A 576,716-nucleotide genomic window follows, 5' to 3' on the forward strand; every position below is an offset into this window, starting at 1 on the left:
AATGATGATTCCAAACACAAAGCCTTCCCTTCATGTGACCTGACAGAGGTAAAAATTAAAGATGTGGAAATGTTAATATGAAGAACTGTAATGTTGTTTTACATGTGCTGCTTTTGAAATGCATATTTGAGAACTTTCTGTAGGAAAGAACTTCCTAAAAAGAAATCTGTGCTTTACCAGCTAAAAACAGCCATTTCAATAGCTATGAAAATTTCCATCATTTCACTAACGTTATGAAAGAAATCAGTAAAATGTGTAGAATTAGTCCCTTCTGTGTTTTGTATCCACAGTATTTTAAAAGTATTAATGTCCTTTAAGATAACTTTAAAATATTCTTTTGTAATTATAGATAATAGTTTGCAAAATAACACCCTGTTTTGAAACTATCATCCAAACACTTTAAATCATCTACCAGAACTGTCTAATTAATAGCATTAGCAGACTGAAGGGAATGAGTGGGACACCTTCAGAAAACAGATTAACTAAATGTCACAGAAAAGTCCAAAATATCCACATTAGACACTCAACTTAGATTTTAAGACATTGACAAAGACAGGCTTCAGACTTGCTAGACTGAGTGAGGTGCTACCGTGGTGCCTAGTCCAAGAAAAACAGCTCAAGAAAGCCTGAAGGTATGCAAAGCAATTTCACCACCTTCTTAAGAGATAAGACACAGACGACATCTTAAAAAACTAATGTGCCTTCCTTCACCTTTGCTTCTGGACTTGTGCAGAAGTACTCTGCTTTCAAAATTTAGACCTATATTTGGTATATGGAACTAATTTGAAATTAAGTGGAATTTATATTTTAATCAATTGCTCCCTACAGAAACAGTGCTCAGAGTACAAGCCAGGACTAAGACATCTTCTGGCCAGTCTGAATATCCTAGCCATCAGACCACCAACAGTTACAAGTCTTGTCCCACCTGACTTGTTCCTCTTCTAACCTCATGACTGATGCACTCCATGATGGCCACTGTCAATCGGATGAGAGGAAGATGCCTCTGAAACACTGTCTGGATTGAGTGCAGCACATACTTGGCAAATGGAGAATGTAAGAAATTTTTATGTTCTCATGCTATGAAGGGAACTGACACTGAATTTCTGCCTTCCTAGGCAGTCACTCAAACCCCTAGGTCATTATGTAAAAATGGATCCACACTTTAACCCTCCCCTTTTCACCTTCAGCAATGTTTCCTTTCGTGTTAGTCTTTTATAACCAAAATAGGATTTATGCTTTCTGTGCTAGACTCCATGTTACCAGTGTAGAGTCCGGTGTTTCTCAGGGCTAAGGTATTTGTGTGTTTTTATGCTTTTCAGCTGGATCATGATGAAATTGAGGGGGAATGTGGTCACCCAGTTGCTCAAGTCAAAGCATTCATGCATATGTACAAGATGTGAACTTAAGACATCCGGCAAAATTTCAAGACCACCAGCAAGATATCTAGAAAGCTGTAGGTGCCTCTAGAACTATATAATGCTGAGGATAATCTCTTTAAATTACTTCAGTGGTTTAGGTGCCAGCATTATACAAAAGCCACAATATAATTTGACTTTGCAAGTTTTATCTCACCTTTTAAGTGTGCTTGAAGTCTAATCTGCAGGTTTTTATTTTGGATCAGAAGATATCATCTTTTTTTCATGTTGAAAAATAATTTATTCTATAACTAATTCTATTCTCATCAGTGGAATAAGCCTTGAAGGAAGCTGACACCTGACATCCATTAAAAGCATGAATGGCTGGCCCTATCCAAAAGGTTTTGTTCACTCCTAATCACGTGAACTCCCACAAAAGTCAGTGGGAGCAACCAAGCCAAAACTTTAGAATTCATTTGGTACTGAACTTTAATATCTGGGGGGAAAGGGGGAGGAGGTATTTGAATTAAAAAAAAAAATAAATAAAGAAGAAGAAGAAGAAGAAGAAGAAGAAGAAGAAGAAGAAGAAGAAGAAGAAGAAGAAGAAGAAAACAAGCATGGCTCTTTTAATGTGGTCTCAAACTTTCCCACAAACTCTTAAAACACATTCCCTTATTTCTACTCATAGATTCATCCCATGTAAGAACCATTAGATTATTGCAATAGCAAGGGCTAAATACATTTGGAGTTGTTGCTTCTCTTTAAGTGAAATGTGTAAACTTATACGTTTTCTTGCAGACTTTGAGCTCCAACTTGAAAGATGTCAGACTTAAATTGTAGTAAAGCATTAAAAAGCTATCTGAAAAATTAATTTCAAAATTATAAGTCTGCATGTGTTTTGCCCATAATATAGGTCTACTATGTAGTAGTTTTAAAGTGTGTATTTTCTAAATTAAAACCATTTGTGATTACATACACAAAGGAGGTTGTAATCACACACTAATGCACAAATTTATGCCTCTATGTGATTGAAATTAATAACAACTGAAGAATTAGAAGAAACATCAAAAAGGCCCTGTCAGTTATTGGCACAGGAGAGCTGTTATGCTTCTTCGTATATCTACTTACTATTCTAGAATTAGGATACAGATACAGAAGCCAGCCAAGTGAGGTACCAGCAGTCATTGAACCACAGTGCCATACAGCTCTCTACGGATCTAATACCACCACTTTTCCTATGTCTCAACTTCATGGTCACCTTATGCAGTGCAGTCCCATGGGTTTTCTTCCTCTTAAATATGTCTACACTTGTTCTGCCTTGGGAGCATATGCAGTATACCATATAAATCACAGTTACAGTAAAAAAACCCCCTCTCTCCTCCTAACACAGCAACAAAACAACAACTCCTGTCAAAAAAAAAAAAAAAAAGGAGGCGGGGGGGAGGAATCCCCAAACAGTCTCTTTGGTCATTAGCCCCACTTAAGAATAACTAATCAGAAAACCCAGAGACTTTGAACTATGTCCATTTTACACACTGAACCAAGCAGAAATGGAAATTCCAGAGTAAAACCTTTCACTGAAACAGCCTTGCACTAAAATTCCCTGTCGAGCTCTACCAACACAGCATCATCTGAAGAAAAATTGGTCAGGACCCAGAAATACAGGGAGCAAAATGCCTATTTTCCAAAATAAATTCATGGCTGATAAAGGCTACAAATCACGGTTTTAATGCGCTCACTGAAAGAAGTTCTGTTTAGTGAATTTTCCCCACAGTCTGCACCACTCAAATGTCTAGTCATCCATGAAGCAGAAACTCCAGAAACGCACGTTAGGGTAGGCTTGTCTCATAGGGTTCTCCGTAGGAAGATTAATATCTAATATTTTAAAATATGTCTTGGCAAGAACAGATGCTCATTAAGATTCCAGCAACATTTTCTGAATATGGCTCCAGACAGCAGAAAAGCAGTAGAACTCCTTCTGCACATTGATATGTTAGCAGCTCCACAGATAGCATCCACGGTATTGATTGCCTTTGACACAGTCACAGCGAATCTATTATTTAAGAAGGAGATATTCTTCAGTGAATCCCTGCAATAAGCAATAACAAATACTGCGTGTTCTTGGTTTCCTGCTGGAGTGGTAATGGGCAGAAACTCAGAGCATTATTGTTGCCATATGTCTCCACAGTCATATTGATTTAATTGGTTGTCATAAAAATCTGACAAGAGGGAAGCCGGTTCATAGCTGGGTATGGGCCAGAGAGTACTGGTGAATGGACTGCTTAGATCTCTCAAGAGCCTCTTTGTCTTCTACCAGTGGTTGTCTTGTCTGTAATCTAGAAACAATCCATTTTATGGATGGAAATGCAGGACATTTACTTTTGGAGCCAATTTGTCTTACAGAATTGCAGAAAATCTTATACTGTGTGGAAACTATCTGTATTAAAATAAAAAGTCCCTGAAACAGAAAATGTTTTCACAGAGGGCAGCAGATGGGCTGCCTCCTCATTTGTCTCCATATCACCCATCTGTAAATCTGTGCTATATTTAAACTGCTTCAGTCTCTCCTTAACATCAAAAGACAACCACATGCAAGAACATCCATATTACATAACAGAATATTTAGCACTTGCATGAGAACTGTCATACAAGAAGCTTAATGCACTCTTACATATCTGTGGTTTACTGCAGGATAGCGTTGCTACCCACATTTTGTGGAAAGGGAAGGAATACAGAGATGCTAGAGAAATTATGTGACTTGGCTACAGCATGAGGTAAAACCAGGAGTGGAGCATGGGGGGCTCTGCTGTCAGGCTATGGGCTTTACTAACAGACCTGTCCTCTTACTTTTTTCCTGCCACCCCACCTCTGGAGTGATATGAAACCATACACTCTGTTTGGAAGAAGAAAACAAAACTACAGTCACCTTCTCTCCATGTCAAAAATACAACAGCCAAGAGATACTTGTGTTTGTGTGAACATTTTATAGCATGTACTTCGTATCACTTAGGTTCATCCACAAGGAAGTTAGGTGCCCAGTCTCTGTGAATCATCTGGGCTGCCTCTGTGTTCAGTGTCTTCTCTGGCAGGTCTTTCCACTGTAATATAAGATAAACATGTCTAATAAGCAGAGAGAATCATCCTTATACATTGAGAAGAACATATAAGCATCACCTAAGAAAGGATTTTGAACAATTTTGAAGCAGTCCGGTGTATCGACTTGATATACTACAGATTTATGAACGCTTTCAGATGCATCAGAACTGCTGTAGATTCAATGCCGACTTGTTTCAGTGAAAGTACAACTTTAAAGGTTGAGTAGGTAATATTATATTCAATATATTACATTAGTCCATTAAAAGGAGAGACATGAACTTAAAGACAAAGTTCAGCTTAGCTTTTTATTATCAAAGGTTCCTAATGTTTGTTTCTTATTTTGAAACTGAAGTAAAAATGAACCTAACAGTGATGTAACAATGCTACGCTAAACAATGTGCTGGGATTTTTTTCCTCCAGTAAAAGATTCACCAGACTATATCCATCAAGGCTGACTATCCAAAAAATTTACTGTAATTTTTTTGGCTAAGGTCTACCAGTGTAGGTAATTTGTAAATTTAGACATTTATGCCCATAAAATTGTACTATGCAATAAAGAGATTTGACAAGCTCATCTGAAAAAAATCAAATTAAATTCTCAATTTTCATGCCCTAGTAAACAGTCAGCTAGTTATGAATGAATTTAAATATATAAATTAGCATCAACCACTCCTGAGAGATGATTACTGGAAACAGCATACCACCATGGCAAGAATTATACAGCAGACAAACATTTCCATGCAGCAATTAAGTTGATACCCATTAGCTAAGGACAATGTATCCAAGCCATGAAATCGATTGAGCAGATTCTGCACAGTAACGAACTCCTATTTCAAAATACTCAAATGAACAATCATCTGTCCAAATACAACATTATTAAATTGAAGAGACTGTAGCTGATTTTGGCTAGTATGGCATAAACCTTGAAAAGAATCCATGCTACTAATAAATTTAGTCAGTTTTCACCACTAAACTTGAGATTAAGTGACTTGCCCTAAGGAGTGTATTTGATGTGATAGGAAAAGCAAACCAGTTAGATCACTTTTTGGTGAACTACACCTGTGCAATCCTACTTACTTCTGTTGGTTTATTTCAGATGAAACCTGGTGCAAAACTGAGTGTTGAATATTTGTATGTTAAACGCCTGATGGGTTTTAAATTCTTAAGAGCTTACCAAGCTCTAACACAAAAAACAATTGCATTAAAGCAATACTAAGCAGTTTACTGAAGACCCTGTTTTTCCCTTGTGAAAGGTGTATTTTAAATTGTTTCAGATGGTGGCAACAAATTATTTTTCATGGATCCAGATACAGAACTTCAGATCCCAGCTATTTTATCCAATAATCGAGGTAGTGCATACACCTTTTGCTGGCCTATGTAGAAGCAGAAATATCTTTAGTTAAAGCTAAAAGAAAAGTTTGAGATATTCAAGCAAGAAAAATCTAAGATGTTGTTGCACCTTGAAGATATTGTGTGAAATGCTGGGTTTGGACACACCAATTCAGAACACCTCCAGAGAAATAGATAAAGTTATTTACCTTCAATCAAATGCATGACAGCAGATTTTGGCCTTTCCTCTTCTAACATTATATCTCCATAGGAGTTAACCTGATCTTATATGCACTCAAGCATACTTTTCTGAGTTATCTGCTATTAGATTAAACACATGAAGTTGAGGACCTACATGAAACTTTAGTGATTCAAGTCCATTACTAAATAACAGTGAGATGATCAAAAACCAGCAAATAACTGCTTCCGAATACACCACATGCCTAAAGTACCTGTGGTTTACATTTAAAAATTGGGGTTGGTGATAATTTTCTTTTTGAAACCAAATAAGCATTTCAACTTCCCCAAGTCACTTTGGGGATTTAAGTCCATTTAGCCCACAGGTATCGCAAGAGGCCAATTCAAACCTGTCTGTGTTCAGTGCCAGAGGGTAGTACAAGAATATGGTCCCAAACTTAGTGGGAGCTAGGAGACCCTTGCAGGAGACCACTGGCTACAACACGTCCAAGGCAGTGGCTGCCAGCACCTGCTAACCTCAGGAATAAAGATTAATGTCCTCTATTCCCAGACTCACAAGCTCTCTCAGTTCCTGCTGAGTTCATCTAAGCCCTGTGATGTCCCACGCAAGACAGGAGCTACCCCATTAGATTATTTTCTGTGTTTTTCCCTGCATGATTCAGTGCCTTATCAGTTATGTCCACTGTTAAGCTGAAGACCTATGAAGTTTGGAGCTGGCCAGTTGCAGTTAAAGCTCTTCAATACTAAAAAAAAAAATAACAGGTCAAACAATGTGTTTCATGAACCTAGCTGGAAGATGAACCAAGGCCAATTATTAAACCAACTATGACCAAATAAAATATTACCTTTTCACATATCACATTTGTTTTGCTGCTTGTATTTTGTCCTTTCTATAAACAGAGGCAAGTCATATGACCGGGAGGCGGGGAAGCTTTATCAATCAGAGTAGCCTTACAGAGAACAGCAATTAACCTTCTACAGAACTTAATCTCCTCCAGTGGAGTAACCTCTCAGTTATGTTCTCTCTACTTCTCTTTCTCAGCAATGCTGTTCTGTGCTGACCAGGCTGACAATATTGCTCATCAACACTGCTTTTTTGCATTGCTGTTCTGCAAAATGTAATTAGAAACTGTGCTCAGGCTTTATATGAATATTTCAATTGTTAATGTATTTTGACTCTTTTAGGTTTTAGTCCTGTCCCTACATTTGCCTTTACTTTGCTATTTTAAAAAGGGATAAATCATGCCAACAATCAAATAAAACCCCCAAAAGTCATATTTTGCATTGTTGAGGCAAATCCAAAAGGACACAATAAATAATTTTTGTGGTGTCTGGATCGGTTTCAAACCAATCTTTTCAAAAAGGGAAAAAGTCACTGAAAAATGTCAAGTGCCTTTATAATTTACCAGGGCACATGATTTGATTTTGATTAATGCTCAACTTAACAATTCCACCAGCATTTGAAATCAGTTCATCAGCATTAAATCTCACAAAAGTAGGTAAGTGCTATATCCAGCTCCAAAGTGCATATAGTAATTAATAGTTCACAGCAAGAAAGCATACCACTCTAAGAGAAGAAGCTAAGCAGGGTATCATCACTCTATATTAGAAATAGCCATCATTATCACTCTTCTTAATCTCATACCAATGCACTCACACTGCCAGCAGCCACACAGATTGGAGAGCTAGGGAAAAGAAAAGTTTTGGAAAGTGGTCCATAGGCAAAAGACCACAGTTGCTCTCCAAAGATTTCACTGTTTCTCTGCCTAGAGGGGATTGGGGTGAGCCAGAGTAGGACAAGGCAGAAGCCTCCATGGACTTGCTTACCCACACACCAGGAATTCAGAGTATGAGGCTTCCGTCCTTCATTTTACAGGTAGCATGTAATGTGGAAGCTTCATTTCAATAGAGGAAGAGCTACATCTGACTAGAAGCCATGAAGATGTCATTCCCGCTTTAAACAGTATAACCATTTGGAGAACTGATTTTGGAAAAATACAATTGCTTGCATGGCACAATGGTTAGCATCATTAGATGAACACAGAAAGTGCTACAGGCTCTTTAGTTAGCGTCAGTGGTTAGTTTTTATTTCAGCTGGAAGATGGCACCTCCAACAGTAAAGGGCCCACTAACTTCACGATGAACCATTGATTCAGTGAGATAGAAAGCTTAAGTGCCACCTACCGAATGACCAGAACCATCTGCAGCTCCTCCTACGTTCTTCCCTCAGGTCCAGCATCCAGGCATTGATCTTGTTTGCTGCTGATTTGGAATCAAATTCAAGAGCCATAAAATACAGCAGTTCAGAGAGATAGCCTTAAAAAAATTATTAAGTTAAAGAAACTAAAACTTGTTCGACTGGGTTTGTTTTTCAAAATTCAAGTAGTCCTTTCTTCTAAATATTCCAAATACATACTTGAAATCCTTCCACAGTTAAGAAGTTTTATTTCCATGTTGTGGTTTTGCCCCAGCCAGCAACTAAGCACCATGCAGCCGCTCGCTCACTCCCTCCCGGGTGGGGTTGAGATAAAGACAATTTAATAGGGAAAGCAAAAGTCATGCATGCAAGCAAAGCAAATCAAGGAATCCATTCCCCACTTCCCATGGGCAGGCAGGTGTTCAGCCATCTCCAGGAAAGCAGGGCTCCATCACGCCTAACGGTGACTTGGGAAGACAAACGCCATCGCTCCGAACGTCCCCCCTTTCCTTTTTCTTCCCCCAGCTTTATATGCTGCGCATGACATCATATGGTATGGAATATCCCTTTGGTCAGTTGGGGTCAGCTGTCCCAGCTGTGTCCCCTCCCAACTCCTTGTGCACCCCCAGCCTACTCGCTGGTGGGGTGGGGTGAGAAGCAGAAAAGGCCTTGGCTCTGTGTGAGCACTGCTCAGCAGTAACTAAAACATCTCTGTGTTATCAACACTGTTTTCAGCATAAATCCAAAATACACCCTCATACTAGGTACTATGAAGAAAATTAACTCTATCCCAGCCAAAACCAGCACATTCCAGCACACAAAAACTCTTTGTAAGAATGCTATCTGCAGGTACACTAAAGATTAGATGTCTTGTCTACATTAGTCAAATTCAGAAGTAATTAGGAAATGTTTCTAGTATGCTGACAAATGAGTCAGTTGTATAAGTAATGGGCAACACTGGACAAAGAAAATAGGAGTTGTGCTTGTCAGCATGAGGGATTTCACTGCAGGAGAGTTGCTGTGGCTTTCATTATTTCAACGGTCAATGGATGTTGCTATAGAAACTACATAGTTAGCAAGCCATGTAAGCAAAAGAAATATGATAGAAACAAAACTAAAACAATGAAAGGATAAAAACCCAAGGATCTCATATCTGTCCAACAACTTAAATTCATTTGTTGATTTTATCTTTCAATCATATCACCAATTGACAAAATTCCTAGTAATATCATCTATTCAAATAGCACTTTTATATAAGTCCCATCATGTATTATAGCACATAATAATCAAAATCAGCATAAAACCAAAACCCTTTCAATATCAATTTAAAAATGAAATAACATTGAGTTATTTGAAAACATAAGAATAATATTTAGCTTCACAACGATAGGTTAGTCCTCCATAAATACTAATGAGTACTTATTAATATTTCTTGCATGATGTCCTTTCTTTGCTTAGTGGAAAAATAACATTTTAATATTTAAAGTAGCTTTTATATGTGCCAGAAAGTATTTGCAAATACAGTTACCTGCCTGAACTATCCAGGCATTGATTATCACCTGTGTAACGGGTTGGCTTGTATTCAGTGCATGTCACACAGTTTATGTTGATTTGAATATTTGCACTTAATGAATGAAGCCTGAGACTCTTCTTCCATTTTGGATAATCAAATAAATAGCCAATCTGAGATTTTAAAACAAGTGGGATTAAAGAGACTTAGAGATCTTATCATTCTAAAAAGAAAGATGCATATGACAGCTCATCATATATAATTCCGAGTTTATACAGAATCCATGGGCTGTATTCCGTGAAGATATTTTTGTTGATTTTTCCATAACCACATTTTTCTCTAAATTGATTTCTGTTGCGTACCCTTTCAGTAACAAGACAAGATGATTTTTTCCTTTTAGACATGAATACGATAAATATATACAGAAATAGAGGCACACACCAGAACCTGCAAATCCTCTTATTTCCTTTCTTAGCCCTGCAATCAGGGTTGAGTGGCAGAGCCCTGAGCTTTTCATTCCAACTGCTGCCTGGCTGGAGGATTTTTTGATAGAAGAGTCCACAGCATTAATCACCAAAAGAGATGTATTAAATAGGCAAAAGCCAAGAGAATGAGAAAATCTGATAGATCAAGATGAGAACTGTGCCAAGTAATGAAAAACAACACAAGCATTAGTGTCTTCAGGCAAAGAAAAGCAACTTGAGGAACATAGCAAAACTACACTACATTTGCCCTCTATTTAACTGTAGCTTGTTCATCTAGCCATCACAAACAAACTGTTCATTATCACATTGCTTTCTAGGTCTAAAGAGAAAAAAATGCCAACATATAGAAATGATTACTTGCATTTCCACTGAAAGCCTTGGCACTTTTAACTCCAAAGTCTCTTGAGAAATGTTGATAAGCTCTTGCCACTAGGTCACATTAGAAAAGAGAATATCAAGTGTTTCATAAATGTTTGCACAGGCATTATAGAAAAACATGCAAGGATGATTAAACTGAAAGAGAACATTCAAAAACTTTTTTTTTTAATAAAGAAAGCAAAAACCAAGAAATAACAATTTAAATAGAACACTTCTGGTTTACACAGGCCCATTATTTGGTCAGTTTGGCCATTTTAGCTGAGCTATTAAAAGTAATTCTCAGAAAAGACACTGAGTCTTCAAGGGTCTCATTCCCTTATCATCCCAGAGGGCTGAGATTAATGTCTACTATGGGACTGTGCCAGGAACATGGTCTTTTCTTGTTAACGCAGCTCCTGGAAAAAAGAGAACTATTGCAAACCTCTTAACGCACTTTCCTCTTGCCGTGTCTCTCAACCCTGTCACACAATTTGAAAGGATATTAGAACAGACAGAGAGTGCAGAGTTGAAATCAAGCATAAGTCCTTATTCCATGAAAGCTTTGCATATCACAGGGTCTGTGTTATGAAATGGTCAACCGTTTGCCCCCGAGTCCTCATCCATTACATCCACATAAAAAAGACCATCTTACAGTCGGAGCTGTGCAAACTGCTGGATGCTGCCTCAATCTGGCAGGAGGGAGGAAGTTCACTGCCCAAGCCCGCTAGCTCAATATACCCCGGGGGACCCAAGCTGAGCCAAGGCAGCTGAAGGACAGGCATAAAACCAATTTGTTTCTTTGCAGAAGAAAACATTTGAGGCTGTTATTGGTGTGCCTAACCTTTGGATTAGGGGTCTTTCAGGTAGAGAGAGCTTTGAGCTATACCAGTGATTGGGTCAAGGCATACTACTGCGGCTGGCGAAGATGAAGATCACTTGCCAAGACAGAAATTTCTTTAGGAAGGGAGTGGATTTGACAGGATTTCTGTGAAAAGAAACTATCTGTATGTGGTTTAGGCACTTTTGCTTCGTGTTAAAACTATCTATGCTTTATAAAGTATATTAATTTGATCAGAAAATAATTTGAATAATTGATTGAAATCTACTAATACAAAATTGGGCTGCTGCAAAACCACAAAGCACACTACCACTATCTAGCAAAGAAGAAATAATCAGCAGCTATACAAGAATTGTTCATGGAAAATTGTCTGAGACTGGAAAACAGTAGTTAATTTTTCTCATCACCTCCAGAAGGTAATCCAGTGTCTTTTTTTTTATACAGGTAAACAACCTAAGGCACAAAGGTCTGGATCCGTCCTCTTCAGTTCACATCCTTCAGTGAGGGACCTCACCCAGGTTCGCAGTGTAGCCACTAGAGGAACAGGATCATCCTGGGGAGAGCTAGCACACCTCACGTCTAGATCAGGTAGGGAGAATCTGGTGAAACAGCAAAGCCATGACATAAAGCCATGCATAAAGTTGACGACAAACCTTAGAGCAGAAGACTGTCCTCAACAGGTTTGATGATGGTGTTGGTCAGCCATGAGGAGAAGTGGGTTCTAAGTATAGGGCAATCAACAGTGAACAGGATAAAAAAATAAAAAAGGGGGAGGTTAATTTTATGTGACTACATTGACTACGTCTGTCCTAGTAAACTTACCCAGGGCCAGACGTTTCCATGTTGTTTGTTATTGTGCTCCTTGGCACAGCTTTAGTCAGGGCCCCATAGGTCCAAGCACTGCCCTGGCACATTCGAGAGAGGACACAAGCTGTGGTCTGCTCCCAATAGGCTTAACAGGGATTTGTGGGCAGGGGTGTGTGGATGAGGTTGGCTTTATGGACATAATTGTCCTGTGCTACTTTCTACTGGGGCCAGGGATTAGTCCTGGCCCTGCCTGATCTCCACATAAAGTTGTAGTGGTTATACTTGTCACTGTTTAAAAGACAACATTTCAAGTCATGCTAATGTATTTTCAGATTTCCTGCATTTGGGGGAGTGTGAGATATCAAAAAAAAAAAAAAAAAGTGCCAGGTTAAATAGTTATCCAGTCTCAGAATGTCTCCCTCCAGGAGCTTAATATGTTTTATTTATCCAAGGAAAGCTTAAGTGGCCTAACCATAACCTGCATATTCACAGTATTTCAGACCTCCAATAATTCTAGTGACTTTTCTAAAATTTCTGTAGTTTTTCAGTTTCCTTTTTGTACAGTGGATTATACAACTTTAAACAATGCTGCCTGTTGTGCTCTCTTCTAACCCTGCACTGATATTCCTCATTCATACCTAGCTGATTCATTACTGTGGCTCTGGATTCTTTTCCATGTCACCTAATTCCAGATCAATGCCGCCCATCTGGTATGCATGACCTACTTTGTAGTCCTACATTAGCAGGACTAATTGGAGAAAAATTGATGGACTCATATTCCATCTGACTATGCACTTCTATCAGAATCGTAAAGGTTTTCCTGGCGTTACATTCTGGAAGAAAGATGTTAGAGGCAATGCTGAGATTTACAGTTTGAGAGCAAGATACTTGCTTTTCCGATATTGTGAGTTAAAAACCCCAACTAATATTAAAGTGAGATATTAAATGAAATTAAATATAGTTATATAAAGATTTTTTTAAATTCTTTTTCTCTAACACAGAATCTATAAGTTCATCATTCATAGTATAAGTTCATGAAGGCAAATTCTGAGGTCTTAGTTTGTTTCACTGTCCATGCAAAGGAAGTTCATTGTCAGGCAGTCTTTTCCTCATAGTTTTATTGTCATTCAGTTTTTTTTAATCATCATCATTATCATTTCCTAAACAATGATTTTATACTTTCTTCTAGACCACAACAGAAAATGAGCATATATCATTCATGAAGAGGACCTGGCAGGACCTAACTAAACTTTTTGCCCCTTTTTGGATGTAGATTTTGCATTTGAAATTAGTGTTTGCAGACCAGTTTAATTTCTTTCATATGGGCTCCATGATATTTTTTATTAAACTATTTTTAACCAGAACGTAATGTGGTACTGAGCCCTTATATTGTATATGACATCAATATATTTAACTTTGTCAGCTGGCATTGATTATATAAATGTGTTTTAATTTGTTATTTGACTATGCATGATATGAGATTTTCCATGGCTTTGATCAGAAGACTAGCCAGCTTGAACACTCCAAATACATTGTTTATCTTTTTTCATATCAGGACAGTATATCTATGTTTCTTACAAGTCAAGAATAGTGACCAAGAAATTAATGAGCTACCTTTTTATGTATGGTGGATGTAAGTTTTTCAGTTGTGTTGATTCAAATTGTCTTATTATACTAGATTTGGTTTAACATTCTTGTGAGTTGATGGTAGCTTTTGCACTGTATTTGATAGCCATTCTACCCTTATCTCTCACTGCAACTATATGAACAATAGGATTTTATTTTTTCTTTTATTTTGTGAGCATTAATTCTTAAATATCTGATACCTTCACTTGTCTATTATCAGTCACTGATGACATTTACTGTTGATGAAACATTCGTATATATATGCATGAATACATGTTTCTGTGGCTCGTCTACATATAAATTATGCATGACATTCCCGTGTCTTTTTCTAACCAGGATGACTTTCTAATCACAGAAAATATTTTAGTTTGTTTTGGACTTGCTACTAATTCCTCCAGAAAACATTGTTCAATAATTCTCAGCTAAGTTTAAGCCAGTCCTGCTGTAATGGATATGTAAAGCAAAATACTGAAAACATTTATGAGAACAGAGAGTTAGGAGTTTGCAGACCATCAGTTTTCAGTGCTTAGCTTGCAACACCTGGAGCTTGAATTTTAGCTGGCAATTTACAGCGACTTTAAGAGCAGTAGTAGTGCTGCATTTTTTTCGTATTAAATATTAACACATTCACACCTGAGAAACCACAAGGATAGTCTAATATGTGGTATCTTTATCAAATATTAAACATTCGTTGTTTGGATTTTAAGAAATTGAACCACAGAAGTATGTTTAGCTTAGTTCCACTTCCAGCAAGGCAGGTTCAAAATAGTGCAGAGTAACGTTTAGGTTACTAGTGGTTTAGTAACACCATGCCATGTTTCCTAGATGAAAAATTGGATGTTAATAGAATGAACAAATCTTAAAGGGCAAAAATCTCTTCAGACATCACCCACTTAAACAGTTGCCATCAGAGGAAGCTGTATTAAGCACAGATGTTAAGTGTCCGCAGGAGCTGCTGTGTGAAAACATCAGGCTGTTCAGCTCTTTCCAAGGCTAAGTGCCTGAACCCTACATGCCAGTCAGACTGAATATCCCCTGTGAAAGGGACATTTGCATGGAGTTCTGACTCCATCAATACGTTACACACTCAGATCTTATTATTTTAACAAGGCTCCTCGCTGTGCCAGTTCCAAATGGGCTGAACACCAGAGTAAACAGCGCAGGCAATGAACTTCATCACCGCAAACACCTGATGACTACTTCCACCAGCCCTTTCTTTTCTCTTTCTCTTGCGGGCTGCCCATTATTTTGGTCCTCCTGGCAGCAATTAGCTGTCATCAGGCTCGCTCTCTCATGCACCCTTTCTGCTAGAGACTAATCCCCCTCAACACAGTCCATTCTTCTGTCTGTTGCCATTCTTTGTTGGTTACACCGTGTGCACAAATTAATTAGGGCTCGATTAAAGGGCTGACTCAGCTGGTTCATAGCACAAATGAGTGCAGCTGTTTTTCTGCATAAGGTTTTCAGCCTTTTTTTTTTTTTTTGCTTTTTTCCCCCCTCTTCTTGGTTTAGAAATCTACTCTCTGTGTGTGTGCACGCAAATTAAGCATGAGATTTTTGACAGATGCAATTGGCTAAGGAAGTTGACAACATGGATCTGTTTAGCCCATCTGCCCCTGAGGATCCAACTCAATTTCTTGCAGAGCTATAGGGTTAGGACTACTGAGTTTCCAGTGTCAAAGGGTGGCTTCTCTACCTCAGACATGCTGTCATTCTGATCCTGGGAGGTCCCTTGCCCCAAAAAAACAGAAACATCTGGAATCACATGGGCAGCTTGTCTGCTGAGTTCAGCAACAGGGATTCCTGTAGCTACAGCTCCACCCCACTGTTAGGGGACCTAGAAGGCACTTAACAATTACTGTCTTTACTATAGGATTACAAGTGCATTCGATATAATATGTACAGTACAATCCTTCAGAATTTACACAAAAATATTCTTGGGGTATAGTTCACACTGAAATATATCCTCAGAGAGATAAGCATCATGATGTTTTAATTTAATTTTGTGAATATTCCCGTAATAAAAGGATATTTTACATAAGTAACCATGTTATGTTTATATCTTCTTACATATGCTGGAATTTTAAAATTCTGAGTCATGATTCGACACCAGAGCAATAAAACTCCTCAAGTGATTGGGAAAAGTACATTCTGAACATGTAGATATTATTCTTCACTGTTCATTTCAGCTGAAAGTATTTAGTCTTTGGTCATGAAACTGGAGTGTTTGATTCTGTTCTCACTGAAGTCAAATGAGAGTGTTGCTGTTAACTTCTATGGATACCCGTAAACTGTTAGGATATATGTGCTTATGAGAATTCATCCAAATGTTTACTACTTTGGGCTTAGTTTCACTGCCACTGGGCATTAAACATGGCAATGATATATAAATGCTACTATTAAAATGCTGCTATATATTGTAATTATACCTAGCTGTTGAACAAAAGATACCCTAATTGACTTCAGGGAGTTTTGCATTCCCTGTGGTCAGCTGAGGTCTTATTTTATTGGGATATATCATTATTTCAGAGTCTAATTTTGTAAATATTGCTGAAAAACAATCAAGTACAGGCATAAGCCTGAGAGCCTCTGGAATTTTGCACAGGCTGGAACAATTAGTTTATGTTTTATATCTATATATGTATGCATGTATATATATAGACCCACTTTTCTTTTTTCCCCACAAGATTTGCAAACTCATCGGGGTAAGCATTGTCCCTTACTTACGGATACATACCATTCAACTGGGACTTAAAGATGGGTTCAGTCCCTCTATACCACCACAGTCCAAACAGTGGCAAAGGTAACTTGGCATTTGGAATCAGAGGACTACTTACGTGCTTACAGTCAAACAGCTGCTGAAGTGCTTTATTAGACTGGGTTAATCAGCTCCTCCTCAGAACACACCTTCATTCAATAAATGAAGTTCTGTACTCATATTTATTGAAGCAAAAGTCTTCAGTTTCTTCTTATTTTAAACAGGAAGGAAATAAATATATATATATTATTTGTCTGTTCTATCTTCCTTTTTCTAAAAAAGTAGCTACTGACACGTCATCAGTTCAGAAGTGAACTACTACCTTGAATGTTGAATACAAATATTGCATAAATTATATGTTTGAATCACTCATGGAATAGATATGGAATTATTAGACATTCAGTATGTAAACACTAGGGCAAAAGTCTCTGAATTGACCTTTGAAGGAAAGTTATTTAAATCAGTAGACTGAAAACAAGAGGTAAAAAAGGTGCAATTCAGAAGAGAAACCAGATTCATAATTTCCTAGAACAAACATGCAAATTTGAATTCAGCTGTGCTCAAAAAAAGAAAAGAAAGGCAAATATTTACATGAGCAGAATCTCACCTAGCCCACTCCTAACACTTGTACACATGAATAACTTTACACGTTTAAGCGGTAAGATTGTCTCAGATGGCATTCCTCAGGTAACAAATGTCCTGCATTTGCAGTCTGTCCATTACCACATATTTGTTATGCACCATAAGAAAATTTTGCCAGTCTAAAGCAAATACCTCAACAATTCAATATAAACATTTTTTAATATAAAGAATTACATTTACTTGTAGACTTGGCTATTAATAGCCACTGATTTTTAGGCCATACCTCATTAAGAGCTTCTGTGCCAATGAAACCTCTTTCTAGATTGACAGGTGGCTGATTTAACAAAAAAAAGAAATCTTATTTTGAAGGTTTTTATCATGAAAAACCCTCTCAAACGGCCCAGTGCATTGTGATTTCCGTGGTTCTTTTTCTTCTGAGCTGTTCAATTAGTTGGAAATCTCTCTCTGATGGACTGAAGCAGCTTGAGTGAACGCCTGAGCGCACAACCAATTAGGCTCATTTGAAGTTGCAGAATTGCCTTCTTTGGTGTTAAAACCCCATGTCAAACACTGGGTCTAAGATCATTTGTACTACAAAATGAGATTGACAGAGCAGCTGCAACAGGGGGCATGCCTGCTGGACGACTTAATTGTGGAGACTGAAGGGCCATCATGAACTGGCGTGTGGAGATTGTATCACCACTGCTGCATTACAAATGCTCTTTATTAACAGCGATCTGTAATCAATGAGCTCAGGCTTTTTGCCAGAGCTCCAAAAGCAGATAGGCAGCTCTCCTCCCAAGGAATAGGAGGAGCCGCAGGAGCGGGGTGGTGTGTTGAGAAAGGGGATGATGATGATGAAAGCGGGGATGCGCTCCCTGGCACCTCGCTGGGGTTGTGGAGCTGCGGAGAGGGAAATAGCCATCCAATGGCACACAGCTTTCCTCGCTTAGTAGAATATGCATTAGCTGCGTTGAGCAACGTGGCAATGTACAGGCAATTGCACTTATATTGGCATGAATGAAATACGGTTACTTCAGCAAAGCAGTATTTTGTTAGTCAGAGAGACTACACCAGCTCACGCAGGTCTGAATAAATAGTTTTGATGGTGGCATAATGTCTGTAGCTTAATGGTAATCCCATGATACAAAGGACCTGAAGTAAATACAATAAGCTTAGTTTCAGCAAATTAATGGGAAAAAAAACCAGTATATTTTAATCTTCTGGGTAGAAAACCTTAAGCTCTTGTTGATAAGACATACTGCTTTTGAAAAGAGTAGTTGCTTTTCACTGACGCTTCCAAGCCAACAATTTTGTTTATTCCTTCATTATTAAAAACAATGTCCTCTTACTGTAACTCTCTGGGTCAGTTTCCTGGAAAGAAATCGGCGTATCTGCACAAGTATTCAAAGATTACTTTATGACATCAACCTTAAAGTCAGCCAAAATCAGCAATAGCTGACAGTAATTACCTACCCAGTGCCTTTGCTACGAGAATAGCTTCACTGCTTTTTTTCAAAGTCGTTTTACTACAGCCTACTTCACTCTCTGAACGAATCCCAGAGAAGGAAATAAGAAACTTGAGTGAACAATACAGTAACAGCTCAACTAATGTGGCGAATCACATGCAGATGAGCTCTAGTGTGATAAAATAGTGCCTCATGTTTGTGCTCCTCAATTATATGAGCAAGTCATGTTTAGATGCATAGTCTAAACTTTTGGCTCCTTGTATGAGTTCGAGTGACAGGATTTACTTTTAATTACAGGGGGTTTTCCATATTTTTTTTTTTTTAAATTTATGCCACAAAGTATGGTTATCTGTTCAGGTGTCTATTAGAGATTTGTTTGTTTGTTTTTCTGACAGGTTTATTTTGCTATGACTAGTAATTCCCACAGGTTTATAAAGTCTGTTAAAATTAAGCAGATTCGCACAGTGCCATTCTGCCTCAATGGCAACGTAAGCAGCAAGCAGCTGAAATCAAATCATTTTAGAAAGACTTCTGAAGTAAATACCTGCACAAGTAATCATGTTTTAAATTATCTTTAGGAACTCTCTTTTACCACAATACATAGAGGAAACTTAACAATAAACTTGACATTGTTTAGGCTGCAGATTTTCTCACTGCTAGCTCCATGGTGCCTGTGTGACTCGGTCCATCTGCTGTCTCTTTCCTTATGACAACAGAGTGAGCTCTCAGGTGGGAATTGTATTGCTGTTCTTTGCCTGTGCGGTATCTAGCTCCACACCGTCATTGCCTATGATTAGTGCCATTGACTAGCGTCATTGCCTATGGCACTTACTGCTATCATTGCCAAAAATTATAAGAAAAATGCAAGTATTCTACTAGGTTAATTTTGGAAACAAAATGGCATTGTATTTTATTGTTTATGCAGTGTTTATTGACCTGTTGCCAGATTCTGTGAAATGTTTCTCCTGTGTCAGCAGTTCCTGGTAGTAGCATGGTAAAAGGTGCATAAAGTGGATATGCAGGTAAGAAAGAGTTTTAGTATAATGAAGATATTAAAAAAATAAAAATAATCTTTTTTTAAGTAAATGAGTTCTTATCCAGTGTATCCATCAGCTACATTTGACCATCCCATTCTGTATTTCCTAGTGTGTTTGCAGTGATGTTTAGACCAGTCCACTCCAACAAAAGCAAGTGTCTAAACTGATACGATACTATAGTGTAAGGAACTAACTAATCAATAAATATGTGACTGAAAGTGAATGGCTATGTGTTTGCTCACGCTAATGCTGTTGCAACTAAACTAATACCTCACCCAGTCAATAAAGATATGAAACGTCCGTTCCTTCTTCCCTCCCACTTATAGTTTCTGCATATCCGCTTAACACAGTCTTTCCCATAGATCTCAGAGTATGGGTCTACAAAAACTTATTGGTGGGTCACTGAAAGCTGGATGAATTAATTGTCTTGCTGTTATTCTTTCTGATCCAAAATCTCTTATTCTTCTCGTTCACTACTTCTTACAAAACTTTACTCCCAGCAAAGATCTGAAATATAGCACACAGATATGTCACACTTTGGCTGTGGAAAGGACTGGATGATTTAACCCAGGCAGAATTATTCTGCAAATTTGCAAGCTATCAGCAGCCTGTGAAAAGTTATCTCCAGCTAGGCTGGTGAATAGGTCTGTACCATGCTGTCAGCATCGAGCAGAACTCTGTGGTTTCACATATCAATGTATGGAGATCTCACAACGCTGGAAGAAGACCACAGCCTCCCTGAATAAATGGTTGTCCTACCTCTTGAAGGACTATGTTTCTTTTATATTTCCCATTTATTCTGGGAATCCATAAATATACAGAGAGAAGTGTTTAAAACTAGGAACTAGAATTTCATTAAAACCATACCCAGCAACTCTTTTCTTGCCATGTTTTGTTGAAGTCCCAGCACTTTTCCCTTCTCCCACTTACTGCGGTGATGGGTGCGACCATGAACTGATTATCATCCCATTGTCATTTTGTTGAACGGTGATGTTCCCTGCATACATGGCAGAACACCAAATCCAGGATGCATATAATTAAAGCAGGTTAGTTTTGAATTATAGAATACATTGAATATGATAAAATGAGAGGGAAAAAAAAAACCAACCCCAAAAAGCTTACGTTTGAGTCTGGAAAGCTATTGTGACTTCTACTATAATTCATTTTTATGTAAATTATCTACATAAAGAATCACAAATGCAAAAATACAGAATAAGAAAAAAGAATTCTGATCACTATACAGTTCTTACAGTAAACATAAAAAGAGGTAACTGCTAGATTTATTTATAAAAACTTAAAACAACTCAGAGTTAGTTGTACAGGACTGAATAATCACAATTCATCAATATCCAAAAAGTACAGCAGCGCCCTGATCAGAAATCATGCTGCTGACATAGCACATTCTGCACCCAAAGAGTCAATAGCATAATTTCTGACTGCCTGCGGTAGAAGAAGTGTCAAGGCCCAGCTCTTCAACCTTTTTCTTTTAGTCGAACTAGTTTCATACAAAAGACACTATGGGGATTTATTTTCTTTAAAAGTTAACTTGTTTCCTAAAAAGCTATCCTGTAAACTCAGAAGGTATCCTTAAAAAGTTATCCAAGCCTGGCAGTCAGCAAATAACAAGGTCTAAAATAAATCATGCGATTAGAACATGCTTTGAAAATATACCCCTTTACATTCCACCTTCTGAAGGCAACAGCTGCATTCTCTGTAATCTAGAGTAAATCGGGGAAAACCTGGCACTGTACAAACACTTTTTTAAAAATACAGCTTGCTTCTTTAAATCTGTGCAAATTCTTCAACGATTATTTTCTTTACATAATGTCACAGATATAAAAGGAATTAGTGTTGATGCTTCCAAATTTTCATGCTCATTTGTATGCTATAGATTTTTGTATAGAGAAATCAAATTGCTCACATCTGTGGAAATACCACATACTACACTTAATTGGACTTTGGTTTAGAGAAGTCAAAGCTTTTTCTGCAAGCCAGTTTGTTGGTGGGTTTGTGGGGTTTTTTTAACCAGAAAGAAAATTAAAACACAATATATGAAATGTTTTGGCATTGCTAATCAATATTCTGTGACTTTTTAAATGGTAATCAAAAGGAAGTTTCATGCAAGCAGTAATTAAACGAGAGAGTACTGTCAGTGGTATTCTCAATAAGAATCTTTTAAAGAGGAATGAAATATTACAAGATAACGAGAATATCCAGCACCACACTACCCACAATTGTGGCTGGGACACACAAACATATTTTTGAGATTTTAAAACCATCATTAATCATTAGGTCAATACAAGAATTCCTAGAAGAGGACTTATTATTTATCTGGCAGCCATGGGTATTTTGTACTTTCTCTCTGGTGGCACTGTTAAGCAAGCTTTAACTGAACAGACTGTGCTAATTCTATCATTCAGAGAACAACAATAATTGCTATTATTCAAAGACTACTAATAAGCTTCAATCTAGTTTTGAAATATTCATTGTATTTGTCTCTGCTATCTTTTCTTAGTTATCAGAATGTAAGGAATGTCTTAAATAAAAATGTTCTGCTTCTGAAGTTATATAAATAATTCTAAACATGCAATATAAAAATAATACAAATTTTTTAATTTTGTTGCAAGGCTTTTTTTCCTCTTCCACCAAAACAGGGAAATAAAGCTGACAGACTCAAATACCAATTGATTTGTTGCAATATACCCAGATTGAGATTCATCTTCTGTAATCTAAGATTCCTCATTTTAATAGTCCAAGTCACCCTGGTCTCTTTTATGGTCAATAGAAGAAATCACGTAACTTCAGAAAACAATTCATGTTGCTTATCTTAACACAAGCAGTTTAAGATGAAATGAATTGCTTGTTTCTCTCATTGACTATAAATGGTCCCTTGGGGAGACTAACCTGAATTTAAAAAACTAACTTTTAACACCTAAATTAGGGAAGATGAATCTTCTCCCAATCTGTAACATTGCTTAATTTACAAGTGAGCCAGAAAATCAGCTACTATAGCAGCATGAGACAATACCCAGGCTGCTATGGTGACCCTGAAAGTTTTTACCCTTATAGTTTTGCTCCAGTCATTCTAAGTCATTAATACCTCCTTGGTTTTCAGTGATTAGTTTCCTTTCTCATTGATTACCCTTTTCCATATGTAAGGAAACGTTGACCTGTTTCTCTGAATAACATTTAATATTAGAAACAACTATTGTGTCTCTTTGTGACCACACAGGACGTAAAGTTTTAAAAAATCCTTCCTTGTTTATGGTTTAGCAACTCTTCTTTTAGGAGCCAACCTGCTATTCATATTAAAAAAGTTATAAAATGAAGAATGCAACCCGGTAGAATATCTGCAAAGAAAAGATGCAGAATCTGAACAGGCTACAGATAACCTTCAAAGTACCATTGTCTGAGCCTGTTTTGTTCATTTTATAGTTCTATTATCAAGCCTATTTATAGATATTTGCTATGATAAAAGAGCCAAAAATAATTGGGAAGCCAGACTGTGACTTCATGAAAGAACATGAAAGAAGAGTAATAGTACGTATATTTTATGAGCAGTCTAAATTAAGCTGCTCTCAACTTTGGTGTGGTTACTTGCAAATGAATGTACATTTGGATTAAATGTGAAGGTGATTTGGCATTGTTCCTTGAGTGAAAACTGATCAGCTTACAAAGGTTTTGTTGCTTACCTTTAAATAAAGATAGAACCTTTCTTCCAAAAGGAAAAATATCTAAGTACCCAATTGTTGTGGTTTAACCCCAGCCAGCAGCTGAGCACCACACAGCTGCTCACCCTCTGCCCCCTCAGCAGGATGGGGGGAAGAGAATTGGAAGGGTAAAAGTGAGAAAACTCGTGGGTTGAGGTAACAGCAGTTTAATAATGGAATAATAATAACAATAATAATAATAATAATAATAATAATAATAATAATGGCAATTCTAATGAAAGGTAAAAGAGAGAGGAATAAAACCCAAGACAGACGAGTGATGCAAATGAAAACAACTGTCACCAACAACTGACCAATGCTCAGCCAGTCCCTGAGCAGCAGCCCCCCGGCCAGCCTTCCCCCGTAGTTTTATTGCTGAGCATGACGTCATATGGTATGGGATATCCCTGTGGTCAGCTGGGGTCAGCTGTCCCAGCTGTGTCCCCTCCCAGCTCCTTGTGCACCCCCAGCCTACTCGCTGGTGGGGTGGGGTGAGAAGCAGCAAAGGCCTTGGCTCTGTGTGAGCACTGCTCAGCAGTAGCGAAAACATCTCTGTGTTATCAACACGTTTCCAGCACAAATCCAAAACATAGCCCCATTCTAGCTACTGTGAAGAAAATTAATTCTATCCCAGCCAAAATCAGCACACCAATGGTTCAGTTTATTGCTCCTATCAGATGCTTTACTTGCTGTTTGATCATTTAATCTATTAACAAATCAGTTTATTTTATCTATCCAAGTGGAAGCCTGATCTGTGCATATTATGTATCACTCACCTATGTTGTGTCACACATTAGAATCAAAACCTCTATGATATTTTTATTGCACACACTGGTCTTCTGTTTCTTGCCCAAGCTTCTAGTCATGCATAAATGCTCTGTACCAAACTCCAAATGCTTTTGAAGAGATTCTTCACTGCCATTACACAAGTTATCATAGGATATAATGGGCTAATGTGGTACCACATAAACTTCTGCTATAATTTGCGAGGATCCAACCAACTTCCACTCTACAGTGCCAATGAGTACCACCTTGTTTCTGCTATCAGTGGATGTTTCCAGAGATTGTTTTTCACCACAGTCTTGGGTGATAATGCATTTAATGACTCAAAAATGGAGCTGCATACTTGCAGGCACTTCTCCATAGACCTTTTCCTGATAAATATAATAGGAAATTCAGCTGCCAGGGAGTGCATCTGGGGCTTTTCAGGGCCTAAATCTGTAGACTTCTGAACTTTATATGCAGAGATATCAGCTAGGCTCTTTCCTCTTTTGTTTTTCATGTGACTAATAATTATATTTTTCATATGTTCTGCATTATTTTTAATCTCTTATATTTCTTCCTCCTAGTTTGTTCATTTTTTCCCTATCACCTTCCTTCACACTACCTTCTTTTCAGTTCCTCTGCTTCTTTTCCTGTCTTTTCAATACCCCTTTTCCTTTCAAATTTTGCTCATCATACTGAGTGGATTCCTCTCATCTAACTACAGCTGTAGAAATTTTAGGTATTTTGTCTAAGGCAATTATCTCAACTCCCTTTGAGCTGAGTCAACAGAAAATAAGTATATTGACCAATGTTATTTACACCGTGCACTTTATACATCAGCCTCAGATAGGGTCATGCAAGGCCTCCTAGCCACCTCCACTGATGGAGACTGGACAACCGGTTTAGACTGGATGCTGAACTTTAAGATAGTTATAGTCTGGCAGCATAAGTCCCATCTGTTGTAACTATCTCATCATCTTTTTCTGCCATAACGTTTAACTCTGTAGTTAACTCTTCGCTAACCCTAGCTATTGGCACTTGCCCACTCGAGCCCCCCTTTGTCTCCTGCTCCTTCTGTAACTTTAAGAAAAAACCCCAGTGACTAAGGATCTCAAATCTTGTTACTGTTGCCTTCCTTTACCCTTTTTTGCTTTTCCCTTTCTACATGCATGCTCTCAGTGTGTGAGATTAGACCGTGAATCCTACAAGTACATAGGGACCATATGTTTATTTTTCTATTAGGTCAGATTATTTTAGATACTCTCTGTTTTTAATAGGCATCCTCCCAGGTGCTGATGGGATGGAGTGTGGACTAGAGACACAGATTTTCACCTGAAACAGAAGATGGCCAACTTTTCCTGGCATGGCTGAGGAACAATCTATGGGTTCCTTGCCAAGTTCTGTAGATGTTCATTCTGATGATGGAAATATGGGATAACCTTTTAAGGGAATGTTAGGGACATTTCTTCTCCTTGTGATTCTTTCACAGTTGGGTTTTTTTCCCCCAAAGAAAAAAGTAATCAATTTGATTAAATGTGCTGTGTTTAATTGGGGAAAAGAAAGGGAAAAATCTCGATAACAGCTTTATCTTACGCCTTTTTTAATAGATTTCCTACACAGATGATTAGTAAGTTAATTTCATTTTAGTCAACCACAAAATGATCAACGATTATAAACAATGCTTTATTTAGAAGTAACATAAATATTTCTGACAAGTGGTACAGCTTTTCTAAGCAATTTAAATCTGACATGCAACCTTGCTTATTTTTTACATCACTTAAAATATAGCTAAATGCTTCCAAGAAACTTACAACTGCTTTTTCCAAGATGAAATAGAAAAATATTCATGCATATTTAGCACCTTTATTTCAGTATTTCCCAGACACTTCAAAACGCTGAGGTTCCAAAAGCCCAGTCAGATAAGTAAAACACTTCACTCATTATTAAATACTGCAGATATGACTGTTAAACATCACAGAGTGACACATTAAACAATCCATTTTCAAATAGGTCTACTTCCCTTGCCTAAATCAGAGCAAGAATCTAAAACTAGGTTAAGAAGTTCAAGAATCATTTCCCATGCAGAGGCTGATGGAAGGAAAAGCAGAACACGCTGGCTAGGAGAGATGAGGGAGGACAGCAGGTAAGCAGAAAACGCTCCTCATTCAAAATAGCTGGGACACCCTAACTTAAAGCCTTGCAGCTACGAAAAGTCTCATGGGGCTTTACTGACATTAAGAGCTCAGTCTCAGTTTTGAAGGAGAGACAGATTTCCTATGTTTTCTGGCCTGAATTATACTGTCACAGCTGCACTGGCAGTTCCACGGTATAATTTTTTCTAAAAATAAAATCATAACAAAAAGAAATCTTGTTTGTCATGTTTGAAGCACTTTCCTCTGAGTGTTCCTGCAGCCAGGCAAAAGTTATTTCAGAATTTTACATCATCTTACAATGCAAGTATTAAAAAGTATGAAAGCACCCCTCCTGACTTTTCTATACCGCTCCACTTCCTCCAAAAAAATAAAACCAGATGACATTTCAGTTTATTTGTTATTAGGAGGAGTGGGAAGAATCTGATGTTGTAAACATCCTCAGTCCATTATTTCTGTGCCAGCTTGAGTTTCATAATTTAATTCAATTCCAGTAGGGCAGAGCACAGCAATACATTTCATAAAACAGTAAACTATGCAAACATGACATCGAAGTTATAATGCAGTATTCATATGCATGCTGAGTTGTCATTTTTATAACATTGCATTTTCACCAGAGGGACACTTAATTAAGAACAGATTCTTTGTATCTGATATCAAACTAGTACCAACAATTAATTCATTCTAATGCTATTTTTCTATCAGGAGCTAGTCTTTAATTGTGTTGAAAAATGCAGTATGCACATTCGATTTGAATTAAAGAAACCACACCAAGGCTCAGCAAGAAGCAAAAAGTGAATAACCATTTTGTAACAGGGGAAAAAAAAAAACTTGTACCAACTACGGGAGACCATTGTTTTCTGAAGAGAAGGGGGCCATCAACATTATACAATATAAAAGACTGCCAGGTGCAAAAGTGATCTCGTAACATTATTGTCTGTAAGATATCTAATAGTAACTGCACCCTTACCTAATGCGATACACAAATAATGTTCCCTGCCTCTACTCTGTGACTCAGATACACAGGGGATTGGATCCAGTAGAAAACACCAAGGCAGCAATGTCGGGCTTAAGGGTTTTCTTTTCTCTTAAATTCACTTCCGTGTGTTTAAAGAGAAGCAGTGCTTTAGAAAGCATTTGAATTCAGACAAGGTGATGGGTTGGTAAACAAATGTGATAAAAATTATCCATGCTTTGCAGGAAATGTAGGAAAATATACAGAGAACTATATATAACTGCTACCCGTGACAAAGACTGGGATGAGTTAAGGTAGGGACTGGATGATTTTAGGCAAGAAGTTAAGTTCAAAAAAGCTTTCAATGGCCTCAGTAAGCTTTGGACAAAACTTTTTTCCAAGAGATTTCTGTGAACATCTGCTGCCAGACATAATTTGTGATTCCACAAGCAGATGATTGCCCAAACATGAGCCAGAGCTTTTTACCTGCGAAAGACTTTCCCGTGGTGCCGATGCCTCCTGCCTCAGTGCCCTGCATCATATCCCTGGGGCATAACACAGAGCGGAAAACGTTGGTCCCAGACTCAGGGAACTGCTCTTCCAAAACCTGAATATGAGCAGACTTATTCCATGTCATCTGCCTTATATTTCATTATGAGGATTCTTAAGATGTTTTAAATCAGCTTGATTGTGCCTTCTTCGTCTGTACCCAGCTCTTATTTGAGTCAAAGGAAGACTAACCACCAAGTTGACCTTATTAGCTTTTCCCACAATCAGCATTATAGCCATCTCTCACCGGTCTGTGGCATGGTGCGTCTTCTCTCTCTTTCCAGCTCTCTTCTGCAAACTGCTACTTTCTTCAACAGTTTCCTGTTTAAGATTTACTTGCTTTATGACCTGTTACTGTTATTGTTTCTCAAATATGTTATCTTTATGTTCCTATTTTGAGCTAATTGCAAAATGACTGTTTATCTTTTTCTGCCAAAAAGCAGAATAGGTTCATGGGTCAAGTGTTTTTGCCACATCTAACCTCTGAAATCATGCTTTCAGCCGAGAAACCTGTGCTTTTGACAACTGCAGAGAATGTCAGGCTGAGCGTCAGGCTACACAGCCTATGTATGACTATTCGTATTACACGGCCCTTGTTTGGTGAGTGACTTGTTCTTCGTTTCAGGAGTTTCAAGTTGTGCAATCAGGGTTAAAACCATAATGCTAATTTGGCAAGAGGAACAAAGACAGATAAAATGAAGGCAAAATCTAAGTACGTGTGTCAAAGGGTACGGGCTGAATCTGCTTGCCCCTTTCTGCCATCTCCTCTAGGCACCTAGTTCCCTGGCATCTAGGTTTTTGACAATAAAGTTACTTTGCTAAACAGCAAATTTTCCAGTTTTGTTGACCTTGGTGTAAACCTGGTTATATGCTAATAAACCTAAGCTTGGATTTTTGTTTCCAAGGTCTGTTCTGAGCATGTCCAAAATAAAAAGGACTGAGTTCAGCAGGAAATATAGAAGCTCATGATGCTACCACATTCATTAGTCAGCGGTACTTTAAATACTACAAACATGAGTGAAGCCTGTTGCAGGAATCACAACAGATCAGAGAGCACTCATGCCGGGCCCGAATAATAGTACCTTTTGGCCATTATGAGTCTCCAGTTTGTGAAGGCTATAAAGCAAATGTATCCACCTCAAGGGTGCAAATTTTACTCCAACAGTTGAAGTGAGATCTGTCTACCTAAATGTGAACGTTACCAAATGTATAAATTTACATCTGAGGAAGCAAAATATTATTTTCTTTAAGCCAGAAAATAAATTAGCCATTTTCTAAGACTCACTCCAAGACTTCTAAGTTGATATCTCAATTTTATTAAAGAAGGTAATTTATTAAAGAAGGCAATAAACAGTGGCAGGCTATCTCCCTTCACTGATTATAAAGGGAGCCTGGGGTGCATGTGTTCAATCTCCTGTGAAGATGGATGAGATTAATCTAACTCTCGATTTCTGAGACTTAGCCATATCACTACTAATAGCTGCCACATGCAAATTCTGGTTATTAATCAGAACTTATTAGAAAATGAATATTTTTCTGGCCTAAAGAAGAAAATAAGGGTAGACCTACACCAATTTATTTTTGTCACCACAAACCTTTTTGACAATCCAGCTTCAAATCACTTTTGTAGGTTAAATGTGAAGAAGATATATAAGGCAAATAATAGTTAAATTTTTATAGACATGGTTTACTTAAGCAGTTCTTTTAATTTATTTTTGTTTTCATTTTCATATATATTAATTTTCAGGCTGCCCATAGCAGTTCATTTATGCCCATGCTAAGTTCTGACCAATGCATTTGGACAGAAAGACATCTCAGCATAACATTTCCAAATCTGCTACAGGTTGAATAGTCAATTAAAACATTTCATTTCTCATAGTGCTTTAGTAAACACTGGTGGCTAACCAACTGAGAAACAGTTGTGCAGAGTACCTGGGGATCTAGTTCAGGGCTCCTTGGTACAAGATAGCCATGAACTTACCAGAGGGCAATAACGAAGGTGAAGGGATGGAGCATCTGTCACATGAGAAAAGGCTGATAGAGATGGGGTTGTTCAGCCTAGAGCACAGAAGGCTCAGGGGATCTGATCAATGCGCAAATACCTAATTGGAGGTGGGAGAATGGAAAGACAGAGCCAGACTCTTCCCAGCGTAGCCCAGTGACAGGAGAAGAGGTGATGGGCACAAGTCGAAATTCCATTTAAACATATGAAAAAAAGCTTTTCTACAGTGAAAGTGACCAAGCAGTGGCACAGGTTGCCCAGAGAGGTTGTGGAATCTCCATCCTTGGAGATATTCAAAACTCGACTGGACATGGCTCTGAGCAACCTGCTGTAATTGACTCTGCTTTGAACAGGGGGCTTGAACTAGAGATCTCCAGAGGTAACTTCCAACCTCAGCCCTTCTGTGATTCTGTGATTCTGTAATTTATTTTTCCAATGAAAAGGAAACATTTCTATAAAAGCCAAACTTTTCAGTAAAAATTATAAGAAAAACAAGCAACTTCACATAAAAGTTCTGATAGAAATTTCCAGTGCCTGGTTTTCAAGAAGACAGCATTTTTAGGAATTTCTGTGTTGCTTTGTAGAGGGAATAGATGTAAATCTAATCTATTTTTGTTACCCAGAGAACTTAAATTCAACAAGGTTGAATTTATTATAGAGGAAGGCAGAGTAAATTTACTGTCTGTGTAGGCAAACATGCACAAAAGAGCATAAGCAAGTAATTATGTAATGCTCTGATTTGACATGCGAGTAAGTATAAACTAATACTGACTTGAGCCTCCTAATCATGTTCACACTGATTCAAATGAAAATGTATGTTTTCTATTACAATGATTTTACCACTGATTCAATGGAATTTCTCTCCAGCTAAGAGTGATTATTAGTCACTGAAGTACCGTAATGCTGTGACCCTTTCAAACTTTTGCTATGAAACAGTTGTTATTGCATTTCTAATTTCCAAATAGTTGCAGTTGGATTCACATAATTTGACAATTATCTTGCAACGGAATGCCCATATGCAATTTAGAGCTTTCTTATGATGTTCGTTTTCAGAAATAGAACAGATAGTACCTAGTCTGTTGATTGGACTAAGCAGTTACTGTTTTAGAAATGTTCTTGTCCACAGATTTGATGGGAGCATTTGCAATAATATTCAACAAGATGAAACAAAGCTAAATCTTTTAAAGACTGACTGTTACTCAAACATTTTATACCCTTCATCCAACTGTAATAGTGATAATATATTTTTGAACAGCTGATACTGTGTAAATGTTTCTTGACATTGTATTTCTAGTAAGTGGTTAAAGGACTTCCTATCTTCTGATTTATAATTAATCTTGTTGGTTTAGGTTGGTTTGTACCCTATGCTTTTTACATAGGAAAAGCTCTAGGGAAAACCCAGACTAGCAGGCCTATATATGTTCTCTACTATTATGTAACTTTTCTGTCAATATCAGTGATAAAGGTCAGGTGCAAACACAGAATACATAGTCTATGATTATCTCTGAAATAAAGCAGGACAGATTATTAAGAAGTATGCTAATAAATTTGCCTGAATGATCTTCCTTATATTCACAATGAAATACTACTTGTAGAAGAAACAAAAGATGTTGTTAAGGATGACAATAGATAGCCCTAACCGAGTAGGGACAGATGTGCATTAAATATGTAACATTTTTGTTTAAGCGAGCATTCAGTGATGACTGAAACTAGTGGCAATGAGAAGGAAATGGGTTGGAAACACTGGCCCATGAGTTATTGTGCTGCTTTGCACACACTGGAGACTGAATACCTGTAGTGAATAAAATGTAGTCAAAAATTTCCCACAGCATATCCCTGTGTTCCCAGTGAGAAGAGATTTTTCCGCGTTCCTGTAGACTTATGCTGTTAGCAAAGTTTGCATGGATAGCTTTGCCACATTCAGCACAATGATGAAATGTGGAGGTAGAGTTGTACTCTGAAGTGACATAAGTGCATTAATATTTTATGTCCAGCAGCAGCTGCTCTGGCACTAGGGCTGTTAATAGTTCTTCAGCTTTTTTTAGTACTTAGCAAATAATAATATTTAAATTCCTTGGACATAATGAAGATAAGTCATTTTTTTTTTTTTTTTTTTTTTTTTTTTTGTGGAGTACAAAGACATGTTTGGGGAAGTTGATCAACTGCCAGTTCAAGAGAAATACTAAATGTGAGAAATACTTTAGGCATACATTAGCTGGATAGATTAGATAGCCTGAAAGCTCCTTTCCTCACTGTAGGATAATCAAAGAACTTGGTCAACCTCCAATTCAAGATATTTATTTGCCTTGCTGCAAGCTGCAAAGGGATATAAAATACCCCATAGCATTTGGGAATATAGAACTAAAACAGCCAAGCCTGAAAAAAAATACACTTGTGAATACCAGCAGTCAGGAGCCATCCATCACTGATGCAGACTCCAGAATCCTGACAGCCTGAATTGATTTGGTTTGATTTTTGTAGTCAAGCCTTGCTCCTGAAAGCAGTGAAACAGTCCTCTGTGACGCTACAGTTGTGATAACAGACCAAATGACTTCATCTTCCAGAGACGAGACTCTAACAGACCTGCCAAAACCTGGAAATAACCCTAAAAATGTATTTCTTTAAACCATGAAGAGGGTTTAAAATTCACTTAGACAAATATATGCAGGACTATACTTTCTGAGTTTTGCATACATCATCATAAGGTTTCCCATAATCATTGTTGTTTCAATTCTACACTGCGGCATTTCAGAGCAGACTGCTCAAGGACTGCAAAAGACCTGGCTATTACCCACACACAGGGGTGCAGAAAACACGACCTTGGAAGAGTGGTTGGTGCTAGTCTTTGATTTTCTCCTCTGTGTTTTCTGTCTGTTGTCTTTGCCAAACTTTATTTTCTGTGTCACAACACATATAACGCTTAGAAAGCCTTTTAAGCCTTAAGTCATGTTGGTTTGTGGATTTTATTGTCTTGGTTCTAGATTAAATTTTATATGCTATAATGAAAGACGCATGTCTAGTTGTAGGTTCACCAAACTATATTGTGACTCTTTCAGTATCCTAACACGGTCTCAGAGGGTCGGGGGAACGTCCTGGCCTTTGCACCCAACACTTTCCCCCTTTACGCTGAGAGGGAGACCTGGAAACACAGCATCTCTCCCTCGATTTCCCTGGGAAGGAGCAACAAGGTAAACCACCACCTTCTTAGAGCTGAACATCTGAGGAACCGGGAGGACAGCCTGCACCACCAAATGCACCTGCTCCACAGGCTGGACATCCAGCCAGTCTCCTACTGAAAATGTCTTTGGCTTAAGGGGAGGCACTCAGTTTGAAACGGAACTCAGTCCAAGTCTTATAGGACTCAATCTACGTGATGTTTAATTTTGGCTCTCTGGTCAGACGCAGCCAGGATATTTCATGGTATCTGCATAATAACTTTTCATGGTTTCTCAATAGATATTTTCTGCTTTTAAACCTCGGCTGAATTATGCAGTTGTAGGTTTTGTAACTCAAAAGGGCCTGACATGTAGGTGAATAAGGAGGCTAATCATTTTGCTGTAAAGAAGAAAAATATATATATTTTCTCATGCTTAGTAGAGTGTAATAGATATCCTAGATGATAAAGGCTCATGATCGTAGAGTAGTTAAACCAGGGCTGGTCAGTTTAAATGAATTAAAACCCCTTTAATTCCTCTGAGGCCTCTCGATTTCTCTTCAGATTTAAACTGTAGTCACAGCCTCCTGTTAACTAATACGCATGCTGTGGATTTTCCATCCTATTCATCACAAATTCCTGCAGTAGTGGGAATGGGGGAGAGGGGGAGGAAGGACTTCAGCTCGGTTATAAATCGCCAAGAAATGACTGACAAATACCAACGCAGACCTTTGCACAGCGCTGTGCTGGAGATGGCACGTCGCCAGGCAGGCTGCAGATACACATGGTGTTATCTCTGAGCAATTTTAGGGAAACGATATGTTTATTCTAAAGTAAGGGAGGGGATTAAAATGAAGCTCTTGCAGTTTCAGTTGTAAGACAATGGAAAAACTATTCGAATTGCCTTTTCCTGTTTTATTTCATGTGCAAATAAGGAAAGGAAATGGAAAAAAATCCAAGAAAATTCAATATCATACATTGTGAAAAATAAAAAAGGTCATGAAATTTATTTAGTTTATTCTAAATGTGTTATGCAATTAGCATTCCTTCTCTAGGCTTCAGTCATATTTTGAAATTTTTGTATGTAATATATTTTAATTCCAGAGTATTTTATATTTCCAAAGTAAACATTTTTCCTTGAAGTAAAAAAGTAATTTCCAAACCAGTTACATCTAATTCATAATATATGTTGTATACTTATTTAATAAGTTCTCAGTAAATTCAGTCATTTATCTGATTTATGTACACAGCTGTCTGATCACAGATTGGTACTTGCCATATAGCTAGAACTATGCAACATGAAACTTAAGTTATAATTCTTCAGGTCTGTGTCATTTTTTTGTTGATAGTTACAAGAGGACAGGATGATCATACTTTAACATAGACACTAATATATGCAGTCAGTGTGTGTACTTTGTGATGATTTACTTAATGGGCCACAGTCATATTTAAAATAGTAATATATAAAATCTGAATACAGGAAGGAAGAATTCAAGAAAAAGTCAAGAAGAAATGGTCTAGCTCTGCACACTGCTTTCCTAAGATACATGTGTATATTATGCCACACAGGATGCTCACATTTATATACTGTGAAAAATATCATGCACATTATACTTCTATGAAAATATTCATCTTGCTTTTTCCTGTGAATCAGTGTGATTTTTTTTTAAATCAGCAAAAGAGTAATCAATTTTTAGAAGACAATTGCCATTTTTTCCAATCAGTTTTATTTATGTTGATAGCAGAAAAATGAATGAGTGAAAAAGAATGTAGAACTATTTTCAGGGTTCAAAAAAAATACAGAAAGGAAGCATTCAAGTCACAATCCCTTTCATCTCTTGCAGCCTACTGATCACAGACAGAAGGGAAAAATGTGGAACATATTCCAGATTTCCTACTTGACTGTTGTTTCAGTGCCAAGAGGAAAATAAGTAAAATATTATGTAAAATATTAAACATTATGAGCCAAATATCCTTCAGGGGGGCTGGAGGAAAGACAGCCAAAAGAAAATGCTTTTCAATAGGGGTAATGATATTAACTTCCTTTCCAAAACACTTTAGAATACATAGCTCAACAGTGACAAATATCTTTAACAATGAAAAATAAATAAATAAATAAATCCATTCAGCATTCTTACAAAACTGACTATTCAGCAGAAATTACAAACATGAAGGAAGCCAATTTTAATCAAATTTCCAAAGAATTAAGCCCACTGAGTTTCAGAGGTGATGAAAGTGAAGTGTTAATTACTAACCAGATTGCTTAGTGTTCCTTCTCTTCATATCACAAATACAGCTCTTGAATTTACGCAAGCAGACACTTGTTCTCACTGGAGTTCAGAATAAACCAAGCACAGGGCTCTTGGTAGCAAGTTCAGTTATATCAATGCCATCTTATTACTTTTCGTTGTCCTCGTGAACAGGCATCGGACAAGGACACATAACTATGACTGGGGCAAAAATGTCTTGCATTTTAACAGTGAACAACAAATACAAGAACTGAAATACAAGAAGTCAGCAGGCAAAGCAAACCACAACTTAATTTTATTTATACAGTCGGTTAGGGTGATTTTTTGTTTGTTTGTTTGTTTATCATATAAATCAAATTCAAAATAGACATTGTGAGGCTATTTTACTTGATGCCAGGAAAACCTGCAGGGTCAAGAAAAGAGAGGAGGAGGAGTTATCAGGGTATTAGTTTTCCTTTTAATTTCATGTTTTCCTTTTGGAAAGGAGCGATCCTCAACTGCAGTTCTGCCTGTCTGTCATCCCTGGCTGATTACCTGTAGCGTCCAGCAGAGATCATCAGAAAGGGACTTGGGCAAAAGCAGGTTAGCAGTTTTGCAGATTTACTTATGGAGGAAAACCTGTGTAACCAGTGCCTTGGTATCAGCCACGGAGATAATCAAGAGCAGAAGTGGATCAATTGATCTTCACTATGAGGAAGACTGGTGGACAGATACATTAAAACCCAACATTGTGTAAGAGGCTTTGAAGGGGGATACAAAAAGTTTGGACTTGATACTATGGAAACCTCTAGAAAGTTTCTAAGATAGGCATGGTATCCTCAATGGAAGGTACAAGGAAAATCACTTTACAACATGGTCAGCATGGATTATTCGGGTATGAGAGGAAGAGTGGCAGAAGACTGACATCTCTGCAAGACAAGTCAGAAGACAGTGTTGAAGGAATTAAATACAAGCTTCCAACAACCATCAAGAAAAAATGACTTTGCCATCTCCTTGAATATCCAGACAGACCCTTTCTTGTTTATTCCTTTTAGTTATGAACAGAGATGTGCAGATGCATTGGACTTTAAAACTGAGGTGTGGTTTAAACCACACATATTGTTCAACACACATATATCACACAGACCTGCTAAAGAGTTTAACACAATGTGGAAGGAGTCAAAGTTATAATAGACATTACCATAAATCACACTTAATCTTGGCAAGCAAAGTCCACTCTTTGTAAGGACTATCAAATTCTTTGGATATTTTGACTGTGTGTATTCAACTCAACAACAGAAAAATGAGGGTAGCGTAGCTGTAGTCATTCCATAGCAGAGCCGGGCGTAATGCAGGCAGGCAATGGGAGTTCCCCGGGTGTCTCTGCCAATGTCTCAAAGGCTGAGCAGAGGAGGTCAAGCTGCAAGGAGATTCTGTCAAGTGGAAAAATCCCTTGGCCTTCAAGATCAGGTCAGCAAATGTATTGTTTCTTGTTGACAAACAAGGAGCCCTGATTTTCAGTCAGATCTCTTGAAACTGAAGTCTATGCAACACATGACACGTTTATTCACTCAGGCTAACCCAGAAAGCACAGCCTTAAAGATTTATTTTTACTTTATGTTTGATTTATATTCAACAAAACATATCACAGACAGTTGCTACTTATCTTTGCATCAGTGGAGGGACCTAAACCAGCCGAATTTTATTTATAAGCTACTATTATTTAAGCTTGTTTGGGAACAGAGAACAGTTTGTCAAAAGGACAATTTCTACTCAGGCTGATAAATATTTCCAAAGAAGTGACCTGATCGTCCCTGTGGTCTATTTACTACTTCTAAGAGATGTAAGAAAAGAAATTAAAAAGAAGACTGACTAACATCAGTCAGCTTCATTTTTCACATTGAAAAAAAGTGAATTCAGACACACAATTTTCTCAAGGTGTCTCCAAATGAAACATGTTTGAAAACCGTTGTTCTGTAGTAATCTACAATCACATTTCTGGTAGCTTTCTTTCCAGAATAAATGATAAAATCTTGCACATTGAACACTGGGGAACTGCAAAGACTAATCACTTTATGGAAGTATCATTCTCCATTTCTTGGATTTCTAAAAATGGCATTATAATTCAGCATATCAGATTTGAAAACAAATACTTGGACAAAGAAATAGGAAGTAGTACTTTTTACTTTATTTCTTTTAAAGTGCTTTTCTTCTCTGCTTTTAACTTCAGAAATGTTGTCTGGGTGCATCACAGCATGTTTGCTAATATGCCAGTTCATTGCAGTTTAATGAGATAAGCAGCATGATATCATGTATAATGTCTTCTTAGCATGCTTCACAACCCAGCCAACTTTTTTGATGGGCTGGAAAGAAATTGTTTTCTCTCTGTTGTGTCACTTGTTCATTTGAACCATAATTACACTCTCAAAAACCTAAAATGCCCATACAAATTAAAAAAAATAAATGTGTCTACAATAATTTTTGATTCAACTACATGGAATCAAATACAGCACCAGAAATGTAGCAGCAAGATTTATCAAAGAGACTGGAAACACCTGGAGACTTGGAGAGAAAATGAATAAAGAGTGAACCGCAATAAAATGGGCCATTGCAACACCACATCCTAACTGCACTTGAGGCGATGCTCAGAAAGCACTACACAGTTGTGTGTTTCCTACTGGCTCAACCAAGAATTCGGTCTTGTTCAGGTAGGTGGCTGATAAAGGTTCCATAACATGGAAAGCATTGCAGTAGTCCAGCCTTGGTGACACGACAGAACTGACCATGCCAGCCAACAGCCACCCAGTGACTTCTCACCACAGCAGCACAAAGCAGCTAAAGAGGAGCAGAGTGGAAAAAGGGTATTTCTGGACTATATGCGATGATTTCTTTCCCATCAATAGCAAGCATCCCTCCGAAAGTGTCGACAATCTCTGGAACTGTTTACCAAATTTGGAGTCACACCGTGGACTGTCTGTACATGAAGTCCTATTACAAAACTTGACAATACGCAAAACCAGTAGACATTCCCAGTGTCTTTACTTCCTTTCTTTACTTTAGTGTTGCCTTGGTGAAACATGGAATATTCTTCTCCTACAAAATCTCATAAATATGAAGAGAAAAAAATCATAACATGCAGGTAACTCTAGTGACTTACTGGTTGCTTTTCTTGCCTCCTTCCTCTTTTGGAAGCTAAATATGTAACTAATGTTTCTGTCCTGTATTTGCACTAAAAGTGCAGCACTGGGACATTTGAGGTTGATGGGTGGTTTTTTCCTTCAGCAAATCAAAACCTTTTATTTTAATCATGAGAAATGGCAATGTATCACACGGTAGGTAATAATTTAACATGGGGAAAAAAACAGATATTGAAAATTATGTGGGCAGCATTAAATATTTGCTCTAAATTAAGAGTGGATTTAAAAAAAAAAAAATCTCTGTTTTTCATTACTTTTGTTCTCATGTTCTGTTGAACTTCTAGTCAAAAAAGCCAAAAGAGACTGACGCACTGAAGAAGGGCCAATAGCTCACTCTGGCTTCTTGCTTTTAGACTTCACGTAGAAATTTGAGAGAACTTTGGAGCCAGCTTTGCTCAAATGATGGAAAGACTGACAGCAGCTCCTTTCCCTTGTAAAAACCCTCAGCCAGCATGAAGCCTACTTAGTACAATAAACAACACAGTGTGAACTATTTTTGCAGGTGAGATATCCTGCTGGTGGCCCACCCATAAATCAAGGACACTGCCTAACAGCAAGGGAAACAGCCAGAGCTAAAAGAAGGGGAAATGAAGTGTTGCACATAACCCCCTACTGATAGAAGGTCACAGACTCATTGAGACTGACAATTTATTATAATTTATTAGTGTTGCATTTCTTCCTTAAACCAGCAGGAGCATCAGAATCCAAGCATATGAATTCTGAAAACCTGAGGAAGAATAAAAGGACTTTAGACGATGTGCAGTGTAGTAAAGGGAAATAAGGTAAATGCAGCTAATTCAGCCAATTTGGTTTTGACAAAAGTGAAGTGTGAATGATGGGTGGAAAGCAGTATTTGTAAACATCTTAGGATGGACAGCAAATATGCCAGAAATTATTAATCACACAGTCATTAATAGAAATGTGCCAAAAGTTGTGTTTCAGCAGTGCCTGGTACTTAATATTTAGACCTGATATGAAAGACGTCCTGGAATTATTCCTGTAATCAGTAATTAAATGAACCCAATCTTTGGTTGTTATTAGACAAGAGATTAACTCCATGTGAAGTCAGTAGCAACCCACATTTCTGAAAGACTGTTTGGACCCAATTTTGAAGTCCTTCATCTCGGAGGGACTTGAAGTCCAGAAATGACTGAACTTCTCCAATCACATATTAAAAGATTTCAGCTGATGTCAGCTTGCATAGCTCCACAGCATAAAGAGACAACCCGTGAGCTACAGAACATCAGCATTGTTTCTTTAACAGAGAAGTGGAGGGAAATGCATTAGCTTTTATACATTAAACAAAAGTTCCTAACAAAGGGAAAACTATTTTCCTACCTTTCTTAGATTTTTCCCATGCTTGGATATTACATTAACTAGTAAGTACTGGTGATCATGAACTATTTAAAAATAAGAATCGCCACATTTCTGACCCAAAAATTGTGATTTTTTGGAGTTAAGGTAGACTCTGTGTAGTCACAGAATAATTCAAAATAAAATAACAAAACTAGCCAAGTGAAAATTCACTAGCTTCACATGGCTGGACTGATAAATCCTAAAGATTTTCTGGGAATAAAACATAAATATCAAAGTCATGTGTTGGGGAACTTTTTTTTAATCGGTCATACCATTTAAAAAACTCCTAAACCAGAATACAGTGCCCCTCAGGAAAAGGAATGATCAAAAGAACAAACCCCTCTGGCAGATATAAATCACCCCACTTAATGCATTACTGGGGGGTTCTTATTTTCGGGAGACAAGGGCAGTTTGAAAATACAGATTGACCATATGGTACAACGTCTCATAATTTGGATGGTAACATGCCGGCTTCGTCTCATTGGCTGCAGATCCTAAATTCAGCTTGTTCCCACTTCCACCAAGGTTCAAATGACCTTTTGTTGTAACTTCAATTGCTTTGATAGTGAACTACCACTGCCTGTGTCTCTGTTCTGTCTTACTGAAATTTGGATCTGTAACAGCTATTTCCCTGCTACATTCTTACTGATCGAGTGCTCTCTTACCCTCCTTTTTTTTTTTCCCCACTTGAAGTGATCAGTTCTGAACTTGGAAATGCCATTTCTTCCAGCACACCAGTGAAAGCATGCTCCTTTAAGAAGCAGGTACAGATGGCAAGTCCATCAGCTAAGTTCAAACTGGAGGTCAAGAGAGGAAAAGGAAATTACCCCTAGTACTCATCTCAGACTCTGCCCTCTTCCATTGTCTCCTCTGACTGCTGGTAAATTTAGCTCATCATTTCCCCAACCAGCACCCAGCTTAGCCGGTGACAGTGGGAAATCAATATATCCACCACATTTGACCTTATCACCTTTAAACCAGTATCTTACAAATCACTCAGGATAAACAGTCATGATCACAGAGTTAGTAGGGAGGTCAACTAGTCTAAAGGCAGAATCAACTACACCTAAACCATCCCTGGCAGATGTTGTCTAATGTTTTCTTAAAAACTTCCAGCAATTGAGACTCCTTAGCTCCCCTCAGAAATCTCTTCCACCATGTAATTATCCTTACTGATAGAAAATCTTTTCTCATGTCTAACCTAAATCTTCCTAGCTGCATTTTAGCATGCTATTTCTCACCCTAAAGATCAATGGATCAATGGCCTAAATAATTCCTGAAGAACATTTTGTAAATCTCACCTTTGCAGCAGCCTTTAGATATTTGAAGACTTACATCTACCCCTCAGTTTTCTGCTCCTTGTACTCCACCATCCCAATTTTTTCTATAAAGCCACATTTTCTAGGTTTCTGATCAATCTTTTTGCGCTGCTTTGCCCTCCCCTTGTTTCGGTCCACAAATTTCTAGAAATATGGTCCCTCTAATTGGATGCAGTAATGCTCCAGCTGAGGCCAGTATTCAGCAGAGCAGCTGGTTTACATATAATACTCATGTTTATACATCCTGATACAGTGTTTGCTTTTTTTAAAATATTTTTGGCAGAAGTTTAACATTGAGAATACATACTCGGTTTGGGGTCCCTTCTAGTTCCTAGGCTCTTTTCTGCAGAACTGCCAGCCAGGTGGAGATCCATCTTCATGAAAAAACACAAAACCAAAGCAGCCCATCCTTCTATGTCAGAGGACTCTGGTATGAGGAAATATTGGGCTGGTTTGAAAATTTATATGAGTTGTTACTTAACAGGTTATTATATTCAAGGTGCTTACACGCAATGTGTTTGAATTTTTGTTCCCTTTTTTCTCTGGGACTCTAGTTATACCAGCTATTCAGTAACTCCTTCCTCTAACAACAACAACAACAACAACAAAACAACAACAACAACAAGACAGAATTGGCTTCCTTGCCAGCCTTAGGCCATGACTGATGTGTGCCTTACATGGGCATGTCACTTTAGAAAAAAAAAAAAAATTCTTCTGGATAGAAGATGATTTCCTCTCTCCCATAACTGCAGACAAAGGGAGGTCTTTTCTAAAAGAGGTCTAGGTGGCCTAACAACTCAGGTCTTACTAATTATATCTCAGGGCCCAGCAGTAAGCCCTCGTTCAAGTAACCCCACTGATTTAAACCACTTGTGGCGAGAACTGAAGGAAGAGGCCCAGAGACCTTTTATGTGCAAATAATGCAGTCTGCAGTGGTAGTCCAAAAACAAAAGAATTTACTCAGAGAGGTGGCAAAAGGAAACATATTAAGCTGTTTCTGATGAATCCAGAAGAGTTTTAACTTTCTGATATCCAAAAGAATGCTGTTTGATTGCTTTTGTTGTTTAGACCGTGTTACCTTGTAGCAGTAGTCAGAGCACAGGGGACAATAACAAACCCCACGAGTGGCATGCAGACTACCGAAAACAAAGAAAAATAGTTTCACAGCTCAGCCAAGAAGCACCTGCAATTACAGAGCAGTCGGCTTTCAAAAGCTTTTCTACTTCATATTCTGGGTATTTGGACCCATATTCATCCTGCCGAGCTTTAATTCATTTCAACTGATATGTTCAGACTAGGCACGCGTACTCTTAATTTTCGTCTGGGGTCAATTAGGCAAGGGCAAAAGAATTATTCAAAGTCTTTAAGATCTGAATCATGGCCTGGAGGTATCGATCTCTATAAATTAGCAGTCTTTGTGCTCTATATCCCCTTGGTCTGATAATACTGGGTTTCCTACTTCTTAGGGACCTCAACTGTAGATAGATTTGTAAACATCAAAATGATGCAAAATGTGGGGGAAAATCTTACTGTGAATGAAAAAACAAAGGAACCTTTTTTTTCCCCAAAATTTGACCCTATCAGCTAAATTTCTATCTCCACCACAGCTATGCTTCACAGCAGAAAAGGCGATCTTCTAGCTGCCTGGTTCTGATAGCGGCCACATTCCCCGTGTGACGCGCACCTACTAACCTGTGACACTGGGCTCTGCCAATAGAGCTGGTTGCTGGTAGACCTCACGCTAGAATGACTAGCAAAGCTGAGGAGCTTTGCCCCAAGTCATCCTCCATCCAAACGCTTCCATGTCACCTGGTCAGGAATGTTATGACAACACAATATTTTGGGGGGATTAAAAACCATTAATCAAACTATTCTGATAAGAGGGGCAATTTTTTGAACAAAAAAGCTTGCAAAAAAGATTAATTCGGAGTTGCCTAAAACTTTCTTTTTACAAATATCATCAAAATAAAAGCTTTGCTTTTCACATGAATATCCCTCTCATGTTGAAGTACCAAGGTATTTTTAAAGGATTAAAATGATTACACTGATTGTATTTGATTTCACTTCTTCTAATCAGTTCACAGAGGTTTTAAAGGTTGGTACTTCATCAAGAGTCAAATTCAGGAAGTTTTCACTATTGCTGTAAGGATTAGAAAAATCCCTGACTGACCCAGACCTGCTTTTGAGCCCTTCTTATTACTTTATTTTGTATTCTTTTGTCCATTTTTTTTTCCTGATGCCAACTTATTTTTACTGAACTTATTTCCATTATTTCAACACGTGCATTCATCATTTGAACAGCTATAAATATCCTCACTCCCCCTCATCCCTAATTACTGCTTTGAAGGTACCATTAAGTGGTGCATGTGGTTTAATTTGCAATTGGGGAGATAATTCTTAGTGCAGCCCAGGCCACTCATCAGTGTTTAACACCTAGTGAACTCTTAGCATAAACTTCTGAAGTATTATGGATTGGTCTGTTTTTTCTAGCACTAATTCAAGGAGGAGCACAGCCAGCACAGCACCGAGTCATTTTGAGACATGCCCTCACCAGAGATTTTTCCAATAAAATACATCAAACTCTAAAGTCTTGCACAGCCACTGGAAATGGAAATGTTTGCGTTTTTGCCTGGCCTCTGCTCAGCGAAGGGCAGTTATGATTAAATTGCCCATATTGACTGGTGTATTGGTGAAGATCTAAACTTACAAACCCACAAATATGGAGATACTTCCAAACAAATTCAACCTCCCTGAAAATGTCACCCAGATATATGAACAAGCCTGTTCAACTCCATGTGTGAAAATCCAACCACCAAACATTCTGCACAGTAAACTTAGTTTTCATTCGTACAACAGCAAACAAAGCGTGTATTGTAATGACTTTTGATCCTATAATCCACACCAGAGCTCAGAGGTGAGCTAGCAATTTGCAGAGCTTTCTGCCTGAGCCTTGCTGGCACTTTTCTACTGTTCAAGTACAAACTGTCCTGGTGGCTGATCCAAATTACAGATACGGTAGAAAGCAAGGGAGCTTAGAGAGCGTACTCTGAAAACATCAATTGCTGTCATTTTTTACCAATTCTGTCAACTTTTTTTTTTTTTTCTCCTAAGCAAAATTTCTCACCTTACTCTTAAAATTGTCATGTGATTCAGCATACCATTATGCCTACTGACAAGTCAGCATAAAAGTGGAACAGCAATGAAAAAGCACCTTTTTCACATGCATTTTTACTTTATTCCACACACACAAAAAAACTTTTCTTCTGTTAGAATATCCAGTTCCCAAAATCTCAGCATCTGCATTATAACACAAGACAAAACAAACTCTTAAATTGCAGTAGTTTTCAACTTGTGAGCTACTGCGCGAATCTATTTTCAGGCATTTCAGTGCAATATTCACTAAAAAAAAAATGTGTAACGATTGATTTTCCTATTTTATTGTGATTAAGTTGACTACAATGAGAAAGCATCTCTTATGGAAACTATGGTTATCAAAGAAGGCGTTTTGCTCTGCTTGATTTCTTGGCTGTATTAACAAAGAAATGCCTAAAAAGTGAATTCAGATTTGGAACAAGAAGAACATCCTGTCAAAAATGTGCTAAATGCCAGAAGGGAAGCACGATCAGTCAGAGAGGATTAGAAAAACTTCTTATTTGGATTACCCAGAACTACTGAAAATAAAAATAAAACCATTGGGAATAAGGTAAAAAAAAAAAAAAAAAAGGCTGAAATCATCCAGATTAGCTAGCAATCAATTATATTGCATTAAAAGGCCAAGCCAGAACTACCTGCAGACCACGCTAAACCTACTCAGGACAGGGAAGCAGAGGAGAACGCAGATCACTGCTCAGTCACAGGGTTCCCACATAAAGCAAGCCGTTTTTCTGCTTTTAATATCAGCCCCTCTTTAGTGGGAGAGAACAGCCACTGCTGTCTCTGCCATTTATGTTTGCGCATTTTTTTTCTGTGCTGCACATTTTTTATTCTCCATAAGAACTTAGTCACAAATCATGTATACATGGACACTCCTCAAAATGTATCAAGGTTTTACAAGAATCTGTTTGGGGAGCACATTTAAGAGTACAATTCTCATTTACCAATGTAGAAATTTTGACTAGGTTAAATAGGAGGTCCTGCATCCTGATCCAGCTGTGGCCAGTGCCAGATATTCCACAAAAGGGCCCAAGGTCCTCTGAAGTGTGAAAAAAGGGGTTAAAACCAGCAGAAAATACCTCTTAACTTTTTAGGAAGTAATTGACTTTCATTCTGATACAGAATCCTCATGCTTGATCTTAGAGTCTTTTGTTTAATTCTATTTCTTATTGTCTAAATAAATATAAACCTTTTAAAATTATGGTGTGATCTTGCAAGCAACAGTATTTTGTAGCAATTAATTCCAGAAAGAGATTATACATTGTATAATGTTTTTCTTTTCTTTGGAAATTTTTCATCTTTTAAATGATTTAAACAATCCCTATTCTCATAATCAGAAACAAGTTAACTTTTGTTGTCTTTACTTTCTCATTCTTGTGTTCATCAACCTCTTCAAAGTCTCACCATTCCTTCAACAATTTTATTTTTCTAGCTGCAAAATTTCTCAAATATAAATCAAAAATATTTTATATATATCAAAAGTATTTTTAATAGGATCTTGTATCCCAAATGGAACACAAATGAGGGCATACTGACAGTTATTACTGGCGCTACAATAATATTGTGACTTCTTCCCCCGCATTTTTGTTATATTTTCCTCACCGGTTTCACTGTAACAGCAAACTGAGATGAGAGTGTCACTGAGGCAAACTCAGTGATGCCAAGGTTTACTTTCCCGAATGCCAGCACTGAATTTAGAACTGGCAGAATTCATTCAGTCTGTCCCACCTCAGCATTTAGGAGCAATTAAATTGGTGCTGTGCTTTACTTTCCCCATGCTTTTTACAATTCTTGTCAAATCTTGAGTAGTCTAAGTACTACTAGTCTAATTAATATTTTTATATTTGCCTCTTCTCTAACTGTGCCTTTTTTCTAGATCATTAATAAATAAAAAGCAATAGCTTTGAATATTCTACTCATAAAAGTGATTACACAAAGCTGGTACCATAGTCTTAGTCTCACAAGTGCAATGATTCTGAGTACAACGATACAGCAGCTTATTCAGTGCTTTCTGTCCCAGCGGTCCTGATGTTACCTGCATGAAGGAAGAACTGCAATGCCATACATATCAAAACAGTGTACCTGAACCAAGAGTTTGCTTCTGGAGTCTTTGCCTGTGTCAGAAACAGAAAGCAGTGTTCAGCAGAGATTTGAAAATCAAGAGTGTCTTCAGGTATTTATTGGAGCAAGGACTCCTCCAGCAAGCTGTCCTAACCACTAACCACAAGACAGGAGGGATTTGACAACCAGGGCTTCTTTCTGCCACCACTGAGCAGGAGAAAAGACATGATGAGACCCTTTACCTTTGATGAACATATTATCATTGTCCTAGATAAAGCACCCTGCTATTCTCCCCACAAATGACATGGGAAAAGAACAGGCAAAATTCCTGTGATGTGAACGTGCTACAATCCTCTAGCAGCTACGGAAGGCATTAGAAAAGACAGATACTGTCTCCTGACCTGCTTGAAAATAAGCACCAAACCAGCAATCAGCTCCACACTGTTAGGGCTCCAAGATGTGAAAACCAGATTGCACTGAGATGATCATCTTGGTTGACGGTTCCCCAGTTAACTACATCCCCTTGCCAACAGTTTTGGCCTGAACCAGCAATGAATCTCCAAGAAACACACAATCCACTCTGTCCTTTCAGCCTGGCTGAAGGAGTCCCTGCTCCAACACCTCAGTTCGACACGGAACAACTCACCCTCTAGTGGGAAAAATGTAAAGAAAAAAACATTCACCCAAATCTTTTCATTAATCTTTTCATAACCTGGGCTTCCACTATCGCCCACCAATCTTGTAGCTTATCTCAGGATGAGTCAGCTTTGTAGATGATCTCAGGCTGCCTCAGAAGGTCTTTTCTAAGACAACCATCTGCACCAAATGCAAAAGAGCAAACAGCTGAATCATTAGTGAGCACTTCAGGTGAAAGCAAAATAGTGGAAAACACCTTCAAGCACCAGTACAAATCCAAATGATCACACCTGAAACCTGCATAGCACCTTAGTTATGTCCTGGATATAACAATGCAATATGCAATACACAATGTCCCCAAGGGGATTTGCACCTTTTAAGGTTCCTTGAGAAGCCCTTTTTCCAGTGCTACCCCAACAGCCTCATCCTTCCTCAGTCTGGACCCCAGTACTACATGCAAAAGCCACAAGTGAAAGAAAATAACATACAAAGGCAACAAACACTTCAGCATGGTGGGGGCCACCAACGTGAGTAAATCACCAGGGAAAAGCAGAATGATGAGTTTCCTGTGGGGTTTCTATCCCTAAGAAACAGCAACGGCTTGCTAGAAAATCCCTGTTGCCCTGAACTGGTTTGAGGTGTGTATTTCCAGACTAACCTACGTGAACCCTGGGCACTGCTGATCAAGGTAGTTTTCCCCTCTGCCTCATGCGGGCATTGCAACTGCAGAGCATGGGATGGGGAAATGGACAAGCTGAAATAGATTCTTTGCAGCAAACACTTTTTTTCTTGTTTGATTTTGTTTGGTTTGTTTGTTTTTAAATATGTACATAAAGCTTATATCTCTTTCCCTGCCTGACTGCACACATTGGAGATAGGAGACACTGGGACCCGCTGAAAACAGTGACCAGAACTATGTACAGTAAGTGGTCAAGGCATATAGTTGTCATTAGGTTGTGAGTAGCTCACGGCGTCCAGCTATACAATGAAGTAGGCAGATTTGGAAGGTATAAACTATACAGACCAACTCTTCAGGTAGGAGGCTACATGAGCGGTGGAGGTTTTCAGAAGACCTGACAATGTGTGAGTTCTTGTGTGTGCTCAGTGGTGAGCCCAGATTTCTCATTCCTCAAATGGCAAATCTGGGGGAGAGTGGGATTTCCTGAGATCAGCATGAAGCTGCGTGTAGGAGGGTGCTGCAAGGCCAGATCTGAGGTTCCTACCTCCACAGGGTTCCCAGCACCCCACTCATAATACACATGGGTCAAGGCCACAACAGAAGACTAGGGAACCTACCCCTGAGGGAACCATGTGGGACTCGTTAATAAGACAATGTAGATGCTGTCTAGAAAAAAAAGAGCAAGAGGCATCACCATTGCAATACTTTCGAGTGTTGGAGGGGAGCACACACAACATATTGATCCCTTATGGATGGTTTGGGAACACTTAGCTGACGAAGTCCCTCAGGAATGAATCTTGTGAATCACAGTGGGATTTGGCTAGGAATTAGGCTCCAAGCTGCTCAGTGCTATTGAGACCAAGATGCTCCCAGGTCCACAGAGAAACAAAACATGAGGGCCAATAAAACTCTAAAAGCAGAGTCTCCTCTCAATTTTACGCTGCCTCCCACATTAGGCAGTGGTTGAATAGGACTTTTGCAGCTTTCCACAGTTGAAATGAAACAGCTAAACCTTATATTCTTTTGTAGGATTTTTTAATGTCTGTTCAAATAATATGATCAGGTTCTGGTTGTTTGCTGGTTCAGGAAGCATCAGAATGTTCTAGCACTTTTTTATGTTTTCACCCTATAAAATAGTCTTTACCTTTCTTTTATTATTATTAACAGAGTCATCTGACACTGTGAGTGTCCTCTTGGTGGTTATGAGTTATGTCTACTCCTGTCTTCAACTGGAGTGACCAATAATCAGAGGAACCTGCAACAAAGAAAAGGGCCTTAAAACAAGTTTCTGAACAATGACATAATAAGCCAGTAACTCTCTGGAGCCAATTTTAATTCGGAGCACTAAACATTCTCTCATGCTACTCACACATCCTTAAAACTAGAGCAAGCAGTTTGCAGACTCTACAAGCATATTCCGTGAAGCCAAACCTCTTACTCCATCTTATTTGGATGAAATACTGTTCTTTTAGCTAGAAGCAGTGATTCTGCTCATCAGACATACTGCTGCCTCATCAATAATTGCCATGCTTATTTTGCCAGAGATGGTATCTTCAGAAAGGTAAATGAGCATTCTTTAAAAAAAGTACTTTCATCTGAATTTCTGGACTTTTAATGTTCTCTCTTACTATTATGTTTTGTATTGCTGACCTGTGCTGATAACTGGATGATTTAATTCCTAATCTTAATTACTTTCTGCTTGATTTAAAATATAATTTGTAATATCTTTTTTAAGTTTTGAATCAAACTTTCCTGGTCTTTCATTGTGTTTGGGATTTAGTTGAAATTCCCCTAACCTTTAGTTTAGTCTACTACCCTAACAGTTCATAAACTAAGTCCCATTTTTTCTTCCTTATTGAGGACACAAGATAAGTAGTGGTTTTAGTCACTAGAGAATTTATATGTTGAGTTTGCATCATACTTCCTATATTAAGAATGCCAGATGAAATATTATAAAACTGATCCTGGTAACTGACATTTTGCTAATCTTCTGTTGCTTTTGAAACAAACAAACAAACAAAAAGTATAAATAAAATAATAATGTAAATACTCTGTAATCAACAAATAAAGTATAAAAATATGTAACTAATTTTGCACACTAGATTTGCACTAATGCAAATGGCAGCAGCACACGCCAATAAATTGTTATTCCAGTCAGGTCTTTTGTAATATTAATTGGTTACTTTTGTATAGCTTTGAATCAATAAACTGATTAAATTCAGCTGGGTTAGCTTTCAAACTTTTATTCAGCCATTAACTTCTACTCAACAGTATCACAGCTGACAGTATCAGTAAAGCTTTTAATAGAGATAAGCTCCAAATACAGAATGCTGAAGAAGTTTGGATATGAATACCACAACTGGAGTCCCTTAAACTAGAGCCTGCCTTAGAATAATTCTCTGCATTTTTAACCTAAATTGCAGACAATTTTGTTTCTTCAGACCTTGAAGCACATCAAGCTAATTCTCAGTTAATGCTGAAGCAGTATAAAAGATTTTGAGCAGGAATGAGAGTCAGGTGCTTCTACTTCTATGTGTGCTCTCTTAGAGCTATAGTTTCCTTAAAATAAGGTGAAATACAAAATCAAGTCGCTGGTTTGGGTTTTTTTCCCATACCAAAGTGTTTATACACATACTGTAAAAATCATTAACTCAAAACATTAGTCCAGGTATAGTTCTAGCTAAACTTTTTGAGGAAATATATCTTTTCATATTTTCTCAGGGAAAAAAAAATCATATTCTGTTAACATAACACTGCTAGAAAAAGTAATACATATTTTTATATATTAAAAGTATCTTAATACTTATGTATTAAAAGTATTTTATGTATTAAAAGTATCTCTGCTGGAAAAAATCAGTCCTTTGTGTAATATTAAACCAGTAAGAATCATATTGATTTTCGTATTTTTCCTGTGCTGTCAATCTACCATTCCCATTGTCCCTTGCAGTATTCTTATAACAGACAATACCCAAGAAGTGTTGCATAGCTGTGCTGAATCCATTTGTCTCAAGTACACCGGCAACTGCTGGTATTGCTCTTGCATTTCTGCGCCAAGGCTCCCATATCTATCGCTACTTATACCAGAGCCAACATTCACTTCAGACAGCAGGAGAGGAAGTGGAAGTCCTCTACCATGAACTAGATCTGTGCTCTAAATGTTTAAAAAGATTAGCAGCGTCCCCCTGAAATGGGCATTACTTATAGGTTAGAGACTTTTTGCCATTTAAACGCTTTGCGAACTTTACCATTTAACATCAGAGAGCCAGTTCATCTGCTGGAGATAGGGTTTGTGCCTGACCCCCCCCGCCCCACCTCAATACACATTAGAAGACTTCTTGACATGCCAAAACATATGGAGGTCAAACAGCAGTTGCACAATGTTCCATCTATTGTCCGCTCTTGCATACTTACCCGCGTCCTAAAGGAGCTCACAACTTACAGCATGAGGTGAAATAAGCTTTGCTGCCTGCAATTCTACAGCCATTGAATTACTAACGCTTGGGCCGCTGCTCAGAAAGGTTCATTTCCACACTTCACAAGATCACCGCCTGGTGAAATTGCTCTTTGCTGGGCTACCCCAATAGCTCGTACACTGGCCCTGATGGGGCAAAGTTAAAAAGTTGTACAAGGCTTCCCCTTGTAAACACTTGTGCGTGGGGCTGTGAGTATGTGCAGGGAAGCGAGGGAGGGAGGGAGTCGGTCTGATTCTTACATACCCACATCTGTCTGCAAGGTGTGCAATTCCTCAGGGCGGAAGACCTGAGCCTGGCAGTTGGTAAAAGCTAAAGAAGCCACCCTAACTGCTAGGAAAAAATAGCTAGCCAGAAAACAGATGGTTATACATGTGGGGTTTCTCCCAGAAGTTCTACTTGGGCCTTTTTTTGTTTTCTTTTCACAGCAAAATGGAAAAATGTGAATGCATACAGAAAAAGCCACAGATTTATTTTCTGATTTTGGTCACAGTATTCTTATAAAAATGAAAAACTTACAGATCTGGAAACAATCTTACTGTCACATAGCTAATTTCAAAAAAGGAGTGTAGACTGTAAAATGAGCGTGCAATTTCCCACAAATGCTTCCGTGTGCACAAACAGTAAGATTTTATGGGAACTCTATTTACACGTGCGAAATTATGTGGTTACCTAGTGGTGCAAATTTGCAGGCGTAAAATAAAATCACAACTTCTGCACATAGACAGCAGTCACAGAAAATGCCATGTAGACCGAAGCTACAGCTTAGCATGTAGCGTCTAAACCAGCTCAGGAATAAAAATAATTGTAATGTTAATTTTTTTTTTTAATCGGGTTAGTGGAAAAAAATGGCTCAGTCCTCATTCACTGATATACAACAGTTTGGCTTACTGACCACAAGCCATACAGGGTGTGTGGTTCAGGTGACTTAAATAATATATTAGTCCTGTATTGGTTTGTCTGTCTTCATTCCGATATCCTTGCGCTGACATAAGGCAAACACGGCATGTGACAACTAGGCTGAATGGGGGGGAAGGGAGCAAGAAGGGAGCATAAAACTGACGTGATTAATAGACCTGCCACAATTTGTTTACCAGAATGACTTTGATGAACATGTACTTTTTTCAAGACTGTTAGCTCACTGCCATTTGTCTGTTGGTTCACATTACGGGTAAAATCAGGCCATCAAACTGTCTAGAAAAAAAAAAAATCCCGCCCTAGCAAGCTGGCTGAAGCAGCTGAAGGTATTAGAGGAATGTTCAAATGCTCAGTGATCACTGCATGGTGTGTTTGAGTCATCTTTGTATGCACGAAGGTAGGCTAAGGACAATGTCGGACTCTTTTCATTACCTTCTATAAAATTCCCTGTACATTCACAAATAATGTTCCTCATTGATAAAAATGATATAGAGTGAAAATAGTTATTTGAATAAAGCAGAAACTGCCATGTTCCAGTGTTAAAAAGATTAACAGTAAAGTAAGTTTGAACCAAGCATTTCAGTTTGAGTAGTCTTATGTACAGATTAGAAAAAATCAAGATTAAGATGTTTTTCCACTTATAGCCATACTGTTGCCTTTCTTTGATGGGAATGATTAGCCAAATTTAACAGATTTGCAGCTTGCTGTGTTAGGAGACACTGATTCTGTCAAGATGTTTCTTAGATAAAATCCTGTTTACTTGCAGAGCGTTTCTGAAGTCCCAGAAGAACTCGGATAGGAGGCAGTTGATTTGCCCATAGATACAAGCTTCTTTTTCAGGCAACATTTGACCCAAAAATTGCATCTCAGATTTTCTCAAGGTCATACTCCCAGAGCATCTCTGTTCTTGCCTTGTGTATAGCCACCCTGTTTCTACCACTTCTCTGCAATCCCTGATCCATCCACAACCTCTCTAGCTGCTCGATTTATCTTACTGAGGAGTTTCACACATAGGTCAGGTTTCAGATGAAATTACAGACCAACCAGCTAGCTCCACAGAGCTTCTTCTACCTGAATAAAAAACCTGAATATTGTTCCAAGAATAATCCTTTGCATAACAATGCATTACGTGCCTTCTTTACTCATTTAAAGCCTCCCATGTAACTAAAGTTATACCAAGGGGGAGGGAGGGATTGTTAGAGTTAATGGCTCAGTGAGCTGAATTTGTGTCTCCCACTGTCTCCCACACGGCAGATGCTTGGGTTTTTCATAAAACCCAAGAGAATGTAGGAGAAATGTAGCTAAGTGACCAAATTTTTTCAATTTTCTCTTGTTGGCTTTTCTTCAGCATCTCTCATCAAATCTGTGAACTTCACTGTGATCAAAATGGCCCTTGTGTGGCCCACAGGTGTTGTTTCTCAAACTATGAGTTTAAGTGCCCAGAATAAGGCATCTCAATTGGGGAAGTTCTGGTCACACTTTTGAAATATGAGACTTCTGTTTCTCTCGATAACATTGTTTACCACGTTCTCAACACCTGTAAATGTGCAAGTGAAGAAAAAAATAAAACAAAACCCCATAAACTGCTAAAATAGAAAAGAGACAGAAGATCTGAATCAGTTATGTTAAAGATCAAAGTGGTCAGGGTCTCTTAAAATGTTTAGAGACTGAAATTCTCAATTTACAGCTTCAGTCTTACAGCTCTCTCAGGTGTTGTATGCACCTGGACTCGTGGAGCTCTACTGACTCTTTCAGTCCCTGGGCGCTGTCACCCAGGCGAGACGGACAAATTAGTTCAGTAGTTTAATTTTTTGTAAGCAATACTCTGAGAGTGAGTCTTCATACTAGCTACTAAAATATGGCTCATGGAATATTTTTAACTTATCATAGTCATTCAGTTATTATAATTAAATTCCAAATTCACATTGTATTTGAAAGATTTTTTCAAATCTGGTATTCCATTTTTGAGGAGGCAATTTATTCAGAGATGGACATGCTGCACTCCTAAATGAAATAAAACTTTAAGAAACGTAAGGGCAAAAATTCAAGCCACTGCATAAACAGTAGGAATAGTAAAATAATCAAACAAACTGGGTTTGTTCATAAAAAGTTATTTCAACAAGCTTAATTAAATTCATAACATAATAAAGTGACAGAGATTATCATCCATAACATGCGACTTCTCCTCCTTATTGTACAAGTTAACAAACTCAAGGCATTGTCCAGCAAAAAGACAGGGTTCATTTTCTAATGTTTAATGCTTCATTTCTGGTAGCAAATGGGAAAATTGTTCATAACTTTATAGAGAACTATTATTGAAAAAACCTTGTTTGATATCAGAGTTCATCAGGTTAGAATCTTTCTCCCTTCACAAGCCTTGAAATGTAATCAACATTAAAAGGTTTTCTTTACAATACAGTTGAACTGAAGTGGCTGAACTGAACTGAACCTAACCGCCTTTTACATAATCAAAATTAAATGGATGAATATGAAACTAAGTACTCCAGTTCAAAATTTTACAGAGCATCATTTTCATTGGACAGACTTTTAGACTACTTGAAGGACAGTTGAGGGGGGAAAGGGGGGGGGGGGTGGATGTGAACTTTTTTTTTTTTCTCCTTAAGAAAAAAGAATTTTGATGCAATGCTGATTTGCCCTTTCTTAGCTGAGTGCTGTTTGTCACGGGAATATACAGGTACATCTGAAAACAGGAAAAATTATAAGCCTTTTCTCAAACTGTAGTGTCAGAGTGCCAGATCACCATATCACAGTGATATCAATAGTTAGTTAGCTAGTTTATCCTACTGTGCAACAATAGGCAGTGGTATACAAACCATTCTTCTACAGAATCTTCACAGAAATTCTATGACAACAAAAAGTCCAGACATAATGGCAGCAAATATTTGGGATAAAAGAACAATCTGATAGCCACAGAAGAGAGAAACTTATGGACAAAATACCATTTCAGAGAAAAATCAAAGTCGTCAAAGAGCATCACACTTTCAGGAGCAACTACAGACCTAAAAGAAATAAACTGGGTTTTTCCAGCATGAATTTGAAGAGAAAAAAATGAGTCATCGGTCTCTCTTCATCCACTTCTTCCTATCCTCGTTGTATGAGGATACAATGAGGATATGTCCTTACAAACAACCAGAATATTTTGTATGCACAGAAGCAGACAAACTGTGCATTAAATACAGCAATGTGAAAATCCAGCAGAGCAATACATGAAATCCAATATTTTAAAATCCAGTCCAACCCAATCCATATTTTAAAGCAGGATAGCTAAAGAAAAGTAAGCCATTAAAATATAATTTAAGTGAAAGTAAATAATAGATAATATTCAAATTCAAAATAACTGTACATGAACACTTTACAAAATACGGTCTAAACCAAAAAATATTACCAGGGTCTGTTAAGAGAGTTGCTTTTAAACCTTTCCCATCGTAATGAGCCTCTAAAAATAAGCGTAAAAGCCACATGTAGTGACCCTACAGATATATCACAAGAAGGCCACTCGCCAGTACAGCATTTGGACTCCCTTCTTCTCAACCTCTTTATGAAATGCAGTACCTTTCATCACTTAACTGGATAAAGACACATTTTCCTACTGTAAATGCTAATACATATTATATCATCTTCACTCCAAATCTGAAAGATCTTCTCCTTATCATTTTGTACTCGTTAATCTTAATAAGATTTAATACGATAGCTAGGTTAAAATCAGATTTTTTTGTCAGAGATGATACAAGTGTAGTCACTGGTGGTATGTCATCTGGGATTGTCATACTGAGACCTTCCTCTGTTATTTAGTTGGGATGGCAGGGGTTAAGATACGTTTTGTGGCACTGTATGTTGATCCCACATGGATCTGTTAATAGGTATGAATAAATCAGACATTCTGTTCAACTTAAAAAAGGTTTCTACTTTTCAGTAATGCGATCTGTAAAAGATATAGTAAATAACTAGATGATATAAAACTGGAGGGGAAAAAAAAAAGAAAAGAAAAGAAACGAAACCAAGCTCCTTATTGTAGCTAATGATCTAATTGTTCTAATATTCCATGTCTCTCAAAAACTCTTGTAGCCAATGGTAGAGAAGCCCAAATGAAACACATCTGCAGAACAGAGACACTGTTACCCACATCCTTCTTCTCTATGCAACAGAGCTATAGTAGTTTTATTGCTTACAAAGTCTTCCAGAAACAGTAAGTCTGAATAACTTCTCCATTTTAATATTTTGTTTCAGAGCAGAGGGCTGAGGGTCAAATCAGGAACCATTTTCAAGCCATAGTACTTAAAAATCTTAGAGGTGTGTGAGAAACACACAAAACTTCTTACAAAATATTTATTCAAACTAGTCAAACAGTTTTTGTTTTAATTTTCCTGTCTCCATCGGCACATGCCTCGAGAAAAATTCTGTTTTAGAGTGTTCACAAAATAATTTCAAGCAAGAGGAAGAAATTAGTTCAATAGTCTTTTGGACTGGTTCTTTTTGTGACAAAAAGAGCAACAGAAATGGTATTATACCACTGAGAGGATCAGGCATACAGACCAAGTAGTGTGACTAATTTTGTGTATCAAATAACTAAAGTAATGCTCAATTTTTACATAGACAATACAATAATATGTATACAATTAAAGTAGTATTCCATCAAATTATTATTAAACTATTTGTATTTTTTCCTGCATTAGAGAGCGTTTCACCTAAAAATAGCCAAAGTTAACCAAGGAAAACTGTTCACACCAAAAAGATAAATTGTCCCATGCTATATTAATTAGTCTTTAAACTGACTGCCCTACACCTGAATAAAAGCATTAAGAACTTTTTCTCAAAAACTCTGGTTTAAAAAAGATGGAAGTGCAAAATGTAGATTTGTGTTAGAAGATCTTATGCATGTAATTTAATGCATGCAATCCTATGCATGCAACAGTATTGCAAAAAGTGTCCAGGAGAAATTAAAAAATATTTTGTTCTAAACATTTATGAACAGTATCTTTTACTCAGAGCACATAAGACCAACACCACAAGATCATTAGATCAATTTTTCCCTTCCTGGAATTACTGTGACAAGTTTCTGGTATTACAAGATGAGTTATCAAAGATTGTTTATGTTAAATGCAATGGATTAGTAAATTGAACAAAAGGACAAATGTCTCTTCTCAAATCTACCTTTAGCTGAGTTCAGCTAGAGCTTCAGTTGCTCAAGAAATGACCTTTTTTTTTTTTTAAAGGAAAAAAAACACTTCTATCTATCTGCCTCATGATTAGACCTAAGAATAGTTGCAGCAGATTCCTCGCTAAGCTCCTCATCACCAGCATTTCACAAACCTATTTTTCTCTCTCTGGTCAGCCACCAGCACTGTGTTCAGTTTAATTTTTCTGAGAGTTTTATCTGTATTTGTACCCAATTTGAGAAGTTCATTGATTAATGAGAGACCTCACTTTTCTTCAGCAATTTTTCCAACAAAAACATTCACATTATTATGCATCAGGAGATATCCAAAAATGCTTCTGCAATGCCACACCCTAAAACCTTCAATGTGCGTTTGTTAGTATCACTGCTTTCCCAACATTAGCACCTATCCAATTTTACCCTGAATAAATCACAGCCCTTGAAAAACCAGCACAAGGAGAAGCTTGTGAATCTGTGGGAAAGGAAACAGAAAACATTTTTTCCTTATCAATCAGCTTTTGTATTTGTATATTGGTGGGGGTCTTTTTCAAGTTACAAACACTGTTGTCCAAGTTAGCATACAGCTTCTGTTTCTGCTCCGTCTATTTTCTATTTCTATTTTTAAAGTTTCAAATGAGATATTCAAGCTAGCAGAGGATCTTGTATGCATCTTCACAATAACACTATGCTGTATCCAAATTGTAAGTCGTGTTGCTTTTAAGAATTCTAATAGCATGATGCATACTTCATACATTACCTTTATTTTCCTCTTGCCCTCTCAACCTTGTTTATAGTTTTGCATAATTTGTAATCTGCTGAGGAGGGTGAGATAATTGCCTGGTTAAAGTGGAGGATATTGAGGCAGGGCTTGAGCCAATCCTTTCTTGGGTAAGCAGTCCTTACTCAAATAGGTATTAGCCAACAAATTCAAGAGAGTTTACATAAATGCAGTTTGTAAGTGTCTAGTCTAGGAGGATATTGAACGCCGTGTCTGTAGTTTCCCTACAGAAATGGATATCAGCTATGCTTTCATTTTCAGTGCAACTGGAAAAGAATTAGTTCATTAGACCATGATGGATCATCCTGCACTTAGCTTTCTAAGTTACTATAAATTTTTAAGGCCAGATAAAACCAGTGCATCTCCAGAGACTTCAGGAGGTTTCTGTTATTCGCTAACAACCTCCCACTCCCATTTTACAATAAATCTTATATTTTCCAAGTAATATTGTATTCTACAGAAAAGATGGGAACAGAAAGAAACATAACACAGTTTTATAAATCACTGCAAAGACCTAAGAGTTCAAAAAGAAAGTATAGAATAGTAAACCTAATAATACTTATTAATTTTTATTTATTGGATTAATTGGGAAAAGATAAATATATAGACAACAAATATTTCTTAAATTCTGATTATTGCCATACAGTCCTAAGAATGGAAGCAGCCTAGGAAAAGAGAATGTCTAGCAAATTACAATGTGAATAAGATAAATCAGCTCCATGCCACTTGTTTTTCCTTGAGTCAATGGAAAATGTTTCCATTTCATTTCCAAAGGGAAAGGGGTAAAGAGGCTTTAATTAGTATTCCACAAACAACTCCAATACTTTCATTAGAGGACAATAAACAGATGACAAAGAAAGTAGATCTTCAAAAGTGGCAAAGTGTTTGGAGAAAATCTGTGGAAGCAGAGGGAACAAAAATAAAAAAGAGCTTAATAGATGAGGTATAATCTCTGTAAGAAGGACAAGATGCACAGAGGATAGGCAAGAGCATAGGTTAGTTGGGGTTGGTGGAACTGACACATCTAATCCAAAAAGTAAACTAAACACAGAACCTTTGTATTTCAAAACCATCTTAGGTAGCAGACTTTTGTGTGCCTTCTACCTTTTTAGTTTAGAAAGGAAAGTTAAAAAAACCCACAAACCTTTTGATGGAGAGTAAATGGCATACTTTAGAATCTCACTAAATCACGATTCCTTTGCTGTTTGATTAGGAATGCATTTGAGAGTCTGGACACTTTCTTTCAAACTTGTTTGCTTTTCTTCCTCCCTGCTTCTCTTTACTCGACATTGTCTGTCTGTGGTGCCGAGATTTTAGAACTCTCTTTATCCTTTAAACTGTTGCTGTCAAAGACTACAATAAAAGGGAGATTCATAATAAGAAGCGCATTCTGCCAAGATGCTTCTCCAATATATATTGCCATTATGTATCTTGACAGACCCTTGTGATTAATATTGTCATTCTAAGCCAATGAAATTGATCCTGTCGTCACCTTTAGACAAGAAGACAACCAAAAGAAAAGCTTCGTTACTAGGGTTTACACAGGAGATGAAAAAAACCTTTTAAATGGTCATCGTGCAAAAGGCAAATTCATTCCTTGTATGTGTTCACCGCCGACCACTGCCAACCATGCCACATGCAATAAAACACCTTTGACTTTATCACTATCTAAATCTAGTGTCCCTGATACACTTTCATTAGTTGCATTCTCCAACTCCAATTAGCAGCACAGAGAGTATTTTCACACAACTTGGAATGAACCGTATGCTGCTAGCAATTTATCATCCTTGTCTTAAATTCTTCTGCTCCTATAGACACACAGTAAAATTCTCAGGCCAAATAAAAAGTGTCAGGGAACAACACAAATCAATCTTAGAAACAGGTAATGAAACAATCTCATCGATCAAAAAGCATTTACAATAAAAGTGGTAAAGATATAAACACTGCACCTTTATCAAATTCTTTTTCTCTTTCTCTAGCTCACCTTTTTTTTTTTTCCTTCCTCCTGCTGACAGTACATAAATGTCCAGAGAAACTATATGTTCTTTGGGTATGGATGATCTTTTCGATAATAACTTGCTGCTTCCTTCCTTTTCCTTTTTGCTGCTTGAATGAAAAATTCCTCTGCAAAACTGCATTTTTGGCTGAATTGATTGCCTGAACCTTTAATTCTAATGTTTCAATACATTGACTCCTGGAGATTATATATGTGTCTTGTATTTCATAGACTTTTAGTTGTGATAATTTAGGCTTAGATTGCTGATAATGTTAGACCATTAGAGAATATATAGTCTGACAGCAGTCATAAAACAGGCATTTGTATACTGCATTGTGTTTTATGTTGGTTAATGGTGTGTCCACAAATGTTTGCAAAACATAAAAGATACCAATATTTTAATGATGCAATAAGACTGAATCAAATAAAAAGCCATATCTTTGTGACAAGAAAATTTATCCCAAAACAATGGCACCAGAATTTAAATGAAAAGTTTTATAGAAGAGAATAGTGTGCTTGTCAGAGGTTTATATATGTATGCATTTATTGGTGTGCTAAATTGATTATATACAGTAAATGGCTTTGCTGCTATTACACCGTATTTTGATCATTTCCATATGCTCTGGGCTTTTATTTTGACTTTGCAATTATGAATGTATAATCACAGTTATTTGAGTAGGTTACATTCTGCAGGGAGAAAAAGTGATTGATTGAGTAACAAAATAACACATGAACACAGGAAAGTTTAGGCACCGTACTGGTCAGATGGAAAACCAAAGTGCTGACTGCTTGCAGGCTTCAGAATATATGCTGCAAGTTTGTTAACTTGAATTTTATCAGGAGTCAAGGCCAGATAAACCACCTACAGTAACAAATAAAACCTGCTCAGATTTGAATGTAGTGTACCTATACTGACAGCAATCTTTTTTTTTTCTTTTCTTTTTTTTTTCCCTTATATATATATCAGCGTTCTGCAGATGAGAAACCGAGCCAGGTGAGGCATTCAGCTACTTGCCCAGATCAGAATTTCATACCAAGTGTGGAGATGCAGATAGGGAGTACGCAAGCAAGGGGAATTACTTTGACCTACATTATGCAACGGTGGGGCATCGTGCTGGTGAAACTGCGGCTGTGCTGCCACACAGGGTAATGGGATCCCCCGCAAAGGCAGAAGTGCCTGAAGCGACACACCACCCTCACTGGTTTTTACATCTCTTCCGAGCTCAGATGTGAAACAAGAAGCAATAGCATGGGGAGGTGAAGGGCTGAAGAAGGAGACAGAAAAATGGTTCCCATTTCGCAGCAAAGATACTGTCCTAAATAACACCCACCCTGCTCCAAAGGCATGGGCAGCAAAGCCAACCACGTGGGTGACAAGCTCCAGGGAAGCCTCCTCTTCTCACTCAGCCTGGACTGAAAGAGACATCAGCTTCCCTTCCTCACTTTCCAGAAGGATTGCTGCAATGAAGTTAGATAATTTGAGCCAGTGAAGTCTCATATGCAACGTCCCATGGGAGTTAGCAGGAATCTTCAGCAAGCAGAGGAGGACCTGAAGGACTATGCCTATTCCCTCTGCTGCGTGGCAGTAACCTCCTGCTGAAGAAGTCATTGGGGTGAGACACAGGTGGTACCAGAGCCGTACCACAGGACCAAAGAAAAAAAGATTGATGGAGATGCACAAGGCATACCAGTGAGCAAGACAGCATAAGATAAAATGACATAAGAGATAAGGCTGCTTATTTTTGACATAAATCATGTTCTCCAGATGCTTTTTCCTACCTCAGCTTAACCTTTTGCGTCCTTTGTGGCAAGTGCCTCCATGGAGTACTGGCATTTACCATTTATGGTATTTTTTTATAAATGGGGGTGACTAAAGCAGAAACTTCTCTAAATACAGCAAAAGTATTCATGTTTCATGTGAAGGAGAAGGCACATCCTTGGTTCATAGATCAGTCCCGGTAACTTCCTGACAGTAGAGAGAGAAGAAGCTCTGAGACTCTATTTTATGCCTATGTGTCTCATAACTAATGGAAGTAAGACAGAGCAACACAAGCAATTCACAGGTTGTATTTTGCATTACAAGTCTGATCCTATGATTTTAAAAGAAATAGAAATTTGGGTGGGACTGGGCCCTGGCAGAGGTATGGTGAGTTCAGAAACTGCTATGGTCTACATCACGTCTTCAGGAAAACGTTTGAGAGGAACAGAGACCTACTTTGCCTACTTCAGAGATCTAGGAAGCTGACAGAAAATTCCCTTTGCTCTTAATGCCACTATCCCTCACAGCATAATAATGGGTATGGAATAAATATTTCGAGATTAAAATGCCTTAAACAGAAGAGATACCACAAAACTGTACTTATATGTTACTGCCAATAGAGCATACCAGATCTGCCTACAGCCAAATTAATTAAGAAAAAATCATATGTTTTTATTCAAGAATCTACAGTCTTCATTCACATAGGTTTGTTACAGCTATCTGCAGCTTGTTTTCCGGTCTGTCGTTGTCAGGAGCAACCCGTTGGTAAATACAAGTTTAAAGCACGTTATCCAATAAAGGAGGAATATATTTCCACTGAATTTGCATTAAATTTAACTTTATGTAGGGAAATAGTGCACTATAAAGTAGGGTCCTCAGGTTGAGCAAAGCAGTTGGGTAGCTCTACTAAAACAACATCCATCAGGCACCCCACTTGTGCTGTGAGCCTGCTACATGAGTAGTCAACTTGGCTGTAGACAACAGCACCACTGATGATAATAACTCCCCAAAAGCATAGCTACGGCTCCACAGCTACTTGTAAAAATGTACAGTTCGATTTTAACGTCATCTTCTCCATTCAACAGCAGTTCTCCCCTCCCCAGTTCAAAAAAGCAGCTGTGGTGTCAACAGGCACATTATGTAAAAATAAACCATTTGATAAGTGGATGGAGAAGAACGGTCTTTGATCAGCAGAATATACAGACATCCATGAGTGCAAGGGGCACTGGAGGAATGCCTAAGAAGTAAGTTCCAGCAAGGGTGAGTTTGCTGGAAGGGTAATTGTGTGAGAATCTGTCAGGCAGCAAGAAAGAGCTGTAAGGTTCCAAACCATATGATCCAAACCAAGGCGGGGGGGTGGGGAAAGCACTTTTGCTTTCAAAAGTCTCCCAAAGGACTAAAAATAGATCATGGGGAGATGAATCAAATAATAATTTATTCAGAAAACTAACTTGCAGACAGAATACACAGTCCTTTGATGTTTGAAAACTATTGAAGAAGGCCAGTCTATTTCAAAATAGCACTGTTTGAAAGTTTTCTTTCTTCCCTCTTATTTCAATGAAGTTTGCAATGCAAATAAACTTTGCTGCTGCTACTATATTTTCAGGCATCAGAAAAAGTAGAAGAGAAGCCCATGGTTCTGGGGATAGATTTCTGCCTGCTGCAAAACCAACAGTAAGTTCAGCTCCAGCAGAATACACCCACGGTTAAACCACCACCTCTAGGATTCCCCAAGATTACATTTTGTTCAGCCTCTAGATAAAGGTCAGCTCTTGTAATTCATTTTTACTTTTTTCTTGGGTCATCAACTACAAGTTTCTATGTACACTTCAGAAAAACAAGCATGCAAGGTTTTATTCTGTAAGATATCCTACTGGTACTGGAAAGTGAAGGCTTTAAAATGCCTTCCCTTGCATAAACTCATCATGCTGAGGAGCCAGACTAGTTTTAAAGCGATGAAATCTGATGATCTATGTTTTCTGTGGTAATCTGAAGACAGAACCTTGGGCAGATGAATCGTACTCACTGGCAAAAACCTGGCAACTGACAGCATGTTTAAGTCTCAAGTTGCTATATTGATTATTTCCTTTCCCATTTTAGGATTTGAAATGTGCACTTGATTTAACCAATCAAGCAGCAAAAAATTTAGTGAGCTACTTTTCCCCTCTTATTTTTTCGGTATATTTTCATTCCATAACAAGAATCCGAACAGTTTATCAGGAGGTAAACTTTCTGGGTAAATCCCATACTGCTGGTTTTAAATCAGCATTACTGAGGATACCAAACTTCACTGAAACTGGCAAATCCAACACCTGCAGAAAGATAACAGAGGAGCCCAGTGCTGTTTGAGAAACACCAGCAGTATCACAATCACAGCTAGATAAATATCACATGACAAGAAGCGATAACAAACATACTGCCATAACCTCAGGAAGATCTAAGTTTACAAAGATTAAGGGGGAAAACACGAGGAAATGCAGTTAAACAAAGAGCCTAAAAGATACTTCTATTTCACATCAGTTGTGGAAAAATCAATAGAAAAATACAAAGAATGAAGTTGGTGTGTTAAGACCCTTATAAAAATAACTCAGAGCAAATGAAAGCAAGCTGGAAAATCAGACCTACGCTGGCAGTTGTTAAAGTGCTACCAGGAGGATTTAAGCCCTGCACTGCGCTGGCTTTCAGATGCACACAGTTTGCTTTACAAAGGCGGGGGGGGGAGGGTGTTGCAACTCAATGTGGCAGCTTCTATTAACTGGTGGCAAAATGCGAGGCACACAAGGAGCTGCTTAGGTCAACCTGACGCACTCCATCTCATACAACAGAAAATGACATCACCCACCCCCTGCCCCTTATTTCAAAACCAGTGCTGAAATAAATGATGCTTCCTTTGCTGTATCGTGCTGCCTTGGCTGTTCAGGAATCACCAGATTCTGCATTAATATAGACATCGCCACTTCCACCCAAACTGGAAGCAATACATATTCAGAAAGAGAATTGTTGGGGGAAAGTGGCATATATTTTTCAGTGACTTGCCCCATATTTTGTGTTCTCAATATATTAACTTCATACTATTCTGTTAGTGCCTGTGTGAAAGAAATATGTCACTAAAACATCTTTCCTAATTTGTTGGGTATATGACTAGAAAAACTTAATAATACTAAAAATTTCAAACTCTTTCAAGCAATGAGTATAATTTACTTCACTTTTTTACCCAGACCTTCTATCTGAGTCGGGTTTTTACATTATGTCTTAAGGCTTAGATATTTTCTTTCCCCCACAAAAAATAATTCCAGCTTAGATGTCATAGTCCTTGCTATCATTACTGGATGATTTATTTCATAGATTTATTTCATTTGTTACATCTGATGAAAAAGTTCTAGAGATGGGGCATCCTTCTGAAAATAACGGCATTTTATTTTAGACTGCATGCAACAAAGATGGAGAAAAAATATAATAGGAGCCACTGTTTTATTTTGTTTAACAAATACGAGCTTGTAAAGCACTGATCATATAAACTCACCTTCATTTATCTGAGACAACAGGATGCTTTGCAAATCCTGACACATGTGAATGTGTAAGCAGCCTGGTAGATGTTTGAGGCCTTTCCTCATTTCTTCCCAAACAAATTAAATAAAATCAGATTTTTGAATGAAGACTCTTTCACAGTTACCTTCAATCACAGCCATATCACACGTTTCCTTCTCACCTATGGTTGACAGAGTAGGCATGGGATTTCCTACCTGACTTTATCCCGAGAGGAAAATGTTGTGCCCTTTAGTGCTACTGAAGGGACCTCAGTCTTAACATAGAGCCGGATGCATGTCCTCAGCATTTCTCGTTCTCCCTCTTCAGACCAAGGATGCCTATTACAGGCCAAAGAAAGGCTGTTATGGACCTGTTCTAGCAGATGAGACTTCAAAGGGCTATTGAATACGGTCACATATCTTGTACACAGCATTTCCCTTTCTCTTGTGTTTCAAAGGCCAGCCGAGAAGTAAAGGTGTTTTACTAACACTTTTCAAGCTAGTTATAGCTTCTAGGTATCAGCCATAACCTCTGGGACCATTTACTGCCAAGCAAGGTTAGTGAAAGAGTTTTAAAGGTTTCTCTTAACAATGTTTTCGGTTGTGTGAATTAACTGACAAGTGATAAACAGCTTCCCACAACCGCCATCAAGACAGGGAAGACATTGTCTACTATCCTACTAGAGTGATGCTTGGTTTATAAGGTATCTGCCTCTGAAGATTACCATTAACACAGACTTGGATGTCACTGAGACTGCAACCGGGTTAACAACTGCGCCAGGAACTGCTGGAGTAAGCAGCATATTCAAGTACTTTTATTCTCTTACTGATGAAGCTGTTTTGTACACTTTTCTTATGCCTTCACATAGAATGTACCTCCTAACCCTCAGTGGTCCATTGCCCCCAAAGTCATTGAAGTACTCAGAAGTTTTATGACCGGTCTTCTGGCAGGAAGCTACACACTAACTGAACTTCAGGCATGTGAACCATCCCATTGAAGTTAGCTGCAGATTTCAAGTTCATACCCATGTGTCTGTAGGATGACAGTACCTCAGCATCTTCATGCCTCTTGATTAAAGGCTGGTAATTGGAGCCAGCTTCCAGTAGTATGGGCAACATTTCCTTCTGCAGCTCTGAGGATTCAGGATAGGGCTGCTCCCGTAATAAAAAGTGAAAAAAGGACAGCCCTGGGGAGCCAGACTTGCTGTTTCTGGAAGGGACTATCTCCTGCACTTCAAATCCCAGAGGCTTCTCTGGGACTCCAGCTCAGGCAAAGCGATGGCTGCGATTGCAGTCTTTCTCAGCATTGTCATAGGGATGTTGTGAGCCCAGTGATGGAAGCAGGGAGAAAAAAAGATAACTTGACACCCTGCACAATAAAAGCAACCCAGACATACCAAGCCTTCCACCGAAGAAACAGACATTTCTCTCTTTTGTTCTGGAGCCGAAGGATGTTTAATGTCTTCGAGGCCTCTCGAGAGTCCACTTTTCAGGGCCTCTTCCACACGTCTGTATATGAGGCATAACTTCTAGCATATTTTCATCTCAGCTCAAACACTGAAAAACTAACAGAAGAGAACGCCAAGGGAGAATAAGATGATGGAAACTCCGGACTACTTGGAAGATGAAATTAGAGAAGGTCCAGGTATTTGTCATAAATGAGCTTTGGGACCACCAGCTACCTCTATGAAGAGAAATGTTGTCTTTGCTCCATTCTCAGTAGTGAAGACATTTGGACTGCATTAAACTGCAGAGTGGGAGGGGATTTAAAACAAAATTTCCCCTGCCAAAGATTGCGTGTAAGGCCGCTTGAAGAAAAAGAGCATGATTGTCATAAAGCTTAATGTTACAATGTTTTCAATTAGTTTAAAAGCTTTTTTTATTGATTATTTTTATTATGGTTCTTCAGTTATTTTCTAACTTTTATTTGGAATAAGTCTCAGTTTATTTGAAACATTTTTTAAAACTACATTGCATTTTCAAGTGTTATCAAGTATGAGTCTATTGCAAGCCCAGGTTAGTGTACCTACTTTCAGTGACTATTTTTGTTTTAATGTTTCAAAAAGTTCATGTTGTGTGTGTTTTTCATCCATTAATATGATTTTGCAAGGCTTTGTGTGAGGCTTAGCTTTGGTTCATTCGAGGTGCTAAGCACCTTGCAGAATTTTAGCTATTGTTTTCTAACTGAGGTTCAACGAGTTCAGATACTGATGATTTGTGTGCAAGTCAAATCTGATATGGAGATTTCTTTCATGAATAGGTTAATTTACATTACTATATTCTTCTATATTTCTAACATGCAATCCATTCTTTTTTATTTCATTTTATTTTCATTCTATTTTATTTAAGCGTTTGTTCTGCCTTGAGTCTGGGTTCTGCACATTTTGTAAGTTCACTACTAAAGGTTTTAAAATTCTGAAAACCAACTGATACGTCAAGAAATTCAGCAATACTTGGATGATATTCATGCCACATATACCTTTAATACACAAGCACAACAGATAAGTTGCAGGGCAAGACCTATGTTGAAGATTTGCAATGACTGAATATTTAGTATTAATTTGATGGCAATTGCTATAACAGAATTATCCCGAGTAAGTACTTTAAGCTATTAAATATAAGAAACTTGATCTATTTCGAAACCAATTATAAGCTGCAGAGAGTTAGGGGGAAAGGGAGGAGATCGTGAAGGATAACTGGAGAAGGAGAAAGGAAATGGAGGAAAGGATTAATTGGACATGAGCAGATGATTTGTATGAAGGGAAACATATCTTTAATGTTACCTATAAGACCTAAAGAACACATGACCTGAGATCACTTGTAAAGCCTTTCATACCGTACATTTAAGAAAAGTGTAAGTAATGCTTAAGAAGTTACTTCTAAATATGAAGAAGTGATTCTGAATATCTGTGCTTCACAAAAAGAAATGGGAAGAGGTAATAACTAGATTAATGTGATATTTCAGTCCTAGAGCTGATACCGTGGTCATTTTTTTCCCTTCTGCCACAAAACCCCTGCATAACCAACCCCAAACACTAACTGTTATATCTGACATATAGAACTACATCACAGAGCAACCTCATCACACATCTGGTGTATCAGGTTGTCCTTAATCAATCTAGCAGAGAGAAGACACCATGAAGCTGAGATCAGTTTATGCAGGTGTCCAATAATTTGGCACTTATTCAGATGTATGACTTTTCCTCTATAAAGGCTTTTTTCTTTCTTTTCTTTTCTTTTTTCTTTTTTTTTCTCCCTTATTCTCTAACCCAATCTGGTGTTGGCCTCTTGGTGCTATTGCTCTTCAGAATGTTTGACAGATGGCAGGCCTGGGACATATTCCCCTTTCCACACAGAATTCAAGGAAAAAAAGAGGGAAAATAAAGTTCTCAATGTTTTGGATAGCCTTTCTGAACAAACAGACTCGGCTCAAATCACCAGAAAAGTAGAAGAGGAGAAACAGGACTGTGACAGAAAATTAGAGTCAACTATTTGAAGTTTGTTTTAAACTGCAAAAGTGACAGGTTTACTCTGAACCTTTTGCCAGAATCCAGCACAGAAGCAGGAGGAGGAGTGAATTGCCTATGCCCGTTTTTTGGCACCATTCTGTTAATATGGAACATTTCCCATTAAACAAAATGTTTAAAGACCTACAAAGGCAAGGAACTTAAAACTTTTGCAAGGTGCTTCCCACAACTTACTGATTCTTCATATGTAGGATAAAAAAGTGGAAATACAATTCCCCATGAGTAAGATTGGCTTAAAAATACAAGATTGCCAAAACTGAAAGATAAAGCTTTCAGCAGCACTCAATTTCAAGCAAGAAAGCTAAGCTTTTAACTTCAGACAGTCCCCATTTCTGATTAAATTCTTTAGCACTCTGATTTCCTTTCCCAGAATATGAAATCAGATCACAGAAAGGGAAAAAAAGATCCCAGAGAGGAGACCATTACTGACGGAAGCCATGTGTCATTAATTCAGTTATAAATTATTAGCTGAAAGCAGCCTCTCAGCATTTGTATTTGATGAACAAAAATTGATTGCTTCAAGGGCATTTCAATCCTTTTGATGTTACCATCTTTTAGTCCACCACAAATCTGAATCCTTAACAGAATGATTATAGCATTATAGTAATCCTAAGAGCCAATACTAAAGGATTTGGAAGAGCAAGAGAGATCAATAGTTCGAAAAAAAAGCATGTCTTTTTGAGTTGACAGAGCTGTCTAGCCTGATAGTGAACCTGAAAAAAATAAGTGGGGACTAAGTAAACAAGCAATCGTGCAGACTGAGCTAAACTGAGATGATGAGCCATTTTTCTGAACTGTTGAATACACCAGGAAGCTCTGAATATTTCCATGGGATTTAAGCAAAACTAATGGCAACCAAGGGATATTTTGCCCACAATTAAAAAAAAATAAATAAATAAAGAAGTTTCAGAAATATGTTTGCAAGTGTTTTCGGAGCTTTGTGAACTATTCCGGAGGTTGGAAAGTTCTGTGAGGTCAACATTTGTGTTTTGCATAGACTTTGAGATTATTTGAACTGGGATTTGAAGGAACATTGTCTTAATGATTGTCTTCCTTTTAGTTGCTTTGAAATCCAGAATCTGGGCCATATTCCAACATAGAGATGAAAGTTCAGTCCTCTCAGCAATTGGATTGTGAGATATACAGTAGACAGAAGGACCATGCATTCTTATCATGTAATCTCTACCAAATTAAAAAAAAAATTTAAGCTATGGAAGCAATAGGTAATGTTTGTGGAAAGTTCAGGTTGTGCCAGGTTACAAGTAACAAAGTTTCCCTAGCGCAACAAATCAGAAAATGAGTTGAAAGCTAATGCCCTCTTCAACAGCTCAAGGATTAGCATAAAATTATACTTTGAAGGAGGAAAAAGAACAGCATTGCAACAGTGGGGTATTGTTAAAGATCACTGGAATGGAGAGAGGGAAGAAAGAGAAGGAAAAAAATCCTTACACCAGAGCACTGCAAACTGGTATAATGTTTAGCAGGTATTTAATGATTCTTTTGGTGTGCTAAACAACAGATTAACTTCATAGTACTCAAGCGAAAATTCAGAGAAATTCAGATGCAACACATCTGGAGAGCATCCCGTGGCAAATGGTGAATGGCTAAGTAATCTATTTCAATAGCAAGACATGTAGTGATAATTTATTGTTTGTAACAAGGGCTGTGAGCTTACCATTAATTCTAATGCAAAAACTTCTAAAATTATTTGAAGGATAAATGCAGGACTTCCAACAATCACGTTTCTTCAGTGAGACCTATGTCACTGATGCATACTATTATTAAAAGATAAAGTCATAAAAGTCATTTGAGAAAGGGTGTGTTTTTCAATTCTGTATGATCTTGCATGTGAAGACTAGTGAAAAAAGTGTGGCGTGTACCTTTTACACTACTGCAGATGATTTTCTTTATGGGCCATAGCTTTTTAGCTTGGTTCATGTTTTCACATTTCTTACATCTGAAAGAGTGGCACAAATTAAATGCACATTAAAGACATGATTTCGGAACATTGTGTTGAAGCAGGTTTAACCCATTATTTTGAAGCTGTGCATGATAACATATGATCTTTAAGCTTAACCTTTATCTCAAGCTGTTTAAAATGTTTTGTAGCTGTTCTTGTCTAAACGAATAAAGAGGATGATAAGCAGGGACTGGCATAAATAATAGCTGCTTTAAAACGGGCAGAGAAATTGATAGCTCTACAAATGGTAGCCACCTGTATCAGGAAAGTAAAGAAAGCATTCGGTGGAGAAGAATGACTGGAAACCTGACAGCAAAGGATAGAAATGGCAAAGGAAGAGTCTTTTTTTAAAATGCATTGTTCTCTAATCACGCAGTGCCAACTTCAAGCCACGAATATAGGTTATAACATCACTGGTGGTCAACTGGCTTTACCCAACCACTCCTAACTTCAGTGAGTTACGAGATTTCATCAGTGTTGGAAGCTGGCTTGTCTTATGAATACACCAATCTTCATTTTTCTTTTTTATGGAAATGTTGTTTGGACTATGGTCTGTACTCCTTCTACCACTCTCTTGAGAAGAACTGGAGATTATGAGCATGAAAGACTCTGCCTATGTTATGGTAAGATCTCATGGAAAACCTGCAAGCATTAATGACTTTCCACAGAGGTTCACAGAAGCAGAGGTGATTAGCAAAGTATAGCTGGAAAACAAAAGACAAGGACACAATTTGTGAACGACAGCAGATAAGCAACCAAAAGGAGACAACAGCAAAACTGCTGTAGATCACAGAATGCTGTGACATGCAGGTAGTCTCGCGGGAGGAGAAAAAAGTGACTTTGTGAGGCCTGAGACAAAATCTGAACCAGTGCTTCCAATAGTGAGAGACAAAAAGACAAAGCTATATTTTATGCCATGTTACAGTTTCTGGAAGACCACAGTAACCAACTTGCAAGGCTAAGTCCTTGAAAATCGTTACATATTTTTCCTTCTGTGATCCACATTCACACAAGCACGAGTGAGCTTCTGCAACAGGACAGGGGCTTCAGCTGTCCTGAAAACCCCGAAAATCTCTGTCTCTGGCTGCATGACATAAACCCCATACTTAGCTCCCAGGTGGGAAAAATTACCCTCCTCAGTAAAGCTTTTCTTTGTCTTGGCCTATAAAACATTCTGTTTTTCTACAATTTAGAAAGAGTAGTAGTTCTTCAAACATGAAGCTACTGTAGAACTGCTTACTACTAACTAGTTGGATTTGCATTTTCACCCAGCATCAACCTGGACAGGCAGAAGATATAAATTACTAGCTTTACCCTAACCTTTAGGAAAAAAGTGGCACAGAACCATTGCAAAAAAAGATCTGTACTTTTCCTTGTTAAGGTTTGACACATTCATCCCACCTACATGTCTGTAAGAAACTTGTGGAGATATTTCTATAGATTATTGCTGGGGTGGATTTAAAATTTGCATGTATGCTCCTCAATTCTTTATATGATTCTTGGCAATTGGGTTGTCAAATTTCTATGTTTGATAACAAGATTAACACTACAGCCAAAGTAGCTTCATTCCTAAAAAAACCCATAATTAACAAAAATCTTTATATCCTTTATATCTGTCTACACAATATTCCTCACAAATGTAAATCTCTATACAGACTGAAGTTTCCAAAGGTCCTGTTGACATTGGTGGCAGTTTATACATATACAGTTTGTTCTATATGTGAGTGAAAATTAACTAGAAATAAGAAAATTTTAGTGTAAATATCAAAATTTTTTGTAAAATTAAACAAAAGATAATCATTGAGAAAATAGATCTTACACAGGTGCATATATCATATAGACAGATAGTGTCTCATCATACAATCATAGACTCTTAAAAAAATTTCAACTGGAAAGGACCTCGGGAGATGATCTGGTCCAAATCTGTCTATCCTTACCCAAGGCAATGCTACTTTTCATCAAGATCAACTTGATTCTGCCAGGCTTATCAATTAATAACTCATTCTAGTTAATGTTCTTCACCTGTGATAAGAGAAGGCTCAGAAACACAGTATGTGAACTGTCAAAGGTATTGCTTCTTGAAGTGTCTGAAGGATTAACCTCCTCAGGATTATTTGCCTTCTTGAAGTTGCCCCATCACCTTCTTAGTCCTTTACAACTCACTATAACGCTCTTCCTAAGTTACAAGCTTTCACTAGTTGCCTACTTGTACATGAATTCTTATTCAGACTACATAACTTACACCCTCTGTGTTCATACAATGTGATAACGATTCTCCTACAGATGAGGTTTGCTCTGTAATGCATCCACTCACATGTATTTTAGAGGTGTTATGTGCACGTTTATTTATTTATTAATGAGGATTGCTAGACAAAAGAGGTCAGAATTCATGTTGAAAAGTGTTAAACATTATTATAAAGTTTTCATTCCACAGTGATTAAAGTTGCATAACATGGACTCCAAAAAGAGTGTCTCATTTTAAGAACTATACCTCAGGTATCCTGAGGGCTTCCCGTATGTTTTTGGTGGATTGAAAGATAATCACAAATATATATTTAGGATGAAAAGGTTATTTAACCATTACATTTGTGATTAATAGGCATGAAAAGTATCCAGTCAAGTTCACTAAAACTACAGGAATTGATCCACCACCAAGTAAACCAAAAGTTTTCAGTAAGATGGGAAAAGTCCTGAAGTCTGCAAGGGAAACAAATTTCTGCTATGGAAAATAAACTGCGTCAGATGTGTGATGCTGAGAAACCATAGGGAGATGACTCATTATTCCTGAATCAAGACTTAAAAGTAAAATAATTCTACACTACATTATTTTCTAGTAATTTTTGTCAGGCTTCTGATGTGGGCTCGATTGAAGGATTTTGGAGAATCTGTTCTGGTATTGTTTTATTGTTTCAAATAAAGGCAAAATTCTGATCATAAGAGGTTGACCAATTGTAGCATATGTCTATCACTATTTCTATCTTAGCATCACTGCAGCTCTTCTAGGTGTTATTTAAGAAAAACTGAATCAATATCATAAGTATTTCATGCTTACATGTTGCATATGCAAACTACGTTGAGGAGTATAGGACTGGAAAATATCTGTCACTCAGCCTACTCAGCTGCTCTTGCAGACAATCATAACTATTCACAAGTTTCCACATCTTTTAAACATTTTGTTTTAATCTTCTTTGCTTTAGAACATTATTGTGTTGTACATTCAAAATTGTCTTTAGTTTTCATCCTACATCTTTTCAAGAGCATCTTCTACCCACTTATTCTTGGATCAAGATTGTCCTTTACCGTAAATTCTTTTCTCTCCTTAGGGCTTGTTTCCATCATACATATTGACACAGCAGTAAAATTTCTCCAGGCTCTCATTTTGCTATGCTACACAAAGCCAGCTCCTCTAGGCTGTTCTAATACGTTAGCTCTGCATCTTTTGATCACCCCATTCTCCTCACTTTCAATTTTTAATTGAATTCTAGGTTTCTAGAACATGGACAACCAAATCCATGCACAATGTTCTGGATGAGTATCCTGGAAAAGGGTAAAATTAATTCTTCACCCCTATTGAAAAAGCTTTGCATAATAGATCCAGCAACTGAATTTACCTTTTTCATGGTTGTATCCCACTTGTGGATTACAGCCATTTTATGACTAACTAATGCAATCCTCCTCTACCAATGACCTTTGAATTTTGTTGTTAACCCCCCAAAAGTATGAATTTGTAATTTTCTCTGTTCAGTGTCATTTCATTGCAAGGCTGATTATTCAAGATATTTATATTTTAATGTATTTAGTCCATATCTTCAGGACTACCACTAGCAACTTCCTTACACCCCAACACCTCTCTCTCAGTGCTCACTCAATGTAGTCTCCACTCAAACCAGTTCTTCTGCCTACAATAACCAGCAATTTCTCACAGACACAATATCAGTTTACTCAGGTTGAGATACCTTACATCTACTCCATTTAACTTGTTAAAAAAAAGGGTACAGTGTACATTCCTCAAACGTTTTAAAAACCAACATATCTTTTATCCTTTATAAAAATACATCTTACATTTGTTATTCTACAGTCATATGGTAACAGTGGCTAAATTTATTTTTAAATATCTTGCCTCCAATCTTGCAATTTCATATGCTAGTCCTCTCAGGACTCTGGAAAGGACACAAAATTCAGTGTTCATTCCCCCATGAGCATAGTAACTTCATTCTTTTTATTCCCTGTAGCTAGCTATCTTGCCCCATCTCACCTGTATTTCATACCTCTTACTAAAAATTGAAGCAAAGTTTATTTTCCTGGTTGGACAACCTTCCATCCATTCCTACCCCTTCCAAATGCAGAGTAGCCTCCCTTCTTCCCTCACTCTCATTTTGTTTATAAATCTAAAGAACCTTTTGGGTTTTGTTTTGAACTTCTTTGTGATGTCTAAGTTGGCTCAGCTCCTGCTGTCTTACAAGTTTTAACCGATCTCTCTATACTTCATGAACACTAGAATGTCATTTCCTTTACTTAACAATCCTTCTTTCCACTCATATTCTCTTACTTCAGCCTTAAATTCAATACCTTTTCTCACATTTTTCTCTTATTTTGAAGATGGTTATTTTTGCAGCTAGGATGAGAGTGTGACTCTCGACATTGGATGGAGTTCCAATGAGTTTTCGCTCCTCTGACTTAAAGTGAATCCAAGTCTTGTCTATATTCTGCCCTCCTAGTTCCTTAGTCCAAACAATATCACTGCCTGAATTCACTTAGTTTAGTACGCACATTAGAGTTTCTACGTTAAGTAATTAGAATTCAGAAGATATCAGTAATAAAGTTGCTTGTGCATATTTAATTCAAAATCTTTATGCATACACAGTATGAGAGAGTCTTTATGAACTACATTATTATTTCATTCAGCCTCATGCAACATACAACATGGACAATATTTATTGGGTACTTAATCATTCACAGTCTTTTTTTTTTTTTAACCAGTTGTTCATTGGGTTGCCCCCATCATTAGTTAATGTTCATCATCCAAACCCTTCACAAAATACAGACACACTTCCTCGCATCTCTGCTTTTCTGCTGTGCTCATCACCTGTTTTAGTGGAGATATCCACTGCCTTCATTTTTGGTAACTAGTGACAGATACTTTAGTAACTCAAATTCCAAGAGTTTCAGTGGCGATTGCCAAAAAAAAAAGTTTTTTGTAAAAAAAGTTGTTTGCAATCAAGCATGCTAAACTAGTTTAACCGATTGCCTATGGAATTGCTCACAGGAATTCTCTCATAAGGGCATGGACAGGAGAGAGTTTTCTAAGACAGGATTTAGCTCATGTAATTAGCAGAATACTACCTGCCTCTCTACATCTTTTTCCTTGTTATGTGCACAAGAAATTTAGCTTCTGTGGCCAGCTCCAGGAGAAAGCTAGGTGCATTGAGGAGTGAATCCCAGATAAAAGAAAAAAGGTTAATTGAAACAGATGATCTTAAATTAATTATTTAGCCCTTCCATGATGGAATAAGAAGATTCCCTCTTAGTTCGCTATGTGCTGTTTCCAGGTGCCTGATCTGAAGTTCCCACTGGATGACAGAGTACCCAGGAGTTAGACATAGGTGTACTGAAGTGGAAAGCCCCATGTGGCTCTCTTTCCCATTTTTTAAGCAAAGAACATCAATTCATTCCTGCAAAAGAAGCAGAAATGTGGATTTACTTGCCCAAAGTTTACTCTGATTTACACAGAGTTGTGAGTTATGCAGGAATTCACAGCAAGTCTGATCTTACTTACTTTTAAGTGGTAAAATCTGCAAGTTCCCAATTGCAACGTTTGCAACAAATCATGCTATTGTGAGGACGAAGTTAGCAGGAACCGCCAACAGTTTAGATGGACAAAACAATGTGATCAAGTATTCCCAGAAGGAGCATAAGCAAGCTGTGGAATATATGGAGGCATAATATAGCTCTGCAACTCCTCAGGCAGCTGGGGACTGACACCTACGCAAATACTGTCTAGCTTTGCAGACAGTATGACAACAGTTGGCACCACAGAGACTGAAACTACAGAGCAACCGAAACATGCAAGGCCCAGGAATCTGCAGAAAGTTAAGCATTTTAAACATTAATCTCCAAAAAAGTTAAGCTGGCATTTTTAAATACCTCATGCTAAAATGCAGCAGGCAAAACTGCAGAGAGGAAAGACGCCGTGTCCCATTTGCTCTCTGCTGCCATTCAGCTACCCCTTAGCTAACTTTGATGTGGAAGGGACTGTAATACGGCACAGGTTCCCTGCTCTGACCAGCACATATCTTTATACCTTGAATCAAAAGCAAGAGAGAATAATTTCTTGACGAGACATATAAAACATCAGCAGACATCTCAATGAAACATTACAAAACCGAGAGCAAAACCATATGTCCACTGAGCTTCTATGTTAACTGATGAGCCTATTATTCTCTTCACAGGACTAACAAGAGACACCCTTTCTTGAATTTTCTTATCAATGTTTCCCTTTCCCTTAGGGGGAATGGGACTAGTATTAGGTAACTCAATCTAGTTATCACTGGAAAAGACAATCCACAGGGAGCAGCTTTTTAGTATGTTTGAGATCACTCATTACTGACTTCTATAATGAAGTCATCAGCTTTTTTCTTTTTTTTTTTTTTTTTGGACTTTAGTTGATCCAACTTTATTTCTATTTTGAAGAATTATTATCTCACTAGAAAAGTATGAAGATCTGATAAGAACTGAGCCCAGTATAGCCAGCCAATTCCATGTAACACTAGGGCAGTATGCCATACTTTTTTCATTGGAAACTGGCTTAGTCCCACAAATGGGAGGCAGGTCGGGGGGAAAGATGCCAGTACAGAAATGTAAGATCTTAGAAATACTGTCCATGGATTTTGACTAAAAATATTGTATAAAATATAATGTTTTGGGGGCTACTTTTAAAAAGCAGTTTAAATGCAGAAGAGCAGCTCCAGTAGGAACAATAAAGAAAGGACCACCTTAGACTTTCAATATCTTCTCTATTACTTGGTACACCCCATGGGATATTGGCCTTGTGCCACACCATTCATGAGGTTAAAATCCACTTTATGCTTGCCCCTCAGTGGAAGTATCCTAACAAGTTGCCCATAGGGAACATTCATGTGAACCTCCCCCCCGCTTTCTCACTGTACATAAACAGTTCCCAAGATAGAACAATTTGCTCTCCTAGGCTGGTGGTTAAGACAATTCTTTCAGAGCCCTACAGCCTGCTGATTTCAGTATTCCCTTGGTTTGTTGGGGCTGTCAGAGAAACAGGGGAATGAGAACATGAAGACTGAACCTGGGTCTCCTGCTCTTTTTTGAATACTTTCTTAATCCACATGTATGTGCTGAGAACTAATAGAGCTCAAGGAACCAGCTCCTGTTAAGAATGCTTTTTAAAGCACTTTACTGAAAATAGTTACAAAATTCAGCAAATAAGAATGTGTCATGCAAAAATTTTATGAAAATATGCATACTAAGTATAAAAAAAAAAGAAACAGAAAGAAAAGAATGATAATTGTGAAGTTGTTATAAGTTTTAGGATGTTGCAAAAAACACTAACAGGTGGCCAGTCTGTTAGGGATAAATCTTGCCTAAGCCTTAGATGTTAAGCTGCAAAGAAATAGAGGTCTCATTGCGTTTGCAGATGGGAACTTTGGCATGAAAATGGTCAGGAAACAAAGGGGAAAACCCCTTTCTTGTTAACTCAACTACTGAAATTTGAGGTTGAAGAAAGAGGAAAGGGAAAAATGGGGACTTGGTTTACATGGCCTTGCAAGGGATGCAGATGAAGACTGCCTCATGGAAGAGTCCTCTTTTATTACCTTACCACCACCATCAAGCTGCACCAGTACAAATATGGCAAATGAATGCACTTAATGTCTCTGGGTGGACTAGATGTGACTTTTATCCTAGTGTATATACTTCATTGTTACCTAAATGAGTCTAGTATTATTCTGTGGTCACTTTTGGCTTTGAGAATGAGAAGAATTAATTCAGTAACCATGTCTTTTGATTCTTGCTCCTTGAAATCTCTTTCTGACCCAAAGGCCAGTCAGAGTTTGGCTAGAGGTTTTAACTTATAAATCTTAGACCTTTAGTATTCTAGGTGTACCCTTCCTGTTTATTCCTGGAAGCAGTATTTTTACTCTATTTGCAACACCCCCACTCTTGGTGCTAAAACTCTTAAAAGTTTTATAGTTGAAAAAAAAAATCCCATGAGGGAATCTGAATCTAGTCCCCTGTTTTCTTATGCTAAATACCCAACGTTATCTTTTATTTATTTTATGGCAACGGATAGTAATTTCAAAAAGTTTACTTCAGCGAGAAAATTTTTTTTTTCCCTAGTATTTTGCTTTATGTGCTCTACCGAAAAGAGAAGAAATGTTTGTATCCGACCCTGAGAATTCATAACTTATACACACAGAAACCCTGTACACTAGGTGCTTCAAAACACAGAATACTGACAAAGATCCCTAGAGTTTCTGACTTTAAGTGGGCAATCAAAAGTCAGTAGAGTTTGGAGACTGTTGTCTCCAGTGAAGAATGTGAAGAAACAAATAAACCAACCGTTGATCTCACAGGAAGTGTTTGCCAAAAATCATCTGTAAGAGCAGACATTGATGACATATTCCCATAGATGGTATTACTGTTCTCGCATGAGAAGCAATTTTATTTACATTGCATTTAAAAATTGTAGCTTGTGCTTTCGAAGCTTATAGTCTCTTGGACCACTCAAGGTGAGAATTCATCGTGGATGAAATACTGAGTTTCCCTTTTTCCATATTTCTGATGATACTGAGGCCAAAGAGACTGTGTTACGTATAGTAACATCTGTATTACCTGCCACTAATTTAAGCCACTAGGAAATTACAAATTCTTGCAGGATCATACCACCCCATTACTATTAGTAGATGTGTGCACTCTACTAGCCAGTTTTAAAAAGTCACTTTCATGGATACCATTATTTTAGAACCATATTTCAATAAAATTGTCTGTTGCTAGTTCCCAGAATTTATCCTTAAAAGAACTGGAGTGCCCAGAAAGTGACTGTGTAAAAATTATTTGATACTTAACAAAATGTTTCCTGTACATGTCCTGTCTGAAAGTCATTTTTCACTCTACTGTAAAACTCAGTGGTTAGCTCAGCAGAACTAAGAGGTGAAAAAGAGGGCAATCTGTCCTTCCTCAAATGTACTAAAAGGACCATTTAAGTTATAGATATAAAATCATTACTGCTGAACATAAAAGATTTTATTAAAACAAACAGACAAACCTGCCTTGATGTCAAGAGTTTTAGATAAGTATGCAAAGTTAAATGGGAAACCCAAATCATCTAGATACAATTTAAAGAAACCCTCTAAATAGTATTTTAGGCAATGATAAGACTGTCATTGTCATTCTAGTTATGGTCAGCTTGTACTAAATTATCTTATTATACTTTTCAGAAAAACCATTAACAATGTTATGATTTAATAAGACAATATTCCTTTGTACCAACATACTTGTAAGAGGTTTACCATGGAAAAGAACTTAGCTTTTCATCAGTTTTTGATGGCTGGAAACTATTTGACTTCCTCAAATCATCTTTATAATTCCTTCAAAGGAATTATCTGGACAACAAATTCATTGAAATTGAAGACTCTGCCAGCTGAGTCAGTTCATCCCAAACTCATTATCCCCACAAATAATTCTTCTTTTGTCTCATACGAAAATCTAGAAGCACCTGCAGGCATGACAGCGTTGGTACAAGGGTGGCCGTCAGTTTGGGGGTGTATGAAGAGGCTTCATCCTGAAGCTGTGGTTCATAAAATGGTTCGTACAGAACGGTACACTTCGTTAGCGGCGCGATTCCCGTAACAGCACTGCTGCTGGTGGCAACCTCTGTCCAAGGTGCTTGCTCCTGGCACCACCGCCCTCGCTCCCCTCCAGCAGCTGCGCGCTGAACCAGACCCGGGAGCTGATCCAGCAGAAATAGAACTTGCTCAGCCATATCACGGCTCTGATTCAGTTCTCTTGATGGTTATCCGGCAGCAGGGTATCTATCAAAGGATGAGAACTGCTTAAGCCAGATTAAGCATTGCTGCTAGCAAATGCTAGATTGATTTTTTTTAAACTAATTTCTTATCAGAGAAGTTAAAGCATTTTCTTCCAGTATAGGCTAACACTACACTAAAAGCTTGGCCAAAGCCCAGTAGTGTAGTGAACTAACTGTTTATCCTCTGGAAAGGTAACAACTGCATGTGGTTACTTTTAGGGATATCAGCATTATGACTAGTTGAGGATGAAAATGGTCAGGAAACAAAGGGGAAAACCCCTTTCTTGTTAATTCAAGTACCGAAAATTGAGGTGGGAGAAAGAGGAAAGGGAAAAATGGGGACTTGGTTTAAATGGCCTTCCAAGGGAAGCTTGGACTGTAAAAGCAGGACTCCAGACTAGATCCTTCTTCATAAGTGCAATATAAGCATATGAAGCTGAAATAAAAGGAAGGATTCTCATTAAAGGGGCTGTGGTTGCCTAGCATTTTGTCAACAACAGCATGAAGGGTAAAAGGAACCTTTGGTGATATGCTGCTAAATACATCTACAAATTACTTTCTTTTCACATTTATTCACCTGTTTCCATGAAGTTTTCAAATTCACTACAGGAGTGAGTGATAGAGAGGATGAAAAGAACCTTTGTATTTGTTTTATGGAAACATTATGCTGTCCACTACCAGTGTCTTCAGTGAGCTCAGTAATGAGTTGCTAAAACAAAGCAAAGCAAATTTGAAGGAAAATGTAATTAAAATTTAGAGATTCCAGCTCCTTCTGTGTGAGGAGCTTTTAGAACTGAAGGTAAGGATCTCCTATACATAAAGGAATATGAGCACTGAAGACATACACAAGCCAAGGTATGAATGTCAACGTTTTTTTAACAGCAAGTATAGGCAGAATATATAAAGTATTATCTTAAGACTTAAAAGAATAATTGATCTACATAAGGACACTATGAAAAGAAGTAGATGTTCATTCAATGAAATAGTATTGAAGCATTCTGCAAAAAAAGTATACTGTCAAGACAAACACACATTTAAAATCTTTGTTTTCCTTTACAATCGAAGGGCTCTGAAATATTGGAGTTGTGCAGACTGTTATTTTGGCTTTTTACAAAAAGTTTACATGCAGCCATGAAAGGCATCTGCTAATTGAAGGCTCACCAAAAGCCCCAGTTTTTAGCCGCCTTAGAGCTTTTCTCACCATGATTTTCCAAAGTACTTTATCAGATTCTCCGTTGCTTAATATTTACGCTGCACACAGTGACAAGAATCTGTGGAACCATGGTGAGGTTTATGGCCTTATACAGAAGGTTGGACTAGATCATTACATGGTCCCTAGCCTTACAAGAGGGGAAAAAAAAAGTGTTAGAATCTCATCCAAGCTGTTGGAATTCCCTTTTACACAGATGAGTTTACCCATGCACTTGTTCTCAAAATTATTATCCCTTACTTCAAGGACGCAGGGAAATTTGAAACAAATGTAGAAACAATAATTACAAAAAATATATACTAGCCAGCTGGAAAGGAAATGTGAAGCACTCTTACAGGCAGAACATGCTACCACCAATTCTTTCCCAGAATTAAACACAAAGCAAACAGGAAGAAGCATATTAGCAAATTCAAATCTGTATTATCAAGCCCATGGGTGACAAAGGACAACAGACCCTGGCAAGGGGGCTGAAAAAAGACCATTCTGAGGATTAAACATCCCTGGATGTTTAATGAGGGAGAAACAGAAGAAAAAAAGTTTATTGCAAACTTCCATTTATTTATTTACTCATCTTTTTCTGGCTATCTACATCAATAAATTTTCTGGAAATAAATTTAAACAGACTGAATTACATTTCTCTGAAAATATAAAATATTATTAATATTAATAATATCCATAATAAAGAGCCAATGGGATTTGTAACATTAATACATATAGGATACAGATTTTCTTTCAGCTACTGTCCAGAAACTAGATAGGGACTTTTTGGCTTTTCTGTTTAGCTAAATGGAACTTTCCAATATACATGTCAGAGGTGGACATCACACATTTCAGAAGACATCTTGCAACATGCAGAATCTCCCATCAGCATCTTATCCTTACCTTGGCAGTTAGAGAACTTTGTCGTTCAACAGTGTGAGAGATATTTGCTCTTCCTTTCAGTGGTCTTAAGTTTAATTACTGCACCCTGAATGTAACTGCTAATCATATGAGAAGACAGCTCCCTTTTCAACCCTGCTAATCTGTTGGTCTCTATCACTTCCTGAGCACAAATCTCTGTACTACTACTTCAATTCTAGATTCTCTCTCAGTTACTCAAATTACGTTTTCCACAGAGGCACACAAGTCTCCCTGAAAGAGGAGTTAGTGCATCTCCTTGCCAAAGAAATGCAGCAGTTTGCACAGCTATTTGGAAGTATGTTATATTTATCTCACATATCTACTGCTATATTTCATCGTGGTTTGATGGGAAAGCCATGGGGGAAGGTATTCACTGGGTATAAGCCAAAGCTAATTAATTTAGGAACGTGAACAAAGTACCCCAAGGTAAGGCAGTCTGCAAACTTGCAGTGCTTTCAGCCTACAGCAAATGCTCATCAAGAAGTCATTCAAAGCAGCTCATCCATTGCTGACCTCAAGTTAAGACCATTTCCACAGACCATAAGGCCTGTGTAACTGTCCCTTAACACAGCTTAGCTAAGCCAGGCAGCTGGTTCAAGGATCCAGTCTCATGAGGATCCCTGTACAACTGCAATAGTTTATCACAGCCAGAGAGTCAGTTCTCAAGGTGGGTTTTTTTCCTTAAGAGAAAAGGGAAAAACAAACGTTGCACTCTGCAAATTGAGAGAATACATTGCACAAAGGGTTTTGAGAGGAAAGCTTTGTACTTTAAAACGTGAAGAAAGGATGCCAGCTCAAAAACAGGAAATGTACGTTTTGTTCTGAGCTTGAGCCTGAGGACCACAGGACTTACAGGTGCTGAGAACATTTTACACTGAGAACTGTCAAGGGAGGATGCTCTAGTTGCTAGCCAGCTTTTGAGAAAAGTCAAACCAGTACTGTCCTAATTTTGCCTTACATAGTCAGCTTTAAAAAGGATGTTTCCTCCTCCTGCTTTTAGCCAGTAAGAAATTTCTTTTTCATAAGGGACATCAGGCCTGTTGGTGTGGAGAATCAGTTTGGGGAGTGTGAATGCTGCTGTTGCCAGCAGTCCATGGTGCTGATGGAGAGATTTATATTTGAATATGGTCAGTGTCCTCAGCCTGCAGCTGGAACGGATTATTTCCAACATTTTTTGAAAGGTCAGTTGGTGCGTTTCTGTGTCAGCATTGTCAAGGATTTATGGACAGCAAGAAAAGGTCAATAATGCACACAAAATGGCCTGCCAAAATGAGTTGTGATCTACTAGTGGTTTGTTGCCCTACAAAGTTCCACTAAACTGAAGATAACATACAGAAAACCCACTTGTTAGTTTACCATGCCATTTGGCAATTGCTCAGCATAGATCAGGTCTCCTGCTGAGCTATGAATAAAAGTGGTACTAAAAGTCACAACTGGAAAAATTTTAGTATATATCATCTTCATGGTCCATTTTTCTTTCATGTGCTTCCCCATAATAATGCAGTGTTCACTGGATTTTCATAGGTGTCCCCGGTATGCATGTTAAAAAGAGCTGATCGTATTCAGATATATATTTGCCTTTTTACATTATTGTGCTATGGGATCCTTAATTGTGCAACATTTTCATTAAAAAGATGCTGCTGCCTATCTTTTATTAAATTAAGAAAGGAAGAAGAGTGGCAGGTTGATATTATGAGATTTTTTTTCTAGTGACTGATGAAAAAGGCTGGACTGTGTTGTCACATTTTACAACAGTAACCAACAATGGCTGCACACGAGAAACAGAGCTCATAGATAAACTTCCCCCCATCACTGCCATCCAGATTGCATCCAGACCATCACATGTATTAGCAACTGACTGACCTATCCTTCTTCGGTTTGAACCCATTTAGCTTTTGGCTCATATTCAAAATCTATAGCTCTAGCAAATACAGAAGAGGAGGATTGTCTAAGTCGCCTGTCAACACCCACAGTAACCCACTGAGCTCAGACCCATCGCGACAGCCTTCGTCACACAATGCTAATTCTGCCATGCTAGTGGTAGCGCCATTCTTACAAGTACTGTTGAAGAACATCAGCCCCCGAAGCAAAGATGTGTGATGAACACTGAGCTACTCCCAGGAGAGGGGCTCACCGAGTCTCAGCACAATTATCTCCTCCCGAGTTGTCACTTCCCCTTGTGCAGAGAGACAAAACCCAGACTCCTCTTCTGTAACCCAGCCAAAAGGTCCTGCAGAGAACAACAGCGTATTGTTCCTACTAAAATCCTTCACTATTTCCCTAGGCACTTGACTATCTTCCCCTTCAGATTTTTCCTGCCTCTCTCTCAGCCACCAGGAAGGGCGCCCTGCTCTCACACCTCATTTTGGCCTGGGCTGAGATGGCTAGCGGCTGCTTCTGCTTGGTGACTCGGTCACAGTTGCAAAAAGATACAGGCTCCGAACTAGAAAATGCTTTTGGGACACACCACAAACGGCCCAACTAGAAAACCCTCTTGGGACATGGCAAGTTGGGTGTCTATGCCCTCTCCCTCAAACAGACATGCAGAAATCACTACGATGTTTTGCATCAGATGAAGGTCCCTCACTCAACCTGCTGTTATTTTATTGCTGTTACTAGATAAATTATGGAATTACACCAAAGAAGAAATGAAAACAGAAAAGGCTTTTTTTTCTTCTATATCAACTATTGTTACCCATTTCTGTGTCCTTAGTCTCTTCAAGGAAGTCAGATAAACTTTGGATAAGCAATAAGAAATCTCCTATTTCTTAGCTTCAGCTATTGTTTGTGCTGTCCTTCTAGCACATCCTAGTGTGACAAACCACTGTCCAATAACTAGCATGTTTTACTTAATGTTAAAAATGTAGCAAGCAGGCTTGCTGTGGTGATCTCGCCATGGGCTCACATCAGGCAGCAGCAAAATGAAGAGAATAAACATGGAGGAAAGCTACTTTTAAATCTCAAAATAGTACTTCATTTTGAGTTTTGTTCATCGCTGGGATTCATTCCAATTTTAATGAAACAGAATTTCTTGGTCATATTTCCACATTACGTTTCCATCTTTCATTAAAGTAGAGCCAGAAAAGCACTTAAGCACATGCTTAAAACTTCAAAATGCATTCTGAATGTATTGCCTAATTCCTGTGATATTTTTGTTCACTGGGGGTCTTCACAAGTTCAGACTAATACTAGAAATTGGCTTTGATTTAGATAAAAGCATTCTTGTCCTAAATGAGGTCAAATACAGCAAGGCCAAAACCTGAAACCTTCACATATGCTGGTGGAGACAGACACTATCATTCTTCCCTACGCTCATGCAGTTAAAACATTGGCCAGTTAGATGCAATATGAAGAAAAGAAATAACTAACTCCTCTAGCTTCCTCGCTGCAGACAGCTGTCCCACTTGCTGGCCCGTGGGCTAGGTTGGCTCAGATGCTAGCACCAAGAACAATGACCACTTTCAGCAGGGTGACTTGCTGAGTACAGTGCTATCCAAATTGAGCTTTAAAAGACTGTAAAAGTGGCAGGGTAGTGGTTCTCCTATCCGTTTTTTTCAGAGCAGCCTTGAGTCTTTTTTGTTATTGCTGGCTTCCCTTTGTCAAAGAAAGGGCATTTTGTACCGGAGGATGCTCCCTCAGTCATTTCCCCCCTTAGGAGCCTGATGTCTTCACATAAAAGTGCAGGATTTCCTAAGTGGCTCACAAACAACAGGCCAAATTCTTAATCCAGTTTCAAAATAGTATTTTCTTCAGTAGTCTTCATGAGGAAGGTTCGGGTCCCAGAGAGCGGGAGCAGGCTATTTTAATACAAAGGAACTCAGACCTTTAAAGGGATTCAAGCTGCTCTTTATATCTTCCAGAAAGCCTCGCTCTGAATCGCATTCTCCCAGCGTCTGCTCCCTATTGTCACCTATTCTCTTTCTTTCACCTGGAGAGTTAGGTAATGTCTGGCCCAAGTACAATAAGGCCCCACCTCCTTTAAAGGCCATCTTATTCTAGAACAACATTGTTTATGGATTCCATATGGTCTATCATTAGTGTTATCCTTGATTCTCTGTCTCTCACTTTCCTCTTGTGCAATAAAAGAGATGAAGTAACACATTGTAAAAGAATGTGTTTGCAAGATAGAATAGACATCTGCCTCTCTCCTTTGGAGGCTGCTGTGAGAATACAGTTGCTACCTATTTTGCCAATTTGACCCCAACATGTCTAGGGCCTCTCAGAGCAATTGTGCGTGAACACATCAATCTGTTCATGAGCAATAGCTCTGTGTCTGAGATGGCCATCAATTTTATTTTTTTGCACTGTTACTGGCACACTTTGTCCAAAAACTGCACAAGTTATTGTTGGTACTGTTACAAAAGATGTTCAGGATCTTTCAGGGAAGATGTGACCTGATCTTTCTGGAACATTTTAAAAAATATCATCTTTCTTTTTTTAAAGCAAATATTCTTGCTTTGAGCCAGCAAGCTCTGCACACCCAGATAAGGCCAGGAAGAAGTCATGTTTCCACTTTCAGAATTGAAGACAGAATGCTTTGTACATTTGTAAGAAAACACAATCCGCTCCAACTTGACCACATAACTTGCTTTAGATCTGTCTGTGACAGCTTAAAAATTAGTAAGAATAATTTCATCAATTAAAACCACCTGCTGTTAGATTTATGGCAACTGTGCAACACCTAAGAATCAGTGAGCACAGTGGATATTGTTGTCAAAAAGGCTCATTTTGCCCTCTCTTTCTCTTTTGCACCATCTTAAGTCAGGTATACCTCTGGTCAATTTGTTCACAATTATTCTGCTGTAAAACTGTACAAAGGTAGATGGCTTCTGACTGTGGGGGAGGCAGCCCCCCCACCTCATGCTGGTGCTGCTGAGATGGGAATCAGGCACACAGGTCTTTAACCACACACTTGGTGCCCTGTCAAGCTTAACAGCACTTGGAAGTCTGTTCATATGTCTCATTTCATTGTCTGCTAGCCATAAGGCCATTGTTTAAAAAAAAAAAAAAAGACAGTATGTCTTCTCTTATCTCATAGAAAAGGATATAAAAATATAAATAACCCAAAGGCATCTGTCTTTCTGGATTATTTGGGAATAACCTCATCTTAATGACGATATAAATGATACGCTTTAACAGAACCTGCAGCTAGACTCTGATTGAAAGAGAAATTATTATTTCTCTTCTCTTCTATTTCCTAAGTAATCAGACTTGAAGGCAGGTATCTTTGTGTTACTTACCAGACATAAGACAAAGACTATTTTAAAAATGCTGAATCTATTCTTTCTTCTTCACTGAAGACCTGGTGTTTCACTGGTTACTTGGGAAAAAACTGTTGCTGCAGCTGGTGAAATAGTTTTGGAGTGAGGGATGTAGAGGTGGGCATACTTGTTATAGTGCTAAAATGATTTTTCTCATGCAAAAGATAACCAATCGACCAAAACAAATAAACAAAAGCATAGTAGTTCCCAGCAAGTCCACTGAATCTTTTTTTTTTTAAGTTAGATGAAACTTAAGTATTTGCCTTCCTGCCAACTTCATTTGCTGGTCTTGTGTCTATCCTCCTTCTACACGCATCCATCAATCTCCAGCCAGAATTATAATTATTCTGTAGTTCTGCATGCCACATTTTTTCCTTGTAAGCATCTGAATGACTCTTGCCTTAGTCATTTTTTCTCTGCCTTCTGAAATCTCTATGATCTGAATTTATCTACAAGGTCAGAAACAAAGTCAATTAAAATCTGTGAAATCTATGGGAAAACCAAGAAGTTCCCTCAGATTGTCTTGCGATTTGGGGAGTAAGACTGGCCAAGACAGTGACTAGATCCTTCACAACTGCAGCAGCCAAGCAATAGAGACCCACTTTCCAGGGAACGGAGGTGCACAACCGGCAAAGCATTCTCCATTCACCAGAAGAAGTAGCCCTTAAGAAGGACAAAAGACTCCATGTGGAATATGGTACAGTTGGAGAGACGCTAAAGATCTTAACCTAGATACACTCATATAAACGTTGCAAAATCTCAGGTCACCTCAGGTGCTTGTCATTATTTTAATATTATTGCCTCTGACTGATACTAAAAGTTAATTGGAAGAGTATGTTTGCAAACCTGTATGTATAATGTACTTACACCAAAACGTAGTTGAACCTCTATACTTGAAAGGGTCTGCTCATCATTAGTCTGGGACTGATTTTTGGACACTGCTTTTTACATTGTTTCATTTGAACTAGATCCTGGTAAAGCCTTCTTTTCCCTGGCATATCCAGTGCAGTGTAATTTATAGTGTTATGCAGATGCTGGATCATTTGAATCTCCATTCTGTTGCACATAATTTACATTGTCTGTGGCAAATAAAAAGATAAGTGCAATCCATATTGCAAATGCATTGTACCGTTGTGAATTTGCATGCTTTCTCCTTGTTCTTCTTCACCTCATGGGATTTATGTGGTCATTGTAGCAATGTCTGCTATCTCAGTGAATGTCCTCTTATCAGTTATGCTTGGAGTTTAAAACTAGTTGTCTCTATATACATCGTCATAGCAGTCTTCACTATGACCCTAAATAATTCCCAAGCAATGGTAAAAAAAATCTGCTGAACTGAAATATTACAGTAAAAGTAAGGACATATTGCTTGAAAATACACATAGAATATTTTCCCTTATTTCATTCATATTCATGCAAGCAGTCCTAAATCAGATTGTTTTTTTAAAACATTAAATCACTTTACAGATTGAAATCCGTTTGTGTTGGGACATTTTTTATTTTAGTGACACTTTTATGTGGACCATATAGCTCTTTTGAAATAATTTTCACTTGAGCATCCGTGTTTCACTATGTCAGCAAACGTTTCCCTGATGCAAGAGACCATCTAGGCTTTTCAAGGCTCAGACACATAAAGTGATCTTCCCACTCGATTTGAATGGATAGTACCAAAGTAACTTTAAATACAACAAAAGACACAACTCTGTGAGACGATAACCCACTGAACCTCACTCCCTAAGGTCTGGTGTCTTGTGTCGTGTTCTGATGTTGTGTAAGAGGAAAGCTCGTGTCTCACTCTACTTGAGCTGCAGCATAGAAGGTCTCTCCCCTCTCTAGTATCCTATTTTTACAAAAATTGTGAGAATTTAGACTGACATCTCTTTTTAAAACTAACATCAATTAGGCTGGAGTTGCAAAGATATTAGGGATGAAGTGACTGACAGATGGATAAAGAGACAATGTGGTTGCATGAGCTTCATTCTCATAGGAAACCATGACAACCAGAAAGAAAGATTTGGAGATCTTTAGTTGGAACAAGTTGGTGCAGCCTTACTAACCTCAGTGAGCTGGAGTGACCTGCTGAGAATCTGAGTGCTAAAAATAGATAGTAATTAAAATGGAAACACTGGGCTGGGCAAACTCTACGTGAATGCTCTCTCTCCTCTGCACCTCCTTGTAATACAAATACAGTGCAATTGAATTTGATTGAATTCTTCATATATTCATCAGGTGACATGTTTTTAAGTGAGCATCAAAAACAGCACTTTAAAATAACCATTGGAAAAGTACCCTGTAATCAAAATACAGTACATTCTTTTTGGCATAAATGAAAAGTTCAATTCTTACTCTCGACTTTTTGACATTATTTTTATAACACTGCAAATCCAGTACAGGAAAAACGATGGCATGCAAAAAATGGAAATGCAGTCTCTCTGTTTGTTTATCTTCTAATCATTTTTCCATCTCCTTCTAATAAACTACCAGGAAATGTCTGCAGTAATTTCTAATGCTATAAAGTATCTGTATTTTGCCACTCCTTGTGAAGCCATTACCTAATCAAGTGCTACATAATAAATAAAAAAATACTGATATATGATCCATTGCTACTGTGTGAAAAATGAAAATATTAACCAAGGTCTCTTTAAAAAAGGTTCATGTGATAAATCACCACTTGTTAAAAAGTCAAATGAATGCATTTAAATAATAGAAGCAGAAAACAGAGAACTTCAATCCCTTTAAAACTCTCTCCATAAAAAATAACCTCTTCAATTCATTTGATGCAGTACATTAATCAAAGATTATTGATTAATATACAGAATCTGTGACGTGCTAATGTGAGAGTTGAGGGAGTCGTTTAAACTACAGAAGTCTTTAAAAACTTCCCTTCCCCCCGCAGGGCAATCTCGGGTGGGATGGTAAATGTATGCTCAGCCACCGGCTGCAGGAATTCACTAAAGCAAACACTGAAGCATCTTGGTGAAGGCAATTGCAGCCTCGATACTATCAACTGACACTTCTGCTCAGTGACCCTCTCAGGTCTTAGAAATGGTCTTTTTGGATTCCAGGTCTTGCTGTATTGATTTCAATCAGCAGCTTTTCCTAAGAGCCCCACTTTGAAATAGCCCTGCCAGAATTTCTGCTCTCTATCCCAAGTTTTATCTCAGGGTTTTTATTCGCATTTGACATCGTTCAGCTAACTGACAAGAGAGGATTTTGTGTGCGTACTTGTTTCCCTACCCACATTTTTTTTAATTATGTTTGTTTCGAACACAAGTAAATCTCTCTGTTTACTTTTGCTTTCACTCGCTCCATCGAGGGAGGCACACTGAGCTGCCCCAAGTGTTGCTTTCAAAATGTTTTTACATTTTTGCCCATGCTTCGCTGGGACCAAAGTATTTCTGTCAACGGCTTCGTTAATGCCAGGATTTTACCCCTGGCTTTTGCATACTGGAGGCACCCCACAGGAGGCTCTCTCGCCACTCACATCCCCACGCTACCCCAGCAGCAGAGGCTTCGATCGCCCACGCACCCCAGGCTGACACCCTTGCCCAAGGTGACGAGGGACCAGGCGGCCGCCGCACCGCACCGGGGCACAAGAACCGGGGCAGAAAGGCAAAGAGCGGGCGGCCGCCGTGCCCTCCATCACGCCTCTCCCTCGTGAGAGGCTGCACCCGCTGCGTCGCGTCGCCGAAGGCACGGAGCACGGCAAGCTGGGGGGAGGCAAGGTCGCTTAAGCCATGTTTGCACCTCCTAACTTCTATAGCTCTTGGCATAAATTAGAGCAGCCTAAAAGGCTTTTTGATGGTTAAGATTTGGGAGGGGGGGGAAAGGGTGTTTCACATACTAAAAAGTATCAAGGTTTTTCTCTTTTTCTGTTGTTTTTTTGTTGCTTCTTTTTTCAAATAAAGAAAGCTATCAGGAAATCCTCAGCAGAAACTGAGAATGGGTTCCTGATGGCTGGATGGATTTTGCCAAAATCCATTTTAAGGTTTACTTTGAGTAAGCTCAAATCAGGTTGCCATATGGAATTACTCCATGCAGCAGCCTGACCTAGAGCAAAACTGAACAAAGCCGAGATTATTTACTAAACTCCTAAAGCACTGGCTGTTTTGCATCTCTCCCACACTGGATCTAATTCCCTAAGTAAATAAGCACATATTAAGTTAAAAACCCAAGTTAACGAATAGGCCAAACAGTTGTACACAAGGTGGGCTGTTTGATGACACACAAAACACGACCATGGGTCAGCATTCATGCCTCAGACCATCTCAAAGCTTGCTGGCACCTGCAGTTTAGCATATTTACTGCTGTAGCCAAGAAGATTGATCACAGGAAGCCAAAGCTATTTGGTTTAAAAAAAAAAAAAAGAATCAGCTGTTTTCTATGAGCAGTCTGTCAGATAACCGGGCTAATGAAACTGTGGGCATTTCTCTTGAGCTGAAGAAACATTCATGCTGGAGAGGATGCTGGAGTCATTCTAATACTTTGCAGTTGTTTTGGAGGTTAAATAGAAAGCAGCACAGAAGAAAGGCTCTGCCTTTGTGATTAAAGAAAACGCAGAAACATAACATCAAAATGCACACTTGTGCCCTGGACTAAAATAGACATAACACTAACGCTGTATTTTTCACCTCACTGATGCGCTCCAAATTGAAAACACAAAGGATATCTTTCACTGGTATTCTCTAAAAAAAAAAAAAAAAAAAAAAAAAGACACAACTGTCCCACAGAGAAACCAGACAGACAAGACACGGCTTTTGTAAAAATAATTCATAACCTGATGAAATGTCTCGTGTCAGAATCAAAACCAAGAAGCTTCAGATGAAAAATGGATTTAAGTCCTGTTAGAACTGCGTAAGCTGCTCTGCAGTCTCGGCTCTCCCCGTGCTGGGCTCCAAATGGATGCAAAATTAAAAGGAAGGTAGCAAAAGGCTCAGCACACAGTGATCCTAGTGTCCTTCACCTACGTGGAAAACACTGACATTTGTGCACAGGCTTTTAGCTAGCTTGTGCATACAAATGTGGTTTCGCCAGCTGCCCCACTGCCAGTGCAATATGTGTTACTATTATTCCTTATTCCGGTTGCCTTATCTGGTCACATACAGGCAGGATTCCACCGGGCAGGCATTTATTCTGCCGTGATGACAACAGGCTTCTGGGTGTTCACTCAGTTTTGCTGGACAGCGTGGGACAAAAAGCATAATTTCACATCTTCTGGTACCTTCTTCCTTACATTACTGACCACTCGTGAAGCTAATAGCGCAGGCGAAAGGTGGCAGCCTAACCTGCTTTACCTCACAAAGCAGACAATACTAATGTAAAAAAGTGGGTTTAGACAGTGATGAGATGCTCACCGCTATTTCATCCCTCTTGCACTTGTAAACTCTCTATAAGCCAGAGGGCCATTGTTTTTCATATGTGACGGACATGTGGACAATCATGGTAGGCAGTGCAAATCAGTGTAGCCTCAAGGCTGCTCTAGCTGATCTCAACAGGCTGACCAGTTCAGAACTACCTCAAGCTTCAAGGGAGACAGAAGAAGCCATAGAAAGATTCCAGTCTGCCCTTTGAAAATGAATCAAATGATCTCTGGCACTACACCTTGAGAGAAAATTGAAAGCATCCAGCTTAAAAAAGAATCTTATGCTTTCTTCACCATTTTGTCATGTTTCTCCTCATATATTTAAAAAAAAAAAAATCAAGTAAATGTAGCACATTTGATAATGTACAAATTTATCTGTTTGAAACACAGCTTTGGTATAATTTCCAAATAAGTCATACTAACAGTTCCTAGGAATATTTCTGGAAGTGAAAGATGGCTCCCATATGACATTTACCACTTGATACATTGGGTACCAAATAATGTGGCATATAGTCAATTGAAAGCTTGGAAAATGCTGATACTTTTGGGTTTTTATTTCGCAGGCCTCTGGTTTATGCCATGCATTTTATATTAACTTTTTTTAATATAGAATATTTTTATTTATAGGTGAAAAAGAGTATAGATAATAGGTGACAAACATAGATAACATGATAAAAAGGACAAAGCTTGTGATAATAATGAACAAATGAATAATAATGATGAAATGAAAAGTAATAGTGAGCTTTTAATTATTTGCACATAATTTAATGCATGCTTAGACAAAGACCCAATTTTTAAGTTTCCCTCTCAGGTGCATCTGATAGTAGCTTTTGTTGTTATTTTTCAGTATAGGCATATATCTTCTGGTTTCAGTTTTCATCTCTATGTTCTGTTTGCAGGCCAAGAGTGATGACGTTTTGCAATGCAGCTAAAGTAATATGTGTGTGTTTGGTATGCTGAAGGCATCCATCATCTTTTGTCTGTAGCTTTTCTGAAAAGTTCATCACCTCCATTCCCTCAACCAATAGCTTTCTTGTAGCAGAGCTAATGCCTGTGAGAAAAAGATTGCAGGGTCCTCGGTATGGCATTTACAACAGCTGTATAAAGAAGGGAAAGGGAAAGGGGAGAGCAACTGATGGAAACTGTTGCCAGATAGCCATTTTCCTCATGAAAAGGAAAACACAATTTTCAGGATCAACAGAGGACACTTGCTGGGCAAGCTCGATCACAGGATTTGTGAAATCACAGGCCAGGGCTTGGGGCACAAGGGAGGAAAGGGAAATGGAATGGACAGTGCCTGAGGGAGCCGAAAATGAGAGGACTGTGAGAGAAAGGCAATGACAGACCGTGAGCAGAGATGTCTGCGAGGATGAGCAGGCTTGATGATGGTGAGGCCCAGCTGTTTCCATGTATACATAGCCTTGCACCTGGCCTCTGGACCACAGTCCAGAGTGTTGTGTGCGTGCCTAGTGAAACTCCTGTGAACATCCATGAAGAAACTGTGTAGTCTGTCAGGCTTTGTGCTGTGGTGGATAGGCCTTTTTATTCACACAGGCATGCCGGGCTGCATAGCAGCAGGCTATTTGTGACCTTCTGACAGTCAGAGAAGCTGTATCGAATGAAACTGCTGATGCTGAAGCCTCTGATGGCCACCATATGGGAATAGAGGAAGTTCCTGATGGTATCGCACACTTTTATTACAATGGCCATGACAGCAGATTTCCTCATTGCAGAGCAATTTGCCAATGAGCATAGGAGCCAAGAGTGAATAGAGATCAGTGGGCAATGGGTACTCTTTGTGCGCTAGAAGAGAGACTGAACAGCTTGCATGGATCTTGCAGGTCTTTCAGTACACAGCATCGAGGATGAAACTCAGTTTTGTTGCAGAGCTGAGCACAGAGAAACTAGGACTACTGCTGTCCTATGGAGGACAGTATGGTCTCAGGAGCGCCTATTGATCTCAGCATCGCTTTTTCAGCATGAGCTTCAGAGGCAGAGAGATGGCTCAATAACAGGCATTTCTGAAACCCCTCACCCATGCAGAGAAAGAGAGAGAGAGAGAGAGAGAGAGAGAGAGAGAGAGAGAGAAAGAAAGAAAGAAAGAAAGAAAGAAAGAAAGAAAGCAAGCAAGCCCAACACATGTTTTGCACACCTAAACAACATCATTTAGGGAAAAGATGACACCATTTCCTGCCTGCACGGAGAACCAGGGCCAAATTCAGGCCAAGGAAAGGGGAACTGCCTAAACTACCCCACAGGAAATTCTAAAAGCATGAACGCAATTTAACCATCTAACTCAGTGCTGCAGAGTATTCCCTAGTCCCATGAGCGTCTCCAAGAACTGAGTGCCTGTGTCCATGAGGAGCGAAAGGCCAGTGACACAATTGCATCTCCATTTTATGCAATTAATTCACTTGAGACTCAAAACTGACTCTTCTGTGCATCTCGCTCCCATCCCCACTGTTTATGTATTTTGTTCTGAGTCTTGCAAATGGAAAATATGTGAGCAACCACTTTCTCTCCTGAGAAAGCTGCTTTGTCACCCAACCAGAGCATTGGGCTCCCGCTACTCTCTGACACCATCAGTCTCGCATTTGTTCACCTGCAGGGATGAACCTCAGTGAGAGTGACTGAGAAGATGGGGTTTGATGGCTCAGAAACTGTTCTAGAAAGTGAGAGCTGTGAACCCTTGAGCTCTGAAGTACCTGAACCCCAGAGCAGGCAAGGGCTGCAGCATGTAAGCTGCTGCACAGTGGCTCGTGCTGTTATGCTGTGGAGTGAACTGCACAAGCGCACAAGGCCACGTAATGGCCAGCTCACACGTCCGAATGCAGTTTAGCATAACTTCTCACCTATTCCTTTGTCATAACCCTGCTCTTTGTCTGAGTGTAGTATTTTAAGCACCTAAGGGGCATCGTGCTCCAAGTCAGCAAGCTGATTTAACTGAGGCACAGGGGTGGTGGATGGCTTCAAGAAGCATGGCAGACTATTCACAAAATGGACAATTAATCTTAGTTAAGCCCCTGTGAGTTACGTCTTCCTGACAGAATAGTATTCAAGCAGATTCAGACATCTTTCTTAAATGGGGTAGCAGTATAGTCCCTTCATATTTTGATAAACTTCAGAGAGCACTCAGGATTCACAGGAATTAAAATAAATTACTTTTACCATGCCCCCTCCCAGTTCTGAGAAATACTCTCATTAATTGAAATAAATTCCTGAAAATGTATCCTATATAGGACAATCCTTAGTTTAAAAATGTAGAAAAACAGACAAAATTTGCATATTGGTAGCTATATTTTAAACCAAAAAAATCTTCACATAATAAATACATCTTATGCACATTAACTTCAAATTTACTTCAGAAAGCTATTTACAATATAAATAATTATAAATGGGAACACTTTGCAAGATATTGTTGACATAGCTAAATTGTGTTTCCTACATTACATTCCAAAGGAAAACTTCAAATTACAGATGTTATGCTACAATGTCACTAGACCCTATACATTGCAAGGCATGGTATTTGAAATGCTGGCAATCTGTGCCTTTTTTTTTTCCATAAATAGAACCCATTGGTTTAAAGCAAACATGAAATGCTTCATTATGTCTCAAGTGCTTTCTTTGCTAGATTAGTATATTTTATGCATTGAAATATTTACCTTGGGGAAAAAGTTGCAGTGCCTTAAAAGTACTTTTCTTAATAGACTTTATTTCCTTAGAAATGTAAAGGTGCCAATTTTTTATAATGTGTGAGCAAGATTATTTCTTGCATTTCTAAACTTCCCACTGTATTGGTAGCTGAAAAGAAAAAAATGCATGCAGTCCAAATTGCAACAAATAAAAATATTTAAAAATTGTATTTGTAATCCTAGAACAATAGGAAATCTTGAGAACTCCATGTGAGAGGGGAGTTAAATAGTGAATACAACCAGCCAAAAAGCTTTGTTTCTTCCTGTATTTGATCTTTCCTTTCATATACAGCTTCATAGATGGAGTCATAAATTACCTCATTTCAGAAAAGGATGTATTCCTAGCGACTTCGAGCCAGATTTATGCACAGAACTCTTGTATACATAAGATAAATGCCACAGTGAAGTTTAACTTCACATCTTTTTTTTTTTTTTTTTTTTTCCCATTAATAAATGCTCTAAGGAAATGTGAAATGGAGTCACACTCGTCCTCTCACCGTTCTGAACAGAAGACTGTTTAATTTTTTGGTCTTCAGAATAACAGCTAAACCCTCAGCTACACCTCTAGCAGGCTTTACTAACACCAAACTGAAGGGTTACAGAAAAAAACTGTGATTTTTTTGTTTAGTTTTGTTTTTTCTGGTGTTGGTTTTGAGGGGTTTTTTGCTTCTCAGTGCATGCAGCTGAAATATTTAACCGTCAATACTAACTGCAAATAAAATAAAATAGGCTGTCCTCCACACTATGGAAGTATCCGGAGCTAATCCAGTATACCTACAGGAAAGCATGTTCATCCACCGTTGTTCCTAAGAACAAAGCCTGTATTGCCTTTAGACCCTTAGGTGTTTTAAGTAAACTTGCAACTCATGGAAAGCCCAGAGCCTGAACCCATTTGCTGCCAGACGTGAACTATAGCCACCTTAAAATAGACATAGCTAGGTCTAATCCTGGAACTGTGTGCTATAATCCCCATTATATACAGCTTTGTATGCAGAAGGTCTGAAACCAATGCGTATGCCACAGCTTTGTTCCTTGATTGAAAGGTTAACTGACCTTTGCAACAGCCAGTCCGATTTTCTGGGGTGGCTGTGCCTTTTCCAGAAATACTATGAGACCTTTTCTTTTTTTCCGACTCGCTCAGGATGTTCACATAAATGAACATATGGTGGTTAACACACTTAGGGACATTAATGAATAAATGCTGCATGTCCAGAGATAAAAATGAGATTCAGATAAAAGTGATTAAAAGAGTTTAAAAGAGCAGAATTTCACTGTGTAACCTGTGGCAGTATTGCGGACACATCAACAAAAGCCATTTAAAGCTTAAGAAATACTTCTGGGGATCTTCAGTGCAGAGAGATGCCCTCATTTTTTCAAAGTGTATATTAGTAACTACTATTATAGAAACACAGCCATTACAGCTATTATTTTCCATAGTTTCCATACTCACATCTTGAGATTTTAAAAAAAAAAAAATTACAAACAGACCACAAACCTATTGCCAGTTCACAAGAAGTCAGCTTTTTTGCCCTTACACATATTAAGTAGTACCTTACTCCACAAATATTCCCATTTGAGTCAATGGGACAAATTGCTGAGTAAGGTTCTTCTTCTAATTTAAGAATTGCTTGGCAAATTTGTCCAAAATTACAAAATCCATGCCCCTGGGGTGCAATTTTGTGTAAAGAAGAGAGGGGATTTTTTGCTTCTTTAAACAGAAGAGTTATACCAAAATCATAATGCACCATCCACTGATATCAATAAGAAATGGTTTGAAAGAACTGTGGTCACTCTGTATTTGGAGTAGCTACAAAATATTATTTTGGTGTTAATAGCAGAACAGAGAATTATGTTAGAGAAATGATGCAACACAGCAATTTATATTGTTTCTGTTCCAAAACACATCCTGTATACCTTATTTAAAGTGATAACCTTTAGCTAATGTGAAATATTTGAAAGGTATTTGGTACAAATGCCTTGAATTTTTTAATTTTGCAAAATATCTCATCTCATCTGATTTAGAAAAGGAAGAAACAAACAAACAAAGATGACAATATCCTTGAAGGATACTAGATGAAAATTTGAATTAAATAAATATGTAATGGAAAAAATAAGCTTTATACCATATTGAAAAGTACATGTAATAGGAGCTGCAGTGATATTATATGCTATAATTAAGATTGCAAACTTGCTTTCATGTAGCATGTAGCATGCAGAGCCTATGTTTACAACATTCAATGCTTTCTGTCAATTAAGAAGAAATTCCTGGCTATCTAACGGAGCAGGATGGCAAATTAGCTGACAAAAGGCATCTATCTCTGGCAGACTGTACTGAAATGCTAAGGAGCGCCAGTTGCTGGAACCCCATGAGTGGAGCAAACATCAGCCTTTGCTGGTAGCACAACGTGGCTGCATGTACAGACCTCTCTGGTGATATATTCCATTCATTACAGTGCATTTTGCTGCATTTGTCATTGTAGTGGACTGGAACTATTGAAAATAGGACAAATAACTACATTTTGGGAAGCTGGATTTTGGGATGACAGTAAATAAGATTGGGGAATTTTTATTGCATAGCACACTGGCTTTTTTCCTAGGTGAAATCATAAAGAGTATAAGCATCTTCTATTGTGCCTGTTTGTTTCATAAGTCTTCTATTTTTCAAAAGTGCCTGTCAGAATGCAAATATAACGGTGCCCAAACTGCAGTTTCCTGACTACTTGTGGCCATTAGACCATAGCCAGGGAACTGCAGCTGGTCTGCAGAACTCTATTGCCTTCTAATTAAAAGCTTGATAACAAGAGCGCTTGGTGACCCCAAGAAACTTGGGTGCTGACAAAACCCCATTCATCCAAACAGTTTAGGAAACTCTTCCGTAATACAAAATAATATTGACACTTAGACTTATTTTTTATATGTACTAGGAGGGATAATATGATACCATGTACCTCTACTCTAATTCGCTTTGCAAATTGTGTTTTAATACTGTACAATGAGACTCCAAATACAAGTTTATTCATATTATTCATAGGAATAAGTGAAATAAATATGTATCCAGAACTAGATTTATCAAAAATATTTTCTCATTCCTATGCTTTAGGAATATATACAATTGTTGGGCTGAAAGAAGTCCATTTTGGTCCATTCCTTCCTCTGAGTTAACAGTTGTCAATGTTTTTCTTTCCCTCAATTATTTGCCTTGGTTTTATCTTAAAAACAAACAAACAAACAAAAATCTCTAGCTGCTTCTCTTTACGACCTTTGTAATTCATTTGGCAGTTAGTCAAATAAACTTCTTGCCAAATCATTTTGTTCTCATTTTGCCTTGGCTAACATTCAATGCCCTGTCTCTCATTTCTGCCGCTAGTTCGAATCGTTTTAGACCATTATTTATCTCTCCCCTGTGCAGAGCTTGGTGCACACCAGTGACATTCCCCCTTACTCTTTTCCCTTACAAAGATGACAGACCCAGTTTATTTAAAGTTTTTATTAGATCTTTCAGTCTCTTTATCTTTTGCTGAGCTCTGCTCCACCTTTTCTATTATGAGCTTTAGATAATAAAGACCAGACTGTGTTGCTCTTCCTTGTGTTCAACGTACATTTCACCAGGAGTGATCACACTGCAGTCAACAGAGATTGCTTATGGAGTAAGGTACTACTCAATTCAAGATTCACAATCTGCCTTGGAGTGATCAGGACTATACACAATATTCCAAGTTCAGAGAGGTAATTTCCTCTGCTTTCAAGTACATCTCTACTTACGTGGCCTATAATGTTATTATTTAGCTTTTGCTTCTGATTAGTTTTATTTGAAAATAGATATTTTTAACCCACCCATAGCATGCTGCTTTATATTTAGTCACATTGATGACTCAGTCCCATATGTCAAGCTTAATGTTACAAATGAAGCTAGACTTAGCGTTAATCTCAAGTTCCCTTACCTCCACATCGGTATAATGGGGGTAGATGGGGGGGGTGGTCCTGCTCCCTTTGCAGTCAACTTTGAGACTTCAGGTAAATGCCATACAAAGAAGGACAGGTCCAGCAATTGTGCCTGCAAATGCCCTATTTTACTTTTTTTTTTAACATGTGTTTTTTATTTACTCTTTTCCAATCAATTAGTGTGTCTCTGTTCATGAGATTATTAAAAATTGCAAAAAAGTTTCTCTGCCTCTTTTGATGTCTTCTATAACTCTAGGACAGGCCTTGATAATATCAGCATTCTTAATACAACTTAATTTCTTGGAATCCTGATTTCCCTCTGTATTTTTTATGTACATATGACTGATCTCGATATGCCTAATATGTTCTGATATTCATTAAATTTTCTGCTGCAAGCAAGAAAAGAATGCATATCCCTTTTTCAAAGTCATATCTATTATTTTACTGTATGTCAGAGTAGTTACAACTTTCTATACTTTCTTAATTTACTCCAAAACTTTATCAGAAGTAGGACAAACCACCATGCAGTTTTTGTCTATTCTTGCATCTCATATTTTTACACTTATGCAATTACCTTTGTATTTTACAGCAAAATTTCTATGATTCTATTGAGTTCCTTCTGTGTTTCAAATTAATTCTTAATTATTCAGCCACTTAGAACTGCTTTTCCTTATTTTATAATTATTACAAAACAGCATGCATAGCCATAATGATAAATGTGTTTATCCTGGACCACTCCTCATTCCAGCTTATTCTCCCTGTTTCTCCAGACAATTTTCTTCTGTTTCACTCCACTATCCACCTTGCGCGACCTTTCAAAAATATGAGGACAATCTCCCATGTCTACATCAAGACAACCAAGCCCTACGTATTTCTCCAAACTACACTGAGAAAGGCCCTCTTTCTTTTAAATACAGTAGAAGTAAATATTTGATCGTACTAATCATAAAGATACTGCTCATTTGACTCCTTTCAAATCAAGTGTATGTAAATAGCTATGCATGTGAGTACACAAGGAAATAACAATTCTGAGGAGTTCTCTCTTCTTTCTCCCCTTTTAGATTTTGTATTGGTTAGCCATGGATGTTCTATACCATGGAGCAGCATAACACACTTGGCCATTAGGGAATAAACAGATCACCAGAAGTACACATTTTGATGTGTATTTCAAAGGAACACATTCCAACTTTCTGCGTAAAAAGACTGCATAGCAGTTTTGTTGGCTGGGACCTGTGGGGCACACGCAGTTCAGAAGGTCTGCCCTTGGCAGCGTTTCCAAACAACCACCTCTTACGCAATGTGCATAAATCGCTTTGCTAGCCTGCCTCAAGCTTTCCCTGCCTAGACCTCTTCCATCCTTCTCACCTTGCATGCACCAACTTTGAGTTTAGCTCCACTCACTCTAACCCTGCATGCCAGTGCATTTTTATTTTTCAAAAGTAATGTGTGTTAACTAACTTATCCCACCAAACCTCAGGTTATTCTTTCTAGTGCACTGTGGTATATCAAATGCTGGTAACAACAAGGGCATGAAAACATATAATATCTTCCAATTAGATCTCAAAGGTTATTTTTTAAAGCACAAAAGTTTTTAGAAAAAAGTGTCAGCTTCCATTGGTTATTATAACGGATGTCCCCTTGTGTCCTTGTGCTGGATCTTGCTGCATCCTTAAGTGAGAAGTCACATCAAAGTGTGATCCATTACAGCCTAGTGAATAGTTTCTAATGGTTTCAGTGTCATATAGATGCTCCAGCGCATATCCAGTTAATGTGTAAGCATGCTTATCAAAGTACTGCCTATGGGAGCTGTAATAATTTGGGGAGGCTGCTGGGTGGTCCCCTGGGGTTTGATGAGGGGACATGTCTGAATGCAGGTAGTCTTTAGCTAGTACCAAGCTAGATTTTGATATTCGGTCAGAACTGGGGCTGCTTATCCTAGACAGTGTCGTGGGGCTGTTGTCATAGTCATTTTCATGCGGGCTCATAATCTTCCCATCTCGTTGCTGGATGTGTTCACAGGGAGGAGTGTTGGCAACCGTCGGGACGCGGCAGACATCCCCTGCCAACTGCTGCTGAGGGTAGTTTGCAAAACAGATAGCGTGCTTCTTCCCTGTGCCATTAATGGATACCAGTGGATCAGGGGTCGTTTTCCGCATCTGTAGTCTGTTTTCTTCCTCTTTAATCATTTGCTGGGTGGCTCTTATTAGAGTTTCAATTTTGCTGGGCTCATGCGGACTGCTCTGATATTGCTCAGGACGGTATCGGTCACCTGATTCACTGGCAGAGCCAGGATCAGGTGAGCTAACGACACTGTCCTCATCCCAGTGTCCTCTCCCTAGAAAAGAGAGAAAGGGGACAAGCACTGAGGTTGAAGGAAACAAGCAATCTTAAAGAACAAGTACGCTGAACCTTACTTTACAGACAGAAAACCAAGACAGAGGCAAGTGAGTCGTAACAAAGTCACCAAAAATGACCACGATAGACACCTTGCTTTTCAGTAACAACCTCTAGTTTCCAGTGCTCCCACATGGAAGAAGTAACACAGCTGAAAATATACAGAGAAGAGATCTAAGCACCTCAACACAGACATCCAGTGTAAGCTGAGATGCTCTGGGGTAACCAAGCATCTGCACAGGCCCAGCAGATATGGCACCAACTCTATAGGAGCTCAGTGTCTTCTGGAGCAGCTAGAGGCCAGGCAGGGAACCTTAGGGCATGTCAAAGTGCCCTTGACACCGATGTTCAGGCCCTTGACCCCTCACTGCCTCTTTGCATCAACAAAGTCTGAGTGAATCGGGCCCGTGGTAAAAACAAAAATCTCAAGGAATTACAAGCGTACATGACTCCAGCGCATCTTCTCAGCCCTTCCCAGGAGCTAAAACATAGAGAAAGAAAGCATTGTGGAACGGTTTGTGGCCCCGTGGTAACTTTATGCAGGTTACATAACAATAAATAAACAGAAGTAATGAAGCAGTTATTCTTCTTTGGAAGCATAAGAACCCATAGCTGTTAGACAAGGTTACTGGGAAAAAATGTGATATTATATCCCAATGCACAAATATTTGCTGTATAAAACTTTTAGAATGGGAAAATATAACTATTCTTACCTCTCTCTAAAAAATAAGGCCCATAGACATACCAGAGAAGGTGTTCAGCTTGCACGTAGCTGAAAGGACAGCATCAGACCTGTCAGTCCTCACTAGGAAGAAAGTGAGTGACTCCCACATCTGAACAGCCAACTAAGACCACACTATAATAAAGGGCTTAATAATGGATTTCCTGAGATACGTGCCTGCAGGAGGGCATGTGTTGGACTTGCACAAATTACTTAATGATGCCTTTGCCTCAGCACATACAAAGTCTTCTTTGGGGATGAGGCCTGTTGGGTTGGTTGACAGGACTCCCCAAAGAAAACTCATTTTCAGACTAGCAGGAATAGTTCCCACTGCTTTGTGTTGGGTCAAGGCATGCGGATCTGTTTGGGCGGCAGACCACTACCACTGTGTTGCAGAGTTCATGACAAAATCAGTGATGGGCTTTTATAATAAACATATCCTGCCCTTTGTAGGTGGAAGTACTGCACTGTGGATTATCACACGAGCATAATTTTATCCTTCACATCCTCTTAAGGTCTGGGCCCAAAATGCCAGGATCTGGAGGCAGCAGGGAACTCCAGCTGCCAGACCATGCGGTATGTCAGGCATACCATGACATGCTGAGAAGCTGGTCAGCCACGGCTCTAAACCACGTGGTGTTTGTTTCACTGCACAGACCATACCTACAGTGCCCCAAGATCTCCTGAGGGTGACCAGAAATGCATGGGCTCATACACAATATCCAGGGCCTGCCATACTGGTCAGGTCATTGTCATTACTGTAAGGTGACTCTGAGTCAGCAGTACCAGAAGATGCATTAAAATGACAGAAAAGGAAGAAGTTTTCTGCCCAAAGAAACTGCTCTGACAGCAATGTTCACATAGCATTGTCAAAAACAATTTCAACTGAGAAAAGCCAAGGTTTGAAATTGCCTAAATCCAAATGAAAATGGCACACTTGCAAGGGAAATGTTCCCTCTCCTCAACTGAGACCAACATGTCAGGTTTTACCCCCAAAGCTACATGCAGACTGAAGGCCCACTGAAATATGTAAGACTTGATACAATAAAGAAAATAATTGCGGCAAAACCAAGGAACAAACTAAAATAAAGTTATATTATCCATTTGCATTGATTATCCTTGGTAAAAGTATGGAATAAATATTTAACACTTTTGCATTTGTACCTCTGTATGATATTTCTATATTACTATCTTTCTATGCTCAGTAAGAACTACCATGCACAAAACTTGCCAGCAAAATTATCATATTCTGCTCAATTGTCTTTTTTGGAGAAGAAAAAGCTAGAGAAACACAAGTATGACAGACGTACAGAACAGACACAAGGAAGGAGGTGTGTTTTCACAGGAAAAGTGGAGAACAGTACTTATCGGCAAAATTTAGGTGTCCTTTTCTTTCCTCATGTTTCCTCTGACTGTATTTCCTAGAACTTGATATTTAATAATTTTTCTAATCTCAACCTAATTTTCCTCAGATTGGAGTAAAATAGTACAGGGGGTTTTTATTTCCAAAGCCTCATTCTGCAAGTCAGTGGAATGGTACTAATGCAATTAGCTTTTATGAGTTCTTCAAATACAACCTATGTTTTGACAGATTATTTTAGTAGAAAAGCAAGTTTTTTACTGCTGCATCTATCCTTACACCTTAAACTCTGATCTTTGGGTCAGCCGTAGTCTTTCAGCTCTCAGCCTACCCTTTAAATGCGAGGACCTTTGGATTTTCTAAACCCAAGATCAGCCTTTCATTTTGAATTTTTTATCAGCTTCAGCCTCTGAAGATGTGCTAATGCACTGAGGTTGCAACCTGCCAGACACCAAGCAAGGCTTTAGGCTTGGTCTCGAAAGGACGGAGAGACTCAAATTGACTCAAAATTATATCTAGGGATAAATATCTGAAACCAAAAGCAAATGTTAATTTGAATTGCCAATTTTAAATAAAAGTAAACAGCAAAACTTATAGAATCTAATAATCAGTGCAGAGAAAAGAAGTCATTTGGAGAACAATTTCTCCAAAGACTTAAAGGTGTTTTAATATCTAGCTTGGGATTAGTTCTAACTAATTTTGTGCTAAATATATTCTATCAAAAGTAGTTCGATATTAAGTCAAATAAATAACACATTTCTATCAAGTGTATAAATTTGTTCATATTTTTTAAGATCATCCTTAAGATCTCACCAGTCAGATATTCCCACCTTAATTTCACAGACTAAAAAATATACAACAAATTATATTTTGCTGCACATAAACCAGACTGTCAAACTCAAACTGAACTGTAAGTATTCCTCATCTCCATAGATGTGATCTCTGAGACAAGGACATGCATCAAGAGTCTCTCTCATTTTCTGCGTCTCACATAAATAGCTGCATGTTTATGTCATGTTGGTTTATCTGAGATGGTGCCGCTTCTGCAAATCCTTGTTATGTCTTACCATGAATCCTGTGCACTGAAGTTATGTGGGGCATACTGTTTTCGTATGCTTCTCTGCTCTCAGGGGACGCCTTAGTCAGGGGCAATGCCGAACGAGAACCCCACCAACTCTCCCTTCCCGGCTGCGGCGTGCCAAGGAAATACCGGCCAGCTTCACATCTGCCTCCTTCACAGGCCTGAGTATGGAAATGTCTGTCATCGGTCAGCCTCGAGTGGTCAAGTGCAAAACCATAGCAGAGAGCACTGCGGTCCGAGTACTGTCTGTAGGCACAGGAGACATCGTGGTGCTGGGAGCTCGGTCTGTCCGCCGGCTCCAGTAGCTGGGGAGAAGCCGTGTCGGTCAGAGGGCTCCCGCCCCACTGGCTCTCGTGGTCAGACTCGGATCTCTCGGTGTGAAATCCAGAATACTGCAAAACAGGAGAAGCAGCGGGAAATTACTACGCCTGGGTGAAATCTGCAAGTAACTGCACTGAAAAGACAGAGTATGCATGTGATAGGGTGGGGTTTGTGAGCGTGCCCACACATCTGCCCCTTCTGATTGGACACCTAGGCCTTTCCTGTGCAGCACTTTGTAATGAGCTCACAGATGACAGGACAGATCACATGAAAGTCTAAAACATTGCATGTCGACCCTTAATAGCCATCTCCTTTATGATGTGTAATATTAGGCACAGTGACATCAACATTGCAATTCTCTTTTTTTTTTTTTCTTTATGTCCAGGTTTTCCTTATTATTTTGAAAGCTAGTGCTTGTGCTCAGCAATGGTCCCCAGTGCTCTTCGGCAAAACACTTTCAAAAGGGACTGAAATAACACCGCTCCTGGAGCACTCTCGCGTGTCAAATTGAAACTGAATGAGTTTGTAAGTTCTTTTTCTAAGGGTTCCCTTTCTTTTCCACATATTTTGTTTGCTGTTGGATTTCTTTTCTTACCTGGAGTGGTATCTTGGAACTTCTTTCCTCCTATTAGTAGGGAAAAGAAAACCTCCTGCAGAACCTGGGACTACCAACACTACTCCGAAGTGAGGCAGATTGGTAGGAAGCTAAAAATCACAGCTCTCTTGCCATGTGGGAACAAGGAAATTTCAGAAACTATTTGCCAGAAAAGGCAACCTCTAGCCAAAGGAGGCAGAGAGGGCATTTTGGCACCCTCACTTAAGCAGGGCCCTCCCAACACTGAAGCTGTGGTTAGCAGGCAGTTGGAAAAGCAGACAGAATAGGAGCATGGGCATTTGTTCAGAAAGAAGTAAGGGTTAAGTTAAATGTCACGGATTTCTAGATATTCATAATGAATGTTCCAAACTTTCAGATACTTTTTGGGAAAGAAAAAAAAAAAGAATGCTTATTAAACCTCCTGGGATTTAGCTATCTCATTTTTAAATATTTTTATTTATTGGAACTGTCAAACTTCATGGAACATCTTTAAATCAATTTCACCCATGATTATGGATTGGGCTGAGACCAAATCTGTGCATGCTCACCTCTTCACTACTGCACACTCGTATCACAAATCAATGTATTACAACATGAAACCCTGGAATTCTCCCATTCCATCACTCACCTTCCAGATGCCCACTCTGCCTTTCCTTTTAACAGGCATTAGGCCTCTCTCCTGAAAACATAAGCTTACCTTCCTTTTCATTAGATTGAGTTGCTATGAAACTCCTCATTATCAGGCAGGATCAAGGTTTTATGCACTTACCAATCGAAAGTACTGAACAGATGTTTGGCTTACAGAAACTTAAACCATCTGTGCAACATCAGTAGTGGAACTACTTCAGTTTTGACATTTAATTGGTTATTTCTTCAATAGTCCGGTTTATATTTGTGAATACTGTTTGTTAACACAATAGGTTATTTAAAGGAAAGAAAGAAAGGGTCATGGCTTTGAAGAGCTCGATTATATTTTGTTATTAGTTGTCAGAAGAATACCCATAGGCAAAAAGCCTACCAGTAGATGTGGAGGAGGTCAGCAAGTTAGTACCACCATATTTATCACAAGGTTTTGGAGATGAAAGGATAAATCTGATTTTGCACGGAGGTGAAAGAGCTACAGAGCCACAAGGGTTCTTTTAAATGCCAGTAACTCAGCATAAGTGAACTAGAAACTTTATTCAGCCATCGCAGTTATGTGACCAACTGGAACATCTCACTCTTCTTATCCTTTCAGATCTAATGTCTTCAAACTGCTTAGTCACAAAGATATCTTCATAAATACTGAATGAATTATTATAACCTTTTTGACAAAAATAAACAGATAAAATTAAGTATCCAATGAAAAAATTAGAAATTAACAAGATTTTTACTATTAAATATTAGTTAAAATGGAAATTCACAAAAGGAAAACTACTTTGGTATCTGTTCTTAATTTTAGAATTGTTCTTAGTGCTCTTCTTGGATTTGACTTTTATAATTTAAAAAGTTAAGCTAAAATATAAGATAATATAAGCATAAAAGTATAAAAAAGTTAAAAGTTCCTTTATTTTCTTATTAAAAACAAAAGTCATAGTATGTATTTCTGTTATGAGGAGGACAAAGAAAAATTAGTTTCTAATAATACTATAACAGAATGTCAATTTGGGACAATTTATGATGATAATAAATGCGAGAGATTCTTTCAAACTGAAGAGTCTTAATTTCATTTAATAGATATTCTTCTATTAGTTCTGTGTTTCTAAGGACACTTCATGGTCTAGCATAACTTTCCTTGAAGGGAATTTCTCCATTTAACTGAAAACTTGCTCAATATTTTTTTGTCTTGAACCTAACCACAAAGGATTCAATTGCACAGGCCTTTGTGCACTTTTCTTAAAGAAAGGGAAACCATTTTAAAGGGTACATGTTCAGTATATCAGAAATGCACCATGAAATGTCATATAACCATGTAGTCAAGACCAACAATACTTCATGTATATTCTTTGTACTTGATGTAAATGATGATTATTTGAGATCTGACCCGTAGCAGCTGCTAGGCCACGAACAGAATTAAATTAACACAGTGAATTGCTTCTGGCCTACATTGTCTACCAAGGTTTGATATGACTGCTTATTCTTAAGGTCCAACATAAGCAGACATAGGCCAAAAATATGTCTAATTCCCTTTAAAGTTAATCACATCTCTGTTTGGCATCGTCAGGCTGCCTCTACCGCTGCAGTTCTACCACTGCCTCTTCTGGGAATCTGATGTTGACAGGTGGAGACTCCAAATACAGGCATGTGTGACATGTTGACGGGGGAAGAAATGAAAGGATGATCAAAGATACTGCTTTGCTGAAATGGGAGTGGAAACACTATCTCTAAAGTCAGAATTAGGCTCCCATATGTCAAGTGATGAAAGACCGTAGAAAACGGAATCAGATTTAATGAAAATTATGGCCAATTAAAATTAGTGATTTTTTTTTTTCCAGTCCCAGTCCTGCCTCACCAGAACTGTTTTCCTTTCCACTGATTTTGCCTTCTGACTCCTATCAGGCAGAATTTATTATTTGGGGGGGTGGTGGAGTGGGTGTTTGACAAAGTTTAACCAGCAGACAGAAGTTAAACATGATAAAGAACTTCAGACAGGCAACATCTGAAATCCCTTCAGGTGATTTCTGAATTGTCTTCTGGCATAAACAACAATAATAAATTAATTAAATGTTCCTCCAGCTGGTTTCTGGAAACTGAATTGCCACCTCCAGATACTAGAAATGTCTTCCAGACTGCTAATCCAGTGTACCAGCACAGTGAAAGCACATCAGCGGGATTAACACTGACATAGAAAGGGGCTATGCTATTTTCACTCCAAGAAAAACTTCAGGAGGGCTGAAGGGGCAAGGAAACAGGAAAATATAAATTCCCTGTATAAGAAAAGCTTGTTATGAGAGCCCATAGAAGTGTATTAAGCCAGGAGACAATTTAATATTTCTCGAGTGATTTTCTTTTGCCTGACCTTCCATTCCTACAGGTGTCTCACTGGCCTGAGCACTCATTCTGTCATACGCAGCAGCAGCAGCCTGCTCCACACACCATGCCAGATGTTCAAACAATAGATGTTACAGATATCTAATTTTCTGGCAGTCTACTTAGGTTTTTATCATTATAAACATTAAATATATGGCAAAACCCTCTCAGAGTCCTTTTTTCCATGAAAAACTTTCACTACATCAGCATTAGCAGCTTTCCTCTTGATTTGTGTCTTAACCATAAGAAAAAACATCACAGATGCGGGCTGCATTGTACTAAGAACATATGCATGCTTTTAAATCACTTTTATCTTACTTTTTACTAATGTAATCCTGAAATGTAAAATATGTTCTTTTTGCATTCACTATTATAGGCAGAACAGATGGTGAAAGGCTTAGATTAAAGTAATACAGCATGTCCATTAAAATAACCCCCACTGCTGGTGACTCTTCACCAGATCAGAAGTTATGTTTACTATAAAAAGAGGGGTTTGCTTTGCTTTTCAATACACTAGAAGTTGCCAAAGCTTCAGGCTACAGGAAGGAAAAAAACCCCAAAACCCAACAAAACACCAACAAAAAAAGGCTGATGAGAATTCAGCCTGATTCTGTTATCTTTACCCCTTTGGGTGATACGCCCAAATAGCGGTGGATTGCAGAATTAATCTGGATTATCTGTTTAAAGGAGCTATAAAATCAATTTACCTCCAAAATCAGGTGTATTAATATACATCTACTACAGAAGGCTCTTCCAAAAATTGATGCATGCTGTAACACGCATCAAAGCCTCCATCCAACAGCTCTTGGGTACATCCTTACCTGTACGCGTACGTTCATTTTTCTTTATCTAAGAACTAAGATGAGATATGAAGCAATGAACGTTTATCCAGATCTGACCATAAAACATTTCCATTAGAGGCAGACAACGGACAATTTTAAATATTTTCTTTAAACAATCATCATTAATGGGAGATTAAACTCCAAAGCAGTTGTTCAGATGATCACAAGTAAAATGTTTTTCCAATCTTGTTGCTATTTCCTGTGTACAGAATAAATGAGGTCCAGGGCTATCTTTTGGGAACACAAAATAAATGAGGTCCAGGGCTAGATTCTGGGAGCCCCTCACAATGATTATTATTATGGAGGAAGACTACAAGCATCTTTTAACCAACTCACAGTTTCCTTTTTTTTGCAAATCTCTATCAAGTCTTCGTCTCTCCTGCTTTTTCACCTCCTCTTTCAGCTCCCCACCTCTCTGGTGGGACAGGACTAGAAGAGCACTGTTCAAAGTGTCTGGGCAAATCCTACAGCTGTGTCACGAATTTTGGGTTGCTCTCCTCTCTGCTTGTCCTTTCCCTGCCTGGGGCTGGTTTCACAGAAGGCACTACCCCACTGTATTAACATTAGTCAGTGTTAATCAGATGCTGACCAATGCCTCCAATTTAATGAACTCAGTTTTTACTTAAAGAGTCTACAAGTGCCATATGACGCTGTCTGCTTTTGCATAAGATTTGAGGGGAAAAAAAAAATAATGCTGTCTTAGGTGACCAAAACATTGACCTTTTGCCCTAGTAGTAAACATTCAGCTGAAATTTATTAACATGGTTTTCATACGGTTCCCGTCTCATGGAGCTATCCTAGGGGTACACAGCTGGCAAGGGAGAAGATTCTCAGTTGTCACCTAATAAAGCGTATGATTCTCTTTTCTCTTCAAGAGTGAAGCAAAATAAAAGGTAAGGGGGGAAAAAAGGGAAAAAGAAAAAAGGAAAGAAATTATGTACATTTAAAATCTCCTAGCTGCCCTTAATTTTAAGAAATACTTTGCCCACTGCCATTATTTTACTAATAAATTTCCTGCTTCCTTCCTGCACCAAACCCCAGGCTCCTGTGTAAGCCAAAACCCATGACCTCACTTTTCAGCCGCGGCTTTTGAGTCATACTAATTCTCCGCAACTGACTGGCAAATTACGTGGGCTGGAGACTGAGGGACGCAGGCCATACCACCTGCTGCATGTTCTTCACAACAGCTTTTCTTAGTCTTTCAACAGTTTATTCAGTGGTGGAGAAGGATGAGAGGGACGCAAAGCCAAGCTGCCAGTGTTGCTTGTGGTGATGTGCTACAATGAACGGTATGACCATTTTTCAAGATATTGGCAACTAGCATGGCTGCTTCTTTTTGAATGATGAAATCTGTGACTTTACTACCAGGCAGCTGGTAATGAGGGTGCAAAACAAAACTGGACACTAAACATCCTGAGCTTTCAGACAACAATCCCAGATAAACCAAGTCTCAACGCTGCTCTGCTAGTTCAGGACTTTTTCTGGGAGAGAATAAGGAGGTATTGATGAAAGTCACACTTTCAGAAAGCCAATTGATATGGGAGGATAACAGGTCTTCAGTTGGGATTGTCATGTTAGCACATGAGGACTTCTGAAAGGACTGTGTAAGGGGAGATAAAGGCTAATCTCAGTAAATCAAAGACAGTCATCTTAAAAATCTAATTTAGAATTAATTGTAGGTATCTTTCCCGATTCTTTAAAGCAGTTTTATTACAATTGCGTGGTGCAGCACATTCAAGAGAATTCAAGAGAAAGACTCTTCAACAACCCACAGAAATGCATGTGAACAAATGATTAAACAACAAGAGCCATAACAATCTCTGGCAAAATTAGATTCTTAAAGTTCATATCTAGACGCTCAGTTAAATATTCCCTGTACCAAATGTAGATATCATTTAACTGAATTTCTTACCCTTGGTATTTTTGAGGGGAAAAAGAAAGAAAACAAGGAAGTGATGTGGATACCTGGGCTCACATTGTACGTTTCATGAGGTTAGTTTAGAACACATTGTGCCTGCAGAGAAACTGTAATCATCAAGTTCATTATCAGTTAAATATTGACCTGGACACTTTAAAAATATGTAGCTCTTCAATGTTACATCACGAATGCATATGTTTATATACAGTATGTGGTGGCATAAGGGCTGTAAGACTTACATCATTATTTAGTAAATATAACAGTTATTTTGAGAAACCAGATTTATTTAAGTTAAAGGGTTGACAATGTAAGTATGCAAGTGCTGTGGCATTGTCTGCAGAAATCAGTTCTGCAAACATATAGATAAGCTCCATTTCAGAGACCAAATCGAGTCTGGTCCATTCTCCAAGAGGGAACATGTTCCTTACACATTAAGCTTGGTAATGAAATCCTCCTAACACTTTCTTCCTTTCCAAGCTTTGTACATAGAAAAACTTTTTTGTTTCAGTTCAGCAAGCTAGCTTCTTGCTTTCTCTCCTCAAAACTCACTCCTGCTGACTAGCATTTCAGTATTAAACTGCTGTCAGACATTTGACAACTCTTTAGATCTGTTGGAATTATTAAAGGGTAAGTAAGAAAAAGCAAGTTTTCTCAAATGACAAAACTCACAATCCTCTCAAACCAAGTATTTCAAAACCAACACTTTCACTTGTCCTTCTGTCCGCTCCTCATTAACTCTGAGCCCTGCGCTGTTATTGTTGTTGATGATGATTTATTATGCATGCTGAAACCTAACTATTTCCAGCCTTCTAGAAACAGTTTAAAGAAACATGTTCCTGTCTAAAGATCCTATAACCTGTCATCCTTTATTCCCGTTGAGTAACATATTCTTTGGCCCATTCTAATTACTTGGTAAAATAGCAGTCAAAATCAAGATATTAAAAAAGACTTAATTTTGTTTTTCAAAGACAACTACCTGTGGGTATGGTGATGTCCTTGATTTTGACTTTGTGCTCGAGAGGCGAGATTTGCTTCCCTTTCTATTATCCGTTATGGTCGGAGTTGAATTTGCGTATGAGAATGCCGGCTTGGTAGCAGTGACCTGATCCAGGGAGAGCTGTAGTCCTTTATATTCAGTATCCCTATATAAAAGGCAAAAGTGAAAAACAAACTCACTTCATATCTTAATGGGAAACATTCCTTCCTTCTTAGTAGGGGGTGGAAACGAAAGATATTTTTAAGGAAAAAGAATAAAACCATCCAGGGCAAGCCAGTATATCCCCCTAATACATTTAAGTAGTATAGCTTAATAAATAATAGCACTATTTTTATACTGGAAATATGATTGCTTTTTGCATCCAACTGTTATCATCCTGATCGACTCTTTTCAGTAATAAAAAACAATGGGATGGAAATTTCTGAGATTTATATTACAGTTCTGCATTGGTCACATAGCTAAGCAGTAAATAGGATACATTTTCCTCGAAACTCTTTTAACTGTACAACTACAAACTTACCACGTGTGTATGTGTGTGTGTGTGTGTTCATGTGTGGGTGTGCACATAATAGCCTACATAGATGACTAAATAAATTGAACAAATTACTTTTTTAATGGAAAATATTTCATCTTTAAGGTTATATTTTTCATTGTTTACAATGTTTCAGGCAATTGGTGCAAATTTTTGAATTTATATTCTTCTATGAGTCTTCTGAGTGTTTCTTCCTCTGTTTGAAGTTTATTATACTGAAATAGTTTACCAGTCAGAGAAAACAGCTAAATAAATACAAATCTTATGATTTAAATGGTCTGTCCCCCACTCACAAAATACTAGAGGTTTTCTACAAGGAGCTAGATATAACGGCAGTTTGTGAAGTTCGGCGTTAGTTTCTTCAAGTTTTCTAATGAATACATAAAAGTAAGGAAAACTGGAATTATTCACAATGTCTTACTAAGCATAACAAGGGCATAGGCACTGGACTGCACCCCTCTGCACACATCTGCAAGTCTGCTGGTAGCGGGGGGAGTAAGAAATGAGCTCCCCAGCCTTCGCGCAGTCATACGGAACCTATTCTGACAATGATTTATTAAAAGAGAGCAAAGCAAGAGTTTCTTCCTGACCTACCTACCTGGAGGAAAAGAGGAAGGATTCATGGCTTTTCTCTTCCTTTGTGTTAATCAGCAGAGAAGTAGGAGAGCAAGGGAAGAATAATGCTTCTCTTATGCAGTCAATATTCACACATTATCTCATACTCCATCTAAACCTAAAGACTCACCCTTAATGAATTATATTAATAATATATTGTTCACCCAGCTTTAGCAACAATATCTTGCTCTATATTCACACATATATTGATGTAAGCCGTGACAGTCTAACATTTCTTTTAGAAAGAAACTGCTCCACAACCTGAGCATATCACAGCTTAGTATACTGAAATGCTTTCAGATAAAAGGCAGAGGCAGAAGGATAAAATTGATAAATTGCTGAAATAAATGAAATAATAGGATGAATCTTTGAACAGCCGCAGATAAACCTGCAGAACAGACAAATAAATTCATGCAATTGTACACTAATTTTTTTTTGTACCTGATGATGAACAATAAACTTGTTGGTTGAAGAGGCTTAGGGTTTTGGGCAGTGTAGACAATGTTTATGTATCCATGTATATACAACACATGAAAACAAATCACTAATATACACATTTCCCCTGACAATTTGATTATAAGAAAAGGAAGAATCCTTTGGTCTCAGTGTCAGATGCAGAAGGTGTTACGTCCAGAAATGCAAATGAATCAAAACTAAGTAGGTAAGTTGTTCACAGCCTTAGGGATATGAAGAGGTTCTGTTTCAGTTTTGAATCTACCAACACTTTTGCCTCCCTTTTTGCAGGAGAACCCATAGCTCCGCACTCCTGCCATTACCCGCCCATCTGTGGTGTATCCCACCCTGTAGTGGTCTGCTGTTTTCCCATGTCAGTGGAAGAGTTTTAAAAAATCGGACGAAACATGACCCCAGCATTCAGACCACAGACTGTCACTCCAACACTACTTGTCTGCTGTTATGATCTGTGTAAGGGCCAAGCATTCAAATCATAGAGACTACACTGTACAACACTTCTAGGTCATGGGAATCTAAAAAAAACCAGCAAACCAGGCTGCCCAAAACCTTGCATGCTGTTATGTGTTACTTTTCTAAGTCCTTGGTGAGGAGTCACCCTCCCAGAACACCACACATTAGAATAAACATCACAAGCTGGTATTTACAGCCAATTTCTTAGATGGTAACATCATCGAACACAGGATAAGAAGAAAACTATCTGAAGTTCTTGCTGCTGAATGCAGTTTCCCCTTAAAAAAAGAACACATCTGCACTCTCCTGGCAGGTGAAACATCTGGACTTTTTTTGCATCACTGAGGCATGATTCAATACCATCTCAATCCTATTTTAGCACAGTTACCCTTCAGAAGAGCCAAGATAGACACCAGAACACCAATAGTAGCAGGCCAAGATAAATACCAGGGGATTAAAAGAAAAGAAAAAAAAAAGTAAAAGAAAAAAAAAACCATGGAGGAATGGTCCTGTGGTCTCAATGTCAGATGCAGAAGATGTTCCACCAAGAAAAGAAAACGTTTGAGTATATCCATATGCACTGTGAGGCAAAGGACTAGAGGAACCAGGGCTCCTGGTGGTACACAAACTACAGATGGAAATTATGACAACTTCCTGGAGGAATTTATAAAACTTCCGCCAAGCATGGAACTGTAATCTCCAGATTTCTGTTCTCAGGCACCTAGATCCTCTATTGCACAGTCCCAGCAACACAGTAGTACTGCATCTTGTGTTCTACATGTAATTCAAAAAAAGGTGGTGGATACGAGCCTCTTCCTCCAAGGCCCTCACCTTCAAGATCCCACAGGGATCCATACAATCTACATCTATCTACATGAGACTGCTGAGAGAGAGAGTGATATGGCATGTGTTCAATTGCTAACAGTATGTTGCTGACAATCTACTATTTATCTCATTTTCTGATGCAACTATCATCACTATAAAACATCAGAATAACTACAGGAAATTAGCTCTTAAATGAAGAACAGATGGATCAAACTGAATCCAGACAAGACCAAAGTGATGCTTCTTTGCAAAGGGAAACACATTGAAGACCTCCACCTTTTCATGATGGGAAACAGCCATTCGTTCCACAGTTAGATGGAAATTCTAGGTCTTCTTTGACTCCTCAAAAAACTTGGACGCATATGCTTTTGGTAGCATATGCTTCCAAAAATGTATTATTTCTCCTCTATCTTGTCCCTCCCCCCATATGAGAATCTGGCCAGTATGGTCAATGTATCAGGCACCTACAGACTGGATTACCATGCTTCACTGTAAACAAAATCAGAAGACGAAACGTAAAATCCTCTTGTAACAATATGCTGCTTCCCATTTTCTTTTCAGATCTAACTCACAAAAGAATTTCCACTCTGTGCCATGCCTCTGACTCTTCCAACGCCCATTACAAAGCTTGAGCCTAATTTTGAGAAGACTTATTGATGTACTAGAGCTAGCATCATGAAAAAACAAGGATCGATGGCTGTACCAACTGGACTTCTCTGCAATAAAGCATCAGAAAGTAAGTTGAGTACAATGCATTCTTTACTAAAGGGATCTAACTATAGTAAGCTGCATAGATGGAGAAGGACAAAGGCTGAAGCAGAAAAGCGTTTGGAAGAGGAAGCCAATCTGTTTGTACATGACTTAGATGCCAGCTGGATCTGCAACATTTCTGTGAAGAATTCTCACAATTCTGCTTTAGAAGACACTTTCTGCCTTCTACCATTGCCAAAATGTCCAATATGAAACATGGTGGCAACAGTCTCTGTAACAAAAGTTTGAGGAAGAGATAAAGACTCATTAGCGGAAAGAAAAGAAGAGTAAGGGAGTATCAGAGCACCACAAAAGATCTTGCACAGATATGGCAACTGAGCATTTGGACAGAACTCACCATGAAACTGAAAAAAATGGGAGGTTTTTTTATATGGCCTTTTTGAAGGTGTTATTGTTTAACTCCAGCCAGCAGCTAAGCACCACGCAGCCACTTACTTACTCCCCCCGGCCCAGTGGGATGGGGGAGAGAATCAAAAGGGTAAAAGTGAGAAAACTCATGGACAGAAATAAAGGCAGTTTAACAGGGAAAGCAAAGGCCTCACACGCAAGCAAAGCAAGACAAGGAATTCTTCCCATGGGCAGGCAGGTGTTCAGCCATCTCCAGGAAAGCAGGGCTCCATCACGCCTAACGGTTACTTGGGAAGACAAATGCCATCACTCAGAATGTCCCCCTCTTCGTTCTTCTTCCCCCAGCTTTATGTGCTGAGCATGGCGTCATATGGTATGGAATATCCCTGTGGTCAGCTGGGGTCAGCTGTCCCAGCTGTGTCCCCTCCCAACTCCTTGTGCACCCCCAGCCTACTCGCTGGTGGGGTGGTGTGAGAAGCAGAAAAGGCCTTGACTCTGTGTGAGCGCTGCTCAGCAGTAATGAAAACATCCCTGTGTTATCAACACTGTTTCCAGCACAAATCCAAAACATAGTCCCACACTAGCTACTATGAAGAAAATTAATTCTATCCCAGCCAAAACCAGCACAGAAGGAAAAGAGATGAGGAAAGGGTGAGTCACCATTGCTAGAAATAATGTTGGGAAGACTGCAATTAGTGACAGAGGTCCAGTGGGCACCGTGTGGCCCAAGACAGACTAAAGCTGTACAGACAAGCCAGGCTTTTTTGTGTTTCTTCAAGTACTAGGGTGAAGTTGGGGACTACTTTAATGAAAATCTAAATACTAAAGTGAGACTCTACATTAACATTAGAGAGCTAAAGGCACAAATAGTTTTGAAGATATTAAGATTCCCTACTTAAAAAGTGTTGGCTATTAAACAGAAGAGAACTTAAGCCCTGAAAAATGCTTTCAAATAGAAAGTGCAGCTGAACAGGATGTATCCAGAGGGAGGAGTAAAATAATTACATCCACTAGTGAAAAATAAATACCCAGATTCAACCAAAAGAACTTAAGAAGGACAACCAGACTCAACAGTAGAGATCTTATATAAGCAGCGTAACCTTCAAAGCAGAAGAAGACTCTCAAAAAAGAAGAAAAAATGCTCAGCCCATGGAAAACCCTGCAAAAGTCATAAGAAAGAGCATCTTTTTACATTAATGCCACAATATGCCAGAAAGGAGGAATAAGCTATACATGACTGAGAATACAGATAACCAACAGAGAGGTAGATATTTACAGTGTATTCCATCAAAAGACACTAAATTTAGACACCTTAAAGAAGATTCACAGAAATTTAGTCTTCATACATGGAGTTACACATTGGATTAGAAACGCATTTCAGTTCATTCTCCCTAACAGCAATCAAAATATCGGTATACAACTGGAAACAGATCTTACTGTTATTCTTAGGTATCTTTCAATTGATAATCTGAACAATACACAATGATCATACCGCCACTGGATATCACAGCAAATAAAAAATAAAAAGGCATCATGTGACTACCTAAACCTGACGAACACTGGATAACTTACACCCATGTCATTCCTTACACATATTGAAGTAATTAATGAAGTACAAGCTGAAAGTAAAAGCATTAGATGATCTTAATGCAGGAGGTTCCTACATCATGGGTGCAATTATTCATACAACAGAAGCAAAGTGGAACTTTGTTCATGCCGGAGAAAACAAGGTGTAATTTTAATTGGTTGCACTATTATTTCTATTGAACATATAATATATGTTCAGCATTTCCTCTAGTTTAAATGAAAAATCTATGAAAAGGGTCATATGCACTCTGCATTTCTTTTAGTTAAAAATCAGAAAAATTATATTTGTCAGATTTTCTGCCAGTCTAACAGAATACAGAACAGAAATTGTGAGATTAAACTAAAGGTGTTAATGTCACTAATGTTTAGTCTGTTTTGCTGAGTTGTTGCAACTCATTTAAAATCATCCATGAAGGTGGTAAAAGTCTGGCACTTCCTCATGCATGTCTGACCACAATACTGTAATACATTATTCTTCTACTTTTAAACAATGCCTGCAACTTTTAACTTTTCCACACTCCAGCTCATGCAATGCTAACAGAGTGCCATTCAGCAGATGAGTGAAAAGAGAACAGATTCTGGCTGTTTGTCATCTTCATGGCTTTCTAAATCAGCAGATGGTACAACAAAACAGACAATTTCCTCATCTGCTGTGTCCTCTGTTCATGTACAATGTGTCTCAGAAATGTTTACAAAGGCCTCAGTCTGCTCACGAGACTTGTCAGGAGGAGTACATGCAATCCCTTCAGCATTTTCCTGAACCAGTCAAAATAAGGAGGTTTCACTTCGCTCATACAGGAAGCCAAATTTCAGGACAAAGTGGGAAAAAAAGCTGTTGAACCTCACTGCTTGTTATGAAACTACACTGACATTCAGTTGTGCGACATCAGAGATACTCCCTGCCTCAATTTTTCCATCAGTAATTGGGATGATGTGAGTAATCCTACTTTCTAAAACTTCTTGAGTGAAAAGCCCCACATAGGCCTGACCTACTGCTCACCAAAGTGATTGGAAAGACTCTCCAGAAATCTTTCAAGTGGTTGTTTATCATTAGTACATGTAATGGTTAAGCAATGCATCTAGTTGGAGAAGTATGACATCTGTGTATTGGATCCCTTCATTAAGTTCCAGGCACTCATTTATCGCCATAAATAGCATAAGCAACGGTAGCTGTTTACATCTTGTAGAGTCAAAGTTTACAGCTTCTCCAGCCATGAGATTCACATACATGATGTCATGTTTCTGTATTTGCTTTTAAAGACAGAGCAATCCACACCAGGAAGTTTAATTAAATGATTTGCCACATTCAGGAAAACTGAAGCACAAAGTTTCCTATATGGATCATTTAACCTAAATGCCTGAGGATATCCTCTCGATACTGTCAGAGAAATTATATATATTCCCTGACTGGTTTCTCGTCTCAGAACGTAGTCATTTAACTGTCAGTTGGAGTTAAATAAAACAACCTGGCTTCTAGACAATCATGGTGTGGCAGAGTTTCCAGCAGTCTGAAGGTACAGTTTGTCATTCCCAACCAAATGTCTAGCCATCTCTGGCTCCAAAAGGAGCCCTTTGTACATTGTATTTGCCTTTATTTACTAGATTTGCTAAAGGAAAACATGCAACAGGGATTTATTACTGCTTGTGAATAAAATGCCTAAGATATCCTAGGCTAATTATATATAAATATAATTACCATTCTTAGTTACAGCACTGAAAAAAATGCTTCAGATAAATAAAATATGATAACTTGAGTTTAATTCTGTAACAATTATTTATATTGGGAGTGCTTTCTTTCAAATGCAAGGTGCCTAGGAGCACAACTGGCTAAAAGTCATGCTAGATGTATTTCAGTGCTTGCCAAGTTAAATGGAGAAATATATTTGACAGGAGGTTATAAACATTTGTATACATTAAAATTTGCCTGATAATGAGAAATTTGGATTAGAGGGATATAGCCTGTGATGTTTGGGGTGTTTCTGGATGGCCACCAAATAGTTAGGAATACTTTATCCGAAGGCATGTTTAACCTTGCAGAACTCCATGACTCAAGTCTGTCAGCCTTTTTAAATTATTGTGATGACTTCTTTGTAATCATTTGGGGTTTCCCATTACTTTAAATTCACCTGCACACTCAAAATAATATTTCTGAATAAACCAAAGGCCTGTCAAATGAGACTTTAAAAAGTCTAATTTTTTTCTTCCAAAAATCCCTTTCAACCACCCCATATAAACCAATGTCACCTCAGCGCGTCTGCACATGCACGTACGCAGCACCCCTTTAGGAATTAATGCCACACACACATCATAAGTTCTCACATATCCCTGTAAGATGGTTTCCGTTTCACAGAAAGCCAGACTGACAACAGTGCAAGACTGGTGTTATACAGGGTAGATTTTCCCATCTCAGACTTAATATTTTTTTGTGTGTGTTAAAAAATATACCCTGGATACCACTGACACCTTTAAGACACCGATCTAGCAGCCAAGTGATTCGGATTCAATTCTCTACCCTCCCACAGACTACTGGTGTCACACTGGACAAGTCATGTTTCACGAGGTTTTAGCAAGCACTTGGCACTCGCCTGAGCTTACCCTCCAGGCGGCCGATGGGACTTTTAGACTGGGTAGGGTCAAATTTAGCCCAGCACTGATCACTTCTGAGAAGCCCTACCTTAACTTTGCTGAATATTGGCTCTGAAGGAGAGGATAATAATATGTTCTTGTAGGAAACACTTTCTTTTGTGAAATATCTTTGTCTGTCTCACCTATTAAGCTTTGTATTGGAAGGAACACTGTCCCACTGTCAATGCATGTGATCGCTAATGTTACCAAGCTAACTCTCTCCTGCAGCCCCTGGCTGCACATCTACCACAGATAACAAAAAAATACATTCCCCAAGACCAGTACCCAAGTCACTAGTGATGCAAAGCATGTTTTTATTATTTCAGAATCTCTATATATTCAACGCAAATATTTTTAACTATGTCCTATACTATTTATCCTTGATTAAACCTCTTCTAGATAGTTAATCATTAATGATTTCTTTATAGTTGCTGTGCAAACAGTTCATTCATGCCTATGACATATCAAATTTCACAGACATGTTCTTTAATTGGATTCATTTATTTCTAATCTACTTAAGCCCTCACTACTGTAATGCTTGACTAAATATACATTAAACCCACTTATTTAAACTGCTAAAATAAATTTGAGATGTATTCTATGAATAAAAATACTTGATTGAATACATGTAATACCATTGTTATTGTGTACATAACTGAGCAGAAATTATTGGAAATAGCACACTAGATGGGTATATGATATGCTTGGACAAAAGGATTTGAGAGGTTGCTGATGATTTTTTGGCAGAGATTATAAATTAACAGGTTTCTAAATCCTAAGGATTCCTATAGCACATTAAGGTATGTAATAAGGAGAACCAAAAGGAGCTCCTCATGATTTTCATGAAGAATGTTGGGTGTTTTCATTTTAAAATCCAGGTGCTTTTTTAGAGATAAGACCCTCATACCAACTCTGTGGCCTTAAGGCAAGGAAAAGGTCTTAAACAGCCAAGATAGTTTCAAGATTCGACTATTCTGTGCTTTGTAAGTAACAGTAACTGAAAATTTGGCACAAAATTGGATAAAAGTCTTGTTTCTGGGTGTCCAGAAGCCACAAAAGACAATTAAGTAGCTATGGACTCAGATTTATAAGGGGCATATAGAATATTCTCCTCTATGGGGGCTTAAGAATGGTCTTTAAAAGCTAGTTTCAGATTTTTTCTTTCTAAAACTAGTAGCCTTAAAATCCATTTTGATGAAGAATCCTCTAATTCACGTTTCACCACTTACATTGAGAGATTTCACAAAAGAAAGATGCATCACATTGCAGAGAGGTCACTGATAATACAGACTGTCCTGTGTGTAAGAAAATGCACATTATTGAATACACAGTAAATAAGGATTATAAAATTAGGATTATACCTCATACCATAAGCAAGCCCATCATGCAGTGACACCTCAAATATTGTATACTCTGACCATCCCATCTGAAAGCCTGGGAAAGCTCAGAGTGGGACAGTGAGAATGGTGGGCTTGGAACAGCTTCTCTATAAGAAATAATTAAGACGACTCCTCAAGCTGAAAGAGAGATGACTGGGGGAACAAAATGAGATCTGTAAATTATGAGTAACATAGAGAAAATGAGTAGGAAGCAGTTGTTCATTGTTTCTTCTAATGCAAGAAGTATGGGCTAGGAAAGGAATGAAAAGGTGGCAGTTTCACAACAAAGAGAGGCCTTTCTTACCACATTTACTTAAGCTACTCCTTGGCAAAACCTCACATGGTTTCAAAAAGTAATCAGATAAATTTGTGGAGGAAAAAAAAACCACATTGACAACTAGTATGTTCAAAGATCTCACCTCTTTCTAGGAAGTCATTTGAACTTCTTGAAGATTGAAAGTGCTGGGGAAGCATTATTGCATGCTTGTCCTATTTTTAAACTCTTTCCAAAGTATTTGCTACGGTCACTATCAGTATGTGTCTGATCCTGTATGGCTGCTCTTATGTTACACTCTACACCACAGTAGTTAAGCAATTTCATGCTTCAGCTCCTTTGAAACTGTGCAGTGGAGAGTGGTCCTGACAATTTGCTGTTATTACTTTTAATAATACACTGTAAAAGTTAATTTATTGATATTTCAGATTTTATCAACTCCTCTCTGTTTCCCATAATTAAAGCTTTTGTTGTGACAACCTTCCTAAGATCCTAAGGTGAACACTTCAAAAAATTAGTTAGCTTTCCTGTGATGACTCTTCTGGATAAGCTTCTGTGATCTGGGAATAGTTTGAGAAAAGCAATGTGCCTGCAAAATGGCTTATTGTTCATTCTGTTTGTTCCTCCTTGGGAAATTTACTATCTGCATACCTCATAACATACTTGTCTGTCATTCCAGCCTGCTTTTTCTGATCGGCTGGGCCCCATAGTGAAGAGGCATGTTGAGTCCCAAAGGATTCGTGACCTCCATCTGGTGAGGAGGTCCCATTTACAGTAGGTCATTTTCTCTTTCATCAGATTAGTCCTTTCCTGTCATAAGACTTTCACCTTCCTCAGAAGCAGCACAATTTTTCTACGGTGACAGTCTTTACAATTCACTTGTGTAGAGTTCCTCAGCTTTGACCAAGGCACAGCACTTTGTCCCTGAGAGCCATTACGGGCCATTGTCTGCTGACAAAGCAAGCAAGCAGGATATGATACTTAATAAATGCTTTTCAACTGAATCTTGTCTTGCTTGATTTTTAGAGGAGGTAAGGAGAGAAGAAGGGCAAGGACGTACATGTGGGTTTTTTGGCATTTGGGGAGAATGGCTTTGGGTTTGGGGTTTTTTTTTTACAAATTAATATACCTGTTTTCTCATTTCATTATTTGTACCTGAGTTTTAAATTGCCTTTTAGCTCCTTGCCACCCACAGCCAAACTTCTACTGCAGCCAAATCTCACTCACAGTACTTGTCACTTGGGTCTAAGGCTCTGTTCATATCGGACTCAGGCTTGGTCATCCAGCTTTGATAGACATACAATGTATAAAGTGTTTATGATGATAAAACAGGAGACAAATAGCAAGAAAAGCTAATGTCATGAGGCTATAAGATATCACTTAATATTCCATTTTATTTGATCTTTTCCTGGTAATCACTGGTTCTGTCTCGTCAAAGTATACATTACACACTGTTATATTTGTTAAGTGGAGCCATTAAATGTTAAAATTGATACAAAATAACCTGCTTGACTACCTAGATCCTCACAGAGTAAGTTAAACCATCATACATTGCACAACTACTGCTGACCCCATGCCTTCTATCAAACTCATAAAATAGACTTTTTAATGGTAGTTAATGCTTTTTGATATACTCCTAACAACAACGCATCATTAACATACACAGTTCCAGAAATGCGTGCCCATGTTAAAACCCAGTTTATTGAAACTGAAGAATAAGTCTTCAGTGAGTTGAATGGTTATAGGTAATGAAATACTTACTAGGCATTTCTAAAACTTCTCCACAAATATATGAAAATCAGTTAGTAAAACACACTAATATCTAGCTACAGTCTTCTTTAGAAATGCAGGTCTATCATCTGACTAGTACCTTCGCACTCTTGGTCCTTGCTTTGACTATGACAGGCAGGGGCCTTAGCTGGCTTCAGCCACTCTGTTGTCACTGCTTCACATGCACGTTTATCAACAGTTGCCACATGCCTAGAAGTGTCCTTGACCAGGCCACTGTAAGTTCCCATAACAATGTCCACAGTATACATGCAGATCGACTCCACTGCCACCCTACAAATGTCCTTGGACCAACACTACAGCTAATCTGCAGCTGGACTAAATGAACATTTGATTTGGGTTTGTGCAACAAGTCCAGTATATCATAAAGTATGAGATTTACCGTACTTGTGGTGACCACTTCTGTAGCACATATGCAGCAACTTGTGCTAGTTTTGACTGGGGTAGAGTTAATTTTCTTCATAGTAGCTAGTATGAGGCTATGTCTTGGATTTGTGCTGGGAACAGTGTTGAAAATATAGAGGTGTTTTTGTTACTGCCGAGCAGTGCTTGCAGAGAGCCAAGGCCTTCTCTGCTTCTCACACCACCCCACCAATGAGTAGGCTGGGGATGCACAAGAATTTGGGAGGGGACACAGCTGGGACAGCTGACCCCCACTGACCACAGGGATATCCCATACCATATGATGTCATGCTCAGCATATAAAGCTGGGGGAAGAGAAGGAAGAAGGGGGACATCCTGAGTGATGGCATTTGTCTTCCCCAGTAACCGTTAGGCGTGATGGAGCCCTGCTTTCCTGGAGATGGCTGAACACCTGCCTGCCCATGGGAAGCAGTGAATGAATTCCTTGGTTTGCTTTGCTTGCATGCACGACTTTGGCTTTCCCTGTTAAACTGCCTTTATTTCTGTCCATGAGTTTTCTCACTTTTACCCTTCCAATTCTCTCCCCCATTCCAACTGAGGGGGGATGAGCGAGCGGCTGCGTGGGGCTTAGTCGTGGGCTGGGGTTAAACCAGAACACAACTCCAGAGTATCACACCTGTGCAAATACTGTCATGTACCTTCTCTCTTACTGCTTTCTTGAACTCACTAGATATCATCATGGAAGCTCTAATTGCATATTCCCATGTTAAGTTACACAGTTGTAGCCACACAGATGTGCAGTTGTCTTTGGGCTGAAGACACGTGCTGGTTTTCACAGACTAGAAAGCGCTAAGGAGGCTGATCGTCTTTCAGAAGGTGAGACTTTTTCTTTGAGTCTCCTACTCACAGCTTAGGATCAACAGAATTATTTTGGGGAACACTGTTCAGCCATTTGGCTGTAACTGGAAGGATGCTATCAGGCTATTTATCCCCAAATCCAGCCTTTATTTGAGCAAATATTCTACTGGGATATGCCTCGTGAAGCAGTCATTCAAGAATATTATTTTGCTCTGTGTACAAAACAGTCTTTTGAAACAGCAAAAAGCAAAATAGCGTGCAATGCCTTTGGGTGAATTTCAGTTAACCAGGGCCTAAGTCAGAGGGAGAGAGTTTTCTATAGCAACAGCCCGGGCTACCAGCTGCCAAACATAGTACAGAGATGATCGAAAGCCACAGGCTACTTGGGAACAGGCTGCCTTCAGAGCAGACCGGGCACATTTGCTTCCAAACAAACAGCATAGATGTAAGAACGTTGACTATATTTTAAGATCTTCACTCTAGGTTATGTCAAAATATTCACACAATGCTAGGGATATAGCCAAACTTTAGTTAGCCAGGCATTTGAGTTTCCATAGCTGCACTGAAACTTCAGCAGATAATAGCTGTTATTTTCAACATTGCTGCCCCCAAGATTTATACACAGTGGTTTGTAACTGAAAAACTACGGCTGTTCTTTATTAGGTCCCAATTCAACACAGTAACAAACACGTCCTTCAAGCAATCTCTGTTTGGCAAAGCCAAGGCATATTCTTATTTCTAAGCATGTGCCTAAGGGGTTGTTGGGTTTTTTTTTATTTCAAAACTGAATTCACTAGGATATAATCATGTACTGAAAGTTATGCCTAAGCACTTTTAGAGCCTGCCATGTGCTCAAGTGCTTTAGTAAATCAGGACTTCTGTGATTTAATTGCACTAAGTGGATGATAACAAAAAACAACAACAGGAATAAATCGTCTAACTGTGTTAAAGATCATGTGATTGACTCCAGACTTCAGCCATCCCAAGCCTTCAGAAGGGTCAGACGCTATACCCTTGTTCACACAGAGCGATGCCTGCCTCCATAAATAGTGTCATCAAAGTGAAAGGGGCTGCCTCTGAAGTAACCTACAGAGTACGAACATGTGTGCTGGAGCCTGGCCCATGCTGTAAAGTACAAAAGAGAGGTGAGGGAAGGAGAATTAGATTTTAAACAGATACTTGCCACTGTTGAACGGACAAAGGAGATTTATTTGTTAACACTTAATTTAGGCCATGTCTAAATGCCACATTTGTGCGTGTATGAAGAAAAACTAGCAAGAACACCATAATGTAGAGGGAAGAGCTTACTTCAGAAGCAGTTTAGTAACTTATCACACCTGTTGTATCTCATGATAATTACAGTGAAACAACATGGGAATCACAGCAGTCCTGAGACGCAGCACAGACCAAGGAGCAAACATGCAACAGATTAAGGAAGCAGGAGCAGAGCTAGTAAAATTGTAAACCTGCTAAAGGAACACACGGTTGCTGTTATGAGAGCAGCAGCCAGTTTTGTGCAGAGTATTGAGAGGATAATAGCATGGAGGGGTTCATCTGCTTGGCCTGCCTCTTCTGCACAGCCACTAACACAATCCATAGACAAGACATAAATGTCGCGTGGTAAAACCAGCAGATGCTCTTCCAACTGCCTCGCTTGTCTTCAGCTCTCTGAGCTATCACAGAGCAGTGAACATAACCCTAAACTCCATGGCCTATGGTCTCCCCGCTCTGCCATGTAGGAGGACCACTGGGGCCGATCCCCGAAGGGACTGAAGCACCCAGCTGCTGTAGTGGTGTTCACAAGCCTCATTTATGCCATTCAAAGTGCTCAAGGGCAGAGTAAGGATAAAGTGTGAACAACTTCTCTAGCAGGAACAGCTGTGCTACAGCGTACAGTCCAATGCTTCCATGTAAAGTGAAATCTGTGGCAGTTTACCTTAAACCATAAACTGCGGCATTTTAGGAATAAAAGTCTCTGCAGCAGGCCCTGTACCTTTCATCCATGGAGTTAGGCAGACAGCTGGAGATAGTAATTGCCTCAGCCATTGCCTCTGCTGAATGTGTCTCAACCCCAGACAATCATTTTACAAGATCTGTAACTCAGTGTTTGGGAGGAGGGAGTTTCCAAAGGCCTGGAACAGCCGGCACACTGAATGGGAAAAGGATGAAGTGGAAAGCATTTGAAGTCACTTTTCTTTCTTGAATAGAGGCACTTATTTGCAATCCTGAATTTTGTGCCGTGTGAGACTATCAGTATACACACATTTAAACTAATAACTACTTCTCTTTTTTTTTTTTTTTAATTATTTTTCCTATGGATCTGAGCTACAGTCCTTTAATCCTTACTCTAGTAAATAAAACTTTCTTCATATGAGCAGTGACTCTAGACTCTGGCCCACAGTTTTAGTGCCTTGGCCATTACAGTCACCTGGTTTAAATACAAGCATAGAAATTTGGAGTGAATTAAACAAATGGTAGCTAAGAAAGCCCCTACATGAACAAAGAAGAACTGCAGAAACGTATTGTAGACACCTGGAAAAGCCTGTCTCCTATTTGCAAGAAATATATAAACAATGTTCCAGGGAGACAAGTCTGTAATAAAAACTAATGGTGAACAAACAGAATAGTGCACTGACTAGTTCAAGAGGAATCCTTTTATACTTTTTTTTTCTTTGAGGTATATGCTTCCCAAACATTTTGATTTATTAAAACAATTCCTTTATATATTTACTTTGCTAATCAAATCATGTGAATTATGGTAGGCTTTCCAGTTGCAGGAAAAGTACATTGTAGATTCAACATATTAAGTGGGACCCAGTTCTGTACACCATTATGCAAGTGGCAAAATTCCCGTTAATACAGAGAAATATGAAGGGAAAGCAGCAGGTCAAATTTGATTCTACTATTTACAACTATTTAGGAAAAATACGTTATCCAGTTAAAGTCACTAAACCTTAACTCGAGTATTAAGGTTAGGTGGCTAAGCTCTAAGCTGACTCATACAACTAGTTCCACTAATGATATGAGTAAGGGTGTGCAGGGTTTCTTCTGTACGTAATAACTTTCCCAGTGTATTCACTATCCTACGCACTCCATCACACACTTGAGAGATACAAGAGAACATGTATCTACCTTTGACTAAGAAGGGGACTCTCTAAAAGTTCCAAATAGGTCAATTTGAGAGAAAACTTAAGAAAGATGGGTCTGTAGAAATGGAAATACAGTTTGTGGATTCTCCCATTGACTAGGAAGGGAAGGAGGTGAGACCTGATGGCCCAGAGACAAGCCAAAAAGAGGATGTTTTTGAAAAGCTATGACAGTAATTCATTATAGCTGTCAGGTGTTTTCCACCTGAAACACACATTCTCCTAAAGCTTGATTAATATACACCAGAGGAATGTTTTCAAAGTCACACAGAATGATATCACATTGCTTATACAATCACTTTAAATCTGGTAGTACACAAAGCTATAAATACTAATAACAATCTAAAGATTAAGTGTGTAGATACAATTAACGGTTAATTTATCTAAATTGCATTTACCACCTCACTGAGTAAAACATTCATCAATATGGCAGTTATTTGTGAAATAATCTTTCAAACAAATTGCATTCAATTTGTGCTTCTAATCAGCCAGTTACATAATGCAATGTGAAGAGGTCAACTGGAACTATATCATGTATGTACTATATCATCAGAGCAGAGATTAGTCACAATTAGGCACCTAATCCATGTTATCTATATATGTTATCGCTATTGCTATTCTTTTAAATGCTAAAGGACAACAAAATGTATATAGGAAAGCTTCCTTAGCTTTCTCTGGAGACAAATGTTTATAATATTTGCTCGTGCTCAAAAAGTCATAGGATTTGCACTTTGCATTATCCATTTGTTTAAAGGGAGGTTGTTTGCGATCTAAATATAAACTTAACTTCAGCAGTTGCATTCTCTGTTAATTGACTCGTACTTGAGTCCCTTTATGTGATAAACATGCACAGCTAATAATCAATGATATGGCAACCGTGTGTACAGAACAAATAAGAAAAGAAAAACATATTCTGTGTCTGTACTTAACATATGCCAAGCTGAATACAAAGAAGAGCAAATGCATGCTTTAATGCTGAAGTCCTTAAAGGTCATTTGTATTAATTTTTGACACACTGCTATTACACAAAAAATAACCTTTCCTCTCATTGCTAAAATGCCCTTGCCACCGTACCTGTTTAGTTCAGCATATATACTTGTTACAAACGTTTGTTCTCAATCCTACAACTCATTTTCTCAAAGTCTGGGATTTATGGAAGACGGAAATTTTTTATGTTCTTTTTTGTGTTCTTAACTGGGTGGGTGGGAGTCCCTTCTTCATAACCCCTTTGTCATTCTTTCCACTTCATCATCATTCCCAACATCCCAGGGGAGTTGGGAAGTTACAAGGTAAGAGATTCTTGCTCTTCCTGCTCAGCCTGTACTGCGCCTGGTCCTCCAGGCCGGTTTCGTACTTACTCCACTTGGTACTTGCTCCTTTCCAAAACATCAGAGCATTCAAGATCCTCTCAACTGGGAGAAAAAGCTCCTTATCCCACAAGCAAACCGAAAAAACCTCCTGGGTTTTTTTACTGAGTGAAGTACCCTATGCCAGGGTACCAGGGACCTAGCAGGTCGAAAACCTACACCATATCTTCCAAAGCTTACGATCCCTTTTGCTGTTTTCTCCCCAATTCAGTGAAAAAGATGGACTGTTTCATATTTTCAAAGGAATCTTTAGCGAGAGACAGCCCACCTTTCATGCTCGACCCTGCAATCCCGCACATAACCCTGTTATGTCAAAACACAAACCCACCGTTTTGCACCTCTTTTGCTTTCTCCTCGGCTTCCATACACAAAAGCCGATATGCCAAGGTTTGGCTCTCTCTTCCGTAAGCACGTTTTTCCTAACTGGGTTTATAACATGACAAGGCTGCAGCAGACAGACCTGTGCTTCTGCCAGGACCTGCATCTGCACAAGTAGCTCTGCCACGCACCCGATGCCGGGTGGGTGAAGTGTGGGAGGAACCAGCAGCACACACACGCATATCTCAGCTGTTCCTGATTTACTGGAATAATCCAATGTCGTCCTTAAGGAACTGCAGTAGCTATAGGATTTATTCCGGAATAAAGTCTATTAAACCTTTGCAAACTTGGAGGGCTACAGGACCTTTACTTGACCGTCCTGGAGTGGAGCCTACCTCTTACCACAGGAAGACGTCAATTACCCATAACCTCTCCTTTTCCCCGGTATTTTCACCACCTACCTTTCACATTTGAGTGATAACATGTTGGCTCTGAATAGCTCATTAAGACAACTAAGCCGAGTCTAGGTACTGGGAGTTCAGCATCTCCCTGCCCGACTGTGCCACCATAAACTTTTCCCCGACAGCTCCCCTCCACCTCGAGTTACCCATATCAGGGGCTGACTACATCTCACTTTTTTAAAAGACAGCCTTTCCTCTGCTTACAGCCCCCCGGAACACGGCAGGGCCTGTTCTTCTCATTCATTTTTCCGAACGGCAGGCTAGCCGGATGATGATGATAATAATAATGCAGTGGAAGCTACGCTCGTCCCCTGGACCCAGGGTAGCGATTTTAGCAGCAGCAACCCTGCCTCAGAAGCAAGCAGGACACGATCTCTTCTTCTGCAGCGCCCTAATGAAGAGCCAGGCAGGTTTGATGAGACCTCAAGGACCTGAGCACACCAAAACCGGATTTTAATGCAGTCATGGTGCCTGCATTGCAGCCGCCGGCAGCACATGACAGTTGCTGCAGCCAGTGATGGAGCTCCCAGCGTTTAGCATCCGCATTTTAGCTAGCCTGGCTCCCTCTCTGCCCTCTCGCCATCCTCCGCACCCAAAGCAGTTAAGCAAAGAGCGCAAAGGGACCCCTACGCCGAGGCGTAAGGTCGCACTTCAGTGTAACATCATTCTCCAAGGGAAATCTTAAAAGAACAACTATAGTTCTCCTACATGTCAACCTGACTGAAAAGGGGTTTAAATATAAGCTTGTTCTTAAAATCCGTATACATGCACGAAAATACAAAGACGCTGCCTCCAGCGAAAAATCGGCGGAGGAAGCCGGCTCCCCTGCAGCGCCGTTTTGGGGGGCTGGTGAGCGCCGGGGGCCCCCGAGGCCAGCTTCCAGGCGCAGAGCCGCGGGGTGCGCAGGGGCTGTTCGCCGGTCTCTGCCCGCCCCCCCGCCCCCCCCGCGCGGGATGGCGCGGACGACTGTGGCGGAGCAAACGGACTGCAAACAAACTGACCGCGATACCCCCGGCCCCTCCGAGCTGCTGGTCGCCACCGTGGGCTGGGTGCGCTGGCGGTGACCGCGGCGCCGGTGGGCAGGCAAGGGGGCTAGGGCGGTACATGGTATAACCAGTCCCGCTGCTGGAAAACAGCTCCGAGGGGGCTGTCTGACCGGTCCCCGCGGGACCAGGATACTCCCTGCTTGCTTTGCTGTGCCGGCATGAGATGCTGGTCCCCCGGCAGGCAGGGGACACATCGGGCCGGATCCCCAGCTGACTTTAGGCAAATCCGCTGGGACGTTTCATTTCCACTCGGGTCATTTGAGGTAGAGTTCCGTGATTGATGTTCGCTCTTTCGGGATTAAAGGAGAGGGAAACGACCGCTAATCTCAGGTGCTCATAGAAAAACATGTAGCGTTTCTGGTGCAAAACCACTCTAGCCTGCTAGTTGCCTTTGTGTTCCTTGTTTCTTAGCATTACGATGCGCTGGCTTCTGTCTTTGCAGTTCCCCGTTCACCTAAGGCAAGGGCTTAGACTTAACTGAGAAGCACAAAACGCGAAAAATAGAGAGGGGCTAGTGTAGGGGAAATGGATTTACAAACGTATGGCACAGCTATAACTGAGGCGATGGTGCCTCTGCTAATCCGCATCCTTGCTGGGTGAATGCCAGAGTATTACATCGCCATGCTTCGCATCCCTTTTTTAAAGCGAATAAGAAAGTGGGAAGACAGTTTACTCCCTACACCAGAGAGCTCACCCAAATGTACGTTTTCTCATGCAGGCTAAGAGCACGATGCCTGTTATCACCTTACGTACCAAGGTGATTACGTACTAGCAATGCAGGCGCCGTGATCCGCATCCCCTTCCCCACCCCACCAGCCGCGCCTGCACACATGACCGGAGCCGTTCCCCTCCGTAACGAGCCATTTCATTTTGGGAAGCACGTCTTAAACTCGGCTACCACACCACTCGCCACCTGTACATGCACGAAACCCGCAACGGCAAGATCGTGGTGCTGCCACGGCGGCAGTTTTGGGAGGAGGGAGGGTTGCACCTCTCAGACGTTTCCAACACCTACGTTTGCCTCCAGAATAAAAAATGAGCAGCGGAACAGAGGAACATTCAGCCTCTAGGATCAACGGGGTACTGCCGACCTGACCGGCCCTACGATCCTAATGAAGCATCAGTGCTGCCGCCAGCAGCCGCTGCCATGTCCAGAGGAGATGCTAACAATCACAACGATAAACTCTTCAGAATAGTCCGGCAGAGCTTCCTCTCCCTCACTGGGCCTCTGCGTGTTTCATCAGTTTAAGCAGCATAGCTAGAGCACAACCTGGCAATCCCCAAAGACAAGGAGATGCGTTGAGATACACGGTATCTCAGCAGTCACTCTGATTTTTTTAAAATTCTATTTTATTTTAATTTTTTTTAAAGTTTAACTGACCCTTCTGGTCACCAACTTTCTTTGTGGTTCACTGTAAAGATCGCTCTCCAAGAACAAAAAAGAAATCTCGGAGCTTTGATAGAGACTCTGGATGAAATTAAGAACTTCAAACCCCAGATTTTTGAAAAGAAAAACAGATGTCCTGTTTGTTGAGTATAAATAACTCCGTACGTGGAAACCTTTTTTTTACGCTGCATTAAATTTTATTTAATGCTGGGTGCATTTAAACTGTAAAAAAAAAAAGGGGGGGGGGAGGAAGCAGCAAAATATGTGGGTGACAAACCTCTAAATCTTTTTCCCTCTCGAAACAGAAAGAAACAGGCAGACGGGAAACCCTTCATCTAGATGAAAGTGTTCAATGTGTTTCCTAGCAGACCTGGCGAGCCTGCCCTGGTCAGTGAGGCAGCGAGGGGGCTCAGCAGCCCTGCTCGGGCAAGATGAGGGCGGGAGGAGCGGCCGCCGGGCCCGTCCCGCAGCGCTGCTCTGTGCGGGGCGCTCAGGCAGGTGCCCGCCGCCGGGCCCTCGGCTTCGTTCGCTCGGCCCCGCTCGACTTCATTCGGCCCCGCGCAACTTGGAGCGGCCCCCGGGCTGACTTACGTGAGGACGTAGTTGACGCTGACGATGCAGTGCGGGCGGGAGGAGCGGCTGTTGTGCACGATGGTGGCGTAGCTCTGCACCCACACCCAGCCGCCGTGCTTGGCCAGGAAGCGGTAGTACTTGGTGGTCACTTGCCCTTTTACCAGCACTGCGGGGACAAAGCGGGGAGAGCCTCAGCGCAGCTCCCGCCTCCGTTTTGATCGGCCCTGGGAAAGGGGCGCGCGCACACCCCCCCACACACACCACCCCCCCACCCCCCCACATACACCCCGGGTCCCTGTGGGCGACGAGAAGGACTGGGAACCCCTTAGCATCACATCGGGAAGGGGCGTGGACCGATACCTGCGTGGGCAAGGGTGGTGGAGACCCCCGGGCAGGGCTGAAAGTCGGTCCGCTCGTTATCAAAGGTTATTCGGGGAGATTGGTGGGGCAGGGTGAGTACACCGGGGGGGTGAATCCCACCACACCGACATATCGTCATCGAGATTTAATTCTATAAATCTGGCTTTGGGTTTTATCTCTTCTCGTTACATTCTCTGTAAGGAAACTTACCGGAAATTAATATCCTTTTTATTCATCTATCCATGTATTAATGTCATCATGATATCAAAATAGAATAAAGAACAGCTCTCCGAATCGGGCTCACTACTGCAGTCAAAATTAGATCCACAGATAAGATTTGTGAGACTTGGTGGAAGTGGAACAAAAGTATTTGAATTTCACTGGCATGGCTTTTTGGAGCAAGTAAAAAGGGTTTTTCCTAACCGGAATTTGAAGTGAACTGAGCGCCTGAGGTTTGTGCGGAGGAACTCTTGTCCTACGACCGGGAGCTGAGGAGGGAAAAATAGCCTTTCATTGCTGATCCACTCCATCTCCCTCCTGCCTCCAGCTCGGAGTTCAGTCTCTAACGACTTGCTTCATTAAAACCTGATGCAGATTTTGCTTATTCTCCCCTTCAATGAGCTGGTTTTCCCCGTTCCGACCCAGAGATAAACCCTAGCAAACCCAAAGTCCATCTGTAGAGGGAGAAGGCGGGGGTCGAGGGGCAGGGTCTCTACAAGAACATCATCTCCTTACACAAGTGATGCGCGCATCGCAGGTGGAAGGTGTCACAGCCGTGGACGTGGTGGTAAAGGGTCTTCTCTATCAAGTCCTGGGGCTCGTAACCTGTTAGCTCAGCTACCCTGCAAAAGGCACAAACAGCAAATAGCAGCGGGTGAGAGGACAGGAGAAGAGGCCTGGGGGAGAAGAAGGGAGGGGCTAGGGGGATTTGGAAATAACCCCGTCTCTACCTGGAATCTAAGAATATGAGCTTCATGTCTAGGCTGGCCCGAAACATGAACATATTGCTGTGGAGCTTGATCTCCGTCACGGCGCTGGGCGGCAGGGAGTGGCCCACGGCGACCAAGCCAACGTTTTGGTAGCAACCGTCGAAGGGGGACATGTCCAGGCTGTACTGGCGGATCTTCAAGTACCCGCTGCAGTGAATGACCTGCCGGAGACACAGGAAAGCTCAGGAGCTGCCTAGCAGGGGGGCAGGGTATGCTGTGACAGGCGCCCCTCCCCCTCGAGGGGACCCGGACAGAGCCTCCCGCCGCCCCGGCTGGTGCCGACGCGGCCGCCGGGTCCCCTGGAGCCGCTGCCCCGCGTCCCCGCTCCGGCAAAGCGGCACTGTTTGCCGGTTTTCTGCTCTTCTGCTTGGGTTGGGGTTGGGTTTTTTCCATACGAGAGTTCAGCGCTGATCTAAGACCCATTAAAGTCATCGAGGTTTTTTTTTGTTGGGTTTGGGGTTTTTTTTTTTCCACTGACTTAAGTGGTTTTTGGACCACCTCCTAACTACGCTTTTATTATTCTTCTAAAAAGGAAAAGACGCGGAAGTGCCAAGCCAGTTACAACTTTGTAATGAAGAGTGTATGCGTGTGAGAGAAAGAGTTTACATGTGTGCGTATGTCATATGCGTAAGATATGTCTATTATATAGATAGAACAGACGTGATCCGTAGCCAGAATGTATCTTCGGACGTAGATTTAGGTATGTCTCCTAAGTGTATCCTTGCATATGACTGCTGTGTGTTCCAGTCTTACTTGTCTATTATAAGGGTATTTCTTCCTGGAGTAATTTCAACAGATGTTCTTATTCTACAATACATCGTGGCACATCTCCTTGGGTTATAGGTACCCACCTCTCTCTGACGTTGTGCAGCTGACACAAAAGCGGGGAGAAGGTAGGAGAGCAGGGGCTCTCCCCACCGAGGAGTCCTGAGCAGGACCGTGTGAAACACCCTGGCAAAACCCTTGACTTGGAGAGCTGCCCCTGAAGCTGACGAGTCACCCAATAAAGAAATAAATTAACCCAGGGCTCACATTGTGTCACCTGACAGCTTCCACAGACACCTCGGGAACGTCAGTGCTTGTGCGAGGTTCAGTTTAAAAAACAAAATAAAACAAAAAAAAAAAAAACACGGGGAGCTCGATTACTTGGTTTTGTGGTTTGAGCTCCTGAACCTGAAACTCCGAGAGAAATTCTGGCTCCGAGCCACATGACAGAGCACCGCGCTGGGACAACCCCCGCGGGCAGAGGGCTCATCCCCACTCATGTCCCCGTTTTCACCGCCCACCCTGCGTGCTCGGCGCTGCCGGAGCAGGGGCGCGGGAAGGCTGGGGGGAGGGCGGGGGGGGGGGGGTGTCCTGTCCGTGGGCACGCACCTTGTAGCCCCCGCAGGTCAGGCCCGCATTCCTCTTGGCCAGGACGCACTTCATCCTCAGGAAGAAGGACCTCTCGATCTCGTACTCTGGGAGGAAGGAAAGGCAGGGGTGGGGTGAGCCGCGGGCTCCGCCGCCCCTGCGCGGTCCGTTCCGCGTCCGCGCAGGCCAGGCGGGGGCGGAGGGCTGTGTACTTTACCCTGCACAAAATGCGAGTGGTAGGGCTGGTGGGCCGTGAGCACCGCCGTCATCTCATCGTGGTCGGCGGGGTGGATGTACTCGTAAATGCTATTGCCGGTTAGCTCTACCTGTGAGAAAGGGGGGGGAGGGGGCCGGAAGGGGTTCAGCGCCGGCACCGCTCACCCTCCCCGCACGCACCTCCCCTGTCAGCCGGGGGAGGGCAGACAGGTACGGGGTCTAGCAGCCTCCCCCAGCGTACCTGCGACAAGCCCAGGTGCACCGAGGCTGTCTCCGAGATGTACATGATCTTGCCATCCGGAGCCACGACAAATATGAAACCGTCCAACGTCTGCAGAAAAGGATTGGAGGGTGGGAAGTATGTATATATCAATAGGTAGACAGATAGATCCGCCCATGAAGAGAGATAGATTCATGAAGTACCTGTCCCTCGGATTTATTTTAGCAAACAGGCATCCCTGTTTAGGCTGTGATTATTCAAAAAGTTGAAAGGAAATGGCCGAGTCCTGGACAAGAATCCCTCTAAAGCTCCTAGACCCCTAAGATACAACCCACTTCCCAGAGGGGCCGAGCTCAAAAGTAATGCAAAGTGCCTGGGAAGTATCTAAAAAGAGGTCTTGGCTACCCAGTGATTAATATGTTGGTCCCAGAAATCCTGAATACTTCTATCCCATTTCAAATGTCACTGGGGTTTTTAGTGTTTGAACGTTTGCTATGAATGCTTGAACCTTTGCTAAAGGTGACTTTAACCGAGCAAGGAAAATCTAAAACTCTCTGTAGTGTAAATAAGAGACAAGACAATTTACAGGCAAGTTTCAGCAGACGTAGTGGAGACTTCTGGGTGTGCCAAGAGCAGAATAGGCCCCCAACAGCTAATATTCCTCACTATTTCAGACAGCAGTGAGTTTTCAAATGTGTCCTACCTGTTTTGTGTCTATGCTCATACCTGTGCCTGCTGAGCCCTTCTGTCCAGGACAGCCTCCTCCAACTTGTCTCTAGAGCCTCTCCCTGTCTCTACACCACCCTGAGGTTCAGCACATTTGCCAGGACTTGTCATCTTGGTAATAATTTGGGGACAAGTCATGCTCCTGTTCTCTGGTCTCAGAAGACATACCGGGATACCCTGTGAACCCCTCACTGTGGACCCTGTGTTGGCCAGTGCTGGGCAAAGAACCTGGAGGGACCAAACCACAGCCCCATTACAACACATGACATTCAACCGCGACGGTTCATATTTCTGAAGTCGTGTCCGTCCGTCCGTCCCCCCCTGCCCCCCTTTATATTTTATTAAACACATGAACAGTTAAAAATTAGTCAAGGTGGCAATTAAAGGCTCAGAAGAGGGAATGATTTCTTTAATCATTAATACCATATGCCTGTCGTTTCCAGACCAGTACCTGCAAAAGATGGGATCCCAGTTCCCGTCCAACATTATCCAGCGGGCTGGTTCGGCTAGAGTGGCCCCAGGCTTCTCCAAGTCCTGTTTAGTTAAGACACACAAAAAAAGTAAGGTGAGGAGATGAAAAATCGACTCGTGTTGGCTTGCTGAGGAGGATTTTTTTTCCTCCAATATTTTGCTTGTATTCGCACTAAAACATGTATACATATAATCTTTGGGAAAACTATACATGATTTCATTTCATAGAGAACCGTCTTTTGCGGATTTTTTTAAAAAGACCTAACTCATTTGAGAGAAAAATACCAAAACACCTATTTTGAGTTAACGGTGAAGTTCATTCCTAAGTGAAATAGCATGCCAGATAAAAGGGCTTTTTAGTGCTGCCTTCGGCTACTGGGAACCGGCTCCTTGAACTTCAGGGACCCTGGACAACACTGAGAGCTATTTAAAACGAAAGAAAGAGGTGTGCTGTGGGAAGAAGCCTTTGATGTCGAGAGAAGGATGCGGTTAACGTGGCATGACGGTGTCTGGGCAGAGGAACCTCCTGGCGTTGGCCAGGCCAGCGACGCGGGTCGGTCCTGGCAGCACCTGAGCCCTGCCTGCGGGTGGTTCCTCCCGCTGCAGAAGGCAGAGCTCGGCCACAACCTGCCGGGTAATTAGCCAGCAGGCTTTGCACGGGGAGGGATAAGGATGGGCTTAGACCCTCTGCTCGTCAGATATCACTTTCCAGTTTGATCTGTGACCTCCTGCCTCTTTCTCTCTTCGGGGTCACCGTCCTCTCACCTGGAAGGTTTGTAATTACATATTTGGGGAGGGAGAGAGGAGCGACCAGATGCGACTCATCCAAGCTCTCCCCGAGCCCCGTATTAAAACGCTTTCCCTTTTACTGATCCCCACTCAAGCCCACGAAAACAAACTACCTGTCGCTAAACCGAGCGCAGTTTCACGGCTGCGGTAAGGCACTTTGGGGCGGCCCAGGCAAGTCACTGTCCGACGGCACGGAGCGTTCTCCCTCCTGCCCCATGAAGCCGGGTCTCCGGGATTCACCTCCCTCCCCAACATCCCTCCTCCCCGCTGTTCTGGCGGGCGGGATGGGTGTCTCTGCAGGGAGGGATGATCTGCCCCCAAACCGCCCCCCCCCCCCCCGCAAATGAATCTCTCCGGACCTGTCTAATGCTTTAGACGCCGCTTATTTTCTCCTATGCAAAGTGAGGAGGAATAAAAGCCAGATGGAAATTACTCCACCGGAGTAAAACCATTTATGGGCGAAGCCTTTTCACAGTGTTGTTACTGAAATCATTTAAACGGGGCAGTTAAAACCTTTTTACGCTTATGTCATGAAATAAGGCTCAGCCTGACACGCACAGACACTAAGATAAAGTAAAAGGGAGGAAAAAAATACATTGATGGCTGGGGTGCAGATCTCCCGGGGGAGGCGAGAGCCGAGCCGGCGAGGTCTCCCTCCCGCAGGGCAGGCTCGAGGAAGGCAAGACCCCGTTTTCCGGCTATTTCGAGGCAAACAGGCGAGGTGGCGACAGCAGGCAGCCGCGGGCATTCCTCGCTATTGACCGGCTTCACCTAGGTGTTTGCCGGTCTAAACAAAGCTAACGATTTCCTCCGCGCTGTTTGAATGGGGCATCCCACGGCGGCCCTTGCCCCCTCCTGCCTGTCCTCCCCACCACCGGAGCGATGCGCCCCTCTCGTCCCCGCCTTCCTCCCCAGCCCCCCCTTCCCGTCCACCTCTTCACGCCAACTTGTCTCTTCACCGCTCCTACACTTCTCTCCTTCCTCCTTAACTTCACAGCCCTACAGTAAAGCCAGAGGCATCTCTCTGGCCTGGCCCGCAGCCCCAGCGCGTACCAGGGTGCCAAACAGAATCAGGCTCCTTCCCATTAATTTCTCCACGCCAATTAACGGGGACCCAGTGACTTTTTCCTGAGTCCCTGGGCTTCAGCCCTCCATGGCCCCTCCGGAGCGGGTGGACCCGCGGGGGATGCATCGGGAGCTCCGGAGGTACCTCTGCGCCTTCCAACCCCCTCCTCAGGAGCCAGCCGCCAGGACGAAGGGTCACCCCCGCCCCCCGAAATCCGCAAGGAGCTGGCAAATCTTGCGCAGCTTCCAGGGGAAAGGAGAAAAAAACACTGCAGCTTTGTTCTTCCCGAGCTTCTCGGAGGTTTCTCTGCTGGGGAGCCAGGACGGCCCGTCAGAGCGAAGGCGGCCAAGGGCCGATCCTTGAGACGTGTGTGTCGTCCCCCCCCCCGCCACCCCCAGGGAGGGAAATCTGAATGACAGGTTTCTGTATTCAGCGCTAAATCTGCGCTCCCCGCCTATGATTTAAGTTGTTTATTAATCGAAGTTTACGGCTCTAATTATTCCTTTTCTCAATGGGAAAATAACCCGACCCCGGCGGGTTAATGAACAGCTCATGGGCTGTGCAGGTTAACCTCCCCCCGGGAAGGCGGGTCTTCACGGGGCGCTGAACTCCTCATTGTGTTTCAGGTGGAAACCCCGCGTTGCTGGGCTGTGTCTGTTAATGGTTTATAATTAAACGTTTTCACTTCTCTACCTGAACCGGCTTTTTGAAATCCTATCACATGAGACGATTCTTTGTGTCCTTCCCAGATGTTTCAGCACTTTCAAGTCCGAGACTATATCTGCTCATTGCCAAGCCCAGCCTCTCCCAAATCGACGGGCTCTCCTGATGCCCCTTAAATAATGTTTTTAAAGATTATACGAGAAAACCTCTCCCTTAATATTCTCTTTTATTTTTTTCCCTGTCTATTCGCTTTAACATCCAATTTCCTTTTATCGAGGAGGTAAATGTGATTTCTTGCACTTGACCTACCGCAGAAAATTCTGCAAATCCTTTGATTGTCTATTTAAAACAAAACAAGGAAATCAGCTCTCCCTTTTACTTCAGGATTACGCTTGGAAACAAGATCTAAAGATTCTCTTGTAATTTGGAGAGCCAACAGCATAATAGGTTTGGAATAGAAACAAGCAGCTTTGTGAGAGGAAGGATAACTAAATCGTTTTTAGGCAAAGGATTTTCCCAGCTAAAGTGGCCGAAGACAAAGCAAAACATAATCTATTTTGGAAGATTTCCAAGATATGTCACATTAACCTTAGCAGATAAAATTTGCTTTCTTCCCTGCGTCCCCACCCCCACCAAGGTCTGGTTTATCATATTTACATAAGTAGCCTTAGAAGGGATGTATCTATCATGGATCTAAGGAGCTAGCGAGCTCACATTTCATTTGGAAATAGAGGCGAAGTTGTACTGTTGCTTAATACTTGATGCATTGTAGAACCATTTCCATTTAAATACCCCCGACCCACGGATTACCTCAATGGACTGGCTGCATGGGTTTTGTAATTTCCTGAAAATGAGATTTCGATTTATAAAACAAGAAACCAATTAGTAACCAAATGAGGCGAAGTAGATCCACTAAAATTGACCTAATCCCACAGGCACCATTTAGGTCAGTTCTTGGCGAATGAATGATGAGCAACCGTCTAGTGTAAGCTCAAGGCATCATCCAGCTGTGTTATTCAAGCAGCAAAAATAAATGGATCGAGCTTTTCTTTCGGAATAAATTTGATACTCTTGACAAAATACAGATTATAGGCTCCTACCTAACAATCTCCTCCACTCGAGGATTTTTTTTTCTAAGAAGATAAACAATTTGGGCCACAAGAAAGTGTCCACTGTCAGGAGGAGGGGAAAAAAAAAAAAAAAAAAAAAAGAGGCATTTTAGCCAGGCTCGTGCTTAGTTTGTGAACTACACTCTCGTTACCTAACAGTGTGCGCCGAGACTGCGCGGATCCTGCTCGGAGCGAGCGTGCTGACTCATCGTTTCTCTCAGCATTTCCCAATGGAAAACCACCGCGCTTTCCACATCAAAAAGCATCTCAATGGGTTTCATGGGTCAGCTACGCCGGGGAGTCCATGTGAAACGCCTTGTCCCCAGCCGTTCCCACCCCCGGCACCGGGCAAGCCGGTCCCCACCGACAGCCTGTCCCCCAAGCCAGGCTCACGGCCAGCGCCGCAGCTCTGGGCTGCGTTGGCCCTGTCCTTCCCCTCATCTTTTGATTGATGCAAGTCTTGATGCCGGCAGCCAATGGAGGGGTTGGGTGGATATCGTCCCTACCCAGTGGCGATATTGTCGCAAGAAGCTCCTCTGTCCCACGGAAGGGGGAAGAGATTCCTCAATCATTTCTAATTTGATCTAGGCAAAGACGGAGGAAGGCAGGCGCAGGGAAATGAGACTCCAGGAGGCCCGGGCAGCTCCTTGGCCCTGGTTGATCCCCGGGTTACTTGTCCCTCTGTGAGCATCTGCAGCGCAGAACCCACCTCGACCCCCTCCTTTGTCTGGCAATAGCAAAGGGGGGCGGGGGTGGACGGTGGGGGTGGGGTGGCCAGAAGATGCAAGCCCTTATCTACTTTGTGTTGATTTGCCGGCTTTTAAAAGCGGTTACTACGATTTCCCCAACGGACTACCCGTCACGAAATCTCAGCGCAATCCGGATTCACGGTAGCGAAAACAACGGCAGAGCGGGCGATTTGAGGTCCCCGTTTAAAAATCACTTAGTGGAGAGCCCAGCTCCAGATCCGCTCCTTTGGGGGACCAAGCTTTGAGGGACAGCTACCTCCGGGGGGGGGGGGGGAGGGGGAGGGGAGGCGAACCCCTGGAGACCCCCCCGGGGATTTTCCCCTGCGCGCTACCTGACCGCACTACCCGGCGAGGCCCACGGGCGCGGTTAGCGGTGCGAGGCCCACGGAAGCCGTGCACACCGGGTAAATGCTGGCTTGGAGACGGGGCCTTGCAGGCACAGAGTTTTCTCTTGTTACTGAGCATGGGAAGAGGGAGAGACGCCGGGGGCTCTCCCGGAGGCACCCCGCTGCTGCGGGGCTGCGCTGGGCGCCGGGGGCAGCAGCGGGGACTCTTGCCTAAGCCGGGTCCAAGGAGCTCCACCGCGCGTTTCGCTTCTAGGCGCTTCTTAAAACCCCCTCTCCGGGCAGTGGCCCCCGTCCCGCTCCGCTCCCGGGGGCCGCGGCCCGGGAACGTCTCCGCTCGCTTTTGTTTCGATGCGTTTGTTTTGCCCTTTTAACAGCCGCTCTCTGCCTATTAAAGATGGAGGAGAGGCAGCTCGCCCGCCGGCCGCGCCGCTGGGGATGCTGACCCCGCGGAGGACGGGGGATGCGGGACCCCGGGTCACCTCCGCTCCGGGGATCGCCCCTTCCCTACAGCACGGAGGCAAGGCGGGCCCCACCGGCCTCCCCAGCGGCAATGGGGAGGGCGAGAAGGGACGGTCTGGGCCCAGCGGAGCTGCCCCGCCGCGGGGAAGCCGGTCCCGCCGGACCCCTCTCCCCTCCCGTCCCCGCACGCCGGCTTCGTGCAATCTGCTCGGCAAAGCGTCCGGCACGGGCGTTTCACCTCCGTGTGCAGCTCGTAAAGCAGCACCTTTCCTAACTCCCTGTCTCCCCATCGCCTCTCGCTGGCACCGCTGCTGCCTTGTATCCCTCCCTGCAGCTGCTCTGGGGAGAAGCGGGGCGCGGACTGTTGTTTGGGGAGAGGGAAGCAGGACAGCTCGGTCCCCATCTTCAAGGCGATAATTTTCCCTCGCTGCCCAGGGAAAATAACAACTAACGGCACCGACAGTCGCGGGGACAGAAGCTGTACGTTCTAGTCACCCGAAAGCGAAAAGGCAACTGGATGGAGTATCGAGGAATTAGCTTGATTTGATTAACCATTTAATTAAATAGTCTATCGCCAGCGCTCCGTTTTGCCATCGCCTGACGCCCGACAGGGCTGATTTCTCAGTTAATTTAACAAGCGGTGGTTAATGATAACTCAAAATCTCGGACAAATGAGGCTTCTGCGAAGGAGTAGGTCGCCGTCGGAGGGTTCAGATGAAAATGGAATAAGCCATGTTAAAAAAAAAAAAAAAAATTGCTGCTCATTTCCAACTGCCTGCGGATGCCATTAGCAAGGTTTTGTAAAGATTTATTATCTCGGTAAATCACATGTGTTCATCTGAAGCAGAGATAAAGTTAGCATCCCGCTTTCTTTATAAAAATAATAATAAGAGGGAGGAAAAGTCCTGTTGACTAAACAAACAACCCTATTAAGAAAACGGTAGTGGAAATAATGTCGAGACTGGTTCACTCTAGAAAGAAATACCAACATTTTGGCACACACGAGGTAACGGAATGGCGCTCTGAAATGCAAACAAACGGAACCATGCCCAAATTGAAGACAGAAAAAAAAATCTGGCAAATTTTCGAGCGCCAACTACTTATTCGCTTCTACAGAAGATGCAAATTCAAATAGCCCTTACTGCGAAGAAATAAGGGAAGGGAAGGGTTTGCACCAATGCACTCGCCAACACACGCTATTTATATGCAAGTTGAAAAATATTCTCCAACATTAAAAAGGGCGCTTGTTACTAAGAAGAGAGAGGATGTTTCTAAAGAAAATATGGGTTTATCAACTCATCTCACTTCGTATTCTTTCTAACACATAAATCTGCTTTTTCAACGACTATCCTAGTAGTTTAGTTCTGCACTTCACATTTTAAGTTCACATCAAAACTGGAATTAAACAGAGAGGCAGCGTGGAGAGTAAACTGCAGCTTAAATGAGAAAAACTTCTGTAAGAAAATAAACACTGAAACCTAATGCTCAATCATTTCCCTTAGCAGTTAGAAAAACAGCATTAAATCACCTATCCACGTGGGAAACGGATTTTTTTTTTCCTGTTGATCTCTTCCTCCTTTAAAATAAAACAACATTAAGGGTTTCAATATTGAAATGTTAACCATCCTGATTCGGCAAAAGTTTATGTAAACGGAGCCTCTACTTTTGTCTCGAAAATCAAACGCCTCTCCGCGCCGAAACAATCCGTCCCCACCAGGACAGATACTGCAAACCCTCCTTTTCCCTCTCTGTTCGCGTAAGGAGAATAGGACACTCCAAATATTCCTAACTAAAAAAGAAAATAAAAACCCAACCGAACAAAAAAACCCTATATATTGCGCTGATTAGGTTGTTGTTGTTTGGGATTTTTTTTTCCCCTCCCTTCACTTTTGGATACTGGCGAGGGTCAGTAAAGAATAAGCCCGCTAGTTACAGTGACCGGATCTTTTTCGAAGGAAAATTCTTTTAGTCCTTCGATATCCTGGAGATTTTCCCAGATATTTTTTGAGGCTACGTTAGTTGCTATTAACTGTCTAATGTTAAATTGCAATTTTTTTATTTTTTTTTTAAATTAACGTTAACTCACGAGTGAATTTATTAGGAAGTTCTACTTTAAAAAAAAAAAATCTTCCTACGGTCCTCAGCGATTTAGCAGATATTCAGCCTCTCCAAAAGTTGTCTGATCACTGGAACTATTGTATGTCTTATAGGTTCTCTCCTCCAGAGGCAGAAGAGTTTTAGCACTGATAACGATACAAGCTACCTAAGCCTCTGAACGCTTTTCGGCTTTTCGCCCTTGACTGTTTTAATCTTCTGGAGACTTAGTAAAGTGAAATCAGGGGTAGAGAGAACAACCCAGGCGTTTTAATAGCTTGTGAGTCATTACGAGAGGGAGCTCGTTGAAAAATCACTGGTCGGTTTATCAAGTTTATCTTGTGCTAGTGATTTGGATTTAGATTTCTGGGGGTGAGAAGGAAACGGCCCCGTTATTCTGTGTAAGTGACTCTCCTGGCATTTTACTCCCAGAATACTCTTGTTTTCAAAACGAACCCGAAATCTACCCACCTTCTCTCTCTCTCTAGGAACCTTTCAGACGTAAAAATATGCAGACAAATACACACCGATTCTCTCCGCCCGTCCCCAGCTCCACGTGTGCGCGGCGGTGAGGAGTGTATATCTTTCTGTACGTGATTATTTACAACCAGCCCCTATGCACGCACTCTCCGGGCAGATGGAAATTCGCTCTTGTACCGGGGAGAGGGGGCGTGAGTTACACTGGAGCTGCAGCTCGCTCTTACGGAGGGAACGCTTCTTTACCCTGACTTCTCCAAGACCTTTTTAAATGTATGACATGACACTTCGCCGTGCTACCGAGCCTCCTGCCACCCATCTCCAGCCCTTTGGCCAACTCACCGGGTCTGTCCTGATGCTTGTATCGCTTTCCTCCCCAGGGAAAAACAAGCAAAACGGACTCCCCATTAAATCCATCCAACATCCCTACCCTGCCTCCTTCTTTCAGAAAGGCTTCTCCTTTCGGTGCGTAATTTCTCTGGCTGCCAATACCTGTCTTCCCTTCCCAAGGAAGCAGTGACTTCTTGTTCTGGCTGGGGGCACTGGGAGACCAGGATCGCCCCCCTCTTCCTCCTCTCCCTCCCGCCGGCAGCCCGGCACAAGCAGACCCGCACCGGGAGTCCCAGCGCCCGTTCCCGCCTCGTGCCCTGAGCCCCCCCGCAGCCCCCCGAGAAAAATCACCCGGCCCCGGGCTCGGCTCCCGCACGGCCAGACACAGCCGCAGCGCCGAGAGGCCACTCGTGGGCGAGTTGCTCGTGATTAATCGCGGCACCGCCGAGCGCAAGAAAACCCGCGGCTCCAGTGCCGGGCCGGGCTCCCCGCTCACCCGCCTCCTCGGAAATACATGGGAGGGAGAGGGAGCCCGCGTGGGGCAGCGGAGAAGCAGCCCCCGCTCTCAGGCCTTTGTGCCCCGTCCGCAGTGCCCACCCGCCCGCGGCCCTACGCGGGGATGCACGGCTCCAGGGGCGGGGAAGTGGAGGCGGGGGACGCGGCGGTCCTGCGTGGATCTGCCGCCCGCTCGGCGCCAGGCCTCTCGCGGCAGCGCGCCTCGGAGAGGCGAGCCCTTTCGTGCCTGCTCGCTGCCTTTCTTTTTAATTTGCAGTTTGCCTCTAATTAGGCTGCGAGGGCTCTGCTGCCTCCAAAGCCCCGCTTAGCCGCCCCCTCTGCCTCCGCGCTCAAATTAGCATCTGCTGCGGCCGGCAGCGGCCCCGGCCCCGGCGCACTTCGCCACACGGTTCCCCAGGGCATTCAAACATCCTGAGCTGCCACCGAGGGACGGGGATCAGCTATTCTTCTCTTCCCATGATTACTCACAGCCTACAAGCAACACCATATGCTTCTTCTGATCAAACAACCCGCTACATAGGCGGCAGTAATTGACGAGACCTGCTCGAAATCACGCAGAAAGGTAGCCTACTGAGACCGCAGGAGTTGACAAATCATTGCTAATAATCCTTTTAGGAACATCACGGGCATCAGAGTTTGCAATAGCTTTATTTTTATAAAGTATGCGCCGACAGTATAAAGGACATCTCGATCTCCTTTCAAACAGAAGACTGCCCCGCATAATGATCTTCAAGGTGGCAGATCACATAGAAGAGGAAAGTGGCTTGATGAAGCCTTTAATTATTATTATTTAAGGGTTTCATTTATCCCCTTCTTTGGTGATATAGAAGGTTGTTTACAGAAACTATAGCAAGATGCACTGGATTGGAAATTACTGCAGCGGATGCTAGCTATAAGCGTTCATACGTAACCATGGGGGGGTACCCCCTCCAGTCCAAATGACTGCCCGATTGCATGTTTACTTTTAAAAAGTAGAATTAGGACCTGTAGTTCACAGACTTAATCAGGTTAAAAAAAAAAAAGGCAAAACAAACCAACAAAACAGGCCGTATACCCACCCTTGGTTTGTAAAACGTAACAGACAGCCAGACCGACCGACCGAGACAGCTACAGAAAACGGAGGGACATGCCTATATTATGCTGTTTCTTATGTACACATGCTTTTCAACGAAAGATGTAGCGAATTTTGTTATTAGGTCGGAAAAAAAATTCTCAATGTTTTTTCTTTCATACAGACAATATCTCAAGTGATTGATCTAAATAAAATACTACTGAAATATGTTTTTTATTTTATTTCCTACTTCTTATAAAAGCAATAGAGTGAGAACACAGGAGAACTTTATCCCGACCCTCTTAACTTTCTGTGCTGTTTGTTTTTCCTGGCAGCCGGTCTAAAATCCCCAAGACAGTCGCTTTAATTCCTAATTCTACTCAAAAGCAAGGCATGCTTTAGGACGCTTAAGTCTGCTTTTGCTAGTTAGGCGGGTCCGTTGCTGCTGCTGCGGAAGTCAAAGCGAAGTTTAGTGTTGCCTGCCTGGGGAGGAGAATCAGGCCCAGACTCAGACTCCGGGCTCGCAGCGCTGGCTGGGCAGGGGGATTGAATATATCTGAGTACAAAACTCCTGCTAAAAATTCCCGCGGTCGATTAACGCCTTCAAACTGCCCTAACGATCCTCAGGGCGAGACACATCACGTTCATGATGCGATTCGGTGTGCTGGGCTTATTTATTTCGGCGGTGTGTGCGAGCACGCCTGTACGCGTGTGCTGTACCTGTAAACTGCACCTTTGCTCGATACTTGAACTAAGGCTTTAGGACTTTGCATAGACTTATGTAAATATTTACCCATATATTAACTCCCCCCCATAGCATGGCTATAAATAGGGGTGAATCGTCCCCTCTTTCGCCACGCACGTGCTTGGCGGTGGATGCACATCTTACTGGGAGACTGGGGGGAAAGAAACCCGTGTTTGCTTTAGCAGAACACGCAGCAGAGCTCAGTGCCTTCAAGTGTTGACAAAAGCACCGTAAGTCCCCAACCAAACCTGTCATAGGAACTGAAGGGAAAGTATTTCCGACAGAGAAAAGTGACAGCGGAGAGCACCCTGCCTCCAAGCACACGACCCCATGCGATTTACTTTTTTTTTTTTTTTAAGTAAAAGCGACAAGCGACACCTGGATCAGAATGGAAATAGAGGCGAATAGGCATTCCCACCTACCTTCTGGAAAAACAACCCTCATTTTTAAATAGCTGGTGGTGAGTCTGATTATGGATGCTTTGTCCAGCTGAGAGGTGATAGCGGAGGGCAGGGGTAGTAATTTAGCCAGTTCATAAAATTCACTGTTTTCTTTCTCCCGTCTAGTCCGGGCAGCATTTTTGGACTTCTCTTTCATCGTGTTTTTTTCCTCCCTTCCTTCCTACAATTTAAACTCCAGAGATTCATCCAAAGGTGGAAGGGAAACTTTCAGCTGCAATTCATCTCTCCGGAGCATCAGGCAGTGATTCTGAGTGCAGCCATTACTCTGAGAAACCGTTCGGTTGTGTAAAACGCAAACAAATATTGAAGACCAGAGAGGTGTTCTTACAAAAAAAAAAAAAAATCTCTGAAAAGCAGAGTCAATCGGATGGGAAAGGCATTTATCCAATGCAGCTCAGAGACTCCAAGCAACTGCAGGAAAAAGAAAATTATAAAGCTAGAAGCTTGCGGCACCACACAGCAACCAAACGAGGTATTTCTGGCCTTTTTTCCTACTCATGGCGGGCAGCATAGCTCCTCGGAAGAGAGTCATAATAATCCCGTTTCTTCCCGTGATCCGCTGTCAATCCGAGGCCCGAAACGCCCGGCCGTGGGCTGCCTCCCAGGGCGCTGGGTAACTTCCCGGGAGCCTCTGTAAAGACAACAGCAGCCCTGGGGTGAGAGAGCCACTACACAACGCCGCAGCGGAGCCGCGAGAAATAATAATCAACAAACAGCCTCCGGCGGGTGTAGTATTTTCTCCCACCAGAGGGGAAGAAAAAAAAAAAAAAAGTATATTTTCCCATCTAGCGCGCCCGCAGAGGAGCCTGCCCCGCACTCTCCTCCCACAGCCCTCACCCTCCCCAGCCCAGGTGTGCACGGCATGATCAGAACGAAAACAAGGCAGAAACCAGCTCCCGGCAAAGGCGAAGGAGTTACCGGTTGGTTTGGGTGCTGGCAGGGCTGCGCCGTCCCCTCCGCGCTCCCCCGGGCTGGCACCGCGGCTGCGGCCAGACCTCACCGCGCTGCCAGCCCCGCGGCGGGGCGAGCATTTCCAGTCCCGGAGTATTTCTGCCTTTTTTTTTTTTAATTTTTTTTTTTTTTTTAATTTTCCCGTCGTCTTGGGTGCTCCCCAACTGGGGTCGGAGGGGGAGATCTGCCCCAGGTGCACCTCGACCAGGGGAGTTACTCTCTGCCCAGCCCTACCCCAAGCCGGAATTCCCCGAAACATCACATTTTTTTGACCAAATTATTAATTTTTTTTCCTCTTTTTCCACCGGGGGAAAGCCACCCACAGCTTAGCCCCGCACATCACTGCGGCTCCTTGCTGAGGCTGGCAGCTTCTGGTGGGTTGTGATCTTCTTTTTTACCTACCTTGAGTCCCTGAGCCCGGCAGCCTGCAGAGAGCTCTCCCGGGGTGAGGAGCCCAACTCTTTAATTGGCTCATTAATGGCACGGGGGGGGGAAAGAAAAAAAAAAAAAGTTTGCGTCTGTCACTGCTCCTCACACCGATGGGCAGACAGACATTGCCGCCTCCCCAACCCCTTTATCGGCTCCCAGGCTCTCCCTCTCACATAACGGGGGTGGGGTAGGGTGGGGTGGTGGTGGGGGGCGAGGTTGGTATTAATGAAGAATCCCTAATTTGCGGCTGAGAAATGCCTAATAACTTCTTGATGGCTAAAAGCCTTTTAGCACAACTTCATTTCTCTCCCAACCCCCTCCTCCCCCCCTCACCGGGCCGAGCCCTCCCTTAATGCTACTCACGGACCCACCTCGCCTCTCATTGGTCGCCGCCGCTCCGCGCCCGGCCTCCTACTGGTGGAGGGGACGGTGACGTCACCGCGCCCCGGGCACACCCCCCCTCTCCCACTCTGCCCGCGTCCGCCCTCTGACCTGGCGGCGCCGCTGGGGGCGGAGGGGGGGGGGGCGCCGCGCCCCCCCCCCCCCGCCCCGTACCTGCCCGTTCCGCTCTCTTGGGGTTTTATTTTTGCTTATTTGGGGGTGTTAGGTGGGTTTTTTTGGGCCATCGCGATCCAGGCGACGCACCGATCTCCGCGCTGGGCACAGGAGAGGAGCGGCCGAGGTCCCTCGGTACTGCGGGTTGTGAGGATCGGCAGTTTTGTCACCCCCCGCCATTCCCCCCTGCAAAAAAACAGTGGTCGTGCTTGGGAGAAATAAGCTGTCGCCACGTCCCCTGTGTGTGTCCCCGTCCTCCGTCCTCCGTCCCCCGTCCCCCCGCCTTTAACGGGGTACGGTTCAGCCCCGGGCTGATGCGCTGTGGGACAGCGTGCACCGAGTGGCGGGGGGGCGGGAGGATGGAGAAAGAGTTTAACAAATCTTCTTGATACGCGCTGGAAAAAACCCCAAATAATCCCACAAACAGACAAAAAAAAAAAAAAAGAGACACCCCCCCCCCCAACCCCAACCCTCCTACACCAGGAGACAGAGGCACTTTAGAACTGCCCGCAAAGTGGATATGGAGCGAGGGGGGCTCTTTCTTTCCCAGTGAGCAGGACTATTCCTAATCTCGCTAGTCCCCCGGAAAAAAAAAAAATAACAAACCACAACAACAAACAAACAAACAAAACCAAAAACCCAGACGCGGTTCCTAAAACTGCTGGCTCCTAAAAAGAGTAGATAGAGCAGAAAGAGAGCGCCTGGGGAGGGGGGAGAAGGGTTACAGAGTCTTCCCTAAAACCGTAAGGGAGGCTCAAAAGCCTGAAATAATTGCCAAACCAGTTGGTGCGAGAGTTCGGCTAAAATAGCTGTTTAAAATGAAATCGCACTGGCAAGGCAACCGTCGGAATATTTCGAGGAAAAAGAAAGGGTCTCGGTTTTCGAAAAAAGAAAAATGTCAACAACAACAACAACAAAAATAGCCCTTGAAACACCTCATCCCTTTCACTCCACGCAGGGCTGCAGCTCGAAGCCCAGGCTCCCAGTGCCGACCGCCTGTTCCTTGCTTATCACCTTAAATCTCTCTTCGGTTAAAAGCTTTCCCTGTGTTCATTTCGGTAAATAAAGGAAGGATGGGAGGAGAGGCATTCAACAACTCCTCTGGGTGTCCAGGCGTCTACAAGCAGCAGAGAAATGGATCCACGTAGTCTCAAATGTTCTTTTGATTGTCTTGTTTACCGAAGCGACCCGTTGTTAAACAAACACGAACGCAAGTCATTTAGTGGAGGTATGGATTAAAAAAAAAAAAAAAAAAAAGGAAAAAGAAAAAAGCCCCCCTCCCCGTCCCCTGTCACGTTGTAAAGCGATCGCTGCTATGGGGGAAGGTGACACTGAATTTTCAAAAATCCTCCCTGTGCGTTATTGCCATCAGGTGTAAAGTGGGTTTGAGGGAGAAGAAAAAAAACCCCCATCTTCCTTCTGGTTTTCATTTGAGGTAATTCTCTTGCTAAACGGCACTGACGTCTCTTCGAGGATATTTAGACATATGGGCAACAACTGGACTAACACTGTCAGGTAGCTCACGAGTTATTTGTCAACATGAGCCACAGAGAATGTCTTTTATAACACCCTTGGTTTGGGGAAAATAAATAAATCAGTAGGATACACTTCTGCTAATTTATACCAGGGAAACATGAGCATCCACCTTACCAACCCCACACAGCCCCAGCGAGGACAGCAGCTCACTGAGGATCCGCTTTCCCGGTGTACCGGGACCCGGTTTCTTCCCTGCAGCGGCAGCCTGGGCGGGTGTCAGCAGCCGCCCCGGTTCTCCCCGTGGCCGGAGCCCGGGGGCTCGGACACGACGAGCCCATATATAGATTTTTAATGTATAAATGCTGCGATAAATACAGTACAAGATGTGAAAGGACCAGCGTACGAAAGGGAATTACTCAGCTTTCCAAGTTATAGTAAGCTTGGACAAAGCTTTACAGAATTACTAGCGCGGGGTCAGTGCGCTAGGGACATTTCCCAGCAGAGTTCAAGAGGCAGTTCCCGAATGATGGGAGGATTTGGCCGTTTCAGAGACATTAGCTTTGTTTTTTCTTCGTCAAAATACCCGACTTCTGACAGCGGATATCGGAGCTAGCACTGCCCCGTTCCAGGTACACAGAGGCAGCCCACAGTAGCTAAATTAGTGGTCTTCGTACCAGCCAGGAGCCCGATGTCACTCGCGGTGGGCTCAGCGAGGCTCCCGCCGCGCCCCAATGAAGCTCGCCCGTCCCAGAGGGGAGTACATGAAGTTCTTTAATAAATAAAGTGGAGGCACCACTACGGGATGAGCGTACCGCGGCTACTCCTCGGCGTACCAGCCGTCACAGAGGAGTTTACAACAGCGAGCGCACTGACGGCGCGGAGGGGACACCTGCGAGCGGAGGGGCTGAGCCCCGGGGGGCGCACCGCGGCCCCGGCCCCCCGCCGCACCGGCCCCGCCGCGCCTGAAGCCGGGAACGGAGCGGCTCGGCGGCGGAGTCCTGCTGCCGGCACCGGGGGTCGGGGCACCGAGGGAGGGGGCCGACAGAGACCCTCCGCCTGCCTGGAGCACGTAGGCAGATGTGCTCAGTTCAGAGGCATTTATTGTCGGCTGAGAATACCCTGAAAAACAGGGTGATATTGGAGAATTGAATGAACAGGTACTGCGACGCAATTTCATTTAGAGACGCATAATAAAATGGGATATCTGAAGAAATGCTGGGTGAAAACAAGGAGTTTCACAGACAGGTTTCCAACTATATGTAGTAGAAAACTTGTGTAGCCGGGCACAATATGCAGCGTATATTGCAGCATGTGTGCGTGCGTGTGTGCGGAGAGAGAGACAGAGAGGGGAGGGAGAGAGAGAGAGAGCTGTACAAATCAAAGCAGAAAGAAAAACCCTACTAGGTCATTTCCCTATAGGACACGTCAGATCTAGTTTCTTCTCCAGCACATTCTGGCGTATTCTGATATATTTATTGGTTTACGAATTTGGATGCGTTTACTAATCCCCCCCCCCTCCCCCCCAAGAATAAGATGGCCATTTCTTATGCAGGGAGAAGAATGTTTTCAAGTATAAGACATCGCTTATACACTGCTTTCCCGATAGCCTTTTAAAAAGTTAAGTATGAGCGAATCAACCACGCGGGTCGCTCTCACGATTGCTTAAAAAAAAAAACAAACCCATATCGGCCTGGTGTTGGTAACAGACAGATTCTGACAGGCCAAACCTCCCTCCGCTTTGTACCGGCGAGAAGGCAGGATCCGACCTCGCACCGTGACGCAGCGGCTAAGAGAGCACACCGTCACCGCAGCGTCTTCAAACGAGATGCTTTCCCTCCGTCCGAGGGGCACAACCCCGGGGACGCCTGTAGGAGCGCGGGCGCCTGGAGTCCCGGGCTGGTTGTAAGAGACCGGTAACTTCAGGCACACCGGGGTACCCTGGTGAATTGGGAGCGTGATGTGAATTTCCACCCCTGCTCCAGTCGAGGCTTTATTGACATATATATACACGGCAAATGCTCTTTGAGACTATTCAGAAGCAATTAATATGTTTTAACTGATCTAGATCTTAACCCCCAAGATTCAAGCCGTGCTCTAGGTGCTTTATTCCTGCTCTTTGGCTAATGTTATTAGGGTGTTCGGGGGAGCAGGACAAGAAGAAAGCCGATTCTCAAACAACACACAGGAAACAGTTAACGGCCCCTTGGATACCAGCTCTCGGATATAAGCGGTTCCGAATGCATCTCTGAAAAATAATTACAGAAACATCGCAAAATTAGGTACTCGACCACCAGCATGATTGTTAGTTATTTTCGGTAATTATTTTAAACTATTTTTGGCGATACATCCGTGGATATTTTTTAACCGATGCTTTGGGGGGCACTTCTCTTGACCACGCACTCCTTTCAAGTTTATTGTTTTTGGCATAAATGTAACGAGATGATTTATATTCATTTTTCCAGTGGAGTCAAAGGTCAGTACCTTTTAGCCCTTATCTTATTGAATACACTCTTGCTAATGATCGGAAGTCAACCTATCTTACGGCTAATGTGGAGCAGCGAATGAAAACATAAACTAAATATAAAGAAACGTTGCAAAAAAAAAAAAAATCTACTTTCTGGTCAGCAACAATTACCCCCAGGCACATTTTTCTTGCCTTCTGTATTTCCAAAGGAGCCTGGCACATTGAGCGTCCGAATCGAGCTGAAGCGCCCTTGCAAGGGATGAGAGGTTCGGGAAGGATACGGGACTGGAAACGAACTTTGAAGAAATTGCAAACTTTAGACAGTGTTTCCTGTCCTCCCTATGCCTTCACAGACATCTTGTTTAGCTCCGATATTCCCTTCTGCTGCACGACTGTTTATTTTTTCCCTGCCGCCGCGGACGGTACCAGCGGCCCGGGCCGTGTCAGCGCTGCGCTCCCGGCTCCCCCCTCACCTGCGCCGGGCTCCCCCAGCCACACGGCCTGCCCGCGGGTGGGGAGGCGGCTCCGAGAACCACACGCGGCGCCCTCGCTGCCTCCCGCGGGGCTTGCCGTACCCTCCCACGCCGTGTGCAGCCCACCCCCACGCAAGGCGCGATCCCGATTTCGGTCGCGAGTGACCACTCTCCCCCTCAGGTCTCCGCGCCGCTATTTCTCTCCCCCTCCTCCTGGCGGAGGCGGGGGGGGGGGTCGTAGCGCCGATGGCGGCAGCGGCCCCCGGGCTCTGCCGCCTCTCCCTCACGGTTCTCCTTCGTGAGAGGGCAGAGCCGGGCTGCCGGTGCGCCCCCGCCCGCCCCTGGAGCATTTCGGGGGAGGTTTCCGAGCGGCCGAGAGCTTTGTGCGGCTGCGGTGTTTCCGCGGGGCTCTCTGGTGACTCGGCAGCAGCCCGCAGCGAGCGCCGCAGCCCCCCCGCCGCCTCCCGCCTGACGCCAACGGCCGCGGGACCCGCAGCGCCCCACGCGCCGCGCCGGCCCCTGGCACGAGCGCGCCTGTGCGCGCCAGCGCGGGAAACGGCGCCTCACAGCGCGCCCCGCCCCCTCCCCACAGCGCCGCGCACCGCAGCCGCCCCGGACAGACGGACAGGGGCGGACACACGCCGTGCTGGCTTGGCTCAACGCTGGCCTGCTGTCCCGATTAGCGTCCCCTCACGTGCAGCGCGGACACGGCGGCGGGGGGGGGGGGGGGGTACCGAGGTGGTGGGAGGGGCCGACACGGCGTGGGCTGCCGGTGCTCGCCGCCTCCGCCCCCATTTTGTACGTTCACGTGCGCGGGGCTTTGGGCAACGTGGTCTAGCGGAGGGTGTCCCTGCCCATGGCGGGGGGGTGGAGCTGGATGGTCTTTGAGGACCCAAACCAACCCAAAAGAGTCCGTGCTCTGCCCGGGGATGGGCCTGCCCTCCTTGCCCCCAGGCGAGTCTGAGCATTGCGAGGGGCCATGGGGACGAAACGTCTCTTTTATGTTACTTGATTCACTTCGGCTTGCTAGGTCGGATTTTGATATCCCCGTCCCAAACCGGGAGGAACGAGAGCATCCTTGCCGGGGCTTTGCCGTGGAACGGGCTGGCTGCAGGGAAGCCAGGCGAGCTGCCTCACGGCAGGGGGAACCTCCTCAGGGCTGGTCTCCTCCAGGCCTCAGGCAGAGCGAGAGATCTGCGCTTAGGTATGCTAGCGGAGCTGGGCTGCTTCAGGCTTCTCCCAGCCCCTCGATATCACTGAAATCTTTCCCAAGGCCTGGCTTTCATTAGCAAAGAAGTTATTTCATTAGTTGGGGGAAAATCTGTCAGCAGAAGCCTGTTTAAATTTCAGCACCCCAAAGAATAATGCTTAAAATAGTGAGATCCGTTCCACAGTCTGCTCTTACTATCAACCTGATAATTAAGAGGTCACAAATAGACTTGTATCACTGCTTTGTTTCAGTGGAGGAAAGCAGCTTAACCCGTCCTGAGGACACACTTCGCTTCGAAACAACACATGCCGTTTCAGATGAAATCAATAGCAAGAGGAACCTCCCCCCCTCTGCTGCCTACTGAACCTCTGCCTTCGGCCTCCCATCACCTCAGAGAATAGACTTGATCAGACCAAAAAGGAGGGACGCCGGGTGTGAGGCTGCCTGATGGCTCCGGCGCTGGTGCCCGCTGCACCTGGTGTGTATCATAATCACCAGGATGCTTGCAGTTTTCTTGTAAGGCAAGGTGGGAAGCGTTCCCTGGGTGGATTTTCATTGGAGCTTTGCTCATTTTAGTCTCATCGTACCTGTTTGTGGTTACAAATCTAATTACATGTATGAGCATTGTGCACTAAGCTGGGAGCAACCCCTCTGTTGCTCAACTGTTTCTGAATTATTTGGGCACTCTGCAAGCCCGTCATGACTCTCCTCTGCATTCCCCACGTGGTGAATAGATGCCTTATTGCAACTGCAGTACGAACTGAGTTTGTAACTGTTTTCTTCAGAAGTGATGCGGAGGAGATGATGTCTCCGAGGAAAACACTGTGGGATCAGTTGCTTACAATTGGAAGGGGGCACAGGGAAAAAGCACTAGACTCGTAAGCCTGAATCCGGTTTTAACCTATTTCAGACTATGCTAAATCTATTGCTGAGGGGTGGGGGTGTTCCCCAAGGCTTGACATATGCCCGCGATTAATATTTTTTTTATTTAGGGTTTGCCTCACTGTTGACATGTTTTGTCTAAACCCTGAATTCTGACTATTATTCACTGATGGTGGGACTCTGTTTACATAATGCGACGGCTGGGTGTAACCAGCTGAAGCTAGAGCCTATTAAAAGGACAGTTTCCCCACAGTGCCTCTCCTGAGGAGTGTCCGTCCACTGCTTGCAGCTGGAGGAAGGAAGCTCCAGGGCTTCCTTGCTCTGTGTAATTCCTGTCAGATTTAGCTGGTAAATGAACAAGGAATTGTCATTTCTTTGGTCTGGCAATAGCTTGGTGATGTTAATGCCACATTTCTGAAATGTGCCGAAACCTTAGGAGTCTGGTTTTAATTTTGGCTTCAGCACAAAATGCTCCTGGTGCATGGCTGTACCCAGCCACTTGTCAAAGCAGCGAGAGAGGAGAAGACTGGGGGTGTCAGGTCCCTGAGTGCACTAATAAGCCTTAATTGCCCTGACCAGCCTCACTTGGCAACTCCAGCGCACCCTCTGTCCTCGGTGCTTGCCTGAGCCAGGCTGTCGGGGTTCCTGGCTCCAGTGGTACTGCAGCTATGCCTGTACCTGGCTAGGGACCTTGTTGTTCTGGACCTTGACTCACAGACTGACTTTCCAGCTTGACGTTGGGCTTGCCTTGCCGCTGTGGACTTGCCTGATGACCTGGGTTCTGGCCATCCCTATGCCAGCCCTGCTCTCCTGTCCTTGCTCAGGTAGTGTGGGGTGGGCCCTGGCTAGTGAGGCCCCTGCCCTAATAGCCTGGCTGTCACGCTTGGCTTGCGGCTCCCTGTCCCGTCCCTGCAGCCCAGCCCTCATTCTTTACTGACGCTGGGCTGCTTCTATTCATTGTAGGGCTCCAATGAGCCTCCTGCTTTCCCTCCAGGGTAAAGGATTCTCTGTCTCTAGCCTGCTTGTCTCTGCTTTTTTGCTTTTCCAAGGGTAGTGCCTGTCCCAGAAGCTGTCACGCGCTGGGGAGCTTCCTGAGAGGTACCACAGACCTCTCCATGGGTGCAGGAGTCTACCTGCAGTTACGGGACCTTAGAAAACGCAGGGCTGGAGGGGGAAGGGTGTTGCATGGCACAGAGCTTCCTCTGATTTTCTGGCAGGAGCTAAACTTCTGAGTTGGAGAGATGTAAATAGTGGTCAGAAGCTTGATAGGATGGTGGACTCGCCTAAGCTTGGGCATAGTTCAGCTGCTAAAGGGCAGGTGAGGAATGGATTAGAAAGGCTTACGCTCCCTGTGCCCAAAGCTTGCTTGCCACTTCTCCACGTAGGAGGACTAGGCAGGAAGCTTTGACCGCCTTGGAGGGCTGGGGGACTCCGCAGGGGCGCAAGAATCTATCTACCCTGATCGGTTTACAAGGCTAGGACCATACAATGCAAGCTCTTGGGGGCAAGGGCTGTGTTTATCTCCATACAGGGTTGATCACAATAGGATCCTATTTCTGTTTAGGGCTTCCAGATGCAATGCTAGTCAATGTCTATAATAAACAATAATATTAATAATAAGTATTAACATGCCAAGCTGCAAATCACTGACATAGTTTTCTAATATTGCTGGTTACTTTCCAGTATTGTCCTCCAGTCTCACTGTAGTACATTGTATACAAAAGAATTGAAACCCAATAATCGGCGTGTCAAGAGTTAGAAGGCATGATCGCGTTTTTTTCTTCTAAAATCCATCTATTGAAACTGACATCGCAACAAGTGAGTTAATCGGCCTAATAAACCCAGTATCCAGCATGCACACACCGTTCTGTATACCAGGATGTTCATAATTAGGCCGGTAATGAGGCTGCTGTTGCATAGAATAACTCGTATGAAAATGTTAAAAGTTAAGCGTAATGTGGGAGAATAATGTAGTGAAAATGTAAACAGTAGACATGAGATATGACATTTATTTTCACTCATAGGAAGACAGCTGAAAGGAAGACTTTAGCTATAATTTGTTTTCTCTGCTTTACTGAATCTATAACAAGTCTACAACGATTTTGTTCTCCTGACCACAGTAATGTAGCTTTACATTTGAACAGAAATATAGCTTTAAATTTAGATTTTAATTTCATGTCTGATTGCAGACATAGTAGAAACTTTAGCCTAAAATAACATTTCTTCTATAGCCAGCTCCTTTTGTGCTACTGAAAGAAATAATAATGAGAAAGTATTCCAGCAGGAGGAGCTGGTTTAGAAGCAAATGGATTCCATGGCAACTCCTGACTCTACATGACACCTAATAACTAGCATTTATGTTGGAAATTGTCTGTGTTATCTTGTACCCCAGATCTGGTCTTCTTATAGGGTTTCCCCCTCATTTTAAAGTGAAAAACATATGGTGAGTGTTTTTTTTTGTTTTGTTTTGTTTTTTTAAATATAGATCCAAGAATTATCATGAAGTGAAATGAGTTTGGCTGCCTCAAATGTGTGCTTAGGCAAGCTGTTTTCAAATGAATGTAATTTTTTTTTTAATTCAGAAATAAAATACTTGCTCAGAAATGTATTGATCCATCAAAGGAAGAGTTTTATGGGATCAGAACATTGGAACTACGTATTTTTTTAACATCATGAGAAAGCCATATTCAACAGTTTGAAACATAACACAAGAAGATCCAAGTGAATCAAACCGGTATCTTGGTTCTCACAGTGCTGAATGCACCAGAGGAACCTCGTCATGGGCAGCTGGAGAATAACCCAGTGCTATGGGTGTCCTGTCTGCAGTCAGTCAGCCAGTTGGGCTGATTTATGATTTGAAGAATGTCGATTTATATTCCTGTGCCATGGTCCAATCTAGTGCATGTGCGGGGCCTGAGAACTGTTGCTGTTTGACTGTGGAATATTTTAACTTGCTATTTTATACCTAAATTGAAAGGAGTCTGTTCTTAAACTGTCATGGGGTAAGCAACCTTTGCCTATGACAGTTTCAGTAGTACTTCATGACCAAGAGAGCATTAGCTGAAATTAACCCTGGAGATGAAATTTTCTGTAGACACTTTGTAGCCTTAAGTTGCTTAACTGGTTGTTTAAGGGTCTCGGATGGTAGGAGAGCATAGTCTAGGCTTGGAAAAAACCACGTATCTCCTGTGGTCAAATGAAAGCTGATTTAGGTTTGTGTTGCTCATCCCTCTTCAGTACGAGTGAAAGAATGAAGAAATGTAGAAAACTTCTGGTTTTGTGATTGTTTGGCTGGGGACAAGTGCAACATCAGTTGGTGTTCGAAGGTGAAGGGTGGCCAAATGAGAAAGGTGGAAGACTCTGGGGTAGTCTGATCTTATGCTAGGTGTTACTGATAGCAAAATACATACTGATACTTGTTGAAGATGCCTTTATTTTTTTGCCCAAGGGAAGGAGTGCTTTTTTCCTCTTCCTGTCTGTACAGACAAGATAGGCCTTGTTTATTACCTATTGCTCAAAACATGTAGTTATCTTGAGCAAATACACTAAACAGATGGGTAGAAAATTTGAAAATGAGTCTTGGTTTGGCTCATCTTTTACTGTAGCTCACAATGAGATGCTGGCATGGAGTTCCTTCAATGGAGAGCCTGATCTGCCACAAAGATGTTTGTGACTAGCGCTTGGGATCACAACCAAACTACTATAAGCAGGGTTATAACAGATCACATAACAAAGGGGATGGAAAAAGAAAAAAAAACCAAAAAAACCCAAAACAAAAGGCAAGGTCACAATCAGACTTTGAAACACAGTTTGAAGATAAAGGCATAGAAGTGGAAAAGGCAATGGAAAATACAGAAAGCCCAGAGAAAGGTGCTCTGGGTAGCAGCCATAGTAAGAAAATTTTTTAAACTTACTTAGGTGTCTGTGTTTATTTTTATCTACAAGAGAAAAGAAGGTACACCACAGAAAAAAGAAAGAAGGGTATAAATAAAATAGAAGCAATGCTAGAGAGATTGGGAAATTGAAACGGAGATGGGGTAAGGGCTGAAATGGAAGATTGAGCATAATTATGAGAAAGGAAGAAATAGGAAAAAATAGAAATTTCAAACAGGGAATTACTTGATTTATCCTTATTCCCATATCTTATTACATTGCTATTTCTCATAGCCTGAAGTTTTGTGGTTTGGAGAAAAGATGGCAGAACAGTGTTGCATTGGTGATCTGAGCTGGACAGGGATTCTTACATGAATCATAGAATCATAGAATGTTTTGGGTTGAAGGGACCTCAAAGATCATCTAGTTCCAAACCCCCCTGCCATGGGCAGGGACACCCTCCACTAGACCATGTTGCCCAAAGCCTCATCTCATGAAGAGACAAGTGGCAGATAAAAGAATGAAATAATGACTGTGGACAAAGGTTTGGTTTTTTTTTTTTTTAATTGCAGGAAAATAAAGGGGTATAAATAAATGGAGCAGTGGAAGTTAATTTTAAAGGAGATTGTCTTCTCCAGTTACGCATAAACCTAACACATAGACAGGGATCTGATTCCAATCAGTAATCTCTTTGCTCTTGCAAAAGATAAAGTGACATTTCTCCTCTGAATGTTAGTTTTGGTAAGTTCTTTCCTTCTTTCAGTAGTGGCAACAACAGTAACTGCTAACTTCAATGGCTTGCTATGTTCATGTTAATAAGTAACATGTTCATGTTACTATAATATTTGTATATATATAATTATAGATATATATATGTAATATTCTACCATGAATTTATTTATTCTTCCTTCCCTGAGAAATGTTGACATAACTGACTATATATTATTAATGTCACATGCTATACTTCCAAATATAAGGATATGGACCCGTTTTTAATGTGGGCTACTTATTCGTAACGTCAAGTTGGTATGATGTAACATGAGAGCTACAAGCATAGGTGTGTAAAATGGAAAAAAGAGCATTTATAGTTTATAAAATGAAGAGTATGCACTTCTTTGGGGATATAGCTAAGAAAGGATTTTTAAATAGAAATATTCTCACTCCTAAATGCACCCAGAGTGGAATTAAAGATGTTGAGGTGCTGAAATTACCCTATCTATCTGGTGAATATGGAAAATTAGGTATCTCAAATGAAACTGGATAACAGTACATGAAGAGATAAGCCTAGCACAAAGGTGGAGCACAGAAACGTAGCTTACATTGGGCACCTTGCCTAAGACTACTGGAGAGGTGCTTGTCCGTTTAGGATATGTTACTTGGAACCTTCCCCTGAAAACAGAGGCTTGCCATCTTTCAGAACGATAGGGCTTGTGCTTTCTGACTTAAAAATTAGCTGCACTCCACTATCCCATCTGCTCCCATACAAAATTGCCTCCTTCATTTCTTTCTTCCAGTTTCTGCCTATGTTTTCCCCTAATCACCAGGTAAATGGTAGAGGTACGCTTTTGTGGAAGCTGTGCCATCATGCCAAAATAATTTGGTGTAATGAAAGCAGGCAAGATTGTATAATAAAACCAAACAGGACTGTTGCCTCACAGCAGCCCTGTCTGTGTGACTCAAAGCTCTGTCCCTCCTTGGAGATGGGATTCTTGTCCTGTTTTTCTCATTAGGGGTATTTTTTTTCATTTAATTTCATCCAATTAGCAATTTTTCATGGTCATGAGTTCTTAGTCTGTTCCTGTAAAGTCAATGGTTCCTAAGAATTAAATAACTTTAGGACATTACCTACCCATCCAATTCAAGAAAATATGATTTATCCCTGAATTAGAAATGTTATAAAATCTGCAGCTGTTAATCTTTGAGTCCTAGGTCTGAGTGAAGGATTAGATAATACTAATGCTGCTGTCTGTTCACCAAATCCTTTGAAAGTAATAGGAGAAACTAAATTTGATCTGCTAATAATATATGTTTTGAATGCATTTCATCCTCCCATCTCTGAAGCAAAGGACAGTATATCAACGGAAAAGAATCTTTAGCATATTTTTCAGTCACTTAATGTTGAAATTTCTTTCCAGGTTCTGTTTGTTTCCTTAGCAGCACCCATATTTCCCAAAAGATTTTCACTGATTCGATTAAATTAATCCAGCTGTTCCCCAAGATTTTCAGACAAATGCATAGGTAATACATGTTTTTAAAATGAAGAAACAAAGTGTTTGGCATTTTTGTCAGTATCTTTTTGGTGAGATTTTTTTTTTTCCTTTTTTTATTTCACATTTACAAATAATAGAATATTCTAGCAATCCATCTGGACCAGTTATTTCTAAAAAGAAAAAAATATCCCTCCCCCTATTTCTGAAAGGTTTTTGTCCTTTAAGGTCAGCATTCCCTGAGGACCCTGGTCCTGGGAAAATTTGGGCAAGGTTCAGTTTAGTTGAGATGCGTTTAAGTTTGGAATAGAAATTTAGGCTCCTGTTCCCAAAACAGTGCATCAGAGCATCTCTCCAGGCAGACTCTCTTGGCAATGACGGAAGCTGAAGTGTGACCTGGGAGGCTGACGTACTCGTCCCCTCCTGTAGGATGCGTAGGGCAGAGAAGTGGATGTAAACTTTCATGTGCTCTAGTGCAGCTCGGCTGCTTTCGTCAGGAGTCACAGCGGAATACCCGAGAGCTGGCACCTGACCGAGCACCTCCTGCAAACCAGACAGAAAATGAACTAGATGTCTGGTGTTAATCTTTCTCAGAGTTCCTCGTCTCAGAGTACGGAGTAACTTTGATGCAGATGTTTTGGTTTCAGCAACAAAAGAGAAGAGCTGTCATTGTGTGTTCTGTGACAATTTTCCAGGGAGCTCCAGCTCATATTTATGCCAAAGATGATGTGCAATGACCTGCTTTTCTGTCCCCAAAAAGCTAAACAGCAAAACACCCAAACAAACCCCAAACAACCAGTTTCCACACATCAACAAAATAAAAATAATTCTCTCATGACTTTTATCTTGCAACAGTATGATCATGTTTCATTGAACCCACATAACCCAAATGTAATGTCTCCTACTCTTAAGCACCTAAAGGAGTTTGAATGTCATTGCTTTGAGTCTCATTGCTTTATGAATGGACGTAGTTCTAGGAGCCTGGTAGCACTTCTTGGCTCTGTAGGGCTTGATTAAGTGAATTAATGGATTAAGTAAATGCCTTTTACCATTACAACTTCTTTCATTCATAATTTAGTTATGTTTTTAAAAAATGATTTAGCAGTCTTTTACCCAAATATCACTTTTTAAAAAAGACAAAAGTTTTCTATATTCATTTAGAATAATGATCTGGATAGTTTAGAGCTTAGATTGATCAATTCTAGATATGCTTAGAACAGATAAAATGAAAGAATTTCATCTGGAGAGTTGGGTGATTTTACTCCGAGTTGCATTCTCTCAAAGGATAGACAGTCCTATCCTAAGAAATTCTTTGTTTCAACTTAAACTCTTACCTTGGTGTACAAGCCCGAATATTTAATTTGCATTTTTTTCCAACTTTACCAACATCTCTCCTTCTGTTGGTAACCATTTTTCCAGTGAAACTCACTGGAAAATTAAGTGTTCTGCAGATTGAATGTCTAAGTCAAGTCTTCAGGGTTATAGTGGCTTCTTCTCTTTTCTTGTGCTTCTGGCTTGAGATGTCAAACAGTTGTAGGACCAAAAAAAAGTATTGTTGAGTCAGCTCTTATCAACTCATATGCTTACAGGATGAGAATGCAGTAATCAGATGATTATATATAGCTGCAAGAAAAAAATCTGCCTTTTGAGCAAGTTTGTTTCTGTTTTCTCCATGTTTTAAGTTCATGGCCAGACTACTGATAAGACTGAACAAGATGAAACAGCTATTGCAGCGCTCCTTGGGTATGTCACAGGCTGTGGAGCCAAAACCTGAGGACCATCAGCAGTCCTAAGGCAAAAGTCCTCTACTGTTGCAGTCCAGCCACAAGGTATTGACGTGGAATTAAATTAAAGGGAAAAAAATATGGAAGATAATTATTTGTAGGTGACCATGTGTATAGTTTACCATCAGAAAGCAAAAATAGTTAGCAATAGTTTCAGAAACTTTACTCAGCAGTGATTTCTTTGGAGTTACTGGCTAGTACTTGCAGAAGATGGCACCCCAATATATAACTGGGTGAAAGCAAAGTGTTAATCCTTTATGAAGGTGTTTTTACAATTTCTAAACCTTTTGCCAGGGGGTCTTTGTGAAGACGCAGGAAGCGTTTGCCTTCTGGTGCACATGCCATTGTATGTAAGTTATAGAGGCGCTGTTCTCTTGGCAAGTGTAGAGCATGTATTTTCCTAATATCTGCATGAGTGAAGCTAAAAGATGTGGTCAATGTTTGCATGTAGGAGTCAGCTAAAAATGTGAGATGCACAAAGGCAGAACTGGTACTCGGTTAGATGAGTATCACACGTGTGGATATGGCCTGTAACTATTTCATTTAGGTCAGCTCTGAGCATTTCATTACCAAGGAGAACTGAGAAATCTTAACATCCTTCTTTTCCCAGATTAGCTCATTCCTGCTTTGAATCAAGTCACTTAGTATTAAAATAGAAAATTAAACTGGCATTTGCCTTAATCATACAGCTAACCGTGCTGCGTATTTCCCACCTGTCTTATTTGCTTAATATATTCTTGGAGTAACATTGCATCGTATTTTGAGTTTAGCACAGTAGGACCTTATGCCGTTATTTGTAGATCTCAGCTTGCAGGAACCTAATTATGGATCAGGACTTCCTATATGCTGCGTATCCTAGAATGAAATTCCCCTGAAAGTCCCATCCCAGAAAGCTTAGTCCAAGCATGAGTCACATAACTGTGTCACTGTGTCGGCAGGAGTGGGATGGCACAGGGCAGAGCCACACCAGAGAAACAGCAAGATTCTGTAACTGGGGTAAACTGTTAGGTGGTCGCGTAGTTTCTCTTGGTAGAGAGTGGGACTATGTTATGCTGTATTTTAGATAGGGCAAAATAGCAAAAAAAAACCCCTCCTTTAGGGATAAATCTTGCTTTGGCATGAGTGAATGAAAGGGCCTGTTTATGGAGATGGCAGAATCCTTTCAGTGTTTTTTTCCAGCTCTCCCTTTAGTCATTGCAAGTGTTTGAGAAAATAAAATAAGGTTTAATTGCAGAATCGTCACAGCTATAAAGATGACAGTTTATCAGAACCTGATATTAGTGTGCTACTACAGTGAGTAATTAGTCCCTAATTAGTTGGATTTGCTGACAAATACATGATGGGAACTCACCATGTGTTATATCTGAAACAATTTTATGCTGTTAGCTAGAAGAAAGTACCGCTGTCAAGTACGTAAGCCTAATTTTCCCACATTAACACTACACGGTAGAAATGGAGTTATTTCTGTTCCAAGGTGCAAATTTGCTAGTGTGCGAAGACTGCTGTTTATCACATTTATGTAGAGATTTAGACTGTAGTTAGAAAAAGATGGGGATATTTCTAGACTCCTTTTTCTACTGTTCTTCTTCCCAGTAATTAATAAATAGCATAGCCCTATAACTATTTTGTACATGTATCACATTATCGAGAGCGTGATTTTTCAGAAATGCCCAATTCACCTCTGCTGTCATTACAATTAGGGGGAATCTCATTGTTGGGAATTATAATATTCAGCACGGAACACTTCTAATTCTTTATTCCATTGGTTTTCTAGCACATGAACAGTACTTCTGGGCAATGTCTGTCTTTACCTTCCTTTTCCCTCCATGTTCTCATTTCTGTTCTAAAATCTAGATTTAGACACCTCTCCCCACCCATCCCCGGTCACTTATGATATTTTCAGTGAGATCTCCATCTTGTCCTCTCACGTGGGTGACCTCTGTCATTGTGCAATGGGATGTCACCAATTCTGCTGTGTACGGATCTTCCGCAAGGAGAGATACAAGCCTTCTGTTATTTTGGATGCATGTTTTTATTGAGAGTCTCGGTAGGACAAGACTAAGCTGTAGAGAAAAAAAGCAGCAGTGAAGCCTAATGCTTAGGCTTAGTGCAGCTTTTATGTTCTTTAGTTCTGAGGAGAGATTTGAGCAGAGAAGGTGGTTGTGATTTTCTAGGAATAGAGATGCAGAAGAAAGGCTTGGAGAGTGCTGGATTCAAATCACATTGATGCAGTATGGAGTTCATTAGAAGATCTGAGTACAAGACATATTGTAAGCATATTTAATTGCAGGATGGCGTAATCACTGTGGAGAATCCTTTTCTATAGAGCTTGTTTCTTCTGTCTAGATTGAATCCTCTGTAGGAATTATTCATACAGAGACTTACTTAGTACAAGCGGTACAATTGCTTTCCAGAGAAGTTCCTTTAATATAGAAGTTCCCTTTGCTCACTTCATGCAAGCAGCTTAACCTCCCGCTGCTACCAGTGTGTGGCATTAATAACAAACTTTTTTAGTTCATTCCCCAGCTTTTGCAAATTGCTTCAGAAAAGTGTGCATCAAAATTTCTGTGGAAGTAAGTCTTGGCAGGGTCTGCTGAAGTGCAGCGTGCTCTGAAAAAAAATGTCTCTTAAGAAGATCTGTTTTTAAAAAGACAGGTAGGAATCAAACGTAGCTGATTGATAGAATAGGCACAGAGCGTAAGTAGAAATGGAGTGACCATTGTCAGCAGCAGCCCCACTCACCTTTTTGTAGTCCACATGTCCGTCTGGGCATCCTGTGGGATCCAAATCTTTTTTTCAGAAAGTATTTCTTCTCATGAAGCAGGAGAATTGTCCCTTCTCATAAATTAGCTTGCATTGTACTATGGAAGAGAGATTTTTGATTTTATGGTTCTTCCGACTTATAAAATAGCATGGGCTTGATTAGCTAATTAAGCTTGAGCATGTAGGTGTCCACCCCATGATATTGACATATCTGCACAGGGACAGCAGAAGTGACACAGGACCTATGGAAGATGTGCAGTCTTCTGGCATGGCAACTGAAATCTCCTGGGTCATTTTAAAGTGCGTTAGACACAGTTAAGCAACTGAATTGCTTATCTATGACTAAACAAATAATAAGGGCTCAATTTGGTTACCTAAATGTAGATACCTAGTGCTATTTCAGATGCCCCAGGTTACTTGAGGCATCCGCCGAGAGTGCCAGATAGATACAACAGCGTGGTGTTTCACCTCTGCAGATGGCACATGTTCTTCTGGAGCTGAATGTAGAGGCCGGGTGACATATTGCTTATTAAATGACACTGGATATCTGTGTGTAAGCACCTAAATCAAGGCGTGCAAGGTGTGCAATTTAGCTGGAAGGAAAGATACCTAAAACTAAAATAAATAAATTAAAAAAAAGTATATATGTATAAAAAAAATCACTTACACAAATTTACCATTTCATATGAGGTGTAAAGCACACTTGGAGGGATGGGCGGCTTCTTTTTCCACCTGTGGCTTGACTTTCTGGTTACAGAATTACACATTTTTTTTTTCTACTCTTAGCATTAGTTCAGACTTTTTTTATGGAGACCATTAGGATGTGGAAAAAATAAATATGGTTTGCTTGTCTTGCAAACCTTACTTTGTCCTGCTTCAGTACTTACTACATAGGCCAGAATAGTGTCCATACCACATCTTAGAGAGCTTAAAAAATTCCTTCTGTGATAATTTCCTGCCACTGATATGACTACCTCTCTCTCAACAGGTGTGATAGGTGGTGGAAGGAGGTAAGGGGAAGTCTGCCTTAAATGGGAGGGGTGGAGGCAAGACACAAGAGTGATGATTTAAGAACCGGCTGCAGTAAATAAGCCTCTTGGAGAAGTCATGGCTGTTAGACTAGTTAATCAAACTGTCTTAAAAATATCACAGCCTCTTTGTCTTGAGTGAGGGAGGAACATAGGAATTTGGATTTGGGCTGTGATGTGCAAGAGCAGATACACATGGGATACTGTCTTTGCTTTGTAAGTACCCCCCAGAACCAGAAAGTTGGAATTACAAAGCTTACCTTTCTTTAAATGCAGCCTATTCAGTGAATGTTCAAGTCCTATACTCGGCTCCAGGATGGAGGTTGATGAGAGACTTCCTGAAGTTTCCTTCAGGATGACCATCTAGAGATGGTCTCTAGGAGAAAACTAATGATGAGGAATTTTGGGTCAGCAGCATAACCCCCTGAATTCATCTGGGTGAAATTAGGGCCTCCAAAGATTTAATTTCCAGCAGAAGAGAAAGACCTGCAGTAGTGCAGATGGCTTCGTGGTGCCACTAAGACCTTAAGTAAAGTTCTGGATAACAGATTGCATTGTAAGAGCTCCTTCAGAAGACAGGGGGGATGGGTGTACGTACCCAAACCTCCTCTAGCTCCTGCCGAGCACTGCTGCGATGCCGTTATCACATTAGGACAGGGTCAGGTGGAAAGGGCGAAGTTACGTGGGCAGACTTAAATACATCTTGATACATAAGATGTGCGTGGTTTTGCTCTTGCCAGTTTTTGGAAGAAGTATCATACCTGAGCAGGCAGGCACTAACTGCAGCTGCTCCCAGAAGGGAGGGAAAAAAAAACAAACCCAAGTCCCCCAAAAAAACATGCTTGCAAACTGGAACGAGAAACGTAACATTAAAAATTTCTATATGTGCTGTTAATTTGCTTATTTATCCATAATGGTGATAATGACATCACCAAAGTATTTATCTCTTTAAAAAAAAAATGTTCTGTGTTTGATTTTCATACTATTGTTAGACAGCTATTCTCACTTTCCACCATTAGATATCACTGGATTGACCATACTGATTGTTCCTTCTAAGCAGTTGTTTCAAATGCATCAGAATCCCTTCTCTCAGATTTTTCCGATAAATACTGATTCTAATCAATTTGCTTAAATTCATTCTATATGACATCAGACATTGTCTTAATGAATCCAATACTTTTGTAAAAAAAAAAAAGTTTCAAATATGTTTAGAAATTTCACCAAACTATTTCTAAAAACAATTAACATGCTAGGAAATTAAATACAATATTTCTAAACTAAAGCACAAATGGTACAAATGACATTACAGAAACTCTTTAATTGATTAACACTGAATACTGAAGCTATTGTCTGCTACTCTGCAGTTAGACTGTTTTGGGATGTGCATTCACAAAGCAACAAGAGCTAGCGTCACTGTGTTGGTATGTTGTTTGACTGTGGCATAGCTCTTTTTCCTAATTAATTAAAATTGTTGAGGGACAATATATTGCTTCAGCCAAGAATTTTCCCAAAGAAAGGACTTAATTTCTGTGAAAATTTACTTGCATATTAGAGAAAACAATTCTCTTAAAAATGGGTGTAGGACTAAGTAAATGTGTGTATAACCGAAGTTTTGCCTACCAATTTGAAAAAAAATCTGTTTGCTGTGTGACACACCACCGTATTATATTGATACAGTCTAAATGGCAAAGACGGCAGTTGGATCATCTAGTGGGCTGTAAATACAGTAACAACTTTTTATTTTATTTTTCCCATTTTCTTAGGCAAAAGTCAACCTATAAGAATATTTTTTTTAACATTGTCAGGTGACGTGAAGATCTCTGAAAGCACTCAACTACAGAATTGATTACTTTAAAAACTTTTCTCACAATTTAGAGGTGCCAGATATATATGAAATAAATTAGTGTCTAACTATTGACCTTCTGAAATCAGCCAGTCTTCTCTTTGCTGCAATGTTGTGTTGCCAGCAGGTCGGGGGAGGTGATCAGCACTGGTGAGGCCAGACCTGGAGTACTGTGTCTGGTTTGGGGCTCCCCAGTACAAAACAGACCTGGACATACTGGAGAGAGTCCAGCGAAGAGCCATGAAGATGATTAGGGGACTGGAGCTTCTCTCCTGTAAGGAAAGGCTGAGAGACCTGGGACTGTTCAGCCTGGAGAAGAAAAGGCTCAGGGGGATCTTATAGAAATATCTGAAGGGAGGGGGTGAAGAGGACAGAGCTGGGCTCTTTTCAGTGGTGCCCAGTGACAGGACCAGAGGCCATGGGCACAAATTGAAACACAGGAGGTTCCCTCTGAACATCAGGAAACACTTTGTTACTCTGAGGGTGACCAAGCACTGGCACAGGTTGCCCAGGGAGGTTGTGGAGTCTCCATCCTTGGAGATATTCAAAAGCCATCTGGAGATGGTCCTGGGCAACCAGCTCTAGGTGGCCCTGCTTGAGGAGGAGGGTTAGGCCAGATGATCTCCAGAGGTCCCTTCCAGCCTCAGCCATTTTGTGATTCTACGTGGCTGCAGCACCACCACTGTCATTTTTTTCTGGGAAGCTTCCAAGGCAACAACTCTGCTGTATTCTTTTGTCTGGTGGAACACAATGGAAATGTTAGCAAAATGATCCCTCAGAGAGGCAATGCTTATCAGCTAAACGCAAAGCTGAACAAGTTCAAATATTAACGTTCAGTTTAAGGTCTAGCCTAGCTGAGTGAAGATGCATGATGTTTTTGCAGTATGTCGCCTCCAAGTACTCACTCAGCATCTTGAATCCCCTTACGGCTGAGAAGAGCACTGACCTCAGGATGTGCAGCTCTGCAGTCTAATCGCTGTATTGTGCGGAAGACAGATGCTGCTACCTTCTCCCTTCACATTTATGTCTCACAGGTGGAAGCGCCTCCGTGGTACTATCGCTGAGCTGGGCCTCTCTTAGACACTACCTGTCATCTGGCAGAAGTCTTGCTTGCTCATCAGGCCGGCTGTTGTAAGCCACGTTTTTGGAGCCTTGCTCTCCCTTATTTACAGAGTGTAGTTGCCCACTATAGCACTGAACCCTAGAATGGGACACCTGATTTCATATGCCTTAGTCCTTCAAAATTCAGGGAAAAACACTAAAGAAATTGTAAATATGTCATATATATATATATGTATGGACATACACGTAAAGGGCAAACTTTAATTATGATCAGTATACATTGCAATATTTTATACTGTTCAGCATGCCTTTATAAGCAGATTTACTGCATATAGAATGAAATTTGTGAAATTTTGCCTGTAGATTTTTGCTTTCAAAATGTAGTATGTGTAAGAGGAGGATTTTGTTACTATATATCTCATATTTTACACTGAAAAGTCTAATGCAAAACATTCTTATGGACATATTTTTATTAAACATGAAATATAACACATCCATCAATATTTTCAGCAGTTCTTAGATCAAATTTTGTATTTTTTCCCTATAAATTAAAAAAGTTGACTATTTAAACTACATTGATACATAGGCTACAGAACACTTTTCAAAATGAAGACTATAGCCCTAAATTCGCGTTAATTACAATAGCTTTTAGTCTTTTATTTTGATGTGTCAAAATTCACTTAATAACATAACTTCTGAAAGAAGAGAGATGAAACAAGAAAAGACAAATCTTTATAAAGGAGTAAGGCCACTGTGGCTAACTCTGTTACCAGAGTCAATACAGTAGTCACTTGCAATATCCTAGTTGTCTTGAGGTTTGAAGTTGGTTCCGCTAAGGCAAACGCATTTTTGGATGTCCAGAATGACCCGATGTCTTAGCTGCAAGGCCAGTTCTTTTGAACGGGCTTTTCAGATGACCTTACTTCAGAGCCAGGTGACTCATAGCATCAGACACCTCTGTAGTGACTTGTGCTGAAGGACTGGCTGGTATAATGTTCAGGTAAATATCGTACTGTTGGTCCATGCCAAGGTAACTGTCACTCATGAGATACAAGGTGTAGATACACCTAAAGAGTAAAAAGCAGAATCATTAGTTTGGAAATTAGGTCTTGACTACTTGAGAAAGATAATCATTAAGAGAACTTGATTTTTAAATTTTACATACTTTCCAGGAGTTTCCGGAGTATAAAAAGCAACGGAAACAGTATTTCGATTTCTGACATATCCAGTTCTCTTCAGGGCGATGAGTTCTTTTTTATCGACTTCTCCCAGTATCAAAAACCATCCTTCATCTTTAACTTTGGGGAATCGAGGAGCCACTGCTTTACTGTCTTGCTTTCCCTGTTAGGAAAAAGAAACAGTTCAGTAGAACTGGGAATCACCTTTCCAAAATGCCATTCTTCCTTGCACGAAAAAACACCTCAAAAACACATTGTTGTGAATTTTTACATTAGACTATAATTTAGCCAAACTAAAATATTTTTATTTCTCTCCAGATGAAGGGTTTTTAAGAAATAATAAAATCTCAGTCCACAGAGAAAACCCCCAAATACAAGATACTGTTCCAGTTATTGTGTAAGCTATTAAAACTTGAATGGAAATAGCGTTCCCTTTTCGTAATTTAATCTAATGTATTCCCAATGCTATTCTCTGCAGAAGGGTTAATTGTAAACTTTGTGTCTTTAAATACAGCTAAACAATGTTGTTCAAGATTAACATAAAGACAAAAACTGCAGCTGAAGTCTTTATCTGAGGTTGATATAACAAAAGGAAAGATAATTTCAGTGATTCTTTAAGACAGTGACTTTACTGCTGAAAGCCAAAGATACAATGATGTGCACTCAATCGGAATTCATTTTGTGTTCCGTAGATGGAAAAGTTTTACTGAAGATTTATACAGAACAAAAAGCACCACCATAGCAGTGAAGCTTCAGAAACAGTTTGATCCACCTGTTTTTTACAAAAGAGGGATCAAATTCTGGGAGAGGTTTGTAAAACAGGGATCACTGCATGAAATGCTCCTACTCCCTTCTTTTCAGTGGCTTCTGGTTAGGAAAGGTCTCTGTCGGTAGCTGCAGAGCAGAATGACCTATGAAGGAGCTTTGACCCTTTTTCCTTCCTACAAATGAGACAGTCTCCCCTTGAAGCTATGGTGAACCTGAACCTGCTGTAGTGAGGACAGGAAGTCTTTTGGGAAAGAAGAATACTTTTCAAATATAATTCTTTAACTAACGTAAGTTAACTTCAGGATTTACAACAGAACATACGTATCTCCATTATTATTTTTATCAAAATGAAGTTGTCTTAAGAGTCTCAGAACTAACATCTAAAACCGTTCTCTGCTTATATCTTGAACTCTTCTTGGTATCTTAAGAAAAATGCTGGTAATTATCATTCTTAGTTGTTTGAAATGTTAGAGAAATTCATCAGCAAAACTATAATCACAGTGGTCCATAAGCCACTCATGGTATGCAAAAGACAAAAAATGCATCTATAGGTAAGTGATAGCTACAGTGTCAGCAGTGCCTGACTGGGATGCAGGAGGCCTCATGGTCTTAACTCTTCCCAGAGCCGACAAACGGGGCAGAGCAGTGGGAAACCCTGGCGGCTGCTGGTGTTTCTGGCCTGGCACGTGAAGCCTTGCTGCCGCGGGCCCAGCGAGGGGACCAGCCCAACGGAAAAGGGGGTGTGCTTTAACTGGGCAAAGGGGTGCGACTCAAATCTGGGCGTGGAAAAGAATTGCATGTAGAAGGTGTTCTAGGAGCTGTTCAAAAAAGCTTCAGGTGTAAAATACAAGGGAAACATCCTCAGTAAAGGCCTGAGGATGTGTTACGAGTAGAAGCATATTTGTAGGTATAGGTCTGGTATGGAGTTTGGAGGTACATGGGAATATAATAGGGAAGCTTATAAACTGGTTTGGGGAAGCAAGATATGCAGGAGTACAAGAAGTAGGAATTTGTGGCTGGCCAGGACTTAAATACTGCCTGTGAAGTTATCATCTCTACTGTCACTGCTTATAGTACCCAAACACATGAACCTTATGAGTTTCTGGTTTGTAAAAAATAATGAGAGATTTTTTTCATGGACTTGAACTGGTCTGGGATTTTACCTTAAGGGTCTATTTACTACCCTATTGCAACCTGAAAAACCATTTGTTTCATTACTAACACAAAAAAGGCTTTGAAAGTGTTTATCATTTACATAATATTTAAACCATAAAACCCCGTTATGCTGTATGAAGCATTATTGGTAAGGTAAATGGATTATTGGAAACTTGTGCACTTAGGAAGGAAATGATAAATTCATCTACCTGATACCCCATCTGGGTTCTCTGCAGATGTATTTGGAGCACATACTCTTGATCAGCATGTAATTTGATCCATCTTTTGTCGTCTCGCGAGTCTGTTGTCAAAGAAGGAACAGGCACTTCGTTCTGTGCCTGAACCGGGTCATCCCAACAGCCCTTAATGGTCAGGCTGACGTTTAGAATTGGCAAACGACACAAGAAATTCCAAGCCTGTAGAAAAAAACAGATCCCTGCGGATTACAAGACAATCTATACAGTCATTGTCACGGTAACAATTCAACGTGCAGTCTACATATTTTTTCTATATGAATAATACTTTATTATGTATTAGAATATCATATATAATCATACGACTCTCAATCATAAGCATACAATATTTTTCATTAACCTCTTATTACTCGACTTTCTTCTAAGCAAATAAAACAAACGTGAAACTACTCAAGCACGTTACACATGCCTCGCTAAGATTACTGATGTCTGAACAGAGGAAAAAATTCCTTACCACTCCCGACTAAAGTATTTTTTCTCTATAAGCCACTTAAAAACTAGTATAATTAAGTTTTAAATTAAACTTCCTTAGCATAATCCATAAAGAACAAGTCACTGCAGTGCTAATTAGCAATGGGCAAACCTCAGAGAGTTCAGAGGATCAGTTCAGATAATTAACCAAAAGTTCAACTGCATATCCAAAGTTATCCCTAGGTTTTTTTTTTAAGGTTTTCTTGCATCAATCTTCACGAACCCTCCTTGTCACAGGCCTCCTGAGGAATCCTAAGTCTCTGTGGTTTCTCATGAACTGCAACAGGCCCTTGGCTTTCTCTCAGTACAGGGAACTGTTAGAGGCATGCAATTTGTGCAGCTGAACATGACACTCTCTTCAAACCTAAAGAGGCGTCCTGAAAACGCGGCCCTACGTGTCTCTCGTTTTGGTCTCCATCATACAAGGAAGAGCAGCTCTGAGAAGCTGTGACAAAAACGGAAGGGCGTAACACAGGCTTTCACTTAGTAAAAAGAAAATCAGCATGTTCATTCAATGCAGTTTGTTAGGAAGAAGAAATGGAAAAATGGGCTGTGGAATGGAGGCAGTGATTTGTGGCCTCACTATGGCTGAAAAAGATAGATGAGACTGGCACTGGAAGAAAAACAAACAGAAAACCAAGAACCACCCTCTGCCCTGCCCTCCTTCCCCTCTATCCCCAAAACAAAATAGGAATCAGCACTTCACCCATGTTTTCAAACAAGACATATGAAAAGCTAGAGAGTGGGAGTGAGAAAAAGGAAAGAAGATTCATCTTACTAAAGAGCCAGCAGATGCCAAAACGGGAACTTGTGGGAACGAAGAGGGTAGCCATAGTTGTGTGGGCAATACTGGCACAGAACAGAAGTGGTTTAACTAGAAAAAGACTAAAGTATATTTTGTTTTTCATGCATTTGTTTGACCATCTTGTGTTTCAACAAAATCTATTTTCACTTAGACTGTGCTTGATGTGTCTCTGATTGCTTTTTCTGTGCTAGATCTAGAGCCCTAATAAAAACTCAGTTTGCTTTTTGGAGACGTCATTGCCATGATTTGTACTGACAGTAACGGTATATGTTAATACATAATTAGGAATACAGCAGCCAGGGCAAGCAGACCTAAGATCTCGCTGCCGTAGGAAAAGGTGGTGCCATCCCTCTCCCCAACGTCCCCCCCTGCTGCCAGCTAGCTGTCCCCTTCTCCATCCCCCGTACATTGGCACTGCCATGCTGTGATTGTGCAGCTAGATGGATCAGCCTGCTAATCATTCTGGTGACGGTGTGAACTTAGATCAGCTTAAAGCTGACTGTGGAAGCATAGTCTCTAATCCTGTGAGTACTCTGAATAAGCATGAACCTCCAGAGCCACTGAAAGAAGTGGTCCAGCCTCCTCCCCTGCTGGCACAAGCATTCACGTAGCCACTTGGCTACAGGCCATTTTGACTGTCAGCGAGAGGGTTGATGCGATGCCTCCTCCCCTCATCCCCAGATGCTCGTTCCCACCTCCTTGCCCGAACCAGCCACAGCGTTTGTGCAGCTGTGCAGTCAGTTAGGTCAGGAGAGGTGAAAATGGCACGGGGAGGGCAGGACTGCCCATTTCGGCTGCTGCGCAGACTTACGTTGGATTAAAATGGCTGCATTACCAGAGCCTGGCTGAACTAAATGAGAAAACTGATTTAGGCTAAAACCTAATCTCTCTCTCTTCCCTCCTCTGTGTGCTGCATGAACAGCTGTGTCCGTTCAATGGGAAGGTGGGGAGGGCCAGCTGTGAGCGCTCAGGAATGGCAGTATAGAAGCAGGGGACACCGATGAATTGCACCGATGTTCTTAACGGTGCCTTAGCTAAGAAAGGACAGGAAAATTATAACAGAAAATAAACAGCTAGAACATTAAGGGAAGAGATATCCCTCTTTGTCGCAACTCTGAAAGGGAAAATGGCGAAAAAAAGGCAGCACTTTGAAGAAGGAGAAAAAACACCACAGACATTCTTAATTCATTAGTTGTTACCAGGATTTTGCTACATTTAACACACAAGACACTACTAAAGTCACCTCCAGCAGATGACACTGGATGAGGCAACCTGAGCAGTAACACCTTAACTGGCAAATGATTTTATGTTTAATGTGAAGCTTTAAAAGATGAAGCTTACCGCAGGAACTGTACGGACCTACTGTGTGCGACTCTCTGTGCACTGATGCAGTGTTCTGCTGCTGCGTTCAGTAGAGGCACCCTAATAGATACCAACCCGCGGTCACCCCTTTGCTTGTACTTTAGATATCATTTACCTGGAAAACTTGTATGTGTACGGTCTCAGAGGACAAGACCTGTTACAATTATGTTAGAACAAAGTTTAATTTCAGCAGAGATCATAACGCATTAAGTCCTTCTGTGGCGTTACCCGTCGCTCTGTTGAAGACTGTGATTTGGTCTGGTTTATACTGTACAGCCCCAATATATTCTATTTGTCAAAGGCTGTCATGTTCTCATGTAGCTTTTAAAGTGTAAACAAACCAAAGTAACTCTGAGTAACTTTCTAATGAGATGAGAAAGTAGTTGTAATATGTCATTCTCCAGGCCTTGTGTATTTGAAAATTAAAGGCCAAGTAAGTACTGCTTGATCATTGATACAGTATGGGCAGCAGGCTGCCTTTTTATCATCCACGCAAGGTGAAGAAAACGAAGAAATGCGTTTCTTACTGAGGAAAAAAGTCAAGCAGTAGCAGCTGAAAATGAAAAAGATTATAGGAACACAGATACTTCCAGAGTAAAAGCAGCTAATACTACAGCAGGGATAATATTTTTTTTTCAATCTTGAAGTTTCTTTTTTTCTCTTTCAATAATACAAATATCGGCTTAGTATTTTAAAAGGCGCCTAATGCCTAAGTGATTTAGCAACTGAAAAAGATTTGTTAAAGAACTATAATTCAGAATGAATCTGTGAAACAAACATGGAGATTAGCCCAAAAATCAGAGTTACAGTCTAAATAGTTTTTGAATTCAGGCTGTCAGCATTTAAAGCCCCGCTGACTTTCAATGGGGTTTAGGATTATAACTAACTTTTGGAAAATTAAACTCAGGCCCACACGTTACTTAGGTATCTCTTGACAATTTTACTGGTTTTTTTGCTGGATAGGATGACACAAGCCCATGTTATCTCCTTTTAAATATATCAACATGCCCAATGTGTGCATGTACATATATACTATATATATATTTACCTACCAAACCCATGGATTGAAATCATAATCACATGAGAAATTCTTCATGAACCTTTGATAACATCATTAGCATTTTTGCCAATAATCTGTCTCCCCAGGACTTAGCCTAATATTCCAAATCCATGAGCAGCTTCAAGAGCTGCTATTTAAAAATTAATTACCAATCTGCTTAAAAGACATTTTTTTCTTTCCAAATGTGAAATTTCTTCGTTTTCCTGTCTGCCTCAAATTTATGTAAAGCTTAAGCTGTTTTTACCAGTTTCCTGCTAGAACCAGGTTTAAGATACAGGTTCAATATACTGTGAGTGAGAAGTAAAAGGTTTGTTAGGAAAAGAAGGTTTTTGGCAATTTAGTGGTGTACTTACCACTGTATTTGACTTTGTTCAGGTCTAGTGCCAGAATGCTAGGCTTAAACTCTGTAATCTTATATTCTTTCTTTATAGAAAATGTATCATAAAGATGCATACTTTATTGAAGAATTTTTCTCTTGGTTGGCCCCTGTCTAAGTGTGCATTGAAGGCCTTTACATGTGAAGGCACTCAACAGGCAGTCTGAATATGAATTTTACTTCTCTACAAGGTATTACAATAGGGTTTTTTCCCCCAAAAAAATTCCGTAAAGAATATAAAATGTTGGTATAAACGTTTCACATTTGCAACAACCTGCATAATCCAGTCATGGCTTTGCTATACCCAATACAGCCATTCCCAACTCACAGAAATGAAACGTTCTGCCTATCTGATGCTAAGGCATTATGTTTTTCCCTCTTATATGCATCTGTATTTACAAACATAGACATATAGAGGCACAGAGTCATTCACGGTGTGAACGTACACACCACATACACACAAGCTATTTTTGAAGAAACTGCTAAGACATTTCAATACCAGCCAAACATATTTATCTGAGGATTAATCTTCATCTATTGAATCAGACGAGAACACTGCCATGCATACAATTATTTAATTAGCAGCCAAATCCTCTGCCAGTCAGCAGCCGTTCCAGGCATACTGATGGGGCAGTAGATGCAAATCTCACAGTAGTACTGCTTTTTCTCATTACTACTGCAATTAGCACTTAAATTGATGCTTTAAACATACTAATTTCTGGAATAATTCAGGATTTGTATGTTACCTGGGATCGCCTCACTGCAGAGACGACACCAGATTGCTACGCAAATTGAAGCACTTTTGAGCCAAATAACCATCATCATATCAGACAGAGCCAATTTGCATTTGCTTTTAAAGATAACAGAATGGCAATTTATGCAAATAAATTAAGTAAGTTTACTTCTGAGTTCTCCCTGAACTAATTATAACAATGTTCTAATTTTTTATCGCATCTAAAAGTTGGACTGAAATCAATGTGTATTATGTTAGAAATCTGTTGTTAAAGGGAGCCTTGTTTTGATGTCAATACATTTTCTTAATTCAAAATTTTGATGTTAATTTAGTTACAAATGCAGATGTCTGTTACAGACATTTAAGTACTTTTCTTCTTGTTTGCATACCAGTAAAAGGTTTAACTGAAGCTGAACAGTCAAACACAGGACATATTGCTGTCTTTTTAAATATTCAAATAAAAAACATTCGAAGTATAGCTTTTGAAGTTTTCATCTTTCATACATTTATTTGAAATCAATAAGCTTAGCAGGTGATGAATACTATGGAATATAGCTGCCCTTTGCTGGAAATGGCTTGAAAACCAAACTGAAAATAAGCCTCCAGCAGCCTCAACATTTTGAGATAGTATTTTTTTGTTTCCCCTGTGAAGTGTGAAAATTTTATCTGCTTTTTCTGTTTCAAATAGAAAATGAGTGCTGGATCTTTTACTGAGGGTATTGTTAGAAAAAAAATGGTGTTTGACAGACCACTTCAGAAACCAGCTACGATGACATTTGCAATGCATGTATTCCTAGTGCATAGCTGGCTATGAAAAGGTGGATAACACTCAGCAGATTGAATGACCTAGAGAAGTATCTTTAGAGCAAAGAGATGTGGTAATATCAGCCATAAACCAGACTCTGTTACTGGTTAGCAGGGAATAAGTGAAAATAATATTAAGAAAACAGGCAGAGAAGAACCTCTGTAAAGCTAGCAGTACCTTGAAATTAGAGCAATGAATGTGTTGCACTTTATACAGAACATCTCGTGATATTTGCTGAAGGGAAGAGAGTATTTCTTTTCCCAACTACTCCTCCTTTCCAATCACACTGACAATGACCACGGATGGAAAGTATTACCTGTAAAATGTGTGCTGTTTGCAATTCACTGTCCAGAATGGAAGCAAAAACATTCTCTTTTCCTTCGCAGGCAGCCATCAGTTCGGGCAGACACTCGATAGGTCCTTGGTAACCTCCATGCACACTCTTCCTTTTGCCTTGGCTCCACTTCCTGTTACAGACAGCAAAACATATGCCCAGGGAAGGAAAGCAAACATTTGTTTTCAGTTGTTTTGGTGGTAAAACTTGATACTGGTTTCTGTTATTAAATGCCGGTCATTTATTTTTGGGTAGCGTTAATCACTGCATCATCTAGGCATCTGTAGAGCTTAGCATTATCTATGATATTAAGATGGATACTGATGTATTTTTATAATGGATTAAAATAAAGAGATAATTAATATACAGAGTTAGATTTGTTAGGATTTGGAACCCTTCCAGTGATCTCTTCTTAATTTGTCTGGAATCATGGTTTTCAAAATAATCTGTGGGGGTTAATTAATCAATGAATATTGAAAACAGAAACAGAAACTCCATTTGGGAAAGCATCACTGTGGAAGAATGAGTTCTGCTTCTGGCACATTAATGAACATTCTCGGGCACAACAATGACATTCAAACACAATCAGCAATCAAAGGTGGAATGAAATTGCAAACCTGCAAATGCATAGAAGAATTACATACCTGAAAAGGTAAAGGTGGTGTGGCTCTATATTGGGCAGGGTAAGCAGGGAAGAGTTGTATATCCATCTTCCCTGAACCACCATCTGCACCAGATTGGTGATATTCAGAGCAGTCACCAGCCAGCCGTGATGTGCTGCAACATCCAGCATTGCCTAATCAAAGGAGACATATATATATATATATATAAAAGAGAATGCAAGTAGAATTGTGTACATGGGTCATACAAGTAAGAGCATTTATTTAATGTTTAATGTACAGGAATGTCTAGGTCTTTAATGGGAATTTACTTCAACCTCTACTGATGGCAGTAGGCACCTTTTGAATTAACCTTGAAAAAAGATGGATTAAATCCTGCATCATCATCAACTCTTACCCCTGAAAAGGTAATTTACACCATGTTTTTGGGGGTGAGTGCAGAAAGTGGGACCTTTTCCTTACAAATTACCTCTCTTCTACATAATCCAACTCAGAATCAAAGGAATAAATCTCAGAGTTTACTGTAAAGGAAGAAGTTACAATTAACTGCAGTACTGGTTTATATTTTGACATAAGAGCTTTGCCAGAATTGTATAATTATTCAAAAATCCTTGAACTACTTAACAACAACAACAATATATTTACATTTGTTCAAAAATAATACTAATATCACTTACCAGTAGCAGTCATTATTCCCATTTTAACCTAAGGACTTAAAAATCTCTTGAATTGAACCAGATTAAAATGCTAAAATTTACCTTAATGAGCATTTTTGAGGTTTTGTGCAACACTAACACCTAACTTAAAATCTTGAAGAAAGATTACAAAATAGCTAATAATTTACCTAGAGTGAGTAAGAGCAGTCAGAAATAACACGGATTTCACCCTTTGCATTGTAAACAGTTGACTGTCTTGAAATGAGGGATGCTTGGCCGTCTCTCCTTTGGCATCTCTATCCCGAATCTGAAAAGCTTTCCCAAGGTACATAAAACCCTCAAGCAAACAAGAAACCCCTATCCAGCCACACATCACACTTTGAAGTGTTAATGATCATCCTGCCTTCCATGTCTCGTGAGTTTCTGCTCCATTTCTACTTACTCTGCTTTTGACAATACAAGTAAAAGGTATAGCTATAAGTGTCACTAGCATAAAGATCTAAATCTGCAAAATTCATTATGGATTGTGCATCGCAAGTGGCCCTATTGACATGAAAAAATTGTTATGCTTGCTTTTTTCCTGACTGGACTTAAATTCTGTTTGGTTAGTCTGAAAGAGAATTTTTCTTCCAAAGGCGAAAGGACCAAACATGAGCTTTTGGTTTCACCTTTTTTTTTTTTTTAATAGTGAATGCAGTTATTGGAATATCTAGTATACTTTTCACCCTGTCCAGAGTACATTAAAACAATTACTATAATTTATAGAAGCATTTCAGCTGGTGAAGAAAATTATGCTATGCTATGTTAGTTATCTTGCTTATTTTGTTGTTTAATACCATTATGATCACAGCAAAGTGAGATACAGCACTCTAATTCAGTAGCAAGTCATGTATTTAAAAGTAGTTTGGCATGTAGGAAATTTGGAGTTTGATTAAAAAACTAGAAAATATTTTTTAAGAAAGCAAGAAAAGAGCCTGGTATATTGAACAGTTTCAACACTTCTTTAAATAACATCTTCTTGATATTAGGAGCGCTGTAGTTTGATTTTAGGACTAGGCTTAAGATGCTTCCATGGGTTTTTCTTCTAAAGACAAATGATATTGTTCAATACTTCCTCAGACAGCAGATACCTGCATCATTTTAACTTATTTTCCAGCCACTAGTGTAATGAGAAGAAGCTGTCTATGTAAGTCTTTACATTTAATCAAATGTTTTACAGACAAACAAAAGGCAGCATTTACTTAAGGCAAACTAAACAGTGAAATCTTCTTTAAACAAAGGAGTTGTTTACACACGCAGAGCTATTTCAATTAAATTACAGTGATTCTGGAGAAATACTGAGTTTAAAGACACAAGTTAGTTTCAGTCCTGGCCAGTCACACAGTTTATTTTAGCAGTTTACAATGCAATTTCAACAGGTTTTATTCCAGATCAGGGTGATAAGATCAGTGACACTTAGAAAAATATTTAAAGCGTTACCTGTATTACCCAAACATGATCTCATTCATTTCTCATGAATTGTGGATAAAGTGCCTTTCAGCTAATAAAGATCTAGATTTAACATTTAGCTTGTCTTTTTTGAAGGAAGGGCCATAGCACCCTGAAACACCCTAATAACTTTCCTAGTGACCCTAGAAATAGTCCCTCACAGCACAACATTAATGGTTTTCTTTTTCTGTCTCTCCCTTGGCTTGCCAAGGCGATTGCCAGGTATAATAATTTTTACCCAATAGGAAATAAAATTATGTTAGAAATCACATTTAAAAGGAGCAGCTTCATGGCCTGTAGATTTATGTGTTGGTTCCCGTGATTTTTAGTCAGATAAAGAGGGAATTGTTCTCAGCTTGTATCAGAGTGAAGTCTGTCTTTTAAACTTACAAGGCGAGTCGCTCTTTACCTGCTTCCACATTTTAAAATATACTGAAGCCCATACATACGGTACAGTCTGTGTCTCTGAGTGTATCACTCAGACAGTATGGTATCTCCCTCCTATTCTCCACTACCTGATTCTTGTCCTTTCCTTTCTGCTATTCTGACATAGCCTGAAACATCATATTCCTCAATGACGCGACTGCTGTATACACGTGAAGAATAATAGGTGCGTAGATATCCTGTCTTTTCCATGAGCAGCAAGAAGAATACAGTAAATTGTATTTTTAGTCGTCATGAAGCAGTGGTATTTTCATAAAATACTTCTGAGGATACATACATAACAGTGTTTTCATTGTTTTCTTTTTTAAAAATCTAGTCCCCTACCCCCATCCCTTTTAACAGAGGTTTGAAAAGGGGAAAGGAAGAGAGAAGATGTAAGAGAAAGATAAATCTAAACCAAGCTATACACTGAAATTAACTGGAGGATCCTTTCACATAGAAAATCTCCTAGAAATTGATAGAGGCCTACAGATAGACATCCCGTAGGGAGTAAGGAAAGCCTGTGTGTGTGAGACTCTGTGTTCCACATTGTTATAATGAATCCACATGGCAAATCCTCTTTTCCTCCTTATTTTCTGCTTCTTCACCCATAGAATTTATTCACAGCATCTCTATCTGGATGTGAAATCCAAGACAGTGACATTGTGAAAAAGTCAGAACAATGGTAAAGTTGGCTTGTTTCATCTGCTGCCTTGGAAACCCGCACACGTTTCATTTTCCCCTAAGTGTAAAACACACAGATGCTTGGTACTTAAATGCATATTGAAATTCCTATAAATACTCAAGGTAACAAATCAAGTCATTCCCCTATCTCCAAATTAGCTATATAAAATGTAGCAACTAAGTAAAGAAAAGAATATAAAAGATAAAAAACCCCCCGATATGTAATATTTACATTATCTGATGAATAATGTTTAGCCTCTCTAGTTTCTCCAGTTGCTGCTTGTTTGGTTTTTTGCTGTTGTTTTTATCTACAAACCAGCATAATTTTCTAGAAATTTGTGGCTTCTTTAACTCTTCTTTGGCAAAGGAGTAAGTAATTTCTAAATATCTTCTGGCTGATAAGATTGGAACAGACTAAGAATATTTTTCTAAACTGAGAAATGGCACAAGTTGGTTGTCTGCCTTTCTAGCCTCAGAATTTCATGCCGACACAGGCTAATTTCATCATAGAGCAAACATTCAGAGGACAGTGAGTGCCAGAAGTGAAACAACAAAAATATAAAGATGCTTTTACTTACAGAAAAAACACAAGTATTTTTTAATAAACCAACAAGTTAAAAAAATAAAAGCCCTAAGCCCACCACTTTTTAACCTAAAGTAGAAAAGAGGGGGTAAATAGATGGAGTCAAGGGAAATATTGCTTGTTATAATGAAAAATATGTTTACCATCATCCTATTTGGGCCTCTTCCTGCACTTAGGAGAATAAAAGCAGAGGCCTAGCTGAGATGGGTTTTAATGAAAGAATCAGGTGTTAGCTTTAAGCCTTTCAAGTGTCATACTTGGACAACCACAAAGTAATAATAGCAATTAGTAGCACATCCTTTAACATTTTGTCTATCATTATCCATAACAGCTTGGCTTGTACCAACATGGGAACAAGAAGCTAGAAGGACAAAAAACCTGATGCTCAATAAAGGATTGATGTAGGTATGGCAAAATTTTTCATTTTGATGATATTCAGAATTGAATGTCAAAATGTTTGGATCAAAATCTTGCAATTTCTTTCTTTATTTCAGGACTGCATTAATACGAAACCCTCAGCATTATTATCAGATTTCCATCATCTCCTTTTCAGGAGTGGTTGTTGGTTATGCTTAAGCACTGAACTATTTAAACTCATCAAATTGTACCTTTCTGGTCTCACGTGAAGCTGAGGTTTTACAAACAGTCTGTCTCTTTTTAGCCAAAGTTACTACCGATGCTTGGAATTTAAATTATGGTATATAATGCTCTATCTTGAGGGGAAGCAAAGATGGAGGCAGGATGTGGGAGAGGTGAGTGTGTGGCCTGGCGGAGAAGTGATAGCCAAACATTGCTTTTCTCTGGTGGTTTTAAGCACTCTGGATAAATGCTCAAAATAACAGATACTAAATTGTTCCATAACAAACTTCCCCACCCCACTCACCCCTCCACCTGTTTGGGAGATTTGTCTAGCAACAGAAATACCTTGATTGTAAAGTCTTTTATTTTAGAATTTTTTTGCAAAGCTTTAACACTGCTTTTGGTATTACTTTCACATCCTTCATTTGAAAGCCAGATATTCCGGATCACTCTTGTACGACTGGGTAGGTGGCAGGGGAACAGAGACCGTACCACTTGCAGAATTTCTGATCTACTCAAATGACTTATCTTAAAGGAAAAACCTATTTAAGTTAGTGAAGTGTTAAAATGAAATAGCTTGCATCTTATTAACAGAGATTGCATACTGCTTGGAATAATTTCTTTTTCTGTTTCCAGTCACCTGGCATATAACTCTGAATATACAGTGATGCCATTGGTGGCAATGACTTGGTGGATGGGGGCTGAAGCTTCAGGAGTACTCAGGGTGAGTTACATGGCTCAAAGTTCTCCACTCTTAAAATATCAATTTTTTTTTTGTATCAGTGTTTCACAGACTATGACACTTTCTTGAGCTCTTTCATTCGGGAAATTGAAGGTTGCTACACTAATGTATGCAGCCCTCTATGCAGAACAACATTCACCTTAGACTTGAAAGTTTATGTAAAGTAAATCCAACATATTCTTGGCCAAACAAATAAAAGCTTTATTCTGCAGTGATGCTTTGAGGAAGGAAACAATAATTTAAAAGAAATAAACTGTGTAAGACTAAAATACTTTAAACTTTTATTGCACAGTCATATCAAAAAACAGAGTTAAGGCTGGTTGGGTTTTGTACCTATTTTTGTACCTGAATTTATTGTGTATAGTATTCCAATATAAAATAATTGGAATATCCCCACTCTTGTCTTTGCTGCATGCTAATATAAGTTCTGTTGTCTAGGACTACACTGCAGTTAGAAATATGAGTTTAAATCCATAGATCTATTAAAATCATTAGATTGGTGCCTAATTACAGCTGTTTAGGACTACAGAGTTTATATGACAAATATTTATAGGTAATAATATGCAAAAGTGTAAGCATCTTACTGAATTTCCTGAAAACTATGGATGCAGAATAATAATAGATCTTTTTTGCACATGCTTCAAATGTAGGAAGCCTTCCAATATGTAATATTATATTATGATCCACATGTGACTTGAGATCGTACTAACACAAGCAAAATATTTTTCCAGATGTTAAAACATGCCATGTACTATAAGTTTCAAGTTTTTATATAAATCATGATTACGATGCTTCAATTAAATACCCCAGAAACAACAACTGACCTGAAAAGTTGGAATATATTTGAAGAAGTCTTACAGAGGGTTTAAAGGTCACTACCTTTTGTATGTTATATATTGGTAAAACAGGTATCTACAGAACCTTTGCACTTCAGAGATCTACTCCAAGAATACTTTTTAGAAATGTATTAATTTGGGGAGGGAGAGGAGTTCTTTCAGATCAATTAAATCAGACTTATACAGCTGTATAGTTTCAGCCTACAGACCAACCCCCCCCCAGTACTTTATCAGAGATATCGTGAATAAGATGTAATTAATCCTATTGAGGAGGCACTCCTTTTATACTGCCCTCTGCATCCCCCTTCCCTTCACTTTTTTTACAAACATATTCAGCTCCCTCTTCCATATGCTCTGCCACCCCCTCCGAGAGGCTAATTCTTCATTCTCTCATCATCATAAAGGTCTCGCTGACATATGCTAATTACGACCTTCCTAGCTGCTTTGTAAAATTCCTATCCCCGTATTCATCCTTTAGCCTCCATAGTAACATTATTAGTACGATCAGAACCAGGGAAAGGACAAATCACTTACTGTCTACATTTACTGGAGTGCAACCCTTGGGTTCTTACTGTTGGTTTTTTTTTTCTATAGTATTACACAGATAAAAGCAGCTATGGAATGTGATATCAGCAATATAAACTTGGTAGGGCATAACCCTACATGTTCAGAACTTGTTGAGTCCCAATATCCAATTTATTTTCAAATTATTAATTAATGAATTGATATTGTCTACTATACTAGTGAACTGTAAATACAATAAAATCTTTTTGATAAAAATCTCTTGGCAAGAAACCCCAGTTTTCTAACATAAACAATGTCTTAAAGACAGCATTTGTTCCAAATCTCACACAAATCTACCAAACCCATGAAAAATATACAGCATCTTTCTCATAATAAATCTGCCCTCTTTAGAGTTTAAAGTCAGTTTCAAAGTAGTAATGTAATATTTTGTCAATAATTAAGTTTTTTGAGTGCGTTCACAAGAATCCTTTTCAACAGCAACAGTTATTCCCAGTAACTTTCTCCTGAACTTTTAGCCCCATAAGGTTAGCATTCAGGAAGCTCAGCTGCTGTCTAACAAACTTAATTAATCAAAAAGTCATTTCCGAGCTGTAACTATGAGTAAAAGTGCTTCAAGTGTGCTAGCAAGCCTACAAGTTAATCAAAATGCTAATGCAGTACAAATTAAAGTTGTGATTAACATTTCACAGTAGCTGCTTAAGTGAATTGATCACACAAATGGGTTAAGCATTACTCATTTCCTCCAGCCCCAACTGGGAAAAGGTTTGTCCTGGGTGGGGGAGGGATTATATATAAGCAGCACCAAATCATCATTAAACTGTCACCAAGATGCTTCCGTACACCATTTCACCAATTATCCACAGCGAGCAAAAACCCTAACACCACTGCCACAAAGGTAACCCTCCCTTCTCCCATATACATACCTACCTATAAAACATAAGCAGGCAGCAAGTAATTCCACCTGAGCATTCCCCATGCCCAGGTACTTTCACTACAAAGCCATCCATTGCTGCGTAGTATCTATAAATAAGCATTACTGTCCGGTATATGCACTACAAATTTTTTTATTAGTCTATTATTTCTGCCCTCCTAAGGTGGAATAATAGCCATCCAACCATGAAAGCAACCAGTATTTAAGTGAAATTGCAAATATGGTGCTGTCACTGGAATACTACTGCATACACAGTAGTAGCTAAGGAGATATGGGCTCTGCTCTTCACTTGTTTCTGAATAATCCTCTGCATTCTCAAGTTAATTTGATTCTCTTCCCTTCCTTCAGTAAAGCTGCCCATTTATTTATAGTTGCCAATGCACCCATTAAACAAAGAAATTATCTCTTTCCCTTGGTCCTTCTGGGCAAATCTTACTTACACAACTGTAAAATAAGCCATTCCTGTAACTCCCACCACCTTGCAGCAAGTAATCGGCACACCTGCACCAACCACAGACAACGTATGAGCTCAAAACACACATAGGATCTTTAAAAACTTCTCCATTTCCTCACAGGCAGTAAAACAAATGATCCCAGTTAGATATGGCTCCCCAAGTCAATAGTTTTAGTGGCTGTTAGGAACTGAGGAGGTTTGGGGAGGATGGGAAGTCCAGAGCTGAGGGACATTCTCGTTCTCCTAGACGGGGAACCACAGCTCAAGCAGCTCTGCTCGTTGCAGCTGTGCTGATACAGTGGGAAAATACATTTTGCCTGAGGAGCAGCGGCTGCAGCTCCCACCATCAGCCAGAACAGTCTGCAGTTTAGTAGAGGAAGCATTTCGTACATAAGCTAGCTCTTAAAAGACAGCTGAATTGGGCAACATATTTGTGCAATATTTGACGACTCTGAACATGTACCACAAAGATGATTCTCATAAGCAGAACTGTAGCAAAAGCTGCAATTTAAATGACCAGAAACAACTTATTTACTTTAACTATTTTAGAATGGTAAAGCGGTGTTACGCACATCACCGTCCAGCTAAGGAAATGCAGTGCTTAACCCCAAGAGTTTTAATGAGATTCTCTAGAGGACTAACATGATGTGGAAAGGCAGGCCATCCGTGACAGCATTACAACGTCCTCATTTCAGGGATGTGCATGCTTCCTGTGCAAACTACTTTCTATTCTGCAATTTGGAATCTGACTTCATGTCCATCTTCTCTCAGTGCACAGGTACCCTACTGAGATGTGTTTAACACATCCATAGGTAAACACTTCTCAAAGGTTAAGGCTGAGCTTCATGGCAGTTCTACTCCTGGCAATATTAAAATATTTTATCAACGATTATACTACAAGTGGAGGCTTGTGGCCAATCCCAATGAAAAGCCAGCAGCCTCTTTCCTAGAAGAGACTGCCCTGCTGAATCCGAGACTGACGGTATTACTGCCTCAATTATCCATTTCAATTAATGCAAATATAGGCGAGAGTCTTAGAACAGCAGAGTAAGAACTGATCGCTGAATACACAGTCACAAAATATAAGGCTTGACAAAAGAAGTAAAAAAGAGATTAAATTTAGTCTGTTTCACATATTCTTATATCAGAGATAGGAAAGAAGATGGGGTATTGTCTTTACAATAATAATTATATTCTATAAAAATATTAGACAAATATTTTCATTAGAATTTTTATTCTTTGCTGTTCTTGCGCAAAAAGTGGAGAAGTGTTTGATTTTGAGCAACTACTGGAGTGTTCAGTACCATCTTACTGACACCTCTATCTTTTCCCAGTAAAAATAATGCAGACTGCTAGCCTTGAAGAGAAAATGCAGTCTACTGTAATTGTATGAAAGGTAACAGAGGCAAATAAAAATTAAATGACTTGCCCAAGATCGCATAGGAAGTCATGGCAGATTTTTTGAACCATGGGAACCTTCTGTGCTTTATCTACGAGAGCCTGTCACTGATAACAAACTTATTAGTTTTTGACTTGAGCTTTTCAATGTAGAGCAGGGACTTTCCTTTACTCTGGTCAATGCCTCAGTGCCCGTTCATTACAGAGATGAGTGTGGGAGCAGATAGGCATTCCCCTGCCAGAATGTTTTGCTGTTCCCCATATTTCTGCAGTAAAAGGGAAAGAATTCTGTAGTTCATCCTGAGTAAACAGACACTAAATTTTATCTTGCTATAATGAACTCCATCTATACCTAACAAATGCTTACTATAGGAAAACTGTAACAGAATATATTTCTTCCATTTTCTATGGTAAGAATTACATTCCTGTACTGAGCCAGCACCATGACTCCTCAAATTCTATTAATGCTGTACCAAATGTGGCAATATGCTCTTTTAGCTTTTAGCCGTGACATCACAGCTTATGACTTCTATCTTTCATCACAAGCATAGATCAACAGAATTCTAACATAAAAACAAAACTTCTGAGACATCTCAGGAAAATTAATTTAAGAGTGGAATCTTATGTGAAATCCACCAGCTACATTTATCTATCTGATGCTGTTAACAGAGTTTTCTGACTGACCATTAACTCTACTCAGCCTAAAGCCACTGAGGGAAGGAAGGAAGAGGCTCAGAGGATGTTGGAGGAATGGGTTGGAGGATGCGATGGGTGGGATGCCAAAGGAAGCATGGGAGAGAAGGTTGATTCAGGTGAAAGACAGCACAGAAGAGTGGAGAAGTTCAGTAGTCTGTGATGGAGAGGCCTCCTTACATATCGTGGCTAGAGATGGCAAATCTGCTCTGCGGGGGGCCTGGGATGGAGGCCTGCTGTATATACTGAGATACAATCACTTGTAAAAACTCTTTGAAAGATCTTGCTTTCTTGTACCAGAAAAGCAGCGCCGATATGGAAAGTCTGTCATTCACATACCCGCCAGCAAAAATAACAGTTTATGTTCAGGTCACAATTTGAAGGTTAGCTATACAACCTTAACAGCTAAAGTACTTTGTAAGTAAATAAACAAAAGTTCAACATAACTCAACAACCAATTCCTCTCTCACTGCTGAATTTTACGTTTGGTGGTGCGCGAGTGTGTGTTCACACACACAGAGAACATCACCCACTGAATATGTTTATCAATGGATCCTTCTATGGTTCAGTTCCTTTTCTCACAACTAACATCTTTTTTTTCCACCTCTGTTGACCCAGAGTTCATCAGCAGGTCAGTGCTAAGGAAAAAGGTAACAACCAGTATTGAAAGTGTAACCCTGTCTATTGCTTAGATTCTGGGAACTTTAACCTCCGTTTGGAAAGCGTGACTAATAAGATGGAACAAATATTCTCCCAAGAGATGTAAACCATGCGCCAACTTCAAAATACAAAAATGCTTGCATGTTTTTTCTTTTCTTTTTTTTTTTTTTAAAGAGGCTTTTTTTTTTTTTTGAATGACTGTATATGTAACATTATGTAGTAGTTAACTGAAGGCCAGAGTACCAAGGCACAGTATGGAATGGTATTTTTCTGAATTCTACTTCAGTTTAAAGGAAGTGTTGAACATTTTAGGGTTTTTCCTTCTGAGTGATTATTGTTTCTGAAATACCTATTATGCAGTAATAGGATTAAAAATACATTTGTTATCATATCAGGATAAATATTGAGCAAAATAATTATTGAAAAGAACATTTAATTTACATTTTTTTCCAAATATGTAATTAACCCCCTAAACGCTAATTCCACAAATGTCTAAATGAACTTTAAGTATGTCGTTTCTTTGAAACAAAGGTTAATTTCTTCACCTGAGCAAGTGATGTTGTTCTCTGTTAATAACTGAGTATTACGAATAATAACTGTTCATACATTGAAGCTTTAATCAGCACCATGATTTTATTGATTTGAAATATTTGGAGCAGACCTGCATTCAAGCACTGCTGGTTGCCAAGTTTAAGAGTGCGTAGCAATAACATCTGTGGTGTTATTTGCTTCTTACTTTCCTTTTCTTAACTTTAGTTTTGCTTTGTTTGATAGTAGTATTACAAGCTTGCAGCTTTTGCTAGTGTTAAGGTTGAGAGCTATCCAAATCACTGGACACTGAATTGCCCACGGTATTTTGTCTGTCTAGAGCATTGATTAATAATTTCTCGTAGAGTGGTTTTACAAACCGGTAGAGTTGACAGAACGATGTTTGCGGTTACCATACCGCCAACAAGCTTCAAACAAGATCAGAACCCCATTCTGATAGATGACAGATCACTGGGGGTATTAAAATTTGAGCAAACAAAAACTGTAGGAAGAAAGAATTACTGTCTCTATTTTATAGATATGGAACCGAGACAGATAAAAAGAATAGTTTGTTGAAGGCTACCTGATCTTCAAGAACTTGTGAATGAGTCCTTCTTCTTCTAAAGAGAATATTATTCCTTTCTGGCAGAATCAGAGGGGAGACTGTTCTCTGCGTCAACTAGAGCTCATCCTTCCTGCTGTAACTGTAATTGTGCTTTTCAGAGATGGCAGCACTGCATTCCAAACTCAAATTGCTGCTTTAAAATTCTTTTGAGGCATGCAGCTGTGCATGTGATCGCTTGTTACCAGTACTCTCCATGGTCAGTTTAGTTTCTGTGGGTTGCGACCGCAGTACAACTGTAAAAGTCACAAGCCTCCAGATTGAGTTTAAAATCTGTGTTTAAAAGCGTGCTCTCTGACTCCGTGATAATTGGGAAATAGAAGACATACCTTTTCACAAGCTAGAGAAAAACCCTGTATCTAGTCCCAAATCACATTTCAAAACATGTTTTATTTATGCTTGGCAGTGACTACAGTGCTTTTGGGTGCTATAAAAATAAAAGTACCCATGGGAGACAGGTTCTTTGGGGTCAGCATAATAATCTGCAGGGAGTGCACCCATGCAGGAATGACTTATGTACAGCATGCCATGATACAGAGATAGAAAGCTGTTGCATATGAAAGAAAACGCAAGCCCGATGGCAACAGATGCCTCCAACCAGAGTACCACAGTCTTCTACCGTAAGTTTATTTACCTCCAGTTCTGTAAAGTGGGCATCTTTATGGGCATCTGGTTCCTCCCTAAACAAAGTGGTGTCATACTGTGTGGTACCAGTTCTCCGCAAGACTGCAAGAAATCTTCAGATTCTTCGATATTCAAAATATTACAACACACTAACAATAAATAGTAAAACAAGAGTTAAATATTGAAATGCCTTACTATACCTGACATATTCTAATTGCTTGGTCCAGCACTGTCTTTGTATCAGTTGCATAATCTGGACAAGGCAGCATGGCATGACTGAAGTGGGCTTGCAGCAGAAGGTGTGTTTTCGTGTGTGAACTGTCAAATGAGTGGGGATTGACTTCAATTGGAAGATGTTTTGCCAGTTCACTGTTCATCTGATCTTCATTGTGTCTCACAGGCAGATCTGTGTACTCCTCAGCATTCTTTAAAAAAAGAAAAAATAAAAAAATTAACCATTGTAATTAACTTCAGCATAATTATTTCTTATTGAGACATTAAAAATATTTATTTAATTTAATTTACTACAGTTAGATTTAATTGTTAAAATAGCAGCATTTTAATGTTTAGAAAGCATACTTATTTTTCAAAATCATGTGTGTAGGAAAACAGTAGCTAGTAAAATATTCACAAATATTCACACAATTATGGGTTTTAATTTTTTTTTTCACATAGCTGATTTTAACATTAGAGAAGAAGAAAATAAAATCAGTGAAATAAATACATTCATTGGACGGACTCAGTATTTGAGATGACTTTCTACAGATATCCTACCCTGGTTGGCTCACAAAGACATTGTACGGTTAGCTATAAAGAAGTCAATAATTCACATTTTCAGTTTTCAGGGTTTCTACCTGTCTCATTGTACTCAAAACACAGCGGGTTTGCAATAGCTCTGGTAAGGTTCTTTTAAAATATATTTTCAATATTTTGAGCAGTCAGTGTCTATGCAACAGATGATCAGCAATCAAAGCAATGAGCAAAATTGTAAGTAGGTGCTGAGAACTATCCTCTGTGCTCCAGAGTGGGACTAATATCATTCGTGCCAAAATGCAAGCTGTCTAAGAACTTCCTCACTGTTGCAAAAAGGAGCTGCACACCAACAGGTAATCTAAATGTAGTTATGAGTAGCAACATCCTTGGGGCTGAGAGAAACTCAAGTTCTAGTAGCCAGAGCAAAGATGTTCATTCTCCTGCTAGGGAATCGCACTGCCTCCAAAAGAAAGAAGATTCAACAGAAGCATCCTAAGAACTATAATTTAAGCTGAAGAGTCAGTTCTGTGACTTGGTCATTTTTTTCCCTCCACAAAATCCTCTTGTGCATGTACGCGTACATATTCTTGTTTGGAATGAGAATGATCTTTCTAAAGTACAAAATTTGGAAGTAAAGTAACAGTTTTATAATATGTGATATCTTTTCCATCTGTAATTTAAGAGAGTGTATTTCTGTTGTCATAAAATAAAAAGTCATTTGGGCAGCCCGAAGGGCAATGTCTTCTGAACTATGGGCTTAGCAGAGACCATTAAATTAAAGTGTTCAGGGTTTTATATCCCTCTTAAACTATAGATTTGATATTATGCATTTTAGTCTTCAATCTCCAGTCAGACTTCCTGCAAATCCATATTAATGAAATATTCACAACAGTAACCAATGCAGAGTGAGGTAAAGAAAAATGGCAATTTTAGAACACCTAATAGAACTACCTAATTGACTTGCAAAGTACCATATCCACTCATTAATATCCCAACACATAGAACCTTTTTTGACAATTCCTAAACCCAGTTATGTAGCTGTTTTTTGCCCCCTTGAAAACTGACAGCACAAAATTTTCTATTTTCTTTAATGGCACAATGAAACTACACCTAAACTGTGATCTAAATGTAAAAGGAAAGGTAAGTATTAGACAATTTAAGATCTGGAAAGAAAATCAGAATGTCATTAATTTATTTTATATCTCAACTGCAGATTAGAAGTGAACACTGACTAAAGACAACTGCTGCTTAATCCTGGATGTCTCTGCTAGATCTCTTGTGAAAACTGTGGTCATTTATTCTCTGAACCTAAGGTCACAATCTTTTTAAGCCCTATAGAAGGCTGCATGTTTGCTTCACTCTCTTTATTTAACTGGCTTGTCCTTCAAAGATATTTTAAAGAATATTTACCAAGGAGATTTTTTACTTAGTTTTGCTTTGCAGTTTAAAGTAGCAGAAAGAAGAAGGATCAGCCAAGTCACTCCAGACCAATTGGTACTACTGAAAATGCGTTTTCCTAATTCTTCCCCAGCACATGTTTTATTTACCTCCAAAACACTCCTCTTATTTTAAACAACTTGCCTACTTAATTTCCTGTTTGTGATCATTGACTGTAAGTAAGTGAGGTTCATTTTCTTATCTGCATCATGTAGGTAATTAAAGGAAATTGAGAATGGGTAGTGAAGCTTTTATACAACTGAGAATGAAGCTGAATGGAGGGCACCGAGGTCAGCAGAGTCCATTATATTTTTATGTGAGAGGCCAGTATGTCTGCCCTGTCCTTGTTTGCTTAGTGTAGGCTGGACAGACTACTAACTGCAAATCTGTTTCTCTGATTTGCCCAGCTGTCCTTGAATAAAGACATCTTCCATTGCAAAATGTTAAATGACAGTGATTGACACCTCTGTGATGAACTCTGCTTGTAACCCCCTGCTACTGTTTTCAGGTTGCACAAAAAAAGACAGAATAAAGAAACATCCTTTGTAATCACCTCAAATGGGCCCTGCTGTTCACTCAATATTTTTTCATTTTAGTTTTCCTTTTCATTGTGAATCTCAATCTGTTCTGCAAAGGCTACAGCTTCAACTATTCCACATATATATTTTATACATATAATGTATATTACTTTAGTACATTGTATCTGAATACTGTTCTTACTGCCATGGGTGAGGAAACAGGTCGAGTTACGTATCAATCATTAATCTTCATTCTAAAGTCAAGAAACTTAATACAAACTATAGTTAAACCACAAAGCACTGCTGTGCATTTTTCACTTTCCCTTTTTCTTCTGTTAAATCAGGACTATTGCAGCCCATGTGCAAATAATATGTTTACAAGCACCTACACAGTTAAGCATAACTTGGAGTATATGAGGAGATAACTAGGAATTTTAGCTATGGGTTCTGCGATCATGCATTTGGTAGTCACGTCACATCTTTCTTTTCCATCGGTCTGTGATGGACTTTCCCAGTAATGGTTTCTTTTGGGCATTAGAGACTGCTGCATCATTTTGAGGGTGTAAGAGTCCTCTCAACCCTACGTTTCAACCTGCATGTGATGCAGGGTCATATAGGAGACAGTAACTTGCTTTGCCAGTGAGAAATATCACATGTAGACCTGCATAAACTCGATAGTTACATTTTACGAGGCCAAAGGGCTATTCTGATAATTGAATTCTGTTTCCTGCATAACACCAGCCACAGAATCATCTTAAGAGTCCTGCCTGCAACATCATGTTCCAGATATGCAGCTTATCATCACCCTTCATTTAAACTGTTAGAATTGGTCTAAAAGTAAACAACTCATCCCATTTAAAAATATATCTTTTGCAGTTTTCTGGTACTACGAAGCATTTAAGGAGTCAGACTGAACTAAAATTTAAATAAGGTATCCAAAATGGTGACTACCATGCTCTGCAGTGCCCATAGGGTTAAAAAAAATTCAGATTTTCTTTCTGCCCACAAAATGTGTAAGTTTGGCTGAAATCACTGATTTACGATGAAAGCTGAACTATAAACTTATATCACATGTAAACCTTCTGAAATAGTTTAAAGCTCAAGTAACTACATCTTGCTGCCTGTATACAGGTGAGAAGAGGATACTTGTGGAGCACAGACAGAAATGGGATCAAGGTGAGCAACTAAAGTAAACTTGAATATTTTAAGTTAAGTTCAGTCATGGGAACAGTAAGACTTATAAAGTTAATGAGTTCTAGACTTTAAAGAGCAGTTGATTAATTTGTAACAATGAGGGTCTAAACCAAACCAAAAATAGTTTCTCACATTCCAGAGTTGAAGCAGTAGTCTTTTCTTTAGCGATGCTGTTATTGAAACTACCTTAGAATTGACTGACTGCCTGTATGTTCCTTTTCTTTACATAGGTACAGTGAACCCAAACACACCATATTTTCAACTTTAATAAACCTGCAACGTGTTTTGCTCTCTTTCAAGTTTCTGATGTAGAAAGAAACAACGGAAAAGCATTCTTAGAAAATTTGATAACAAAATGAACAGTCGTTAAACTAAAGTATTAAAAAAAATCTTGCAGTAAGCTAGTACTAAAACTAACTACCAGAATAATAAAAAAGGAGAAAAGATGATGATCATTTTTAGCTAATATAGTAATCACATCCTCTTTACCTGAACCCTTACATAAACTTCTGGTAGAAGGACTGCAAAAATCGTACCTTTGTGCATCGAATGAAAAATAAAAAACAGGCTGCAATAAACAAATGTGGGGGTTTTTTTACAGCTGTCCTGCAATTAACACTAGTAAGACATTACGAAGTGAATTTTACTCCTCTGTTATCAGAAGTTCAAAGGTGTGCCAATAGGCAATTTATTTTTCCAAGTGAAAACAGCATATTTCGGTCTTTAAGTAACTGGATAGGCAAATATAAGATCAATGATATTATTATTATTATTATTATTATTATTATTATTCTGTAATTGGCTTTTGTCTTTTGTTCCATTGTACAAAGTGCTACAGAGTATTTTAGTGCAACATCCTGACCTCTCACTTCCCCATAGTGCTACGGTGTACAGGAAGCGGCTAGACTCTAGTCTTTCAAGCAGTCTGTAACTATCCTCATCTGGGTGACACCCATGTTACCCTTAGTATAGCACAGAGAAAAGTAGCATGGTCAAAATAGAGAAAGAACAAGCACTGATAGTTTGTGAGTGCCTAGGTAACTGGATAATAATGGCTTATAACAGACTTGCAAATTCTAAATTTTTCTTTGAGGATGCTTGAACTTCTGTACTTAAAAACATTTGAAATTATTTCCATTTAATATCTATATCTCTCCATTCATACGCTGACAAAAGTCTCATTTGCCCTTGTTAACTGTATTATAAGGAAAATTAAAAAAAAAAAAAACAAACACCTGACTAAAGTTCCCAAGTTAATCTTCATTTGCCTGTGCTCTTCCCAAGAGCATATTATGTGACACAAGTATATATTATGAAAATTATTTAAATTAACCAACATATTTATGCTATATTTTATCTTCACATTTTCAAGTGTGAGTTTGATTTATAAGGAAAGACATTAAATTTACACAGATGTATCCTGGCAGGCAGCTGGAACACAATCAAACTTAGATTTATATTCAGAAAACAAATAAATGTGAGTAAACATGTGCTTTAAAAAAAGAAAAAAGGACAAAAAAGAAAAAAAGCCCAAACTGACCACATACTTAGAAGTTGTTTTTCAGCTCACACCAAAAAGAAAAGTAGATTGAAAAATGGAATTGGAGAAGTACTTGGTAGAATTACTACTCTGAAAATTATATCTGTGTTAGTGATTCCATTATAAACTCCTATTTTAAGGAGTTTATTGGTAGCCTATAAATGTATATGCTTTGGTCTCAGTTTTATGGGACATAATTCAAACTTCCAAAGTTTAAAATGTTTGGGTGTTTTTTTTACTCTTAGATATAAAAGGTCTAGGACAATATCCCAGTTAAAGACAGTTATAAACATATATTACTAGTTACAAGTTTTAAGAACAAACATGTTTTCAAGATTCATATTATGAATCAAGATTCAAGATTCATTCATTGCATGTTTTCAGGATTCATATTATAGACAATAAGAAGAAAAAAGTAATTTCTACCAGCTTATTGAAGCTGCTACATAACACAGGGATATTTGGATTGGAAGCCCTCATTTAGACAGCAGACACTTGCACAAAGAGCTTCCTTGCTCTGTTTTACACATGTGAAAATATACTTTTAAGACAAAATTTGCAGAAGTGATGTTCCAGATTTTTAGGGCAGCCTGGCAGGCTCCGCTAAGCAACAGAACAGGCTGAGGTTTTGTAGAGATCTCGAAGAGTGGTTAACATGATGCAAAAGAAGAAAACAAAAATTGTGAGGCAAGATCAGAATATATTTGCTATGTGATACTTTAATTCATCACAGAGCTTATTTCTAAATAAGCTCCTTGCCTTCATATACCATATAACACCTCTCCCTGTCAACCACGCGTGTGCGTGCCAGTGCAATCAAATGGCATCCAGCATATTAGAGCCAACCCTGCAGTGCAGTTCCTTTCCCGTGGGGGCTTTCCCATCCCTGCTTTGCAGGGTCGGTGCCTGGCAGGGAGGAAAGGCAGAAAGCAAAGCCCCGTGCCAGCCCCTGTGCTGTGGGGCATGGAGGAGTCAGAGCCGCAGTCCCCGGGCAGCAGCCACCTCTGGTTGCAGAAAAGGGGTTCCCTCTCTGGCACTGGTGGCTCCCACTGGGGGCTCTGCCTGCTGTAACTCTCCACTCCAGCTTGGGCAATAGGAAAGCGATCTTGCCACTTCTCTAGTACTCTGTCGGAGTACTCTCCACTTCTGGAAAAATGACAGGAAGAAAACAGATATGCATAGGACGGAGAGCAACATCCAAGGGATAAGGGCTGCTCAGTATCTTTTTGAAACAGATACTAACTTTTTTAGTTATTATCTAATTAGTGGTTAATGCATTTTTACAGATAAAAGATATGTGTCAAAAAAGAAAAATAAGGTATAGAATTCAAATTGTAAAGTTAACACAATTAACTAGGTAGGAGCAAAATAGTGAGGCTGGACTACACTGGGCTCTGTCTCTAGAGTTAAGACTGACCAGAGTGGGCACTGGAAACTTCCAGTTGAAGACATAAAGTTGTAAAACCCATCAACATGCAATTATGCAAATCTTATTATTTTTTACAAATTAATTTATAACTATCTCAGGATTTAAAATGGGCACATTTCAGTAATGGGACCTACAAACATGGTTTATAAGAACATACAAATTAAAAGTTCTTACAATTCTTATAAAGTACTCATGTTAGTGATCAGAGAAATCACATACAATTGTATTCTCAGACTTCTCACTTTAAACCAATAAGTGTTCGGTTTTTGCTTTTAAATAGCTGCATATGATAAAACACCACAAATATCACAATTACAGACATCATAAAAAGTACAAGCTAGGGCAATGAAACAGTTGAGTGATCACTTAAAAACACCCTGAAGGGTTTAGATTTCACAAGTTCACCTCTTACTTAAAACATCCAAACTACAAACTACTGATGACATTCCTGATGACCAGAGGTCAGGAGTCTGAAAGACCTTTGCCACTGCGCACAGAGCAATAGGAGGTCAGCAATATTAGCTACCAGTAGCAGAGAGTGACCTGGCAGATCTGGGAACTTCTAAAGTACAAAGTTAAATTGCAGACCTCTGCTTTAGCATGGAGTTGCTAAAAGAAAATCCAAGCATGCTAGCACATGTGAGAGGGAGGATTATATACAATAACAATAATTTGTCATGGGGAAAAAAGTTCTTAGGACTTCTCCACTAACTTGAAAGTTGATTTTCCTTTTTATTTTCTAAAGTTTCCTAAGCATATCAGAGAAGCTAGGTTTCAGTGTACAGGAAGATACAGTAATAGATAATACAATCATTGTCATTGGTTTACCAAATGGGAAAAAATACACTTACAGAATCCATTCTATTTCAGAGTAATTTCCTTTTTAAATTGCATACTTCACTAAAACATGTTAAAACAAGGAATTCATGATTTTAAGTCTTAACTCTCACAATCCATATTTCATAAAGATTATGACCACAATCATAATTCGGTGCTACTTTTTTGGCCAGTCCTAATAAAACCCATTCTTACAATACATTCATTTCCCCCCAAAATGTGTAAGTACTTTCATAGTATTCAGTCTGTACAACTTTCACAGAGGTGGCTTTAGTTCACTCTCAGGTTTTTAAGTTAAATTATTGATTATAAGTAAGCCTGTAACACTTGCACAGTTTAAGGAAAAATAAATGCAAAAGAAGACTAAAGTAGGACAAGAATAAGAGCAAACATCTGAAACTGGTATGGCATACACATTATTCAGCTAGAATAAGTTACTTTCACCATAGCAAATAAATATAAATGGAATGGTATAAATTCCATTTATAAAAGTGAATTATAGTGATGTGAGAGAATTATTACATTTTATCACTGGAAATGGTATATTTGAGATTTTTGCCTCTCCAAGATGCCTGGCTTTTCCTATTACTTTTCATGAGAATGCTTTGAACCTGCACATTCTGAATGCATTATCACCATCCCATTTTTTAAAATCTTAATACTTAGATGGGGCAGTGACCCACAACTTTCTTCCCCTGTAATCTCAAGTCATGTCATAGGAAAGATTTAAAACCGACTGGTTTTGGCTGTATTGAAACTAACTGTATTGCATTAATACAGAAAAGCTTTTCAGTGCATGAACTCAGTAATGTGCTAACACAAAACTGGGAAAATCTCTGAGTATACATTCAAAAGTCTGATTGTCATGAGGAATCTACTTCAGTTCCATTTGGACGTTTGTCCACGTTTTGAAGCTGAGCTTGGCTGAATCAGCTGGCTCAACTACTGATTGAGATGATGATAAGCAATAAAAATTGTAATAGCAAATCTTGGCACACAGCTTTCCCCGGGAAAGCGATCAGTCATTTTCCATCTTTGGCTTTGATCCTCCATTGGGATCTTCCAGTGCAGAGCCCAGACCCAGGGAAGAAGTTAACCGATCTCTGCATTAAGTTAATGCTACTCTGCATGGAGACAGGAGTAAGTGCTACTAATTCTTTTTATGTGAAATGGGGCCCATACATACTGTATATGTTAATGGCAAGCTGTAAAAGCTCTGTGTGTTGAAAACCGGATTTCAGATCTGCTGACCTGTGGCAGCTCCCCTAGTGGGGAGCCACAAATGCACACTGCTGCATTTTTGTACTGGATTAAATTCCAGATCTAGACTACTATGTGACCAGAGACAAAAGGGAATAAAAAGTTTGCAGGCGTGAATACCTGTCATCATGTGGTGAAATGACTAGCAGCCTCTGTTTGAGAGAGGCTCAAGCCCAGAATAATAGAAGAACAATATGAACTGGCAGAAATATATGGGAAACTTGGAAGGTGCCTACACGCACAATGTCTTTTCAGTAAGCCAATGCTACTGGTCTCACTCTGAGCACTTTTAAATGAAAATAGTTTAATATAATAATAAAAAAACACAACTGTAAGAGGAAGTGACAGCTGCTGCAAGTAAATTTCAATAAGGGTAGTTCCCTGCTGATAAAAACTGGCACATCTCCACTCATTTCAGTGTAACTACGCGGATTAGCATTGCTTGAAAATCTGACCCAGTATTTTGAAGAACTCAAGAGCTACAAAGTAATGCAGGGACAGAAGACACTGATAGTTACAAGGGTGGGGAAGAGGGGTAATCACAACAACAACAACAACAAACCAGTAAAACTATTTGAAGGCTATTAAACAAATGGACAACCTGTCAGCATTTTGGTGCGCTTGATTTGAGGAAGTTCTAGCAACACTTATGTCGTGATTGACCAAAGGTCTGATACAGTAACATGGCAAAAATGCCCTGGTACCACATATGACCTTAACAGAACATCCTGTTACTTGAATGGGATGTACCATGCATTGCTAGGGCAGATCTAACCCTTTTTGGATGGCAAGTGATAATTTTTCTTGGTGATGTTCACTGCACACAAATTTGTGAGAATACTGTAGACTCAGTACTCCTGCACAGACTTATACCGTGTCTTTTCTACCTGTAAACAAAGGCAGTCATCTAAAGTACGTTGTAAGAACTGTACTGAAAAAAAATAAAAATGGAAGGATAAGTGATGATTAAGAGAGTTGCACATATTTTGCCTCTGGTATAAAGTTTTAAGAACTTCTTTTAAGAGACAAAGAAAACAGAGATTTTCAGTACCAGATGTCTGGGAAGATCCCATTTGGATTTGAGCTACTTAAATTTGCAATCATGTATTTATACATCTAACAGAGCTTCTGTTTCCCCTAGAATCTGAAAATTAACTAGCTTTGTAGCATCTTCCTTGATCTGCCACCCGTGCCCTGAGGATTAGAGACTCCACCTGAGCTTGTTTTACAAGCATAACAGAAAAAATTAATCTCTGCTGGCAGCGATCCCACTGGGATACTGATGAATAATGATATCCCTCTCTTGCTGCCCTCTCAGTCCACTAGAAAAGCCACTCTAACCCAGCAACGTGGAAACCGCTGAAACCATTCCAGCTGTGGATTAGCAGGCAGTCAAGCATCCATCTGTTCTGTGTGAATCAAGAGAAAGCAAACATGCATTCTTATAGCTAAAGAAGTATTCAAAATTAGCATCTTATATGACTGCATATAGTAAATATTAAGACAATCATATACAAAAGAAAAAATAATATATTATCTATACCTCAGGTTGTTTACATTTGCTTGCTGCCTTAACCAAATGATAAAACAGTTGGAATTCATCTTATTAACCTATAGAATATTGTGCATTCAGTGATTTAGTATGATTAAGAGAAAATTTCTTAATATTGTATGCATCAGTTGTACCTAAAAATATTTTGTAACTAGACATGTATACACACACTAAAGAAATATAAGCAAACATAGTAGCATGCCTTCACCTTGACAGGAGAAAGATTTAAGAGACCTGTTGTGAGAGGGATTTTAGCCATTTTCTCGCCGTCTAAGATACGAGGAAGAGATTTGAGATATTTTCTCTTTCTGAAAACTAGTAGTTTGAATAATCTCTGCTGGCTTGCTAGTCTTTTCCACTGGAAGACAGAAAGGAAAGACAGTGGGAAGTTGGCATGTGGGCAACCCAATCAAACTGGTGACGTCTGATTTGACTCTTCCATGGGAAATAGGACAATGATCTACTATGAATTAAGGAAAGCTGTATCTGAGCATCATCCCAGATAAAATTACTTAGAAAAGTGCATAATTTGACAGTTTTCACATACAACAATTCTAATATTTTGCCTGGCCCATATTGATTAAGCTGCAGAGGTGAAGAAAATCTGCAACTGTTCTCTAAAAGTAAGCCTACTATGCTATACCAAATTTATAAATATATATATATATAAAAACTTTTTCAAATGCTAAGAAAAGTTTTGGTCTTTTTGTAGCAAAAATGCCTCTGCAATTTCTTTTAACATTATGGATAGCATGAGCTACCTAAGTAACTGTGAAATAAAGCACCTTGTAAATACTAGGCAAATAATATTAGAGGCTGATTTCTTAAAAGTTCATCTGTGATAATGTGTAACATCAGCATTTAAAATAAAATTCAACCTTCTGAAACTAGCCAGGTTCCATCAGGAAAAATAAAAAGAAAAGAAAAGAACGAGACAAAGAAAGAATCTAAATGTAAATAGGAAAATACAAGTGTCAGATACTTCATTAAGGACTGATCAGTAATCCTCTTATGTCCTCTTTTTTAAACTACTATGCTAAAGGAACAATATAGGCTGGATACCGATCTTGTATGATGTAATTGTTTCAGCCAAATCAATCCTTATCCTGAAATTTCAGTTCCAATCAGAGAACAAGCTACAAAATGCCATCTTCTTTCTTAATGGCTTTACAAGTCTGAGCACTAACTTCTTTGCTGACAGAGAAAAACATTTGTGTGCCTTTAAACAGCAGTCAGTAAGGCTGAGTTGGTGTCACTAATTGAACTGAATTATGTGAAAACTGTTATAATTTATAGTACAATGGTATAATTCTATCAGAAGCAAAGGCAATAACTAGAAACCAGTGAAGACAAAAGAACTGCAGGCTGCAGAAGGCCTAAATTTGCCTATCGTGCTTTAATTACAAAGCGGGAGGCACAAAGTAGGTACAACTTGTACTGACATGCTAAAGGCGCACCAAGCTTGTAAGGCTGCCTTCCAGGGTACTTGGGGCATGAGAACCCACGCCCATTTATCAAAGCAGCGTTGTATATTATAAAACGTTCAGCTTTACCGTAATAAAAATGCCATTTAGAACTTCAGTTTTGTTTCAACAAATACAAACATTATTTCAACAAATATATTGTATATTTGAAAATAGAGCCATATGACATGACTGCTGCAAAAAAGCCATTTCATTTTCAATATGAATACTTTGCAAAGTATTCACAAAAAAGCTGCATGTACACAACTAGGCGTAGTTTGAAATCTCGCATAATGATGACGGCTACAATTCTAACTGCCAAGGGGTAAGTAAAAGACTTTTGTGCTAAAATAAATAAATAAGTGAATGAATGGTGCACTGTTGAAGTGCCTGCAGCTTTACGCAGTCAGCTAAACCAAGCTTGCTATCACTGAACTTGCTTCTAGCATATATACCAAGGACAAGCACTGATTTGCCACAGATGCCAGCCAATGTTCACATTTTTAAGTACAAGACCAGGACAGTCTCCTATCTACCCTAGCAGATACAAGGGTAATACCTTCCTGGCTCATCAAAATAGTTTTCATTGGTAAACACCTGTGTTTTGCTGCTATAACTGCATCTATATCTCCCGTTAAAGGAATTTATTTCCTCATTTTTCTGACAGAAACAGTTACTAAAGCAGCTGTTTGAAATGGGGCTATACCCAGAGGCTACTGGCTTCCCCTACCACAGCTATACACGCTTTCACAAGTTTTTCCCTTGGCTGCTGCACTGCAATCAAAACAACTTAAAAAGAAGAAAAAAAAAAAAAAGAAAAAAGTAAAGATACCATACTATATCCAAGATAACAGTTCTTGTCTTACAGCCTAACTGGTGGGAAATATATGTCAGATACCTTTAACTTCAACTTTAAAACAGGTTTTATTTTAACTTTCCTGATTGATTCAGTTTTTTTAAACTGGCAAGACAAAAGTTAAGAAAGAAGGTTAGAGAGGAAAAAAAAGGCGATCTGTTAATCATAGATTAGAAAGTCATGGAGATGGGCAGGTTTTATATTTTCTGGTTTTGAATGTAATTCTTTCTTATTGATGCCATAAAAATGAAAGACTTATGCCATGTTCAGTTAACTGTCAGTGGGCATTGTCATCTTGATTCCAACTGATTGTGCTTTTCTAGAAAGGTGGGCAGCATATGATGCTTTCAAAGTAAAAATCAATCAATCATTTGGAAAAAGAAAAATCATTGCATCAAAAGCAATCATTGTGTCATGATGTTAGAAAAAATTACTACATTCAAGTACTAGAGCAACATTCAAAACTGCTCCATCTACTGGGACTACAGAAAAATCAAGACAAATTTCATGTGTGAGTATTCATGTGTGTAAGTACTCTTTCTGCTAAGTAAAAGATATTTTTAATATACTGCATACAGATGATGAAATTTGGATGCTACTAAAATTCACTATAGCATTTTGTTTTATTTTCATAAAACCAAATATAATTTTCAATTTAAACTACTGTATTAAACACACTATGATACTATCTAGATGTTCCAAGTGGAAACTGAGGAACAAGTGTTTTAAAACATGAAAATCCAGAGAATACAGGCTGTATAAAAATTAAATAAATGATCCTGGAAATGCCCATGTTTATGATGAAATTTATGCATTGAACAGTTCTAGGTATAGATTTATTGTGAAGAAAAGATTTAATAGTAAGAAGTACCAGTTTTCTTGTATTATAAGGGTTCACTAAAAATATGCATAATGGCTGAGGTCTGTTCCTATCTGTAGACTGGGCACAGAAGTCACATTCATATTGTTGAGAATGCACAATAAATGTGAAATGAAATATGTAAATTCTTTAAAGAACTTAGAATGTAACATAATTGCTTTTAATTTCATATAAAGTGTACGTAATAAAGTATTTCTATTCTTGACACTGAAATGCCATATTTAAAAAGAGTAACATAATGAATACAGTCTTGCTGTACTTTTATACCTTGAAGAAAATCATAGTAGTGCCTTTATTTCCTTCTAAATGAAATGTAAATGTAAATTTAAACTAGAAAATGACTGACTTTGGAAGAGTGATCTGATTTTTTTTCCTGAAATGGCTCATAGAACAGACAACCAGTTTTATATCATATATTAAAAAAACAAAAGCAGTGTTTGTGCCGTGGCTTGCAGAAAAAATATTACACAAAACAGCTCACATTAGCTTGTTCTTGGACAATATTTTTGTAACATTAATTCCTCCTCCCCTGGCATCTAACTGGAGACCAGTGGAAAAGATGGTTTATCACTGAGTCAAAAACCTTTGTGACCCCTTCATGGGAGACTGAATCAACAGCTTTAAGATAGAATCCTGCTAAGGAAATAAAATTATTTTAGACCGAGAGTGTAAACAGAAACTCGCATATGTCCCTGGTTAGAATAGGATCTGCCAATGATGATGAACAGAAACTAAAGCTATGGGTTAACTGAATTACTTAGAATCTCATAGTACAAATACCTAACAGGTAATGAAAGACAATAATGCATTAATAACTTTACTCTTTTGTTGTCTATGGATTTGGGGGGGGAGAGCGCCTGTTTCATGAATGTCCTCCTTCTACCTTCCAAATCTGCTACTCCAGCAATGCCAGATTTTCTGCTGAGTTCCAAAATAGTCTAATACAAGCCAGTGTAACAAAACCATGTCGATTATCAGATAGAAATATAGGGAAGAGGTATGTGGATACCAAACCTAGGAGTCCATGTTTATATCACAGAAAGATGGACACATACACCCCAGTATAACACAAATACTATGCTGTTCTGTCCCTAAGCTCCCCAGTTAGAAAGAAACCCATCCCTTATAACCAGTTTACATGAAAGATGGCAGTAGGCACAAGAAAACCAACCAGTTATCTCTCGTAAGTAGAATTCAAAAACAGAATTAAGGGACAACATGCAGATAAAACAAGGGCTGAAAGATGGTAATGTTCTCCCCTTCACTGTCCAGTATGAAGAGATATAACAAAGTATTTGCTCTGTAAATAAGAATATTAACCAGATAACCAGATAAGTGTAGTAAACAAATCACTGAAAATCATGAAGCTAGTAGATCCAGGCATCACAGTCCTGATTAATCATCAGGACAGACCTCCTTTCCTCAAGGTACAACAAACCCACATTTGATTTTAAAAAAATTGTGGTGTCTGCTGATTTAGTACAGAAAATGACAAAAATGACCCCAAAGTATCTCTCTCTATTTTTTACCTAGACCTCTGTTCTCATCTCTGCACCTAACTTCAGAATAAAAGGAAACAGGCTTTAGGTACCTCAGGGAAATCCAGCCTGTCAGTAATAATTCATGAACACTTTCTCATCAATAATACTTAATGCAAGAAGCACCATAACTCAACAGTGATTAAGCTCATTTGGATTACTACTGTCTGAAGCACGGTTAGGAAAGTTTTAAAGAAAGCTCTATGGAAAAGCATCAAACATTTTCTCTCAGAAAAAAATTACAGGTCCACTAGCACAAGTCAGTTATAAAAGTAACTGAATCAGAACTTTGCCTGCTAACTGCAAACCCAAGGCAGATTAAACACCTCGAGTACAGGTTTACTGAAAGGAGAAGGGAAAGCGTGAGGGGATTGTACCCTGCCTATTTGTATCACTTATTACTGTATACTTCCAACATCACTGCGGGGCTGTTCCCTTGTGCCATGTTCCTGTTCACGTTATGGATACTTCAAGCCCTAAACCATAATGAAAAATATTCATCTGATCTTGCAAAATGCTGGCAGATGATCAAATGAAAAGATAAAATAAAAACAGAGAAAAGAACAGATACTGGAGAAGACTATGAATGGTCTTGATTACAAAGTGGAAACAAATCTTGCTATCAAGTGACTTTCTTGAGAGACCCATCAGCACTAGCAACAGGATGACTCAAAACTACTTTTTCATGTGAGTTACAAAGATTCACTAATAATTCATTGGTGAATGATCCTGAATTCTGAACACTCCTATCAGCATGGCAAAATATCAATCTGAAACTCAAAATCCCTTAATCAAACTCAGATTTAAAACCTTTAATATGATTATAAATTTATGAATTCTTGAATGCAATCTTGCTTTTTTCCCGGTTTTGTTTTAAACAAACTTTTGCTCCTTTTCAAGTTACACATCAACAATTTGGTAAAAACTTGTATATATCCCATTTCAAACCCACGACATCAGTGTTTTCTTTGTTACAATTGTACACTTCTGTCTTCCTTATATACATCGCATAACTTATAAACATCTAAAAGTTTGCAAGATTATGAACAATGCCAACAAAAAAAAAGAGCCACATGTCACATCTACAAAATCCTGCAACTGCATTTGAGAAATGTTTTGGATGGTTGTTCTTAAATAACTCAGTCTAAAATTCAAAACTTTAAACCTGAGTGATCAGCAGAATAGTCACAATTATAATTATGTTTTGCAATGATAACAGGCCTTTTTGTACTATAGCTACAGCTTTCAGTTCCAGCATCATTAAGAGATTCTTCAAATTACTTTTTAAATATCCTTTTCCCTCAGGATTTTCACTTATACCTAATTAGACTACTTACCCCATGCCATGTAATTCCCCATTGCCAAAACTGCTAAATGCTTCAATAAGAAGGAGGAGGGCACCAGTGGAGCAAGGCAGATGTAATGTCATTGGTTAACAATAGAGGTGTGAAGCAACTGCCATAATTATAAAACTCATTAATTCACAGTGTTTAGGGGAAAAAAAAATCCTTGGCAATAACGCTGTTCAAATGGCGATTCTTTTCAACACTACATCAGATTGAAAAAAACCTTTTAATTTACACCTTCAACAAGACAGAATAGTGATTCCACTAGTAATTATGAAAATCAACATCTGTATAAAAAGTAAGGAAAAATTGTCAGCTATAGTGGCATTCAGCATTCATACAGCCTTTTCATCTTTCAAATGACATGTAGTACATTTTGACCCCTAACCAATTTTATTTTTAGTTTCATGCCTCTAAGACCATAAATAGACAACTTCCAAAACTATATTTACAGGAAAAAAAATCAGAAAGAATTAAAGTAAGATTAATTAATTTTAAATTTTACAATCTCTGCCCAACAGTAGGGTCCTAGGTTTCATTTGCAACAGAAATATTTGCCATTTATCTTTGCACTTCATGGATGCAAGCTGTTTAAATAGATGAGGAGCCCTGACATAAGATAGACAGCACTAGGTTCTGCTTCCATCATTCATCTTCCATATGTTGCTCACTAGCTTAGGCAGTGTCATGAAATGTCCCCCATCTCTGCTAATGCTATTCCTAAACTTTCCCTGTATAAATTTGTCTGAAAAAAAATTTCTAGGTGCAGAAAATTTTCTCTGGAGAAGAGATTTTAAAAAGACAGTAAAGCTCTCATCTTGAATACTCAACATTATATTATTTAAATTCTTTTCACCAGTGGGTATTTCTTTTTAAAATTTCAGTTATTTTACATACAGCATATATAGGAATTGTGGTTGATTATCATTTTGAATTCAGCTGAATACAGTGAATTTCATTTCATATAATTTGTAATGTTTTCTGACAACAGAACAACAGATATTGCAGGGTCAGTGATAGCAATTCCCCTATTTAGGCTGTCTAACACTTTCCATTATAAAAGATTACTGTGGCCTTTATTTCTGAGCTGTAACACTCCAAATGTTTGCAGCAGGTGATTTAAATTTACCAGAAAGGAAGTCTCTGTACTAGAAAAGTGGCTTTCCTAGTGTCATAAAATGCTGATCTGATTTTGTTGAGATGCAAACTGTTGAATAGCACTACTTTAATTTTTCTTCCTGTATTTCTCCTCAGAGACATTTTGGCAGCATGTTAAAACAATAATGAATATAAAAGTAACACACATAAATACTGTAAGATGGGACTCTAGACTTTGAAGTTAACACTTGGAAATGAGAATACTAAAGAATTATACTTGTATAATGTATGTAATACAACAGAGACTACAATCATAAGTGGTCAGAAATAAGTTTTCCCAGATAATATTCAGGCACTTTTTGTTTTCTAATATGTGTGTACAAGTGAAGTTATATTATTTTGAAAAAAGAAGATTTTGTAGACATAACTACTTAAGTACTTAAAAAGGAAAATGGAGTAAAACCTGATTCTTTTGCAATGAGAATGTAATAGTATCACGCTGCATTGTACACTGTATCTCCAGATTTGTACCCTAAAATCTTTTGCCTTGCATTGCACTTCTCTACTAACAGTCACTAGGCTAACTGTATGAGCTGGCATTACTGCAGGTTATGACCTCAAGGATTGTGAGGTAGCTGGGAGAAGGAAAATTAGGCATTTTAGGGAACAGGTCTTCCCCATATGTCTTCCCCACTTCTGTAAGCTGCTGTATCTTCCAGATTGTCCCAGTGCAAAGTGGTGGCCCTGGTACAGATTTAGGATGTTGATATGTAGTTATTATTCTGGCTTTTTAGTATTACACCTAACTTACTTACTTAGAAAAAAAAATAATATGAGGTTTGTATAGATCCTGAAGATTATAAAGGGGCATAAGAAGAGAAACAGATGTACACAGTAATTTTGATCTACCAATTAGATGAAACACCTGAAACATCAAGTATTATTCAGGTATATTACTCAAAACAACAAAAAATGAAATTACAGATCAGGGAAGAAAGGCTTTTCTTAATTTTGGGGTGTCTTTTCACACACTTGGAAGTGTCTTTAAGAGTCATGAGTTACATATGTTTAAGTTAAGAAAATATCAGCACTTACTGTCAGAATTAAGAGCAATTCTTCAATGTTGCTTTCAGGTTTCAACTGATCTTTGAACATCCCAATAGTTGGATGCTTCAAATAGTAATAGGAAGCAATGCGGCCATATGTCAGAGGTTCAATGCTGCGATTATCCTGTTAGAAGAGGAATCAAATATACAAGGTTCCTACATGGTTCAATGTAAATGGTTCCTACAAAACTGTAAAATAATTTAAGACTACTTTATAAGAGAGAACAGCAAAAATGATTTAGCATCATAATTTAGCTGCAACCCCTGTTAAGCTCAGTTTTCAATGTAAGTCTTACAAATAGCTCCATAGGCAAATGCTAGCATCTCAAATCGGGAGCACGTATCTTGCTGTTCCCAACTTTTAGGAGCAAGTATCTTACTGAATCTTGTAAGGCACAGATTAGTCTTACCTCCCCAATTTCAATACAGTAGGAGCATTCCAAATCAAAGAGGGATTTCTCAACAAGGCTTGAGAGGTACATATTCATTGTGTCATGGCTCACATCATCCAAGTTATAGTAACTAGATAAATTGAAAACAGATGCATTACATGAATACTTTTGACATGCTGAAGATTTTTAACAATAACATCTTGTAGGGAAACTTACGAGGCTGCTATAATACACACACGTACTTGGAACAGCGATATCCACATTAAACAATTAAATATAGAACTATTCCCTTATATAGTCTAACAAGAAATTCATGATTCTTAAATGGTTTGTGGGAGTAACCAAAATAATACAAGCATGTACACATGGAAAAATGGTAATTTATCTATTAATAGAAAGGTTGATACAAACAGAACTGGACTGGCTATACTTATTGGGAAAATTTTCCTGATTGCATAGGTATATTTTCCTGATTATAAAAGTATGAAAGTGAACGAGAAATACTAACACAAGCAACAGTATTTTAACTTCAAGACAAAGGAAGAAAACCCACCAAGGATAGCAACTGTTCTTACATCCTGGAACTCTGAAAATAGAAACTTGGCATATAGTGACATCTCTTGAAAAAGTAACCTTACACCAATCCAAATGGTGGTGGTTGTCGTTACATTTCTGTGTAATTTTATTCTCAAAGTTAAAATTGCTAAGAAAAGGAATAAGGTATTTGTCAATGTGGTTACTTCACATGTTCATTATTCAGGTAAAATTGTTTAGGTAAACTATATATAGTAATAATGGTTCTTAGTTATCTGTATGAAGGAAAAATGTTTATAAAGTTTGCCAAAACATGTTGTTATGCCAGCGTATAAAAAAACCCCAGTGACTGAAGTTTGCACTCCTTAACTGTAGAACTTAAGCTGTATTATAAGATTCTTACTCACACATACATAATTTCAGGGTGAGCTTTTACCTAGAAAACTCCAGATAAAAACATGGTAAGAACTTGTGTCCTAGATTCAACAAAGGCACCAATTCAGAAACTAACAAATAAGTTCAATGAGCAGTAAAGAAAAACTGAGCATGCTCAGAAAGTTTAAAAATTCTGAATTAAATCATGCCATTTCAAACAAACAAAAAATTTGATGATTTATTGAAATATTGAAAAGCAGAGTAAAAAAGGTTTTCCCTGCTCATTTAATTCGGTAAAATACTGTCGCACAAATAGACTACTGAGATTGCTGCAATGATGAAAGATGCTCCTTTGTTCATACTAGCTGCTTTACTAAAATTTCCTACTGTTACAATGTACTCAGAATCCCCACTGGAAACAATACCACACGCTGTAATGGAGATTAGGTTCTTTCAGTGTTATTTTGTGCAGGTGAACAACAGGCTGCAAAACAGTGTGCTGAGATTCATTTTAGCTGATTTTACATAGTTACAGCTACACCTGAGTTAGTCTTTTTAACTCCCTTTACTGCCAATGGAGAGAAACGTGTGCTTGCAGAATGCCATTTATCTGAAGTATTTTATATATCCGCTTTAGGACGAAGTGAAATGTAATCACTGACTAAAAAAAAAGAGCTTTAAACAATCAGTTCAGTTGTTGATTCTATGTTTGGGCAGATGAATCCCATTCTCTGATTTAAGCTCTATTTTGTTTGCTGTAATGCTGCTGTTAGCAAATTTCAAAAGATGGAACTGTGTTTTTATATACTATGAGCATCCTTCCATGACTGTTTTATTAACAGAATTTGATCGGCAGTATTATTTTCTTAAACACCGTTTTTAACATTTATCCTTTATGAACAGCAATAGCAAAACTGAAAAAAGCCTGCATGCTAAATAGCAGTACAGTCATTTCCAGATTTTTTCCCTTGTTATTAATTGCAAATTATGGAGTTAATTCTTTGATGCTTTGAATGTTCACTTATAATCAGGTAAAGCCGGAGTCAAACACTACTACCATAAGAAAAAGATTTTTAAAAAAATTGTTCTGATAGCAGGAAACAGTCTGCTACATTAGACAACAACAAGTGTATGTGTATATATATAGCAGTGGAGTATTCAACTCTGTGATATTTTATATGGGTTCATGCTGAGATGATCTCAAACGTTTTAAACATAGCTATTGTCCAAAACCAAACCAAATCAAAAGAAAAATTTATATTGACTACAAAGTTTTATATGGTAGACAGCCACACATTATCAGCCTTAGCAAAAGAAAACTTATTTGTAGCAAAAGTGCTCTAACATTGTTTTCAATGCAACTTAATTTCCATGAGTCCACTTTTAAATTTACTGAAGTAATATAGTATTGATAAAAAATGGTTAATATTTCCATCTGCACCTTTTATCTCCCTGACATCTTATCACCCAACGCATGTGGATTCTGTTTATTAGCAGAAATTACTTTGTAACATTTTGTTTACCCTCTGAAAATAATCGAGCAAATTAACTACGGAAGTTGTTTAAGGATGTCAAAAGATTGTCTCTTTTATACATCTAAACAACTAACGATTCATTAGTATTTTTCTCTAAATTGAATATAACACTACTGAAATGATTCTAATTAAGGCACTTTGTTTTCACGGTATTCAGACTTTCACCATATCATTGCAGCACTATTATTTGCACTACCACAACACTGATGAAAAATACTGATAAAACAAAGGAAGAGACATGGGCAATAGACTGAAATTCTTTTTTGAGACTGAAATTTAAGACAGTAATTCAAACAGATTTTTATCTTGTACTCTGCCTAATTTGCAGTATTTCACACTGAAGTCACAATCATAAAAGGCATTATAATGCCTTTTAAAAACTATGCGAATTTTAAATTTGCTGATTTTTGGTAATTTTCTGTCAGAGGAGTAAATATATAGCTGCCTAGTGCAAATAAAACAATGTAAAGAAAAATCTTAAATGGTTTGTAATCTCGAGTGAAGTGCTACCAGTGTGTTTTAACTACTTTCTATAATGGGGTAAATATAATTTTGAGCACACCCACAGGGGCTTCTTGGTCACTCAGCACATTTTCCCTTAATAAAAAGCAAAGCCATTCATCTAGAAAGACTATGTTAAAATCATTAGCGAAATTTACAGAGGTATCATGACATTAGACAGTATTTTGAATGCACAGGCATAAATGCAAGTTAAATTTTGCATGTTGGTATGTTCTAAGTATAAAACCTGCATCGTGAGTTCCTCTATGAAGCTATATTACCTTACTATTTAATTACAGATAAAGAATAAAAACAATGCAGTTTCATGCTCACTGCATTGAATCATCTAGTCATTATTTTCCCTTTGCTATAAACAGACAGCCTACCTTTTTATCAGCACACCATTTCATTTATTTCACAGTGAAGCCCAGTTTCACAATAATTGACTTGTCAGAAGCTCTAATTTATGAGGCTGGGCTCTGTAAGCCTTCTCCTATATTGGACTCAACCTGCACACAAGCAGGGTTGAATATTTACAATGCTGTTAACAGGTGCTGAGTTGTTTAATGATTCTAATAGCCAGAAGCGTACTGAGAAAGCCAGCGGGATCACAATTACAGGCTGTTTGAACACAACAATTACTCGTCCCCTGAGAGGTGTGAAAGTCAAAGGCAGTTTTATCCTAACAGCATCTAGCACATGGGCTAGACAGGCTAACTTCCATTAGTAGTCCATTGGGAAAAAGCAATAACAAACCCCTAGGTATCATAAAAATTTACAAAGTATGTAAAATTTAAACATTCAAAACCTGAAGGAACTTTTTATTGTCTTTTAAATAATGTATATTTAAAATCCCAAACCTTGTAGAGCTTAGCAAGAACAACAAACTGTGAAACATGAACTTATTTCTCTAAGGAAGTGTGGAATTTCATCAGCTGAGAAAGACAGAGAGACGTGCAGGAACGTAAAATGTAGATGAAGTTACACAAAACATTTAGGATTTAATGTGAATGGTGGCAATCATTTCCTGTTTAGCTTATGTAAACCTGACCCGAGATCTCTCTGGGAAATTTTTCATCAGCCTTGAAATGGTCCTGCTATAACTGTCAATGCTGTGAAGTCATTTGTTACAGCACCATGTTTTTTATGTTCAGATTATACGGTAGTAATAGTGACACACATAATGAAAATCGGTGGCAGAATCAGCCAAAAATATTGAAAGAAAAAACTTGCTAGCCAGAAGGCCTTTTGAAACAAGTGCACAAAAAAGACGAATCTACCACATTCACTTGATAGCAAGAAAGCGTGCTTTCTGAGATTTTACAGTCCTGAATGCAGAATTTTGTTACGAACAAGTACGAGGGAAGCACAGATAGTCATTTTTGTAAATCGCTTTACTGCAGTCATCAATTGTGTTCACTTTAATCAGCTCGTGGCCTTCAGCAGCTGCCATCTTCAAATGGTACCATGGAAATGGTGCTCAGTGTATGGCACAACTGATGGACCTACACAGCCAGAGAGCTATGAACCAACGTACCAACTCTCTTCTGTTGTTAAGGCATCACTGACTGACTGTGGAGTCCGTGACTGGCCGGCTGAAATGCATTACAGCATGCACGAATGCTGCAGATGGCAATTTCTACTTGTATTTTCTTGCATTCATATATTTGCTTATGCCAGGTATGAGAAATAGATACATTACTATCTTTAATCAGTTTTTAGTACATTGTACATTGTGGTTATTTAAGAAGATCAAAAGAGAATCCAGTTTCTCTGACATCAGCCAGGTATTTGCCTCCACATCAGTGCTTGTAACTAAAAGAAAGTTTACCTCCTAAGATGCATTCATAAGATGACAAATCAGAGGTAACAGGCTTTAACATGTAAATTTGCTTACATATTGACTGGGCATTTCTTTTTCCTACGATATATTCCAACAGATAATTTGTACCGGTAAATCATATCCAAGAGTAGGAAGAGAATTATGTGAATTTGCTTTCTGAATGGGGAGATGTGGGGTCTTCAGCTTTGCATTCTCACCTAAGACTGCAGCAGACTGGGGAACAGGAGGTGGCTCAAACACTCAGCAGCCTGGGGATTCCCAGTCTGAGAGAATCGGAAAAACTTCATTTGTGTGAATAGTTTGGTAAAAGCATACCATGAAATACATTCCTGTACTTTTCACATTACTGTGACCCTCAAATAATTTAAAAGAACAAGCTCCTGTTATGAAATTTGTAATAATGCCTATAGCTGTTATTTATGAAGTATGCATTCTTGCACATAGATCTAAATGTAAAAGAAAGAATCCACTCTGAAAAGTATCTGTTTACCAACTCAAAATACGGATGTTGGTAATTACTGCAGTGTAAAATACCTGCACCTTCTTAGCTTCTGTTCTTAGTAGCTACTGCCAAACTTTTCCATTTTATCTCTTAGTTAATGTAACTTTCTTCAGTAGTCCTCCCTTCTAATATAATTCCAAACTAGCCCTAAAATCTGAATAACTGTGATTTTGTCACTGAAATACATATTATTCTATCCTGACGGGCTGATACTAGCTGTCACCTCAATAACAGAAACTATATTGGAACAGTATACAATCATAATTTTTATTCGCATGTTTTATTCACATGTTATTAGACATGCTCAGCTAATCATACTGAGAAAAGGAAATTTAAAGTGTATGATGATAAGAGCATCAGTCTGAGATAATTTAATTATAATTTATGCTACATAATTCTTTCACTCCAGAAAACTTTGTAAGACTGACATAAAGTGAAAAAAAAGCAACCAGTCCCTTAATAGTAATTCTCAGAATGAATTAATAAAACATTTTTTCAGTTCTTCGTAAGGAATTAACACAGAAAACTTATAAAATAAGTGTGTACATACACACACACGCACACATATATATTTATAAATACATAAAAACCCACACACATTTTAACAGAGATGTGATGTGTGCTCTCAGAATATCTAAAAATTAACTTTCCAAATGAAAGCTGATTCTGCTTAACTTTACATATGTTGTAAATTTCTATTTCTCTTTTACTGCACATGTATCTGGAAAATATCATAACCTGATTTACAGAAAATGTTTCCCACAGCCATTTCTCTTTTGTAGAAAGTTGCAGATTATAATCTTTTATAAGGGTAAAAGAATGAAATAGCCAAGGAATTTCAGCCAAGGAAAGGAGATAGACGAGCCTCTCAAAATAGCCCCTTTCAAAGAACAGGGCACTTCGCTGATCTGTCCTGTAGGATCTTGACTACGTAAAGAATGTATCGACTGAAGTGGTATGTGGAAAGGAGAACACGTTGTAGTACTCGACTGAAGTAGCACAGGAATTTTGACTTCACGTGCAAATTCAAAAACCTCTACATTCAGGAATAATTGCTTTGGGGGAGGGAAAGAACCAGGAAGAAACTCTGGATATTGAGACTGATAGACTTTGATAAACAGTTTTATTTGGACCACCCCTCTCATTTGCACAACTGCTCTTTAACTACATGCACATAGTCAGTTTGCCTCTGAACAAAACTAGCACTCAGCTCCTCCACTCCCCCAGATCAACAGCTCAATTACTCTTCTTATCCAGATAGTTAAACCCCACTTCACAGATTTCAAGATACAGGGGTTCATCAAACAAGAAAATTAAAATGGTTTGATGAAAATAAGTATTGTAACATGCAAAGATTTTCAACACCACCATTAAAAAGCCATTATTACAAGTCTAACAATTATCTCAAGTGCATCAGAAAAACTTGTGTAATGACTGCATGTTTAGAAGAAAACTGGATACTTAGAGCAGAAGGATACTTTGATCTCTATCTCACAACAAATGCAGATTAACATTACTTAAATGGTACAAATTGCAGGCATTCAATAAGACATTTTATGATACTAGACTGGAATAGAATGATCCTAGATTTGTTTATGCAGCTTTAATATACAAGTAGCTAAAACTGGCAATAAATGAGAATATAAATCTTCTGCATATTATCTAAGCCCATTATTTTGGGGATTTACAGCATCCCATGCAATGACTTTTATGCCAATGAATCCCAAGGCAATTTACCAATCATGCATATGGGAATTACTTATTCACCACTCAGGTACAATCACCTGCTGGCTGAAAAACAGTTCTTGTTTCACAGTGGAGACAAAGTCAACAAAATTCCTTTGGGGCAGGACATGATACAGAACACTGTATCAAGTAACACTGAGTAGGTATTGTGTAACTATCCAATCCAAAATTCAGCTGTTGTGCTCCTACTCTCGGGGAAAAAATACAAACCCTAAGACCTTTCGATTATTAAGGGCCACAAATAGTTCTTGTTTGGTAATATCAATCATCTTATATGCTCATCTAGGGCACAGTAAACTCCATTACTGTATTGCAAGTTTATTCAAAGTTATCTCAACTATCACTGACTTATCTTCATAAAACTCTTCAGTTTTCCTTTGATGTATCTCGTTCAAATACTGACACACTGGAACTGCTTGGCTTGTAGGAGGTCTGAAAATACCACAGGTAGTAGTAGGTCCAAGAACTCTACTAGCTGGTTAGCTTAGCAACTTTGGATGAAACTTAATAGAATTTATTATTATGTCAAAGAATGGAAAGCATGCACGTCCATTGCATTTGCACTTGGTATTCTAGAAGTGACCTCTGACACAGTCAGTAATGTCCTTCATTTTTGTCCCTGCATGATGGAGTACAGAAGGAATGCTGAGTATCTCTGTGTGGATGAGAGAGGGGCTAAAGCAGCACAACCTGTGCACTGTTCCAACCTGCATGTGTGGCGTTCTGATGGAAGGCTCCAATTTCATTAGAAACTTCAATATGCATTCCTATCCTGCCATTATGGACATGACTAGTTAAGATCTGTTCATCTTGCTTCTCACTACGAAGGCTCTGCATCTCACTATGAAATATAGTGGGTTTTTTTTCCCCTTTTTCTAACTTTCTTGCCACAATCCTATCAGAATAGCAGAACTTTTGCTTAAAAGTTGTTATTTAGATAACTTCAGATTTAGCTTTCCATGACATGGCACATTAAAGAAATTCCTGAGAAAAAAGGAGCATTGGTAAACATGTCAACCTCATACTCCAGTGGGAACCTTCTTTTATATTGGGAAGAGCTTGCCCATTAAATCAAATGACTACATTTCTATATTCTACACTTTGGGCTATATGTTGTGTCTCAAAAATCTACCTATCACAGGTACAACGTGATCAAAGCTTGCCAAAGACAAGTCAACAAAATCACTTTAACGCAGCAATTCAAGAGCAAGACATTTTAAAATAACATTACTTATTCTTTAAACTAAAAAAGAATATTGTCTGCAATGGCATAGTTTTTAACATTAGTTGTAGTATGGATGACGTGTAAATTCCAAAGTCATACAACTAAACACAGATGTACCCACATCTAACCTAGACAAAACCAGAGTTTAGCTGTTTGTCACCCTCAGGGGAGAAATACTTTCCACATAAATGTATTCATTTTGTTAGTCATGAAGTGAGAGAATTGAATATGTTTTCTTTAGTTTACAGTTCTAACACACTGCATTTTTTATTTTCCAAGAAGATTAGATGGATATTCTGTTTTGTGGGAGATTCTCAGCACAGGACTAGATGCAGAATTCAAAACTAATGAAGACTAAAAAAGAATTAAAGGAAATTATTTTATCACCTGCAGGCTCTCACCAGCAGTTGCCCACAAAGAATCCAGCTGAAAATTCAGCCAAATCTTACAGACATTAACATGATTTCAGAAATAAAACACTCTGGAGTACCTCAAGAAATATTTAGTATTATAGATGCCTAATTCTTTATTGGCCACATTACTTTGGTGGGGGAATGATCACATGCTAGGCAACATACCATTTACCCAAAACGATGTTGTGGCAAAGGCAGGCTACATTGCTGGAACAGCTCAGGACTATCTGCATACCAGCTGGAGCTAGGCAGGATGATAACAATCATTGAAAATATTGCACACATGGTTTCACCAGGATACCTAATGAAAGTAAACTTTATCACAGAGAAACAGCTGATAGCTATTCTCTGATTTATTAGGAAAATCCAGGTCTTAATAGATTTTCTATAGAAAACTGGGCAGAACACATCAATGTGGTAGCTAAAAAAAAAGTAACACATTATAAATACAATACCTAAAGGAATGTGATAATCTGGAGTTTTATTTTAGGGATGCTGGTATAGCCCTCTCAATAAGGCTATTTTATAGTTGTCACTAAATTGTAAAGTTATCTGCCAAGAAATGCATTTATATTTAGAGGAAAAAAAAATATTAAAAAAATGTGCACACAAGTTTTATTCCATGTGTGGGCCAGTAATGCTCCTACACTGGAGACTACTAAGTATTCTAGGCTCCAACAGCAGTGGGATCACCTTTGGATCAACTCTACCCTCAAGCCAGCTTTAGATTAAATTGCATTTGTATTTTATACTCACGTTGGGTTCATTATAAGTCGACGGAAGAAATAAGTCCAGGTGATATAATCCATTGCATCCTGCTTAGAAGTAACAGTTCCAGCAGCAATTTCAGCATTTAAGTGGTCAGCCAGCACTTCTAACAAGCTGAAGAACAGAAAACGAGAGGACTTAGCTGACTTTACAATCACAAAGACGGGTAATATATTTTGTAGAGTTGTGCATTAAAAGGTTTATTACTTTTAATCTGAAAATATTATATATTTATCATCCGGTAAAGGAGAACAGGGGAAGAAGGGGAATGTAATTGCAAGGTCAGTCATCTTCTTTACATGGTAGTGGAATGAAGCTCAAATTATTTTTTGATTGGATCAAGAATGCACAAGTTTAAGTCATACATGGAATGTATTCAGATGCAGCTACACAGTGGTAACTTCTGAATACTGTGTGTTGACCATATGATCATGCTGGTTTAATCCAATGGAGGATCATATGGAAAGACAAACAGGAAATGAAACAGTGGCAATAGCTTAGCTAATACTTAACAAATACTTGAGGGCTATTAAAATTACATCAAAATTGCTTCCCCCAGATTTTGCCTCATCTTCATCCAATGTAAAAAAAAAGAAAAAAAAAAGAAAAAAAAAAGAAAAAAAAGAAAAAAAGAGCAGTTACTTTTACCCAAAGATCTAAACTCAGAAACACAGAAGAACAAAAGCAGTTTAAAATTATTCTTATAAAGTAAAATACTGTTTAGTGTCATTAAATGGAACAAAGACCTCCATTACGGTATCTAATGAGATCATGCCTGGCTAGTGTTCAAACACAGAATGGCAAATATCCTTAAGGATCAGCCTAATTTTTCTTGTAATTGTTTTTCTTTTCCTACTGTTCCTTCCTTATTGCTAAAAGTAAAGAACAATTTGGTATGAGTAGCTGTTTTACTGCTCTATACCACTGATTGCACGCTTCTGAAGGTAAGAGCTGTAGATGTTCTACCCAGATTGTCCGACAGAAACTGGACAGATGATTCAATAGCTATTCCATAATAGTGTGTTCTCTTTTGCTTCTAATGTGCTGTATTTCAGACCCATGATCAGTGAGAGCACAAGGCCTGTCATACCAGTTGTGTACTCAAGTCTTACAACTAATACATAGACAATGGCTTTCAGAAAAAACTTTAATTAAAAACATATGAAGTTTAATTTTACAAATTGGAAATACTACACAAAGCTGATAAATCTACTCTTTGGCAGAACAGATGGGAAAGCATTCTAAAACTAAAAACCCTTCAAAAAACCCCCAAACAATTTCTCTTTGAAGCTATGAAGCCTCTTACTTCAAATACTTTATCATAAAAGAGACTAAGACAACTCTAAGTTTATCGGATCACAATCTACATAGAACTTAATGAGATTGCTATTAATATGTGAATCTTCTGCTGAAAATTTATACAATATTCTTTGTTTGTAGTAAAAGATGGAATATATCAAACTACAAAGCAAATATATTCAGACAAAATGAGCTACTAGAAACACAGAATATTTATAGTATTCCAAAGAAGAACGAGGTGTGATTACTACTGTTATACTGAAGATCTATTTAGGAACACCAGTGGTCAATGAACAGAGAAATTTCCTAGTTTATGCTAGTGCCATAGAGTCTGGATATATCATCAACATTTTAATCACACTGCTCTTTTGACTTATTAGCTATCATTTTGAAGCAGTTCAACTCCTAGCCTTTTGTGCTAAGTGCAATTATGTGTTAAAAAAAGAAAAGTGTGGTTTCCTAAGGAAATGAAGCGCATGTCTCCACATTCTTTGTTTGTAAAAACTGTATGTCTGTCTGTGCACCACAGAAATTAACCTTCAAATACACCAGACCATTTCAACTACATTTCACAGGTGGATAGCACTCTCAAGCTTCTACAAATTTCCTGACCAGACAGAGGTCCCATTAGTGTTATGTTGAGGGATGAAGTTTCCATAGGAGAATAATACTGGGAATTCTTCATCACTGAGAACAGCTTTTAGTAATCCTCATGCTTTATTAGATGTCTGAGAATTCCTCCATGAAACATGCATCTATAGGAGACTGATGTAACTGGTTCTCCTTCTTGTTGAACAACTAAGTACATTGTAAATATCAAAACCAAGGCATGAGTTACATTATGCTGGACAGCAAACTGTATCAACTAAGTTCAGAGAGGGTGCAAAAAGGTGCTGTTTCTACAGTTCTGATAAAAATATTGCAATTTTGAAGTGAAAAATCTGCTGAAAGTGCATTAGTAATAGTTTACACCATGCTGATTTCTTTTTGAACTTGGGAGATTTTGAAGAATGTGATATCTATAAGTACAAGTATTCTAGGTAAGAAGTGCTAGAAACTCACCTATTTTTTTTTTCTATTAAGAATTTGTTACAGAATTTGAGAAAGGGTTCTGAGGATCATGTATTGTTGTCCTACACAGTGGTCTTGAAGAGACCAGTCTCAAATGTCTGAGACAACACTCAGAAGCAAGGAAGCATTTGTAGTATTATCTGTGAATGGACTAAAGAGCTCAACAGTACTTTGAAACTCAGGGAAGAAAGGATTCTTCTACATAAAGATAGATAAAAATTTTTGGAAAATTATTTTCCTCTAGGACCCCAATATTTAGGAGATGTTTGGCACAGGAATTTTGTTTCACTTCTCTCTATCCCTCATGTGTAGTATTGTTGATAGTTTGATCAGCTTTTCTGATTGCTTTATCTTACCTCGATTCCACTGGGAAAGGTTCATAAAGGAATTTTTTGTAGAAGTCTTTCTTAATATCGTGAACTAGAATTACAGCCTTTCCTTGGTCATCAAACTGTGGTCTGCCAGCACGTCCCATCATCTGAAGTACATCTGCCAACGAGACAACAACGTATAAAACAAATGTATTCATTTAAATGTATAAATAAATGTATTTATGTCTGTACAATGTGCAATAAAGTTTTTTGGGATTTCTTTGGCCTCATATACCCTATTAGTTTTGACACATCTAAATTTTTTTTCCATCTCAGATAAATTTACAATGAACTTCTTTCTGGCAGAGACTTGTTGCGTACTTGAAGACCACCCACTGCAATAGAATCCAAACTTACATCTAATATAAATTTTTTCTTCTCTCCTTCCAGTCCACATCCAACTCTTGTTTGATCATAGGCAATTAAAGATGATGAGTGAGAGAACTCATGAAGCATACAATGGCAACTATTATTTCCTAATTTTCAAGCATTTGACTTCACAATAATAAAAGTTCCTTGTATAAGCTTTTCTCCTATATATGATTTCCTAGGTTTTGAGTATTTTAGATCATAAAAGGTAAAGGCAGATTCTAATTACTCACAGCTATGATCTTTACCACTCAAACTTCAGGACAAATTATATTAGTTATTAGCACTGGAGTAGAGATGTTTTCCTTATATCAGATCACCATATAGAAATTCAAAAGCAGGTACAGTTATAGCTTACCTCTATTACTCTGCCTGCACATCACTACTTGCAAATACTAGTTAATGATTTCGATAAACCCTGAAAATACTAGTTTATACAAAACACGCTCAACTTTCAACCCAGCCATGAAGAGAAGTATGCTTGTCATCTATTTGTGTCTTCTCATAATCTGAGAAGTACATCTGTATAGGTCGTTTTGTGTCTTGCTCGACAGACCTGATTCATTTTTGGTGTCTCCAATCGCCATTTAACTTTGAAGAAACAATGGAGAGCAATTAATAAGTTTTACATCTTTATTTTAAAACTTTTTATTTTTTGTGTATTCTCTATGAGCTCTATCATACTTGCACAACATGTGGCTTGCAGTACCCTGGCATTTTGAAAAGTGTTTTCTTTGGCTTCAGAATCAATAAGATTTTGGCCCAATGGTGAGTTGGGGAAGGAAAAGCCACAGGGTGTAGAATGGGATACAGAAACAGACAATGATAGGAGAAACAGCCCGATGATGATAAACAGTTTTTAGTAACACATTTTCACTTGCATACTCATGAGCTTATATAGACAGCAATAGTTTTTTATAATTTTATTCCTTTTGTTAATTTAAGAATGATGAAAATGTAAAATGAAACTAGTTTGAAAATTATGTTTCTGAATAGGTATGTGCACAGGAGGGTGATGAAAGAACTTCTTGCTATTCTAATGTGGTGAATTAAATTGTGCATAATACCATATAGGAGATGAATTTACCAAAAAGTGTCAGGAAATGATTTTTGCCAATATCCACTATGTAATTATCCAAACCCAATATTTTTTTTTACTGACTATATGTTGCTTGGCTGCTTTTAATCACTGGACTAAACTCCTGAAATGTTAAATATGATCCAACTGGCTGACTAAATGTCTGGTAACTGAGAAAAGGCCCTCCCCCAAACCTCTGACCTCACTCAAAGAAGCGTTTTTACTTATTTTGAAATTACAGAACATTCCAGAATAATTCATTCTGCCCTCAGCTGCTTCCTTGGAGCCAAATGCATCCCTGATACAGAAAGGTAACTTCAGCAGGGAGAAACCAAGTTATACCATGACAGAACAGTGAAGGCATTACTTGAGGGCAGCGTTAAAGACAGCATTGTGAAATTTTGGAAGTATTTCAGAAAGAAACTCATTACATTTTCATTTTATTGCTGCTGCAAAACTGTACTACCTATCCACAGAACCTCCAGATGCATAAATATTCTCTAGAAAGTTAAAAATAAAAATGCTCTAAGCAAACCACACCACATGTTTCTTCATAAAGTAAGGAATCTGCATTTTCTGTTGCAGTGCAGACAACAAAATCTAAATGCTTCCATCACAGATGGTGGTATTCCATCCACTCCCTCTCCAAAGACTTATTAAAAATTCAAGAATTGAACAACCCTTGATGTCCAAGTCACCTGAATTCACAAAGGCAATAAAGAGAGAAAGTATAATATGCATTCCCTAAAGCCTTTGTGAGTACACATACAACAGATTTCTAAAACAGCATGGTAAGTCCTCACTGCTTATTGAGTTTCTGATTTCTTTTGAATATACTATTTTCTCTATTACTTCCCTCTGGCAGTCCCACAGATTCACCATACAATTTAAAACTCCAGTTGATTTCTTTCCTCATCGTTATTCCCCGTTTAGTAATTAAGTCAGTTGTCAGTATCCTTCCAGTTAGGACGAGCGAGATGCAACTTCTCTGCAGAGCCTGTTCGTACTAAGTTTACATCAGCCAAACTCTGTCACAAAACGCAAGTGTGCATGGCTAAGCTCCCAGATCATACCAGATCTTTGAACAAGAGAGCTGGTCTGGAAATTGATCCCAAGTTTCCTGCACAGCACTAACCACTAAATTAAGCTCTATGATGGGTTACTTGGAGAAGTAACCCCTGTAGTATTTTCACTTTGAGCTTTTTTCATTAATAAGCTTCTCTTGCTGAAAACAAAGATTGTGTGGTTAAAAAGATGCTAGCTCTCGATTTACATTACAAATAACATTTCGATTGTCCTTAGGTGTATGCATGTCTGGTGTAGTATAGGATTATTTAATAATAAACTTTCTCTTGTGAAAAGAGAAAGGGAAAACAGAACAGGAAACCTGGAATAAATTTAGCTTGTCCTCATTCTTCAAGCTTAGTACCATCCAGACAAATATTCTCCCTGTCTGAACTCTGAAAGAAGTTCTTCCATGGTTCACTTTCTTAAGCTTGTTGAAAACATCGCAGAACAGTTTATGAAAAGTGGAGTTTACTGGAGCCAGAAAGCAATAAAAGTCTATATCAAACCAGAAATTCAAATAATTAATTTAGCTGCTTATTTTTGAAGTATCACTTACTTGAAGTATCACTTACATCACTGAAGATATTAGACTAGTTAAAAGTTTTTGTTTACTGTCAAGTGACTACGTATAAATTTTACGTTCTCATACACGTGTGATTCAACTGTTGCATTTCAAACCATGGCTAAGTTTACTGTTAAAGGTCTTTCTATTTAAAAAGGGTTTAAAAAATGAAAAAAAAAAATTGCATGCATAAAAACTTCCTTTTATACAATTAACTAGGTAGCTAAATATGACTTTATATTGTCCCTTTAATTGTTTAATGTCTATTTTGGATGATACACATTAAATGAATTTAGCACGAAAAAAGATTTGCAAACCAGAAATATTTTCATTATTACATAAAATCTTAAGACTTCTCTTACAACTTGCATTAAACAAAGAAACCCTTTCCTCAGCACTCCTAGTCTCTACCCAAATTAGGTATTTTCAGTGATCAGTTATTAAATAATTCAGATCATTTGCATATACTTGAAATATTCAGCATATGAACATTTCCATAATTTAGGTGAGTACCTGTAATGGGATAATCCATGTAACGCCTTGTTTTTCCATCATAGTATTCTGTTCCTTTAACAATTACTAAATGAGCTGGAAAATTTACACCCCAAGCTAATGTGCTTGTGGCAATAAGAACCTAAAACAGAAAGAAAGATTAATGAGGTATATGTAACAAAAAGCCAACTTTTAAAATTCCATGTAAAACTCATTATGGCAGGATTCAAAGAACAAATGTACCTGGATTTTGCAGTTCACAAACAATTCTTCCACAGTTTTCCTGTCTCTCTCATGCAGACCTGCATGGTGCATGCCTATTCCAAAAGCAAGCGTCAGCTTCAGATTTGAATCTCTAACTGTCACTATAATGTCATTCATCTGCAACAGAAAGAATAGTTGCATGTTTTAAAACAGATTACTCAGAAATTTTAAACTTTTAGGGTTGTTCTTATCTTTTTTTATAGCAAGGATAATTTGCTCAATACTGTTTATACAAACAGGAAAACATAGTCTTTAGTCTCTGAACAGTCTGGTTTTAGTCTAAAAAAGTAATCACATACTATATTAATGATGGGGGTGAATACAAAATGCACATTATTTTATTGACACACTAAGTAGAGCAGATAAGGAAATGAAAATGCTGAAAATATCTTGACGGGTCTGGCAAACGCTGTGCATTCTGCTCTGTGTTTGTTTAATGCAATCCCTAGTATCAAAGGGGTTAGAACTGGTATAAAAACATAACAAATCCCCGCAACCAGTAACATAACAACAGTCATGAAAAATAAATTTGGCACTCTCTAATGCCTATGAAAAGACAGACACTTCTTCAGTTTGATAATTCTGCAATTATTATTCATCAAAAAAGTTTCCTATTCACATGTTGAAATGCAAATTAATTTGAAAAAAAAAATTAAGTTTGAGTTTGTCATTTATAGACTTAAACGCTGTAGTGAAACCCAACATACAATAAGTGTCTTCATTTAAAACTTTTAGAATCCAGACAAAAAGCTATTTTTTATTACTCTTACTATTTTTTCAAATCTTGTGTCAATGACTACTTGGAATAATTATAACTACTATTATTTTAACTATAGTTCTTGTCTATGTTTTTAAGTAGTAAATTCTATAATAAGCTCATTTATTTCTGTAGACAACCTCTGTGAAAAGCCTCTCACTAATAACGAACAAGAGCTTTATAACTTCTGTCCTGTTTAGGGATTTTACCCCTCAATATTCCTTCTGTTGTTTTATTTCTAAGGCCATTTATTATTTTATGTGATTTTAATATAATTATAGCCAGGAACTTTCAAACCTCATCTCTTATTAGTGGTTTCCTGGTGCCACCAGCAGTGGCACAATGATATTGCATATTTATGGGCAGCATCATTCACAGTTAACCTAGGAGTTATAGCCAAGGTTAAAGAAAAAATAGTAGCGCAGAACAAAATCCTCAGGGTAACTGAAGAATTTGGACTGAGTCTCATCTTGGAGCGACTATCTCGAAGTACTGAGATATGATACCTGCATGACTGCAGTGATATCTTCATTTCCACTTAGGACTCTGAGGTGTTGCGCTTCCAATGTTCAGAATTTTAACCTTCTCTAAATGTTTCCTGGGTTTTCAATTCTCAGACCTTAATGTTAATGTAATTATTTACATAACTAAACCCAAGTATCATATATCACTACTATCACAAAAAAAAAAAAAAAATCCTTAAAAGGTACAAAAAAGCTAGAGAATATAATAGTACATATTCATGATTTAAAAAAAAAATCAAACAACAACAAACCCCAAACAAAATAGATTTTGTAAATCAATTTTGTCAGGAAGAACAAATTACAAAGCATTTTAAAAAGCCTATTTGTTGAAGTAGTATTGACTAACAGAACCAGAACTGATGGAAGTAACAGAGAACCCAATTTAAAAACCATATTGTTCAACTTTTGGCTTGGTCCAATCAATTTGATGTGTCAATGGAAGCTCCTAAACTTTATTTTCCCTCATACCGCAGTTGCTTGGATGTCCCTGAGAGTTTCCTATATTACAAGAAATGGAAGGTTTGTTGTATAAACTGAGCTGGCATGTATAAAAGAAAAGGATGCTTACAGAAGAAAAGAGTGAAAGGGACTACAAAACACCAAAAGGAAAGGAAGCAGAAAGAAAAAAGCAATGAATCGAGAAGTGAAGAGGGGATAAGTCTATTTAGGAAAGGGAAACAAGGAGAGGGGTAGATAAGTAGAAGAGAGTAAAGAACTGAATGAAAGGAGGATATGTTAAAGGATAAAGTTTATCTATATAGATACAATCAGCAAACCTTTGATTTCTCTAGTCAACATGTAGACATGTGACTGCAGTGTAGACAACATGAATTATGACCCATCTTAAAGATTTTTTTCTTCTAACACAAAAAAAATAGCTCGATAAAATGAGAACCTGTATACTGTTTTCTCTACAATTATGACCATCAACACACATTACTAAATATATTTTTGAATCTATTAATGCTTTTTGTGCTATGTATTTATGAAGTGGTACTAGCACTGCACAGGCTCCTTATGCTTAGATAGATACTTTTAGAAATAATAGTTATATGTATACATTCGACAGGGAATTAAGATGAAAAAGTAGAAAACGGCACTGGTAACTATCAGAAAAATAAATGAAAAAATGAATGCATTTACATTTTTCTCAATTTCTGCATTCAAAAATTGACAAAAGATATTATATATTGCTGAATTAATTTTTCTCTTCCCCATCAAGAATCATCACCTTATGATAGTTATGTCTTTAATGTAAGGGAACAAGCCAGTTCCAATGACATTTATTTCATTATTCACATGAGCAGAATTTGGTATTGGGAAAAATAATGAATCTAAACTCTCTTTTCCTCTAAAAGAGTACAAGGATCGAATTAGCTGATTTGGATTAGTCTATAGCGATTAGACTGCTCCTTCAGCACATGCAGTTTTAGTGTTAGTTATTTTCAGTACAGAACCGGAGCTAAACACTTTTGCCATGTAGTCGCCAGCATAAACCATCCTAAATTCACACTGCTGGGAATTTATTCAAAGATGTTCTTCTTGCTTTTACAATCAGCAGTGGTTATTTTTTTTTTCCCTCTGACTTGTATTACAGCGGTGGCCTGTGGTGCTGTTAGTCATACCTGCAAAGCAGTGTAATTTACCACAGGAAAACTGAAGAACCCTTAGCAGGAGAGCTGGCGCATGTACTACTATCCTGTCATTTTAGCAGCAGGGAATCCTAGTCATTTTTAGCTGACCTCTTACTTTCACATAAATCAATGTAATAAACACAACTATTTTTTACCCATAGGCACAATCCAAGGCTTAAAATTCTCATGACAATTTATTTAAAAATATAACTCTCTCATATCAGTGTAGTGTAAGAATATTATCACTTTCTATTAAGAAATAATGGCACAATTAATAGGTTCATTAACCAGAAACAGACACACCATTGTGACTATAAAACACATCTAATGTTTCTGCATTTTTATAACTTCATTACTATTTATCTTTCTGAAAACAACTGTAATATTAACTCATAACAGGCTATCTTAAGAACAGAAAAAGTATCTTAAAAATAATATAAGGAAATATACATCTTACTGACATAAAAAACGTACAACTCCGATGCAGGGAACTTAATGCAAGGGGAGATTTTTCCCTGGACTCAAAGACAGGCAGGATTGGGCCCATGTGGAAAAGGTTTTGCTATCCTTCACAGATTTTTTGATGAACAAACAAAAATACCTCCTGTGCTTTCCTAACATTAGGTTGATTAGGAATCCACCTTTTAATAAAAAACCCTTGAAAACCAATTTGGGACTCTAGCAGCATTACAAAATATTTATTATAAAAATAAAGTTTATTTCTACCTTTTATATTCTAATCTTTGAACAAGCTAGATTTTTCTCAAACTAGTAAGTAGTCATTTTCTTTGTTCCTGCACATATGTAAACTGTTGAACCATTTACTTTAAGCTAATAGAACTTTTTTATATTTTAAATTTATTATACTTAAAAAGCTTTTGTAGAAAGATAGGATTCCATTTAAGTAGATACATTACCCTGTGCCTGAAATACATTCCAGTCAGAGTATAATTCAGCAAGTTGATGACAATGCTGGCTCCAAAAGAAAGGAGGAGACCAGATTGGACAAGAATGAGCTAACAGATTGTGCAGCCCAATTCTGTCCCTTTGAGTGTGATATATTGTTTCAAGATGCTAAAAACCCATACTTTCTCAAAGCATATCTGTTGTGCTGGTTTTCCCATTTTCACAGAATCCTCATTATTAGTACTCTGTACTCTTTTCAAAGCACGTCAGACTCAGACCATATGCCACTGAATAATGCTTATCAATTGTCTAAAATGCCCAATAGAAGAAAGATGTGCCAAACAAAAGAATCGTGAAAGTTATGAAGTCTTTTACAAAAATAATTACATATTTCACATCTGCTACAGATGTTAAGTGAAATAAAAACATCTCCTTGTTATAACTAAATGTTAATTTTTTATGACACGCTTTTGTGTCATAAAAACAACATCTTGTAGAAGGAAGTTGAACTTCTATAATGAGTGAAACACTTAGAAATCATTCTTGGGTTCCCTCCTGATCTTCAAAGGCAGAAAAAAATTCATCTTATAAAATTATTTTTGATAAAGAGTTGACATCCTCATACTTCAGAACTCTCCCACACAAACAAAATGCCTAAAACACCTCAGATAAGATTATTCAAAAAAACATTTAAAAATATCGTTTGAGCAGTTGATATATATTATTAAAACTTATACATTTAACACTAAAAATCTCATTGAAAAGACAGCAATATACCTATTCATGACACAGACCAGATTCTTCTATTCCTGTTTTATAGCACAGCATTACCTCAGAACAATAACATGGAGATAATAGGTTATTTGATTTAAAGGTTAGAACAGGAAAAGTCATCTTTTGTCTTTCCAACAATTCTTGGGATTTTTTTTTGTTTGTTTAGCAATGCAAAACAGAACTTTATGGTAAAATTTAATTCACTTTCACGCATATGTCTATGCATATTTCCACACAGTGTACAAACACGTATACAAATCCATAATTGGCTCACACACGTTTATACACTCGCATCTCTAAAATCACAGAATCAGTATGGGCCTGATTCATTCTTTTGGAGTCAACGAATGCCCTTCATTCAACTGCCCTCGAATTCCATGGAAGCTGGCTATTGCTTGGTATGGATGCTGTTGAATACTGCAGTAGGTATGTTTGTGCTAAAGGATTTTAGTTATTTCTAGAGGTTTCATAAAGAACAGTCTTAACAAGATGCAGATGGTAAAATGATGCACAAAGCAGAATGCAAAAATCATTGCGGTTAAAGTTAAGACTGTGTACATGGGTACATTTCTTCTCAGTCCTTGCACTGTAAATATTAAAAAAAAAAATTCAAGTATCTGGCCAGGGAATAAATTGCTTAAAAACAACCAAAACCCAAACAAGAAAACACCCTGCTTGTTTGCTGGTGAGAACTGTATTCTAACTTCAAACAATAAACAGTAAATATGACTTTGTACTTTTGATTTAGGTTAAAAACAAAAAGCAGTAAAAACATTAGAGAAAAATAAATAAACTGAAAACTCTATTCTAATAAATTATGTTGTAGAAAGATTGCAACATCTGCTGCCACCACAGATGTAGATGCAATTTCTGAAAGAGGAAGACTTGTTCCTCTTTAGTCAGCTCCTAATGTAGAACAGTATAACTGATCTTACCCAAGCTTGAACATCACAAATGGGTGGCACTGTCTGTTTCCAAAAGGATAATCTTTGAACAAGAGAACTGATGGGTCACAAGCTTGAACATCACAGTCCTGGCTGACAGCTCCAAATTAGAATTTTAGCTAGAAAGTGTATATTTAAAAATCATCCCATGATTACACAAAAAAAGCAGGGTAAGCATAAGGTTTTCTTTCTTCATTGGCACATTGGCATCAATGAAAAATACAAAGAAATGAAGAATTACTCAATTTACAGGGGCAGACTTTTCTTTGAGATGCACCGCCTGTTCACATTTCTGTCATGATGCACCTGTGCCTTATAAGTACAACTAGGATGATCTTTACAGAGTGATGGCTACTGAAGAGTCCTCGCAACTACTGCAAATGGCAGGGAAGGCAGCTTCAGCTGCTTCTTCACTCTTTGGTGAAAAAGAAACTCTGTGTTGGGACTGCAAATTCTAAGAGGGATAGAGAGCTCATTTTGGAATGTGCATGGACAAAGAAAAAAACCCACCTCTAAGGCTCTAAAATAGGTAACTATTCTTTCTTCTCCAAGAGACTGCCCACTCATACTCTACTTCAGGCAAACTGTGGCAGTCCTGCTTAAATTCTGAAGAACTTCTGCAAGCTATGCATAGCAATTGGCAAATGTAGGGATGAGCTTTGAAGTATCAGCTACAAATCTCAGTAAATAGGGTATTTCAACATCGTTGGAGCCTTTCTTGCACAGACTAAACTAGACAGGAGGTATTTGAGTGGACATTTCTTCATAAAAAGCATGCACATAGCCTAAAACTTATTTGGATAGAATCTATTAAACAGATCTAACTATTGTTGTGCAATAACAGGTTCAGTAGAATTGGAAAACTTATCAGTACTAGAAGCAGCAATTTTCATCGTCTTATGAAGACTGCCTGCTGTCTTGACTTTCTGAATACATTTCAACTTTCTGAATACTGTAGGAACATGGGTATGAGCAGGAAAAAGACATGAAGTTCAATGAAAGCATTCAAGAATCATCATCTCCAAAACTGAATGAAGCTGCCTGTGATGTATATTTTCAGTAGATGGATGTAGAACAAAATTCCTTCTCGACTATAATTGCACCTGTTAGACTACTGACTCCTCTGAGGGAAAGAACATTTTGTGTGATTCCTCCATGATCAGGCATGCTGTTGTCTACTTTGGTGGCAACAGCTGAAGGGTTGTTTCTGTACATCATTTATACATACAAATATGTATTCCAGAAGCTTCATACAAATTCACATAGTTTGACATATAACTGACTGAAATAGTCTGAATTTGATACTTGGACATGGGTGGCAGAGATGGGGGTGGATTTGCCTGTTATCTGAGAGTATTGTGAAGAGAAGCAGTCTGGAGCTTTGTGAACAGAACTTCACATGCTGCAAATGAGAGCCTGCTTTGGCACTACCACTACAGGGAGAATCTCTACAGAGAAGGTGAGGGAAGCTAAGATGATGGCATAGCTGATAAACAGGTACCAAAGATCCAGAATTGGTGTCTCTCCCCCACTTCAATCCCTCCCCCACAAGGCCTGAATCTCTCTGTTACCATTACAGAAAAGCTGCCATGCAGGATACCAGAGAAAAATCACTTTTAATATAAGAAAATCCCTTTTAATATAAGAATTTCTGTCTACCTCAATATCAGTCTTCCACATTTTATTATGGATAGCATTGTTTATAGCATTTTAAGAAGCCTTATAAAGTCTACCCACTGGGTAGCTAACATAAACATAGACTAACATTTGGCCATCATGTAGCAAAACCAATTACACCATTAAACAAAACTAACCAATGAGTTCTCAAAGGAATCTTATGTCAGCCAAAATTAATATCATACAAATAAGGCTGAATGAAGAAAAATGTCAAGGCTTGTTTTAAAGCTTGTAAAACTTTGTATACAACCATTTATGAAAAAAATCTCTCATATCTCAACGTACTTCACAATTAACAATTACAAATATTTTGAAAAGAAAGTAATTTGACTGTAAGTTCCCCTAAAGGAACACTGGTTGGCAAAGAACAAACATGAAAATTGACAGGCAACAAAAATTGTTGTTTAAAGGAAACAACAATTTATTTCCTCTAACTGGTCCATTTTTAATCCCACATGGAATTAAGAAACACTTGAAATATTTGGGCAGGTGTTTAAGATAGGGAATACCTACTATAAAGTAGGGAATACCTACTATAAAGTAAGTATCCACCAGTTCTACTTTTAATACTTAAAAATGCTATAGCAATATGGAGATAATTTTGTCTATATTTCACCTAGTCCAAGCTTGACTTTAATATAACTTCAAGTTAAAATTTTTAAATTAAAAAAAATATTATGGATAAGGAATTAAGCAGTACATACACTACATGAGTAGCACTACTATAGCTTTGTCCTTTGCTTCAATGTCAAATGAAACTCAGGCTAACCATGCTCATTTAAAACACAAAACTACAAACTGGTCCCATAATTACCTAAAGAAATGTCCACTTGAAATTGTGGGTACTTCAAACGCAACTGTATTCTGCATAATAGTGGTAAGATATAACAACTTAGGACTTAATCCTCAGTCTTTTATATTTACATAATCAGAACTGAATAACTTGGTAGGTATCTTATGCTCCAAACATTCAGCTTATTAATTCAAATACAAATCATATGCAAATGTTATTAAACTAATAAACGCAAAGTCTGGCTGTCCTTGTTGGCTCCTCTTTCAAAACCTTCAGAGGTATATTCTGAAACATATGAAATATAAGGATTCCTTGCTTTTCCAGTAAGTGAAGAAGCTTCAGTTACAGTTCTTTTCAGGAGCAGTAGTGGCTCACTGGACATTAGGAAGCTATTCATCTTAATGCAAGTCATTTAGGGCAAGCTGCGTGTTGCATATCCTAACTGTAGTTGAGATTACTACAGTAAACTGGAACAAGGTACTAGAGTACTCTGCTATGCAGTAATGACTTTGATTTGAAATGTTTCTGTTTTGCTCAAGAAAACATTAAATAGATGTTATACAGTTAGAAAAGCAGCATCAAATGGAGACACATTTTGGTACTAGTAGTTTATCAGCCAAAACACCCATTTTCTCTTTTAAAATCCACCCAAAAAAGGACAGATACAGATGTTATGCTTTATAGCACAAAAATCACACTTTTTTTTTTTGAAAAAGCAAACAAAATCAAATAATCTCATCTAGAAACCTATACTTTTTGGCACATATTTTTTGGTATACAATTGTATAACTATTCATACAACTGTTGATACATAAATATTTCTACAGTATTCAATTTGGACCTTGTTTTTATGAGTCATGCATTTTGCTCTGTTTTGGCCCTGTATTATGACAGAAATTCCTATGGAGAAGGTCTGCAACCATCGGAGAAAGCTAACTTCAAAAAATCTAGGAAATCTGAATATTAACCAAAAATTTGTTTTGAAGCAATAGTATACTATAATCAAGACCATTAGTCCAGAAGAAAATAAATAATTCTGTATTCAGAGCAGGTGCAGAACTGAGTGCAGTAAATAAAATCTAGTATCCATTTTGAAGAATGCAGATGAAAGAGAATATTGAATGGTGGTTTATTATATGACCATCATTCATGTTTTGCAATAAATGAAAGAAGGATTTTTGAGAAACAATAAAAGAAAATGTAATTAAAGAGTATATTGCTTGAAAAAGAATAAAAATTTAAACCTTTACTCCAGTATTGCTTAACATCTGAGTATTTTACTGTAATCTTTATGTATCTATAAAGATATTGGCAGAAGCTATCTTTTTTTATAACACTGATTTATTTCATTGATATGCAAACCCGAACCATTCCTAAACAGTTGGTTCTGCAGTATGTCTATATGTATATATGTGTGTGTATATATATGCATATATATGTATGAATATAGATGGACAGACACATGTATATATACATGTGTACATATATTCACACAGATATATATAACCCTCTACACATACAGTTATCTTGTGAGAAGGAAGATTTTTTCCTAAAACACTGAGATTTGGTTTAAATTCCAGCTAAACATCTATATGCCACAGATTTCCAGCTGTAAACTTTGGAGAACACTAGTGCTCTTTTCTTTATTCTTTGTATTAAAGACTTGTATCATGTGATATATGTTGTCTGGCACAATGGAACTAGCATTATTAATAGCTATGCAGGAAAAACAAAGATAAAAGAGTTTGTGTTCTAAAGTTCAGACCTTGCAAAGATGCTTATATAGTCTTAATGCTGACACTACTTTTAATACATATTGAAATTTAGCACACGCATAGCTGCTTCAAGATCTACCCTCAAATGACTCTTTTGTTTTAGATATATTTTCTTTTCAAACAAACATCATTAAAATAGAAGCAAAACACAAATAATGCAGGTAAAAGGATTCTACCTCTCTTTCATCCATCTTCAGCCATTGTTTGGGATCATCCTCGGTGGCTAGGAAAGCTATCAGATCTAAGGCAGTAAGCCTTGTCTGACGTCTGGATGACACAAAAATAAGAACAGGCTTGGCTGGAGAATGACTCCGAATTGCTGTTGAGGAAAACAGAACTTGAGAATTAGGCCCATTAATGACAAAAATTAGAGTTTCTCTTTGTAATACCTAGAGAGCCGATATACCTTGTTGCAGATGATACACAGGTATGTATACTTAGTCTCTATTCTGCCAGATAGATACAACTGAGATGAGCGTATACAATCTCTGAATCAAAGATCATATAACTATGCTTAGCTGAGTCTGAGTTAATTTGCCCTGCTACTTCAGTGATAATTGTAAGCTACAGATTTAAGAGAAGCAGTTAGCTAAAAAACCCCACCAAAACCCCACAAAACCTGGACAAGCTTTCTAGACTTCAAAGCTTGTGAATTTCTCTATCTCAGTCTAATAAGTATGCTGTTTTTTCTACCCTATTGGGATATGTTGTCTCAGGCTAAGCGCCATCAAGGTCCAAAACTTGCTTTCTGCCTGACCCAGAGCTCAGACTGCATAAACTCATGTCTGCCTGCAAGGGATCACTTCAATCTACCAAAACCAGAAAAGGTAAAAAAGGTAGAAAGTGACTTTCCAATAGCTGCTGTGAAAGGTGGGCACTGTGGTAAAAAAGAACTTTGTTTCTGTTGTTTACTAATTAGTCTGATATCTTGAAACCAATTACATTTTAGGACTTTTTTAAAAGCTTTTTCTTGCTCAACCCATGTTTGAAAAGTTTCAGGTTGCAGCAAAATTTTTATGGTCTCAGGAATAAGTATTGCCATGGAAATGCTAAAATAACCTTGACTATATCACGTCAGACAAGTGGGGAAAAAAGCCCTCAATAAATCATACGTCTACAGATTTTCTAACGTCAACAAGCACTAGAAGTATAAACAGGTGTACGTAGAATTTCAACTACTCTCTCTAAATCTCTTACAAATCCACTTGTGTGTTTTCTCATGTAATTCTCATTCTAGCAATTAAATTTATGCATTGTTAATTTCTGAAAACTATTTCATACTATCCACCACCACCCATTCATTAATACTACCCAGCATGTGCTGCTGCATATACACACACTATACAGTTGTGAAATTATTAAAATAGGATAATTCATGCCTATTTATACCTTCCAACTATATATGCCAATATATCTATATATTTTAAAAGCCCAGCATCTAATGGAGTTTTGTTGCTTCAGGAACAGGTGTGGCAGAACAGCCCAAGACAGATTTATTGTTCATTAGTGTTTTTGTACAATGCTCTTGTGGAGGTGTAAATAATCTGAGCTGTCAAGATTGGTCTCTAGTCCACAATCAATACTTTGCTTCTGTCATAAGGCTAATTAAAGCAGCTAAAAAGTCACCTCACAAATGTCACCTCACAATCAACAGCAGTTCACATTACAGAATTTATTTTGGAGGTTATTTTTAATTGATATAATAAATATTCCTTATGTAACCAAAACAAAACATGTTCAAATAAAATATGAGCGTTTTTCTTATATCCATCCTGCTTGCCAGCTTCGTTAAAAATAAAAAATTGAAAACAGAAGCATATCTGGATGCACTACAAATTTTGAATTTTATGGTTATTGCTTTGAAACTAGAATTATAGGAGGTTAGCCTGACTTGCAACTTCTGTTCACAATTTTTTTAATGCTTACATACAGCGGTCCATATGAAAATACCTCAGCAGATCAACAATATGAATGGTTTTATTACTTTCTAAATTTCAAATATTTTTACACAAATGTTTCTTTATGGTGTCAAACACTAAGAGAAAACACATTTTATTTCCCCTTCATTAGCACTGATTTTATTCTTCTGTTCTAAATACATTACATTCCGCTGTTATATGTTGCATTTGCAGCACACTTTATGTTTCAGACAAATAGCTTTGGGCCATTAGCAGAGCAGATTCCCCCATACATGCCAAGAGTACATACAGTAACATATGTTGTGAATGTGCTGCAAATGAACTGTGTAAAGTGCTCAAAGTCTTTCTTTTACAGAAAGAAGCAGAAGGTCTGGGAACTTGTTGCTTACCCTGAAATGCAGGTTTGTTCATGCTGGCCATGCGAGGACAGTAATGCTGGCCAGGGAAGCCCTGAATGTGCACCTCCAGGGGAACTGGGCGTACTGATGGTCGGAAGTTGAACAGACCCATCTACGAGAAAACAATTTTTTCAAGTTTAACCTTGAATTATCTTATAAATTCCTATTTTGTTTTTTCTGCAGCACAAATACATATCCATCTTCTGAAACATTTTTCATACCTGATTAATATTTAACCAGTCAGCAAGGTCTCTGGCATTTGCTAAAGCAGTGGATAAACCAACTACTCTTACAGGCTTCTCTGTGTGAGATGAGATGAAGTTTGTTCGAGACACAATGACTTCCAATACTGGGCCTCTCTCATCCCCTAGGTAAATGAAAAGTTCCATTGACAAACAGAGAAAAAGAAAAGGTTCAGACGTCAAAAAATACATTCACGTCATGAGTACCAGCACACCTCTTCAAATTTAGCAACAATTCTGATTAAAAACAACAAAACATGCTCACCTAGCAGATGGATCTCATCTATGATAAGAATGGAAACTTTCTGAACATAGCTTCTGTTCTGCCAGCTTCTGCTGACACCATCCCACTTCTCTGGGGTAGTAACAATCAGGTCAGCTTGGGCAATAGCTCTCATATCAGGAGTCACATCTCCTGTCAACTCCACAACCCTGTAATCAAGGAAGACGGTGGCTTGGGTTTACAAAGCTTTATAACATCTTAATGTTCAAATATTAACTCCTAAACATTAACTCTTAAAAGAGAGAAGAAAGAAGATTAAACAAAGTAATTTTGTTTCTGGTCAAATACTTCTAACAGGATTTTCAAAACTGATTTAAGTAAATAAACTTGTCTCTTTGTTTACCTAGCAAATACCATATAAATACCAAACACATTTCCTTAGCAAAACCATATAAAAAGAAGAGGGTGAATATGAGTCCCAAACCATCTATGGTTAATTTTTCAAAATTAAGATAATATAAGAATATTAATATGTTATAATGTGAATCATAACATCCTGTCATAGCCAGGATGAAAGCTTTCTAGAAAGCTAGCAAGTTGCTGCCTGCTGTTCTGTATAGATCTCTGCTTTGAATAATGAGGCTAGCCTGCAGTGTATATCCATTTGTTGGTGAAGTTCCATTAAGACTGGAGTAGAAATTATCCTGAGGTCATTTTTTGGGAAGATTAGCTGAGTTTTTCCAATTGTTTGCCTTCTTATTCTTTCAAGTTCTACAAACAGCATTTGAGATGACCCATCATTTTAGACCGAATATAATGGATTTTTGACATTTCTATGACACATTCTACATCCAGTTGAACATCTAATAAAAATCCTCAAAGTAATGTGTATCTTCTGTTCAAAATTTCAGTCATAAGTAATAGAGTAAATTTCAAAAGGGAAATATTACCCCAAAATATTTTAAAATTCTGAGGCAAATCATTTATGCTCACAGAGCATTAAAATTGGAAAAAAGAAAAAAAATTTGCCAATTAATAAGTTACTGGTAATTTGATGTACACAGATTAGCACCTCTTTCTGTTGAAACCTGTGGTGTGCTTTGAGCTTGAATTTACAAAAAAAAGCTATATATAGGAAAGGAAAAGGCCCTAAATAATGCATCCTATGGAAATAATTTTTAACTCAAGAAAGTATAATTTTGGAAAGCATCAACATGACTGATATATCTTATATTTCATAAAGTAATGGTTGAACTCCAACACCTGAGAAGATCAGCAAACAATTAATGTTACCAAGGAGTAAAATTATATCTACTTTATATATGAAGGACAATATATGAATACTCTACTCCTATGAGTTCCTTATAGCTGAGGTTTCTAAAGAAAGCTTACAATTGGATTGCAATTTCAATTTGCAAGAGTACTGCAGAGAGAAATCTGAGCTTCCTATCTGTTATACTGGCAAGTAATGTGAATGAAAATAGCTGGGTATCAAAGTGTATCCCTTTTTTAACTTTGATTTTGTGATCACAACAGTGACTATTGATAGCTTTTTTTATTTAAGTACTGGAAATTTGAAGGATAGTATACAATCAAAACCTATTTTGAAATACTCAAAAGTATTCTGCAGATTTTATTCATACTTGATGGGCTGTTCTTTTGCTTATCATTTCTCTGATTAGGTAAGGAGAAACATACTTTTTACCAAGTTTTTCTTCAATCCTAACTTTCCAGTCCTCTATTCTCTCACGAACGAGTGCTTTTAAGGGCGCAATATACACTGCCTGCAAAAGAAAAGTCACGAAACTAGACGTTAAACAAGAAAACTTTATTAAAGTGTACCTGCAAGGAAAAAAAATATTTAATAGCTGTGAGATCCAAACATATTAATTATCTATAAATAATTAGGCCTGAGTTCCTTAAATGACCTACAAGAGAATTATATTTAAAACCAAGTTAACACTTGAAAAATACTGCTTTGTTTCCTGAGCCATTAACAAGCAAATACATTAAGAAAGAGAAAGAATAATTTCTTGAAATAGAAGTATTTATCGCACCATTTAATATCAAAACATGCTTCTATAAATAACACCATTTTTACCAGGACTATAAAATCTGCTAGCTAACATTCTAGAATAGAAATAATCAGAATTTCCAACAAGCAATATCTTACCTGATTTCTAGTTATGTCATTAAATTATTAAAACATTACCAATTAACTAAAAAAGCTGTACTGGGGGCCCCAGTACAGGAGAGACATGGAGCTGTTGGAGTGAGTCCAGAGGAGGGCCACGAAGCTGATCAGAGGGCTGGAGCACCTCTCCTATGAGGACAGGCTGAGAGAGTTGGGGCTGTTCAGCCTGGAGAAAAGGCGGCCCCAGGGAGATCTAATTGCGGCTTACCAGTACCTGAAGGGGCCTACAGGAAAGGTGGTGAGGGACTGTTTATCAGGGAGTGTAGTGACAGGACAAGGGGTAATGGGTTCAAGCTGAAGGAGGGTTGACTTAGATTAATGTTAGAAAGAAATTCTTTACTGTTAAAAGTGGTGAGGCACTGGAACAGGTTGCCCAGAGAGGTTGTGGATGCCCCATCCCTGGAAGTGTTTAAGACCAGGGGCTTTGGGCAATGTGGTCTAGTTGAGGGTGTCCCTGCCCATGGCAGGGGGGTTTTAACTAGATGATCTTTTAAGGTCCCTTCCAACCCAAACCATTCTATGATTCTATGATTCTATTTTAAGCAAAATGTCACAATATTTTCCTCAAAGAAGCCTGCTGTGCAGAGGAGAATACTCTGACATGTAGAAACAAGATTTGTTTACAGATTTGTGGTTAAATATTCTGAAGCTTTTGAACATGAAGAAACTGCTACATGAAGAATTCACATACATTCTTTAAAACGTATAGCCAGGTTTTCAGCTTTATTAAAACTTAAAAGATATATTCCTTTGTCAATTGGCTATTTTATAAGTCTGATAAGCTGAAAATGTATGAGTGTCTTGTTTACCTCACTGGGACTAACAAATTACATGAAGATATTGACAATTCAAAGATGAATCAGGGATTTATGTGCATGATCGCTGTTAATTTCAAAGGTTATTCTTTGGTTAAATCTTGCAGTCAGATACAAATATCTTTTCCAAAGACTTTAAAGCTAAAATGTGGTTAACTAAGACAAGATGGTTAAGTCAAGATAGAGATATATATTCACTTTGGAAACAAAACCCCAAAAGCTGAGTTGTTCAGCTTTTAGACAATTTAAGAAATAAAACACAGGGGCAAGTTGGAACAGAAAATTGGCTTGTAGTAACTAATTGCCACTTATTTGTTTAAATAAGAGACTGGGCTAGTTGTATTCACATGGAGGGAAGCTAATAGCTATAAACCAGTACTACTGCTAGTAGAAGGACATTAAAGCAGGGAATGCAGGTAAGTACAGAAAAGGAAATCCAGCATGCCTGTATGTCATGTTTTTATATTTAACTCTAGTTGTACACTGATTAATATATAAAGTTGAAATAAAAGCATAATGTACATAACGCAGTACCATTTTGTATCCAGACAGGTATAAATTGGAGAAAGCAAAACTCAGTTTGCCATAGTCTTTTTCCAGGCTTTTGTACTGCTGAAAACATGCCTACACAAAATGATTCTAGTGAACCTATTTTTACAAACCTTTGATGTGGGATACTTGTTAAAAACTCTGAAGATGGCTAATTCAGCTGCAACAGTTTTTCCAGAACCTGTAGGTGCTCCAAGAAGAACATTACAGTCTGTGTGATAAAGTGTATGAAATATCTGGGTCTGGATAGGATTGAAGTGTGTGAATTTGTACAGGGCTTCATATTCCCGATGTCCTAAGGCTGTGATAGGCAAAGGCTGAAGATCTAGAAGCTCTAAAAACACAAAATAACCATAAGTGCATGACAAGAGATGGCATGACATAACATAGTTTATTATGAAGATAAAGATATTAACCAATACTTTAGTGGAAAACAACTTACACTGGAAATTTTTTTACTTAACATCTGATATGACACAGAGACCACACTTGGGTCATTGTTTAACTTTGATGAGGAATAATAAAAAGTTGATTTTATAGCTCTGAAGTATTTCTGGAAGTACGGTTGTTAGTATTCTGATAGCTGTGAATCATCCATTTGCATAAATTAATCTTTTTCTTAAAGTTGTTTCCATTTCACCCGGTTGTAGTATGTTCTAAACTCACTGTATTAGATTATATGCACGTCCAGATTCTTATAACAGAATGTGGAGCTGAAGGACAGCATAGTCTATATATTTCAGATTCAAGGAAAAAATCTATTTAAGAAGGAAGGATTCTTCAGAGTTTCTAAGTTGATGGAGTAATACAAATCATATGAGTACAACTAAATTTTGCGTCTAATCCTTTAAACATGTAATTAAAGACATAATCTTAATAAACAAACAAACAGCCTTTCAATATATGATTCTCAACATATCTTGAGGGCATCTGCTATCCAAACAATTAGAGATTGTGGAATTTGGAAGACGATATATATAACCAGATTGGATTTGGAATCCTACCAAATTAAGGAGACTGCAGTGATTCTGCTAGGCAGATGCTTGCTTTGAAGTTTGGTGGTTGTTTTTTTTTTTGGTTTTTTTTTTTTTTTTTGTGGCTGGAGGTCTCATTGTCTTTTCAGGGTGCTTCCCATTAAGGTATGATATGGGAGTCATAAAAATCTACTGAGGCAATGATGCCTAATATTCTTCACATGCTTTTCACTGATACCTTATGGCTGTTTTATCATTCCCACTGAAACTGTGATTTCTTGGGCTCTGTTGAGGAGAAAGAAGGTTTTTTGCCTAGCAGGGCCTCTACGTACTTCATTGTTGAGTGGGAACCAGATGGGAATTGAAATCAATTACCATAAATCCTAGAGGCTCCATAACTGGTGATGTGTAAATATCTTTCTGTTTCTTCTGAATAGTAGTCAGTGATCAGTCAATTAGATAAAAAGGTTACACATGCTTTTCCAGACAGGGTAGGTACAGTGTAACAATAGCTAAACACTTCACAAACACATGTGAATTTATGCATGCCAAAGGACAACACCGTAAGAGAACTTGAGTATTTCTGAAGGCATTCACTTCACAGACAGCTAGATGAGCCAAATGTAATTACAGTGGAAAGGTTTTACAATGACATCAGGCACAATGAATGTATAAAGCAATTTATGTATCCAGAAAAAAAAGAAGCAAAACACAAACATATGCTTCTGTGCCAAGTGTTAAAAAAGGAGGGGGAGGGGAAGGCCATGACTTGATCTGTAGTGCTGAGTTGAAATGTGATGTTCAGTACTGTAACAATGCTTGCTATGATGAAATTATTTTAGTAAAAATAGTAAAATCTTTCATATTTTCAAATTTTTAACTGCTTTTGGTTTTTTGCTGAATACCATTTACAATACCAGCATCCACTCTAAAATTATTTTGAACTGGTCCAGAAGAAATGTAATACTTACAAGCACTATGATAACACATACTGTAACAAAGATATTTGCTTAGTTTTATATGACAGTTTCAATTTTCCTATGGTTTATAGAGAACCTGGCGTAACTAAAAGGCTGGTATTATGTTGAGATTAAGTAAGCTGCTTTTTTTTCAGGAATTTAAAATTTTATAGAACTTTAAAGTTAGTGAAGAAACGTTCTCAGTAATACAAATATATCACAAAGTGAAATTTCATATACTTTTCTATGATGAAGCAGAAGTTAAGAGATTTATTGCATTATTATAAGGGAAATCAATATAAGCAAGAGGAATTAAAACAAAATGATCAAATTTGAAGTTACCTGTGTGGGGTGGATGTCTCTCTGGAAGAATCAAATGTTGAAAATTTATGATACATACGGCCTCTGCTCCTAGCCATCTATCGGACACAGCTCGAATGTAATATTGAGAAGGAAGAGGTTCAAAAATTGGGATTGTGAACACCAGCAGTTGAGGTTCTTTAGTAATGACCTAATGCAAACATGTAGAGAATAATTACTGCACAGACAAATCAGTGACTTGAAAAATCATAGTTTGCCTTACTTCCATAAGCATTACCAACAAAAAGCAGTAAAGTATGTGTGCAACTCCATGTGCAAAATGTTCATATCGTTATAAAATATTTCAACACTGGGTATGGATTTTGTTTCCATGGACTTCAAAAGATAGAAATAAGGCTGACTCTTCATCTTTTTCTTTAACAGACGAAACCATTACAGCCTTTCTTTTTTCACCTGGAAATAACTGTCCTACCAAAGGAGGAGAAAAAGGAACATTTGAGAACATTTGAGATTAGAAAGTGGAAGTCTTTGTGGAAGTCCAAGCTTATCATGTACATCTAAAACTGAATGCTATGTCACTGATTTGAAAATCTGCTTAGGTCAAAATACTGTTTGGCCTTACAAATCCACATATCACTAACTTTATTTTTGTCTTGCTATGAGATTCTGAATTAAATTCATTACCTGTTTTTTTTGAATGATGAAGTACTCTGAATGATAAATATGATCATTAGTAGGGTCTTCTACCCAAATCCACCAGGGCTCTCCTACAGTGCCATGTACCTTTAAGAGCAGAAAAGATAGCTTTGTTATAGTTCTCTAGATTTGCTGGGTATATTGGATATATTTCTAAATTATGTAGACTTACAAAAGAATAAATAATAAATAATTATGGATATTAGAAATAAAAGCAATATAACTTTTCTAATTAGATCAGTCTTCTTGAAGATTATGTTTCAATAAGAGTTTGCTTAAGGTACATATAATATAAATGGACGTGATAGAAATGCCACTGAAACCAGTGCCTCAGTTGTTTATAAATAGATTGAATTCCCAGAGTTTCCTCTAGGCTCCTAAAAAAGGACTCCTCCTCCTTTTTCCTCCTTGTACTTCTGTCTTTGGATTCTGTATAGAGGATTATCTTTTGCTACTGTTCATTTTTCAGTGAAAAACATTCTCTTAGGAAAAAAAGGACGCTGAATTGTGACACTCCTCTCTCCCTTCCCCTCTCCTCTAGAAAGACAGTAAGTAGATTCTGAAGGCTGTAGATCTAGTCACGGCTACAGGTGAAGTAAGAAGAACATAAATAGAGCTGGCTCTTGATGATTCCCGTGCCGTCTGGCAACATTTTATTCCATCCTAGATTTTTGTTTGCTTTGCTGTGTACCTTATTTTGCAATCCCAGCCACAAATCACAGCTAGGTGGGATGCCCAGTTAAGAATTTTTGTTTCTTTACCAGAATAAATGACGTGTGCCAACGTGCAAGCATTTTACTTAAATACCCAGGAAAAGAAGAAAAATGCATAGTAAAGGAGTATGGAAGACATACTATCAAATGAACATAGATTTCTGATGTTTCTGATGAGGACTGTGATAAGGTACAAAGCCAGTATGAAGATGAGAAAAAAGTTGGAATTATTCCTAAACTTTAGTTAATAGGAAAAAACACAAAGCGCATAGTGGCTTCTAATGGCATTTTAACGCTACAGGAATCTGGTATTGATTCACATAGCACATTATTTTCAGCATAATTCAGTATTGTGTATGTGTTGGAAAACAGTTTGTACTGGCTTCTGAAGACAAAAATATGCACTAAGAATAGAATTAAGGTGCTTTTGTTTCTTGTTTAGCACAGTTGCATAATAGATAAGTAATGGACAGTAAAGACACTGTCATTCATTTTCATTACATTTGAATTTCACTAATGGCTTCACTGAGAACTGAAGCAGTGAAACCGAATGGACACAGTTCACTGCAGGTGACATTTTGAAAAATTACAGTGAGACTATTACTTCATCAGGCTTCAGGAAAATTTAAGAGAGGAAAGAAGAATTAAGGAAGGTGATAAAGCTCAAAGCTCAGAAATTTTATTATCAACTGTAACAGCATCTTAGTTTTGGAGAGTCCTGACAAAGTTGCATGGGGAAAGAAGGGCAAGGTGGGAACAGGCAACACAGCACGCTCTCCAGTAATGATTCTCAAGAACTCTGGGGAGCTCTTAAGAGCTGACACATACCTGTATTTTGGGCAACCATTGCCCTAAACCTGCATGTCTGATATAGGAGTCAGCTAATTAACACTAGTTGCATTATTCTGTATTTCTGCTGGACTCCTCATGGCTGCACTAAGGTTTATTTGCTCTGTCTGGGTACATTTATAGTCCTTTGCTTCTAACAATATAATAAGAATTTTCCACTGGGATATGGTTCACACGTTTTTACTGAACTTAAGGGTTCCCAGCACTGAAAACTGCAGCCATTAAAGATCAAGATGATGCCATATCTCACGACTACCAAAAGATATCTTCTTTGTCTTGGAAAGGCAAGTGCAAAATTTGTGATGAGATTGCTCTAGAATTAAGTATCCACGTAAAGAAACAGTTTTTAAACCATCAAATGTCAGCAAAACAAGGTATTTCAGTTAAGTACAGTATTTAAATTTTTAATATTCTGATTTTATTTGACTACTCCCATTCTTTGAATGGAATTTTTTAGCAGTGAGGTTTTTTACCAGTTACAGCTATACCCAAAAGTTTCTATAGTCTTCTTCTGAATAGGTTGCTAAAATACTGTGTGATGATGGAGAAGCAGTTTCAGAGTGTCAAAGGTTGAATTTCAAAGACAGTTATTAATTTTTAGAGACTATTAAAATTTAACAGCTTTTTTTTGTTTATTTACTGTGATAGAAGTTTAATTTACTGAAGAAACAAGAAAATCAACAGCTACTTCACAAAAAAAAAAAAAATTTTTCCAAGTTTCAATGAGTACCAGTATACAAATTCACACAAAAAGAGCTCCATAAGTTCAATTGATAAAATGATCACAACATTTCCAAAGCAACCTTTAGGAAAACTGTTTCAAACGGTCATAGCAGAAAATAGGTTTTTGCCGAAGTTTTTCTATAACTTCAGAAGTTCAGAATTGAAATAAGAGAGTATAATTCTGTGCGGACCCCTTTTCAATTTGTAAAAATATAGAACCACTTAAATTTTGTAGAAAAATGTAAAGATGGAATGAGAAATTACTTTGCATTAAAATACAGTTTAGTATGAAGAACAGTTGTGGGTTTTTTTGTCTAATAGATTACAGGTAAGATGGATGAACGACTGAATAACAAAAACTTGTTTCAATCCTAAAATGCAATGCCTGTTTGCCTTCTGAAGTATTGCACATAAATAAGGCAGCAAAAGATAACTCATGTTATAATTCATGTTAGGAATCCATTAAAATATTGCTGTAATAAATCCATGCAGCAAACAAAGTCTAACTTTATACATTTTGATTGTTAATCTCCCATTCATTTCACCAAGCTAAATTGGTGAAACTTCTAAAAGAAAACAAAAAGCCTTTAGGCAGGGAAAATAAATTCTAAAATCATCTAAACATTTGTGGAATAAAACTCTAATTTACTTGTGATTAAGGTAACTTTGTAATCTAAGGGATTTAAAAATTATTTTTAAACAAAAGAACAGATACTTAATGTCCACCTTTCAGAATAATGTATCTTAAGCCTAAAGCGTAAAAAAAAGAAAAATATGCTTGCCCATTGAGGTATCTTTGCCTTGTTTCCGTAGAAAGTTTCAGAAGTACCAGCAACAATACAATGCCCCCATGTGGGCATTTGTATTTCAGTTAGATTTATCTTAAATGCATTTCTAATGAACAGATTTCTGAATCAAAGGGTGTGGGTATATCTAAACTTGCAACGAGTGCAACTCCTTTCATATAAATTGCACCATAAAATATAGATGAATATAATTCATAGAATCATAGAATCTTTAAGGCTGGTAAAAACCTCTAAGATCATCAAGTCCAATCATCAAATTCCAAACATATATCAGTTTTTCTGTTTAGAGAAGTCCCAACAGAAAAAAAGGCATTGATTTTGTGAATGTACATTGGTAAAGCCATAAAGGGCAGCAGAACTTGGCAGACATGAACTGTATTTCAAGGCTTTACTTTCTGCATTCGACATTCATTCATAGTTCACAGAGCCATCTCTTGTCTCCCTTTTTCCTGCTTCTCCTTTTTGGGCATATAATTCAAATCTCTGTGTTACTACTATTAATATTCAGTATAAGCACTTGCTTGAACATGTTATAAACAGTGCAATCCTGTAACAATGAACAGAAATAAAAAGATGATCTTTGGGTGCCTTTTTCTACAAAAGTCTTACAGGTCATTCCATTCCTATTATCAAATTTGGCTTTTAGCTAAAATAAGTATTTTTTTTCCTTATCTAAACATCTATGGACTCCCTGTGATCACCTCCTTTACTGAAGCTAAACTAATGCATCCTATCCTTCTTCCACTTCCTTTTTTTTTTTTTTACCTGATCATTCCACGTGAAGTCAGGAGCGATGTTCAGCCGAACTCGGAGCACCGTGCGGGTGATTGGCTGAATCGTTGCTTCCATTATGATGGAGGGGATTTGATGGACACATTGTTTTACCTTTAACCCGATCTTCACATGATGCAGCATATGACCTGCCAAGAAAACATCAGGTGTAACAAATTTGCATTTCCAGAAAAAATAATACAGCTCCGACTTTCAAATAGGCTTTTAGAGAGGAGTATTACTGCTTGCTTGTTTTGCTCTTGGGTGCGTAAATGTCTGACTCTCTTGACCTGGCATGTCTGAATATTTTGTAATACTTAACTTGAATTAGCAATTTAGAGCCTAGAAAAATCAGTATTAACCCCCCTGTTGGCTATGACTAAGGGGTTAAAATAACTATTAAGAATTCACACTGAAAACATATTATGTCAAGCTAGTTCTCTTTCCTTTACTGACTTTTTGACCAGACTCTTACCAATCCATATAGTTCTTTTTTAAAGCATGAACACTGACCTTTTACTTAATGAAGGGTACACATTTGAACTTGTACAATTCCTGTGTAGTGATTCAAAGTACACAGAACGCTTTTCATAAAACTGAATAAAGGTAGTTAATAGCTTAAAAATGCATGCAACTAGTAAACATTTCTCAGCAGCTCTGATCTTTCAAGATACACCAGTGTGTAACTGAGACAAAGGAAAAACTAAATGTTGCAATGTTTTTTATTTTCTATCACAGTCATGGTAACTGAGGCAATAAAGTCATTATATTAATTAAAAAAATATTTTACAGCTGAAATCTCTGTTCTCTTGCTCTTCATTTTAAATATAAAACAAAGTATGTAGCAGTGATTTCTTTTTTTCCTGAAATATACTGCAACTTCTAGCTTATTTAGGAAAAGAAGGTTGATTTATCACATTTTCACTGAAATTGCTTATATAATTATGTGGAGCATATTTTAAATTTAAATTGTTATGGTCATAAGTAGTCACTATCAAAAGCTACCTTATAAATGGCTACCGATATTTTCTGATATCATTATGTGGTTCCTGTGCATGCATTCCCATTAAAAAAAAAAAAAGAAAAAAAGAGAAGAAATCCTATTATTTGCATTATGTGCGAAGTGAAAAGGTGATATAAAGTTTTTCTTGCTATTGCACAAAATTTAGGAGCATAACATCTTGCAATTGCCAATTTTTTTATATTGATCCTGACTTTCCCTCTTTGGCTTTTCTTATTTGACAGACTGGCAGATTTTGTCTCACACAGGTGTTTAATATACTCCGAAGTAATGAATGGTGATCTTGCTTAAGAAGCAAATCCCTAATGAAAAAGGTTTAACACATATTTAACCAGCTTAATTTGCAGTTGGTAAAATAAGTGCACCTCCAGCAATTGGATTATTAAAACCCAAAACAATTATATTGGTAGAACTTGGTGATACATGCAGTATTATAGCGTACTTGCACAGTAACTAGCTTCTGTAATTCGAGGTGAAACTTCAGAAACTGTGTTAAAGGTAAGTGCCAAATATTCAAAAATATGACTCAATACTCAATAAGATTAAGTAGGCAAGTACACTTTTTCATGCCAAAAATCACGTTCTGTATCACGATGTGTGAGGTGAACTTCTGTGTTTGTACAGGTCAGCACTGAGGTTTTGTACCTGCTAAGGGAAAATAAGGCTCTTCCTCCAATTTCTGTAAAATACTATAAAACTCCCCCCCGCCTTTTTTTTTAAATAGTCACATTATGAGAAACTACCAACGGCATTTAAGAAATATTGAAACCTCATGAATAAAAGCTGACTATTCGAGAAAATAGGTACGTTTAAGAAAAGAATCAAAGATTTTGTTTCTTCCACAGTGATTGTCATCTGTATTCTGAAACACCAGGACTGTTTCTCTCAGATAACACAGTAATTTCTTGGCTTTCCGGAAGCTCCATGGTTACATTGCAATAGCACATAGGCTGGTGTTGACCAATTTGTGGTACAGGGGAATCCAGGATCTGTGCACGCAACACACTCTTCATTCACTGGGAAAGCTGGCACCCATCAGATGCTCTTCTCTCTCCCTAGGCCATGGCCTGAGTTAGCCAGCTAGCTCCTGTCTTTCTTATTCTGTCTCCCATGTCACAATAAGATTTAAAAGGGAAGAAACGCTAAGACTGAAACCAGTCCTATGGAGTCAGAGAACAAGGCAGCACCTGGAAGCTGTGCCTTTTCTCACTTTGACGTGGCTTTGAATTCAAATAGAAATAAGGTGGCTGCCAGGCCAGCACTTCCTTCACACCCTTGGTGCCAGAGAGGCTTGACGTGAAGAAGTATGCTGTGTAACAGCAGTTCACAGAGATGCACAGATCAACTTGCTTTGATGTTTATAAGTCTGAAGAGCATGAAACATCATTACATATAGTCAGCAATGGCCTATTTTCACAGGCAAATCCCAAGTCTCATCTACTTTCAAACTAAGTTAATATAAAACAAAACTAGACATTTAATAGGTATATATTGATACACTTCCATCTTGTCAATGCTAGTTCCACTACGTTGAAGAAAGCAAAACTGGTTTTGTATTTTAACACAAAATTTCTCGCTTCTTGAAGGGCAGGTATGGGGAGAAAGAAACATAAAAAAAGAAAAGAAAAAAAAAAGCACTAATACAATTAATGGAAAGGAATATTAAGTACTAAAAAGACTGTAAAAATACACAACAAATTAACAAATCTGAATATAATGCTTCTGAATAGAAAAGCACAATAATGTTAGCATTTAAAATAAAATGTTATATTTTTAATACATTTAAAATTACTATATATTATAATGCACAGTTAAAGTAAGCTTTTAAAATTGTCTCATAGTCCTTTGTCTTAACTTATTAAATAAAAACATAGCCTCTAATTCTGTAAACTCTTATATATTTGTTCAACTTTATGTAGCAAAGTTTCCTAACTTAGGAATGTAGTTCTCTAGTCAAATAAGAGAAATATCAAGTCAGAGGTCATAATGTCTAAAAAGCTGTGACTATGAATTTTATTTTTGTTGTAAAATTAGATTTTTTTAAAAAATAGCAGTTTGTTTCTCAACAATCTGGCAATAACAGGTGCAAAGAGAACCCAAATAAGAAAAAATACACTAAAATGGGAAAAAGAAATACATTACAAGGAAATTTTTTTTCCAACTTCAACCAGCTGGTGGACAGTTTATGCACAACAGTTTATAGACACATACTAGAAATTGTCTTTATGTCTATCAGTAGGCTTGTGGATTTTCTCATTATCGAAGTGTCAAATCCTTTAAAAAATTCCATTAAGGTTTTGCTGCAATGACACCAGTGACAATGAATTCTCCATGTTCAATGAAAATTAATGCAGTGTTTCAGAAGCAGGCCATTTACTGATAGTATACCAGGACATAATAGTCCGCTTTTATTCTTTTTCACGTTAATTGTATTTCACTAAAAAAAAGGCCATATTTTGCCAACTGGCAAAAGTAAATAGGTGTCTTTTATAGTAGTGTATTATGCAATGTGAGCAAGAAGGGAAGCACAGGTCAACATAAATATGTATATATGTACATATACACACATATATGTAAATACATATCAACATACATCTCCATTCCACATGTGTTCTGGGGTTGGCAGGACATGGGCTAGCTTTACGCTCAAAGCTGTGCCATATTACAAGCTGTGGAGACTGAATAAACCTTCTTTATTGGACAGGCCACAATACCATATTAATGTGTTTACATGGCTTCCAGACCAGAGTGGGTATATGAATGAATGGCTCAGATTTAATCCTAACTTGCTCATTGATTACTAACAGTTTAAGAAGAGCAGCATTGCTGATTTCTCACCTATTTCATCTTTTCTCATATCCTTCATCTTGTCTACAGTGAGATTCTTCTCTTCCAGCTTTGAGAGGACTGATGGTGGTAACACTGAGAACTGTCTCAAAGGGCTAACCCAGCCCCACAGCCTCTTGTCAATGACTTTGCTGAGATTCAGTAGTCGATATGTCATTGCAGGCCAACGTTTCCTAAGGGCAATCTCGAAAAGAGCTCGAACAATACGAGCTGCATTCTGGAGAGTGGAAAAAAAAAAGGAAAAATGTTGTAATTCTCACAAGTATTCTTTGTAAAATGAAAAGGATCCCATAGACTCATCTTTGACAAACCATGACAATAGATTTTTCTTTTCAAACTTATTTCAAATATTCTTGAAAACTTTATTTTTTCCACCACTGTCTAGTGGCAGAACTACCTCATGATTACCTTCAGAAATTATGAAAAGAAAGATGTGCAACTAATTCAAGTTGTAGTGTCAAGTCTGCCATAGAATTTTGATCACGGTTATTCTAATATTAGGGAGTTCTAAATTTATTGTCTCTCAATCTCTTCTGAAACAAATTCACTTACTGTACTTAATACCTTCCTCCTTCTCCCCCCAGGTAATATACACCTGAAAACTCAGTTTATATGGAAATTCAAGTTTTAATTTTTCACTTCAGTTGTGCTTCCATAATAGCATCTCATTTCACACTGAATTTCACAACATTTACACAGAACTTTAACAGTAGTGATGGTTTTTAAATACGTTACTATCTTCTGAGACTACTGTATAACCAAACTGTATAAATCTGCTTTGCACTTGGAAAATTCATTATTAACATAAGCTTGAATGAGGTCAGTCTTATCCTGAAAACATAAGGATGTTATGAAATTCTTTACATAGACTTATCAAACTGTATTATGAAGTTGTGGCGTTTTTGGTGGGTTTCCCCCCCCCCTTTTTTTTTCTTTTTTTTTTTTTTTTGTCTAGCAGTACTATGCCTGGATTAGCAATTTTGTTCTTGATTCATTGAATAGAACACGACCATTCTCTACTGGCTCTGCAATGCCAACAGGAATAAAAAATAGAAAATTATTTGGTCATGATAGGAAGCATATGTTAATAAAGAAGCACATTTCTTTTACTTAGAAAGGCTGAATGATTTTCTTAATAATCACTATCCAATTAAAAAAAAATAATCACAATTTGTAGCACTGGTTCCACATGTACAATTTATGAAGATCTGAGAAGACGACCATGTTGCCTCACAAAAAATGCTATAATTGAGACAGACAAATAAAAGCAATTGTCTTGAAAGCAAAGATTAAAAGAATCATACTGAAAATGATCTTGCTGTGCAAGTACCACGATTTTTATGATGTGTGTAATGATTTCAGAATTTTCTCATTTATACCCATACGTGCTATGAAATGTAAACACTTCTGAAGAAGGTAATGATAGTATGAAAATCTTGCTGAAGAATATATATACTTTTGAATATTTAACTCTCATCTTTAGCACCAACTAAATGCAATTTTACAGTAAATCAATTCTTTCCCAAATGGTTTTGTAAGGATGAGACAAAAATGATTCAATGCAACATGTTGCTCACTATTTAAAAAAAAAAAAAAAAAAAAAAAAAGGAGAGAGACATAGGGGCTAAAAGGTAAAACTTTCTTATCTGTTTTATACATTCATTATTTTTGCACATCTGGGATTGTCTAAAAGCATTTTGTCGCTTTGAGTTCTTTGGGATCCAGAATTCTAAATTTTAAAGCAACACCCTTTTCTAAGATGGGCTCTAGTTGTGTAAGCAGGCAGTTCTGTGTCACAGACTTGCAGTTTTCTTACTATTCTGTGTAATAACTAAACGTGCTGTGTAACTATCAACTGTTCAGGTATCAAATTAAGCCGACAAACAAACATGTAGACTGATATGTAAATTTACATGATTATGTCTAGCAATAAAATTGTAATACCACATCTATCTTGTGTAAACCAAGGAATGTGAATACAACACGAATTATGTTTTGTGGAACAAAGTATAAAAGTACACCAAACATAAAAATAGATTGCAACAGTTTTCCAGATTTAGAAGAAAACCCAGTAGGTTAAGAATAACATTTCTGTACAACCACAATTAGAACTACTAAATATAAGATGATCTACAGGGGTAATATGAACAAAAAGGACATTCATAATTAACAAAAAAATGCAATAGTCTCCCAAGGTAGGCTTTTGCAAATCTTTTCTACTCAAATATTATACCACACATGCGCGCACACATAAGGCTCTGATTTTCAAATCAATTTGCATAAAAATGTACAAAAATGTTTGCAGAGCAAGGCCTACTTACATAATTGTAAACATTTGGGAGCATGAAAACAGCGGAAGACAGCAATAGATATGTAAAAAATACTAGTTTTACCTGTGCAACATACGCAGAATCTGAAATAAGGGAGAAACTGTCCATCTCCCCTCTGCTAATATATGTTTGAAGGAGGATATTTATTTTTCCATAATTGTTTTCCACACCTCCTGGAGCAGGAAGTTCACAGAAATCATTCAGTAAGGTATCCAGCTCTTCTATTTCTTCTTCTCTTACCTAAAACACAATTACACATTATGAAGAGGCTGGAGCAATTTGATAAAAATTTTTACACTGAAATCAAATTTTCCTTGTAACATAGTTATGTATTTTTTAAATGGAGTCTCTAGTTTTAAGGAAAAAAGAAAAAAAGAAGAAAAAAGCAGCAAACCATCATCTTCCACAATGTAGCTAATAGATCATAATTGAAACTATCTTAATAGTGACACAATTACATTTTATTATTCATCACCATCTATTAAGGTTGCCATTGACATACAAAAATTTGATATGCCACAAAAATTGAATCTTCTGACCCTACCATCCTTCATCTGATGAGATTTCATTTTTTATTTGACCAGAGTAAAACCTCTGTCCATCTGGATTAGGGCAATCTTGAATTAACATTAAATGTATTCATTATAGTTACATAGTTTGCATGTGGCATAATACATTTTTAACTCAAAACTGTGAAGTACTATGATTCATGATATTAAAATTTTCACTGTTAATAAGATTAAGTCTTAATATGAGTAAAGAAATATTCATATCTATGGTTTGAATAATGCATAACATTTCAAATTCTAACTGATGACCCTTACATGGCAAAACCAGCATAAATCTACATATTCTTTGATTTACTGATAGTCTGTTAGTGTAAAACTTATTTAAAGAGGGTAAATGTTTGGTCCCTGCAGGGAACCAGCTGAAAGTAATTTTCATTTGGACCTGACTACCTGACATATAAAAGACCCTAAGACAATTGGGTTAAGATCCCCAACTATCCAGCCACTGGTCCTACAGGAAGGAAAAGGATGAAGGACACAACCATCACAGATGACTCCAGTGTCACGGGAATATTATGCTCTGCTTACAGCAGCATTTTTGATAATTTTTTCTGCTCTTGCATAGCACAGTACAGGTCAAATCCAGATCTGTATTTCAGCTACTGGTGACTTACCTATCTCAAAATACAGAATTTTTAAAGGCATTACGGAGACATGATTCATATTAACAAAAGTCACAAATTGTATCCCACAAGAGGGGTAAATCTTTAGTTATTCTTGTGAAATCTAGTTACTAGTTTTGACATTCGGAGCTGCACAGCACACAAATCACAAAAAACTGGAAATGATGTTGCACTGATGCCATCCTATGCAAATCGGAGAAAGCAAACTAGAAAAACTATGCTTTAGTCAAGAAGCATCACTACTAACTTTATTACAAATATAGAAACATATCACATCATATTTTCCATATGCTTTTCTTTTAAATATTCAATTACGCTAAATTTAGACCTAGCAAAGCAATATCACTATCATAAAAAAACCCTTCTAGCTTGGAAAACGTTGCATGTATCACTGTGAAACCTCACTGCCTATTATCTTCTATAATAGAAGAGATTACAGCAAAATAGAATTTCTCCATTAGATAAAGAGATGGTAATACTTAGACAATGTGTGCAAATATGTAAATATGTAGATGGTGAGGGATTCACACTGCCAGCTCACAGAGCCAGGTGAATGAGAGCCAACTCTGATCTGAAAGTTGTGTAATTGTGGTAAAATGGCAATGAGCCCAAGCTAATAAACCCTGTGGAGCCTGGCTCGTACCTCTGTGAGATGGAAGCACGGGCAAACAAGCTCATGCCAGCTTGCAGTGTATTGTCTTGTGTCCTACCCACACAGGAGGCAAAAAGGGGGGTTGGAATTGAACTGAGTACGATAGTACAGTAATCTTCTAGCCTGCACACCAAAATCTGTTACAACAGCTTTCTAGATTTCAAATTTGAAAATAATTTATCAGACTTTATCATTCCACTAATCTAATACTGTTCCCTGCATGAAGTATATCACAGAGTTAACTTCAGTGAGTCCTGCCTCATTTCTGATAAAGGAAATTGTTCGGGGAGATATCTAATAATGGTTTAAACTTCAAACAGAAAAACTCTCTCATCCTTGGGTGCGCCATTCCAATGGACACTTATCTTCACCTGTTAATAATTGAGGAGCTGAACAGTTCTTAAAAGCATTTAAAAGGAATTCCCAAAGATCCATAACTAGTTATTAAACGTGCACTGTAGTTCAAGCTGAACTACATATAAATTTGAGTGAGAGCATATATAGTTCTTGGCAATTATGCCTACTTAGAAAACATTTTTTAATGGTTTAATATTTAACAAAGCTTGGGTCTGTAGACACTATTTATGGAGTGAGTACTACAGAAGTGTCTAGTTCTAAGACATATTCTTTGTATGAAAGGATACAACTTTACCTTTATCTGTTCGAATTCTTCAGCTTTTGATACTATAGCAAGAATATCGCCTTCTGTTTTATGAGCATCAAACAATTCATTGAAAGTCTATTAAAAATAAAATTAATTGATTTAACATTGAAAATAAAAATATACCAACAGCACAAAAGAAAGAAACATTAACCAAGATTTTAAGAGGCATGTAAGGTTAAAATGTAAGATAGTTATTAGAAGACCAGAGTGATGTAATTTCAACAGCAACAATTTCCAGAATGACTTCTCAGCACTTTCAGAAAAACAGTCCCTTGAAACTTGGGCACCCCAAAATCAAGAGACGTGCCAGCTACGGCCATTTCAAAAGTAGCCTAGGACATATTTGAGTGAATAAAACCATGAGAATAATTTTACACAGCGACAGTAAACAGTTAAAAATTATGAATACCAAGTCTTCAGCTTTTATTCAAGAAAAAGACTTATTTCCTACAAAAGAAAGGTTTTAAGAAGAATATGTACATCAAATCAAGCTTCCAATACTACAAAGTTTTGTACAAATGCATCTTCCTTACATGTTTACAACACAATCTGCCAAAAGTTGTTTAAGTTTGGCAACCTGATAGGATTTTCATGCAGAAAAACTTTTATGTTATCAGACCCTATACTTGAATGTGCTATCATGTACCAAAATATCAAAATGTTTCTTATAATCCACCTAAAAGAAGGCAGAGACTATAGAAATTTCAAATCTCACTTCACACCAAGTCTAATTTTTCAGTATTGCTTTATACTTAGTTTCTTTCTTTTTCCTCTGTATTTCCTCTCTCCCCATTTTGATAAATATGATTTGAAAATATATTGAACAAATCAGCTACATATTCTGTAGTATCTTACAACTATTTTAGGTATAGGTTCAAAAAGAAAGAAAAAAAACCCAGAAATAGAACATCATATTTTACCTCTATAGTATTGTATTTAATATAGTAGTGGCTGGCAGTTCTGCCTAAATCTGTTGAAGAAAAAAAGCCAGTTCGTTCTTCAAAGCGAATCATGCGGGCTTTGTCCAGTTTTCTGCCGACTTCAATTACCAATTGTTCTCTGTGCTTTTCTAGACCTGGATCCATCTAGATATGAAAAGCACACATTTATTTGTATAAAATAAAAAGTGTTAAATAAATAATTTTATTGAGATAACCCAGTCACAGAAAGCCAGAAATCAAATAAAAGGAAGGTATACTTAAGTCAAGATTTCCCTGAGATCTCACTAATAACAGTTACATTGACATTATTCACCAGAACTGTCTGTACAGGACAAAATAATCAGAATAATATTTCTTTTACAATGCTTTCAGACTATCAATACAATATAGACTAATATTACTTATGAAACAGTAGCATGATTATGAAATAAATTTGCACTGAAGTTTTTGAAAGAAGTTTTGGTGATAACAATTCTTCATGAAATGATCATTACTGTATCACTTCACGAAAGCATGCCATCTTTTGGTATCTCCTATTTATGAAAATGGCTGAAGATATACCTTACCTGGGTATCTGACATGAGGAGGGCTTTAACTGCATCCCAAATAGAATAAGCTTCAAATTGGATGGCTGAAACGTTTACTCGCAAAAAACCTCTAACGTCCCCAAAAGCTTTGGGTATGTCAGCTGGGATATTCTAATTACTGAGTTATAGACGTACCGTATAAACATTCACGTTAAAAGCACACAAGGAGTTGCTGTGCCCAATACCACTTCTATTCATATAAAAGTTCAGGAACTTGGACGTTTTGTTCGAGTAATAATGTACATTATCGCATTAGTACATACAAGACTGGGCAAAACTCCCATCCGAGTGGCACTGCTGTATAATTGTGTGTTTCCACATCATTCACCTGGGATACCCAGGCTGACAGGGATGGGTGAAAAGGGATTTGTAGTCATGTTAACCCTCTGGTATATGTGCACCTGAGATACGGCTCTAATTACACAAGCAACGATTAGTCACCAAATTTGAAAAGACTGAACCTGTGTTCTAGCCCACAGGCAGTGTTCTTATTTCAGGGCTTGTACAGTTCAGATTTCCTACAGAGTAAGTCATACCAGCCCTCTTGGTAAATCTGCACCAGAGATGTATGACCAAGACTGCAAAAAAGAACAGGCTTTAAGAATCGCTATACCTCATCTTGAGCTCAGTGAAGCTGCAGACGAACACGGCCATCTTCACAAAGCAGCTGCAAGACTAGTTCCTAATATTCCTTGCCTTGCCACTTACTCTGAAGCTGTTTCTCCTTAGTTATGGCTTGCCTTAGTTTCAAGTCAAAAGCTAAGATGACAAAGGTCTAGAGTGCTTTTCTCAGTAGTAAGTCATGCATTGAGGTCAGATTTCAGAGCAGAGGTGGTCAAAAAAAAAAAAAGTGATCAGGATGCCAGATGTTTAACATGTCTTAAAACTAAAGAGGAGGGAAAAAATAAAAAAATATCAAAACACTTTCCTACTCCTTTGGCAGCCTTAATTACCTGCCAATCTTTTGCCTTACATACAAAAAAGCTAAAGCTGTAACAGTAGACTAACATTTTTTACAAATACAAAGGTTTTAACTTTAAAGGAAAAGTCACTAACTTTAAAAGTCTGTGAAACAATATTCCAGTCTAGAGAATCCATGGTTAGTACCCTTCTTGTTGAACTTGCATAATTAGAAATCCCACAGAGTAAAAGATCCAGCCTAGAACAGCTTTAAGCCATACTCTTAAAAATGAGCCTTGGCATGTCCACAAGAAGAAACGGAGCAGGTCTGGAGTATACATATGGAAAGTTAAGAATGCATGATAAAGTACATTATTATTCACATTGTTTTCTCTAGCTAACAAAGAAGTGTTGGGGACAAGCTCCTCTAACTTTTACAGATGTTCTAAACATAAACATACGGCTTATGGGATAAAAAGCTTTGCTTAACTGTGGGAACACCAAAGACTGGAACCAAAAAGAGGAGAAAACAAAGGTGTTACCTTAAAAAAACCCAACAAACAGCCACCTTTCCTCTGGAACCCTAAAAGGATGAGAAAATGCCTAGAATTCATACCACAGGCTTCACTAATATGACACTCACAGTTACTCCACTTTTTCCTTCCACTTTTTCTTCTTGCTACTCATCATGAATTTTGGCCATTTTCCCAACTCAGTAAAAGGCATTATTGGCACTGCTGGCAAACAACTTGAGAAGTCCCAGATCAAAGCAGTGGGCCTGGAGTAGCCTACTCCTGGGCACAGCCCAGAAACGGGCTAGGTGGGGAACAGTAATACCCTGGAGGCAACATGTGGGGTGCAGAATATGTTGGTGCACGGCAGGTGCATGCTCGCCCCGTCTCCCTGTGCAGTACAATACACTCCTTTTGTGTGGACAGTCTGGATCTTTTGTGCCCTAAAGTAATTACTGGATGTGGTGTGTGCCTGTGGAAAGGGAAAGGAGAACAAGTTTGCATCTTCTCAGCCCCACCGAACAGCTGGGAAGAGTGTGACCCACGATGGTTATGCAGATATATGGATTCTGAATGGGTAACGTTGGCTGTCAGCCAAAACAAAGATAGAAATTGGCACGCTGCAACATTACTAGGAAACAATAAGATACCAATTATGAAAACTGGATACCTATAACCAGAACAGAAGGAAAGGAACGGCCTAAGTCAGCAAATCTGTGGTTATGCCCATGTCTGGCACTATACCATCCACATACTGTCTATAACATATTAGCTTTGAAGTTTAAAACTGGTTTATCTAGAAAATAAGGGGATTGGCATTGGGTTTGCTCTTATATGAATGGATAACACTTCAAATTGATATAATTTGTTACTGCCTTAACACAAAAATAGGAATGTCTATTATTAGCACATCAAATCAGAAGGGGTAGAAAGGAGGTTAGTGGCAGGAAAAGACAAGTGCTGGCAATCTCCACTTTCTCAGCAGCTGAATCAAAACACAAAAGCAAGGGGAGGGGGAGAAACTCTTGTTCATTATTTTTTAAATTTATAAAAACTATTTCTAGTTAGTGTTTTATTACTTTTTTCACCAGTTATTACCACCACAGTTGCATTTTTTTTAATCTAACAAAACAGATTCAGGACATATGAAATAAACTGCAGTTACCATATACTTGTGAGAGTTTCACCTGCATTAGGCTCAATTACCTGTGTCCAAACTATGTTAACATTAAATTCTTATAAACAGCTGTACTGAAAAAAGTAACAATATTTAGTCTGTAAACTATTAAACTTCCTAAAAATTACATATAATTAAAAAAACTTGGAAAAAACCTTATGTAACTGTAACTCTGATTTATATTGCTGAATGGAACATTTCTAATTAAAAAACAAACAAAAAAGTAAAAAAAAAATCTTAGAATTACTCAATCACAAGAAAGAAAAAAATAACCCAAATAAAAATATAATTTTGTAATATATAAGATGTCATTGGATGAAACATTCTAAAAGAAAAGCTGACGGCGGGGGAAGCAAGCAACTCAAAGAATGCTTTCTTTTATCATTTCTATCTAGCCTACAATACTGAAATACTGACAATAGGCAAAGTTACAGTAACTGGCTGATGAGAATGAATGCTGTCCTTTGGAACATAAGTTGGCCAGTTAAAATGTATTTTTATGTGAACAGAAGGGACCCCTTAATTTAGTGTTAAAAATACTCTGCTACAGAAAATATCTTCCTTTTTCTAAGCACTTTAAAAGAATTGCTGATGTCAGGTAAGTAGAAATAGCAAATATTTATCCTCACATCAGGGAAGGATTAGAGACTCAGAACAGGTTACAGATTTTTTTTTTTTTTAAAATGCATTTCATACCTGATAAGCTTTGTGACTGATGCCATATACTAATGGATTTGCTCTCATCCGTACATAAAGGTAAGTGTAACTTATCCACTTTACTGCTTCTTCCACATTAGTTACTGTTCCAAGGGCAATCTGGAAATCAGAAAAGAGACAAAATTAAGTGTATGTGTTACAGCTGCATATAGGTATTTGGCTGAAAACATACAGAATTCAGAGTGTTAGCACTAGATTAAAGAAAGCGTCAGTATGTTTCCAACTTAAACTGTTTTAAAATAATCATAGGACAAAAACTTGAACCATTTACACATCTTCCTCTTACGAACATCCAATAACATGGTATATTCTGTGAAATAAGACAGATACAGTCACCCATATGATCTTTCCTACACCACTTAGGATTTTTATAATTAAAAGATGATACTGAGCAAGCTTATTCTAAAAAAAGATAAAACAACATAATTCTTCAGTGAATATACTCAGAGTAATTTAAAGAAGAGTGCCTTAAAAAAAAAAATCTGTATTTAAAAGATTAACTTTTCATACCAATGTAAAAGCACTTTCTGGTTGAAGTCCTAAAGCAAATGATACTGACAATCTTTAGGGTTTTCTTCATCTCTTTACACACAGTTTTTACAAAGAGTTTTCTCCTTTTGTATCTGGCAAGTCAAACATACAGGTACCTGCTACATTTTTGTTATATCAAAACATAACAAAATCGAACAGGTAATATGCGCATATTTATATTATAATTATTTACCACACACACATTTTTACTTGATAACTTCAGCTCTATTTTGTATTGGCTACATTTGTGAGAAGCATTTTACTGCTTATTCCCGTTAACCTGATTTTACCAGGAGAATTTACTATTTCCTGTGTGTCCCATGAACAAAAATTTTTTCATTGTTGCTAGTTGATTAAAACAAGCAAAAGTCTCTCTTACCGAATTTTTGTGATTCATTACTACATTTTAAAGTTATTTTTGTTTTATTGGTGTTTGGATTTCATATAAATGTTCCATATGACTTGGCAAAAATTAAAAAAACCCTGTGTAACTGTAAGTGATTTCATATGCATGTTCAGATCTAAGCATCTAGACCTTAATAATAACATAGTTATTATTTTTGAAATAACATAAATATCTAGTACAAAATAATAATGCAAGTGAAATCTGCCCTGAGTTAAAATAACTTAAATCTGGCAAAACCTTGTTGATATCAATGACTAATAGCATGGAGTAACCCCATGCTTTGTCTCACCCATTTTTCAAGCGATACTTTGTTCTTCAACAGCATAAGGAGGTGAGGGGAAGCCCTAGTGTGTTTTTCAAAGTATCTAACTACATAATGCCCTGAAGTAGCTACAAAAGCATTCAGATCTTCATAGGCTACTACAGGGAAAACATCTAATACAGTCCATAGGTTATTATAATTCAATTTGCTACCCAGGTTAATTTCAGCATTTGGTTTCTTGCCACAATTCAAATATCTTTCAGTAAACAACTTGAAATAGCATAACAACATAGTGCAACAGTAACATTTTCCCCCAAACAACCACTTTCGCAATCATGAAAATGTAAAATTCTCATTACCGAGGACAGTGAAGTCTGACAATTAAAATAAAAAAACCCCAAACCACAAATCAACTTTTTTGTGGCCTCATTTGTTCAAATACCTGATTGTATTACTTACAAATCAATTATTTTCGTAAGTTAAAAGTAAAAATGAGGGGAAAAAAAATGATTATGAATTACAATTGTGTTTCAGGTATGGTACTGAAATCTAACACTGTGCTTTCTTTCCTCCCCCCACTTTAATGAATATTCACTGAATAATATGCAGAGACAGAAAAAAAAAAAAAAAAGGCAACTTCTAAATATTTGCTGCCATCTAGTGTTCAAGTAAAGTTCTTATGGATTGTTTGAAAATGTATACCTTTGTTAAAACAGTATGAATGATGGAAGTTATTAATTCAAACACTTGAGAGACACAATAAATTATTTACTAAGTTAGGAGAGGACCTCTGTTAAGACCTAGGATATGTAGTATACCTAAATCAATAAACAGACAAGGTGATACTTTATTAAAATAAAAGAGAAAAAAAGTACTAATATTTCCAGTGTTTTTTTACATAAGAATATTTAATTGCTATGATATTTGTATAATTAAGTCAGATTACATGGATGAAAAATTTCTATATATGAATCAAATATTTGTTGCTAAGGTAAGAGAGCAAGGAATCTTTCTAACAACCTAATAAGCAATTTTCTGCTTGCTTTGAAAACCAGTGTATTTTGAATTACCATTTCAGCATCTGAAGTGATTATGATCTTATTCCTATATGGCTTTTGAAATAATTTCTTAATGCTACTAGAATTGTCCCAAGTGGGATAGAATCTCCTTCAGTCACACGTGACCAAAGGACCATAAGTACAACTGAACTACATAAGAGTTGTTATTATCTGGCAACATCAAATAACTTGTCTACCACCTGGACTGAGCAGAAGAAGGTGAGGGGAGAATGGATGAGGTTGTTGGTCTCACGCAGGTCAGGTCAGGCCCCAGGGCTCTGAATATCCATGGAGAAAACTTGGGTTCCCTCAAGACTCAGCTTTGCCCCATACCCAGATTAGTCATTCAGCCACTCAGCTCTCTGAGTGATTTTTTCAGAAGGGCTTTGAATGAATTCTGTGTCTCTTCTGAGAACCACAGTAGTTGTCCACTCTTTCAAGGCAAAAAATCAATTAAGAAGTTTGTTCAAACTAAACAAGTCACCATCTTTTACATTCCTGGCTTCACAACAAAATTATAAGTAAATGCAAGGAAAGGCAGACCCCCCTGGGGAAGGTATACCTACTGTCCGGCACTGCAAATCCTCTCAGTTTCTAAGCTCTCTGGAGGAAGGAGTCATCCCAGCAACAAGCTGGGGTCCAGCTGTGGATGTCAGGGAGGGCTCTATCAGGTGGAAACAATTAAGGAAGGAATGGTGACCTGCATTGTATGAGCTATTGATGATAGTTCCCAGATAAGTTAAAGTTTATGGTCTAATTAAACCACATCCCCTGCATCTTATCTTTCTTCCTGTATTTCCAGAAAATACAGCCATAGGTATTTTCTGTTTGCCAGCTGGTCAACTCACCCAGGACTCGCTTGTCTTGACTAAGCACCCTAACCAGCTGTTTATTTTATTCCCTTTTACATGCCATTATGCACTGTGGCACAACTTCTGCAGAAAAGGAAAAGGGCATCTCCATGCCTATGTTGATCATCATTGACCATTTACTCTTCTTCTGCTCATTTTTAGAAGCAAAAAACCCCGAAACCAAACCTCAGAACAAATCTTCAGGAGAGAATTCTCAGTGGATAGAGATGCTGAAATACATGTTCAAAGTCTTAATTTTGGTGTCAACTCAATGAAGTTGGGTGTATTTCAGCTTTTCCCACTCTGTAGCTTTCCTAAGAACAAATGCACTGGGACATCAAGACGAGCATGCTGTCTCTGAGATTAGATAGTGGCAAATGCTGAAGAGCAGAAGGTGGCAATGAGAAGCAAGTACGCATAAATTTCTCCCAAATTCTTAAACTATTTGTCCTGGTTTAGGCTGGGATAGAGTTAATTAATTAGGCCTCATCCCTGGAACTGTTTAAGGCCAGGTTGGATGAGGCTTTGGGCAACCTGGTCTCGTGGAGGGTGTCCCTGCCCATGGCAGGGGGGTTGGAACTAGATGGTCTTTGAGGTCCCTTCCAACCCAAACCATTCTATGATTCTATGAATTTTCCTCATAGCAGCTAGTATAGTGCTGTGTTTTGGATTTAGTATGAGAATAATGTTGGTAACACATTGATGTTTTAGTTGTTGCTAAGCAGTGCTTACACTAAGTCAAGGATTTTTCAGGTTCTCCTACTGTCCTGCCAGCGAGTAGGCTGGGGGTGCACAAGAAGCTGGGAGGGGACACTGACTCCAACTGATCAAAGGGATATTCCATGCCATATAACATCATGCTCAGCATATAAAGCTAGGGGAAGAAGAAGGAAGGGGGGATGTTCAGAGTTATGGCGTTTGTCTTCCCAAGTAACCGTTATGCGTGATGGAGCCCTGCTTTCCTGGAGATGGCTGAACACCTGTCTGCCCATGGGAAGTGGGGAATGAATTCCTTGGTTTGCTTTGCTTGTATGCACGGCTTTTGCTTTACCGATTAAACTGTCTTTATCTCAACCCATGATTTTTCTCACTTTTACCCTTTCAATTCTCTCCCTCATCCCACCATGCGGGGAGTGAGTGAGTGGCTGTGTGGTGCTTAATTGCTGGCTGGGGTTAAACCATGACACTACTGCATCTCAACATCTTCAGTTAAAGGTACTGAATTTGCATTTGATATCTTTGAATGGATTTTTATTCCATTTTTGTACAGTTTTTGAACTACTCTACTACTCAGATCAGCTCCCCACAACAAAGAGTTCCATAGTCTAACCACCCAGCTGGCATCCTTTTGTGTTTTCTGAACCTGCCACAGACTCATCTCAGCCAATATTTCCTGGTTCTTGTCCCACGAGAAATACAATCTTTTGCCATGTCACTCATTACTTCATAAAACTCTTGTCATATGATCTCCCATCTGTCTTTGTTCTTGCCTGCGGTGTGCAGGTAAACTAGTGTGTTCCTTTCATAGGAGCCGATCTTTTCCTTTGCCCATTCTCTCTGAAAATTTGCTGCTTCTAGCAAATTAATTTTGAAATGGGAATTCAAAATACTCTAATTTTTTTGCATCATTACCCAAATTTTCTCTCCTATACCACATAAGCCTAGATACAAATTCAAGGCTCTGGATTCCACCTAGTGATTGTGTGGCTAGGATTACATATTGTATTACCCCAAATATCTGAATCATTGCCTCACTCTTAACACCTACCTATTTCTGCCAAGAGCCCTGGTCTAGAAAAAAGCCACTTCATATTCTTGTGGAAACATGGAGTCTTCCCATATTTCCAACTACTACCTTCATTTTACTAATTCTTCTTTGAACTACTGATCTGTCTATAATAAATGAAGAATTTGAACAATTCAGCAGTGCTTCTGGCTTTTTATTTGGTTACTCTTTACAACTACAGTATAAGCATTTGGATTTCCTGAATGACTTGTAATAAAAGCAGACTCTGGCTCCTAAAGTATGTCATTTTATTATATATCAGTACAGATTTGCTGGTTCTAACAACAGGTTCTGTTACAGCAAAGATGACAGTGGTCATCAGCATACTGTCTAGACTTCTGTAACAAATCAGTCAATAGACATATATTTTGTCTCCATATTGTGATATTGTTACTGCCAAAGGGACAACATTTATAAAGGATGACCAAAACTGAATGTGCTTCCTAAGACTATTGACTGATCAATACAATGGCATGTGTTTAAAATCTATTTATTTTTTTCAGAATGCTGCAGCCTAGGGAATAGTCATCTTCAGTTAAACAGAACATTCTCTAAAACACCTGTATCTTTCTCAGAGGATTCCACTAACTTAGATCAAATCAGCATATACAGAAGTTTAGACTACTCCAATTATAAAGAAATGATAAAGTTACGTTCCAAAAAACCCTAACACAATAGCTCCTTGTAACTGCTTATAGTATTGATTTCCTGTAATCTGGCAGGTGCTAATTTTTCCTGCATATCATGACAGAAGGATAAGTAACATCATGCATATGAGATGACAAAAAAAAAAAAAAGGTGGTTTCATACCCTTGTTACTCTATTGCTTTTCAGCATTTTCCATTGCTATTTCTACTAACAACCATTTATCACAGTGATGAACAAAATTCTGACTGCATCTTCAGCTGCTCTAACTATACTGCAGCCACAGAACCTACAGTAATTTAAAGCCATGAGTACACTGTTCTTTTCATATAACACTACCATTACATAAAATCTGAGAAGAAATAATTCTGTCTGAACTACTTTATCAGTTTTCTGCACTCTTCTGCAAAACCCAAATCCTGTGGTAAAAGTGCTGCACTTAGAAGCAGTTTTTGTTCTACTGTACATCACATATTTCCTATATGTCTTTGATTGGCTAAGTTTAGATGACCACCACCTATGAAATGGAATTGTTGTTCTATTCCATTTTTTTTCTTCTTTAGTTCTACTGTATTAACAGGGCAGGAGGATTAACTTCTTAATTTTACACCTTCAATATAACCAAATTATTTTGCAGTGTCCACTAGCAATATTTTTCAGAGAACTACTTGGATACTCAATTACTATTAAAAGTCACTAAATTTCTATTGAGATTTCCTCTATTTCTGGAAAGAATTTCAGTAATGTGTACATATTTGAAAAGAAACTACTTAGCAGAAATAAATATTTCCCTGGACAAATCCTTCTCTTTTTAGGTAAAAATCTAAATAAGGCTTCGTGAGTAAGATTGCTTTTATTGTTGTCAGTCTTATCTAAAATTGCTACAACTCATTGGCTTTCTTTTGGATGATTTTTAGTGTTTCATAATTACTGTAGACATTACTATTCTAAGCTCACAGAGCCCTTTCTCCCTTGAATGTCTTGCTTTTTGATACTTTTTTTCCCTCTTCATTAAGTATCCATTTGGACATAGCTGGTGCTAGAGAATGGTATTTACCTTTCCAAGTCTTCAGTGATTTTTATTTTAACAGCTTTTAAGCTAGTACAGTGCATACTATTAAATGCAGGGAAAAGAAAAAAAAAAAAAGAGAAGATATTACTACCTTTAAAAACTGCTGTTAAAATCACAAGCCTGGGAGAAATGAAAATTATTTTGCATTCTACCAATAACCAGGTCTGTTCCACCTTCAATGTTTTTTTTGGTGCTAACTGCACCAAAGTCAATGCTAGCAGCAGTTTGGTACCTTAATTTACTATCTAGTACAGTAATATACACAAACATACAAGTAGACACTTGCTACATTATAAATATTTTGTTGAGCCATTCTAAATACTTTGTGCGAGATAAATAACTAGGATTTAAAACTAAGAATTTGCAGTGGAAAAGGAGGAATGGGAGAAGAATACTAAAGTGTAACTACAACTGAATGTCTTTTTTTTGATACTGAAAATAGAATTCTAGATTTTTAATTTTTTTTTCCTCTGCATAAAAAGTTCAATGAATGTAAATTCACTTGTACCCTTGAAAAAACTCCCCAAAACCCAGAACAAAAAAACCCCCTTCTTTTAAGCTTGCATATAATCACCTCTGCTTTCTGGCCTTGCTGGAGAATTTGTGCATTTCAGAACTACAGCTCAGATCAGTGGAACAACATGCTGCCCATTAAAAACTCTCTCTCTCTGTAGAATATTACACATTGAAAATTAATAGCTTACATCTCATATTTTCTCAACCAAGCATTCTCAGCTGGAAAGAAATAGAACAGGAACTCCTGGTTCATCAGGTCAAATCTTCTTTTCCTCATATGCAATCACATCTTCCATACAAAACCCACTACTTTTTCCAAAATCTTTACCGTAGAAAAAAAAAATAGACTTCTTTCATCTCCACTACTGCTGAAAGACAGACTGTTCCAGATCTTGCATTTCAGGCAACCTTATTTATGAGGGTGATTAATTCTTATACTGGCATTGGCCAAAATTATCTTTGTTTTCTTCTCTTATTCATTTCTAGTTCCGGCTAGTTACAGAGAGCTGTTGTACCTCCTTGGAAACTTTCTTTTGTGAAGCTAACCAACATGATTTTTTAGGGTATGTCAGTAAAGCATTTTCCTCTCAAAAGCTAGCTTTTCTGCTGGAACTCTGTGGAAGGAATACTTGAGATTTCTGGTATAATTCTGGTGGGCACACTAGCACATCCACGCACCTTCTATAAAAGCTGGAGCAATACAGACCAAGCCTGAAAAAACAGTAGCATATAACCATGCTGGTTTTCACAGTATGTCAATCACAGAGATCTTCTCTGACCCAGTTCAAAACATGTGCTTATTATTCCGTTGTCTTTGTAATTCTTCATTGACCTGAAGGCCTTCTGTGAGATGGGAGAACTAAATTTCTAATATTAAAAAAAAGTAGAAAAATAAATCCTTTGCTGTGAAGGAAAAAATATCCAACTCCTTCTTCGTTGCCTACTTCATGTATTGCAAGAGAAAGAACAAAGCTTTTCTATGAAATCTGGCTGGATTCTTTCCTAGTGAAAAGGTGCACAGTATTCCTGGACCAGATCTCTCTCTCCTAACTTCTTGGGGTGCTGAATGATAACTACAGGCAATCCTGGCCTTCACAATCAACTTTAGGATTTAAATTATTTCTGCTAATGTGTAAGTTGCTACTATCCAATTTTAAAGAACTGAATATCCATCCAGTTCCACTTAGAGAATATTCACAGATGTCTATCTCCAGGAATATAAAGGTGGTGTCAAAATGAAATGGTTGAGAGCTCTACCCCTGCCCACTGCAAGCATGCTTCCCATTTATTTTTCCTCTCTCCTTTGTGGTAGAAAGAGGAATGGGAAAATTGCAAATGGCTCCTTTTCACCACATTTGTGTCTCATGTTCTGAGGGAGTTCCATTTCTCTCTCCCTCCTTGTATTCAGACCGCTCCAGAGCCTTGTAGGTAAAGAGGAGTAGCTGTGACTGCAGACAGGGGTCAATATTTTCATTCCCCCACATTCCAAATACTTGGAATACAGTTAAACTTTATTCTGCTTCTGATATGTGACTGTACGTGGGCAGAGATTTTTCCTGTTAACAGGAACTGAAGAACTAACTTAATAGACCCCCTTAAAAGAAAAAAAAAACAAACCACCAAAATCAGGAAGGATCAAACTTGGTCATTTGTAAAGAATCAAAGAATGAATCTTAAAATTTTAAAAGGTCCCTGTATAAATTTTTGCTCCTTTCTAGAATTTCCTTTTAAAATTAGTATTTATGATTGAATAATGCAAAAACTTTAAAGTGATGAAAAGGTAAAAAATAAACAGAAATATGTAAGAATTACATATATAAAACAGAACAAGCATCTTAAAAAACCAAGACTATTCCTAATAGACCAAATAAACTTCACATCTTTCAAAGGGATAATCCATTTTAAGATATCACTGGACATTTCATTTTAGCTGAATTCCTTTACTTCTATTGAAAAAATGTCAAGTGCCTTTGAAAAACAGCATTTTCTTCTTCATTCAAGCATGTTTACATTTTTGAGGTTTCCTTGTGAAAAGTGCCTATGTGTGTATATACATATTTTTAATTGGTTATTGCAATAGATAGCTTTTGAATCATTATATTTTAATATGACAGAGGTCAGTAGTTTCAATACAACCACAGCATTTTGAAAGAAAATGCATTTTAAGACTTGAACCGAAGCAAACTAGGAACTTGCCATTTATAATAAACCAGTTCTGATTACCACTGTAGAAGAGAACAAAGAGAAGAACTCAAGCCATGTACATTATTCTTCCTATACTGCGGTCAACCATGCGAAGTAAGTTCGTTTATATACTTCATATATATGCTTTCATATGGGTTTTTTTGTGGATTTTAATTTGTAGTTATGCAGATTACTTACTAAATTCTAATAAACCACTTCTGATTAAAAGGTAAATGCCGTGTTTCTACAGTTTTATCTTAATGATATTTTGACCATCCATACTACTTCTAATACCTACTACCTTTTGTAAAAGGCCCCCAATATTTTCACGTGTAACAGTTCACTCCTCTTAAACATACACACCTACAGGCCACCAGTAATAATAAAATTTCCATTTTAGATATTTTAAGTGTGACAATATTGCACTTTTGTTTCAAATAATATTAATCCTTTAAAGTTTGCTAATTTCTCTATATGAATCAAAGGTTACCTCTGCATTTAGGTTGTCTGCAAGGCTTTCAAGAAATTGGCTTTCAATTGGATTCTGCTGAGTAAGAAGAGTCAGGTAATGACTGAGTTTATCATGAGTTGTAATAATGATGCCTTCTCCGAATTTGTCAAACTGAGGCCGTCCAGCTCGACCAAATATCTGCATGACATCTAAAATTCCAAGGTCAACAAAGGAGCCTCTTTTTGCAGCATATATTTGTGTTCCCTGGTTGAGGAAAAGTTAATAAAAATTAACATAAATACACATGAATATAATCCTGATGAGCTGAATACTGAAATTAGGCAAATATAGCATGATTTCAGAAGTGTACTTTAACTAATCCTTTCATAATCTTTGATATATTTAAATCTTTACTATACAAACTAGACTCCCACTGGAGAGAATCAGTTTAATGAGATATAAATAACATTTCAAGTCAATCAGATATTTCCCCTTCAGGCCCAAAACCCACACTAAAGATCTTGCTATCTATGCTTCTTTACAGGCTTCTTTTAAGACAGATACCCATGTGCAGAGTAATGGAAGCTCTTACCTTAATAACAACAGCATGAGCGGGAAGATTGACACCCCAGGCGAGCGTAGCTGTACAAACTAGGACTTTGATATGTCCATTAGAAAACAAGTTCTCAACCAAACTTCTGTCTTGCCGCAGCATTCCTGCATGATGAATACTAAATCCATCTGGAAACAGCTCACGTAACTGCTTATTTCTGGATCTCTGTACCTAGAATGGACAAGACTAAAAATTAAATTCACTTCTAATTACAGTACAAGAAACATTGTATTAAAAAAATACAGTAAAAAAATTTGAATATTATTGAGTCATGTGAAAGAAACTATTTCTACTGTCAAACTTCATCGATGCCAATATATCATGATTTTCTAGAAATGAATTTGACTTCTCTTCTTACATTCCAAAGAATACACTTAATTGTTTAAAAGAATACTTTTATAAAAATATAGCTTCACTTAAACAGAGATCCAAATTTACTGATAACCAGCATGAACACTGAAACTGAGAACTCTCATATTGCTTTTCGTTAAAAGCACCTGTTCTGGACTGTGCAGGCAGCTAGGACAGGCTTAAGGCAGTAGGCCACACACTATACTTAACATTAAGAAGGGGATACCCTTCACCACCACCAGCCATTGCATCAGCTTGGCACAGTGTGGATTAATAAATTCCTAGTACGGAATCAAACTGTTCATTTACCCCTCATTTTTACTTTCCCCATGCATAGGAGGCTGGGATCTGTCTGCAAAACCTCAGTTCCTCCAGCCTCCCACTGTGTACAAGGTCTGTAAGCACGTCTCACTTATTTCTGGGTGCTAGCTTTATCATGTTTCCCCTAAACTAAATATTGACTCAAAGTTAAGAAAAACTAATACACTTCCCTTCCAAACACTAAACTCTGAAACTCCAATTGCTTTGGAGTGTGTCTTCTAGAAGCAACAGGGAAGGAAAAAAGAAACCCAACCACTTAAAAGAGGAAACCCAAACCACAAGAGTTCATGCCATTCTAGCCCAACAGGAACAGTTGTCTTTCTGTTCAGAAACAAGGCTTCTTTTTGGGCTAAAGCTCAAGTATCATAAAAAGCGAAGCTATTTTATTACAATTAAGATGACAGAAGGAAAGGCACAGTAATCCTGTTGTAAACTGGAATAAAGGACCTTCAACCAAGGTTATATGAACTTAAATATAAGGTCAGAAAGCATGCCATATACAATCTCTTTACCCTTGCCCCTGGCTACTGGTTCCTCCTATCTTCATGTTTCAGTGTCCCTGATTTGCCACAAGCACCTCTGATTTTCCTCCCATCTCTTCCACATTCCTAACTGCTGCACTCACTGCCTTCCAAAATCGATCGCTGCTGAATATGACACCAGGAGGGTTGTGGTAATGATGACTCTAATCTTCCCCTAAAACAGATTTCTTTATTATCATTGTCAACAGAGAATCTCTACTGTTCCATAGATCACAAAGGAGTTAAGTATTTTTTGAGTATCCCTGTATTTTCAGCTCTGTATATTACAGTGAATTAATTCTAGATCAATTTATGATTATTCGTATTATTTTTTTAAATCTTCACATTTGCTAGTACCTGACACACAACCATTGAAATTTGACTTAGGGGATACAGACTGGGTAAAGCAAAGCAAAATATGGTTCACAGTACTGGCATACTGCCAAACATGAACAATAAATCTCTGCAAACACAGAAATAAATAGGGAGATGGGAATGCAATTATAAAGGAGGACATGAAAAGAAAAATGTAGGAAAAACACATTTTGCAGCTTCACAATTATCCAGCTTCTCAATATCTGATCTTTCCTACTTTAGCAGTAATTATTTACTATTCATTTAAAGGAAATCAAACCCAGCTTTTAACTACACATGATTTTTTGGGCAAATTTAATTAACTGCTGTAGTGCTTAAAAATGAATAAATAAGAAATTGAGAAAGTAGCAGTGCAGTTCATGAAGCTACTCTTTATGAGCTAGCAAATGGAAACAAATACTTCATAAAGAACAAAAATGCACCAAGGTTTGTATTTATAGTATATCAACAACAAATCTCACAGAAGACAGGCATGTGGAAAATTCATGTCAGCTGCAAATCTGAGAATAATTGTGACACAGAAATTTGGATTGATCTTGATTATATTCAGAACATGGTATAAGCATTTAACAATGTGATTAGCTTTTGTCTTAAATAAAGCAAATCTTCCTATGTGATAAGACAACTGTCAGAAATTTCACTTTTTTAGCAGAGCTTGTTGTCACAAGACTATTTTACAGGTATTAAAATAACTACTTCTCAAAAAGCACAATTATTCAATATCCAAAATGACACTTTAAATATTATAATCTGTAGCTGAAAAAGCCAAACCTTTTTCTCAAATCTCCACAATTTAAAAATTACATACCTTTGTTTGTAACCCGATTGCTTATATTGTCTAATGTGATTGAAAGACAGGGCAATTTATTAATGGGAAACTAAGAGGAGTAAAATCTTGTAGTATATATAGAAGGAAACTATTTGCTTACAGTTTTAATAACTACAATTTCATCAATTTAGAGAAAGGAACTTATGAATACAGGAAAAAGGAGGAGAAAGGGGAAAAGTTTGTGACAGAAAACACATTAAGATATGGCAATACTAGTCTGACTATAATTCAAGTACTTACAAGCATAAGATTAATCAACAGTTTAAAAATATGTAGGCGTCCATACGGTTGTGTTTAGAAAGAATATCCACATGCTTCTAAAATCTACCATACATTCTAAAACAACAGCTTTGAAATACTTAATATTCACAGGTTTTGTCTGTTCATTTATTGAATCTATGAAATGCGAGTTTTCCAGGTTGCACGGTAATCAGTTTAGAGACACATTAAATAAATTTTTTCCAACACAGAAGATGATTAACTTTTCTTAATGAAAAACTCATAGCCCACTTTTGACACAGGAAAAAATAAATGCCAAGCAAATCAAATCACCTACTATCCTTGATGATTCCATTAATTGCACAGAAATGGAATTAATTTTCATATATTTGTGGGCATTTAAAATTACAAAGATACAAGGCAAGTTAGTTCAAGAACAATGGAGTAAACCATTTTTATAAAATTATACTTGAGAAAATAAAATAAATAAATTACATATCTCGATGGCTTGGAAGACTGCTCACGCAGCACATCCTTTAATGGCAGCGTATTTGCAAACAAACCTCATAAGCTCTTGGGCCAATGAATTGCATGGTTTTTCTATTAAATCTGAATTTTAATTGTCACAGAGATAACAAAACCAACAGCTACTAAATAAGGCAAGTGAAACTATAAAGAGTTATACTACTCCCATCTTGTTCTAGTATAGACTAAAAGGTTTTGCTTAAAATTTATACAAAATGTTACTAAGTGCCTCAGGTGTATGGAGAAGTTGTTATTATGAGGTCTGGCACTGGTCTCCTGATTAGAATTGATTTTCTTTCTCCTCCCTTATTGCTCAAGAGGGCTGCAGATTTATGACCTTTGCTTACATGTGTGTGTGCATCTAAAACAGTATGTATTAAATAAATTCCTCGTTTAGCTTGCTGCCACCTATATTTCTCCTTTAAATGTCCTGAATTTCATGAAGTTCTTGATTAAGAGACATTAAAAATGTCACATTTAGACACAGAAAAATGTCCTGCTTAATTTGAATGAGAAATGAGGCAGAAAAAAAGATTTAATCAAGCTTTAGTGTATTTCAGCAAAAGACTTAAAAAAGATAACACCCTTCCTTACCCTTTGCTTGCATCTGGTATCACAAAGGTATCATCATTCATAAAGACTATAAGCTGCAAGCTTTTTGCCTGAACCACCAATACTACATGAATCAAAGAATGAAATTTTTAATAGGCTTATGGCTATTTTTTATCTAAAAAAAAAGAGTAATAAAGCTTGATTATGAGAAGCAGCTGCCAATAAATTACTTTTTGATCAGTGAAACATCAATTTATGTCTTTTCTTTAATCTCCAGTTGCTACACTCACCTAGGACAGACTAACTAGATCATCACTACTTGGTAAGATCAGACTTTTTTTGTCTTTCTATAAATTAGTTTTCCTTTCTGCTTCCTCATTTTGAAGATATTGTTTGCAACTTTGAATTTTGGTGTTTTTTCCCCCACTAATAACACAGTTTTTGGCTATCATATATTTTCTTCCAGTATTTTTCTCACGATCACCTTACTATAGCAAAACTTCATGCTTGTGACCATAAGACTCAATCATTGTAATTTCCTTTCTGTGGAGTTCACAATAGGGCAGCACTTGCAGTTTGTTCAGAATTCACCATCATATTTGTTCACTGGTTTGAGCAATTCTGAGCAATTTATTCCCATCCTTCATGCTCTGCACTGTCCTCACACTTTGCGAAGTACTAGCTCTTAATTTTGAGGCCTCATTAGCTTCACTTGAGGAGTGTCAGTGCTCAGATAGCACAGTTATCACAGACATCTAAAATAAACAAAGTAAGGTATCTTCTGCTGCCGCCTTTAATGAAGGGCAATTTTAATTAGTCCTACTACTGTGTGATGAATACAATTCAGTTATTTCCCAAATAACTATTTTGTAACTTTCCTGAAGACGTCTGAAAGGGTAATTCTTATGCTGACCTTCTAAACTGTTTTCAGTTCCAACAAGAGAAAAGCCTCCTCTGCCTCATTCATATTAAACATACTGCTGAATCTGCTCTGCTGGCTCATTTAGAGAATACTGATTGTCTTTCAAAATTTATGAGATTAAGGTAAGATGGGTGAAGTCTCCATCCATTCGGAAAGTAAAGGGCAGCTGAGAAAAGCAGAAGGAAAAAAGGGAAGTTGCAGAGTCCATCAGCGGGCTTGTTCCTGTTCCTTAAATACAAAAAGCTAACATGACTTCAGTACGTATGAGGACTGAAATGGAAAGAAATGATCAAAAGATTGCATGATCATTCACCATTTTTGCTCTTCAGAATTTACTGCATACATATTACATATTAATTAATCTATACAAGTTAAATCTTTAACTTTAAGTCTCTATTCTTTTATTCACAACTGCTGTTTCAAAGGGGAGAGATCAAAACTTAAATTGTGCCAATAAAACCATGAGAAGGGGTTTTTAAACATGAAGTCAAAATATAATAATTTCTCGTTAAAGAAAAAACCATGAGACTCCTTAATGTGCACGGTTAGAGCAATTATATGAAACCTAAAGAAAATACTAACCCATGAAGATGAGCAGTAACACTATCCATGAGTTTATGAAAGAAACTGAACATGAGGAAATGCAGATTGGATTCTAAACAGAGAAAAGCAGAATACATTTGAGCTACAATGATTTTACCTGAGGAATCTCCTTTAATGAATTAGAACTTTTGTTTGTATTATTCAACTTGTACTGTCTGCATAATAACTAAGCTATCAGTAGCTGTTTCTAGGACAAGGATGAAGTGGCATGTTATGTGATAAGAACAAGATTAAATAATTATTTTATTACAGAAGCAAAGAATTAACTTTTGGAAGAAATTTTCCCTGAAGGATTTAAACGTTGATTACATTTCTGTGATGAATATATATCATACAATTGGTCTTTATCTTGTATCACCTTCCATATCTCTGGAGATACAGCATAAAATGGAAAATAGTTAGTATTTACTAAACACATAGTAACACACTAAATCATATATAAACAACTTGTCATCAATCATAGAATGGTTTGGGTTGGAAGGGACCTTAAAGATCATCTAGTTCCAACCCCCCTGCCATGGGCAGCGACATCCTCCCTTAGACCAGGCTGCTCAAAGCCCCATCCAACCTGCTCTTCTGTAAAGTTATAAATCAATCACTTTTAAAAAGATACCCAACAGTTCAATACACTGGATTCAGGTAGTGCTGAGAGGAAGAGGAGGGAAGTAATGTGAGAGGGCATATCGACGTTCTTTCCTGGGAACAGCAGCAGCTTCACTGACTGTTCACCCTGCAGCTGGTTCCTGTGACAAACCCAAAGACCATCGAGCGCTCTCCTCATCCAGGATGACTTGCATGACCTAGCAGATCATTTCTAGATGGACACAGGCTGGCCAATATGCTGTTCTACTTAATAAGCATGCATGCTCATTCTCTACATCTTCACTTTTTAAATGTATCTGGCTATTAACTTTGTATAGTGATCCTGAAGTAATATCTCTGTCCAACACTTATTCTTCTACTGGGTTATAATTAGTGGGTACCTGGCAAGACAGTATTTGAAGAAAGTAATTCTAGCAAACAAATGTGAATCAGTTTGAATTTCTCCTGGAAGAGTCAATAATCTAATTGTCTCTCTCTGGAGATTTAAGTTCACTGTATAAAAAGTTACAATTGTTTAAACCTATGAGTTACTGCTCTGATCAATTTACTGAAATCACCTCAGTAAGTTCTGCAAAATGCTTTAAAAATACCTCTGAAGGAGAAAGTAAGGAGAGTAGCGTGACTGTTTTGCTTAAACATCTTCTATCAGCGTAAAGATAACAATTCTTTCAGTGCAATCACCAGGACCACATAATTCAGGACTAATTTTCTGTATTATAGCATTATAACTGTTTTTCTGCTGAACTATCTCCTTTTTGAGTGCATGCAGGTTTCTATCAATTTAGGGTTGTCTGCTGTCAATTTGTAATTTAGAAATACTTGTTTACAATATGAATCTATCTGCCCTTAGTCCTGTAGGCCACAGACTATTTTTCAGTTGTTGCACTAAAAGCAATTCTCTCTACATGCACACATGATTTTCTGCAGGGCAGAGCTACCGTCAGTGAAAGTTTTAAAACTATTTCAGGTCTATATAACATACTGGGTTTCTGTAGTTTGTAAAACACAGAGTCACTGCAGAGTGAAATAGCAAAGAATTCAGTTTTAATGTATTTAAACCACCATTAGAAAAACTGTATGAAAAAAAGAAGGGAGGAGAAGTTTAGACAATTAGGAACAATTGCCAAGCAGCATATCCAAGTTATGACTGTCTTGTTCTAACATAGTTGTATTTTTTATTCAAGCGAAACAATGGCCTCTTTTCTTCAAAGCCATACAATTTCCATTGTGTATGACTACCAGTCTTGAGATATGGTCAGATGACACTTATATTTTAGTACAATCTTTTGCTTATCTTTATTACTTGGAATTAGTTGTTTACTTTTCAGCCCAGCTTGCTAAGTCTTATACTTTTTACAGGGTCAGTATTTGTAGAAGTTCTTTGAAGAAAAAACTTGGGAGGCTGTTGTTCCTGTTATAGAATCATAGACTCATAGAATGGTTTGGGTTGGAAGGGACCTTAAAGATCATTTAGTTCCAACTCCCCTGTCGTGGGCAGGGACACCCTCCACTAGACGAGGTTGTTCAAGGCCAGGTTGGGTGGGGCTTTGGGCACTTCCAGGGATGGGGCATCCACAGCTTCTCTGGGCAACCTGTGCCAGTGCCTCACCACCCTCACAGTAAAGAATTTCTTCCTATCTAAATCTACCGTCTTGCAGTTTAAAACCATTCATTTAAAATGAATTCTGTAAACATGGACCAAAAAGACTTGTCTGCTTTCAAAAGTGAAGAGTGAAAAAAATTTTCTGCTAATAAGAAAAAAAGAATTATTGCTGGAACACTACTTACACAGTAGTGGTAACTGTTGGGAATTTGAAATCTGGCAATTCAATGATTCCCTGATGTATTTTGCATATGATAGATAATATTGTGATTTTTCAAAATAATGCCGTTTTAAAACGTACTTTGCAGTTGTACAACTAGGAACATTATTCCTTAGTCTTTGTGCTCCAATCAGAGAATAGTTTCAAAAGAATTCCTATGAATTATCCTTTTCTTCTCTTTTTTGATTCACAAGGAAAGGAGGTGTAAGGCAGAATTTCTGGCACGTTTTTCTATTTCCCTACCACAGATTGTGACCTATTTATTGCACAAGGTTGTGTTTCATCCAGTTGGCACATTACAGAGTGATGACTACCAGTTAAAGAATGGATTGGCACAGTGTCCAGAAGTGTCTTGCCTTATTCAGTGTGCTCTTTTTACAGTACACTAAGTTACATCATAGCAGCCCCATCTTTTTTTTTCACCGCAAAACTTACATGGTAAGTTTTACAGATTAAAAACTCTGAATAAGAAGTAAACATTTAATTTAATCTTTGATTCCTCAGTTCTATTATTTATAATGTAGAAGATAAAGTGTTTGCAGACCTCAGTGATGACAGAAGCTAAGAAAATTTAGTATTGCTAAAATATTAAATTTTTGATCCAGCCAGACAAGCCAAGAATGAAAGAATCATGAATGCAAGTTTGACCATGCACAAATGGTGGATTTGCAACAAGTCGCTGAGGATGTAGATATAATGTTAAATTACCTCACTTGATGCCTAGCTGTTACAAAGCAAAAAAAGGAACTATTTGTATAGACAATACACTAACTCAACTTGAGCCAGAATTTTATAACATGGACCAAAGTAATGTAACATTTCACTTCAAGCCAGACTGCAGTGCCTGTCTTACAACTGAACGAATGACTGATTCTCAAATAAAAGGGTTTAGGAACTTAGAATGAAAAATAATTCTTCTGTGTAAACACCCATGGAAAACAGAACTAGGTTTAGATAGAAAGAAAATGTTGGTTATAATGACCCAGTTTAAGCTCCGCCACTGAGTAAAACTGCGGTAAAAATAACAATAATTTCCATGTATTGTGCAATGATAAGCATCTCTATTGTTTATAGCAAGTGCAATAAAATTATTTAGAGACATTCTGTACTGCTTCAGTATGATGAAAATCTGGACTTCACAGTGATCAGAAATCTGTGCCTAAATAATCTCTTATTAAAAGAAGTGTCAAAACATTTCAGTTTAATAACAACATGAAAATGCACATCAATTAAGATTGAATTAATTATATAACATCATCACGATTTTAAAATGCATGCAAAATCATGTAAAGCTCTGGTTTTCTTTCTCATCAGTTTAAACTGTTCTCTCTCTGGGAACAGATATATGAAACATGTAAAATACAGCAAGGTATCTGTTTTTCTCCAGCCCCTGAGACAGGAAGTTGTGTCGTCATATTTGTTAACCACTAAGAGTACACAGATGAAAAAGTCATCAATCTTGGTCTGTTTTGCTGACAGCAGAAGTTTTCAGTATGCTGTGAGAAAACTAGCCAGTGGGGAAGATCTATAGCATGGAAAGAAATTGACAGACAGAGACAGTTTGACGACATGCAAGGGTCGCATTGCAACAGCAAGATGAATTTGTACCGGTTCCAGTTCAAATACTGACATCCTCCGGAGACCTAGTTAAACCTTTTGTTGCTGTGCTTAACTGTGCAGAGATTTCAATATTTCTGCTTCAACAGGAAACTGATACTGCACGGTTTCCATAAAAATATTTGTTATATTTGAGAGCATCTCCTTTGCTTTGTAATACTCAAAACTGCCACTCTGCTGAGCCAGGAAAATACTGGATACATTTTTACTCTAGGAAAATGTAAGCAGAAAGTGTTTTCAAGCTCTTTCCAATATAGCTGCAGCTGACTTATTACATATCATCATGATTTTTAGTGCAACTCCTCCTCAAAGGCTATACTGACTGAGACATCATTAACCCTGCAAGAAAAAAATCCATTTGTGAACATAAAGCTTATTTTTCATTTCATAATTAAACCATAACAGTCCACTTCAACTTCACAGCTATGCAAAGTGACACACTGAGGATTCTTCAGAAGAATGGAATTTCTGTTACAAGTTTTATAGGTAATTGGAAATGTGTAGTATGAATTAAAAGTCTATAGGGTTTTCAAGCAGTATTAGACTGGCATCAGTATGCAGAACAATGAAAAACAGAAATTTATCTTAAAACAGGAAAATATTTTTTTGAGAAATGAATCCTAGGTATTAAATGTTTTTTGATTTGGTATTGTGGCTTGGTTTCTCCTCTTTTCTAGCTTCTACCCTACAGCATGGAAGAAATAAACATAATAATAAGCAGCCATAACAAAAGAAATGCAAGTCAGTAAAATGAAAGTGCTACAAATTCCTAAACTAAAAAAGGTCAAAATTATACTCACCACTCATTAAGTTGAACTATGTAACCTGAACTTTAACAAGAAAAAAATAGCCAAATTAGAACTTCAGACCATCTGCAGCACCATAAAAATAAGTTTTTTCAGTGACACCTGTGTAATATGATGTAATTAGCCTCACATAAAGTTTTTCAAATTTTTAATTTTTTTTTTTTTTAATGTGTGTTAATAATATTAAACAGGTCACAGAACTAAAAGACATTTTATTCCTCCCATGTCCTTGTTGTTTTAAGAGAATTTCAAGGATTCCTTAGTAAGACTGTGTAGTTCAGTATCACCAAATGTTAAATCTTATGAGACAAGCACTTTTGAGAAATCTCCAAAGGATATGAAAAATTATAGATGTTTACATATTTCCATATTGCCATGTTCATATAGTATCATCTGATTAATTATAATAAGCAATAATTATTTACTTTATCTGATAAAGAACTAACAGAAAAAAATCTCTTAAGAAACCAATAGAATTTTAAGTGGTGGGACAAGTGAAACTTGGTTTCCTAGGAATTTTATATTCCTTGTGCCCCTCTTGCAACTCAAATGCATGCCTCATCACATTCCCATAACCTCATCTCTCCCAGAATTATCTCCTTGCCATAGTGTTTCATAAATTTTTCCACTGTACCCTCAGGGAAAAAAAAAAAATCTTAGAAATGACATCTGTAAGACACGGATTATCAATGCTGTCATCTGATTATTACCAACACCTCTGACAACTGTGTTGTCTCTTTTATTAGTTTTATTCCAAATTACTAGCAGTCTGCTCTCTGAAGTTCTGCAGCTTCAGTGCAGAACTGTGAAGCCTGTGGACTATTAAACATCCTTCAAAGTCAGTTTCAAAGGTAACATGTCTTTACACACCCAAAAGGGCACAGAAATAGCACCTAATAAATGATGAAACAAGAAAGTTTATATTACTATGCTCTTTAGGCCAGCAGACTTGGGAATTTAGAGACAGATTGTCAGTTAAACTGAGGCGACTATTAGGCTTGCTGCCAGAGGAAACCAGCTGATGCAAGAAAGGAGCACTGTGCAGTCACCTCCATACAGCTCAATTTTACAGTCAGATCCTGTTCAAATGTAGGGTATTTTCCCACAGACCTCTGCTAAATTATGAGATTCCTTATAGTTTTAAACTCTATCTAATGAAGAAAAAAGGTTTTATCACCCCTTTCTTTTTTAAAAAAAAGAATTCCCCCAAATCTAGCCTTTATAACCCCAATATTTTATGTCACTTACTAACATTATGCTTCATACCTCATGAAGCCTGCAAGATAACAGCTTTATAAAGTTTAAAAATCATAGTGATGAAGACTATTATGTATAATTAAATTTTCCTTTGAAAGACTGTTTTCTACATCTACAGTTTTTTAAGCATGTACCTAGCACATATACCTCCTCTCCAAGGCTGATATTTTCAGTAAAGGATGACTGACTTTCTTGTGCAAGTAATTTTTACAATATCTTTACAGAGATCTGAGAAAAAAATACTGCATCAACGTTAATTCATGGATCTGCTTTGTCTAGGGTTTGTAAACTAGATTAGAAATCCTCTGTCAAAACTGAGGATCTTGCTATTGTTAAGATATTGTAATTCATATATATTATTTTAAAGCAGGCTAAACAGTTTCTTCAGCAAGCTAACTTTAAAAGTCTTACCCATACAGCAGATAGATCTCAGAGGAAATTTAAGAAAATATCTCACATATCAAACATACCATGGAGACTAAATTACCCGGCAAGGGACGAAATAAGGAGATTGTTACTTTCTCACTTAATGCAGCACATAGCGGCACAAAACAGGTGAGAGCAGAGCTGCTGTGCTGCTTCCACAGTCCCTCTCCAACCCTGATTAATTTCCATTTTTCATACTCTGTTCACTTATCGTGCATACATTAGTGCTAATGACTGTTCAAAAGTGTTAGATACTATACTGTGAGCTTCACTTTCTTTAATCTTTTAATTATATTAACAGTCTTTTTCTGTACAATTAATAGTCGTATCTGTTCAAATCATTACCTCCTTCATGCATTTCCTCTCCTTAAAAATGTTTTTCATCTCACAACTCTGCCTTCTTTTAAGAGCAGCCTAATCTCAAAAGGCTTTGCAAAATACTTTACCCAAAAGCTGAACCTGTATCTGTAATGCTGCATTTGTTGGGGTGTTAGGACTCTAGGAGGAAAGCAAATAGTAAACAATGCCAACACTTGCCTTAAAATGAGTATGTCTATATAATTTACCACTTGAAGTAATAACATTTTAAAATTTAGTATCTTTATATTGTTTTAAATGACAAAAATAATTGAAGTAAAAACATATAAAAGTAAAAGCTTTTTCCTTGAGATTGAAAGCTAGTACTATCTATGTAAAATAGTTCTATAACTAACACTGCAATCACTTTCAAGACATATTAATAGCTTTTCTACTTTATCAGACTGTACAGAACTGAACTACATACCATGGTTCAGTCCTAAGGCAAATACCATGTTTGTGGAGTTTTATAACACACACATACTACAGGGTTATCACCAGGATATCAGTTTTCTGTGGTTTCAAGATGGTAATACTGAATTATGAATTAAAAACAGAATAAAAGGAGTGGAGAATCTTTCGCAATCCAGTACAAACTTTTAATTAGATTCTGTGTGACAGACACTTTAAAAACTTTTACTGTTTTCCTTGATTTTCTCATTATGCACTTTGAAAGAAAACATAAATTATAGTATATTGCATATAAAATACATGCAAATAACATAAAGTATAAGTAATGTAAAATGTATTGCAAAGCAAATTTGGTGATTGTACCATCATCCACCTTTAGAAATTGGTTTACATATCTAAGAATATTTTACTTTGCACATTCCAAGTTAATTTTGTATTTGGAGATTTCAGCTATTTTTAAATTTATTTTTTGAACTCCAAATATGGAATTGCCAATTATCTTGTCACAGAAATTTTACAGAGAATGGAGACACAGAGGCTATGCTTACCTATAACACTGGTGTTATCTCTGCTGTCCCCAGTGACGACATACTAGAGGAAAACCTACTGAGCCTGTTTTCTGTGATAGTATCAGACAGCCTTTCTGATCAGATCTATAGAAACAGACTGATGACTTACAATTCTTGGCACAGCCTTTTCAATCTTGAGATCAATCTAGAAAAGATTTCCTACTCTATTTCTTTTTTGAGGAGGCATCACTTGAGATAACTAGATAGTTCCATCATACTTGTTTAATCTGCACGCTGCTAAAACTGAAGATAAGAGGGCCACCTAATGCTGTCTGATGCAGAGAAATGTCCTTAGAAAATAAAGTGACTGCCTGACCATTTGAGACGGGCCACTTTGCCAGCAGCTTGATATGGCAGCGTTCAGTTTGAGATTAAATCACTGTGGATGTCTACATGCAGACCTGAAAAGCTGAAGCAGGAGTCTAAGCATCCTTCACAGTCAGTGGGCATCAGACACCAGGGCTTGTACGTTTCTGCTCCCTGACCGCCCCATGTCTGCTCACAGTTGAGCTCAGGCGTCCTCTTGGCTCCACTGCTTGAAATGCACTGAGCTCCACCAACTACAAAAGGAGCTCAGACACATCACACATTTGTAGTTACAATGTGCAGTCTCCTAAAATCTGTGTGCTATAATTTTAGCCTGAAAAGCACTCCACTGATGTGTTTCAGATTTAGACTAATGAACAGGAATTATCCTGGAAAGAATTAAAGACAAAATAGACCCTCAAATAACGTTCCGTTGCAACAAATTTTTATTGTAGCCGACTCAGGTGGCATTGTCTCAACACTCTCAGATGGCACATATCAATAATGGCTCTTAATTATCACTCACTATTCTACGTAAATTGGAATTTGCACTATCTGTCTTCACACTAATGCCTGCTTATTCTCATACTGAATACCTCCTATCACAGAGAAAGTGAAGAAACAATTGAAAAGTTAATGGCCCATACACAAAAATTAATCAGATCATCCTATGGTTTTATATGCCTGAACATAACAGAACTAAAGAACTTCATAGCAAAAACAGGAATGGAGTCTTTACACTCTTTCTATTGGCAATAATGGCAACTTAATCAGGGGACATTATTTATCATAAATTCATTTTGTTCTTGTTAGAACCTCCAAATATAATTATGCACCTTCCCATAAAATATTACATTCCCATGGCCTCTTCTTCGCCATGGACAAAATTCTGCAATACATTCACAGAGTCTGTCATCACCACATTCAGTACAGGTCATAGTGCTACTTAAAAGTATGACAAGAAACAGTTTTCTCCAATGTGACAAAGTTGATAAGAACATAATTTAACTGAAATGTTCCCAAACTGTTGTTGTCAGACAAAGAATGGAATTAAATGCCTAGTTAATCTCAAATTTCCCCTAACAAGAAAAAGGATAGCAGATGTTAAGTGACTTTTTTTCTTATCTGTGCAAATTTCTACAGTTATTGGTTTAATTTTTAGTTTGAGACTAAAATTCGAGAGTTTCATGTTTGATGGAATGAGTTGCCTGTGAAATCCCAAAGTTGCCTGAGAGTCAGTACTAATTCAGACATAGAGAAAAAAAGGTTTTCACTAATATCAGAACTAAGTATAAACTTTATGGGGAATCCCACTCCTACCCCCTCAAAATCCCAAAAGAAAATGCTTGGTAGAGTACTGGTACTGCTTCAACCTCCACCTTTACACACAGCATGTACTTTCTTTTATGGAACAGAAAATGGAATTCAGAAAAATCTAGGTTGCTACTTTAACTGATGACTTCCTGTATTTACATCAGCCTCTTTACGGTCACAATAAATTTTGATACGTCTCTCTTTCAGAAAAAGACACAAATTCATAAAGCTATTTTGTGAACCTGTGTCCAAGGGTAATCAATTCATCTTCATGTGTTTCTCCAACTATTCCCAGTTCTGGTGCCTGAAACTAATTTCATACATATATTTCATTACCATAAATACCAACTTAAAAGAGATAAATATTGAATTGTTCTATTTACTATTAGTTGTTATTCTAGTACTCAAAACAATTACTAACAGACATAGAATAATAAATACTTAAAACTGTCAGACCAATTTTGTTAGCTTCCTAAAACATGCACTGTTCAAGAATTAATATTTTTTTAGCAAAAGTCAATGTAGTCCATATTATATTACTACATATGTACTTTGCACATATATATACTATACAAGTGTATTATAAATTCTACTTATTACACACATAACTTATCTATCTTGTGTTTTACACTATCACCCATTAATTTATGCAAGAATAGAAGAGGAAAGGAGGAAACGAGGGGATAAGAAAAAAATATTTCAGAAATGTCATATGAATGTAAAGAATCCATCTTTCAGGTCAAGCAGAGAGCTGCACTTCAGGCTAGATGCCTGGAAGTACAACATATTTATGTATTTATTTTTAACTCTCAATCTTCAAAATGTTCTAGAGTGAAACAATGAACAGCAGCCTTTCACCTACCATAAAATCAGCATCATACATGTGCATTAAAAAGTAAGGCCACAAGGTGGCTCTCAATACTCAGCATTGAAAACTACAAATCTGAAAATGAAATAAAAAAGAAAATTATAAGAAAACAAAGCTAGTTGAGATTAAGTGATACGTTTCACCTCACTTATTCTTAGAAACATTTATTTCCACACCACACAAATACTATGAAGATATTTTATACTTACTTTGTTCCTCAACATCATGAACCCTTATATAAAGGATTCCAATGAGTATGTTCCAAACTGTACCAGCATAATTTTGCTTGTGGATAGCATCTTATATGTCTTGCTTTTTTCCAATATTCTTTATGTTCTTAATTACCACTTTATTTTTCCTTTTACAGATTTATTAATAGCTGTGAGTTTTGTTGGCAACCTTCCACCTATTTCTGTAGTCATTTTAGTTTCATAAATATCTCTGTTTTCATTTAACGTTTAGTTTTTCCCACAAGTGTGGAAATCTGAAATTTAAAGTAAGTGGACCATGTATGAAAAACAATAAATAGGGCTAGGATTGTTAAACCAGTAAAGACTTATTACTTGATTCTGAACCAATAAATTGTAGACTTGTACAGTACTCTGAAAGGACAGAAGTCTCTTAGAACCATCATCTTGAATACATTCCTTAGACAAGAGATCTTGGTGGTCACTTCAAGGAACATGCTCCCTCACAGGAACAAAATCTAAGAGAATACCTGAAAATAACTGTTACAACTGTTTTGAAATTACATGCCCATGGAACAAGAAATCAGATATGTTTTCAGCGCTATGGTGCAGTACAAACACTTTTTTACCATGCTACACCTATTGAATCAAGAGCCAGAAAATAATTTCTGAGCATAACGGCTCATTAAAAAAATTATAAGTAATGCTGGTGAACTCATAGGAGTGTTTTTAACCCAGGAATCACTGGGACAAATTCACATTGTCTTACTGTTTTCAGTTCCAGAGGTTTGCAGACAATCCACATCTGCAAAAAGTTAAACACTGTGCTGTGTTTTCTCTATGAAACACTATTTTGTGCTGTATTAAGTTGTGTCCTTAGGGCTTACTCCAAAGCCAACAGTCTCTTTCCCATTAGCTTCAATATGTTTTTCAATGAGATCCTTCAACTGCACACCAACTAGGCCTCTGTTCAATTATTCAGCAATACTACAGTTTAAATGAAAATACAGCAATGTGATGCTAAGGTTTCAAACTCCTTTCAGATTTCTGATGTCCTTGATAAGCATACGTAGTGCAATACTTGGAAAAAGTGAACTCTAGAAAGATCTTGGCACTGGAATTCTACATTTGATTACAAAATTCAGGTCTATCAAAGCCAGAGGCACCCTCACAGACTGAAAATGAGCAGTATTTTTCATCCTTGATGCAATGGCATTTGATTCCTGAGCTACCTGCTTTTATTATTATTACAAAGAGTCTAGAAAGACTTTTGCAAAGCTTTTGATACTCTAAATTCTAGAACCTAATGGTTTACTATCCACTACTAGCTTTTTAGCATTTTATAAACAGTTGTCGATATTTTAGAATAATATTTTAGAACTTCCAAATTTATAAGCCAATGTTGAACTAACTTCTTACAGTTTTTGTCTATCTTAAAAAAAAGATGATAGAGAAGAATCCCTAGCACAACAATTACTAAACTAGAGGTCATAACCCTAAACACAGAAATAATCATGGTTTTGCACGTGACAAATTCAAATTTCATCTCATAGTGTTAAGACTCATAATCAAAAAGAACCATACAGCATCACCTACAGAAAATGACAGAGCCTCATAATAGTTAACAGCTTCTTCAAAAATGATGCTCAAGGTCATTATTCAAATCGATAACATTTGTAGAGAAGCTCTCACAAGTCCTTATTTGGAAAAAAACCCTTTAATTCAAAAGAAAAACGTATCAGAAAACTTGGCGTTTTCAAGGTTGGCGCATAAGATTTCCAAAGAGAGGGTTGAATTTGCCCGTGAAAACTGAGCAGCAGCCAGTAAACATTGCCTCTCAAAGAACCAAGATGCTGCAAACTCTTTTGGTCACAAGTACTTTGTTGGTGTGCGGGGTGGACTATCTCAGGTCTTGCTGAGTCAGGCAATTAGCAGCTGTACACAGCACATTTTTCCCCAGGTAACAACTATTACGTTACACAGTTACATAACTATTTATTTTTCTTATCTGAGGATATTTTTTTTTTTAGTTGTTAGGAAAAACTAACTTAATATAAATGTTCTGACTTATCGTTACCTACACAAACTTCATTCTGGTCTCAGTCCTCCTGTATCTATTGGGAAACAGGGACAATTGGCTAATTTTTTTGTTTGGTTGGGGTTTTTTTTGGTTTTTTTGTAGAACCTTTGCCAAGCTTCATCAAAATCTTCCAGTATTTAGGAAAGTTGCTAGCCTATGTTCACATCTGTCTCAGCAATTCACATTTTTGCAATTTCTGCCTTCTGAAAAGATTCACCAGAGAAGTTGTGCACAAACTTTTAAAATAACATATGTAGGTTTCTTACAGAGGTGATAAACCATCACAGTACAGCAAAACTTACATACAGATAAATATTTTCAGTAAAGCTTCAAATATATTTCATTAGATATTTTTAAATTGCTGGGCAGATCAGATATCTGAAGGTGGGATACAGAAAAGATATTTTGTACATTTTGATTTCTATTGCAAGGGGCACAAAACGTAAATGTGAGAAACTTACTCGTGAGGTACTGGGCAGGATAGAGGTACTGGGGACCCTGGCCACACAGGCACTGTCAGAAACATGACAACTCCACTATATGCTGACATCATTCTTTATTAAATAGGTAACAAAGAACTATATATTTTACTAGTATTAAAATGGACCAATGGCTGATTAACTAATTGTTGATGTCAATATAGATAAAGCAAGATATCATAATGCTTATAATCACATTCTGTCTTTAATATATAATATATATAATCTATAAAAGTAATCACAGTTTAAGTTCCACTACTTAAGAAAATTAAACATTCAAAATCTTTGCCTAGATCTCCTATTATTGATTATCAAAAGAACAAAATATTCTTCCCCAAAGACAAGATGATCATGAAAAGTTTTAGTTGTCTAATTAGAACTGTTTTAAATGTAAACTATACCAAGAAATATAAATTCTACTCCAAAAAACTTTCAAAACTGAAAGTCTTGTGTAAATTTTTTGGAAAAGTTTTCAGGCCATATGCGTATCATCTGCAAATATGTCAAAACAGGATCTGGCCTGCTTGGCTATTGTTGTTTTTCTAGTTTTCCTTACAGGTTAGGAATGATTTTACCCAACAAAAGTCTGAAGCTGAATAAAACCACTGCCTGAAATGCATTCCAATTCATCCCACACATATCACCCTAGTTCTTAATATCTTCTTAAGATCCCATTCTAGAGAATGCATAGGATTGTTGACAGTAGTCATCTCTGTACTGGTTTTGGCTGGGATAGAATTAATTTTTGTCATAGTAGCTAGTATGGGGCTATGTTTTGTGTTTGTGCTGAAAACAGTGTTGATAATTCTGGGATATCTTAGCTATTGCTGAGCAGTGCTTACATAGAGCCAAGGCCTTTTCTGCTTCTCACACCATCCCACCAGCAAGTAGGCTGGGGGTGCACAAGGAGTTGGGAGGGGACACAGCCGGGACAGCTGACCCCAGCTGACCACAGGGATATGCCATACCATATGACATCATGCTCAGTATATAAAGCTGGGGGGGGGGAGGTTGGGGGGAAGGTTGGCCAGGGTGGGGGCTGCTGTTTGGGGATGGGCTGGGCATCAGTCAGCTGGTGGTGAGCAATTGTTTTTCATTTGGATCACTTGTCCTTCTTGGGTTTTATTCCTCTTTTTGTTATTTTCCTTTTCATTACAATTTTTAAAATAACAACAACAACAACAACATCATCATTACTAAACTGTTGTTATCTCAGCCCGTGAGTTTTCTCACTTTTACTCTTCTGATTCTCTCCCCCACCTCACTGCAAGAGGGAGTCAGCAAGTGGCTGTGTGGTGCTTAGCTGCCAGCTGGGGTTAAATCACAACAATCTCAAAAGGCTCTTCAATTTGGAGTATGGCAAATGCTAGGACACGGCACACGGGTTTTTAGAATTTCTTAAAATATTTAGTGCACATATTATATGTGACACTTGCTTGGAGAAGAAACAGATTCTGCTGGTTCTACAGCAGCTCGTAACATAATAGCCATACAGGAGATCATAAACCAAATCTGGCTGCTTAGTCAAGTTGGTTGACCTAAAAAGTAAAGTTTGTGTTTGATAGGAAGGAAATATCCTAGGAAAAAACTTACTCCAGTGTCAGTGTTTTTGAGTATGTCTTATCTGAGCACTAAAACTGAATTAGTTTAAGACCTTGTTCTACCAAAGGCCAAACAATTTTCTTGTAATTTCATGTAAATAAAATTAAGTTCTAGAAGTTTACACATTTTCCATTTTTAGCTTTATTAACTAAAATTAATTCTTTATCTTCTTGTACTGGTATCAACCAAAGATGAAGGCCTGTTTGGTAGGATGGGGGTGGTGAACATTTAGTTTTTCTAAGAATTTATACTTAAGCATTAAAATTCACAAGCCTCCTAATATTGTTGTCTTCCTATCTGCATTCTTCCAGCAGCTTCACACAAGCCATATACTTTCAAGCCATATACTTCCAAATCTGCCTCCCATTTTTTTTTTGCTATTTTATTTTCATTCATAATACAGACTAAGCTCCATTTTTATTACCTACCAGATTTCATTATAGTTCATGCACAGTTTGTGTATACTCTAGCCTTGTCAAAAACATGATGCTGTTAGTCTGGTTTCCACTCTCATAATATATAACTTTTAGTTCTAGTTCTGTCTTTTGGTCAAATGAGCCAAACACTACTAACATGGTACATGTACAAAGATGTATCCAAATACACATTTATATGATACTCATTAGTGGGATGAATCTCAGTAGTGGGATGAAAAGAATACTGTTTTTTAGCTTTTTATGTTTTTTGGAAATCATCTGTAATCAGTCTCTGCTGTTTTTGATATAACAATCTGCTAGCAACAAGAAGTTTCTGAAATAATTAGGTTGTTCAAAAGAGATTTGGCAAATTTAGGTAAAATTATAATTTTGCTGTGATAAGGGTGACACACAATGGTATCTGTAAATCCTAAAGCACAGTTGTTTGGTTTGTGGTTTTATACAACACAATGCTTTTCTCCCAGACAATGGTTTCCAATAAGCAGGGATTCCTCTGAATCTTGGTTGACTTTTGAAATTCCAATTCAAAGGAGCTTAAGATGAATTCAAAACAACCAGAAGATAAAACTAAATGTTGTAGATATCAAAGCTTCCACATCTTCTGACCTCATACTATGGAGAAATGTTGATAATATGAAACATATATAGGATATGCTAAAAACCAGTGACAATACAACTTAAACCAGAAAAAGAAATATACAGCAATAAATATTTGGCAGTTCTCTGGAAAACAATCTGCACAACTTTCTGAAAGCATGCTTAATTACTTTTTAACCTGTTTTGTTTTCTCCAAAGCACCACCGGCTCTCAGTATGTGGTATTAACAGACTGTGGATCAAATTCAATTCACTCATTCTTAATGGTTGCTTCTAATTGCTCTGTTATTTAAAATTCTTAAAACTGTGCACTCATTTTACTCATTATTACACAATTAATTTTAACTAGATGCAAGCTTCAGCACAAAAATGCTTCTGTCCAGTTCTGATCTACTCTATATATTGTGCAAATAAACTAAAGGAATAGTGTAAAAGCCCAACCAAATTTGCCTAAATTATGGTATTTGGGGGAGTTGGAAGTGGAAAGTGGATGACAACTGCAACAGTGAGCATACATAGCTAAACAATTCCATCAAACCATAATCAAACTAAACTGTATTTGGAAAGCTTTCTTATTCTGAAAATAAATGAAAATAAGAATATGAAGTGAAATTTAATATTTTTCTCCATCTGTTAAGAAAATCATGTTTTCTAAATGAAAAATTGAATCAAGCATCTAAATGTACCTTGGGAAAACCCAAAAATCTAGTGTTTGCCATGGTCTGGGTTCAACAGGAAGAAATGTATCAATAGGTAAGTGAACAGAATATTTCATGCAACAGGTGAATTTATTAAATTGCACTTATTCTAATCATGTTTTTTAAGAGACAGGCTGAGATAGTTTCCCATATTGCAGTGGTTTTCTATCAAATTAGGTTTTTATGAACATGTATTTTTTTAATTACAACAGGCAAAAAACTTCAATTTAAAACAATTCACAGTCTAAATTTATCCTATACACTTATTGTTTTACAATATAAATAAATAAAATCACATGAATCCTCAGGGAGCAAAAGAAAGATCGTCAGTTAATAGTGATATTCTGAAGGAAAAACACCAAGCAACCCTAGAAGAAAGCACATAGATTTATTCTACAGGATAGCTGTGAACTACAGGTTTTGTTCTGAATTTTATTTCAGGAAAGGTAACTACAAAGGGTGTTCTGTGATGGTCTGCATCTTTAAAGCAACAACAAACCACTTAAAAAACTCCATTATCTCCTTCATTTGCAACACCAAAGAACAGTACTTTGAGACTTCTGCAATGATCCTTTATAAGTCAACTGTGATGGTAGGAAAAACCCCTAAAATCCAATATAATTCACTGTACCTTGGAAAATTTACTCTTTAGTTCACATAAAGAATATCAATCACTGAACCATATCAAGTCTGTCTGAGAATAATTACCATGAAATACAAAGTACAACTGATCATCAACACGCAGCATTCACTATCAGTGCACAATGCAGAAAAACCACAAATTCTCATTAACTTTTCAATCATTACTCTTCATTACTAATAACTACTGTAGCTACACTATTTCCTGACAAATGAATTCCTAAGGAGATAGGATCTCTTTAAGAACTATGCTAGTCAGCATATGGTTTCCATACTAAGCTACTTAAATTGCATGTGACCAGAACCATTTGCCAGTGTGCTTTGGTGCATCCCATAAAAAGGTGCCTGAAAAATATGATTATTGTCTACGATCTCACTGTGAACATATTGCACAAGATTAGGCATTGCAGCCAAGAACTAACTGGCACATCTTGGAAAAGGAATGCAAGATCTAGGGGTCATGGGTAAATTAAACATTTCTTTTTTAATTTCTTGCCTGGAACAATCCCTAGGGCATGAAAGCAGCTGAAAACAGCTGAGCCAACCACGCTCTTTGAGGGAGGGCTGACGAGGAGCTAAGGCAGAGAGCACCTATGCTGACTTTAATATTATCTTATAATTTCTTCTTGTTGGAGTGTTCATAAGTGACCAGGTATTACCAGCCTTTGAATCTGCTAAATGGCAGAAGAAAATATGAAGAAAAGGGAGGTTTATCCTCTTAAGAAATCTCACGTAGTTTTAATATATACCTGAACTTCATCACACATAGTGAAAGCAAGCACTGGCAAAAATCAAAAGTGGGTAGCAGGCTGTGTTGCTGAAGTGGAGAGTGCAGTCCTGCTTCCCAAACTTGTGAATATGAAAACAATCATACTGGAGTTTTTTATTATTTTGTTTTTCCCTTCCAAATGGCTTTGAAGCTTTCTTTTGAAATGTGTTTATTAGTAGCATAATTATTCAATATCCATATATACTTTATGTAACAATGAGATTTCAAGTTGAAATCATCTTTCCCAGGGAAGCTATCAATTAATAACGACTGTGAAAAGACAGATTAAACTTCTTCCTTTTGACCTAGATTATGTGTTAAAACATTCTAGCAGCTAACTGAAGGTGATTTTCACAGACCAAGGGAAAAAGAATGTTGCATGGCTTTTCTCTCTGTCAGTGCCCCAGAATGAGGTTAAAACTTCAGGAAAGACAAGGAGATCACAAATTCTCATGTAAGAAATAGCTAACAATGTATAGGAAAATGGTTAAATATATTATACTTTTAATACATTCACTTATTTATATTGAAATAAGTTTTACAGTAATATCCACATTTATGCCAATTTTAAGGAAAAAAATACACATATGCTGCTACTGAGTGTGCAAACTTCTGTGACTGCCGAATCAACCAAATAACTTGTTAGAGCTACTCATTATAGCAAGTAATGCCATAGCCTGACATCAAGGAACCTCTATTAGCCTAGTATTGTTCCCATATCCCAGAGAGAAAGAAGTTTCAGTGTATTTTAATCAAAGACATAACCACCCCCCCTTAGATTTAAATCAAATTAACAATTAAAACCATTCTTTTAAACGATACAAGTTCGAATTTTAGTTTCTATATTTACAAGCACAAATAGAGAAGACATTTTAAAAAAATGTATTTACCTTAAGATCTGAATTGACTGAATGCAAACACTGCACTACCTTGCAGGAGAGTGCGACAGACTTCATTTAAGGAAAGAAGCTTAATCGTATTATAAATATGACAGCAGTTACAAATCATCTTACTAAGCACATTTAGTATTTAATAGGAAATTTTGTCAACAACGACAGGGGATGCTATAGGCAACACATTATCCTGCAGTTTATCAGAGCATTTCTATGGAGGATTAGTAAGAAAAGGCATCAAATCTTACATTTACAGTGATGAAATCCATTACTGATTTTAACCTGAAAACTCTGAAATTGCTGAAAAGTTGTGTACAAAAGCAGAAAACGTCCTTTTGTAGTTCCTTGAAGAAAAACATCAGCACCCCTGTCAGCTGTATTTGCAACCTCAGAGATCATTCTAGAAAAAGGTTTGCTAACCCATTTTGCTTCTAGGATTCCCATTACTAACACAGCACAGCTTCTAGAAATAGAACAAATATTCACAACGCAGCTTTCCAGTGTAAATAGGATAATACTAAGCATTGTTGCATAGCAAGTTGAAGCTCATGATAGATAAAACAGAATATATGATCAAGCCCATAGATTAAGGGAAAAAAAAAGTCCATTTTATTTTTCACAGGATAGCAAAAGACTGTTACTTGTTACCTCAGTGCTGTAACTATCAGAGCACAAGAGAAAAACCAACAAATCTGAAATCCTTGGACTGGAGACTGGTTTTCAGAAAGACAGTTGATAACAGAATTCAAACTATACCATATATTTTATATTTTCTGATTCATAATAAAAACACTAGAAAATTCCAGTAGACTGTATGCAATGTACAGGAGTACACAGAACTAGAAATAGAAAACAGAACTACAAATCTAAAGCCGTGCAAATACAATTTCTAGAGTGACACAAAAAAGCAACTGTAATAATAACAACAGAAATACATGTTAAACTTCAAAAGTTTTTCCTTTCTAAAGGTCAGGAAAAGCAAAAGCAGAAATAAATTGTTTACTGTTTCTGCCAACTTTTTATTTCGGTTTACAACAGTTAATGCTTATGTTAACTCTAATAAATAGGAATACTGCTAAAAAACCCTGAAGGCAATGTTTTTCTACTGTTCACAATACATTTCTCTGTAAATGGGCTTCTCCAAAACCTAAATGTCCACCTAAATCCCTCTTAATACTAAATTCCATGGCTCAGGATTCATTAAAACAGTAGGATCACTCTATATAGAACACGTTTTTCTTTAACCTGTCAATTCTTAGGACCACATCATCTCATGAATTCTGTCTCTGACCTTTAAGCAGGACTACTGAATAAAATATCCCATGAAAGAAATATAAAGAGCTTCATTCCATTCTCCGAGAGATAATTAGCAAATATTTTTCAAAAGTAAAAAAAATATAGTAATTATAAAACAAATAGGGAACTTCAATGTATGTTTGACATTTAATATAGGCTAATGTATTTGAATACATATCCTCATTTTATTTTTATAGTTTTTTAATGGCATATCAAATATTAGATATGTTATTAGTAAAACAAAAATAAAATGAGGATTTGCTCTGAAATAATTAAATGTCAAACAAATGATTACACATCAAATATTTGATGAATGTTCTCTAAAAATTAATTTCTAATAATTTAAAAACATTTGACAGATAATTAAGAGGATTAGTAAAATTGCTTTCAAATTTTAAAGGCCAGCAAAGAATACAATGCTTATAACTACTCTATTTTTCAGTTCCTCCTGTGTGTTCAAGTAGCGTTCACTTACAGTTGCTGTGTCTAGATTAGAACATGCATGATTTGGGCATTACTATTTCTTGTAAGTCATATACTGGATTTCAGATGTTTCTAAACATCTTCTTCATCCATTACAGTGAACACTGTATAGAGAATAAAAAATAAGGATTGTATTACATTATCAAGATTATTCTCTGCCAGGTATTGCTAAATTTCATGTCAAATGAAATGGCAAGACTAAATGGCCTGCAGTCTGACAATTTTGGGAACTGTGCCAGGAAACATCCCTTTATACAAGATAGATCTTGTCAGACAAACATGATATTATCATTACGAAGCTTAAATGAATCACTCTGCATCACACAGCATTGATATAACACAGTTAGACTTCTGTCAGAAATTTCATTTATATGGTATGACACTGGGACTTTAGTACTATATAAAATGAATTTCACTTATTAAGGAGATTAAAATTAGGCAATGAAGATCAAAGAAATTAATTGTATATAGAAACTTTGACTTGACAGAATGTCTAATGAGGGTTTTCAGAGATCCAATTTGACCCATGGATGCTTCATATTTGTACTGGTGACTAAATGTGGTTATGCTGATTAAAAGTATAGTGTGGAAACATGAAGCACTCTGAAGGAACGGTAAATGCTTGCAAGGACAGATCAGTTACACAGTGCCATTTGGCTCACCTACAGGCTGAGCTTTGAGATATCTGGGAACAAAGAACCTACATGTTTTGAGAATGGATTTTAAAAAGAACCGTGAAAAGCTCTTACAAGTCACATGTTTTATCATGTTAATGCTCAATTTATTGCATAAGATGTATCAGATTTATAGTCTAAGGCATAAGAACTTCTGTCCCGGGTCAGACTGAAAGTCTGTCTAGAGCAGTAGTCTCTCTGAACTAAATGCTTAAGGAAGAGTATGTATCAATGTTCTTCCCAGTATATTCTCCTGGCCATCAGAAATTTGCCATTAAATGAACTACTGAGTAGCATGACCTACTCCTAATAACAATTTGTTATTATATAAATGAATAAGAACTTTCACAGTGAAAAAAATTAAATTAGTGAAGAGAACCAGCATGAGATCCTACGTCTAGAGCAGTAGGTCTAAAGCAGGCCAATTCAGTCTTGAAGAATGACACACATCAAGGCTATATACGTTAGAAATCGTTGCTGGAGCTCAAACAGAAATTCAGGCCTTGCTCAATTCTCTACATCACATTATAAACATTTCACAACAGCTGGTCCTTCTTGTCCACAAAAACTATGAATCCATTAGTGCGCTTCTGGAGTGTTTCTACAACTCTGACTCGTTCTGTTCAGAACCACACTTGGCTGCAATAACAATGTTTTTTCATGACAGTTTTAATGGTAGAAAACTGAACAGTTATAATTCCTGGTGACAGTCACTTAGGCCTATATATGTAGGCTCTGTCTGTACACCTACGTGGTCCTGAAGTTCTTACCTTAGCCAGTAAATTTCTCCAGTATTAGAATTAGCAGTGGAGAAGAAAATTCCTACACTTTCAGGTTACCTGAATGTAGATGTGTATTGCATGTGCTTCAAATAGTGCTATTTCAGCCTTAGGTGTTTAATTACAGGATGGGTTTATTGGAGGGGGAGCAGAAAGTTCAGGGAAAAAAATAATCTCTTTATATTCAGTGACTTCATTGTGGCTTGTGTCTTTATCTGTTACATTTTGAAATCTTTACAAATTTCAGTGCACAAAGTTCCTATGACAAAACATGTGATTATAAAACCCTGTGGGAAGATGCACGTACATTACTGTTATTACTACAATCACTTCTGTTTGTTAGAAATATTTACTGCTAAGAAAGAAAAAGAAAATTTAGACTGAACAGTAATACTTTTAATAACACCACCACCACCCCATGCTCTAATTAATGAAATCTTTGGTGTACTCATAGGTCTTAATATGTTAGCCTTAATTGCTCAGCAAAATGTTGCTAGCATATTACTTATTTGATGATTATTGATGATTGTTTATGCAGAGTAGCTACCTGGGCAGAACATATATCTTATTTGATTAGTATCCTTATTGTGATAACTGTATATAAATAAAAATACACCTTAAAGATATACATTGTGACATATTCATTTCAATACATGATGTGCATTTTCATTTTAAACAGCAACAAGTTTCCTATGAACAGAGAACAAGCATTAGATTTCCTTTTTATCTTAAAAACTCCTTTTGTAGATAATATTTATTAGGTAACAGACACTGAATCAATGAAATGTCTAGTTTTTATGGTACCTAAAATTAAAATAATTTAACTTTGCTGAATGGATCCCAAAAGAGGACAAATGGAAGTATGTAGGAAAAGGTATTGGTGATATTTTGCCACAGACTTCAGTATGAGTAGGCCTTCACACTATTTTTATTATTCCCATTAATAATTTATTTATGTGTGTCAGTGAAGAAGCCCTTAAGTACACAGGAATATATAATTTGTATAATAATAATAACAACAATAATAACTAATATTTTCCCCCAAGATCTAGATCATATTTACATGCATAAGAAGTAAAATAATGTGAATTTGCATTAATGTAAAATGCGCATATCACAAGTACTGATCACTGGAAGAAGTTAATGAATTTTTCTGTCTCTTGACTCTGGGCAACCACATGAACATTATATGAGCTCTGCTGGAGAACACAATTCTCTCTCATTCATTGCTACGGTCTTCACACCTCTTCCTTCTTAGCAGTCCCTGGTTATAAATTTGTTCTGTTATTAAGAGTAATACTACTTGGTCTTGCTTTCCAAGACAATCATTACCAGCTTCGTTTTTTGCACTCTTCCTAGGTACTAATTCTTAATAACTTCTCAAATTCTATTGGGAAAGATTCCATAATTTCTCACTTTACACTTTCATGCTTCAAGTTCCTTTGTAAGATCTAAGAACACTTGGAAGTGTGTATACCATTCAAGTCATATGGAACTTCTTTCTACAGCGTTTCCTGAAAAAGGATGATGCTTACAGTTTCATGTTAAGAGAAAAGCGTAGCTTCCCCACATAAGAGTTCAAATTCCCGTGGGAATTTGCTTAGAATAACAAGTACTTTTCACATGAATGTATACAGTGACAATATTCACAAAATTCACATGTTGTATTAATAGCATTTAAAGCTAAGCTTACAACTGAAATATTCATTTTTGTTACCTCTCTCCCAATTTCTTTCCCACTTCCTGCATCATGACGCTAAGTCATCACTGCTTTCAGTGAAGGTGAACTCCTTCCTATTTAAGCCATTTTTTCAGTGTAAAAGCAGAGAGATTTTTCTACTTCATCAAAGCCTCCCAGGGGATTCTACCATGCAATTCTCGGAATAAGCCAAAGATTGTTCTCCTAAAGACCACAGTCCTAACTCTCGCTGTTTACCATCACAGTTGTCTTCTGAATACTGAGTTTAATCACTGCAACCAAACCTGCCATTCAGTTGCCTCCAGTTCTTCCCTGCATGAGCAGCAAGCCAAGCAGGGGCCTGGTTGGATTCAAAAGCTGTCTCTAATGCAGCCTATGAACCTCATGGGCTGCCCGAATAATGCTATCATCCCAGAAGATAGAATAACAGAATCATAGAATCATTTAGGTTGGAAAAGACCTTTAAGATCATCAAGTCCAATTGTTAACCTAAAACTGCCAAGTCCACCACCAAACCATGTCCCTAAATGCCACATCTACATGTCTTTTAATACCTCCAGGGATGGTGACTCAACCACTTCCCTGGGCAGCCTGTTCCAATGCTTGATAACCCTTTTGGTGAAGAAATTTTTTCTAACCCCCAATCTAAACCTCCCCTGGCACAACTTGAGGCCATTTCCTCTTGTCCTATCACTTGTTACTCAGGAGAAGAGACTGACCCCCCACCTCTCTACAGCCTCCTTTCAGGTAGTTGTAGAGAACAATAAGGTCTCACCTCAACCTCCTTTTCTACAGATCAAACAACTCTAGGTCCCTCAGTTGATCCTCGTAAGACTTGTGCTCTAGACCCTTCACCACTTTGTTTCCCTTCTTTGGACATGCTCCAGCACCTCAATGTTTTTCTTTGAGGGGCCCAAAACTGAACACAGTATTCAAGCTGTGGCCTCACCAGTGCTGAGTACGAAGGGATGATCACTGCCCTAGTCCTGCTGGCCACACTATTTCTGATACAAGCCAGGATGCTATTGGCCTTGTTGGCCACCTGGGCATACTGCTGGCTCATATTCAGCCAGCTGTCAACCAATACCCCCAGGTCCTTTTCCACTAGGCAGCTTTAGCTTTCCAGCCACTCTTCCCCAAGCCTGTGGCGTTACACGAGGTTCTTGTGACCCAAGTGTAGGACCTGGCACTTAGCCTTGTTGAACCTCATACAGATGATTGATAAAGATATTAAAGAGAACTAGCGCCAATAATGAGCTCTGGAAAACACCACTTGTGACCGACAGCCAACTGGATCTAACTCTATCCATCACAACTCTTTGGGCCTCGTCACCCCGCCAGTTTTTTACGCAGCAGAGTGTACCCATCCAAGCTGTGAGCAGCCAGTTTCTCCAGGAGAATGCCATAGGAAACGATGTCAAAGGCTTTACTAAAGTCCAAGTAGACAACATCCACAGCATTTCCCTCATCCACTAGATGGGTCACCTTGTCATAGAAGGAGATCAGGTTAGTCAAGGAGGACTTGCCTTTCATAAATCCATGCTGACTGGGCCTGCTCACCTGGTTGTCCTGTATGTGCTGTGTGATGGCACTCAAGATGATCTGTTCCATAACCCTCCCCAGCACCACGGTCAGACTGATTGGCCTATAGCTCCCTGGGTCCTCCAGCCAGCCCTTATTGTAGATGGGTGTCATATTTGCTAACCTCCAGTCAACTGAGACCTCCCTGGTTAGCCAGGACTGCTGATATATGATGGAAAGTGGCTTGGTGAGCACTTCTGACAGCTCCCTCAGTATCTTTGGGGGGATCCCATCCAGCCCCATAGACTTGTGTGTGTCTAAGTGGTGTAGCAGGTCGCTAACCATTTCCCCTTGGATTATGAGGGCTTCAGTCTGCTCCTAATCCCTGTCTCCCAGCTCAGGGGGCTGGGTACCCAGAGAACAACTGGTTTTACTATTAAAGACTGAGGCAAAGAAGGCATTAAGTACCTCAGCCTTTTCCTCATCCTGTATCACTATGTTTGCCCCTGGATCCAATAAAGGATGGAGATTCTCCTTAGGCCTCCTTTTATTGCTAATGTATTTATAGAAACATTTTTTATTGTCTTTTACGACAGCAGTGAGATTAAATTCTAGTTGGGCTTTGGCCCTTCTAATTTTCTCCCTGCATAACCTCACGACATCCTTGTAGTCCTCCTGTGTTGCCTGCCCCTTCTTCCAAAGGTCGTAAATTCTTTTTTTTCCTGAATTCCAGCCAAAGCTCTCTGTTCAGCCAGGCTGGTCTTCTTCCCCACTGGCTTGTCTTTTGGCACATGGGGACAGCCTGCTCCTGTGCCTTCAAGATTTCCTTCTGGAAGGATGTCCAGCCTTCCTGGACTCCTTTGCCCTTCAGAACTGCCTCCCAAGGGACTTCGTCAACCAGTCTCCTAAACAGGCCAAAGTCTGCCTCCAGAAGTCCAAGGTGGCACTTCTGCAGACCCCCCTCCTTACTTCTCCGAGAACTGAAAACTTCCCAAGAGGGACTCCAATTATCACATCACCCACAAGTCCTTCTCTGTTCACAAACAATAGGTCCAGTGGGGCCGCCTTCCCTAGTTGGGTACCTCACCAACTTGTCAGGAAGTTATCTTCCACACACTCCAGGAACCTCCTAGATGGTTGAAATCTCCCATGAAAATTAAGGCCTTCCAGCAGGAGACTTCTGCCAGTAGCTCCTAGTAAGTCACATCCACTAGCTCCCCATGGACAGGTGGCCCATAACATACCTCAATCACAATGTCCCTGTCTGTTACTTCCTCCTCCTATCTTGAACCAGACAGGAGCTGCACATGTCCAGTTTCACTGTGGAGGTCTGCACAGCCAAAGATCTAACTAACAGAGAGCACTACTCACTCTCTCCCTCTTCCTTATCTGTCCTTTCCAATGTGGTACATAAGATGCATTGTTTCAGAGATCTAATCTGCCTGCTATACCCATAAGTAGTAAGTATTATACCACATCAAAACACTGTCATATTACACATTACTTTCTGAAGCAGTAAGAAATGCCATAAACACAGCTGATTCTTACTTTTGATGTAGACTAGTACACATTTTAAAATGTCTTTTACAGTACTATGACTCTAGGATTTCCTGTTCAAGCTGAAGAGCAGCCAGGAAAGAGGCTAACCAAAACCATGATACTATAGTAGGGCAAATTCTGGCAACCAACAGTTCACTACCTCATGGAAAAGCATTACTGGGAACAGATAGCTGATTGAATGCATTATTTTGGCAGGTAGCATATGATCTAAAGATGGTAAGACAACTACTTTAAGGAATAGACAATGAGTTTATTAAAAAAATACCCTGATTTCAAATGTGCTTTTCATAACAAAAGAAAAAAAATAAAAGAGAATCTCTCCTTACTAGTATCACTAAGTTGATATTACTTAATGTAAAAGACACTGACAACTTGAGAAAGAAAAGCAGCCGACAGTTACGTGCTTCATATTATTCTGTGTTTAAAGACTTCTTGCCATAATGTCTACTCATTACATTTAAAAAATAAAATATTGAAATAAAAGACTCAGGCATTTCCAATGGAGAATAATCATATATTTCATACAATGACTACACTTTTTGTGGTGACAGTTTTTAAATGTTTCAGGGACTTCCCAGTGAAATTTACTGAGCACCAAAATAACCACTTAATTTAGTGGAATTTTGTTGGAAATCTTTCACTTACTTTAATTATTATTATGAAGTTTACCTTCCTAAGAATCTGAGATAGTATAATGAGAACTATACTCTCTAGCTGTATTACAGTATGCGAAATGGTTCTTCACAATACCACTCGTGATTCTTCAATTACTTTTTATAACATACAAGTCCCTAAACCTTCTAGGCAAAAGAAGTATTTTTGCTGTCATAGTAATGCAGAAAGTAGTCAAAAGGATCAAAGATTCCCATGAAATATAAGAGAAGAATTAATTCGCTTTCATTACAGTGAAGGCCAGTTTGCTTTATTACAAATGTTAGAAAACTTCTGTAAAGCAAATCTTCTAAAGCAAAGTCAGGTTTTCTACAATCTTTTGCACAGATCAACATTTGGAACTACAACTCTCAACCAATTCAAAATTTGATTTAGAAGAGATGCTGGGATTCATAACGAATCTGTGTGTGCTAGGGTAGGGATGTAAGGGACAGAAGAAAGAGTAGAGAAATCTGATATTTTAGTCAGTATCCCCTAGATTTCAGTGTGATGCATAAATATCCTTAGAAAAAGAAGTTATTTCAGATACACAGCCAACCAACCTATAGGCCATCTTATCTACCGCTCTCTTAATCAGTACTATAAATGCTACCTAAATCAGTCTCCAAGCACAGGAAGCAATAACCTGTATTCTAAATCGGTTTAGAACTTTACTTTTCTCTGGGACATTCTTGTGGTTCCCATCAACATAAAAATATGCTTTCCGATTCATTTAATCCCAGAATAAAGAGGAGAACTAAACATACAGCAGTAGTTTTCACTGAAATAGAGAGTGAGTTGGACAAATACTTTGACAGATACCTCACATAGTATGTGCTGCTGAAATAAGCACATCATTTTTCCTAATTTCTTTAGCAGTAATTCTGAGTGTCTAAATAAGCACTGGTACTTTCAATAGCTTAACATATTTTTTCTGTATTAGCACTAAAAAATTAATATTATTTTTAATAAACTAAGAGTTTCAGATTTTGCTCTAAGAAATCTAATGAGATGAAGTTCAGTGTTAATTACCAGTGTTAGAGTAGAAACTTGGGATCCCCAGGTTCAGGTTTGATGTTATTTTTATAATGCAGCAGATACTAAAACCCATTAGAAAAAGAGGCGCTTTTAAATATGCTATTTTATGAAATATAAGGGCATAAACTTACAAATTTGCATAGTTTTAAAAATATTTATTATAGCTCTCAGAAGCGGCTCAACAGAAAGAACATACTTGATTCCGATTAAAAAAAAAATCTTCTCTAAAATAGAATTTTCTCTACATTTCAGAAATTTGAATTTTCCAACTGTAACATCTATGCTCCATTCATAATCAATAAGTCTGAATGAATCCCTTCACTTTCTCTTCAGAGGTATAAAATAATGTATTTATAACATCTAAAGACAGACACAGAATCTAAAAGCCTCACAGGGGCCTCCCAAATATTTAAGAGTTTATCAATAAATTTGCCAGTGAGAGAAGGTCTTATACATACATTAAACTTTCTACAGTGAATAAGTATCTATCTCCTTTATGTTCTGCTATTTAGTTGGGGAGAAAGAAAGAACATTATTTTTCAAGGAATTATTAACAATGTTAACTCTAATCTTTAGACCTCAATTAATATCACCAAATGTAAATGTCACATGTAACACTGAATCAAGAATTGTTTTGGAAATATCCTCTCAACAGAAATACTGGCACATTGCTTGAATAGATTGAAAGAAGTTGTTGCAAGTTACTTCTGCATGTTATATATTAGAAAGCAAATTTGGAAGGTCAACTAACACAATTCATACAAAGACAGACCTGTCAGAATGCATAAAAATGTACACAGTTTCAGCTGGAAAGTACTCAGCCACTGCTCAAAATACTAGTAATTTATGAGCCATATACATATTTTTAAAGATCAGATTAAGAGGGCTAAACCCTTGTGAGAATCAAATGGCTTTCCCACTTTTGACCCAAACAGATTATTTTTTGATTGCCCACCATTAGTTGATTCATAAGGAAAGTTAGATGGTTTTGGAAAGGTAGTAAACTTACAGGCTAGGTCAAATTAATACTTTAAGACAGTCTTCTGTGGCAATTGGTGGTTTAGGGACTTCCTGAACTGCAGAATACATGAAGACTACTGTGATCAATGATCACCAAATCATCCTTCTTTAACTTGTCCAATTCTTTTTGATAAATAACCTCCTCTCCAATGCTATGATGGACTTAAGAAATCAAACAATTTCAGGTATATAAATGAATTTTAACCTAGTAACTTCACTAATTTAACGATAAATATAAATTATGAATCCTCACCTATCTCACATATCAGAAATTCACTTAGATACAGTGCAGCACTGCAGGGTTCCATGCATGTACCAAATAGCTTTCAGTCTGGGAAGGTAGTTTTGGGGTCTATCTACACCACTGAGTTCTTTAACTCTTCCCAAGAACCATTAAAAATACAGAGAAAGCACATCATGGGACTCTCAGATTAAAAGGATATCATATCTTTCTTTAAAAAAGTGAACTCCACTAGATAAAGCATGCCCTGTTAGACTTTATCGATATTGACCTCTAAATACAAGTTGCATAAACCACAACCTATCATCAGCTTTTGTTTAAAAAATGAAAAGTAACAGCACTTTCTCTTCCTTCACCATTACTCTTTCCTCTATTCAATTCAGCAATTCCATGCTTTCCTTCAGAGCAAAATATATCTTCTGAGAAGCTCAAAAATGCTTCAGCTATTCCCATCTTGGACTGTCTCATAAAAACATCAATTCTAGGATTGTAAAGACTGCCAACTTAAATTACTTACTTACCTGTTTTTCAGCTTGCCCATAATCTGATCCTTGGGGTGACAAAAAATGACAAATATGACCATTGTTTTTTGCTTTTTCTCGAAGACCCATAGCAGTTCGTACTGTGGCATTTCTAGCATGAACAAACACCATCACCTTAAGATAGAAAGAAACAGGACTGATGAGACATAACAAAAGTCTTAATCAAACAATGAAAACACTTTAATTACAAAATATCCCCTATAGGAACAACAACAACAAAAAGTTAATACATGACATACTAATGTTGCTTTAGGGAAATTAAAGGATGATCCTGCCTATACTGTATTTAATATTTTCAAAGACCTTTTGAGAAGGTTCTCTTTTTTAATTCTTTAGTCTTTAAAAGACAGCAAGATATCTGTTGGCAAAAAATAGTTCATTTTTACAAAGTAGGGAGATTACCATTGATGTAAAGATTTATGTTATCTGACACATCCTAAATGATCTGGAAAGCAAATAGAGAGGTGGTAAGTTTTCTGATGGTATGACTCTATGTGAGACAGCTGAAATAAAAACTGACTATAAAGAACCTCAGGAGGTTATTGTAGTCCCAAACCACTGGACAATCAAAGAGAAGAATGAAATTAAGCACCAACAAATGCAAAACACTTATGGGAATATGAGTTTTAAACTAACAGATATGATTATGGGTTTTAAACCACATACTATCACTCAGTAAGATATCTTAGAAACACATTTCCCTGAAAATATCAGCAAAGAGTTGAGTGGTAATCAAAAATTATTTGTGCCCATGTCTGCAGTAGGCTTTGGAAATACAGTCGGGTATCACCCATCCAACCCCACTGTCACTTGACTATGCTTATTACCATCACATATGGTATTTGAACCAAGAGACAGCAATGAGATGTTAATACTTATCCCTTTAGATATGTATGTCTAACAGATATTAAATTAAGATTCACTGCAAGGCATATTTAAGATGAATCATGGCAGTAAGCCCCCTGATTGGTGTAGAAAGGGAAAAGTGATTAAATAGCACTTAATTCCATTGTAATAACAGTTCTGAATGTCTGTTAACCACATACTGCTGGAAAAGGCACACTATAGAAAACACTATATTGTCCCGCTAAGCACTTTGTATTGTCTAGGGTTTGCTTAAAATGACCCCACATACTTGGTCAGACAACTGTTCAGTTTGATTAAAGTATCACAATTTCTGTGTTCTTAAAACGCACATATGGAAAAGCTCGAGTGCCTGGCTCTTGAGTAAATGGCAAACACTGTTTTGCAAGTCCACCTAATTTTAATTAAAAATGTAACCATAGAGTTATAGTTCTGTTTTAAGGTAGTTTCAGCTGAATTTTAAGGCTGGTATGTCAAATTCCAGAGAATGGCGGGTTTAATCTTGGCCTTTTGGCAGCATCATCATTGTATCAACTTGCAGTGTATAACTGCATTATTTTAAATGAAAAACTATTAACAAAGTAGCAGTATTTAGGGTATAATTAAACAAGCTACTGCCTCTCTTCTTAATTTGGAAATTCATAATTTAATTGTAAATGTATAATGCACATACAATTTTATACAAAAGTAGTCATAATAGTTATAAATTTATAATTTATACAAATTCACAATTAAAAAAACAAAATTAATTCAGGTGACAACACAGAGAAGGGCTAAAAAGAGAAACAATGTGTGCATTACTATTTGCTTACTGGGAGCTATCCCTCATTATGTGTTTTAGCTTATTTGATACATTCTTGCATCATCAATTTAGTAACACTGTGACTCCTACAATTATTAGCTTTCATCTGAGTAGAAATATTCTCAGATACATGTCACAGCAACATACCTATATTCTCTAACTTAAACCCAACATATTGGCAAAATCTTTTTAAAATTTCTTCCAAAAGCAAGAGGACCACAACATAAAGTACAGTGTATGTCCCTTCTGTCTTCATTAATTGCTTAAGCATTATTTGTATATTTATTTTTTTGTAATTTTTTTCTATAGAAAGCCTGAATAAAAATATGTAAGTACTCAAAACAGCAGCTTCCTTTTATTAACAGATGTACTATGTCTTCTCCAGTGAATTCTCACTTACAAACTCTGTCAACAGGTTTGACTGAAAAAAATCACTTTTAAAATCAACTTGATTTTATAGTTTAGTAGTTTGTTTCCTTTTCAAATAGAGTCATATTAAAACTTGATTCTTTGGTGAATAATAGCTAAATTCTGTGAAAATAGCTAACTTCTGAAAGTTGAGAAACTGAGGAAATACAGCATCAGGCATTAAAGTGAAATAGGAATGGTCCTTTTTATCCAGGTAATTTTGAAAGTCCTGAATTAGGAAGTGTAAAAACATTTGACGTGTTGACTCCTTAAAAAAAAAAAAAAAAAAAAAAAAAGTCACATATGCACTACGGCATTTTATGATTTAACCACAAAATAGGTTTGTTGACTAGTTTTACACTATATTTTAATCTTCTAGATTCTATTTGATTTCAGTCCTGCATTAATTTTGAAATTGCCACCTACATCTTAAATCTAAAAAGGCAACTTTGACAATGGTGTTTATGCAGCATTAATATTAAAAAAGTTCTAACATATTAGACTAATATATTTTTGCATGCTTTGACATAATATTGATAAGTATCTTACTGGTTCTCCTGACCTTTATAAATTCCTAACTGAAGAGCAAATGAAGTGTGGTTTGACTGAATTTTTTAGAGTAGCAAGGAGTTATATGGCTAAGAGGACAAATCTAAAAGAGCAGCTGCAAGCAGGAACGCTTTTAAGGTTTGAAAGGAACTAATAAAAACAGTGAAATAAAATAGCAAGCAAATCTGCACACAAGTGCGTATCTATACCCAATAAACAGAGAAAGAGTCATGTTAGGATGTAACTTTGAACAAGCTACAGTAAAAAAAAAAATTAGGTGTAATGCTTTAGTGGCCTAAAAAAAAAAAAGAATAAAAAAGCTGTACTGGGAAATGAGAATGGGTAAAACCATAAGTCACTACAGTTACAAAGTAAAGCACAGACTACCAGTCACAGAAGAGATGATAGCAGAAAATAGGCCCTTAATTGAAGAATCTTCCTTTTAATTATTATATAAATGAACAGAAACTGCAATGCTTGTATAGAGCCCATTCCTGAAACTGTGTGAGGAAAATTCCTCTTAGTTCCAGTCATAATCAGACAGAGTCTTTAGGAACTGACACTCTGAAGTCAACTGTGACTACGATGTCCTACTCCTGCTAAGACAATGATAAGCAACACCAGAAAGATAAGGGAATATTGTTTTGAAGAGTTAGGAGAAAATTTGTTGTTATTCTTCAGGTTTCTTCCCTGCCCTTAATTCTACCTCACCTTGAAAGCAGATTGTGCTAAAAGTAGTATATTGGGGGATGAAGGTGTAACTTTCATATGTAACTTTTACTAGTCATACAGAAATATTAGAAACTCAACTTAATAGGAACCTCTGTAGGAAAATAAAATCTAATAGCTGACATTTTGCTATAGAATATTATACAAACATATAAATATAAGTATATTGTATAACCGAACCTTGGCCGCTGAACATTCCTAAAATGATTACATAGCATTACTTTTGCAATACCTTCCTTTCAATTAACATACTTTAGAACACATGACTCAAAAATCAGTTTGTCTCAGGAGAAAAGAATCTGAATCCTTTTTCAAAGTCTAGCACCTTGATTTTATTTGAAATGGTGACAAACTTAATCTAAAAAAATGGCAAAAAATATTATGTAGCACTGTGGAAGATGTAATAGTTGTACAGACTTGGACACACCTGCAGTCATCTACTTGAGATGCTAGATAAGATACACAGGAGCTCAAGAAATGCAGGTATTAAGAGCACAGCTATGAGAGGTAATAGAAAAGACCAAAATGCCTTAAGAAATAAGACCATAAAATAAATAAATTGGAATTTCCTAGAAAAATTGAATTCTTGGTAGAAATAAAATTATACAGTCCAGGGTACTGGCAGGGAATTGAAGAAGAGAAAAAATAAAGAACTACTGTGCAATGCTCACAGTTAAAAGCCCACAAGAATATTACCACTGTAAGAGGAGGATCACTGATAGAACATTCAAAAGCCATGAAACCACTAATCAAAATGTTTATGAGAAACACTTTCATATTTTTTTTCATGCTGCTGAGAATGTCAACAGTGCTGGAAAAAGAGTTGGAGCCTTTTACCTAAAAACAGCTACCTGGGAACCTTAGGAACTTTGATATCAGGAGGCACTCAGTTTAAATGCTTCAAGAACTGTAAGACAGATGGACTGGAATCACATTACACTTGAAGCTCCAAGGTTCCTTTATCTTTTATTTTAACCATTATACTCAATAAATTGCAATAAATTAACAGTATTGAAAACTTCTTTCTGACATCCAATACTACATATAAACTGTAGCCATAAAGAGCATCAACATTCTTTTCTACTCCATTCACCCAGTGAACTGAGGGGTTAATATTTAAAGAGCTTATGTTTCTGCTTTCAGTTAGGAGAGGCTTGGTACAGACTTGATAAAACTTCAGTTATGATTTCTAAAGCTTCTGCCCAGATGCAGCTGGAATGAAACAGGACAAGTACAATTCCATGCTGGGTTTTTCACAAGAACTGAAAAACAAGCAGCCTGTTTCTCAGTCAAGGGACTGGAAGATGGTTCAAGTGCATCATTAGGAATAGTAGTTAGGCAGGAGAAGTTAAAAAACCCAAACAACTGGGCTAAATTGGGAAGCCAGTCTTTAACAAACACAGTTTGTATTTAATCTTCCTTGTTACATCAAAACATGATCAAGATCTAGTTTTTATCTTGTTTTATCTAGCATACTCTGATCAAACCCTGTTCTCAAGAATTAACAATTCCATACTGGGATTTCCTGTGAGGTTAATCATGACAAGAAGTCAGAATTACATAATCCCAAGAAAAAAAAAATGTATACAACATTGTTTCTTCATATTCCCATTTTGCAAGTGAAACCAAGGTTAAGTGTATTCACTATCTGAGTGTGAAACTTAAGATGTGAGATCGTACTACTTACTATATATGACTTGATAAAATCAAAGGAGAGCTCCTATTAACTCCAATTAAGCCATGAGCACCCAGTACTCTTAATCATCAGATCAACGCTTCCTATGTCATAACTCAAAATTTAGAAGCCCTGATTAGTATGTACTTCTGAAGATGTTTATTTCAGAAGATTCAGGCTCTGTAACATCAGACATAAACTGTCAGAGGCAGGGGAAAAAAAAAAAAAAATCTAAATTTTCAGTGAAGTGTCTCTTTGTCCTACGTAACAGACCATCTCTTCTTTTTCCATCATTCTCTATTGTATAGATCACACGATTTTAATCTTCTGGAATGAAGATGTGTCCTGACACAGAACTACTTCTTTATCATATAAAATCTCTTGCACTAAATGAACTAAAAGAAATAAAGGTCTAATGCATAAAAACTCTCAGAATATTCACTGGTCAAAGAACACATTGATATTCTCTTAACACTTTTTATATGGCTTTTTTATATGAAGACAATGTCTGACATCACAGCAATCACTCATTCAGAAAGACATAAGACCTTATTATGCAAACAATAACTAAGAAACATGCATTGTAGAACAGCCCTCTACCCAGAAGCCTTTCCACAGGTTTTATAGAAAGAATTTAAAGAAAATTAGATACCTAATTTTCAGATGTGTAGCATGTTTTCTTTAGGAAATTTACCTCCCACTGTTTTTAAACTAATAATGCACACTTGAATTCATTGACTTTCGTGTATTTCATGATCACCTATCAACAGCTGACCAAATTTTTAAATTTAAAATGATTGCACAAATTGCTGACAATAAAAAGAACTTCTCAGTGAGAAGCAGACAGGCACCAAGTCTGAATAAAAAAAATAGTCTGCTTTATTAGCTGATTAGAGGTGCCCAATCTTAAGGTTAATGTTTACTTGTAATCTCTGTACATCACCAAATATGTTTGTAAAGAACCAGCTCTAGCTAAAAACTGACGTAACACCTCGTTGAATGTTTTTCCCCCAATGAAGTTGGTAAGCATTTACCAAATATGTTGTGAGACAGCAATATAGTCTTAAGAGGGTTAATTTAGTCTGTCCTAACTGTGTCAGAGAATATTATATTTCAGTGGCAAAATCTCTGTGCATTAAATTATGCAAATAGGTTAGGAAAAGTAATTTAGAATAGAGAGAAGCGGTTCCACAGCTACAAGCTGTGTAATTAGATCTGTACTCTGCAGTTCAAAGCTAGCTCTGGTGTATATAGCCCTAGTGCTGAAAGCGTCTGCTGCTGCTCTCCTGAAACCAAAGCTTTTAAATGATAAAAAATACACAAGAAAGGAGAAAGCAAATGTCTCTAGCTAGGTTACCTCCCCAGAATTTTCTTAAAGTATGAAGCAATCAAACATTTTCACGTAAGACTTTGCTTAAAATTCACAACAGGAAGTGCTTACATTCCCCAAGTGTTGCATATTCCAGGTTGTAATCTGTCTGAAAGTTAGTGCATCACCAAAGCACTGAAAAGCATGCTATTATTGAACATACCTACGAGAACTAGTACTTTTCTGTTATATCAGAGACACATAACTAGACACTAATATAACTTATATTTTCACGTAGAGGAGAAAGAAAAAATGTGCCACATATACATGTAACAAAAGTGTATAAAATCATTCATGAAAATTTATAATCAGGTACTCGAAATCCCTTGAAACACCCTTCTTCTGCCTTGAACAGTAAGATGCTTGTGCTAACTTTTGCTACTGGAAAACGTGTCTTTCAAACTAACATTCTCTATGACAACTCCAAAATGGCGTATTCATCTTTTTGAGGAAGCACACTGGCTCTTTCAGGTATCTTTCCATCTTGTCATTAGAGTGCTGATCATGCAAATGCTTGAATTCAGCAGTTTTACTTAACATCTTGCCTCGAGGACAGAAGGGCTAGGTTTTGTCACCCATTTTGAATCACATCTTTCAAAAAAATTAAGATGAAAGAATGAATTTATTTAATGTCGATACTAATTATGTAGTTTAGAAACAAGTATATATACTTTATTTTAGCTTAAAGACGTTGTTTGGCTTCACCCAGTTAAATCCTTATGACATGTTCTTTTATGTGGCATCCAGTTCTTGACCTGGGTATTACTTCTACTGAAAATGAACAGCTAGGAATATGGATCAACGGATCAATACACCCAATCATTTTCTCCCTTAAGGTCAGCATGAAACCTCCTCAAAGTATTTTACAAAACCCAGTTTCTAATGAGGTTTCAACACTTCTCCCCAAGGAGCAGTGACTGCACCTATTTATGTTAAAAACATCATCCCTTGCACCTCATTAAATAGAACCATCTCCTAGACTAAGTCAACTCACTAATGTCTAGTCTCATTTTAAAGAATAATAAAATTGTGTTGTGATTTCTCCCCAATTGCCAAGATACAGTTCAAAATTCCAGTGCCTACCGTTACAGAAAAGTTCCATGCAAAATATAAATGAAAAGAATACACATGGCTCTTGATAAAAAATAGTCACTGCAAAATCAGAATGTCTTCATTACCAGCTCTAAATGATAGCATGACTGTATAACTGTGATTTCCCTTTTCTCTCACCAATATCACAATAACTTATGAAGATCACTATCCAGAACTAGTAAAACAACAGCAATAAAGTATATGAAATAAGAATTTTTATAAGGTGACCTACATAAAAGCTTAAAAAGTTTAACGTAGAAATCTTGCTTTTATTTTAGCAGATTTTTTTATTTTGCATATTAACGTCTTTTCACATATTAAACAACACCATGGGAATGGGAAAAGCTGAACAGGCTGTGTCACTTACCAAGGCAACAAGAGAATTTGAATTTATTTTCTAATTATTTTAATTTATTTTAGTACATCATGTGTTTAAAAGAAATACTGATATAATCTGCATGTGTATTAAGATCTTTTACACTGCAGAAAATTAAAGGATTACTAAGCTGCCTACAAATAATGCTAATAAGACATTTTATATATCCTTCCTTTTATATAGAAAATTCTTCACAAGTTAAAAGCAGATTGCATTTATGCATCATATAAAATTAAATAATGTGCGCTAGAATAGAGGAATTTTCATTCAAGCTTAAGTGGTCAAAAATGCCAAAAAAAAAAAAATCATCAGCAAGAGTCACCATTAAAACATCTTCAAGAGAAACATTCAGCAAACTCTGCTGAAGACAAAGCTACACAATGTCATACAATATTTTAACAGATAATTTTAACTAATAACAACAACAACAAAGAAATCTATAATGCCGCACCAGCTAATCTGTAATGCAATATATTTTGAACTCTTGATAGATTACCATTAATTGCTGTCTCTGCTAAGTTTTGATTTAATTATTTACTCAAATAAATTACTTACCATGTCTGTTCAAACAAAAAATAGGATTTTTGAAAAAACCTCCACAGAATCTAATTTAAAGAAATCTATTTAACATAGCTATTTATCTAATTATATTTCTATTTAGATATACCAGCTTTTAAGGGTAATAACTCCTATTTAGTTTACAGACATTTTAAGTATCATAATGAGCACTTGCTCATTTATCTATCTGTAATACTACTACTTTTTAAAGACATCTGTCCTATAATTTCAATTTTTGTATTTCTTTTAATGTGGAAATGTATTTTTTACTTAAGATGTGCCCACCCTAATGAATATTACAGCATACAGTCCCATCTCATTTTTTGTACTGTTCATGAAATTCTGTGTAAAAAGCTACAGTAAGGACATTATATTGGAACTACTTTCTTAATTTTCTTCCTATCTGCCTTTCCTTCGTTTAGCCTTTTGTGTTCTAAATCTATCCACAAAATAGGCTCTACTATCATATACATTCTGAAATACTATCATCTTTCTTATTCTTCATTTTCATCTCTCTTACAGTTCCCTTCTTGCTGCATCTCCTCTGTTGTCTCTGACTTGTTACAATCTTTATTGTTACAACTATTCTAATTCTCAGTATAAACTTAGTTGCTCCTGGTTTTATTTTTTAAATTTTTTTCCTTGTCTTTCCTCCACCTTTGTTGTATCTTCTCTAGCAAAAGGTCTTTCCACTTAACCACAGACTTTTAAACACAGAATTTGTGGAACTTTTACTATTTAAAAATTTTTGTAGGTGTCATAAGTACGTAACATCTTTGTCTTTGGTACAAAATAAATACATTTGGAATAGTCCCATATAGTTCCAACAATACCTATTGTACAATATCTTTTTCTTGTTTCTATATAATTTATAGGCATTCTGAAAACTTACTGTGTCACTGATTTCCAAGTGGCAGGAGATGATTTAAAAGGTGTGCAGAATCCCCCATGAAAGGTAGATTCCACCACAAAAAATGGCCTTGCTACTGTCAGTTATTAAATTGACTTTTTAGGATTATATCTAACAAAACATTTCAGCTTGGGGTGACCAAGGAATATTTCTTTAACTACAAGTTGATAAATTGCCTTCCTCATCTTCTGACATTTTTCCCCTCATTTTAACATTATAACCTCAACTGAGCTCCTGCTAATCAGGTTACAGACATGATTTTTTGTCCTTTTTGAAGATAGGGATGTCTGTGTGATGTGCTGTCTTTCAGTTCTCAGGAACTTCCCCTGATCACTGTGGTCTTTCAAGGACTACCCTAAGTGACTCTGCAATGACGTCGGCCAGTTCCTTCAGCATGCGTGGGTGTCTCCAAACAAGTTGCATACATTTATGTAAGGGTAAGCATAAGGATAAGTCCCATTTGTCACAGGGACCCTGGGATTCCTGTAGGCATATCTTACCAGCAGAGACCAAGACAAAGAGGACACTGAGTAGCTCAATCTTTTGCATGTCCTTTGTCACCAGGTTTCCTGCCCCATTCAGCAAAGAAACATCATTTTCCCTAGTTGTCCTCTTGCTGCTGCTGAACTTGTGGAAGCCCTTCTTGTTGCATTTTACATCCCTTGCCAGATTCACCTCCCCATGGGGTTTGGCTTTCCTAATCCTACTCCTGTGTGCTTGGACAGTGCCTTTATATTCCTTCTGGGTCTCCTGTCCCTGCTTTACCCTCCTGTATGCTGACTTTTCATGTTTGAGTTTTGTCAGGAGTTTCTTTCTCATCCACACTGGCCTTAGGCCACTTTTCTTGATTTCCTGCACATCAGGATGGACCGTTCTTGAGCTTGGAAGATGTGAACCCTAAAAATCAACCAGCTCTCCTGGACCACCTGCCATAGGATTCTTCCAAGTAGATCCCTGAAGAGACCAAAGTGCTCTCCTGAAGCTCCAGAGCTGTGGTGTAGCTTTTTGCCTTGTTCCCTCCATCAGTATCCTGAACTCCACCATCTCATGGTCACTGCAGCCAAGGTTTCTCCCAGCATTCACATCCCCAATCCGTCCTTCCTTTTTTGTAAGTTCAACATCCAGCACAGCATCAACCCTCACCAGCTCCTCAATCACCTGTGCTAAGAAGTTGTCACCAATGCACTCCAGAAACTTCTTGGATTGCTTTTGCCCTGCTGTATTATCCCTCCAGCAGATATTGGGCTGGTAAAGTCCCCAGGAAGACCACGGACAGTGAACATAAGGCTTCTAGTTGTCTGAAGAAGGCCTCATCTACTTTATTGCTGATCGGTGAGTCTGTAGCACACTCCCACAATAATGCTATTTCATGTCTGTCTGCTGGCTAATCCTCCTCCTAAACTCTCAGCTGGCTCATAATCCATCCCTAGGCAGAGCTCCAGGTATCCCTGCTGTGCTCTCACATACAAGGAATTTTCTTGCCATCCTGGTCTGACCTTGCTCAAAAGCCTATTTCCACCCATTGCAGCTCTCAGTCATGTGAGCTATTGCATCATATCTCTGATCTCAATACAATCTTAGCTCAGCAACTGGTATAGATCTCTGATTTCTCCTTTTTGTTTCATATGCTGCATGTAGTAGTGCACAGGCATTTCAGAGAGGCACTCAGTTATGCTCATGTAAAAGATGACACTGTGTCTTCTGCCACTATGCAAAAATGAAAGATACAGGAGTTTGGTGTCATTACCATTCAAAGCTATGGATAAAGCAGTTCTGGATCCATAAGTTTAACATTATTCCTCTGGTATTAAAATAGGAGACTGATGATATCAAACCTTTATTCTGAAGAACAGTCAGAGTGCATGCAGCAACACTATTGGGAAGATGCTTCTGAGTAAAAAGTACTTGCTTATATGAAACTTCATGACTCTTCCTTTGTACCTATGCAAGTTATACACATTTTCCACTAATGTATGCTGATTGGTTTGTCTGATTTAATTTACATTAGGAAGTTCTAAATTATTAATTACTTAAATTGCAAGCACTTGTGTTTACGATCTTGTTTTATTATATTTTGAATTATACTAGATGGCCTATAAAATAAATGCTTAGTTATGGAATCAATGCTTAAATATGGATTCTGGACACTAAAGGAAACCTGTTTCAGAACAGCATAATGGGATCTATGCTATCTTCAATTTGTAGCATTAGCCAAGTATATGACAAAATGCAGAGGAAAAATGAATAGAGTGAAAATTAAAGTAGAGGACAAATTATTCAATAAGACAAACAAACAATACTTTACTGACTCCTACAGGTAGTAGAAATTATTCTGAATTTTAATTGACAGGATAAAAATAGAAATAGCAATATCTATTCTTGTATAGAAAATTAAGCAGGACTAGCTAGTCTATTACTATGCAAATATATGTCATTAGGCAGTTAACAATTGCATTTTTGCAGATGCCAATGGACTTGAACGACAGTTATTATTCAAAATTATAAGCAGCTTTTCACTGCATCTTTTTTTAGAAAAACAAGATCATGCAATAATTTGTTTCAAGCATTTCCCTTTGTCCTGTTCTGACATTAAATATTTTGACTTTGTACAATAAAATAGGTTTATACATTATCATAAACTATATTTTTGACAACTATCACTCCAGAATAAGAGTTGTCATATCTACCGTATCTCTTCTTATGTTTCTACAACTATTTATACTTATATGTATACCATCCATAAAATGAAAAAATAACCCAGGACCCAGTAGTGATAAGCAGATTCTATTCAGCTTTACTGAAGGAAAGGAACACAGAGGATACTGGAGAAATCTTCATATCTATTCCCATTACTTAAGCAAAAGATTAAGAAAATTTGCCATGTCAACCTCTATATCTTCTGGTTTTGTAAGATGCAGTAACATAAACAAATGTATTAAACAATTATAGAACAGAACAGTCAGGTTTTCTAGTTTACTTCTTATCAGTACTGATTTAAAAACACAGACCTTTCTCCAGAAGCCTTTTTTTGCCCCTAATCAACAGGTTTTCTACATCACCAAAAAAGTGAAGAACTGTCTTCAACTATAAGCAATATTTTTAATATGAAACTTTATTCTGAGGAATTTAAATGATGCAATAGTTTGCAAACAATAGTAAACTGTGCTAGAACAATTGAATGTCCCTCATACCCGTACCTTATATACCTAGCTCTTCTAAGATATCCTCTCCTAAATAAGAATATTATAAATACCTCATGATTAAATACATGACAGTATACAAATGTAACATATTCTGGAGTCATTTCTTGAGTAATCACAAAAAAACCTATCAATACCACAGCACTACATATATCAGAAATCTCATACTCCAGAAAGTGAACAGAAGTATAAAGGAATTTCCTGGTGCATCTTAGTGTCTTAATAGAGAATATTTATTTCCCATCCTCATGGATTCCTCAAAATAACTTATTTTCTATAGCATCCTATATTAATGTATATTTCAAATTAAAACCTACTAATGACATTACTATTGGATTCTCTGGTAATACCTGTCAAAAGTCAGTGATAGGCATAAGGTCTTGGTGGACAGTAGTTATCTTGTTACATTTTGAATAATTTACAGAAGTTTTGACAATAATCAGGAAGTTTATTAGTTGATACTATCTAAACTAAGCACACTAATCCATTTCTTTCAGGGCTACAGAGCAAGAATTTTCAAAAACTTTGGGCCACTGACAATCCTCAACATGTCTTCTGGAATATCATTTATCCTTGCCATTTAGTTCTTACTGAAGAACAATATGAAGCTGACAGGGATCCACAGACTTAACTTCCCACAATCTTTTAGACCACTAATGGTCTGCAGTCCCATGTTTGAAAAACAGCTTTTAACATGGAGCTAGTAAAACTCATCACATTAGGCTGCAAGACTGGTCAAGCTGCCTTTACCATGTTTCTAAGCCGTACATCCACAACTTAACACTTAGGTCATGCACAAAAGGCCAAATGGCTCAAGATGTAACTATTTATTATTTCATTTAAATATAATTTTAGGCTATAAGGAGTTACTTATTTGGAATTAAATTTGATTTTTTTTGTTTTAATGATTCAATGTATATTGATAATATCAGAAGAATAAGAATTTTAAATTGCATTTGCTACCTTAAACAGTTGTATTATCAATACCGACATTATTGTGTAGCTGTGCAAGACTACAGACATAAACTGAACACCTTGGGAACTCATAATTAATGGTAAGATATTAAACTGGTGCTTCTGGTCTACATAAATTCATCACGAACACCTGAGTACACATACACAGACAAGCTACTATGTAAATGCATATATGCAAAAATTAGCATAAGGCACAGAAATATAGCACATGAACATTTAGAAGGCTACCTAATTGAAGAATAATGGGTTATTATATACATAACTTGCTATAGCATCCATTTCCAGCAATTTCCTCAGCTGTTCATATACTCAGCTGACAAGGTATGAAATGTTTAAAGCCAAACAGATTTGACCAGAAAATATAGAGGAAAACAGTACATACATATCATTTGACAATAACATGAAACATCTGGTATATAACATTTCTGAAGCATATCTTCTACACAGGACATCAATATACTATTTTTAATTAAAGATACAAAGTTACATTTATTCAAGCATAAGATTATATTAACTATTATATCCTTAAAATTGCAAAAGGCAGTTATTGTGAAAATGAACTGCATAAATAAATGATGAAGATGCAGAACATAAAAATAGTGCACCATCACTGAATTAGTTTGTCTGTGATTCTGTTCAAGAAACCATACATGCAAATGGGCTCTAATTGCGCAAAAACTGCAAAAGAAATTCTACAGAAAACTATCCAAAGTATTCAAGTCTTCACCTAATCAGCTGACACATCTAAAATGATCAGCCATAATTCAGCTATCCTGCCAGACCACTTCACCTTGTGTATTTGTGTATGTGTGCATATATAAATATAGAAGCAATATATACAAGTATATATGCAAATAAGCTACACCAGGTGATGAAGTAGAACCAATCTGTATGGATAGAGTTACAAAACCTGAGACTGAAATAAACTCTTTAGGCTATAAGATGGAAGTCTAGAAAAAAACCATTCTTGATAAAGAATACATTCTAACAAATCCAGTCATTTTTCAGAGTTATTTGTCCAAAGTGTGCTATAAACACTATTTCACCCAGGAAAAATTCTAGGACAAGCTTAATTCTCAAGGTACTAAGTTCCAGAGAGACCCCTGAAGAAAATACTGTTTTATTAAATCTTATCTTACGACACAGCTATAAAAGCATTGTCAACAGTTGCAGTAACTAAGCTTATTAAGCTCTTATCTTCACATGGTTTCTGCAACCAAATAACAGCTGGAAGACTGATAATAAAGATATTTAATCCATCATTTTTACAGATGAAATTAATACCTGTCAAATTCACTTCTGACAATTTAATATAATAGATTGAAAATAACTACTCAGTGTTTCTTTTTTGGTTTAAGATAGCATTGTAAGAAAAACAAGATGACACTTCTTAGTACTGCAAAGTTCAAGTCAATTATTGTAAATAGAGAACAATTACAGACAAAGCGAATGTTTTACGTACAATATGTAGCACAGAACCAGTTTTGACTATATAAATTCAAGTGTAATCTGCTTCTGATCTGACATCAAAAATCCTGACTTGATAGAGTATTAAAAACTTGTGCAAGGTGATACTTAGAAGTTATCCCAAGATTTTAAAAAAAAAAAAAAAAAAAAGCATCTCAGTATTACTTCTAATGAAGTAAATGCAGAACAGTGGTAAAGAATAACATTTTAATTAAGTACATAAATTCTAATTAATAAAGCAAGCTTGATCTCCAGAAAACTGCACACTAACCACCCAATGCATACACTGATTAAAAATTTAACAAGTACACATGGCTGTATTATGCACATGAAAAAAAATTCCAAATTTCATTTTAAAAGATAGAAGGTAAAGCTTGTCATAGGTACATCAGATGCAGTTGAGACAATACAAAAGCAAAACGGTGAGACAGAAGCAGCCAGCTAAACCTAAGAAATTAGTTCAAATCAGAAAAGCAAAAGCTCAGAAACTAACAAGGTAGTTGAAAAAGTACTTTTCTTCAAAAGGTTCTTAAATACACCTGAACTAAGCACAAAATGGGCAGTCTGAAATCACCGCCCATAGTGCATCATGGGGAACTGATGTTTTGTGTAAGGCTGTTCATAGTTTTTCTCTACATTTTTCATCCCAGTAGTAAGATTTCCAGCATGTTAATTCTGAAAAGGTTGTGATATCGCCACTGGTTTACCGTTCCTAAAGCCCGCTCCACTCAAGTTAACAGGAGTTGTTGCTAAATATGTAGGAATACTACTACTGTATTCACTTTTGGATGTTGTGGTAAGGCTTTCAACAGCTATTTACCGTTTAAAAAATCCAGGTTCTTTGCAACAGACAACCTGGCACCTTGGCCACCAGAAAAGCTCTTCCTTGACTATTGAAACCACTTCTTGTAAAGCCATTATGTCTCCTCAGTATTTAAGTACCGGCACCTTGAGCCTCAATGCTTGCACAGACAGCAAGGACAATGAGAACCACAGCAGAACTTCCACTGAATGGTCAGTTTTTGCTACGAACTGAAAATACCAAACTCAGTGAGAAAATGAACTTTCAAGGGGTTTTAGTGAGTACCGGAGCTAGTGGACAGAAATTAAAACAGACAATATGTCATCTCAGAGTTACACAGAAAACTCTCAAAAGCAGTGAGAAAACAGACACATTCATTGTCTTAAAAAGGAAAAGAGGTTTCAGAAGACAAGAGAACATTAAAGGCACTCCAAGTTGAAAACTGTAATAAACAGCCAAACTGGCAAACGAGCAAAGTCCATTGGGTAAGGAATCACGACCAAAACGTAAATATCTGTGGCTGAAGACAAGCAGAGTAACAGAGTATTGAAGGTCAGAAAAAAACCCAGAGAGGAAAGTTAGGTGCAAAGAATAAATATGGGAGACCTGCTGAAAGAACACAAAGGCCAAAGAGAACACAGGACTTCTTTTGAAGTAATATCAAAGATGATCAGCTATAGAAGAAAAACACAAAATAAACAAAAGAAAAGGTTGCAGAAACAGAAGAGATGACTAGTTTGGGGAATGTGGCAAAACCAAGAGAGTTTTATGAGTGCAGTTTGAGGAAGCACTTCCTCTGAAAGCTTTCAAAGAAATTCAGCAACTCCCCTTCTAATTCATAATGCAAGAAATTAATAACGATATCTCAAGAAATCTTATGCAATTTCAGGTTTTTACTGGTTTTGACCCAGAGAGAACGTTCAGACCACCAAAAAAAAAAAAAAAAGGCAAACAGTAAGGTTCTGACAAATTTATAGCAGCAAAAGTATTTAAGAGGTGACGGGGACAACGAGAGAAACACGTGATCTCTTGGTAACCAAGGCAGTGGGGTTAAACAGCAAAAGATCAGCAACAGCAGGAGGTATAATGGATGTGAACCTATATAACAACAGCAATGGTCAGAGTCAGAAAGAGTTAATTCTCTAGGATACTAACTTAAGCAACTGAACCTTGTCAAAGAGCAACAGCTGCATATTTTTTAGATAAAGGAATTTAATGTAAAGTTAAAATGTACATATGATATGTTTCAGAGGAAAAAAACCCCACCCTTACACATATTGTCATTTCTCAAAACTCCTAAAAATACTAGGGTGTTTCTCAAAGCATAACATGACAAAGTATTTTCCCCCTCATACACTGTGAAGGTAAAAACAGTATGATATGTATTGTCCTAAACTAGCTAGTAATGCAATGTTTCAATTTATTATAGAAATGATGTTGACATGTATGGTCTTCAGTCACTGCCTTTGCTGATCTTGTGAGGTTGTCTACAGGCTGCCTCAGAAAGGTGCTGCCCACTCCCCAGAACTTGTCGCCATTAGATGTCCTTCTCACAGGGCTGTAAAATGTGAACAAGTTTTTTTCAGCTCTGTAGCTGAATTAGTGCTGTTAATGCACGTGGCCCACTACTGGTGACTGCCTGACAAGAGACAGCTGTAATCACTTTGAGGGAATGATAATTTTCTGTGACTGATCCTTCACCCAGTCTTCAAGGGAACAGTATTCCAGAAGATAAATGCTGGCAAAAATACTCTACCTGCAACTGAGCATGGAGTCATATTCTCTGATGAATAGTGTGTAATTTCAGTCGTTTTTTTTTTCTTTGTTAAAGAATGTTCAGTTTATTAAGAGGTAGAAATAAAACTCCAAAAGCGCAAATCAGTCCAAGAGGATCTAACATCTTTTCAGATAATATAAAAAACATAGTAAATTAAAAGTATGACATGAAAAAAAATATTCACCAGCTAGTATCGAGCACAGAAGGACAGTCCCAGGAAAGCAGACTTAACAGCACAAGAGCTTCTCACTTAAAGCAGTCTTAAGAGGTACGATCTGACAGAGGAACCTCGTAACGACGATCTACATTGTTAGTAATCCTACAAAAAGAGCACACTGACTTAAAAAGCACCTGGAAACCTTTGGGACATTTTCTGATCTCACTTCCTCAGTCACGATAAAAAGTTTCTATAACAAAAACCCTAGAAAACTCAGTAGGGCAAGCCATCTATCATATCTTTCCTCAAGTTAAAGAGGAGAATTGTGCTATAAGACAAATGTTATAGTTTCAGCTGCATTTGGTAATTCAAAGTGAAGCCTACAAATGAGATATCTCATTAGTTTGAGCAGATGGATCAAAATTAAAGGCTGAATCACCAACTCTTAATTTCCCAGTAGCCAGGAAGATCTTGAAGTCTTGCAGAGGATGACTGTTGAAAAATCAACATAAAAAGCTTCTCTCCATCTGTCAAAACACATGCCTGTAGAATGCAACTACCTCCTACCAGCCTTAGTCTTAAAAAATGAAAACACACATACATCTATTAAAACACATGAACATGTAACTTCAGTCAAGCATCACACTGTAACCTATAATATGACAGGAACACATCAGCATGGCTTCCATGAGAGTAAATTATTCAGTTCTGGCATGCTAGAATTCTTTGAAAATGAGTTAACAGAACCGTAGATAAAGAAACAACATTGAATTTAATTTATTGAGACATTCCAAAGACTCTGGTAAATAATCTTAAAAAAGACAACACTGTGAAAGTCTGATGGCCACAGGAAGGTGCACATTAACTCACAGAACTTTAGAAGAGGGGAAGTATTTTTCTCTGATTCTGGTACTTCTTTCTTGCGCTTCAGTATAAAACAGAACAGGTATGTTTTTGGCTCTCTGGAGCACTGCTAATGAGATCTGTATCTGTCACACACTACTGCCTGAATAGTTATAAAATTCCAACCACTTCCTGAATTCCATACAGATATACAACTGCTGTGGAAATTTTTTCTACAGTATGGGGGGGGGGAAGGTATGAATACATCTTTCTAAGAAGTATAATTAGAAATAACCACAGCTTTGTTAAAAAGCAAAAAAACTTTAAACACATAGAATGTGAATAAACAAAAATTTCAAGGATACAAGCTAAGAAAGGTAACAGACGGTGACAGACTATGGTGAACACGGACACCAGGTAATGGACTTCTAAAAACTAAGACAATCGGCAGAAGGTGATAACTTTAGAAGATCAAAGGCTATTGTCAAAATTGTGAAAAGACACTAAAGAAAACCTTCCTAGAGTAATATTAACTATATTTGCTCCTAATATTCATCTTCCACTACTGAGGAGGCATTTCAATGTAGATATACCTATGTGACCTTCCCCCCTCCTCCCCCCTTTTTTTTAACATCTGCAGTCGGTTTAATAATTAGATCATTTATCATAGCATACTCAGTAAAAGAAAAAATCCCTAATATGCGGTACAATACTACATACTATAATTAACTGTATTATACAATGAGCTGATATGCTTGATTCTTCATTGTCAAAGATTGTATACCAGTGTTTGTATATGATTCATTTCAGGATATGAATGTTAGTTTCATAACTATCAAGACCAATAATAATCAAGACCATGTTTTAAATACTCTGAAGAGAAGTCCAGTGTAACTAGTTGGTATTTAGACTGTATTTAAGAGGGTTCTGCATCACAGCAGAACGAACATTTTCAAACAAAGAAAATTCTTAACATTTACAATCAATTGAATCAAATTAACCAAAGGGTTCTGAAACTAAATCAACATTTATATAGCAAGGGAAACCACATTTCTGCTTTGTCTGAAAATACATTCCTTATTTGGTTATTGGTTTGACATATAATTTTCAGAAACTGAGATCAGCAATTGTGTCAGCTGCTGAAACTGCAAAATTAAGTAGACTACATAGTTTTTCACTTGACCTCTTTCAGCTGTAGCTCATGCCTTAAAACACTCATGCATTCAGCTGCTAGTACAGGAACTAAAACTATTCCCAAGGAAAGCTACAAAAACATCTCCTGGTAGAATTAAACAACTTATTGTACTTGAATTTTTCAAATAATATTATATATGTTTGTCGACAGTTTTTTCCTCAGTGTGAAGAAAAGAGAGAGGAAGAAAGGTGTAACAAACACACTGGAACAGGATGCAACTTCCTGACGGGAATCCAAGATATGTTACTCATTTAGACCTACTGATTTCAAGAATCTGCTAATTGTAGATTTATCTGTAGCAAGTGAAAATACACTAAAACATAACAAGAATTGAAAGATAAGCAACTAAATGTACCTAAGTGTTAGGAATTTGGTTAGGTATGTGCATAATTGACAATGAGGAGAAAATAAAGTTCCCTTGGTACTGCCAACAAATTTTGTTAACAATCTTCACTCAAGAAAATATCAGCATTTCCACAGGTAATCTTCATGCAAGTTTTCTGAATGTAACAACAGTAACTGGTATCAACAAGAGAAGGTAAGTTTGTCCTGGTTTTGGCTGAGATAGAGTTAATTTTCTTTCTAATAGCTGGTATAGTGCTGTGTTTTGGATTTAGTATGAGAATAATGTTGACAACGCACTAGTGGTTTTAGTCGTTGCTAGCTAGTTGTAGTGTCTACACCAAGTCAAGGACTTTTCAGCTTCTCAGGCCCTGCCAGGTGCACAAGAAGCTGTGAGAGTACAGCCAGGACAGCTTACCCAGCCTGGCCAAAGGGATATTCCCTACCGTAGAACGTCATGCTCTGGATAGAACTGGGGAACCTAGATGTGAGGTGGGATTGCTGCTCAGAAACAGATTGGGCATCTGATTGTTTTCTTTTTTTCTTTTTCTTTTGTATGCGGTGAACAATTGGATTTGTGCATCACTTGTTTTATCGTTATTACTATTATTACTATTATTATTGTTATTCTCTTCCTTTGTTATCCTATTAAACTGTCTTTATCTATACCCACGAGGTTTTTTCCCATTCTCCTCCCCATCCTGGGGGGAAAGGGAGGGAGGTGGAGGGACTGCGTGGTGCTTAGTTACTGGCTGGGGTTAAAGTATGACAGCATTAAAGCAGGGGGAGCAGGAGGACTAAGAAGCTGTTGCTGAAGTATTTTTTTTCCCCCCAAGTCATAAACCAACTGTTCATCTTTCAAAAAACACCACCATCTGAATTTTATGTGAAAAAGGGAAAACGTTCAATTCTCAGTGTGACTGTGTAGGAAAGAGTTTCCCTCTTTTATATATAGGTTACTTAGTGAAAAGCCTCTTCAAGCTTCATAGTGCACTAGCATTTGTTCCTGCTTCAAACAGGTGCCATCCCTGCTACAACTATTACTGCTCACACTGCTGTATGTGCAAAGTTCTAACAAAAATGAGGCATTGTGTGTGGGTGATTCAGGAGCACAATAATAACAGAATGACAAATTATTCAGGCAAGTAAGTTAAGCCCACATCTTAGCGGAGGGCAATATCAGACTTGAAAATTCACTGCAGAAACCTCTATTGTAAAGCAAAATGAAGGATTACTTCCTTTAAAAAGAAAACAAAACACAAACCCCAAGATATTTCAAATGACAGATGCTGAGCACTTGTGCACCGTGTCTTGAACACTGCATAATTCTCATCCCTCATCTCTACGCGGAGACACTAAAATTTGAAAGATATGGGAAAGGCTAAGACTAATAACTAAATGCTGTATTTTTTCTTTTTTTTTTTCTTTAATCATTAAATTTACCTAAGCGTAAGGTCTCTAAAGCACTGACCTACTTTGCCTTGTCATTTTAAAAAAGTGACATAAATATACATTAATTACTTTAAGGGATATATAAAGTACCAGGAATTTTCACCTTAGCTAGAAGCTAACATTATTTAGCCTGTTTAGATTTTCTTACATGCTGTTTCTATAGTTTTTTCAAGATTAGAGATGACCTCTGAAGTGACATCTCAAAATAAAAATAAAAAAATAATTTCTTAATACATTATTATGATGATCAAAACTAATTTATTTATAAACATTCTGAGTACAAAGCAAAAAATAAATACCTGGTGTCCAGCCATTATTTGCTTCAGCACATTTTCATAACATACATCATCCATATGATTCAGCTGTTGCACCTGAAAAACAAACATCATACTTCATGTTAAATGCATTTCTATCTTTATGTATTTTCTGTTACCTATCAAGCAATTGACAGTGATCCATGAAAGAAAAATGTCATTATGCAATTAAATTTAGAATATACTGATTCCCATTCCTAACAATATCATTTTGGTATTCTTAAATTCAGAAATAGAATCTTTTGTACAGGGCACAGGATAGAAAATTTATTACGTGATTTTGTTGGTTTTGTTAATGACCAAAGAGATGTAACCCAGTCCTATTCTTTATCTGTTTCATATTAAGGAATCTTACTTCTACAGGATATTGATGAAATATCCATTTAATAAATCATCTTACCTAACATTAAGTCCTTCCATTTGGTAAAATAAAATATGTTTTTACATTGCAGATACCCAGGAAATTACTGATTGTCAGCTTCTTTGCCACAGAGCACAGAAATTTCTTCATAGTTGGGTCATACATGGGGAACAGCGGAAGTATGGTGTACAGAGTTTCCAAATATGGATAAATAAAATGTTTCAGGAAGGTTCCAAAATAAAGAGTTCATTTGAAATTAAAAGTACTCAAGCTACTGTAAAGATTTTTTTTCTATTTCTTTAATGCACCACAATAGCATGTATCTACTTGAATGCACCTCAGTATTAAGGTTGTGACAAATCAAAATAAATAAATGAAGTTCAAAGTCGGAGCAGTCATTCCATTCTTTGTTTGTGCATTCATGTTTTATAAACAACTTTTTTGGGCACAAAGAAATGTTTTACAAGAGCAAAGCATGTAAAAATTCAAAAATGGAAATCCAGTACTTGTAGTTATCTAGAATACCCAAAAGTTGAAAAACACAGCTTTAAAAAAGCTTTAGGGGAAGAAGAGAACATTCATATTTGGAATCATGCAAGTATAGTAATAAAAAGATGAGACAATATGGGCATGTGTGCAAGAGACGAGTAGCCAGTCTAATTATTCTGAAAATGAGAGGTTAGCATTCTACAAATCATCAAGGAGAAACATACATGGACAATGCATAAATACACATGTGGACAGATATATATACACACACACACATACGAACATAACTTTATGTATTCTTTGCCTTTATACCTAAAGAGGAAAACATAAACATGCAAAAGAAAAATAACTGACACTAAAGAAAAATATCTGAATTAACAGACCTCTGACTGAAGAAACCAAACTTTAGTCTTGGTCCCATATGCTCTAAGAGTTTCAACGTACAGACTTTTAAGAGCTTTCCTGGCTAACTTCTCTGCATAATAAATACACTATGCTGTCCTTGCCTTTGAAAGCTTGCCTACAGTCTGCATGTGATTCTGCAAATCACCGATCAGCTCCAACTTTTTTGGGAGGTTTTTTTGGACGAAGGATGCCAGAAAGCTGTGGCAAAGCATCTACCTAAAGTAACTAACAGCCTTCTATCTCCTTGCAACTCATCAGTGTGGATCAAGACATAGCATTGATTGCCCTTGCTGATATTCTGCAAGAACTGCTTTTGATTCTGTGGGTTCGTACATTGCTTTCCTCCTCTCATATAGACCAGAAAGATATTGATATTGGCAATAATTTGGCAGCTTTAGTATTAGTATTATCCTGAATAGAATCCTTTTTCAAAGAGGCTTAATAATTTTACATTTTGTTTGCTATAAAGTGTATTATCTTGATTGCAGAATGTATTTTACTCTGAAATCTGTAATGACTTTCTTCTGAAAATCAAAAAGAAATACTGGGTGTAGTATTTCCAAAACAATCTGCCAGGTACTCACATTTCAGACTAACTGCTACCTCCTAATATTTCTTCATCTCCTCAGGGTTTTTTTTTTAGAAAACTTAGTGGTTTTTATAATAATTTCAATTTATATAGCATTATTTGTATATATCTTTGATTTTTAAATCACAAATGCATTCTAAAGTGAGTATGAAGAAATGGAGCCTTTCCTTTTTTCTTACTATACAGTGGAAATAAACTAAATATTCAAATCAAGTATCAGGAAAAGATTAAAGAAAAGCAACAGCAAATAACAGTGAAGGTACTTGAAACAATTAATGAAGGTTAAAATATGCAAATCACGGTAAGCACCATATGGTAAACTATTCTTGTGTGTATAGACTTGAAATGGCTCCCTACAGTTGTAAAATAAGTTTCTTTCCTGCACTGCAGATGGAATGAACTACTTAAATAACCTGTTAAGAAAAGCAATGTCCATTTAAAAAAAAAAAAAGAGCAGCTATTATTGATTAAGCTATGAGATTAACTTTTAATTGAAAATGTTTTGATTTCTATTAAATTAAATCATAGCAGAATGAGATTTTCTAAAAGTTAAGCTATATAAACTTTAATTATCAGCTAGTGAGATGCATGGGAAATCTTAGGGAAAAGTGTTTGTGTTAATTGCTGAAGAATTATAACTGACATGTCAAGTGGCACTGCACTTACGATTTTTTAATAAGAATATTATACCTGACCATTGCCTTAATGCTTCCCAAAATGAGCAAGAGCACAAGGAATTAAGAAGCTTATTTAGGGACTACGTTAATAATTTTCTATCAAATGTGCACATATGATAGTTAATGGCTTAGCATACTAAGGTTTTCATCAATAACTTATACCCAACTAGTATTAATGCATGTCATGTTAATATATATCTCTCCAGATTTCATAAATGAATATTTTTCTTATAACATTCCTCATGCATCCTTACAGTCAAACAAGAGGCATCACTGCTTCTAGCAAAATGGAAAATTGAAATGAGAAAGGCAGAAGAATCAGCTGCTACAGTGACTCTGCGGTTGAGGGTGATGATTTCTCCTTCATCAAGAAAAACTTCGCAGCAAAGCAGGGGCAAGGCAAAGCTAGATACCATTGTATCCATTTACAGCAATGCCTATTTACAAGTATTGTAAACTGAAGAAATATGATTCTTAAAGCACCCTTCAATTATATATCTCTTTATACAGAATAAAATATGCTCCACGAAACACCTGTAGCATAATAAACCAGTACCTCCTACACATACATACGTGAAGCATGATCAAAACACAGAGCAGCCCTTTCTTTGGCATTCATGATTGTTTACCTTATTGGTTGTCTTAATTCCTATAAAGGTTTGCCCCAGTGGTACAGGTCGGAAACGGCCATCAAAGTAGAAGAGTCCAATGCAGGGATTGACGTGTAGAAATGTAGCAACATCAAGATAATTGGGTAATGTAGCTGAAAGGCCCAAAATCCTAATCATACTTTGTGTAGATTCAACCTATTAAAAAACAAAAAACCGGTAAATGATCCTGCAACGATCTTGTTACATGCCAAGAAATCAAGCACAGAGTTTTAAAACATCCCTTATAAAACAGTAATGTGAAAGAAGCAGTTAATACTTTCTACGAAAGGTGAACAATAGATGTGAGTTAGTGATGATCCTGTATTGAAGAAACCAGAGCACTCTGCAATTCCATCAAATCTCGCTTATTCATCTTTCTATTTTATTGTACCTTTGCCCTCCAAAAGGTTAGCAGTCATTAACTGACATGGAGGAACAATAGCAGTAAAACGGGCTTTGTTAAGAAGGGATAATCCAATTTATAGGCAAAACTAGGACAGATAATTTGGTATCATTTCTTCCTTAGTCCAAATCACACCACAATTCCGAAAAGAATGTAATTCGTGTCATTGGTCAGTCTTAGCTTTTGCTTAGACCTTTCCACAACGCTCTTAGACAATCTATTCTGGTTCTCTGTAACAGCCATCTTTTTCTATCTTTTTTTTTTTTTTTTTTTAATGGCTCAAATGTTTGCATTATATATTTTTGCAGTTGGATTATGTGGTGACCTAAGGGCTATAGTCAACCTCAACCACACAGTTTTGAGGTGTTTGAGGGTGGTTTTTTTTTGCGGGGGGAGGGGGAAGTGTTTTTTTTGTTTTTTTTTTGTTTTGTTTTGGTTTGGTTTTGGCTCGGTCCCCTGAAGCACCACCTCCTGCACTGACCTTGATGTCTGCAAGGCTGTTTCTCACATGTTTTTCCTCACTCCTATCTTAAACACTTCATAGAATCATAGAATGGTTTGGGTTGGAAGGGACCTTAAAGATCTCTCAACTGCTGCACAGTGGTTTTACCCTTTCTTAAATATGCTTTTACAGAGACGTCGCCATGGTGGCTGTGGGGCTGAGCCACCTCCGCGGTGGGCGGGCTGGAGCCGGCTGAAACTGGCTGTGTCTGGCACGAGGCAGCCCCAGTCTCTCCTCACAGAGGCCCCTGCAGCCCCCGCTGCTGCCAGCGCCTGGGCACCAGCACCCGGTAAAAAAAAAAGTTTAATTTACTTCATGCTTATACACTTTTTTTTTTTTTAAAACTTGCTGATGTATTTATCCTGTACTTTGTTCACAATCACCTGATAATAAGAACAAGAATCTGAAAGTGTAACTAAGCTCCAATCTGGTAAACATTATTTGATTTTGCTAAATTCAATAGCAAATTTTTTCAAATCTCCTAGGAGCCTGAAAGCACAACTTTGAAAATGTGCTCAGTTCCATCTGAAGGTAGGAAAGCATTTCAAGTATTTAAACAATTAAGAACTCTGCTTAATAACCATGGAAGTATGAATTTTTACAGCAATTAACTGTAAGCTGTTTGTTCAGAGTTTTCTTTCAAAATATAAACAATGCCTCGAGACGAGTTACAGTTTACCGAGACTTGCCACTTTCAAAACCTTTGTAAAAAGAAGCCATTTAACGTCACTGTTGGCCCTGGAGTTAAGGAGCTGATTGAAACCCCCGAATTACAACTCCACAGGAAAACCGCAGCAGAGAGTTAACACAAGCAAGTAATTAAAATTACTAATTGCATAGCACATTTTTAAACAAAATATTTTTTTGCATATTTTATATTATACTTTACATACATTTGTGCATGTGTATATAGTGCCTACATAATTTTTTTCAATTTATAAATCTAAAATTTACAAATTCTTTGGACAACTGGTTTTCTATTTATATCAAGCCACAAAAATCAAGTCAGAGTGCTTTAAGAAATCAGGCAATAATGTCTTTTGCTCTATAGCAACATTTTGTTAGTCTTCATAATTAAAGACTATTAAGACTCTAAATCATTCCATCAATTTCTTTAACTTCTTTCAAGGCCATCCAAACAAAAAATCTTTATTTTTTACCATCTATTTTTATATCCACTTAGGAACACAAAATATCAATAATTAATATATATTAAAAATAATCTTTATCCTAAAATACAAAATGTATCCTAACAATTGTCCCAATTATTTTATGCTCATATCAAATTCAAACTGTAAACTAAACCCCATATGTCTGCACATCATCACATACATATACAGAATTAGTTTTGTTTATTCTTTTAATTTTACATGGCAATATACAAACAGCAGTGACTAAAACTGTGCTAAACTTACAAGTTAGAAAAACAAAATTACCTGCATAGGCAACCATAACACATGATTTATTTTTGCATTTTCTCTGTGATTACAATTCAGTTTCAATTATTTATCTATTATTCATCTATCCAAGCACTGCAGAGACTTTATTTTTCATAATGGCTTTTAGAATTCTAACACATTTTTAGAACAGAGTTCTCTGCATACATTTTTCAACTACTTTTCTGACCTTCCCTTGAAGAGCAAGCGTTAATATGTTTTGCTCTCAGACACTTCTAAAGAAAAGTAAGTCTTGAAAGTGTGCCGATGCCCTTTGTAAATACAGTTCAGTCAAACATTAATATTTTTCATGTGCTGGATCACTTATTATTTGGTCCTAGAAGTCCAAATTAGAGATTATACCTTCATATACAAGACACTATGACCACATAGTCTTTTCCTGAGATTGCAGAAAAAATTACTGAAAAGACATTTTGGATGACAAAGTTTTCTGTTTACATTCCCTATCACTGGCTGGTAGTATGCAGCACTTCACTATTGGCACTCAATCTCAAACATTTTAATCTTCATATGTGTTTAGTTATCTCAGTAAAAGTATAAGCAACATTTGGAACTTACAAGGCTTTCTTTGGAAAACTGAACTGTCACAGTATTTGCACATCATGTTCTTAAAAAGCTTTACTATATTTTATTGATTTGATGTTACAGTGGAAGTAAGAAATAAAATTGCCATAACTATATTTAATTGACATCTCTAATTAGTATATCTACTTCAGAAGCATTCACGATGGCATGTGGAGAATTGACAGCATGTTCACCATACACATTCACAGAACACAGTTATCACACCATAAAATTCCACGTATACAGAAAAAATAAACAGATGATAGCTATCCAGAACCACTCAAGCATCATCTGCATTTACACTGTAAATGATAAAGAATCAGGTATGCGAAGTGCCTCTGGATTGTAAATTGATCACAGAAGGATCATTTTCTTCCTAATAGTTTTTAAGATTTGCATATCATCTCATTATATTACTGCTGCAACTTGAGAGCATAAAGAGTATGCAGAGAGATACTCTTTTATCTGACTTTTAAAGTTCTTCCTGAACTTTGCGATCTTGGCAGACTTCCCATTTCCATGTATTAAAATACCACATTCACAGAATGAATTACAATCAAGTTGGAAAGCATATCCCTGATTGTTCAACCTGAGCACAGAATTAAGTGAAGCAAACAAGTTTACATATTCTAATCTTTGAAGAACTGTCCACTGTTTAGAAATTAATCTAATATTCAGATGACCCAGGATCACTTCAACACACCCTCTACAGTCAGTCTGTATGCCCTTCAGATCTACACTAAAGATAAACAGAAAATTAGACACAAGCGTTTCTTAGTTTTTAGTCTAGATGTGCAAGAAGATGGAATTCTTAACTTAGGTTCCTGAGTTCCCTGCTCAACAGTGGTAAGAATGAAGTACTGTGTACCGGGATTCTCATTAGTTATTAGTTAGATACCACCCTTACCACAGAATGGCTCTAAGTCTCAGCCTCTCACAAGATCTATGCTTTTCCCATTATCAAAAAAAAAAAAAAAAAAAAGGAGAAAAGGGGGGAAAAAAACCTGAGGATTTCTTAGAACATTAAAAAAAAAGGAAGAAAGGATTAAAGGTGTTTCAAAATGACTAAGAAGAAAGTTTGGTAGAATGTTTCACTAGTGTTTACTTGTTTATTGATATCTTGTTTACTGTCTAATGAAAGAATTAAGAAGTTGTCAATCAGTCCACATAGGTGGTAATTTCCCAGTTTTGCAAATAAAAATGGAAAAAGCAGTAAAACTGCAAAATTGAAAGAACATAGTAAAAAGGCAATTACTAATAGTGTTTTGAAGATTCTACATAGGACGTTATCTACAACTCAAACATTCTGCACAGAATGCATTTGTTACTAGGCAACCATCTAGTTAAGTAAATTTATAAATGAGTTTTACTCTGCTTCCAATGAACCCTGAAAATACTGTGATCTCAGTCCTCCATTTAGAACATATTTAAAAATCTAGAGGTACTGAAAAATGTAACCATGCAGAAAGCACTATTCGAAGCCATATTATTTTCCCTCAGCTAAATATTAAGTATGCAATACTTTGCCTTAAGAAATGACATTTTGAATATACCTATTAAGAGATTTCTATGCCCTGCACAGTGCCATGTCAGTTTTTCTTGAATGACAGAATGCCTTTTCATGCGATGCTTACGGTTTTGTTCCCAAACTAAGAAACAAAAAGAAATATGAGCCCTTCTAGAAATCAGTTTAACTGCTTTACCATATTATGAAAGAGCATAAAATATATGACAATCACTATTACCTTTTAAATTCCATGAAATATCATGAAAATGGAAAAATGTTCACATATCAATAATAAAAAATGACACGCAGAATGACTTCTTGACATCACTTCCATGCAAAGTAATAGAAAAGCCTCTGAAGACTAATTCAAATATCTGATACATAATATTTTCCAAACAAATGGAGATTAGGTTTTATTTTAAGAAAAGTATGCTGTTTTAAAAAAGTAATTTTTACACAACTACAAGGTTGCCAGAAAAAATACAGGATAGATCTAGACTCATGTAAGGCATTAGACATACGGCTGCACACCATACTCTTCAAAAATAACATCACAGAATAGCAAGCAAACATATATTGAATTTATCACAAGCTGATGAACTGACAGATTTTAAAGAGAATGTACAATTGAAAAACAGCAATTAAAAAGGGATGCCTCTAATTGCTTTCTAAGCCTGACTATTCAATAATTTTATCCATGATATGCAGTAAATAAAAAAAAATAACTGGTGACAAGAAGAACAGGTGATTGGCAGAATTAATATAACTGATGTGTTCATCAGCCATACAGATAAATCTAGGTTGATGGTACCATTCAAGCTAAATTTCTTTTAATTTAGCTTATTCTAAAACAGGCCACAGCTGCAAAGTGAGACGGTATTCTCAGGAAACATTCTTATAGCAACAAGTGAGTCCTGCAGCAACTATAAAGAGGTTTGTCTGAGGACTTAATGAAAAAGCACCTGAATGCAAGGTCCAAAGATGATGTGTTAGCAAATTAAGTACATGTAATTCCTTAGGGGTATAAAAAGGATAGAATTGAGCAACAGGAGGAAAACACTGTACCTCTGTATATGCCACAACCAAAACTAACACAAAATTTCTATACCCTGTTTTGTTGACATACTTTAAAAATACAATTGCAAATATAAGAAAGTTCAGCAAAAAGACCCCACAACACTATAGTTGGAAACAGCAAAAATATTGTAAAGTTTTCAGTAAGCTTGTTTGGTTTATCCTGTAATAGAAGATGCTGACAAACTTGATTAGCCTATATAAGGAACATCAAAGACTAACAGCAGTCACTCAAGATGAGATATGAAGAACCAAATGAAATGCCAATGCCATTCTAGTCCCTAAAGACACAAAGGAATTACTGTGGGCTACCATTAGACACAATATATGTAGATCTAATCAGATGTTTTTAGGTCATTAATTACCACCCTTGCTTTCACCCTCGCCCCAACTGCTCAAATTTTCTTCATTAAGAATGGGATCCCAAGCACATAAAAATTCCTTATTTGGTAACAGTTAGGCATTTGGCTTTAGATGAGAAACCTCTGAACTTGTTTGCTTCCAATTTCTAGTAAGAAGGTAAAAAGAGGGAAACAAAGGGATAGAAAAAAAAAACAGGTAGAAGAGATAGTAAGGAACTAGAGATATTGAAAATACATCAAGAGCAAGGAAAGCTACATGATGGTTGAGAGAGAACGTTTCTTAAATAAGGTGTCATGAGGAAAGAAGGCTCAGAAGGGAAACATGAGAATTTCCAGGGGAAGGAGAACTCCACCACCTCATGGTCACGGTAGCCAACACTGCCTTTGATCTTCACATCCCCAACAATTCCCTCCCTTGTTGGTGAGTATGAGGTACAGCAAAGCACCTCTGCTCGTTGGGTCCTCTGTCAACTGGAGGAGGAAGTTCTTATCAATGCACTGTAGGAACCTCCCGGATTGCTTGTCCTGCTGTGTTGTCCCACCTATTATTTATATAGCAACTTTGTTGATATAATACAAAAACATAAAGCAATTGAAACTTGAAGAATAAGACTGTGATGAGAACAATGTTTGTGTGTCTAAGATGGGAGCTTCAGTTCCCCAAAATCTGAGAAATCTTTTTACTATGGATTTTCTTTTATTTAATTTATCATTCACATAGTTGAGAGAAGGTATCAAAACTCACATATCACTGAAGTATAATATTCAGTATGCTTTTTGTGGAAAAATACCCATAAGCAGCAAGGAAGTTGTCAAAATCTCTGAATAATTATGAAAAAAATAATTCAGTGTCCTTTAAAAGCAATTCAAGCTAATAAGCTTAGTAGATATTACAGAAGTGTGGAAACTTTGATTAAAAAGTTTAAGCATTTCAATTTTACATCTGCATTGTGCTCTAGACTAAAACTTTAAACATCAAAGCTATAAACTGGATTCAAAGAAGTTGTTTGATGTTATACCTACAGTATATAACAGAGCTCAAAGCAATTTTCCCACCAAAATGTTTAGCAAAGTCAATTTAAATCACTTGCAAAAACACTCTCTAAAATTTGAAAAATGCAAACATGCACGAATATGCTGTTCATTCTGTTATGAGTAAAACTGTCAGCAATTCCAATATATATGCTCCTTCCAGGTTTAAAAAAACCCCACAACTTATTCTAAAAAATGCCCTAAATTGAAATGAACATGTTAAACTCTTATAGTAAGTGGTGTGACTCAGTGTCATCTGGGGGAAAGTACAACCATAATGCAAGTATTTTGAGGTTCAAATTAGGACAGACCTACTAATGCATCAGGATATTCCTGTTTTGAGAATGAATTTGTATAGCTGTATTTGTACATATGAATGCAAATCTCAAAACATTCTTTTATGGCACAGTTGTAGGTCCAAGTAGCTAGTTGAACACTAATTCTTAAAAAGAAAAAAAAATTATTAAAAAATCCACTGTCATTTTTTCTATTTTCCACCTTCTAACCAATACAACTGTCACATACTCCAGCAAAACCAGAGATGTAGGGAAACATTAGTTGTCAAGCTTAGCAAAAGACGTGGCATAACTAGCTTGGCATAAATGGCTAAATTTGCCAAAACCTTAGGCCACAAGCTGTGAACTTTCACCTACATATGTTGAACTTTTGTTGAACATTTGCCTAGTTAAGTAAAAGATGACCCCAGAGCTGGTTCAAGCCAGAAAATAGGGAAGCCACATCCCTCAGCAGAAGCAGCAACCTTAGACATGAAAAAAAGAAACAGCCTGCCTAAAGGAGGAAAGGACTCAACAAAGAACGGGAAGACCCCAGACCCTAATATTACTATTGGTCCCAACTGTCGCATGAAGGGAGAGAGACTTTGACTGCAAGGGTGTAATTGCCCAGGGATTTCTTTGGTCAGGGTCCCACTGTGGAGGCACCCAGCTTGAGGTGTTACAAGTGCTGTACCATCCAAATAAATTATCTCATGGGATTTAGCCTGAAACTCTGCTGTGGGAAACCTAGGGTGAAGAAACTTCCTTAACAAAGAGATGCTTTTTCTATAAGACAGGATAATAAGCCCTGCAAAATGTAAAAGGCACTACATTATACATCCTGACCTGCACAGGAATAATGCCATTGTCTAATAAGCTAGTGAAGTACGATCCAGATGAAGCTATAGGTACACACCATAATTAGAGTAGCTATTGGTAATTAATTGAAAAGGCTGAAGTAGTATTCAAAGAAATTTATCACAGTTCTGTCCTAGAAGTGATATAAGAAATGACTGTTCCAGGTCAGACCAAAATCCAACTACTTCATTACACTGTCTCCCACAGTGGCCAAAAGGGATAGCACAGAAACTGGGAAAATGTCAATGATATTTGCCAGCATAGCCCCTGGTTACTACAGTCCCCAGTCTGATCTAGTGACTATTAATCTGCAATGGATTTTTCTTTGAATTGTCTAATCACTTTCCTTCCACTACAAACTAGGAAAAACTAGTCAATATTTCTGATGTCTTAAACCAGTATACAATTCAGGTAGTTGATTTCAGCAATTACTACAGTGGTATAATTGACACAAGGATATTTTAAACTGATGTTGTAATTTTTTTTTGTTTTGCTTTGTTTTTTAAGAACTGAACAATTATTCTTACCTCCTGTGTGCATTGAATGAGTATGATGTTTCTACAGATATCAATGAAAAATATGTTCTAGAACTACTTTCAGAAGGGCTGGAGAGGAGCTTAGATACAGATATCATTGAAGTCAGAAGGACAATCTCCAGGGATAGGCTGTATATCCTGGGTTTAGTTCCTGCCTCCAGGGACATTTATGAATTTGTATCAAAATGCATAAAACAGAACTATGAGCTGGGGACAGAACCAAAGAAGTGAATTAAATATTTTTTCTTTACAAAATACCATTAAAACATTATTAGATGTGATATTTTTACACTTAAAACATCTGTAAAAGTATTTTCACTAAACTCCAGTGAAATACTTCTGAAATCAGAAAATTTATGTTATCTTTTTTTAATCATCAAAGTTCCCACAATTTCATAATTAGTTAGGGATGTATGCTGCAAACTTCATAGAACTATGCTTGCAGGCTCAGATGCTGTAGTATAACATTTCAGTGTAATTTTAAAAACTAACCCTCTTATTATTTTTTCCATATTAAAAAGGTAAAACAGTTGTACAAAACATCTCCTGTTTCTTTGTCCCCAAGCTCTCTGGAGCCTTGCAATTCAAAATATTTTTGTCTGGAATTTCTACTGCATAATTCTAAATATTTCTACAAGTAGTTTTGTTTTCTGTTTAACTGTGGGGTTTTTTGTGTACTTTTATACTGTAAATTTTTCCTCTCTTCAACTTCCTTCTTGTAAAGATTCATAGTGGCCTCCAGTACTGCTGTTCTTATCAACTTAGAATAAATAAGGTCTTCAGAAAGGTGGTGAGATAGTTAATTTCAAAATTTGTGTATTGTTTTTCTTCCCAAATGTTGCACTTAAGGAAGGGTTAAAATGAGTCGCTTCAATTCCAGATGAATTAAACTCCAACTTGCTAGGTAAAACAAACCTTGAAATCCTAGAAGATTAAAGCACCCTAGAGAGCTATTTTTTAAAAATGAGTGCTGAAGCAAGATAATGCTACATTACAATAAATGCACTAAGGGTAGGATTCAGTACCCGAGACATAATTGCCTCAGATTTTATATTCCTTAAGTTACCTGCACAGGCTTGACAGACACAAAAGGAAATCTATGGGAGATTTGTATCCGAATGAAACAGAAGCAGGATGCCAAGTTGCATAATGCAGGGCAGATAAAATGGCTCTAGACATCTATTCCAGACATTGAAGACTACCTTACAAGTCTCACAAAATTTCACATTAAAAAATGAATGAGTCTTGCAATCTGACATGAAGTCAGTGACCATCATGGTCACTGCTAAAAGCTGAGAGGCTTTATTTTAAAGATGTCTAAGGAAAACAAGGTATTCAGATCCATTTAAGACAGAAAATACAATATCTAACAGGTTAAGCTTTAGTGCCCTTGAGGTAGTCTAAACTTTACAAAGCGCTACTCACCATTAAAAAAAAAAAATCTTTCCAAGTTTAGCTTCTTCTAAGGAATTATTACTTATGTTGTTCTTTATACAGGAACTTTACACTTTCTGTACTAGATTATAGCAGACATCCATTTTATTCTGTTCTTAGAGGAGCTGGAATCAGATGATTCAGAGACCCTTAACAAGGTTAATGTAGCCTTACCAAGAAAAAAAGCATCTTGAAAGCTAAAAGGCTTTAAACATTTAACGTGCTACAAAGAGAGCTGTAACAATACCAATTGTGTTTATTTTTGTTACAGATTATTTGTATTGACATACTTTGGCTCTGCATGACAAAAAAAAAAATGGCATTTTATCCACTCCTTACCATTATTTATTTATCCTCATTCCATCCTTTTTATTCATCCCTAAATTCCACATTTTATTTTTCTTGTAACTGTGTATCTCACCATTGAGACCAATCTTATTTATTGCCTAACTCTGAATCCTTCTTTTGGACAAGATTTAAGAAAAAATCCCATACATTCACCCATTTCTCCTTTTGCCATTTCAAATCTTGGTATTTAGAAAGTACCACTAAAGCATGGGGAAAAAAAAGGACCAGTTATGATAAAATTACACAGTACTTTTCTAGCAGTGCTGAAAGTTTTACCTAGATTGAAGACACTACTCTTAATTAAAAAAATTTTTCTCCTAGGAAAACTGCTAATTAAAAATCAGCATTCCTGGTAAGAAAATAATTTCAATTTTGGTTACATTAAAACATTAACCTGATTATTATTTGTTTAAAAATGTTCAATTTTGCTGTTATTTGCACGGTAAGTAAATTAATATTAAGTATATAAATCATAAATAAATAGCTCTGTAATAAATTATGCATCCTAGGAATCTGATAGTGGATATAATACAGAAGAGAAGGTAGAAGACAAGAATTTATCTTCATTCTTAGTACAGAATAGCTATAAAATAAATTGTAAGCTGCCAATTGATTTCATTGTCTAAGCATTTCTTCTTTTACACTGAAATCTAGCTATTCTTGACCAAAATAAAATTCTTTTGAAGATTTTTTTGCTCTTACCTGACGTAAAGTACGTGCTACTATACTTTCAAGTACTGGTCCTCTGTCTTCATGCAACAGGTGAACTTCATCGAGAATCAAGAGTTTTACCAGCTGAGAGAGGGCTACATCACCAACACTTTTTCTTGTAACTACATCCCATTTCTCTGGAGTAGTCACAAGCATCTAGAAAAGCAGAAAAAAGAAATATTAACATATATTAAAAAAAAAAAATCCAGATTCAAATTTACAAAAAACCAGTACTCTAATATTCAGCAGAGTAAATGTAATGTTGAACTTAAAGCTATCTTAAGTTTTACCTACTTTATATATGAGACAGAGTTTGCTGCATCTACTTGTGTTGGATGGCGATTAGTAGGATTCAGTATGGAAAACCACATGGAAATATCAAATAATAACTTCAAGCTACTGTGCATCATTTGTATACATTTTCCACATTAAAACAATTAAGCAGCTATCCAGAATCATCGTCTTTTACATAATCTTGTGAGTCATTTAATGTACGTGTCCCACTAAAAATTATCTGTGATAAAATATTTCTAACCTTCACGACAGCCCAGTAAACACCTAAGACCCCTCTTATACCTAAGCTTGAGCTGATTACTGAAGACAGGAGTGACATTTGCTTTTCTCCAGTCTTTGGTCACTTGTCTCAGTTACCATGATCGATCAAAGATTACCGAAAGTGACATTGCAATGACATCATCCAGCTCCCTCTGCACTCATGGATGCATCCCATCAGAGTCCACGGACATATGTATGCCCAGTTTGCTTAAGTATTCCCTGGCCTGATCCTCTTCCACCAAGCATACGCTTTCCTTGCTCCAGACTTTCCCCCAGTCACTGGGACCTGGGATTCGTGAAGGCTGGTCTTGTTAGTAAAGACTGAGGCAAAGGAGTCATTCAGCACCTCAGCCTTTTCCATGTCCTGTGTAACCAGGTCCCCTGTCTCATTAAGCAATGGGCCCACATTTTCCTTAGTCTTCCTTTTGTTGCCTATCTTGTCTTTGACATCCCTGACCACATTCAATTCCATTTGGACTTCAGTTTTCCTAACTTCATCCCTGGATGCTCAGACAATGTCTCTGTATTCCTCCCAGGTTACATGTCCTTGCTTCCACCCTCTATACGCTTCTTTTTTGTGTTTGAGTTTTGCCAGGATCAACTTGTTCATCCATGCAGGCCTCCCGGCGTTTTTGCCTGACTTCTTATTTGTTGGCATGGACCACTCTTGAGCTTGGAAGAGGTAATGCTTGAACACTAACCAGATTTCTTGGGCCTCTCTTCCCTCCAGGGCCTTGTCCCATTGGACTTTTCCAAGCAGATCTCTGAAGAGGCCAAAGCCTGGTCTCCTGAAGGCCAGGGTTGTGAGCCTGCTTTTTGCCTTGTTCCTTCCCCTCAGGATCCTGAACTCCACCATCTCATGGTCACTGCAGCCAAGGCTGCCTTTGATCTTCACATCCCCAGTGAGTCCTTCCTTGTTGGTGAGTATGAGGTACAGCAAAGTACCTCTCCCTGTTGGCTCCTCTATCACCTGGAGGAGGAAGTTCTCATCAATGCACTCCAGGAACCTCCTGGATTGCTTACATACTGCTATGTTTCTTTCAAAATATTAGTAAAAAATGCATCTCACAAAACACATGCATTTATGAATATTTTTTTCTTCACTTGATCTCCACAAGATATACCCTGATATTTATTCTCCTCAGAGAATTATTTTTCCCTGCACAGCCTCACAATATTGTTCCAGTCCAATTGTTTTACCATCAGAATATATCAGTCTTTACTAATTACGAAGAATTACTCCTGAAGAGACTTTGTGATATTACAGAAAAAGATGTTCCTGTCCTGCAATATTTAAAACTTAACACATGAAAGACTCACTGAGTCACTAATATATCACTGAGAGAGCAGTGGGGGGTGTGTGTGTGGTGTTTCTATGTTTTGTTAAAATATTAATGGGTGCATTTTGTTAGCAAATACAGACTTTTCAAATGCTTGTACTCCTACAAAATAGTACGTGTAAAAATGTATGACCATAATTTATGAACTGAATTGTAACACTACTACAGATGCAACTGTTATCACTTTAAAATGAGCCATGTCAACCACATAAAATTAGCAGCTGTACTTCCACAGAACATTAATTAGCAAACAGTGAGGAAATATATTTAGCAATGCATATTAAGACTTTAAGGTGTGAAATTCTACAAATGCAAGCTACTTAGCTAATTTGCTAAATCTAAATTGGCAAGGTTCACATCGCAGGTTTTTTTTTTTTTTAACGTCAGTCATGTTATCAGGATATATATTTAAAATGGTATCATTAATTCTTCTGTTTCTGAGTGATGACTAAATATTCATCATAATGATTTTTTTACTTTGATCTTATTTTAAAACAGCAATGTTACTCAAAGTAATGACCTGAATTAAAAGCTGTACTTGATATACTGTCTCATTTAGTAAGACCAGAGATCTCCAGAGAATGTCTTGCCAGAACATATGATTGGTTCTTATATTTATTTTGCAGATAGAAATTACAGCTGAGAAAAAAAAAAAATCCTTAAAAAACCCCCAAACAAATCAGCATTGTAGTTTCAAACCATAAATTGAATGCACATATATAAAGTGCTAATTAAAAATATCAGCTAAAAGAAAATGTTGACTATCAGCAAATGTTAACAAAGCTACAGATTATTTTTTCAATTAAAATAATAAACAAAACAGTATTATGAGCCATCTCATAATTAGTTTTAAACGCGCTAGTGGCATTTCTTTTCATAATTAATTTTCAGAGACAACGTATTTTATTCACAAAGTTATAAACTCAAAACTCTGATTCAGCAAAAGGATTCTGCTTTCTGTTTGGGGGCAAGGGAAGGACACAGTAACCAAGTCTTGAAACATCTTTTTAATATTTTCTTTTTTCACTTTTACTTGAGTTATCAGCACACTGAGAATCATGTTCATTTATATTGCTATTTCACCACTTCACCTCTTTCAGTATTGAAATAGCTAGAAAATAAAGTGTCACATTTGCTTAATGAACTGCAACTCATGCAAGACATTTCAATCTGGTTTTTGTATTAGGGTATGGCTGAATAGAAATGGGTTAACTGTCAATATTTTTGCTGTCAACTTAAATTTCTCTCCGCACATACAATTCTCTTTTTTCAACCCTTTTTGGATTATCATTAGTAACTATTCCACACCAACGTTTTCTACTAGTGAAATCATGGGCTTATCACAAAGTCTTCTGTCTTATGTGAGGACTGCTGCTCAATTTCACTTTTACACCAAAAAAGATAACAGTTTAAAAAAAAATAAAAATCTTTCAACACAAAATGTTTTCATTTAACTTTGGGGTAATTTAACATATTCCTACATTACATAATATTCAGGTAAGAAAAAAGTCTAATCACCCTGAAAAATGAAGTCAAAAAGGACACTAGCTGGTAATTGCAATGTCAACTAACAAAATTTTGAGTGATTGCGAAAATGCATTTTTCTGTAACTGCATGATTTGCTAACTATTTTTGTCAGTTTCTCTTCTGTCCCCTTAGAAGCCAGACTTCATGGTAAGAGGAAGTTACATTTTCACCATAGTTTCAGAAGATCAGCATGTTGAAAAATGCTGAGGGGTGGTGGTGTTTAGGGTTTTTCTTAGTCTGAAAAGGCTTATGGTCTCACTGAAATCAAATTATCTTCCATTAATTTCTTAGTGTCCAACATTAATTTCTAGCAGTTGGCACAGCCTGCAGGTTTACCTTTTCAATAGCTTACTTGCAATCCTTTGAATTTTTTTTCTGCTTTAAGTTCTGCCAAACACATCTTGCACATGACTAGTATCTGATTTCTGCTTGAATAATGTGTGCATACACTCTGAGGCCAGTAAAACTATGGTAATCCCCTCAAATTCACACTCCCACAGGTCCAATCCACATATGAAAATATTTCAGAACAAACTACAGAAAATATTTAGTTATAATGTCTCATACTACAAAATTCACTGCTTTTAAGTTCTTCAAGACCATTTTTGAGAACAGTTTTCCTCTCTTTAGCCACTTCAGCATCCAAGTATGTCTGCCACTTACCTGACCTTTTGTCCCTTTCATACATACAACAGTAAATCAAAACTCAGACACTCCCCCCACCCCCCCCAACTTCCTAATTACTATGATTTCCAGGAAACAATTAGAAAAGACTAGGTTATTCTTCCTATCTGCCAGATTCTGTCAAACCAAGTATAAAGTTGACTCGGATCTCAGGTTAAACATCAACTGGGATGATAGGAGAAAGGGACTGGTGTTCCATTTTTGTTTTAGATAACATACCATTCTCATTACAAAAAACAGGGAGAACAGTTGGTTGTGAATCATCAGGTTAGGAAATTAAATTCTCCCTGCCCCGTTATCTTAAAAGTGGATTCTCAAAATAGTCTACCTTACATCTGTTCATACCTTTCTGGAAGGTAAGGCATCGTTAGTAAAGCAGGCATGCATGGCAAATTTTAAACATGTTCTCATTATAGGTTTTTATCAGACCTGATAACCTAAATTTTGGGACTGGCAACGGGTTTATGTAAGTTTGCATATTGTGACTAAGTAAACACCCTACAAGCCAAACCATACCTTTGACAATTTCTCTTCAAATGAACTTTTATAAGTTTTTATTCCTGATGTACATGATAAACAGAATTCAACCATTATTTAAATACTTTTGAATGAATTGATGACATGATTACAAAGGAAAGACATTGTTAAATTTCCCATAGCAGAGATTTTATGGACATTCCTGAGACTAAAAATGAAACATTTCCAACAAACAGCAGGAACAGAAGATTGAAAACTAGTCTGCTGTAATCAGCCCCATTCAGAAAGTAGATCTTGTTGCCAGTGAGCGGTTCAATAACATAATTTCTTACAAAACTAATATGATTAAAGGCTTTTGCAGAACTACAAAACTGGTATCAACCATTAGTCCAAATAAAGAATTACCAATCTTACAGGCACTAGAATTAGCCAGTAAGCAATCCCAGGGGACTAACCTGAATTAATGAATTAAAAGCTCTGAAGAGAAAAGTAACAAAGATGGCAAAAGGTGTACAAAATTCTGAAATACCAAAACAGAGGATGCACAAAACAAAATCTTTTGAGAAAACTTCTTACAACTGCACAAATAGAGCAGTTGCTCCACCTCCCAAACACTTTACTCAGCTTAGCTTAGCATTCACTTCCATGTTTTAATTTTCCTTCTACTGTGTTCACAAATGAGTTATGAGCAGTAATTCTTTATGCAGAATGTTTGCCAGAATCATGGTAACTTAAAATGTTTGATTTTTTTTATTTTTAATTTTTTAGTAGCCTTGTGCAAACATTAGGCCAAGAACTGTTAGAGATGCTAAGCTGGTGTGCAATTGCATGTATAAGTTTTCATAGAAGGTGGGGAAAACCCCACCTTTTGGGAATTTTTCAGAGAAGCAGCAAATACTTCCTGTGGGGAGTAACAACCACTATCAATTGGTGGTCAATTTTAACATTTAGCCATGACCATTACTTAAAAGAACCAACCACAGCAACAGACTTCATTCTTATCTAGACAGATAAGTACTCTGCTACGGTACAGAAAATTTTTCTACTACCACATACCTCTTACACACCATAGATTCCATAAAATCATCATCCTATAGGGCTATAAGAACCTTCTACACAGGTTCTTATACTGACTGATAAATGCAGTGTGCAAGTCCTCTCTAGTAAGGCATTATATTAATAGTCTGTATCATTTGTTTACCCACATGCCCTGTGCATGAGCGCATATTATTTTAATATATAGTTACGTAGCTCTCTATAACATAGAAGGTAGAAAAGTACCTTGTACTTAGACTGGATAGTGTTGATATTCTGAGTATCAGCATTGCTCCAGAAATAAGCCCGCACACTGCCATACTGTGAGCAGAGTAGTAGTAGTACGAACTAACGTGTAGTTTCAACATCTTTCCTTAACATAGGATGTAAATATGGATGCCCTTATTATATCAGAATTGTGAAAATACATACAATGGTACACACACATACTTTCAAACATTTGATGGGCATTAATATCTATCTTTCTAGGAAGAAACGGTAGAATAAGCTCAAGATTATAATGAACAAATCCAGAGGCCTCACATGAGGAAAATATCGTGGATGTCAAATGATCACAATAACAAAGCTTGTTTGTTACAGGAAGTTTCCAAACTGAAATCATCTTCCCAAAGCTGGATCAAGATCCACAAACATTTCATATTTAACTTACTATATGAAAGTACTACTTCTTCTTTGCTTTCAAATCATTAGAATAGCTGCTAAATAAACAGCAAGTACTCCATTTACATTATCTTTCTCTGTGAAGTTCACAATATTGCTTCTCAAAGCATTGATTAAATCAATACACATTTCCACTGTAATTTCATTCTTTATTTACTTTACCCTCTTAACAGCCATTTCTTTTTCATTTTGCATTAACATTTCTTTGTACCTTTCCCACTTTCTATTAAGTAACTCTTTTACTATTTCACTATCCTTAGGAAAGGAAAAAACAAGCCAAATCTTATTATAAAAACCACCTTGATGCCTGTGGCTATGTGAGCATCTGTCCTCTAAAGGCTACCTCCGTGCTGCTCCTGTGCAAGGACCAATGATGCTGGAGATACTCGTTTTGTTGTTAGCATAAAAAAAGTCTGATTGAAGATATCACAGCCAGAACTAAGGAGAGGTTGAAGAGACTGAAACAGCTGAAATACAACCTGGAAATAACTGAAATAGATATCCTCCATTGGAAAATGCATGTTAGGCATTTCAGAAATTTGCCTTTTAACAAGATAAAACAATGACCAGCTACGACTAGAAATTATTTCATTACTTGCAAATTAAAAAGAATTCTTTTACTGAAATTAAATGTGATAAAATAAAGCATCATTACAAATATGGGAAATCACTAAACTTACAAAAGTCACAGCCAGCACTCCTCATTTTCTGACAGCTTTTTGGCAAAGGGGCATGGGCAAACTACACAGTTTATTCATGCTATAACTATTTATCTTGGTGCTTTGTTCTGGCACTGCAAGAGCTTTACTTGGGCAGAAATGGAGACACAGAAAACTGCACACAACTACACACATCCACCCAGAGCTTCCTCTCATTGGAATGCAGCATATTCTGCAATTCTATAGGGAGAGCTGCTATGCCGGGGCTTTGTACAGTTTGGAAATATTTCCCTTCTAATCAGTGATGCTTTGGAGCTTCTCACAAATTTTAATATTAGATACCCGATATCACACCTCATGAGGGAAACTTTACCACTTTCGCACTCTCTGAGGTAAACCTTCATCAAAACATGTTACAAGAGCAGCAGCCTGCAAGTCACTTTCATAATGCTGTTTTTATTCCTCTTTTTATTGCATCTTCCTCTGTATGATTTATTCAAGCATTTCACAAAACCTCATGTGAGCTGGAGCTCAGGCAGGCAGTGGAATAAACATATAGAAAGTAAAACAGAGGGCAGCAATTCAAAACAAGAATTTAAGGTAGGAAGGTAGGAAGTAATAAATAATGAATACAAATATTTAGTTTTTCATACATAAGAGGCAATCATCTGATGATGTGTTTTACACAGTTAAAACAGAATTATGTCTCCAGTAAAGCAGATTCCTTACAATACAAATATACGCAGATGAGCAGTATGCCCATTTGGGTGAACAGATGATGTTATACCAAATCTTAACATGTATTTGTAGTCTAAAGTAATGGCAATACAGGATCACATACACACACACACATATAAAGAAAAGTATCTTAGAAACATTCAGTAATAAGACTATACTTACAAAAATTATCTACATAAAAGACTGAGTTTTTCATGTTAGAAAGACTATACATTATATTAATGTATATTAGCAGCAATTAGTAAGCCACCAAAGCTAACACCAATAATCAATCAACAATAGATCTAGAAATCAACAAGGGAACCACAAAAATTGTAACAGCTGCCACTCAGAACTCATTAAAATGGCAAATGATTTTTTAACTGAAGAAATGTAATTTTGTTCAGCATGTTTTATTCTATAACTTAATCCTAGGAACTTGTATAATTAGAGATGATTTAGTTCCTTTACAGAACCCAGCTAGTCCACCTAATGAAAAGGCAAATGATTCACAATATATCAGCACACCTCCTCAGCAGAGCAAGATCCTTCTGACACATCTCACATGTATTGTTGAACTGATTTTTTCAATATTATCTGTTATATAATCAGTTTCGCAGTTACGATTAACAGATGTCAGCTCGTACGTTAAGATAAAAAATTTTATGCTTTCAGCACAGTCCTGGATGTCCCAGTGATTACCAAATTAATTTATAAGCTCCAACACTACTTTTAAACCTCAATAAAATGGACTCTGACAGAGTCAAAATAAACTGGAATCAAACCCAGTACAAACAGCCAGGCTGTTGAATCGGATAGAAGAAATGCTTTTTGTTGCTGCTGTGAAAGCATTGAAGGTTTTTCTATTCTTACTAAAACAATATAAAGCTTTACATGTGGAGTAGCTACATTAATCTGAGGAGAAACTATGGAAAACAATATACATTAGGATCACAATAGCTGTACCGAGAAGTAATATGGTAAGAGCACCTGCTCTCTGTATTTTTTTTCTAGGAAAAAACAGTCTATTTAGAGTCAGCACAAACCTTATTTTAACAAGCACAGTGAGGAAGAACAGCTTGCATGCTTTGTGAAATTTAGCTCTTACATTGTAAAATATATAATTAGCCACTCAGCCTTCAAGTTTAAATAATGATCTAAATGTTTTAAAGGAGTTTGATCCAAAACATTACTCTCTTTTCCTCTTCGCTGTTAATCGGCTCACTAATTATAGTTATCCTAACCTCTGATATACTACTGTCAGCTCTGATTGATGCCAATAGCTCCCTTAATCAGATCTGACAACTTTCAGCAAGAACCTGTCTCTTGAGACACTGCATCCAGCCTGCTTGTTTTCAAGTCTTCACAGTGTTATTTTGCATTTTCTTCTCCCCCAGCCCCTTTTTCATATAAAATAGAGATACAGCAGAATAACAAAACATGAATGTAGAGTATATTTGTGTATGTTTTTAAACATAATTATAGCAATATTTGGGCTAAAGTTGATAGTTTATTTACAATAAACTATCTTGTTTGATAAGAATTTACAAGGAAAAACTAAGTACAAGAACATTTTTCTGAAATACACTAACATTTCTGAGAAACACAATATTGTTGCTTGGTTGGTGGTTTGTTTCTTTGTTCCTTTTTCTTTTTTCTCTCAAAGCTGCATCAAAAAGGGTTTCAAAGTTATTCCTCCGCTGTTCTACAGGGAAACTTTAGGCTTGGGTTGTACAACTTTAGGAGACAAAGATAAAAGATTACTGTTTTTCCAATGTATTTATACTGGGACACTTTTAAGGCTCGTCACAATGGTCCTGCATCTCATTATTTATTTCTCTAAAAGTGAGGAACTGTTCTTCAAGCAGCAGTTGCCCTTGATCAGTTTTTTCCCCTGTTCTGTTCCTGTAAGACATGGATTAACCCAATATTATGTGAAAAAAGACCAGATTGCGATGGTGACATTTTGTTCCAAATATCCTTTTTAATACACCTTTACTCAAAGGTTTTATTTTCTTTCACAGGTTTGTACGTAAGCAGAGGCAAGTCATGTTTCTTTTTGTCTCAAACTGGTTTTTTTGAGAATCAATGCAAATCACTGACTCAGAGGCATACTAAGTGTAAGCTGAAGAAAGGTTTCGTGGTTTGGCCGAGATGCTGATGTTGAACAGATATTGCATTAAGAGTTAATTTCATGACACCTGTTCATAAAACGACGACCCAAATATCAATTCATTTGCTATCATGCAAACGCAATTTCATGAAATTTGCTTTCAAGCCTACACTACAGAGAAAATTATGTATGCTAATATTAACGATAACCAGTGCGGAAGGTGATTGCAACAGACCTACAGTATGACTGTCAGATTTATAATCTCCAGTTACGTTAACTAAAAACCAGCACACACTTTAGATTTCAGCAGGATCCTTTAAGCACTCAGAGGAAATACCAACAGATTGCTGTTGTAATGAAAGGATCAAATCAAATGGAGTTCCAGAGGAGTCTATCCATCTCTATACTACTGCATCTTTTCAGGAGTAATCCTAACGATGGACTAAAGATTATACTTACTAAACTTTCAATTGATATTATGCTGCACAGAACTGTAAATGCACTGGAGGGTGGAGCAAGAATTTAAAATTGCCTTATTAAGTTGAAGAACAGATGTATTAATGGATGAAAGTCAGTAATACAACTTTAAGATTCTACACCAAGGATGAGATTCATCTTGCCTATCTTACCTGTGAATTTAGAAATCCACCATGTAAACTAGTTGTCTAGGTTTCCTCTAGCTAGTTCATTTCATCCGTCTTGGTATGAATGGGCCTTAGGAGTTTTTTCTCTATAGTGTTCTCCCTACAAGTCTGCACAACCAGTTTAGACTAGTTGCCTGAATTTCACACGGCTAAAGCCAAAATAGACTAATCTGACCCTTAGGAATAATTATCTCAACAAATGCAGAATGTAACACAACTGACAAGACAGTAGTTGGACAGGGAAAAGAGAGCAGATCAGTCCACACAGGAACTAAAAATGCTATGCTGTTGCAAAAAATGAAACCTTGGAATGGAAATGCTATTATTTGGACATGCTAAATAAACCTTCCCCTCTGCTCAGCAGCAGTATGACCTTGTGGCAATACATTATGTTTTGGGCAACTTAATTCAAGAAGTGCAAACCAACTGAGAGTCCAGAAGTGAAAAATGAGAATGACTAAACATAAATGAAGCATGACCTTTAAGAAAAGTTTAAATGAATTGATGCTTAGGCTAAATAAACATGACTGAACAGAGATAACTACAACTACAAGAGTCTTCAAAAAGCAATCAGAAGTCGCTGGGGAAGAAAGGCGTTCAGATAAGGAAGGTGGTAATAAAATTTGAGTAGGATTTATGTTGAAAATAAATTTCTGCTAAAAATAATAGTTTAAAATAAATCTTCTAACAGTGAAGACAGATAACCCCTGAAGGAGATTCACCAGGAAGTTCAGGAAAGCTCCATGATCAGGGTGTTGTAAGATCAAATTAGACCAATATTTATCAATACTGAAATATATGTATTACATCTATTTTCACAGAAGGACAAATTAGATTAATTTTCATACTGTTTTGTACAGTTTTAAGATCAGCTTAGTATACATAACTGCACTTAATGTTGTCTTCATACCAATATAAATGTCCTCAAAAATTCAATTTAAAAACTTTCAAATTTCAATTCTAAACAAATATATAACATATATCCTAAGTAATACACTCTAATTATACTCTATATTAATATTTTAATATGCTAATATATATACTACTAATACTATATGCTATAATATACACTGTTATATATTCTATGCTAATAAAATACTTTTATTATACTAACAATACTTTATACCAATGTTACATATACTCTAATTCTATTGTAAATTCAAGTATATTTCAATATAGTTATTGCATGTAAAGTGGTTCTTCAGTATCAAAGATTCTTTAAAACAATCTGTAACAGTATAGAAAAAGCTGTACTTTTAAATACAGTCAAATTTAGCAAGTTTATCTGAAATATTTGTAAGTATTAATTTGAAGTATAATGTGGTTTTTTTGTTCGACAAATAGTCACAATAAATGCTAAACAACTTAAAATATTCTGTAACGTGCAAAATGACTACTTGGGGGATATAAATTCTAAATTGCTCTGATGCTATTTTGTAATTTACTTGCATTTTCAACTGACCAGAAGCAGTTAAGTTTGAAAGAGAGCCAAAAGAGGCAAACATTCCCTGAGCAACCTGTCCTCAACTCTACTCAGATAAGCTATCTTTTTGCACAGGAATATTCACTCAGCAGGCACAGCTGTTATTCTGCAATTTTTACATCTAAATCAAAGATAATTGGACTTCTGAGTACCTTTAAATTGTACTCTGGGAGAAGGGTCTAACTTAATGCATCATTTGCATTGACTATAAAAGACTGCTTTTTTATCCTGTAAAATTTACTGTGCTTAAAAAAGTATTTGGAAGCGCAAAACAGTTACTCAGTAATTTTATAGACACATGGATTCCTTTTGCACAGAACCTTTTCAGCTATAAAAGACCATTAAAATCAACAAATGTAAATCATTCTTCCAAGTTCTTCACAGATAAAATATTAATGATAATAGGCAGGCTTGAAAATTATATTTCTACAAGTTTTACTGAAGATTACATCCTCAGTGCCAAAAAAAGCCTCAGAGACAAAACCCTATAATACTATTTTATTTGGTGTTTTTAATAAATCAATTTATTATTCAAATGCAGATGAGCAGTTCATATGATGAAGTACTTCAATTTCATATTCTTTGCCATTAATTTAAGAACTTCAACTGAGGCATTCTTTATTGTCACTTATTAAGATTCATTGTGCTTCAGAATTTAACATTCAGGCTATGTATTTTAAGGATTTTTAGTCTTAATTTAACATATAAAAATATGAAAAGCATATTGCTTATTAGCCTTCCATCACTGGAAAAGAAAATCTGAAATTTGTTTGACAAAATGTCATCTTTAATCATTATACAGGAACATTGCAACAGGAAAATAGTGTCTAAAATGGTTCCTCACTCATCTTTTATTGATGCATGCAGTAAATATCACATGGGCAATTCCATCAAAGCAGACTAATCTTGATCTTCACAGAATGGATAAGGTTGGAAGGCACCTTTGGAGATCCACTGCTTAAGACAGGGTCACCTAGAAGAGTCTGCTCAAGACCGCATCCAGTTGGATTTTGAGTATCTCTAAGATGAAGACTCCACAACTTTTCTAGACAAACTTCCAATGTCTGAGCACCCTCATAGGAAAAAAATAAAAATTAAAAATTCTTATGTTTACAGAGAATTTCCTGTATTGCAGTTTGTGTCCATTGCCTCGTCCTCTCACTGGACACTGCTGAGGTCTGGCTCAGTCGTCTTTACACGTGTGTACACAAGGTACTCATACACATTGATCACATTTAACTGAGCCTTCTTGTACCCAGGCTGAATGACCCCAGCTTGTTTTGCCTCTCCTCATGTGTCAAATGTTCCTATCCCTTAATCATGTTCATGTTCTTTGTCAGACTTCCTCTAGTATGTCCCTGTTCCTCTCATAACAGGGATCCCAGGACTGGACCCAGCACTCCAGATGTGTCTCACCAGGGCTGAGCAGAGGGGAAGGATCACCTCCTTCGAACCACTGGCAACACTCTTCTGAATGCAGCCCAGACTGAAGGGGACATTGCTGGCTCATGTTCAATTTGTTGTCCACCAGAATATCTGTAGCTTTTCTGGGAAGTTGCTTTCCATCTGATCGGCCTCCAGCCTGGACTGGTGCTTAGAATTATTACCCTACTCCTGTCCAGGACATGGCATTTAACTCTGGAACTTCATGAAAACTCTGTTGGCCCATTTCTCCGGTCTGTCAAGGTCCATCTGAATAACTGTACAACCATCTGATCTGTCAACCACTCCTCTCAGTTTTGCACCATCTGCAAACTTGCTGAGGGTGCATTCTGCCCCATGACAGAGGATCACCATGACCTTTCAAATGTAATTGAGAATGAGCTCACGATGACTTTGACCAGCTCCCTCAGGAACTGTGGGTGAATCTCATCAGATTGTATTGACTTCTATTATGCTCAGTTTGTTTGCATGTTCCGTAACTTACTTTCTCCAAGCGCTACATTTTCTTTCTCTGGACTTTCCCATTTGTTTCAGGGGCCTGGGATTGTTGAAAGCCAGTCCTAACAATAAAGGTTGAAGCAAAGAAGGCATTAAGTACCTCAGCCTTTTACACATCCTTTGTCATCAGGTCCCCTGACCCATTTAGCAGCAGTTTTCCGTAGTCTTCCTTCTGCTGTTGATAATACACCCATAGAAGCCTTTCTTGTTGCCCTTCACATTGGCTCCTGGGCTTTGGCTTACCTAACCCTGTCCCTTCATCCTCTAACAGCAACTCCAATCCTTCCAGGTCACCTGCTCCTGCACCCACCTCTTGCATGCTTCCTTTTTGGGTTTGCTTTTAGTCATGCAGGCCTCCTGCCGCTCGTTTGACTTTGCTCATCAAGATGAACCACACTTGAGCTTGGAGGCATCAACTAGGAATAACAAGTTCGCAGGATCGCTAGAGACTCCTACAGTCTGAAAAGCTTTGAGTTTTCCATCTAGATTAAAAAAATACTGAGGTAGCTTATTGAACTCATTAGTAGAATATCATCATTAAGGGATTTACAAAGGAGGGTGGAAAATACTGGAGTAACATGCTATTTGTGCAGTTTTCAACACGAGACCATTTTGTTTAATAATCATACATATAATACCCTTCCACACAATGCACTTTCTGAAGGGCATTAAGTGAAAACTCCAATGTCTGCATAAAAGATTAAAACCCAAGAATCACGCTGCATGACATAAACACATGCAGCTAACTGAACTTATTACAGCTATAATACTGGATCTACAATATTTGCATATTAGCATAGAACTGAATGAAAAGTCTTTGAAACTTTCTACATTAGGAACTTTCTACTACATTAGGAACTCTCCTCTCTCCTCTCTGCCTCAATACCAAGGTTACCAAATGAATGTAACATTTATCTGTTTTGAAAGATGTAGCAGTGAATACAACTTGACAAGTATACAACTAAATAAGATGGACTGTCTGAAACACAGTAAAACAAGATCAAATAAGTGGAAGGAGCAGCGAAGACATCTTGTGCTTAGCACTATGCCTTTGACATGAAGAAGTAACAGCTAGTTTTCAATGTCACTGTCTAAAGTATTTTCTTAAATGGCAAAAACACTCTAAAAACATCATAAACCAAAACTGGTGTCTGTGAAGACCCAAGAAATAGGCTTAATCTACTACTGAATCTTATGCAAGTGTCCTGGTTTTGGCTGGGATAGAGTTAATTTTTTCCTAGTACCTGGTATAGTGCTGTGTTTTGGGTTTAGGATGGAAATAACGTTGATAACACACCGATGTTTTAGTTGTTGCTAAGCAGTGCATACACAAAGTCAAGGACTTATTCTATTATTATTATTATCCCCTTCCTTTTCTGTCCTATTAAACTGTCTTTATCTCAACCCACAAATTTTACTCCCCCCCCCCCCCCCCCCCCGATTCTCTCCCTCCATTCCACTGTGTGGGGGGAGCGAGCGAACGAACGGCTGTGTGGTGTTTAGCTGCCTGCCAGGTTAAACCACAACAGTACGGTAACCACTTACCACTGAGGTCTCTAAATACTACTGCTGACTAGCCAACACATGATAGCCTACACAAAGCTATTCAAATCTTTCTATGCTCAGAATCCACAAGACTGAGATATATATCTATCTGTGTATATATATCCCACCTGAGTGACATAAAATGAATAGAAAGCTCAAATGCAGCTTCCCCACAGGAACTTCAGCACTCTATTGCAGAAGTGGGAGAGCAACTTAGCACCTCCAACCGAGCGTGCTTCTTCCCACAATCACGCATCTGTATTACACAGAAGCCTCTCTGACAATGTCACTAGTATTCACAATGTAGCTTAAAACATTACAATTACTTTGCAACTCACATGCAATTCAGTAGCCGCTGAATGATCACACCATTGTAATAATACAACTAAAAATCCTTCATGTAAAGGTCATGACAGAATGTGATTCAGCCAGTCCCAGTCATGCGAAAGTCAAGAAATAAAGTGACTTTTTTTTAAAATTAAATTAATTACAAACCTGGCAACAGACAAAGGAAGATGCTGAAGCCTCAAAAAAATGACTGAAGAACAGCAGTCCTCTCAATGTAAATTAAATTTGTATGTTATTCCACTTTAAGAAAAACTTTGGCATCATTAATATCCGTTGTATTGAAGTAGCAGATGCAATAATCTAAGACCAATCTTTTACATATCAAATTAATAAACACTTTTTTTAATTTGTATTTTTTTTAAACCAAACGCAATACTTTTGACATTTTACTTCATATTCACTTCTGCAATATTCTGCCACAATGAACTGAGATGAACCATTGATAAACAATGAATTTTCACCTCTGTAGAAACATACACAGTAAAGAAATTTTAATGTCATAAATCGCATGCATTTTCAGTGTAACTTGATTTTAAATAGTAAATGGGCAGAATATTCTTAATAAACATCTTTTATACACATTAAAGACTGATTTCAAAATTTCTTTAACAAGCACTTCTTCACAAAATATTTTGAATTACATATTTGCAGTTAATTTAACAACAACAATAAGCAGCAAAATTGATTTAAGATATTAATTGGAAAGTTATTAAATCAGATCTTCCCATTTTCAAAAAGTAACTAATCTTGTATGTCTCAGATTTTTACTTGAAAAATGAAGAAATCTACTTGATTCACCTGCAGGTGACACTGTTGGTCTTAGCCACACAACCAAAGAGCAACGGCATTCCTCTCAATATATTCAGTTGCAGTCTGGATCAATGGAGTATCCAAAACACAATTATTTTTCCTATATTTGTACACTAGTACTTTTAAAGTTCCACTGGAATATCAAACTTCTGCAGAGACAGTGATTAATGCAAGTGCTTCAAGTACAGATATATTAAAACTGAATTTATTCTGATAAAGCTTAAAGTAAATGAAAAATATGTGCACTGGAGGGAAAAAAAAAGTATACACTTATACCAAGGGCTCTTCGTCAAAATTAAATATTTATATATTTTCATATAAGTGCTGAAGTACAATACCAGAGAGTTGTATAAGTTCATTTAAAAAAAAAAAAAAAATAAAAAGAAAAGAAAAGAAAACACACTTAAAACTTTGGTTTCAAAACAGTCTAGAAAAACTTGTAGGAAATGCAGCTAAGCCAGGCATGAACATAATTACTTCCAATAAAAGAGAATACACAACCAAGAATGCAATTACACACAAAACCCTATATCCTTTAACTACAGAACACATAGAACAATTTTTTCCTGTTGTTCAAAATTACTGTAATTTTATTTGGTATCGTTTCAACTAGATTTTACTGCTAAAACAAAAATTAACTCCTACCTTCCAATTCAATCTAAATAGAGATTTTAGCCAAGTGAGTCATACCAAAGAATGCCAGTCAATTACACATTTTATCAGAGTATGTGGCATTTGATTATTAAACACAAAGTGGGTTTACTCAAAGGCTGTACTAAAATTCTACAGATTATGCAATAACAGCAAGCAAGTAGGCATGCAGTATAATAAACCACTATATCTATTTGAAAAATAAATTATTTCAAATAAAATGTAAATGAATGTCTTAGAGTAGCAATTCTAATTTCTGCAGCGTGGAAACCTGATTTTAGTAAAATCAAGATGGATTCTGTCATAAATCTAGAAATTAATTTAGGTCACAGCCAGCACCTCCAGTTCCTTATAAAGGACTACTATTTTTTATTCAAACTGCTACTGTTTGATGATGTATAAGTACTTTTTCCCCTCTGGCAAAATCTTAGCTGTCATAGGCATATATATTAATAGGAGAGCAGTAAATCAGAAGGGCTCCCAGCAATCCTAGTAGGGTATTGGAAGACTGATGACAAAAAAAAAAAAAAAAAAAGTACAATGCTGAAAGCAGAGATCGATAGCATTGGCTTGAGAAAGCAATGTAGCTGTCCCAGCAACAAAGACAAAAGAAAGGAGACAACAATTCAACTAAGCAACAAGCTTATTAACTGAACCCACTGAGGAGTTATCTAGAAGTCTCTTATACAAGCTTTATTTCTTTCTTAATCATTTTCATCATCAGAAACAACCAGGAGTCCTACACATGAAGTCACAGAGTTTACTGCCTCTATTTTGGCGGCTTAAAGAATTCTGTCAGAGAACTAACTTTACAGGCCCCAAATTGCCTCTCTGCTGTATAACAATTTTTTTCACCTGCTTTAATATTTCCCCAAAATGGTATAGGGAAAGAAGAAAACTGTGGGAAAACCATATACTTCATAAAAATGGCACCATGGAAAAACTCCTTCCTTGTCTTTAAAGGGTCAAGAAAGAGCACTACAATGCTAACAAGTTGATAACTCGTTCCTGAGGTGAGCTGGATGGGCATAGTGCCATTACGGATGTGCACCCAACCTGGAAGGGAGAAGGCTCCAAGTATTTTCTCCCATTTCAGATTCAGGTCAATGTAGGTTCACCTAATCCAGACGACGTCTGCATTTCCCTGCTTTATTCCCTGTTTTGGATCTCTAAAGAGGATACTCTTAGAAAAATGACTAGCTGCTTTTTTTTTTTTTTTTCCTTCCTTCTGCTTATCCATCAACACCCTTTTGGGATTCTACTGTCTCCCTCCAAAAGCTGAGGAAAATTAATTCAGCCCAGCTGAGGACATGGGTGTTACTGGTGACCAGACTGGTATCAACTAGGAGTGCACACTGCTTACTAGTGAAGGGACTGACAAGACCAGAAGCTTAAAAAAACAGTTTTTCAAATATTTAAACACAATACAGTAGGTATTTGCATGAGTACATCCCTTCTGATTTTGTTTTAATAGTCTTGCTTTCAGAACTAAACACTAATTAATACACTTAATATTTACAGAAAAAATTTTAAAAAGTAAGGCAGAAAAAGATACGTAACAGTCTGTGGAGTCCCATTAAGCCTCACTGCCTGAAAGAGATCCTGGATAGTGGTTTGTTTTGTGTTTTTTTTAAAACCACAATTTGTCCTGAAATGGAAATCACTTTGGGATATAGAAATCCTACTGCATAAAAAGATTTTGATCCTTCTTGACTCAGCCACACACTTTAGTAAGCATTTCTGTTCTAAACATTTTGTATATTTCTCTCATTTGAAAGATAGGGCTTTTGCCTCATTTAAAGGAAGGAAGAGTCTAATTTTAAATAGCGCATAACTGAAAATTCAGAAGGAAATTTTCTTTCAGCAAGGTTGTACGACTGAGAAATATTCTGGAAGCCTTCTCAGAAAAAGAGGTGCATATCCCTTCCTCTTTCTTTTTTGTATTAGATTTTGATGTCCTCTTGATAAATTATATCTCTCAGTTCAAATGCTGATCAAAAGAGGATATTCTGTTCCTGAAGCCATGGGTGTGCAGAGAATTCAGTACTACCTTTCATTCTAGGCATACTGGAAGCAGGAATATTAACCAGGCTCACCTCTTCTTTTGAAATGAACAACTCAAGAAGAGGAGGGCTTTTTTGTATCTGTGAGCGTTATAATCTCTGGATCACTTCTGATGGCCACTTCATGACAGTTGATCCCCTCATACCAAAAATTGTATTGCATCTAATGCATCCAAAGTTTCTAGAGCAAAGAACCACTCTTTTCCTGGAAGGAAAGAGACCAGCATCTAAAGTCAACAGTAATACAGGTGTTTTCAACAAACGCAAGCAAAAAACCCAGTGGCATTTAATTGGAGATGAAGGCCACTTACAGAAGACTAACATCAGGGTAAACGCCTACAGGGATGGGCAAAATATACCAGACAAGGAGAAAGAGATTAGACAGTGACGAAACACCAAGAGATGGGAAAATAAAATAGTATTATCTTGCTTCAAAGGCACTTTAGATTGCATATTCTATGTAATTTTTCAGTGTAAACAGTTCATATAGTTTTCACAAAATGCTATGGTAATATGAATAGGATAAAAATTGACAATGTCAATCTAAAAAAAAAAGTGTACTTCTACACTTAATTTCTGTTAAAATGCAGTACAATAAGAAAGCCTGAGAATTGTTACTAAGGGAGAAGAGCTGTTAATATTCTGAATTTAAAAAGTTCATAATTCTTGGTCACCACATTGAAACATTTTTGTATGAGTATGGTGACGCGCATGGTAAGATGTAAGATGACATCCCTGCATTCAATAAAGGAAAGTGAGAAATAAAGTTCCTACATATTTTGTTTGATAGAAACCTTACTAATCAAAGACATTTAGAAGGCTACTTTATCAACACAGACAGTTTAGAAATTGAAACATATTCCTTCCAAAGTGTTATTTCCCACAAATAACAAATGCAATACTTTTTCATGTTTTAATTTCAGAATTTAATGTAATTTCATACATTTTAGCATTATACATGTAACCAAAAGGCCAACCTACTTGCAATTAAGGGCATGCTGCAAAGCCCACAAAATCAGCAAGTTATTTCAATTCTACTCTGGTGTGGGGGTAATTAGTAAACTAGTAAATTATTTTTGCCTGTACTGATGATGTCCATCTGTCAAATATAGCCATATATTTATTTTACTACATTTTTGCATATGTAGATTCAAAAGCCAGTTTACAGATTCTTAATCTCTATCAAGCCAGGCTAGGAGGTCTTTTTACCACACTATTTAATAAAAGCACATACATAGCAGAATATCATAGAATATAATGCACTAAAAATCAACAAAATTTAGGTATTTCCATAGGAAAACAAAAGTAGCAGGAATCAAGTTCACTATTCGCTTTTACTTAGAAGCATCTCTACACCTTATTAAAGTGCAGGAAATGAGAAACAGTGTATCAGAAAAACAAAGCTGGAGATGAAACAGAAGGCACCTTAAGTTTATAGCCCTCTTTTGCTTCAAATAGTTTCAGACTTGATTAGTTTTATATTGCAGATAAGAACTTAAGAAAAAAGCATTATTCCATTTTATTAGTATCAGATTCCAATAGGGAATAAAGCCTTCATGACTTAATATCAGAATCTATCAGCTGACAGAATCTATCAGAGTGATCATCCATATTACTCAAAGGTCCTGATGCCATTTGCTGTTCTCAGAACTACTTGCCCTATTCAGCTCTGATGCTTTTGTGGTCTCTGCTTCACTTCTCACTTCTGCCTTGCCATCACAAGTACAATTAATCAGCTAATCTTTGAGATGTCAAAATACGTTCAGTCCTTCAGGCTATTTCCTTTCCTCAAGAAAAGCATTCTGTTCAGTAATCAGACAAATGTATTTGCCAATGCAAATGCAACTTACACAAATTCTCTTTCCATTTGCAGCACTGGTGTTTTCAAAAACACTATCAGTACTGTTGTATTACTCATGCTCTTCAATAAGAATTGCCCTTTTGTTCTAAACTACTCTTATTTCCAGTATAAATAGTTAGCTAAAGTTAAAAAGAAAAATAACCTAATAAAATTCGCAATAAGCTAACAGAACATTTCTCTTAGATTTAAAATACCAAAAGTAAAATTTCAATGAAAGCGGTAACTTTATTTAAAAAAACCCCAAAACTAAAACTAGCTGCAGTGGCTTGACCTTGGTGGCTGCCAGATGCCCACCCAGCCACACTCTCACTTCTCCTCCTCAACTGGACACGGGGGAGAAAATAAGATGGAAGAGCTCATGGATTGAGATAAAGACTGAGAGGTCATTTGCCAATTACTGTAATGGGCAAAACAGACTTGATTTGGGGAAAATTAACTTGATTTATTGCAAATTAAGAATGGAGTACAATAGTGAGGAAACAAAGACAAAACCTAAACCCTCTTTTTCCTAGTCCCCCTTCCTCCAGGCTCAACTTCACTGCTTTGTTCCTGACTCCTCAACCTCCCAGGGAAAGAGGAATGGAGGTTGCAGTCAGTCCGTAACCCTTCATCAATCCTTCCTCATGCTTTTCCCCTGCTCCAAAGTGGGGTCCCTCCCTCAGGATACAGTCCGTCATGAACTGCTCCAACATGGGTCCTTTCCATGGCCGCAGCTCCTGCCAGGATAAACCTGTTCCTACATGGGCTCCCCATGGGCCACAGTTTTCTTTAGGGCAGCGTCCACCTGCTGCAGTGTGGGGTCCTCCCAGGGCTGCAGCGTGAATATCTGCTCCACCATGGCCTCTTCCATGGAGCAAGGGAGTTTCTGCTCCATCCCCTGGAGCACTTCCCCCCCTCCTCCTGCTCTCACCTGGGTGTCTGCAGGGCTTTCTCACACGTCCTTCCTCATTCCTCTCTCTCTCTCAACCGCTGCACAGTGTTTTTACCCTTTCTTAAATACATTTTTACAGAGATGCCACCAGCCTGGCTGTGGGGCTCAGCCATGCCCTGCGGTGGGTCCATTGGAGCTGGCTGGAACCAGCTGGCACCGCCAGCGCAAGGGCACAGACACCCCAAAAACGAGCACAATGTGTTCATAAGGTGACGAAAAGACACTCTGCTAGGTTATTGGGTTTTTTGTTTTATTTTTTCCCCTTTATTGAGATCTTGGAAATCATTCATATTTTTAAGCTGTTCAACATGTTTGGCACATGTAAGTGATATCACTTCTCAAATTTAAAGCTTTGAAGGACAGTTTCCTAGCAAAACATCAAGATAGTTTTTACATAAATTGAGCAACGTTAAGAGTCTACTCTGAAAGCAATGTGACTTTAGCTTACACAGGCTAACGAGCAGAGAACAAATATGACAGCTAGCTGCCCATTTTCTAAGTGACAACGAAAGTCAGGGTTAGCAGACCTTTCTTCGCTCCCCCTTCCCCTATTTTTTATTTAAACTGAGCTGCATGGATAAAAAGTCTAATCTTTCACTTTGTGCCTCATTGACGCAGGACATTACAGCAAATAAATTTCAGCTTTGAATTTGATTTATTTGAACATCTTGGAACTTTTCAGAGCTGTGAAATTACAAAAGTTTATGACGAAGGCAGGTGGTTTTTTGGTTTTTTTTAAATTGGCAAATGCTACTCCAGGTTTCCCACTTCCTATCTGCATTAAGTAGAAACATTTAGAAGCACTTTAGGTTGAAAGCAGACTAGGGCCAGATAAACCATTTGCTTCCTTTCTTTAATCGGCATGCAATTAATTTTTATCAAATCCATGTCAGAAAAAGACAGGCCTGCAGAAACGCAAAAGTTTTAGAAATGTCTGTTTCTATGAAGGCTGCCCAGGTCCACATTGAGAGGCACAGCCTTGCAGTTCAGTAAATGTATAAATCTCTTTTTGTGGGCCTTGAACCACTTTAGTACTATGTAAACACTACAGAAAATACAATAACATATTTTAAATTAATAATGTTGCTTTCTGTGAAATTAGTTTCTTGATCAACAAGAACAACAACAAAAATGGAAATACTTTCCTCTATTAAAAAAAAATATCTATATTCCAAGAGAGTTACAAAAAAAGTAGTATTCAATAGTTCATAGGTGGCATAGTCAGGACTATTCACACATAATAGTTTGATTCATTTTCTCCTCATATTTATTTAAAAGATAATAAATTTCCTTCTCTTGCTCTCTGAATCCCTTTAACTCCAAGAATATGAGAAGGAAGGAACAGAGATATACAGAGGTTTATAGGTTGGGGAAATTAGCCTGCTTTCAAAATTTGACCAGATTTGTTTTCAACTACTACATAACTTTAGCAACGCAGAAAGCACTGATAATCTGGCTTTAACACCAAGACATACCTGTAGTGAGTAAGGCTCATTACAGTGTGGGACCCTTCAAGGCAAAGCAAGGGACATAGGACCAATAAAAGAAGTTTGGCTTACATCTGCAGGTCTGAGGCACAAAATAAAGCAAAAATAGGATAGAAAATATATTTCAACTTTAAAATGTCGGTCTCACTTCTATGTACTTATTTGAATTATGACACTAGCTGTTAACAAGGACTGTAGTATAACATCTCGTACAAAACTGCTGAGGTACGAGTTTCAGGGTGAGGAATATTCACAGTAACTGAAGATGCAATAGAACAGTAAAATAAATTTCCTTAAAAAGAAAATAAAATATCTTTAATGGGATGATTTTTAAAATTATTTTAAAAGTTTATAGAGGTGGAAGAAATTTTGATAAATTTTCACTGTGCTATGCCAAGGACCTTAATTTTGTTTCATGTTATGCATGTATAAAACATTAAAGAGAAATTATCTCCTACATGTTTTTTGATGCCCACTACCTTTAAAAGTTAATAACTGTTAAGGCTAGAAGGCATTTCTGCAAACACCTAGAGGCTGTTTTTTGTACAAATTAAGGCATCACGCTACTCATTAGCTTACAATACACTGTGCCCAGTGCAGGGCAGTGACTTCAGACTTGGTGATTACATTAGAACTCTATACTGCTCCAATATCAGTTGTATTCTCCAAACCTTCAGAAGGTAACTATTACTACTGTATTTGTTGCAAACACAAGGTAAAAGATCTGAAAGCCCACAAGCTGATTTTGAAGTTGCATGATACCATTTTCTAGACTGTATAAAGCAAAGACTGAATAGCTATATATAGAATCATAGAATCATTTAGGTTGGAGATCTTTAAGACCATCACGTCCAACCGTTAACCTAACACTGCCAAGTCCACTACTCAACTATGTCCCTAAGCACCACATCTACGGGTCTTTTAAATACCTCCTGGGATGGTGACTCAACCACTTCCCTGGGCAGCCTGTTCCAATGCTTGATAACTCTTTCAGCGAAGAAAATAGATGCACACTCAAAAAAGTCCATAAGGCCAATCACCCAAATAATCCATTGCCTTCTAACAAAACACTTCATGTTATCTCAAATGCTACCCAGCAAAATACATAATTTATTACTTATGAATATTTTCCATTTAAACATTAAAATTAACATACCAAAGCCAACTTAGCAAACAATAGAATATGGCTATGTTTAATATCATTAGTGTCATGTCAGTAATATCATTTAAGTCATGTCTAAGTATCAGAGTTTCCTAGATAATAGTATGTCAGTATAGAAACATGCTTAGAATAGAGCCAATAGGAGAGATATCAACTGTATGGACATAAAATTCCTTAGATTGCTTTTTAATGAGGAAAAGGAAGCAAAAAAGTTACTGTATCTTTATTTAGACTATGAAAGAAGCTTTCATAATGTAACATAAACTCTCTACAAGAAGCAGTACAATAGCAAGGGTTATTTATTTTTATAACAAGTTTATTTTCTGTTGTTTCCATGTTCAGTGAAGCACTTATTTATGTACAAATTATTTGGTAATAGACCCTGGATCTATTCTGTCTGAAGCATTAAAGTGACACGTTAGATATTTACACTTACTCCTTTTCACAAAAACACGAAAGGAAATTGTGTCTTACAGTTTTAACACGCATCCCACATCTTACAGTGAAATAAGTAGTAGCTGTGGCTTTCACTGCACAAGATGTGGGGAGAAGGTTAGAAAACTGAAGAGTCAATAAAATAATTATTTTGATTTTTCTTGTTAAGGCAATTTCATTATTGGTAAAATTAGAAATAACTTTTTGAAAAGCTTGGCTTCTGAAGTACATGCTAGAACCACAGTACTGTTAATGAATGTCCAGAGTATAGAACAACATGGAAGTAAAATTGTCTCATGTATAACACCATAGAAGTATGGAGCAGCAAGAGACATGTCTGCCTTATGGATGAATATTTATATTCCATGATGGCATGGAAAGCACAGAGAAAGTTATTTCTGAAAAATTGTGCCACAGACCTTTTTAATAGGCATATCTTTTCAAAACATTTAAAAGATTTTATCCCATCATGAAAGGAATGAAGTTTTAACTAATTTTAACTCAAAAGTACTCATTACTTTTTTTTTGGGTAGCATTTTCATCTTTTAAAAATATTTGTAGAAAAAGTAATAGAGACAGAGCCCACTATATTTTAAGGGTACATTCCTGTGAAGTGAGACAGTTAGCAATTTGTCAGATAAAGCAATTTTTCCTCATCGGAATAAGCATAACAGATGCATGTAACAACTTAGAAAACACACATATTTAAATACACACATGCAAAGTATGACAGATGAAGGATGGAAAGGAAGGAGAAAATTATTAGAATTGTCACTGAAGTGCTACTTCTAGCTAATACCTGGCAATCCTCTCATTTTTACATCCTTCATTGTGACTGATTTGATTCTCCTGAGGATGAACACGAAGATGGTGAAAATTTAACTGCTCAGAAAAGACGCAGAAGACAACTGTCACAGAAGATTTATATCAGGCCTTCAGTGTCCTAGAAGAATCAGCTGAGATCTTTTGAAACAGTGATCCAACTTGAGATGCCTGCATCTACTTCAGTTGATGATGCTACTCCTGCCTTTTACCCTCCATACTATGTATAGTACAATTAGATTGTATGCATGCATCCACCTGCTATAACGTTAATTCTTACAGGGAAAAACTGCTTTACTTTTAAACACTGGCACTTCATCTATTACACTAGTAAAAGCTAGAAAGCAGGGTAACAATTGGCAAAGCAACTCTGAAACCGTAAATACAGCAGCAATGCTTATCAGAGTATTCCTGTCTGAGAAATGTATACATTAGAGAGGCTGGCAAGTAAAATAAAGTTTTGAAGCAAGAATCAATTTAATATAGGGTAAAAAGCAATGAAAGAAACCTGCTTGGACAAGGTACTTTGTGTAGTTGATGAAAGAAAGCTCATTGAGTTTTCCTAAGAAACAATATAGCACAGAGCAATAAGGAAGATCCAGCACAAGAAAGTGCCCTTTCCTCAGTTTATAATACGGCTCCATATTTTCTGTGCACTTTGATAAGCAGGGATAAAACAAAGCCCACTGCTGGGCTCCAGAGTCTGCAAGAACAGCAGCAGCAATTACATCGGTAAGTCTTGGAATAGTGTTATCCCTCCTCTGCACCTCCTACAATTCTGATTAATCATAAGGACAGGCTGACTAGCTACAACAAACAAAAGAAAACAAAAAAAAGAGGCTATTTTACAGTACCAGAATTTTTGGACTTTATGTATTTGTCTTTTTAATTTTTCCAATGTTTGAAGAGCAAAGAAGCAAAACTATTATTAATGCAAAAGCAAAACTGAAATTAATCAATGCTTTAATTACAGTTCCTTTGAAAATCTAGGAACTAAATTCTGGGTCACAAACAACATCATGGTTTCCAAATTTTTCCTCTTCTGAAGACCATTTGTCTTTCACCTCCATTTCCCCAAAAAGTTTAGGAACTACAAATACACTACACTTCAGATTAGTGTTTCTATCCTACGAAGTACATATGAAACTGTAGGAATCCTTTAAAGATGAGTAAGTTTCAGATAAAAAAAATAAGTTTCAAAGCAATGAGATGAGTCCATACCAGGAAAAAACCTGATTTTTACCTAGGTTCATCCCTTGTAATTTCTTCTTGGTTTTTATACATGAATCTACTTTACTCTCTTCCCCAAAAGAAAATGAAGAATTATGCTACTAGTGGTATTTTGGACTGAAATAGGAGAGCATGATGAAGCAGACACTTCTACACCTAAGTTACTATGTTGCTCAAAAGTAATATTTTGTATATTTTAATAATTTCCCATTACTAGAGTAATAAAATTTTAACTTTGTAAACTATTTTCCATACACATTTCTTAATAATACCTGAAATAATGTTTTTAGGTTGTTTTTTTTCTTTCCTTACTTCTTTACTGGATATAAGCAGAGTTTTAGTAATGAAGTACAATTTTATGAATTACATTGTAAACTAAGAGAGAAAATACCACTTTTCCACTCTATATTAATTCTGTTCATTGAACTTCGTAGTTACATTCAGGGCAGGCTTTTGCACTGTCACTTCAGTTTTGGCAGTGATTACACATGCCCTCTCGCTATTAAAACTCTGACCTACTTGATTACGTACCCTAGCTGAAAAGTACTGTGAAAAAAAGAAGTAATTTTAAATTACAATTTGGTATATGTAAATAATTTCAATTATTAAAAGTCCATATTTAGAAGTTTTTTATTTTGTAAACCCAAATTTTGTGGTCCTCTTTATTATTAATTCCATATAGACATTCTTCTTGTCATGGGAAGAGTTTTCTCTTATCATAAAAATGTAAAATACATCAAAGATAAGACTGGCAAAATATAACTCATCTGAATCAATAATTACCACAACTTACCTTTACAAATGTTCATATCAATAATACAAACCAAGTCTTGTTCTGTCTCTTGGACCAGGCAGAAGGAGGAAGGGTAATTACAAGGAACTTTATGTAAGAACATACATAAAAGTATCTCAATATTTTTGAAAATTGCTGTTTCACTTAGACAAACAGCATTTGCCAAAAATAAACGTGACAAGAAGTATCTGCTGAAACAAAAATCTCCATCTGTGCAATACTATTTATGAGGCTAAAAAAGCAAATTTTATTCATTTCTATGAATGTTCAAATGTTTAACCTAGCAATGTCTTATACTTTTCCTCATTTGTCATTAAAAAGGAAAAGTAAGATCATCCATTAACAGGAACTCACAACTTTATTAACTCTTTTTTTAAATAAAAAAAGAAGTATTATTTTGACATATTTGTAACTATGTTGTTACAGCATTTAAAATTTATTTAGAATTTACCATTCACAGATGAGACCTTCAACTTTTCAAAGATGGTTATTATCAAAGAATGCCAAATCTGAAATTTTGAATGTTAGGTTCTCGCAAACACATACATACACCACTTGGTTTGTAATTCTGAAAGAGTAGGGGAACAAACTAGTAAGGGTCACAAGCTGGAAATCAGATAAGATTTTATACAGAGGTTATACGGAAACAGGGCACCATAGTAGTAAGACTAAATGGAAGAAACTAAAAAGTTCAATTGCTTAAGATATTTCAGATGTATTAGTGTTTTAATTATTGAGCTGAGCGTCACATTTTAGAACATAACCACATTTTATAACATTATTACAGTCTCAGTAATAACATTTCAGCTGCTTCACAAATACTTTCACAGTAAGTTTTAAAAAAAGACCAGTGTATCTATGAAGAGATATGAATACACAGAGAAAAATATTTTAAAATATTAAGCATACCTGTGTTCGCAGAATTTCACCTTTTGACAGTTGCATATCACCAGTCAACTCTTTCACAGTAATGCCTAGTGGTTCCAGACGCTTGCTGAAGTAATTTGTCATTTCAGCTGCCAAAGCCTTCATAGGAGCAACATACACAATCTGCACCAAAAGGACACTCGCTTGATAAATGAGCAAACCCCACAATGTCGTTTGTTTCATGGCAACCATTACAAATCACAATTTATTGTGAAATATGATGCCAGGCGCTTACAGTGAAAAAATCTTAATAGTGATATATGAAAAGTAGTTATCTTTGTTGGATAAGTGTGCAGCTGTTTAAAGGACAATGGATTTTGTTTATACAGGCTCATCACTTTGAAAATTGGTTCTGCACCAAAGCTAAATGCGTTTGCATAGCTTTTTACTCACATAATAAGATTTTTAGAATACAAATAAGAATAGCTTTAACAATAATGAACTAAATCAAAACTAGCCTTATCTTTGACTTGGAAAAGTGTCATACCCTTGAAAACTTCCTGATTTCATTTTCCATATATAACGTATAATGGCTTTTACCTTACAAGTTAAAAAGCTGTTACCTGGTTCATTAAACTCCTACCTTAAACTCATCCTTTTTGATAACACCATGCTGGACATGCTGGCGAATTTCATGAAGGACTGTCAGCATGGCAATGTTAGTCTTCCCAGCTCCAGTGGGGGCACAGATTAGCATGTTCTCATTTGTGTTGTAGGCAGTCTCGAAAACTATAGATTGGATTCGGTTCAGTCTTTTCATGCCTTTAAAAGCAAGTTGTCCAATCTGTTAAAACAAACAACATGCATATTTTTGATTTTTCATATACATACACACACATGTATGTGCATGTGTGTGTCTATACATATATTAATCATAAGACAAAGAACATATGGCAACAAAACTTAGGATACCTGTTGAAATACATTTATTATTCCAAGGTTTTTATTCTGATGCTACCACTCCTACCCAACCCTCAAATATTGAATCCATAAGGAAAACAAAATATAGCAGGATAGCATCTGTTAAAATTAATCAAAATCTTTAGCCAAATGCTATTTCAGCATTTAATTTGTTTTTAATCAGGAGTGTGACCAAAACTAATATACGGTAAAATAACAACTTCTTAGTAATTAAACATTATTGGTCAGGGCAATCCCAAGCACAACTACAGTCTGGGTGGAGAACAGATTGAAAGCAGCCCTGAGGAGAAGGACTTGGGGGTGTTGGTGGATGAGAAACTCATCATGACCCAGCAATGTGCACTTGCAGCCCAGAAAGCCAACCGTGTTCTGGGCTGCATTAAAAGAAGCGTGACCAGCAGGTCGAGGGAGGAGACTCTCTATTGCACTCTTGTGAGATCCAACCTGGAGTGCTACATCCAGCTCTGAGGCCCCCCAGCATAAGAAGGACATGGAGCTGTTGGAGGGAGTCCAGAGGATGGTCACAAATATGATCGGGGGCTGGAGCACCTCTCCTATGAAGACAGGCTGAGAGAGTTGGGCTTGTTCAGCCTGGAGAAAAGAAGGCTCCAGGGAGACCTTATAGCAGCCTTCCAGTACCTAAAGGGGGCCTGCAAGCAAACTGGAGAGGGACTGGTTACAAGGGCATGTAATGATAGGACAAGGGGTAATGGCCTTAAGCTGAAGGAGGGTAGATTTAGATTAGATATTAGGAAGAAATTCTTTACTGTGAGGGTGGTGAGGCACTGGCACAGGTTGCCCAGAGAAGCTGTGGATGCCCCATCCCTGGAAGTGTTCAAGGCCAGGCTGGATGGGGCTTTGGGCAACCTGGTCTAGTGGAGGGTGTCCCTGCCCATGGCAGGGGGGTTGGAACTAGGTGATCTTTAACATCCCTTCCACCTTAACCATTCTAGGATTCTATGATTATTCTGGGTGCTTTAGTTAATTTACAGACATTTGCTATAGTAATAGCCTTTCCAATTCTTTCCAATACTGAGCAAATTATTTGAGCTGGACCCAATTTATTACTACCTCAAGTAGTAATTGCAAGTTTAGGAATGAGGGCTTCATTGACTATTCAAATCAACTATTTTAGTTAACTTTGGGACAAACAGCACTAGGTCTATCATTTCACTGCAGCTTCTTGCTAGTAGCCTCATGTGAGAGGCTGAGATGCAAATTACAAATATAGGTTAACACATGATAACGCTCTACTCTTAAATGTAGAGGAATTACGTACTTAATGAATGGCCAATTGTAGTTTTATTCTAGAGGACTTTAAATATTAAAAAACATCATTCAGACACAAAAGTGAATGAAAATGCTATGCAATCAACACACTATTTCTTTTTGAAACATCTGCTTTTCAATTTAGCAGTACCTTTGTCTTAGTTTTCAGGTTGAAATCTTATTGTGCAACCTTGAAAAAACAAGTTCCATTCAAATCATGGATTGCATTTGTATTTATAGGATTGACACATCTCAAATATATTAAAATATCTATTCAAAACTGTTAAGCATCTTTGGTGAAGGAAAAAGAAAAAGTACCTAATGCAAGTACTTCCAGCACTTTTCATCAAGTTTCTTCAATTTTTCAAGTGGCTGAATTTCAGGATTACAACAGTTTTCACTATTAATGTTCCTTCACAGTGTATTCTGCTTGCAAGATTGCAGGGGGAAAGCTTATTTGTTTTGCACCAAGTTTTGTATACATAACGTTTACTTGGCATAATGTCTTCAAAATTCATTTCATCTTCATGAATGAGACTATTATAAAGTATTAATGGGTTTCCTGGAGACCTGCTGACTACATTAGTGCTATCAGGGTTCAATCAACTATTTTTATGGCCTCCTCAGTCATTTTAGGTTTCTAATTTGCCTGTTACTTCATTTTGTGATTTCTTGACAGGTATCTGAAAATGGTTATATTTTCCCTTTCCCTTTTCCCTCCCATTACATCTAATTGGTTTTAGAAGCTATTATAAACACCGTAAAGTTCACACTGAAGGATCTATGGAGAGAAACTCCCAAACACAACTGGTGATTACAGAATTGAACTAACAAAACACTGTACTGCACAATATGTATATTATTTAAAGAAGCAGTTTTTAAACAAAAGCAGAAACACAGTTGTCTAAATAAGGTCTGGTGTATCTTCAGAAAAGAATGACAGGAATTTTTCAGTCACATAGTTGAACACACGTCGACAGGTCTCCTTACAGTTGTATGATTGTTAATACCCTTAAATAAAGCATGCTTTTAAGTGTTTTCTTTAACTACTGCCTCTAGGAAAATATTGTCCCAGCTTCTCTTAATCTTTAAGTGGACAGTGTAAGATATCTTTTTCCTCTACATTTCGAAGAAATTACATATACTATAGCCCTAGCACATGCAATTGTTACCAAAAATAAATAAATATGGAGATAAATAAAAATAATTTCCCATCTCTTTTCCTACTGGAAAGTAGTAACACCATGGATTAAAACTGACTTTCTATTCCCCAGCTGATTTAGCCCTAGAATTCTACACAAACCAAAGGAAGTTTAAGCAGAATACAGTCTGAGTGCCATGCTCAACAATTTCATGCCTAAGATGGTGCCATTTTTACATAAGCATGTATCAATGTGAAAGACCACAGAGGAGCAACTCCTTCCACAAACAAGATGGTACTCCAGGAAGCTCTGATATGAATAAACCCCTTATTTTTACTTCAGTAAGCTTTCCAGTTCTTTCCCATGGAATTTACTATTACATCTAATGCATTTATGAGTAAATGAGACTACACTTAATGAAGATCTTCCAAATTAGTCATTTCATTAAAAAGATATTTGTGTGTTGGTGCTCTAACAGCAATTTAAATACAAGATAAAACTGTTAAAGTAATTAAACTAATATTCATGGATGAGTCCATATGATTCAGTCTGCAGGCAAGCTACAGCTCAGAAACACAACTGCTTTAACACCATGGTACTATCAGTGTCTGTTCTAAATAGCACAGGCCATCAGTACTTTAGACAGAGTTTTAGTCATGCAATTCATTAGCCAGACCTTGTAGTTCTACAGAGTTTAATAAATATGATGCACTGTTTTCCCCAAAGCATCCCTGTGAAACCTGCTGTGGTCTATGTACGGTCTACAGCACTCTCCCTCACTCAGAACAAAAGGGTGCTAACTAAAGTTCCACTAAAAGCTGAGATCATTCACTCTCCGTAGCAGCTTCTAAATTCAGTATTAGCGTGCACAGACATAGCATAATATGTTTTATCTAATCTATCCAGAACAATACTAGAAAAAAACCCCACAACCCTTACCATATTTAATTCTTAGCAATTTATCCAGAAAATACGTTTGCGTGTTATCCCCCTTAGAATTATCATATTTTATTGAATTATCTACAGGATATTCTCTTTATACTCCTCATTTTAAAAGAGATTTTGTCTTGTCCACATTCATTTTTCCAGTTTTCATGTAACACTAGGCAAATTTGCTCATGGTCTGAAATAAAGAAACGTTAGTCACCTGTACTAATTTTCCTAACATAAACCCACCTAAAATAAATGCTCTATAATGATGACTTCTTCTGTTGTACTATAACAAAATAATAAGATTATTACCCATTTATCATAAAGATAATCCACTGCATTCATAAACCAAGTTTAAACTTTCAGCATCTTCCCTGCTCATTAGCTTAATTTTAATGTAGATATATTTTAATCAAAGTACCTTATATATTTCAGGTGCAACAAATTCCATTCTGCAGTCAGTTGTTCTATTGCACTTTCAGTTAAAAAGATAATTGATCTAACTGGTAATAGTATGACTAATCCATGCTGTTTTACAGAAAATCCATGAAATTCAGGAAATGAAGTTCAGATGTCCCTCATCCTGATATGTAAGTAATCTCTAGGTCATCTTTCCCCTTTGCTGTACTTCGAAATGTTGGTTAAAACATATCTATGCATACACACTCATATGCACAAATACATATTTCTATATAGATGTATATATACGTACACATTTTAATAAATACATTCCCACTATCCCCGCAAATTTAGCAGTCCCTCCTGCTTTCTAATTATGCATATATACACTTAAAGCACTTTTGTGCCAGTGTAAATCCTATTTTGTTACTGAAGGTACTCTCGGAAATAAACATAGATGTTATACTTAGGGACTTCCACAGTCTCCCTCTCCTGATGATACTTTTCATATTCTGCTGCTTTCATGGAGGTGGTAGCTCATGAGATTTAGGAACAATAATAAATAAAAATACAACTATATAAATACTATAAAGGTAAAATTATTTTTATATTATCTTAGGGGTACTATTTGAGAATATAATTTCCTACCTGCCCCAAAGACTGAAATGTTCTATTTCAAAATGCATACATCCATTTTAAGCAAAGGCTTATAACACGTAAAAGAAAAACTGCATGATGTTTGGATCTGCTCCATTTAGCACCAAATCATATCAGTGAGATTTCACTGGACTTAGGGGGACAATTTTTGCAGGAACAAGTAGCATACACAAAGATATGAAAATTATACAAGCATACCAAATAGAGCTTAGGATTGGCTTTGGGCCATAATCAGCATTACAATTTCTTCAAGTAAGTACAAATTATGTCTCATCCAAAGTGTAGCACATGAAGAGTTATGTGCTATAAAGGAAGCTTGGAGTCAAACACTTTAGAGAGATGCAAGTAACAAAAGGCACCAGCGAACCTGCAGGTGGGTTGAAAGCTGTACGTGCTACAAGTGACTAGAACAAAAAGCAAATCTTGCATGGTGTGGCTATCCGTGTCACTAGTAGTGGTAATCACAGATCACAGAATCATTTAGGTTGACATTCATCTAGTCCAACTTCCCTGCTCAAAGCAGAATCACCTACATCAGGTTGCCCAGGACTGTATCCAGTCGGGTTTTAAATATGTCCAACGATGGATACCCCACAACCTCTCGGCAACTTGTGCCAGGATTTGACCACCTCATAGTAAAAAAGTATCTTCTTGTGTTCAGATGAAATTTCATGTGTTTTAATTTGTGCCCATTGCCTCTGGTGCTGTCACAGGGCACCACTGAGGAGAGTCTGTCTCCCTCTTTGTCAGTCATTCTCATATCAGGTATTTATATACATTTGTAAGATTCCCCGTGAGCCTCCTCTTCTCCAGCTCTCTCACCCTCTCCCTCACCTGAAAGATACTCCAGTCCCTTAATTAGATTAAGAAGCCAGAAGAAATTCCTAGAAATGATAGATAATGAGCCATAAGGCTAAAATTATACTCTGACATCCCATAGAAAACAGAATCACAACCCATGAGACCTTCCTGAATATGTTTTTAATTTGAATTAAGCATCATCTTTTAGAAAACTATGTAGTCTTAATTTTTAAAATTATTATCACATTTACTGGTTAAAGCAATAGGTATTCAAGTAGTAGCAGTCAACAGAAACCAGGGAAATTTTCATACCTTCAGGTCCTATTAGTATTGTTTTTACTTTATTTGGAATGCTGTTTTTAAATCCTGATTAAACAGACTTTCAGACTTCATGTTTGCCAAGACACTGAAACTGTTATTTTTCTGACAGTTATTCAGTTCTCAGAAACAAGAAAATTCTGGACAGCTCGTAACAGCAGGTGCTCTTCAACAAACTTTCATTAGAGAAGAACCACTCTCCATCCAGAGGCATTCCAGAACAGTTCAATTAAAAAACAAATTGCAATGAAATCTAGTATTATATTAGTTTTTACTATGTTAACATAGGCACTCCTTGAAAAAAACAGCAAATATTAATAATAAAAAAATAAAATCAAAGAATAAAAACTTCCACATCTGTTTGTGGGTGGGTTTTTTTGGTTTTATTTGGGGGTTTTTTTAGATTTTTTTTTTTAAATTATCAGTTCTACCATCTGCTCTCTTGAAGAAAGGAGAAAGATCTATTCAAAAGCAGGAGTTGTTAGGGAAAATATTTAACTTCCTATATGACAGCTAAGAGCTAACACGCCTTAAGTAATTTCAACAAAAATCCTTTTCAGTCTAGAGATATATTGCCACCAACATGATCTATTCTCTTGACAAGCTATGCTATACAAACCACTGCAGCAAGTCGTATCTTTTCTATAGATTTCTGAATTATTCAACCACTGATTTATATTAAAAATGCAACTTTGAGAAATATGCCTTGGTTCACTGTATAGATTAAAACCAAAGACTTCTGCATGTATAGACCCAAAGTCAGTTTGATGGAAATGATGGGAAAGCACCATAGTTCTCCAAGGCTTTCACAGCTCTGAGTTAAAACACTGAAACAGCTTGGGGAATCTCCTCCCCTCACTGGGTGAATTGTTGTGTTCCTCAGCCTAGTTATAATATGACAAAAGTTTATAGACAGAATGATTATACCCTTTGGTGATTTGATTTGAGGAAATGGATAACAAAGTGTTTCAGAAAGATTTTTCCATAAAAGCAACTATTTCTACAGCACAGCAAATGTACATAAATTTTGGCATCCAAATAGACACGTAGAGGGGATTCTGATTTCAATGACACTATTGTAAACTTGAAAGCATCTGATGTCAAGAGAATTATTCCAGATTACAGCAATGAAATGGAGATCAGAACACAGCCTCCTCTTAGAGCTTTCTGGTGCCATTTGTGAATTACACACAAAAATTATCTTGAAGTATGCAGCTAGCAGGAAAATAGCAAAAGGAAAAGTGGTGACAGTTGTGGCATTTCCTAATAACATCAGAAGTTAAAGTTATATGAAGACAGAAGGATTTGAGTTTGATTTGCTCGCATTCAACCCATATTAACAGTATCAAATAAAGAGGGTTTCTTTCATTTAAAAATTAAAAAGAACTTAATGCTATACAAAGCTAAGAGTGTGGAAGAGGGAAATACAAAAATCTCTACAAAGTTTAAAACATTTAAAATGTTGTTATCCTTAACAGCAAGGTTCCTCCCGGACTGCTATGTACTGAGACATCCACTACCATCATCTCCCTGATTCTTCCAGATGGAGCTACGAGGAAAATGATGTTTATATGCCACAGCCTATTCTACAGGTTTTGGGTTGTTTGTGGTTTTTTTGTTTTGTTTTGTTTTGTTTTTTTCTATTCAGAGAACACTCTCATAATTTCTTATGCTTGTATACAAGTAAAACAGACTCCTAGCTCTGCTGATGGCATAATACTCCCTTAATTTATTCCCCTGGGAAAACACAGAGCAACTCTTTAAAAGGAAATCACTGAGGCACACTGCCTCAAATGTAACTGTAATCAAAGAGCTAATAAAAAAGAAAAATTTCTGCTTGTTCAAGAATATAGACACTGCAAGACAAAGGGAGAAACCCAACAAATAAGAAGCAAGGATAATGAGGGCATAGTTAAAGGAATTGAGTAAGTTATGGCCACCAGTGGGAAAAAGTTACTCTACTAACACACAGCATAAAAACTGAAGCACTTTTATGCAACTAATATAAAACTGTTTTAGCTAACTTTTCCCAACTTGTCCTGGTTTTGGCTGAGATAGAGTTAATTTTCTTTCTAGTAGCCAGTATAGTGCTGTGTTTTGGATTTAGTATGAGAATAATGTTGATAACACACTGATGCTTTTAGTTGTTGCTAGCTAGTTGTAGTGTCTACACTAAGTCAAGGACTTTTCAGCTTCTCGGGCCCTGCCAGGTGCACAAGAGCTGGGAGAGCACAGCCAGGACAGCTGACCCAGACTGGCCAAAGGGATATTCCCTACCGTAGAACATCATGCTCTGGATAGAACTGGGGAAGCTGCCAGGAGGAGGAATCGCTGCTCAGAAACAGACTGGGCATCGGGGGTTGTTTTTTTCTTTTCACCCTACATGCTGTAAGCAATTGCATTTGTGCATCACTTTTTAAATATATATTATTATTACTATTACTACGATTATTATTCTCTTCCTTTTTTATCCTATTAAACTGTCTACCTCAACCCACGAGTTTGGTTTTTTCTCCATTCACCTCCCCATCGCCTTGGGGGAGGGAGGACTGAGTGAGTGGCTGTGTGGTGCTTAGTTACCGGCTGGGGTTAAACCATGACACAAATACAGAGATTATGAGATGATGTTGAACTACAGAGAAACTACTTTTTGAAAGTTAGCCATTTCTGAACCAGTTGGCAGAATTCTGAAGCAACTGCATCATATCAACAGAGATACAATTTAGTCTTCTCCTTCCACACTCGTTGCAGTATTGAAAGAATATGCCACTACTAATATTAAAAAAAAAAAAAAAAAAAAGAAAAAAAAGATTTCTAAGCAGTAAACTGTGTTGATGAGGGCATACATACATCTCAAAAAAGACAGAAAATCTAGTAGGGATGGAGAGTACTGACAGAAAACAGCAGACACTTTTTGGCCAAACCTGAAAAATGGTGACCATGAGGAAGAGACAGACATCTGACAAGAGAGATCAAAATCCAGACCCTCCCAAGCTACATAGACTTATGTGAATGATTGAGGTATGGGTGAGGATAAAGACACAAAATTTTCTAAAGGGCTGCACCTGGGAATTTCCATTCAACACCTCTCGGGATTTAGATTAATAGAAAATTGAGACATTGAAAATTACAGAATGAGAAAAAACTGAAAAGCTGATGAAGAAGGTTCTTGCTTTGCAAACAGCACTACAGATTTATCAGAGCTTTCACACCTAGTTTGAAAAGGATACATGTTGCAGGTCACAACTGGACCAGACTTTGTGTTTTGCTGCTACAGTAGCTATTGATATGCAAACCAATCATTTTTCTGATGTAGGCATGATATCCATACAACTGATGGGACAGTAGGCATATTACTGATGCAAAACTTGGAAGGCATTCTTATTTAGCTTAAAGATACATTTGACAACAAGCTGAAAAGTCTCCATCTAAGGAGTATGTATCACAGAGAGACAGTCTCATGTTTAGAGGTCCAGAAGGACAAAGGTCCACAGGTGTCAAAAGCAAAGGGAAGAAGAATCAGGAACATAGGAAATTAACTCCTACATAGTGTCAGATGACTCAGAAGAAAATCCCCATCCTTTTCAGATTCAGGGAACAAAAGTAGAGAAGGAGGAATACTGGCACAGAAGTTTCCTTCATTATATTATGTTCAACGATAAGTAGAACAGCTAAATAAAATCATCCTCCTCTATGTTTTGCTTCCTGCAAATGCAAAGTTCCTATTTCCCTTCTCCAGATTAATTTCCAACATGCTACAGAAGAAAAAAATTGTTTCTATTATTATAGTTAGTAGTATTATTATTATAGAAAGCACATCTATTTATTCACATGAAAAGAAAAATTAACTCCACTATTATCTGATGTGCTCAGTTCCAATATTCTAACTGAAAGATTAGGTGGTAGGATAATTCCAATTTTCCAACTAGAATTCTGAAAAAGTATTTTGTTAGAATAAGATAGAACACACACACAATCTGTTTCCTGCTTTAAGAGACTCTGCATCACTTGTTGCTCCCTGTTGTTCTGCAGACTCAAACAAGTACTACTCTTTGAAAATTTTAAAACTTCCACTATATTAGCAGTTACCGTGTGATCTTAAGGTTAATGGAAACTGCAAGTCTGAGATGAATAGCCTATCAGATATAAAGTCAATCTTTTAGTTACATAGCTCCTCTATCCCAAAACCTTTTAAAAACATTTAAAACTATTTGGTGATTTCTAACTGAACTCCTTGATGGACAATCTCAGTCCTATTTCTATTACCAAAAGACCTGGGACATTCTTATCCTGGCTAAGACATTCATGTCTCAAGGATGATACTGAAACTTGTGCTAATTAAAGACAAACATTAAAATCAGACAAATTATAATTTGTCTAAAATATTTTTAGTGAGAGTTTATCTTTTTAATGTTACACCATATCAGAATTAGCACACACTTCCCTCATCTTTGAAAAGTCTCACTTTCAGATTACATTTCTTAAAAATGAAAAACAATTTTGGTCTTGAGTATAATTCTAATTAGAATTTAAAATATTATTCTGTATTTCTCTTTAAATTGAAGAACAATTACTCCTAAGAACGAAAACTTGCCTTCAGGTATGCTGTCAAAGTAAAGCAGACTACTGCATTCTTCTTCCACACTCGTACTAGGAATTTCCATTGAGAAATGGCTACTCCCTAAACAGGATGCAGCAGAAGCACATTATTCACTCTCCAGTCTTAATTATCAAAATGACTAAAACTACTTTGAGTTGTTTTCATTAAAAACTTTACACATCTCTGCATGTGCTTTATACCAAAAAGTCTCTGTACTCAGTGAGTAACATAAATGTACCTCCCTAAAAAAAAGAAAAATGAACATTTAACAAGTTGCTTTCTTCATTTAAATATTTCACTATTATGATCATTAAATGAGGTCAACAAACATAACAGCTGCAAAGTCACTAGGCAGTTATAATTGGATTTTAAATATTACAGTGATGAAGTACAAGAGGAAAAAAATGCTCTGAAACAGAAAGCTGGATTTCTTTGAGCTACCTGCAGCTGCACTGTGGCAGAACGTATCTACCTGAAATGCTTCGTGGATTTTTATTGGTCATTGGCTTTGCTCTACAAAATTTAATACATAAAAGTTGCTCAATTTTACAGTCAGTCACACATCACAATTTGGAGCCTAAATATTGTCTTCCTTTGAAAGAGAGCAGGGTAAAAGTATTTCATACTAATACATACTTTTAAAGTATAGGTATCTTTCAGTATTTTTATCTTTAAATAAGTCCTAATTAATTCAAAAGTATTTTATGCACAGAAAAGCATTAGTTCTAACTGTTCACATGGAAGCGAATATTCAAACTGTCCATGTAGAAGCCACTTCAGCATACTATTTTCAAATTACGTAATTTAGCTTGCACTTAACATATGATATAAACTATTTCTTCCTAATAGTACGTAACAAAAACCAGAAAAACTAACAGAGTGCTCTGAAGGGTAATTGTAGTTGAAACTTGTAATAATTTTAACACATCTAGTAAAAACTAAAAGAATGGCAAACAGAAGTATATTCCCAGAAGAGTAAGTATTGCTGTCATAATCTTTCTACAACTCAATTTTCTCTCTGTTCCAGTTAATTTCACACTACCACTAACCAAGAAGGCAGTACTGTTTTACAACATAGATGTTAAAAGACATTACCCTAAATTTTACAAGGCAAGACTGCAAGCACAATCAGTCTTTTTTTCTACAAGTATACAGCTGTTTTGTTCTCCTTAATCCCAACTAAACCAGCAGCATTCACAGAAGTTGTTCTACTTCATCTACCATAGGAAAATAAAAGGTAGGGGAGGGAAGATGAACTTTTTGTGGTAAGGTCACCAATGTGTAGGAACAAGCAAAGTTCAAGTAGCAAAAGACAAAATATACAACAGTTTTAAAACGTATTTGTGAAATTTGTCTAATGACTTCTGACTGTAAAACGTATTTCTGTGTGCGCATTATCATCCATAAGAAATCAAATACACTGTGATGAAAAAAGAAACGTGTACTCTCAAAAACGCCCCTGAGATCCACATCTCAAAATAAGCCAAACAAAACTGGAAACCTGGTCTTTGGTAGCATAATTTCTTCCACACTGACTGCATCCTCTAGTAAGACATTATGCACAGTGTAGCCGAGACTTTTGGCTGCCATATCTGGGTTTATTTCTACTAAAACAAAAACATAAATTAGTTGTTCAAAGACAAGCTTTCACAGACTCCTATTGCTCAGAAGTGGTGCTCTTTTGTACAAAAAAAGTGCCCCCCTCCCCCTCCTTTTTTTTTTCTTTTCTTAATTATTCAGAACTAGCTTCATCGGTTGACTCTTTACACAAATTAAAATCTTGACAGGTAAAAGCAGGTACTTTGCTAGATTACTTCTAGCTACAGGCAGATGCATCTATTCCCACAGTGGCTCAGCAGGTGCTTTTCAGCAGCTGGTGCCCTTTACTGGTTTGCCTTTGTAAGTGTTCCCATCAGATTTTCAACCATTTCAGAGGCAGCACTACACAATATACACACACTTGGCAGCTGTGTAGAAAATGAAACAGGCTTAACATTTTATTCAAATCAGATGCAGTCAATTTTACCTCATGTTAATATTAAAAAGTGCATTTCTCTATTCATATTTACTATCTGCATGAAAAAGAGCCACCAAAATCCCAAATAACTGTAAGAATACGCAACTCTCGCATGACAGTATGTACTAAATATTTTTCAGCAGTTTTTGCTTAGTATATCACACACATCCATGCGTAGTCAGTTTAAAGACCAGACTAAAAGAAATGAAGTTCTCTATATTCACCAGTACAGATATTCTCAGAACTAGACTTTGACCCATATTGTCAATTAATTGTTGTCTTCAAAGACGTACTGCCCAAGAAGAGATAACTCAGATTTTACAGAGCTCTTTTCAGTAAAGTTCTACATTACTAGTACTTAGAATAAACAGAGTATCTATAAATGAGAAGGATTTGTTTACATTTCAATTACAACTTCACTAATGAAAGGACATTTGAAAATACTATTTTATATTCACAAGGATTTTTTTCTTGCTGTACCTACATTTATCAGTGTTTTTCCACTATGTTTTCATTAATATCAAGCTTTTGAAAATAAAAATGTGCTTAAAAACACAACTCAGACTGACAGAACAAAGAGTGTATTTATTATTTTTGTAGAGCATCCTTACCACCCTCAACATCTCCAGTGTCTTAAATGTAGCTTGTTCACATAACACAACAGTGAAATTTCTCCCAAGATGTTAAACGGGTCTTACATGAGTATGTAAACAGATAAGCCAGCACTAAAAATAAATAAAGCCATAATGTATTATACAATATGCTATCCTAATAGTGTTTAGAAATGGATGTTTAAAGAAAAGAGACAAAAGCCTTGATAATCGTAAAAAGAATAAAAGCACAAGACTACAAAATGTCTTCAACTAAACTGCACATGACACTAGGACAAAGGCAACTTCAAGAACAAAAAAACACATATCATATTTTAAGCAGTCAATTGTAAGACACTACATTAGGTTACAGTTGAGGAGAAGCCTATTGGCCAAAAAGATAATTTTTCACCTTTGTGAGAAGTCTTCTGAAAAATTTCTGTAGATGACCTAAGACAGCACATATTGCAAAGCACACCTTCGCTCAACACGATTCTAAAAGAATCAAACTTGCCCAGTGTCAAACCAAAGCAAATAAATCAAAAGACAGGTTTATGACAGAGGCAGACAAAGGACATTATTCTGGAATAAGAAAAAAGGTTACACTGCAAGTTGTTGCGTTGTTTGGTCTTTTTAAATCAAGAAAACACTGTATAATCTGAAAATGTGGGTGCAAGTGGTTATCTATGAATTTCTCCAATAATCCCTGTAACTCGAAATTTTAAAAAAGTATCTACATTATTTCCCCATCCTTATGGGACAATAATAAAAGTTTGTTTTCACTACACTTCTCTGGTGAATGTATTTCTATTAAAATAATCTGCTTTTAAATGATCACATTACAGTGATTTGATCTGTAAGATCATACCAAAAATAAAAGCCACATCATATGACATAGTTTGAGCAAATACAGGCTTACATCCGATCAGTTATATAATGCCTAGGTCTGAAACTTATGAGTGGCATGATGTATTTGCTTCCCACCCCAAAAGAGGTCCACTATGGTATTACTTCCACAATGGTGGATTGACAAAGATTGTTTCAGTACATATGGTCTGCTGCTCTTCATAAAATCTGACATAAGATCATACTTCTGTTCTTGTTGCTCTCCAATTATTCATCATCTTCCTCTCTTTTTTGCACCCTACATACATTTGTATATGGGATATAGATTGGCTTGACTACCTTTTTTGCATGCAGATCTTTTTTTCTATTTAAAAATAAAAAAGTAAAAATCTGGCAAGCTGAGGGAAACAAAGGGGGAATATAAAAAATAGTGGTGACGGGTCTGTTAAAAAGCATCTGCTACTTTAAAAATCAACAATGCATTAATAGGAAATATATATAAACACCGCCATCTACATATTGTATACATGTATTGTGTATATATAATATTTTATAAATATATTTTTAAAATACCTAAAATTTATATGTTACTGTCTTTCATGTCTACAATAATCTTAGACTGGGAAAGGAAGAGGCCTCATGGATTAAGGCAAAGACTCCAGTCATGTCACACTTGTTTAACACAGAAACATTTCAGAGAAAATAGTTTCAATTTCTCATCCTGTGTTAAGAGACAGGTCATTTCAAAGACTATAACAGTGTCAAATACATCTTTTTGCTGAGTCAAAAATCACAGTCTTCAAATGCTAAGCCTATACAACAATCCTTACTGCCAGGTGCCACTGCATTTCAAAATGTTTTTTTAAAATAACTGTACAAGTCACAAAACGAAATGCTCTGGAGGAAACCCATGAAATAGTGAAGAGATGAACATATCCAATACTGTGTTCAGGTCTTAAGAGCTAGCACACACCTGGGATGTGTATCTCAGGAAAAGAAGTTGTACTATGGGTTTTGTCAGAAAACAAAATGTCAATCTCTATTTCTTGCTTTCTTATTTTTAGAACAGCCGTGATATCACTATCCCTGACGACACTTCCCTTTCTTTTTGTGTTTTACTATCGCTACGTTAAAAAAGAAAATCGTTGTCCTCAGTATACCTCTTCTGAGATAGTTCACTCTTTTCTCTATTTCAGCACTAGCATAAAGTCTTATTCCGACGTTTTAGGAAACCTACTTTATATATTTTGATACAGACTTCAGAAATACAAAAATACTCTCATTTCAGGAGAAAGTAGATATAGGTGGAACCATGTTTAGAACAACAATATCAGGTTATCAGATCAAATCATCCATCTGTAAAGTATTTCTTGATTACATATTTATTCTTTTATTATTTATCTACTTCACTCCTAATCTTCCCTTTTGGTGTTAGTTTTCAACTCCTCAAACTCACGGCTATTGGAAGGTAGTTGTAATCCCTGATCCTCCCAAGCTTTGCTCCTAAGAACTCTGCCATGCTGGATCTGGGACATCAATGTGCCATGAAAAATCAAGGAATTCAGACTTTCACATTTCATTCTAGAATTAATTCAAAGTTGTACTACAACATTCATAAAGCCTTGCTATCACTGTAGTGTACCTGTATTTCAATTACCATATCAAGTCTCTTTCTCTCTTTAAATTATTTAGATAGGTTTTGTTTTAAAGGTGTTACCCAAAATAAAACAGGTATATAATCTGGAATGCAATAAAATCCGTGATTCTGTTGAACAAAAGAAGAGCATCTTACTTGCAAAAGAATATTAGGATTTAAACTAATAGAAAGGTTTTATGAATCCAGAAAAATGCTATGGTATCATTTGTAGTATTAAAGGCTATATCAATAAAGTAAGAATATTTTCCAAAATACTTCTCAGAGATTTAGCACAATGGAAAGATGTTTTCTATTGCTGAAAGGAAAAGAACTATTTAGCATTCAGGAAATCATACAGTGATATCTAAACATTGGAAAACCACAGTCAAGTTAGGCATATTTTTTAAAAATATTACATTCAATGAGTTCTATTCAAGTACAGCAAGTGTCTTCCAACAGTGAATTAGTAGCCTGCAACAGAGCACACGTTTGCATTTCTGCAACTTCAGATTACAGATGAGTTTTAAAACCAGAATACCACTTTACAGGTTGCACGTCATAGCAACAGATCTTTTTGATGAAGAGTTAAATAAACTATTTCTAATTAGAGATAGGATTTTCCTAATGGAAAAGATGATAGTTTTTACACAAGACAGACAAACTGCCAGTTTGGCATGAACCACATATTTTTACATGCTTTCAGTCAAAGCAACAGTATTTAAACAACACAACACACAAAAGCCACAGCTGAGGCTGTTAGCTATTCAAACAATTTGATGCAAAAATTGTAAATATTGCATCTGGGATTCTAAAGTAATGATAAGATACTCATTAGCTCACATGCTGAAGGAAATTAAGCCAGAACTCATAGGCTTTAAGATTAACATCAGTATAGAATCTTAACTCCAATATTCTTGTTAACCCATTACTGCACATAGTCTACCTTTTTTGCACCCGCATTCATGAAATATGAAGACAGCTGGAAATGTATATTAGGAACTGCAGTCTATTAAAACCATTGTATCATGACCTACATGTTGTTTTTTCCTTGTCTTAAGTTGGGACTAATGATTATGGAACTTGCAAACTTTCCTCGGAGCAATTTTCTAGTATACTTCATTGGATAAATGACAAGATTTCAATAAAATTAAAAATATTTTACAAATGATTCAATTCAGTCTAGCTGTCAATTGCTGTTTGGAAAATAAGCAACTGAAATATACACCAAGATCTACTTTGGAATAAATGGGCTGGCACTCTGGATGTGAAAAAATGTAATTTATGCAAAAAACATCCATACTTCTATTCAGCAGACATACTTTGCACAATTCTAAAAACAGGAAAACATTACAGGAAAAAAGGGAATATTGATTTGGTAATAATTCCTTCACATAATACAGACAGGAAAAAATATTCTTATTTAGACCATTAAGAAGTGCTAGTAAAAGGAAATGATGGAAATAACATGAAACAAAGAAATAAATCTTACCCTGAACACCCACTTTAGGTTAAAAGCTGAAGTAATTTTTCACCAACAGCAAATTATTAGATAAAACCTGCTCTGAAAGCCTTGAAGAGGAACTTTCCCTGACCTGAGTTTATGACTTTAAAGGTACATTTATTTGGCAAAAAGGCTGGCACAAAAACCCCTTTACAGTGAATAAAAAAAAAAAAGTATTTCAGTAACGGTCAAGCTGCATGTCAAGCAGGCAAAATTAATAAATCTAAGCTTGCGCTTATTCCATTTTTTAAATTCTCATTATTGAAAAACCCTAGCTAGCATGTCACTTTTTTCAAGTAATAGTACCATAATACTTCAGACTAAACTGGTGGGACCAACTAGCTACTTATAAGCCACATGTGCTTCTACTGTGGTGAAAACACAGCTCTCCAAATAATAAATTGAGAATAATTATCTACAAATTGAGTTGGGGGTGGGATTTGCTGCCTTGCAGTAAGGCAAGAACCCTTCCCCTTTGCAACTCCTTCTGTGGGACGCCGTGCACCGTTTTGCCACTGAACACCAGAGATGCTTCTGAGCAGCAGCACAGCACCCTCTGTGCAAACCACTAGCTCCTGCTCCCAGCCCAACAGGGACAGGAAATAAAGAATCTGAGATGACACAGGTGGAGTTAGACTGTGGCAGGAGGTAAAGCAGTTCAGATCATAGTGTAGAAAGGTAGAAGTGACAAAGCAGAAAAAGGAACACAACAGATAGTAGGACAGTGCTAATGCCAGCTTATGACTGCTAAACTGTGAAAGGTTGGCTGCTCCCAATCTCATATTTGCAGTGCATAATGAGATTAGGTAGGAATGGTAGCTACAAAAAATTCGATTTTTGTCAGTTTGTATCATGAGTTTCATCTTAGTATTTGAATTCATCCAGGCACTGATTCCGTGACACTTCAGAAAAATCTGCGTGTGGAATAATTTAACTAATCATGAAGTTAAACTTTTTAGAGAAGCTCTGATCCTTTGCAAGGAGGCTCTAACTAAATTAAATACTTACTTTGAAAATACTAGCCAAAAGATTTCAGATAATATAGCGCCAAACATAGCTAAAAAAATGTTATTTAACATCTTTGTCAGTGACACGGACAATGGGATCGAGTGCACCCTCAGCAAGTTTACTGACAACATCAAGCTGTGTGGTGCGGTCAACACACTGGAGGGAAGGGATGACATCCAGAGGGACCTTGACAGGCTTGAGAAGTAGGCCAGTGCAAACCTCATGATGTTTAATCAAGGCCAAGTGCAAGGTCCTGCACGTGGGTTGGGGCAATCCCAAGCACGACTATAGGCTTGGGGGGAATGGATTGAAAGCAGCCCTGAGGAGAAGGACTTGGGGGTGTTGGTGGATGAGAAACTCATCATGACCCAGCAATGTGCACTTGCAGCCCAGAAAGCCAACCGTGTTCTGGGCTGCATTAAAAGAAGCGTGACCAGCAGGTTGAGGGAGGAGACTCTCTCTCCCTACTCCGCTCTTGTGAGATCCAACCTGGAGTACTACATCCAGCTCTGGGGTCCCCAGTACAAGAAGGACATGGAGCTGTTGGAGGGAGTCCAGAGGATGGTCACAAATATGATCAGGGGGCTGGAGCACCTATGAAGACAGGCTGAGAGAGTTGGCTTTGCTCAGCCTGGAGAAGAGAAGGCTCCAGGGAGACCTTATAGCAGCCTTCCAGTACCTAAAGGGGGCCTGCAAGCAAACTGGAGAGGGACTGGTTACAAGGGCATGTAATGATAGGACAAGGGGTAATGGCCTTAAGCTGAAGGAGGGTAGATTTAGATTAGGTATTAGGAAGAAATTCTTTACTGTGAGGGTGGTGAGGCACTGGCACAGGTTGCCCAGAGAAGCTGTGACAGCCACATCGCTGGAAGTGTTCAAGGCCAGGCTGGATGGGGCTTTGGGCAACCTGGTCTAGTGGAGGGTGTCCCTGCCCATGGCAGGGGGGTTGGAACTAGATGATCTTTAACATCCCTTCCACCTTAACCATTCTAGGATTCTATGATTATTCTGGGTGCTTTAGTTAATTTACAGACATTTGCTATAGTAATAGCCTCTTCAATACTAATAATATTCTTTCCAATACTGAGCAAATTATTTGAGCTGGACCCAATTTATTACTACCTCAAGTAGTAATTGCAAGTTTAGGAATGAGGGCTTCATTGACTATTCAAATCAACTATTTTAGTTAACTTTGGGACAAACAGCACTAGGTCTATCATTTCACTGCAGCTTCTTGCTAGTAGCCTCATGTGAGAGGCTGAGATGCAAATAACAAATATAGGTTACTACAGCATATTCACAACACACGACAACATTCTACTCTTAAATGTAGAGGAATGACGTACTTAATGACTGGTCTACTGTAGTTTTATTCTAGAAGACTTCAAAATGTTAAAAACCAACACTCATTGACATAAAGTTCACTTCATTCTGGACTGCAGTGGAAGGTGCAGCCCTATTACACTGCTAATCCTACAAATAAAAACCTCCTGTTAATACCTGTGCTAGTTCAAGGCATTGCTGCTGCCTTTGGTGTTGGTTCATCGAAGTTTTGTCATTTTGCCCTATATTTATACAAAAGAAACAAATAAAAGATGAGTCTATACATGGTTCAAATGTGGTTAAAATGTGATTTGTTAGAATTAGTATTTAAAGGAATACATTTCTCTCACCTTTTCTCAACCTATGTTTACGTCAACTTAAGGAAATGAGAAAAATGTAAGGAATCTGAACTAATCCTTAAAAACATTTAAAATGAAAGATTACTTCAACTTACATGATCCAGAGGTTTAACTTTTCACTAATGGTTCAAAATATAAACAAACTCCTTATCACAAACTCAGTTCTGACCTTATGAGCTTTGAAGATTAAATTTAATAGTTTATCCTGCAATATGCATGTTACACGTTCAAATATTCCATCCAAACTGCTGACAATGTGATCAAAATCACATAAATGATGAGAAATAGGTATAGATTCCTTAAAATTACTTTTGTGCAAATGAAAACATATAGACTAAAAAGACAAGAAGCTCCTATGCAGCTTTAAAAATTCTCGCATTAATATTCAGTTGAAAGTGAATCATTTTTTCAGAAGAATACAAACTAGTCCATTTTAGTTAAATCTTACCTTCTTTTAAAAGGAAAATCAAAGGTAAATTAAACTTTTTGACAATTTAGTTTCATTATCAGCATTATGTTATGCCTATGCCTTACAGACTCTCTTGTAGAGCTCCTTTGTCTGTTACAAGACAGAAGTGACACAAATGCAAACTAGTAGAAGAATAACAGAATTTTCACCTGCTAGGTAACGTGAATATTAAGTTGAGTAATGAAGAATTTTGTCCTTAGTCTGTGAAATGCACTCACTTAGCTATATAGCACAGCTTCTCGGTCTGTCTTAGTACATTCCCAAACCTACTCCTGTCAATGTACCTAATACAAAGCATTAGTGAAGAACTAATTTTATTTTGTATTGCTACTATTCTTCTCATGCTCTTTCTTACTGGTCACACTTCATAGTGATGTTACTTCTTTTCAGTCCTTTGGGAAAATTGAAGCAGTTCAGGTTTTTAACCTTGAATGAGTAAAGGTACCACTGGAAATTTTCAAATCAAGATGTAGGATTCTTTATGTTATCAATGGCGTATAAATTCCTTTCCCTTAAAAAGAAATCTACACTAGCCATTAAAAAACTTTCCATAAATCAAATCTAAATAGAAGCACACTTCCCTCTACAACATAATAAACTAGGATGTCAGCTGTATAGTACTCCTGACTACCTACCCTCTCCACACTTGGGCAAGATAGTTACCAAGAAGAGCCCAAGAGAAGGCCCAGGAAATTTTTTAATTGTACAAAAATTGCTGTTCTCTCTACCTGAAGCCATGTCCTGTATGTCCCACAGATGTCCCTCAAATTTCAAAGAGGGCACATATTTAGATGGAAAGGTAGAAGTCTTCTGTAGTGCAAACCTAGTTTTACTTCTGTCATCTGGTCACAGCTTGTGACAGCAAGCAAAAGCAAGCTGGACCTTACAGAGGAGAGCCTACTATTACCAAGAAAGCATATATCAAATGAAGGAGGTCACCGTCTCTTATCATTATTGTGTAGACAAAGTAGCTCCAGAGAGGTTACCAGTGGTTTCTGCCTCTCCCCAGCAGGCTGACACCCCACAGCTTTCAGAGCTCACAGAAAACTCCCATACCCAACTGCCCCGAGCAGCAGGGGCTCTGATCTGCCCCACCTCCTCCTCCTCCTCGCAGTGACTCCATGGCAAATAAGAACTTATAAAGCTCTAAGCCTGAAAGTAAGTCAGCAAAACTGTTCTCAGAAAGTAGAAAAGTGATTTATTTTCTGGATGTAAAAAGACAATTTTAGAAAGAGAAACACTTTAGAAAACCCAAAGTATTTGTGTCTTTGAACACGAGGTTTAATAAGTGTTAGTACCCAAGGCAGGGAAACGCAGCCAGAGCTGGCTCTTGGCAAGGCAAGAAACTCACCAAAGCATAACAGCAATGGGACTGGTGAAATGGAGAACAGATGAAAACTAAATGAATAAACTTAAAGGAGGAAGGGTATTTATCATTTTTAAAATCATCAGGATTTCTCCACAAAACAGCAAGTGCTTGGAGAGCTATGTGATAAAAACCATTGTAACTGCAACAAGAGACCGTTTCGTTGCTCTGAGCATTTTTTTTCCTGGGGACCTTTATTATTATGGGTTGCATGTATATTGAGTTGTTAAACAGAATGAATACCTTAATCTATATGTTTAGACTAACTCAATGTCTTACATCAAAACCCTACTACTCATAGTAGCAAAACACTCAACTTCCTCACGAGGCCTTTAGATGCCATTATGAACTCTCTAAAGTTACATTCAGTCACCTCTCCTTCTCGCCCATCTGTTTATTTTTTAGATAATCTTGCACACATACCTATACAGAGATATGAGGGTTATCTTATAAGCACCTGTATATGCTAAGGATAAAGCTAAAAAGCTTTATTTTGCTGCTTTTGCTTACACCAGTTCACCAAAAAAGAATAAACCACATTGACAGAAAAACTAATCCTCTAAATTGACTTGAGTTTTTTCACAAAAATTTTAAGCACCAACCAAGATTTTATGAGCTTAGAGATCTATTGGAACCATACAGAGAAAGCAAAAAGAAACTTTCCCCTAATCAAGATACTTACATCTTGACCAGGTATAACTTAAATAATACACATATTAGCAATTTCAGTCTCTCTACTCATTGAGAAAAAGGTGCTATTCAACAAGATTCAAACCAATGAGTTTCACTCACAGAAATAAGAATCTGACAAGTCCTGCAGTTGGACAAACTATTCATAGATTTGACATCTTTTGTTGCAAACTGATATCAAAGTTGGGGGTGAGACTTAAATACATAAGTATTCAAACATTCAAAATTGTATCTGCTGTTAAAACTCCTATTTGATGTCCTGTAATAGGAAGCATACAGAAGAGTAAAGTTCTGAAGAAAATTGTTTCTCTTTCAGAATTTCATTGTAAAACTGAAGAATATACCTCTCGATGATACACAACCTACAAAGGAGACAAATTATTTGTGAAATATGCATAACTGATGCATTCTGTAACATTTATTTTTAACATTGTATGTGTAAAAATCTGCAAAGCATTTCTTTTAGATATTTGTTTTTCTGTCTGAACTGTATCTTTTTCTGAACAAGTTATTGTCTCTTGAAATATTGGTACTTCTTGCAAAAAGTTTACAGGTTAGTAAGTATTATTTAGCTTCGGAGAAAGATTTCATTGCAAAAAGCTGTCATGCTGAAAACTGTCATATAAAATATCACATTTTACAGCTGCAGTGGCTAAACTTTTCTATCTACTTAAACTGTCAGTCACTGTATACACATGACATTACATACTGTCACCCAAGCAGAAAAGAATAGATTCAGATTCTAAAATTAAACTGTCTTCTGTTTAAAAAGAGTTAAATGTTTATGTAAGACATGATCTTTACTCAGAACCCCAAAGAAGTAACCGTAGTAGACTTATATTCTCATTTCCTGTTTTCCCACAGGGAAAGAAGCGGGAAACATTTTTTCATGTTGTATGTTGCTGAAGAACTAACAAATATAAAGCGTTCTTCATGCGCACATACAGCTTGCTCTATGTGCCTGTTGAAATCAATAGCAAATCTTCCATTCATCGACACATTTGACACAGACAATGAGGAGTGAGCGAGCAGGTACAACCTGATGGAGTACTGCAAGTTCTAGACTGTAAATATTAACAAATTTAGTTCCCTTACCTCAGCTTTTGCACCAGTTTCAATCACTAAAGTTAAAATGTTTATGTTTGGTTTACTTGCATTTTTTCCCCTCTGCCCTCTGTTTCCTATTATCAAAGTTTTGCTAATAATGATTTGCCACCTTCTGGTTAAAGAACTGTTCCAGAAGGTTTTGCACCCCATACAGTCTGCAACATCTTAACTTAATACCCCCACAACCGCATCGTATTATAAGACTAGTCTCATGGGCTGCAAAATAGTGCTGTGCAGTCACAAGCCAATCTGCACAAGTCAAGATACAGAAGCTTCAGCTCACTTCTCCATGTGGTCTCCAGAAAGAGAACAGAATCACCGTAATCTTTTATTTTCATTTTAGTCATCCAGATCACAGCTCAACACCAGAAATAGCTGAACAGGTAATGCCAAAGGAACTGAGAACTGCAACTCATGAACAAGAAGTTTAGAGCAGGAATTTCCTGAATCTGAGTCATCATGAAAGGGACTATATATCACTGAACTACATCCCCCAACAAATATTCTCAAAATTAGTAGCGAAGAAACTAACTGGCTGCATTTACACATCACAAATCACAGTATTAATTACTAATCTTTTTCAGATAAATTTTTGTAATACGAAGAAAAAACTAATTTAATGTCGTTGAAATGGTTTACTCACCTCATCTAAGTCTTTAATATAAACAATTTTCTCTTCAATACCAATAGGCATCGGTTCACTATGGGGGATCTTCACCTCTTCATACATTTTATTGTTTTCTCTCTGAACTGCCTCTGGTAAGAACACCTAAAAAAGTATTACAGGAAAATTAATTGAAAGTATGAAAACAGAAAGTATCATTACGTATAACCCATTTTAAATGATGTTTTATCTCTTTCCATCAAAAAATGAATCCAAAATACAAGCAATTCTCACTGATTCATTTTATAGATAGCACTGAATCCCCAAAATGGAAAATAATCTGTTTAACTACTCAGAAAGCGGTCCCAAAAAGACAAAAAAGAACTCAATTTTATTAAATTTCGAAAGCCATTAAGTCTAGAATTTCATACAACATTCATTTTGTTAAAGTCAATTCAACAGCTTCCAAAAAATAAAGAGGAAAAAATAGTATTTTAATTATTTAAGTGACCCTAGAAATAAAAACAAATACATTAGTTCAGAACGAGATTATTTCTTCTAGAGTCAAAATAAAAACAGAAGATATGAAAGTGTTTAAAACCCTCTGCAAAGAAGCACTGCTTCAGACATTGGACTCTGATAAGGAGGAAAATCTCTAAGGGAACAAAGAGAACCCTGCTGCATTTTATTCGCTGGGAAAGATGTACTGTTCAAGAAGGGTCATGCACCAAACACGTACCTTTGCACCCCCAATGAATGCTGAAGTTTTCATAGCTTCAGCTCGGGAATCATAAACATGAGGATAATGAATTTTTTCAAACTCCACCTCTCTCTGTTTACCTAGGATCGGCATACTTCGAGCATTCAAAAGTGCTAGTTCTCTGTGAGCAGAAAAAAAAAGAAGCAATAAGTCTGCCCATTTTAGGCAGCCAGCACAAAACCTGAACGTGGTATATTAAAGTGAGAGCAACAGTTGTGGAAATTTAAGGAAAAACCCAATGCATAAGATAATTAAGAAAGGAATTTTACAGTGTTATTCTCTGGCATCAGTTAAACCAAGTCCTTGTAACACAGTTTAGATAAAAATCAAAAGTGCAATCCAATAAGTGCAGATTTGCCTCTTTTTAAGCAATAGAGCAGCATGTATTCACAGTTAAGTACCAGTCCTACTATATTTTTCTCAATACGAAACACAACAGCTTATTTGCTCCTTACCCTCTCCCTCCCCTACTCCTCCCACTACCTTTAGCTGATAACATGGAAAATAGTATCCATTAATCTTGAGAGGAAAAAAAGAAAGATAATTCTGATAGATTTAGTACAGACTTCATAAATCTTAAGCAAGTAGTATGCGTACAGAAACTAAGAAAGATAGCCTACCCCTCTAATCTGCATCTCCAGCCCACACAGATGAGATCAAGAAGATTCTCATTAAGCAGACCACTGCTTGCTTTCCCTGAAAATTAGGTTTTAATATGAAAAAGAATTCTACACTTGTAATAAAATGTGACTCGAAGTCAACATCGCATATCCACCAAAGCAAACTAAAGGAAAATAAACTATTATGATATGTTGAAGAAGCAATTACAACATAAGCATTTCTCAACTTCTGGCATTTATTACCTTTGCATCCGCAGCTCTTTGGGATCAAAGCACATTAGTCCTTCTCCGGAAACTTCTCCATCTTCCCCAGCTTGTTTTTCTTTTCTGGCATTTCGCTTTTCTTCCCGACGATACTGTTTCATTAACAGCTTTTCTTGTTCAGACTGAATTGTAACTTGACAACCATAATTGGGCTTAGCATTTTCTCCTATAAACTTCTTGCACTGTTCTGCAATACGATAACAGGTATGCATCTCCATAAGTACTAGATTCCATCTTTGTTTTCCCCTGTTTTCTCCTAAAGGTTTGCTTTTTGAGGTTTATTTTCTTTTTTGGGGGGGCGGGGAGAGCATGTGTGTTTAAAGATAGTTTAAGCTTTATTTAGATGAACATGCAGCAGTTTGTCTCAAGAAACCTAAAAGAAGTACCAGCTCATGTCCCAAAGGTAAGACATTTAAAGTTACCACTGTTAAGCAAACAAAAATTCTTCATCCCAAAGCAAACGGATGGGCTAGCAGCAAAAGGAAGAGCTTTCTTCCTTCTCTATATTTATAGCTTCATCAACAGTGAAAATGCCACTCATTAGTATTATGTATGTAAGAGGAGAGATGAGTAGAATGGTGTGAAAACAGATTAAACAGGCTAGTTTTTTTAAACAGCCTCTTAACAAAACAATTAGCATATATTTACTAGATAACGTGATTGTATTGAAAGCATACTCACAATGTAATTTCCCTAAGTGAATGAGAAAAGAAATACTATTCTAAACAACGACAAGGACTCCTTCCCTTTATGTGGGAAACAGCAGGTCTGAATCAAGAAGAATCAGAACCACAGAACAATTACAGTAAACAATAAATGTAGGGGAGCAGGGAACCTGAAAAATCCCAGTCACATTCAACCTTCCAAGGCCATTACTGACCAAAACGAAAGACACAACCAAGTCTTTTATATGCAATGAGGTGGAGAGATTTGTTTTCATTTTAATTATATCAGTGTTTCTAAACTTCTATTTTCAAAATTCTGCAAACAGATTATTAGTTTATGTAGGTTTCACTAAATATTATATACTTCATTCAATTATGTTTCACGTGTACTTTTGCAGTCAAACTCTGAAGCTGAAAACTTGAAAAACTTTTTCATCAAATAAACCCACTTGACCGATGTTTTGAACAATTTGTGCCACTTAGTTTTCACCTACAGTAACAGTGAAACTCCTACCTCTCACAGATAAGGTGACTATAACTTGTTAAACAGCATTGAAAAAAATCTAATAAACTGTCAAAATGTCCACATTAATACCATCATGTCTGTGGCTTTAAGTCTCTCTCTTGTATTAAAAGGAGACAACAATGGATGTGATTTCCTAACTAAATTTAATTCAGACTGAACACAGACCAGGGCAAAGAACTGTTACTTGATTTGTCTGATAAGCACAACAACCACCTTTACTGCCATGGAAGTAAATGACATAAGAAATAGTCAAATAATACAGACTGCCTCAAAAATGCAGTACACGTACAGTTCCTTGATTTGTGCTTATTCTCTCAAGACACGAATTACTCAAAGTTGACTAAATTTCTGCAGACACAAATTGTTCCCTTCCCCAAATGCAATTCTGGAAAGAAAAAAAACTTCAGTCCCCATTAGAAATACCATTTTGATCAACTTAAAAGAAAAAAGCCTTATTAAAATTAATAAATGGAACTTGGGGCATAGTATCTTCAGTCTAAGAGAAGATATTCAGATATCATTGGCTTCTTTACCACAGTGAAAGAAAGGTTCTCTCACCAGTGAAAAAAGCACGCAATCAGTAATGTTTTCCTATTGTTTCAAAAGCACAACACTGAAAATATTCTTCCACCACATTCTAGCAGAAATTACCGTGACCAATTTTACTGATGGCATAATGAAGAATAAATTCATAAAAGCTTCCAAAATACTACTTCTGCTAAGTGACAAGAAAATATTTGTGTAACTAAAATCTGCACATAGGAGAAAAACTGCAATAGTTCAGTTTCTATTGATTACATTTTAAATTTATTATTTGATTATTTCAGAAGGGAAAAAACACCAGGACACAGAGCCTGGTTATACTGCTAGCAAAACACTCCACTTTTAAGTCATGAACAGATAAAACTAACAGTTGTTCTTATGAGTTTAGACTAACCATCAGCACAATAAGAGGTGAACTACTAAACACTTGCCTATATAACATTTTATAAATAACACATATAAAAAACATTTTATAAACATATTAAAAAGTTTATTTGCATTTTAAAATTATTGTGAGGATCTGTAAGTCCACCATTACTAGTTTTATTCACATTTTTCTAACTCTGTATGCAGTGAGCATGCAATGGGCTGCATGGTGCTACGTCCATGTAAAATTTATCCCAAGTCACAACCTATTCCCAATCAGATTTATTTTTGTCAGAGGAGAAAGTGAGAAGACTTGTTCTTAAACAGCAATTTGTAAAAGAGATTTTAAAAGATTTACTCTGGGCAGGCAATTTATCTTATAAAAACAAAAATCACAGTATAAAACCTGAACCCCTTTTATTTTCCTCTCACTTATCCATCCTTAAGCTTCACTTTATTTTTTTCAGAAGTAGTCGTTACTGTACTTTTTCTCCCCCAGACCTACATTTGATGATAGCACAGTAGTAGAGAGTAAGCAGGAAAGCAGATGAGGAATAACCAAAGATCAACTTCTTTCCAGAGTAATCCATTAAAATACAGTGCAACAGTTAATACATTTTAAAATTCCACATGCCCATAGGAAGTTGAAAAGTAAATAAATATATGCAATACGTATTTGTTTCCTCTGTATAACCAGACCATGATTTCTTTGTTTAAACCCATATAAACATATATCCCCCCTCCTTTTCCTTTTTTTTTTTTTTTTGGCTTGCTTTTTAAATACACATAGACAGTACTGTTGTTTGAAATATAACTGAACAGTTAGAAAACTACTTTTTAGATGGTTTGGAATAAAAATTTTGTAGTCGCTTACCTTGCAGAGTCTGGAACCTGTTATCATTTGGACAAGTCAAAGATCTTTCCAGAATCAGAGATCTGTTCTGTAGGAGTTTCTCTATGAGTTCAAAACCTTCAGGGCCTAGCAGTTCAAATAACTATTAAAAAAAAAAGTCATAAGTCATTGTCCAAATTAATGTAAATTTATAAGTAGGACTGCAATATTTTAACAAATTAATGAACTTCAACTCCAAGTAATTCAACCTAAAAGGTATCATTGCTGTATTCAGCCAGATTCTCAATTAGAAAAAGGGAAAATTACAGAAAGTTTTCAGTTGGAAATATTTAAAATCTGTGAATTTTGTCTATTAAATAAAACTCCGTTCTTCTTACAGATTCTTGTATTTAACTTAACTGTTCTCAAGACTAAACTTTATGCCTCTTCCTTTATGGTACTTTACATAAACTATGCTGCAAATTTCTTCCTGCACAATCTAAGCAGATAAATCAAGAGAACCAACGCTTTCTTATAAAAGTCAGGTAAATAGGATGTTATTCGCATTCCAGTGAACAAGAGCTATAGCCTGCTGCATTTTCACAGTCACATCTTACAAAAAAAAAAACCAAAACCCAAAAACCCACAGATGTGGAGTACAGCAGTAATTTGAAGAAACGATTCAGATGACACTGGCATCGACTTCAGTCTATACTACTTGCACATATAATGCTGTGTGTGTGCAATTCAAACACAAGGCATAGATGATGTATACCAGACAGAATTTCGTATCAATAAGCATTATTTTGACTCAATTATTTTCTTACTCAAATGATTCTCTTGTAGCAGGTTAGATAAACACAGTTCCCTATTTAAAGTTCCCTTTTCCACATAATACTGTTTTTAATGGGAAAAAACACACCCAAAACATTAAAGGCACTTCCCTGTCCACCTTATCTATAATTATTTTGTCAAAAATCAAAGCATTACAGAAGAGCAGAAAGTGACTCAGAACCCATTCTTGATTTCTAACACCGCTTAAAACAATTTTTCTCCTTTTTTTTTTTTTTTTTCAATTTCCAAAAAGGCAAACAGGTATCAGATAAGAATAAAAGTTATGGTGTACTTTGATGTGATGTTCTATGAAGAAGTAAGATTTTGGCACTGTAGTATTTCTGTTCTAACTAGAAAAAGGAGAGAGGTGTCTCTTACTGTCCTGTATTTAATTCCTTAAGAGAGTTTTTCTGTGGCTGTCTGTGACTACTGCCTTCCAGGAACCCCTCAAAATAACTTTACGCTGCCTCTTCATATATTTGGAAAATTTTGAACAGTGCCAAGGGTATCAGATCAATGATCCCTTTTTTCAGGCCAATCTGCACTTCATAATATAAGCTGTCATTTAAAAATGAAAATAATAATAAAAAAGTATTACACCTGGCCCTCATGGTTCCTATGAAAAACATATGGTCTGCGCAAATTGGTACGGTGATGGCAGAGTTTGCAGAGACCATGAAAACCAGCTTTGAAATGCATAAAGTCTTATATTTCTTTCATTAGAGTAACCAATGACGGCAAATTGGAGAAGCAGTCTGAAAAAAAAAACCCAACAAACCAACAAACCACCAATGTGGACAAATAGAAAATTCTATACTCTGATAGAAGGAACAAACTACAAAAATACAGGACAGGGAACTGCTGGCTTAGACATCAATTCTGCTGTTAAGGATCTCAAGCTATAATACATTTATTTTTATCCAGCCTTCACTAACAATGATCATTAGTTCTTGTCTTTTGCACAGCTATTCACTGTTGCTTTACTGCCACATTTTAGCTAACATTGTCTAAAGATATAAGACAACCTTGTTTTCATATTTCAAAAGAAAGTGGCAAATTAGTACTGATAAATTTGAGGAGCAGGTATTTTCCAAGGGTAAATGCTTAAGGCAGGCAGGGAAAAATAATTACAAAAGCAACAAGAAAAGAAGTATATTTGAAATAGCTTAATTGTATAAAGAACTGAATACAAGCTTGCCTCAACTTTGCTACCATCCTGTCGACTGTGGAATACCAGCGAGACAGGGAAACGAAATGCTTTCAATTCAACCAGATGTGGGCTTAAACACTAGCTTCTCATCAAGGCAGCACACACAATGTAAGCATATTCAGTCTTACCATGTTCCCCCCAAAATGCCCCAAATCAAAGCAAACACACACCACTACCCCATCACCCCCAGAAGACAAACAACACATTAGCCCTAAAACATCCAATGTAGACCTCCAGCTCTGCACAGGACTCCAAAGCATCTCTATCGCTAGAAGCTGTTAAGAACAAGCTAGAAAAGCATCACTCAGAAAAGAGGATTTTTGATGGGGAAATAGATGACAGTGGTTTTTGGAACAGGAAGGTATTTTCCACGCCTGTTTTCCCAGTATATTCTGAAACAAAAAAGCATCAAGTAGAACAGCAGAGCTGTACAAAGAAGCAGTAATGTTATATGATGCATTCTACTTCATGGCTAGAGGTCATGCAGTAAAATCGGTATCACTTACTCCATCCCCAGTGAGCTAGGGCTCAAAAGAAGAGTACCAAAGTGAAGCTGCACAGCCTACTCTCCAGACAGCCTGCCAGTCAAAGAGAACTGAACCCATACAGTATTACATATGACACACTCTGCAACGCTCATGCGGTAAAAGTCACTTCATTTTGCCACCGTGATCGGTGGACAGAGCATGCTATTCATTTGCTACCAGCAGTTTGAGAACTGTCCATATCATCTAAGTAATCTTGCTGCTGTCTGAAAAGGAAAGAGGCTTTCAGAACACTTTAAACCACTAAGACAGACTGAGCCCATTGTTCAAGACTGAGGGGAAAAAGCTAAAGAATACAGAAGATCAGAAGCAATGACCTGTTCTTATTGACAAGATGTCAACCACACCCACTAGAAGCCTGCCAGAGATCATGGGTGGAAAACAACCACTGAGATCTAAACTAAGACAGAAGTAGAAGTGCTAAGAGATGGAGAATAAGTTAAAGAGCAAGATCTGTCACTACCTACCACTGATGACAGAAGTGGTGATAATGGTAGAAAAAGTTTGCAAAGAGCAGAAATCACTAAACCCGAGGACTTGTAAGACCAATATGTTATTAATCATCAGATTTGTTCATACTTACAGGATTAATCCACTGCTTCCTAATTAAGGTATTAACAACTACCACAGAATGCTGCTGTTTCAAAGTGCAAGTCTTTACCATCTCATTTGTTTATACTTCCACAAACAAGTCAGGGTCCATTCACAAGGCTTTCTACCATTTCAGAAAAACTTTTACACTTGTTGGAGTTTTTAAGCCTAATTTTCAAAGTAATCAAGAAATTAAACAACAACCTGAACTTCTATAACTATAGGCACCATTAAAAATCTATGCAGCAACTGCACCCTATGGTAACTCATGAAAATTGGTATGAGTTGGAGTGAAAACACCACTTGGTGGGATCCAGCTTCGATAAAGTGAATGCTGAGTCTGACATCTTCAAAAGTAGCACAAAATTTGCTTTCTTAAAAAAAAGGCTTTCCACTGTAAGAATTATATTTTTAATATTAATAGTCATATTACCCAAATAATCCCAGACCAAAGTATGTACAAAGTAACCACCTCACTACTGCTATCAATCTGACACTGGAAAGCACTTACACTTTATAGCAACAGGTTGACTGTGTAAAGCAAAGAGCAGGAAAGAGAAAATTAGGACCTATGTTGAACTGCCTTATGCCTACAAGGAGAAATGAAGCTTGAAGGCACAGAAAACATCTGATCAAGAAATAAAGCTTCCTTCTCTTGCCAGGATATATCTTTCCTATAGTCATTTTATTTTTTGATGGTATAAACCGAAGTTATCAACATAGGCTGGAGTAGCTGAACCAGCTGTAAAAGAGCAAAATCCACAACACTCTCCAGTAATTAACAGATGCTGATGTAGTCCTGACCGCTGTAGTTCAGTGTCATGCCTGGACATGTTCAGTTGGAGGCACAATGCTGAAATGACTGCTTACTAAAGTTGCTTTGCACACTGATTTACAAAACAGAAAACACTTGTCACAGGACGCCACAGAACAGGCTCCCTCATGACAGTGTTTAAGATGATTGCCCTACTACTCTGCAGAATATGTCCATAAAGAATCAAACTCTACAAACAGTAGTGAAAGAAAAACGAAGTAACAATTCATGTAAAATGGCAAGCTTAAGAAAGTTATAAGGCAAGTTGTCAATCCTATCTACTCTTAAACTTCTCCACATGACGAAGCACTAACCCCCAATGAGCTGTACTGTTCCTTTGGAGAAACATCTAGTGTAAGCTGCACACAAATTCCTAATATTCACTACAGAAAAGGAGAACTTCTTCAGAGTTTTTACACTGTTAAGAAAAGAATTTTGGGTATAACATTTTGCTTCTAAACATTTTGCTTTCTCTTCTACAGAAGAAAAGACAAATTGAAAAACTATGATGCATTCCTAGCAATTTATGTAGCTTAAGAGGTTAATTATTATGTTTTGTTCCAAATGAAATGCTTTCCATTAATCAAACCCAGGAGTTAGTAAGGTCATATCCAATCCAACAGTCTGCAGGATGAAGTTTCTAGCATTCAAATGCCAACTAGAAGCAATGAATCTTAGGACAGTAAGTCTGGGAACCATGTTGATGGCAGTCTAATGGTAGCTTTTAATGAAGAAACTATGAGAGTAACAGGAAGTTCTTGGAACTATTTTCAACACTTTCCTAGCATCATACTTATTTATAACATACTGAACTTCCACCACTCATCTCAAGTGCTCATTCCAAAAGGGGGACAACAGGGAAATTTATGCTTGAAATAAAGATGGTGCAGGTTTGAATGTCAAACACATGTTACTTCACTTCAGCCTGTAACTTGAACGCTGTTAATGACCTTACATGGCTGATGGGAAAACTTTAAACAATGTGTAACACTGCATGTACAAAAGAAAAAAAAAGGTGTGACAGACCAATAGTTACCCAGATCATGACCCTTTCAGGACAGCCTGGTAGGAAAAAACATCTGTGTAATCTTGTTTGCAAAATTCTGTGAGGGTTCTGACAGAGAAAATAGCACAGGGGCATAATTCTGTACTCAGTGTAGGTGCTAGCATTTCAGATTTGATACATTATTATATATTCTAGCCTGAAAAGTCAATGTCCAAGACCCTGAGAGCAGGCAAAGCAATCTGGTGAATGTTCACAGGTGCCTTTTTATTAAGTTATAATGAAATAAACGAGACAGCGGGCAACAGTGGGAAAGGCTCTGTGTCAATCAGCGGTTTCTTGAATACCAGCCAAACTATTATGTTCCTTGAAGTCAGTAACAGATTGTGCCCAAAAGGCAACCCTGACTGCCTTCAATAACAAAGGTCCCAGATGACTTCAGCTACTACTCAGTGACCATTAAAGACACAGATGAGTGTGATATATGGTCACTCATATTTGTTTGAATGATTTTTACATTTCATTTTATGTGCATAGACTTAATATCTGGAAGGAAGCGTAATGAGTAATCAATCTAGGAACCAAGGACAAGATGTGTCATATTGCATCAGAAAGGTGAGGTAGGGTCCCTATGCTAATCATTTCTACTGAATATATACTAATTGTATGGAAAAAGCAAGGAGACACAGACTGTAGTCTTGCAGATAGATAGCAGTCTATATGCCAGAGCAAGTTACAAGCAAGAAGCAGAACCCCAATGAGATGCATGACATAGTAAATTTTATAAAGTAAGGCTCAGCCGTTAAAAATACATCCTTACTGTTGAACTCATAGTTCAAGATTGAAACGATTTTACTTTGAATGTTAAACAGCTAATGTTCTCTTCACAATTCTGTAAGGCACAATTTACAAGGAGCCCTGGAGGTCCTTAGTGTGACCTCAAATATGAAGTACAGAACTGTGAGCATTACTTTGACGTCATAAACTATCTGCCATCGCAAGGACATTTTCTTTATTTCTGCATCTTATATGAGGTCAGAAGGGATCCTATAAATCTCAGAAAATATTTTGTTTTTCCAATGCAAACAAAACCAGACTAGGAACCGTTCTTGTACTTTGCTTGAGTCTTAGTATTAAATACTGCTCTGAAGCAATAAATGAAACAGACACCCAAATTCAACCAGTGATTTCCATCTCTATCTCTCTACCTTTATAGCCTAACAGTTGGTCTGGGTTACAGAATACCACCTGCAGAACTAATTGCTATGCCTGCACTTAGTGGCTTGTTTGCAGATGATTTTGCTTTACAAGGCACAGTTTTCAAATAGCTGTGGAAGAATCATCTCCATAGCACAGTCTCAAGTTTATTCTGTTCTAGTAGCTCTTAAGTAACTGAAATGATTGCTTCAATTCAAAAATTATAGGGGAAATACGACATTTTTCTTGGGCTACAGGCTTAGTGCAAAAGCTGTCTGGATATACTACCCAAAAAGTACCAGACAGAAAAATTCATATTAGCTATTGCTTAAAAGTTTCAGTAACAAAGACACTGAAGATAGAGGGGGTTTTCTGCATAAGAAAATTCAACACAAACTTCATAGCTGTAATATATACACTGACTGCTATTTACTACCGTGCTACTGAAAAGTAATGGATTAACACCACCTCTTACATCTACAGATTATAGAAGAACATTAGTTTAAAAACAAAAATTAGTTTTTCTGTATTTTCATGTTTCCTACAGGTTGATTAAAAGAAGACAAGCCAGACAGCATAATTTCTTGCCATTGTTATTAAAAACAGGTATTAGGTGTGTGAGAAAGTCATTCAGCTCTCAGATCTCCTTCTCCTTTTTCAAGCCTGGCATTTTTGAGTATGCAGCCCAGCACATTAAGCCCACTTATACAGAAATGATCGTCCAATCCTAGGAACCATTTCCACCTAGGAGACTTGCACAGAGTCTTAGCAAGCTCAGCTTAACTGCACCTGCCTCTCAGTGGCCAGGCACTTCAAGCACTTTGAAGGTAAGTTGCTGATAAAACTACATGCATGCAAAATGCATTTCTGATTGCTATTCCTTGGTACAGGGGCTGGAGGATTCTCATACTGCAACCTCAGCAACTGCTGGGATCAGAAGGACAGAACAACGTGCCCATGGGCAGGCATCTTCATGGGACAAGGAGTATCTAGCTCTCAGGCAGTCTCCTGTGGAATCAAGCGCCAGCTTCATGAGGATGACTAAGAAATGACTACTTGCCATCAGAGAGGTCTTAAGGGTCTGTCCATGAAATCAGTTAGCTTTGAATTTTTGGATTTTTACTTTCAGTCAGCAATCGGAAGAAAATAATGAACTAAATACAAAGTTAGAAACAGGCAGATTACTAAGTAATTTTTTAAGTGAAAATAAGGAGATTGGAGAGATCACCACTATCATCAATGTTTTAACACCAGCTAATGAGAAACTTACACAGATGCATGAATTCTGAAAATTTCAAACGTATAGCTACAAGGCAACTTCCACCAACTTATTTAGCCTAAAGACTTCGGTAATGAAAAATAATGTCAAACGCAGCTACAAACAGCAGGCTACTGGCATGCCTTTAGAAAAGGAAGCCCTGAAGACCAATTTAAGTGTAGAAAAAAATTGCTGTTACATGATTTCTTAAACTAGTATTTATCTTCAGAAGTATTCTGGGATCAGCTACTTATGAATTTGGAAGAAAAAAAATAATCCTAAGATTAGATCATTGCTGCACTTGCCACTTTTCTAAGCATAGGAAGCAGGCAAATTTGGAATTACTGAATGAGTATTTGTAAAGGTACTAGACAGATGCCTGCATCACTATTGCAGTAATACAAATCCAAATTCTCCTGAAGAAAGAAAATAATTAAAAATTTAAGAGCATAACTTGAATAGGAGACAGCAGATACCTGTTTCATTCTGTAGTGAAAGCAAACAGCAAAGCAGATACAGGGGTAAGAATGTCTGACTTTATCCAGCAGGAAAAATACATTTCTAGAGGAAGTTTCTGAATCAGAATCAAACATCCAAACCAATTTTTTAAGGGCTGATGATTTCAGATACTTGTAATATGGCGGTGGTTGTCACAGAATTCTCTTCTGCAAAAGACAAAAACCTGCAGACATTCTTAAAGGACAGCAGTTTCCAAACCTGACCATTTCAGGCAAGGGACTTGGCTGAGCACAGAGCCACTTGCCTCCAGTCCAACACTTCAGCTATCCTCAAGTGTAGTGACAACATACAAGAAAATGCCAGAAAGCCAAGCAGTTAGTTCAAGTTGCTTAACGAAGTGAGATGATGAAGAGTAGCACAGGAGTCTAATATGGAAAGTTAGTTTTATCGCAATTAGGATCTCCATGAAAGGCTGCCAGGCCCAGCAGGCTTCCCAAGGGAAGCAGGCCGAAAGGCCTCTCGCCTTTCCTCATGTCGACCAGCCCCAGGCTGCACACTCCAGCACCCTGGGTAGCCATCCATACACAGCAAGGAAACAAGACAAGTTTTTCCCTGAAACATAGCCTCCTGGCTTATTTTAGGTGTGTGTAGAAAAGAAGAAAAAGTGTTCCAGCTAAGGAAAGATGAGCTTTTAGCCTAGGTTTCCGAGGAAACAGGGCCTACCAAATCACTCTGTGCATTTACCAGCAAACCCACCAGTACAGCACCAGCGAGCCCAAACTCTTCCTTGGCCGGCAAAGCTGCAGCACTGGCGCTGCAGCAGACATGGGGGGCTGGAAACCACGCAACACCCAGAGCCGCAGGAAACCCGGCCCTGTGACTTCTGCAGGAGTTTCTGTGGTGTTTCCCCCCTTCCCATCTTCCACAAAGTGATTTGGAGGATTTTGTGTCTAGTTAATGAGTGAGGCTTAATCTTTCAGGTGCCATCTGACTGCATTTCTTGCAGAACTTGTTTCTTGTATCTCCATGTAGATGTTAAAAGAACTTCTCAGCATCAAAGAAAATAAAAAAGGAAAAGTTCTATCAGCTACAGACTGGCTTGTTGTAGAAAAAGATCTCATTAAGTGTAATGATATATTTAAGCTGATTCAAAGGTTATCATGAATAGATCAAGCCTTATACCACCTCAAAGATACAACAAGCTTTCTCTCAGTACAAAGCTGAAGTAAAGGAGGTGACAGGAAAGAGGAAAAGTTACTGACAGGAAGGAGAGGGACCAGCTCTTAGCACCAGGATGAAGCCTAGCAGCTCTTGGCTCTCACTGTGGCCCTTTCATCATTTCTGAAGTTCTGTCCTCACAAAACAGCACTCAAATGCCATTCAATCTGGTTTCTTATGAAGGGAGATGGCATGGCTCTGTTTTCACAAAAAGACAAAGTTTCCTATCATCCTTGGGGTTTCAACAGTCCTTGGACAACAACAGAGCTGTATACTTCTGATTTTGATTTCAAAAAAAAGGCCACAACTAGAAAAGGAGAAAAATGTATCAAAAATAACTGGATTATTTTCTCTATATGAAAGGGGAGTAGATAAGCTCCATGGTCAAGAATAGTGAGACCCAAGCTTTGTATTGTCTGAATATAAAATTCTTAGTAATTTTAATAAAATTACAAAGAGAAGAATATGAGCTTGAAAAGCCAGTCTCATGCCAAGTTAGAAGCTTTGATGATAAGATAAAGATAAAACACCACAGGGGTGATCCACATATGCCCGTACTTTCCCATAATGGGTACAGCTTTTAAGAACTACGTAATGGCGAATAAGCTTTGTGATATGTTAATTTGTTAGGGCTAGAAAGTCCTTTTACTGAACAAAAGGAAGAGCCACTTTGACTCTTAAAACCAAACATTTTATGAGACAAGTTGCTTTGACATGAAAATATCTGTGATGCAAGGGTACACGCACAAAACTAAAAGCTAATGTTATAATTTCATGATACATTAACAAAAATGCCGATTAAGTTACATCAACATGGTATCATATCCAAAGTATTCATGTGGTGTTTCATACACATAGCATTAAACATTTAAATTAGCTGGTTTAAAATCCAAATGGCTGTTAAACAGTAGCTTTTCGAACTGTTTTCTCAATAGAGCCTCACAACAAGAGCTACCCTGCTTCTTTATTGATTTTAACAAAGAAGTAAATTCAAAGGACAGCTTGAATTTTATCTTCTACTATGCAAACAATTTCCTATAGTAAACTTGGTTGTGATGGTTATTAGGAGACAAACCTGACAAATTAACTTTTAGTAAACAGTTAGATGAAAGAAATACAATGGCAATAGAAATTCAGTCTGTCCTCAGGAAAGTTCCCTGGCAAAAGTCTCCTAAATTGTCCAGAGACAAAAGAGAAGCCATACTGAATTCAGAGCTTTGGAGATGAAATTTTGAAGTGACTTCAGGGAGGACATAAGCAAATAATGACAGAATAGAAAGTAGGAGGAATGTGAATTATTAAAAAGTTACTCTGGCTACGAGCTTTTCCTGTTCTTTATTATGTCCCAGATACTTGGAAAAACTACTAGATATTGCTCTTCCATATTTTACAACAACTCTCTAAACTATGATACTGAAGCTTGGGCTTCATAACCATTTGTAAACATTCAGACAAGGATCCTAGATAGGTTTCCTAAATTTATAGCTAACTTTACAATCACTATAGATTAGTAACAATAACTAGTAGGGCTGGTTGAAGAGTTCTCCAGGAGCAAAAGATGAACATTTCTGGAAGTCAAATAAGTACTTCCATTTCCTTCTGTCACCAAAAAGAAGCCAGTTATAACTTCTGAAGTGCCTTATACAATTTTTAGATAACATTTAAGATGTTAGACTTTGTTCAATATTGCAAGAAAAGATACCAAACGAATGGTGGTTCAGTAATAATGAAAAACCAGTACCAACAGGAGAAAGTATGTAACAGGTACAGGGACCTGTACAACCTATGACAATTCCCATTACTAAAGAGCACTGGTAGTCTAGCTATGCCCTATATAAAATAGGATATTGAATATTAATTGAAATAATAATAATCTCCTCCTGATTCTCATAAAGCCCTTTCAGGCAACTGAATTTCCACGTCCAAATGGAGCAATTAGATAACTTAGAGCATCCTGAAGAATGTCTCATAAGGAGAGGCACACACCTGCTCTGTGCAGTTCTAAGAGTTCTAAGAGTTGATACTCATGCACATTTCTTTTAAGTGAAAATTGCTCTGTTACTGCAAAAACTATGCTAGCACTGGAAACAAACTTACCTAGAATCTGAACGTTAACAGAAACTCTTGGCGAGATTTTTCCTCACTAAGAACAGCCAGTATTAACAAAACGTTTGTTTTATGCTGCCAGTCTATTGCTATCCCCTCCCTCTCTCTGAGTGCCTTTTCCTGCAAGCCGCAGTCCGTTGATGCATTACTCCCACACTAAATATGTTTGTACTACTGCTACTTCTTCACATCAAGCCAGACTGGCAATTATTTTTTCATATTTCATTTCCTCACTTTTCCATGCCTTGTTTCACATATTACATTCTATATAATGGACCTCCTGTGAACTCTTCTGCCATTATTTTTTAGCACCTCCTACATATAGTAATGATGAAATCATCTTCTGAAACTGCTTTCCCTATTAATAGGGAGTCTATATTAACACATGCTCTGCTTAAGATCAACTATGCAATATAGTTGTAACACTAAAAGTATCTGGCAGTGCTTTCAATGAAGGTCTTTAAGGTCTTTACAATGGGATATAAACATAGAGATGTTGATGTTTTTGAAGTATGTTTGGTCAAAACAATATTGTCTGGTTGTGGCTTTTTTGGTTTTTATTTAAAAATCTGCATACCTGGATGCACATTTTTATGTTTTCAGCATCTGCTTTTTTTTTTTTTTTTAAGATGCCAATTTAACTAGTATGTCAGGATATTTAACGTTTAATTTGATTACTTTGAGTAAGGAGAGTCAGTAGACTCCTCATTCCAAAATTCCACTTGCAAATCTCTTCACTCAACTAACTTCCACAGTTTTGTTTTCTGTAGTTATACTGCTTACATCAGTTCAAGATTATTTTATTAACAGTGTAAAACTCATTCGATTAAACTAGTTAAAATCAGTAAAGAGTAGTTAACCAGTGAGTGTGTAACCAGATCTCCAGTTCCTCTGTGGGACAGTCTCATAAAAATGCAACAGCAGCATAACATTGAAGCTAAGTGGCAAAAATTTCCCAAGCCATGTAGAAATACATGTTAGTGCAATCCTATTTTGTAATGGTATTGTTTTGCTGGCTGTGCATGTAAAATATCAGCTACACATATAGACAGTCCAGAAATCACCTCTTTAAAATAAGTTTAAAATATAAGCACAGACTAAGACAAGCAGTAAAAACAAAACCCTTTTGAAATCCAGGACAAATCTCCAACTAATTTTAATGATGCTAGTATTTTATCTGAGAGGTTTAGTCTTTGCACATACACATTTTTAATTACTATTTCAAAATATAGTCAATTTTCCTATTTCTTTTTCTTTGGACAATCACATCAGCCATTTCACCGCTGACTTCAGTTTCTGGTCAATTTAATTTTCTCAGTCACTAACAGGCTGTACTGTTTACTTATGCCTCAGTACATTATGCTATTTATTATATTTGAAACAATGTTTCCCACTGCATTTTCTAAAGATTATATACTAAAACTATTTCTACTGGCCTCAAGTTCTGCCAAATCACATTTTGACACCAAAGTTGTTTTTCTCTACCTAATAATGGCTTGATCTAAGCCATGCAGGGAAAAGAGCAGCCTTGTGACGGGGCTCTTAGAGCACCTTTGGTTCTGCTTCAGATGAGTTAGAAAAGCTGCAGCTGGGAGTCCTAAGACTGAAGAGCAGAGCAGCAGGTTATACAGAAAAGCCAAGCTTTGGCTTTGACAGGGAACAGAGAACCTTCTGGGAGCGCCGAAGCACACACAATTAGACCGATGTGCCGAGCTAGCGACAAGTAAAACTGAGTTTCCAATAGCAGAACATTCACGTTTGATATTTAGAGGAGGTAAGTATTTGCAAAGTCCAGTATCCGGCATTCTACAAAGCAGCAAAAGGCTGACGCTTCACAGCATATTTTGCTTAAGGAAAGAAAAGTACACATCTACTTTCACACTGCACTCTTCTGATGGAGAAGGTCAGCTTGTAACTAGGGGAATGGCTATGCAGCGTATGCAAACAAGCCCCACTTGCCCTCTGAGCCGAGCAAAAGTATTAGCCAAATATTGAGCCAGAGCTGACTGCACTGTGCACAGATAATGCAGCCTGTTTCTCTAAAGCATCTCTCCCGAAGCCTGCGCAGTATGTCAGAAGAATGATTTCAAGACTAGCACCTGAGCACCACACAAGTCTGCAAAAAATGAAATGTCAAAGCACTTTTCATAGTCGGTATCATAATGTGAACTGTGCAGAGTTCAGAGCTCTTAATAGAAATTACATATTCAGACTGCTCAGGGAATCACTCCCAATGCAGACCTGAGAATTACTAAACTGAATTCAGGTTTAGAAGTGAGAGTTAAATATTTCTCAGGTCATCAGATTTTTTGTAAAACGTAACCCTAAAGTTCTGACTACTCTTGAAAGCAATGAGCAAGAAGTAAGTAAACATAGAGAACAGCATCTGCAATGTGTGCTACTGACAGCACACTAAGTCACTAGTAGGAAACAAAATCTACACACACTTGCTCTTAGTCTTATTCTAAAGTAATGTGATTTTGTGCAGTTGTCTCACATCTGGACTTCACTTAAAACACTGCAATTTTCCACATGAGGATTTGTTAAATTCGCGGAGATGAGTGTTAACAGAAGAATTAAAAGTTGGCAAGGAACTGCCTGAAGGATAAATGAAAGGAAAGGCAGTGTTGAAAAGGCGTAGTATTGCCCAGAAAAAAGTTACAAGCGCAGTTTTTTGATGCTCATTTTTTTAAACTGGTTTAAAAAGAGGATAACTGTAGCACAGGAAAAGTGATCATAAAACCAGCCCTGAACAAAGCTAGAAAGCAGGTAATAAGGGTTCATTCTAACCACCCGGGCAACAAGATTCTGGAACAGTCTTGAAGGGAGAAGTTGGGACAAACTTTCCCACTTTCTTTTATTAATGAGTCTTCCTTAGTTTAAGATACTGTATCACTGACAGAACAGGTCCCTTGCAGATTCTGTGAGAGTTTAAATAGATTTTGCTTTCCTCTACTCTCCTATATTTCTTCTGCAGAAAGGCTGGTGGCAGACACAGAGGAGCTTCCTGCCAGTTGGTTGAATTGACAAATTAGTTAAAATTCCCCTTGTTCTTGATCCCAAGAGCATTTACAGGTTCGACCAACAAAGCACATTGGCAGACATCTGTGGTGGGATTAGGACAGGGCAACAGAAACAACGTAGATGAGCTCAAGCGGAAAAAAACCCACATTCTATTGCCACCAGTGACAAAGGCAGCTGAAGAACAGTTACAGGCAGAAGCCTGAGAGACAACAGCTCCACGGAGCAGAACCTGGGGAAAATTGTCTAAAAGCCTGTTGCTACATCAAGCATTCAGAGACACACAAACACCACACTGAAAAAAATGAAACAACAAAATAATCTATTAACTTCCATTCTGAAATAAGCACTTTGAAAAGAACTGAATTTCAGTAATAAAACTGTAACCTTCTGGCTCTGATGATGAGTATGTAACTGGATGGATCTATTAAGGAATACATACAGGAAGAGGTTCTGCCTGACTCTTCACCTCTTTTTTTTTCCTTTTTTCTTTTTTTTTCCTATGTTAGAAAGAAATTCTTTACTGTTAGAGTGGTGAGGCACTGGAACAGGTTGCCCAGGGAGGTTGTGGAGGCCCCATCCCTGGAAGTGTTCAAGGCCAGGTTGGATGGGGCTTTGGGCAACCTGGTCTAGTGGAGGGTGTCCCTGCCCATGGCAGAGGGCTTGGAACTAGATGGTCTTTAAGGTCCCTTCCAACCCTAACCATTCTATGATTCTATGATCCATCATATAAAACCTATATTCCACAACTTGCACTTTTCTGATTTCAGGTCTGTTTTGATTTGAACGGAATGTTTTTGACCCTTGAAGGAAGGATTCAGCAGCTTCAAACTCCATGGTCTCTTACAGTGGTTTTCATCGCCTGAATGTTCTGCGTCATTTATACAGCATTTAACATGATTTTGTCTGGGAAACACCATCTAATCTAATATGCTGAATGACATTAATGTTTCATAATTTTATTTGGGCAAAGTTGTTTCCTTGGCCTGAGATGAATAAATTGCATGATTTTTCACAATTTATGCACTATAAACTAGATATTAACACAATTCTGACAGCATTTCCTTTTTTTCCCTCTAGTTATTTCACTTCTATAGGAAATTTCTTCCTGTTTTGTTATGATAAAGGCATAATGCACCTCTGCATTAGTGTAAAAATAGAGATAGGTATCTCCAAAATAAAATTCAGAAAAATTTTGTAGATAAACTATGACAAGAGTTCACAGAAGAAAGAGAACAGCACGGTATAACCAAAGAGGGACTAAACTCCTCCAACTTCTTCCTTATTATCCTGGGAAGGGTTAGGTGGCAAAGTTGCTAAAATGCTCTCAGATGTCTCAAAAGTCTTCATTCTAGAAGAGTAATCATATACTAGAAACTAGTCATATTCTAGTCATATACTAGAAACTGAGTGCTCGAATAGAGGAATGCACTGCATACTAAGTTTTAATAAAAAATAATAATTAAAAAGCACAATGGTTATTGGGCAAAACTTTATAGTTTGTCATCAGCTTTTTGTTCCTTTTTTAAAATAATGGTCTTGTTACCGCATCATTACCATTTCATACTCATCAACAAAATCTGACATACAGCGAAAAGCATGCTCCAGCAGCTGTCATTTTGCTTTACTAGACTTTATGTCCCCAATGAAAAGCACGTGTCCTAAACACTTAGAAAATAAGTTCTAACTCCCATATCACTCCAAGCATAAGAATCAATTTTCCTCTAATTAAGAGTCACCAGTGATGTGCCAGATAAACAAACTGTCCCAAAGGAAGTGTGGAATGTTCCTAAATAGTGAAAACAAAGAAAAAAGTATTTCTTCTACCTCGTCAACTACTTTAAACACAAGCTATACAGTGCTGGAGAAAGAAGCTCATTTCAATTCCTTGTAGAGTTCATTAAGTAGATAAAAACCTAGATAGGATACATGTGTGTGCCTATACATACACTACCAAAAAACCTCAAGATATCACCCCTGAAATGATCTAAAAATGCTCATATTCTTAATGTGATCTGGAATTTAATACATTTTGCTTAAGGATCAAATGAAATTGTCTTAGAGAAGTCCACTCGCCAATATCCTCACCACCAGCATGATCTCTTCTTGTTTAATAATTAATTGGTGGTGGTATCTTCCTAAACAGAAGAACTGACATAGCCCCACTGTTTTAAAATATGAAAATGTATTTTACAGATCTGGATTTTATTTACAAAGAATGATTCTTTCTTATCAATAGTCCTTTTTTCCTTGGTTTAGAAAGAAAAAAAAAACAAAAAAACTTCGTAGAGCAAAGAGTTTAGCATGTGTGCATCACCCCAACTGTATACTGTAAGATTTTCAGTATACATGATCAATCACATACTTGTTAGGCCATCTCATACAGCAAATCTATGACCCAGTTCTAGAAATGGGGTTATCTTGGGGTTTAAAAGCATCATCTGCTCTTAATGATGCCACCAGCCAAAAAAAAAAAAAAAAAAAAATCCCTAAGCAATGGCAAAATCCAAAGCCCAGAAGAAATTTTCAAGCCATGAATTACTTTTACAGACAGCACAATACAAATACCAGCTAGCTTTTAACAAAAGGTGATCAGGTTGAAATTGTTCCTACCTCCCTCTCCCCAGCCTCCACACTGTGCAATGAACAATGAATTAATATGATTGTTGCAAGGCAAGGCAACACAGGGGCTGAAATAAGGAGAATGGGGAGAAATTTTTTTTTTTTTAATTACTAAGAGTTCTTAAAAATCCAGAATAAGATACACGTTTCAGACACTCAAGGGAAAGAATCCTTTTTCTCTCTAGTAACTCTGCTCTTGTAAGACCCCACCTGGAGTACTGCGTCCAGCTCTGGGGGCCCCAGTACAGGAGAGACATGGAGCTGTTGGAGGGAGTCCAGAGGAGGGCCACGAAGCTGATCAGAGGGCTGGAGCACCTCTCCTGTGAGGACAGGCTGAGAGAGTTGGGGCTGTTCAGCCTGGAGAAAAGGCGGCTCCGGGGAGATCTAATTGCGGCTTTCCAGTACCTGAAGGGGCCTACAGGAAAGCTGGAGAGGGACTGTTTATCAGGGAGTGTAGTGACAGGACAAGGGGTCATGGGTTTAAGCTGAAGGAGGGTCGATTTAGATTAGATGTTAGAAAGAAATTCTTCCCTGTGAGGGTGGTGAGGCCCTGGCACAGGTTGCCCAGAGAGGTTGTGGAGGCCCCATCCCTGGAAGTGTTCAAGGCCAGGTTGGATGGGGCTTTGGGCAACCTGGTCTAGTGGAGGGTGTCCCTGCCCATGGCAGAGGGCTTGGAACTAGACGATCTTTGAGGGCCCTTCCAACCCAAACCATTCTAGGATTCTATGATTTATGAAAACGAAAAGGATTTACTCTTGCTAAATAATCTTCAGAAAGGTTTGTGTGCCTTGGCAGAGTAAACAATTTTTTTCTTATCAAATTAAAACTCCTGTAAGGACATCAAAACAGAAATTTTGCCAGAAAGTCTTTGTTCCAAAAACCAAAGGAAAGGAAGTATTTATCAGTGATCTACATATAAACTGACAGCTTGCACTTTCTGCCAATTGATTTAGCAATCCATTATAATCATAAAGTTGCAAAATAAAAGTAAAATTATTTCTTCTTACTTCAAGTGAAAAGCTTCAAGCATTTCCTTTAACATTTTACAAATTAAACAGGCATTAAATAGGCATTACACAGAAGTATGAAATTATTTCTGCATACTCTGTGACTATATCTGAAAAGTCTTTCGCTAATGTAGAAAAAAAAATTCAAAATCTTTCTCTCTACAATTAATAAGTTCAGGTCCCTATGGCAAATGAAGGTGTCTTTTTTATGTTTCATTTGACATGCAAGTTTCTTATCCAATCTCCTTCTCAAAGACTTGTTCTGTCTTCTATTTTCATGTCTTCCCTTAGTACAACCACCCAAAATATGAAACTGTTTGTAGACAGGCATAAAAGTGTTATTTTTCAAATATATTTTAATGCAGTAGAAATTATATCAGCTTCCCTTTATATGCATATTTAGGTTCTCAAATTAGAAGAAGTTTATAGAAAAATATTAATATACAGAAAATAGCTCAAAAGGACAGCCAAAATGTGGTCTACTCACTACCAAACAAAACAAGAATATTACTTCAGCAACTGTATCATTATGCAATAGGCATCAATAAATAGTAATCTAAATTTAAAATGAAACATTCAGGTCCTCTTCTCTGTCACTTAATGTTTTTGTTAAGAATAATAAAATCTACAACTGTAATGGCAAAAGTGCAGCAAATTTTCATTATACTGTCTGTCTTTCACAGGATTTTCTATTCCTACCATGAATTGTATTTCTGTAGGAAATCTTCTTCTGAAAAGTTAGTTTGAGAATTTAAGTACTGGATGTTTTCAGGGGAGGAAAGCAGGGCGAGTTAGGAAAAATAAAGTAAACGTAACAGAAAAGGGCACAGGAAGAAGCAATTAGCAAATTGCAGGAATTCTTTCCCAACTCCATTCAAAACCAGTTCTCTCCTGCCTAACTTAATCCAATCAACTCCCCTGCACATGCCCTGAAAGCCTCTTTGCCAGTCTTTAATTATGCTCTTCTTCCCCTTTCTACCACTATGCTTATCCTTCAACTCCAGCCTCTCCACAACTGTTCCCTCTACCTCAAGCTTTCTGTGCACTTCTTGTGATAAACCCTCCCCCTTTCCTTATTGAAGGAAATAGAAGCGATATGACAAAGTTTTAAAGTAGTACCACCCACACAGTTCTCCAATTTTCTTTCCAGGAACAGGTAGGCTCTGAAACCGGAGATGGAACCTGCCTGAGAAAGTTAACTTCAGTTTGGCTTCGCAAGTTCTTGCATTGTTACATGGTAGCTTAAATTGGCTGTTGCTTAAAAAGAAAGTTTGGAGAAGCTGAGCAAACAGCCAAAAAAATTAATAGCCTGTGTTATGGCAGAAAGGAGACCATATACATAAAATTCGTGCTGCATCCATCTTCTGTCTGGTAAATTAAGATGTTGCCATGTAATTTTTCTCCAGACAAAAAAAACCCCAAACATAGACAACACTTGGATAAAGTATGTTGGCATAATCCAATATGAAATAATTTGATATTTGTGCGGCATTCAAATACACACAGCATGGTTAGTATGCTACTGTACCTCATTTTGAAGTTCATCGCCACTTTTGCTAGAAGCAAGCATCTCGTACAAAGTACAGCAGAGGTCTTCTGTTGTTGGCCCTCCAGGGGTACCCCCTTGAGATTCATTCAGATACTTTCCAACTTCACACCATAAAAAAGAATCGTCTACTTTTTCCAAAGACTTGAGATCAGATTTCTCATCACAGTAATTCTGTAAGTGATTCAGCTGGTTATTCAGAAATTTGTTATAATCTAAGCTTATAATTTTCTGCGCATCAGCCTCACCATTCACAGGCAGCTCCTCAGAGTGATCCAAATCGTGCATGTCAAATGAAAACACTATATTTTTACCAAAGAACACTCTGTTATCACCATTTTGCTCTTCAGCCATCTGTATGAGGGCTGTAAGTTGTTCTTCAGTGAAGTGAGAAGCAATCCGACATGTGGCATTACAAGCTGCAGTAGCAGATGATGATGGAAATGGCCCAAACATCTGCTTGATCGCCTTTGTCTCATCATGGCCAACACATTCTTTCCTGTGAAATGTCTTAAAGAGAAAAACAGCTCCGCTTTCAATTGCTTCTTGTCCATTTTCAGCTCCAACTGTTAACAAAACCAAAAAACAAATGTAACTTTATATACTTCAAACTAATTCTCTTTCATTGCCTGTAACATAACTGTATTCAACTTCTTGCTGTAAGTCTCATCAACAGAGGTATGAAACGAAGACTGTAACAACAAGTAGCAATTGTTGCAAGATACTGAATTATAAAAAGTATATGATGAAGACAGATGCTTTATTATTATCCTTCTACTTACTAGAAATTCATATTAAGGATTACCAATGCTTTCCTATTTTTCCAAGTAAGAGGAAAAACGTGCCTGAGGTCTTAAACTCACAACAGTATATTTATGAGCTTTTTAAAGGTAACAAATTTCCACTTTGTATCAATATTTATTCACTGCCTAATTTGAATATTCATAACAGACTAAATGTACAGAACTCAGCTGGGAATTACTACATACTTGTATGTAGTATTCTATTCCCAGTAGAATTACTACAGAATGTGTGTTTGTTAGAAAAATTGCCCAAAGAAATTAAAGCAAATAAATGCATGACTTTAGAGTTATATCTACAAAATATCATTGCATATTATGCAAATAAAAAATATATTATTAGAGAAAAACATGAATTTACCTCTTACACAAATATCTGCAAAGTTACTCAAGTAAAACATAAGCAAAACCACCACATGATGAACCAAAATGTCACTTCTAAACAAGATTTTAAAAGTCATCAAGCATAAAATAAACAGAAACAGCCAGCATACTGGGTTTTTTGTTTTCTGTAAGACATGCAGATTTTTTTTAAAGTTTAAAAATTGTGTTCTAAAAAGATCGGTAGGTTACTCCAACATTTTTAGTAGAATTAACATTCCTTACAAGATTGCATAATTTTTAAAGCATCTTCAAAGCTTACTGTTGAGATTTACAAGCTGCTATTATCAAGATGTCTTTATCTGGTCAATTCTTTAGTTGTATCAGCAGTGACCAGCATAGCTCCAGAAGAGAACAGTATAATTTAAGTGATAACACTGGTGATTAAACCCCAGCATGGCTAATTCAAAAGAACTATTAAAACAAACTATTTATTTCAAAAGGAACAGTATTATTAATTTTTTAAAACCCCAAAGAGGCACTTCTGGCACAGTAAATGTGGTTATTCTCTTTGCAGTAATGAAAACTGTCTTGCATCTGTCTCTGTATACCTCTGCTATTCAGTTATGGGCCTATATATTTGCTTTACTATGTCCCTGTTTTCTGCCTGTTAAAAAATCTTACTGAAATCAGTGGGAAGATTCTTAATTACTTTGACATTGTTACTCATGACTTGATTCAATTTAGGTTAGGTTTAACCCCAGCAAAAGCAAGGGGTTTTTTCCCCACAATGTAATAGGAAAGAGCAAAAGAAATCCAGCATAAACAGATGGAACAAGGCTGAGTAACTAGAAACACAGCATATAAATGGAGGCGCCTAAAAATTCAGTATGTCTTTTGAATTTCCCTATGGTGCACTTTGAAAAGATGAAAAGTTCATGGAGAGGACTGGAGGTCATATTGACAGGATAATTAGATACCTACATATGGAAGATATGTGACAAAGTTAACACACATATACAATATATATGTAAGGATATCTCAAAGGAAAAAGGTGATGCAGCCTCCCTTTCAGCATTAGTTGGTTTCTTTCTAACTTGTATAATAAAATCATATAAATACGATGGTTTCTTTCTAACTTGTTCTAACTAAATAATCATGCATTTGTTTTCATTTGTTTAGTCCTCTCCACTCCATCAAACAAAAACTTACCACTCTTATTTTCAAGTCTTTCAATTTGCTCTACCTACCCACCACACTGGGGGTAAAAAGTTAAAGTTTTGGGGAAAAAAAACAGGAAAAAAAAAGGTTTTGTAGCCATCTTTGGCAAAGAGTGGAAATTAAAAAAAAAAAGTCACACAGCTAATACACATTTCTGTCATTAATACAGAAAACACAAATCTGCTAAATTATTTTCATAGGTAACATTTGCAGCTAAGAATGGCAAGCACTTATTTTGCTTATAACCTTTTGTTTCCATTGTCAGGTATTTTTTCCTACTTGCTATACTACACATAGTCTTACTTTTTATATTGCAAACTTTATAGTCATTATATATTTGTCAGCTCTAATTTAGCCTAACATTTTACTCCAGTTGTACCAGTACGCAAAGTATGCGGGCAGAAAGCAGCTTGAAAAAAACACAAAACAAAACAACAAACCAGTATATTATTAGACTACCAGAGAATGAAAACATACCTATTTGTTTTGCAGCTTGTAATATAGTTTTTAAATCACCATTTACAGTTTGGTGTTCTTTTTTGTCCAAATTGTCATCAAGAAACTTTACTATCTTCTTCCAAGTAAGATCAGACTGAAGTAACTGTTCATGTAGTTTTGATCTTTTAGTCTGAAAATGCAAAATTTTTTTTAAAAATTTATTTCAAAATAGTATACGGAGGTTCCTTTAAAATTAAACACCAGATAAAAAACCTCTTTCCAATTGCACTCAGTCAGTATGTAGTAATGATGGCAAGCAGTTTCCCTATTACTTGTTCTGTACACTCTTTCCTGAGTGTAAGAGGAGGAGGAGAATGCACATACACAGACTCTCTCACTCTGTGACTCTTTCTAAGGGAGAATTCTCCATAAAGCCAAACTCTTGCAACTTCAAGAGATTTACAGCTCACAGGATTCCAAAATCCGTTCACGTTACAGGTTTCCACGATGCATTTATTGCTTTAATACATTATTTCTTGGAAAAAAAGAGGAAAAAAGAAAAGTACCTAAATTCAGCATCACTAAATTTATTCTAAACTTTCCCCAACAAGAGTTCAAAGTGAACTTAATATTTGAAGAGAAATGTTTGGCTCCCCATCTCAGCCCAGCTCAACTTAAATCTTTCTCCAACACAAAATAACAGGGCTGGATTAATGCAGCCAAGCGATCCTATCCATAGAGCACATCATGATTGCAAGGGCCCAGCATAAATCACAAAGCTACAGCAAATTTGACTTTGAGTGAGGACGCTATAGAGGAACGCACAGGAAACTGCACACACTCTGCCCAGTTTTGCTTGCCTACTCTTATAAAATAGCAATGCCAATTAAAAAAGCAAACAATTTTTTTCTCCATACACACTATTACTTTACAATTCTGCTTTGGAAAAGAAAAAAATCTTTACCGTTAAGTCAGCTAATTCTTCACTGTAATCCTCATGTTTAGTGACATTTGAAAAGGAGCGTAGAGCGCCTGTAAGACGAGGCAAGGCCATCTGTTACTCATTCAGTGATCCATAGGATGAGAAATTAAATCCCAGTTCAAGCACCTAGATGAGAACAAAACAAGTAACATGGCTTTGTTAATGCTATAAATACAAACTCCCATCACAAACTTGAAAGACCTTTTTGAGCAAGTGGAACTTGGCTGGAACTTCAAGTGGAACTTGGCTGGCACTTCAATTAAACAAGTTTAAAAAAAAAATTCTCTCTCTAAATGTTGATAATCAAGACTGAATAGTAGGGAGGTGAAAGGCACAGAGCATAGGCAAGATGTGGTAGTGTGCAGAGGTCGCTCGGCAGGTTCTTCTTCTCTCTCCTCCCTAAAGAAAAGTTCCTTTAGCAGCCCTAACACAAGAGTATAATAGTGAAATCAATGTAATTGAACTTTAGCTCGCAACAGCAGCAAGTGATTACAACCCACGGGAAGATTTTTCCCTGAACCAGCCCGCACTGGAAGCTTTCAGGTCATTAACAGTCTCTCCGGTGCTGATGCAGGAGCATCCTTCTCGACAACCACGTGCTTAGCCATTTTTAACCAGCAAAACACACAAAGAAAATTACGACAGGAAAAAAGATCATAATACGCATAGCACTGAACTATTATGAGACATAAAGGCAAAAAAAAAAGGGCTATCAGAAAACTGAAAAAAAAAAAAGTATGCCTCGGGATGTTTTCATCTCACAACTGGGAGCGCACACACACACATTTACACAGCACAGGGCTCTCTCCAGAACTACAGCCTATTTCTGCATTGTCTTATTTCCTCTGTGAAACAGGCTCCCATCTATACAGCAAACCACAGCTGTTCTCCATCTGAACTTGTACTCCTTCTGAGCCTTTTACTGAAACTATTCTCAAAGTTGTTTAATTTCAAAAGGTGCCCACAGCTGAATTGTTTAATGAACTCTAATGCACAGCTACGGTTTCTGATGGTAGCTGATAGATACAGATTTAGATTATTTTTGAAACAATTAATAATACCATTACAAACCTAATGATCTGCATCATTCTTAGCATGCCTGAAGACCATCAGTGATCCAGAATTTAAATAACTTAAAACAGAGTTAATAAAATTACTCCCCCTGCCAGTCATATACTGCAGAGAACTCCCTGCCATAATCCCATTATCCTTAACATTTTTCTTCATTTAATGACCGCATTTGTATTTTAGCTATCAACTTTGCAATACAGCACAAAAGCAAATCCTGATGCAACGCTCCAGTCACAGACAGAGAAATGTCACTGACTTGTCAGGTCTGCTTGTTTTTCCTACCTCGCGTTAAGACACTTTTTGAGAAAAGCTATCACAACAGCTGATATTTTGGAGGCAAATGTTATAACGACAAAACTACAAAATGTGGAAATATAAAATCTTTAACTGTGAAGGGCACAGAGAAGACGTTCAAATTCAAGCCTGGAAGCAGACAAAGCCAAGCAGCACTGCAGCTTTTGAGATGTTCAGTGGGTATATGATATATAAGTCATACCAGCGTAACTCCTAGTGAAAACAGCCTGTGAACATTATAGCCACCATTACAGCAGAGAAGTAACATGTCCAAAATTTGAGGGGATCTAACCCAACCTGTTTTGTTTGAACCCAACAAAAAAAGGTAAATCACTCTCATACTGTTCCACTGACAGCATTGCCATTAGCTATTAAAGATCACCCCATTTTGCCTATTTATTTTATACCTACACTTGAATACCTGCCTATTTATTTTATACCTACACTTGAATACCTCTTTCTACAGAATTATGGTCTTTATAATAACATATAACAACATAATTGTAATATGTTAATTGTCCTTTCTGAAATAACATGCACAGTAATTTATAGAAGTTCGAACCCACTTTTTAAAAGTTCACCTTTCACACACACTTTTAAGATATTTTAAAGCATCTCCAGCAGGCCAATTTGTTAGGAGATCGAGTTTTAAAGGAATGTTTCTTCCTCCTTTAATAATTCATGGAGTTATTAATACTTTCTGAAACAAAACCCCTGGAACCCCAGAGGACAAGTAAGGGTACACCTCCCCGACTGCCGAAGAGCCAAATTCAGCCCTGAAGCCCTACAGCTGAGTTCGTACGAATAAATGCTGCTCCACGCGTGCCTACGTGCTTTGCAGAAGGGGGGGCTGGTTTGGCAGAGCAGCTGCCCAAGGCTTCTGCACCTCATTTATAGGCAAACTCTGCATTCTGGACCCTCACCATGGCACCACAAGAAAACAAAAATAGTCATCAATTAGAAGGCAGGGGACAGGCGCAATTACTGTATTGTTAACATGAAACCCAAGGTAAAGATTAGGGACTTACGCTATTGTTCTGCAACATACTAAAGCCAACTGTAAATGCTGGGTTAAAAATGCTGTGGCCCTATGAGATGCAGCATAAATTTACATTTGTTTAAAAAAAAATAAAAAATAAGATTAGTTACCTGCTTTCACGTAAAGCCTGCTGATGTAGATAACTGCCTGCATCACCCTGCCTTTAGAGCTACTGCTCGTCTCTCCGCAGCCACCATAAGGGTAACTAATTCCTTCTGATTTGACAGAAATATATCTGCTTGCCTGCAGCTCGATCTGAAACATCTGTACTACCAAATGATCCTGGTAAGATGGAACAAGGACCTAAAAGGCAGCAGCGATTAAATCCTGTTTACCAGGGCCCACATATAGAGATGCAAGATGAACTTTTGCCCATTCCACCTCGAGAAAAAGGTGTGAGAATAGGTACCATTTTATCTCATGTTTGTGGAGGGACCAGTAGAATGGGAATTTAACCTTAAGATCAGTGCCATGGTAAAAATATCCCCTGCCCATTAAGTAAGGACAATTTGGGCCCATTCTGCTAATGTTTTTTAAGAAAAGGAACTGAAGTTTGACAATTCCTAGCACTATCTCAGACTCAAAAACCTTAACTTTGCACTAAGCTTCTGTCCGTAAAGGAGAAAGAGCAATATCCACCTTTCTGAAGCTTTGTGAAGATGAGACACATTATCTTTTAAAGCCTATTTTACTTCCAAAAAAAAAAAAAAAGGTGCTTTTAATATTGAAACTTTTTATAAGGGAAAGTAAAAAATAAAAGCAGCTTATACACAGAATTCACGTATGAAACCATTCAAACTTTACAGTTTGAAAGTAAACCTAACAGTAAATACGGATCACAATCTCAGCAACAGGGTTTTTTACATTAAATTGAAATATGCAAAAAATTGCTACCAATATTACAAAGGTAACTAACATTACCATAGAAGTTTTCCACTTTATATTTTTACCAACTACCTAAGTTTTCCTCCCACTCTTGACCCTCCTATTTTCTTCTATAAGCAAACAACAGAACCATTTCTTTCTCTTATCCACTGAAATGTTACAGAGATTATGGTCAAAGTTTTTTCTTGCTGTTTTGTTTTAAACTTATTTTAATTCCTATACTCTTTAACAGAACAAGCCAGCTGCTCAGCAGGGCTAAGAGAAGGGGATTGCTCAAATGTAGGTCCCTTGATTTTGGAATTCAAAATGATGGAATAACAGAGCATTAACAGAATCACAGGTAAAAATCAGCAGTTGCACTATCCTAAAGCACCAGCTTCTGTAGCCTCTAGTATCTGGCGTGTTACAGTTCCCTTTAAAAACTCACAGCAGTCTTTTTAACTGTTTAAGGAATATTAAGCCATGTTACCAGGTTTTGCATTTATTGCCTATATTTCTTTAAACTATTAACAAGTTTATTGCTGTCTATGTAAACTTCTCATGTATAAAACCTGAAGAAGTTATTATTTACTAATCTAATCAAAGAACGTTATAAAGAAAAAGGGGCTTTAGACATTGGCAATTAATAGCAGGCTGCTATTGACCACATAGTATTTGGATCAAATGGCATTTTTACTTTCACTTGTCAAAGTGGAATAATTTCAAATGAAAATGAATCTAAAAAGGCAAATGATATCCCAGCCATAAGGCAATTAAAAAAAAAAAAGGCCAATGCAGTTACTTTTTTTGTACTTTAAAGGCACTTAAAAAACATTAAAATAAATATTAGCACAAGATTATCTAAATCAAACACAAAAGCAGCAAGACCAAGAAGACACATTAAGACATTTTAAATATATCCACACACAGAATATTTTACTTCGTTACACTACTATGCAAGAGGAATAAAAATAAATAAATCCTGAAGCATTAAACTTTAGTGATAAGAACACATTTTAGAATTGCTACAATTAACCTCAGCAGCTTCATTAACACAAAGGTAAACTTCATATTTTATTCATAAGTAAGTCTCAATATTTAAAAAACTCCACATTCTATTTGGTGTGTACTTCTCACTGCTGTTTGAACGAAATAAAGCATTAGATGAAAAAGCTATTCTACACCAACGGAGACATTTGTATTACATTCACTTAAACTTCTTATCCAAGCATTTTTGATGCAAACAGTACAAATACAGCACCTAGCATCAAAGTTGACAGCCAGGGATAATAGCGATTTAATAATGTCTGGGACATTAATCATAAACAGCAGGCCAAAGCAAGATACTACAATATTAGTGTTTTCCAACCTGATATTTTGCACCTTTATAAGCAGTGCTATATGATGTAATAACAGTTGTACGCTTTCAGACAGCAAATTTTCTGCAAAAGGCTCAGACATCACACTGGAATTCTCTCTAGTTGTCTGGGTTGAATATTGCTGATGTCCAGTCAAGGCTGGGTCAGTCTTTGAAAGGGAGATGTCAAGATTAAGGAATACGTACTCAGGAAGAAATAGCGGCTGCCTGACACATGGCGTTCATCTCAGTAAATACTAGAATTCAAACAAATGCTTCAGCATAATAAGGAGGCATAACAGTGCCTGCGTGTGCCATCATTCATATGAGACAATTTCAGGATCTTAATTATATAAATCACTGTGGGAAAATAAGGGAAGATTGGCGAGGAGGACTGTAAACATGCTCAAGTGACTTGCAGCTGAGGTGTCGAGAAACACATATATCATACTAATTGCTGTTTGGCCTTGTGTGTTGGACAAGAAGATCTGTGTTCAGATACCGTAGGCCTGTGATAGACTTAGAGGCACATGCTTGAGATTCCTGCCCTGCCATGGGAAAGATCAAAGCACAGGGGTAAATTGCTCCTGCGCGAATCCCTGAAATACAGGTGAGAACAGCAGGTTCGGTGACCCTCTAGCATGGACCAAGCTCAGCGGTGCCTGCGTCCCCGGCTTGTGGGCCTCTGCCCAGGTGCTGCTTCGGGGATCCCTCAGTTCGCGAGGTAACAAAAATAAGTTTACTCTTTGCATTTCATCTGTGGTTTTGTGGTTGTTCCAGTGTCCTGCCTATGCAGCTCACACAGTCACTAAACAAACAAAAAAACCCCTAAAAAACAAATAATGGAATTGCAAACCATGCATTCAGTAGAATATTAACCCTTTCCAGATTCTATCACAACCTTAGCCACGCACGGCAGATTAAACACCAGCTGCCTAACGCTGTTCCTGCTAGCGTCAGCTGGGGAGGCGTTTCCTGTGATTATGCCCAATACATTTTTGGTGTGACGCCAAACATGTGGCTTGGCCCAGTAACGTGTTCATTTCAGATGTTATTTGACATCATCACTAAGCACAGGTGTCATTTCTAAAAAAAACCCAAACCCCTTTTTTCAGAATAACTCATCTGTCTTTTCCAAGAACATAAATAGTTCAATTGTTAGACAGAGAAGTATCTGCATTTTCACACCCAATCACTTTAACTTTTTCACTCCCTACAGTGAGAGAAAAACTGCATCCCAAGCAATTCTTAAAGACTTGCCTTACATGTGGAGACGTACTATAAGCCAATCACCAAGTTCAACAGACAGAACATATATGTTCATTTAAACAGTAGGCATGAGCCACAAATACAAGATAGAGAGGGGGGGATGTTTGTTTGGTTTTGCTTTAGCTTCACTGGGGGCTCTCTATGCCTCTCTCTTTCACACCCTGCCATCAGCAGAGGTTGAAAACAATTCCAGAGGGTTCGTCTTACTCCATTCCAGAAAAGTTTGTCACAAAAGAAAAAGCAAGAGGTGTATGGAAGGTAAATACGGATGTATGTGTCCAAAGGAAGTAAAAGGAGGATGAAAAACAATAAATGAAATAAAAAAAACCTTTGAGCTAATGATGACAGCTAAGTAACACATGTTGTATCTCACTGAGGATGGCTCAGACATCATGGGATGCACTCCAGCAAAAATAACTGCTGTAATAGTACATACATAATACATAATTGCATAACTGCTGTGATAAGACCATGCTAGAGCACTTTTTCAGATGGTGGTAAAAAAGTCTCTGTAACACATTCCTGTACTGATGACCTGCCTAAGTTTGAAACTACAAGCACACACAAGGATACAGCCTCCAACGCGAACTACTGGCCACAGACATGGCACTGCCAGGTTCCTTGCAGCTTGGCTTCAGGAGGTAAAAGAATTGCTTGTAACAGTTGCTAAAGATTCACAATAGAATTTTAATGGCATAAACAACTTGAGGTTACTGCACAGAGGTGCAACTGGACAACTACCTGAGAATGAAAATGTGTACAAGTAGTAATCAGCTGTCGTGGTTTAAGCTCAACTGGAAACTAAGCCCCATGCAGCCAATCACTCCCTCCCTCCCGGCGGGATGGGGGAGAGAATCGGAAGAGTAAAAGTGAGAAAACTGGTGGGTTGAGATAAATATAGTTTAATAGGTAAAGCAAAAGCCGTACACGCAAGCAAAGCAAGACAAGGAATTCATTCACCACTTCCCATGGGCAGGCAGGTGTTCAGCCATCTCCAGGAAAGCAGGGCTCCATCATGCCTAATGGTGACTTGGGAAGACAAACGCCATCACTCAGAACATCTCCCCCCTTCCTTCCTTCCCCAGCTTTATGTGCTGAGCATGATGTCATATGGTATGAAATATCCCTTTGGTCAGTTGGGGTCAGCTGTCCTGGCTGTGTCCCCTCCCAACTCCTTGTGCACCCCCAGCCTACTCATTGGTGGGGTGGGGTGAGAAGCAGAAAAGGTCTCGGCTCTGTGTGAGCACTGCTCAGCAGTAACTAAAACATCCCTGAATTATCAACACTGTTTTCAGCACAAATCCAAAACATAGCCCCATACTAGCTACTATGAAGAAAATTAACTCTACCCAAGCCAAAACAAGCACATCAGCAGACATAAATAGGTGTACTGGAGCAGAAAAACAATAATAAAAACCTTTATCTTTCTTTTGAGCACTAATGGGAAGGCAAGAACAGAAAGAATTTGTATTTCTCTGCTGTGTGCAGTGTGCTTTAAAAATAACATTCCGTGCAGATCAAATCAAACCTATAAACATTACACAACCTGTGATAACAAGCAATCTTGCCACCACTGGAGCTTCATTGTACTTCCACAGTTGATTACCATATCAAAGACCACAAAAGGCCTGAAGGTATCCACAAGAAAAGCTTACCAAAGCAAGCTTTCCCATTCTAGCACTGCTTCTAAACCACGCCGGGGAGTTGTTTCCTGGTTGTTCGCCTTCTCACCTTCTCCCAGGAGAACAGTTTACAGGTGCATTAGCCCTCTTTGAACATCAGAAGGTGGTCTCCCGTAACACTTCAAAAAATTAGTGAAATCGATCTGGGAGGGTGAACTGACCTTACATTACGTAAGGGGAGAGAATGGATGTATCTGCATGTCAAAATCCTTCAGCAACCCAAAAAGAAAAGCAAGAACCAGAACACAATACTGACAAACGTTCTTGCAAAGCTATAGCTAATGGTATTATACAAGAAGCTTTTAAGTGTAACATAATTGTGCAAGAGGTAAAAATCATCACCATTACAGCTCTTCTAGAAAGATCTGTTAAATACTATCTCTACAAATCTGTGCAAGCACCTTTATACAACCAAGGCAGATTAATGTGAGGAATTATCAAGAATAGTATCAGCTTCAGTGTGCAGTCAGGTACATCTCTCATGGATAACACACAGATATGCCTGGACATAGACAACTATGACATACTGTGAAAATCCAAACGTATTTTCGGAATTAGCTAGTACCAGCCCATGAGCAGAAGAGATAATGACTCAGATTAATACCACTGAAGTTAATAAACTGGATATCTACTTTGGCAGGGCAACAATATTAATTTACTTGTTTTTATTAACTTTTTTTTTTAATAATGAAGCTATAATAGCAAGTCACTTTTTGATAATACAAAGTATCTCTAATTAACTGAAATATCAATGCATATAATAGAAGCTTACTGTTGGGATATCCAAACCTCAGGACGCAACTAAAGTTAACTGAATAATTAGCTTTCAAAAGACAAGATAAATTACACTTGGCTAATGAGCTTGGTGTGCAACTAAGATCAGGTTCTGCTTTTTATTTTCTTTTGAGAAAAGTTTCTTATGTTTGGTACACAGAAGAAAACAAAGTCCAAAGGACTCTTCAAGGGAAATGAGACTACCAGAAGGAAAGCAATTCTACTTCACCTTCCAGCTGCTTCAGCAGCATAAAATGAGTAAGACCAAAAGGAGACATTTATGTAACAGATGCATACCTGAAAGTGCAAAATAACAAACTGCGTATCCAATTCCTACAATTAGGATACCAAAATCATACTGTTCATGGTAGGTACATCTTATTCAAAATTTAGTGAATTCTGGTTTAGAATTCTCCATAGAAGGAAATAACTTTTTTTTTTTTTTACATATATATATTTCAAATCAAGCTTGACTAGCATGGATTTGCTTAAGAGAAGGGACAAATGTAACTTCACTTAAATAACAAACCTTCAGCAGATGCTACAGAAATAGTAAAGATACCATACAGGGACAGTTTCTATTCAGTATCAGTGAATCTGATTGGAAACCGTGCTCAAGAAACAGAATATGCTTAATTTTTCTCCTCTCCAATGCTCCCTCCCTTCCATCCCCACTCTTACAACACTAAAATATTCGGTCCTACAAATACTCCTTGGGATAGTCTGAAGCATTTGACCATTTCAAACTGAGGGCTGAGGAATGTGTTTTTGCCACTGCTTCCCGTGAAAACAGCATCAGTCCATGTCTGCTGGAGGAAGCTATTCCCCAAAACTTGGCACTCACACCTCCCCTTGAACCTTAGGAGGGGGTGGGGGAAACACCTGTTTCTAATCCTGGTCCCGAAAGCATGATTGGAAATACAAACCCTACACATACTCCCAAAGTTTGCCTAGATTAATCTTAAAAAGTAATGAATATAAAGGCTGCTTCTAGGCAGGTCTAAGGTCGAGCTCCTAAACAACTGCAAACAAGATTGGAATGCAGAAACAAAGTCTTCAGCGCCATTACAGAACAAATTTGACAAATTGTTTCTTAGAAGATCTACTATTCTCACCTTGATCCCCAGCATGCATCCCAGTCATGTTCCCAGGGAATCTGTGTAGGAAAACTCACATTCTGAATCCTGCCCCCAAGAACTCTATGGACTCACACCTATGTAATTTTGTATCAGAATACCTCACCTGTCTATTGTATGTTTACCACACACACGTAAGCAGACACTACTGTGCTTTACAGACAGAGCAGCACCACATAAAGCCTACAGCCCATTTCCTGCAGGGCATTTAGGCACATGCACTGACATTTTTCTCTCCAAAACCAGCCATGATTTTGGATAGAAAGCCAACAATGTGAAAACATTTCTGAAGACCTGCACCTGAATCGTGCAGGAAGATTCAAGCTTCTCTTATGGTAGGCACCTGGGTGGGCTTTAGTCCCTAAGCATGGCGCCTAGTGGCATTTGAGAACCTTTATGATATCAGATATTTTCATGGATCAGTAGGTGTGACACAGGACCAATGAAATGTCCGCATCCTCTGAAACGGTAGCTGGATACAAGCTGTAATTTCATGAGGTTTTTGAACACACTCCTGTTGCCAATTCAAAAAAACCTGAGTTACCAGATTTATACACAACTAAACAAATGCCCCAGATTCCGTATAACCTCCCAGTTCTAAATAACTGGATGCTTATTATCCACTGAATGCCATTATTATCCTTCATAATCAACTCTGATTTCCTTCAAACTATGGTTTCAGTAGGCATCAAGGCTGGAACTGAATAATTCTGAATCTGGAGCATCTCCCCCAAATGCTTTTGAAGGAAGCACAAACCATCCCTTTTGAGAAAAACATAACCTATTTTAGCATCCTTTTTAAGAAGGATCTCAAATGCAATAAAACAAATGACTAAGCCAGGTACACTAATCGTCAAGACCATGCCTGAACACTATTACTCAAGTTACAAAGGAGAGGTTGTACGAATATGATTGCTCTCTTACTTCTCATTATCCCATCCTATAAAATTCCCAAAATGACTTTGGGAAAGCTTTTGAAACAGGGTAGAGGTAAAATAAAAAACTATTATGCTAAAGTCTAGAAAATAGTTTGAGAGGCATATAACCATCTGTTACGTATCAGTTGCCATTATTTTTAAGGCAACTACGTTCATAAGTGTCCCTGAAGCACAAAGCTTCCTCCCAGACGTAAGGACTGCGTGGCCACACAGCTAATACAGCCCTGGATGAACGTGAGAGGCAGTATCAGTAGCCTTAGGATCCCAAAGCAGCAACAGTCTACAACACCTCTAGTCAATCACGTTGTCGCATGTATACGTACGGCATCACAAGTGATTTTTACAAACTTATCTGAAAGAAAAAAACATTACGTCTTCTGTGTATGTGGACAAGTCCAGCTATATCCATTGGCAAAACTCTTATAGACTTGGAAAATGTATTTCTGAGGTTCATTTGACAATAGCCAAGTTAACCATGGGAGAATGTCTTTTTGAAGTTGTAATACTGACTGGATGAGTTGTGTTGCTATTAGCACCACCAAAATCAGAACCAAGGATTCATTAATTGGTTGAATAACACTGTCTCTGGTACTTTACCATGTTACTATTCTACACTCCGCTGAATTCATCATCAAAAACCAGGTCCAAGAATGGCACTGACTTGTAAGTAAAGTGGCGGATGTTATCAGCGTCACCAGAAGCGGATCACAAAATTCATCCTTTATTCAGCATGGTGTAAAATGAACTCTTATCTTCACAGAAAAGTCACTGGCAACGTTCATGTCACCTTGAAAGACAGGATGTCAGTTCTGAATCAACTCTCTCACCAAACATCAAGAGTCCTTCTCGAGGACTTCTGCAGTAATTAGTTACGATTAATAAAATCATAGTTATGATTAATAAAATCATTGCATCTAGCAGACAACATACAGTAGCTGTATAAGCACAGTACAACCTAGGCCAAGATTCATATTTAATCTTAAGAACAATTGTTCTATGAAAGCATTGAAGCAGAATTTCTCATTTAGAGAAAATATTAAATCTCTCTTTTGTGTTCAGCAATTTCGTCAATAAAACTGGTAATAATACAGGTAATGCTGGCAATCTGAAAAAAAAAATCTGCAAGTACTTAAAAATAAACTACAGAATTATTTTTCAGAACAGAAATATGCAGAGTTTCAGACCACTTAAGAAAGAAGCTGCAGATTCTACGATATTTTTGGTAACATACAGGAAAACTAATTTAATTTTCATGTATTAAAAATACAGAACTGCCTTTTGAAAGAAACAAGGGTTCTGGCCAACTTTGGCTATCACTAAATGAAGTTCCCAAAACTATCAGTCATAAATAAGCTCAACCTATTTCCAGTAACTTTTGTGAGAGTAAGAATTTTTATTAATGGTTGCAATAAATAACACAGAAATATGTAGAAAATGACCCATTGCATAGAAGTAAGAATAACCAGTTGTCATTGTCGACACAAATGCATCAGTTTCATTAAAACAATGCAAGTGTATTGTGTAATTTTAAGTGTTTGCTACATTTAGCAGCACTTGGGTTTATGGCATTTAATTTTCATAATAATGCTTGTAATATTTTCTAAAAAATGTCCTTACACTTTTTCTATCATTCAGCATCTTGTTTGAAGCCTGCCACAGTTTTTGAGTAGGGAAGGAGTCAGAAAGTCATGCCAGAGTTTGAGGAAAACTCTCTAGTTAGTAACATCCATGAAGACTCAAGACGATCAAGATTATTTAAGTATGGCAAGCCTTCTGACTAACATCAATGAAAACTCTTGTCAAGACATTATGATGATATGCATGCTCCATTGCAAAGACAGAGTAAACATCTTCCCAATGATCACAGCAGTTGGGAGCTGAAAGCTGTGCTTTTTATCCAGAATTCGCCTCTCTAAAAAGTGTTTTAATTATGAATATACTAAGATGATACTAATAAAATGTAACAGATAAGCATCCCCTAAATATTATTTACTAGGCTGCTGCATTTAAGTCCTGTACCAACACATTAAATCCACATATTTAAACTTTGCTAAGTGTGAGCAGATTTTAGCACTATGCTACTTCTCAATCTTTCTAACATTACTCCTAAAAGTCTCCATCAGCTTTTCTTACCAATGTGGCGGTACCAAACTGCCAAAGACTCTCAGTCCCTAGTAACTGCTAATTTCCTGAGAAACATCATGATTTAAGAATACACAGAACTTCATAGTTTTTAACAGAACTCTCTAGGAACACAGACTAACCAAGATAAGTCTTCCCAAATCCCCAAACCATAACGTGCACACAAAACACACACATTGGCACACCACCAAACAAACAAATTCTACCAATTTTGTTTTCTCACCACACTTTGGCATTTTGAGAAGGTATCGATTACTGGATAGCTTATTTCTGCTTTCTGCATAAAGCAGTTAACAAGAAATCCCGACATGCCTTCTCTTTCAAAGTGACTTCTAGACAAGAAATCCCGACATGCCTTCTCTTTCAAAGTGACTTCTAAGTCTTCTAAGTCAGATGACTTATCACCTCTGCGATGACCAATGTCTTCCATAAGACAACTATTTATTTGCTAGCACTACGCTACCCCTCAGTCTTTCTAACATTCCTCCTAAAAGCCTCTGTCAGCTTATTTAAATATTTTTCCAAAGGTATTTCCACATGAATGAACCCCTCACAGTCTAGCAGCCCTCTCTAATTTGATCCACGTCACGGTACACTGAAGGTTCAGTCCAGCTCAGGAGTTTAAAAAAATGAAAGTTTGTCTTTCCTATCAGAAAAGCAAACAGAGCCACATTCAAAATGCAGCTCACTGTTTGACATAACATGGTCAGATAGTGAAGTGCAGGGAAGATGCATACAGATTCCCAAAAATCAACCTATCCAGACGAGCTTTTCCAGTTGAGGAAGAGGTGAAAGCACAGTCCGAACCACCACAGACTTCCAGGTACCTTTTGGGGTGCCCCCCTCTTCAGACCTTCCTCCTACTGCCTGGAGGCAATACTAAGTCTTCTCATGCAGAGAGTTGTAAAGAAACACAAGGTTGTAACAGAAATACCAGAAGCTGTCCCAAGGCCGACAACTGTCCACTTTTGATTTGGATTAAATATAAATGATTCTAATCTGTTCTTTAACTTTGGTAGGATGTAGGGAAAAACTGCCCAAAAATTCAGCCTAAAAGTTTATGAAAAAATGCAAGGAGCACTTTTTTTAACTACACCCCTATAGCCTGAAAACATGCATACTTCCTTTTCAGGTAGGCCTTTATACAAGGAAAAAAAAAACCCCAAAAGTTAATTAAAAATACATTTAAACAACACTCAACTATTGAATAGACGCATAGTCCCATAAAGTAATATTACTAGAGACAGAGTCCCTCATCTTCTCTTCAGAGCTCACATGCCACACAGGCACTTCAAACGGCACATCAGCTATATGACGATCAGCAAATGGCAGCTTCCTAATTGATAATTATATTACAGTTTAGAATTAGAACTTTAAAAAAAAAAAGTTAGTGATTCATTGCTGTAATATTCCAATGCCTGCAAACTAGAACCACAACTAACAGCTGCTGCCCACCCTTCCTGGGCTGCCTGCCTATGGCATTAGCAATACATGCAAGAGGATACTCTGAGAAGGACACCTGTACGGTTTCCTACAGTGAGAAGACCCCTAACCATCTTCTCACAAAGCTTGTAAACATCAGAAATGCATGCTTATTCCATGAGAAAATGGGGAGGAGAACAAAAATTGAGGCATAACATTATTATTCTTGGCTGATATAATGAAAAGGAAAATAGGCTCATTATGTCTCAAGTAATATGAGGGGGTTAAAGCAGGATTTTTTTTCCAGTTGCACAATTTTTTAAATGGTTACAGTCTTAGAAATATAGTCATATTCTGTTAGAATGTATGTAAAATTTCTTAAAACGTGTTTTAGAAAAATTGTACTGTAAGCTAAGAAATACACATATATTAGTCAAGATTCTCCTATTTAACAATTAAAAGTCTTTGAACAAATATCTTGAGTATTTAGCATGGCAGATATACAAACTGTTCAGATTTACAGAATCGACTTAAAGACTCCCTATAAACAAAAATGCCACACTAACAAGAAAATGATATAACCAAGTATTTTATTTATATTTATGCTTCAAAGGCAACACAGCTCTACACAATGCGATGTCATGCTCAGCAATAAAAAATCAAGGAAAGCAGATGCAAGGGGGAACATCCGTGATTATGGCAATTGTCTTCCCAAGCAACTATTACATGTCTCCTATTTTCTCCCCATCTCACAATGGAAGGGAGTGAATGAGAGGCTGGGTGGGCATTTGGCTGCTGACTGGGATCAACTCACCATAAAAAATAAATTTCTTGAAAGAAATGGAAGAGAGGACTTTCAGAGATCCTCTTTACTTTTCCTCAGTCTTTCAAGAGGATGACAAATTGTTTCCCCTTGGAGCAGCAGCTAAGAATAATGCCTTCACGTTTCTTGAACAAATTAATCAGAGTCCCGTTTCCAAAGACTCACTAAGCAAGTCAGTTCAGCAGTCTTCACCAGTTTCAAAGAAAGGAGTAGTTGATATAGATATAAATGTTTCTGTCTATGTTTTAAGAAATATTTGAAGGCAAGTCACTACTGTACCACCTCATCTACTTATTTTCACAACTTCCTCAGAATCCAATTTACAATTGGAAAACTGAAATTCACTCCAGCAATCACCTGACAAATGCTTCAATCAATGACTCATCATTCCATGATCATCTATTCTTACTTTATGACCAGCTTATGATTAAGATTCAGGTCTGTAATATCAAATTCAGTTTATTTTTCAGGCCAAACTTCCAACATGCCTTTGGGCAAGCAAGAGTAACAGATGGCTCAGAGAAAATACTTGCCATAGAACAAATGATGGGAAAGTCTACGGAGGTGTATAATCCACATCCCTAAGCTACGATCCTAAACTCAGCATACAATGAAAGGGGAGAGCTAGCAACATTTCCCTCCCTAATATATCAGTTCGGTAAAACAATTCTCCAGCTCCGTGTTCTTCTCTAGCATCAGCAAGACTCAATAAGCCAGAAAAAGAAAACAAGTTTTAATTCGCATCTCAGAGATATGTGCTCAGCTAGAGGCCAGCCACGAAATTCTAGTTCACATGTTAAGGTACTGAATGAAACAAAGAAAACAACAACTGCCCCTTCAGCAAGGACAAACTCGTAAACGCCCAAGCAGTCCAGCATGGCCACTGTAGCCTAATTAGGTCTTTCTTGGTTTCTTCCTAGCGTAATGGATTTTCAATAAATTATACAAAGTTGGGTACAACTGCAACAGGAATATTCTATACCAAGTGACTAGAATAACCTCAAAGAACACATAGGGATCTTTCACACCACTGGTTAATTCAGCAAGCACTGTTACCACAGAACCAGAGTGCGCTACTACTTCTCCCTTCAATCATGTTTTTAGGTGTCTGCACAAAGTGTTGGGGTTGGTTGATCCCTGCCAGCAGCCAAACATCCACACAGCCACTTGCTCACCCCCCAACACAGTGGGACAGGGGAGAAAATAGGAAGAACAACAGTAAGAAAATGTATGGGTCGAGATACAAACAGTTTAACAGAGGAAGGAAAGTTAAAAAAATTCAAAAGTGAAGGAAATTGCTCACCACATCCCACAGGCTGACCAATACTCCACCAATCTCTGAACAACAGGCACCTTGGAAAAAAAAAAAAAGCACCTTTCTTCTTTCTCTTCCTCAGTTTTTATTTCTGAGCATGACAGTATGGAATAACCCTTTGGCCAATTCGAGTCAGCTGTTCTCCACCCAACCTCTTGCCCACTCCCAGCCTACTCACTGGGCGGTGGGATGGGAAAACGAAAGTCTTGATGCTCTGCAAGCATCACTCAGCAACAGCCAAAACATTGGTGTGTCATCAACATTGTTTTAGCCACGAATCTAAAGCACTATGGCTATGATGAAAGTTAACTCCTGAACCCAGTACAAGAACATATTCCCATTGCTTTGTGCAAAGAGGCAATCAAATTCCTCAGAGAAATGACCATAAAGATTGCAGATCCTCATAGGGATTGTGCTTGCAATAAACATGAAATTGCTCATTTCTGTGATGTGATGAGGTGTTTAAAAATCAAGAATGGGTAAATACAGAATGACTGACTATTACTCGTAATGTAACAATAAGGAGGTACAGGATAAAACCGTATATTAGGGAGGAAGCTGTATCAAATGGAATGTCTTTCCTTATATAATTAAATCTGGGAATTAATTGCCACAAGGTGCCAAAAAGACTGTAAGTTCGTGCACGCTCAAAAAAGAACTAGATTAATTAACTGGTAGCTATTGAACTCAACAGCCTAGAGGCAGACCATCAGTTATTTAAATCACTGACTACTGAAAGGTAATACAAAAGCCAAGGCATCACTGCATTTGTTTTCCAATTTTTTTTTCAGTACATCGCCTAAGCACCTGCTACTGACTGCTACAGGAGAGAGACAGTAGACAAACATTTTGTTTGAAAACAGAGCTACGGTGTGAGATGACAACAGGGATTCTGAGAATTAAAATCTGGAATTTAGGAGCCTAATGCCTCTAACTCTGTTTGTGGGTCCAACCCTTGTTTCCTTCTCTTCTTAGTTCAGACACCAGCTATCGTATTTCTAACGAACTTCTAACTACATGTTATAGGTCATTTGTTAAACTGCTTTTAATTAGATTTGTCCAAACCAGACAATAAATTTTGTTTTTTCTTCTTTCTCCAAATTAAAGCATAATTTGGTTTAAAAAAATGCATAGGCTGGAAAGTGCTCAACACCAACTTCAACAATTGTTACTAAAACAATTTACCAGGAACACATTAATCTGTTATTTGGAGTAATGAGGACTTCCAGTAAATTTTGTGGGGGGAAAAAGAAACCTGATCAGTACTCAAAACACTAATATGAACTAGAATAAATAACACATGTAACAGCTTCCAAATAAACTTTACATTATAACTATCCAGCAAAAGGCAACGTGTGCCTTTCCTTCCCCCAACCACCCCCCCACCCCAACAACAGCTCCTGTGACTGTGTAAGAGGAATGAAACACACAGGAAGAACATGCACCAGCCTGAACTCAGTTCAATATTTATAAAGGACAACTTTTTAAAGAGAAAGAACCTGCAGAAACACACACTGGTACTTTACGAAGGATGAATTTTTTATTAACTCTGTAAAAAAAGATTTTTCAACTCTAAATGTTCTTCCTGACAACAGAATTAATACTACACTTACTAAATCTGTAAATGATGCTGACATGTAAGGGACTGCAACTATTTTAGGTGCCAAATTACAATTATCTTGAAAGAACCATATCCAACATGGACAGTAGAACATACTACAATAAAGCAAGAGTAAGAAACCACAAAAACAGGGAATGCCAAGAAACAACATTAGTTGCAGTTTTGCAGAAACATATCTACAGACTGCAGCAAATGACAATCATCATGTCATTTGTCATGCTGGAAATGTGGAAAGACAGGAAACATTAATATTTAAAGACAAGAGTGAGACCCTAAAATATGCTGTGCTGTCCTTCCACTAGTCAATATTAAAAGACTCCATTAGAGTAGTTGTCTTTGTTGCGCACCTTGTGTCTACAAAGACACATATTGGTTTAGAAGGATGCAGTGAAGGATAACAAAAATCACCAGCAATGTAGAAGACATTACCTACTGGAAAAGATACAACAAACTCAGGTTAGATGGGTTACTGGGAAGAGAAACACGTTGATATATTTTAAATACATACATGACAGCTGCAGAAAGGAAGGAACAAGAAAACAAAGGGGTGAAAAAGAGCAGTGTGCACTCCTAATTTTAAAAACAAAGCCTAACTATCACTTCAGGTTTAGCTTCAAAGAAAACTCCATAAACATAGAGCTGCCAGAAGAAAATATTGTCATTCGACAATTTCTTACCTTCTCTCTGATTCAATGGAACTAGTGATCTCATCTCTTCCAAAGGACAAGCTAGCTTTTAGAGAAAACTGAGCAGGTTTAACATTTAAACTAACTTATACAATGCATAAATACCCTAGCTGGGAATTGGCCAGTGTTCCCACATGAATGGGAAGAGAGCTCCTCCAAACATCTACACATCTAATTCCAGGATGATGCAAGTTTACTCTGTCACGGCCAGAAGCGAGTCAGATCCAAAAGAAATTATTTTATTATGGTGTCTGCTGAATGAAAAGCAGTGTGTGTTTAGACTCAGCACCTCACTGATATAATTAACGTGGTCTTCAGATGAAAGCCAGCTTGCACCTGAACTGACGGTTGGTTTGATTTTCTTCCTCCTAAAAATTTATCTCTGCAACCTGCCACGTGGACATACATAACCCTTGTTGCATCTTCTCTGGAATTTCTATTATTTTTTCTACTCATTGACTAGACTCAAGTCAAGTCTATCCTCAAGAAAATAACTAAGCTTGACGATTAGATCTCTTCTCTGCAGAAGTGAAGATTACCAGTTCCATTTCAATACGTACTATTTCATTGTCAATTCTTTAAAAAGCCTGAAGATTGAAAAGGGTCTACACAAATGCTAGTGTATTAAAAACAACAAAATCTAAATTCAGAACTTAAAAGCTTTTAAATAAAGGTATTATTTCAATTCCAACACAATACACTCTCCCAAAGCACCTGAAGGGTAAGCCTTAGAACCCTAGAGATAGATCATTAACTCTACAAGCAAAGCTGTCGGTTTACCATTACCAACCAAAATGAAGCCAGTAGTACTCAAAAGCGAAAAACACTCTTTGTGATCACACGCTGTTTTTTCATTTTTCATTTCTAGTTCTCTACATTTATTAATACCAGTAGTAAGTACTGAAAGTATTCAGGCCCGTTCAACACCTGCACCTTTTTCAACTTGCCAACACTCCCGCTACCCTTGTTTCAATAAACACACCGAGGCCAAGACCAGAAACAGAACGAGCAGAGAAAGGGACCCGGCCTTTATTAGTGATCCGGTATCGCCCGCCGAGCAGCACGCCGAGGCTCGGCCACCAGCAGGCAGAGGACAGACGGCAGGTCCCGGCCCCACTGCCGGGCCAGAGCACCCTGCCCGCCCGCCGCGGCTGGCCCCACCGCGGGGAGGCAAGGCCTGGCACCGGCCAGCGGCCTCGCTGCCCCGAAACAGCCGGGCCCCGCCGACAGCCCGGCCCCGCTCCCCTCCGCTCTCTCTCCCGCCAGGGGCAGCGAGCAGAGACCCACGCACCGCCGCCGGGGCAGGCCGGGCCGGATGGTCCCAATCCTCATCGAGAGGACCAGACCGTAGCTCCGCACCCGCCGCGGCGGAGAGCAACGTTCGCCTCATCTGCCGGAGCGCGGCGAGCTCCGGCCACCGCCAGCATTCCCCACACGGCCCGCCGCCGGAGCCCGGCGACCCCCGCCCGCCCGAGCCCGCCGCGCACCTGCCTTCCGGCCTGCCGGTTCCGCTGCCGCGAAGAGCCGGCGTGGCGCGACACTGCCGTAAAGTGAGCAGGCGTGGCGAAACGAGGGGCTGCGCCGTCTGTGCGCGTCGTGCCCGTCGGTGTACCCCGGCCCGGCCCTGCCCTGCCCGGCCCGCTCATCCGCCCCGCCGGGATCACCACCGTCCGCGGCAAGGACGTACCTGTGCCCCCTGCCCTCCTCCCTGCCTCTCCGTACCGCAGAAAGCCGGCGCCGTGCACAGGCCTACCCCGGGTACAGGCCGCACCTCCGCCCCCCTCCCCGCCCGCTGCCTTTTCTGTGTAGAAAAATGCGTCTCGCCGAGGTGCTGCGGCTGCTGTTGCCGCCAGCTGCGCCCGCCAGCCCCGGTTCGCTGCGTGATCAAGTACACCGCGGGGGCAGCTCCCGGTGGCATTTCTGCTCCCGCAGCACCGCCCCGGCCTTTCCCGGCCCCGGGTTTCCGTGGCTTTCAGCTCTCTGTGCTCTTTACCGGCTCGTCCGTTACTGCTTCCCAAACCGCGTCTGCACTCCAGCGTGTCCCTTGCGTGCTTTTCCACGCTTACTCAGTCTTGCGTGTTCCTTAGCAATGGGGCTTCTAATCTAAAGGCACAGTAGTAAAATGGTGCTAAAGACCAGGCTGTGCAGAGAGAGGGGGAAAGAAGAATGAGCAATGTCAGATAATTTTAGGAGAAAACCAAGTTGCATAAAAACCCCGCTCATTCTAGAGTGCTTGGGTGTCTGCACGTAGATACATCTGGATTTTAAGAGGCCTCCAGCTGGATATCTGTTAGCAGTGGGATGATTTATTTCTGACTTCTCTCTTCTCGAGTGTCTTTTCTGTGTTGTGTCATGGAAAGCGTGTAACACCACTCTCTTCTGAGATCAGTGAACTGCTTTCATCTGTGCAAATCTGGCAAGTATTCTGCTTATATGAAAGAAGTCAAGCACTGGCATGTATGTGCCTGTGTGTATATTTGTACAGTTGGAGATGTTAAAAAACATGCTCACAAGAAGATAGTAATGTACTTCATCCCTTGCTAAAAAAAAAAAAAAAGAAATATACACAGTTTAAAGGAATCATAAGGTGTGTGTATCTTGGTAGATAGTCATGTGGAACTGATTATAAAGTTTCTAGACCACTTATCCTTACAGTGTTTGACTAGTCTAAATACTGGAAATCCTGAATTTTTATCAGTTCTATTTAGTCATCATGTTGTAAAACATCTTCATAGTGAAATTATGCAGAATGAGCAAAGAATAAGTGTTATAATTAAGGTCCTGTAGCTTGATGCTAGATAACTCAGGGTTTCAATGTTTGTAGCATGATTTTACAATCATATTCTCAAAGCAAATCTGTATTTTTTATTTCTGTATTCTGGATCTGTAAGCCAAAGTTAAATGTAATTAAAAAAAGCATTTTAATGTAATTAACAGAGAGCAGTCCTCTTATGAATTCTAATACTCTGTTTTCACTTTCTAAAGGAATTTTTTTATATTCACAGAATCCTAGAATGGTTTGGGCTAGAAGGAACCTCAAAGACCATCTAGTTCCAACCCCCCTGCTGTGGGCAGGGACACCCTCCACTAGACCAGGTTGCCCAAAGCCCCATCCAACCTGGCCTTGAACACTTCCAGGGAGGGGACATCCACAAGCTCTCTGGGCAACCTGTTCCAGTGCCTCACCACCCTCGCAGTAAAGATTTTCTTCGTAATACCTAATCTAAATCAACCCTCCTTCAGCTTAAAGCCATTACCCCTTGTCCTATCATTACATGCCCTTGTAACCAGTCCTTCTCCAGCTTTCCTGTAGGCCCCTTCAGGTACTGGAAGGCTGCTATAAGGTCTCCCTGGAGCCTTCTCTTCTCCAGGCTGAAGAAGCCCAACTCTTTCAACCTGTCTTTCTGGGAGAGGTGCTCCAGCCCTCTGATCATCTTCCTGGCCCTCCTCTGGACTCGCTCCAACAGCTTGATGTCTCTCCTGTACTGGGGCCCCAGAGCTGGATGCAGTACTCCAGGTGGGGTCTCACCAGAGCTGAGTAGAGGGGCAGGATCACCTCCCTCGACCTGCTGGTCACACTTCTTTTGATGCAGCCCAGGATATGGTTGGCTTTCAGGGCTGCAAGTGCACACATTGCTGGCTCACGTTGAGCTTTTATTTCTGAATGCAGATTTTTAATGGCGAGTAAGGCCTAGTGATTGGCATATAGCTTTCCTTAAGGTAGGAGGAAAATCCATTACAGACTTGTGGGTCAAAGCTGTCGCTTAACAAATACAAGAGATGTACCCTTCCTTCCTGACTCCTTGAAACGTACTTCACACAAAAGCAAGTTTCCAGCCTAACCAAATGTGGTGGGTTGACCCTGGCTGGGGTCCAGGTGCCCACCAGAGCCGTTCTATCACTCCCCTCGTTCACTAGACGGAGAAAAGGTAGAACAAAAAGCTTGTGGGTCGAGATAAGGACACGGAGAGAACACTCACTAATTATCGTCACGAGCAAAACAGACTGAACTTAGAGAAGGAATTCATCTAATTTATTACTAAGCAAAACAGAGTAGAGGAATGAGAAATAAAATCAAATCTTAAAACACCTCCCCCCACCCCTCCCATCTTCCCGGGCTCAACTTCACTCCCGGCTTCAACCTCCTCCCCCCTCAGCAGCACAGGGGGACAGGGAATGGGGGTTACGGTCAGTTCATCACACGTTGTTTCTGCCGCTTCTTCCTCCTCAGGGGGAGGACTCCTCTCATCGTTCCCCTACTCCAGCATGGAGTCCCTCTCACAGGAGACAGTCCTTCATGAATTTCTCCAACGTGAGTCTCTCCCACAGGGTGCAGATCTTCAGGAACAGACTGCTGCAGTGTGGGTCCCCCACAGGGTCACAAGTCCTGCCAGCAAACCTGCCCTGGCGTGGGCTCCCCTCTCCACGGGTCCACAGGTGCTGCCAGGAACTTGCTCCAGCGTGGGCTTCCCATGGGCCACAGCCTCCTTCAGGTGCCTCCACCTGCTCCGGCGTGGGGTCCTCCACGGGCTGCTGGTGGAATCTCTACACCCCCTCATCCTTCCTCCATGGGCTGCAGGGGGACAGCCTGCCTCACCATGGTCTTCACCACGGGCTGCAGGGGGATCTCTGCTCCGGTGCCTGGAGCACCTCCTGCCCCTCCTTCTGCACTGACCTTGGTGTCTGCAGAGTTTCTTACATCTTCTCACTCCTCTCTCTGGCTGCAAAAGCTCTCTCTAACTGTTTTTCTGCTTAAATATGTTATCACAGAGGCGCTGATTGGCTTGGCCTTGGCCAGGGGCGGATCTGTCTTAGAGCCGGCTGGCATTGGCTCTATCAGACACAGGGGGAGCTTCTAGCAGCTTCTCACAGAAGTCACCCCCGTAGCCCCCCCACTATCAAAACCTTGCCACGCAAACCCAACACACCAAACCAAGACTTTTACTCTTGTCATAGAGGAAAGACTGAGGCAAACTTTTCCACATGTGTATACTTCCATTTGTAGGTAAAAACCCAGTATAGTTTGAATGTTTTCTAGCAGCAATACAGACATACTTAATTATTAAGGGTACCTTTTCTTAACAGACATTTAGGATTAATTCTACAAAGCTAGGCTTTACGAGGAATCCCTTGGCTTTGCAAGGTCATGTGACCCATGGATCTTATAAGATCATAGGTTTTCTAGCTTTGTGTTGCACTCAAAATCTTGTTTATGGGCAAAAGAGAACTCACGATTATACAGGACCAAGAATTGATTTTCAGCCCAATTAATGTTTTAACAGTCTAACAGTCCAAGATATCCACTAGAGAAAAGTCTGTCCCTTTTATAATGCAGCTAAAATCTTCCTAGTATCTACCTTTTTCTTTTGTGTTTTGGTCACCTTTCAAATGTTCCTCTGGATCCTAAGGTCAATATATCTGCCCTCTCAAGGAGAACGCAGGAGGGGCTTACAAGGTGGTGTCAGCATCATGAGGTCTTCCCTCAGAGTAATCTTCCTGATGGGGGTGTTTTTCTCTTTGCCGGGAGGAGCATGATGTTGCTACTTTCTTCTTCCCCTATCTTGTAACCTGATTGTGTTTACTTTTATATGTTTTCTTAACACAATCTGTTTCCTTCTCAGTGGCTCCCAGTGCAAGTCTAAGAGTTGCCCTACAGCCTTCCCAGCCTCAGTTGACAGAATGGCTATCATTTTCTACAAACTGACTGCCTCAGTTTGTCAGGCTGTTAGCATATGTGGTATTGACCCAGCTTAAGATAAAACACATCATGCCATAGTTGCTTGACCACTAGAAAACTGTTAAAGCAAGCTAAAATTAACTCAGGCTGAGACGAGCCCTTCCGAGACCCTGCACTGTCAGGTGAATACAAAGTCTGAGATCTTCTATGAATGGAAAGAAAGAAAAAAATAATCACATTTACTGGGTTACATTTGTTTCCTCATCTTGGAAAATGTTGAAACTTTATGTTTTTGTGGCTTTTTGATTTTTCTTGACATTCACTTCCTAGCAGACACTAAGAATATACCACAGCCCTACTATGACCTAGCTTTCAAAGACCTCAAATGCACTAAATGTTGTACATACTAACCTACTACTGTTCCAACTTTTAAGTCATTTTTGAAGGAAGTTTTTTAACTAAAAGTGGACTATGTCCTCAGTTGTATTAATACTGAATGTATGTGTAAGGTGATGTTTTACAATAAAGATATTATCTATCTACTAGATTTTTAGTGGACCAGAAATGCCAGACATTGCATGGAATTATTTTTATCAAATGCAGATAAATTAACATAGACTTACTAAGTACCTCAGGAAAAAAATATCTGATTTTCTTCAGCGCATACTGATTTATTTTTTTAACACATATGATGTATAAAAATGATGAATTATTCATAGAGAGGACTTTGCCTTAAACTTTTTACATTCCCGCTATGCAGAAATCTATGTCTGTGCCTGTCTTCTGCATTTGCTTAAGAATCAGTGGAAGCATGTGGATTCTGTCCATCTCACTCTAAAATCAGATGAATCATATGTAAGAGTGCCAGTGTTTCTCAATTATCAGTAAAGGGAGCATAAAATGACCAGCATAAAATGACAGGTAGATGTGTACAATAAAGTACAAGAAAGACATTGAGCTGCTGGAGCGAGTCCAGAGGAGGGCCACGAAGCTGATCAGAGGGCTGGAGCACCTCTCCTATGAGGACAGGCTGAGAGAGTTGGGGTTGTTCAGCCTGGAGAAGAGAAGGCCCCGGGGAAACCTTATAGCAGCCTTCCAGTACCTGAAGGGGCCTACAGGAAAGCTGGAGAGGGACTGTTTATCAGGGAGTGTAGTGACAGGACAAGGGGTAATGGCTTTAAAGTGAAAGAGGGTAGATTTAGATTAGGTATTAGGAAGAAAATCTTTACTGTGAGGGTGGTGAGGCACTGGAACAGGTTGCCCAGAGAGGTTGTGGAGGCCCCATCCCTGGAAGTGTTCAAGGCCAGGTTGGATGAGGCTTTGGGCAACCTGGTCTAGTGGAGGGTGTCCCTGCCCATGGCAGAGAGGTTGGAACTAGATGGTCTTTGAGGTCCCTGCCAACCCTAACCATTCTATGATTCTATGATTCTATATTAATGTAGTGTCTAAAGTTAGCTAAAGGGAGATATACAAGGTGAGTACAATTTCACCCTATTTATGGACTAAGATGGGCAGAAATGTAAATTATAAAATGAACTTAAGAGGAGTTTGCTGCTCAGGAATATAAAAATGTTTTTCTTATTTCTTCTTACGTCATTTGTTTGATGTCCATGCCTTAAATAATCCATTGTTTATTCTTTTTTGTATGGTACCAGATCTTTGGCAGCATTTCAGTATTCTTTATTTTCTAAATCTGCAGTTCACTATGGCTTGTCCTTTGACTGTTATGCCTCTTGGAGATCCAGTAAGAAGGTATCAAAAAGTCTCTCTCTGTCTTTTGTGTCAAATCCTTCCAGCATAGCCATATGAGAAGTTCTAACTTGAATTTTAGAAAAATGTTTCAGTGAAGTAGGCCCAAAATTGTAGAATCTGGGAAGCAAGAAATATATCTGATTTTAAGTTTGCAAAATACTATGCAAATTTACACGAGTGAATTCACTACTGTATTCTGTATTTCTCACTTTATGTGAGAATATTGCTTTCAGGGTTAAACAAGGGTTTTTCACGTGGAGAACAATGGGTACTCACACAACCTGATCCATAGTTTGTGATCACTGTACATACTGCCAGCTGGTGACACTTGAATTGCTATCTGCAAATGCGTTGTAATTTATGGGCTATTGAATTGACTCTCTTGTTTCTTTTTAATGACTAAAAACTAATAGTAATATGTGAACCATGAATTTTACAGTTACTTGAAGTGTACTTCGGATTCAGAAAAGAAAAGGACTAGTAATTAGAATGACCTTGTCTTTACTTATGACAACAGAAAACTTATTAAATCACTGTGTTCCAAAAAACTCAACAAATTTAGCCTCTCTTGAAGTTGTGAGATGAACCTGACACTCATCCTTGACTCACTCTCTGTGAGTCTCTGCTGTGATGAGAGTATAAAGCTTTTAGAACTAAACTGCTCTCTGCAGATGCCACTGTTACCAACAGTGGGAGAAGAATTTTAAATCAGTGTTATTATGTGAGGATAATGCAGCTTCCTCAGAAAACATCCAAAATCTCTATTGCCCATGATTACAAAGTAATCATATTGCGCAGGGCCACAACTGCAATGTTAGTGAAAGTCGGTGCATCGGAGGTGCCGTCGTTCAAATGAGCTGTAATTCTTTACAACCATCTTGTTCCCATGGCTTTTAATACTTTATTTAAAAGTAGCACAGACATCGTAAGTGGTCTGTGAGTTCTCGAAACTTCATACACAGTGTATCATAAGAAAATACCACTGAAGAAAATATGCATAAGAAAATATGTAGCCACTGCTGCATAAAAATTCATAATTCAAATTTGTTCTTTGGGACCTGAGCCTTTTTTAATGTAATGCAGGCTACATAAAGGGGATATATCATCTCCATTATTACTGGTTCTTCTGCATTGCTCTCTGACTTCAATCTATTCATATTATCTTCTACCGGATATGAATGTACCTAGGTTTAACATCCAGTTGCTCTTCTTTAACATAGTGATTTTTCAGATATTTTTCATGTATTTTGTACAGGGTTTTTCAGGTTAATTAAGCAATGTGGTATTCCTTCCGTGCTGGTGAATATCAATGTAGCTAGAACAGAAAATATGTTTCTTGTTAGTCTCCATTTATGATTATCTGTAATTTCTTAAATTTATTTAGAAGTGCAGCAGTATTAATTGTTTCACAGATGTGAAACAGATGTGGATAAAGAGTATAGAAACATCACACACATTCTCATAATTTGACAGGATTCTGGAGTGGTAGTGGACAAGTTTTCTTTCAGTTGTTGAGCCTAAGTTTAAAGAGTTCCAAATTTCCTAGTAATCTCCACTGCTACATTTTTTTTTAATACTAGCAGAGTTAATCATCTCATCATGAATGACTTTTCATATGTAACAGCTGAACAAGGAATGAATTTTTCTTTTTTTTTTCCTTTTCTTTCAGAAAACTATGACCTTTTATTTGCTTTTTAACATAACATACAGCAGAATCTAATGGAAAATTTATATTATTATATCCAACAAGGAGCCTGGACTTAGAAAACATCAAAAATACTGTAAAAGATTTATCAGTATTGATTTAGAGAATGATTTTTAAGGGTCTTCTTTATCCATAGTGGTTTTGTACCTCAGTGATGTGTCTAGTCTGGGCCATGCTTGTGTAATTTCAAGATTACTGCACTATGTGTCATGTTTCCTGAATTTGCACTGACATACTTGCCATTTGACATATTTGTATGGAAGGGGAATGAAAAAACAAAGAAAACAAATGGAAACATCTTTTCATTCTGAACACAAAACAAACAAGTAACTTTTTTTTTGTGAAAATCACCATATGCAACTGTTTAAAGATATTAATGGATAGAGTAAAACTTTGTAAGATGATGGCAATGTATGTTTGAAGCAGCCACGGTGTTGTCAGGTTTTAGTCTTGGTGAGAGATATTCACAGGTTTGAGAACTCTCAAGTGTTGATATGACAGTGTTTTGCCAGAGAGAGATGATCTGTTGGATACTGTTTTGGGTAAAGAGTCATGAACTGTAGAATCACAGAACCATAGAATGGTTTGGGTTGGAAGGGCCCTCAAAGATCATCTAGTTCCAACCTCTCTGCCATGGGCAGGGACACCCTCCACTAGACCAGGTTGCCCAAAGCCCCATCCAGCGTGGCCTTGAACACTTCCAGGGATGGGGCATCCACAACTTCTCTGGGCAACCTGTTCCAGTACCTCACCACCCTCACAGTAAAGAATTTCTTCCTAATACCTAATCTAAATCAACCCTCCTTCAGCTTAAGGCCATTACCCCTTGTCCTATCAGTACATGCCCTTGTAACCAGTCCCTCTCCAGCTTTCCTGTAGGCCCCTTCAGGTACTGGAAGGCTGCTATAAGGTTCCCCCGGGGCCTTCTCTTCTCCAGGCTGAACAATCCCAACTCTCTCAGCCTGTCCTCATAGGAGAGGTGCTCCAGCCCTCTGATCATCTTCGTGGCCCTCCTCTGGACTCGCTCCAACAGCTCCATGTCTTTCTTGTACTGGGGACCCCAGAACTGGACACAGTACTCCAGGTGGGGTCTCATGAGAGCAGAGAAGAGGTGGAGAATCACCTCCCTCGACCTGCTGGTCACACTTCTTTTGATGCAGCCCAGGATATGGTTGGCTTTCTGGGCTGCAAGTGCACATTGCTGGGTCATGATGAGTTTCTCATCCACCAACACCCCCAAGTCCTTCTCCTCAGGGCTGCTTTCAATCCATTCCCTGCCCAGCCTGTAGCTGTACTTGGGATTGCCCTGACCCACGTGCAGGGCCTTGCACTTGGCCTTGTTGAACCTCATGCAGTTCGCACAGGCCCACCTCTCCAGCCTGTCAAGGTCCCTCTGGATGGCATCCCTTCCCTCCAGCGTGTTGACCACACCACACAGCTTGGTGTTATTGGCAAACTTGCTGAGGGTGCACTCGATCCCACTGTCCATGTCACTGACAATGATGTTAAACAGCGCCGGTGTGAATACCAACGCCTGTGGAATGCCACTTGTATAAAACTATTAAAAGCAGTTAAGACCAGGGAGAAGGTTAGAACTGAATCTTACATTTCATAATGTGTCAGTTTATATTTTAAAATTTTTTATAATGTAAGAACTATGTGTGTGGTCAAGAATGAGACCTGCTCAGAAATACAAACCAAGAAGAAATTATGTTGGTCTGAGGTATATATATGGTGCCCTATTTCTTGTTTCTTTCTCATTCTTTTGTTAGTGATTTTGAAAGACTGCACATTGAAATAATTCTTTTATATACATACATTCAGTGTGGTGTTGAAGTGAACTGAGCTGAAGTGTTGAATCATCATGGTGAACAGGCTGCTCTTCACACCCATTTAGGCTGATACTGATTGTAAAGCCAGATTTGGAACCTGGTGGGCAGACCTTACCTGGCATCTTATGTTTTCTTTGATCTTTCTCCATATGTACAAAAAGTGGTTCTCCATCTCAAGCATATTACTGCAGTGATTTATGCTATTTAAATTTCCTTTAATAAGTTGGTCAAAGAAGAGCAGCTGAAGAAAGTAGTTTGTTGAAGAAAGTGTCAATATCTTATCTCTAAATATTGGATAATGCTGAAGAAAATGTGATTGATTCATGTGGGTTTTGGAAAAAAAATACTGCAAAAGCAACATCATTATAGCTCCACCTTATATCTATGAAACTTCTCAGTTTCAAGCCAAGAATGCTGGTGAGTTCATTGCAGCAGCTGAGATCTAATCTTCAGTATTACCTCAAAATATAAGCACTATATGTTTCCAATATGATGCATTCCTCAAAAACAAGGTGGTTGTATTGTAGTTTATGTGGTCTGAAGGCGATATTTAGACCAGATGATATTCATCTAGAGTCACCTCAGAATACTAGCAAAATTTTCACAGGAAAGAAAGAAAAGGTAGCTCTTCTTGCCAGACACAGACAGAAAAATAATTTTCTCATTCTAACTGATAATTGATCCTTTAAAGCAAGATTTGAGTGATCAAATGGCAAGAAGAACAACAGTATGCTTGCCAGATTCTGAAACTGGGATATAATCAGAATTCGCTCAGTCAGCTACAGTTGCAAATGTCATCTCGACTCTGTTTTCTGCTTGCTTCTTCTGAGTCCCCCAGCCTCGCGGCAGGATGCTGCATATCCCTGTGAGCTCTGCTGAAAGTGGAGTGCCAGGTGCTAGGTTGTTTGCAGTTACACTGCTAGATGTTTGCCATTCTGGCTCATGTCACGGTAAAAAAAACCCAAACCAAACCAAACCAAAAAAAATGAGATTAGATTTTGATCACAGGGTTTATTTCAGAGATGAATACGTGAAAGGGGTTGGAAGCTGTGAGAAACTGGCAAGGGTCTGCTGTAACTTAATGGTTCACTGCTTAGACAAACTGCTGACATAGGTGTGTATGTATATATAGACAAAGAGAGAAAAAAAAAACACTCAGGATTTTATACAAGTTTTTATTTAAAAACTATTTTTGGGTTATATCCAGATTATTATTGTGTATTTTTTTTTATATTAGAAGGTTTCTCAGAGGCCTATGAAGCATGTAAAGAAACCCAAAATGTTGTTACTGAAAGCTGTGCTGACACAAGACAGGGTAGCGCTATAGGGATTCATGTCACATATACTGCAGGGAAGGAGGAGGCTGCTCCTACCAGCAGCACAAAGCAGAAGCACCAGAGGCAGAAAAGAGTAATTTTCTAGCTAGGACTTTTTAATTCCTGCTTAGTCACTAACTTGGAGAGTGACTTCAGGCAAATAATTTCAAAACGTATTAAAAAAAAAAGAGAATATTCCAACATATCTAATCAGACACATACGTCAATATTTGCCCTGTTTGGGAAGGGAATTGTCAGTGAAAAGGAGAAACAGAGTGAAGTTGGGAGACACTTAGAAGAGTGCTGCCTGACGACACCAAAGGACAGAGCTGTCCCAGTACGAGATGAGTAATATCTCATACTTTGTAAATTGCTAAAGCTGGTGTGTTCACTTCTCACTCAGGACAGTTGGCATAAAGTAATCAATAAATAGAGTTTTCAATGCTAAGTCTTTTGTTATGGGCACCACAGTTTTCCACCTATTTATTCAGGGGAATTGTGTTAGCCAAAAGACTTTTTTAAGTACCTCTATTGAAAAAGATGTTGAGATGTTCCCGCTGAGATTATTTCTTTGTACCTCATAAAGGATTCGTAAGAATTGTCCAGGTGTCCTTTAACACAAATAATAAGTATGATTATCCTTTTGATGTGATTGTCGTGTCCCTTCTCCCTTTTGAAGACTATTCAGGGAACCAATTACGTGTATTTGAGACCATTGTCCTGTGAACTGTACAGAAAGACCCTTTGACAGAGTGGTCTTATTTAAAATGTTAATAGTTTGACTGGAGGGATAAGATGCTTTTTTTGCTATATGTCTCATGTTTCTGTTAGGTTATGTGGTAAAAAGCTTGTCTGCACACACAGAAGGGAGCACACAAGAGACAGCGGCCGGCAGGGGTACCTGAATTACGGACTTGGAGGACACCCTGCCCAGGCCCCTGCCAGGGCATCCCAGGAGAGGCGCAGCCATGGGCCAGGGTGACACACATCAAGATGAGTCTCTGGAGCACCTTTCAGATGGATGGGGTCACTGCATAGGGGTATGGGACACGTTATGGGGTGTGGGGGGATGAGCATTTTGGGATTATGCGAGACTGACAATGGGATGTTTAGGGAAAGAAAGCAGGCAGGGAAGGAGATGAATCTAGGTGATTTGGGGAGGAGAAATCATGGGAAAATAGAAGGATAAGGGGATCAAAGGGGCCAGTTGCAGGTAAACAAGGTTGGTACACTTGTCTGGTGTCCTGGTTTCAGCTGGGATAGTTAATTTTCTTCCTAGTAGCTGGTATTGTGCTGTGTTTTGGATTTAGTATGAGAACAATGTTGATAACACACTGATGTTTAGTTGTTGCTGAGCAGTGTTTACAATTAAGTCAAGGACTTTTCAGCTTCCCAGGCCCTGCAAACAAGGAGGCATGAGCCTTCTGCAGGAGGTGCACAAGAAGCTGTGAGGGGATACAGCTGGGACAGCTGACCCAAACTGCCAAAGGGATATTCCATACCATAAGACATCATGCTCAGTATATAAGGTGGGGGGAAATGGCCAAGGAGGGCTGTGGCTCGGGAACTACCTGGGCATCAGTCAGCGGTTAGTGGGCAATTGTGCTGTGCATCACTTGTTTTGTATATTCTTTTATCATTATTATTATTATCATCATCATCATCATCATCTTCCTTTTCTGTCCTATTAAACTGGTTTTATCTCAATCCATGAGTTTTACTTTTTTTTATTCTCTCCCCATCCCAGGGGCGGGGAAATGAGCGAAGAGCTGTGTGGTTGTTTTAGCTGCCTCTCAGGTTAAACCACAACATCTGGCCATGCCCTGTGCCTGATCAGTGCAGTCTGTCCTATCTTCTTATCAAAATCCGTTATTTAACCCTTTTCTTGGGTAAGGGGCTCAATGTTATGCGTGGATGTGTCTGTGGTGACAGTGAGCGTGTGGGCACTAGTGAAGAGCAAGCTGGCCCAGACAGTAAGTAGGTGCAATGGCTGAGGAGCCCGACGTGCCTCTCAGGGTGAGACCAAGGAGGAGCTGGGTACTGGGGACCAGGGGAGTCCCAGCCCTCTGTGTGTGTATCTGTGAGTGAGGGGATCTGTATCAGCAGCTGGAGTGGGGCTGTGGCCTTGGGTGCTCAGCTGTCCAGGTGCCAGCAACTGGGGAGACTGGCATCTAGGGGCAGCTACCGGGCAGACAGCACCTGAGCCCTGCTGCTGGAGGGACCCTCGCTGTATGTATGTATATGAGTTTCACACTAAGAGACCTTCATCCTGCTCAGCCAGGATAAGGCTATTGCTGCTGTTTGTGCGCAAGCTCTGTGTGTCAGTCTGTATTGATGATCTGTGTGGCCAGACGTGTATATATATGTATATATGTGGTGTATACGTGTACTGTGCATGTGCATGTGCCACAGTACGAGGAATATATTCTCAGCCTTGCTGCTGGTTGGACCTGGGGGCACGGATGTGCAGCAGCCTCACCTCTGTCAGGCTACTGGATTCACTGTGCTCCCCCTCCCCATTTCTTAGTCATCATTTATTCTGTCGTCTGATCAAACGGGTTTTATATTTTAATCACAGAACAATGAGCGATCACAGATTGTACTGGTGACAAAGCTGCTTCAGGGACTGTGATGCCAAATTTACCTTTTGCACTCTGGCATAGATGTACTGTATTATACATTACTTACATGAGAATTACGTGGGTAAAAGGAGTTGAAAACATGCCCTGTACATTACTAAGAATTCTGTTTAAACTTTCTGTGCTGAACAAGCTATATACTTCCAGTCTTATCACCTGCTGTTATCACATTAAGCTTTACATACTAAGGGTAAGGCAGGGTACACCTAGAGAGCTGGCCCTTAATTTGTTACATTCAACTACCATTTCCTTTAACCTGTGTGGTCTGTCTGCTGGAAATCTGCAATAATAGTCTGACCCTGTTAGGTTCTAGCTAGTACCATGCCATAAATGTATATCAGCTAGGTGATGTTTAAGATACTAGAGGAGGCACGCTGCCTTATGCTTCCAGCAGATAAACGTGATGCCTAACACTACAGTGCAATTCCTTAAATACAATCTTATGTTTGTCCACAAATAAACTACTTCACATTTTTATATGAATGCATATATCAGTGATGAATAACACTTCTGAAGTCATGATTGTTGTTTGCATTAGAATATAAGAGGTGTTAATATTGTAGATAGTGTGCTGCCTTACTTCGAAGGACATTCCCTTTCCTCTACAAGTGTCAAATCATCGGATGATCAGCAACTCGTCCCTTCTTTCTGGAAGAATAGAACAAAAGCCTATTGAATATTTTGACTTATATTCTTTTTGCATGAAGCAAGCAGCTACAGAAAGAGTTCAAATACCCCAGGAGGGCAAGCAGTCACCACTGAAGAGTCTGTGTTGAAAAGAGAGGACAGAGAATCCACCCAATATTAGTAAGGGATGATGCACATTGAAATCGGTTATATGACATTCCTGTGGAACTATGCACTTTAGGAATCTTCAGTTATCTTCAAGGGATGCAGAAGCCAAAAGCCCACATAATCTTCTTAGAGTCATTCTAATTGCACTGAAAAGGCCAAAGATACCAGAGGGGACCATTGGTATGAAAGGGAAGGTTTCAGTTTGTAGAACATTTATCCTGAGAGATGGTTGGATTTATAAATACCACAGCTTACTTCTCACAGAAAAAAAGGTGATAATCTCAAACAGAGATTAGCTGGAGCAACTACGAGGCTATTAACACAAAAATAAAAAAGGAAACTTAGTAAGAACGCAAATGTGGTATGAACACAAACTCAAGATGTTGTGATCAAGGTCAACAGATGTGGAAAGGATATATTTTTCAATTGCTGTATGCCACTGATTGAAGGCAATAAGCAGGAGGAATTGGAAATTCTCATTGATTAGAAGAAATTTGATATAACTAGTATTCCTAAAACCTGATGAGTTGATTTGCATGATTAGAACATAAAAATCAGAGGTTATTACCCACTTTAGGAGAACAAAATAGGCAAAAGAGGTAATAGGACATACTGAAGAAACATCACTGTGCTAACTAGCATAGTCCAGAAGACTGAAGAACAGCAGTGAAAAATAGGTTATTGTCAGTAATTCTGTAATTGTTAGACACATACTAGAGGTCTCATACAGCCCTTAGAAAAGCATCCTTTAGTTCTTTTAAGCATTATAGATGATTGTATTCTAATATTAAAAGTTCTGCCACCAGCATGCTGTTTCTCTATTTTGGTCATCATTATAGCAGATAAAGATGAATTAATTACCTGAGCTGAATTAAGACTAGTCATTATGATAATATACAGTCTGGCAAACAAATGAATGTTTTGCATTAATCAGAAATAACTGACGAAATTTTACTTGAGGACCAAAATTATTTGATCCCACAGTCAAGGCAAGCCCACTCTGCCTCACCAGTAAAGAGAAAATTAGAAATAAAATACAATATACAACATATGAAATAACAAATAGATACCAAAAACTGCCTGCTAACATTTCTGGAAAAAAAAGAAGCTGAAGAAAACAGACAACATTGGAAAAGATCCATGATGACTGTGCTAACAATAACAGAGTAATTTTTTAAGGATATGAAAAAATATTCAAGCAATATGAACACTCCACATTGCTCATTGGTGATTCTCACTGAATATTTTTGTCTTGCATTTGGAAAGAAGTGCAATAAAGGGCTTATTTCACAGGAGGGTGATAAAGTGTTTATCATTAGTAACTAAGAAGGTTAAAAACATCTGCTGTGACAGATGATTCTGAATTCACTAGGTCTGGATAGAATTCCAGAAGACATGAGTGAAGGAATGTCTGACCAGCTGATGTGCATTCTTAAGAAATCTTGGAATAGTGGATAAATTCCAGAAGAATAAACAAATAGATATCTTGTGATAGGACTAAATAAGAGACTTTATCTTTGAAAGAAAAATTAATAAAGAGCTGTTTTAATGGTGAATTATTTAAAAATTGTCATGTGTGTCACTACGGAGTTAAGGAAATAGGTCATGTCAAACAAACTTGATTTCATTCCTTAAGATTACAGATTTGATGGTTAAAAGAAACTGCTTGGATGTAACATACTTTCATTTTTATAAGTCATTTGACTGTGTCTCACATTATATCTTGATTACAAAATTGGTACTACACAATATTGACTAAGTATGCATTTAGCGCACTAATGAACTGGCTAATGAACAACCTATGAATAAATAGTTACCAACAGAAAACCACCCCCTGTGAGGGGTTGCGCAAGGGTTGGGAGTGGGCCCGGCACTATGGGACGTTTTCATCACTCCTTTGAAACTGAAAATTTGTCAGTGTTAAATAACAAGAGCTTAGAATTATACCGTATGATATAAATTTCTTGGTAAGATACATTCCATCAAACAAAATATAATTAAATGCAACCAAGCATGAAAGCTATAAATGCATAAGGCACTTATAGTTCAAATTACATACAGTTAAAAGAGTACATACACAAATTTTCAAGTATCTACCCCTTTATGTGATATTATGATCAACCTTCTACTGTTCCTCTGGGTCTTACAGCAAGTCATCAGCTTCACCAGTCCCTCACTGGGAGGAGTGTGATGATGGTGAAGTCTTCTGCCTCACTCTAGGATCCACTTGGCATCATTTTTGTGCGTTTGCTAAACCTGACTGCACCTGGCTCTTTCTCCGCTGGTCTTCAAGTCAATGCTACATCCAGATTTACAGTATTGGATGTAATTTACATGCCTTAGGTACTTGCTCTTTGCTCTGTCACCCCAGACTGTTTTTTCCCAGTTCTGAAGACTGCATTACTTTGATGACCAGTAATTGATGACCATTGCTACTTATTGCCGAGTAGCCTCAAGGCTTCTGCTATCATCACATGTCCGTGCTCCTCTATGCAGCATTTCACACTAGGGTCATAGGTAAGTAGTTGCACATAGCATAACTAAATGTTCTTACTATTTATTAGTTACAAAATATATAGAACAAGAAGAGCTATTTGTATGGCTGTATGAAGCTCAGCAAAAGCTAAAAAAAAAAAAAAAAAAAAAAGGTAGGTAGTAGTGACCTGGTCATTGCGCAATTTCTGTTACATGCTAAACCAAATCTCCAGACAGGCCAAGACCAGTACAGACAAAGTTTGACCCATCCTGATGCCTGTTATAACTTAACGCTAAGCCTGTGGTCTCTTACAAGCAATGGCAACTCCATATTTGCTGGGCTACAATATTGTGCTAGAAATTAGAAGTGAAAATTACTTACAATTCAATATTAGGGTTTATATTCAGTATGATTTCCATATTTCACATTAGGTTCTGTTTGACTGGGTCTAATAATGTTTATTTTTAAAGTAAATTACATAGTTTGTTTCTTCAATAGGAAGAGCAAATTTAATGGGGAGGTTTTGCTTCTCCATAGATTGAGATATTATTGCTTTTCGTCTTGGAATGCTTTCTTCTGCAAAAAGCAAGCAAGCAAGCAAGCAAAGCAAACTGCTAAAACATTTTTTGAATGTATTGTCTAATATTGCCATGGCAACATTAAAAACTCTGTTTAGTTCTGCGAAAACAGAAAAAAGCAATATTGTTACCTAATGACTTGGCTTAAGTCAGTATACCATGATTTTAAGTCATCTAAAGAGAAAATTACCATGAAATAAAGTCAGTTGTGATTACACAGGTGTTACTGAAACAGAGAAGTTCCAAACATCAACTTTTTTTGACACAGAGGCAACATATCGTAACAGCATGTTCTCTGGTTTGCGTCTGTGTGTGGTCAAGGTGTTGGGTTTGACCATTACCTCCCTGGTTCTTCAGGGTGCAGTAGCCTCAGCTGTCACAGCTTTTATTCTGCAATATCTTGGTAGATAAGCAATAGTTAAATACTCTCAGGTTTCAGTGGTGGAAGAACAGTATCTGAAAATATTCCTTAATTCTGGATGTCATTCTCCCTTCTGGTGTCAGGTGAACTTGACTTATTTAAAGCATTGCTGCATGAAAAGACAGTATGTTGGTTATTGTTTTTAAACTGTACACCCGACACATTCCACTTCTAAAAGCTGATTTACTACCAGCATCTTTTGGAGGATCAGAGACAGCTGCTTATTTCTGAGTAGTAACAAACCAAGCTTTCAGCAGCAATTCTAGGAATGAAATGACCATTAAGAACCATACTTAAACATTATCCAGCAATATAAAACAAACTAGCCACATTTAAAAACCCCAACCAACCAACCAACCAACCAACCAACCAACCAAAGATTTTATTAAAGTAAGTACTGAAAAATAAAAGAAAACAAACAAATTCAGCATAGAATTAGCATTCTTTTTCTGTTCATCCATCTGTCTTGAAAGAAGAATCCTTTTGGGTTTATTATGCATTCAGATTCTACGTACCTAATTTTTTTACAGCTTGCTTTATTCACCACAGTACAAGGAAAACCATGTAAGAATTCAGTTTTCATGCAGTTTTTACTGAAGAATAAGGTCATTAAGCTGAGATGTCATCCCTATCATTCTTTAAATGTCTCTGAATATTCTTTTAGGAGGTTTTAACTGTTTTATTTATCCCAAGCCCCTGTCATATGATAAATCAGACCATGTCATTTTGTCTTGTCATTCAGAAATCTTTTTTTTGGTGTATCTATTAAATGCTCATTGGTCATTACTTTGCATTCTTTCTTTTTTTCTGTCAGTGAACCTCTTTTTTTCTACAGCTCACATTCTTTTTCATTGCTAATATTCACCAGAGATACTCAGGGACATAGTTCTCTCTACCTGTTGCAGTAGTCATGGCGATTAAATGGCTGTACACATTTTCATGTTCAACAGCAGCATTGTCATCATTAGAATCCCAGGTCTTCATCATGAGATGAAGATTTTTGGTTTAACTGATATGGGTGTTCATGATTCTTGCTTTGTTTCTGCCATTGCGTGCCATCTCATTTTCCTGCACAACAACTGAGCTGTCAGCATAAACTTTTAAACATGACAGAACTCAGTGTAGCAATATCCTTTAAAATGGTTGTTGACATCTAAGTAACAAAACTCCTTACTGTAGACTGGTGCTTGTCAGTCAGAAGCGCTGGAAGTATTATCATTGTCTTCATTACACATATTTTTGCTGCTGACTCCACACAGGGATTTGTGAAATCCAGCATAACTTGAGAAATCAACAAGTTCTGACTTTTGCTGTCACTGGTACAGCAGATGAGTTTAACTAATGTAATTGGCTTTAAGCAAATGACCACCTACTGCCACTCGGGAACAGAGGTGCAAATTTAGCACTATCGATTTTTGCCAGGTTGTATCAGTGACTATGTGGCTCAGCTTTTCCAGCTTCCTAAATACAAACTGTGTTATTTGATTTGCTTCATTATCAACATAACAAGCACTCCTGAGGTGATCAGCTAATCAGTGCTGGTATCAATGCTCGTCAGGTCATAAAACTAATTAATAGATACATTTAGCTTCCTACCACTGTTGGCAGGATTGACTATTTCTTTTTGGTGCCTCATTTAGCCAAACGCTGAAAAAAGAGAAGTTTCTACAGATCAAATAATAGGAATTAAAATAAACATGTTGCTTCGTGTTTAAGAGACCTATAGATAATTAATATACTCTTAAGTTCCGTAAAATAAATTCCAATTTCTGTAGTAGAAAAAATGTGTTTTCATTATTTTAAATAGCCTTTTCTTTTTACTTCTGGAAAATAAATGAGGTCACGCTGCCATGTTTTTTATACAGTTTCTAGTATAAGATGGTGTGGTGGGTTGACCCTAGCTGGGGCCCAGGTGCCCACCAGAGCCGCTCTATCACTCCCCTCGTTCACTGGACAGGGGAGGAGAAGTATAACAAAAGGCTGGTGGGTCGAGATAAGGACAGGGAGAGATCACTCACTAATTATCGTCACGAGCAAAACAGACTGAACTTAGAGAGGGAATTCATCTAATTTATTACTAGGCAAAACAGAGTAGAGGAATGAGAAATAAAATCAAATCTTAAAACACTTCCCCCCCACCCCTCCCATCTTCCCAGGCTCAACTTCACTCCCGGCTTCAACCTTCCCCCCCTCAGCGGCACAGGGGGACGGGGAATGGGGGTTACGGTCAGTTCATCTCACGGTGTTTCTGCCACTTCTTTCTCCTCAGGGGGAGGACTCCTCTCATCGTTCCCCTGCTCCAGCATGGAGTCCCTCTCACGGGAGACAGTCCTTCACGAACTTCTCCAGCATGGAGTCTCTCCCACGGGCTACAGTCCTTCACGAACTGCTCCAGCGTGGTCTCTTCCATGGGGTGCAGACCTTCAGGAGCAGACTGCTCCAGCGTGGGGTCCCCCACGGGGTCACAAGTTCTGCCAGCAAACCTGCCCTGGCGTGGGCTCCCCTCTTCACGGGTCCACCGGTCCGGCCAGGAACTTGCTCCAGCGTGGGCTTCCCATGGGCCACAGCCTCCTTCAGGTGCCTCCACCTGCTCCGGCGTGGGGTCCTCCACGGGCTGCAGGTGGAATCTCTACACCCCCTCATCCTTCCTCCATGGGCTGCAGGGGGACAGCCTGCTTCACCATGGTCTTCACCATGGGCTGCAGGGGGATCTCTGCTCCGGCGCCTGGAGCACCTCCTGCCCCTCCTTCTGCACTGACCTTGGTGTCTGCAGAGTTTCTTACATCTTCTCACTCCTCTCTCTGGCTGCAAAAAGCTCTCTCTAACTGTTTTTTTCCCTTCTTAAATATGTTATCACAGAGGCGCTGATTGGCTTGGCCTTGGCCAGGGGCGGATCTGTCTTAGAGCCGGCTGGCATTGGCTCTGTCAGACACAGGGGGAGCTTCTAGCAGCTTCTCACAGAAGCCACCCCTGTAGCCCCCACCCCCTGCTACCAAAACCTTGCCACGCAAACCCAACACAGATGGAATTATTGTTCACTGCACTGCAGTTTGTCCTTCTGACACTCATTTGCTGAAGCACCTACTCATTTGCTGTTTCTCAGCCTTAGGAACGTGTGAAGACCTGGCAGTATTACTGGAAAGACTGGCAAAATGAGTAAGACCCCGGTGGCATTTAAAGAGAGCAATGCTCTGAGTTGAGTATATCCGGCATCTTCTTACAAAGGGCAAAATTCTCCCCCTCCCACTCTTCTCTCGGGAGCCCAAGCAATCCATTGGGAATTGTCCCGTTTCAGAGTTCTACTTACGTAAAGTCATTGTGTTCTAGTGCATATGGATCTTTACTAACACTTGAAAAAAAGTGAGGGCACTGAACTCACTCTTTGTGGTATGAATATTACAAGCACAAGGAAGTAGATAAGTATGCTTCCTAGTTTTCAAACCCTCCCAGGCTGGATATTTTAAGCAATTCAATAGTACCATGTGGATATAGGAATGTCAGTTTTCCTTTCTGATTTAGCACAAGTTTCTTGGAACAATGGAGGCACCTTTCTTTTTAGAACAAGAAATACAGTGGTTTTAATTACTTTCTGAATGTCTGAACAAACCAAGGAAAAAAAAATATGATCCAGTTACCCATGCTCTAGTATGTTTCTTGCTTACAGAGTATATTTTTTTTGGTGTTGTTTTCACAGAAATAAAAGTCAGCCTATCAATTGCACACAAAGATGTAAATGTTGTGCAATTCATATTGGCCGTATCTGTACTATCTTCATTATTAGGCTTACCAGGTATCCCACTGTCTTTCACTCCATTAAAATAATCTCTTCTGGCAAGCCTGGTTTGCGTGCACCGCTCCTGCCTGCTTTGACCTCGCAGCATCTTTCATTGTGGGCACTGCTTTAAGAGGTGGCCTCGTACTGTGGCTTTCAGTTTGTACCCCCGCAAGCTTCTACTTTAGGGCATGCCCTTACGGGTAGGAAGAAAGACTCTCAGTACCTGGTGTAGCTCTGGATGCTTTTGTGGCCCAGAGTTTGCAGGGAGCTTACGTGCTTTTCTGCTATTGAACTGCACTCACCAGGACACGGGGGATCAGAGACCGTTCAGCGTAGAAAGCCCTTACATAGATTTTATAAGACGACACTTTTTTTTTTTTAATTCCTGCATTGGGATTTCTTGTTTGGATACAGGGACATAACACCTTCCACAGGTCAGTGCTGCAGTCTAAATGGGTTAGGGTTTTAAAGACCGTCTGAGCAGATCGTAGCCTTAAAAACAAACTGCAATATGGCATTTTAGTTTTCTTTCTTGGATCACTTATGTCAGGCTTTATGGATCATCAGTGTTACAAATAAATTCCCAATGGATTTCTGTGTGTATTCCTCAATCAAAGTTTTATTTATATAACTTCTTCCATTTTTTTATTTAGTTATTTTTTAGCTATGATGTCTAAGTCTTTGCTTTTAGAGAACTTAAAATGCAGAAATTTACAAAAGATTATGGAAAACTTGGGGGCAATATGGCATTTCTGCCACCATCTTGTGTTACTCATGTCTGAGCCTGAAAATCAAGAGCAGTGAAACCCTCTGATGTAGCCAGAGGAACTACAACTCTTTCAAATTGCCTAAAGGTGACAATTATTATTGTCCTATCCTTTTCCAAACTACAAATACAAACGTCTTACGTATCATTTATATACAAAAAACCATTGTAGATATGGACTTTCGGTCTCTGTTGAACATGTAGTATTCAAATTCTTTGGTTTTATCATTACGACATTAGTGTACAAGTTCTTTTAATTCTAGAGAGCTCTTTTGTAAGGAAAAAGTTAAAAGTAATTTCCAGCTTCTCTGTAAGAGACTTTGGGGCAATGTGATCAGAGTCTCACAGATTTAAATTAGGATTGAAGGCTAAAACCAAGAATTTGTTTACAGAATAATCATCACCATCATCACCATCATCATAGCAGCATATGGTGGTTCCCATTCCTCCTTTACTCTCTGTTGGTTTTTGCCTCCCCCCCACATCTTCCACAAGAAGTTTCCTTTTCTTCAAATGCATGGAAAGCAAAATCAGGTGTCTGAGCACCTGCATTCCAACTGCTGGAGCAGAAGCCTCTCTTGCAGCATGAAGGGAAAAGAGCAGAGAAAAATAACCTTTTTATCTTCTTTTTTTTGTTTTTGTTTTTGTTTTCCAGATTGATTACTATTTTCACTTACAAGGCAAACATAACAATCTTAGTTTAAACTTTGATTCTTCTGGTCAGACTATTTTATTATCTTCATATCATTTTGCCTTTGCTCTCATGATCCCAGCTCTCCCAGGTCTTAAAGGATTGAAGAGTTGTAGTCAATACAATGTAAACAACAACAAATTACTTTTAGAAATGGTTTGAACTAATTTTCTTTCCCTAGTAATATCTCAATTTCAAGTACAAGAGACGAGACTGAAGGCAAGACTGGAGGCAGATGGCTCTGTATGTCACTGGAACGTGAAGACTTTGCTTTTCCAATGGAATAAAATTGATGATGTAAGATATAAGACATTAAAAAGAAAGTATTTAAAGATTAAAGCTTCTTGCAAATGTAAAACTAAACTGGGTCATGGGACTATTTACTAAGGAAGCAGAATTTTTATACTTGGGAAAAGTTTGGTCATAGATGAATTAATGAGTGAGTGTAAATGACAAAGTGATACGGTTTTATGCCTTTTTTGTGGACATCATGAACACACACAAGATAACAGGTGCTGAAAATATTTTCAGTATTTCCTTTTTTTTTTTTGGTGAAGAGTGAACAATAAAATTGAGTATGAAACGAAGGATTCAGCCAGTTATTTTGAGAAATATCTATGTATTCCTGCATATCCCTGGAGTAGCAATGAACTTGCTCAAAATTCAGTGATATTGAACTGTGCAGAATAACTATGAATGAGATGACCTCTGTTTCTGACTTGGAGGAGATGAGCTATCAAAGGGAAGAGCGCTGCTCCTGTGCTGTCTCTGGCCTGCAGCATTCCTGATGTCTGTCCAGAATACTGACAGGTGACAGGAGACACTGATTGCTTGTTTCTTGATTAGCTTGCTTACAGAAGATTAGGTGCTGGCAGTAGTTGATGAAGTTGCCAGTGTCTGCTAAAGATTTATTTAGTCCTAGACAGACTCCTGCATGTTTTAGGATAAATGATCAATTTTCTGTCAAAGGAGGTGTTGGTCATCTGCCTAGTGGGAGGCTCAGCTCTTCATTCTCATTTTGCCCTGAAAGATGACTGGGGTCCTAAGGGCTACTGTTGGCAATTTCTGTGATTGTCAATTTGTATGAGCTGAATATTTAGAAAGAAGGTACAGTTTCTCACCCCACACTCAAATCTCTTTGTTTGGACACTCATAAAGTTGTACTGTTAATTTCAGTTTGTTAATCTCTGGATGAGATTTAACAATGATATGAATATAATTAAGGAACACTGATAGTGTTTTACTGAAATGTTCACCGTTGCAGTCTTTCTCCCTCATTTTGATACAGAATTGGTCATTATTGCCAGACAGTATTGTATTCTGAGTATATCAATGTTAATAGGAATAATAGTTTAATGAGAATATGCATACCGAAGATACAGAGTATTTTCCAGTAGTATAAACTCTCTATCATTTAATTGTTATCAGCCTCTTCAGCAATGCTTTGTGACAACATATTGCTTGAAAGGGGATTTAGTATTAACTTGAAATGAAACATATTGCTGGTAACATATCTAGTATTTTGTGCACAGAGTGGGCTTGTGTAGACCTCAGGTTTAAAGCCATCAAGCTGGCTCTATTCATGACGAGCGTACAGAAAACCCCATGTTAGCTCAGTATGAGACTGATCAGGTCTAAAGTAGGATATACACGTGTTCAGGACACTGTACCTGCTCTCTCTTTCCAGAAGTTAGCTAAGGTACTTACGATTCCTGCATTGCAGTGTGTCCTGCAAGTTTTGATAGAACCAGCAGCTGAGGACCATCATGTGACTGATACTCAACTACATGGGACAATGTGTCCACATAATGCATTTAACATTACAAGCAATCAGCTTGGAGATAAAATTGGCTTAGGCATGTTCTTGACTGGAAAGCTAGCCAAATCAGTGGTAATGAGCCATTTCATCATTTTATCATTTCATCATGTGGATTTTCATGTTTTCCTTATTAGAAAAAACAGAGCACTAGCTCTGTGATTTAGCTGGAACTCACTGAATTTTTCTGTCATTGCTGATGAATTTCACACAATTTTTGTACTCTCTGTTATCTTAATGATAATGGAAAGGATTTCCTTTTTCTCAGGATATAACTTTCATGGACTATGTATGTCACTATAATTATGAATTTTTGAGCTGCTGGTTTAGATCTAATGGGTCATGACAGCTGCAGATCTGGAAAAACACTAACACATTAGCTTGGGTCACACTGGTTCAAGGTCTGGCAGAGCTCTTCTGTCTAGATAAAGGAGAATCTTTTCTGGATATTTTTTGTCTGTCACTGAGACCATGGAGGATGTGTGGTGGGCTCAAGAAACTTGGGCTCACAGAGTCCCAAAGAATTATTACCTAAAACTGTAAAATTGCCAAATTCCTAAAGGCCCTGATTTCCATTGCTGTTGTTCTTACGTATAAATTTATATAAGCCATTCCTGTTTTCCCTCTTCCCCTCAAAAAAGGAGCTATCTGTAGTTGTGTAGGGAAATTGAACCTACACTACACAGCATAAATGTTTGGCAAAAAGGCTATCACTGGAGTGGGATTCAGTTTGTGTTTAAAATGCAGATGTCTAGTGGTGGCCATATTCCGGTGAGTCAATGAAGATTTATTTGATATCATTAATGAAACCCAGAGAACAAATTGGCCCTGTATAGGGCAGTTGCCTAGTGGCTCATCACCTGAATCACACTCTACAATCCATATTTTCTCAATATCTATTAACTGTAACAGGGGCTTAGAAACATCATGTGCCTTCAGAAAATTCAATGTAGTTGTTTAAATTATGAACTGAATCTTATCCTGTATGTTGAGGACCTATTGTCTTTACTAGTGGTCAACAAAACAGAAAAGCATACTTAACTCATACAATTACTCCTATACAGATGCTGTGGCCAGTTCTCATACATTTCTTGAAAGGTAATCCTTTTCAGTTTACACTTCCTCCTGAGTATATTTCTTTTCCTGGAAAGGGACCTCAGATGACCTTGGCTCCTGTTTTCAGAAGTTAGATGTAGTACTGGCTTATTGCACTCCTCATATAGGGAGTACCAGAGCCTCAACTTCCACTTTCCAGCCTCTGGAAACTGAGTGTTCATACGTAGATTATTTCATACTGATAACTTACAGCAGGACTGGGTGGTTGCATGCAGGGGACAAGATACAGTGCATGGCTTCATCCCATATGATTTAAGGCAGAGTTCCTTTCTTCCATGTTTCTGGAAAACATTCTGTTAGTATGTGGGTTATCAGCTATGGGTTGCAAATATTTTTCCCCCTTCCACCTTGACCAACATCACCTACCTCTACCTACTTTTCATTTACAGCTTTGCCAGAATAATAACTGGGAAGCACTACAGGATCAGTTTGGGGGGCATCTGAAAATTTTCCAAGTGTTTGAGCCACTGTGGTGGGTTGACCCTGTCTGGAGGCCAGGTGCCCACCAAAGCTGCTCTGTCACTCCTCTCCTCAACTGGACAGGGGAGACAAAATATAACAAAAGGCTCATGGGTCAAGATAAGGACAGGGAGATCACTCGCCAATTATTGTCACAGGCAAAACAGACTCAACTCGGGAAAACTAATTTAATTTATTACCAATCAAATTAGAGTTGAGTAATGAGAAATAAACCCAAATCTTAAAAACACCTTCCTTCCACTCCTCCCTTCCTCCTGGGCTTAACTTTACTCCTGATTTTCTCTACCTCCTCCCCTGATGAGTAGCTCAGGGGGATAGGGGATGGGGGTTGGGGTCAGTTCATCACATGTTGTCTTTGCCGCTCCTTCCTCCTCAGGGGGAGGACTCCTCACACTCTTCCCCTGCTTCACCACGGGGTCCCTCCCACAGGAGACAGTCCTCCACAAACTTCGCCAATGTGAGTCCTTCCGATGGCCTGCAGTTCTTCACGAACTGCTCCAGTGTGGGTCCCTTCCATGGGGTGCAGTCCTTCAGGAACAGACTGCTCCAGCGTGGGTCCCCAATGGCGTCACAAGTCCTGCCAGCAAACCTGCTCTGGCGTGGGCTCCTCTCTCCACGGGTCCACAGGTCCTGCCAGGAGCCTGTTCCAGCACAGGCTTCCCACAGGGTCACAGCCTCCTTCGGGCATCCACCTGTTGTGGCGTGGGATCCTCCACAGGCTGCAGGTGGATATCTGCTCCACCATCATCCTCCCTGGGCTGCAGGGGGACAGCCTGCCTCACTATGGTCTTCTCCATGGGCTGCAGGGGGATCTCTGCTCTGGCATCTGGAGCACCTCCTCCCCTTCCTTCTGCACTGACCTTGATGTCTGCAGAGTTGTTTCTCTCACATCTTCTCACTCCTCTCTCTGGATGAAATTGGTCTTGGTGTGGTTTTTTTCCTCCTTCTTAACTATGTTACCCCAGAGGCGCTACCACTGTTGCTGATGGGCTTGGCCTTGGCCAGCGGTGGGTCCGTCTCAGAGCCGGCTGGCATTGGCTGTATCGGACATGGGGGAAGCTTCTGGCAGCTTCTCACAGAAGCCACCCCTGTAGCCACCCCACTACCAAAACCTTGCCATGGAAACCCAATAGAGCCACTTTTGCTGATACCCTACAGCTGAATCTCCAATACCTGCAAGTATCTCTATTTATTTTCCTCAGTGATGGAATCAACTATGTCGCTTTGTCCTCCTTGTGTCTCTGCATTGCAGTGCTGCAGTGAGCTGACACAAAGTACAGCGCTGAGATTGGCAGAGCTGCCTTAATGGAAAGCTCTGATTTAACTGTAGACTTGTGCTCCGCTAACTGTGTGGCACATGCCTGCAGCAGCCAAACAGCCCAGAGGCAATTCAAATGCAAGCTAAATGTGGAGGCCAGAGATGCTTATAACTCTGTATTTCAATCCACAGAATCAACTGCAAATGCAAAATTATGTCTCTAAACAGATGATCACTGGAGATTTCTCTGAGTTTATACTGCAAATGTTCAAGAGCAAGTAGTTGGTGTAACAAGCATAAAAGCCACTCCCCAAGTTGCTTTTGGAATCAATCAGTGCTGTTTCAATTCAGATAGCATTTATTCATTCAAAATTTATATTGCACCTATCATTTTTATTGGGAATTTTATTTTAGATCAGAGGATCTTATGTTCACATGATTTATGACTGCTTTAATTTTTCCGAGAACTTGTTTCAACAAAAATTATGAATGTAGAGAAACTGACATTTTTCCTCTGAAAATGATAAAATTATCTGTTCAGCATGTGAGACAAATACTCTGGCCACCTTTTTTATTTATTTATATGGTATTTAAATCTTGCTCATTTCAATCATGCGATGGCAATCACCTATCTATAAAAAAGTGTTAGCACTATTTCATTATAAAGATGTTCTTCATCAGGCCTTTTCAACAGAACTTCTTTAATTCTTCTCTCTGTAGACTTCACATTTAGTTTATGACTCTAATGTAGAAATTCACTGTGATCTTTCCCCACTTCCTTCATCCAGGTAATATATAATTCTAATTCACTTTGTCTGATCTTTACTTCAGTGTATCTGCCTATGCAGGGAGTAGATGTCACAGCTGCTGCTATCAATATTTCCTTCTTGCAGGTGATATAATGTGGTTGTTATCCCCGACGAGTCGTTGCCCCTGCAGTGCCAAGACATTGGATTTGAGAATCACTGACTGATTGGATAGTCATGTAATTAATTGATGTTCTTTGTTTTGTAGCTGAGCCCCCCTTCCAAAACTCACTTTTAAAAGCATAAACTAGAGTGGGAATCTGTCAAATTTAAATCACCGTATTATTTGGCTAAATAAAGTGAGGTTTACATGAAAACCTAGAACACTATGGTCAGCTTTCTGGACACCGTGGTTCTGGAAAGCTGCTGGCTAACAGAGGAAAGATATTCAAGCAAAGAGCAGTAAAACTGAGAAGACAAGGGCAACTGACACAAGTAATGACTAAAAAGTTGCATATTTATATTAGGAGTGCCACTTTCAAAAAACTTACTTCTCAAACTCAGGTTCCTCAAAGAACCAAGCCCTGCAAATGTGTTCTGTACAGAATATTCTTTGGGCTCAGTGGAAGCTCTGCATGTTGAGGATTTCCAGAAGTAGGTTCCAAGTTTATCCCTTTCTTTTCAAATGTTGGTAATTTCAATTTACTTTTGTCTGTATGTCACAGGGAAATAGATCTGTTCAGATTCTAAGCAAGCTAAATTAAAAATGCTCTCTAGTTTTGCTGTGACCAATGAATTCTGTGTATGCTTTACACTAAACAGCAACACTTCAGCAGTTCAATAAGAAGTTTTTCATGTGTGTAACGGTTGGTTTATGCTTTAAATTAGAACTGTTTCAATAAAGAGGAGTTGGGTTTTTTTTTCATTGAGTGGAGTTTGTATATTGGAAATACAATGCAAGATTATGGGAAACTCCCATTATGGTTAAAAAATAAGTTCATTTTGTATTACCTATTTTGTACTTATGAAATATATCCCCACATTTCAGACCTCTAAAGCACTAGAATAGAAACAAATGTAGTTATAGATTTGGATATATGATCTTCTAGTGAGTTTAGTTGTATACAAGGTAAAGTGCTTTGTCATTTGCTCATTGTCTACAAAGTTTTATCTCCTGGGAAGAAATTTTGCTGGCCTGGTCTACAAAATTAAGTTTTTATGGAAAAAGTAGTGAACAAAATAGGGGACAAAAATAGAGAACAAAGTAGAGGAACACAGTGTATGTTTAGAGAAAATTCTATAGAAAAGTGGATTGCATGGATAGATCCTCAGTAGCCAAGACAGATGATGTGTACTGAGTGAAATGCATCTTTACTGGCTTTAGCACTTCATTTACTGCATACTGTCTGATCAATGTGTGATTGAGGTATTAAACCTGTAGGAAAAAAATATGTTTTCACACGTGAAAGGTTACATCTGAATGCAAATGTCCCACAGGAGAAAATATGGATTAACTTTAGCCTTTCTGACTCAAGCAATTTATTTTGTAACTTGAAAGTGTAATGTAGCTTATGTTTAGTTTAGGCAGTTTCCCTATAATTTACTTTAAAATGCAGATGGAATAAGATGAAAAAATATTCTTGCAAGAAATTTTCACAAAATCACAGATGTTTGAGACTGGAAGGAACCTCTGGAGGTCATCTGTTTCAACACTCCTCATCAAGCAGGGTCACCTACAGCCTGTTGCCTAGGACCATATCGACAGCTCTTGAATATCTCCAAGGATGGAGACTCCACCACCTCTCTGGGCAACCTGTGCCAGTGCTTGGTCACTCTCACAGTAGCAAAGTATTTCCTGATGTTCAGAGGGAACCTCCTGTGTTTCAGTTTGTGCCCATGGCCTCTGGTCCTGTCATTGGGCACCACTGAAAAGAGCCCAGCTCTGTCTTCTTTGCATTTTCCCTTCAGGTATATAAGATCTCCCCTGAGCCTTCTCTAACCTGAACAGTCCCAGGTCTGAGCCTTTCCTTGTATGACAGATACTCCAGCCCTTTGCTGGACCCTCTCCAGTAGCTCCATAGCTCTCAAATATCTATCCATTTCTATCTAGCAGTGTATCTGTCAAATTTTGTCATTTTATTCAGGGTATGTTTCCTCCATGTTGCAGAAGCTGCAATGAGCTCTTGCATGTATTTTTTATACATTTACATACAGAAAGAAGCAAGCTGTAACTAGAAAATATTTTTCTGGTGCTTCTATCTTGATGGTTCTGCCATGGTTTTTCTGCTTTTCCATACCAGTTTGGTCTGTGTGCTGTTCTGCTTGAGTCCAGCATTTGCCAGCAGATGGGAAGCTGACACAATCCTTGCACTCTTCTCTCAGATATACCAGTGCAAATCCTGGACTAACAGAGGCTCTGTGGGACTACAGCATCCCCCTACTATTTGTACTTTACATAGCAATTGGTATAAATTCTTATTGGCTCCATATTTACCTTATACAGGACTCCGTAATGTTTTAACTGTAATTGCCCATATTAACACCTCCCCCCCCCACAATGTTTAAAGATATATAATATTTGTATATGGGGATATTTTTACAAGTGATTTTGACAAATCAAAATCAATCCACTAGGCTATTTCACTCATTTGCTTTAAAAATGCTAATACATAACTTTACAAGTACAGAGATTTCTGGGAATGAATGACTGAGGAGAATCTTACAGGAAGTTAAGTTATTTTTAAGGGATCAAGGCAGCATCAGTAAATATTTTTCTAAAATAAAAGTTGAGATTGCTATAGGATCTGGCAAGCAGGTATGCTTATGATTTTGGTTAGTAGGCTGTTCTCTGCTGCTGCTATCATTTCCAAAAGGTTTTGCTGCTAGCAAAAGACTTGTGAGTCTGCTGTCCATTCACCACATAAATGATCATAATTTTGGGCAAGAAATGAACTTGTGCCACATGAAGAAGTTTTTCTTTCCTAGATATCTTTATCAGAGCATGCACATGGCTTCCCCCTCCCTTCCCCCCTGTTGAAACCAGCTACAGTTTTGACAGGGAAATGGTATACTGCATACAATCAATGTGGTCAACACTCTGGGTATTATCTGAAACAGCTCTGGCAGGACTGCAGTTTATCATTCTTGCATGGCATGAAGCTGGTAAAATACCAGCTGCAGACTCTCTCTTTTCTTCCCCCTCCACCCCAACAGCACATCCTCTGCGTGGCTTTCCCTTGACCTTGCACTATGTTTAAGGTGTAGGATACATCCAAGGGCTACCCACGCTGGAAAGCAATGCATTTCTGACTGTGGTTCTGGACTTCACCAACCTATGGACAGTCCACTCACCAAGTGTTCTGCATGGGTTCAGGCAAGGAAAAGAGCTGGCAGTACACTAAGGTGCTGTTGGTGTACCTAATTACCCTTCAGAAAAAAACAGGACACTGGATTCTTTATGTGTGGCAGGATCTGGGTCAGGAAGGAGCAGGACAATTTGTGTGGTCAGGTGAAGAACCTTTTATAAAAGTTCCCTCAGACTTTGGATTGAACAGTGCCTTGCATATCTACCAGCTGCAGATCCAGGCACACGGAACTGGAGGAATGTCTCATGGTTGACAGTCTGGGCAGGATTCACTTCTGCGAACATATCATTAATTTTTGGCAATTCATCCCATCCAGGGCATGTTCCCCTCCATTCCACCTTACAGGTGATCTTCCTGGGGAATCTTTTAGTGGAATTACCACAGCTTTGAAGTGTAAAATACAGAAAACATTAAGTCCGGCACAGAATGGGGAAAGTGATCAGGCTTCCAACCAATAACTTCAGAAAAAAATGTGGAAATAACACTTTGCTCACTCCTTTGCAGAATAATGTTCCAGTAATATGACACTTTCTTGTCTCCTGATTACTGCCAGCTATCCTTTCTAACAGGCCACTTGAATTTAGATAAAAGAAGTTGGACAGCTCTAGTTTTTTACAGGTAGGGTGCTGGACAAAAAAAAAGCCCACAACAGCTGAAAAGGACATGTGTGGTTATTGGGTCCTCTTCCCAATGCCTAACTGTCCTCTCTGCGGCATCTGCTACTAATGATCAAAAAATGTCGTCACATTCTCAAGTTGGCTGTTTCGTGGTATTTCAGGAGTGGTGTTCAGACATAAAATTAGGATTTTTATCTGATCCATTTGTTTAGGGGAAGTTTACTTTATGAACATATTTTGAAGTCCACACTTGTATTAATATTACTTATATACTGTGCGAGCAGCTAATGTAACCACCAGATCTGTCATTTTTCATTCCCTGCTTGAATTGCTTTGAGATTTGTAGCCTTTACTGCACCTTTTTTAATGTTTAGCTTCTGAGTTTATGTTGAATATCTGCCTGATCACTACAGTTTAATAAAAATTAGACATAAAAGAGCCATCTCAATAAAGAAAAAACAGCTTCAGACTTAGGTAGCTGTTTTTCACAAATGAACTTGTATGTAATACAATTACTTTTAGACAGTTTTTCCTAAATATTATGAAGTGATCTGAAATAATTACAAAATCAGTGATGGCAAACCAGTGGCATTTCAAAGTTATGGAATTGCTTTTTAAATGGATGTTCAATGTAGTACCTTTGTTCCTACAGGCTACGAGCACTGAGCTGAAACTAATGACAGTGAGTTACCAATGGCTTTACCTGACAAGTGAAGATTTACTTAATAGTATAATAGAATTGGAACCAGGGATATTTATAATTTTATCTGTTCCTTTGCAATCAGCAGTGGGTTTTTTTTCAGTCTAGAAGGCAGTATGTTCAAAGAGCGAAGACAACTGACTTTTATTTCAAGCTTTGCCAATGACTTCTGCTTGGTAAGTCACTTTTAACCTCTGTGTCTGAGTCTCACTAGCTGTTAAACAAAGATAATGATATTTTTCTTCTTTTGTAAATGACCCTTCTGGGCATATGGCAGAGCAAAATAGCAGTCCCATAAACATGGGTACAAGGTATAAAAATTACAGAAAACAATGGCTGTCAAATGAAAAGCAGCTCTGGGAATAAATCCAAATGGATGACAGAGGCATGAATGCACATAAGCACATAGAAAATGCAAGTAACCATTTCTAGGAGAAGAATGAGCAAGATATTGGCTTATTAGAACTGGTTTGGATGAGGGGTGTAGCTATAGGAAAGGAAAATTCAGAGCTCGCTGGAGTTTAAGGAAAATTGGCTGCTGTCTAGGGTGGCAATGTGCAGAGAGTAGCAGACTGCCTGCCCTTCTTCAGACGGGGATTCTTCAGGTGGGCTGGTCCTACCCTGTCTGCTACCTTCACAGGCTGCAGCCCCTGCTGAGGGGGGGGGATGAAAAGTATGGGAAGGGACTGCTCCTGCTCAGCAATAACTTGTTTTTACCCCCTTCATGAAGGTAAAGTCATGCCTTCCAGTGTATTCTGGAGCCTCCAGCCTGGCTCTGCTGGCACCTGGAAGGCTTAGCAGGGTGATATAAGGGATTGATGTGAATTGGTCAGGGGAGGTGGCTGCATGAGGAAGGGAACGTCCAGGGATGTGATGGTGGCAGAGCAGGGAAGGAAAGGGAATCCTGCGGAGCGGCCCAGGCTGCCCCTTTCCTGCTTTCCTTCCTTTCCTCTATTTAACCCATGTAACTTAATCTGTTATTGTAAGATTTTGCTGGCTGGCTGAAAAGCCCTGAAGCATCTGCAAGACGCTTAATGTGGGGATTAGAAATTAATCTGTAGAAATTAAAAAAAAATAAAATTAGATAAGTAAGTACTAGGTGTAATAGACAGATTGAGGATTATATTGTCCCTCAGGAACAGAGTATACACTGCTGTTCTCTCAGTATAAACTTCTTTACAAATATTAGTCAGACTTTGGAGTATTTTGCCTTACTGATTGTAGTTGTCTGATGAATAATGAACAGTAATTCACAGTTTTATGTGTTGCACATTGGTGAGATTCAATAGGAATTTTATTATTTAAGTTAGACCGGAGAGCATCTGCGCTGTTCCCATCTGTGCTCTGAATGAATGACTTACCAGCTGGGTTAGGTACATTTATGGAGAAAGATGGAGCTTGTCCTCAAGGACTATTTGAATTTCACAAGATGAAGTAATACTAGCACATATGTAAGAGAAACAGAATATATATTAACACCACTGGTGAATATTCCTTTTCTACAGCCTGTCAGAGCTTGCCAGTTGAAATGAATTACCTTAATAGATTTTAAGGATGATGATTTGTGATTGCCTGGTCTGCTCTCCTGAATAACATAGCCTATAGACTCTCCCCTCAGTGATTTCTGCATCAAGCTCTTAACTTCTGTGTGTGCTATATACTACAGCATAGAGAAAAACGAGAAGACACCTCCCAAACACTGTTCCCCCAGTTCAAAGATACAGGTGGGGGATTTCCCATAAATTCTGTTAGGAGCTACAGAGTATGGTAATAGTGACTCACTAGGTGGCACTCTTACTTCTGAATCCATGCTAAATTAAATACCAGGCATCTATTTTAAGGGTTTTGTATTAAGTAAAACAGTGGGTTTTGGGGAAGATATTATTCATACTCCCCAACCTCCTTACTGCTTATGATTTCAAAGTATTATTTAGAAGAACTTGGTAATCTGGAAGTCCATTATCCTTTCACTCTTACTTCTTTTTTTTGCAACAATCTGTGGCATTTTTCAAACCTTTAATAATTACCAAGGAGTTAAAAGTGTAGAACTCAGCTAGATTAAATTTGTTGTGTTTTGGCTGGGTAGTAGGTTTAAAAAAAAGGAAATGGTGTGTAACCTGTCTTTGAATGGATGCATTTTGCATGTGGGAAGTCTGGCCTCCTTGGTAAGATGAATTAGGTATAACCTAGATCATTGCTTTCAGTACTCTTCAAGAGTAGGGGACCTATGAGCTGTAGCAACTGGCTTCTCTGTTACTGAGTGGGTTAAAATTTCTGCTGGGCCAAAGTCTTGATCAAGGAATCCAGTTTTGACCAAGTGTACACTGTCTGTGTGGGAGAAGACTGTAACACTTAAAACCAGAGGGATAATTCCCATCTTTAGTGAACCCTGTGGGGAAACTGAGGCAGGATGATAGCATTGCAGGATGATAATGTCCTCTGGGAGCATGTGCACTGAAACGGTGTTTCTATACAAGAATCTTCCCCAGGTTTTCTTTGTATGGAAGAAACCAGATTTCTTCTCAGTTTGTAACTTAGTCTGTAAAATACTTTAGCACATCTCAAGTATGGAAAATATTGCACTTCCAACTTTGTAAAGTGCTGATTATATTAAATAGGTCATTCCAGTAGTATCACTAGCTTTATTTGCAAAAGTGAGCACAACAGAAGATAGGCTTTCTGTCCTATCATGTTATTAATGTTCTTGGGTTTTAAATTTGCAGTGTACTGTCATTCCTTACAGAACTCTTTAAATGTACACGTAAGGGGTTGCACTTGTGATTTTATTGTTATCATTTTAGAGCCATGCAAGGGTATAAGAAAAGAAATAGCTAAGTCTGTGTACCTCCATTTTGGCTAACTGAGAGTACATCTGCACGAGCAAACAGTGCAATTGGAGCAGATCAGAAAGCAAAATAGGTGATGAAAAGGACCTGATGTTCAGATCATGTTATTTTGCAGGGCGTTGTGTTACTTCAGACTAGCTCTGCTCTGGTCTCATGCACCGAATGCCGCTTGTTGGTTTGAATGCACTAGGTGTATGTCACTCTCGGGCACAGCTTCTGTTTTAGTTTCATCTGAAAGTAATCCAATTTGTGTGCTCCAAGAGTGCTTCACCATATGAATGTAGCAGGGATGATCAGAGATTCACAACAAAAGGAACTCATGTTCTGAACTAAAATGCTAATGTAGAGCACCCTGAGTATCTTCATTTTTACTGCAGTGGTAGCATCCACAGGACAGTACTATGTGCTAATGGAAGAGTAGGTAGCCATCTGCTTTAGACTGACCTGATTGTTTTTTCTGGAAAAATCCTTTTCAGCAGGAATAACCTGGTGGTCTCCTGAAATTGAATTTGTTTTTAATGTCTCCATAATTTACTCCTACCTTAAAAGAAAACCTTTGATGATGAAACCACACCTTGTGATTCCACTGTTTAAAAACATGGTTTCCCATTAGAGTGGAGTGTTGCATCATTTTCCTTAAGTTGTAGTAGGTAATGACATCCCAGATCACACTCTGTTTTCTATTTTGACATATATGTCTTTTTAAATATAAATAGTTGCATATTCCCAATGACTGGCATCAGCTTCATGTATTTTTGCTGCCAGTTTTTTGCTTAATAAATGTCAGTAGGTGACAACCATGTTTTGTAGGTGCTTTTGTGTGTTACAGCGAATTATTTGTTCAGATATGCCTGAACCTACAACGTGGTAGAACAGGAGCTTTGTTTTAACTTGCCTGATGCTGCAGAGATTCAAGGTGACAGATACAACTCAATACCACATACCCTGGGTTTTCCCAGAAATCTGTAAAACTTACACCTGCTTAGTTACAGCCCACAAATAACTGTTAACATGTTGGATATATCATTTTTCTTTTTACAAAACAATAGAGATGATATTGTATACTCCAGCAGAATTGCAGATTCTTCTAACAAAGCTAAGAGAAGCAAAACCAGTAATACAGGAGAAATAAGATGTGTTTCCAACAAGAGAAACTGAATATATACAACACTTCCTTTATAGATAGGATGTTGTCATTGGCATCTGGCTTACTTATTTTCTCCTTTCCTTAGTTAGAACCTACTGATACACTGAAGAGGAACTTACTTTTTTTTTTTTTTTTTTTTTTGGCCAAGTTTTGTGGTTGGTAATACAGTGACTTTAGTTTTCTGTTTTCATTTATTGGAGTGAGTCAAAGAGGGCACGCTTAGCTGCTATATTCCCTGGCAAAACTTGTGCACTTCTGATCTTTTTCACTTTAACAATTATGACATTCTGTTAATAGTGAAAAGCTTGCAGGAGGCTGAACTGGTTTATGCAAATGTTGTGCCTGTTTCAGTCATTGTCACATTCAGGTCATAGATACTTGCGGATGATTTTGCCCCAAGGTTGGTGCCTCATAGTCTGCCCTGTTCTATTTTCTTTTGATGAAGTTCTTTTAAGAACAAAATTCTGCTTTAAAGAAAAAAAAAATCCACAAAAACCAGCAAACTACATAATGAAACAAAAACATTCAGCTGGTAACATTTAAGTCATTTCATTGGAATACCGAAACTGAATGAAACCTTCTTTCTTTGCTCTATGCCTGCCTTCAAAATAATATTAGATGTTATATTAGATTAGATTCTCCAAGGCAGCCATTGTTTTATTCTATTGCAGAGTTTCTTGCATAACTAGGCCATAGGGACTTCTCTAGTGAATGTTACTAGGATAGTAGGTTTTGAACTCAAGGAAACTCTAGGAATTGTAAATTAGGTTTCACACATATGAGACACCAAAATGAGAACCTGTTCAGAGCCCTGAACAAGATTTTATCTTGTGCATTTTGACTCCCTGGACTCACCAGTGAGCTTTAAATGCAGCAAGGGCTCAGACTGCTTCCCTGCTTGGACTGGTGTTCCATGACTGATTCTGCGTTATTGGCTCACCCTGGGTTTCTTAATTGTTTTTCTTCCTGAGTAACCTATTAGGGAGTAACAATGTTCATGTGCCAAAGTGAAATCCCCACAGAAAATTATTCTGACCTTCATTCATATTATCTCCGTCATCCTCTTATAGTGCTTTGATCAGTGGCCAAATAAGTAATGTTGACAAGTTGATCTTTCAGTTATTATCAATGCACATCTGAGTTAACAACCCATTAAGCAATTCACACATCCCAGAGCCCTGAGTGCTAACTCATGCAGATGTTACAACTGTCCATGTTCTGACCTTGTTTTATCTGCAAGGATTAGAGAGGTGTGCTTGTTCTAATAGAAGTTTATAAAATTGAAGAACATCATAACAATAGTACCCAGGAAACAAAAGAAATAGACTTTACTTGATTAAAACATTTGTTATGACTAACTAGTTCCTTCTTAACTGGATCTCAAACTGTGCCTCGAGCCATCCTACTGTGAAAGAAAAGATTTACTTCTTTATGAGAAGTGCTTTAAGCCATGTTTTAACTCAGTTGGGGAAAAAGAGAAAAATTATCAGAGTTGTAATGAAATGTGGTAATTGAGATGTCATTTGTGCTAGGATTTATTAGGAATAAAGAACTAAGCAGAGATCATTATTATATTATGTCAATGTCTAAGACTGCAATTTGCTTGTAAATGTTGTGTGCAGATCTGCTAAAAATAGTAATCACTTTCTGTCAGAATAAAGATAAGTCAGGCTCACCTGTCCGGTCTCTAGCAGTGGTCAATAGTGGCTGTCCACAGCAGGGGAGAATAGGGAAAGCATATGTGATCCTTCTCTGGAGTTCTCTCATATCCTCCAGCAATTTCTGCCAGAAGAAATGGTTGGTAGATATTTAGAAGCCTCTGGTGGTTTCCTCCTGAACTTGTCCAGCCCCGATGTGGCTCCCATGAAACTAGCATTTACAGCACACTGTGACATAGATTTTGCATACTATACTGTACTGGTTTTGGCTGGGATAGAGTTAATATTCTTCAGAGCAGCTGATATGGTGATATGTTTTGGATTTGTGACCAAAAGAGTGTTGATCAGTGTCAAGGCCTTTTCTGCTTCTCACATCACCCCACCAGCGGGTAGGCTGGCGTGCACAAGGAGCTGGGAGGGGACACAGCTGGGACAGCTGACCCCAACTGACCAAAGGGATATTCCATACCATATGATGTCATACTTAACATGTAAAGCTGGGGGAAGAAGAAAGGGGGGACATTGAGACTGATGGTATTTGTCTTCCCAAGTAACCATTACGCATGATGGAGCCCTGGCTTCCTGGAGATGGCTGAACACCCGCCTGCTCATGGGAAGTAGTCAATGAATTCTTCTTTTTTCTTTGCTTGCACATACAGCTTCTGCTTTCTTTATTAATCTGTCTTTATGTCAACCCATGAGTTTTGTCAATTTTACCCCTTCAATTCTCTCCCCCATCTCACTGTGGTGGAGTGAGCGAGTGGCTGTGTGGGGCTTAGTTGCTGGCTGGGGTTTAACCATGACATATACTATATAACTATACATTGTGTGAAGAAACCATGCTTTTTATTGGTTTTAGCCTAATGTCTGATAGATTCATTTGTTACCCTCTAGTTCTTAAATGGAAAGAAATAGTGAATAATTGATTAAGATCCTTGTATATTTTGGAGGCTGAGTACTTACCTCATAAGCCTTTATGGGAGTCTTTTTAGGCCTCAGATCATCTTTGCTCCCTTGAAACTTTCGCAGATCTACTAAATCTTTTTGACCATGAGGGACTTAGAATCATAGAATGGTTTGGGTTGGAAAGAACCTTAAAGATCATCTAGTTCCAACTCTCCACGAGACCAGGTTGCCCAAAGCCCCATCCAACCTGGCCCTGAACACTTCCAGGGAGGGGGCATTCACAGCTTCTCTGGGCAACCTGTTCCAGGGCCTCACCACGCTCACAGTAAAAAATTTCTTCCTAATATCTAATCTAAATCTACCCTCTTTTAGTTTAAAACCATTACCACTTGTCCTATCACCACACTCCCTGATAAACAGTCCCTCTCCGGCTTTCATATGGGTGCTGTGTGAAGTTTGTAGTGGCATAATGTTATTATTCTCAACATTCGCAATCTTTTCCCCACCTCTTCTCTCTCCAACAAAACCCTCTCAACAGACAAAACAGTGTCTGAAGTCTTAATGCAGGCCATGCTGAGAACACTGGAACAGAAGACTGGAAGGGATGTCTACTTGGGTGGTTGAGTCTAGGATGTTGTCAGAGTAATCAATTATACAGCTTCATAAAATTCTACAGATCATCTGTTTTACATGGTGCCACCCTACCAAGGCCATGCAATCCTCCTCAGCAACATTTAACAAACATAGGACTAATAATAAAAACAAAAACCCATAACCATATTGTGCCACTGAAAGAAAAACAGAAAAGAACAAAATTGTTACGTCCTATTACTACACATTTGGATAGAGGTTATGGGTGACCCTATTCAGGCTGAACATAATTATAATTACTTAACTAATTAGCTTAATTGTCTGGTTTTTTTAATTCCAATTTTCTCATGCAATCCTTTCTATATGCCACCCAAGCATAATTCTAAAGCATTTTATCTCTTTTTCTCATGCTATCTAGCTTGGAAACTGCCCTAGAAATTAATTTCTCAGTGGCCAGAAGCTTTATTCTGATTTTCTGTCTTAGATATATTTTCTGGTAATTATTACTCCTTAAACTTAATATAATCTGGGAGACATACTACTTTTTCAATTTACTGGGCTGGACCTATGGTGAAAATTTACCTACAGACAATTTAAAATGTTAAAAATACTCTATATGTTTTCTCCATTTAACATTCCTTTTCTGGTTGGGCAAGTATTTCAACAGTTTGTTTAGCTGTGAAGTTTCTGGTTTAAGCACATTAATAGGAATATACTAGGGAATACAGTATATACACCTTTCTTTGGTACATATGCACAATGGAAAATGTGTTTCATAGAAAAATTCCCAAACCCAAATCAATTTGACCAAAAGCTAAGACCAAGCATATGGAAAATTCCACTCCTAAAAGATTTTCAGAAAAATTGAGTAATAGAAAATTGAGGTTTTAAACCTCAAATGAAGTAGCTACTGCCAAACCTTATAATAGGGATAACACAACAATTTCTCTATTTCAATCTATTTGTGCTAGCTATAGCTATGATTTCTTAAATAAAAAAATCAACAGGATACTTTAAAAAAGCCTAAAATTTGAACACTGCTAGTGGACTATTTCATGAATGCACTGCAGAAACAAAAAGATTGGTTTGAATATTTTACAAGCTTAGGCTGTGAAATTCTGTGATCAAAGACTCTCAACTATGTCACAGCATTAAGTCAAACTTTCTGAAGAGCTATGTGAATCTAAGGAATTTCCATTGTTTTCAAAGGATAATTTTTGCAGGCTGGCTTTGAAGTGAGGAAAACACAATGAGGCCTATAAGTAGGTAATCTGTAGAAAACACAGCAGTTATAAAATCACATAAAGACACTTTGGTTCACTGATAAGGATGTTAATACAGTGTTTTACACTGAAAAAGAGTATTTGTATTTTAAAATAAATGCACAAATTTATAGTTTCACAGACATAATCAGGAAGTAAAGGATTGAAAATACAGTGCTTCAAAACAGGAATCAGTGTTGCCTTTTTCTTGTGTAGACAGCTGCTGGTAATGGCTGGTCCAGAGTCAATACAACCTGACACAGCATCAGATTGGACTGACGTAAGTTCTGTTATTTCAGTAAATAATCAAATTTAAAAATCTATTCTCAGATTTTCAGGTTTGGTTTGAATATGTTCCAAAATACTTCTAGCTGACCAAAAAATGCTCTATTCCAGATTTTACTGTTAAATATGTAATACTGAAGTCATTATACAAAGAATTCTTTCAATTTCCAGATGGTACTAGATGATGCAGCCAGATATGAACTACAATAGTAGATATACACAAATTAGTAAAGGCTAGTACAGATTTATTCTGGGATAAATATCATGAATTGTTGTGGAATTGTTGCAATTACTCTACTATAACTTTTTCTGTCAGTTACTGGAAGTTAACTATTGCTTGGACTTCACCTAAATTTCAGTGAGTTTATTCCATCATACTGTCTGACTAAAGCAAAAAAAAAAGTTTGCTTGATGGAAATTAATTTAACTGTATATACACTGAAACACAGACTTTAATGTTTTACCTGTTGATCTGTTCAAGTAATCCCATTTCATTGGTTAGCAAGAAAGAAAAAAGAGGGTACTTCTGTTAAGTTGGTCTGCTTTTCAGAATAGTTCTTTTTTCTTCTTGGAGTAACAAAAAACCTCCCTGGAACTAGATGTTCCTAATTTACTAAGAAATGTTATAAAAAATGAGATGTGATAGATCCATTTCAGGAATTGGATTCTAGCTTCTGAAAAGAGGTGGTTGCAATATGCGTCCCATTCAATCAGATAATGTTAATGGTAAACTGATGCATTGATATAAAATAGGTTTGAGTCTTGCAGTAAGAGAATGTTAAGCGTGCTCCCATATTTCTGCTGAAATAAATCCCTCACTGTTTAATAGCTTTCACACAAAAGAACAAGATGTTGGTGTTTTCGACTTTCCTGCATTTTCACCTCTGTGACACTTGGAGCTCTTCTTCCTAAACTCTACCTGTCTCCTGTTCCTAAGGTGTCCCACCCAGCTGTACCTTATTTTTGGTCTACAAACTGAGAAACAGGAATTAACTGCCCTTCATGATCTAAGTAGCATGTAGACAGTCTTCATCTGAAAAGTGGCAAGAGGTGCCCCCTCTCCTGAAATGTACCCTGGAAGCCCCACCCCCATTGGTCATCACATGACCTTCTCGCACCACAAGTCCTTCCCCTCTTCCAGTCATGTTCACTCCATCTCATTCTGCCTCTGTGGGGTTGCCATTTTGTAAAATGTCATACCCCACATGTTGACAGAGTGCCCTGTGATTGGCTGGCACGACCAGCCACCCCATCCCGTTTACCCAGAACTACCTCACTACAGGAAGCCCCTTCCCACTACATACACAGGGGCCACCATTTTGCTTGGCCACCATTTTATGGCACAGAGCTACCATTTTGTAAGATCTTGTAACCCAGGTGTTTTCATACTGCTTTGTGATGGCTTTTTGTGACACTAGCATACCCCATGTGTTCTCATGTAGCCCTGTAATTGGCTGTCAGGACAAGCTTCCCCTTTCTGTCTATGCTGAAGGGCATCATCGCAGCAATTCTCCTTTCACTAAATACACCGGGGCTGCAATGTTGTTTCAGCCGCTGTTTTATGGCAGGGAGCTGCCGTCTCTGACAAGGTCATGACCCTGTGATTGGCTGCCCATTTAGACCACAAACTGCTAAATAGAGAGAAATATACATTTATAAATACACTGTTATTTCTATATATAAATTTACATATAAAAGAGTGTAGAAAAATGTATGTAGATGTTATTTATTTATACATGCATTTCATATGTATATATTTATATGTGTATATATATAGCATATAATTATACATACACATGAAGGTACGTACATTAAAAATATATATATACCTAAAACTGTAGTTATATAATGTACAAAGCTTTCTTTAATAATAGCTAATGAAATTAATAAGTAAAGTTTTAATGTGAATAGAAAGAAAACAGATAAAAGGTATCAGGCAAATTCGAGGCCCTTCATTTTACAAGGCTGCTGAACAAGCCCTAACATGTTGGGGTGGGGGGAAGTTCATTAGGGTGGGGAGGGCACCAGAAAGGTGGAGGGCCACAAACACTTTGGAACATGCCGAAAGGCTATGGACCCATCCAAGGAGGCCACCAAGGAGCCCCTGCACAACCCCTGCCACATGCAAAGCAGAGACCTGTGTGGTGAGCTGCTCCGAGAGGTCCTGCATCCAGCCCCAGACTGCTTGGGTGACCGTGATCTACGGTGGGTTTTGGGGCTTTGCTCCATGCTGGAAGACACAGGCAACGCTGCCTGTGAAAATGCAAAAATCTCAGCTTCAGAAGAACATGTAAGTGGGGACAATAGGAAAAACTCCAAAGCGATTCCTGAAATTGCCTCGTGAACCAGAAAAAAACAGCCAGTGGGCCTGTGAATCAGAAACTGATATTTTGAGGTAAGTTTCACACAGAGAGGGTGGGTGGTGGTGGGGTGAGCTGCCTTCCCCCATGGCTGTAGAGGAGCTTACAGCTGCCTATAGGACCGTGTACGGGGTGCAGGTTGGTGCTATATGTGTTTCCCTATCCTTACAGACAGTTTCCAAAGCTCCAGTTAAGTGACCAAGGTGTGCCATGGTCTATTCACCTTCCTGTCTGGGCCTGCAGCAATCAAAGGAAGGAGAACGGGCATAGAAGAGACAGCGGCATTTGAGTAAGAAAAAGGAAAAAAAGCTGGAGAAGCCTGACAGGCAACCAACTCCCCTCATATACTGTTAATAAAGTTTCTTTGTGCATGCTTAAATTGATGGTCCAATGTTTCCTTTCTTATGTGTGTGTAGCAGCTGCTGGTAAACATGTCTAGACCACCACTTCCCTTAAAAGTTAACTGTGTTCCAGGGGAGGTGGGAAGCTTTGAGGGTATAAATCCTCTGTTAGAAGCTGCTAAAAGGCAAACAGAAATGGTCAGAAGAGAAGCCAAGTGGCAACCTGGTTACCAACCAGGATGCTTACAGCTTATGCAAGGCAGCAAGAAACAAGGACTAGAGTTGAATAAAACATTGAATTCTTCCTGTAAATATTGATGTTTTTCATATATTTAGAACTAATGAAACTGTTTGTTTAAATATGATTATTTTTCATTTTGTTTCTTCACATTTTAATGGCCACATAAAAATGTTACTGTTTACATGGCTAAACATTATCAGTGAATATTTTTATCATTTTATAAGATTTATTTGAATGTATTTGGTCTGGAAAACCTGTGATGTAACCTAAACATAATTGTAACTTTACTATCCTGCTGCAAATAGTTATTAGAACATGTTGTACCCAAACACGTACAGATTATTCTTTACTTTCATACTGTTGCCTTCAGAAGAAGTATATATGAATAAACTTCTAACCTATTCAACAGTTTAAATTTCCTATGCGAGATTTTGGTTGCTATGCAGTTTACTATTAAGTACTTTTTCCCTCCTCAGAATTTTGTGTTCTATAGCAAGTAATGAGTTACTAATTTCTTCCTCAGTGAACAAGGAAATCCTGTCTGGCAGAAGAGAAGGCTGTGACCAAAGACATGATGGAAATAACCTTTACATTAATTCTGTAACATTGGTGTTCCTGCCTTGGAACAATATTTTCTTTTACCTGGGTACCTGATTAATAAGATTTTATTATGATCCAACAATTCTGCAAAATGGAACTTCCTTTTGTCTAACAAGTATCTCTGATCTTAAGCTTTTTTTTGTGGCCTGTAAGGGTACAAGAGATGTACTAGGGACATGCAGAAGCCTATGGAACACTTTTTAACAATATATTTAATTTACCTTTTTGTGACCTATAGTATCTGGAACTGGATGACATATCAGGACTGCTATGGAAGACAACAATCCTAATCAATACAAAGGCATGGAGAGGTTGCTTGATCTCTCTTTAGTAATTTAATTTATCTGTCTTCCAAGGCTTACATTCTTATACTTTTATCAGTAGATGGTTTACAATGATATGAAACATGCTCTGTGGTAGAATCATGTGTAGAAAGTAAGTTTATTCTTATTAATATGAATTCCTTAAAAATGTCTGCCTGATTCTTGCAAAGCTGTTTTCCCTTCAACATCCTGACTTTCTCATTGAAGGTATCAGTGAACTAAATTTTGTATTTACTATCTGCCAGTGATCACTATGCTGCTAATCTGAGGAGGGAGCCAGCTGCCACTCCTAGCTATAACTGCTGCATATAGAACTTGGGTCAAGATCTTTATCTGATGTTAAGTGACATCTTTATTATAACCAATAAAGTTCTAATTAGCCAATAAGGTAGACCTTGACAAATACATAGCAGGACCATCAGTGAAAGGGTATTATGATAACTCACAGAAGGAGTACTTAGAATATTATTTTAAAATGAAAGAAATACTTTTTTTGTTATGTAACAGATTTTTTTCTGTCTGTTCTATCAATGGCAAACTTTTTTCCAATTTGTCTTGCATAAAAAGGGATAATGTAATGTAGGTAATGGAAGATGATAAACTGGGAAGGCCCACCATAAAGCTTACCAGTGTCAAATAAAATAGAGACAGAATGTGAACACTGGATCAGATTAGAATTTATAGACAAAATAACTACATAGAAAGAAGTGAATTGTTATCTTCTTCTGTGATTCTGAGACAGGAAGGTGGAAAGTTTACTATAATATAATGCTGAAATACTGAGGGGCAGTACCAGAAGCTTGGGAGACTATTCAGAGGAAAACTTATGAATCATAAAAGGCAGCTGTCATTTTATTGCCAGTAGGTACTGAAATGCCTATAATGTACTAGAAAATAGAAACCTAGGAATCTTAGAGGCCTATGGAAAATCATTAAAAACATTTACATTGACATGGAGGGAGAGTGGATGTGAACATACGGGTGAAAATGTCAGGAGGAGAAGGGCTATAAAAATCACATGTGTTGCTGACCCCTACAGTAGCAGGTCATCAAGATCCTAGCACACATCTACTTGCAATTTTTCAGGACAAGCAGATCTGAGAGACAGTGACTAAAACCTGATGACTTGCAGAGGTGGGACAGGACAGAGGGGTTAATCACTGCCAGCTTCTGAAGGGTAGGATGAAACACATCTAAAATAAGCACGCTCCTAAGAAAAACCCAGGAAGTGTGGGAAGCAACTGGAAAACTGATGCCCCTTGTTCTTCATGTCATTGCAAGCAATCCTGGACAAACTACCTGGATACAGGTGTCTTAGGGCCGGAATGCTTGGCAGACTACTTACACACATCTTGGTGCTTGTGGATATGAGACTGTGAGCCTGAGAGACTGAAATCAGTTATGATTCAACATATATTAATCTCTCCTTCCTTGGTGGTATTTCGTCGAGCTACATTGTCGATACAGTGCTGCAACATCATTTCCTCCGAGGTAATTTGGCAGTCATTATGTTTTAAGGAATCTCTAAAAGATATGTATACCACAATAAGCGATTAAACATTTATTCATGTAATTATAACATGTGAGATGAAATTCTGTATTTGTCAAAATAAAAGGTCATCTCTAGCACTGAAGCACAAAATAAAACTTGCATATCTAGGACTGGGTTCATCCCATCCTGACACAGTGAATTGTAACCACCAGAGGACAGGACTAAATGTAGGAAAACAATTAAAATGCCTAAATATATATTTGTAGAGCCATGGTGACAGGAGGGCAGAGGAGGAGGAGCTGCTGTCCTGTGGAGGGGTGTGCCTGGACGGTATTCCAGCACTGCTGAGTTCAAGGGCTGCCCCTGGACCTGCCCCTCCCCTGACCATGAGGGAGATGTGGGGACTGGCAGCCAATCACATGGAAACACAATGTGTTATCACAATTTACAAAATGGTGGCTCCCAACCATAAATTGGTATCTGAAACAAAAGAGCAGCCCTGCCTGCATAGAGGAAAGGGACTTCCCATGCTGGCATCCTTCTGGGTAAACAGGAAGGGGCAGCTGGTCCTGCAGCCAATCGCAGGGCAGCCTCTGAACATGTGGGGTATGACATTTTACAAATGGCAGAAAGGGGTGGAATAAATAGACCATGTGACTGGAAAAGGGGAGGGACTTCTGGGGCAAGGGAGTCATGTGATAGCCAGATGGGGTGGGGTTTCCTCAGGAGGTTGGCTGTGGGGGCACCCATCACTTTTCTTGGCGCACCTTTGTCCTTGCATTGCTCCAAAGCTGCCCGTGTGCCATTTGGCGAGGCTGTCTTTGGGAAATGTTTGCCAGTAGCTGGCTAGCAGACAGACTAAGTTTTCCTTCCCTTTGGTGGAAGTCTTTAGCTACAGAGTTTCACAAACTTCTCTGGCTACTCTTAAACATCAGCCTTCAGCTTTGAAATTGGCAAATGTGCTCAAACCCTTTGGGCAGAGTAAAGACAGAATGACTGTCTGCCTCTGTTTTGTTTGGCATTGAGGCTAGCAGAGGTTAAGATATGAAGAGACAGAGGTGAGCAGCTTCTGAATGTCACCTAATTGTTTGTGTGAATGTGTGAAATATAACCTAATGTGGCTAATAAGGCAGAGACAGTGAAAATGGGCAAGAGTGAACTCAATTTATAATTTCTGTTAACATTGGTAACAGGATGATTTGCAGAAGTCAGCTAGGCTATACCTTTCTCTAGCGCTAGATCCAGCAAAAGTTGGCTCCTGGAGGGGGTAGATGTTCAATACCTGTTTGCTGTGGATCTCCAGACAGGTTACAAACTGCAGTAACTGTATTTTTATATACAGCTGCCTTCTTACATGATAGATTTAGGGAAGTTAAGCAGGTCACTAGCATGTAGTAAGGAAAAACTGCAGCAGTGAAACTTGTTCATCCTTGGAGTCTTCCGTCAACAAAGTATAAAGAATGCCAGAAATGGGAAAAAACGAGCACCTCCTGATTGCCAGCCTGATGCATGTTCCCCTGATTTGAGTAGAGGATTTCTTTTATGTTCAGGGACACATTAAATCATGTATTGTGCTATGTTTTAACACAGCTCTTGGATTCACGTTTTTTCATTTCATTTTGGAAGTAAATGTTGTGACAGTTATTTCTGTCAGTATTGTGCATTTGCAAGTGGAATGAACAGACGTGTATGTCACAGACGACTGAATGGGTAACTGTCCTGGAGGATTTTAGTAAGAGTCTAGGAACAGAGTAGCAGAAAAGGCATTGAAGGTGGCTGAGATGAAAGGTGCAGCCTTTACTTTTTGCTCTCCACATCAATGTACCTTGTACCAGCTACTTGCTATATTTAAAGCATGTAATGTATACCTGCTCTCCACCAGGACTGCCTTGGGTTTTTGTTTCTTCCTTTCAGGGATTCACATTTTATCTCTCTGGTAGACTGGAGATAGTGGTAGAATAGTGAAGTCATCATGCTAGAGAACAAAAACATGGTCCTCAGCTTTGGTCCAGACTTTTGAAAAGAGCTGTCTGCTCAAAAGTGGCATAACTGCTGTCATCTACCAGATTGCTAAGGCTAAGAACTAACCACATTTTAATGTGAAACCTGTGGTTGAGGTGGATTTTCACCATGCTTCCCTTCTTGTCAAACCATTCAGAGGTAATAGGGTCTTCTCTGTCCTGTTTGTCTAATTCAAGAGGGAGACATGCATATCAGCATTTTGGAAATAATGGGGGATAGATGAAGTCCTCCTAACCTTTTTGGCTTCTTTTCCACTATTGTTGCAGTTGCAGTAGAAAAGACTTGGCTTTGTGCTGCTGACTTCCCAAGTTCTCCAGAGAGATGAACAGCAGAGTGAAGAGAAGTCCTCGGCCACCAGCAGCAAGCTACAGGCAGCCAAATGCCTGCAGCTGCTCAGCTGCTGCTCCACCTGTCAGCCTCTTTGTGGATGGAGTAAAAGTTGTCAGTTCAGCATGAAAAGAAAAAGAAAAGGCAGAGCTGGCAGTATACTGAAATGATTGCTTTTGAACACTGATGAGCTGTTCTGGAATCACTTTTTTGTTTCTAATGAGACACAGAGGTTCCCTGTTTGCCTTTTTTTATTCCCCTTGACTGAAAACCAAGGCTTCATTAAGATAGAAGATCCACTGATTCTTTGTAGGCGTGAGAACAGATTTCTGATTGATTTTGTGTGTTGCTGCACCAATTCAATCTGTCTGTGGTTTGCCTAGATACTTAAGTGATACCAGGTTTGTCATTACAGTCTGAACAAACCCCAGGAAAATGCAATCAAAGTAAAGGCTTAAGAATAGTAGGAGAAGAGAGAAAAGAAAATGTCTTTTTTTTCATGCAGATGCTAGTATACCGACATTAACAGTTTTGTAATCTTTTATGAAACCAGGTGAAACCATTGCCACCTGGCAATTATTATTTTCTTTACAATCCCTGATCATTGTGACAGGAGGATATCTATGCTGTGGACAGCTGTGTAGCGAAGAGACGTGCAACATAAGCCCATTAGGATACTCAAAGAATTGTGTCTGTAAAAGCTCTCCAGATCGAATTATTTCTTGATGGAGATCTGTGCTGTTAGGGTTAGACTTCTTTCAATTAGTTGTCTATTGCAATTTGCTAAACTTTAGATTTCAACTTTTTTTAAAGACTTCATTTCTGTGGGAAAATCTTAAATAGAAATGCTAAAGAACATCACAGAAAAAAAAACCCCAAACAAAAAACCCAAAAACCCCCTTACATATTTAAGCCAGTCCTGTAGGGTTTATTGAAATCAAATTCATGAGTTTCCTAGTTGAAGTTGACAAATATTGAGCATAAAACTGGGCAAGCTCTAAGTTGATCCTATATATATGCAATATGTGTAAAAAAGATACTCCGAAACACAGTAATGTGTGTGCTGTAGTTGAGATTACCCAGTATGTAGAGTGTGTATGTACATGTAGTATGTAGTAGTATTGTGTGGTTGTGTTAAGGCTCGGGTGAACTGAGGCTTTAAGTGCACAGATGTGCAACATGCTGCTGCCTTCTGCCAAGCAGATGTTAGTGATGTGGTAGTACATGTGGTAACAAGTGCAGGATTCTTTGTCACTTGATAAAAAACAAGGGCTATGGGAAGAAATGATGAAGAGGAGGAATCTAGGAGTTAATTAATCCTGTCTTAATTTGACAGGATGGCATAACTGAAATGAGAAATACTGTCTCTGCTCTGGATGGCTGTGAAATTCTGCATTACTAAGTTGTGGAAGAGAGCATAAACTGAAATTATTAAACAGGTTCCAGATTTGAATTCTTTTGGGGTTTCAATCCCATCTTTCCTACCAAGGAAGGGTAGCATCTTTGCATCAAATTGGCCCTTGCAACTCTTACTATACAGAAACAACTCTGCAAGGGCAATAGTAATGTTAGTTGCCAAGTTCTTTTCCTCAAATAACTTATGTGAAAAGAGATAAAAAAGCAGAGAAATGTGGTTGTCATCCTCCATGATAACACCGTATGCTAACAAACAGCACACTACCTTTAAACAATGCTATAGGGTTGCTATTAGTCTGCTTAGCTTAAAAAGCCAATACACTTTTAAAAGATAGAGTCAGTATAGAGAGAAATAATGAAAATAAATTATACAGTTCATAACTATGCAGTGTGGAGGGAGTGTTGACAAAAAACAATCTCTCTGGATTAACACCCAGTAATGAAGCATGTGCTATTGGAGTGCCTGAAACAATTATGGACATTGATATGCGTGAAATTATTCAAAATGGCTCAACATCTTATGAATAAATATGATGTGGTAGAGGATACTGGAAGTTGTGCAAGTGTTATGAACAGCCTAGTGTCACTGTTCAAAACTGTAAAAGACATTTGGAAAAGTTACTAGTAAGCATATTCATGTTTAGCCCTATTACATATTGATTCACCTTGAAATCATACATCCTGGAGCAAAGACAAATATTTCATATTTTTTTATGTATAGTACTGTCTTTATCCTGTGTAAATAAATAGAACACATGGTGATTGAAATAAAACCGAAAGCAGATGTGTACATGAAAACAGTGATTTTTTTCAAGGTATTCATTAGCTACACGCCTCCCCATCAGAAATATCCCCCCGTCCCATCCCCCCCAAGTCTCTGTACCGTACTTCAGTGCTTGTAAGAAATTTCTCTGAAATTGCAGTCAGCTATTCCCGTAAAAACTGTACCAGGAAGAAAGCTCTTGGTACAGTTCAAAGTAAAATGCTGTTATTGCTCAATGTCTCTTTCTAAAGAAATGATATTGGCTGGATACGTGCTTTTGTATCAGATGCTTTGTATGAGTCAGAACAAAAGTTTTCTAACTCTCCAAAATTGTGGTCATTTGAAGCACCAGCGTAAAATCAATTCCAGTGCTTCACAGCTTCTCCCTGGACCCCATTAGGATAGTGATATGTTTGGAGTTCTGGCTTTCAGAGCTGGGTTCCATTTCTCACTGTCTCCTTGAATTTTGCTTTGGTTTTATACATTTCTTTTCAAGCAGTTTACTTTGCCTGCCCTTTATTTTCTGGGGCTGACAGGCTCTTCTGAAACTTTCAACCTAACAACTGAACTTCTTATCATTGCCCCCAGAAACACCGTTCACCAGCGCGGGTTCGGCATGGTAGATCACTGACCTCGGCCAATGTTCCCAGTGCTGACATTGTGTCTGTGCACAGTCATTCAGTGGCCTTGATGTTTTCCTGCTGGCTTCCACACTTGTCAGTGGTCTTGACACATGCCTTGAAAATGTTTTCTGTGTAGATGTAAGTTCCTGACTCCTTCAAACAAAACATAGCGTGTGTTCTCCCTACAGCTTGTATCTCTGGACTTCTAACAAAACCTGATCCTAGGAAAAGAAGGGATTACTTTACTGTGTTACTCTGTCCTGGAGGCTTCACTTCAGGTTACCTGAGGAAAGAGCTTCACTTTATAACTCCTGAGCTCTCTGAACAAAATTTTCCTGAGGTTGGGCTATTCTCTGGGCTGTCTGCAAGGTGCATTTTCAAAGCAGATCCTGATGTCAATATAAAATTGCGGCCTTACGTCTCTACCTGGAAAAGTGACTTTGAAAAAAGGAAGACTTCAAGACATGAATGATGACACATCTGTCCCTCAGATTAGTTGTCTATCAGATGACATAAAACCAGCCCATTAGCACTGCTCTTAAAATTGATTTCAGAGCAGGGTTGCAAAATCACAGTGGCAATTTAATTAATGTTATGGAAATACTTGAAAAAAAGACTGTGAATCTTTTGATTGCTTCTGAAATAGAAACAGTGTGGCATCATAACTAATCTGTTGTAGCTGATATACAGACAGTGCAACAGCTGTACAGGTGAAAATAATTTTAATAACAACAGAGGGACGGAAAATAGGGATGAACATGGTAGGGGTAAGTGGTACTAAACTTCATTAATGAAGCTGCAGCTTTTGCCTTGCTGCAGGTAATGTTTTAGAGCATGAGTTGTAAATTATGGTGTAATCTACAAATTATACTCTCTCTCTCTAAATACATACTATAAACTATAGTGTGTAGAACTACTAGAGAACTTTTTCTGGAGCTAAAATTGATCCATTCTCCACTTCCTTTTGTGGAATATAATTTTCTCCTGATGTCCAAGAATAGGAACGATATTTTGAAATCATGGAGGGAATCAATAGGAATTAGGTAATTATCTACAATAATGCCAGAGTTTTCCTCTAGATTACCTTGTTTATGTTTGCTTTGTAGTGCAAATAGGGAAAATGAAAAAATATCCAGAAGCAATTTTTCCTAAATATCACTTTGTAATAATACTTCCTGAAGTCCTAAATCTCTAATCATTATTGCATGTGACTTCTTGTGAAGAAAGGATATTAAGCTTCTGCCTTAAATAGAGAAGGAAAGACGTACCTGTGAAAACCAATCAGGATGTAAAAAAGAAACTTTGTAATTAGCTCTGGTTTTGTTCTAGACATTAAGTGATTTGGTTCCAGCTTTTATTGGCTTTGGTAGAATTCTTTAGCTGAGATTTATAATTGGAGAGACAGACAATTCCTTAGACTAAATAAGGATTGATTATTATTGGTGGTTAATTTGATTTAGCACCAATTCAATACTAAGAGTCACTGCCCTGATGTATTTCTGGTTTAATTTAATATTTATAGAGAGTAGGGCTGGAAAGGACTATCATAAGGTCATCTAGTTCATCACCCTGTACCAAGGCAGGAACACTATACCCACGTCATTAGTGTTAATAGTAACTTAGCTTTGATATAATATTTTCTTTATTTCTCAGTGTTGTGTTAAAACGTGCAATTTGCATTAAATCATTCTACTTGCAATAAACCACATCAGTTCAACCTTTTGTATTTCAAGCAGTCAGTCTAAATCCTAAATTTGCCCTCCTGCCCTTCTGCTCTTCTCATGGAGTCCTGGCTTCTCCTGCTAATCATAGGAGTGGGGTTTTTTTTGGGGGGGGGAAGATAAATAACTGCTTATAATTCTGCCTATCTTCAGAAAAATAGAAATAGAAATTCTTAGAATAGGCTGACAGGGTATCTTTACTCAAATTAACCCATTTTGTTCTCAAGGTCAGTTTTGCTGCATCCTTTTCTCTCATTTTTGTCTGTGTGTGTGTGTGTGGTGTCGTTGAGGCTGGTGCTAATGTAGTGCCTTACACAGTGTTCAGTAACTGCGCAGATCTGGGGAACGGCAGGGCATTTGCAGGTAGTTTAGAGGCAGTATCTTGCAACTGTACATGTTATAAGCTCATACACAGTAAGGTTTGTATGCTACATTACAGGTGTTTAAGAAAAGGATGTAGAATACAGTCTTGAATAATCTTGATGTTGGAGTCAAATTCCTCTGGAGGCCTCTGAGCTGCACTTTGTCAAGGTGAAACATAAGGTGTTTGTGTGAGGTTTTCTCTGTGTGTATTTTAATTTTACATCAAGAATGAAATTTGTTTTAGAGTACGAGATAAAAATGGAGCAAGGATTTATGTAACTCATGAAAATCACTGAACGGATAATCTTTGGCTACCACAAAGAATTACTACCACAAAGAACTCCAGTGGACAGCACTTTGTCACAGCAATGACTGTAGTTGTTCTGCCCCTTTTGTTTTGGATACACTTAGTACAATATTCTCTTTGTGTCGATAACATTTTTCAAGAGTGACTTTTCTGGGAAAACTTTATTTTACAGATATTAATTGGACAACAATTAATGTTTGAGAAACTCTGCTTCCTGCTTATTGGGGCACTGCAGTAGAAAGTCCTTGGAGAGAGAACTGCATTGCTGCTTGGCTTTTTCTGAGATGGAACTGAAGTACAGGATGTTCAAGGACCAAATTTTTCAAGCTATGTCCTCCATCCATGCTAGGCATGTCCTCCATCCAAGATTATGAATCCAGTGAATATGATATTTACAGAGAAGCAGAGTTACAGGTGGGTAATTACTTTTTTTAAAATAATTTTGAAATAAAAATGTACATAATCAGATGTTTTATTAGGTTCATATTTAATAGTTTCTTTGTTATATTAGCAGCTAACTAAGGTACCTTGTTAATGAGGCCAAAATCACATGTCAAACTCAAAGAATGTGTACATCAAAAACATAACAACAAAAATTAAAAAGGTCAGTTCCTCCAGTTTCTTTTTTGACACTCTGGTTAAAAAACCCCTCTTCTGTGTTTCTTCATTACAGATGTGGAGATAATCTAACAAAGACATTCTAGTTCTATTCTGCCTTTATTACACATGTGGAGATAATTAGAATTTGCTGACAGTAGAAGGACTTTGCTGACACTTGTGGGGAGTGGGTTTGTGTCTGATTGGTATACATTAATAGACTCAAGTTACTTATGGAACTAATTGGATAGAGAAGTTTTGGTTGCTACAAGGAATTATTGCATTTCAGCTGATGATGCAGAGACTCAGCTAGCACAAGCTGTAATGATAAATGTCCGTGTTGTGTTTGGCTGCGTACTCAGTGCACTGAATAAGGTTTTCTACAAGACTTGTGATCTGCGTAGATTAATGCATCCCAGTTGCACAACACCTAAGAAGTCCTATTATTCTCATGAATTTCATACGTCTGATTTAATCTATGGTATGCTGTAAACCTCATGATGTCACTGCTTTAACCTTGTAAATATTACATTGGCACCAAAAGTTTCTGATGTGTGGATTTTGAGGGTTTAAACTCAGGGTATGGTACGACAAAGAGAGAAGGTTTTGGTGGCTATCTCTGAAGATGTAAGAAGAACTGTTATTATTACCAGTGTTTTGGTTATTAATTAAAAAAAAAAAAGAGGTGTTTTTTTTTTTTCCCCTGGCATTATTTTATAGAAACATTTGACTTATGAAAAGAAATAAGGAAGTGATCCATGGTCTCCTCAAGAAAATGAAGACTGGAGAGGTTTCCTTGTGAAGTCTGCTTGATTCCTACTTCTGTAGCTTCTTGTAGTAAAGACTAAGAGTATTAGAGGCTTATGCTTTCAAAATTATTGGAAACTGTGTGTGGATATCTAATTTTCTAAGATCTGTCACAAAGATACAGGTATTATTTGTTAACTGTGACCATCAAACTTGGTGTGTCTTACTAATTCTAGCTCAAAATGAGAAAACTTACAGAATTTAAGGCAAAAGGAAAGAGACAACCTCTCTTTTGGTGAGCAATCCTAACAACATCACTGTGTGCAAAACTTAGACTGAAATTAAGCATATATGAAGTTAGGAGAGATGTTTTGATCAGGAATCCATCACGCATTTTTGGGAGGTTTGGATGTGAATTTCATCCTTTCTGCAGGCCATGTTAGGGCTTCATCAGACTGAATGCTGAACTTGAAGATGTCCCTGATATCTGCATCCCTAAAGTACAGGAATACTTGAGATCTAAATTTGAAACCAAAACTAAGGCATAACCAAACGAGAAATTTCTTTGACTTGTGGAGTATAAGGCACTTTTCTTATAAGTGATGAAACATAAAAAGTTGTTTCCTTCTGTTGCAGCTGTAAAGAGAAACTCAACTCTGCTTTTGTCAATAACTCTATCACAGCACATCATAAATAAGTAAAACGACCAAAAAAAAGTTCCGTATGAGGGAAGAAATGAGGGAACAAGTAACATCTGACAACTATAGTCATGCTGCTCATTGAACTTCAGAAAGAAACGTTGCTATTAGTGGTGCGAACCTGCATGAGATAGGATTGAACTTTTCTGTTGAGCTAAATAAAGAACAGTCAAAACAAATAATGATTAAATTATATACTTCACTGAGAGAAGCTAAGGAGCATACTGATACTATCTGAAGTTTTTTAGAGTGTTCTCATAAACCTTTATAGTTGAGGATGGGTAGAGACTTCTCATAATAAACTTGGACATATTTTGAGGAATTTAACTTATTCACTCAAACAGAGCATTTAATCTTCATAATCTTCATTTCTTGAAGACTGATCGACTCCTTTGATTCTTTCTATATAGGACTAAGCTAACCATGCTGTATTTTTAGGACCTCAGCAGCAATGAAAAATATGTTTATCTTATGAAAAATTTATGTATTTATCACGATTTACAAATAAGAAAAACAACCCAAACTTTCTTAAATCTGATACACTGTCTGTATTGTACACCCAATTACTAAGTTTTATTATTTTTCAATGTAATCACTTACGTGTTGTTAACTGGCTCTGAATATTCCTGCTGATGATAATGTAAATTCATGAGCTGTAATCAGCTCTAGAGTAATTTTGTTCAGATCATTCTCAATGAATTTTTATAAAGAAAAATCATAATTACAGTAATGAGCATTTTAATGCTCAGCCAAATTTATCCAGTGTGATAACTGGTGACAACTTCTGTGACAGTAGGGATGTTATGCTGGGGATGAATTTATTCCTTAATGATTAGCAGCCTGGTCAAGCTTTTGTGGGTATTCTTCAGATGGAAGTAGTTAGCAGTGTAGGTGTTTCTATGATTAACATGGTAGTGTTTTACTGTTCCCTGTGTAGATAAAGCTATAGGTGTAGTAGGATTACTGGGTAGGTACGACCAGTTCAGCAACTGCCCTGTCCCCAAAGCTGGTAACCAAACTTGTAAATTTTTTGAGTAGATAAGCTGTATATTGCGCATGGTGTTGTTAACTGATGGCTAAGCCTTTGAAGGCTGAGCATCTGGTATATATCTGTTCTGTAGTGCTTGTTACGTGATGTCTGTTTACGAACTTACTGTGTATGTGTTTATTAATACTTATATTGCTTGTGCCTTATCTTGCTTTCAGGTGGGCAGGTGCTTGCATTGGAGTTGGGGGCGGCTAGTTTCAAAAAATGGTAACATCTGTATATTCTTTTCCTCTGAGCTGATGTAATGCAGCTGATGATACAATAATGTGCGACTTCACTGTCATATAAGAAGTGTCTGGATGATGTTTCTTTGATAACGAAAGATCAGATCTAAATCTTTGGTGTACTGTTTGGCTCCATTGCACTTTATTTGGTGGTATTTCTTTCTGTTTATATCAATGCTTCAGGCAGGGAACATATCGTACTCTATAAAATGCTTGTCACTCACCAATGCTATTGAGGGTCAAGTCTGCCTTCCCTCATGTGGCGCTTTAGGCCCAGCCGGTAGCTGGGTGCCACGCACTACTCACTCGCCCCTCCCCCAGCGGGACAGGGAGGAGAACGGAGAAACAACGGCAAAGCCTCGAGGGTTGGGATAAGGGCAGTTTGCTGGGACAGCAAGGGAGAGGGAAACAATCAACAACAGTACTGATAACAGATATTCACAATGGGTGATAACAGAGAACAATTTACCGATCCGACGACCGACCTACCGGACGCTCAGCCTGTCCCGGAGCCACACCGAACCCGCCCCTGCCCGACTGGCCCCCTTTTATGGTGAGCATGACGTCATATGGTATGGAATAGCCCCCGGCCAGCTCGGCTCACCTGTCCTGGCTCTTTGTGAAATTAACTCTGTCCTTGCCAGAACCAGGACACCTCATTTCACGAGTAATTGTGGAAGTTAATAATGAAGATTCAGCAAAATCAATAACACAACAGAACTTGGAACATACATAGGAACACAGATATATAGAAACTGTATGTTTTGATGGCTGAAGTTATCATAGGTGATTGTAAAAGTAAAGGCTTTCTTTGCCTGTTTGTTTAACCACTGCCTGATTAACCTTTTAACCTATTCCTGAATAACTGTTGACTGTAAAAGGTATGTTAGAAGGACAATTTCTGATTGTCCTGACTGAAGGTAGAAGTTTGTTATTCAGAAAGTGAAGTCCAGCAAGTCATCTAGGTCCCTAGCTTACCAATAAACTGCTAATTTCTGTTTCCTTTGCTTACATTCATGCTGACTATGATCTGTGGTTAGAAGTGTTTGTTCCATTTATCCTAATTTTCCCTCTTCATCTTATGGGAAGTGATCTTTGAAGTGGAGACTCTTCGAATAGAGGCTGTCAGTGCAGATCTGTATGTAGAGTTATGATAGATATTTTTTTGCAGAAAACATTATGTCAGATTTATCCACTCTTCCTTACGTCTGCTTTGAACCAGTCATTGCTATTCTTGAATGCTTACATCTTTTGTCTATTCTTCCACAGAGTCTAAGCCTGTAGGCCTGTAGTATGGTATTACCATTGCTAGTAACAGGCAACAGGCTTTGTACTAAGTTTGGAAGGCCTCAGGACTGAGGCTTGTCAGGCTTGCTCTGTTTAAACTTCTCTTGAGATACCTGGAGCTGTGTTTTACACATTCTAGGTCTAACAGCAATTTTTGTTTTGGTTATGCCTACTTTGTTTCACCTCTACTTATCTTTGTATGGTACACCCATAGGTTTTTATAGATAAAAATAACAAGCAGTTATTCTACGTAGAGTGAGATATTTGCAACTCTAACTTAATGATGTATTATAGAGTAATGCTGGTCTGGTGTGACAGCAAGAGGCCTTGGGAGGTGAAGGCACAGGATGCAGCGTAGAGGAGTATAGGCACAGGGTGCCAAGAGATGGGGCACAGGCTTGGTACTGGAGACCCACTTCTTCAGACCTGTATTTTCTTCAGCATGTCCCTACCTCTTTTGTACTGGGGAGCCCAGAACTGGACCCAGCCTTGACGTGTCCCACAAGGGCTGAGCAGAGGGGAAGGATCACTTGCCTTGATCTGCTGGCAACAGCCTTCCTAATGCAGCCCAGGACATTGTTGACCTTCTTAAAAGAGGAATGAGCAAGATGCAGGCATGTTAGCAACATCTAGAACATGCCAGGTGGATCCCAGAGGGAGGAGAATGAAGCCATCAACATGAAGAACATACTCCTCCCAGTGAAGAACCAGCACATGCTGACAGTTTGTATAACAGCCCCTCCCTCTCCCCCAGTACTGGATTGAAACCAATGACATCCTTAGGACCCAGAGGGACCAGGCAAGGCTGAGCATAACACCAGCAGAAAGGATAGAAACTAGGAAATATGTTTATTTTTAATATATTATTACTATTAAGTCTTTTTCTGTATAGAAGTATTCTTTTTCTGTAATAATTAGATGTAGACTAATAATTATTCTTTGAATAGATTGTGAAGATTTTGACTATACTAACAATAAGTTCTTGGATTTATATGAAAAGAGCATTTCCTCTTTTCCTGTAAACAAAATTTTGAGTGTAAAAAGACCACAAGAAATATTAATTGTACATTTATAATTTGTCCACTCAAATTAGTATTCTGGAAGGAGGTGTTGTTTTTACTATGGAAACTAGCTGAGCAATTTGGGATTTGGACTGAAATTCCATAGCAGAGAGAATTAGGGTAATCCTGAAATGAGAAATCTGATGTACAGTGTTTTTCAGGGTTAGGCTGACTGCAGGACTGAAGGATGTCAAGTTGACTTTTTTTTTTTTGCAGTTATGAACAACTTGCAAAGCTCCTCTTCAGTCAGCGTTTTGCTTTGGAGATTTTTGAGGGCAGATACAAATGGAAAAGTGTTTATTTTGGAAAATGATCCTTTTTTCCCCCAAAAATGTTGTATGAGATAAGTGCATCTCACTGTTTAATTGGTAGCACCTGATTTGAGCCAGGGCTATTACACGTACAGCACAAGACTGCAGAGGTCCCACTTGAGGTTGGAGTCCTGGTGCGTTAGCTGCCACACACGCACACAGTGCATCGCGTACTGAGGGGTGGATCATGCACTAAGAGAGGTTTTGAATAGGACGCGGTCAAGTCTAGTTGAAGCAGTGGCGTGCTAAGTAGACCTGTTAACATTTCTATTTGATAATAGCACCGTGCCAGGTTCCTTTACATGCCGTAGTATATTTACTGTAAGTATAGCTTATTAATTACTATAGTCATTCTTCAGCCTTTTGCTATTTTGAGATCAAAGCAGGAAGGAAGAGTATAGAATTTCCACATTTGCTAAAAATAAATCCTGCTTCCCTTCATGAAACTTTTTGACAGAAGGTGTTTTGTCTTGCAGCTACTGTAAATAATATTTATGAACTAAATGGCTCTGATGCATTCCATCACTGTCCAGATGATCTTTGGAAAAGGGAAAAAGATTTCATACTCCGCTGAGATTAACACAGGGACATCCCACATTCTTACTGGGGTTGCAAAATTCTTTTTTAAAAATCATACCCAAAATTTCGTATGAATAAAGAAAAATCCAAATGAAAATCTGCACAGATGGGAAAAAATCTTTTAATATTGTGGATCATCACACACCATGGTTTGAGAAACTTGTTAATGGCCTATAAAGAGCTGGCCAGTCATGAGTTTCTGAACTCTCAGTTGTCAAAGTACATTAAATGTATGCACTATTTTTAATACATTTGTCTAAAAGTATAATATAAATCCCTGTCGACTTCATTATATATTACATGAATTTATATTAGTCTGCTCCATTTAATAATTTGTCTTAAATGAACATTTACATGGCAATGTACAGTCTACTATATCATGCATTTAATATTCTAGTCTTACTCAGAATGCATTGTAGGCATTATGTTTCTATATTGGGGTTGTTACCCCTTAATAGTGTTTGGGTTTTAGATTGGAACTGCAAAAAGAAACTCAGGAAGCTTTATGAATCTCACAAATAGACTTATTGATTAGTCTGTCATATTAATAAGTAGTATTGCCTCAAAAGTACTGGCAGGCATATAAGAGTTACATTTAATTTGTAATTATTAAAATATCTTCCCTACAAATAATAATAAAAAAACATTTAAATGAATACTACAAGTAGAAATCATGGTCTATTCTTAATGATATAATCTGCAACATTTATGGATGATGTGATTAAAACTTCCCCAATATAACGCTTTAAAGCCAAACAATTACTGTTCAATGTAACAGTTTAAAAGAAGGTTGAATAATGTGAATATTCTGAAGTTATGATCAACTGCAAACACACTGCATATGACTGAGTTTTCATGAAGAGCTTACTGTAGTGTTATGTGACAAAATAGACTACTATTTTTTCCACGTATAGTGGGTAAATGTACCTAGATAAAGCTAGAAAATTGAAACATTAGGAAAGTAATTTTGCTTTTCATATGGAATATATTATTTTTATGTTCATCTTGCTACACTTAATGAGAAAGCACTCTGGTTTTCTTGGTTCTTTTGATTTTCACATACTGGTGATGGGTGTAGACTGGTGTTTATTAAATTCTTTTTCCTCTCTCAGAAGTTTCTATTTTGTCTAGGAAGGAGCCCATGTATAATGAATTATGGAAAATTACAAGTAAATAAGAGATGACAGCAGTCCACCTGCTCAGTGTATGCACAGATAACAGAAAATAGATAGACCCAATATGCTTCTCTTGTAAGCACAGTCCTGTTCAAGGTCATAGTCCTGTTTTTTTGTGTGGCTGATTCGTACCTGTTTGAAAATCACCTTTTTCCTCCTATGAAAGTTTTGCTCATAGATAAACCCAGCATTATACAGATAAATAAAGCAGTACTATCCAAGAATAGGAAACAACACAATGTTTATGGTCTGTGTCAGTAAAATAACTACTGGAATGTTACATAATTTTTTTTCTGTCCAGAAAATAATACAATATCCACTAACTGGTACAAGGTGATTGACTATGGAATTACAGTATAGGTAATTGTGGTCTTAATAATTTGCATTTCTGTAAAATGTTATAACCTCAAAATGTCACATAAACAATTGATCAAATATTTAACTTATTTTTTCAGCCTTATTGCTATTTGCATTTTTAACTGAGTTCTATGAAATAGCATATTTTATTTTTAATAAATGATTTCTCTTATTATCAAATACTCATTTACAAGAGTAGTTCTGTGTTCTAATTTCTTCACATTCTTTACATATAAGAAGTATAAAACTAGTGATTTTACCTTGCATTGTAATTTTCATAGCAAGTAATATTGCTGATTTGATACAGGACATGTCTATGATTGAAGCTTCCAACTAACTTCAGCAACTGAAAATCCAAGTGTGGACTCCTGTTCATGCTTAGACCAATGTTGATTTTACTGTTATAGCTCCAGTAACAGTATACTGGAGTATAACTGTATACTGTTATATACAGGTATCACTGTAACTGTATATAATTGCTATAGAATCCGTTTCTGTTTTAAGGTCCCTTTCTGCTACTGGTACAGTGTGATGAGAAACAGTTTCCAAGTATAGGCATGGGGCAAAGTTTGGGCAGTTTCAAGGAACTCCCAAACCCTTTGATTATCATTGATAATACAGAGTTAAGGATTTGTTGGATTTTAGGTATCAGGCTACACCTGTTTGTCACCTTTTCACTGCATTGGTCTCATTTACTATTTGAGTTAATGGACATACTTTTAGAAAGACTCCAGCATAATAGAAATGAGTGGGAGCCTTGAAATTACAGAATCAAGCCTTAGATGTATATAATCTGCCAAGGTTTGCTGGAACACCCTTTGAGATGATATTTTATAGGTTCATGTCAGTGTTATTTTAAAACTGCTTCTAGTTTATCTGAAGTAAAATGTATTTATAGAAATTTAACAAGCATATAGGAATAGTATTTTAAATTAACATATGTAAAAAGATTAGCTTTGCTTAGATGACACAACTGTAGCATTGCCAGTAAAATATCACGTGATTGTTGTTTATTATCCATTGAAAATTTTTCCTTTCAGTATGCTAGGATTATGAGATGGAAGTCAACACTGATGATATTAAATGTGTATAGTATTTGCTCAGTTTGCATCCTTTTGGAATAAATCACGTCTGAAGTTAACATCTAAGGTACTTGGTTAATAAACCCAGTTTAAGTATTGCTGCAACAGTAGTAAACCCAAGTTAAATATTGCAGAAGATGACTAGTGAATTGGCAAATCCCCTCCCTCTCCTTTTTTTTTTTTTTCAGTCCAACCATGCCTTGGTTAGGATACTGTAGATATTTTAAATCTAAGTCCAAATCTGGCTCTCTAAGGCCTGGGTTATTAAGAGGGCTTAAAGGGCACTTTTTCAAACTCGTGGGATGTACCTACATTAGTGTTTTAGTTCCGAAGAGAAGTTGAGTTTCACAGAGAATTTCCAGATAGCCCCCACTTTGGTACACGTTGTCCCATGGCCCCAGAGAACACGGACTGAATTCTTCGGGGGTGAAATGAAACTGGGCTCTGGCTGAAACAACCCTGAACCACTTCTGGAGTTAACTCTAATCACCAGCTGTGCTTTGCAGCTCCACTCCCATAGCCCTACATTTCTTGCTAATGTACTGGCACATCCTAACTGGGCAAAAGAATAGTAATATAAGCTAAATACTAGTTGTTATGCTGAAATACCATTGTATGATAAGAAGGCATGAAATGCTTTATAAGGTATTGTTAGATAACTTCAAGTTTTTATTAAGAATTTAGCCCTTTCACTGTGAAAGTTGATATGGGGAAAATTAGTGCCTGTCACTTAATCTCATTTTATGCTATTGTTTTCTTGTCTTCCTTCTTCTTCTCATTTATGGAAAGTTTGAGATAATAGCCGAATGACATCTAATTTGGTTTTCTCAGTTTTCACAAATGGGAAACAAAGTTCCTTGCTCTTACCACCTAGTAAATCTAATTAAAAATCTTACATGAAAGAAAATACTATTAAGATAAAATAACTGTTTGATATTGTTTCTCTGTATTTTCAGTGATGCAGATTGAGAGGTGTATACAACAGCATTATGCCACTTTTGTAATGCCATTTGAGGTCTGTATGCACTGGTCTGATCCTCTAAGATAGTATAAACCACACCTAGGCAGTGCAGTATTAAGTAATTTAAGTGTAAACCCCATTAGAATCATTGGCTCACAATAAGTACATCCTCTTAAGCTGCCTTCAGTAATATGGCTCTTGTAATACATCAGTTAAAGTTGACTCTGTTTACATATTTTGTTTGTGTGTGAAGGCATGACACTAAAGAAAGTAGGTGGTAAAATAACACTAATGCTCCCTGCAATTGACTTTGGGCTGTATAAAGAGGTGTTTAATGTCAGGCAGTGTTTTGTGAACCTCACTATGCATTTATGTAAGTGTACTCCAAAGAGTATAAACATGTAAAAACCAAGATTAATTGTTGAGGATGATACAAAATGTACAAGTAAGTATAATGAAATGTTAAGTAGCCTATGACGTATGTCACTGGTTACATGCTTTTAAAGATTATTTGAAATTCTAGATACTGTAGATTTGATCTACGAAGTACCTGAAATTACTAACCCCTCCCTGACTCTTATGGAGATAGTATGAAGTTTCAAGAAAGAGAAACAAAATTATTCTTGGTGAGTAGACTGCTTGAAACTACTTACCAATTTTTTCATAAAAATGTCTGCAAGTTAGGCAGATTTTTTTTAAAGAACATTTTTCTCTATATTTATTCGTGTAGATTGAAGTAGTAAAGGTTAAATACTTACTGCTTTTTGGCTGTAGAGTGGATTCCAAAGGAAGTCACATGTATTGGATGTTTAAAAATAGATGAGAGAAGAGCAAATGAAACTCTGGGAGGTTAAAATATCCATTAGTGATACAAAAATGCATACATACAATAGAATGCTGGGTTTTAAATGCAGGTTTTCTAATTATTATTTCCATAGGACAGGCCTCTTTACACACAGCAAGGAGTAATGCAGAATGACAAATATTAAGTAGGTGATGCTGTATTCTTCAGGTTCATTCCTCTCACTCCCAGCAGTTGTGCTATTCTCAGGACAGCAGGATAATTTTTTTGTGACAAAAAAATAGAGGTAACAGTGTCATCCTTATACAGCGTAGTGAAAGCACAGTGCTGGTCTGGCTAAAGATGTATCAATAATTAGCATATTCAGTGGTATTTTGACCTTGAGGGGATGGTTGGTATTTTCTATAACTAGCTTCATAACTGAGATGTTATCCTTTTGTTAAAGACAATTTATAGTGCCAGAATAACCTCTTTAAAAAGAAGTACTAACTTGTCTACCACATGGTGAGAAAATGGGCACTTCAGAAAAGCTTCTCAGTTTTGAAGCATTGCATTCCCTTTATCTGGAACATTTGTACATACTGTTAGTAATACGGAGATTTTCAAAGTTCCAGCCAATAAGCAGAGACTAAATTTTTTTCACTATTGACAGCTTCAGATACTCACTATTGGGAATAAAATTTATAACCAGAACTACCTGTGCCTTTCTACTACATTAGTGACTTAGTCACCTCCAGTGCCTCCCACAGTATTTGTGTCACGTTAATTTAGGGAAGTGATAAAATGTGTTCTGTTTTGTTTAGTGGACTCTCTAAAACTACTGACTTCAGTGCAAATTCATATATTTTCTTTCAAAACACTTGTGACGACAATATAGGACCTGTAAAATTTTATATTGTAATTTTAGAAGACCAGCCACTCAATTCCTCTTTAATTGTCATTAATGGTAATTCTGATAGAGTGAACTTGCTAAGGAACGTCTATCAAGAATGTAAGATCTAATTCCTTCTGTTTTTATATATACCTTCTTTTGAAAACTCCTTTTTCTAGTGGAAGCTAAATACCTAAAAATTTTTACTATTGTCAGCCAAGATGTCTATTAATACTGTGTTTTTCTGATTAGAGCATGTTGAATGCCAATTGCAATGGAACACTTGATTGATTTGTGTTAATCTATCCATTTGTTACCCTTGGGTGACTCAGGGAACTCAGGGCCTTTAAATTTGCGTGGAGATGTACTGCTGGGATAATTTCCACTTGTTCTCATGCGAACCTTGACCAACTTCACAGACATTGCTTTGCTAAATCCAATATCAATCCATTTTCTTGCAATTCTCCGCTTTTTCTCTTCTGGCAGATTCTTAGCATTAGTCTGTACACAAAATATTCCGGTTCCTCTTGCAACCTCCCTGTTCTGTAACTGATGTGATGGGGGCACTGGGCCCACCTCCCCATTCTGTTATGCTGATCTATATCAAGTTTTCTACCAGGACACTTGTCCCAGCACCTCAGACAAACAACAGTCTCCTCTAGTGAAACATTACTTACGAGCTACTCTAGTGAACTGCTACTACAGCTACTTATTGCCTTTGGTCAGATTTGGTGGTCAGGTACCCTTTTTCATCTTTAGGGTTTTTTTAGAAGCAATATGTCAGCTGACTGTGCAATTGGTTAATATCTACTACGACGACTGGTTACTGAGCACTCTTCTTTATTAATAGGAGTTTTCATCCCCAAAATGCTCCCCTAGAATTGAAAAAAATCATTCATAGTTCTTGCTTTAGTGCAAGCACAAATAAATTTAGTTGAGATAACCCCCCTGCCCCGAAACAATATTCTTAGTGCTTGGCAAAAGTTACAGTCATAATCTGCTCTTTCTTTTACTAAATATTAAGATGTGAAGGATCATAGTAATGCATGTATCTTTACTTAAACAACAGCTTGTATGCTTAGCGAAGAGCTTTTTACCACTGACTTTCTTTGTGTCTAATCAATTTACTAAGAACACTTATCATAATTCTTTCATTTGAGCTATCATAAACCTGCTATACTTTCCTGCCGGTTTTGCTCTGCTCTTTCTTTTACTTTTGTGTAATCAATTTCCACATTTTTACTAAGATTCTACAAAATTATTATGGCTTTAGATTATCATATTATATGGTTGTGTCTTACCAGTGGTATATTTTATAGAAATATCTCTATAATCTAAAAGAAAAAAAAAGTGAAATACATCCTCCACTACTTTAAATATTGTAAGTGTGATATAAAATTTGTGTAGTCATATTTTAATCTAAATCCTTTATGTTTATGGTTTTGGTTTCTTACAAACTTAAGAGAACTGATTTGGAGATATGGAGAAAATGGCAAGATCCATTTTGTAATGTTTCACACTTAATTTCCTTGCATTTTATGCTATTCAGGCTGATGAAGAGCTGAAAACTGAAACTGTGTTAAAAAGGAGTAAGAAGGTATTGCTCTGATGATAAGCAAATAAAATTATGTGGTATATGATACAGAAACTGCAATTGTCAACACAAGATAATGAAAATCTGTAACAAATATTAAAATATTGGCTGCTTAAACCAGTAAACCGTTAATCCATTGGCAACAGAGGTAATGTGGTGGCTCAGTATGAAGAAACTCTATTCATGTATTGTTTAGTTATCATATTAATATAAATTAGGTATATTTGGGAAACTTTAAATACATTTACATTTCTCAAGTATTCCTTTCTTCTATGAGCAATTTTTCCCAATGTCCTCTGTTTCTCACATGAACATGTGTTACAGAGAAGGCAGTTTTCTAAAATTCATAATGATCTGTTGGAAGAACAAATTTGAATGCAGTCAGTAAATTAAAAGTGTGCTTAAACAGACAGTGTTATAAGAAGGAAATTGTTCAGATCTGGCTATATGATGAGAAAAAGCCTTCACCTTTCCCAGAAAAGAAAAATAAAGTGTTATTGAAAATACAGTTGTGTTCAGTTGCCTACCTTTGACAGACTTTTCAAGGGTTGACCACATTGGAAATTCAAGCTCCTTCACACATACATGATTGATTACTGGTTTTATTTTGTTTTGTTTTGTTTTGTTTTTCTGAATGATGCTACTGAGCCTTATGGACTATTTAATCAGAAACATGCTCACAAATTTACATTCACTACAAGGACAGTATTCTTACACCAGCATTTCCAGAGATCCAACGCACACGCAGGATTAAGTTCAATCAGGATGTAGAACACCTCAAATTGTGTCCCGTTTAAATTTGTCTGTTTACATGGAGGCTGAATTTGATCAAGTCTCTAGCAAACAACTAAATAATTCAGTCCAGTGGCAGCCTTATTTCACATGACTTGTACATCTGTCTTGATTGTGAATATAGCTGTTTTCCCAGGAATGGAGCTTTGCTTTGATGAAATGTGTCTGGAAAAACAATTTTTAATACATTCAGTAAATAATACTTCATTTGTCATTCAACCCACATGTTTTTCCATCTCTGTAGAACCTCTTTGTTTTAGATTCTGATGACTAAATAATTCAGTCCAGTAGAACCAGGACTATTTCACTTTGAAATTACAGCTGCTTGGGGCAGGAGAAGAGTGGCTTGTCCTCTCCTCCTGGTGTTGTGGAGGGTCTCTCTCTGGTGGATGGCACTAGAAAAACAAACAAAAGGGATAGACGGAGACTTTGGGAGTCTTACAGCCTCACTTTTGAAAAATACTATAGAACTTCTTTGTACGGCCACACAGTGTAGAATTGTTTAAGCTCCATTACATCATGCTGTGTTGCATTGTAAAATGAAGTGATTACAATGTGATTGGAGCAGCTGATATATTTCGAATCATTTGACAAAAGGAGAAGTGTAGTGGAAAATCAAATGGATATATATGGGTAGCAGAAGTGATCAGAACAAATTGTGAACATAATTATCTTTGATTGCTATCCTTTTTAAAAATGTAACTGCTTTGTAATAGCAGTTTGGTTTGGGTTTGTGATGGTATAGAACTTCTCTCAATTTTAATTTCTCAGAAACCGTATAGTAAACGATAGTTGAATACGATGGTGATATCAAAACACGAGTAGATTATCTTTAGTTGCGTGAATTTGAAGTCCTTTTTGCTGTTTTGATTCATTTAATTGATTGTAACTGTTTCTAATCAACTGGGATAATAAAGCTAGCATCAACAGAGGTTTTTCATTCCCATTTCGATGGGGGATGATTCTTCGCTATCCTTATTCTGCAGTTACTCTGGGCCAAATGCAACTGTTCCTAACACATTACAAAGTCTTAGATATCTTCCAATCTTAATGTAAGCAGCATTTAGATATGATGGCATTTATTTTGATGGATAATGTCCTCAGGGATATAGACAAGGATGAAATGTCAGTGCTGGTATTTTTCAGTCTGCTAAGAATCTCTGAAACTCCCATGCAAAATAATCTGCTGATCTGTTGGTGTGACTTAGCACAGGTATCTAGAGTTAGGTAAAGTAAAATCACTCACTGTTATCCAATAAAACTTGCTGGAGCATAGTGAGAATCTCTTCTTTCACACTGAGTGTTTCTGTCTTTAAGGCTAATTCTGTCTCATCTCTGATTGAACATGTACCTGAGGCCACTGGGACAGTTTTAATGATCAAAGTGCAAAAAAAGAGTAAGGTGACCAGTCAATGAGTTGGCAGCTGGAGAATGTTCTTTGTAAGTCAGGATTACAGACAGTCTGTTTTTCTTTTCTGGCCTTTTAATAATTGCTGAAGCTATGCACAGGTGCATAAATGCATGTAGCAGGGGAAAGGTAACAACACACTGATGAAGAAAAAGCTACTGTATGTTTTCAAGCAAGTCCTGCATAAAATAATGAAGACAGCTAAGTCAAAATGTGGATGATGAATTTGTTGCTTTTGTGGTGGTTTTTTTGTTGTGGTTTTGTTTGTTTGTTTGTTTTTTGGTTTGGTTTTTGTGTTTGTCTTTTTTTAATTCAGTAATGCTGGAGCTAAGTAAGCACCTCAAATGTTGTCTGCTTTGGTGATACACCATTGAGATACAACTTCATTGATCTCCAAATCCTGATAGCACGTGATGTTTTCGGTGGAATTCTAGGATCTCCTCACATTAACTGGGGACTCAAACTCTTTTGAATATTCTCTCAGAGACATGTGTTTACCCTCCTTAGCACCTTCAGCCTGAGAAGGAGCTCCCTTTTTTGGATCCCTCTTTTGTACCTGTATCTAACTGATATGAATGGAGCACTGTCAAGATGCATTTCTATGTCTTGTCCATTGTAAGAGCAGTTTGTATAACACAGATTTAATTCTATCGGTGCTGTAACATACTTTTGAGATACACATTTCTAGCATATCATATATATCACATTTTATAGAACAGTGTGAACATTGATTTGCATCATCCATCCATTATACTTACTCCCAAGCTTTCAGGTCATCTACCCAATAACCTTTGTTCACTTTGCTTCACTCAGGTCACAGTCCAATACCCTTGTTTCAAGTGCATTTTTCTGTTTGACTTGCTGTACTGAGAAAATTTCCTCTTGTGTTGGGTTTGCATGGCAAGGTTTTGGTAGCTGGGGGGGGTCTACAGGGATGACTTCAGTGAGAAGCTGCTAGAAGCTTCCCCTGTGTCTGATAGAGCCAAAGCCAGCTCCAAGACGGACCCGCCGCTGGCCAAGGCCAAGCCAATCAGTGCCTCTGTGATAACATATTTAAGAAGGGAAAAAACCAAGTTAGAGAGAGCTTTTGCAGCTGGAGAGAGGAGTGAGAAGATGTAAGAAACTCTGCAGACACCAAGGTCAGTGCAGAAGGAGGGGGAGGAGGAGCTCCAGGCGCCGGAGCAGAGATCCCCCTGCAGCCCGTGGTGAAGGCCATGGTGAAGCAGGCTGTCCCTCTGCAGCCCATGGAGGAAGGATGAGGGCGTGTAGAGATTCCACCTGCAGCCCGTGGAGGACCCCACGCCGGAGCAGGTGGAGGCACCTGGAGGAGGCTGTGACTCCGTGGGAAGCCCATGCTGGAGCAAGCTCCTGGCAGGACCTGTGGACCCATGGAGAGGGGAGCCCACGCCAGGGCAGGTTTGCTGGCAGGACTTGTGACCCCGTGGGGGACCCACGCTGGAGCAGTTTGCTCCTGAAGGTCTGCACCCCGTGAGAGGGACTCCATGCTGGAGCAGGGGAACGATGAGAGGAGTCCTCCCCCTGAGGAGGAAGAAGCGGCAGAAATACCGTGAGATGAACTGACCGTAACCCCCATTCCCCGTCCCCCTGTGCTGCTGAGGGGGGGAAAGGTTGAAGCCGGGAGTGAAGTTGAGCCCGGGAAGATGGGAGGGGTGGGGGGAGGTGTTTTAAGAGTTGATTTTATTTCTCATTCCTCTACTCTGTTTTGCTTAGTAATAAATTAGATGAATTCCCTCTCTAAGTTCAGTCTGTTTTGCTCATGACGATAATTAGTGAGTGATCTCTCTCTGTCCTTATCTCGACCCACAGGCGTTTCGTTGTACTTCTTCTCCCCTGTCTAGTGAACGAGGGGAGTGAGAGAGTGGCTCTGGTGGGCACCTGGCCTCCAGCCAGGGTCAACCCACCACACTTCTCAGGAATGTTCATCCTAAACATCTTTGTAATTGCTGTGTATTTTGGCCTTTCTCTCCAAGCCTGCAGGTGAGGCTGAAGATATTTCTTTGCGTATGGAATTTATTCCATTCCCCAGATTCTGGGATTTGGGCCCAGAAATAAGAAATGTCATACCTGTCTAAGACAATGTCTTATATTTTACTCAAAAAGGCATTATACATTTATGGTGCTGTTTAAGGCTTCATCTTTTAATGGGCTAGTAGTATATTACTACTTGGTCAATTTTATGGATCTCATGTTAGATGAATTTCCTCTTGTGGTTTAGTACCAGTTTGCAGTTGTATACATCGCTAGCTGAAAATACAAAGAATATTATATAGAGGAATATCTATTTTTTATACTTATGTAGCTATTAATATCTTTAATTCCCTTCCCAGCACTCCTCCATTCCACTTTGTTTCCCATTTTCTCTCTAATATTCCATCTGGAGATCTATTTTCATGTTATTCATTACACAGTCTATGAAATGGTATAAATAATTCTGTTTTCTGATTCGTACACGGTTCATCAGCACAATTTTCAGCAGAATCTTGGAAAGCTCAAACCAAAGGAAGTTTGTAAAAGGAATATCAGCAAACTGAACAAAGTTAGCAGAACAAAACTCAGGTGCCATTTTGGTATTTAACATTATGACTCATTGCGACAGATTGGTCAATGCTATCAGTTTCAGTCTTATCAGTGACTGTAACTGTGATGGATGTACATTTCCATATTATTATTTTGTCATGCCTCAGGGTGACACCTTGGCATAATTATTCCAATACCTGTTACTGATAGAGCAAATTTTGCAAAGCAGCAAGTAGAGAGCATTTCCCAGTCTGTATTACACATCTCTCTAAAATTTTCCTTTCTATTGCTTCACTGCAGGCAAGCTAAATGGTAGCCAGAAACTTCAGGGCATATTTATTTATGAAAGATTGTAAATATATAGAAGGCAAAAATGTAAGTGTTAAAAATATGTACTTTTTTAAAAAAAAGAAAATGTCTTATAGAATATTTGTTAAGGTCAGAAAATAAATAATGTAATAGTTTCTCTGCAATATGGTTTTTCATGTCTGATTTTCAGAAAAATCAATGCCCTCTGCCTATTAGGGTTTTATAATTAACCAATACTTAAGCAATTGCTGTGCAGATAGTATAAGATCTTTTTTTTCTTTTACAAATTGCAAACCCTGAACCATCAACACTAAAATCTCAGATAAAAAGAGTAAATATAAGGTGACTGAACTCCCAATCTACATTGAAGTTGTTTCCTTGCTTAATCACTATTTTATGTCAAGGATGACAAATTCATGTAAATCTTTTTTTTGTTAATTTCCTATTTAATAGTGTTAACTCTTACTTTCCTACTTCACAACAATGTTTGCAGATAGACACATTTAAAATGTATGACTTCCCCAGAAAGAAGTCTTGCGAGTGCCTGAGATTAGTCTTTTCTAACTTGTGTGGGTGACTGGGGCAACAATGTCATCAAAGAAGAGGATGATTGTTATAGAAAGAAAATAAAAATAGAAGATACTTATTCTGCTCCTTCATCTTTAATGAAGGAAGTGGAGTTTCAATGAAAAGGGATCTGAGAGTTTCCTTGCCTTGGAAACTCACAAAGTTGAGCGGTGACTCCTAGTTTTGGTGTCAAAAATGATTTCTTCCAATGACCTTTGTGTTCGCTGTTATGGATCTAGTCGGAGTCTCATGAGCACTTACTAGGAATCATAGAATAGAATCACAGAGTCATAGAATTGTTTTGGTTGGAAAAGACCTTTAAGATCATCAAGTCCAACTGTTAACCTAGCACTGCCAAGTCCACCACTAACCCATGTCTCTAAGCACCACATCTATGTGTTTTTTAAATACCTCCAGGGATGGTGACTCCACCACTTCCCGGGGCAGCCTGTTCCAATGCTTGACAACCCTTTCAGGTTCCTTGAGAGAAAGCATGCCAAGTTTCTGGCGTAAAGAATGTCATAGAGATACATTTACTGTGGGATGAAGAGAGAGAAGACACAAGTCCAGAAACAGTTTGAGGCAACAAACTTGAAACAAAACAAACATTCCTCTCATGAAAAACAGGCAAAAGAGGACATTTATAAAGTTCTCTAATCTGACCAGCAAAAGCTGTCTTTTCTCCCTGTAGGCACAACCAGCAGTTACACAGGGAGGTTGTGAAGTCTTTCCTCTACAGAGAACGCATCTGGCAGGAGGAGGTTGAGGACCATTGTGGTTTAGGCTGGCCACTAATGTGAAACTGAGGAGAGCGGGAGAGGAGGATGTTTAAATACAAAGTTATTCCTGAAGGTGTAATGGCAATGCTTTTTCCTACTGAAGAGACTTTTCTGAAGGTTCCTTTAGGAACAGTTGACAGAAGAAGCATTAAGTATCATGATATCAGTTATAGATCTTATTTCACTCTGAGGGAAGAAAGTTTTCTGGGGGGGATCCCTGGTAAGTAATATGAGTAAAATGGCTTTGAACACTAAAAAGAGGAAAAGGAAAACCTAAAGCCTAAAGGTTCTTCCAGGTCAAAATATTTTTACATCTACAAATATGTGCTGTGAGGAGCTAAAGATCAACTATTTGCTATATGGTAATGAAGATCACTCTGTCTTCCAAATGCCTGCTTCTTCATGGTTACTTCTGACACATGTTGCTCACCATAGTGAAAAATGCTAGACTGAAATGGTATCAAAAACTCTAATCATAATTTTAAACAGACAGTGTTGAGGAAGCCTGTTTGCCTTGTGCCAAAGGTGGCTGAAAGAGGGAAGAAGTATGGGAACTGAGAATTGCTATCACACTCAGGAGCGTTAGGAGGAAGGCAGAACTGGCTTAGGTCTGCCTCTGTTGTGAAATGCTGGCGTATGATAAGTACACTAGATAGGAAATGAGAAGCGTTCTTTCAGCAAAGTAGTGGACAAACTCATCTGTGAAAAGGCAGTGTGTGATAAACCGCTATCAGCATCTAGTAGAAGCTAAAGAAAATGACCTAATTTCACAATGAGTAGTCATCCAAGTATTCAAAATCTAAATTGTTACTGTTCTCCAAGAGCTGTTTGTATGGGCCCCCCCCAAGCTCTATTTCTAGATCTGTTCAAGTCAAGACCCAAAATCTGACTGATTTTAATGGGAGCAGAATTAGGCTCATATTGAATTTTTGGAACAATGTTAACATTGCTGTCAGCAAGATTATGAGTTCTACCCTCATGCTTCCCCCTGACATCTGCCTGTTTCAAGGTATAAATGAACTAACACACAAGGCACACTTGAGGAAATTTTTACATCTGCCCGTACTGGCAGCCAGGAGAGATGTAAAATACTGGAAGCTTGACAAACCCTGCAGCTTTCAAAAGTTAGATTGCAAATGTTTTCAGTTTAGCCTCATTAAAACAGGAATAACAGTAAAGGGAAGGCCAGAATTTACATTTCTTTTTGATCCAAGGCTGTGCAAGAAGGCAGGTCCTCTGCAGACCTATGAAGAGTTTGAAGTGCAGGTTTATCTGTATTTACACAGTGAAACTAAGGGCAAAAAGAGATTAAATTATCTATTTGATGTGGTAAAACTTTCTTTTAAAACAATAGGTTAAATATATGTTAAAATTTGTTTTCCACTTTGCAATCCTTCTGCAATTGATATGTTACCATTTCTTCATACTTTCTACTCTTCTGAACCTTTAATTTTTCTATCTGCTTCTAGTATTTTGTATGCAGACGCAATAATTCTGTGTCCTGCATTGTTTGAATAATATGTAGCAGATGTCTGTTGTGTTGTTGCCATTGTACAAATCAATATATTTTCGTAAAAGGAAAGGAGGAAAAAAAAAAAGGTCATCCTCTATGTTGTAGACAAACTTTGTCTAGTCTGAAATAGAAATGCAAAACCCATGAGCTCTTTCCACGGAATGATCAGAAAAGGCTTCCTTTGAAAAAAAAAAAATAAATTTAATTCCCACTACTTTATGGCTCCTTAAATTACTTCAACAACTTGTTCCAGGCTTCCCAAAGATACTCCATTCTTGACCATAACCAAGAACAAGCTATTTTTAAATTGGATTGAGCTTTCATTTTATTGTCGTCAATATTAACAACTACCTGTCCTTAACATGCATGCTACTTTTATAAGGAAATAAGAGTTGTTTCTTAGATATTACTTTAAGACCTAACAATGCAAAGATACCAAGTGCTTCCTGTGAAGTGACGAGCTGCTTCTGGATTTTCAGTGAGCAGGAATTGAGACCATTAATTATCTCACAGGATGTACTGAACAGCTCTCAGGTCATGGGATGAAGTTCTTCCAAAATCTCTACTGCTACAGACTGTACTTTGGCTGAAATATTAGTAGATACAATGTAGCATTTTCTCACCAAGATGATTTTCTATTTCCATGGTAGCAGACAGTTTGGACAGAATTCAAATGTATGGGTTTTTTTCTTCTTAGCAAAAGGACTAATGAGAGCAGTGGGATAAAATTGGAGCATCTCTGTTCTGTTTGTTATACAAAGCTGTGGTATGTGGCTGTTCCTGTCAAGAAGGTAAAAAATGAATGAGATAGATGTGCAGTAGAAAGGAACTAGAGGAGAAGACATGAAGTACCTTGCCTGGGATCTTTCAATGGCAGGATCTCTGGGCCATAACTAGTGCTTGTCCACTTCTTGCAGCTTGGTTCTATTTTATTTATTTATTTATTTATTTATTTATTAATAATTCTAGTTGTCTTAAAATGTTATATCTATAAACATGGTGCAGTGTACATATTACATTTAATGGTGTTCTTCTCCACACTTTTGTTTATCCAGTTCTTTTTCCTCTTCAAATTTCATACTCTATCTGAGTTTGGAAGATGCACAAAGCAGATTGGTTGCTGCTGGTCCTGTCGCTTAGTTTTCAACAGGAATTTCAGTTACTGTCATGATAAGGTAGTACAGAGCCTGAAGTAATGTTAGATGTAATACTCTATGATCAGTTGAAGTTATGTTAAAGAGTAAAGGTGGCCATATATGCCACAGTACTCAACTATATGGCTTTATGATGCATTTTTGTTAATGTACTTCTACCTTACTCCATTTCAAAATGCGCATGTAGACTGTCCTGTGGAATAGAAATGAGAGTATTTCGAAGGAAGATTGTAGATAGGAATCATAACAGACCATACCTAAATACTGAGGATATGAGTGCTCAGGAAGGAAGTAGGATATTGTAAGAAAAGATTACAGAGCCAACTAACAATATAATAAAAAAGTAGTCCTTCATTCTTGTTTTCATGGCTACTACGTGTGTATCCTCTTGGTATATTGTCTTTCTGACCGGCATCTCAGAAATGGATCATGGTCAAGTTTAAGTGAAAGACTTAGCTGCAACAAAAATGGCAATGAGTAAATTTTTACAGCTGCAGCCACATGCATTTTACTTCAGGGAAGACAAGGAGGGAAATGAGTTGAGGCATTTTAGGAGATGCTGATAAGGAATTGTCAAAAAACCATGCAGTACTTCAAACTTTTGTTGTCTGTCTAAGATGCTTCAGATGGCTATTATCCAAACCAATTAAATACAGTAGTACAAATCAACATAGTTCTGCAAGAAAAACTGTTGCAATATGGTAGGGTGTTTGTTGCATGAATATCTTCAGAAATACTGTGATACCAGCACAGTGGGGTTTGCATATTGCTAGAGCTAATGGCAACAAAGCATCTGAGGTGAAGTCCCCTTAAATTAATAAGATTATTAATATTCTCTCTCAGCTTTTCAAATTCCCACTTTCATCCTAGTGCAAGCCAACTAGGATCTGTTGCTATTTAAGTATATTTCAATTTAATCAAGCTTCCTCAGACCAATGTTTTTAAAACAGATCTTTATACATTCTTCTTTTTACCTTCTTTTACCCTCTTTTTACCTTCTTTTACCATCTTTTTACCTTCTTTTACATTCTTGTGCAAAACAGTAAGTTTCAAACTTCCATTCTGTGGGTAAGCTGTTCCTTCTCTACTCTAACTGTAAATACATCTGTATTTTTGAGATCAGAATATGATATTCATTCTGACACAGGTACAAAAGATGTAGATAACTTGCATTCACAGATTGTATTACTTGTAGCATAAGCATGAAATCTTCCTGCTACCTGAGCAAAGCTAGGAGGCTGAGCAGTTAGTAGAAGATATTGGACCTTCAGAATGCTCAACAGATTTGGACACAGAGCAGCAGTGCGCACAGAGGATAACAGTGCGATGGAGTAAAAATCAAGCAGTTTAAAAGGTCTGACAGAAAAGGTGGGGAGAAACTAACTTTGTGTCACAAAGACAGCTTCACGTTAAGGCAAGTATGTGCCAGCTTAGGCTGCTGGCAAGGGTGGCAAACAGCTGCCTCCGTCACTAGCAATAACTGTAACGTGCCTTAGTTAAAGCCAGCCGTGTCACTACAAGCTCATCATTGCAAAGTTAAGTCAAGTCGCAGATCTTGCTACGTGGTTGCCCCTGTCTTCTACTGTGAGTAACAGCCAAAGGTATTATTTAAGTCTGCCTGTGTTAATTATTGAGAGATGTTGCTTAATATACTACATAAATGCTTTGCCATTGAAAGTTCTTCTTAGAGAATTGTAACCATGTTAAGTCAGAGTCTCCTTTTCATGGAGAACTTTTGCTCATAGACTACAGAATGTAATACAACACATAATTTTGGAATATTCTTTTTTTATCCTAAATGCAAGGCTTTGGATTTTACGCTTTCGAATTTTGAACTTTAAATCAGATTTTAATCTTCTCACATGGTTTTAAACCTTTCACAAGGTAAAGAGCTACAGTGATGGAGATAAAGAGTTCCCTTAAGATTTTCCAGTGCCTTTTTGCCAAGTTTAATACAATAGTTGAATCTGACTGAAAGTAACACTTGAAAATTCATAATACTCTGAATATTGGGTTCAACCAGTGTTTACAGTGTGTATTATTTTACATTTATTTTTTATTTAAATGCTTAGTCTCATGCTACATAAGTATCTCGTAAAGGTCTAAGCCTTGTTGAAAATTTGTATTAATGATCCAGAAAGCTCCTTGATAAACTCTCTTAAAATTCCCAGGTAAAAATATCTGAACCATAATTTTTAAACTACTAAATTAAGAAAATGCAGTGGCCTCTGAAATTATTGATGAAGTGGAAAGTAATTCTTATTTTATGTAATGCATTTCTCACATTTTTCCCAAATACTGATGAGCTATGTTTATTACATACTTCTGTGAGCTTTGTGTTGCTGTTGACAGTTTTACCATTCACCATTATTAGAATATATTTTCTTACATCTTCCAAAATTAATAGTCAGATATTTTATTTTTTGTCCTTTGGTTTCCCTAGTTTGTAATTTGTAGTCACTGATATAAAATTCCAGCCTTCATTTGCTAAATGCTTTTTATTCTTTTTAATATATGTTTTTTATAATGCTCTAAGCCAATACAATCATTAGTTTATCTTAATTACAGATTTTTGAAATATGTAATGTAATAATTTTAGTTGGAATTCACATTTTTCTGTTCATAAAATTAGTTGATTTAACTCACAATTTACTTCTAGACTTGTGAAAATGCTGGTTTTTTAAGCAGCAGACTTATATAAATCCTTTTCCTGTCTTATTCCACTTGTACACAGCAAATATATTCAAAACAAGAGCACTTGCTACAAAATAACTTTAGTTCTGTGAGCTTAACTATTTGGAATTTGAATTCGGAATTTCTCTTAAATGGGTGAAAATGTCTCTAAGTTAGGAGATTGGCACACATGCCATAAATTCTGATGAATTCAATTGTATCAGGAGGGTGAACCTTCTGGCAAGTTTCACTGAGAATAAAGGTTCCTACAATATCAGGTTTTTTTACTTCTTATGTAGGTGACTGTAAAAGCTGGTATTGATATTCTCTGAAGCCTAATTATGCATTTGAATAGTGATCCATAATCTTTTCAAGGATCATTTCCTTGCCAGTTATGGGTAACTGTTGTGGGTAAACCCCCTCGTCCCTCCTCCCTGCCCGGAGGGATGGGGGAGAGAATCGGAAGGGTAAAAGTGAGAAAACTCTTGAGTTGAGATACAGACAATTTAATAGGTAAAGCAAAAGCCGCGCACACAAGCAAAGCAAGACAAGGAATTCATTCCCCACTTCCCATGGGCAGGCAGGTGTTCAGCCATCTCCAGGAAAGCAGGGCTCTGTCATATGCAACAGTTACTTGGGAAGACAAATGTCATCGCTCAGAATGTCGCCTGCTTCCTCCTTCCCTCCAGCTTTATATGCTGAGCATGACATCATATGGTATGGAATATCCCTGTGGTCAGTTGGGGTCAGCTGTCCCGGCTGTGTCCCCTCCCAACTTCTTGTGCACCCCCAGCCTCCTCGCTGGTGGGGTGGGGTGAGAAGCAGAAAAGGCCTTGGCTCTGTGTGAGCGCTGCTCAGCGATAGCTAAGACATCCCTGTGTTATCAACACTGTTTTGGTCACAAATCCAAAACAGAGCACCATTTGAGCTGCTAAGAAGAAAATTAACTTTATCCCAACCAAAACCAGTACAGTAACTTAGTAAGAGCTAACAATGTTTTGATAGAGTGCTGCTTCGATTCCCATTTTACTTTCTTGGTCCTTTTGAATAAGTTATATCTTATTCTTCAAGTTATGCAATTCATTTCACAAGAGTGCTTAAATACCAATTATATTAAATTTTGGCATGTAAACAAACAATTCTGACTCATTTATTACTCAAGCCCCTAGCTCAATATCTTCATAGGCTTTTAGTTTTGGATAACTTTTTTAAAACACAACTTGATTTAGTTCTAAGCAGGTGCTTTGGTCTATATTTTTGTTAATATTTTAACACCGTAGTAACTAGGCTAGCAAGCTTTATCTGAGAAGGAAGATGACTACTAAGCATTGTGTATACCATTGTTGATAGAAGCAAGAAATTTAGGGGACAGCAGTATTTTTCAGCCACATACCCAAAAGCATCTGGGAAATATTTGCACATCTTCGTGGTGGGTTTTCTGTTTGTTTGTTTGTTTATTTTGTTGTTGGGTTGGGGTTTTTGTTTTTTTTTTACACACCATTATTTGTAATCCTTATCCTAGAAGATTGCCTCTACTGCCTCTGAAATGGTAGTTAGGGCAAAACCCCCCCAACTTGTTAGAGGTTATAGATAAGTTTATAATTAATATGATCATTCCTCAAATGTATTTCAGCTCACCTCTTACTATATATTAAAGAATTAGTGATGTAATAAAAAGAGAAATCTTGATGTGTCGCAGTTTTATGTGACAGCCTCGATGGCAAAATTGACTCTACCCCTTTCTGCAAGAGGTGTTCAGCAAGCTATCAAACAATATTACAGGTTTTTCTTATATAGAATATATTAAAAAATGGCAAAAGCACTCAAACTGCCAATGAGAGAAATTGCAGTTAACCCATGTGGAGACATTCAGGGCTGGAGAGACTTGAGGCAGGACTGAGCTTGCTTATTGCAGTATATCTAAAAAGGTCGATCATTCTGTCATGCCTAATCATATCAGCTATGATGAATCCTCAGATGAACAGTACTGGCATAATTTATTGTAGATGCATGCAGTACTATCATGTCATATATACCATCCAAAAGGATTGTCCAGAGTTGTTTCGGGTCTGGGAAAAATCTTCTGGGCTTCCATGACACCTGCTCCTTCTGTAGTACCACCCAGCAACCAAACCGTCAGGTAGCAGCGACAGTCTTAATGAACTGGGGAAGCGAGGTGAGGAGATAGGCAGAGAGGGTCATTTTTTGATTTCTTTCATCCCTCTGAGGTGTTTACTATTGCTGGAATCTGGGGGGACTACTCTGACTAATATGTGAATGGCTTTACCTAGAGAAAAGGAATTTTCCAGAGAGAGACACATTCATAGCCATAAATATATATATTTTTAATATTTACCTAAGCTTACACTTTTAAGCAGTGACCACATACTCTTGACACAGCTTGAGGGAAAAATGAGGAAATTTGCTTACTACCTTGGGGTCGGCAATTCTGTATCAGCTCATTATTTTTCATGATAAAATTATTAGCAAGAAGAACAGATAAAACAATTTCCAGTCTCTTGATATATTTATGTTATCTTGAAGTCAAGGGAACTTTAGGATATAAACAAACTGCTTATGAATTTCTAACTACTGAATAAATATCTTAAGTGAAAAAAATTATTTTAATGTAAATACAGTGGAATTAGCAATTTTGTATTATGTAAGCAATGTATTATTTGCGGCTTACCAGTTTCTGAAGGGGGCCTACAGGAAAGGTGGTGAGGGACTGTTTATCAGGGAGTGTAGTGACAGGACAAGGGGTCATGGGTTTAAGCTGAAGGAGGGTCGATTTAGATTAGATGTTAGAAAGAAATTCTTCACTCTGAGGGTGGTGAGGCCCTGGCACAGGTTGCCCAGAGAAGCTGTGGATGCCCCATCCCTGGAAGTGTTCAGGACCAGGTTGGATGGGGCTTTGGGCAATGTGGTCTAGTGGAGGGTGTCCCTGCCCATGGCAGGGTGGTTGGAACTAGATGGTCTTTAAGGTCCCTTCCAACCCAAGCCATTCTATGACTCTATGATTATATGGTTGAAAGTGATTTGTACTGTCTTGTTTAGGCTTAAACTGTTGGTATTAGAAGTAATGCACTTTTTGGCTAAAAGAACATAACTTTCTGGTTCAGAATTTTAGGAAAATTAATAAAAAGGACAGGACAATTTATTTCACTTTCAAAAGTGACAGACATACAATAGCTTCTCTTTAGGTATCTGAAGATACGTACTGTGTATCTGGCAGCATTGTACCTTTGGCTTTGCATCATAAATGATCTTATACGAGTGACCAGACGATCTGCTTTTATAAGAAGCTATTTCAAGTCAGTGATCCTCCTTGTCAGCTAAAGACTTGAGAGTCTTCTTTTATCAGTCCATCAACTTTAAAAGCTTTTCCTTCCTCATCAATTATCCTGAATTCATATTTGGCTTGGTTTATCTACAATGGACATAAACTCCATTTGAGGACTTGAATGCTATCTAAAATACAAGTTAATGCTTACAGAAGTACTTTCCATGATATTTCTGCTCCTATTGCTATAATTTAAATATTATAAACTTCTTTTTCTGTTCTAAATCCATTTTCTGATTTAAATATTTTTCTACACTTGCCCCTGGCAAACCTCTCCTCCTTACTTAGAAAAACTTCTTCAAAGTGAAGTCAGTAGCAACAAAAACTATATGTCACATTTTCTCATCTTTTATTTTTATGTTTTGGAAGTAAATCTTCTTTGCTGTTTAGCAAATACCAGGATTAGAGTTGGTTAGGACTTTTTTTTGCTTTTGTTAAACATGAAAAGCTTAACAAAAATGTTGGGCTCTCAGTAGACTTGCATCAGCATTCTGTGGTGGTTCTGAATGAAATCTAATGCATTCTCCACCCTCAGGCTAGAGGTCCTGGTCCTTTTGACAGTCTGTATAATAAAAATGCAGCACATAGGAGGTACTGTTTAAGATCGACATCCTTATGTCACAGAAAACTAGAGAAACTTCAAAAAAGTGAATGACTTTTACCCAAAATACTTTATGAAAAAATCATTCTGAATGTTTCACTTCTGCTTTCATATGGTCCATCATATATTTCTTAAGTATTGCAGTCACTATATTGTTCAGATACTGACCAATAACAAATTATTACAGGAAGATTTTTTTGGTAACGTTTTTCATGTGAAAGTTGCCTACGTTTACCATGGTCATAGGTTTTCATGCTTTAAAATTCTAGATGTAAATATTTATCTTAGCAAGGGGATTTCAAGCAGAGATATTGTAAAAGATTTTCTATCTTGTGAAAAATTTTGAAGCCTAAAGTCCTATTCTACACCAGCATGAATGAGGTCAAGGTATTTTGGGAGAGACAAACCAGGTTAGACAAGACATTCGCTTGTAACAGAGAATCTCATTTTCTTCTGTTTCTGATTGAGATCCTGAGAGCCTGAAGTTGCTAAGTGAGTCTATCCATGAGACTATTGATGTGGGGCAAAGTCACTTTCTCTTCTTCTGTTCTATTAAAAAATTAATCATGGAACAGATTATCCAAATTTTTTTTTTTTCTGGATGAAAATTGTATTGAAAATGTTTCAACATAAAGTTTTAGTTATATAAACTGACTGATGTAAAATCATTCTGTTGAGGTTTCTCAGCCAGCTACAGCTCTGATATTATTATAGCTGCAAAGTATTATTTATTAATTATTTTTCTTCCCCCCATCTGTTTTACTTTATGTTCTCCTGAATTATTTCTGTTTTACAAACAGTAAGGCAAAAACTGTTGTTGAAGCATCTAGTTACACAATACAATGTTTCCACAGCTAACAGAAGAATTAAGAAAACAAAGAACAAAAGACCAGCAAGACTTTAAAAATTTAGAGAAATCTGGGAGATTAGTTCATCCAGTAAAAATTAAATTTAGCATGCCTCTTCCTTGGAAGGGAAATTGTCATTCACAGTCTAAAACAATAATAAAGGTGCTATTTTATTAATTTTATACTTGTGTGTGTGTATATATATATATCTGTTTTCTGAAGACTAACAAAAAAAAATGTGTAGAATATTTTCTGTATGTATTATGCTGCAATACAAAGGAGTTGTACCTCAAGTCATGTATGTCAGACAAATTTGCTTATAGAAAGAGCTGCTTTGACATGAGTGATGCTTATGAATTAAGCCTTTACAAATATGCATTTGGTACATTTCAGATCATTCAGATTATTTCTGGTATAGTAAAGCACATCCTACCATTTAAGGCATCCTCTTTAAAAGGTTTACGATGGTCATTGAATGAAGATTCAACATTTCCAATGCTCAGGCAGAGATCAGTAAGGTTTGACTAGAAGGCTCACAGTTGCAAAACACACACTTTAAAAACAAGGCAATAGTTTTCTCTCTGAACAAATATTTTCTGACCACCTGGGTCTTCATAGGCAAGATGAAAGTAATTCAGTAAAAATCTTCTATAGCTTTGTGGAGACATGATTATCTCCAGTCTTTTCGTTGCTCTCAGGTTTTGTGGAGGCTGACTAGCAAAGTTATGGTTGACTTCAAATTTCCTTTTCAATATTTTAGGCAGAATATTTGCTATATTCTTTTAAGGCATTTTAAAAAAGATTCTATGATTCTATGATTTCTAAGCCTTAGCTCCTTGCTAATAAATTCATTGCCCAAGGAATTCTCTTGTGTATCCAAGAATGTTTCCATCTTCTCCACAAAAGCTTACAACTGTTTAAAGATAGGGGATGTCTCAGAAAATAACCTTTATCCTTAAAATACTGGTCTCTCTATGTTGAGTTTCATTCTGATCCTTCAGAAATGGATTTTCTTTTCTAATCCAATCATGGTAAAGTATGGTAAATCAAATCATGGTAGAGTAGGAGCTGGTGCATAAAGCCAGGCCTAAAAACTGTATATCATCTTACCTACAAAAGAATTGTTTGCAAACAAATGGAAATATTTTTAAAAATGTTATATCTTCTGAAATATTGTGTGTTGATTACAATTGTTTTCAGCATTTCACAATTCTGATGAGATGATTACCTAATCCAGCACAGCCAACCATGTTCTAATGCATCAGGACAAATGATAGGTATGTTACAATCACACCTAATATGTAGTTAAACTGAAAAAAGCTTGTGATCAAAAAATTACTCTTGACTCAAAAGATTATCATCAATGGAATTAAAAACTATCTTTGTATGTTCATCAACCATGCAATATCTGTTTTTTAGCATGCTTCCAACAAGAATATCATGTGTCATGGACTAAATCCTAGTTACAACATCTATATTAGTGGCAAAGGTAACGTCTGGAAGACTGATGTGTTTTTTTTTCCTCTGCCTTTATAACCAATCAGAACTTTTAAAGTCAGTTTAAAAATGAAGAAAAAATAATTTGTTACTTGGATAAACTAGATACAGAAATTATTGATATGAAAGAAATAAGGACATCTACAGTGTTATATATGTCATTGCTCTTCTGAGTGCCTTTTGAAGTGGTTTGCTTTGATTTAAAATGTCTGTATTGTGTTATAAAACACCTCTGTACAAATAGAGCTGAATGCATTGGGTAGTATATTATAAAACTTATTTCTATATTTTGTTTTGTGAGACAACATTTGCATTCATTATAGAAGCAAAGATTGAGTGAATAAATTTAAAGCCTATTAAGTTAACTATATGCAATATGCATCTACTGATGATAATAAGAAAAAATAGCTAGTGAAGTTTTCTTTATTTTGTTTTACTATATTTACGTATTTAAAATTCCTTGCCTTATGGAGCATTAATAAGACCATATTTGCAATCTTCCTGGACCATTGTATTTGTTGTTTTTATGGAAGGCAGCTGATGGCACTTGACATGAATTAGGATTTTACAGTTATAGAATGAGTTACGAGGCTACAAAGGAGAATCTGAAGAGTTTTCAGGGTGTTTCTCTTGTCTAAAATCTAATAGTGCAAAATCCTTTGAGTTTCTCTGTAACACTGAATGCTCTGGACTTAGACACATTTTATTTGGAGAAAGAACATTTATTTGTACAAAGAAATCACACCTCCTAGGACTGGAGGCTCTAGGGAAAGAAAGATAGACCAGGCAAAGCTTCTGTAAAAGTTTAGTGGGTAAATTCCCTGGCATCCTAGGAAGAACGATGGAGGGTAAACAACCTGCAGAGCAGAAATATTCTTCGGAATGATTTCAAATCAATTAACCTACCTTGCTCTTTTGCATACCGATATGGAAGGGAGAAGGGTTGTTAGATATGTAACATGAATTAATGGATTTTTGGCTACTTTCGCAGTCATCTAAAGGCACTTGTACCTGCTTGATGATTTGCATTGGCACAATGTCTGCTGAGTGTAGGTTTGCATTCATATAGTAATGCTATTTATTAATAATCCACTAGATGTTCCTTAAACTTGCAACCTTTTTGTTACAGGAAATTTTCCAAATAACTCACTTGTAGATTAATAGGCTTTTATAGAAGCTTATTATTTTTCTTTTTTTTTTTTTTTCTTTTCTTTTTACTTTCAGAATCCTAATTCTACAATTGGATTGTTTTCTTGTGCTTTAATCTCTTGGTGGTATAAAGGTACACCTCCACAAAAGAATGACATGTGTTTTGAGGTCCTGTGTTTCTTCAGCAGTGATTAGAACAGCTCCTTTATCTTTCTTGATTGACTAAAATTTCTGTTGTTTTAATATTACATTTTTATCTTTCATGTGCTTTAGCAGCATTATACCTAATAGCTGCAAGAACCATGAGCATCCATGAATATTGCCTTATATGGCAATAGAATAGTCTCCACAGCATTGTTTGCTATTTCATTTGAAAAAAAAAAAATCTCTTGTAATAGTAACTTTGTCCTTTTTTTTCATGCTGTATAATCTTGACAATTATGTTTTCCCCCTTTTATCTTTTTTTCTGTTTATCATTTGGTTTAATTGTCAGCAGTCTCATTTAAATTATTTAAGTTTTTTTCACTTGCTTGCGAAAATTTTCAAATTCACTTTAATTCACTTCTCGTGATTTTTTTGTATTGTTTTTTCATTCACTTTATATGCAGTCATATATGATGTAGATATTTGGCAATTCAGTTCACAAGGGTCACATAAATAATGTATTTCTAGACTTCTGCACATGCCTATTAACCTGATTGACCTCAAACCCCTTTCCAATTTGTAAAGAAGTTTCCTTCTACAGCAATACTTTATACTTTGCTCCTGATCCAGTAGCCCGTTTTAACCCTTATTCTTTACCTCAACCACTAATCTCTAGTTTGGAACCTTGTCAAATACTTTTGAAAATCCGAGTATATTACATCTACTGAATTCCCCTTATCTCTTACAGCAGCAATATCTTCAAAGAACTCCAACAAGCTAGATAAGCATGACAGTTCCCTGCCAGAGTCCTTGCTAGTTATTCTTAATCAAACTACGCTTCTCCAGGTGTTCTCTGTACTGCAAAGTCCTGTGTGAAATAGTTTAAATTATTTTCCTCATGAACTACTATCTACAGTTTGCTGTTAAGCCATTTCTGGTTACTTCAAATTTAAATCTACAGTTTTCCTTGGCTTTAGCTAATGCTATTTTCCTTCTAAAGGGCATATATGCTATGGCAATATTTTTTCTCACATTTTAAATGTTATTATGAATAGATGATTACTGTGTGATTTGTATCTGGTCTAACCAGATCTGTTACTGTGAACTGTGGTTGTCAGTTAAAGACAAACTTGCAAAGCAGTTCTGCTGTCTGCTAAGCACATGAATTGTTGCTTTAACAAATTTCAAAGAGAATCTGTTATATTGCCCTAGAATTTTAGTCAAAAGTTTTATCCATTTTTGCTCAGTTTTGGACCTGAGTTTTGGACCACTCCTAAATTCACACCAAATGGTATCATGAGTGTGTTCTCTTTTGAAAAACATTTATCATTTATGTGAGGGATAGCTCTTCTTCTTCAACATCTGTTTATAAAAAATCAAGACTCCAGTTACCATGACTTTTAGCTTTTGCCTCTTATCCCTGCATATACTGTCCTGACAACTCTAATAACCAAGTGTAAAAATCATCAATATATTTCCTCATTTTCAAATTACTATTCTGTAGACTGTTATGTAAATGTATATGGTAGATATATATGTATGTGATAAGAAATATGACAATCAATATAACTGGGAGGGGGCTCCTCCCCTCCCCTCCCCTCCCCTCCCCTCCCCTCCCCTCCCCTCCCCTCCCCTCCCCTTCCCTTCCCTTCCCTTCCCTTTAAATTCTTCTAAGTCTTTCTACAGCATCAGTCTGTAAAAGTTGGTTTTGACTCTGTTTGTTTTTGTTATTTTGGTGTGACATTTTTGTTTTCTGCCTTCTCAAGGAGTCAGTAAACCACATATCAAACCAGTGCTTCTATATGACAGATCAGAAACACCTTACAGGCTCCTCTTCAGCAGTACCTGTCAAGACATCAGAAATGAATGGCTCAAGAGATTCATTCCCTCCCCAGAGCAGTCTGGGGTACAGGGGGATGTGCATGATGTATAATATGACTTGCCTGTCCTGTTGATGCACTATTCCTCTACTGCTCACTGTGTTGGGGTGAGGTTGTCAATACAATCCAACTGTAGATATTTTTGTTCTCACAGGACCAGGTAAGATTGGTCTTCGTTTGTAACTAACTTGCCTTTCTGCAGGGTTGTTAGTCACAGTTCTGTAATAGACTGGCATTAGATAAAGCTTAAATAATTAGATAATGGAAATGGCGAGTATTTCATCCTTCCCTCTATCTATCTATCTATCTATCTATATCTATCTATCTATCTATCTATCTTTCCTTCCATTTTTCTGTCCTTCCATCCTTCCTTCCTTTGTTCTGTATGATTTCTCTAAAAGTTTTCTGCTTAAGCAGTTGCCAGAGACTTCAGTAGACCAATCACTTGAGCCATTGCAGCTGGAGGAGTATATTGTGGGCTTATTTCTCAAACAACCCATATGACTTTAGTCAAGCCTGTAGCTCTGAAGCATTTACTTTTCTTCCACTCCACAGGGACAGTCTCCCGTGCACAAAAGAGCCACATCATAAGCTATCTGTCTGAAATGGAAGATTTCCTTGTCCTCCTGCTGCCTCCATGTTCTGAGCTGCTGTGACTGAATCTGGCTACAGCTGTTCAATCGTTCTTTTTTGCATCTGACATGTTTTATTGTTGCTCTTGATTGAGATAACACTAAGTGCCTCTGCTATGAGGAGAAGTCTGGAAATCAACAAGTGGGGTACAATTTCTCTTGCTTAACAGTGATGCCTAAATTGCTATTTGCTTTCAGCAGTGCTTAAGTGATGATTTAATAGTGGGATTTTTTTTATTATTATTATTCTCTTTCACCGCACTTATAGCTGAAAAATTTGCAGGCATATAATAATTGCTCTGACTTTGGAAACTGGTTGCTGGGAATGATTTATATTTGTAGCTCTCTAATGGACTTAGAAGAAGTGATTTAACAGAAAACTGCCCTGACAATTGAGGTTGTACTGTCTATGACAAAGTTACAGTAGATAACTTTTTAAGAAAAAAAAAAAAATTCCTTATTTTGATGAGAATGTAAGAGTATGGCTATCATTCATTTGAACTGAATGACAATAAAATATTTTTAACCCAATAATTAGGAAAGAATATTGAGGGTTTGTCGAATAAATCTATAAAATTATCTATTCAATTTTCTTGTAATTTTCTCTGTAACTCATGTTTACGACAGTAACATTTACCATGAGGAAAGCATCCATTTCTTGCAGCAGAGGTTTGCCAGTTCTTGGACATGTTATTGGTTTGCTCTTCTCATGCCTCAAGCTGGATGCATCAGCTCCTTCCCTCTGTGCTCTGTTGACTTCAACTGAAAACGTTTGGGCTGCTTCAGAGGCTGTCTGTTTGGAGCACAAGCAGAGGACCTGACAAAGCTGGATAGGGTTGTCTATAGTATGTCCACCAGGTTTCTCAATATGTAAGGAAGGGCAGGTCACACATTTCTAGTACCTCGTAGACAACATATGATGTGACTGAGAAACAGGATTGAGCACTGAGGGAATCAGCCTGCAGTGTAATATTGGTAATGTGTGAGCCTGTTCTGTTGTGGAGAAATATACTTGCTAAACTGTGTTGTGTATTCTCTGCCATTGTCTTTGGCGGTTATAACTAAAATGTGGTGATGTAGCCTTAGGGCATGTTTCTGGACAATCGGCTGTTAAAAGTGTTATATAGCCTTTAGTTCTGAATGTAGGCTGGCAGACTTCAGAGTCAAGCACCTTCTGTTAAAGAGTATCTGTATCTGAAATCTGTCCACATTTTGTACAGAGAAATCCTTTATCATAATTACCCAGTTGATGGGTATTTTTAATTCTTGTGAATTAAAGTGAAAGTTGGGTCAATTAAAGTTTTGACAAACATCACAAATTCAGGATATTTTCTGAAAATGAAGGTATCAGTCTTTATTTGTACCATAAAGTTATGCTTCAGGGAAAACTATATTGCAAGATTGAGGATTATTTTGGAAGCATTCTCTCCTTAGTGTCAACCTCCATTAACTAGACGGGGCAGGGCAGGAGTCTGTGGCAGAGGAGTATCTCTGTCTAAAGGCATGGCTTCACTGGCCTCGTAGCACATGGACACACTGTTAGATTCCTCCTCCTCCTTCCAGCTGGTAAGCATTTTGCTCATCATTTTGAAAGCATTTTCTCTGAAAGGAAGAATGAGGATAGGATGACCTCGAAAGAGGAGTATTCTTCAGTACATTCATTTTCATAAATAAAGTACCTGCCTTTCTTAAATGGGCACCTAAATAGAGGCAAGGTCTGCACCATGCTGAGAATGCTTCTTCCATGAAATTCATAAAGCAGTAAATGCCTACGTGACTTAAAAAAAAAAAAAATTACCCGTACAGTATTGTCTCAAAAAATTGTTTCTAATTTGATCAATACAGCAGAATATAATTATATTACTTTCTTATCATACACATACACTTTATTTGTGAGGTTTTTACAATATTGTCCTTCTTGTTATCCTGCCTGTAGCACTACTCCGCATCCTTACTGGTTTTGAACTGGATCACAAATGAAAATTCCTCCTCCAACCCTCAAGCATTTTATTTTCAGTATGGTTATTTTAACTTGGATCAATTTGCTGATCCAGTTCACTCTGTGGCCCTACAGATAGTTATATTTGCAAAAGCAAGCAAGCAGCACAGATGTGGAAACAAGCATAAGGCAGAGAGAGGAGAGTAACTGTTTGAACTTGTACTGCTACAGAGAGAAACGTCTGTGGACACACAGCCTCAGTTAAACATTTATGAGGAGATGTGTGGATGTACTGTGCACATATCTCGGATCAGTGCAATTTTTCTTTCTTTCATAAAGCACTTGTCATCAATCTTCTGCAAGCAGTAAGTGAAAACGGAAGCTGTCATCTATGACATGGTATTTGCCTCACACCCCGCAGGCAGCAAATTTCAGCTCAGTTCTCTGAAGTACCAGGCCTTTCTACTTTGCTTTTTGATAGCCAGAATATTTGCTTTGTCTGTCATACGGTCCAGCATACAGATGTGTGTGTTGTTAGATTTTTTTCCTTCATTCATTTTAAGGAACCAAAGAACGATTAAGAGTTTTTCTCTGAAAGAATGCCTCCCTCTCATCCCAGCTGTGCGTAGTACCTGCTAGGCATAGAAAGACAACTGTAGCTGCATGGCAGTCAGGAAAACTACATTCAGGACATAAAGATCTGATTTAACATAATATACAAAAAATACAACAGAGCTACAGAAGAAAATGTCGGTGAAACATATGGTTTGACTTTGCAGTCTTTCAGAGAATAAAAGTTTTGCCTGAAGAATTACAGGCTCAGGCTTTCAATCTTCATTGCCTGAGATGACTGCACGATATTAAGCGTTGTGTTCTTCAGCATCTGGATGTAATGAGATGCATTAAGGAGAGTGTCATTCTTGATATTCTGCCATAGCTCTAAATTGCTTATTCTCTACCAGTTTGCATTACAAATGTGTTTCTTTGCCTAAAGTAACATTAAAAAAATATATATTCCTTTTCGTTAGAAAACTCTCCATTAGTATGTGTGGTTTACAGACTTATGCTCCAAATTATGAAATGAGTATATAACAATCTTCATGGGTTATTGAAAAAATAATAAAGATTGTGTCATGTTTTCCAGATAAACACAAAAGGAGAGATTTTATAAAACAGCTCTTATTTCTGTTCTGAATTCTAACAGCCCCAAAGGAATCAGGACCTGATAAATCATAACAGCTATTTTTAGACTCTTGTGTAACAACCTACTTTGTAGCTTTTAGAAACTTCTAGCTTATAAATTGCCTTGATGATCTGCACTACCTATTGTGGAGCTGTTAAAATCAAGTCGGTATGTATCTTTAAAAAGTATAGTAGATTTACTTCCTAATTGTACATTTTTTGAACTATTTTCCAGTTTTCAAACATACAAGCAAATAAAATGTGAATGTTAAGTGAAGACTGAGACCCCTGTTTTGGACTCATATGAATGTTACACAAAATGTAGAGTACAGAAGAAACATAGGTATTGATTGGGATCAAAATGGCAATCCATATTTTCCAGCATTCTGTCTCCATAAATGTACAGTATAAGATGCTGCAGAGGCAGAGGTAAGAAAGCTTTCAGTGGACAAGTTTTGAATAGCTGTTCACACAGCAAGATAGGGCGGCTGTAAGTGAGCAAAATACTCCATAGGATTGTGCTGCTTCATTTCCAAATGAAATATTTATTTTATTTTATTTTTGTCAGTCTTGCACAGTGCATTGGCATTTTAACTGATCTATCTATACTGACTCTTATAAAAAAAAAAACCCAACAAACATTTAAAATGCTTCTGAAACGATTGAAGGCTCTTGCACATTCAGAAAAATGCTTAGATACCCAGTTCTCATTGAAATTGATGAATACTATCAAATAATTTAAAATTCTGTTCTGTGGTGGGTATACTTATGCTGGAAAATTGTAGTGGCAAATACCCAGGATCATTCAATGGTATTGAGCCTGGCTGACAGGACAACCTGCACGCATGCTATACATTCACTTACTTTCCAAACCACACTAGCTGTGTCTGAACTGTCTATTTGTAACTGCTTGTACTTTGTTAAATTCAAGGTTACGTCCAGAAATTGTCTGAGAGGCTGATTCTTCGTCCAGGTTAAAACAGCGTTAGTGACCACTCTAACAGTTTTACAGATTATATGATTTCGTTTGAGTGCCTGGGAATGTGCCATGGCACTGTTTATTTTACCAGCACAGGTAAAGCCTAAATTGTCTTAGATTACAAATCTAGCCAATACACACAGTGGTGTCATGAAGGTGTCTTTAAGGAAATGGCATTTTCAAAATGTATTTGCAATTTGCCTTGCAATTTCATTTTATATAATATGAAAACCAGAACCTATATTGACAAAGTTTTAAAAGGCTAAAACCTTTGCTGAAAATGAAACATAACAACTGGTTGGATGAAGTCACTCTTCAAATTTATGCTACAAAATTTTGTGTAAACTGCTCAAAATACATATGATTAGGTTTTAAAATAACTGCATGTGTCCTTTTGTTGCTCTTTTGTCAGACTATCAGTGTAAATGAATTCTTGTATTTTTTTTCCTTATTTAAAGTCCATTCATTGTCCAAGGTAAATTTCACTTGCCCTCTTCTTACTCCATCTGACTCTTTCTTTTCATCCCAGTTTTCTGGGAAAACTGTTTCATGTTTGCCTAAAAAGTAACTTCCTTTAAATGAAATGTCAGCAGGCAACAATAATTGATTAAAAAATACAGATTTCACTGTTTATCCTTCTCTTTTATAACACTTACATACTATGAAATTCTTTAACAACTAAAACTTAAAATGATGATTTTATAGCCTGGACTGAGTCTACAGCTGTAGAATTTAATCTTCCTCAAAAATGATGCTACATAATGTAACATTGACCTTATACTTTCTTCAGGCTCATTTGGAAAAAGAGCCTTAACAATTCCTTCTCAGTAATATAGTAACTCCACTAATCAGAAATGGTAACATATTGAAAACTTAAGATGCGTCACAGCTGAAAATAAATTCAATTTATATAAAAATAACATATAGCTAGTATAATACTAAAATCTATTTTATATTTAAAATATGTATTTATAGCTGTGTAGAATTTTTGCTTTAGGTTCAGAATACATACTCTCAGATTTACAGTATTAGAAAGTATGACTAACATTTGGGGAGGGTGGATGCAAAGATGAATGTAATTACTTATTAATTCCCATGTTAAAAAATGGCCTTTATTAAAAATGATGTGAAAAATTTAAAAATACAGAGTTTATTTTATAAGGTTATTTAATGTTTAGTCCCCTTCCACTTCCCTTTCCCTTCCCTTCCCTTTCTCCAATCTTTTTTTCTCTGTGCAAAGAGGAAAAAGAAGTGGATATGTGATGAGAGGTGATGCAGAGAAATAAATTCCATGAGACGGACATAAGAAAGCTTTCCCATCCCTTCAATTCCATGGGACAAAAAGTAGGAAAAGGGTACCCTTTTAAAGCCTTTAACATGCCAGTTTTCCTAGGTTGTTGATACTTCTGTGAAAATATGTCAGAGAAATCCATGTGAAAAACATCTGTCTCTTTTTAAGGTCTTATCTTATTCCTGGTAGACCCCGGAAACAACATTGAATGCCATTCCTAATTTATCTTTAGAAATAGTTGAACACCTAGCTCTGGGAAATGTAATGGTCAAAGGTGTATTCTTCCTATGGGAAAATACTAGGGTAGGGACTTGCAGCTTATATCCAGAGGGAATTAATTTTATTTCCAGAGGTATGAGCACATATGTGGTGGGTTGACCTTGGCTGGCTGCCAGGTGCCCACCAAGCCGCTGTCTTACTCCCCCTCCTCAACAGGACAGGGGGAGAAGTTACAATGAAAAGCTCATGGGTCGAGATAAGGACAGGGACATCACTCACCATTTACCATTATGAGCAAAACTGTCTCAACTTGGGGAAATTAATTTAATTTATGGCCAATCAAACAGAGTAGGATAATGAGAAATAAGAAAAAGCCTAAAAAACCTCTTCCCCCTACCTCTCCCTTCTTCCCAGGCTCAACTTCACTCCCGATTCTTCTACCTCTTCCCCCTGAGCGGCACCGGGGGACGGGGAATGGGGGTTATGGTCAGTTCATAATGCTTGGTCTCTGCTGCTCCCTCCTCCCTCAGAGTCTTCCCCTGCTCCAGCACGCGGTCCAACTCATGTGAGGCAGTCATTCATGAACTTTTCCAACATGAGTCCTTTCCACAGGGTGCAGTCCTTCAGGAACAGACTGCTCCAGCATGGGTCCCACACAGGGTCACAAGTCCTGCCAGCAAACCTGCTCTGGTGTGGGCTCCTCTCCACAGGGCCACAGGCCCTGCCAGGAGTCTGCTTCAGCATGGGCTCTTCACAGTGTTACACCTTCCTTCAGGACACATTCACCTGTTCTTCCACGGGCTGCAGGTGGATATCTGCTCCACTGTCAACCTCCGTGGGCTGGGGGACAGCCTGCCTCACCATGGTCTTCTCCATGGGCTGCAGGAGAATCTCTGCTCCGGCACCTGGAGCACTTCCTGCCCCTCCTTCTGCACTGACCTTGTCAGTGTCTGCAGAGGTGTTCCTCTCACATCTTCTCACTCCTCTCTCCCAGCTACCATTGTGCAGCATTTTTTAACCTTTCTTAAATATATTATTACAGACGTGCTACCAATGTCACTGATGGGCTCAGCCTTGGCTAGCAGTGGGTCCTTGGAGCTGGCTGAAACTGGCTCTGACATGGGGGTAGCTTCTGGCGTTTTCTCACAGAAGCCACTCCTGCCCCCCCGCTACCAAAACCTTGCCACGTAAACCCAATACATTATATCAGATGTTATAGTATTTTATTGAGGTTGATAAAATAGAGAAAGTCTTTGAGCCCTGAGAATCATAGAATCATACAATTATAGAATGGTTTGGGTTGGAAGGGACCTCAAAGATCATCTAGTTCCAACCCCCCTGCTGTGGGCAGGGACACCCTCCACTAGACCACATTGCCCAAAGCCTCATCCAACCTGGCCTTGAACACTTCCAGGGATGGGGCAGCCACAGCTTCTCTGGGCAACCTGTTCCAGTGCCTCACCACCCTCACAGGGAAGAATTTCTTTCTAACATCTAATCTAAATTGACCCTCCTTCAGCTTAAACCCATTACCCCTTGTCCTGTCACTACACTCCCTCATAAACAGTCCCTCACCACCTTTCCTGTAGGCCCCTTCAGGTACTGGAAAGCCGCAATTAGATCTCCCCGGGGCCTTCTCTTCTCCAGGCTGAACAACCCCAGCTCTCTCAGCCTGTCCTCATAGGAGAGGTGCTCCAGCCCTCTGATCAGCTTCGTGGCCCTCCTCTGGACTCACTCCAACAGCTCCATGTCTCTCCTGTACTGGGGCCCCCAGAGCTGGACGCAGTACGCCAGGTGGGGTTTCACGAGAGCAGAGAAGTTGAATTCATTTCCTGAAGCAAACTTAAATAAACTCCCTACTAACAAGTCTTGTCCAGAATGGTTATACATACTACCTAGTCCCAATCCAAGCTTAATTTTGACATAAGCAAAAGCATATCTTTCGAAAAAACTCTTGTTTGTGAAAGAAGTTTTGCAAAACCATGATGGTGATGGATGAGGTAAATGCAGCATCATTACTCACAAAACACTCTTGTACTAGAACTAGTTGAAACTAGTAGGAGATCAGTTTGAAACAGATTTTATTTTTTTTTAAAGAATATTTTTTAAGCAGCAAGAGGTGAAATGTTGGAATTTGTTGCCACAGAAAGTTGTAGAGACAGACAATATCAACAGACAAAAAAGGGATTAGACAAATTCAGGAACTATAAATAGATACAGAAGTGCTAGAAAGTGATGTACCTCCCAAGAATTACAATCTAGTGCTGGGGATCTGAGGGGAGTGTCCACTTTGAGGACCTCAGAAGGTGGTCAGGTTTATGTGCCTTTCACAAATAACATCTCCTGTGGTCACTCAGCTAGATAGACCAGACTACCCGTGTGATGCTGTTAGGACATCTCTAATGCTCATATGTCTGTCATTAAACATTCATTCACTTTTTTTTCTAATTCAGAATTAAAAACAAACACATGATTACCTTCGATGAAAATTCCCTTGTCCTCCATCCACCCACATGTATTTCTACCATCTGGAAATTTCAGGAATGTTTCAAACAGACAACAATTTGCATCATACTTTTTTGAGTGCAATAATTCTAGCCATTACACATCATTGGTTTAGTCTGCTCTATTGTTTTATTTCTGGTAGGACATATTTTCAGTTCTAGCAATGGTGTAGAGACAAGGAGATTCACAATAAACATCTGAACTGGATTGATCTGTGACTGAAATTCCTGCTTTTTGTACATATCTATGACTGTAGCTTCCAAACACAGGAAACTCTGTCTTTCCACAATGACAGTTAATGTTGATGAATGGTTAGAAAATGGCTTGGATGATGCATGTGATAATGTTACTTTACAGTAATTTACAATGGCACAATAGTCCCATTAACAAATGATTCACATGAGTTGGAAGCATTTTATTATATTTACAACACAATAGGGCTCTGCTTCTCTTCAAATAACGATGTTCATTGCAACTGATTGTGCTAGGCTTATTTTTTTATGTTTTAAGTTTCTCCTTTATTAAGTTTCTCTTTCCATGGTGGCCCTTTCACATCTTGTCTAGTGCAATGAAATTATCTGTGGCTGACAGTGACTCTTAACCACAGCTGCAGCCACCTGCTGCTGCAATGATTGTAGTGCAAGTGTGGACAAGGACCATGCTCAGTGATTTTTCTTGTTTCCAGGAAGCCCTGGGTAATAGTATAATCACTGACCTTTATCTTGTTCTGCAGTTGTAGTTAGTGGTTAACTGCATCTGTGTCTGAAACTCTCTTCTGTAGAATAAGATACAATATATAAAGCTGATAAGAAAGAAACAAATTTTATAGTTCGTACACAATTTCAGTAACAAGTATCTTTTGTTTCCCTCTCTTTTTTTCCTTCAAATGATTGCTGGGGGCTATGACATCTAAAAATGAGAGACCTGTGAATTAGTCAATGTTACGTTTGGAAAATTTTAAGTTCTTTACAGCGTAGGGGTGTGTACTTCTCCAAAGCTGTAATATTAGAAGGAGAATAAAAATCGTGATCCTTGGATAATATTTTAGACTTATGTGAATTGCTTAACAAGATATAACTCTTTAGTGGCAATAAGCAGGTTTCTTTTTAACAATTAGTGCGTAGTTAATTGCCAAAACAATGTCTGAGACATACCAGCTCTCTGTTCAGTTTCTCATTATGCCATTGGATTGTTCTTGACCTTGCATAACTCATATTGAGTCATATGCTCACCTGACCATTGAAATACATGACCTTTGATTAGTCAGTCAAAATCAGTCATCTCTCTTAGTTGTTACTTCCAGTTTTTTGTCTGTTAAACAGATTTAATGCTCTGTATTACTCCATAAATGTGACTCTACTAGACAAAAAGTGATGTTTTATTATTAGAAGTCTGATTTTAATTCCTCAGAAAAAGTCTTATCTAAATGGATGGTATTAGCTCTCTCTCTCACAGAAACATCTCTCCCCAATTTCAAAGTTATTGAGTAAAACTTTATCTGAGATACAGGACTTTAGCTTTGGTCATAAAGCTAAAATAAGTGTTTGATCCAGAAATTTCAGTTTGATTTTCTTCTGATATAAAAACTAGTGTAGAGGAGTGTGTTTAGTTTTAGCACAATAAAGGAAAAAAGGGAAAGTAGGAAAAAAAGCATTTCTCTTCAAGACAGATACTTAACCCAATAAGAACTACTACTGTTTCCCTCTGAATACAAAATGTTACAAATATGTTTTCTTCACCTGCTACTTAAGCTCATAACTTGAATTCTGACTCCTTGTGATGAATAACTTGTTTTGGGCCGGGTAGCAATTTGACCCATTTTTGTCACAACCATAATGGTGAATATTGACAATATTCAAGTACTTCAGGGAACACGTTTTAATATTTGCTATGATCCTCTGTGAGACTGTAACTGTGCTGCAATTGTGATGCATCACCAGGACAAGAACAGAAATTTATGGAAGTTGCCATATTCATGGCAACTGAAATACAGCACAGCAGAGAACGTTGTTGTCCTACCTCCAAACCAGGATTTAGTCAGTTGACTCTTGGTAACATTTTTTCTCATCTTCGAACTTCCTTCACATACTTTTGCGCCCCCTGCTTTTCATCATCTCATTCTAGAACCCTCATTCCTTGAATTTCTCCTTGCCCATATCCCTAAATACCAAATTCTTCTTACATACGCATCTCTTTTGTCTTCAGGTGACCCAACTCAGAGCTACAAACACCATTTCTTTTCTATTCACATCTTGCAATTTGCTATTGGCTTTACTGTTGTCCTACTTACCACTGCATTCAGCTACACAAAGCTCTGACTCTTGTAAAAAAACATAGATGCAGGTAGGCTGCAATCATTAGAAAAAAACCTTCCCATGCAATTTAAAAAAAAAAAAAATGCTGATGGAAAGCCATCACCAACAGTCCAAGTGTTTCTTAGAACAAATATTCATGGGCTTTACATTAGCATATACAATTAGGTTATTAAAGTCTTGTTAACAGCTAATTTGCATCAAAATCTTAAGCCTGATGTGTTTAGATAAAAATACAGGTTGATTAACACTTAGTGCTTCTGGTGGTCCTGCTTGTTAACATCTGTGTATTTTCCTTTTTTGCATCTTTCTGAAGATGCGTAAGAACAGATTAGTACCTTATCAATGAGTGAAACTAGGACTAAGTCAGGGCTTTAGCCACTGTTACAGCTGCATTCATTTAATCACACTATTTCAGCAATAGCCACAATTCTTCCATGACAACTGATCAAATGGAAACCTCTCATTAAGAGACCAGTATGTAAATAGAGTAAAAATGCCAATGATGTGACCTACACTACGTTACCAAAGTGCTGTGATTTTCCCTTAAAACAAACTGATGAAAAGATAAAACACATGGAAGAATACTTCTTGGTTTTATTTCTTGTAATGCCCAAAATGAAAGATTGAAAAAACTGATGTGTTCCACTGCGAAAAGACTGGAAAACATACACCTTCCTTTCTCAGTAGTTTTAGACAAGACCTATTTCATTCACTGCAAAGAGAATCACAAAATTTCCCATTTTTTTTCCAAACAATGGACAAAAATGCCAGGTCTGAATTTCTATTTATTTTTCCCATGCCAAATACTTTGATGTGATTCTTTACGTTTAAGAGTGCACACCCTAAACTGGAGACTTGCCATTATGTTTTTAAATCACTTTGAGATCCTTGAGCAAATATATACATCAAGTGGATCTTCCCAAGTTTATGTACCATAAAATATATGAATTTTAGAAACCTGAGATACACATGCTGTACCTAATTACAGAAACGTGCGTTGTAACCTTGTAAACCAAGAGCATCACCTCCTTAGGCATGAAAGTAAGGCTTTGAGTTATGAGCTCTGCTCTTGCATCAGACTAGACTGATATCTATATCTGATATAGCTCTTCATCCCTTCTCATCTACCTGAGGTTACTGACTCTGTAACAGAAAAAATGTTGAAGATCATGTGTCAGGCCTTTAACCGGAGCAGTTCACAGCTGGGAGTATTAAACTCAGTTGTCATCGCTTATAGTTTAATATACTTGACTGTGAAAGGTGGCAGCTTAGGACCCTCCTTACAATACATGTTGGTTTTAACTGCCACAACTGAGGTAGTTGCCGGTTCCCACTGGGGCTAGTATCCTTGTCTGTGACAACAGAGTCACTAAGACTGTCAAAACACCAAAGACGACTATGAAATGGTAGGGATGCAGCTGCTGGGATTTGGCAGCAAGGCTGGGCCACAAGATAAAAGAGATACTTAACAAATTTTGGAATTAATGACATCTACTGGGGTTATGATGCTCAGTAGAGGTTTTCATACAATGCTACATTAGGATGCTTGAGTATTTTACATTCATTTGAGCATAATTATAATATCTTCCCTCGAGATTCTGTAAATCTGAGTCAATAATTTGGATACTGTAACATGTCAGGTGCCACAACATGGAAAACTATATGTGAAACTATAAGTCAGACAGTCTAGTTAGGTGCACAGTGGCACAAGATACCTTTGTATGGGTATCTTGCATACCAGCTCAATAGAAACTATAATAGTTTTATTTGTGCTAGATCTGAGCCTGGTGAGTAGGAGGCAGGGAGAATGAACATTGCTGTGATTCTGGAAGTAAGTTCATATCAGGCACGGTTTTAGCTATTTATCTTCTATCATCTATATGTGAAGCATTTGTGTAGAAATTCTCTCAGAGATTTTAAATGCAAAGGTACAATACGCCTGGGTTTCCATGATAGTAAAAAAAACCCAACCAAACAAATTCGGATGATCTTAGATGCATGCGCTGTAAAAATGATGGTAATTTAGGGCTCAATGGTAAGAGAGGCAGATGGAACAGAGACTCAGGACTGGATTAAGTGAATCGATTTCTTCTCCTACAAAGAGAAACAGCTCCATCTCTAAAGATGAGCCCAGTTCAATCAAAGAAGATAGATGCCTTAGGATCTCTATAGTGCCGTTCTGAAGTTCTTTCACGGTGCTCATGGCACTGATATGCCACAATCTTTTGTTAACGTAGCTTAAAACTCTGGCAGTGATAAAGAATTTCCATGTGTTATCCTGGTTTTCTTGTATGACAGGTATGAGAGGTGCTAGCAAACACTGCAGGCAGTCCTTTTCTGCTCCCTGGGAAGTGAGGATATCTCAGCAATTGCAGCAACCTTTGTGGAGGCCGGATCTTCTAAAGGACTATTCTTACGGAGCTGGAGAATTATGTGGCAGTACGGCGCATCTGCACCACTTGATTCCAGACTTTGCTTGGGATCAGCTCTCATATCATAACTAACAAAATGCACTGTGATCTCACTTCCCTTAGGGAACTTATTTCACTTTTGGTTTGACAGGATTTGTTAAACTTCATTACATACTTTAAGGTCTTTCTGCTTGCATAAGTATTTAACTCAATCTTTTGTGATACTTCGACTGGGATCTTTCAGGGATACTTCAGGTTTCATTTTAGGGGATGCTTGTTACCTCACTGAATTTATTTATTTATTTTTTTCTTGTGTGAACTGATATCACTTCACTTCTTTATGTGAGGAAAAAAAAAAGAGGGTTAAGAAGGCAATATTCAGAACATGACTTGGATTATATTCTAAATGCAGCCATTTCTCAGCTGGAATTTGCTATTAATAATGATCTCACCTTAGGAAGCTTTTATAAGTTTAAGCATTTGTAGGCTTTCTTGTAAAAACGAGACTTTTATTTCTACATAGAAATAATGAACTTCTATTTTCTGGTTAGCAGAAGGACAGCAAGAATATGGGATCAGGTCCTTAGCTGATGTAAACTAGAGGGTAGTGGGGTTTTTGTTGTTTTAAGTGAAACTTTTAAACAGATAACTTTATTAACAGTTTTCAGGAAGGGATATTTTGGACAATGGGATTTAAGGAAATCTTACTCTGAAAGTGAACTCATTTAGTCCACTTATCCAAGAAAGAAAACAAAATCTCTCAGAGCCACTACTCACCACCTTGCTTTCTTTAGCACGTCTTGTTTTTCTGCCTCCAGAAATCCAAGTGGACTTTGGACAATTGCATCTTGATTCTGAAGTTTTTGAGATCCATTTTGAAACGAAATTTGGCCTGTTTTGAAAGGGAAGAGTAATACGTTAGAATATATTTGACAAGGGGTTTGCTACAGCAAAAGCTTAATGGCTGCAGCTGCTCTTCAATTCTCACTGTGCATATTTACATTTAACAGCTCTTCTTGTAGCCAAACCATCCTATAGCTCAGTGATGGACATTTTGGAGTGGACAGTCAGTATCGTTAAGGAGAAGGTAATTGGGGGTAAGAGTGGTGGAGATGGAACGGTTTGGCGAGAAGGAGAAGGAAGAGGAATAGGACAGGAGGAGAGCTTGCAGCACACTTTCTTACCAATCCAGGCAACTCTAACCTGACAGAGACATTTTTGTGATATTCATACCTTGCTCCTTCCTTTGAGACTAACACCATGCAGGGCTGTTGGGCTCTCTGTCTCCTACTAATTTTCATTTTGCTATCAGACGTAAGTTGAACAGTAGGTACGTGTGATGTCTGTAAGTCAGGGCTTTTCAGATGGCTAGATCTACAAATTCCCAGAGGATGTTTTTAAAAGAAGTTCACTGAATTACTAGTTGTTTTCTTACTTTTCCTTGGTCAAATAAATGTAGTTCTAGGGTGGTGGTTCTACACAATCTCAAAGGTCTCTATTTTAAAATAGCATAAATTAATGTGCATTTCTGTAGTCATTGACACTTCTGAAATAAAAGGGTAGTGTGTGCTGTGCATTTTAGACTGTACTAGCTTGATACAAGTTAGTATTTTTCAGGAACTGCTGTCACAGAAATACAGGTTTGCTATTTGTGTAATCCCTTAGTGAAAGAAAAATCATTAGAATGATTTATGAGCACATGTATTTCAAAGTGATTACTTTAGGCAGCAGATCTGTGTTTTCACTTAAGTCTGCATTAGAAATGCAAAGGACAGTGTGGATGGACAGGAATTTTTATCTCATTTAATTCATAACAAGGACATACTTCATATTAAAAATTATAGGTAGTTTTGGAAAAGTCAGTTTAGAAATCTAATGGAAAATTTCATCATTTGTCATTATAGAGAACTACTTCTGGCTAGAGAAATATTTTTTCCTTCAAATCAGTCCAGGCTTACTACATGCCAACTTAATTATGGTCAGGCAGTGATGAGAAAGCATACAATACTTAACTGATACAGAAGAGCCAGCATAAACCAGCAGATGGAAATGTATTTACATTTAAAAAATCACTTTTAGTGATTTGGCATAGTTAGTTTATACTTGCGGTGGTCTTGATGTCTTGGAATAGTGGCAAAGACATAGTGTCTTTCCTCAAAGGACCAATGGAGGTGCCTAAATTAGGAGTGAAACTACCCCTAACTTTTGAGGGGTCGTTGGGGAATAAATGGGCCTTTCATGGGGGAGCTTAAGTCCACACACAATTCTAATAACCATGTCTAAAGGTATTGTAGGAGTATAATCTCTCTAAATGCTTTTTAACCTAAGATGTTTGGTTAGGTGGCATAAAACTGGCCTATAGAACTTCATCATTCCAGTGTAGAGGAAAGGCAGTAAATTCATGGTCAGCAAATATCCAGATAGGGTTGGCTGAGGAATGGAACACCTGTAACCCTGTAAATGAGAATAGCCAACTCAACTGCAAATAGTTGTAACTTATTTTTAGCTTTAGCGAGAGGTACATATTTATTTGGTTTTGTTCCCTCCCTAAACTGGCAATGAGCAACGCAGAAAGATGAATACAGCTTTTGCATAAGCTAATCAAGAAATCAATCCTTGAGTCTCTCATTTAAATTGCATGAAAACTGGAGTGAGAAAGCACTGGGGGAAGAGGAGGCAGAAAACTTCAGCTGAAAATGAACCAAATTTATAAGCAAGATAAATTAAATACTACAGTTGTATTCCCAAATACCAAATAGTGAAATGATTAAGGTGATTGTATTTGTATAATCCTTTTTTTTCACTACGTGTACCCCTGCATCGAAGTGGAAAAAGTTGGGTTTGTGATTGTGTGAATTGAAAAAGGAGGAACTCTTCCTTCTCCTTATGATACAGAGAATTATGTGGAAAATGGTTGTACTACCTACTTTTTCAGTTTCTTCTGTTGGAAAACTGACTGTAACAGTTGAACCCTGAGGAATTTTTCACAGAATCTGGAATTTTCCTACAAAAGATTGTTTTGAGTATTTAAAAAATGAATTGCTTTACATCTAAAAAATTCCTTACCTTTAGGAATATGTTGGTACTGCAATAGATCAAGAGTAGGTCTGAATATATAGTCACAGGCATTTGTTTCCTGCGGAGAATCCCTCCCCATTTAAACTATATACGAATACAGCTGTTGTACCTACACTGTTGTATCTATAGTACCTACAAAGCCAAAAGAGAGAGCTGCTATAACTGGCTGAATTCTTCAGTTTGTCTGCAATTTTGTACAGAAAATCGTGTCCAGCATTGAGGTGAGGGTTGTCAGGGCGCTGAGGGTATTGCTAGTTCTTGCTGTTCCTGCCCACCTTCCCAGGGCTCCCCCCACCATGCCCAGGGACCCATCTCAGTGCCCTGGGGCCATCAGTCCCTGCCCCAGCGATGCCGTATCAGGGTCGGTCTCCAGCTCCCCACAGTCTTTCCCTGCCTGTCCCCAGGAAGGTGCCCGATGCCTGGGGCTGGGGCTGCCGGTGGTGCCCCCCCCCCCCGCCAGCTGCCCTGCTCCTGGCTGAGACAGTGGGATGGGATCTGGGAAGCCCTCAGGTCCCACTGGACCTGACACAGGTCATTCAGGATGAGTCTGGTTTTAAGTGAGAGCAGACAGCGTTCCAGAAGAGGAGAGAAGATGCTGCTGCATCTCATTTGGAATAGGCTGTCTCGAATACATCACAAATGTGGGAGACGGAAAAGTGCAGTAAACTGTTAGTAATGTTAACATAACACAGCAATTGCATTCATGCTCTACAGACTTTTTAACTGAAAAATTAGTTACTATCAAGCAAACTATTCTGTGAAGTAAAAAATACACTGGTTTTCCCTCCTGTGTTGATCTATTTTATCATTGCTTGGTGCAGGTGATTGTAATGGAAATGATTTAATCATTCCCCTTTTGTTGGTGGGTTTTGGGGAGTTTTTTTGTTGTTTGTTTTTTTTTTTTTTTTTTTTACACTTTAGTTTTAAATTAATGATTTTGTCAGTGGCCATTTGACCAATATGAAAGGTGGAAAAGGTAGATGTTCTGCATCAGGCACTGCTGGCCTGTCTTGTACAGCTTTTATAAGGACATTGCTAGTTCTGCTGGCATGGCACTTTCAAATGTGGATGAAAAAGATGACTAAGTGGGTGGCAGTACTACGTGAAGCTGCTATGGGCTACATGGCACTGCTGTGTTCATGATAGATCTCTCTAATGATGTCAATAAAATATGTGCATGTATATAAAATGCATTTTCATTTCTATAGAAAATTTGGTTAGTGAGAGCAAGTGGTATCTGAATGTGTAACATTCTAACAATTCTAACTCCAGTCTGATGAGGAGCTTGGCCTTGAAATCTCTTGAAATGGACTTTTTCTCACGAGACTGAATGTTTGAAGCATTTTATATGGCAGAAAGGCATGAATACATGCATAATATATGGATTTGAGTGGGAAGACATAGGAAAAACAGTCAAATCCAGAAATAAATTGAACTGACCTTTTTCAGAACTGATTGTCTCAATGTTTCCTTGGGATCTTATACTACTTACTGCAGTGTCTTACATACTACAGATTACTGCATTGCTTGGACAGCTTGCTTTAACTTCCAGTCAGTGTTTAGGGTTTTGGGTTGCTTGTTACTGCTTGTTCCAGAACTATGGAACTGTAGCAGCTCTGCCGGTGCCACCTAGACAGCTGAGTCCTGAAGCACCAAGCAGAACAACTCTTCTGTCTGTTACAATCAGTTTAAAGGATTTCTTTTTTATTTACGCAAGTGGAGGGTGGTTTTTTTTTTTTTTTTTTTTTTGTAACTACTGTATTGAGGCTATTTAGCACCTGTACCCATGTATAGAAACTCTGATTCTCTAGTAGTAATCGTTCAGTGATAACGATATTTTTAAGGACAATTTCTGGCTGAGTATAAGTCCTGAATCTTTTAGAACTGAATTTTTTAAAGTTAAATTATAGCCAAAATCTGTTTTTAAAACACGAGTTGTTTTTGGACTATGTGTTACTGTGATAGACACAATATAGACACTGGCAATGTGCAGTCAGTTGAACATTTAAACAAAATAATTTGATGATTTTAGTAATATTTATATCATTTAACAGTAGAATAGGTCAAAATTAAGATCAATATTTTCTCTGTTGTAGGAAGACATTGTTTAAATTTAAAACTAGACATATTCAATTTTATTATGTCATAGCTTGCCCTAACCAAAACAAAACAAAAAAATAAGATTATATAAAGTGTTGGATGAAAATCTCTTTCTTTGTACAGGTGTCAGACTCTATCAGAGTAGCACTGCAGTTGAATTCTTATTACACTTGCATGTTTTTAGTCTTATACTTGTACGATTAAATATATCCTATTTTATGCATAGCTTTGAATAGATGTTTATACATTTGATAGTAATCCTTATATTGGAGTTGAAACCTGTCCTCCATTGTCATTGATGAACAGTCCTTAGATAATTTGCCCTTAACTGACAGCCAAATTTCTGCTAATCAGGTAATTTTACACTGTGCTCGGTGTGCACTCTAGCAAAGTTATGGGTAAGCATTACATTGAATCTATAAGTAAAGTTGTAAGAACAGTCACTCAGTGGATGTTCACAGATACTGATAAGATTGTAAAACAGATAAGTTTATTAAGTATGTATAGCAGGACAGAAAACAAAACTCCCTTGGAGAATCTTCAGTCATTTATATGTCAGATGGCATAAAAGGAGGTAGTGCTTTCTAGCAGCTAGAAGAGAGTTTGAAGGTCAAACCTCTTGAGTGGGGAGGGGAGTGCATTTTCTGCTACAGCTGCTGTGTAAAGCAGCTGTGATGAGAGTGAGTCACCTCAGCCATACCAGGGCTCAGTGTGAAGAGTTAAAGGACAAGAGTTATGCTCAAGGTGACTCAGCAGAGAGTCAGGGGACCTCTGGGGAGAAAAGGAGGGTCTCTGCTACTCTCTGTTCTTTTGCCTTTTTTTTTTTTAAATTTTATTTTAAATTTGGTTACTGATAAAATGTCTCCCATCGCCCTAACCTCTTCCTTCTACGTCGTGCTCCCTTGCTCTCAGTCTGTTGACTGAAGAACAATGACTCCGCACCATTGCATTCACTGGGAGTTGTTCATGCTTTGCCAGACCTTGTTAATGAAAAGAAGTATGTATGTGAAAGATAACCAGAAGTGTAGCATAGCCAGAAAGCACACGGATGGCAGACCTGGAGCTGAAGGTAAATTCAATTATTCATTTTTAATTTGGGAAATATTTAGTTGTTTACCCACTTCAGTTCAATGGTGAATAAAGAATTCAACAAAGGAAACTTTGAAGCAAATGGATTTAAGGCCATAAAATTAATATTTAAACATGATGCTATGAGGACAAATCAATAGACGTGCACTATAGATATGCCTCCCTCTCATTTTCCTGAAGTATGTCATGAAATGTTTTTTACCCAAGCAAAAAGAGACTGGTGGTGGTGCCTTTCCACTGAAAACCAGCATATTTTTTAATTTAGGACTAGTTAAGCAAATTAATAAACCTCTGTTGGTATTGCAACTTCAGAAGGAATATATGGAGAAGCCTTTTGTCTCTTACTACTGCATGTCACTCTCAGATCCATAGACATCTATTTTTGTGGGGTGAGACATCTCCTGAAAAAGGCTCATAATTCACATTTTTCAGTTAGATGCTTGAAGCTGAGAAAAATGAGGTTTGGGGGTGAGGGATGGGAAGACTATGCATAAAAAATGGCACCAGTGGCCATGTTATCCATTGCTTCACCTGACCTAGTTTGACTGTCAGGCTATAAAGTTTTTGAAGTCATTAGTATTATGTCCATGCTATGACTAAATTAAGATGGGTTAAGAACAAGGGGAAATGTTCTATACTTTTAATTTTTTAGGAAATAAGTTCCCAGACTGTGGCATAAAAACAGTTAACTGTGTGAACTAGTACTACATGAACTACTACTTGTGGAACATTTCTGAAATGTGGAGTGAGGTTCTTCACACAATTACCAATGCAAGTAACTGAGTGCAGCTCGGGTGGGCTCCTTTGCACAGGCAGTTGCAGCTGATCTGTTGGTAAATACGAGAGGGTCCTTGCTAAGGTTGCAAGGGATGGGCATTGGTGTTTTACTCTGGGAGTTTGGTGACAGAGAGGTGAAGGTGTAAAATTTGGGTACGACTTTGGCAAGCAGGAGGAAATGAAAGGATGAGAAGCCTGATGCTTGAGCCTGACGTGAGACCAGCAAGCTGTTGAGGTATTGCCAATGGTGGTAACTACTTGTTTTCACCAAAGGGAGAATGTGTGTTCTGTCACAAAGCATTTGTGACTTCTCTGAGCATCATAAGTACCATACTTCCTTTTTCACCTTTTAACAAAACATTTGCTATTTATGTCTGAAAAACATATTTTTAATTATTTTGCTTTGCTTGACTTTTTCACCTTCAGAAACATAATAGTCAAAGTTACTTGGAAAAGGCATGAAGAAAGTCAGTTGTCAAATACTGTTTTAAGTAATTCACCATTTACCTTTCCAATGCAAAATTTAGCTTGCAGGATACTGATTTTTTGTGATTAGTTTATCATTTGTGACAGTCATCTCAAAGATAACATTTATGAGAGTGTTACATTGGCATCCTTCTTGTAATAAACATTTGTAGAGCAATTGAAATTTGGTAGATGTGTGGTGCTTCAAAATATTAAAACTATTTACTGTGAGATGTTACACAAGCACCCTTTTAGCTTCAGCAGAATGAAGCAAAAGCAAAGTTCTTCGCAAACAGATGCATCAGTTTTCTTAATTCCACTCTCTCTTCAGAAGGGAATAGACAAAATGGAGCATTTCAGGAGCAACTCCTTTTTCCCCACCCATTTACAAATTGTGGGTTTTCAACAACACTGGAATGTGAGCCATAGAACTGTAAAGAGCTATTTCCAAAACCTAACCAGAAGCGTAGCTGGCTACACTTACAAACACCAAGATCCATGCTACACAATTTTTAGGTTTATCTCTTGATACCTAATCAATTATCTACATATACTTCTGCATGTAAAACATCAGATATACCTTTGGGGAGAAACATTTATATCAAATGTATTATTCATCTGGAATTTTTTTTTTTTACAAAATACAAATAGATTAGCAATTTCCATGAAGCTTGTTAACTCTGTAGAAGTTCTTAAGAAATGTGTGTCTCTGCCTAGGAACGAATATTAGAGAGTGAATATTTTTTAATAAGGAAATGCAATAAATGGTACTTATGAGGAATCGTTTGTATGTTGCAACCTGAACTGTATTTTCTGTGATGCACACAGCCCTAGACTCCTGTAATTCACTTCCTCTCTTAGTGGAAGGTATCTTAATGAGTAACAGGAGAAATTGTTCAAAGTTGGGGTCATTAGAGGAGAATAGACTGAGGACTGCTGAAATTCTGGAGCGATGTTTCCAAATGGAAATATTTCTGATTGAAATTTCAAATCAATCAGAAAAAAAAGAAATTTTGCTTAGGATCTATATAGTTAATCAATGCTGCTATAAATGTGTTCTGCAACTATGTCAATATATTCCAGTCTGTGATACAAATTAAAATAAATAGATAAATAAATAAATAAATAAACAAACAAACTATGAAGCAGAAGACCAAACTCTACTTTGTAAGTATTTCTCTAGGGAACAGCTAATGACATGTAATACATATGGTAGGTTATTAGGGAAAATCTTTTCCTCAGATCTGGCAGTTGAAAGCTGAAGAGCTATGCATTTGTTTGCAATATCACGAAGAGTTAAACTCCAAATCAAGTCCCAGTGGACCCCCCCAAAAAAAAAAAGAACAAAAGGATTAATTCTTTTACTGTGCCTAATGCACCTTTGAGACTTGCTGTAAAACTTAATTCATTGTTCATGAAGTACTTTGACATCATCACATGAAAAAAGTTTGAGAAGTAGTAGTGGTTGGTTTTGCTCATTAAAAAATGCATTACAGTCTACTACTACATAATTTTTTCAGTGAAATGAAGTAATAGTAAATTTGATTTTTATTATGTTTCTGTTATATTGTAATTATTTTTTACAATTATATGTGACATTCAGTACCTCAGCAGAGAGTTGCTTTATAATTAATTAGCATTGCTGTTGCCACAGATTATAAAATACCAGTATAGGAGTCATATGCTGCAGGAGAAGATGTGCTAAAAATTGGGTGAAACACTCGTCATTCAACATACAAGAATGATCAGCACAGAGGGAAAGCTGTTGATATATTGTCTCAAGCATGTTTACATATCAAGTTATAAAATAAAAGTTTTAAAATAAAGTATTTTAAATAAAATAAAGTTTTGAAATAAAATATTTTTTTTTTAATAAAGTTCTTTGACTTTACAATTCAGGAAGTTAAAGTATCAAAGAGTGTCTCTTCTGATTGGAATAAAGATTCTTTTAAACTGATCCACTCTAAAACAGTTTAGCACAACCTTAATTATTAAGTCAGCAGAAGTACTGATATTCAGCGATGTAAGCATAATTATGTGTAAATTTCATTGGAATTAATGGTGGAATACAGCAGCACTCACCAGAAATGAGAATGCCAGGGAATTAGGCCTGGGAATTGTAATGTAAAAGTCTAATATTCCTCTGGATGCTAACATTTTTTGATTTGGTGGTAAATGCCTTGGAGATACTTAAAGATCACAGTTTTATCAGGCAGGATTGCTGTTTTAAGGGCTTCTGTGAATTTGGTTTTCAGTTTCCAGAGTGCAGAAGTCCATATATGTAGAAATGCAATGTTATTAGCTCTTGCAATTCTTCCAAACTTCTCCATAAAAACAGTTCCCTACTACTGTGTCTTCATCCTGGTGTTCACATTTTGTATCTCTCTCCTGTCACTTTCACTCCCCTCATGTCTGATCTAAACAAGGATCTAGGATTCCTCTATAAGGAAATGAAAATTATGAGTATCCTCAGAGCTCAATTCATCCCATCTGCCTAAAAATTTTGGTTTAAAATGGGACTGTACTGATGACTAGTTTGGACACTCAAAATTGGGGAAAATTCATCCCAGACCTTTGTGAAATATTTTCACAATTGAATGGTATTTATTACTGTAGAATATTAAGAACATCTACCGCCAGATCTTTCATTTTCATGAAATAATCAAAATAAACAAGAGTTAAATATCTCACATAATACCAAATGCAATTTTCAATTGTTTTCTGAGAAGACTAAAAATGTTAGCTACTGTGCAGAATGCAACATGTGAAAATGTAACTGTATCAAGTATCTAAAACAGATTTTACTGTATTTATTATTAATTATAATTAACTTTTATCACGTAAATGTAGATAATTATTAAAAGTCTTCTTTTTATATGCTAACCTGAAAATTAAAATAATCAATAACATCATTATGTTTGTGATGTTTCTTTTGAGTTGATACCTGTAGTCTGAGTACCATGTGCACTTCATAGCCATGAGGATTCCCAGCTGTTCAGAGAAAAAGGTTCTTCTCAAGCTTATGCATGGGCACACTTGCTTTCACTGAGTGAAAAACCAACCAGCCAACCAACCAACAAACCAAACAAGCAACAATAGGTGGTAAGGAAACAGATTTTTTTTTTTTTTTAAATCTCTCGCATTGGGTTTTAGAAAGTGCTAAAGTTGGTTGCCAGTAATAGATAAAACCTCATAGTATTTACTTGCAACAGCAAGATGCCATACATTAGCTTCATGGGAATAGAGGACAAGTCTTATTTGGTAAGATTACAACTTCCAAACTCCAGTAAACTTTTTTCCCAGACCTTCATGCCAACCATCTGTTAAAGCATCTCTGCAGAACTAGCCATCTGTTAAGTACTAAATCTTCTCTAGTGCTGTGCTTGTGTATATTTTTTTTCAAGAATATTTAAGTTTTCTGTTTTGGCTGGGATTGTACCAACAAATATGAATAAGTAAGCGCATTATTCTTGCCATGAAAACTCTTGCAATATGCATACTGCAGATGGGTAACTTTTAATACATTAGCCACCATTCATAGGCAAATGTCCCATCAGAATGTTAGTGCTTTATCCATTGTCGAATTCAAAACATAAACTCCATTTCTATTATCTTCTGACTACATAACTCAAGATTAATAAATAGATCATAGCCTTTTCCTGCATTCTGCTCACATTAACAGTGTTAGAGCTAATTTAATGACATTTAGTTCTCTTGCACTTGTTGTACATAGAAAATTTGGAAACTGTAAAATAAAATTGACTTATACATCAAATTTGGAAAAAAAAAAAAAAGTCCTGTGCATTAAATTTGTGCCATTGGCAAATATACTGTATTGTCTGTATTGAACTTATTAAGGGTTTTGCAGTTGGTGGTGCTATAATGAAACTAGATTATTGATGTGTTGGCTGGATGATGGCAGAATTATTTGTTGTTGATTTATAAGTCATAGATTTTTATGGTAACTTCAAATGTAATTATCATTTTTAATTACCAAGAAAAATAATCATAATTATTCTGTGCAGTATAAAATTACCAAAAAATTTATCAGTTTAGTCAGATTAGTATTTTATTTCTTTGTAGCATAATAACACTACACTGTAAAGTAGATTGTTTTCTAAAAATACGAATAGTGAGGGCAGCCCAGTAAATGTAAGAAACAAGGCTAATTTCAGTCTAGTGAGCTTTTGACATGATAAAAAATGCTATAGACAGTGAAAATTTTCAATAACTTTGTTATGGAAATAATAATGAGCATTTTAGAGCATTTGTTTTATTCAAGGGACAAATTAATGTTGTAATTGGTAGTATGTTCTCATATAACATAAAGCAAGTATGATTTAAAAAAAGAAATTCTAGTGATCGTATCTCAGAGAAACAAACAGTCCAAACCTTGCAAGTCTTCTGTGAGGTCCTGATATATAAAAGTCTTTAAGTATCTGCTTAATGCTAAGCATGTGCTTAAAGACTTTGCTTTTTTTGTATTGGATTGAATAATTTGCACTACTTGCATCTTAAAATGGCTTTTGAATCATTCTAGTGTTCATATAGACTTATTTGAGGTACTGGTATAAGGTTGGTATTACTATATTAACCAACTTCATCAACAGATGAATCTGTCTGTGGACTGGGTGGAATCCCTGCTGCCTACAGAGTGAATCAAAGCCAGACCGAGTGTCCTAATTTAGGACCATAAACTGGATCACAGAATTCCATGTTGTGCTGTGACCTGACAATTCTTTGTCACTAGGACATTTGTATTAAACTCCTGTTGCTGAATTCTTTCAGCAAATGTTAAACTACTGTCAGATATTTTCTCGATTTGAGGACCAGGGCTGGTGCATATGTGCATGGTGTTCAGGCTCCTCATCAGTCATACGAGATGACACCTTCTTCACCAAGTGGTGATTCCTAGAAAAGTCCTGTCTTTGCAGGGGGATGGAGAGGAGTTCTCACTCCTTCTGGAATTTAAGATGACCATGTTCCTACCCCACACCTGCCACACTGGCTGTTCTGCTGCATTGCCCTGTCACAAACTTTTACAATTCTGCAATTTTTCTGATAGCTGTTGGCACAGATGTTACTGCAAATGTTGTATATCGGTCTCTCGTTTATGACTGTCCAGAAACTTCAGCTAATGGATATATCACTTCCCATTTCACTACACTTCTCTCATTTATATTTAGAACTCTTCTTTGAAGTACCATCCTATAGGAACCCTCACTCTATATACTTCTGGTTCTGACTGAATTAGCATCTCACTCTGTTCTTACAAATATAAAAAGAATCTTACCATTGATTCCAAACCCCTGCCAGTTCACAACTATGATCCTGATGGTTGAGGTAATCTGAGACACAATAATTGAGAGATTTAAATAGTAAGATTATAGGCAAGCCACTCTCAGGAATGTTTAACTTGGATTTGATTGCTGTGTTCTATAACAGCCACATACATTTCCTTCAGAGAGAATTCATGTCACATTAAGTTCTTAGTCTTCAGTCTGGGTAACAGGAAGATGAGTGCACTGAAGTTCGCTATTGCATCTGTGGACAATTATTTTAGAATTTAATGTATTTTTTAATAATTTTTTGTACAAGTAGTCTGCTGTGCCTACTGTGGGCATTCTCCTCTCCTTTAGATTAGTACAATCTTTTATTAGATCAAGTGACGGGCTATAGCATTTATTTATCTAAGACATTCTTAATGCTAGAAGAAGCAACAGTCTAATAGAAGATACCACATTTACCTACACATCTTTCCTCATATTGCTCGTACTGTCAAAAGTATGTTATTATTTCTGCTTTGGATTACATGTGAATATTGTGAATATTCTGGTTCTTGTAGAGAAGCAACAGGTCAGATGGTTAATGAAATGCAACAATATAAAATGTTATAGTCTATTCCTATAGCTTTAATAGTGAACAGTATTTTTGCTCTTTTTAGTGAAATTGTTTAGCCTCTGTACTAATGTACAGCATAAGAAAATTTGGCCCCAAGAAGAGAAGTTGTGAATATGAAGTGGTGTAACTTTCTTAAATGCAGAAAGGCCTAGCAATCTCAGAAATGGCAATGAATAAAGGTGAAGAAAGACTAAGATAAAATAAGGACAGGGCATAGTTCCAAGACTTCTCCAAGTCTCTTTCACTAGTTATTTGTATTTTTATAGCTAAAGTCCTTCTAGGCTTTTTCCTCAACATGGAAATTACTTCAGTTTGCAAACACATCATGGATGTTTCACTTAACCTATTGTTTCTGCTGTCTCAAATATTGGCTTTTAAGCTGAACCATTTCACTCAATGAGAAATATATACATTTCACGCAGATATCTTGCAGAGAAATTGAGTTTGGTGTTGGTTTTGTTTGTTTGTTTGTTTGGTGTTTTTTTTCAGAGAGACTTATGCTATGAAAACGTACGCTAAAATGATTGCTAGCACCTGTTGTGCAAGATGCCTCATGACCTTCTACATTAAACCCAAGCTGAGTGTTTAATGAACTACTGGTTTTGGAGTAGTAGTACAAAAATCAGGTGAATGACTCAGTTCCCCACAGTCCAATGTTAGCTAACCATATCTTCTGTGGAGCCACATACTAGATCCCTGCAGTGAGCATGTGTGTACTGAATCTTCTTGACGAAAAGTAAAAGACTCTCTTCTCAGGTGGTCATAACACAGTTTAGCTCTACTCATTGCCAGGGCAAGTGGATGTAGTTTATGTGCCACATACACGTACACAGCGCGAGTAGACCTGCAGGATGGTTAAGTCTGGATATTTATGAAAGTGTAACTGTTCAGATACTCTCAGAGATCAGAGAGTCAATCCCTTTCTTACCAAGATTGGGAATGTAGAAATATAACCATAGGTAATCGAGAGCTGCTTGGTTAAAAAACTCCACAACCTTACTCAATTACTATAAAAGAAAAACTATTTTACCAGCTTTGTAAAATATAACCTTGATTACTTAAGTCATTGCCTGTTAGCTAATGTCTAACAGAGGAGAGAACGGAAGGACAAGGGTGACTTTCCATGCCTTGAGACTAAGTTGCCATGTTTTCACATTGGCCAAGCGCCTTTCATTTTATGTTTTACCCCCAGATTACACCAGCTGAAGAAAGAAAAAAAGTAAGCCTGAAGTGTGCAAGATGTCATAGCAGCTGAAATTCAAAGGAACAAATTCACTGGGCTATTTTAGTGATAGAAAGAGCACACATGAGTCCAGTGTCTTTGTCAGTTAGCTTCAGCTTTGTAGTTGCTTTATTTCCAAGGAGTGCAAAGAATTTAGAGAAAGGTGGTGAATCCATCACAGAGTTGGATACCACAACGATATAGATGCAGGAAGAAGAAAAGAACTGGATGGGGATTGTGGGACATGGATTATGTGATACATTACTAGATACTGGCAGGAGGATGAGAGGAAGATAGCTTCCTCCCTTGCTGCTAAATCTTTTTTTGACGTGCAGTCGGCAACCCTGTTTATGTATTACTCTGGTGTAGAGTCGATCTAGTCAGTGGCTTCCCCACTTCCTCCTGAATGTTCTTCAGGGCCCTCTGTCCTTCTCAAGAATTACCTATCTCTTTTTCTTTGTTGAACTGTCATTCCTGTTTCTGTTCAGTGGTTATATTCTCTTCCACATTCTCTGTTTATGTTAATTAAGTCTTCAAGTACAAGCAAGCCCAACTCTATTATTTTTCTAGTTCAATCTCAGAAAAATCAACTCTATTCTCAATCTTCAAGCCTGTTTCTATTCAGATACACCTGAAACTTCATCTGTGTCACTTCAAATTCTCATTCACTGATTAATTCATCACCTTGGTGGTAACACTTGTTCTTCTCAACCAATCCTTGAGTAGCCCTTTGTGATCATGATGATTGATAAGTCTCTTGGATCAATGCTATAAGATTTTTAGCACAGATATTGTAATACATATTTGAATTAGGGATATGTCTGAAGCCAGATGCATAATAATGATATGTTTTGAAGCCCTGTTTTGAGATCATTATCCTTCTGATCTTTGAAGGTCTGATTATAAAGCGCTCTTATTTCCATGATAAATAGGTGCTAAATTATTCCTGGCTTCCTTTACTCATGGTATCCACTCCATGTAATTCAGGATGAATGAACAAGACATTTACTAGTTATTACTAATGTTCTTGCTCAGAGAATTACAGGCAAGTAGCATGAAAGTGGAGATAATTTTCTAAAGAAAAAAATACTAGATAATGGGGAGTAGGTAAGAGATCACAGGTACTTCTATTTGGGATTCTGAAGCTGAAGGTTTATCATAGGGTTAATGGTTGGGAGGGGCATAGGACAGTTGACATGTCAGGTGCTGTGTTTTAGAGCAATCACTCTTGGAGCATATGACTTCTGGCTGGTGTAGGGGCTGAATTTAGCTGTGCCTGACATGGCCTGTCTTAGGTTTTGCTGGATGGTTTTGCAAACCCTACGTGCAGGGTGGGAAATAGTGCGTACCTAGCAATAAAAAGAGAAATATGTTAGTTCTGTATTAAAAATGTTGTGTTTTACTGCAATACATTAGGGGAGCTAATGCATCTCCAACAAAATAAAGACTCTTCATTTCAGGACATCAAATAAATAAATCACACGATGCTGCACCACAAATTTTCCTCGCTTATATACAAAAGGAACATCCCCAAGACATATGGATCTCTCCAAAACAACATGGTTGTTGCTTTCTTCTTTGTTATTTATTTATGTGATAGCTTGAAGTGAAAACGTGCCCCTCAGGTGACATAAATATCTCTGTGAGTACTCTGCATTAAGTTACTTGGATTTTTTTTCAGGAGACCATACTAATAAGAGGATGCCTCCTATCAAACTGTTGATATGCTGAAGCTTTCCTAAAGCAGGGCTGGTATAATTATTCTCCATTTTATGCTACTATAACTGCTCACACAGCATGTGAATTGACTATTTATTGTTAATTTTTGTATTTCTACCTTGTATTAAATATATATACCATAAGTATACTTTGCTTTTCATCAAGTAGTCACCAAACTTCCTTAATAGCTTTATGTAATGGACTTTATCAATAAGCCTTTATCAGAAACTTCTTCAATTAGTTAATGTTAATGGAGCACTTTGAAAATGAAAAGTGCAGTGTAAGTGTTCAGTAGTTTCCTTATATTAATAATTTTGCTAATGGTTTAATTTTAAATGTTTATTTTATTATAAATTTTTAGAACAGTGTTATTTACATACAAAATATTCAGAATTATAACCTACCCCAATGGAGAAATCAAATTAAGATACCAAATTTAAAAAAATGTGATTAATAAGAATTTGAAAGCTGAAAAATATTTGGGTTTTTTATTCCATTAATTCCTTTGTGTGCCTAATTTTCTTCCTTTCTGTCTCAGATTCTTGAGCCTTGGCTGCACAATAGCTTTTTGCTGTCAATTGAGTTAATAGCTTTCCTCTGTCTGTGTATATATGCCAGGTAAGCACAACTGGCTATTTCTACTTCACCCTTAAAATAGCACCTAATTTTTAATCTACTATTCAAACTTATTATCTTCCTAATATTTTGTTTTCTGACTCAAAAGAAGTAATACAACATAACTGTGGATGCTTCTATCTGGGCATTTCTTTGCTAAGAGATGAGATACTATCACTTTATGTCCTATCTAAAACTAACTGGGCTCACTGCCAAAATGTCTTCCTCTTAATTAGCCTGAATCTCTGATGAGATAATGGGTAGAGTATTATATGTATACGTAGAAATGCATATTGAGCCTTACAATCTGCCACAATTGCACTACCATATCATTAACGGTTCTACATTTCTGGGGTTTCTTAAATGATTCCTTGGTTTATCATGCAGATGAGATAAGGACAGAATTTTAGAAATTATTAATAGCTTTCAATAGTGTAACAACCGTGAATGATTGTGTTTACATAATCATCTTCTGGCATTTTCTACACATCAGATCATTCAGATTTTTGTCTCTCAAAACTAAGCTTTGGTAATTTGTGGATGGTGTAACAGGTCATTTATCTCAGCTGGGCAAAATGAAATTTCAGATAAATTAAATCAAAATTCTTACTGGACTTACCAATAAGTAGGTAAGTAAATAAGACTGAACGAGTATCTCAGACCAGGCAATTTCTTCCTTAGACCTACAGAGAGAAAGAGGAACAAAGCATCATGACATTTTCTCTTCCTCCTGCTGCCCTGCGCATCTCCATAGCCTTAGTGCCAGAGGCTACTGACTCCTCTGGTTCCCCAATTCAGGTGCTTGTGGAATCACTTCAGTCCATATAAACTAGATTAGCATGGATATATTATTTATTTTTTTTTAAGCAGTCCTGGCTTGTTGTGACTAAAAAGGCCTGGGGAGCACTCACATGGCAGGTCAGAGAGACAACAGTTGCCTCTGGGGTGGGAGACAGTAATTTTTCAGCCAGCGTAACTGCAGCTGGAAGGAGATTGTGACTATGCTAATGATATGGCTGTAAAGACTTAGCTCTAGGTTAGCTTATTGCATAAATGCATTCATGTGTACAGATTAAAGTCCTTGTTAAATCTATACATGGTTAGGCCTTAGGCTGTGACTAGGACTTGCAGTGTCAAAAATTTACAGTGCAGCATCCTAATTGGAACTGCAGTGGTCATAGGGAATTAATTTGATACAAGTCTTACTGCAGATTGTTTTTGGCCAAAGTCCCTCGACTCTGCTCTGCAGATATTTACTAAAGAAGGGTGGGGTGAACATAAAGCTACAAAGGGGAAGGATCCTCCATAATGCTGGCTGCTGCAGTGGGTCCTCCTGCGTTAAGTGATGTGGCTGCAGCCGTGTAGCTGCTCAGCCCTCTTTCTCCAAAGCAGGAAAGTATTTGCTTTCATTTTTTATGACAAAGGTAGCTTATAGATGTTGGCTTTCTGGATAAATAGAGTATTATTTCTCATTTAGTAGACAAAACTCTTTCATCAGCTTATCATTATGTATTTGTAGAGTGTTTTAGACTATTTGGTCATTAATTTACTCTGTAGAAAGCCGTGATGCTTTCTGTTATATTGCAAAGGTCAGATCTAAAAGGATTGTATGTTCTGAAATGATAACACCCACCAAGGTAAAACTGTTATTCAGAAAAATCTCGCTTAGCTACCATGTAAAGACAGCCCTTACTTTATAGGAAATCTTTCCTGTCTTTATGCTCCTTGTATGACCAGAACTGCATCTTTATGAATCTTTCAAATTGTCCTGGTTTCCAGTAACTTGTTTGCCATCTCATGACTAGGTCCAGCCAGGACACTGGAATTTCAGTGTTTCACTTCAGTCCCCTGGGAAACCTCAGCCTAGATGGTATTCTCAGACAAACCGACAGAGCTAAACTGTAAGGCAGTGGAGTTTCAGTTGCTACTTTCCTAAAAAGCATAGCGAGAAGAGGAGGTTGTGGGTGTATTTTCTAAAATATCTTGTGACAGAATATTTTCTGAGGAAGGTAGGAGGCCCAAGTTCAGACTTCCTTTTCTGCCGGAGTAGATTCAAACTCACATCTCCAATGAACTTCTCTAATTAGCAGGTTTTTAAGTAGAGGAGGAATGAATAGGAAGCCTGAATGCTTAACCTACAGAATCAACAGTGGAATTGCAGCGCTGAACAACGTAAAACCACAACCTGGTCATCTCTTTTTCTGTCATGGCTGAACAAGCTGATACCAGAGGGCCTACCATTCTAGGAAAGATATGCCCAATAAAATCCCATGACCAGAAGAGAAAGTTAGTTTATTCAGAAAAGAAATGAGGCACAATGCACAGTAAGAAAAATTAACCCCTGGAATGAAATTATGTAAAGGCAGACCATGAGGTCTGTAAATCAAAATCTCTGTTTCCAAAAGAGAAACTGTTGCCCAAGCAAGTTAGGGGTTTCCTTTAGGAAAAAAACTCATACAGCATGCAGGATGTTATGTGGGATTTTGGAGGATGGTCTTCATAGGTGTGAACACATGAAAAATCAAACTTTCCTGAAATGCTTACATGAGCTCAGCACAGATTACATACAGCAGAAGTGAGGACTCAAATACTTCTTAAGAAACTGAGCCAAAATACTGGCCTATTGAATAGTGCTATTTTTCATCTCTCCATTTATAGCTCCAAAGCACAGCTTCTTAACATAGATCAGAGTATTTTAATTGCTTTCTTCCTAATGGGTAAACATTTTACTGAAATATTCTGTTTGGCACAAGAGTTTGTGTTGATCAGGACTCTGCACTGCACATTATGTAAGACAAATCTGAAGTGTTTTACTAGGATGGGTCTGTGTCAGCTGTTCCTGAACTGCTGAAACTGTGTTGCTTCTGGTACCTTTCTTGAGCTCTGTTTTCTAGCCTTCCTGAGCACAACAGTAAGTGATACTTAGGTAACGCTTCTGCCACCGAAGCGCTTTCCATGACATGATCCAGAGCCATGTCCTTGTTATATAATTTAATGATTGTGATAAAAATGTGGCTTTCACATATTTTGATTAGTTGACTTGGACTCAATTACTGCTTTAATTAGATATTTGACAAGAAAAATCTCAGTGTTGCTTATGGAGTCACATAGGTTGCCATGCCCTAATTTTGCAGAACATTTATATAGACTGCTTGCTATCATCCCAATTCTGCAGACATTGTGAAAAATTGAATTTTTGCCATCAAAGCCTGAGTAGTGGTAGATTGGATCCTATATTGTATTTACTTGAGTGGTATTGATCTTTCACTTTCTATTTCATTAGCTAGAACTCCTTATTCATGGAGGCTCTGAATTTAATGATAAGCCTAATATAGTACTCACTGACTTGTTATTATTTTGTGAGCAAGAATCTTTGTGTTATTTTTAAAATACCCCAAAGCAAGAGAGAGAGAGAAAATTAACAATCACAACAGCAGATCTTGCTAACATAAAGGCAGAGTTTTTCACTGCATAATCATCCATTTGTCATCTGCATTGCCACTGGAGATTCATGTTAATTATGCTCATTCATCTGAACCAGCCACAGGGGAAGTTCTCTAAACAGCTTAAGGCAGTCTGGCTACTGAAGACACTCCTTTTATTCCTATCTGCACGTTGTGTTGCTCAGTTAACTTGCTGCTACTTAAGCAATCAAGAGACTAACACCTGCAAAATCAAATGGTAAACTAAATATAGTAACAAGACATATATACATTAAAAATGCCAAAATCTAGAGGTGCTTTAAATTTGACATAAAAAAATAATCTGTAATTTTAAATAAACATAAGCATTCGTATAGAAACAAACATTAAAGGAGTTTTAAAGCTGTTCTGTCAAATGCCCAAAACTTAGCAAGTATCAGATTTCTACTTCTCAATTTGTCCCCACTGATGAAAGCAAATAAAGATATAATCTTCAATTCCATCGTCACATGTTATACCTTCTTTCACAAAAGTCTGTGCTTATTCAGGGCTTACTACGAGCACTATTTTTTATGTGGATGAAACAATGCCTTCATTCTGGTTGAAATGGGTGAACTGGTTTTCCTGACATTTTATTTATAATTATAATTTATAATTAGTTTTATTTATTTATTTATAAATGTACTCATTTATAATTTATTTATTTATATACATCCATGATATGGAAAATGTCATCCTCACACCTAGTAAAGCAGTAGCCAAATGGATGCAAGATCTTATGAAAAAAAGCACTGGGCAATCTTTAGAATTAGATAAATGTTAGACAGCCATGTGAATACTTAGAGATTTGTGGTAAAAAATGAATGTTGTTTATGCCACCTTCAGTTATTCCCGTTCTTTTGTGTGTGTTTGTGCTGCATATGTTAGTCAGGAAGCAAAATCTAAACAAATTATAAGGAATAACATCTGAATTAGGAGTAATCATCTTGCTGCAACAAATACAACTTTTTTCCTGCAAGAAAGGATATCAAATCCACATTTTTCTTGTTTCTTGTTACAAAATATAATATTCAAAGGAGTTGCATCAGATAAGAAAAATTAATTCAAATTGGTTCATCTGAGAAAATCCGCCAGTAACTAAACTACTGTAGACAATGACTTACAACCCTGAAGACAAAAAAACCCAACAAAACAAAAAAACCCAAACCCCCAAACTTAAAGTTTAAATATTTTTGGATTATCATCTCGGGAAATGTCAATACAATATTGATTGTACTTAAAGAAGTGGTAAAAAATATATTGTTTAAAGAAAAATATGCCTTAAACTATTTTTTCACGTGCCTGACAGGTTGTCTTTGATCTTCCCGATAAAAGTGTCCTCACGTTAGAGCTGATATCTCGCCTTGTACATCAAGGACATCATCCACCAAAAAAAAAAAAAAAAAAGGGCCTTTTCTGGCTCATGAGAGAGAGTTGTGAAAAAGAAATGCTGGTGAAATGTTACTGAATCAGACAATGGGCCAGAAAAGGAACCCCCCCACACTACTGCGTGCGACGGCAGGCACGCTGGGCTCCTGGAGACAGGGCAGATACCTGCCTGCTCTGGCACTGCCTGACAGATGTCTGTCAGTCCTGTCTGTCTTGCCTGTCCCAAGCCTTGAACTCCAGGACTGAACACTCTGCTCTATTTTCTCAGTGCAGCATCTGTGTGAGGGCGCCAGAACACCGACTTCAGTGCCAGTAAAAAGCAGATGACATCTTCACAAGATAGAGCCACAATCTTACAGCCAAGCCCAAGGATAAATGCAATCAGTGTATGGATGACGAACGGTTTGGCAAAAGGCGAACCTGGGCAAGGCAGAGAGTGTGCTCTGGGCAAAGTCAAACGTCTTTTCAGATATTATAGCTTCTCTGTAGATATTTTGTCCAAAAGAAAACATCTCGCTTGTTCAGTTTAGTCCATAATTCTCCTTAATTTTTTCACTGGGTGTTGTGGTTTAACCATGGCCGGCAGCTGAGCCCCATGCAGCTGCTCGCTCACTCGCCCCTGGTGGGATGGGGGTGAAAATCAGAAGGGTAAAAGTGAGAAAACTCATGGGCTTAGATAAAGGCATTTTAATAGATAAAGCAAAAGCTGCACACGCAAGCAAAGCAGAACAAGGAATTCATTCACTGCTTCCCATCGGCAGGCAGGTGTTCAGCCATCTCTAGGAAAGCAGCTACAGATATATGGTAAACGATGCCTCACGTGTCAACAACATTCAAACCAATCTGGGACTCTGCAACTCCTCTTTTCATGAAGACAGTAAGCAGTTTGAAACTTGAGATCCCAGATACAAAATATATAAATATTTCAGAGAGCTTTTTAGCTAAGACCATGGCAGGGTATTTTGCTCCTCACGTACAATATAATACAGTATAAAGCAACAGCTATAGAGATAATCATTGAGAGCAGTAGAATTTTCCCAATGGCATGGTCCAAGACTGTGAAGTTAGGCCACAAAAATCACTGGTATTTCCAACTTCAATTAAAAATATGTTGAATCTTGATTTTTCTTTAATATAAACCATAGCGAAATGTGTCTTACTGACCTATTTCTTCAACATAATTGTCCTTGAGAAAAAAAGCAACCCAGCCGTTCAAACAGACCAAAACAAACTTCACAACCCATGTCTCATTTTGCAGAATATAGAAGTGCACTGGATGCAGGTGTCAAGGTGTTGGCAGCAGGGAGGACTGCAGGGATGGCCTTTGTGGGAAGAGGCATGGGGCTGCCCTGTGCTGGACACAGTGCTTCCAGCTGTT

The 576,716-nt window shown here is 37.9% G+C and overlaps 2 protein-coding genes across 3 annotated transcripts; both read right to left on the reverse strand.

The window, feature by feature from the left end:
• Positions 1-96,777: 96,777 nt before the first annotated feature.
• Positions 96,778-152,294, reverse strand: SIM1 (SIM bHLH transcription factor 1). Its single transcript, XM_054822435.1, has 12 exons — positions 152,060-152,294; positions 150,668-151,337; positions 139,831-139,913; positions 138,675-138,764; positions 138,435-138,543; positions 138,239-138,324; positions 136,826-137,025; positions 136,611-136,717; positions 135,534-135,681; positions 114,308-114,473; positions 106,633-107,038; positions 96,778-103,425 (listed from the first exon to the last, which is right to left on the reverse strand). The coding sequence occupies exons 2-12, from the start codon at positions 150,840-150,842 to the stop codon at positions 102,695-102,697; spliced, it is 2,301 nt and encodes a 766-aa protein (XP_054678410.1). The 5' UTR covers positions 150,843-151,337; positions 152,060-152,294; the 3' UTR covers positions 96,778-102,694.
• A 21,864-nt stretch (positions 152,295-174,158) lies between these two features.
• Positions 174,159-450,937, reverse strand: ASCC3 (activating signal cointegrator 1 complex subunit 3). Of its 2 annotated transcripts, XM_054820094.1 has the most exons (42): positions 450,833-450,937; positions 430,895-431,038; positions 429,970-430,120; positions 427,133-427,716; positions 407,762-407,882; positions 404,767-404,974; positions 403,883-404,024; positions 403,183-403,308; positions 379,174-379,374; positions 378,573-378,713; positions 349,661-349,825; positions 338,586-338,762; positions 335,421-335,492; positions 313,559-313,693; positions 278,099-278,290; positions 277,546-277,770; positions 267,724-267,843; positions 263,831-263,995; positions 262,899-262,985; positions 260,466-260,642; positions 258,064-258,289; positions 254,199-254,353; positions 250,331-250,429; positions 249,668-249,836; positions 247,506-247,726; positions 245,533-245,618; positions 243,877-244,043; positions 243,591-243,736; positions 243,361-243,481; positions 241,229-241,371; positions 231,248-231,385; positions 231,026-231,146; positions 227,421-227,553; positions 224,683-224,808; positions 215,271-215,382; positions 214,850-214,984; positions 196,254-196,478; positions 183,652-183,803; positions 182,990-183,140; positions 177,017-177,223; positions 174,872-175,047; positions 174,159-174,773 (listed from the first exon to the last, which is right to left on the reverse strand). In XM_054820094.1, exons 2-42 carry the CDS (start codon positions 430,982-430,984, stop codon positions 174,626-174,628), a joined length of 6,636 nt encoding a protein of 2,211 aa, XP_054676069.1. In that variant the 5' UTR covers positions 430,985-431,038; positions 450,833-450,937; the 3' UTR covers positions 174,159-174,625. The 2 variants fall into 2 exon arrangements, with proteins under 2 accessions (XP_054676069.1, XP_054676070.1); XM_054820095.1 differs by lacking the exons at positions 174,159-174,773; positions 174,872-175,047; positions 177,017-177,223; ... (23 more) ...; positions 277,546-277,770; positions 278,099-278,290 and adding an exon at positions 303,741-303,958.
• Positions 450,938-576,716: the final 125,779 nt, after the last annotated feature.

Source organism: Grus americana, chromosome 3 (assembly GCF_028858705.1).
Source record: "Grus americana isolate bGruAme1 chromosome 3, bGruAme1.mat, whole genome shotgun sequence".
Taxonomy (NCBI): Eukaryota; Metazoa; Chordata; class Aves; order Gruiformes; family Gruidae; genus Grus; species Grus americana.

What these genes read in the sequence shown, in the direction of transcription:
- ASCC3 (XM_054820094.1), bottom strand. Translation starts at nt 430,984, where the DNA reads ATGGCCTTGCCTCGTCTTACAGGCGCTCTACGCTCCTTTTCAAATGTC. An exon ending in ATATTAAAGACTTAGATGAG is followed by an intron (nt 379,375 to 403,182) that starts GTGAGTAAACCA and finishes TTGTTTTAACAG; the next exon opens with ATTGGACAACTTGCTTTTAA. An exon ending in TCAAAAAGGATGAGTTTAAG is followed by an intron (nt 378,714 to 379,173) that starts GTAGGAGTTTAA and finishes CTTTTGGTGCAG; the next exon opens with ATTGTGTATGTTGCTCCTAT.
- SIM1 (XM_054822435.1), bottom strand. Translation starts at nt 150,842, where the DNA reads ATGAAAGAGAAGTCCAAAAATGCTGCCCGGACTAGACGGGAGAAAGAA. An exon ending in AGCGTCAACTACGTCCTCAC is followed by an intron (nt 114,474 to 135,533) that starts GTAAGTCAGCCC and finishes CCTTTTATATAG; the next exon opens with GGATACTGAATATAAAGGAC. An exon ending in GGACATCACCATACCCACAG is followed by an intron (nt 107,039 to 114,307) that starts GTAGTTGTCTTT and finishes CCTGTTTTGCAG; the next exon opens with TATTCTGGATTTCACACCGA.